Genomic DNA, 454,005 nt, shown 5'->3' with positions numbered 1-454,005 from the left:
TTTATTTAATAGTTATATTAGTTTTACAAAAGTAGGCCCGGTGCACACTTAGAAACAGAACACATGGCTTTGTAGTTAACATTAAAAAGCTCCTTTTTACCTAGTGAAACCTGCACACCGTCATGGTTTTAAGCATGGGAGGGATGATGAGCGGATAATGAGTGAGGACAATGCGCACAGTGTCTTCCTTTAACAAGTCTTGTCAAGGTCAAACGAGACAGATGCTAACACTACGGGGGAGGAAGGATTTTGCTGATATGTGTAACAGGGTACACTTTATGAATACAAATTCAAATGTGACATCAAGGCATTTTTCCCCATCTATACAATATTATGTTAAAGTGTAGTGTTGCACCATCATTAATTTTGTCTTGCTTTTATCTTTTTTCCCCCCTGTCTTCTTTTTTTTTTTTTTTTTTTTTTTTTTTGGTGGGCTTTTTGCAGATCTCAAAATTCTACTGATGGAGAATTATATAATATAGTAGAATAGAGAGAGTTAATAATTGTTAATCCTGGCCAGAAAAAAACTTTTAATAAGGTAATTTCTGTGATTTTTTTGTGAACTAAAATTACTGTTGGTTGGTGTGAGTGTTCATAAAGTCATGAAGTTACTTTTATCATCAAAGATCCCAAAGGGCTTCACAGCTGGCTAACATTTGACATTAAAGTGTTAAAAGAACAAAGTAATTTAAATAAATAAATAAATATTCGATGTTTTTTTTTTTTTTTTTAAATTTTAATTATCTTTTTTTTTTTTTTTGGTGAGCTGTTTGCAGATCTTAAACTTCTTCTGATGGAGAATTATATGATACTGTATAGTAGAATAGATAGCGTTAATAATTGTTAATCCTAGCCAAGAAAAGCATTTGATAACGTCATTTCAGTGAATTTTTTGTGAAATAAAATTAACATTTTCAAAAATATGTTGGTTGGTGCGAGTGTTCATAAAATCTATAATAATAGTCATCAAGTTAAGTTTATCATCAAAAGCTCCCAAAGGGCTTCACAGCTGGCAAACATTTGACATTAAAGTGTTAAAAGGAATAACTAAAAGTAATTTAAATAAGTAAATATTAGAGGTAAAAGCTATATTTAAAAGTGCTTAATTTAATCAAGGATGACTTCATTATAATAATCATGTACTGTGTACAGTAAATATTCAAATGTCTGTTTTTTAAACACTTTTTATTTTGTAACAATTAGTAATACTGTAATTCCTATAATATGTATTATGTATATTAATTCACAAATTTATGAAATGAATAATTTCATTGTTTCAATTTAAATTTATATATTTAGTATAAAGACATAATAATAAACTAATCCTTTTCACTAACTGATAATATTAGGTTATCTATTTTACTTGCTGAAATAACTCAATAAAACAATGGATTTAGTTAGAAATACAAATTAACGTATGCCACATGCAATCATATAATGATACATTTTGTTTCAAAGCACATTTCAAAACACTCAAGGACATTTTACAAGAAATACAAATTAAAACAGACAAAAGGACAATAATAACCAAGAGGATACAAATACTACAATCACTTTACACACTCCACTCTTTATTTCCAAATCCTCTTTTTTTTAAAACTAAATAATCATATAAAATTGTGTATATAAGTGTATATATGATCTGTCAGCAAACAGGAAATGCAGCATGCATTCGATGTCACATGGCAAGGTCAGCACATTGCTGCCTGTGAGGAAAAAGTCCCTGCTTGAATGAATGAGTCATATGACTAAAAGAGAAACAAAAACAATGCACAGCATTGTTCCTTTGACCTCTTTTTTTTGTTTATAATTCATCCTTGGATGCTATATACATATATGTCTTACTATGTCATCATGACAGTAAACAGACCTCAACCCAAGTAACATGCACTAAGAATTTTGCACTGGCTGGCTGCCATTGACGGCGTTAGACGTCCAACCCATTTGACTCCAAAGGAATCAGTCATTCACCCTGTAATACATCCCCTTTATAGACTCATGCTTCCATCCTGGCTTACTTGAAATGCCTACTCAGCTTGACACGTGTCACTGCCATCCACCAGTTTCCTGAAAAGACACTTTTTTGGGGGACAATTTTGACAAATACAAGTCTCTTGTGACACCGCGTCCAGTGTGGTTAAGTCACACGGCCTTATGCATGGGCTGGATTAGAAGGCTGGTTGCCAGTCACTCACATGGCATATACTGTATAGACAAACAAGCATTATACTCACTTATGCAAACTTGAGCGTCTGCAGTGAACCCTACATGCATGTTTTTGGAATGTGGGGGGAAGTTTGAGCGGAAAAAAAGAAAACTGCTACTATAAATGACTTGCATGTGAAAGACATTTGGTCAAACTATTTAAGGATGCAAATGAAAAAAAAAACAACCTCTGATAGTAGAGAAAATATTTTTTATACATGAAAAAAATACACTGCTAATGAGTGCTTATGAGGTGTGTGTGTGCATGAATGGTTGTTTGTCTCTATTTGCCCTGCAACTGGCTGGCAGGGTGTACCCTGCCTCCTGCCCGCTGTTAGCTGGGATAGGGTCCAGCACCACTCCAACCCTCATGAGGATCAGCGCTTCAGAAGATGAATGAATGAATGAATGATCAGAATGTCATCTCTCATGCTGGTCGCCACTTCCAAGAAATATTTTTTTGACCTTTTATCAATTATCATGAGTAAAAAAAAAATAGAATTATGTGCTTTTTTTCAATTTGTTAAGCATGATGAACATGATAAAAGGTCTTATCCTTTAAATCAGAGGTCGGGAACCTATGGTTTGCGAGCCATATCTGGCTCTTTTGACGGCTGCATCTGGCTCGCAGACAAATCTTTAATAAATAAATTTTTTTTAAAAAGTTTCGTTATACTCCTTTGCGCTATTACTGGTATCCCCAAGGGGCCGCTGTCCCATTTCATCATGATCCACATTGCCAATTTAGTGCAGAAGAAGAAGTGGGCGATCGTAAGGGGAAAGAGAGACAGTTGTAGAGAGAGAGTTGCGCGAAAGTACTGTGTTGAGTGGCTGCGTGTCCCCAACTGGTTTTTGTTTGTGTTAATAAAGTCTCCTAAAAAATCCATCCGACACATCTATGTGTTTTTATACGCTACGCCACCTCCCCAAAGGAAGAACCGGACGTAGGAGCGATGACCGTTTTTTTCTCTTGCTTCGGATGAGTCAACAGCAGTATTGTTAATGATAGAGTCAGAGTATAACTGCGTTATTTTTTTCAATAGTGAGTAATCTAGTTATTACTTTTCTCATCTTCGCAACGCCGTTACCGTTACTGACGTAAAGGCGTGCGTTACTATGCGTTACTACGTTGGTTGAATGACATCAGAAAAGTCTGTGAGAGACAGGGACTCACGGACCCCAGAGAGCAAAGCAGGAGTGGGGAGGAGGGACGGGAGTTGTGATGCCGTTGAAAACGCAATGCTAAGTGGCTCCAATAATACCTGACTGCAATAATACAAACTACGCCCACATGATAAGGTAGATATCATATGTATATACATTGGGGCAAATAAGTATTTAGTCAACCACCAATTGTGCAAGTTCTCCTACTTGAAAAGATTAGAGAGGCCTGTAATTGTCAACATGGGTAAACCTCAACCATGACAGTCAGAATGTGGAAGAAAAAAACAGAAAATCACATTGTTTGATTTTTAAAGAATTTATTTCCAAATTACAGTGGAAAACAAGTATTTGGTCACCTACAAACAAGCAAGCTTTCTGGCTGTCAAAGAGGTCTAACTTCTTTTAACGAGGTCTAACGAGGCTCCACTCGTTACCTGTATTAACGGCACCTGTTTTAATTCGTTATCGGTATAAAAAACACCAGTCCACAATCAGTGGACAGGTGTTTTTTCAGTCAGTCACACTCCAAACTCCACTATGGCCAAGACCAAAGAGCTGCCGAAGGACACCAAAGACAAAATTGGAGACCTGCACCAGGCTGGGAAGACTGAATCTGCAATAGGTAAAATGCTTGGTGTAAAGAAATCAACTGTAAAAAATCCCAGAACCACACGGGGGGACCTCGTGAATGACCCACAGAGAGCTGGGACCACAGTAACAAAGGCAACTATCAGTATCACAATGCGCTGCCAGGGAATCAAATCCTGCACTGCCAGACTTGTGCCCCTGCTAAAGCCAGTACACGTCCAGGCCCGTCTGCGGTTCGCTGGAGAGAATTTGGATGATCCAGAAGAGGACTGGGAGAATGTGTTATGGTCGGATGAAACCAAAATAGAACTTTTTGGTAGAAACACAGGTTCATGTGTTTGGAGGAGAAAGAATACTGAATTCCATCTAAAGAACACAATACCCACTGTGAAGCATGGGGTTGGAAACGTCATGCTTTGGGGCTGTTTTTCTGCAAAACGACCAGGACGACTGATCTGTGTAAAGGAAAGAATGAATGGGGCCATGTATCGAGAGATTTTGAGTTAAAGTCTCCTTCCATCAGCAAGGGCATTGAAGATGCGACGTGGCTGGGACTTTCAGCATGACAATGATCCCAAACACACAGCCAGGTCAACAAAGAAGTGGCTTTGTGAGAGTGGCCAGCCAGTCTTCAGATCTCAACCCCATAGAAAATCTGTGGAGGGAGTTGAAAGTCTGTGTTGCCCAACTACAGCCCCAAAACATCACTGCTCTAAAGGAGATCTGCATGGAGGAATGGGCCAAAATACCAGCAACAGTGTGTGAAAAGCTTGTGAAGAGTTATAGAAAACGTTTGGCCTCCGTTATTGCCAACAAAGGGTACATAACAAAGTATTGAGATGAACTTTTGTTATTGACCAAATACTTATTTTCCACCATGATTTGCAAAGAAATTCTTTAAAAATTAAACAATGTGATTTTCTGTTTTTTTCCCCCCACATTCTGGTTCTCATGGTTGAGGTTTACCCATGTTGATAATTACAGGCCTCTCTAATATTTTCAAGTGGGAGAATTTGCACAATTAGGTGTTGACTAAATACTTATTTGTCCCACTGTATAACTAGATGCGAAATGACAGACACGGCTGTGTTAGCACATGTATAGAGAACTAGATGCGAAATGAATCAAATGATTGACTCACCGGTGTTAGTAAACAGCCGCCATCTTAAAGCAGTAGACTTCTCAGGAAGGCTCTGTTGAAGAGAACCTTCCTAGCGAACCTAAGTAACTTTTTAGCTAAAATATTCCTAAATTGGAAAAATTTTGAGTTGAATCTGTCTTTAAATGACAGTTGATTCACAACATTAAATGAGTTCCAAACATAGCAAAGGTTACTATGTTTTTTTTATTTATTTTTTTAACTGAGTTACTAACTTAATTACTTTTTGGGAGAAGTAATTTGTAACTGTAATTAATATTTTTTTTTATAAAGTAAGATTAACAACACTGGTCAACAGACGTAAGCAACTTCTTCCAGTTCAGCGTGATTGCAAGGTTTTGACTATGAAATGGACAACAAGAGGGAAGGATTTATTCAAGTCCTTCACTGAGTTCGCTAAAGAAAAAAAATCTACTGATGGATAAACTTGTTTCGGTGTGCACTGATGGTGCTCTGTGCGTGGTGGGGAAAAACAGGATTCGTGGCGCTTCGTGAACATGAAAAGAGATGCATCCTAAGTTTTTCAACACCTGCATAACCTCACCAAGTATCAACCAGACTACAAAACTATCAGCAAAACCATGCAGCACCAGAAGTCGCATTAATGGTAAGAAATACTCATCATTGATTAGCAACAGCATAACAATGTTATTAAAAAGAATTCAGAGACTGACCCAAACCCTTGTACTTTAAAAGTGTTGAAATTACATAAAATGCACACATTACTTGTATTTTTAGTCTTAAACATATTGTATGGCTCTCACGGAATTACATTTTAAAAAACGTGGTGTTCATGGCTGTCTCAACCAAAAAGGGTCCTGACCCCTGCTTTAAATAAACCGCTTCTTATTTTATTAAAACAATAAAATACATAATGCTACCTCTAAATTGTTGTCTTTTATTAGGATGAAGATTACAATATGGAAAACCCAGGAAAAAACACAAATGAATAAAAAATAAAAAAACATGTTGAGCTAAATTTTTATGCTGAATAAAACTAAAATTGTCATACTTATTCCACATTTGCAATCAGGCTTTTTTTTTTTTTTTTTTTTTTTTTTTAGTATGTCAAGTTTTGTCTTCACAGTTTACCTATTTAAAACAGGATGTTGTTACTACATGCACCTATTTCTTTTATATTCATTGGTATGTGAATATGAGATTTATGAACTAAAACAAGCATAGGACAGTAGAAGAGGACAATGCAGTGTTTTTTTTTTTTTTTTGCTGTAGTTAAAAAACTGGACGTGACAGATAAAACTGAGACGTTTTAGAAGCTGCAATTTGCAAAAATGACCACTAAACGTCAGTGTAGTGTAATTTTTGATAAAAGTCTCAATCAGCAACGCTGCATTACATAGAATTCAAACCCCAAATGTCTGCAATTTTTAACGATACACTCCTCAAATATATAATGAAAAGAACATATTTAAATTGAAATTTTAGTCATTTCCCCCCAAATTGTGATGGATGAATTTGAAGTAGTCTTGGTTTAAAAAACATGAATCTGCAACAGTAATTTACTTAAATCATTTATCATCTGATAATGCATATTTATAGACTACAAAATTTAATTGAGTTGTAGCATCATTTTCAAGACCTTTTTTTCTTTTTATTGAGAAGTATGGTTTTAAATTTAAAATGTCTTGTACGTTAGTTGTATTTGACTTTTTTTTTTCTTTTTCTTGAGGGGTATGGTTTTAAATTTAAAATGTTTTGTATTTTAGTTGTATTTGACTTTATTTCTTTCTTATTATTTGACTGCAACTTCATCATATCATCCCTTCCTTGTCCCGTTTGTTGTCTTTGTTGTGTTTTGAATAAGTCAATGTTCCTTGCAGAGCGAGCACCATATGGAATCAAGCATGCACCATCTTTTTCTGCTGACAATAAAATCTGAGAAATTAAAATCATGTCTTGGAGAAGAGCCGTCTGTGTTTTATTTTTCCTTTTCTCCAAGTCATTAAACACTTCCTACGGTCAAAACATTGGCGACAATACAATCATACCATCTGCTAAGCAAACGCTAACCATTCATGTGGCACAACCTGAGGGGAGGCAAAAGGTTTCTTTTATAAAACGCCATTAAAAATACAAGCGTCATTGCCATTCAATGCATTTATTAGTACTTATAAGTCCCCCCCCCCCCTCCCAAATTTGTCCATGTCATACAAGAAAAATGGCAGATTAAATGTCATACGGCCAAAAAGGGAAATTCATTTCATCACGAGACATTTGAACATGTACATAAATTGTTACATAAGAGAATACTCTTTTCCTTTCCTGGTCAATGACATATTAGTGACACATTTTTCCATTTGGAGCAATATTTCAACAACTTTGCAAGTAATTGAAATTTCAAAAGGGCAGACACACATACAGTACATAGTCCACCATTAATGTGACCTATAACAACTTAAAATAAGACCGTGTATATGAATATGTATAGTATTTGCAAAGTATGTGCTGTCTTAGTTAACAAAAGGATAAGAAAAACTATTGAAAAACCCTTTTTGGCATACGCGTAGTTTAGCCCCCCCGGTGGCCGAAAAGTGTCATTGCATTTAATTGACTTTCACATATATGATTTTAAAATTAAGAGTTTTCCGGTAAAATGTTGTCTATAAAAGTTGTAAAGCAATAAAACAAATAACAAAAATGAATGAAATGAACAAAAAATATTTTTATAATTGGTCATAATAATTTTTCGAACAGATCATGTGACTAGTACGTTAGATCGTCATTTGCTTTGGTTAGCCAAAACCATCTGAGGACCGAAGAGGCAAGATGGATATACGTAATTTTTCCAAACATAAGCTTTCAAAGCGACAACAACTACTGAACAAGAACCAAGGATTGAAAATGTGGACTATGAAACGCCAGAGAGCACCGCCAAAATGGTGAGCGGAGTTTCAATTTGCCCCACTAAAGACGCTAATTGTACAACAGAGCCACCGCCGGCGGGGCGTACCATATTGAATGCATGGCGATCTTGGTGAAAATTATAGCTGTTCTAAGCAGCTGATTTAGAATTCCTCTAAAAAATGATGGGGAACAAAAAAACGCTAATTTTCAGTTTATTATTATAAATATTCTTGGAAGTTAATTTTATTGTTGACACTGTGTTTCAGGGTCATCAACATGTTGTGCCCCTCCTGCCCCAAAAGTCAAACTCCGCCTATGGTCTTAGGTCATTGGTTGCCACTGACAGCAATAGAGGTCCAATCCATTTGAAGTGGGAGAGGTTGGCAGTGAATGTTCAATGGTTGCCAGTGAGTTAATGAGAAGGTGTGCACACTTGTGCAACCACATCTCATTCGTAACTAACTTATTCATTGCCAGCCTATGTATATTTACAGTATTCATTATTCACAGGGTATGTGTTGTGGTAGTTAGCAAAGACGGAAAAAAATAAAAAACTTAAAAATTCTAAAAGTAATTGGTTGCACATGACGGAAAAAGACGTCTAATCCATTAAGTGCATTAATTATTATGTATATAATTTCAAATTATTTTGTACATTATTATCACTACTGTCCTTAATATCTTATTCAATATTATTGTTTGAAAACTAAATAAATTTATAAATTAAGAAATGAATATAACGCATTAACACTGTGTATAGTGGAGATGGGGGACTGTTAACCTCGACTTGGGACATCATGAATTGCTGGGGAGAATACTTCGAAGACCTCCTGAATTTCCCTGACACGCCTTCCTTTGAGGAAGCAGAGTCTGGGGACCACGAGGTGGGAACTCCTATCTCTGGGATCGAAGTCGTTGAAGTGGTGGCATGGCCCCGGGTGTGGATGAGAACTGCCCGGAGTTCCTAAAGGCTCTGGATGTTTTGGGGCCGTCGTGGCTGACACGCCTCTACAACATTGCGTGGCCATCGGGGACCATGCCTCCGGATTGGCAGACCAGGGTGGTGGTCTCCTTGTTAAGAAGGGGGACTGGAGGGTGTGTTCCAATTATAGAAGGATCACACTCCTCAGCCTCCCTGGTAAAGTCTATTCAGGGGTGCTGGAAAAGAAGGTCCATCGGGAAGTCGAATCTTGGATTCAGGAGGAGCAGTGTGGTTTTCCTCCTGGCCGTGGAACATTGGACCAGCTCTACACCCTTGGCAGTGTCCTCTAGGGCAGGGGTCCCCAACAATCGGGCTGCGGACCGGTCCGCGGCCCGCGGCGCATTTGGTACAGGGCCTCGCAGAAATAATAATCATTTATTAACGACTGCATTCTGGCCGATTGATTTTGGCCTGTGCCGCTTAACACACCAATATCCCTGTCTACTCTAGATATACAACTACTGTACAGGATAGGAGGTCGTCATAGAAATGCATTGATTGAACTGTTAGCAGTACATCTCGTTTTGTATATCTATGTGCGCTTGGCCTCGATAATAACGTATGATGTAGGTCGTTGCCCATCACATTTGTTCCCAGAAATAATTATCCCTCACACTAGAATGACTGAAAAACAGACGTCTTTTTACGGAGAAAAGGGAACCTGACAAGCCAGAAGATGAGCCTACAACCTCGAAGAAAACAAAATCTATGCTACTTCCCAATCACTAAAGACCCACGAACTGCAAAGGAGTGGTTTCGTGACCCGTTTGTGAATAAACCTAGTGATTCGAGCATGTCTGTGCAACAGGAATATCAGCTTGTAGAGATCACAAATGACGGCGACCCTAAACGTACATTTGAGACAACAACTCTACCGAGGTTCTGGATTAAAGTCATTTTGGAAAATCCTGACATCGCTAAGAGAGCACTGAAAACTGTGCTACAATTTCCAACATCGTATCTTTGTGAAGCGGGCTTCTCTAACTCTCCAATCTTGGGACCATCTTGTCTCAACGAAACAAGCTCAGGCCTCCCACTGATTCAACGGGTGAGTAGCATTTTCCATGCACTTAACACAACGGGGCTAAAAACAAATGTTATTTTATATTGGCTGCATTTTTCTGCCGCACATTGCCGGTGTTCTGACAAATTTGGCATTTCGAGTAACGTTAAAAATGACCGCGAATGCAGCGATTCCAAAGTACACACGACAAACTTTCTTTAAAGAAAGGAATATTAACTTACGTTTGCCATGTTAGCTGCACACAACAACTACACGCGCCTCTCTCACTTAACGACTTCGCCGTGTCGAAAAGCATATAGTTACACCATTTTCGTGTTGCACATGTATGTATATGATGTAAATAGTTTTTTAGCACCGTTGGATAACATTAAGAGTCCAACTGAAAATAAAAGAGGGCTTTTTTTCACTGCCACAAAAGCTTTGTGAGAAAAAATTTACAAGGGTGCAAAATTTGACAGAACACCGGTCCGTGAAAAAAAGACCCAAATAACACCGGTCCGTGGTGCAAAAAAGGAGTTCACCCAATCGGTTACGTGTTTTGTGGATTCGGAGAAGGCGCTCGACCGTGTCCCTCGGGAAGTCCTCTGGGGGATGCTTCGGGAGTACCGAGCCCCCTGGTAAGGGCTGTTCGGTCCCTGTACGACTGGTGCCAGAGTTTGGTATGCATTGCCAGCAGTATGTCGGCTTCATTTCCAGTGACGGTTGGACTCCGCCCTGGTTGCCCTTATTCACATACTGTATTCTATTCATTACTTGTATGGACATGCAGTAATTTCTATACGCAGCCAAAGCATTGAGGGATCCGGTTTAGTTTGGCTCCATCAAGCTCTGATCTCCAACTCTCACTGCGGCGGTTCAGAGCCGAGTGTGATGTGGTGTGGATGAAGATCAGTACCTCCAAATCCGAGACCATGGTCCTCAGTCGGAAAACGGTGGCGTCCTGTCCGGGTCAGGGATGAGATCCTGTTCCGTGTGCAGGAGTTCAAGTATCTTGGGGTCTTGTTCATGAGTGAGGGTGGGAGGGAGTGGTAGATCAGCAGGCGTATCAGTGCAGCGTCTGCAGTGATGCGGACTCTGTACCAGTTCGTTGCGGTGAAGAAGGAGCTGAGCCAAAAGGTGGAGCTCTTGATTTACCAGTCGATCTACGTTTGTACCCTCACATATGGTCACGAGCTGTGGGTCGTGACCGAAAGAAAAAGATCCCAGATACAAGCGGACGAAATGAGTTTCCTCTGCATGTCATCCGGGTTCTCCCCAAGAGATAGGGTGAGAAGCTCGGTCATCCAGGAGGGACTCAGGGTCGAGGCGCTACTCCTCCGCGTTGAGAGGAGCCAGCTGAGGTGGCTCAGGCATCTAATTCGGATGCCTCCTGGAAGCTTCCCTGGAGAGGTGTTCCGGGCATGTCCCACCGGCGGGAGGCCCCGGAGACGACACAGGACACACTGGAGAGACTAATTCTCTCGGCTGGCTTCGGAATGCCTTAGGATCCCGCCAGAGGGGCTAGTTGAAGTGACTGGGGAGAGGGAAGTCTGGGCTTCCCTGCAAAAGCAGCTGCCCCCGCGACCTGACCACGGATTAACCAGTAGATAATGGGTGGATGGATGGATAAATGATCATAAAATAAAATTAATAACATTAAAATGACTAAAACTGAATTAAACTATTTTTATGGCCTCTGATCACGCCAACCATTATTTTTTTATTTTGTAAAAATGACTTCTCTACTGTACTTATAAAGTGTTCACTAACTCCTCCACTGCCATCCCAAGTATTTTAATCGATATATTTTACATCAATAAAATCATAAATTAATAAAATGATTAATAAAATGAAAATGAAAACAGAAATACACTTTGGTTATCGCCCCTAATAGCAGTATTTTGTCTGTTTTAATTTCATAGTATTTAACTCATTGCCTGCCAGTGACAATGACGAACGTCAAATTATTCTAAACCAGGAGGACTGGCCGGGAATTGTCACGTTTCAGTGGCATTGACAGCACTCGATGTCCAGTCCATTTCGGCTGAGTGGGTTAGCAGCAATCATTCATAGCCAATCTCGACTAGTCAAAAGGGACTGGGTGTCCAGCCCCATCATTGGCAGCCAAATGTGTTAAGTTGAGGACACATTAATGGTGAAAATAGTTTCCCGACTGATTCATCATAGTTTTACTTTTTTAAATTTTGTATATCAGAAGAAAATCTGGCATTTGAACAAACGAAGTTCAGACTTTTCTACCCACTTTTCATGTAATTAACATGTGCCACACACACTTATAGTTTTTTCCATAATGATAACCCACCGTCACAATGGCATTATTGCCTCACTTCACCCCATCCAAATTAAGAACATCAGTGCCAAAATCTTTTTTTTTTTTTTTTTTTTTTTTTGCGTAAGCAGTCCATGTAGTCTGTAGTCTCCAGTATACTGAGTATAGCACATACCACGCTCCCATCTGTTCTCTCTCGTCACACAGCATTAAAAGCCTTATTTCATCCACCAATCAAAAATTGATGAATACGAGTTTTAAAGATGACATTTTCGACTATCACATGGAAAGTTTGCTGCCAGAATGAGTTAAAAAGCTCGCATCATCTGTGCTCTTCAAACACATTCACTGTAGCGAATGGATAAATGGGAATAATCGGAAGGATGGGGAAAACAAGGCATTGAGGTATTTCAGAACTGCAATCAAAAGGAACAAAAGAGAGAGCATGTTTTTATGCTGATAATTAGGCGTATGTGAGCATGTTGGCGGTCCTTTTAGGGAATAGCAGATAAGAAGTACAAAAGCAACCCCAAAAGATGAAATAAAAGCTCATGTCACATCAGGAAACAATCATGACATATCATATGCTTTATATTTCCAAGCGTTTGGCATATTTTTCAACACGCAACACATTCGGTACAGTAAAACCTTCAAAGTCAAACTTGTTGGAATTTTTGACTCCAGATTCTCACACTTTAACTCATTAGCTGTCATTGACGGCAATACGTGTCTAATCAATTGTGACTGGGAGGCCTGGCAGGAAATGTTCAATAACATTTATTTTTTGTACCGCCAATTCTTAAGAGCATCACAGGGTGTTGCATCTCATAATAGAGAAGTTGGCCTCAAATCTTTTCAAACTTTTTTCAGCCTCTTAGTAGTGAATATAATGAATATCACATTATTTTTTAAATGAAAAATACTTTGGGGGACAGAACTGCCAATTCTATATTCTAAAAATTGTTATTCTATTTTCTTTTTTAAAAATATATTTGAAGTAAAAAAAAAAAAAAAAAAAACAGGAAAAAGTAGATATTCTCTTTTATCAATATTTCTTTTTGAATTAGAAATAAAACAAAAACAGTAAACATTCTTTGATTTCTGTAGTCCTGGAAGCAGATGGTTTTTTCGTAATTAATCAAAATGAAAGAATTAAAATCAAAACATGAATTAACATTAAAACATCGGTTTTTCAGAAAATTGTAAGGTTAGAAGTTGATATGAGCCAACTTTTCTCAGTGCAATCTCTTTTTTTACTCATTTATTTGGAATGTTTTTATTTTAGGAAATCTAAAAAAGCAAAAAGGTAAACATTCTCTTCTTTTTTCACTTGTAATTTAAAGTTTTAAGAAAAAAAAAAGAAAAAAAAAAAAAAACTACTGGTATGAAAAAGCATCTGAACCTTTTGGAATTTCTCACATTTCTGCATAAAATTACCATCAAATGTGATCTGATCTTTGTCAAAATCACACAGATGCTTTAATGAAAACCACCCAAACATTTATAGCTTTTCATATTTTAATGAAGAGAGTATGCAAACAATGACAGAAGGAGGAAAATAAGTAAGTGAACCCACTGCCTAAGGAGACGTAAAGAACAATTGAAACCAATTTTTACCAAACAATTTAAGTCAGGTGTGTGGCCCAATCACTGATGAGTGGTTTAATGCTGCCCTGCCCACTATAAAACACACACCCAGTAAGAAATGTCTTGATGACAAGCATTGTCTGATGTGCATCATAGCTCGGTCAAAAGGGTTGAAGAAATTGTCTACAAATGGAGAGAGTTTGGCACTGTTGCCAGTGTTGCGTCTCTCCCAAGGAGTGGCCCTCCACTTAAGATGACGCCAAGAGTTCAGCACAGAATACTCAGAGAGGTTAAAAAAAGAACCGTAGAGTGTCTGTTTAAGACTTACAGAAATCACTGGCACAGACCAATATCTCTATGCATACATCATCTATATGTAAAACTGTGGCCAAGAAAGGTTTTCATGGGAGAACTCCACGGAGGAAGCCGCTGCTGTCTAAAAAGAACATTGTTGCTCGTTTAATGTTCGCAAAAAGGCACTTGGACACTCCACAGAAGTTTTGGCAAAATATTTTGTGGACTGATGAAAAGAAAGTTGAATTGTTTGGGAGTAACACAAAATGTCATGTGTGGAGGAAAAATGGAACAGCTCACCAACATCGACACCTCATCCCCACCATGAAGCATGGTGGAGGGAGCATCATGATTTGGGGCTGTTTGCTGCCTCAGGGCCTGGACAACTTGCAATCATTAATGGAAGATCGAATTCAAAAGTTTATCAGGATTTTTTGCAGGAAAACCTGAGGCCGTCTGTCAGACAGTTGAAGCTAAAAAGAGGATGGATGTTGCAACAAGACAATGATCTAAAACACAGAAGTGTATCAACTTCAGAATGGTTTCAAAAGAACAAAATACTAGTTCTGGAGTGGCCAAGTCAAAGTCCAGACTTGAACCCCATTAGATGCTGTGGCATGACTTAAAGACAGCGATTCATTCCAGATATCCCAGGAATCTGACTGAACTACAGCAGTTTTGTAGAGAAAAACGGGCCAAGATGAGTCCTGATCGATGTGCCAGACTGCTCTGCAGCTACAGGAAGCGCCTGGTTGACGTTATTGCTGCCAAAGGGTGGGGTGGGGGGGGCACAAAATATATATAATATAACTCACTTATTTTTCCGCCTTCTGTCATTTTTTGCATACTATCCTCATTAAAATATGAAAACCTATAAATGTTTGGGTGGTTTTAGTTAAAGCAGACACTGTTTTTTATCTGTGTGATTTTGACAAAGATCAGATCACATTTGATGTTGATTTCATGCAGAAATATAAGAAATTTCAAAAGGTTCAGATATTTTTTCCACTGTAAATAATGTCTCATTTCCGTCATCATAAAAGCTTCATAAAAGCATATTATTATAGTAGTAATTACCCCAATTTAGATATTTTCAAACATCCGCTTTACTTTCAGAAATCAATTAGTTGGTTACACAATATTCATACTCCAACTTAGCGAATAGGTTTTGGTTCCAGTGCACATTTACAGCTAAAACGTAAAGTTCATTTTAACAGAACAGTAAATAACACAATTTATTCTTTACTTAGACAATTACTTAACAAATTTCAAAAATATTTGGTGATTAATCATAACAACCATTTGTGACAATCCTAATTAACATGACGAGACATCCAATCCATCGTCTCTCCCAGTCAAAATGGATTGGACGTCTAGCGCCGTTAATGTCAAATTGTTGTCAATGGCAGCCAATGAGTTAAAAAACTATTAACCCAAGACAGTTTTTTAGCAAGGTATTGCACTTGTGAAAGCAAAAGAGAACACTGCAACTCAAACACATAATCGGTTCTCATGCACCAAAAGTGGCCCTCAAGGAAAAGCTTTTCATTGACTTGAAATAAAAAAGAGGAGCTCATTCTCCTTTACAGACTACTTGTGCAATTGTGAATGTGGCATGCAAGAGTCTACAACTACTTTTTAAAAAATGTTATAATGATTTTGATGACATTCATCTTTTTTATGTTGAAATTAAAGCAGCTTCTGATTGTTTTTTTTCCCTTAAATTCTGGTAAAAGCTGCATATGGAAAAGAACCAAGGCAGCGATGAAACGGTTAGAAACACAGCGTTTGAAGAGTTTTAAGACACCAAAAAGGGCACCGTGAAGCAGCGCCTGTATTTATAGAACAGGGGTTCTCAAACGATTTATGTTTAGGGAACTTTTATATAAGAGGCATATGTTCAGGGAGTAGGCCTGGGCGATTAGGATTGTGATCGTTGATCGCAAAAAATTTGATGTTGATTTTGCTGCTCAGCCAAACGGAGTTGACCTTTTAAGATGATAAAATTTTGAACTGCGTATAGATTCTTTAGGGGAAAAAAAGGTAAAATACAAAATAAAAATCCTGCGAAAAAACTAGTAATGTAACTGAAACTGGACGATTAGATTTTTTTTTTTTGCCAGATTGTGAATGAAACACAGGCTTGACCAATTTTTTTCTTAATAACATGATAATAGTCATTAGAGACTGTTTGTTGTAATTTTTCAAGGTTAATATTTTTCCAAGATAATGCAGTAAAATTATATTAAAGTCAAATTTTAGTTGTGGAAAAGATATTTTAACAAGTGAAATTCAAAAATACATAAGACCTGTGTGCCCACATGTTGAAAAATAAAAGCTTTGCGCTCAACGGGGCCACATTTTACAGAAAATGAATAAAAGTGTCACCACAGTGTGATCACACCATCATTATTTGACCTTGACTAAGGCAGATCTTTTTGATGTAAAATTTATGGATTGGCTCAATAAATGCTGAGGAACTTAGCAATTTTTAACAAGTATTATATTCTAAAAAAACAAAACAAAAAAACCCGGTTTCATTCTTACATAATTGCACTGCAGTCCTTCAACTCATTGGAGACCAATAGATGTCCAATCCATATGAAGTGGGACGGCTGGGAGCGAATGTTGATGATGATGATTTAATTGGATCAAATTTAAGGGAAGAGTATTTATTTAGATTGTTCACATATTTATAAATTACGATATAATGATTTGTGTCCAAGTATTTTGCGGGCCTCTAAGTTCCACACCCTAGTTTGAGAACCACTGTTGGGAAAAAAAATAGAAAAAAAAAAAAAAAAACGAGCGCAAACCAAACAGCCGAGGAACACATTAATGAGGATATGATAAGATTATACACTACTCATTAAAATTTTTGGACATTAAGATTTGGGATGAAATTTCAGGATGAACTTAAAATGCACTGGGAACTTTCGCTGTAACATTCTTTAACTTCGGAATGCACCAGTGTTCAAAGTTTCAGTCCAAAGAATCAAACAGGAGGTGAAGTTGGAGAAGGTAAACACTTAACACTTGGCCATTGAAAATTTTAGAGTGCATTTTTTTTACAGTGGCTGGAAGGTGTCAGAAAATGTACATTTTCCAAACAATTTGCAAAAGAAAAAACACAACAATGAAGCACTGACATCAGTCTGACCTTAGCCACTAACGTTATCATCGAGTAAAGATTGTTGAATGACATTGGCCACTAGCAATAGTCAGTTAGATGTGTATGCTTACTGTTGTATTAAGGTAGGAGTGGGCAAAACGGTCCGCAAGGGCTGTAGTGGGTCTCCCCTGTCTTCCAACTGATCCAGCACAGACAGTTTAACCAATGAGGTTTCCGCTGAAACAAGAAGCACCTGACTGCGATCAACTGATTGTACTTGCAAAACACTAAGTTGGTGAAAACGTTTCCTCTTGATGGGTTGGAACAGAAACCCGCACCTACTGCGGCTCTTCGTGGAATAGTTTGCCCACCCCTGTATTAAGGTGTAACTCAAACTTGCAACGGTAGTACCCCCCTACCCTCATACATCTGACTGGTGAACCTCAGCAGTTAATGTCTATCACAATCTGTACTTGATGATTGATAACATTAGTTGCTAAAATCATACAATGAATACTGGATGGCTATCCAGTGATCCCTTGTTTTTCGCCGTTGTTGGGGACCAGAACCCGCCGAGAAGAGTGAAAAAAGTAGCGCTCCTCCACCCAAAAAAAAAAAAAAAAAAAAAAGATATATATATATATTTTGTGTGTGTTCAATGTATCTATTCAGAGTTAGCATTGGAAAGAGATACATATAAAACATGTTTTTCCACTTTTTTCCCCCAAAGTATACACGTGTAAACACTTTTATATATGTATGAATACATATTTTAATAAATGTTTTTTAAGCACTTCATATGTCTTAATATGATAAGTTTTAAACATGTCACTGTCCCACAAAATTATTTTTAAACAAGGATGAAAAACGCTTCTTTTTTAAATGCTTCATTGAGTGATTCCAATCAAAGCTGCTTACACACAATGAGTTGCCACAATAACTGCTTAACAAGTTAAACAATGATTGACGCATGTGGGACTTCGAAGCGAAGCGTCTCTGGCAAGATCAAACCTTAATGTCTGTCAATCATCATTAACTTTAATAAGCAACTCCAGTGCACTGCCGGACCAAGAAAAGGAGCGAGAGCAAGAGTGAGAGACTACGTGATCGGATCAGGACAGCTCTATAAAATACTGCATTTATTTATTTTATTTTTTTTAGGGCGCGAAGTAGCGAGGGACCTCTGTATTGTAAATCTGTTCTGTTGTGGTCATTTTGGATTCATGTTGCTGCTAACATAACATAGGCGGATCCACCAGGGTTAACAGGCTTGCCACTCCAATTAACACCCCAGTCGGCACTGATTAAAAAAAAAAAAAAAGCTCCAATCCATTTGACATTTACTGCCAATCCTTATAATAATAATATAAAAAGATTGTTCTGAAACTGTCAGGGAATTGCTTCCCAACATATGCTTATCAGATGTTGATATAGCCTAAGGTTTATTATTATAAAAGTGTTATCTAAAATTCATAAGTGAAGTCTACATTCTGAAGCGAGGGAGGGCGGCCGGCATCAATATACAGCACATGTGTCAAACCGATTCCAGAAAGGGCCAAGTGGGTGCAGGTTTGCTTTCCAACCAATAAAGAGGACACCTTTTCACCAATCAGATCTTTTACATGTGTAATCAGTTAAACTTTGTCAGGTGTTGCTTGTTTCAGTCGGAAGTTCATTGGTTAAACTCTCTGCACGGTATCGGTTGGAACAAAATCCAGCACCTACTTGGCCCTTTCTGGAATCGGTTTGACACCTGTGATATACAGTGTATCACAAAAGTGAGTATACCCCTTGCGTTATTGCAGATATTTAAGTATATCTTTTCATGGGGCAACACTGACAAAATGAAACTTTGACACAATAAAAAGTAGTCTGTTTGCAGCGTATATAATAGAGTTTATTTATTTTCCCCTCAAAATAACTCAAAATATAAACTCCTGGCAACAAAAGTGAGTACACCGCATGGGAACTACGTACATCCCTAAATGTCCAAATTGAGTACTGCTTGTCATTTTCCCTCCAAAATGTCATGTGACTCGTTACAGGAGTGCTGTCAGCATTGCTGCAGAGATTGAAGAGGTGGGGGGTCAGCCTGTTAGTGCGAAGACCATACGCCACACTCTACATCAAATTGGTGTGCATGGCTGTCACCCCAGGGGGAAGCCTCTTCTGAAGACGGTAAACAAGAAAGCCTGCAAACAGTTTGTGAATACATGTCAACAAAGCACATGGATTACTGGAACCATGTCCTATGGTCTGATGAGACCACCAATTTGATGTAGAGTACGGCGTATGGTCTGAGCACTAACAGGCTGACCCCCCACCTCTTCAATCTCTGCAGCAATGCTGACAGCACTCCTGTAACGAGTCACATGACATTTTTGGAGGGTAAATGACAAGCAGTACTAAATTTGGACATTTAGGAATGTGTATTTTTTCATAGGGGTGTACTCACTTTTATTGCCAGGGGTTTATATTTTGAGTTATTTTGAGGGGAAAATAAATAAATTCTATTATATAAGCTGCACACAGACTAATTTTTATCGTGTCAAAGTTTCATTTTGTCAGTGTTGTCCCATGAAAAGATATTTAAATATCTGCAGAAATGCGAGGGGTGTTCTCACTTTTGTGATACACTGTACGTAGGTGTGATTGTTGGGCCGCTGGATGGGAATTGTTTCCTATTTTCTCTGCTATTTTTTAATATTACTCTCAATAAAAATGTAGACCGCATTAACTATTTCCGTTACAACAAACAAATCCTGACTAAGTACACCCAGGCCTTAGGTGCCTCTTTGGCTGAACAGCTCAGTGCTACTTCTTTAGTATCTTACTAGAATCATGTGGCCCAAGACATGGTGATAGCAGAACGAGGAGCTGTTCTATGTTTGGTGATGAATGTTGTATATTTATTCCTACAACACTGCCCCTGACGGCACTGTAACTCATGCCCATGAAGGTTTACGTATGGTTTTTTTTGTTTTTGTCTTTTTAACCTGTGCTGTTCAGCTCCTTGACACAAAGAATGGAAATCTGAGTGTCCAGTTGCTTTACGTACGTTTTCTTAAACCATGAAATCACTTCTGCTGTAGACAACCCCGTCTTTTCTTGGTTTGAAACTTTGTTTGGTAAGTGGGAAAATATTGGCATGTCTCTTGGAAGTATTGTTTCATATTTCCTTGTGTTGCTGATCGCATTATCACAAATCGTGCCGAAGTATATTTTGTGGACCGACAGTCATTGCTCAGCGGTAAAACAGCTGGCGATGACTCTGGGTCCGATGATGATTCTTCTGTTTTTTTGCATGTCTAATGATCACATAGTGAAAAATCTACCTTGAAGCCACTGCGTGTGATGATCTATGCATTTTCGATAAACAGGAGGGAATTGTCAAGGAATTGCTTCCAAACAAAAGCTTCTCAGATGTTGATATATAGCTTAAGCTTTATTATTGTAAAAGTGTTAGCAAAAATTCCTAAGTCAAGTTACACAGCTGTTTACATCCTGTAGTGAGGTACGGCAGGCAGGCAGGCAGGCAGGCAGGCAGGCAGGCAGGCAGGCAGGCAGGCAGGCACTCTCAAGGGTAAAGCTGTCCTTCAAAAGGTACAATGCAACATTTAATTGGTAAAGCCCTGCCTGGCCGCCCACCTGCGCCTTGTGATAATACGTGTTTTTCTTATAGTCATATGACCAGTTAACCCTGACTTTTCTTGTTGTATGATAAAACTTCCCTAAGCCTGCCACGTCAGATGATCATTGTACTCCATGTGTGATTAATGTTCTCCTTGTGATCATAAGTTAACTCTTAAAAGACTTCTGGAGTGAGAGCCTTTTTCTTCTATAAACAAAGGGAGCGCGTGTTTTCTCCCCTGACTGAAGCTAATTTTCTCTATATCAGCTTGTAAATATCACTTGGGCCTTTTTGTAGTGCCTGCATATGATTTCTTAGCAAACCGACTCAATAGGTGTACACATCTGCTATATGCTGACACGAGGGGTTTAACAATAAATCGATGTGGATTAATATCTTGATTTGTTAAGCACAATTTGATATAATTAGATCAAAATGCAAAATGATTATAATTTTGATCTGGTTTTGTTAAAAAAAAAAAAAAAAAGTTTCATCAACAAACTAACACATCAAAACTGATATGTATTTGTATTGCTTTTGATAAATTGGAAGTGATTGTTTTATATATATTCATTATTTTGTATTAAAATCGATCGAATGCCCTTGAATCGATTTTTGGCAAAATATCGTATCAGCATATCAAAAAATCGATGTATTATACCCAGTGTTGTTAATCTTACTTCAAAAAAGTTAATTACAGTTACAAATTACTTCTCCCAAAAAGTAATTGCGTTAGTAACTCAGTTACCTGAATGTAAGAGTAATTAGTTACTTGGCACATTAACTGGTGATAATTTTCATCACACAATGTGAATTTTAAAGGATTTTGGGGAAAATTGGCCCTTGCCCAATTCTTTACCCTAAACTTAACTAGAAAGAGGGGTATTGCGGGTATTGCGATAACTAGATAGTAACCTTTGCTATGTGTGGATGTCATTTAATGTTGTGAATCAACCGTTAAAGTTGTTAAAATTGCTCCCGTTATTGCATTACTTCCCTTCTGTCTACTTTCGACATGTGTAAGTTTTAAAATTACATCATTTAAAGATAGATTTAAGACAAGATTTTGCCGATTTATGAGCATTTTAGATAAAAAAAACTTAGGTTCGCTTGGAAGTTTCTCTAAAACAGAGCCTTTCTGAGAGGTCTACTGCTTTAAGATGGCGGCTGTTTAGTAACGCATCTAGTTCTTTATACTTGTTGCTAATACCGCCGTGTCTGTCATTTGCATCTAGTTCTATATAATGTGACATCTACCATAGCATCATGTGGGCGTAGTTTGTAGGCTATCGGCTACAGTCAGGTATTATTGGAGCCACCTAGCATCGCGTTTGCAATGCCGTCAGAACTCCCTTGCCTCCTCCCCACTCCTGCTCTGCTCTCTCGTCTCCGTGAGTCCGTCTCTCAGACTTTTCTCGCGTCATTCAACCAACATAGTAACGCACGCCTTTCCATCCTCAGTAACGGTAACGGCGTTGCCAAGATAATAAAAGTAATGAATTAGATTACTCACTACTGAAAAAAAATAACGCCGTTAGTAACGCCGTTATATTCTAACGCCGCTATTAACAACACTGATTATACCATCATGAAATATTTGCCACCATCCAAAAGTTCCTGCCCACCTATCAGCATCCTATAAATATTTTCTAAATCTGCTAATGGGTATCAAAGTAGAGATCATTGTATGATGTTAGCCGCTAACGTTAGCCAGCCTTACATGTCTGCTTACTTTCTGTAAGTTGTACTTGCAAGAGAGGTAACCACACTTAACATTGTAATTGTGCTTCCGTTGTTGTCAGTATATGTTGGTGTTGCGGTTATTGGAATTTTTTTTTGTCCCTTATAAAGTGTTTGGAATATGCAGATTGCCTGACTAATTGATTTCCCAGTCACCATCATTTTTGGTTCATCCTGAAGTTTAATCCGAAACCCAAACACGCCGAACTTTTAGCAACTAACGTATAATGAGGGTGATTTGAGTTGACGGCATCACCAACGAGCCACTTGGCTGGTATAGTCCTCAGTGGTGCCGACAAAGTCAGTGTTGTCCTTCTGTGCCGGGCTCTGGCGTCCGGCCTGCTGTCGCTCACGTATCCAGCGACGCTCCTCGCGCCTCTTCAAGCGCACCTCGCGGCGTTCCCTCTGCCGGCTGAACTGGAAACGCTGCAGGAAGAGGTCCTTGGCGTACTCGTACAGCTGCACGTCCAGGAAGTTGAGCTCCTCGATGCGTCGTCGCACGGGCTCGCTCAAGTCCACGTTGGCGGCGCGCGTGCTGTTGATCTGCGTGAAGGGCGAGATGAAGCGCAGGCTAAACGTCCGCTCAAACAGGTACTGCGTCTTGCGCTGGAACTCGGTCAGGCCATAGAAGGCCATGTTCTTCAGGTTGTTCATGGCGCTGCTCAGCAGAATGTGGTCGCGCTGGCTCTCATTCATGGACGACAGGTTGTAGCAGCCCACCAGGCTCAGGTCGGAGAGCATGCGCACCTGCCGGTTGTTGGCCAGGTTGGACGAGCAGCGCATGAAGTCGGACAGGGTGACGCCTGACCAGTCTTCACCATCATAGCAGGTGGGAAGCTCATCCTGGGTAGGCGAGCGCCCGTCACACATGTGCAGGGCCGTCTTCCATGTGGCGCCGCGTTGGACATGCTTCCACTCGCTCAGGTAACGGGACACCGGGTCACGCAGCATCGTGATGTAGTAGAAGTTCCTAGAGACCACATCACAACAAACTCAGTAAAGTGTATCCAATGGAAAAGCAAAAACTGCACTGAGAACAGTGTTGTTTTTACCAGCCCTTTAAATGTTCGACTTAGTCTTTGTCTTTTTGAAGAAAATACTTATTTGTCTATGTCATATTTTAGTTATTTCGAAATGTGTTCGTCTTCGTCTAGTTTTAGTCAACGAAAACGCAGACAAATTTAGTCTAGTTTGAGTCGACAATTCTCAAAATGTTTTCGTCTATAAACTTAAAAATTTTTAGTCAATGAATAAATAAAACGTTTCCAACAATTTCGAATGAACATGACAGACGAGACATAACTGTAGAGTCTACAACAGACATGTCCAAAGTCCGGCCCGGGGGCCAAATGCGGCCCTCGGTCAAATTTCATCTGGCCCCCAGCCTCTGTCATAATAATCATTAACATTTGGCCCGCATAGACTTAATATATTGGTCAGCAGTACTGCTACCAGCATATGAAGTAGCTTACACACTAAATGCTGCTCCTCATTTACCCACTAAAAGGAAGCAACACTCTAAGCAACATTACCCCGTATGACCCTTTACTCCCTGTTTTCTAAAATGGCGACAATCGACAAAAACTGTTGACTGCGACGGCCGACGCTTCAGGGATAGGTGGAAATTGGACTATTTCTTCACGAAAATACGCAACAGCTGTGTCGGCCTCATTTGCAAAGAGACAATGCGCTGTTTTTAAATAGTTCGATGTTAGGCGATATTACCAGAGGTGATATTTCCAAACAAGACACGCTGGTATGTACGAAAAGATTACAGGGAAGAAGCGAGAAACTGAAGCAACTTGAAGCTAGTTTAATTTTACAGCAGCATTATTACATTATTACATTACATATAACAGCAGTATTTCGCAAGAGCCCGAGAGTCGAAAGAGAACGCCACAAAGGCTAGTTGCAAGATAGTTGAAATTATTAATTAAAAAAATTAGGGCTGCAGCTATTGATTATTTTAGTAGTCGATTAATCTATGAACTAGTTAGTTCGAATAATCGAGTAATCGGATAAGGAACATGAAAAATTAAAATACCTGAGCTGAGCCTCAAACGGTATAAAAAATAAATAAGGATTGACAAAAGAACAATAGCTAACTTAAATAGCAAATGCCTGTTAGCTTAAATGCTATAAAACACTAACACTTTTTTTTTCACAATGCTCTTGACACACATTCCCACAAAAAAAAAAAAAACTGCTAAATATACCAGTAAACTAAATTACGAATGCATTTAAAAAAAAAATTAGCTTAAACAAAAACTTGGCTTATGTTGGTTTTAACATGGAGCAGCTGGATTCAGCCATGTGAAATGAGGCAGACTAGAGGGCAGTGTATCACTTTAATTAAACGCATACTCGAAGCAGCAAAATTTAATTCAAATCTTTTTTCTTTAATCGAATACTGGAGTTAATCGATTCATCGCTTCAGCACTAAAAAATAATAAAGCAAATGTGACACACAGAATAGCTTGCTAACATTTCCTCAAATATATTGTTCTACGTAAAGGACGTCAGCCAAGGTCGGCCCTCCACATTTTTACCACACCAAATCTGGCCCCCTTTGCAAAAAGTTTGGACACCCCTGGTCTACAAGGACATCAACATCTTCATTATGATAATACACACTCAGCAGGAAAACAGCACATTATTTGCAATTAAGTACACTAACCTGAACCCACAAACTGTATGTAAAAACTTTTCCAAGAGTTTAAGAAGACACTCACCGAGTCACAGCGCTAAATGCTAATGGTAACTGTAATGCGTGGCAGGGCAGGATGAGTGTATAAAAGGTAAAAAAGGGAGCAGACGTCCACTTATGCTCTTTTAATATACAAAAATAAATAAATCCAGCTCGACCACTCGTCACATGGGAGTGCAACAGACCACGCACACATGATCCCACTTGACTCCCCAAAAAGTAGGTAGCAATTGAAGAAGAAAGTGAACATACAGAGGCGCCACTGCCTGGTGGATGTCCTAAGGAACAAAGAGGATCACAGAAGTGACCGTTACATAGTCCCCCCGATGAGAAAAAGGCTGTCCACTGCCATACACAGCTGAAGATGAACCATAAAACAGCTAAACAGTATCCTATACATAGACAACTGTAAAGGCTGAAAGGCACATAGGGCAAAGACCGCATGAAAAATAACAAAAATAAATACACAGTGAATTTTTTTTCTCTTTGAACTTCAAAAGCTTTGAAAAACATGAACCTCAATTTCAACAACAAACATGGGCAAATATGCTAACCAAATCAACACATGACAAACAAAGAGCAGCCAAAACACAGCCAACGGCCAGAAACGGCTCACTCCAGGTCAAGTCTGTCAGTGTGAAAGGCATTGGTCGATTTACGATTAGCCCAACCAGACGCCATTCTGGGGCAATGTCTGGGCCTGAAGTCGTATTCCCTTGAGCATCCAGAAAATAAACGGATCCCGAGCCAATGTTGAAACGGCGGTCGGACCGTCGCATCCGAAAATTAGACGGATCCCTCTCACGTCAATGTCACATAAAACTCTGATCCTCAGAGGCACAGAGATGGCCAACAACCAGCCACGTGAGGTAGATGAAGTCACCTTCGGATCCAAAACTTGACTGAGGTCCAGGGAAAAGAAGTTCGGGCGCCATTTGTAACTCGTGGCAGGGCAGGATGAGTGTATAAAAGGTAAAATAGGGAGCAGACGTCCACTTATGCACTTTTAATAGAAAAAATAAATAAATCCAGCTCAACCACTCGTCACTCAGGAGTGCAACAGACCACGCACACATGATCACACTTGACTCCCCAAAAAGTAGGCGCCACAGTCTGGTGGATGTCCTAAGGAACAAAGAGGATCACAGAAGTGACCGTTACATCACGCAAACGCTAAGCTAACGCGAATGCTATGCTAATACTACAAGTTAGTTTAGTGTGTTACGATTATTCAGCATAGACCTTTAAAAGCTAAAGCAACATGATATAGCCAAGATAAGAAAACTAAACTTACCAAGCAGGACCTGAGACAGTTTTCACAAAAAGAAAACGCTTATTCACTGGCTGGTGAGTAAAGCCTGTGTGTGGCTCAGGGCGAAACAGCTAAGATGCGTGCTAACTACACATACGATAAGAAAATATCACACATTGTGAACTTATGACAGAAACTATGGCGAATTTTCATCATGTTCTCGTCTCGTCAGATGACAACTGGCAGCAATCTCGTTATGTTTTAGTCTCCCAAGACACGTTTTTAGCTAGTCATTGTCATGAAAAACTTGTTCGTTGACAAAATATTTTTGTTATCTTCATTGTTGACGAAAACAACAGTGACTGAGAAAAGTTGGATTATTACCTCTAACAGTAGTGAAACCTGCAAGGTGCGGAATTCAGATCACTAATGAACGAATAAAGGGATTATTATCAAACTTGCAGGCATTGTTGGAAATATGAAATGGAAGAGGTGACCAAATTTTGGGTGGTGAGTTCAAAGGTGACAGAGGTCAGAAAAGGAATTTTGTGAGAACTTGAAACAGATTAGCCTACTTAACTCAAATTTGCTTGAGAAGAGAAAGGGTCATAGGTCACAGAGGTAAAAAATATGGTATTGTTTGAAATTGGCTGATGAAGTGATCATTCACTTCCAGCCGTCCGTGTTCATATGGACTGGATGTTTAACTGTATTCACGTGAGCATGACTCTTCTGCTTGACCAATGACTAAACAAGAATGATTTGGTTGTTTGAAAGTTGAACATTTCTGTTGCATCCAATGTTTTTTCTTTTCATATTTGATGAGCAAGTAAGCTCGCTGACAGATGTCTACTGTCAGCGGCTCCTGAAGTTGCCCGGACACAGACACAGTTGGCACATCTACTTGGGACTTGAAAGGCATGCACAGGGTGTTGTCTGAGTGCACTCGGCAGTCCAAAGGTCAGCCGTGTGCGCCATCAGCGTCAGCATGCATCAGGCTCAGCCGTCTCCGTCTTGAGTGACGCCGCTGTAAACTTTCCTCGTCCCCCTTTTTGAGTCACTCTAGCATGAAGGAAGTTGACATAGTTGTTGTTCGGAGAGCCCTGTATTTGGGGTAGGAGCTTAGGTCAGGTTGTACTTGGTTTGGAAAGTGACTGAGAATATCATGGTTATATGTGTGTTTTCTTGCTTTGTCTAGTGGTGGATTAATTCTTTCGCTGCCAGTGATGCTGATAGTCAATTAAAGACAGTGACCAAAAAAAGTTTTGATTTTAAGATTAAAAGGTGCACCTTACATATACAGTGGTACCTCTACATACGAATTTAATTCATTCCAGGACCTGGTTTGTAAGTCGAAATTGTCGTTTGTTGAGCCGAATTTTCGCGCAAGAGGACATTAATAATTTGAATAATTCGTTCCAAAGCCCAAAAACCTACACTAAATCCTTAATAAATACTGCATGTAGAATAACCAATAGAAATTACACATAGCAAAACAAATGAATTATAAATACAAATCAGAATAATAGTAATAATAATAAATGGAAATTTCAAAAAGCATTTTTATTGTCACCGAAACTTATAGAGACTGGCGAGCAGAGGTGGGAGGAGATGGTGGGCGCATGTGGATATGGCGAGCAGTGTTCTGTCTAACTTAACAAATGCATTAAATAACACACATGTTAAACAGGTAAATTGTGAAAAAATAAGAAATAACATAAGTGTTTTTGGCGAACGAAGGTCGGAGGGAGTAAATGGCTAGTGTGTAAGTAGGTGGGGGGACTGGAGAGCTGCGTTGTCTAGCCAGTTCACTCATACGTACACCCTGCTCATATTTTTCTATCATTTCTATCTTAATTTCAATGATAAGCATCACATTTTTCCACCACCTGCACTAACCTTCTTGGGTCCCATCTTGATTTCTCTAACAAGATAATCCGGTTTACGTCTGTCTTGTGGAAAAACAATGAACTTGCGACGCCGTCATCAATCGTCGTATTCCGAGCATGTCGTCACAAATAACGAGTCAAATTTTACGTCGGATGTCGAAAGGATCGTGTGTCGAGGTACCACAGTATTGGCTAATCATGCTAATAACTCAACCCCAATGACTACTACTACTGCCCTTTAATAATGCGGTGCACCCTTTATATCAGGGGTGTCCAAAGTTTTTGCAAAGGGGGCCAGATTTGGTGTGGAAAAAACGTGGGGGGGCTGACCTTAGCTGACGTCTTTTACGTAGAACAATATATTTAAGCCAATTTTAGCAAGCCATTTTTTGTGTCACATTTGCTGTATTTTTTTAAATTAATAATTTCTACAATCTCGCAACTAGCCTTCGTGGCATTCTCTTTTACTCTCGGGCTCATGCAAAATACTGCTGCAGTGAAATTAAACTAGCTTCAAGTTGCTTCAATTTCTCGCTGCGTATCATTCCTGTAATCTTGTCGTACATGTCAGCGTGTCTTGTTTGGTAATATCGCTTCACATTGAACTCTTCAAAAACAGCGACTGTCTCTTTGCAAATGAGGCAGACACAGTTGTTGCCTATTTTAGTGAAGAAATAGTCCAATTTCCACCTATCCTTGAAGCGTCGGTCGTCGCAGTCAACTTTCTTTTTTTTGTTGATGGTCGCCATTTTAGAAAATTGGAAGTAAGGGGTCACATGGGGTAATGTTGCTTAGAGTGCTGCTGCCTTTTAGTTGGTAAATGAGGAGCAGCATTTAGTGTGTAAGCTACTTCATATGCTGGTAGCAGTACAGCTGACCAATTTATTAAGTCTGTGTGCGGGCCAGACGTTACTGATTTTATGACAGAGGCTGGGGGCCGGATGAAATTTGACCATGGGCCGCATTTGGCCCCCGGGCCGGACTTTGGACATGTCTGCTTTATATGAAAACAGTTTCAAAATAGGGCATGAATTAAAGATGCGCCTTATAGTGTGGAAAATACGGTAATTGTTCCGCAATTTTCAATTCATAAAGCGCACCTGACTAAAATCTACCTACCAAATTTGTCAAGTAAACTGAGTTTATTCATATATAAGCCCCAGCCGTACTGGACTATAAACAACAGGTGTCCGAACTGAATTATTAAATATTTATACCAAAAGACATGCAGCTCATTAGCCTGTAAAATATTCATATACATTGATCCCTCGCTACTTCGCGCTCCAAACTTTGTGCCCTCAGTCCATTGCGGATTTTTTTTCAATTAAAAAATGTTTTTAAAATACAGATGAGTTGGCCCGAGCCGATCGAGTGGTCTCACTCTACCCCCCTCCCTCCCTGCTCTTTGTTTGTTAGAGAGTGAACTGGAGTTGCTTATTTAAGTAAACAATGATTGACAGACGGTTAAGCATTGAGCTTGCCAGAGACTCGACCTTCAAAGCGACGCATGCGTCAGTCGTTTAACATTTTAAACAGTGGATTGGGCGTCTGCTTTTTTTCTTGTTTAAAAATAATTCTGTATATATTTATATACAGAAAAGTTTTTTTAAAATTATAGTTTGGGGAAAAAGGTGAAAAACATGTCTTATACGTAAAGTTTTCCAATGAGAAATCTGAATAAATACATTGAACACAAAAAAAAAATTGGAGGGCGCTACTTTGCGGTTTTTCACTTGTCGCGGCGGGTTCTGGTCCCCATTAACCGTGAAAAACGAGTGATCACTGTACACTGTATTAGCCAAACTGGACCATAAACATCAGGGTTCAAAGCAAGGGCAAAAAAATAGTGGCTTGTAGTAAAAAACAAAACAAAAAAGTAATTGTCATTTATTTTGGATTTTTAAAAAAAGTTAATTAGATTTCTAAATTTTATATAAAAACTTATCATAGTAAATACTTTCTTATGTATTTTTAAATTGGAACATCTTTATTAAATATATACATCGGTAAATATTTTTAATATTTATTTTAATTTCTATCATCCTTGATGAAAGCAGGGTTCAAAGCAGGGCTCGGTGGGAGCTTTATCGGCTTATCATCCAAAAATTACAGTAAATGTTACCTTTTTTAAAATACTAAAAAAATATATATACTACAATGGGGGAACTGTAAAATTACAATTTTTTTTATTAAAAACATTTTTATTAAACTTTTTCATCGAGATAATTTTTTATTCATAAAACAGATTTGAAAAAAAAAGCAACTATTTAAATTTTCAACTATTTATGCCTCATATTCGATATCTTACCGATACCAATGTATGCGGTTGTGGATTTAACACATTATGGCTAATTGTATTGTAATGTAATGTACAGTATGTATTGAGTTGAATGTTGTAAACTGTATTTATGTATGTATTGCAAAACCGATAATGAAAAACCGATGTCGATATTATCTGATATAATTTTTAAATGCTTTTATTGTTAATATCGGACAACTATAACTGTCATGATTAAAATGAGATATTTGTAAACATTAAGCTTTAACTTTGGAAAACAATGATACGACTACATAGTTTCATATATTTATTTATTTCTCAGCAGTTTTTGGTTCCATTGCACCTGTTCAGGTGAAATAACACACATTTTAAATCGTGGTATTTATTAAGTATATTTGTTTTTTTGTTGAGTTGACCTATCGTAAAAATAATCGGTGAATTATTCAACTTTCAAAATAATTGGTGGCAGATTTAATTGACAAAGATAGACCTCCATTCCATTTTCCCTGGGAGGACTGGCAGCGACCATTCGCTGCCGACCCTCGCAGTCAAAAAAGACATGACATCTATCTCCGTCAATGGCAGCAAACAAGTTACCACATGAGTCAATCTTTTGACTTCCGTGCAACGCAAATTTCAACCCAGATGAGACGCCGCTTTTGGTTCCCAGCCAGCGTCAGGCCAAAAGGCAAACGCTTATTATTTGCCCATAATTAGCCGGTAATGGCGCTGCCCGCTGTTTCCGCCTGATTGCAGGCAGTCAAAGAGAAGAGAAGAGAACAAGCAGACTGTCGCCGTCTGCACGCGGACGCCGGGAAGCAAATAAGTGGGAGTTCACTCATCAAGCCACAATAGCAACATAATCAAAATAGAGGCAAATCTAACTTAATAAGCAGATGAATGAATGTCCTTGCTCAGCAGCGAGACTGACTGACTTCTTGTGCGTGTGTGTGTGTGGTTTGACGTAGCAGCAATTAAATAACAAAGAAAGAAAAGAGCCGAACCTAGACCCTCCAAATTTTAAAAATATCTAACAGCTTTCTGTTGGTGACTCACCCGCAACGTTGTGCATTATTAAACTCCTGCCACACACATACACGGACACTTTTCAGGATTATAATGAGGAAAAAGCTGTTTTAAAATGGTTCCCCACACATTATATAGTAATTGTGTTTAGTTCAGAGTAACCGGCATTGATTTACAGAAAAACAATAAAATGGTTTCGTAAATGGTTTATTCTATTTATATTTCAACATTTAAGTAGGATGTTTTTAGAAGATGGACTTTTTAATGTTCGTATACAAATACAGTAGTTAAGTCTCTGGAATGCCTTGAAGTGAAATCGGAAATGATATATTATAATTAATATGGTGAACCAACAAATTCACTATTCAATAAAATGAAAGCACAGCAATTTTTAGACTTGGTTAATTCTAAAAACATCAAAATAAAGTTTGGAGTAGCTTCTTATTCATGCAAATACTGGTCAACGAATGCAATCGAACTGTACCATTGTTTTCGGAAAGAAAAAGCAAATGTTTGCAAGTATCTTATTTTGATTTATTACCGCTGCCAGTAGGTGAGACCAATAGAAGGTGGAGCTTATGTATTCAGTTCTGTATGTCTGTTTATCATTTCTGTATTCAAGATGGCTAAAGAACGAGTAAAGGAATTATTGTCAGACTTGCAGGATATGTTTGTAAAATTAAACAGAGTCAATTTATCTTTTAGAGACCTTGTTGGGCTCAAAACAGAACATTTTCTTATTTCTCTTTCTTATCTTATATATAAATGGAACTTTGTCTGTGGGAGTGTGCATGTGTATGTGTCTTGAAAATGTACACACTGTACTATAAGTGTCTGCAAATGTTCTTAGGTAGGTTTTGTACCTCCAATAAGTATTGCAAATCGATAATAGGAAAAAATCATGTTGCAGAAGGAATCACTCAATTTCAACCGAATTTTGACAAACTCCTAGAGAGTGACTTCAATAGTGTTTCTCAGAAGTTCCAAGGCTGCAGCGCTTTCAATAGTGGAGGTGGGAATCTTTGGGCACCAAACGATTCGATTACGATTACCATTCAGAGGTCCCGTTTTGATTATAAATCGTTTATTGATGCACCACAAACCCCCATTACCCCCCGGCTTTTAATTTTTTGTACACTAGTTCCAAAATTGTTCAAAAATCCTCTCAGGCTAAACCAAACAACAATTTCGGTATCAAGTTAACTGTTAAAAACAATAAATAAAGTACTCAAGTCCCCATTCTGTATCGGCAGCTTTAAACTACATTCAATTAATTCAATGTTGTGAATCAACCATTAAAGTTGTTCAAATGGCTCCCGTTATTCCATAATTTCCCTTCTGTCGACTTTCGACGTGAAAGTTTTAAAACTGTTTCATCATTTAAAGATAGATTCAAGTCAAAATTTTGCCGATTTGTTTTTTTTTTAAAGATAAAAATACAGTGGGGAGAACAAGTATTTGATACACTGCCGATTTTGCTGGTTTTCCCACTTGCAAGCCATGTAGAGGTCTGTAATTTGTATCATAAGTTCTCTTCAACTGTGAGGGACGGAATCTAATACAAAAATCCAGAAAATCACATTGTATAAATTTTAAATAATACATTTGTATTTAACTGCATGAAATAAGTATTTGATACATTACCAACTAGTAAATATTTCGGCTCTTAGTTCTTTTTTAAGCACCCCTCCTGTTCTCCACTCATTACCGGAAGTAACTGCACCTGTTTGAACTTGTTACCTGTATAAAAGACACCTGTTCACATGCTCAAAACAAACCTCTCCACAATGGCCAAGACCAAAGAGCTGTGTCAGGACATCAGGGATAAAATAATAGACCTGCACAAGGCTGGGATGGGCTACAGCAAAATAAGCAAGCAGCTTGGGGAGAAGGTAACAACTGTTGGAGCGATTATTAGAAAATGGAAGAAGTTCAAGTTGACGGTCAATCTGCCTCGTTCTGGGGCTCCATGCAAGATCTCACCTCGTGGGGCATCACTGATCATGAGGAAGGTGAGGGATCAGCCCAGAACTACACGGCAGGACCTGGTCAATGACCTGAAGAGAGCTGGAACCACAGTCTCGAAGAAAACCATCGGAAACACATTACGCCGTCATGGATTAAAATCCTACAGCGCACGCATGGTCCCGCTGCTGAAGCCAGTGCACGTCCAGACACGTCTGAAGTTTGCCACTGACCATCTGGATGATCCAGAGGAGCAATGGGAGAAGGTCATGTGGTCGGATGAGACCAAAATGGAAGGTTTTGGTCTAAACTCGGCTCGTCGTGTTTGGAGGAAAAAGAAGGATGAGTACAACCCCAAGAACACCATCCCAACCGAGAAATATGGAGGAGGAAACATCATTTTTTGGGGCTGCTTCTCTGCCAAGGGTACAGGACGACTGCACCGTATTGAGGGGAGGATGGATGGGGCTATGTATCGCCAGAACTTGGCTGACAACCTCGTTCCTTCAGTGAGAGCCCTGAAGATGGGTCGTGGCTGGGTCTTCCAGCATGACAACGACCCAAAGCACACAGGCAAGGCAACTAAAGAGTGGCTCCATAAGAAGCATCTTAAGGTCCTGGAGTGCCCTAGCCAGTCACCAGATCTGAACCCGATAGAAAATCTATGGAGGGAGCTGAAAGTCCGTGTTGCCCGGCAGCAGCCCCGAAACCTGAAGGCTCTGAAGAAGATCTGCATGGAGGAGTGGGCCAAAGTCCCTGCTGCACTGTGTGCAAACCTTGTCAAGGACTACAGGAAACGTTTGGTATCTGTAATAGCAAACAAAGGTTTCTGTACCAAATATTGAGTTCGATTTTTGTGATGTATCAAATACTTATTTCATGCAATTATATGCAAATTTATTATTTGAAAATCATGCAACGTGATTTTCTGTTTTTTTGTATTAGATTCCGTCCCTCACAGTTGAAGAGAACTTATGATACAAATTACAGACCTCTACATGCTTTGCAAGTGGGAAAACCAGCAAAATCGGCAGCGTATCAAATATTTATTCTCCACACTGTAATTAGGTTCACTACAACAGAGCCTTCTAGAGAAGTCTATTGCTTTAAGATGGCGCGGGAAAGTCTGTCATTTTGCATCTAGTTCTTGGTATATGATCTAACACGGCCGTCGTCTGTCATTTCACATCTAGTTCTAGATATATGTTATATCTACCATAGCCGTATGTTGCCGTATGTTTGTTGCAACTACCAACTGGGTGCTATTTGTAGTGGCTGACGGCAGCAGTCAGGTATTATTGTTTTTTTTTTTTTTTAATCTAGCGGCATGAGTTGAACATGATATTTACTCTCAGTCCGTTCCTCATTGCGTCCTGATGACCGTGCTGACTGTGTTTTATTTCCGCTTTACCTGGTATAATTCAATAATCAGAATTTGGATGTTTGTGAATCGTTCTCGAATCTTCCACGGCCGAATCGCGAATAATCTTAGAATCGGAAATTTCACACGCTTCTATTCAATAGTGCACAAAAAAGACAAAATCCCTAATACGAATTTTTCCACTGGGGCGCCCCTAAATAGAGCGACAAATCGACAACCAATAAACTGTTAATTGGACTACTTTCAAAAGTGGTGCTTTTGGAATGTATTTCAGGCCTTGGAATTATGTGGTCACCATTTAGTCGTGTATTCTGACATTGATTGAGACTTTTTTATTATTATTATTTTTTAAAAACTTTTTTAAAAAACAAAACTAACTTATGGCCCAAGGTGTTTAGTGTGGAACCACTGAATTGGTAGTCAAATTTCATGGAGGAGCATTGATTTTGAGGTTTCTTATGTGTCAATTTCACAAACCTTGGCCCCAACAGCTCAGCCAAGTACTATGCCTGTCAACGCTGGGCTATAGACAAGTTTCCGAGGTACTTCCGCTTTAATTCCACATTTCTGCTCGCGACTTCAGTTTTCTACATTCTCTAACCAAAACAACAATGGAGCTGGAGTGGCATCACTCATCAAAATCCCTCAAAAAAAAAAATAAAAAAATTTGGAAATACCGCATCGATCTGCCGTCATCACGACACGGGAGGACAAGATGTTGAAGAAGTGGAACTAAGCCCATGCCACCACAAAGACCGGGTTTTCATGTAGCCATGTTGCCGCTGTGTTATGGAATCAATCAATCAATCAATCAAAATTTATTTATATAGCCCTTTACAAAACCCGAAAGGCCCTCAAAGTGCTTTACAACAAAACATGGCTCAAGATAAATAAAAGGCAGGAAAATATTATACAATGACATTTTAAAAAATAAAACAAAGAGCGCATCGCAATAACATTCCAGCAAGTAAAACAATAAAACCGATAAAATCGAAAAAACATTAAAAAAGCCCTTAAGCTAATAAAACCAGGCTATCCTAATCTTTGTAAAAGGCGAGTCTAAAAAGGTGTGTTTTTAGCCGAGACTTAAAAAGACCTACATCCGTGGTGGTGCGGATTTCGGGGGGAAGGCTGTTCCACAGCCTGGGGGCAGCAACCGCAAAGGATCGGTCTCCCCACTGTTTAAGTTTTGACCTTGGAACATCTGAAAGAAGCTGGCCGGCTGGCTGGAAGGTATGCTCTTCCAGCCTCTGCATTTTCATGTGTCCAGTGCTCCAAAAATACTAAAGCTAAAATCTTGTGCATGAAACAACTTGTCTTTCATATTGTATTACACTGACGATTGTAATTATGATGATGTTTAATATTATTTACTAAAAGTACTGTACTGCCGTAGCTGCAACACATGCCTTTAGCCTGTTGCTAATCAGAACAAGCGGGAAGGCATAATTATGTTCAATTTGACTACAACAAACTGTGTTTTGCGTCACAGCTGAGACATCATTAGCTTTGCTGAATCTAGTTATACAACAAAGAAGAGTCATACATGGGCTTCTTACCCTAAATGCATAAATGCAAGTGTTACAAGTTTTTGTTCGTTTGTTTACAGATGGAAAATGCCGTTAGGCAAGAGAAGAAAACTTGATGTGCCTCACAACAACACTAACTGTACGTTAATAGACATCTATGGAGACGACGTTCATTCTACTTTAATAATAGAAGGCCTCGATTTATGCTCCACCTTTGTTAATATTTTTCTAAATAAATTGTGATTTATTGACCTGTTTTGCACATGCACCAATCATTAAAAAAAAAAAGAAATGGAATAGCGTTGTCCAAAAGTTTTATTGCAATCAAAATCTGCAATAAAAAAGAAATATTATTTGTTTTTATATGTACATGTGTGATGTGCTCATAATCCATAACTAATCTAACCAGATGAAAAATACCTTGTAACAACAAAATCTGTATCGGCCATTCTTCATCCGGCAACTGTAATATTATAATTTTGCCTCATTTTGGTCTCTCAAATGGCCGGCGTATTAATCTAAACCTCATGTAAACACAGACTGCACAGATTGGTAGAATTTTGTCCAAGAACGATTAAGGAAGTGATAACAACAAACTCACAACACAGAAAGTCCCAGTTCATCTACGTCGTGCTGAATCCATACGTGGAGATTCTGTGGGTTTCTCTGGTTTGATTTTGCAGCTAACTTTGTCTGCTTCAACCGCACTTCATGTTGTCTGTCTAAACCGGAGGTCCGTAGCAGAAAATGTCAAAGATGGCGCCGCCCATGTTTCACTCAGGAAACTTGTCTGTACTGCTTGTTCACTCTCAATAATTTTGTTTTAAATTAAAAAAACAGGAAAGAGGGAAAACAAGTAATATTCTTTGTTCTATTTATTTTTATATCTTCACTTTGTATTAAAATTATCGTATTATATTAGATAAAAAAAAAAAAAAAACAAGAACAGTATTGTATTTTTCTTTTTTGGTTTTGCTAATTCTTCTTTTCATATCAGTTGTCTCCGTCTAACCTGTCCTCTCACACTACCTTCATGTCCTCACTAAAATTACAAATGGTACAAATTCATTTTAATTTTAAAATAAAACTTTTTTTTTTTCAAACTCACTGCCTGTCAAATAACAACAATTGACATCCAATTAATTTAAAAACTGGTAGGACTGTGAATGCTAACTAGACGTCCAATCCATTCTGATTGGATTGGCCTGCAGCGATCATTTGCTGCCAGCATGAGAAACCAGCGAGAAACATGAGGTCAATGCTCATGATTTACATTTGCCGGCCACATAAATAATGATTTGGTGGGCCAAATCTGGCCCCTGAGCCTTGGTTATGACAACTGCGGTCTACAAAACGCAATTAGTATGCAGGGCAGCTAAGTTGGAATATATTTAATGGAGCTAGACACCATGTATCAATGCATGTGAAAATGATTCCATTGTTAATGTGGAAGATGGGCGCTGGAGGCCTAAAGTGTGCCGGCAAGCTAGATGACTTTCTCCATCCTCACTTGACTCTTGCCCTTCTTGCCTTTTTTTCTTCCTCCTCCGTGTCCGGCACACATTAGTGTTCCCTACGGACGCGTAACCTTTTCTCAAAGGTTGTCACATTAATCACGCTGCTGAATTCGCTTGTCAATCTGCTCTTTGGACGCTGTTTATCTCTTTTCCTCTCTCCGGGTGGCCGCCAGTAACAGCCATCACTCCCTTCCAATGCCAAACTCGCTTCTTCTGTTAGGAACTTGATGAGAGCGAGAAGAGACGCGGCGCTAGTGCTGATTCTATCTGGGCAGACAATTTCAGGTTGAGATAGTGTTCTATTTTTAAGAGCATGACACAAAAGACTGGAACTTAATTAACTGCTGTGAGGCACTCCCTTGGAAAGGAGAAGGGAAAAAAAAGTGCTGGTCATGAATCTATTGCAACACAGGGTTAATGAGCACGAATGTCACGAAGACGTGTACTTGTCAGCTGCATGGCCACCGGGTCGTTCCGGTCGTGTGCACCCGATGCCCCGAGACAGAATCGGAGAAAAAACATCTGATACCAGATGGTGTCGGAAGACGGGATTCTTCGGTCGCCTAACAAATTAGGAGTGAATGATGAGGGAAAGTATTTGTTTTTCTACTTGTGAACAGAGTACAACAAAAGAATGACTACCAAAATGTTCTACTTTTTCGCTCACTTTGAACCCTGAAGGTTATGTTTTTTTACAGGCTAATGATCTGAATGTCTTTTGGTGTATACAGTGATCCCTCCTTTTTCGCAGTTAATGGGGACCAGAACCCGCCGCGATAAGTGAAAAACCTGCAAAGTAGCCCCCATCCCCAATTTTTTTTTTTGTGTTCAATGTATTTTTTTCAGATTTTGCATTGGAAAAAGATACAGAAATAGATGTTTTTTCACTTTTTTTCACCAAAGCATAATTAAAAAAAATATGTATATGTACATATGTACATATATGTTTCATCTTCTCTGTTACTGCAACCAACCGCCACACACGCCTTCACGGACAATACTCAATACACAACCACGCCTCCGCGCCATATTGTCCGTCTACTCGTCGTGTTGATGCATTACCGCTACGTAAATTCCTCCTGTTATGGCGTGTTTTTCTGCTCGTTAACATTAATAATCAAAATGGTGAAGGCGTGTGTGGCGGTTGGTTGCAATAACAGAGAAGATAGACGGAGAGACTTGAAGTTCTACCGTATTCCGAGAGACCCGGAGAGGAGAGCGAGATGGACTGCTGCAATTCGACGAGAAAACTGGGCTCCAAACGATTACCACGGATTATGTAGTAGTCATTTTATATCTGGTAAGATGCATTTAATATATATTTAGAGGGTTTTGGGCTGACAACCACAATTAAGATCATTGCGAGGGTAATCGCCGACAACATACAGTTTCAAATTTAAGATGCTTATTTCTTCCACCATCATTACATTTTGAATAATATATAGGTGGTATCAAGTGAAAGAAGCTGGCCTCATCTACGGATCATCAGTTAAACAGGTGTGTCCAAACCTTTTGCAAAGGGGGCCAGATTTGGTGTGGTAAAAATGCGGGGGGCTACCTTGGCTGATTTACATAGAACATTATATTTAAACAAATTTTAGCAAGCCCTTCTGTTTGTCACATTTGCTTTATTATTTTTTTTAATTCATAATTTCAACAGTCTCGTCTTTGTGGCTCTCTCTTTCGACACTCGGACTCTTGCGAAATACTGCTGCTGTGAAAAAATTAAACTAGCTTCAAGTTGCTATAATTTCTCGCTGCGTATCTTCCCTGTAATGTTGTCGTACATGTCAGCGTGTCTTGTTTAGTAATATTGCGTCACATCGAACTCTTTGAAAACAGCGACTGTCTCTTTGCAAATGAGGCAGACACAGTTGTTGCGTGTTTTATTGAAGAAATAGTCCAATATCCACCTATCCTTGAAGCGTCGGCCATCGCAGTCAACTTGTTTTTTTTTTTTTGATTGTCGCCATTTTAGAAATCACACAGGGTAATGTTGCTTAGAGTGCTGCTCTTAAAGTTTTTCAAACTTTCGTGAGAATAGGCTGAGTTTCTGCGGAAAAGATAGTTGTAGATATCAGGGTAGCAGATGTCAGGCAGAGACGGCAAAGACAGTGGGTCGAAAAATATCGATTTAGGCATCAAATATGGATCTGGCGAATGGATAGACTGAAGCTTTTCCACATAACGCCTTTTATGCAACGCATCCAATGAGTTTACAGCGTCTGAAAGCACCGGGGCTTCCATGAATTGCTCTATAAACTGAACGACTAATTGAAACTATTGAGAATAGGGCTAAACAGAGACGGACAATATGGCGGCCGAATACAGCGACACGTCATTCTGTGACGTTGGTGAGTAGGGTCTATAGAGGGTGAAAGACGTCCAGTAAATTTGAACTCCCAGTGAATGTGTTTACTTAAAACCCACAAAAGCCGTAATAATCACCAAAAGTCCTTGAACGCAGATTTTTTTTTTTCCAGAGGATCAAATGTCTGATTTATGAAACTCATCCTGATGCTTTTTTTTCCCTTTTGACTGGATGGCCTTGAATATGAAAAAAAGCAGACAAGACATCTTTTGTCCTTGGCAACACTGTCGGACAAGAAGTAACTAATATGCAATAAATGATTTCATTCGCTAGCGGAACAAAACAAAAAAGGTTATTTTTTTTCTTTCCCAGGGAGCTGTAAATTGAAACTTCCGTGGACTCTGAGAGCAGAGGAAGAAAGCTGTGAGCTGATTATTTTCTGTGCTCTCAGTGGCCTTGCTTTTTTCTTTGGAATGAATGTGACAAATAGCATGAAATTGTTCGACCCCCTGAGGAACAATCATAAGAATGGGGTACCTGGCTGGAATATGTGAATGAAATTGGCTGTTATTAGTCTGAGAGACATCTTAGTACACTGTGAACAGCACATATGTACTAACAGTACATATTTAAAAAATAGTATGACTTGAAAATTTTAAACGTTTAGAATTTTTCATTCCAGTGAAGAAGTACCTCACATTTCTGACTAGAAACTAGAAATGTAAGGTACTTCTTCATTCGGTGTGGTTCTCCAGAATCTTTTGAATGCAGATTCCGGAGAACAACACCACTATGATGATCCCCATTCAGTGTTAGCATTAAGGTAGTGGACTTGTTTTATCTTAATTTGATCGTGGACTTGTTTTATTTTAATTTGATCAAATTTAAAATCTTAAAAAATAAGGAAATGGCCAAAAAAGTTATGAGGCATGTTTTCTAATAAACTGACTTGTTGCATTTAGCGGCTAATATCTGGAATGTGCAAAGCATGTCAAACATGGGCATCTTTAGTCTTATTTTTTCTTTTAGTTGTTGTCTCAAAGCTTATGAAAGCTCTGCTTTTAAAAACACGCTGATGCACAACTTCAAGATGCAAACCTTGAAGTGTAAGTTTCTGATGTGAGGGATCACATTGCCTTCTAAAGGCATCATATCTCCCTTATACCTTGTGTATGTTCTGTCTGCTTAACAATTGGGTTACCACAAATTTGTATTTTGATAGTCAACTAATTACCGATTATTTTTGTGACTGCAGTGACCTCTCATGATATGAGCGCCAAAAATCTCACTGCATATTATTGACTTTACTACATGTGAATTTAAAATTAAGACTTTGCCGGTATAATGTTGTCTATAAAAGTTGTAAAGCAATAAAACTAACAACAAAAATGAATGAAATGAACATTTTTTTTTTTTGTAATCGGTCAAAATTGTTTTATTATTATTATTTTTTTTAATCATTCAGATCATGTGACTAGCAACTGAGAGACGGTCATTTGCTTTGCATAGCCAAAACAACCTGAGGCCATGCAAGATGAATATACGTAATTTTTTCCAAACCTAAGTTTTCAAAAGCGACAACACTTACAAAGCCAGAACCAAGGAGTGAAGATGTGGACCATGCAACGCCAGAGAGCACCACCAAAACGGTGAGCGGAGTTTCAGTTGGCCCACTAACGACGTTAATTGTACAACAGAGCCACCACCGGGCATAGCATATTCAATGGAAAACGATCTTGGCCAAAAGCATAGCTGTCCTAAGTGGCCTGATTTAAAACTCACCTAAAAAATGATGGGAAATAAACAAACAAACAAAAATTTTTTTTAAAACGGCTCATTTTCAACATTTTATTTTAAATATGTCTAGCTGAAATATTCAGTCAAAAAGGATGCGGCGTCTACTTCACCGTTTGGTAAGACAGAAAAACGCGCACGCTCACACATGCACGCTCACACACAGCTGGGACGCCTGTATGTACGAGCATGGGCTAAGCTACTATCCGACCATATATCTTGCAAGCAGGGGTCGCGTTAACCGGATATTTTCCGTCGTTGACCGGTTTTTTAAAACGGTGACGGAAAAAACTGAAATCCGTCCGTCATTTTGACAGGTTGCAATTCACACCCCAGACCACAGGGTGGCGAGTCAGCATATTAGCTATTGTCTCTCTTAATGCATGACGTCGTTGGCTCTTCTGTCAGAATATTGTAGCGTCACCGGGGTCTGGCGGCGGCACCGTGATTGACACATCAACGCGAGGTTCTTATTGGTGCACCCGGTGTGCCAGCGCGTCATCCAATCACCCAATCACATGGCGTCACAACTCCGCCCCCCTGACCGGAGCCGCCATATTGTGTGTCAGCTAGTCATATTTACACATTACCGCTACGTACATGCCTCCTATTACGGCGTGTTTTTCTGCTCGTTAATATTAATAATCAAAATGGTGAAGATGAGCGCGAGATGGACTGCTGTAATTCGACAAGAAGTCTGGGCACCAAACGATCACCACAGACTATGTAGTAGTCTTTTTATATCTGGTAAGATGCCTTTAATATATATTTAGAAGATTTTGGGCTGACAACCACAATTAAGATCATTGTGTGACGTTGGTGATTGGGGTCTATATCGTTGCCTCTTTTTCTTTGGGGGCGGAGTTGTTGGTAAGCAGAGTAAAAAGGGAGAAAAATACCACGACTTCCGTGTCTAATTTTTCGCCGCCAAGCAAGTGTTACAATATTAATTAAAAATGAATGAAAACTTAATACTATTGAATATGTCATCATTATCATTTAAAAAATTTAAGTGACGGGTAAAAATAGACTATGACCGGATTTTTATGACCCTGTCAGTCAAAATGACAGACAACGAAAATGTCTAGCGCAACCTCTGCTTGCAAGTTAATTTTATTGCTGACACTACATTTCGGGGTAATCAACATGATTTGCCCTCCCTGCCACAAAAGTCAAACTCCGCCTATGCTTACAAGTTTTTTCACTATATAAGTATAGTCAGGTGAGAAAATGAGTCACATTATGCGAGCAAATGTTCACGATTTGAGCGACAAGAGAAATCCAGTAAAGCCCCTCTCTCTAGGTATGTCCGAGTGCCTCAGCATCCCGCCAGGTGGCGTACGAGCTCGCTCTTTTGCCTTGTCTCCCCAAGTGTGTCGGTGTCCCAAGAGGTGGCACACGAGCCTCTCGCATCAAGAGAATCCTCCATCTGCCCACCTGCTGCCAATCCTCGTTGTGTCCGTTGATTGATCTTTGTATCGAAGTGCGTCTGAAACATTTGTGTTTACAAGTGAACATTAACAATGTCCCCCAGTTTACTGACACCCAAAGTTTTGTTTTGTTCATGGCATGCTATTTTTTACTTTATTGTTACAAGGTATGTATGGCTGCCCATTACAAATGACGCATTGAGGTAACATTGGGGATCTTAGGAAGTGTTGCACGCATTAACAGGAAATTCAGTTATTTCTTATAGAGAAAAAATTAATTCATGATACAAGCACATTCATGTTCAGTCGTGGAACGGATTGTGCTCGTACCACTGTATAGTTGAATGTATGTGATGGCTGATGGCAATCACTTGTTATATTACTCTGGGCTTGACATTATAGGAGGAAATGTCCATTGAAGCCGAAGACATTGCACTGGGAAAAGTTGAATTTAGAATATTTTGACAATTTAGGACTACAGAAATGCAAGAGTATCTACTGTTTTTTCCCCTGTATTTACTTTTTTTTTTTTTTTTTAAATAAAAAAACTACTGGAAATGTAAACACAATTAAAAAAAAATAAAACAGTTTTGTTTGTTTTTATATAAAATATAATATTTATAAAATAAGTAAAACTTAAATAATAATTAAAAAAAAGAATAACAGAATAATTGCAGCAGTTTTCTTTTGTAAGTTTTTTTTTTTTTCACAAGGAAAATGTGAAAGATCAATATCATGGAGAATATTTACCATTAAAACACCACTAGGTAACTTTTCAGTTTTGATCAAGTTTAGCCACACAGGTGGCGAAAAGCGGTAGTGTTTTGCCTTAAGAAAGTCGACATTTCCTATGAGGACCAGCGCACCGCACAGTCGTAAAATCCTGATCTACCGGTCACCTGCAGATGGATTAAGCAACATTTCTGTTTCCAGCGGCTGGGTGAAGGATGACTAGTAATGAGGTAATGAATCCAGTTGTTGCTAAACAATAACATATGACGATGTTGAAAACAGAAACGTATGATTTTGTACTGTTTAAACCCTCCACATCACCCGAACTCAGTGCTGACGAGTCACGTTAGCGGGTATAAGCCGGGCTAATGTTTATTCTTGAGGGTCATTTTATCCTAGTAGACTCCCTTTTTCATTTTTTATTTCTCGTCAGACAAAACTTTTATCTCTTTTGTTGTTCTGCCATTTTTGCAAAATTTGTGCAAAAGCATTCGCATCGACTTCTGTCTTTATAACGAATGGGGAAAGGGGGAAGTGACATATGCCGTAAACCAGTCAGCACATTTGTAGTTTTTTCGTGTGGCAGGGTTCTTGCCACCCTCCTCAAAGTAAATTAGTGCGCGTCAAAGCGATACAGACACCCTCAAGAAATAAATGAGGTGTCATTCAACTAGTTGTCAGTCAACATATCACAAATGTTATGAAAATATTTTTCAAAGGTTTAAAAGTTACATAGCGTTACTTTAAGAGGCTTAAGAGGATTTAATGATTAATCAACTATCATAATAACTATTGATTAATTTGATATTTTATTTGTTGTCGATTAATTGTGGGTGCTTTTTACCTGCCAAACTTAACTCATGACAGCAATAGATGTCCAGTCCATTTTGGACTGGGAGGGCTAGCAGCAATCTGTCATCACTCGTAATGACATCCGCATCAAAGCACAGAAAGCGCAACGCAATTTGGCTTCATTACATTTTAACTATTTTCCACCGGGGACAAGAACGCACCCGTCGCTCGGTCTCATCACGCGGCCGGGAGCGTGAATGTATCCGAGGCCGATCGGAGAAACGTTTGTCGCTTTGCTGCTTGACATTCATGGGGAGCGCCGTTTTCATTTTGCACAAAAATCACCGCATGTGACGGCAATTTAGAGCTCTCATTAAAACGACATAACTGCCTGTGAACTTAATGGCATTTCCGAGTGAAAGAGAGGCTTTAGAGTTTTAAGATTGCATTGAAATTGCTGCATGCCTGAAAAGCAGGAGGGTTCTGGGCAGCTTTGTCTGACAGCCAACAATATAAGGAAGGTGTCATAGTGCAGTACTCTGAAGCAAGGGTACAGTAGAAGATGGCATGTTAGTTTTAGGTGTGGGAACCTCTGGGTACCTCCCGATACCATTTGTTATACAAGGCTCACACTATCGATTATCTCACAATATGGTGATGAATCATTCTACGATATTTTATGATACAACTATTAAAGTGAAATGGAAAGGTTTATTTTCTGCACTGTCATGGAACATCCATCGCACACACTATGAGAATTTCAGTACCACATTGCTGTAAATAAAAACAACAACACTATATAATTGCACCATTCTTGTAAACAAATGAGTGTCTCTCTTAACACATATTCTGCCATTGACAAAGATAGACGTCCAATTCATTTAAAGTGGGAGGATTGGCATTCAACGCAGCAGTGTTGTTTTTGTCAGCGATGACTACAATGATAATATTGTGGCAATGAACATTTTTATTCATGACGATAACGAGTCGATAATGAGCTAAAAACGTGTTTTGGGAGACTAAAACAACGAGTCTAATGCCTGTTTACGAGACGAAAATCCGCAATAGTTTCTGTCACATGTTCACAATGTGTGACATTTTAAGTGTAGTTAGCCTGCATTGAGCAGTGTCGGTTTTGTCACTCTTGTGACCTACTACGCCCCCCACTCACCAGTGCAGTGTCCTCTCTGGTCTCAAGGCTTACATACACGGTTAAATCTTATCTCTTATCCAGAGAGAATATGCAATGTTGCTTTAGCCTTTGAAGGTCTGTGTTGAGTGATCATCACACACTGAATGTAACTGGTAGTATTAGCATAGCATTTGCGTTAGCATTAGGCTAATGCTAATGGCGAGCATCCTCATAAACTCTCGAACAACTTTTTTAAAATACAGTTCGCGGCGTCCAGGTGGCAATAATTAATTGAGCTTTTGTCGACAAAAACTAGACAAAGACAAACATTTTGAGATTACTAAAATATGACTAAGACTAATAAGTGTTATCGTCCAGTCTAATACTAAGACCAAAACAAAAGTAGAACGTTTTATAGACATTGATAACGCTAACGGTATAAGATTCAGGGGCGGAATGCTGTTCCGATATAACATTCAGGGCCGGAATGCTGTGACGGTACACGGTGCTTTGATTCCGAAAATATGACGGCAACTGTGAAAACTGGGGGGCCGGAGCCCGGGATTGAACACTTGATCTCAGAACTGTCAGGTGGACGTGATAACCACACTGCCACCGTGCTGCCACATATAATTCAGTTTTTGCCTTGCTTTGCCTTGAATTGGTTGTACAACCCCAGAGGCTCGAGAAATTTAGTTTGGAAGGGTTCAATTCTGAAACATCATGAGCAGGGGCGGATCCACAAGGGGTATAACAATTAGTCGATGTGGATCAATTCTATATAAATTAGTTTAAAAAAAAAACAATTGAATGGAATTCGATCATAGTACAAAATGATTATAATTTCAATATCCTGTTTTGTTAAAAAAAAAAAAAAATTCTTTATTAAAAAATTCTGAGACTGTGTTTTCTTGTGCAACAAGTGGACTCAAGCGAGAGCCAGGTGAGTGGAGTGGGCCGAGTTCTAGCAGCAATGAAGCCAAGCGAAGTCGCTCTCAGCCGGATTAAACGGGGACTGACTGAAGTCGCAGAAAAAAAGGCTAGGTTCAGAATGCAGGTCTTAATGCGAGAATCCGATTTGTTCTTGTTTTTCCAAGTCAAGTGAGCCATTAAATTGACGGTCTGAACACGACAAGTCGCATAGAAATGGACCATTTCAAATTTGATCTGGGTCACTGTCGTATGTGATTTCAATCCGATCTGGGCCACATTTTTCCATAATGTGGCGGCGGTCTGAACTGTCAAGTCTCCCAAATCAGAATTCATGCAGCAATCACGCCAACAAAGAGCGAGAGCGGCAGGCAGGACAGCAGTGATGTAACTGAGCATTAGCCTTAGCGCCTAGCTTGAACTTGGCTTTTAAGCAGGAGGTGGGCTTGACCACAGTTTTAAGAAAAATAAAATGAAGAAATGGATAAGCCTGATTATGCTCAGGCAATATTTTATTATTGCTTAGACGGCAAACTGACACACACACATAAGGCCTATGTGTGTACGTCATGCACGCACAGCACGTGCATGCATTCTATCAAGCTATATAATCTCTTATATCTATAATATCTTTTGAATAAAAGACTAAACGGGGATTATTAATGTCTGTTATTTGTGTCCTCTTTTTTGAAATCAAAATATGATCACTCCGGAATGACGTACAGCCAGCATGTGTAGTCATTTGTTTTGATGCTCCTGCGCATGCGAGTAAGTTTGCTAAGCGCGTGTCGGACTGCGAATTACTGTAACGCGCATGCTTAATACTTGAATGGGCTCAATAGTCATGGGCAGTCTGAATGGGCAAGACAAAAAAACAGAGATATGTTAAAAAATAATAATAATAAAATAAAATAAAAAAAATAGAAATTGTGCATTAAGACCTGCAGTATGAACCTAGGCAAAGGGACAAAAAGAGGTACTAAACCACACCAAATGCACATGTATGCATTTAAATACTATTTACAGTGGGGCAAATAAGTATTTAGTCAACCATTAAATGTGCAAGTTCTCCCACTTGAAAATATTAGAGAGGACTGTAATTGTCAACATGGGTAAACCTCAAACACGACAGACAGGATGTGGAAGAAAACAGAAAATCACATAGTTTGACTTTCAAAGGATTTATTTGCAAATCATGGTGGAAAATAAGTATTTGGTCAATACCAAAAGTTCATCTCAATACTTTGTTATGTAACCTTTGTTGGCAATAACGGAGGCCAAACGTTTTCTGTAACTCTTCACAAGCTTTTCACACACTGTTGCTGGTATTCCATGCAGATTTCCTCTAGAGCAGTGATGTTTTGGGGCTGTCGTTGGGCAACACGGACTTTCAACTCCCTCCACAGATTTTCTATGGGGTTGAGATCTGGAGACTGGCTAGGCCACTCCAGGACCTTGAAATGCTTCTTACGAAGCCACTCCTTTGTTGCCCTGGCTGTGTGTTTGGGATCATTGTCATGCTGAAAGACACAGCCATGTCTCATCTTCAATGCCCTTGCTGATGGAAGGAGATTTTCACTCAAAATCTCTCGATACATGGCCCCATTCATTCTTTCCTTTACACAGATCAGTCGTCCTGGTCCCTTTGCAGAAAAACAGCCCCAAAGCATGATGTTTCCACCCCCATGCTTCACAGTGGGTATGGTGTTCTTCGGATGCAATTCAGTATTCTTTCTCCTCCAAACACGAGAACCTGCGTTTTTACCAAAAAGTTCAATTTTGGTTTCATCTGACCATAACACATTCTCCCAGTCCTCTTCTAGATCATCCAAATGCTCTCTAGCGAACCGCAGACGGGCCTGGGCGTGTACTTTCTTCAGCAGGGGGACACGTCTGGCAGTGCAGGATTTGAGTCCCTGATGGCGCATTGTGTTACTGATAGTAGCCTTTGTTACTGTGGTCCCAGCTCTCTGTAGGTCATTCACTAGGTCCCCCCGTGTGGTTCTGGGATTTTTGCTCACCGTTCTTGTTATCAGTTTGACGCCATGGGGTGAGATCATGCATGGAGCCCCAGATCGAGGGAGATTATCAGTGGTCTTGTATGTCTTCCATTTTCTAATAATTGCCCCAACAGTTGATTTTTTTTTTACACCAAGCGTTTTACCTTTTGCAGATTCAGTCTTCCCAGCCTGGTGCAGGTCTACAATTTTGTCTCAGGTGTCCTTTGACAGCTCTTTGGTCTTGGCCATAGTGGAGTTTGGAGTTTGACTGACTGAGATTGTGGACAGGTGTCTTTTATACCGATAATGAGTTAAAACAAGTGCCATTAATACAGGTAACGAGTGGAGCCTCGTTAGATCTCGTTAGAATAAGTTAGACCTCGTTGACAGCCAGAAATCTTGCTTGTTTGCAGGTGACCAAATACTTATTTTCCACTCTAATTTGGAAATAAATTCTTTAAAAATCAAACAATGTGATTTTCTGTTTTTTTTCCCCACATTCTGTCTCTCATGGTTAAGGTTTACACATGTTGACAATTACAGGCCTCTCTAATCTTTTCAAGCAGGAGAACTTGCACAGTTGGTGGTTGACTAAATACTTATTTGCCCCACTGTATATGCTCCACATTACTCACGCACAGGTTTGAATGCACTGTACTTGATGTGACACGCGACATAAATGGAAAGGAACTTCAGAACGGGCGTGTAGCAGCGATGAAGCAAATTTATTTTATTTTCCTTCATTTAATTATTTCTTTGATACTTCAGAATACCTCCAAACCGCAGACATGTTGGCAGTGAGCCAGTTGTGTTGCTTCTCTCCGTGTTTTGATTACGTCATCACAAGAGGACTATGGTTCTTTACACTTTTCGGTGGTAAACTTTCGTTTTTTTACTTGAAAACCGAAAATGCAAATTTAGCTATTTTCGGCACTGAATTTAAGTCACATCTGTAATTTTATTTGTATTTAAATATACAATTAAAGCATATTATTTATATGTGCAGAGGTTGCGCTAGACATTTTCGTTGTCTGTCATTTTGACTGACAGGGTCATAAAAATCCAGTCATAATCTATTTTTACCAGTCACTTAAATTTTTAAAATGATAATGATGACATATTCAATAGTATTTAGTTTTCATTCATTTTTAATTAATATTGTAACGCTTGCTTGGCGGCGAAAAATTAGACACGGAAGTTGTATTTTTCTCCCTCTTTTTACTCTGCTTACCGCCAACAACACCAGCAAAACAACTCCACTCCCAAAGAAAAAGAGGCAACTACATAGACCCCAATCACCAACGTCACACAATGATCTTAATTGTGGTTGTCAGCCCAAAATCTTCTAAATATATATTAAATGCATCTTACCAGATATAAAATGACTACTACATAGTCTGTGGATCGTTTGGTGCCCAGATTTCTTGTCGAATTACAGCAGTCCATCTCGCTCTCCTCTTTGGGTCTCTCAGAATACGGTAGAACTTCAAGTCTCTCCGTCTATCTTCTCTGTTACTGCAACCAACCGCCACACACGCCTTCGCCATTTTGATTATTAATGTTAACGAGCAGAAAAACACGCCGTAATAGGAGGCATGTACATAGCGGTAATGTGTAAACACGACGAGCTGACGAACAATATGGCTGCTCCAGTCAGGGGGCGGAGTTGTGACGTCATGTGATTGAGGTCTATAGACAAGTTTCCTGAGCGAAATACGGGCGCCGCCATCTTGGAAAATGTCTGCTTCGCACTTCCGGTCCGGTCGAGTAGCAGTGTATTAGCAGTGTACTAACGACGATAAAACTACGAAATCAAGCCAGAGAAACCCATGGAATCTTCAAAAATTGATTCAGCACGACCTAGATGACACGTAGATGAGATTGGATGGCAGTTCGTGTCACTTCGTTGATCATTCGCGGACAAAATTATTATCAACGGTCAGCCTGTGTTAACGTGAGGAATGGATTGATACTACGGCCATTAGTGACCAAAATGTGGTGAAATTACAAGTTATATTACATTTGCCGACTGCAGAAGGGCTGACATGGATTGTTTTGTTACAAGGAAATGCTACAAGGTTATGTACATATGATGTAAACACAAATAGTATGTCATTCTTTTTTTTATTGCAGGCATTGATCGCAATAAAACATTTAGACATGATTCAATTTCTTGTTTTATTTAAAACGATTGGTGCACTCCAAAACAGGTCAATAAATCATATTTATAAAAGTATTGCAAAAATAGCATACGAGAATGTGATATCAGACCGCAGAGCTCCGGAGCCTCGTGAACAAATAGCGACATCACGGAGGCCCTCGGTGGCATTTAGATGTGCTTTTTTCCCGTCCTCGGTAATTCCAGCTCCAATAGCATATACAGTATTTAAAGACGCTACCGTTCACAAGTTCGTAGTTGGATCACGGCGATCTCGGCGAACCACCGTCTGTCACAATTCCTGCCTCTCTCGGCCTCTCCCGGGAGTCGAGCTGTCATCATCATTGTGGAACGCAAACTATATATGTTCGATATATGTCCATCAACGTACAAGTCAAGTTGTCTTCTCTTTTATAACAGCATTTCCCAGCTGTAAACAAACGAATAAAAACTTGTAACACTTGGATTTATGCGGTGCATTCAAACACGATTAGCAACAGGCGGCTAGCAGCAGTAGCAGAAACTAGTTGTTGTAAAAATGATTAAACTTCGTAATTACAATCATCATCGTAATATCAATAGCAAAGGCAACAAGTCGTTTCATGCGCCAGGTTTTAGGTTTCGTATTTTTAGAGCACATTACCTTCCATAACAGCGGGGGCATGACTGCAGGAGCTGTCAGTTTTGTCCATCTCCTTCCCTCCCACCTGTATGACGATTACGAGCACCCATGGTTTGGAAATCGACATGGTACGAAGCATGGAGGCCTTGGCTTGGTTCTCCACCCGCCTACATCAAAATAACATTCCCGGGATCTTGTATAAAGACCTCCCAACTTCGATTCCACCGCCATTGACTTCAACGGCAAACAGGCAGAAACGGAAGGGGAAGGAAGACATAAGGAAGTAAACCGGAAGTACCTTCGAAACTTGTCTATACACAGGCGACAATCTAGTCCAACAATTGGATGACGCGCTGGCACACCGGGTGCACCAATAAGAACCTCGCGTTGATGTGTCAATCACGGTGCTGCCGCCAGACCACGGTGATGCTACAATATTCTGACAGAATAGCCAACGACGTCATGCATTAAGAGAGACAATAGCTAATTAATATGCCACCCTGTGGTCTGGGGTGTGAATTGCAACCTGTCAAAATGACGGACGGACTTCAGTTTTTTCCGTCACCGTCAACGACGGAAAATATTCGGTTAACGCGACCCCTGGTGTAAATATAAAATACTTGATGCTACTGTATTTTTCCCTCTTGAAAAACGTATGTATTGTTTTGGGGAGGTGCTGGAGTGAATTATTGTTTTTTCCATTCATTCCAATGAACGATCATTTTATGTTACGAGCACGGTCGATGAAGAAGCACTGTATTTCAATGGCTGACCTATAAAGGATGCAAGAATAACGGCCAACACAGCGAGTCATCAACAGCAGTACACTTTGCCCATCTCTGCAGGTGGGTGCAGCTTGTTCACGCAGGTGTTGATACGCTTTACATCGGGGTTATCAGGCGCCTATCCTCATTTCAGCATCTCTCCGGCGAGATGTCCTTGGCCTGCGTTATTGCGTATGCACACATCCTCGCTCTGTCCCGTTGCTCCCAGACAGATAAGAATAAGACTGCAGACATGCATTATTTGTAACCGATAGCATCCCTTAATGGTGTCTGCGATCCCCGTGGCAGCCCGTAATGGACCGTTTTTGAGATTCCCTGCATCGTGTCGCCGTGTTTTGATGCTGACGGAATGGGGACGAGGAGCGTCACCCGGGAGCAAACTTGAAGAAGGATGGGACCTTTCATTTAGTTGTCAGGACGCCGCCGCCGTCGCTCGCACTTGGCGTGATGCGCAAACACAGAGCGCTTGTACCCCGAGCAGATAACAACAGGAGGGGAAATTGTCCTTCAAAGGAGAAACGGCACATCTTTCGTCGCGGGTAACAAAGGGAAGACGAAAAATGTCACGCGGCGGAAGAAATACGCAGCGGCTCGTACATCAAACAAATCCGTTGACACCAATAATGTGAAAAATGTCGATTTGGGTTGCAGTGGGAACAAATCCGTCATTCCTTTGAGTATGTTTTCATAAAAATAAGCATTTAAAGATGGCATGTTATTGCATATTTGCCCTCAAATGTCTTAATAAAATTGTCTCCGACTTACTTTAAGTAAAGGAAAAGGAATTACAGCACACTTCATTTGCAATGGGTTGGCAGCGCCTTGCATGGCAGCAGCACCATTGGTGTGTGAATGTGTGCGTGAATGTGTAAATGTGGACTAATGTGAAGCGCTTTGGGCATGATAACCATGTCGATAAATATGCTAAGTACTCTCCATTTACCATTCTGAAAACAATGGTAGACCCCTACAGGGGTGTGTAGACTTTTTACATAGACACCCCGCAAACACACATACAGTGGTACCTCTACATACGATCACTTCGACACACGATCTTTTCGACATCCGACGTAAAATTTGAGCCGCCATTTGTTTCTACATCCGACGAGTTGCTCGAAATACGACGACATGACAGCACTGCAAACGAACGCACGGTGGATTTTCTTGTGTGAGAAATCAACACAGTTTTCAAAAAAAGTTGATACAGTTGGAGAAACAAGGAAAAAAGTGATGCTTACCTTTGAAATGAAGATGCAAGTTATAGAAAAATATGAGCTTGGGGTGCGCGTCCCTGAACTGGCTCAACAATACAGCTCCATGGTCCTCTTCCGACCACCGTTCGCCACTATTTATAAGTTAAGGTGACAATTATTATTGTGGTAACATTGCCAAGGAAATCGCCAGCTTCGTCACGTTTTTATCATTTATTTAAGAACTTATCCAACACAAAACGCCCATTGTCTTAAGCAGTTGACCGCTCTCAAGAAAACGAAAGTATTATCTCTACCGCACCGACCTATCTCACTGAGACGTCACCTTCGCGGTGCGTTCAGGGACAGTAAAAAGTGTCCGCCATATTAGAATCCGATTCGTTACATTATTTACAGGAATAATTATTAATTATTCTTCTTATTATTATATTATTCTGAATTATTTATTTATAACTTATTTGTTTTTCTATGTTTAATTGCCATTTGTAACAGTGCCAGCAGTATTTATTAAGAATTTAGTGTATGTTTTTAGGCTTTGGAACGAATTAATGGAATTATAATGTATTCCTATGGGAAAATCCTGCTCGACATACGACCATTTCGACTTACAAACAAGGTCCTGGAACGAATTAAATTCGTATGTAGAGGTACCACTGTATATGAAGTGGTACCTCAACATACAAATGCCTCGACAAACCATCCTTACGACATCCGACGTGAATTTGAGTTGTCATTTGTCTCGACATATGACAACATGCTCGAAATGTGACGATTTACAACAGTATCGCAATTTCATTGTTTTCCCGCAAGAGGGCAGCATGGCGGAATTTCTTGTGAGAGAAATCAACATGGGTCCCAAGAAGGTTGGTGCAGGTGATGAAAAAAAAGAAAAAGGTGACGCTTACCATTAAAATTAAAGTGCCTGTGACAGCATAAAAAAATCTTAAATAGCATTATTATGTGAATTAGAATAATATTTTGAAATGATTCGACTATATACAACAATTTGGCAAAGCGCAGATGACGAGAAATAGAGTCGAGCCCCCGCCTGTCATTATATGCTCTACCGTCCCAAACTGGAGGATGGCGTCGGCAGGGTCACTATTTCATCTCATTTAGAATTCAGTCCATTTAGGGCCAATTATTCAGAACGAGGAAAATGAGACGAAGAGGGCAGCAAACTGTCATCATTTCAGTCTCTCTACGCCAATATTTTAACAGGATATTCTTTATATGTAAGTATTTTCCCCAATTGCTAAATAAATTGTATGGTCATGACAAATAACAGTCTTGTGCTAAGTCGTGCGAGATAGTCCGGCTTTTGTCATTTCCCTGCCCCGGCTTTGGATAGCGTAAACAAATGAGGCGTGACAGCTAACCGACACACTAACCCGAACCGAGCGGCGTTTCCAAGTCTTATTCTCGCCTTTTGAAGCGAAAAATCACACAAAACTACCCGGCGCATATCACACGGCGGCGGGGTTGTTGAATGTCTTCACCGATCGGCAACCCCCCGGCAGCGAGCTACTGAATATTTAGGGTTTTTGTAAGTTTTTCTTTTTAGTAAAATTTGAAATAAAATCAATTAAAAGATAAATGAGTAGTAACCATTTTTCCGATTTTTTTAAAAACTACAAATCAAATAAATGAACATATAAGAGGAAAAAAATGAGGTAACCCTACTCATTTCATAGGTGCCAAACTTTACTAATCGGCTGCCATTGATGGAGACAGACTGCCAGTTGAACTCTGCCGCCCCAATAGAACACTCCGCTCTCAGAATGCAGGTCTACTGGTAGTTCCCAGTGTTTCTAAAAGTACTGTCGGAGCTAGAGCCTTTAGCCACCAAGCCCCTGTTTTATGGAATCAGCTTCCAGCTAATATTAAAGAAGCCGAGACAGTCTGCACATTTAAGATTAGATTAAAAACGTTCCTCTTCGACAAAGCTTATGGTCAGGCTAGTTGAAGTCGGAGTATACTCTCAGTTTAGTCTAAGCTGCACTAGAAGCTATATACCCTACCCACCGACGTCACAAAACCACGTGCTCGCTGTATGGTTCCGCCCACTTGTCCGTCATTTTGTCTCTGTATTAGCATTGGTTTCAATTGATCGAGGAATTTAAAATGCATTTCATGGAAGACCCGGTGCTTTCTGATGCCGTAAACTCACTGGATGTGTTGCATAAAAGGCGTTATGTGGAAAAGCTTCGTTCTATACAGTCGCCAGATCCATATTTCATGCCTAAATCGATGATTTTTGACCGGCTGCCTTCGCCGTCTCTGCCTGACCCTGATATTTACAACTATCTTGTCCACACAAAATCAGCCAATTCTCACGAAAGTTTGAAAAACTTTAAGAGCTTGGAGGCTTATAAATGCTACGTTGCTGGTTGGGTGAAACAGGTCCTCGTACACGAAAATTCGGCAGGAATCTTGTGCTCGGAAGGTGAGTTACGAAATTTTCAATTCAAAATCTTTTGTTCTTGCTAACATCCACTGTCAAGTCTAATGTATTTCATGTCATTTGTCAATGGAGCTAGGGCTTTTAATGTTTATATGGATTAGCGATAGCACTCTCACTACATACATACGTGTATGTTGTCGGCGATTAGCCTAGCAATGATCTTAATTGTGGTTGTCAGCCCAAAACCCTCTAAATATATATTAAATGCATCTTACCAGATATAAATTGACTACTACATAATCTGTGGTAATCGTTTGGAGCCCAGTTTTCTCGTCGAATTGCAGCAGCCCATCTCGCTCTCTCCTCTCCGTGTCTCTCGGAATCCGGTAGAACTTCAAGTCTCTCCGTCTATCTTCTCTGTTATTGCAACCGACCGCCACACACGCCTTCACCATTTTGATTACTAATGTTAACGAGCAGAAAAACACGCCGTAAATAGGAGGAATGTACGTAGCCGTAACAGGTCAACACGATGTGTTGACGGACAAGTGGGCGGCACCAGTCAGGAGAGCGGAGTTGTGACGTCACGTGGGTAGGGTCTATAATGCTGGGGAAAGTACAGCCACTGAGTTCTATCTCCTTTTTCTCACTCCACCTACCACTTGTCTTACTTTATTTCTATTTTCCAATGGTAATATCTAGTTGTCTAGTCTCTTCATCACTAGTCACCCGGTGTCCCCTTTCCCCCCTCCCCTCTGGGGAGGGGCTATTTTTCAGCTGCAGCCTCCTGACTCTCCGGACCCCTGGCTGGATGGACGTCCTCGTTGCTACCCAGTCTCATCTGGCTAGATGGACCTCTTCTTGTTCCTTTACTCCACTGCATCTTTACGGACTGTAACTTCGCCTGCTAATTCCCATTAGGAGTCCTGGTGCTTCCTGTCTATCCGTCCAGGGAGTGGATCTCTCCTGACTGTGGTACTCCCCAAAGTTTCTCATTTTCTCCCAAAGACTCTGGAGTTTTTGGAGTTTTTCCTTGCCGACATGGAGGGTCTTAGGATGGGGGATGCCCAGGACTTGAACTTTATTTATTCATCTTTGTTGCTTCATTTGAGACAACCTTGTTGTGATTTAGGGCTATACAAATAAAATTGAATTGAATTGAATTGAAATGGATAGGATGTCTACTGCCATTCAATCGCAGCCAAAAATGTTAAACTGTAGATAATTGCTGAAGGAGACTGTATTATTTCCACACTGCTTTTTTAAGCAGAGTGTCAGGACACGAATGTCTCGAAAAGAGCAAACTTCCAGCAAGAGAACGAAAACGGCACAATAATTGGACAAGTTGCGCTGGGATGAGAAGAATAGGTCGAACGGGAATTTTGAATGAGCCTCTACGTTTTAACTGCTCTCCTTGTCATTTGAGACCAATTAGATATTGTAATATGACAGCGCAACTCCATTTACCACCATGGTGGAAATCCTCCTTTCTAATTACACCCTCCTTTTAAACCCCCCCCTTCTTCGCTGCACGCTTTCTCTCCGACACACATCTGAGGAGAGAAGGCGTATCTCTGAATTAATAATACGACCAGAGGAGCCACGCGAGTACACAAGCTGGCAGTGGAAATCACACAGCATCAACATCACAATCACATCATATAAAACCGAGGCAGAAGACACTGAGAGCATTGCATGCTGCCATGGGACCTTCACTTCCCATCAATCTCCTGCCTTGACACACAACTTTTACACTTTTTCAGCCATCTGAGTTCACAATGGGTAGAAACTGCTCTCTGGTCATTATCGCTGATAGAGGAAATACAGTCCACTTCCAGAAAATCAGGAGTAATTGAAAATTATGATAGCGATGATAGCACTAAACCACGTCCGCTTCTTGCTTTCAAAGGTCACGCTAGGACAAATGTTTGTAAAAGCCACCAGTGTCTGAAATGCATTTGTTCAATAAAGACAATCATGTCTTGGAGCACAGCACATCACTCCTGCAATTGGTTCAAATTTCCATGAGTGCACAATGGAGCACACCTGACTTTTAGCTGCATCACTGAAAACTTATCAAATTTAAGAACAAATTCAAATGAACTACGACCATCCTGCTCAAGAAACATACATAAACAAATCCAAAGAGCATGCATCCCTTTTACTGGCTCACTCAGGATCTCCAGGCAATAATAATTCCACAGTTACTCAACCATCCCCGAGACAAACATTTGGAAAAAACTGGGCAAGATGAATGACGAAGGTCAAACAGAAACGTTGAACCTGAGACTCGTGGAAAAACTGTAAAGCTTCCGCACCGTTCCTCCGCACACCGCTTCCATGGCATCTGCAACTTCTCTGTTAGCCCCATTTTGCTCCACAGGGCTGAGGAGGAACAGGAGCTTTCCTGCCTTGGTAGAAGCTAGTATGGCTATGAAAAATCCAGGAGGTTCCCTTACTAATGATATCCTCATTCCCCATTCAATACAAGGCTCAGAAATGCAACTGGCATTGCATGCATTTGGCTTAAGACAAAACAAAAGCAGATCACAGTGTTAAATCTCTTACCACAAACCAAAGACAAGCCAAACCACCAAGCCAAAAAGCCCTTGGTGGTGCTGTACGTGCCGTGGGCACGGATTCCAGTCCTGACCTGGATGAGGGGGAATCGGATCGCGGCGTGGATCCATGCAACACCGGCTACATTGGTGTCGTGACCCGTATCGGCAGTGAAGGTTTTCGGGGGGTGAGAGTAACGGGTACACGCGAGTCTGTTGTGTGCGGTGCTTGGAAATCTCCCTAACGATGCCTTCAAGTGGGTGCACTGGTAGCTAAGGCTGCTAGGCCGGGCTTTTGGCTTAGCGGTTAGAGCACTCGATTGCCGTGCTGGACACGTCGTGTGCGTGAATACGAGTCCTGACCAGGACAAGGGGGATCGGATCGTGTCGCACATCAGTGCATCTACTAGCACATTACATCCCTAGAGTAAACCCAAAACATTTCATTCTGATCGTCTACGAATTTTAGTTAGTGCCCTGACCAAATGAATAAGAACAACAAAGCAGGTGAAATCTTGTGCCCTCCCTCCAGGCGGTCTAGTAATGTACAGTATATAAGCCACACCTGAATACTGTACAAGCCACTGGTGACCACATTTTAATGAGATATTTGCATAGAAAGGTCTTGCACAGTATGATTTGATTGCTAAAAAATGTATACTAACCAAATTAACATCATCAACACGAGTTGCGCCCTCCTCATACAAATTTTACATCCATTCATCCACTGATTTTCTCCCGCTTATCCAAGGACTGGTCGTGGGGGCAGCAGCTTCAGCAGGGAAGCCCAAATTTCCCTCTCCCCAGCCATTTCATCCAGCTCTTCTTGGAGGATTCAAAGGCGTTCCCAGGCCAGGCCCTTGTATCCGTAGACTCTGCCCACCCAAAGACAACTGGGTATAGTACTAACGGCAGTCTGGGCACCACGTATGGTATCCCATTCATATAGTACTGATGTGTTCTAAGTTTTAACCTTTGCGTTATTACCTCCTCTTTCACCTAAAAAAAAAAAAAAAAAAAAATGTTGGTTTTGTTCCTAGGGGGCGCCACACACATTTACGGATATTTAGATTTTTTTTTTCTTTTTTCATCATTTTTTATCATTTTATGAACTTTTTCACCAATGTTCACCTGGCTGTTGAGTTTGGTGAGTTTTGAAGCACTCTGAAGGGGTCAAAGTAGGGCTCAAAACGCATCGGCCGGACAAAGAATGACTGCTAGGGGGCGCTACATAGTTTACAAGGGGCATTCAAAAAGTAATGCACTCAAGTGCATTGCTCGTACAGGATTTTACCAATCTTGTTTATATTTGGCACAAACATGATAGGACACACCATTTTGCGATTTTTATATGTGTTTTTCTTATTTTCAGATGTTTAAAGCTTAAACTAACTCATCAGCATAAGTTTTGTTGTCAGGATTGACAGAGGTGGATGGGCGATCACTCAGCGGCTGATTTACCCACCTCTTCATGGTCTTCAGTACTGTTTTTAAATTGCTGTACCCATCGTTTTACAGTACTATATGGTAACATCCTTGTGGACATTTTCCAGCCGGTTGTGAATCCTCAGAGGGGTTTCTCCCTCTGCAACAAGGAATTCGATTACAGCTCTTTGTTTCTGATGGGCTTTAAGAGGGGCAGCCATTTTGGAAGCTAGTTTAAACTTAAAAAAAAACGAAAAGAAGAAAAACACGTATAACAATCGCAAAAAGGTGGGTCCAATCATGTTTGTGCCAAATATAAACAAGATTGGTAAAATGCTGTATGAGCAATGTACTTGAGTGGATTACTTTTTGAACACCACTCGTATTTGGAATTTGTCTTAGCATTGTATCAAAGATTGCACCTGTCTTGACCTGCCTGCCGATTATGGTGCATTTTGAAGCATTCTAAGGGGGTCAAATTGAACTCAAAGCGGCTGCGGAACAAAGAATAACTATAATAATAATAATAACAAAACCGAGCAACCGCAATAGGTGACCTGAAAAAAACATTGTCACCTGTCCATACTGTTCGGTTATGGATGTGTTCTAAGTCAAATCAAATCAAATCAATCTTTATTTGTTTAGACCAAATCACAACAACAGTTATCTCAAGAAGAAAACAAAACATGTTTTAAGGTGCAGTAACCCTACGCTGGATTTCGACCTACTTGAGCATTGTAGCTTTAAGACTAATGCCCACCCACACCTGGCGTCCTGGTAACACCACTGCCAAGATACTTGGACTCCTCCACTTGGGGAAGGGCCTCATCCCTGACCCGGAAAGGGCATTCCACCTTTTCCCGACTGAGAACCACGGTCTCAGATTTGGATGTGCTGATTCTCATCCCGACCCCTTCACACTCGGCTGCGAACCGTTCCAGTCAGAGTTGAAGGTCGCAGCCTGATGAAGCCAACAGAACTACTTCACCTGCAAAAAGCAGGGATGCAATACTGAGGGCTCCAAACCCGACCACCTTAACATCTCGGCGGCGCCAAGTTATTCTGTCCATGAAAGTTATGAACACAACCGATGACATAGAGTAGCCCTGGCAAAGTCCAACCCTCACCAAAAGAGATCCGACTTACTGCTGGCTACGCAGACCAAACTCTGACAACGGTCATACAAGGAGGGGACACCCCCGGATCAGGGATTCGGATACCCCATACTCCTGGAGCACCCCCCACAGGACTCCACAGGGGGACATGATCGAATACCTTCTCGTAGTCCACAAAACATATGTTGACTGGTTGGGCGAACAATCCACACACAAAGTTCAACACAGTTCATCCTAGTCATTCAAACTGTGGTTTATTAACAGCCAGTCTGAGACAATAAAAACACTTAACTTTCCAATGCAGGTCGCTACATTTATAAAGAAGACAAAAATGAAATTCACTTTATTTTGACTTCTTTGCTTGGAGTCCTCCCTCTTAAAATCCCCATAACTTGTGGTTAACGGCTATTTCAGTGCTAGCCATAGTATAGCTTGGGTGCAGAGGTGGGTAGAGTAGCCAAAACCTTTACTCAAGTAAGAGTAGCGCTACTTCAAAATAATACTCAAGTAAAAGTATTCATAAAAAAATGTACTCATGTACAACTAAAAAAGTATCCAGTGAAAAGAATAATCAAGTAATGAGTAACATTGTGAGTACGGTAACTGCTTGTTTTTGTTTGATTTTTAAAAAATTTTTTTTAAACAATGATATTTTTTTCTTTCAGTACAAAATTATCTATATTAACTTTATTCATAAGGATACTGTACAGTAAGCCATTACATAACACCATTAAGCCAAAAGAAATACACACACACACAAAAAAAAAAAAAAAAAAACATTGAATTTTGGCGAGAGAAAAAAAAAGACAAATGAAGCATTGTTTGCCCAAAGAGCATGAGTGCCCTCTAGTGGAGAAAATAGTTCCTAGTTGGAATGGTGAATACAGTAGTTCCTTCATAGTCACGACTATAAAGTTAAAATGATCATATCTTCTGTTTTCCGTGGTCAATCGGTGCCAAATAAAAACTGGGAATAAAGTTTAAATCTGCGCTTTCGAGTCATGTTTAGGGCAGCGCTCTATGTCAAATACAGTGGTGCAAATAAGTATTTAGTCAACCACTAATTGTGCAAGTTCTCCCACTTGAAAATGTTAGAGAGACCTGTAATTGTCAACATGGGTAAACCTTAACCATGAGAGACAGAATGTGAAAAAAAAAAAAAAAACAGAAAATCACATTGTTTGATTTTTAAAGAATTGATTTGCAAATCATGGTGTAAAATAAGTATTTGGTGAATACCAAAAATTCATCTCAATACTTTGTTATGTACCCTTTGTTGGCAATAACGGAGGCCAAACGTTTTCTGTAACTCTTCACAAGCTTTTCACACACTGTTGCTGGTATTTTGGCCCATTCCTCAATGCAGATCTCCTCTAGAGCAATGTGATTTTCAGTTTGTTTTTTTTCCCCCCACATTCTGTCTCTCATGGTTGAGGTTTACCCATGTTGACAATTACAGGCCTCTCTAATATTTTCAAGTAGGAGAACTTGCACAATTGGTGGTTGACAGCTTGGGTGCAGAGGTGGGTAGAGTAGCCAAACCTTTTACTCAAGTAAGAGTAGTGTTACTTTAAAATAATATTACTAAAGTAAAAGTAGTCATCACAAATGTACTCATGTACAAGTAAAAAAAGTATCCAGTCAAAAGAATAATCAAATAATGAGTAAGATTGTGAGTAACTGCTTGTTTTTTGTTTGATATTTTTTTAAACAATGGTATTTTTTTTCTTTCAGGACAAAATTATCTATATTAAGTGTTGTTATAATGATACTGTACAATAACACATAACATAACCACATTAAGCCAAAGAAATAAAACAAACAAACAAACAAACAAACAAACAAACAAACAAACAAACAAAAACATTGAATTTTGGCGAGAGAGGGAAAAAAAAGACAGAAATGAAGCATTGTTCGCCCAAACAGCATGAGTGCCCTCGAGTGGAGAAAATAGTTCCTAGTTGGAATGGTGAATACAGTAGTTCCTTCATAGTTGCTATTATGAAATTAAAAGGATCATATCTCCTGTTTTCCGTTTGCCTGGCTCTGCCAGACTATTCTCCCTGTATTTTTCAAACACTGAGAGAAATAGTCTGGGAACCATCCCATTAACGGCCTCTCGAGCAGGTACAAAATCAATCGACAAATCAGATTCGTTTATTTGCGTGACGTGTTCTTAACAAGCAACGTCACTCTTGCGCGTCGAAAGTCGTCTCCACAACACAGATGGTCAACGGGAGAGCCGAGAATATGTTCCAATCCACGGTAAAATCAGTTTTAAATTACCAAAAACACATCGACACGAGTCATTAACAACAGTCTGTCTCGCGCTAGCCATGTTGAATAAACTCCGCTCTCTTTATATGTTTACTTCCGCGCGCAAGTCCCTCGTCCTTCCATCGTCAGTTTACTAACGTCACGTCTGCCCGTCGCTGATTGGTCCACTCCGCCGTCTGTTTGCTGTGCCTTGCTCCGCCCTGGAAATTGTATCCGCTTGAATGGTGGCCAGACTCAATAGCTGGAACAGCGGTGAGTCTGGTGTACCAGGCAAGTTTTCCGTGGTCAATCGGTGCCAAACAAAACTGGGAATGAAGTATAAATCCACGCTTTCGAGTCATGTAGAGGGCAGCGGTTTTTGTCAAATACTTCATTTTTTACGGTGCTTTAAAGACACCACGTGATTGAACAGGCTGCCGTGAACATAGAACGGCAAGCTTGCATCAGAAAAGTAAAAAGCATGGCGAGTAAAACCACTCTTAGAAGTACACTTTCCTCAAAAAGTTACTTAAGTAAATGTAACGGAGTACATGTAACGTGTTACTACCCACCTCTTTTTGGGTGCGTGGAACATACTTCTAAGGCTATCACCGCTCACATTTACTTAGCAAAGAGCAACCGATGTTACAATTAGAGATGTCCCGATCACATCATTTTCAAAGTATCGGAATCGGCAAAAAAATATCGGCCATGCCTTTTTTTAATATATATATATTTTAATTAAATCGTTTTCCAATTGTATTTAACGTTACAGACATAATATGTTACACTTATCCAGAGTCTTTAGTTTAGGCTTAGCGTAGAATTATCATAAATATCCTGAAAACGGCAGCATTATTAGATTGGTAAATGAGTCACGTTAAAGTACTTAAAGATATTAGTATTTGTGCTGTACGACCCTTTCACTCGATGTCGCACTCAATTTGTTGTCAAACACAAATTGTTGTGACACCTATTTACCCTACAAAGAGAGACAAAATTCGGCATTAATTGAACAGAGTGAATTTTGACAGCCTTTGAAACCATCTCACCCTATGATTAGAAATGTCATAGGAAGCAAGGTGGCAGTATCTCTTTGTCTTTACATCGTAACTTAATTCCAAAAGCACAGATGGTATATCCATTGTTAGCAAGACTCACAGTCATGGTTTTACTTCCCGTCACGGTTCCACTTTCCCATCATGCCTTGGGGCATGCTGCAGTATCTGAACTGAAAGCTCAACAAATACACTAGATGGCAATGTTTAGTCACAATACACAAAGTCCCAAGTCTTTCTATCCGTGGATCCCTCTCACAGAAAGAATGTTAATAATGTAAATGCCATCTTGAGGATTTATTGTCATAATAAACAAACACAGTACTTATGTACTGTATGTTGAATGTATATATTCGTCCAAGTTTTATTCATTTTTTTCTTAATGCATTGCCAAAATGTATATGATCGGGAAAAATTATCGGGAATGATCGGAATTGAATCGGGAGCCAAAAAAAACAATCGGATCGGGAAATATCGGGACCGGCAGATACTCAAACTAAAACGATCGGGATCGGATCAGGAGCAAAAAAACATGATCGGAACAACCCTAGTTACAATCGAGAAAACTTGTTTGGAGTTGCGGAAATATGATGCTCATTTTCATCCACGACCATTAGAGCTAATGAGGTAAATGACTCTAGACGATACAAGATCTTGTAAAAATCCATAAATAAGCTGCTTCATTATTAAAGCTGGAGGGTTTAAAGGATAGGGGAAAAAAATGGTGATTTTAGACTGAAAATTACGGTAATCGAGCACACTCTGGTTGGAATGCTGTTCAATGATAATTTAGTTCACTTGCCATACTTATTTTTTTGTTTTTGGAGTCTGCCACCAGCCTTCCAAAGTGTTGTAATATTTTCTAAGTTGCACTAAATATAAGTATGCTGCTGGGACTCCAACTTTATATTTGATCCATAACAACAACCATTCAGGGATTATGCATAGTACATCGTGATATCAGCAAAAAAATAGTTGGCTAACACAGTGAGTGGCCTCTCATCCTCTGTGACCTTGCCCCATCAATCACTTTTATTGCTTGCACTTTGTTTCCAGACTATTAAATAGATACATGAAAGAAAATTATGCTGCCACCGACCCCAAAAATGCAACGGCCATTACAAATTCCTCCATAGTTTTTAGACGAAGCACGACCTGATAACCTCAACAACACTGAGTGCTTTTACTTCCTGTCAGACTACAACATAACAAATATGTTTAATCAAGAACAATGGAGGTGGTATTGATTTTATACCCTAACTATTCTATCCTCAAAGACGGGAAAGTCTGCATTTAAACTGCACCAAATCCAATATTTAGTCATTAGCTCAATGCGGGGAAGACTGTAATAAATATGGTTTTAGTGAAGTGCTACATGACTTTCAGTTTCCTTTGACGCACATTTCTGTTGGACTGGTTTGTCGCTGGTTAGAGGATGTGGTTTCCTACGAAGAAGTACCCAAAAACAAAGGATGAGAGACCCAGATTGCATGTTTTTAATTTTTCCAATACAAAACAGCAATTGGGCTAATTTTTCCTTTTTTACTCGTCAACGCAAGCGTAAAGGCGATGTTCAGAATTTTTGACATCAGGCTTAGTTTCCGAGTTAGCGAGGGTTTATTTAGCCGGTGCAATTGATTTCAACAAATTCCGTGTGGTTTGTCAGTTATTTGTTAGTTTCAGTGCTCCGGTGTGGCTAAGCTAGCGTGAGTCAATTGGGCTGGCTTAGCATGCCAATAAAAAACAACATTTGCACACATGAAAATCACGATGACCCATGCAATCAATAGTGTTGGCTATGTTTTCAGGATAAAGTTATGCATGTCAATAATTTCAGTACGAACAGCAACATTTGTAATCCAGCAGCTCTGCAGGGTAGCAGGGCGGAGTGATATCAGTGCTAGTGTTGCACTGATACCATTTTTTGGCCCCGATACCTGGCTGTGCAGTATCGGCCGATACCGATACCATACCGATACCACCCCGTTTATATATATATATATATATATATATATATATATATATATATATATTTTTTTTTTTTTTTTTTTCCAAAGAGCTACATAATTGGATGTGAAATCATTGCTATCAAGGCTTTGTCAGGCTGTTGCTTACCTTTGCAAAATAGGAAAAAGTACACTAAACCCTAGTAGACAATAGTTGAATAAACCTTTGGCTCTCAAAGGCTAAAATAGTGCTAAATTTGTGAAATTAATAAAACATGTATAATACTAGCCCAACAGTAAGAAAGTAAAAATAAATTCATAATAATAAACTCTGAATGAACTGAATAAACATTTTTGAAACGTCTCAAAGTCCAAACAGTGCAACTTTCATGAAATTATTGTCACATTCTGCTGCTGGTTAGATTGTGTTTTGTTGCTGGGCTGGTAGTGGGGGCGTTCCTGACATCGCACTTGAATCCAATGCAGGCTCATCAACGCAGCATTTAAGCACGGGTGATCTCAGAGAAGGCTGCCGAGATATTTGCCTTGCTGATCGCTATTTGACATCTGGCACAATAATCTCGCTACATTTGCTTGTTACGCCCCTGCATTGGGTTTTTCTGTTAGTGTGCTGCTCTCGTTTGTAACCGCTGCCTATCGTCTTAGTTAACCTTCTAGTTAACCTTCGAGTTTGTCCGTCGACCTGCTGTCACGGACTCCTTTTGTTATTTCCACTATCCCGCGATCGCGTGTTATTTTTTGTTTGCAATCATTAAATCCTTTTATGTATCACCCGCTTGTTGTCTGCTTCGAGGTTCAACCTTGTTTCCGCATTTGCGGACGCTAACAAATATAAGTAATAATATTTGACCACAGCATCCCGTCTCTCCTTTTTTTCGGGAGGTGGGAGTCCCTTATTTCTATTTCTGAAAGGTGGCAACCCTACTTTGGAAACACTTCCCAAATTACTGCGGCATTTTTTTCAGTAAAAGACAATAAAAGTAAAGTAGACGAAGTGAACTGACCAGAGATTGTTGCTCCGGTCCAGCGGCCTTCTTCCTCTGGATAGCAGTCCTGCTCTTGCAGGCTCAAACTCGTTGTGTTCGTTCACGTTTCGTCTTCAAATGTTTTATCAACTTCGAGGTATTGAAACTGGCCGATTTAACTCCACATCTCCAAACTTTCAGGCCGCAAATCTTGCATGCAGCCATTGATTTTAATCGACGGGATTTCTATTTGAAAATATTTCCTGACCGCCGCCATATTTCCTGGTTTGTTTTTCGTCCATATGAAAAAGCCCCCTTTTGATTGGTCAGGAGTGGCTATTGGCCCGCTCTCATTGGTCTGGAGCAGGCCAATAGCGATAGCTGCTTGGTGTTCACGTGTCATCACACAACACAGAGACAGAGTGTAGTAAGCGCCAGGAGGAGAAAAAGGCTGTGGTCAAATGTTATAATAATGGACCGGTAAATGGTATCGGGGCTGTCTTTGTTGGTACTCGCCGATACCGATACCACCATTTCGGGCCGGATCGGCGCGCCCTGCCGATACTAGTATCGGTATCGGTGCAGCTTTAGATATCACATCAGTTTTTTTCACCGCTGATTTTTTAATGTCGTAGCCAGCAGAAATCAACCAGTTTATATTGTTCCTCGTTCTTCATAGGGATTTGTGGAAACTTTGCTTAGCCCATTTCGTCTGTCTGTTTCCACAACCTCTAAATGCACATTTCGCTATGATGCCGGCCGTTAGTTAATTCAGCAGACTGATGCTGTATTCGAGGAAGGTGGGAAGTCAGTTTCCAACCTCCGATCTGGAAAAATATCATTGGAACGGCTGCACTACTTGATCACTTAAGAGAAGGCAGATTTGCTGGAGGTCAAAATGTCTTTTGATGGTCAAAAATAAAAAAACAACCATCCGAGCGGGATAAATCTGACTTCTCACATTGCTCGAATGCAGCGTGAGCACGCGTGGCTGAAGCACTGCTCTCTATTGTGGTCATGTTACGCATCTAACAAAATAGTCCTGCAGAATGAAATGAATTACGGCAGTTTGGTGTGACATTGTTTTTGCCGCAGGGGTGTTTTGGAACAATGATTTCATTTTGAATTTATTTGACAATGTTAGATCTGTTCGAAGATCTATATTATTTTTGATTGGTATGCTAGGTTAGCCCAATTGACTTGCGCTTGCTTACCCACTCCGGAGCCCTTAAACTAACAAATAACTCCACCAACCAATGAAACCCCCACTGACTGCAAAATTAAGCCTAATGTCAAAAATTCTGAACTTCCGCTTTAACATAAGAGTCATGTGCAGGCAGGCACGTTACTGACTTCACAGGAAGCACCAGTTTGGAAGACAAAATTAACAAAGGAATAGCAAAGAAAGAAAAACCTATTAAGTTAAAATGATCATATCTCCTGTTTTCCGTGGTCAATCGGTGCCAAATAAAAACTGGGAATAAAGTTTAAATCTGCGCTTTCGAGTCACGTTGAGGGCAGCGCTCTATGTCAAATACAGTGGGGCAAATAAGTACTTAGTCAACCACTAATTGTGCAAGTTCTCCCACTTGAAAATATTAGAGAGGCCTGTAAGTGTCAACATGGGTAAACCTCAAACATGAGAGACAGAATGTGGAAAAAAAACAGAAAATCACATTGTTTGATTTTTAAACAATTTATTTGCATATCATGGTGGAAAATAAGTATTTGGTCAATACCAAAAGTTCTTCTCAATACTTTGTTATGTACCCTTTGTTGCCAATAATGGAGGCCAAAGGTTTTGTGTAACGCTTCACAAGGTTTTCACACACTGTTGCTGGTATTTTGGCCCATTCCTCCATGCAGATCTCCTCTAGATCAGTGATGTTTTGGGGCTGTCGTTGGGCAACACAGACTTTCAACTTCCTCCACAGATTTTCTATAGGGTTGAGATCTGGAGACTTACTCCAGGACCTTGAAATGCTTCTGAAGAAGCCACTCCTTTGTTGCCCTAGCTGTGTGTTTGGGATCATTGCCATGCTGAAAGACCCAGCCACGTCTCATCTTCAATTCCCTTGCTTGCTTCCTTTACACAGATCAGTCGTCCTGGTCCCTTTGCAGAAAAACAGCCCCAAAGCATGATGTTTCCACCTCCATACTTCACAGTGAGTATGGTGTTCTTCGGATGCAATTCAGTATTCTTTCACCTCCAAACACGAGAACCTGTGTTTCTACCAAAAAGTTCAATTTTGGTTTCATCTGACCATAAGACATTCTCCCAGTCCTCTTCTGGATCATCCAAATGCTCTCTAACGAACCGCAGACGGGCCTGGACGTGTTCTGGCAGTGCAGGATTTGAGTCCCTGGCGGCGCATTGTGTTACTGATAGTAGCCTTTGTTACTGTGGTCCAGGGGTCGCGTTAACCGAATATTTTCCGTCGTTGACCGATTTTTTAAAACGGTGACGGAAAAAACTGAAATCCATCCGTCATTTTGACCGGTTGCAATTCACACCCCAGACCACAGGGTGGCATATTAATTAGCTATTGTCTCTCTTGATGCATGACGTCGTTGGCCTTACTCTGAAAAATGTCAAGGCAACTGAGTGTCCGAAGTTTCTTCAAAAAGCCCCAAAACGACGATGGTGTTGATAAAAGAGGTGAAAAAACAGGGACTGCACAAGCGGGCACGCAATTCAAGTCCATGCGCACCAGGAGGAAGGTGTGAAACTACGTTCAGGCCACAGCAGGTGAACTGTTAATTTCATTGTTCCATATGCTACATATGGTAGGCTACCTAACTACTGGGGCCACAGCTGTTTTTGTCACTGCGGAGAAAAAGTTACATATTCATCTGCTTGATGTGTGATGGCACGGTGTGGATTCTCTGTTAAGCTTGTTCGGACAGAATATTAATTTAAAATGAATAAAACTAAATACTATTGAATATGTTGAAGCGGTATGCAATGTTAAGAGTCTTGTTAGCTGTAGGCGCACTATCCTAGACCCCTCACTATCCACTCGCGGGGGCCTGCGCTTGTCAGTGACGTTCCTTATTCTCGCTATATGATTATACAACTTTAACATTTGTTAATAATACGCTCTGTGTGTAGTATCATCCATCGCTTCTCCTTTTTAAATGGGCACTTATAAGCGAACGCAAGAAGTAACAACGGGAACATTTTTAAATGGGCATTTCACGGGAGAGCATTTCGACTCTTCGGCCAATCATATAGCGAGAGCGAGTGGATAGTGAGGGGACCGCGCGCGGCTCTTCAGTGTCTCTGTCACGTGACTGTCGTAGCCGGTAACGCGCTCGGCCAAATGGACACACAAGTACGGAAGGTGAATTATGCTAAACAAAGGGTCACCACAATGTCATTATCATCATTTTAAAAATTTAATTGACGGGTAAAAATAGATTATGACCGGATTTTTATGACCCTGTCAGTCAAAATGACAGACAACGAAAAAGTCTAGCGCAACCTCTGCTGTGGTCCCAGCTCTCTATAGGTCATTCACTAGGTCCCTCCGTGTGGTTTTGGGATTTTTGCTCACTGTTCTTGATATCATTTTAACGCCACGGGGTGAGCTCTTGCATGGAGCCCCAGATCGAGGGAAATTATCAGTGGTCTTGTATGTCTTCCATTTTCTAACAATTGCTGCCACGGTTGATTTCTTTACACCATGCGTTTTACCTATTGTAGATTCAGTCTTCCCAGCGTGGTGCACGTCTACAATTTTGTCTCTGGTGTCCTTCGACAGCTCTTTGGTCTTGGCCATAGTGGAGTTTGGAGTGTGACTGACTGAGTTTGTGGACAGGTGTCTTTTATACCGATAATGAGTTAAAACAGGTGCCATTAATACAGGTAACGAGTGGAGCCTCGTTAGACCTCATTAGAAAAAGTTAGACCTCTTTGACAGCCAGAAATCTAGCTTGTTTGTAGGTGACCAAATGCTTATTTTCCACTCTAATTTGGAAATAAATTCTTTAAAAATCAAACAATGTGATTCTCTGTTTTTTTTCACATTCTGTCTCTGATGGTTGAGGTTTACCCATGTTGACAATTACAGGTCTGTGTAATCTTCTCAAGAAGGAGAACTTGCACAATTGGTGGTTGACTAAATACTTATTTGCCCCACTGTATAAGGAAACCTTGACATACCTTTGCCAGGCAATTATCCCTGATTTTTCAGGAAACGCACAAAAGAGAAGCATTCATTTATTTTATTTTTTTAAATATTCACAAACATTTTTATCATTTTTCATACAAACTGACAGGATTTTTTTTAAAGGGTGAAGATATTTTTGGCTAATGTTAATAATGTACTGAGGAGTGAACTTAAAGCACATCTCAGAGCACAACAGTAATTTTTTTGGTTGACACACAACACTAATACAATTTTATTAAATAATACAATCTATACGCTAAACCTAGTTTGAAATTGTGAAGAAAATTACGGTAATTGTTGACTAATTATCTCATTGGCTGCCATTGATGGCGATTTGACTGGGAGGGGCTGGCAGTGAAATATGCACTGCCAACCCTTAAACTTTTACTCTTGCCGTTATCTCAATTAAGGTTCTGAGATCGTACGGCAGTAATTATAACTCTTGAACGAGCACTGGTTATCAAAGCTAGTCGCAAATAATACTGTGGGACTCCTGAGGCGCAAGACTGCAATTCCGACAGCAACTTGGCGGATATTAACTCTGTCAGTTCTGCAAAGGTTGTGAGCACTTGACTGACCGAAGAGACATTGTGTGCTCCAAACACACTACCTTTGTGTTCGTGCTTCTTTTCAAGCCTGTATAATAATTGTCTAGGGAAAGGTGGAATTTGCTGTACTTTAATGCTTGTATACTTTGGATCAGGAAGAAAACAGTATACTTTGGATCAGGAAGAAAATAGAAGACAGAACATTGGTTTGTGGTGTTTGCTGTTGCATGTTGGAGGTAATTGAAGACTAAATTATCAATGCGGGATGTGAAAGTGTGATTCTACATGTGTGTGTATGCATTATTTACATTTATATCTTTTATCCTGCTCATCAGAGTGCTCGGGTGAGGCAGATCTCCCACGCGACTGAGCGTTATGGATTATGTATGCATTACAGTAGTTGGCTGGAGGGGTGGGTAAGTGCATGATGAAGGGTTTCCCCCAGTTCTCTATAAACCTGGCGGGCTGACAGGCTTCTTGTCATCTTGCCAGACTAAAACAGTGATACAAAAGAACGTATAAAATTTAAACATATTTTAAACTGCATTTTAACTGTGTCTGGTGATAAGTAAAACTACAATTGCGACATCTTATGGTCGATAAGTGAACAAACCTGTTCCAGCCATTGTAAACGTAACATTTATATTTACTAGTATTTTAAAGTATTTTTTAAAAAAGGTTGGCTTTTCCACCACCAGGCTTTGCAAAATTACTGGGGGGAAACCCTGCTTTGTTTAAATGCCTAAAGCATGCTTATTTAACCAAACAAATAAATAACACAATACTTAAAATGATTCATAGACTTGACGATCAGTTAAAAAGACAGCTCCCACTAACATTGCGCCTTGCCTTCCCGTTGGAGGCCGGCCCAAGCAGAGCCGAGTTGGCTTTTACTGTGATAAACTCAAACACACGCTGCAGTCAAACGCCGGATTTAGGTGGAAACAGGACAATTTTTTTTACTGCATACAGCAGGAAGGATTGTCTCAACAGTGATTTGGTCGAGGTTCAAGGTAATTATTATATATAAGAGCCCCATGCATGCACTTTCAACTTAAAAAGCTCTTTGTTTTGTGACAGCCACCACAATGGATTATACAATAGTGTAATTTTAGCTTGAAATATTACGTAAAATGAATGATAACTGCCCGTTTCTTAGTTTTAACCAACAATCTAGACTGTTGTATATTCATATCTATAGAAATTCCGGTGACGTATTTATTTATTAACAAGAATTTTCAACTTAAAAAGTTCTTTGTTTTGTGATGGCGACCATGTTGTATCCATACACAGTAACGTAAGTTTACATTCAACTGATAACGTAACTTTCTAACTGGTAACTGGCCGATTTTGGCATATAAGCAGTAATTTAGACATCTCTGCGTCCATACACACAACAACAACAAAAAAAACACCTTTTACATGTTTTATTTTATGCAATATTTCAATCTAAAAACGATGAGTGCCAGATAGCCGGCAAGATGTGCCTCCGTGGTGAGGAAATAGTAACATCGGAATTCAACCTAAATAAGTTGTGATTGTATATAGAAAAATGCAAATTCTGCTTTTGTTGTGTAAAATTAAGCATGGTGCATGGAAAATTGAGTGATTTATTAGCTGTTGAAAACTTGCATTAAGTAAAAAAAAAAAAAAATTGCTATTTTGGACAAAAGCTTATACGATGTTAAATATTGCTATTGATTCAGAAAATATAGGTGATTACCTCTGCATTTGCAGATTTTTGTGCATCTGGCATAAAATTTGAGAATTTTATAGCCATTTTAAGTTATGCTATACTTTTATAAAAATAATTACAGTAATCGGGATTTTATTGGGGAACGGCATATGCCTAAGGGAGGTGCCTGTTTTCGGTTTTAGGTTGCTAGCGGCTTTGGTTTTGAAAATATTTAAAATTTAAGTTTTTGAAAATAGGCCCCCTAAGGATTGGCCCCAAGCCTCGTGTCCCATCAACTGATCGTGAAGTCTATGAATGATTAATTATACAACTTTAAGTTGAAATGCAACACACTATGCAGCAAGTTAACAAAATCATTGGTAACTGTTGTAAAGTTAAATACATTATAAGAGCATAAGAGCTCCCTGACGTTTTTCCACAGTTAAATCTTCAATAAAGTGGAAGGAAAGAAGCACGCCTGCATTGGGAAATAACCCAATTTTAAATTGATTTCTTAATATCGGCCAGTCTGATTTAAATATAATATGTGCATTAGAAGTGAAAATATCAGCCCTGATAATTGGCCCAACTGATAACCCCATGTTAAAAAAATTAAAGTGTGTTCCGTGCTTGTAACCATTTTATTTGTGATTCTTGGGTTTAAACTAAATGAAAAAGAGCCATTACAAAGGTAAAAGTTCGGTTTTGCTAAAATTTGAGGCTATATTCAAAATTTCTGAGTTCACGTCCTATTTATGCAGAAAATATTTCTGTCAAATATTATTTCTTCATGTTTCAGGTTAAACTAAGTCTAAGGAGGAACATGTACATACTGTATGGCGGAAAACACAGACAAGGCTAAAAAAGCAGTTTCTGCTCTTGCAACCCTCTTTGAAATAAACTGCTGTATTTTAAGCCAAGAGAACTATTGTGTTTGAAAGAACAATATGTCTTTGTGCTGCCATAGCAGTTTCATGGCGCTTTAAGCCTATTTTTATTTGGTCCGTTTTACCCTGGAGACCCCCATTTCCAGACACCGTGCAACTGCTTTTGTTTCAACCTAGCCGTAAAAAGAGTTATTTGAAATGTCTATCACTTTTAGCTTAGAATCATTAATTGATGTCTAATATTTCATTTAAAAAAAAGGACTTTATAAAACTATTCACTTGCATATTTTAAACTTTTAAACAAATTAAGTCGCAATGAAAAAAATATTGTCTGTAAAAAGGTCAAGGATATCTACCTCATAACTATCGCTTAATTGTATTTTTTTTGTTACTGTCATATTTTCCTGAGTATTTTAGATAAATAATCGATACGAACAAAGATAATTGAAAAAAAAAAAAAAATCTTTAAAAGAGTAAATATTTGGAAAAAGAAAATCTCGACCACTCCTTGATGTCTGCAATTTCTTCCCTTGTTATATTACCGTGTTTTACCCATAAAATCTCCCAAAAGTCCGGCTGTGGCCATTCACAGGTGTGCCTTGACACTCGGCGAGACATGCTACAGTTTTTGGAACGAGACATCCTAAAGTTTTTGGATCGCAACAAGGTAAGTACGCGATACCATCTCATTAAAATCATGGTGTTTTCAATTATGGTCTCTCGTGCTCTCACCTCGAGTTAGGGTTTAGGGTTTAGTTTTTTTTTTTTTAAATGCCATCCTGTTAACTTTTTTGGGAAACAAAATTGTTTTTATATGTCAAACCAATGAAACAAACTAGGAAATACCACTTAGAACATAGGGGAAAAAATATGTGTAACATGGTGTAATCGGTCTATCACTACTCAAAAGAGCCTTATCTCAAATGATCTCTCATTTAAATGAATGCAGATGATAAACAACATATGACTTGCTGCACCATTTGTGGTCAATCTTAAAAGTTTACAGTAAGATTTATGATAGGTAGCATTAGCATTGGCCTAGCATAATATAAGGGTATGCGGTAAGCAGCACTGTTAATAATGGTGTTAGAGTACTGGACTGTCTCAGGAAATTAGAATACACAATATTCTAATTTTTTGAGACAGTCCTGTGTATATATACAGGACTGTCTCAGGAAATTAGAATACACAATATTCTAATTTCCTGACTGTCTCAAAAAATTAGAATATTGTGTATTCTAATTTCCTGAGACAGTCCAGTATAGAATACACAATATTCTAATTTCCTGAGACAGTCAGGAAATTAGAATATTGTGTATTCTAATTTCCTGAGACAGTCCTGTATATATACACAGGACTGTCTCAAAAAATTAGAATATTGTGTATTCTAATTTCCTGAGACAGTCCAGTATAACTATATTTTTTTCCAGTAGTGAGTAATCTAATTAATTACATTTCTAATCTTTGTGACACCGTTACCGTTACTGAGACGGACGGGGCGCGTTACTAAAATTTAGTGGAATGAGGGGCAAGTGGTCTGATTTTATCACAGCTGCTTAAGAGAGATTAAAGCGGGAAGGGAGAGGAGAGAAGGGAGCGGTGATGCCATTGCAAACGTGATGATGATTGGCTAAGTGGGTCGGAGCGTTAGGAGAGCACACACAATCTCGTTAGCATTAGCATTTAGTGTGGCAAGCGTCATCTTAAACTCTCAGGCAACTTTTTTATTACATACAGTTCGTCACGTCAATGTGGGTACAATTAATTGAAAATAATGTACTGTTTTCCTACTGAGTGTGCAGTATCATCACCAACTTGGTGTTGTCCTTGTAGATGCTACAATATAATAATAATAATAGTTTTTTTTTTTAAATTACTAAAATACTCACTTGCCATATACTTCTCTTGAATAAATTAACCATGAACCTTGTGTGAAGTTTTTTTTTTTTCAAAACAACTAGACAAAAGACAGGAGAGGCAGAAAATTGAGAGCCTTACCTGCATATTGAAAAATATATCTATATTAGTTTATGATGATACACACAAGTCACGGTAATACGAACCTCGGTACGGGGATCAGGGTTCGGTACGGGTTCAGTACAACAGGAAAAACAAAAAGGGTTTTTTCCTTACATCATTTGAAAGTTAAAGTTTGTATACCGTTACAATCTTATATAAGTGACATTTAAAAAATATATATATATACTGTGTATTTTTTTGGGCTGTCAAATTTATTGCGTTAACGGGTGGTAATTAATTTTTTTAATTAATCACATTAAAATATTTGACACAATTAACGCATGCACGGAATGACCCGTTCATGCGCTGGCTCAAACAGTTTACAATGACGCCGTTTTAGCACACTGAGAGTGAAAAGGCAGAGAAATGCGAGTTTACACAGGTGTTCATTGGATCGCACCTTTTATTAGCTTAAGCTTTGGCAGCTGCTATTAGCAATCATGGTTGCCCAACTTCTCATCATGCATTTGGGCAGAGCAAGAGACGATTTTTGCCTTAACACGCTTAAGTGAACACAACACAGAACATATTTTATACCATTTGCAGCCACCACTTACAGTCATGGTTGCCCCACTTCCCATCATGCATTTGGACAGAGCAGGAGATTTTTTCCTTAACTCGCCTATTCCAACACAACGCAGAACATTCTATATACCATTTGCAGCCACCACTGACAGTCATGCTTGTCCAACTTCCCATCATGCATTTGGGCGGAGCAGGAGACGTTCTTTTTCTTAATATAAAATTACTATAACTTGTACTCAAATTTATCTTTTAAGAACTACAAGTCTTCCTATCCATGGATCGCTTTAACAGAAAGAATCTTAATAATGTTAATGCCATCTTTTGAATTTATTGTTATAATAAACAAATACAGTACTTATGTATAGTATGTTGAATGTTTATGTCCATCTTGTGTCTTATCTTTCCATTCCAACAATAATTTACGGAAAAATAGCATATTTTAGACATGGTTTGAATTACGATAAATTTTTAAACTGTGATTAACTAGATTAAAAATTTTAATCGTTTGACAGCCCTAATTGTTTTAAATGAAAAAAATCAGTTCAATTTAATCAGTTAATATAAACATTTTGATGAGAAAGATGTTATAGAATGTATAATGTAATAATGTGTAGAACTTGAAAAGTAACGTAATTAGTAACTAATTACTCTTACAATAAGGTAACTGCCTTACTTACTCAATTACTTTTTAGGAAAAGTAATTTGTAACTAACTAATTACTTTTTTGAAGTAAGCTTAACAACCCTGGTGGTAAGTACAGAAGTTTGGCAATAAACATCTACTCAAAGTAGAAATTAAAGCTTGTATAGTACACAGCATAACATACGATGCTTGCATTTTAATCTTCTTAATCATCTGGACCCACAAGTCAAAGTAAACAATTGAAAAAAAATTGTGATGTGTCAAAGAACCAATTATGCCTACTATATCTTTATTTACGATCTCAAAAGAGAGCCTTTATGAGCAAACAAGGAAAAGCAGGGAAACATCTGAGGCATTAGCTAGGATTCTCTCTCTCGGTTTTTTCTTTCTTTTCTCGTGAAAGAGTACAACAAGAGAGTTAATGATGGAAGTAGCTGTCAGGACTCTCAGCATCTTCAGCAGTCTGCCTACGCCACATCAACCTGTCTGCCTTAATGTTCTCTCACTACAGTCGAGCTCCAGAACCGACCGTCTTCCTTACCAACTTCCCCAAATCTAGCCGTCTACCAGTTATACTGTAGTACATACTTACATTACAATAATTCCTAAGATAAAACAGCATTGAGTAAACATCTTATGCAAAAACATTGTCCCCAAATTAGGCATTTCATTAGGCATAAATTCCTTAGCTAATGACTCGCTGTTGTAAACCAGCTGCAAATTGCATTGCTTTTTTAATTGTCACAGCGCGATTGAAGGAGCCTTTTAACGTCTTGAATCATTTTACAGATTGTTGTTGTTGTCTGACGTTAATTACGACGTTCCACTCGTAATTGGGCAAAAAAAGTGCAGAAAAAGACACTGAAAAAGTGTGAACCAGACGTGAGCGAAGCGGCAGAGCCACACTAACACGGAAGCAAATTTCAGTCGTCCATCAGACGAGCGGCTTAATCACCTCATCTGGATCCTGGATATTGGAGGATCAATTATTTACAACAGTGGCGGACTTTCTTAAGAGTCTTGGCAGGGGATCAGCGCCCAGGAAAATATAGTCTATTCCGTCTGGTATTAAGCCATTTATTCCTTGTAGTGGAGCACCAAAAGAATACTTGTCAGAATGGCTTCAAGTAGCACCGAGGGATTACTGTATTTTAGGAATCAGTTTTGTTTTCAGGAAGGGGTGGGAACATTTACTGCTGGCTAAAAGTATTGGCACCCCTGTAATTCTGTCAGATAATGCTCAATTCCTCCCAGAAAATGGTTGCAATTACAAATGCTTTGGTGGTAATATCTTCATTTATTTTGCTTGCAATGAAAAAACACAAAAGAGAATGAAAATTAAATCATTATCATTTTACACAAAACTCCAAAAATGGGCTGGACAAAGTATTGACACCATCAGCCTGATACTGTACTGTACACAACTTTAGACAAAATAACTGCGAACAACCGCTTGCAGTATTTATCAATGAGTTTCTTACAATGCTCTGCTGGAATTTTAGGGGCCGTTTACATGGTGACTCTCCGAGAATACGAAAAATGTCAAATTTGCATTTGCGTCTCCATTTGAACAATGTCGCGATTCCGCATGAAAACAATGTAGTTTTCATGCCAGGCCCTAGGGGGCAGTGCAGATTTACTGGGCGACAGAGAATGATGCACTTTGACCCCACCAAGCTCCCTCAGCCCGGAAAAAAAAGTATGCCTGCCCACTCGATGCAATGTCATTTTTCTTTTGCTCAAAAAGTCACAAAAATTGAAACGTTCAACATATTGAATTTAAAAATATTATTAAAACAGTAAATTAAAGCCGACATTCCGCCATATTTGCTGTTTTTAATGTTTAGTAGCACTGCTGCGCACGCCCAATGTGACGTGTACGAGTGCTGACGTTAACGACGCGGTTTCGCTCTGCAGGAGCCTTTGATATGCATGCCGAGGAAGCCCCCTTCAACCCCCCGCAATCGGATTCTTCCACTTTGAAGGCAGGATTCAGAATTTTTCGTCTTCGCCGACACCATATGCACGCGAGGCGAGTCCGCAACTCAGTCATTGCGTCTTTGTGTTGCAGAGTCGCCATGTAAACTGCCCCTTGGACCATTCTTTGGGCAACTGCTCCAGGTCTCTGAGATTTGAAGGGTGCCTACTCCAAACTGCCATTTTCAGATCTCTCCACAGGTGTTCTATGGGATTATGCTCTCGACTCATTGCTGGCCACTTTAGAAGTCTCCTGTGCTTTCTCTCAAACAGTTTTGTAGTGCTTTTTGAAGTGTGTATTGGGTCATTGTCCTGCTGACCCATGACCTTTCTCACACTGGGCCCTACATTATGCTGCAAAATTTGTTGGTAGTCTTCAAACTTTATAATGCTATGCACACGGTCAAGCAGTCCAGTGCCAGAGGAAGCAAAGCAACCCCAAAACATCAGGGAACATCCGCCATATTTGACTGTGGGGAGCGGGTTTTCTTTGAAGGCCTCGTTTTTTTCCCCTGTAAACTTTATGTTGAGGCCTTTTCCCAAAAAGCTCTACTTTTGTCTCATCTGACCAGAGAACATTCTTCCAAAACGTTTTTGGTTGACACTGTTGTACCCTCGGACTGCAGGACAGCTTGAACTGGTTTGGATGTTAGTCGAGGTTCTTTATTCACCATCCGCACAATCTTTCTTTGAAATCTCTTGTCAATTTTTTCCCCCCGTCCACATCTAGGGAGGTTAGCCACAGTGCCATGGGCTTTACACTTATTGATGACACTGCCCAAATTAGACACAGGAACATTCAGGTCTTTGGAGATGGACTTGTAGCCTTGAGATCTCCCATGCTTCTTCACAATTTTGCTTCTCCAGTCCTCAGACAGTTCTTTGGTCTTCTTTCTTTTCTCCATGCTCAATGTGGTACACACAAGGACACAGGACAGAGGTTGAGTCAACTTTAATCCATTTTAACTGGCTGCAAGTGTGATTTAGTTATTGCCACCACCAGTTAATGTGCTACAGCTAAGTAACAGGTGTCGTTAATTACACAAATTAGAGAAGCATCACATGATTTTTCAAAGGGTGCCAATACTTTTGTCCAGCCCATTTTTGGAGTTTTGGGAATTTGTAATTGCAGTACTTTTCTGGGAGAAATTGAGCATTATCTGACAGACTTGCAGGGGTGCGAATACTTTTGGCCAGCAGTGCACCTCCCAATTTAATTTGTGATACAAGGCTCTCTATAATACGTAATTATCTCACAATACGGTTATACAACAATTATCAATACATTGGTTAGGAAATCAATGTATGATATTCTATGATACAACCGTTAAGGGAAAAACAGACTGTTTATAAATTTAAACTGAAATAAATTTTTGCACCATCATGAACAATCTGTTAAAAACGTGTTTCTTCCTCACAAACTATGAGAATATTTAATTGCAACATTTCCGTAAGTAAATTCTGCGACACTATATGATTGAAACTAGGGCTGCAGCAAACGATTATTTTTTAAAAATCGATTAATTGGACGATTAGTTAAACGATTAATTGGTTCATCGGATAAATGTCTTTTTTCAATAACCTTTACTATTTAACTTGAAGTTCTTTTAGGCTTGTTGTAAATAACAATGAAGACAAAATGGATGACTATTTCCATAAATAATATTTTACTACAGCTTCCTGACTTAACTGTAGTCTACACTGTTTTCATTACGTAAAACTTGTTTTTAATAAAAGTTCTGAGTAGAAAAACATTAAAAAGAATTTCTTAGTACAAAAAATCAGACAAAAGTCCTGTTCGTTCAAATTTTTAAAAAGTGCTGTTGAAGGACATTTTTTTTTCTTGTGGGCAAAGCGCTGATATAAATTGCGTCAATGACTCATTTATTTTCTTTAAACTAAACAACAAAATCGAATAAGGAGGAGGAAGACTGTAATGAATCTGTTTTCTTTATCAAACAGTTGTTCATAAATACAGTGGGGAGAACAAGTATTTGATACACTGCCAACCAAATCCAATTTCAAAGCACACTCTTTTGTATGAATTTACAGTTTGAATGAATGAGTTTCTGTTGAAAGTAGACTGTTTTATGAATGGGTTTATGTGTGTGGTTTCTTTATAAAAAGAAATTACACAACTTTACTATCTTAGTACTACCTGGACTGGCATCCTGGAAGAGTGAATGGTCAGCAGAGGGCGTGACTAGCCTGTCAAACTGACAGGTGAGTCACACCTTCATCCATCAGCTGATAAAGACGCGTCACACTAACACCAGTGACTCTCTGATGAAGGTGGAAGTGTCCGCCGAAACATGTCAGTTAAACCAACTATAAATATTGTCTGGGATAAGAGGAAAATTTGACTAATCTATAAATGTAGACAAAATGAAGTCAATACAACTAACTTTACTATCTAACAATAAGTCAAGTGCTAATATGCTTCTCCAAAACATCATACAAATGGACACTTAAGACACTGATTAGCATAATCGCTAACAAGCTTAGCGCTCCGTGCTAAGTAGTAATGTCTCATCAACAAAGAATACAAACAATGGCATCATTTACTCACGTCTGACGGAGGCATACTAGATCTAACAAAACAAAAGAAAATCTAACTCTCAACACTTTGTAATATTATTGATTCAGCAACCCAACTTGAGCGTAGCAGTGAACTCTCTCTCTCTTTCCCTAATTACTGGTGCACGTGGAGCCTCACATTACACACAAACAAGGACCCAAACGGAACCACTCATAGCTGCCGGCAAAAATCGATTATCAAATTAGTTGGCAACTAATTTATTATTGTTATTAAATTATCAATTCATTGTTGCAACCTTAATTAAAACATTGTTGTTTCTTAACTCAAAAACTAAAAATCTGCAAGAAGTGACGGATATGGATAGATACTATTCTAGTAGTTGATAGCAACGTATTGGTGACTTTATTAAACAGTGAAATTAAACAGTCTTTTTAAATGACTTAAGTAGGGATGCCAGGAATTATTATTTTTGCGATTAGTTGATTTTTTTTTTTTATTTCCTGTTTCATTGTTTTTGTTTCTAATTGTCTTGATGATGTAATATGACATTTATCTATTATTTCATTTGTGATTTTGGGATTTTCATGGGATGTAAGCCACTTTGAATTTTTGTTTCTAATTGTCTTGATGATGTAATATGACATTTATCTATTATTTCATTTGTGATTTTGGGATTTTCATGTGATGTAAATCACTCAGAATTTTCCTTATGTTAAATTGTGCGATACATATCAAATTGCCTTACCTTGTTATTTATTGTTATATTATGCTGGGATTTACATTTTAGCTGGAAAAGTTCATTGGAAGCAAATTGTCCAACTATGAGCACAATGTAACTATCGTATTTTTCAGACTGTAAGTCGCAGTTTTTTTTTCATAGTTTGGCTGGGGGTGCGACATACTCAGGAGCGACTTATAATAATGTGTTAATAATTTCACACATATCATTTCACATGTTATTTTGGGGTTTTTGAGTGGCACTGATGGTTTGGTATACTTGTTAGCATGTGCTCTATGCTATAGTTATCTGAATAACTCTTAATAGTGATGTTACGTTAACATACCGGCCACGTTCGCATTTGGTTGTTCGTGCACCATGCAACATTATCATACTGTCCACTTATTCAACATGTTGTTCTCTATTGTATTTTTATTTTAAATTATTTTAAATTGCCTTTCAAGATGACATATCTGTTCTATGTGTTGGATTTTATCAAGTAAATTTCCCCCCAAAATGCGACTTATACTCCGGTGCGACTTATATGTTTTTTTCCTCTTCGACTTATTGTCCAAAAATACGGTATGTAACTATCATTATTTTCCAAAGTAAAAACATATGTTTGAAAATTCGCTTACAAGTAGCCAATTAGTAACTTGACGAGTTTATTCCCTTGACTTAGCTCATAACTCAAACTCTCACGAGAGAATGAGTGAATAAGTCATAGGAAATCAGGGAAAGTTTCACCCTTTTTTATATTTAAAAAGAAAAATATATTTCAAAAACTAACGAATATTCAAATGTTTCCTTTTTAAATTTGAAATATAAAATAAAACAATACAAAATGTATATACTTTTATTGTATTCTTTTTGTTTTCTTAATTAAAACATTACATTAAATAAGAGAAATAGGAGAATACTCATTATTTAGAGGCTCAGAAAAGAGGATGAGATAAAAAATTTTTTATTATTAAAATAGTCGATTAATTTGATATCCGATTCGTCTTCTCAAGGTTGATTAATTGTGGCAGCCCTCCTTTTACAATTCCAAGTTAACAAGTTTTCTAAACAATTCAACCAACATGAAATTAGTTCTTGATTATTTAGTGCAGCTGGACTTGCTAGTTAAGCTCAACATGCATCTCCACACAATGCCTTCACCAAAAAGTCCTAAGTGAACCAAATGACTCAAAGCAGAGACGCGCAACACTTCATATACACCACAATCAAACACAATTTCAAGCACTTATCTTGACAATGACAGCTTTTTTCCCCTCCAAAGCGCTCAGGTGTAATTTTCTCAGACAAGGTTTTGAGTAAACATTCATTTTCTGTTGTTATGTGCAGTATCTTCTACTACATCAGTAATTGTAAGGAAAAGTGCAAAGCCTTATCTTGTCAAAATCCATTTCCTAACTCTTCTACAAAAAGTGCCTTTCATTTTCTTCAGTCACCGGCTGCCTCATCTACTACAAATAAACTCCTACATAGCGAGCGACAGTTATTATCTCAATTCAAAAACTCTTCCGTTCACATATTAAAATAAAACAATGTTAACAACTTGTATTTTCAACTCAGTCTGCCTCTTGCCATATATCCTTTTCATTTTGTGTCAATATTCAGTTCCACTTGAATTTAATATTAATACCGTAATAGCATTTCAATACTTTTTAAGAAAAAACAATATTCTCGTTTTTGAATTCAAATTGAGAAACAACAGATATTCAATTCAGCTCATGACAATTGATCCATTTCTCAAATTACAAGAGAACCAGGAATTTTCAAAAAGGAGTTTAATAAATGCATTTCAAATAACAACTATAGTGGCGCCTTGATTTGCAGTTTAATTGCTTTAATCATCACGCAAAGCATCGCAAATCATATTTTTCAATTCAAATGATTGCAAATTCCAATAATGTGTTCTATTTTTAAAAATACACCAACAACATAATAATAAAAATGACAAGAATATACTTAAGTATTTTAATATTGAATATTGTCATTTTTTTCATGTGTTGCTGCACCTTTGGTACTTTATTATTAGCAAATTTGAAAAAAAACAAACAAAAGATAGGTTACACTATTTGAATGCTTCCTATGACAGTGACATAAGACTGATATAATCATGGCACTAGACTTTTCATAAATATGAATGAATGCTTATTAAAGACAAGCTCTTATTTATGTTCATGACAGTCTTATGCTACTGCCATAAGAAGCATTCAAATAAAGTGTTACCAAAATACTTTTGCAAAGCCATCTATTTTTGCATTTGAATTCAAATAGTGAAACAAGACATACTACAATCTTGACATGAGAGTTGAATCGTTTCCTCGACATAGATCATAACCAGGGGTGCACATAAGTGGTCCGCATGCGCGCATGCGTACTGGACGTAGACAAACGCGCTGGCCCTCAACGGCTTCCATACGCTTTTGCGTACCGATGGCTGACCACTGTATTTGCGGCGGACACGAGAAAATAACTTCTCAAAATGTCGAAGAGGCAGGCCACACTGAGTAATTACTTCCGTGTTCCCCCAACACCGTCAAAAGACAGACAGACGACAGAGACGTCACCGGAGCTACCGAAAAAAAGGACTTTTGCTGAAAAGTGGCTACAGGAGGTACCATGGCTAGAAGCAAATGATGCTCGCACGGAAATGCGGTACAAAATGTGCCGTGAGAATCCCAATGTCGCCGATAAGAGCAGCGCATTTTATGTAGGGTCAAAGAATTTCAGCCATCCAAACTTTGAAAAGCACGAAAAAAACAGAGCATGTGGCAATTAAGCAAACTATCGATGTCAAACAGGACCCCACTCGCCCTATGGACAAGTGGCGGAATAGGGCGGAATAAAGGTAATGAACAGCGACATGCACTGACAAACGTGTTTTTGCTCGCATTTTACAAAGCTAAACATGCACGTTCAATGACATCCCACTTTTAAAAAGGCTTGGAGTTAATGTGGGAGCTGCATAATGCCCTTTATTTTGAATTGGTGCTTTTTATTTCTTTACGTTTCACTTCAAAGTAATGGCAATTTTGTTGTGCCAGTTGATGTTAATCAAGCATTAATCGTTAATATAATTAATTAAAGTTAATTGGCTCGAAGTAAAGCTTGTCATAAATTTATCGCATCAGGCGGGTCGGCTCTCAAGCTCAATGAGGACCAAGTCAAATCTCCAGGTCCTCCTCTGAGAACCTGGGCAAAAAAATTATGTGCACCCCTGATCATAACGCAAATGACTAGAGGTGTGCAAAATTTCCGATTCTTAGATTATTCGCGATTCGGCCGTGGAAGATTCGAGAACGATTCACAAACATCCAAATTCCGATTATTGAAATATGTCAAGTAAAGCGGAAGTAAAACACACTCAGCGCGCCGCGCAGTCTTCAGGACGCAATGAGGAACGGAGCGAGAGTAGCTAAACATCATGCTTGTCATTACCCGGCCCCTCGGGTAATCAATAATCGATTTATAATCGAATCGTAGCCTCTGAATCGTAATCGCAATCGAATCGTTAGGTGCCCAAAGATTCCCACCTCTACAAATGACCCAAATCTTAAATTCGGAGATACAGTGAAGAAAATAAGTATTTGAACACCCTGCTATTTCCCAAGTTCTCCCACTTAGAAATCATGGACGGGTCTGAAATTTTCCTCGTAGGTGCATGTTCACTGTGAGAGATCATAATCTAAAAAGAAAAATCCAGGGATCACAATGTATGATTTTTTTTTAACGATTTATTGGTGTGATACAGCTGCAAATAAGTATTTGAGCACCTGAGGAAACGAATGTCAATATTTGGTACAGTAGCCTTTGTTTGCAATTACATAGGTCAAACAATTCTTGTAGTTTTTCACCAGGTTTTCCCACACTGCAGGATGGATCTTGGCCCACCAATCAGTCAGGTTTCTGGGCTGTCACTAAGAAACATGGAGTTTGAGATCCCTCCAAAGGTTTTCTATTGGGTCTAAGTCTGGAGACCGACTAGGCCATGCTAGAACCTTGTTATGCTTCTTACGGACCCACTCCTTGGTTTTCCTGGGTATGTGCTTCGGGTCATTGTCATGTTGGAAGACCAAGGCATGACCCATCTTCAATACTCTGACTGAAGGAAGGAGGTTGTTCCGCAAAATCTCACAATACAGGGCCCCAGTCGTCCTCTCTTTAATACAGTGCACTCGTCCTGTCTGCTACCACCCCCATGCTTCACAGTAGGGATGCTTTTCTTGAGATAGTACTCATTATTATTCTTCCTCCAAACACGGTTAGTGGAAATATGACCAAAAAGTTGTATTTTACTCTCATCTGATCACAAAGCTTGCTCCCATGACTCCTCTGCATCATCCAAATGCTCTCGGCAAACCAAATACGGGCCTTGACAATTGCTGGTTTAAGCAGGGGAACTTTCCGTGCCATGCATGATTTCAAACCATGACATTGTAGTGTATTACGAACACTAACTCCTGTTGTGTAGTTCTGGGCTGATTCCTCACCTTTCTTAGAATCATTGAGACCCCACGAGGTGACATCGTACATGGGGCTCCACTACGATTGAGATTGACCGTCATGTTTAGCTTCCATTTTCAAATGATTGCTCCAACAGTGGATTTTTTTTCACCAAGCTGCTTGGCAATTGCTCTGTAGCCCTTCCCAGCCTTGTGGAGGTGAACAATTTTGTCCCTGGTGTCTTTGGACAGCTCTTTGGTCTTGACCAGGTTACAAGTTTGAGTCTTACTGATTGTATGGGGTGGACAGGTGTCTTTATGCTGCCAACGACCTCAAACAAGTGCATCTGATTCAGAATAATACATGGAGTGGAAGCAGACTTTTAATAGACAGACTAAAAGGTCTTTCAGGGTCAGAATTCTAGCTGATAGACAGGTGTTCAAATATCTATTTACAGCTTTGTCGCACAAAGAAATTGTTGAAAAAAAATCATGGATTGTGATTTCTGGATTTTTCTTTTTAGATCATCTCTCTAACAGTAGACATGCACCTACAATGAAAATTCCAGACTCCTCCATGATTTCTAAGCGGGATAACTTGCAAAACAGCAGGGTGTTAAAATACTTATTTTCTTCACTGTATATAATTAGACAATACACATAAGAATGAATGATCAAGTTTATTGAATCTATATAACACAACTACAGTGGTGCTTTGACTTGTAAGCTCAGTTTGTTTCGTCAACACACTTGTAACTCAAGACATGTCTCAAATTATCTTTCTCCATTCAAATGAATGCAAATTCTAATAACGTGCTCTATTTTCTCATAAATACAAATACAGCAGTAACCTAGAAAAAGAACAATCCAAATCCTGTAAGTCTTTTAATAGTGTCAGTTACCATGTATTGCTGCACCTGTTGTAACTTACAGTATATCATTATCTTACATCATAGAATAATAACTAAAATATACATCTGTCAGTCTTAATATAGTCAGTGTCTCTGTACTGCAGCACCTGCTGTAAATTTATATATTAACTTATGTAATACAATAAAAATAATAATATACCGTATTTTTCGGACTAACCATTTTTTCATTGTTTGGCTGGACTTATACTCAGGAGCGACTTATATGTGAAATTATTAACACATTATGATATAATTTCACATGTTATTTTGGTGTTTTGGAGTGACACTGATGGTTTGGTAAACTTGTTAGCATGTTCTTTATGCTATAGTTATCTGAATAACTTAATAGCTATGGCCACATTCGCGTTCTGCCTTTGGCAATGTGTGTTCAATTGTATTATTGACTTTTTTTTGTATTGAAATGCATGCTTTTAGTTTGTTTCGCTTTCACGCCCACGTGGGGGCGCACTCGCACTTGTTTACGTGAAGAAGAGCGCTCACACGCCAGAAGAAGACTGACAGCTACGCAGCTCTGAGTGAGTAGGTGACTTAGTGAGAGAGAAACATGGCTGCGAACCTACGTTCATTGTTTATGCTTGTAAAATATCTCTAAAGAGGCAACGTGTGTATCTTTTCTGTTGTTGTTGTGTGTTTTCCACCAGCGATCGGACACTAGGAGCCAGTTGTGTGGTTGTTTGAACGATGTGCTAATGCTAGCGAACGCATGCTAACTGTTTGTGTCATTGCTGTAATAATCATTTATGTTGATGCGAACCTTTGGTATTGAGGACGAAATTGATTAAGCAAATTATACTGACGTCTAGCATCGTCACTAGGGAGTTTAGCTCGCTGTATAGACCCTACCCACGTGACGTCACAACTCCGCCCTCCTGACTGGTGCCGCCCAATTGTCCGTCAACACATCGTGTTTACCTGTTACGGCTACGTACATTCCTCCTATTTACGGCGTGTTTCTCTGCTCGTTAACATTAATAATCAAAATGGTGAAGGCGTGTGTGGCGGTCGGTTGCAATAACAGAGAAGATAGACGGAGAGACTTGAAGGTCTACCGGAATCCGAGAGACCCGAAGAGGAGAGAGCGAGATGGGCTGCTGCAATTCGACGAGAAAACTGGGCTCCAAACGATTACCACAGATTATGTAGTAGTCATTTTATATCTGGTAAGATGCATTGAATATATATTTAGAGGGTTTTGGGCTGACAACCACAATTAAGATCATTGCTAGGCTAATCGCCGACAACATACATGTATGTATGTAGTAAGAGTGCTATCGCTAAACCATATAAACATTAAAAGCCCTAGCTCCATTGACAAATGACATGAAATACATTAGACTTGACAGTGGATGTTAGCAAGAACAAAAGATTTTGAATTGAAAATTTCGTAACTCACCTTTCCAAGCACAAGATAGATTCCTGCCGAATTTTCGTGGACGAGGACCTGTTTCACCCAACCAGCAACGAAGTATTTATAAGCCTCCAAGCTCTTAAAGTTTTTCAAACTTTCGTGAGAATAGGCTGATTTTGTGTGGACAAGATAGTTGTAAATATCAGGGTAGCTAGCAGATGTCAGGCAAATACGGCGAAGACAGCGGGTCGAAAAACATCGATTTAGGCATCAAATATGGATCTGGCGAATGGATAAACTGAAGCTTTTCCACATAACGCCTTTTATGCAACGCATCCAGTGAGTTTACGGCATCCGAAAGCACCGGGTCTTCCATGAAATGCATTATAAATTGCTCGATCAATTGAGACCATTGATAAAACGGACACAAAATGACGGACAAGGGGGCGGAACAATACAGCAATCACGTGATTTTGTGACGTCGGTGGGTAGGGTCTATAGGCAGGACCGAGCCGTAGCGTCCTGGTGAGGACAGTATATTTGCATTTCATTGTTCATGCACTGTGCGCTTATTCAGTATGTTGTTCACTATTGTATTTTTATATAAAATTGCCTTTCAAGATGACATATCTGTTCTATGTGTTGGATTTTATCAAGTAAATTTCCCCCAAAAATGCGACTTATACGCCAGTGCGACTTATGTTTTTTTCCTCTTCGTTGAGCATTTTATGGCTGGTGCGACTTATACTCAGGCGCGACTTGTAGTCCGAAAAATACGGTAAGCATGTAAATCGGTGGTGCCCAAACTATTGCACGTTGGGCCGCAGTGGGTGCTGGGTTTCTTTCCAACAAGACAAGATGACACCTTTTCACCAATCTGGTGTCTTACAAGTGTAATCAGTTGATTGCAGTCAGGTGCTGCCTGCTTTAGCAGAAACTTTATCGGTTAAACCAGTGCTTCTCAATTATTTTCTGTTACGCACCCCCCAAGGAAGACGTAAATGTTTCGTGCCCCCCCAAACTCTGCTATCATTTGTCTATAATATTACTATTATAAGTAGGCTTCTGCCTCACATTGTGTCCTTTATTTCTATTAGAGAAAATAACAGAGATCAACTTATAGAGTATAACTTTATTAACATTGTTTTGTTTGTAACAGAAAACACTTAACGCGCATCAATTTGCCTGAATTAAAAAAAAAAAAAAAAAAAAAAAAAAAAAAGACATCCAAACTGTAAAAATACACTCAAGGTACATTTTTGACCATTTGATACTGAAAAATAAAATCAGTAAATAATAAATTCCAATTGATTGGAAACATTAACTCATGAGGACAGTATGCCAAAAAATTTGAATGAAAAAACAAAACTGAATGGAAGAAAAAAAAAAAAAATAAATAAAAAAGTGTCTTTGGACAATAGGACGGTTTTTATTTTCGCTGCTCTCTGCTCACAGTATCACCTCCAGTTTGCAATGGTGTGGGGTTATTTTGCACTGAGCATGCTAACGGTGCTCACTGGTTTACTTATATAACACTGACGAAGCAGGACGATTGTTGGCAATATTCGGCACGTTTTCGCAGAAAAACAACCAAGCGGCTTATCAATGAGATTGGGGCCTAATGTCTTTAAGGGGCGTCTTAATTGATTTGGCTTCCGGCTGTCTGCTATAATCATTTTTAGACATAGTAAACAGTGGTCTTTCCTCATCTACCACTGTATTAAATGTCAATGCCAAAAGGCAAACGGCCCGAAAAAAGCGCATTCTTGGCGGCCGAGGGAGAACCGTAGGTGAGGGCGGTCGTCTTAACGATCCCATGCCGAAAATGGCCCTTCTCGGGCGGACACGTGAGAACCGGAGAAAACGGTGGGTCGCTGCGTGAGTCCGGCCGGAAAACGGTTTTCAAAAACGGCGCACAGCTCTTCATATCCCTCTTCTGTGTGCTCTTGCTTACTTCAAAAATAATGCGTGCACTTTGAAAATGAGAGTGCCACTGCCACCCACTGAGTGGATGTGTACACTAGAAGTACCCTTAATTCTAGGTCGGCCAAAAAAGCATGTTCCCCGAGGTCACATGCGCCACCCCTGGCACTATTTGAGAAGTACTGGGTTAAACTGTCTGTGCTTAATTGCTAGGAACAAAATCCAGGACCCACAGCGGCCCTTGAGGGCCGGTTTGGACACCCGTGATGTAAATCACTCAGTATTGCTAGTTTCCATGTGTTGCTGCACTGTTTGTATCTTGCTATTATCTTTGGGTTGCCTTAACTCGGCAGCAACGCTGTCCGTTTAAAGTGACTCCTCCGGGCTGCAGCTAAGGTGATAAATGAAAAGCGCATAATAGCTTTGACCTACTACCACATTTATCTCGATTTTCAATTTGTCATTTAGCATCTGGGCTCCTCGACCAATTACAACATGTAGTCCTGCATTCTGGGAAAGCGGTAAAGCTGTCTCTCCACCTCACACGTGCAAATGTCGAGTTGTAGATGAGACAATGAGACAAAACTCAGATGAGTGATGAAAGTCCTCCACACTGTCTCGCCGCTCTGGCTCCCACATATTCCTTTTTTGGGTTTCATCCTCAAAAGCCATCTTTGAATTGAGCATATGGAAGCGAATTTGAATGAAAAGTGGAAGATGAAAATGTCGCCTACCTTGCGTGTCATTGATTTCCTCTGTGCTGCAAAGCCTATGGGGCTGAATTTGAAGTGATGAAAAAAAAGAGATAAAACAAAAACACGAAAAATGACCCCCCAGGCAAAATTGGAAGCTTTTTTGGTGAAGGTAGAGAAAAGAGTTCCTAGGTGTTCAAGCTGTGTCCTTGAGTCTCACGCACTTGCCGCCCGCCGCTAATTACCACATTGAGAACACACAGCTCTTTCTGACACTTCATCCTGGGTTGTTAACACAGTCCCTGGTAAAAATACTTCTATCATCAGTGCACTCTGAAGCGATAACAGTGCGAGAATTGTGTCAGAAATACTCATTAAGTCCACATTCCAGCAGCCAACATAATTATGAAACATCATCCATTAGTACAATTAGGTTACTACCAAACATGCTAGTGGTGTGCCAAGGGAGAAGTTATTAGGGCGGAATGTCTCTTTTATTTGGCACTTTCCTACTGAGATCAATGAGTAAAGATGACAAAGAAGCTTCCAGAGGTAAAAAAGACAATTTTCCAGCATAAAGGAAGAAAAAGACAGCGAATGAGGAAGGAATCCATTTAAACAGACTGGAATAACAAGTCACAACAGCTGCTGCATCACATGAAAACTGACAAAATTAACTTATTAACTGCCATTGACGGTGATAAACGTCCAATCCTTTTTGGACTCGGAGGTCTCTCATCGAACATTCAGCCTTGCATACAAAATAGACACAAGTGGTGAAGGGAATAGTTACCTTTCTCGCACACACCATATAACTGTTTGCATTACTCTAACACACGTAATATAATTAATCAGGGAATAATATCATTTCTCATATTTACTGTAGGACTGTTTGTATTACTCTAACAAACGTAATATAAAATAAATAGCACTTACACTCTTGTTTCATGAAAAGAAGCAGAATAGAGGGCATAAAAGATGCACAACGCCATCTTATCACAGATGCCCAACGCGTCATGAGCAAGATTGTCGCACCAACTCTTGCAATCAGTTCTCCCGGGCACTCCAGAACAAAGAGCAGAGCGCTCTGTCCTAAAACAAGTAGCATCAACCAACCAGGACAACAAGTTGATAGCGCGGGCGCCTTGGACTTCAAGACCTGCATCGGTCACTGTGGCAACTACGTCCCAGCCACAAAGGATGACGCACGAACCTGACCTGCCACACAGGGATGATCCCAAGACAACAACCAGCCACGCATTCGGCCCGGCCCACTCCACCGCAGCTTTCAAAAAGAACTGAACATTTAGATAACACTGTCGCTGCTTGGGAACATTTCTATGCAGCCATGTTTTGCCGACCCTGGATCCTGCAGGGTCTCTCCGTCGTCTGTTTTTGCATTGTTTTTGACCGTTGTCGACAAATAAATTGTCAACCTGTCAACCTGAGCCTTCTTCAAACTTTTAGAACATGGAGTCAGTGCAAAGTGTTAGCGCAGGAGGGGAAGGCGCAGAGTTTTGGCTCCTTCCGGTTGACTTGCAGGAGCAGTGCCAGCAGAACATCTCGTTCGACTGGTGCTGTTTTCCGCGGCTTGGCCGGGGGGGCCAAATTCCTTCAGTGGGTAGAGTAGCCAAAAATTTTACTCAAGTAAGAATAGCATTACTTAAATATTACTCAAGTGAAAGTAGTCGTGCGAAAAATGTACTCAAGTACAAGTAAACAATTATTTGGTGAAAAGAATACTCATACAATGAGAATCACTGTGAGTAACTGCTTATATTTTTGTTGGATTTTTTTTTTTTTTTTTTTTTAAAACATTAGTATTTTTTTCGGAGCACAGAGTAATCCATATGGACGGCTATTATAAGTGTACGCTACCATAACCTATTACGTAACCATATTAAGCCAAATAAATAAATGAATTAAAAAGAAAAAAAGACGAATTCTGAAAAAATTACAAAAATTAAGCATTATTTGTCCAAAAAGCATGACTGCCCTCTGGTGGAGAAAATAGTTCCCATTTTGAATAGTGAAGAGTTCCTTAATATTTCCTATTTTGAAATTAAAAGGACCTTATCTCCGTTTTCTGTGGTCAATAGGTGCCAAATAAAAACTGGGCGAGAGGTTAAAATCCGTGGTTTCGAGTCATGTTGAGGGCAGCGCTCTGTCTCAAATACTTCATTTTTTTCTCGATTTACAAGTTGATCTATGTTCCTACCCTCACCTTTGGTCATGAGCTGTGGATCGTGACTGAAAGAACAAGATCCTAGTTACAGGCCGCCGAAAAGATTTTCCTCAGCGGGATTCCTCTCCGGGCTCTCCCTGAGAGATAGGATGAGAAGCTCGTATTCCGGGAGGGACTCTGTGTCGAGTCGCTACACCTCCGCGTTGAGAGGACCAGTTGAGGTGGCTCGGGTATCGGGTTCGGATGCCTCCTGGACGCCTCCTGGCAGAGGTGTTCCGGGCATGTCCCACCGGCGGGAGGCTCAGGGGACGACCCAGGACACACTGCAGAGACCATTTCTCTCGACTGGCCTGGGAACGCCTTGGGATCCCGCCGGAGGAGCTGGTTGAAGTGGCTGGGGAGAGGAAAGTCTGGGTTTCCCTGCTAAAGCTGCTGCCCCCGTGACACAACCCTGAATTAAGCAGCAGATGATGGATGGATGGATGGATGGATGGATGGATGGATGGATGGATGGATGGATGGATGGATGGAACTGCCTTAACCTGCCCGATATGTCGATCCAGATTGATTAATTGCTCCACCTTTACTACAGTCTAGTTTTTTAAGTTTTCAGTTTTTTTCAATCTATAAATCACAATAAAAATAGTTACTGAGAGTGGACGATATGAGAAAATAAAGTGAATACGATTTTTGTTTTTTTTTTGTCCAGATTGCCCATGCCCCATTACTGACATACCTTATTGGCCCGAATATAAGATGGTATTGTTTTTGCATTGATATAAGACCGAAATAGTGAGAGTCGTCTTATATTCAGGGTCTATACATTATACCCATTCATGACGCTAGATGGCGCCAGATATCGTTGAAGCGAATGCTGAACTTGAGGAGTAATGTTCTGTCATGACGGATCTCAGCTACTCTCAAGTTTAACCAGTTTGCTTTATTTTATTGCAATGTTTTTCCTTATTCAGATTTGTTTCAAGACTATAGTTACAGTCAGACCTCACTTTGATGGTTAATGTAGTGATGGGAGGAAATATTATGTGATGCCTTAACATTAGCACATTATGCCTTTCTGATGTATGATTGCCCCTGTGACCTAGATTGTAACAACTTCTCCTTGTTTACTCCGCCACTTTGACGCCTGTTCCATAGTTAGGAGGGAATCTCACTAGATAACTTGTTTTGCACCATAGTACGCGCTTGGGTTCCATAGTTAGGAGGGAATCTCACAAGAGACCTTATTTTGCACCATAGTACGTGCTTGAGTTCCATAGTTAGGAGGGAATCTCACGAGATAACTTAAATAAACATTCTACTTTAACCGCTGGGAGCCTCAACTGGGGGGGAATCTCATACCCTTGGGGGGGGTCTCACGAGTTCAGGTGGTGCGTTTTCGTGGGGGCGAGGACTAGCCACCTGCGTCCCCGCGTCAGACTTGCCTATAAGGGTCGGGGGATTCCCCAACCCCCCCCGAAGTCTGCGTGAGGATGACGTACGTGTCGCTTGGCTTTCTTCCTTTGCCGCTTTGCCGGAGCGTTGGCTCCCTGCTCATTTGGCAACGGTAAGCGATTTTCATTGTTAAGGAAGATTTTGTGCTGTAACGGTAACGCGGGGATTCTGGGATTGACAAACTAAATCTAACGTCATCGTTACCACTTGTTATGCTTGTTTTGATACTTGTTGCTTGCTCTTGTGGGATTGTAATCAGTAAATCTAATTTATTCTGCATCTAATCAATCTAATAATCTAATCAATAAACATCATCTATTGAGCAAAAGTGTGCTGGTTGCTGACTCAATGCGAACCCGGAAATTTCGGAAAACATGCAGTTATTGCCATTTTGTTGTTTTATTTCAAAAGATTGGTTTATTTACATTTCAAAAACCTGAAGCCATTGATTTACGAATGTGATTGCACTTAACATATTTAAATGTTCAGATATTAATATTTGAATGAGGCAAAATAACATGTTTTTTCTCTCAAATATATTGTTATAATCATTTGTGTTTCAGATGTACTGTAATTATTTTCTGTATAAAAATTAATTTGGTGTTCAAAAAGTCTTTTTTCAAACTGGAGTCTTGAAAAAGAGGGGGTCGTCTTATAATCAGGGCCGTCTTATATTCGGGCCAATACGGTACTAACTTATTTTCATGTTTTCACTCTTTTTGTTTTTGATTCATGGCCTGGGAATGTTTCTCCTCCAAGTATTGCAATCATGAGTTACCTAAAGTATTAGCATAAGTAAGAGTGAAGTTTGAGGGGCATTAGTCAAGGTATAAAAATTTATGAACAGTTTTTTCTCCCCCAGAAAGTCTTGTTCGACCTTTAAAATTGTGTCACGTTTCATGCCTATCGGAGGTTACACCGTATGTGCATGCTGTTCAAATGAATCATTCAACAAAATCCAACTACATCTTATCCGAACAGGTTCTTTGTAGGTAGAAGAGACTTGTATATCTGACAACTGAAAATCAAGGTGACAAAAAGCAATATGGAGTATATTTTTGATAATTTTTTTTTTTTTTACTTTTGCAAGCTTTCAGATTTGATAAGCCGAAAAGTAACTAGACCTCAAACAAATCACAACAATGGTGTCAAAAAAGTGCTTCATATCCCTTCAAGCTGGCGACCGCGTTGAGTCCCTTGGCGTCGCTAAAGCCAAACCTCCGACGCTTTCCTAAAGCTCAGCTCTGCCACGTATTAAGCCCTAATGCCACTCGGCCGTCTATTCATTTGTTTGCCATGCATTCCCTGTCCTGCTTTGATGTCATTGTGGTGTCAGTGTTTGGAAGATTCCAGATAAAATTAGAGAGGGGTTTTAGCGGTTAAGCCTGTTATTTCAGGGGATTATTGGGCTGTGGTTAAATTCATATTTTTATTCTTTTTTGGGGGGCCGCAAACGGGATTATGTGACTTTGCTCTGCAGGGACGATATCAAACGGCCATCGCTGATACGCTTCTGCCATGAACCCCCTCCGATGTGAATAGGGACTGGCGCAGAAGAGCAAAAAAAGTAGGCCTAAGACTTTGGGACACGAAGTGAAAAGGGAACATTATGTATGATATGATAGGGTAATTCTGCTTTGTTTGTTGTACACTGCCTGACCTGCAAGGTTGTGGTGCAGTTTTGGCATCCCGCTTGTTAAAGTGGTCTCTTATCGCAGCTTGCTATGAGGAAACAGAACCCCCGACAGACTGTGGACAACGGAATGGATGCAGAGTAATTGTGTGAGTGCAGAGTTTAGAGCACACGAATACAATGGAACAAAAGGCAGATTAATGGCTTGGATAGTAGCAAACGCCAGATTGATCCCCCTATTTGAGTTGGAATTTTCAGATGAAACTGTTTGTACCTGCAATGGAACTTTTCCTCGCAATTTGTCATAAAGTACAAGCATTTGTTTTGTTTCTTTGTGTTTCTAGTTCTTGTCTTGTCATCTAATTAGGTTTTCGACTCCACTCCGTCAGCCCTCTGCCCTGTCCAGGTGTCCCTCATTGTCTCGTTAATTTATTTGTCTTTAGTTCCCTGCTTCTTGCTGTCTTTATCGGTTTAGTGCTGTTTTGTTACTTCCTCTGTCATTCCTTGTTTTCTTTGTTGAATTTAAACCTAATTTTCGGAGATTTGTTAGAGTTTTTGTACATAAACATTTTTTAGTCGAACCTTGTTTCAGACAGCAGGTCTTTTTTTCACACACACAACTTTTTTGTCATATGTGATCTCTGTGACAGTTTTACGAATGCGCACTCGCTAGCTGTCCACATGCTGAGCAAACTGACCCGCATGTGCAGAAGCATGACAACAAATGACAACATTTTAGGGTTGCCAACCGTCCCGAATTGGGCGGGACAAATCTCAGGGTGCCCATCATATGAACATACCTCCCATGCTTAGTAGGAAATTGTACATGAACTAGCTTTCCATTCATCGTGGTGGCATACCGGAGACGACGGGGAAGCGGGGAAGCAAAATAAAGATTTTAACGATGGTTTCATGCTACATTTTATTGAATACGTTTTTTGATGTACTGTACTTATAATAATACCCAAAAGGAGCTAAGCGTTATCTTTGTTTTTGAACCGTTTTCGGACCACCTATCACCTTTCGCCGTGGGTGACGTTCTGCGTTCCTACATTGGGTATACACGTTTACAGTATTATTCACTGCATTGCGTTAAATTTAAACTATTTGATTATCATCATTGAAGCAGGTACACTTCTGGCCAAAAGTATTGGCACCCGTTTAATTCTGTCAGATAATGCTCAGTTTCTCCCAGAAAAATGATTGCAATGATTTACAAAGAATTTAGAGGGAAAAAAACGAGGCCTTCAAAGAAGAGAACACGGTCCCCACAGTCAAACATGGCGGAGGTCCCCTGATGTTTTGTGGTTGCTTTGCTACCTCTGGCACTGGACTGCTTGACCGTGTGGATGGCACTATGAAGGCACCCTTGAAATCTCAGACCTGGAGCAGTTGGCCAAAGAAGAATGGTCTAAAATTCCAGCAGAGCGATGGAAGAAATTAATTGATGAATACCGGAAGCGTTTGTTCGCAGTTATTTTGTCTAAAGGTTGTGCTACTAAGTATTAGGCAGATGGTGTCAATACTTTTTTCCGGCCCATTTTTCGAGTTTTGTGTAAAATGATAATGATTACATTTTTTTTTTTTTTTCATTCTCTTTTGTGTTTTTTCATTGCAAGCGAAATGAATGAAGATATTACTACCAAAGCATTTGTAATTGCAATCATTTTAGGGGAGAAATTGAGCATTATCTGGCAGAATTGCTGTTACACCCCAGTCTAGAGGAATCAAGACGTCATAACAATTGCAGGGCTGCCAATAATTTTGGCCAGCACTGTATACGTCATCTGTAACATGATGTAGAAATGTTCCATATATTAGAACATCGTCATAGCATACAGAGGAATGCTACTCTGGTAATCACTGGGACATTGTCGTAGTATACGTAGGAATGCTTCTCTGATCAATTGTACCAGCCTGAAATAAATAGCCTAGGCTTGGAAAAAAAAAGCTTGGTTGTTTTGTGTGAGTAATTTAAAATGTGAAGGAAAAGACGCAAACTGTTTTCAAATTCTGAAATGACACACCCAATAGAACATTATTGGAGCATAGGCTTGCCACCCGTCCCTTGAAATACGGAATCGTTCCGTAATTAGGAATTAAAAGTTGCGTTCTGTATTGAACCAATACGGAACGCAGTTTATTCCGTATTTCACAATTGTCCGTGGATCGACCCCGCGCGACCCGCGGCTCCTGCGTGGCGGGCGGCGGTGCGCCCAGCCCATGCACATCTGTCACACACAAACACGCACTTGCGCTCATGAATGACCAATGGGCCAACAATAATGAACAAAAAGGGCAGGAGATATTAAAGACAGCAAGATAGTTATCTGCCTCCCGCTGCTGTCTGCCCTGCACTGCGCTCCACTTCTGGGTTCGTTACCTAGTTACCTCTCTCTGCTCAGTGCACCGCCCCGCGCATTTTCAAACTAACATGTCTCTTCAACATTAGAAGTTCAGGACACCCCACGTCATATTCAAAAGGGGAAACGTCTCCAAAAAATAGACTGGAGTGGCTCGATAGAGTCACTGATGATGATTATAACGCGACCTGCAAGGCAGGCAGGAAATTTTTTGCAGTGTCTCACGGAAGTGTAAAACAGCATGCTGCAGGGGACCTCCTCAAACGGAATATAGGATCCCAGAAGAGCCTTCGTCACAATTCTTTGTACCTGAAATATCCCCTGAGCTTGATTTGGTATGTTATTATGCTCTTGCATGTGTATAACATATAGGCTACATTTATATTTACCTTCATACATCTTGCATTGATAGGAGCATAGCTAGGCTATTTCAGTTGCTACTATGTTTGATTATTTTTAGGAATGTTTATTTTTTATTTTTTTATTTATTTTTTTGAAACATGCATTTATTATCAATCAATATGGAATGAATTTATGTACCCATAAAGAACATGTTATTTTGTTACGCTAACTAATGCTACTCATTTGGAATTATTCCTAATAGATTAACAGCAAATAAACACTGAATAAATAGTCCTAGTGCAAATATATGCTATCGATTGATTGATTAATAGTGAATTTGACATCATCCCACTCATACCCTCTAAATTACTGCAGCTGAGGTGACACAGGTATACCAAACAGTAAAACATAGCCAGCCAGAGCTACAATAGTGCTGACTGTGGACACAGGCTCAATCAGAAGATTTTTATGTGATTCCAAAATGGTGAAGAAAATGACTTTGGGGAGAACAAGCAAGAGGCACTGTTGAAACAAGTCCTGGGTCCAAAGGCAGTGGGTGATGTGGTTAAGATCTTAACGTCACCCATCCCATTCTCCAGACCAATGCCTCGAATAAATTGAGCAGGAAGATGTATCCCTTGCTGTCCAGTACTTCAGTCCAGAGTCTGGGCTCACCAACAAAATGCTGGACTTCATAGAGAATGCAGACAAGTCAGCTGCTGGAATTGTAGCTATCCTGGAACATTCCCTTAAGAAATTTGGCTTGTCAATGCATCACGTGACCGGATTCAGTGCCGACAACACAAATGTTAATTACGATATTCACAACTTCGTTTTCACTAACCTGCAGAAAAAAGAAAAAAAAAACAATCTGCTGCAAGGAAACTGCCATGCCCACAAAGTGCACAACACAGTTTTCTCATCTAAAAATACATACATTTCTATGCATTTTAGGAGTTTTGGGGATGCCCCTGTTTTTCGCCTGTTAGGCTTTGGGCGCGGGGTGGGGGGGGGTGGGGTGGGGGTTCCCTTATTTCTATTTCTGAAAGGTGGCAACCCTATTGGAGCATACTTAGAATGCTACTGTGATTACGTAAACTCGCATGATAGACATAGTTGTCAGACTGTCATACGGGTATGCTATTCTGATAAAGTACGCTGGTCTGGCAGAACACCGGAGTTTAGGAAGTTCTGACTTGTACCGCTGCCGTCAGTACCATTCAAAACTTCCTAAATTTCAGGATGTCCCCCGCAATCTGGGACTGTTGGCAACCCTATTATATCTGATGGCTGATTTCATTTTTTATGAAGTTTACCTTTTGGATGGAACATGCAGGCATGCATTTGGCAACCCTATTACATATGATGGCTGATTTCATTTTTTATGAAGTTTACCTTTTGGATGGAACATGCAGGCATGCAAGCCCAAACAAATATATTGTCAGTTTGCCCTGACTCTCGGCCACATAAGCAATAGATACTGTACATACGTTATTACGCTACGCATATTTTGTTTCTCCAAGAGGTAGAACAGGGGATGTACAAATTGGAGCTAGCGGGTTAGCCAAGCTACCTTCCCTTCACCACGAGCACACAAGCAGAGATATTGCCACATAAAGACATTGCTCTCTTTGGGAAAGATAGGATATACTGTATACACGCACCGATAGAAAATACGGCATTCTGTGGCTTTTTATGAAAAATTATGATCACCGTAGTCAAGGCAGCCTTCAGCACACGTCCGTCTCTGTCGTCCTCGCGTTTTGTACTCTCTCACTCTGTTGCTGACGTAATTGCTACATGAATTCTGATTTGGAAGAGTTCGGACTGAAGCCACATTCTGAAAAATATGGCCCAGATCTGAGTCAAATCGATGCACGAAACTGGCCTAGATCAGATTTGAAATTTTCCGCTTCTTTGTGACTCGTCCTGTTCAGACAAGAAAGTGGTTCACCCAAGTTGGATAAAGGCGAAAAAAATCAGAATTTGGTCACTTCAGCCTTTGATGTAACGATGTAGACTATGTTAAATGGACTTAAACTTGTATAGCACCTTTCCACCTACAAGGCACTCAATGCGCTTTGGCACTACAGGTAGTCCCCGGGTTACGACGTACCCGACCTATGTGATTTCAACTTTACGACGTGTGTCACGTCCGCTGTTTTTTCCCCCGGGTCATTTTTTTAAAGTTGCGTATCAATGTCTCGTCCGCCACCTCTCAGCATTGATGTTATTTGTCATTTAATTTAGCTATTCATTAGGTCTAATCAAAATGGTTGATCTCTACAGTAATTGCTATGGATATAAGGTATTTCATTATACAGCAGTATACAGTGCCTTGCAAAAGTATTCGGCCCCCTTGAACCTTGCAACCTTTCGCCACATTTCAGGCTTCAAACATAAAGATATAAAATTTAATTTTTTTTGTCAAGAATCAACAACAAGTGGGACACAATCGTGAAGTGGAACAAAATTTATTGGATAATTTCAACTTTTTTAACAAATAAAAAACTGAAAAGTGGGGCGTGCAATATTATTCGGCCCCCTTGCGTTAATACTTTGTAGCGCCACCTTTTGCTCCAATTACAGCTGCAAGTCGCTTGGGGTATGTTTCTATCAGTTTTGCACATCGAGAGACTGACATTCTTGCCCATTCTTCCTTGCAAAACAGCTCGAGCTCAGTGAGGTTGGATGGAGAGTGTTTGTGAACAGCAGTCTTCAGCTCTTTCCACAGATTCTCGATCGGATTCAGGTCTGGACTTTGACTTGGCCATTCTAACACCTGGATACGTTTATTTTTGAACCATTCCATTGTAGATGTGGCTTTATGTTTTGGATCATTGTCCTGTTGGAAGATAAATCTCCGTCCCAGTCTCAGGTCTTGTGCAGATACCAACAGGTTTTCTTCCAGAATGTTCCTGTATTTGGCTGCATCCATCTTCCCGTCAATTTTAACCATCTTCCCTGTCCCTGCTGAAGAAAAGCAGGCCCAAACCATGATGCTGCCACCACCATGTTTGACAGTGGGGATGGTGTGTTCAGGGTGATGAGCTGTGTTGCTTTTACGCCAAACATATCGTTTTGCATTGTGGCCAAAAAGTTCAATTTTTGTTTCATCTGACCAGAGCACCTTCTTCCACATGTTTGGTGTGTCTCCCAGGTGGCTTGTGGCAAACTTTAAACGAGAGTTTTTATGGATATCTTTGAGAAATGGCTTTCTTCTTGCCACTCTTCAATAAAGGCCAGATTTGTGCAGTGTACGACTGATTGCTGTCCTATGGACAGACTCTCCCCACCTCAGCTGTAGATCTCTGCAGTTCATCCAGAGTGATCATGGGCCTCTTGGCTGCATCTCTGATCAGTTTTCTCCTTGTTTGAGAAGAAAGTTTGGAAGGACGGCCGGGTCTTGGTAGATTTGCAGTGGTCTGATGCTCCTTCCATTTCAATATGATGGCTTGCACAGTGCTCCTTGAGATGTTTAAAGCTTGGGAAATCTTTTTGTATCCAAATCCGGCTTAAAACTTCTCCACAACAGTATCTCGGACCTGCCTGGTGTGTTCCTTGGTTTTCATAATGCTCTCTGCACTTTAAACAGAACCCTGAGACTATCACAGAGTAGGTGCATTTATACGGAGACTTTATTACACACAGGTGGATTCTATTTATCATCATCGGTCATTTAGGACAACATTGGATCATTCAGAGATCCTCACTGAACTTCTGGAGTGAGTTTGCTGCACTGAAAGTAAAGGGGCCGAATAATATTGCACGCCCCACTTTTCAGTTTTTTATTTGTTAAAAAAGTTTAAATTATCCAATAAATGTTGTTCCACTTCACGATTGTGTCCCACTTGTTATTGATTCTTGACAAAAAAAATTAAATTTCATATCTTTATATTTGAAGCCTGAAATGTGGCGAAAGGTTGCAAGATTCAAGGGGGCCGAATACTTTTGCAAGGCACTGTATGTGCGTTCCGCTTTCCTTTGTTGCACTCGGACTTGTTTGACATCATGCCAGCACTATTTTCTGTTAGTTTCTAGCGTTGCTTTCACGTTAAAAAAAGGGGGCTTGATTGCCAGTTTACATTTCAAGAAGACAGAGAAATGGTAAATGGCGCAGGCTCGGCGATGCCCCCCATGTTAGCTTGCTATTAGCCTGCTAGCTTTTTGAGCGGCGTTTGTTTTCACCGCTGGACCGGTGCCACTAATAGCTTTCCTTGTTGAATTGCCCAAGATATGGACCTAATTTCCCTCGATATTATTGTGCAGTGTGATGGAAATTTGAGTCGAGACTTGTTAACCTCATCTGCTAATGTTACCATGACAACTTGTGCACTTCTTGCCCTTTAGATTAACTAACGAAAGTTGACACAGGATGAGACTGACAGGTGTGAATGATGCACGTTAAGGATGTCATTTGACACATTTGACTTTAGCAATACCATATTTGTTTAACAAATAGCAAAAAACACATTATGATAATAGGTCATGTCTTAGTGTTAGACTCCTGTCAGTAACTAGAAGGCTTTAAAAGGGATACTTAAAGGGTTAATTCCGATTTACGTGAAAATGCAGATTACGTCGCCAGCGTAGGAACGGAACTCGTTCATAACCTGGGGAGTACCTGTATAAGGGGTGTGACAAAATATCGAAATGGTGATACAGTGGGGCAAATAAGCATTTAGTCAACCACCTATTGTGCAAGTTCTCCTACTTGAAAAGATTACAGAGGCCTGTATTTGTCAACATGGGTAAACGTCAACCATGAGAGACAGAATGTGGAAAAAAAAAACAGAAAATCACATTGTTTGATTTTTAAAGAATTTATTTCCAAATTAGAGTGGAAAATAAGTATTTGGTCACCTACAAACAAGCATGATTTCTGGCTGTCAAAGTGGTTTAACTTCTTCTAACAAGGTCTAACGAGGCTCCACTCGTTACCTGCATTAATGGCACCTGTTTTAACTTATTATTGGTATAAAAGACACCTGTCCACAACCTCAGTCAGTCACACTCCAAACTCCACTATGGCCAACATAAAAGAGCTGTCGAAGGACACCAGAGACAAAATTGTAGACCTGCACCAGGCTGAGAAAAATGAATGTGCAAAACGCTTGGAATCAACTGTGGGAGAAATTATTAGAAAATGGAAGACATACAAGACCACTGATAATCTCCCTCCATCTGGGGCTCCATGCAAGATCTCACCCTGTGGCGTCAAAATAATATCAATAACTGTGAGCAAAAATCCCAGAACCACACGGGGGGACCTAGTGAATGACCTACAGAGAGCTGGGACCACAGTAACAAAGGCTACTATCAGTAACAATGCGCCGCCAGGGACTCAAATCCTGCACAGCTAGACGTGTCCCCCTGCTGAAGAAAGTACACGTCCAGGCCCATCTGCGGTTCACTAGTGAGCATTTGGATGATCCAGAAGAGGACTGGGAGAATGTGTTATGGTCAGATGAAACCAAAATAGAACTTTTTGGCAGAAACACAGGTTCTCGTGTTTGGAGGAGAAAAAATATTGAATTGCATCCGAAGAACACCATACCCACTGTGAAACATGTGGGTAGAAACATCATGCTTTGGGGCTGTTTTTCTGCAAAGGGACCAGGACGACTGATCTGTGTAAAGGAAAGAATGAATGGCGCCATGTATCGAGAGATTTTGAGTGAAAATCTCCTTCCATTAGCAAAGGCATTGAAGATGAGACGTGACTGGGTCTTTCAGCGTGACAATGATCCCAAACACACAGCCAGGGCAACAAAGGAGTGGCTTTGTAAGAAGCATTTCAAGGTCCTGGAGTGGCCTAGCCAGTCTCCAGATCTCAACCCCATAGAAAATCTGTGGAGGGAGTTGAAAGTCTGTGTTGCCCAACGACAGCCCCAAAACATCATTGCTCTACAGGAGATCTGCATGGAGGAATGGGCCAAAATGCCAGCAACAGTGTGTGAAAAGCTTGTGAAGAGTTACAGAAAACGTTTGGGTTGTTGATTATTGAGCAGTCAATTTGCATTTTTTTATATTGGCACTGATATGCTGTTAACCCTAACCCCTTAACCCGAAATTCAGAATTTTTGACATGAGGCATAATCTTCGAGTTTGCAGATTAGACTGTGGAGTTGATTCAACAAATTCCATGCAGTTTGTCAGTTATGTGTTAGTTTCAGGGCTCCCGAGTGGCTAAGCTAGCGCGAGTCAATGGTGGTTGAAATCAACTCCATCGACTAAATAAATTAACTCAAAGATCAGGCCTTATGTGAAAAGTAGGATGGGGCCCAGTCTTTGAGCTCCCCGGCATACACCAGAGCGGCAGAAAAACTAACTAATAAATTACTTTTAAAGTAACATAGTTACTTTGATATAAAGTAAAGAGTAACTTAACTAGATTACTTTTTTAGGCGTACTCAGTAATTACATTACTAATTCAAGTTATCTGTGACAACACTGCTTGTCTAAGTCGTTTTAAAGCAATAAAATTGTTGGGGCAAAAAAATGCTACTTTCACTTTGTTACATTGGCCGGCAAACCACTTTTAGTGTTGTTATCAAAAGGAATTTTGCAGAAATGTATATTTCGGCCTACAATTTGAACTAAAGAAACATACTTTCTCGTCTCTATTCACAAAATATAATGGTCTGCAGGTCAACCACGGCGTATGAATACCAAACTGCATTTTGTCCAACCCACTCAAACACATAGCTGCTCTCTGTTCTGTTCGTCTGTCCTTTTAAAAGGTGCACAGAGAAAAAGCAGTCGTTAATGCCATATGCACGGATGAAGACGAAGATATTTGTTGGCAGAAGCCCCGTTGTTTTTGAGTAATGACACACATTAGCAATGCTGATAAATCCGAGAGAATACACCTGTTCATGTTACTCAATAATGTCTAGCTGGTGAAACTTGAGTGGAAAGTTGTTTCTAAAGTTTTTCTTATGGCTTATTTTGCCTTAGTTATTTCATATAAAGGTGGTTTTAAAGTATTTTTTAACAGTTTGATATGCATGCACTGTTGCGAAAGTCAACAAGATGCTACTTGTCAATTTTGAATGGAGTACATTTTTTTTTCATGTCGAGTTATGACTTGGGTGACTACTTTGGACTTTAAGTCAGATTGTTGTTAAATTACAATGTTATTACTTGTACTTTCTGTCAGCAGCAGTCTTTTGAATTATTGTGTGCTTTTTTATGTCATTGCTGATGTGCTTATGTGTTTTACCTAAATAAACACCAAGTTTGTTTTAATTTTTTTTATTTCCCTTATCCACCTTCTTATTTTCCCTTTTCCACCATTACAGAAAAATATATATTTTGGTATTGTTGGATCAATAATTTATGAATATTAAACACATCTTTTGTCTCTTCTACATACCTCTATCAAAGTAAATCTAACTGTTTATATTTCTATGTCCCTCAACACATTTACTTAACAGCACTTGAGATGAATACTGACAACTCTTCAGTGCGAACACTGAAAAGTTAAGCGGAAACATATATATTATTTATTTATTATTAGAATATGTGCTATTTGCCAAGCAGTCTTAACAAACAAAGTGTTAAAATAACAGCAAGTCTGCGATGATGAGCACGTAATATGAAAACAAATTAAGTATCCAGTGAAGCCATTATTGGCACTCAATTATCTGAAGATTTTCTATCAACAAGGCTGTGAGGTAACGTCCTTGCTGTATGTTGCCAAGCGACTAACAGGTTCCAACTGCACCAGGAAAGGTGTCGTCTAGACACAGCATAAAAAAAGACTGCGCTAATAGTTTAACTGGAAGATGCTGTAAAGAAAAAACATTTTGTTAAGGCAGCTAGTAAAGGTTTTGTGAAGCAATAGCTTCTTTATTTAGCTGTGTATTGATTTATGGACAGAGGTGGGCAGTAACGCGTTACATTTACTCTGAAAGCACAGATTTAAACCTCTCTCCCACTGACTGACCACGGAAAACCGGAGATATGATTTTTTAAAATTTCATAATAGGAACTGTGATGGAACTATTCACTATTCAAACTAGCAAGTATTTTCTCCACTAGAGGGCACTCATGCTTTCTGGATGAATTATGCCTTTTTTTCCTGTAGATTGTGTTTCTCTAGCCGGAATTCAATGATTTCAAATTCTGTGCAGTTTGTCAGTTATTTGTTAGTTTCAGGGCTTCGGAGTGGCTACGCTAGCGCGAGTCAGTGGTCCCATCTTAGCCTGTCAATAAAAAAATGCTATTAACAGATCTAACATAGTCAAATAAATTAAAAATGCAGATCATTGTGCCACATATCCATGTGGCCAAGACAATGTCACACCAAACTGCCTTAATCAATTTTTTTTCTGCAGGATTTTTTTTTTTTTTTGGATGCGTAATGCAACCAGAATAGAGAGGAGTGCTTGAACCACTCGTTCTCATGCTGCATTTGACGAAGGTGGGAAGTAATCAAACCTCCGCTAACTTGAAGATTAATGTTTAGATTAATACATACTTCCCAAATAGTGGAGTGCACCCCCCCAGGGGGCACAGAGCCATGCCGGGGGTGGCGCATGTGACCTCGGGGAAACATACTTTTTTGCCAAACGAGAATAAAGTGTACTTCCACATCTACTCAGTAGTTGGTAGTGGTGCCCTCATTTTCAGAGTGTGCGCAGTATTTTTGAACAGAATAAGAGCACACAGAAAAGAATTCAGTAGGAGACGAATAAAGACTAATCTGTTTATCGTGTGTAAAAATGTTTGCAGCGGACAGCGGGAAGTCAAATCAGTTAAGACTTCACTTAAAGACATTACAACCCGATCACATTGATAAGCCGCTTGATTGTTTTTCAGCGAAAACGTGCCGAACATTGCTAGCAATCGTCCGTCTTTGTCAATGTATGCAATGCAGTAAACCAGCATGCACTGTTAGCATGCTCAGTGCAAAATAACCCAACACCATAGCAAAGGAGCTAATACTGCCTGCAGCAAAAATTAAAACGGTCCCTCTGTCCAATGACACTGTCGTTTAATTTGAATGTATTATTATTGATTTTTTAAAGTTTTATTTGTCAGTATCAAATGGTCAAAAAATGTATCTTGAGTGTATTTTTTGCAGTTTGGATGTGACTTTTTTATTTAGGCAAATTGCGCCTTAATTCTTTTCTGTTACAGACAAAACAATGTTAATAAAAGTATACTTTATTCTAAGTTGATTGATATTACTTTTTTCCTTTGATATAAAAGGACAATGTTATGAAGAAGTGTACTTATAATAATAATTTTCGAGACAAATGGTATTATTTACAGTGGCGGCAGAGAGTTGGGGGGGCGCGAAATGTTTTCGTCTTCGTGGGGGGGCGTAACAGAAAATAATTGAGAAGCACTGGATTAATTTGATTATGTGTTGAAGATTAATGTAATAGGTTATAGTACAGTATAATAAGAACAGTTCATATACTATAGATGACTGTGCTGAGAAAAAAAACCCACATTGTTGGAAAAAATAAATACGACTTGGACTACGAGTTGGACTTTTGGGGGAAAGGTATCTTCCATAACAAATAACTTCAGTTATAAAAACAACAGGCTGCATATAGTGATGCACCATATATATCATTAAAATGATATAAAATGACATAGCGTCATGAGGTTCTCAAATTGCCGTATCCGTGTGACGCTCCCCCTTCTCCGCACTCTGCAGGGGGATCTCATTTACAGCCGCTACCTGCTCACTTGTCCTGCTTCCTTCAGGGTCATTTCGAAATCGGCCCCGATATGTCAGGAGATTATTTTATTGATTTAATGGCAGTGGATGGATACTTAATCAGGGCAGCCAGTGCCTACACATCAACAAAGTTGAAAGAAATGTGTCCTAATACATGAATATGGGAATTTTGTGTTCACGAAGGCAGATGTGGAAGCAAGACAGTGCCCGAGTTTTGCATTTTAACAAGTTGACACAGTTTAATGCTATGCTAACTCTGATGCAGGTCGGACTGTCAGTAGCAAAATTAGTGGCATGTTCACCACCGTCCACAACACTGATGTGTTTTTACGCTCAGGGACAGGTCCGCGCGTGCGACACATCGCTGCCGTCTGCCGTGCGAGTCATTTAGCTTTTTTCGCCTTTCCAGTACTGTCTCCTAGCTCGAGGTTCTAGACGGATCACGTGTCCATCCAGAGATCTACGAGTGGGCTCGCAAGATTCCCCACTGGAGGTTTTAATAATGATAATGCTCACATAACACATCCTAAGCATCTTAGTTCGGAGATATCTATTTGTCAATAAGCGTAACTGCTGTGCTAAGATGTGACCAGTCTTTGTACAAAGGCAAAAAATTGACTTGTACAGTACAGTAACCAAGTACTTTTACTTCATTACATTCCACCAATGCTACAGGGCCAGGTCCTTAATATACTGACAGCTGTTCAAAAATTTAATCCAATCTTATGTCTGAATTATGTATAAATCTAAATACCGTAATTTTCAAAGTATAAGGCGCACCTGACCATAAGCTACCACCCACCATATTTGACACGAAAACAACATTCTTTCATAGATAAGCAGCACCGGAGTATAAGCCGCAGCGGTCCTCACTGTATTATGGGATATTTACACCAAAAGATATTAACTGGTAACACTTTGACAGCGGCATCATAAGACTGTCATAAGACCAAATGAACCACCATGAAGCTTTGAACCAATTGGCTGCAAAGCTTCAGCCTCATCAAAGTTTATTTGGCCATCACTGCTTCCTTGGGGGAGACAGTCAACCTCTGCTGCCACCTGCTGTCAACACTGTTGTTGTCCAACATGCCTTCTAGCATGCATTGCAGCGTAACAATCAAAAATCAAGTTCTGTGTTAAGTATTGCTTCAGTTACTGTTCCATTTGTTTCATTAATTGCTAGTTATGGTATTTGGGAACACTTTTTTTGACGGTGGCGCCATAAGACTGTCATAAAACCATCATACTTATGAAATGACACTGCAATTAGCATTAATTTTGTGTCATCCGGCAAATTATCTCAATTTTGAATTGATGTAAAACATCCGAGCTGGACATAAATGGAGTTAGTGACGTAATTTACCAGATGACACTGAATGACATCTGTGTTAAGTATTCATTAATGCCCATGTTAGTGTCATGTCATAATTATGGCGGTCTTATGGCAGTCTTATGACGCCGTTGTCAAAGTTTTACCTGTCAACCTAAATAAATCAACAAATAAGCCGCACTGGACCTTTAGACGCACGAAAAAGTAGCGGCTTATAGTCCGAAAATTACAGTAAAACATCGTAAGCAGTTACTCACATTGTTACTCATTACTTGAGTTTTCTTTTCATCGAATACCTTTATACTTGTACTTGAGTATATTTTTTGGAAGACTAATTTTACTTGAGTAATATTTTGAAGAAATGCACTTTCTTGAGTAAAATTTTTGGCTACTCTACAAACCTCTGTTTACGGATTGATGAACAGCCGGTCAAGCCTCATTAAATAATGTCACGTTATTTGCAGAGTACTTTAGGAAGGGTTCCTTAACTGCTGTTTTGTAATAAATAAAAACATTCTATTCTTGTGTACATGACTATAGTGAGAAACCCAGCATACAGAATGAACATAGAGAACGTACAGAACTCTCTTTTTTAATTGAAGTTGACATCCTATTTAAAAGAAGCTTGGGGTCTGTGTCTATCTATCTGTGCTATCTTTGAAAATTAATTACTTTTTTTTTTTTTGTCCATAAGAACCAGAAGTGAAAAAATACATTAGGATAAGTGAAATGAAAAATAATGGCTATATGTAATTATTCTACTACCAAGGGGCTAATAATTTCACAGCTCTGTTTTTTTGTAAAGCTATATCATCCTAATTAGTCGGATAGAATTTTGAATGTACATTCTTGAGTTTGAATAATTAATGTGGCTACACATGTACAAAGTTTTCCTCTTTCTGGCTCACGGCAAATGTTTTATGTTCAAATATGTACACAATTAACTTAAAAATCAAGTAGTAAAAATGTGAATTAAAAACCCAGACTGCAATCCAATAGAGTATAACGTAGGGCTGTCATGATTTATCGACAACTAACCTATTCTCAAATAAATTGATGACTATTTAGGGAGTTGATTTACTGCTTAGAGACATTGTTGACATAAAAATTGTCCAAATTATTTCTAAGAGATTTAAACAAACAAACAAACAAACAAAAAAGATAAATATACTGTACATATTTATTTATTTCGGTTTAAAAAATATATTTAAAAATCAAATTTAAAAAAATGCAGATAAAATTTTTATGATAATTATTATTATTATTTTGACCATTTGTATTTATTTTTTTCTAATGCAAACATGGAAAAACAGTAATATTCTTTGATTTGTGTAGGTTTCCCATATGATAATCTTTGTGATTAATCAAAATGAGATATATGCGAACATCATCTTTTGATTTGGAAAAAAAATGATACTGAAATGGTCCTATAACTATATAATATTTTTCATAGTCCAACTCTTCTCAGCGGATCATTTTTGTCCCACTGCAGATTCACAGCTGAGATGTAGAATAAAAAAAAAATATATATATATAACAGTAGGGTAAATAATGTAATTTATATTTTACCGACTTTGTAAACTAATCTCAATAGTCGGTGACTATTAAAATCATCGTTTGTGATAACCCGAGTTGTACCTATTAATCAAATTAATCAACAACCTAAATCTAAAACCTCTTTTCAGCTAAACAAGTCAAATCACAAGTTAAACTTGTTATCATCACTCACTATCAGCTATTTAACAAACTCTCTCAAACTGCACATGAGAAGTCAAAGCCATATAGCAATGGGCAATTATGCTGATGCCAAACGGCTCAGCAGTATAATCACCTCATTGGGTTTAAATTTGACATTAGAGTAGCCATTTCCCCGAGCAGTGAAAAAGTTCATGGAAGGTTCAAATTAGGCCGCATGTGAACAGAATAGATAATTCTAGAAACTGGACTTGTTTCACTGCCATTGACAGCGAAAAACATCCAATAGCGTACCCCACGAATGCTATTTTTAGACCACAAGGCTGCATGACGTCACCATCGTAAACCGGAAGGGGGTCAACACAGCATGCTCGCATACAACCCACGCTAGTACTGCTTGTTTTCTGCTGGTAATCTTTCAAAAAAGAACATGCCGAGTAAACACTGCTGCTATGGAACTTGTACAAATGACTCTAGACATTATGACATATGAAAGATGTTTTCTTCATACGTTTCCCGAAGCAAAAAAAAAAAAAAAAATGTAAACAATGGAACAACTTGCACGGACGTCCAAAAGACAAGTTTAACGCCAGCAAGGTGAAGCCATTCACTTTCATATGCAGTAAACGTTTTGTTGGGGGCCGTGGTCATGACAATGCTAATCGATTGCCTGCCACAGCCTGCCCCGAAGAGGTAAGCCATTTTGATATTTTTACTTATTTTTTGGCGTGGTGTTTTGCCGTACTGCTTCTGTCTGACAATGAATGACCTGAAAAAAATTAAAATGGTATCTGATTGCCACAGGTGTTCCATTTTCTGTTGTAGAGAAACAACTTTAGTAAGGGGGAAGTGTAAATAAATCAATAGAATTAAGACTGATGAAAAACTTCAAAGTGTTCGTTGGCTGTCACGTAGTAGCATTTGCGATCGCTACACAAAAATAACAATATAAATTACCTCCAAGAACGGTCAGAGTCGCAAGACAACCAGAGGATATAATATATAAGAAAGACAGGGCATAAGGTGGTAAAGGATAACTTGTTGAAACAGGTCATTGTCAGTGGCGTAAGGCGATGCACAGAAGAAAGAGGTGTCAATAAAAAAAGCTATCTCAAGATCAGGTTGGCTCTTTTTCCCCGTCTTTTTCAGCTCTCGACACTCAAGCCATCTCTTTAACTGAACATTTGTATGTTTGTCCACATCTTTACCAGCGAATTTGGCACCAGGGACATCATTTTCGGACAGAATTGGAAGGTTTAGCTCAGTAAACATCTCATTCGTAAACTATTTACATGCATCTAGCATGAGGGACAAATTCAAGTTTGACCCTCCTAGCAACAGTTGCTAACGTCATGAATATTAATGAGCAAAGGTGACGTGTTACGTGCGGTATGCTAGTCATTTGGAATGCTAGCGTGGGTAGCGATCATTCGCTGCCAGCCCCGCCCACTCAGAGAGTAGACTTCAGCAGCCAAATTCCAATTCGGCACAGTGACCTTTGACCTCATTTCAGATCTTGCGTTTCATATTACAAACATATCCTGCAAGTTTGATTGTAATCCCCTGATTCACTCTCGAGTTATCTTTGGATACAAGCACACTGACATACAGAAGTGATTACATATCCTCCACTTCCGAAGGTTACACCAACTTGCGGAGGTACAGAAAAAAGTAGGGCTGTCAAAAGATTAAAATTTTTAATGGAGTTAATCACAGCTTAAAAATTAATTAATGGTAATTAATCGCAATTCAAACCATCTCTAAAATGTGCCATATTTTTCTGTAAATTATTGTTGGAATGGAAAGATAAGACACAAGATCGACATAAACATTCAAGATATTGTACAATAAGTATTGTATTTGTTTATTATAACAATAAATCCACAAGATGGCATTACCACTATGAACATTCTTTCTGTTAAAGGGATCCACGGATAGAAAGACTTGTAGTTCTTAAAAGATAGATTTGAGTACAACTAATAGTAATTTTTAGAGATGTAGATTTTTAGAGAAGTATCAGAATCAGCAAAAAAATATCGGCTATGCCTTTTTTTAATATATATATATTTTTTAATTAAATCATTTTCTAATTGTATTTAACGTTACAAACATAATATGTTACACTCATCCATAGTCTTTAGTTTAGGCTTAATGTAGGGTTCTCAAAAATATCCCGATAACGGCGGCAATTAATTTATTAAAAAATGTGTCACGTTAAAATATTTAACGCAATTAATGCATGCGCTGCACAACCCACTCACGTATTGTTGCGCTTAATCTGTAATGGCGCCGTTTTACCTATATAGAGAGATAAAAGCGTATAATGAGTAGATTGAATTTTGGCAGCCTTTGGAGCCTTTTTTTAATTGGCTAAAGCCTTACAATCCCTCTCCCTATGATTAGAAATATCATGGGAAGCAATGTGGGGAAGCAAGGTAGCAATTGATCTTTTTCTTAACACCTTATGTTATTTCCCAACGCAGGGAAGATATATCAATTGGTAGCACTACGCACAGTCATGGTTCCACTTCCCATCATGCATTTGGCCATGGCTACAGTATAATTTACTGAAAGCTCAACAAATACACTAGATGGCAATATTTAATCACAATATACAAAGTCATAAGTCTTTCTATCCGTGGATCCCTCTATCAGAAAGAATGTTAATAATGTAAATGCCATCTTGAGGATTTATTGTCATAATAAACAAATACAGTACTTATGTACTGTATGTTGAATGTATATATTCATTCGAGTTTTATTCATTTTTTTCTTAATGCATTGCCAAAATCTATATGATCGGGAAAAATTATCGGGAATGATTCGAATTGAATCGGGAGCAAAAAAAAAAGCAATCAGATCGGGAAATATCGGGATCGGCAGATACTCAAACTAAAACGATCGGATCGGGAGCAAAAAACATGATCGGAACAACTCTAATAATTTTATATTAAAACCCCTCTTAATGATTTCATTTTAATAAAATTTGTAAAATTTTCAATCAAAAAATAAACAAATAGCTCGCCATTGTTGACGTCGCCGAGCGGTGACGTCACATTGGGCTCCCTGCTGTTCTTCCACAGTGTCTTTAACTAAGTAAGGTAGTGATTGAAATACACCACAAGGTGTCAATGGCGAGTTTTAAATTAATTACAGATCTAGCCAAGGCAAAGTCTGAGTAAGTTTTATGTGTTTTTTGCATAGCTATTTTGATTGGGAAGGCCAGTTCTTTGCATTGAGCGCTTTTCTTTTTGTGAACATTATTTTTTGAGAGACAGGAATATTATTTTTGTTGTGCTTTCACTAAATGATACTGTAGCGACTTAACTGTTCCGCCCAAATGCATGATGGGACGTTGGGCAACCATGACTGTCAGTGGTGCCTGCAAATGGTATACAGTATGTTCTGCGTTGTGTTCAATTAGGCATGTTAAGAAAAATAACGTCTCCTGCTCCGCCCAAATGCATGATGGGAAGTTGGGCAACCATGACTGTCAGTGGTGGCTGCAAATGGTATACAGTATTTTCTGCGTTGTGTTCAATTAAGCGTGTTAAGAAAAAGATCGTCTCTTGCTCTGCCCAAATGCATGATGGGAAGTTGGGCAACCTTGACTGTTAGTCGTGGCTGCCAAAGCTTAAGCCAATAAAAGCCTGTGTCCACTTGCATTTCTAAACGGCGTCATTGTAAACTGAGGCAACGCATGAACGGGTCATTCCATACATGCGTTAATTGCGTCAAATATTTTAACGTGATTAATTTTAAAAAATAATTACATTAATTAATTAATTAATTAAAATTTGACAGCCCTAGAAAAAAATTAAGCAAACAAACCCCCCCCCATCCAAATTGGACTGTTTATACTGCATGAAATTATCAGATAGATGTTGCATATGGACAAAACCATTGGAATTGTTAATGTAGCATAAATATCGATCCTACAGCCTCTATAGCTATGCGTGTATGCGTGTTGTGCCTTGATTCGCTCTTAAGTTATCTTGAACACACACAGACATACAGAACTGATTAGATATCCTCCAATTTCATAGGTTACGCCTGCTGGTAGAGGTAAAAATAAAACAAAAAAAAACAGGCAAACAAACCCCCACCCCCCTAAAAAATAACAGGAAGATTCAGTGTATATACTTAAATACTGAATCCGCAATGTGTTAATATCAGCTAATGTCACTAGCAAACTTAGGCAATCCATCATCCAGGCTTTACAATTTTCATACATTATTTATAAAGCACACAACAAGCGGTCTTGCTTATACAGTTCTGTGCCTACAACCTGTCACAAAAACAAAAAAAGAAGTCAGTTTTGGTATTACAGATGATGTCATCAGTTCGTGAGCCAAAAAATGTCATTAAGCTTTACCCGGGCCGTGGTCTGCTGGAGACGTTCCGCATTGCAGGAGGTGTACTGGCTGGAAATATGAGCATGTCAAAATGACCTTTTACCAGAACTAGCAGGGACAGCTCTAATTGGCACTTTGATTGTTATCAGGGCAAAAATATTCTCCTGTGCAATGCAGTGTAACACATTTTAATATCCACCCAAAAAAAAAACTAATCTAAAATCAGAACTGTCTGGCTAAGAAAAATACAACATTTCCATGTTGTTTTTCACTAACTGTAGTCTATGATTTTTGTATACAAATCCTGACTGGTAATTTCACTGTTGTGCTGCAAAAACAATCAATACCGCAGGAAAATCAACTTTGCACTTCATGAATAGAACATGCAGTGCTATAATCGATATCATCGTGCAATACTTAAATTACACCAGGTCATACATCGTTTAGAAATGAGCCGTCAACTCCAACGTTCAATCAATACGACACATTATCCACTGAGATACAGTCTGGAGAAGTGCGGGTGACATTGGAGATCCAAAATCGTTTATCTAATACTTTTAACATCCGGCATACATGACAACCAAGGAGACAAAAATCCCATTGAGATCAATTAGATTTGGAATTTTTCTTCCCAAAGTCAAGCTGTCACCATTACTACGGTTAGAAACAATAAAACAGTCTCTCAACACCACCCATATTTTCTGCTTGGAAAAAATACAATGATATAAGCCTCGAGGAAAAAGGAAAACACGCAAAGTTAATCCTATCATGCTGGCTGAATTGTCGTCATCGCGGCTTTATCGCGGGAGTCTCTCGCTCTTGCATTGTGTTGAAAAGCAAATGAGCTGTTTCAGTGCTACCGGCAATGAAAGACGTCCAATGATGTGGTGTTTATAACTAGTAGACGTCCAATCCATTTGAACTGGGAGAGTGGCAGAGGTCTAGGCTGTTACGCTTTGGTGGCAACAATTGAGGATTTTATGCCAGCGGAAACAACATTTCTTTAGCCTGATAACTTCATGTGCGGTATCAAGGAGCAAAATGTATTTTTGGTGCCTTTATCTGCAATTGCTCATTTGTGTTAATTTCTTTATTTCACTTGTTGATGACGTGTAGTTCAGATGTGTACGGTTAGGCGTTCATTGTGCAGTCATTGGATACCAAGGGCATAGGTTTGATCTTGGTAGACACCATATAACAGCATAACTTCTTGCAGGGGATGGGACATTAATAAGAACAAACAGCGGTCAGGGCTACATTTCTCACCAATATGAAGCCAATTAATTGATAGGCTAAATGATTAATGCAAAATAAATCTGTATTGACTTATACTAACTTTCATACTGCAAATTTATTACGTCTTTATCTGATAGTTTTTCTTAAATCTAGTTGAATAATTTTCTCCATCTTGTTTTGAGCGTTAAAGGCTAGTTAACAAATGAATGTGTCAGATTCTTCCACTTATTTTAAGTAAAGATAACGACATTATTTGTTCTTATTTAGGACGCACATCTAAAAGTTGGTCATTTTTCACCTAGATCAAGAAAAAAATGCTTTCAAATAATGTTTTGAACAATATACTGTATATTCTTGAATTAAGAACATTTCTGACAAACTTTTTTATAGTAAATATACATGTACTTTTTGATTAAAATAAGTCTAAGCTTATTTTCAGCTAGGTATTTTTCTTCTTTCAAAAAATTTAAGTGAGTAAAATTTACTTGAAGCACTAGCAGATAATTTCACTTATTCTAGTAGATTTACACTGAAAAGTAGGACATTTAAAGTGGTACACCGTTCGATTCAAACCTTTGTTTTCAAAAACTACAAAAGAAACATTTTGAACAACTTCCAGAATAAGTGTCTGGATTTTATAGGCAAATTTAAATTGCAATATTTGAACACAAAATATATTAACATACACAAGAAATACAAACTTGTCAATCATCTTTTAATGATCCAGGAACGGAAGAAAAAAAAAAAAAAAAAACGGTACTGCGCATGTGCGTAATGTTAAAAATGGCCTTGAGTGCACCTGTTCCATAGTAAACACTGTAAGTTTTTGATAAAGAAAGGACTATTTACTTTTGTTTAATCGTGGACGAACATGTAGAAAAGTTCTCCTCAGACACATCCTGCCATGTGGCTGCACACAACTCAACTGCACGCACTCAAGTCATCAGCCAATCAAACTTTCGTTTGAGGGGAGAAAAATGGACTAGCACATTCAGCAAGTGATAAAGGGGTCAATGTAAGTCTGAAAATATTGAAAGTAATGTAATTCACTTAATAATGGTAGGGTTAATTCTAGGGGTGCAACAGTTCAGTTAGCCCACGGTTCAGCTTGAACCTCGGTTTTGGGATCACGGTTTCGGTTCGGTTTTGGTTTGTGTTTTGCTTTAAAAAAAAAAAAACTGCCTTTATTTTGCTTTTAAAAAAATGAAACAAACACTATTTTAAAATGTAAACATTTTCGACTGTTAAAATGCCTCTTAGCTATTTGGCTAGTGTAGTGACAGACTACTGAAATACACACACAGTAGTAAAAAAGTTACTTGGCAAAGTAACTGGTGATACCTTTCATGTTTTTTTTCATTAAAAAAAACCCCAAACAAACCCAAAAACATAGTAACCTTTGCTATGTTTGGAGGTCATTTAATGTTGTGAATCAACCGTTGATAAAAAGTTGATAAAATTGCCACCGTTTTTGCATTAGTTCCCTTCTGTCTACTTTCGACATGTGAAAATTTTAAAACTGTTTCATCCTTTAAAGATAGACTCAAGTCAAGATTTTGCCGATTTAGGAGTATTTTAGATAAAAAGTTGCTTATGTTCGCTCGGAAGGTTTCCTACAACAGATCCTTTCTGAGAAGTTTACCGCTCTAAAATGGCGGCTGTTTACTAACGCTACCGAGTCTGTCATTTCGCATGTAGTTCTATATGCATGAGATATCTAGGTGTAGATTGTATCCTGTCGGCTACAGTCAGGAAATATTGGAGCCACCTAGCCTAGCTTCGCGTTTGCTACAGCGTCTCAATAAACACTCTTCCCTCTCCATGTCTGACTTTTCTCGCGTCATTCAGCTAACGTATTAACGAACATTGTCTCGTTGCAGAAACGGTGACCAAATCCGAACGGATGAAAAAAAAAAAAAACGTAATGCAAGAAAAACGTGCAGATTTTGAACGTAACGTACGGCGTACATATTTAAAAATCAGTGCTCACTTGTACAAATTACGACGAGACCGTAGTACTTGTTATAGTGGACCGTCACAGTTAGGTAGTAGCACTCTGTAGCACGGGACGGCCAACTATCAGTGGTCAAGGCGAAACTATGTGCTTTAGCGAAATCATCTTCGATGGCTTTGCGTGCCATTTCATAAATGTCAGGGATTACGTTGTTGGAGAAATATGTCCGCGAGGGAACAATGTAACGCGGGTCAAGCGTTGCAAATAAATTAACGAAGCCCGCTGTGTGTTTTAACCGGTGTCATCTTCTGGGTTGTCCTGCCCTGAAAAAGTGATATCTGTGGGTGATGCCGGCTGAAGGGCCGGAGTCATGGTATAAAAGTGTTGCCATTGGCATGGGGAACAAGCGCTGAGCAATGCTTGCAATTTTTTTTTTTTCAATATTTTCTCTCCCTCCGCATTGTAGTCCACGTGGAAACCAAAATGTTGCCACACCGCAGATTTGAAAGAAGCCGGTACTTCCTCAAAATTTGGTCTCTCCACTCCTCCGCTCGCCATAGCTATTTATTATCTTTCTTGTTTCACTTTCACTTCGCTCGTAAGCGAGAGAAGGCGTTACTCGGCTTCTATTTCACAGGTGTTTGACAGCGATCCGACACTAACTTGCGGGGCGGGAATTTCTCCACACCGGTGCTTCACGTCACACACAGGCACACAGAGCTAGATCAATTCATTCCATAAGCGTTCAGAATACATTAATTGCAAAACCGAAAAAGGCGCGGTTCATAAAGGCGTATTGAACAGTACAGGGCGAACCGTACGGTTCGGCTTTGAACCGCAAACCGTTGCACCGCTAGTTAATTCTATTCTTACAACATGGGAAGACAATCTAAATTACCTATATAGTTGAAGTCATTATATAATGCAAATAAGGTTGCGTAAAACTTGGTGGGGACAGTTCGAGCATCGTGAAAAGTTGGTAGTGTTATGTCTCTACTGTCCCTATGCCAACCTACGTCCTCATTGGATACATATGCGAATCGATTCATACCCACGATGTGGGGGACAATGGCTCCTTTGCTGGGCTTCAGGTGGAGGGATGGGCTGCACTGACCATAATCCAAGTTTTTGGATGGTTATTTTGAGATTTAGGGGGTATTTAGGTAGCCTGGTACACCAGACTCATCGCTGTCCCAGCGATTGAGTCTAGCCACCATTCAGCGGATAAAATTTCCAGGACGGAGCAAGCCACAGCAAACAGACAGCGGAGTGGACCAATCATCGACGGGCGGATGTGACGTTAGTAAAGCGACGAGCGACTTGCGCGGAAGTAAACATACGAGGAGAGCGGAATTTATTCAACATGGCTAGCGTGAGACAGACTGTTGTCAATGTTTTTGGTAATTTAAAACTGAACCGCGGATTGGAACATATTCTCGGCTCTCCCGTTCGCCATATGTGTTCTTGTGGAGACGACTTCCGGCGCGCAAGATTGACGTTGCTCGTCAAGAACACGTCACGCAAATAAACGAATCGATTGGACGGATGATTTTGTTCTTGCTCGAGAGGCTGTTAATGGGCTGGGTCCCAGACTATTCTCACAGTGTTTGAAAAATACAGGGAGAACAGTCTGGCTGTGCCAGGCAAGTATTTAGGGGTACTTAAAGGGTTGATTGGATAGTTATTTTGAGATTTAGGGGGTACTTAGGGGTACTTCAAGGGTTAATTCTCAATTTACTCTGAAATCCGGGTTACGTCACCAGCGTAGGAACAAAACTCATTCGTAATACAGGGACTGGAACAAACGTCTTTTGTCCGGACACATCCATTTTATACATCCTGTTCGGGGCGTGCGGCAGGGTTTTATAAATTCATGTAAATGTCCGGTTTTCATTCTTTTTCACAGGAACAATTAGCATGTGTTGAAATTGACAGACTTTTGTTAAAATAGGACTGTTTTGAGGTTAAAGTTTGACTTGCGTTATTTCACTGGAAAGAGAAAAGAGCTTTTTGTTGAAGCTGGATTTTCTACAGAAGAGGTATTATTTAGAACACTATTTATTTGTGCAGTAAGAATTGAAAAGACAGCTATTATTTTGTTTGAGGATGATTCACTAATACAGAAGAGGCACTTTTTAAAAAAAAAATCATTATTTCATTTCCGTTTTTTTACTTAACTATTGCTCTATTATTTTCGGAATAGAATTAGAATTTGTCTTTGGTTATATAACGATTATTTTGTTAAAAAAATGATTCTTCTATCCAAACGCAGGGGGCACATATTAAATATATTAAAGTGATAAGGCATCTTTGAGTGAACTTCAAGTAAAATTTAAGTATCTCGAGGCGGGGCCGAATGTCCTCTTTTTTGGAAATCAAAATGTGGTCACCCTACCTGTAGTGGAACCAAGGGCGTAGAAGTTTGCATATGGACCGTAGGGATATCACACTACCAAATTTTCAGGATGCTCAAATTGTCCCCACCAACTTTTACGCTACCTTATTTGCACCATATAAAGAGTTCAGTTATATAGGTAATTTAGATTGTCTTCCTATGTTTTGTAACGATAGGATAGACAATACCGTTATTAAGTGCATTAATATCATTATAGTCAGACTTACATTTATCCCTTTTCACTTGCTGAATGTGCCGGTCCCCCCCCCCCCCCAAACGAATGTTTGGTTGGCTGAGGAGTTGAAGCCCCCCCGTCCTGCCACAAAGACATACAGACATACTCACACAGCCCCAACAGATTCATTTTGACAACATGCCGCGTCGTCCGACACCTTCAGAGAGGATAGATTTAAAAAAAAAAAATTTGGGGGGGGGGGGGGGGGGGGCGGCAGCAGCCACTATATGTAAAAAGACGTCAATGTTGTCAAAGTGGGAGAAACACCACTCATTTCTCTACTTAAAGTCCTACCTGCATCAGAGTTACCATAACATTAAACTTGCTAACCTGCAAAACTACTGCGGTCAGGCCAGCCCCCTCAAGGAACAACGAAGTCAAGCTAGCCGTCCCTTATTTGGATCATTGTTTGCATTATGTGCATTACGGTAATATCGTCCCAAACCATGTTGAGATCAAACCTACGCCCTAGAGTGCAACAATGCACTCTCAATTGTGAAGCTGCGCGAAATCAATGACCAGCAAGTTGCATCATGAAGAGTGAAAAGAAGCTAATTCTGAACAAAGGTTGAGCGTCTTGTAGTGCACATTTAGTCAATGACATGTATAGACCCCACTCACCAACGTCACAGAATGAGGTGTCGCTGTATCCGGTGTTGTGCCGAAAAATAGCCGCCCCGCGTGAAATGTCCCCCCTGACGGGAAAGCTTATTTATAACCCTTTATTGAATTGAAAACATCAAATGTTTTCATGGACGCATTACAGTAATGGATTCACGACTGTAAAATCAGTTTTAAATAATTAAATTAAACAAAATACTAGTACTGTATTTTAGTAACAAATCGTGGACTGGGCCACATAAACATCTTTGAACAGAAATGGATTAGTCTACAGGTTTTCACGACCATATCCCAATGACAATCACACTGGTATGACATTTATTAGTTCAAGAAGAGTAAAACAATAAATATTCACGGCACAAGAAAATCGTTTCCATGTCCATCGATTGGTAAGAAAAAGCTGTTTGTACAAGTGACGTGTGGGCGCTCAATAATAAAATAAATGAACAAATAAATAAAATAAAATAAATGCTCAAATAATGCGTTATAAACAAGCGTTCCCGTCAGGGGGGACATTTCACGCAGGGTGGCTATTTTTCGGCACAACACCGGCCGCCATATTGTCCGTCATGGTTTATCCGTATTCTCAATGGTTTCAATTGGTCGTGCAATTTATAGAGCAATTCATGGACGCCCCGGTGCTTTCAGACGCTGTAAACTCATTGGATGCGTTGCATAAAAGGCGTTATGTGGAAAAGCTTCAGTCTATCCATTCGCCAGATCCATATTTGATGCCTAAATCGATATTTTTCGACCCGCTGTCTTCGCCCTCTCTGCCTGACATCTGCTACCCTGATATCTACAACTATCTTGTCCACATAAAATCAGCCTATTCTCACGAAAGTTTGAAAAACTTTAAGAGCAGCACTCTAAGCAACATTACCCCGTGTGACCCTTTACTTCCAATTTTCTAAAATGGCGACAATCATAAAAAAAAAGTTGACTGCGATGGCCGACGCTTCAAGGATAGGTGGATATTAGACTATTTGTTCAATAAAACACACAACAGCTGTGTCTGTCTCATTTGCAAAGAGACAGTCGCTGTTTTCAAAGAGTTCGATGTGACGCGATAACGATATTACCGAAAAAGACACGCTGACATGTACGACATTACAGGGAAGATATGCAGCGAGAAATTATAGCAACTTGAAGCTAGTTTAATTTCACAGCAGCAGTATTTCTCAAGAGCCCGAGTGTCGAAAGAGAACGCCAGAAAGACGAGATTGTTGAAATTATGAATTAAAAAAATATAATAAAGCAAATGTGACACATAGAAGGGCTTGCTAAAATTTGTTTAAATATGTTGTTCTATGTAAACCAGCCAAGGTAGCCCCCCGCATTTTTACCACACCAAATCTGCCCCCCTTTGCAAAAGGTTTGGACACACCTGTTTAACTGATGATCCGTAGACGAGGCCAGCTTCTTAAACTTGGTACCAGCTAAATATTATTCAAAATACAATGATGGTGGAAGAAATAAGCATCTTGAATTTGAAACTGTATGTTGTCGGCGATTAGCCTCGCAATGATCTTAATTGTGGTTGTCAGCCCAAAACCCTCTAAATATATATTAAATGCATCTTACCAGATATAAAATGACTACTTCATAATCTGTGGTGATCGTTTGGTGCCCAGTTTTCTCGTCGAATTCCAGCAATCCATCTTGCTCTCATCTCCGGGTCTCTCGGAATACGGTAGAATTTCAAGTCTCTCCGTCTATCTTCTCTGTTGCTGCAACCAACCGCTACACGCGCCTTCACCATTTTGATTATTAATGTTAACGAGCAGAAAAACACGCCATAATAGGAGGAATTTATGTAGCGGCAATGCGTAAACAAGACGAGCTGACGGACAATATGGCGCGGAGGCGTGGTTGTGACGTCATGTGAGTAGGGTCTATACACAACGGTACACATCAGATCACTTATTTTTTGACATTTTGGTGGCCTCTGGTGTATTGTGAACAATATATTCCCGTATGGATTTTTTAGCACAACCCTAAAAAACAGTGCTCAAATTTTGAGGATCTCGTGTACATAATTCTATTTAAATCTAAGAATTGTATGATTTTAATATCCGATTGGATTTGTTCTCCCTCCCTCTCTCTGTTGTGAGCGCAGATGGACACAGGGATGTCCTTACGTCCAGATGGCTTAGTTAGGAGCCAACACACTTCAGTCTACCACATCTCGCTACCAAAAAAAAAAAAAAAAACCCTCAATCTTTTTGTCATGTAAATTTGAGTCACCTACAGTATATGTAGCTCACTTCAACACAAAGTTTGATGTTCACCAGCACATCTCCAAATGGATTTCTATTACGGATAAAGCTTTGGTTGCTTGTTAGAGCAGGGTAGCTGCAGAGATTGTCAGAGGTTAGGGGTTGCCAATCCCTCTCACTGAGCTCTTACAGTCTGGACTGAGGCCAGAGTCACATCCTCGCCTCGTTTCCCTCGTGCTGCTTTGGACGTTTTTGGCAGCGCTTAGAAGGACAGAAGAGACAGAGTAGCGGCCTTTATTAGCAGACGGAAATACCGATTTCAGCTTGGAGCTCTTTAACGTTTATCGGTTGATCTCAGAGAAGCGCTGCTGCTCAGCTTCTTGGTCACCTCGAGAATAGAAGAATTCCGAGTTTAGTTTCGGATTTCAACCTGATAACGTTCATGATTTATCTTCTTCATGTCACGCTGTTTTAATGCGGTCTAACGGGACAGAGGGGAACTGTCATGCTGTTTTAATCCTCAAAGGTTTTGTAATAACCTCAACTCTGCAACTTGAAATTTGGGATGCAAGGAGGTCCTTAGTTTAGGGTTAAGCTCCGATTCTATGGTTATCCGTTGTATGTTTAAACGTGACGAATCTACTGAAAGGTAACCATATTAACTGATATTTCACCAGGACAGAGTCGACATGTTAAACCTGACTAAATCCAGCCTATCATAATATGATCTAAATGATAAAACATGAGTCCATACATTTATTTTGCAAGCATTTAGACTTTATTCAAGACAAAGTGTTGGTGGTAATGTCATGGAAGTTTTTTTTTTTAAAGGAATACGTAGTTACCCCATTATGACAGAGTGTGTTGCAATTATGACCCCCCCAACACATACTTTGTTTTTGAATCGATATCAAACTGACCTGGTACAAATGTTAAATGCATAAAGTAGTGCTTTAACATAAAACTATTAAATCTCAGCTAGTTTTAATTCTGTATCACATGTAGTGCTGTACTGATACTGATTGGTACCCAAATTGCACTAAAATGGTGTAATCGGGGAGTCCAAAGAAATAACGTTCTGATGCTGTACATTATGTTCTTTTTGAGATCTAGTTTCCAATCGCTGGTCACTCTACCAAAGATGGCTGCTAGCTATGCACAGGTCCAGTCCAATCCAGTCTTCCTTCTGTTGTGAATTTCAATGCGTTTATCACTGGAAGACATCCAATCCTTTTGAAGTGGGAGGGTGGCAGCGAATGAACGTTTGTTCATCTTGGCGCCGTTAATAGAAGATCATGACTTAAGCAGTGTTTGACAAAGTCATGATAATAATTACTTTACAGGCAAGTGAGTATGCAGTAATTTGGTCTAAAAAGGAAAAAAAAAAGGATTTTAAAAAAGTGGTATCGGGACAGTTTTTTTATCTGGATTGGTCTTGGGCGCGAGCCCAACAATTGTATGGGTGCAAGACTACCCAAAAGTTAACAATGTATGTGTCAACGTGAAGTTGTATGCTTAGTAAATGACAATAGTGACAATAGATGGGACATATTCAAATAATGAGCATCGTTTTTGTGATATATATTGTCAAATTGCAAGGCATTACACGAAATGTCAGTAAGTAGTCCAACCCTACAAAGTTTCTGTCAATGGTTTATTGCAGGGGTCCCCAAACTTTTTCCTGTGAGGGCCACATAACTTTCCTTTTTCTCCTTCTCTGATGAGGGGCCAGGTCAGTTTGTAACAGAAAAAGTGTGACAATTGCATGAGTGCCTAAATATACAAATTTATTGTTTTTCAGACAGCCACAATCAAATAACCCTTTCTGGATTCGTCACGGAAGTAAAAAAGTAAAAAAAAAAAAAAAAAGCATAAAAATAATAATATAATATAATATAATATAATATAATATAATATAATATAATATAATATAATATAATATAATATAATAATAAATAATAATAACACTATTAATTAAATAGATAATAACCAAATAACTCTCTCTGGGTTCATCACAGAAAAAAGCCAGGAAATAAATAACACTATTGGGGAAAAAAAAAAAAAAAATTGTTCAGGGGGCTGGATCAAATGTGGAGGCGGGCCGGGACCCCTGGTTTATAGACCCTACCCACGTGACGTCACAACTCCGCTCTCCTGAATGGTACCGCCCAATTGTCCGTCAAAACATAGTGTTAACCTGTTACGGCTACGTACATTCCTTTTATTTACGGCGTGTTTTTCTGCTCCTTAACATTAATAATCAAAATGGTGAAGGCGTGTGTGGCTGTTGGTTGCACTAACAGAGAAGATGGAAGGAGAGACTTCAAGTTTTACCGTATTCCGAGGGATCCAAAGAGGAGAGCGAAATGGACGGCTGCAATTCGACGTGAAAACTGGGCACCAAAAAATCACCACAGACTATGTAGTAGTCATTTTATATCCGGTAAGATGCATTTAAGATATACTTAGAGGGTTTTGGGCTGACAAATAACCACAAATAAGATCATTGCTAGGCTAATCGCCGACAACATACACGTATGTATGTAGTGAGAGTGCTATCGCTAAACCATATAAACATTAAAAGCCTTAACTCCATTGACAAACGACATGAAATACATTAGACTTGACACTGGATGTTAGCAATAACAAAAGATTTTGAATTGAAAATTTCGTAACTCACCTTTCCAAGCACAAGATAGATTCCTGCCGAATTTTCGTGGACGAGGACCTGTTTCACCCAACCAGCAACGAAGTATTTATAAGCCTCCAAGCTCTTGAAGTTTTTCAAATTTTCGTGAGAATAGGCTGATTTTGTGTGGACAAGATAATTGTAAATATCAGCGTAGCAGATGTCAGGCAGACAGGGCGAAGACAGTGGGTCGAAAAACATTGATTTGGGCATCAAATATCGATCTGGCGACTGTATAGAACGAAGCTTTTCCTCATAACGCCTTTTATGCAACACATCCAGTGAGTTTACGGCATCAGAAAGCACCGGGTCTTCCATGAAATGCATTTTAAATTCCTCGATCAATTGAAACCAATGCTAATACAGAGACAAAATGACGGACAAGTGGGCGGAACCATACAGCGAGCACGTGGTTTTGTGACGTCGGTGGGTAGGGTCTATTGTAATACTTTATCTGCCATCCATCTGTTTTCTACAACTACAACTAGAGATGCTGATCATGTCATTTTCAAAGTATCGGAATCGGCAAAAAAATATCGGCCATGCCTTTTTTTAATATATATATATATATATTTTTTAATTTAATCGTTTTCTAATTGTATTTAATGTTACAGACATAATATGTTACACACATCCAGAGCCTTTAGTTTAAGCTTAAGGTAGGGTTATCAAAAATATCCCGATTACGGCGGCAATCAATTTATTAAATAATGTGTCAGGTTAAAATAATTAACTCAATTAAAGTATACACTGCAAGATCCTCTCACTCATCGTCGCGCTCAATCTGTAATGGCACCGTTTTACCCACATAGAGAGATAAAAGCCAGCGCTAATTGAGTAGAGTGAATATTGGCAGCCTTTGGAGCCTTTCTTCAATTGGCTAAAGCCTTGCAATCCCTCTCCCTATAATTAGACACGGTTGATCACAACATACTACTCAGCAGATTGGAACAGTGGGTAGGGCTTACTGACACTATTCTTCAGTGGTTCACATCCTATTTACATGATAGGGATTTCTTTGTGTCAATCGGAAAATTATCAGTCAGAACGAACCAAATTCACGTGTGGAGTCCCTCAAGGGTCAATTCTTGGACCACTCTTATTTAACATCTATATGCTTCCGTTAGCTCAGATAATGGAACAGTATGACATCTCCTATCACGCCTATGCAGATGACACACAACTGTACATTTCTGTGTCCCCACATGATTATAGTCCCTTAGTCTCCCTGAGTAAATGCATTCATCAAATCAATGAATGGATGTGCCAGAATTTTCTCCAGTTAAATGTGGGGAAAACAGAGGTGATCATTTTTGGGCCAAAAAAGGAAAGGTCAAAGATAAGCAGCCAACTTAGCACAATGTCACTTACAGCTACAAATCAAGTCAGAAACCTTGGCGTAATTATTGACTCAGACCTAAAATTTGATAGCCATCTAAAGTCCGTCACTAAATCCGCTTATTACCACCTAAAAAATATAACCAGAATTAAGGGGCTTCTGACTCAACAAGACATGGAAAAACTTATGCATGCATTCGTTTTCAGCAGATTGGACTACTGCAACGGTATATTTACAGGTCTTGATAAAAAATCAGTCAGGAAGCTGCAGCTAGTACAGAATGCTGCAGCCAGAGTCCTCACAAATACAAGGAAGCTGGACCACATTACACCGGTTTTGAAATCGCTACACTGGCTTCCAGTGAGTCAAAGGATAGACTATAAAATACTACTGCTCGTCTACAAAACACTTAATGGCCTTGGACCAAAATACATGCTTGACTTGTTAGATTCCTATGAGACATCTAGACCCTTAAGGTCGTCTGGAACGGGTCTTCTGCATGTTCCAAGAACAAGAACCAAGCAGGGTGAGGCAGCATTTAGTTATTATGCTCCTCACCTCTGGAACAAGTTACCCGAAGGTCTGAAGTATGCTCAAACCGTTAGCTCATTTAAATCAGGGCTAAAAACGCTTTTGTTTAGCACTGCATATCCATAACTGTCTATATATTTCAATCTACCTGCCTTCTATTCCTCTTGTGCTTATCTCCATTGGTGATTTCAATGATTATTATTAGTAGTAGTTTTTGCTTTATTTCTATTTTTGTTTTATTTTTATTTATTTATTTTTATTCTGTGATTAAATGCGATCTTTTGTCTTGGTTTTTACGTTGTGTTGATTTAAATGTGATTTTTATGGTTTTCATGTGATGTAAAGCACTTTGAATTGCCTTGTGTTGAATTGTGCTATATAAATAAATTTGCCTTGCCTTGCCTTGCCTAGAAATATCATGGGAAGCAATGTGGGGAAGCAAGGTGGCCATTGATCTTTGTCTTAACACCTTAAGTTATTTCCCAAAGCAGAGAAGATATATCCATTGGTAGCACGACGCACAGTCATGGTTCCACTTCCCATCGTGCATTGGGGCATGGCTGCAGTATAATTTACTGAAAGCTCAGCAAATACACTAGATAGCAATATTTAGACTCAATATACTAAGTCACAAGTCTTTCTATCCATGGATCCCTTTCACAGAAAGAATGTTGATAATGTAAATGCCATCTTGAGGATTTATTGTCATAATAAACAAATACAGTACTTATGTACTGTATGTTGAATGTATATATTCGTCCGAGTTTTATTCATTTTTTTCTTAATGCATTGCCAAAATGTACAGGGTGACCCAAAAAAAAGTTTACACTCAGTTGACTGCTTGTTTAAAAGCCATTGAAACATATCTAAATAGGTTGTCATGCTTAAGTGATACATTAAGGTCACTCAATGCAGCTGGTAATCTCTCGTCTCTACAATTCCTGTGCTTCTGCTGAAAATGAAGAAAACTTTAGCTGTACCTGAATTACTGCGTGCCGGTCTGACACCTACTGAGATTGCAGCAAATATGAGAATATCCAGATGTGCAGTCTACAAAGTTAAAAAAAAGCTGAAAGATACTGGAACAGCTTCACGAAAACCTGGGTCTGGAAGTGAAGATCTGTGCGGACCAAAAAGCTGATTGACAAGGTGATATGTGGCCACCCCAGAGTCCAGATCTCAATCCCCTGGATTATAGCATATGGGCAACTGTGGAGGACAGTGCCTGTAAGAAGCCACAAACTTCTGTGGCAGCCTTGGAGAGGTACATTGTTAGATCTTGGGAAAAGATGACAGCATCCTACATAAAGAAGCGTTCCGCAGGCGCCTGGAGGCTGTTGTGACACTTAAGGGAGGACACATTGAAAAATAGAGTGTACTGTACATGTTCTTTACAATAATGTATAATTTGTGATTCAATTCTAATTCTAAGATGAATAAACATGGCATTTAAGTTGTATTATGGCAGTGTAAACTTTTTTTTGGGTCACCCTGTATATGATCAAGAAAAATTATCGGGAATGATTGGAATTGAATCGGGAGCAAAAAAAAAAAAGCAATCGGATCGGGAAATATCGGGATCGGCAGATACTCAAACTAAAACGATCGGGATCGGATCGGGAGCAAAAAAACATGATCGGAACAACCCTAACTACAACACATTTCTTGATTAAGATTACAAGTCAGCTAAATCTGATCTCAGCTGACATTGGGCAAGAAGTGGGATACACCAGAAACAGCCTACCGCAGGGTATATATAGACAAACAAGCATTTACGCTCACTTTAATGGGAACCTCGGACTAAAAGACTTGTAGGCTCTAATAAGCCACAATTGTTCTCTTTCACAAAAAATTGTTATTAGAAACTTAAAATATTGCCAATGATTAAAAATTTGACCTACAGAGGGCGCCATATTTTTATACCTGAAATGGATGCTTGGGGTGATGATGTAGATTTTCACTGTTACTCCACGAATACCACCGGGTTACTGCAATTCCTTTTACGCGGCGAGAAGTCTAACACATGCGCTCATTGGTTAAAAGCGGCGAGTACTTACCATTTGTGTTTTTATTGTGGCTTTTATTATATTTTCATTGCTTCAAAATACTTTTTGCATGTGTTTCCCTCTCATACTTTTAAGCATTGTGTTTTCTTGTGGTACTTTTAAAGCAGATTGTTGACATGTAGCATACTGAAATCACCCCTATATGATATTACTACGTTTAAGTATTTTCTTAAGGCATCTTTAGTATGTTCTGTCTGTATGAACAAAACAAGCTGACAGCGCACGGTAGTATTTTGGGTGTCGAATTCGCCTCTTGTAGACGTTTCGCCGGTGTAGGACATTTTGGCAGAACGCCGTTTTTTTCCCTACTCTCGTCTCATCCAGTCTTTCCAATTCATTTTGCTTTTGCTGTTCGTTTTGTGAAAAACAACAGTGCTGTCATGCTCATTAATGTCCCTGTAGGGTTCAAATTGATAGGGCTGAACAGATAACATGTTCATGTCGCTAGAGTCATACCCTGGAAGCCCGCCAACGTAACCATGTGACCTCAACGCCCTGCGACGTCAACAACAATGGCGACCTACTAATTAAACAAATTTTACAAATTGTATAAAAACGAAAACATCAAAAGGGGTTTCAATATCAAATTATTTTTAACTCATACATAATAATGTTTATCTTTTCAAGAACAGCAAGTCTTTCTATTCGTGGATCCCTTTAAAATGTAACACAAAGACACAAATCCCAGAGGAAGCTTGAACGAGATTCGATCTAACATTCTCAAAGCTGAGAGAAACTAACTGAACCACTCATCTACTGTGTCTCACTGTGCAATCATATCTACATAAGTTACCTAATGCGCTTCCTTTACCCTGGGGCTAATTACCTTGCCTCAAGCAATACTTTTAATATTATTGCAGTTTTCCGTCATGTAAAACTGCACCAGAGGGCACCACGCTGACATACCGAGATGAGTTCATAATTTTTGTCCTTCCTTCTCTTGCAGCAGCATCAAAGTGCTGTAGTATTATCTTTGAAAAGGTGGACTTTTTTCTTTCCTGCTTATGCTTATGATTGTTTTTTGCAATCGGGGAAAAGCAAATGAAATGTCAGGAAGGTACGATCAACACTGTTGCTTTGATATAAGTTCAACTCGGGTGTGAGCACCCTTCTCTACCTGCACAATGCACAACAAGCAAGCTCAATGGCTCCAAGGCTTCCCCACGAAGAAGCCCCTCATGCCTAATACGCTCGAGCGGGACTCCGACCGCATTAGACACAAAGTTTCATTGACAATCCGAGCAGCGTGACTTCCTCAGAAAGCCGAGGGCCTCTGCGGCACCGACAAACTGATCACGGGGATGTGTTGAGAACGGAGAGGCGGCGCTAAATTTGAAGAGACAATAAGGAAGCGAGCGAGGGAAAGGAAACTGACTTGCCAGGATAATATCTTTGTTGCTCACTCCCTTGTCATGATGAGGTCTCAGCTTCCCCAGCATAATTAATGCAAGAATTGCTGTCATCGCAGGGGAACACTGGCACTCTATATAGCTGAGATGAAAAACCTTGTCGAGCATCATATGACACTTAACGTTATGTAGTTCTTTCATATGGGGCACGGACGTTCCATAGCATTGAGCAAACACTCAGAGTGATAAACAATAGTGATGAATAAAATGGAATTCCTGGTTGTTAATGTACCTAACATGATTGAACATAAAAAGTCTCCACACACCCTTGTTCATTTGAACTAAGGAGAACAAGATAAATATTTTATTAAAAAAACTTTTCCTACCATTGATGTAACCAACCCCTGGGTACCTTCCGACACGATACGATACGATATGCGATACAAGGCTCACGATAACAATTATCTCACAATAAGGCAATACAACAATTACTGATCAGGGGCGGAATTTAGGGGATTTGCAAGCATAAAGTGGGTGTGGTTGGGTGAGGGGAGGGTCAAAGAGAAAGGTAAAATAAATTTCCACTATCACCCCTCACGCCTCCCGGGTCCACTCGAGTTGTCGCGTTTATGATCATCGCGACTGGGCCCTGTTCACATTTGTTCCGCCACGGTTACCAATAGATGGTCAGGAAATCAATCTAAGATAAAACTATTAAAGAGAAAAACAAGCTATTTCCTTACGGAGCCCCCTGGGTGCCAGTAGAGAAAAAAAAAATCAGACCTAAACTGTACCCACAGTTTACTAAACTGTACCCACCGTTTAGCAATCTGTGGGTACATTATAGTAATCTGTACCCACCGTTTACTAATCTGTACCCACAGATTACTAAACTGTACCCACAGTTTAGCAATGACAACATTTAAGGCTTCTTTTATCCGGTCGCTGCTAATGCGGCTACTAAAATAGCTTACTGACAAATGAACACTTGTTGAATAAAGCACACACGGACACGAAAGCAGCACAGAAAATGTGCAAACACAACATGCCAAATAAATTGATGACACCTGAAAGTGAAATTTTAGACCGCTACCAAAGAAAACGTGCTCTAGTTACCTTTTAAAACCCTTTTGTTCGCCGAGGGCAAAACGTGCAGGTGCTTGCTCGGTCGGTCCCTTGGTGTTTGGAGTCCCCGCCAAACATCGGTGACTACTGTTTACGGGTCATTACTAAATTGTGAGTACAGATTAGTAAACTGTGGGTACAGTTTAGTAATCTGTGGGTACAGATTAGTAAACTGTGGGTACAGATTACTAAAATGTACCCACAGATTGCTAAACTGTGGGTACAGTTACTGTGGGTACAGATGACTAAAATGTACCCACAGATTGCTAAACTGTGGGTACAGTTTAGTAATCTATGGGTACAGATTGCTTAACTGTGGGTACAGTTTAGTAATCTGTGGGTAGGTAACCTGTACCCACAGTTTACTAAACTGTACCCACATATTAGTAAACTGTGGGTACAGATTACTAAACTGTGGGCACAGATTAGCTATGATTTTTTTCTTCTACCCTGGCACCCGGGGGGCTCCGTAACTTCTAAAAGTAAAAATGAACAATTTTTATCGTTTGCACTATCACGTACAAGTTGTCAAAAAATTGTCGTCCTCAGAGACAATGAGAATATTTCAGTGTAACATTTCTGTATATAAATACGCAACATTATATCATTTCAACTTTCGTTCTTCTTCTCCCCTGGCATATAAACAAGGGTGTGTGGAGACTTATGTCCGGGTTTAACCCTTTACCACTGGTCGTGTCGGTGGTGACACTTTTACGCATATCATCTTTGAAGCTTCGTCACGCTGTAATTACGTCACCCACATGCCACTGGTTGGTCTCATTTGAAAGTGCGGAAGTTGAGGTCCACGCCCAGTTTTACTTGAAGTCAATCGACCAAGTAAAATGGGAGATAATGTCATTTGAGTTTTATAGCCCACATACGGTGTATCACAAATGTGAGTACACCCCTCGCATTTCTGCAGATATTTAAGTATATCTTTGCATGGGACAACACTGACAAAAAGTAGTCTGTGTGCAGCTTATATAATAGAGTTAATTTATTATTTCCCTCCAAATAACTCAAAATATAGCCATTAATATCCAAACTTCTGGCAACAAAAGGGAGTACACCGCATGGGAACTACGTACATCCCTAAATGTCCAAAATGAGTACTGCTTGTCATTTTCCCTCCAAAATGTCATGTGACTCGTTACAAGAGGGCTGTCAGCATTAATGCAGAGATTGAAGAGGTGGGGGGGGGTCAGCCTCAGTGCTCAGACCATACGCTGTACTCTACATCAAATTGGTGTGCATGGCTGTCACCCCAGGAGGAAGCCTCTTCCTAAGACGGTGCACTAGAAAGCCCACAAACAGTTTGCTGAAGACATTTCAACAAAGCACATGGATTACTGGAACCATGTCCTATGGTCTGATGAGACGAAGATCCATTTGTTTGGTTCCGATGGTCTCAAGCATGTGTAGCGGCGACCAGGTGAGTAGTACAAAGATAAGTGTGTCATGCCTACAGTCAAGCATGTGTTTATGTCCATATTTCCATCATTTCTTGTCATTTTTCAAAACCGACGGCACCATGAAAAACTACATACCCCAGGAGCCATTGTGAGGTCATGAAGGACGGACATAATGTGAATATTTTTAGTAAACTGCAGAGCTAGGCGCCACTTAAAGAGAGGGAGGCGAGGTTGTGTGCAACGGCCGGTTGGATTGAGCGAGCGACTTTGAAACGAGCGCAAACGGCGGAGGAGTGGGCTGTGCTACTTGACCTGTGTCCTGTTCAAGGGGAAACTGAGTGACATGCCTGAAAAAAATTAACTGAACTAGTTTATTGTCAATATTTTTAAAGATTTTTTTTCGATGTTATATTTGATTTTTTTCACTATCAATCCTTTCAATTTGTATATAGATGTGTTTGTTCGAGAAGTTTGATTGTATAAAACGTGGTACCTCGACATATGATTGCTTCGACAAGCGATCATTTCGACATCCAATGTAAAATTTGACTCTGCATTTGTTTCTACAGCCGATCACATGCTCGAAATACGACGATTTATGTCAGCGCCAGATTCTTTGTTTTCCAGCGAGACGGACGTACGGCGGATTTTCTTGTGAGAGAAATCCACATGGGTTCTAAGAATGTTAGTGCAGATGTTGAACAAAGAAAAAGAGTACGACTTCTCATTGAAATAAAGATGGAAAAGATAGAAAAATATGAGCGTGGTGTGTGCGTTCGCGAACTGGCTCGACAATACGGTCGTAGAATGTCTACGATCTCGACGGTCCTCCTCCGACCTCCGCTCGCTGGTCTTTATAAGGTGACAATTATTATTGTGGTAACATGGCCAAAAAATCGCCAGCTTCATCAGGTTTTTTTATCATTTATTTCAGAACTTGTGCCACACAACATGCCTACTGTCCGTTGCAACTTAACAAAGTGAAAGTAAAAAGTCTATCACTCTGTGAAGTCAGCCACGCGGTGCGTTCAGGTACACCACGCAAAAATCCGCTACATTAGAACCTGATTCGTTACATTATTACAGATATTACTATTATTATCATTATTGTATTATTATTATGATTTTTATCAATAATTTGTTTTGCTCTGTGTAATTTCTATTTGTAATAGTACCAGCAGCATTTATTAAAGACTTATTGTAGGGTTTTCAGGCTATGGAACAAATTAATGGAATTATAATTTATTCTTATGGGAAAATCCTGCTCGACATACGACCATTTTGATTTACAAACAAGGTACTGGAACAAATTAACTTCGTATGTAGAGGTATCACTGTATATACTTTTGATAAGGTCATGGGTAAGGATGGGAATCGAAATCCGATTCCAATTCTGAACTGGTTCCTAGTGTTTTGAGGCTTCGACATCACAATGAAAAAGCCTTAACGGTTCCTTTAATGATTCCTAAAGACGCGTATTGCGTCATCACGTGACGTGGCATGTCTTGTTGTCCAGACGCATCGAACTAGCATGGCGCCAAGAATCACTTGCTCCAAAGTTTGGATACACTTTACCAGGGAAGAGGGTGAACATGAAAGGCTACGATGGATTAGAACGAGCATTGAAACCGTAAACATAACAATGACAGCACGTAGGTTCAAACGCTCAAAAGTGTGTCTTCACTTCACGAGGAAAAATTACAACAAAGCAACTTGCAGTCATTGCAATGTGGAGATAACTGCGTCGGGAGGGAATACGACTGTACTGTCCTAACCGAGACGCTAAGACTCAGTCCTGGCTATATAGCGACCCAAACCCAAATGATGATGAGACGTTTGTATAATATGCTGACTTTATTCAGTCGTCGTTATGACACCATCACTTGAAGAGTGAAACTAAAAATAGAAATGAAACAAATCAATGTCGTCCCCAGTAACAAACAGGTTCGCATCAACGTAAATCAGCAATGATTAGCTGCTAATACAGTAACAACACAAACGGTTAGCATGCGTTCGCTAGCATTAGCACATCGTTCAAACACCTACACAACTGGATTTCCCAGGGTGTCCGATCGCGAGTGGAAACACACAACAACAACACAAAAGATGATACATACAGGCGTTGCCTATGTAGATATTTTACATACATTAACAAAAAACTTAGGCTCGTAGCAGTGTTTCCCTCTCTCACTAACTCGCTCATTCGCTTGGATGCTTTGTAGCTGCACTTCTTCGAGTTAAAGCGCGCTCTTCTTCACGTGAGCGCATTCTTCTTTGCGTGAGGAAGCGCAAGGGCGCCCCCACTTGAGCGTGAAAGCACACTAAAAACTAAAAGGCATGATTTCAATATAATGGTAAATAATACACTTTAACACATATTGCCAAAGGCAGAAGAACAACCTATATGCCAATATATACCAACATTTTTTATTACTATTAGAAAAATGTTTCAGTAACAGTTCCTCGTTGTGAGTTTGTAAGGTTGTGACTTCTGAGTAAACAAACTCGATGCCAATCAAAACGTTTGTTCTTCTTTTTCCCCAAATTAGAATCGATAAGAGAATCGATAAAGAATCAAATCGTTAAGCAATATCGATAAGGGAATCGGAATCGTAAAAATCGTATCAATTCCCATCCCTAGTCATGGATGCCTTTTTGTGTTAGATGATAAATATGTATGTGTTCACTATTTTACACCGTTGCTCTACTGTATATTACCCATTTTGACCATAGTATGTAGAAAGAACAAAAACGCAGATGACCATACCAGCTGTTTCTGTTGAATTATCAAATATAAAACTATTAAGTCTCATTTTTTTCTGTTGAATGTTTATCCTAACAAGTTGGATCAATATTATCAAGCTTCAAAATGTTTCGTTGCGCGTGTTTGGTTGTCAACAGGACATCAATATTACAGATTTTGACCCAAAATTTTGGGATTTTTTTTTTGTCTTATTTGGGTCCAAATTTTGATTATAATTGGTCAGTGAAGAAAACCACAGTTTGGACACGAAGGTTATGGTGTCCTGAAAAAAAGGGACCCAACCAGGCTATTGTGAACAATTTTTTTTTTTCTGAAATAAGTATAAAGGCATGCAAATTCATACAATATAAGCCCAGGTGTTAATTCATTGCATGCCATTGACAGCGAAATATGTCCAATTCATTTAAACGGGTAAGACTGGCTTTGAATGCTAATGTTTGACTGCCAATGACGGACGTGTAGCGTGTAGCCAGTGAGTTCTAACATAGACACAATACTAGTGAAAAAAATTGGTCAAATGAAAATTCCGGTAGCAGCCGGTTGGTTCCTTTATGAAACATTGACACCTTTTTAAAACGATTTATCAGTTTTTGGTTAAACATTAATTACTGTGTTAAATGGTGACTATTAATTAAAAAAATAACAAACGGTGGGTTTTTCACATCTCTGTGGAAATATTTTGGCACAGTCTGGTTTGTTTTTTCGTTCATCAACAACTTTTCCAGGTCATGCAACAGAATTTAAATAGGAATTAAGTCTGGAATTTTTCCAGGCCACCCTGAAAACTCCATTTTGTGGGAAAACTCATTCAGGTGATCGTGTACACAGCACCTCAAGTCTTTCCTCAATTTCTCCGGTTCTCACCAATCAAAACTCCAACTTAGATTCTCAACTTGAGTTCCCTCGTGTTTACTGCGGTTATAAAGAAAATATTGGCTCAGCAGCATCCATGCAGTCATTATTGTGACTCCACACACAGTCCAAGGACTGACTGAAAATTCCGTGGAGACGAGCATCCGCCTTCTTCTCCCTTGTTTACTTTTCCTCCTGTCGAAGCTTGATTTACTCACCTTCCAGCCCAAGTAAAGCTATGCACTTGCCGTACATGACTGTGCACCTTTACTGCCCCCAAAGGGGTTGAGCAAGGTTATTTTGCAGCCCTGCAGAATCTTTCCTACGTTTTACTACTATATAGATTTTTTTTAATGCTACCATCGCTTGTTTATACTGTACAAAAGAATCAATACTATGCAGCACGCGATTTTGGAGGGATCCCTGTTATTTCCTTTACCCCAAAATTCATGAGGTACTAATATTCCCATTATTATAGGAACGACAGTGATTATAACCATGAAAAGAACTATAACATATTCACTTTTCAAAAATGGCTGTTTGGTCATTGACCCTAATATGCTCCAAACAATCTGCACTGAGCAGATGGAGCGGGGCATAAAGCCAGACACACAAATGGCATATCGTATAATCGCCATTCACAATAAAGCAGCCAAGCAGATCATTTTCAGTGTGGCCAGTGTTTGATTTTCTGATTCATCTTCCCTACAACGCATATATTCCCAAATACATCTCTAAGAAATCCAGTAAAATCTAAGCAGTTTATGATCTAAGCCTCACCCATTACAAGATAACAGAAAGATAATGATTGTGGCAGTAAAAAAACTTCACAACAAGCTATTGAGTACTAAAGTTTCACCTAAAACAGGAGTGTCCAAACTGTGCCTGCGGGCTAACTGCGACTAGCTGCGCAGTTTTCATTGGCCCACAGCAAATTCTGAAGATATCATTATAAATGGCCCTCACAAGAAACTTGAGTTCAGGCTACATTCTGCTGCACTTCTCAGCTTCACGACAACATGTTGAAATCCATGTAGGAAACTGAAATTTCAGTCGTTTCCATCCATCAGTCATCATCTACCGTTTAATCTGGTGTTGTGTCGCGGGGGCAGCAGTTTTAGCTGGAAGGTCGAGACTTCCCTCTCCCCAGCTACTTCAAGCAACTCCTCCGGCGGGATTCTAAGGCGTTCCCAGGCCAGCCGAGAGACAGCCTCTCCAGCGTGTCCTGGGTTGTCCCGGGGGCCTTCCGCTGGTGGGACATGCCTGGAAAACCTGTCCAGGGAGGCGTCCAGGAGGCATCCAAACCAGATGACGAGACGAGCCATCTCAGCTTAATTTCAGTAGTTTTACATAAATAAAAATGGATTGGATATATATTGCTGTCAAAGGTAACTTAAGAGGTAAGCTATGTGAGGTCAAGAAATTTATGAAACAAAACAAAACAAAAAAATCAAATTCTGGGAGCAAAATACGCACAGGCCACACTTACAATGATTTGAACACCCCACGATTTTGCAAGATTTGCAAGTAGTGATGGAAGGGTTTGAAATTTTCATGGTAGGTTGCTTGTCCGCTGTGAGAGGCAATATAAAGAAAAAAATCCGGAAATCACAGTGTATGATTTTTTAAACAATTTATTTGTATTATACTGTTTCAAAAGGGGGACTTTTTGAGTCAGACTTTTTTACCTGTTTGAGACGGTTAGCTGCATATACACACCTGTCCACCCCATACAATTAGGAAGAATCCAAATCCTAACATGGTCAAGACCAAAGAGCTGTTCAAAGACACCAGAGAGAATTGTACACCTCTACAAGGCTGGAAAGGATTACAGGGTAATTGCCAAGCAACACTGTAGGAGCAATTATTAGTAGGGCTGTCAAACGATTAAAATTTTTAAATGAGTTAATTACAGCTTAAAAATTAATTAATGATAATTAATCGCAATTCAAACCATCTATAAAATATGCCATATTTTTCTGTAAATTATTGTTGGAATGGAAAGATACGACACAAGACGGATATATACATTCAACATACGGTACATAAGTCCTGTATTTGTTTATTATAACAATAAATCAACAAGATGGCATCAACATTAACATTCTCTTAAAGCGAAATTACAAAAACAATCAATCAATCAACAAATAAACTAATAGCTCACCATGGTTGATGTCAATAATTACACCATGCTCACTCATGGTGCTGAAAGCCATAAAATCAGTTGGACCCAAGCACCAGTAGAGGGCGCCAAACACCAAAAAACAAGTAACAAGCGGACATTACACTCTGCTGTCATTTTAATCTGTTTGAGCGGGGCATGTGCGTTAATTGCATCAAATATTTTAGCGTGATTAATTAAAAAAAAGTAATTACCGCCTGTTAACGCGTTAGTTTTGACAGCCCTAATTATTAGAAAATGGAAGATACCAACACGACTGTCAATCTTCCTCAAACCGGGGCTCCATGCAAGATGTACCTCGTAGGGTGTCAGTAATTCTAAGAATGGTGATGAATCAGAACTACACAGGAGGAGCTGGTCAATGACCTGGAAGAAGCTGGGACCACCCTCTCACAGGTTACTGTTGGTAATACAATAAGATGTCATTGTTTAAAATCATGCATGGAACAGAAGGTTCCCCTGCTTAAACCAGCACCCACCCTGTCCCGTTTTAAATTTGCCAGCGATCATTTGGATGATCCAGAGGAGTCATTGGAGAGAGTCATGTGGTCATATGAGATTAAAATTTAACTTTTTAGTCTTAATTCCACTCATAGTGTTTAGAGGAAGAAGAATGATGTGGCATCTCAAGAACACCATCCCTACTGTGAAGCATGAGGGTGGTAGCATCATGCTTTGGAGGGTTTTCTGCACATTGGGCTGGACTGCACTGTATTTAGGAGAGAATGACCAGGGCCATGTATTGTGAGATTTTGGGGAATAATCTGCTTCCCTCAGTTAGAGCATTAAAAATAGGTCGTGACTGGGTCTTCCAACATGACAATGGGTGGGCGAAAGCAGACAACCAGAATTACCAAGGAGTGGCTTTGTAAATAGCATATCAAATTTCTGGAGGGGCTTAGCCAGTCTCCAGACCCAAACCCAATAGAAAATCTTTGGAGGAAGCTCAAACCTCGTGTTTCTCAGTGACAGCCCAGAAACCTGATTGATCTAGGGAAGATTTGTGTGGAGCAGTGGTGCAAAATCCCTGCTGCAGTTTGTGCAAACCTGATGAAAAGTTACAGGAAACGTTTGACCTCTGTTATTGTGATCAGAGGCTACTGTACCAAATATTAACATTGATTTCTCAGGTGTTTATATACTTATTTGCAGGAGGCAATTTCCAACCAGCCCATCATTTCTAAATGGGAGAACTAGCAAAATCAAAGGGTGTTCAATACTTATTTTACCGAGTGTACTGCATTTGAATGTATATCTTTCTTCTTCTTTTACAATTAATTTTGTTTTTTTGTTTTAATCATTTATATAGATTTTTATTGCCCATTGCAAAATTCATGTGGACAACATTGATACTTGAATTGGATGTCAAATGGGGGCCACAAAATGTTGTCCGTGGGCCGCAATTGGCCCCTAGGCCGCAAGTTTGCGACCACTGTCCTATATGAATGAAATGTAAAAAAAAAAATTTTTTTTTAATCACGGCTCAAAGGGATAAGGTCTAATTGGCATAATGGGGGCGTGACAAAAACCATGCTATAATTCTTGGGTTACTTTGACCTAAGAGTGCCACAGCAATTTTATCAAAACACCTGGGAAATATTTGTGGAAGAATTATTGAATATCTCATCTTTAACGAGAAATTCATGCGTATGACCTTTCCCCCTCTACGTAAATAATGCAAAAAAAAAACTATTGTTGTGGTTATTGCTTGTCCCTTTACGGTCTTGTGTGACCCAACTGGAGGGCTTCTTAGAACATCATAAAGTCGTTGCAATGAAAGAAACACTGATCACTTTTTATTGCTGTGGGAGTAAGAATCTGTTTGAAAAAATGAGTGCAATGTAACACTTGAAGAAAAAGATGAAGTAACATTCTTAAAAAAGGAGTATTTATCTGTGAAGCCAGCCTGGGGCAAAGGGAGAAATGAAAACAGAAGAGTGCAATATTTCAACTGTGTTTCTTCAATGACTGCCAGAACACTGGCACCAACCTGCAGGCGCAATATGTTACAAAACAAAAACTCAATTGAAAGTGTTTTCCATGAAATGGAAGTTTAACAAAAATGGCTAGTTTCAGATTTACTCCCCGAAAAATAATCACTGTGGATTTCCCCGATTTTTGAAATGCTCCTATGAGATTTCATATAAACCACATTTCCAAACAGACTGACCTTACCCCAATTCCAATTACTCACATAAGCTTGTTCCTCTAAACACATGGGACCGTCTGCTCCGTCATGACAGATTAGCTTCGTAGCGGTGCGGTACTCTAGTGGGCGCAGGGAGGAAGTCCCCCGCCAATCTGAACGTCAGATTTAACACTCATAGCCTCTCTGCATTCATCCTGACCTGGCTCGCTTCACCAAAACACACTGTCAGAGATAGCGCGGCCATGCGTGAAATTGATTTTGTACTAACAAACAAGGGGATCTGTTTCTCCCCAACGGTTAATCAAATCATCTCAGGATGAGAGTAAAATCATTAACTTGCAACTGTAAATCAAGTTGAGTGCCAACCTGCTGTCCCATTAACCCTGAAACCTGTTCAATAGCTAATTAAGGCAATTACTTCAAGCATGGCACGCCATTTAATCATGAATGACTAGCCCATTTATAGTTGTGGCTTCATTACCACTGCTGGTGCGCAGCGATGACCCTTCCATTCTGTGTGTACAAATGGTTAAATGCGACCGTTGACGTGTTCCCGCTAAGCCACCCGCCGACTGCATCATTATTACAGCGAACGAACATGTATACAGCAGGTGGTCTGTTCGATTCCGTGGTGTTCTCTCTACTGCAACCGCAGGTCTAAAGGAACCCTCCAGACAAAATGTGATATTTTTCACTGACAAACTCATATTGTGTATGGTAGAGCTGGGCGGTAAACCGAAAATTTACCGTCACCGAAATTCTTCACGATGACCGACGTAATTTTGACCATGTCGGTAAATTCGGTAAATTAATAAAACAAGAAAATAGTCTTTTCATCCCGTTTTGACTCTGTGTTGTTCGTCTATGCTCATTCCCCTTTAAGAAAGCAGTGAATGTACTTACGTAGGGAGTCACGTGATCATCAGGAAGCCAATCAAACAGAAGCCTGGTAAGCTAACGCTAGCAGCTAATGCTACAAGCAAAACGTGATGGAGTGTGGCTTAAGGGAGGTTCGCCAAACTTTCACCCGACATTTAATAGACTCTTGGTGGCATCCAGACGGGCTTTCACCAGCTGTCCTCCCTTGTTCTCACAATTTCCGGAGATGGTGCTTTCAGTGCTTTCTACCGGTAGCCAGGCCACAGGCTAACGCTAGCCGCTAACGCTACAAATGAACGTGATGGAGTCAGATAGCGGCTCTAACCTTGTCGAAACGGCTGAATTTAATGAGTGGATTGGGCATGGACTGCATCTAGCAATTACTATGTCGCGTTATTTTGTATCTGACTGTGTGTGATTTCTCTGATAGCTTTTTATGATGGTAAAGCATTCAGCATAAAGCACAAATGGCCCCAGCTATTTTTCTGTATGTGCTTAATTCTGTGTCATTATTGCTATCATAAAATCTTAAGTGTTTCATTTGCAGAAGATCAATATAGCTTTAATGTGTGTCTGTCTGTTTGGGGGTTCATGTATGTGTGCATTTATTAAAAAATGCACTGGGGGGGGGGGGGGGGGGACCCTGAAACCATAAAGTAGACACTTGTATTGAATAATTATGTCACAGCAGCCATTAACAATAGATTGTCTTTTTGAAGTGTACTGTTTGAGCTGCAAGTCATTTGTGTTACAATGACATGTTTGCACAGGCATATCGATTTTGACAATGTACATTGTTCAAGCCATACACTCTGTTATAAATGCTCATACTTGAATTCTTATTGTTTACAATTCATTTGTATAAACCTAATGTCTAGACTGCATGTACATTTGTTAAATATATCAAATTGAATGCTGGTAACTAAATCAACAAGAAACTGTTAATCTGTATTTCATGCATTGATTCAGATTTTCAAATTATATTACAGTCCGCTTGGACGACTTTATCGTCATTTATCGTTATCGAGATAAATCTGCTCCATTTATCGTGATACATGTTTAAGGCCATATCGCCCACCCCTAGTGTATGGACAAGTTTCCGAGGTACTTCCACTTTACTTCCATTCGTCTGCTTGCGACTTCACTTTTCCACGTTCTCTAACCAAAACAACAGTGGAGCTGGAGTGGCATCACTCATCAAAATCCCCTCAAAAAAGACAATTTGGAAATACTGCATCCATCTGCCATCATCACGACTTGGGAGGACATCATGTTCATGAAGGCAGATGTGGAACCAAGCCCGTGTCACCAAAAAGACTGAGGGTTTATGTAGCCATGTTGCCGGTGTTATGGAAGTTATGTTCTTTCTATCCCTGCATTTTCATGTGCCCGGTGGTCCAAAAACTCTAAAGCTAAAATATTGCGCATGAAACAACTTGTTGTCTTTGATATTGTTATAACTAGGAGTGGGAACCTCTTGGTACCTCACGATACGATACGATTTGCGATACAAAGCTCACGACAACGATGATCTGACGATATGGCGATACAACGATTATCGATACATTGGTCAGGAAATCATTCTAGGATATTCTACAAACAACTAATGAACAGAAAAACAAGATTTTGCTGTGAATTGGAATGAGTTTATCACTTGTAGACGTCCAATCCATTTGAACTAGGAGGGTGGCAGCGAATGAACATTCGTTCATTCGCTGCCATCCCTCCCACTTCAAACGGATTGAACGTCTATGGCCTTCAGTGACAGCCAATGAGGTAATTTTGGGCCATTTAGGGTCATTTATCACTTGATTTTCAGTTACTTCCTGTTGATTTTGGGGTATTTTATGGGTCACTTCCTGTTTATTTTGAGTTACAGAACAGGAAGTGACCTGGGAATCACCCGAATCAATAGGCAGTGACTCAAACTCAACAGGAAATGACCTGTAAATTCCCCAAGATGAACAGCAAGTGACCTGTAAATGCCCTGAAAATCGGACGGAATAACTGTAAATGCTCTGGTTTTGAATGAACAAATGGTCCCAGTCTAAATGATTGCGCGTCGAGCACCATCAATGCAGCCTTATAGTTAACTGAGACACTATTATGGTGGAAGATTTTGGAAGCAACTTGTTGGTTCCTTTTTTTTTTAAAACAGTGACACCTTTTTAAAACAATATCTCGATTCTTGGCAGGAGCAGATCGATAACCTTTTGGGATACAAAGTATCACGATATATCACCATTTCGATATATTGTCACACCCCTAGTTATAACGATGATGATTTAAATTATGATGATGTTTAATATTATTTACTACAACTAATGTACTGTTGTGGCTGCAACACATGCTATCTGCTGCTAGCATGTTGATAATCAGTACGTGTAGGATGGCACAATTATGTCAACGCATAATTATAATAAATGAAGGGAATAGTTACCTTTCTCGCACACACCGTATACATAACTGTTTGCATTACTCTAACAAACTTAATATAATCAATCAGGGAATAGTATCGTTTCTCATATTTATTGTAGGATTGTACTACTCTAACACACCTAATATAGACCCCAATCACCAACGTCACACAATCACGTGATCGCTGTATTGTGCCGCCATATTGTCCGTCATTGTGTGTCCGTATTGTCATTGATCGCAGTTTCTAAAGGTGGATTCACTTGCAAATTATGGCAGCCCCGGTGCTTTCAGATGCTGTTAACTCATTGGATGAGTTGCATAAAAGCAGTTATTTGGAAAAGCTTCGGTCGATCCAGTCGCCAGATTCATATTTGATGCCCAAACCAATGTTTTCTCCCATCCGGTCCCGTCCCGTGCGTCAGAGCTCGTCCTGAGACCACAAAATTTCCAATCATACTCCAGTTTATGTCACGATGAGGAGTCGGGTACCCAAAATCGGCACTGGCCCGAATATAAAACAACATTTGGTCAGCTGAGCGTCACCGTTGTCATGATTGTAAAATGAAATTTGATCGACAACGGGGCAGTGTGTGCCAAAAAATAGCTGCCCCGCGTGAAATGTCCCACCTGACGGGAGCGCTTATTTATAACGCTTTATTGACGCCAAAACATCAAATATTTTCGTGGACGCATTACAGTAATGGATTTACGACTGTAAGATCAGTTTTAAATAATCAAATTACACAAAATATTAGTAGTGTATTTTAGTAGCAAATCGTGGACTGGGCCACATAACCATCTTTGAACAGAAATGTATTAGTCTACAGGGTTTCACGACCATATCCCAATGACAACCACACAGGTATGACATTTATCAGTTCAAGCAGAGCAAAATAATACATATTAACGGTAGAAGAAAGTATTACAAGAATTACAGAGCAACGCGTTCCCTCACCGCAGAACTATCGAATGCTCATTGACGACGTAGTCACTTCGCCGTCACCGTAACGCGGGAGAACAATTCAGGCTTAAGAGTAGTGTTTTTCACAAATCTACTCAAGTAAAAAGTATGACTCTTTGAAGTACATTTTTCTCAAAAAGTTACTCAAGTAAATGTAACGGACTAAATGTAACGCCTTACTACCCATCTCTGGTTAGCATATCAATAAGCTATTGGGATCCTTCTTCCGCCCAATTTAGGTATGCAGATGAATTTGGGTTACGATTGGTCAGGGAATTCTTAAAAATCTGCTCCTGCCAGTCACGTTCAGTTATTGAATCAATTTTACCAGAGAGTTTCCACAATTTCTTATCCTTCAGAAATTTAAGCAGGATTATAATAATTTTCGGCATGTTAAGACACCTAGCCATTATGTGTCTTTGAGGAATTTTTACTTGGAAGTTCTGAATTAGGTCGAAAAAACACATCATGTTCAAAGGAAATAACTGGAAATGCGTTAAATTGCTTGGTTTTGTTGAGGGGTAAATTTTAGTTCTGGCATTTTTATTCACTGGCCTATTATAGGACCAAAGTGAAACCCATTCAGTTCTAAATATCCAACAAAGTACAAAAAACTAGGGCACACAAATAAAGTTACACGTATCGTCCATCCCATCTAAACAACACTTGTGTAATTACGGCCATGCCAGTGCTATTGGGTGAAGATTGTCCTCTCCTCAACACCCATTCAGTACAATAATGTAATACTTTATTCTGATCCGCACAAAAGCACTTCGCCAAATGGGGCCACCAGCGCACGTCACGGCCTGAATGTGGATGTCGCACGTGTTTTCTTGATGTTGCTTTTCTAGGTGGCAAAGCACTTTAGCTTCATTGTGGCTTTCATTGCTGAAGTGTGCCAAAAACGTTGCTGAGTTGGGGGATTGCTCCTTTTATTGCCGCAATGTGGCCTTTGTGACTGCTTGCATCTGACTGTGCAGTGAAACTGAATGGAGAAAAAGGATAGCTCAAAGCAACTTCTAGTCCATTTACTTCACTCTTTCCAACTGCTTGTGGACATATCTTGCTAAAACCCACTATTCCCTTGATAAATGGCACACAATTCCTCAAATAGTGGCCTCCCTTATAATAGACCTGCGCATCAATGAGCACAAGCAGTACAGAATTCGGATAGAAGTATTACAGAAGGACAGCTATATCACGATACTATCGCTATCGTCTGAAACGAAAATCTAGAAAAGGACATAATTGGATCAATTCTACACAATCGACCCTAATGGGCTATTTCTTACTTTGTGACTTTGCTGTAACAAACTCTCATCTATTTCATACAGCCATTTAAGAAGCTACAAGGAAAACATATAACTCAGCTCAGAAAGCTTTGCAGCAAGTTCATATAAGTACAGCTCTCAAAGCAATCAACGTTATTCTAATACCATATTAAAAGTGCCTCAAACTTAATTTGTGGTTTGCTTATTAATGTGGAGCGCATAATAATGTCCCGACTTAATAGAATAGCACTTGTTTGTTTCTGCCATATCCTTACATAAAACATCTGAACAAATAAAAATTCTTCACCTAATAAAGTAGATGCCTGCCTAAAATAGCTGACTTTTCCCGTAAGATTGGATTTACACAGCAGTTCAGAGATAGAAACGGCAATTTTAATGCATTAATCTCTAACACTGGAAGTCCCGGGGGGGGGGGGGGGGGGGTTTGGCTATAAAGAAAGACCAGAAGGGCGTTAGATGACCCTGATACCAAATTGACTACTTGGCTTTGTCAAACAATAGACCACTCAAACAAGCAATCAAGCTGACCACCCTCCAACACACTCCTGTGGAGTCGCTGCCTAGGTGTGAAGGGAGGTTGGGGGGGTTCTCTCTGGATAGCTGCAATTAGCAGCTTTAATATTTGCAAATCCATGGCTCCCTTGGCCTTCTCAAAAACAGAGGAACATGGAGATGGCCAGTCGCTGTGTTCTTCAATATGATTGACATGGCAGCACTGAATGCATATGTGTTGTTTCAGGCATGCACTGGAAGGCAAGAGAGATGGGTGGACTTCTTGGTGGGTCTTGTCAATGAATTGGCTCACTTTCATATGAGCTAAAAGTAGGCGCAGAAGGAAAAATTGCTTCGGCAACAACCTCCAACACCTAGCCCCGGGAAAAGGGTGAAGTGTCATGTGTCACCACATAAAAAATGTTTTGTTTTTTATTACACCATCCCTTGTATATAGTTTCTTTTGTTTTCTTTTTCACAAATGTTTCTTTATTAAATCATTCACTCCCAGCAATTTTCACCGGTGCAACCCCCTTCGCTCCCGGCCGTTTTACTGGATTTTGACCGATTTTGCAAGGCCCACAGAAAATTCTGTTCTATTGCTATATAAACATGGAACCCACCAAAAGAAAGATTAGACTCTGTTCTTTCAGCAGGAAAAAAAGTTCATATCTTTTTCCATTTTTTAGAAATCAGCATTAAAAAAATAGCTCAGTTTGAGCAATTTTTCAATTTCTGATGAAAAAAGAGATAAATTGAGCTTTTTGTAAAAGCATACATTTCGAACATAACTTTGACTTTAACACAGCTATTTTGTGCTTTGTGACATCCCAAACATCTGAATAATGTTTTCCCTCTACAAAATAACAACCAAGACAAATAGAGCTTTTGATAGCAAAGTAGCAATTTATTTACACATAACTAAACTATTGAACTGAGAGATGACACTGTTGTGGCCACAACAGCTGGGGTAACTTTTCCCTCATCGCCGCCTGTCTCATCAAGATGGATTTTGAGTCTTTCTTTTGTGGTGTCCACTGCCTCGTGGCGGAGTTCGCCTGGGGAACTTGTGTTCCTGGGGGGGAACTGGTTTGGCCGTGCGCGTTTCCAGCTGAGTCGCGGAACACTGGAGGCTGCGGGGGATGCGAACGGCCGAGCGCGGCGGCGCGGGCTCTGCTCGGCAAGCAGCACGGACTCAACGGCATCGTCTGCTGCACTGGTGGTCCCGGTCGTTCTGCTCGGTCGTCCATCGCCTGGCATCCCAGGCGTCCTGCTGGTTGTTCTGCTCGGTCATCCGCCGCTTGGCATCCTGGACGTCCATTCGGTCGTTTTCCTCCGGCGCCCCGGCCATGCGGCCCGGCCGTTCGTTCCGTTGAGTTGGGTTGCGGGTCTTACCAAATGCGCTACTGCCCTCCAGTGGCTAGTTTTATTGCTTTAAAATGGATTTTCAGCATTGTGCTTTGGAGCTAAGTTGCATCAGAACCTAGAGATGTCTCTTGTGAAAAAAAAAAACGTAAGATATGTATAAATACGTCTTTGGGACACTGAAACAATTAAAAATATAATGTATTTATACGTTTTTGGAAGCAAATGGGTTAAATAAAAAGTTTTTGTGTACAAAAAATGACTTCTGTTAGCCATCCATCATCAGCAATATAACAATTATAGCTCCGTACATACAAGAAACAGTGCAACTAAATATTCAGAGAGATTGAGACAGCTGTTCTTTCTCAGTGCTGTAATGTCAGACAGTCCTCCGCAACAAATCCCCGGCAAAAAAAAGTGCTCCGATATCTTCACAATTTTGTCAAATCGTGCACAATTTGATCACATTAGACAACCATACTGAGCAGTTACCAAACACTAAAACATTCGGTAAAAAGGTTGTCCGCCCGACTGCCTGCATGAGCGGTCAACTGTCCTGACCTGCCCTGCAAACACTCAACATGCTAATTGGAGCAATCCAACCCTGTGGTTTTGTGAGTGTGAATGGGAATGACTAATGAGGAACTCAATGCTCACAAAAGATATGCTGATTTGAGTCAGATGACCCTTCTTGGGTACAAAAGTGATTTGTATCAACTGATCCACGCTTGGTAGTTCTAGTATTGTGCAATACAGGAGAACTAGGGCAAGGCAATCTTTCCCCAAAAATAGATATATTTATATATTTATCAAAAGACAGGTGATATGATTAAGATTAAAAATACAGTATATAATATTTACTATTTATTTATATTATATTTTCGATATAGAGAATATAGAAATCAACAAAATCATTGGTCTTTTTATACTGCTCGGTAAATTTCACATCAACCAAGCTAGATTTTCTCCCTGTTTCAAAGTGTTTGTGTTCTAAATGGATTGTTTTTATGAGTCTCTTAAATAGAGATTAGTAGAGAATTATTGGCGTCGATATTTGGAAATTTAACGGATATCGGGACCAGGAGCAGCGTGGGGTTTAGTATCTTGCTCAAGGATACTTAGACGAGGTCATCAGGGCAAAGAATCGAACCCAGAATTTCTGGGTTGGTAGGAAACGACTACTCTACCAGAGAACCACGTCACCCCCTATTATTAGCTATTATTTTCTACTTGTTTGATTCAATAAACATGCTTTAGGCGTTTTGATGAGAGTTCAGTGTTTGCATCACTCAAATTTTTTACATCAATTTTTACACTTTCACTACAAACGAATATCTGCTCCAAAAATCGGTTATCGGCCCCTCTAACTATTAATAATCAGTATTGGTCCTGAAAAACGCACATTAGTTAATCTCTACTCTTAAATTAATTTACAATGAGAAAGGAAATGTCATATTTTTTAAAATACATTCTGGGTTTTATAACTCATTCACTGACATTGACACCGATCGACATCAAATACATTTGAACTGGGATAGCTAGCATTGAGTGATCAAATTTCACTGCCATTTACGGGGATCGATGTCCAATTCAATTTTACTAGACGTTTGGCAGCAGTGTTGTTTTCATCAACGAAGACGAAAACGAAAATATTTCCTCGACGAACCATTTTCTTAATGACAATGACATGACAGTAACGAGCTAAAAACGCGTCTTGGGAGACTAAAACATAATAAGACCAATGCCAGTTTTCGTCGGCTGAGACAAGAACGAGACAAAAATGCGCCGTAGTTTTTTTCGTCACATGTTCACAATGTGTAACATTTTTATGCGTTTTTAACCTGCATCGTAGCAGTGTCTGGTTGTGTCACTCATGTGACGTGCTGCTCCCATATCCCCCGCCCCCCCGAACTCTCCTATGTTCTTCCTCTCCAGGCTTGCTTGTTTTGAAATACATGGTAAGATGTCTTATGTTGTCAAGAGAGAATATGCAATCTTGCTTTAGCTTTGAAAGGTCTGTGTTGAGTAATCATCACACCCTAAATGTAACTCGTAGCGTTAGCATAACATTTGCGTTAGCATTATGCTAATGGTGAGCATCCTTTTAAACTCTGCTAACCTTTTTTCACATGTAGTTCGTGGAATTCAGGTAGGTATAAGGTATTCAAAATAAATGTACAGTTTTGCTGCTGAGTGTGTATTATCAACAGTTTGCCGTTGTCCTTGTTGGCGCTACAATATATGCCTGTCTGTCAATATTCATCTGAAATTGTTGGAAACATTGATGGATGGATTGATTGATTTTTGGACCAAAACTTTAGAATTTTACAGACGAAAATAATTTTGAGTAGCCTTCGACTAAAACTAGACAAAGACAAATACATTTTCAAAATGACTAAAATATGACTAAGACTAATAAGTATTTTGTCCAAAACACTTAGATGAAAATTAAAAGAGCTGCCAAAAACAACACTGGTTGGCAGCGATCCAATGATCAAAGTCAAAATGGATTTGATGTCTAGCGCCGTCAATGGCAGCCAATGAGTCAATTAAAAGGAAAGATCACCCAAAAATGTGATTTTTTTCCCCCTAACAGAATCTTATCAACAATTACAAGAGGTTTCACACCGATCTGAAGATAATTAAAATTGGTCTCTCGCCCCATATCCCCAAAAAATCGGAATTGTCTGCATAGACCCTGCTATGTAAATCCAACTTAAAGGTTGCACTGCGCTGTCTATGGTGCTGAACAAGACTCGCTCTGTGACATCCAGCTTGTCAGCACTTGAGGGAGTGACTGTGACACACCGACGCGCCCAGCACACCATCCTTGTGGACTGTCCAGAATAGGAGTATTCAGTCTCTTGTTTGTCTCCACAGACTCGGAGGATGTTAAAAGCTCGCTGATGTGTTTAACCCTTTCTTCCACTCGCACTGAACCTTAAATGCTCACAGGTCACACACGACATGAGATAAATTTGTCAATTAGGGCCAGTACAAGAACTTGATCAATAAAAAAAATCATTTTGGTGTAAGTAATGTTGTGATTGTTAAATGAACATATTATAACAGCAGAGTTTTTGCGGTCGGCCCTTCTCACACGCTTAAAGAGCATACGACAGGAGAAAAAAAGGTCTTAAATAGGATTATTATGTGAATTAGAATCATATTTTGAGACGATTCGACAACATACAACAATTTAGCAAAGCGCAGATAACAAGAAATTAGTCTTTTAATCTGCCGGTTAGCCACGCCTACCATTATATGCCTCTAGCGTCCCCAACAGGTGGATGATGTCAGCAGGAGACTGAGCTCATCGGTTTTACTATTCAGCCCATTGAGGGGGAACTATTCAGAACAAGGAAAATGCGACGAAGAGAGCCGCAAAACGTCATTGTTTCAGTCTCTCTACTCCAATATTTTTACAGGATATTCTTTTTATCCAAGTATTTTCCCCAATTGCTAAATAAATGGCATTGTCATGACAAATAACAGTCTTGTGCTAAATGGGATATGAAATGATAAAAAGGCACTTATTCAGGACGACATGGCAAAATTACTCCATAATGGTCACAACTGTCGACTTCACCTTTACTGTCGCACCTCCCGAACGATATTTTATGACACTTAAATTGGAAATATGTCATTTACCTTCCCCGGCTTCGGAGAATGTAAACAAACCAAGAGGCGTGACAGCTAGCCGGCATGCTAACCCGAACCGAGTGATGTTTCAAAGTCTTTGAAGCGGTAAATCACACATAACTAGCCCGGATTATTTGACATGACGACTGGGTTGTCGATTGTCTTCGTGGATCGGCAAACCGCCCGGGGGAGAGCAATTTACAGCTTGTTCCCCGGAGGAAGGCGGCTGCAGTTGTTGTGCAGCTAACGTGCAGCTAATGTGCATGAGGAGAGCTTTTTACATGCCTATCAATGATCAAACGTAAGTAGTCCTTTATTTAAAGAAAGTTTGTAGTGTTTACTTTATAATCGTTGTACTCGTATTTGACATAACACAAGCCAAGATGCTTACTCACTTCCTCGTAAGTCCAATGGTCTCACAGTAGTAGGGCTTGTTTTGGCCAATATCCACCAGTGAATGGGAACCTTTTTGAACCTCCAAAAAGGTGCACACGCCTCTCCCTCATACAGCTAGATTTTTCTGCAGCCGTTTGGCTGGCGTGATGCGAAAAATAAAGTATTAATCCGCTAAATCAGCTGAATCCTTAGTCCTCATACACAACAGTACGCTGTATAGTGAAGAGGACGCCTTCATTTGTACACGTCACAGCGCCCTCCTCCTCAAGTCACTCATTTTCATGGCGCGGGATTAAAAAAAACTAAATAAATATAGTGATCGCTTCCACACACATCCAAGCGGTCCATATCATTCTGGAGCATAAAATACCGCGTGTATTATGAAATAAACATGCATTTTCGTGTCACATGCACTTTAAATGTCATTCTCTTCCCTCCAGTTCACATCAACAGCTGGTGCTGACAGCGCAGGACCACCCGCCTGGTGTCTCTGTGTCCAATGGCAGACATGAATATATATTACTGGTTGGCCCGTCTGACATGTCAAGATGAGGGGAGATTCATTATGCCTCGGATGTCATTAAACAGCTCATGCTGTCTGTTACTATGTCATGCAATTCAGGAGAATATTCTGAAACCCTGTCGTGAAGCATGACAACTTGACATATACGGTACATTAACTCATTCACTACCGTTGAAGGGGTTGGCTGTTCAATCCAATTGAACCGGGAGGGTTGGCAGCGATCATTCGCAGGATTGGACGTCTATCGTGTCAAGTCAAATCACAAAAACATAATTGATATTAAAATAATAAATCATATTATCATTATTATTTACATTATACCATACCATACCATGCCATAATCTTCCGCTTGCTCAGAGTATTTAAATTACATCACACAAATGAATGACATTAAAAGAATAATTTCATAAAATAAGAGAGTATTTAAAATGTTATTGTGATTAAAACTAAACTTGGCATGCTGATTCCAGAATGGAATTTAGTTTTTCTCCCAGCACATCAAGTTTTTTTTCACCACAGCTTACCAAATTACTTACAATTATAACTATAGGAGCAGTATGAGAGGGCAGACATCTGCCTAAGCAGCCAAATTCAAAGCATTGCCATATTTCTGACCTCTGTGGCCTTTAACCCTTTCACTTCTCATCATATCACTTACCCTGCTAATTGCAGTTAAATACGCCAATCCGTTACCAAGTTATTGGGAAATTCATTTTCTGACCTCTGTGACCTTTGACCTCACAACCACAACATTTAATCACCTCTTCCGCTCCATACTTAAAACATATCCTGCAAGTTTGATGATATTCCTATTGTTCATTCTTGAGTTCTCTTGAACACAAACATACATACGGAACCGAATATAACCTCCGCAGTAGGTTTTACATACTGGCAGTCATAATTACAGTAGCAATATGCTTTGAAAAATCTAATAGTGGTAAACAAACATTGTTAGTCTTGCCTCTTTCTTTCTTATTTCACTATATGTTATAACAGTGGTACCTCTACTTACGAACGTTCAACAATACGAAATATTCATTTTACGTCACGCCTCAGTGGGAAAATATTGCCTCTTTTTACGAAAGAAATTTCAGGATACGAAAAGCAAAAATAAAGTATGGGCTGCTACTCGCGCCAATATAGTTAAAGCTGCTCTGCCATTGGCTATTGCCTAGCATCTTCTTGGCATCTAATTGGCTAACAGGGACCTCTATTGTATGTGTACGTATGTGCGTATCCCAGCATCTTCTTCACTATCCCTTTGGGCGATGAGGTGTTCCGACAGCTTTACGTGAGTGTATTAACTTTTATTCTTTATTTTTTTACCTTATGCACATCTCTCATTTTATGTTTATTGTGCAATGATCTAATTGTAACGTGTATTTGTTACATGTTTTTATGCATTTTTATGCTTTATAAAAGATTTATGTCTAAATTTTGGGGGGCTTTGAAGGGATTAGGGTATTTACATGGAAAGCGCGTCTCTACATATGGAATTTCAGTTTACGAAACAACTTCCAGAAACAATTTTGTAAGTAGAGGTACCACTGCCAGGGGTCGACAATATAAATGCCTGGATGTATTTGAAAAACCGTCAGGGCCACCAGAATGATCCAACCACTGGCCCGGTGGGGCCAGTAAAATTAATGTGTCAATTTAAAAAAATATATAAATCATTATTATTTGACTTTAATTGCCAGTGGTTCCGTGTTTTGATGACGTGACGCAATCCCAATCAAAGACAACCTTACAGTCTATGCAGCCAGCCATTACGCTGCGTGGGACGTAAACACACCTCGTTCGCTCGCTCGCTCCTGTGTGAATGCGCACAACCTAAATACTGCTGCTGGTTAATTGCCAGTATCTCATTACCCACCTAACCTTGAACTACAAGATGACATGTTTCTGAAACTCCCAGCACCCGGTCAAGCACTGGGGGAAAAAAGACCCCTCAAGAAAGTGAAAGTCACCGGATGACTTAAGGAAAAGCTAACTCCAATACGAAAAGAAAAGTGAGAAAAAGTTTCAGCGATGAGACAAGAAACAAGGTTTACTGTGAGGTGTGCAGCTCAATGCCCACATATGCAGACAGTAGGGATGGGAATTGATAGGATTTTTACGATTCCGATTCCATTATCGATATTGCTTAAGGATTCGATTCTTTATCGATTCTCTTATCGATTCTAATTTGGGTAAAAAGAAGAACAAACGTCTTGATTGGCATTGAGTTTGTTTAATCAGAAGTCACAACCTTACAAACTCACAACGAGATCAAAAGAGGCCCAAAGCCTCAATGTTAACTGTGGCAATAAGTGGCAAATACACAAGAATGTGTAACATTTTACTGAAACATTTATCTAATAGAAATAAAAAATATTGGTATATATTGGCAGATAGGCTGTTGTTCTGCCTTTGGCAATATGTGTTAAAGCAGGGGTCCCCAAACTTTTTCCTGTGAGGGCCACATAACTTTTCCCTTCCCTGATGAGGGGCCGGGGTCAGTTTGTAACAGAAAAAGTGTGACGATTGCAGAAGTGCATAAATGTAAAAAAATATTGTTTTTCAGAAAGCCACAATCAAATAACCCTTTCTGGATTCTTCACGGAATGAAAGTAAATAAAATAAAAATAATAATATAATATAACAATAATAATAACAATAATTAATAATAAAAACACTATTAATTAAATAAATAATAACCAAATAAGCCTCTCTGAATTCTTCAAGGAAAAGGCCAGGAAATAAATAACACGATTGAGAAAAAAAAAAAAATTCAAAATGGCCGGACCAAATGTGGAGGCAGGCCGTATTTGGGCCGCGGGCTGCAGTTTGGGGACTGCTAGGTTAACATGTATTATTTACCATTACATTGAAATGCATGCCTTTTAGTTTTTGTGGCACTTACACGCTCAAGTGGGGGCGCCCTTGCGCTTCCTCACGCGAAGAAGAACACGCTCACGTGAAGAAGAGCGCGCTTACACCCGAAGAAGAAATGCCGCATCCAAGCGAGTGAGCGAGTTAGTGAGAGAAGGAAACACCTCTACGAGCCTACGTTCTTTGTTAATGTTAATATCTGCAGAGGCAACGCCTGTATGTATCATCTTTTGTGTTGTTGTTGTTGTTGTGTTTCCACTCGCGATCGGACACTTTAAATCCAGTTGTGTAGTGGTTTGAACGATGTGCTAATGCTAGCGAACGCATGCTAACGATTTGTTATTACTGTTATTAGCAGCTAATCATCACTGATTTACGTTGATGCAAACCTGTTTGTTATTGGGGACGAAATTGATTTGTTTCATTTCTATTCTTAGTTTCACTCTTCAAGTGATGGTTGAATAAAGTCAGCAAATTATACCAACGTCTTCTGCATCGTCATTTGGGAGTTTAGCTAGCTGTATAGACCCTACCCACCGACGTCACAAAATCACGTGTTCGTTGTATGGTTCCGCCCCCTTGTCCGTCATTTTGTGTCTGTATTATCAATGGTCTCAATTGATCGAGCAATTTATAATGCGTGGAAGACTCGGTGCTTTCGGATGCCGTAAACTCACTTGATGCGTTGCATAAAAGGCGTTATGTGGAAAAGCTTCAGTTTATCCATTCGCCAGATCCATATTTGATGCCTAAATCGATGTTTTTCGACCCGCTGTCTCCGCCGTATTTGCCTGACATCTGCTAGCAACCCTGATATGTACAACTATCTTGTCCACACAAAATCAGCCTATTCTCACGAAAGTTTGAAAAACTTTAAGAGCTTGGAGGCTTATAAATACTTCGTTGCTGGTTGGGTGAAACAGGTCCTCGTCCACGAAAATTCGGCAGGAATCTATCTTGTGCTTGGAAAGGTGAGTTACGAAATTTTCAATTCAAAATCTTTTGTTATTGCTAACATCCACTGTCAAGTCTAATGTATTTCATGTCGTTTGTCAATGGAGTTAGGTCTTTTAATGTTTATATGGTTTAGCGATAGCACTCTCACTACATACATACGTGTATGTTGTCGGCGATTAGCCTAGCAATGATCTTAATTGTGGTTGTCAGCCCAAAACCCTCTAAATATATATTAAATGCATCTTACCACATATAAAATGACTACTACATAATCTGTGGTAATTGTTTGGAGCCCAGTTTTCTCGTCGAATTGCAGCAGCCCATCTCGCTCTCTTCTCTCCGGGTCTCTCGGAATCCGGTAGAACTTCAAGTCTCTCCGTCTTCTCCGTCTATCTTCTCTGTTATTGCAACCGACCGCCACACACGCCTTCACCATTTTGATTATTAATGTTAACGAGCAGAAAAACACGTCGTAAATAGGAGGAATGTACGTAGCCGTAACAGGTAAACATGATGTGTTGACGGACAAGTGGGCGGCACCAGTCAGGAGGAAGGAGTTGTGACGTCACGTGGGTAGGGTCTATAGCCAGGACTGAGCCTTAGCCTCTCTGTGAGGACAGCGCAGTCGTATTCCCTCCCGATGCAGTTATCTCCACCTTGCAATGACTGCAAGTCGCTTTGTTGTCATTTTTCCTCGTGAAGTGAAGACACACTTTCAAGCGTTTGAACTTACGTGCTGTCATTGTTATGTTTATGGCTGCAATGCTCGTGCTTACCCGTAGTAACCTTAGATTTTCACACTCTTTCCTGGTAAAGTGTAGTCAAACTTTGGAGCGAGTGGTTCTTGGCGCAATGCTAGTTTGATGCGTCTTGACAATAACACACGTCACGACGCAATACGCGTCTTTAGGAATCGTTAAAGGGATGGTTAAGGCTTTTTCATTGTGATGTCGAGGCCTCGAAACACTCGGAGCCGGTTCCGAATATGAATCGGATTTCGATTCCCATCCCTACAGACAAGTAAGTTAGAGAAAAGTTAACGAGTATGAAACCTATGCTATGAACATAACGTGATTATTCATCCGCGTGAGGACGGAGAAATTAATATCGACGGTCAAGCTTGAAAATCGTTAGCCATAACTGACTTAGTCATCTCTCTGACTTCTAAATTGTTGCCACAACTGAGCAGGGGGAGACTCCCAGAGGGTGGTAATGGGAAGACAGGAAAGTTTCGCCCAGGCAAGGGCTCTCCCGCTGGTTTGCTTCCCCCTGGAGCTCCCAAGAAAAAATGTCGAATATATTGGAGTGATTATGGAATGATTATCGATGTGATTACTGATTATGGAATTGGAATACGATTATTCATTAAATCTAACACAAAAAAAACATTTCATTCATGTTATTCAAGCAAATTGTTCTTTTTCGTGATTATTGACATCAATAAGTGACGCGTTGACTTGGGCCAGTGGTTTTGATAGTGGGCCCAGTGAACTTCAGGCCAATGGCTAATTCCCCTTATTGTCTACACCTGACTGTATTTAAAATTTTTCGTAAAACAAGCACATACTTGAAATAATAGCGAAAACTGAGATCAGTCTTTGAGTTAGCATGCAAAAATTTATTAAATAGAGCTATCAGTGTTGTACGGATACCGATAGAATATTGAATGGGGCCCCTTAAATACTGGCGTTGGTATCGGTGAGTACTAACAAATAATGCACCGATGCCATATGTACTCTTTGTGGTTTTATGGCGATTGGAAACAAAATCCCAGTTTTCAATGTAATGGGGTGGTATCTGTACTGTATTGGTATCGGCCAATACCACACAACCATGTATTGGAAACAGTATCAGGTCTGAAAAAATGGTATCGTATTTATAGTGGCTGTCAAACCAAACTTAAGAAGTTTTATTTATTTATTATTTAGGAGCATCAATGACAGCCAAAAAAGTTAAAGAAAAGTATGTATTAACATGCCAACAATTTGACATTGGAGTGGATTATTTCTAAATTCATGATATCCTCTGGGATATGCTGATTGGCTGACCAGCATGCCTGAATGGATTGTGTTTGATCTTGCTTTGACTTTGAGCTACGACTAATATTTTGATTGCACGCATAAATTAAAAATCAACAGTTGTTCCCCTTGCCTGGGCATTATTTGTCTTTATAATGTGACAAAACACCCATCAAAGCTGTTGATAAACAGGCCTCTGTTTGCTTTTGTTCGAGGGTCCCGTGGGATGTCACTGCTTTTAAACAATCAACACTAGCAGTCAAACAGGCGGCCATTCTTTCCCCCACCACCCCTTTCAGGCGCAAATGTCTGGCGGACGCAGACTCTCTACGGGCTGAACTTGTTGTTCATTGCACTTTTCATCTGCAATCATATCACATAAGGCACCGGCAGCGAAATATCAGGAGAATAAAACTCATGCGGTGATTGTAATTAATAAACTACAGGGGAACTATCATAAAACACTAGTCGCAATAAAGCCAGTTTGCTGCTTGCGCAAGAGGAATTACCAACAGCAATTAAGCAAATATATAGCGTCAATAAAGACCGGGTTGTAAATGAACAACGAACACAAACATCTAAGCAGCAATGGATTATGACGGTGACATAAACAATTCAAATGCGTAAGACAAACAAATGAGGGCTTGGCGTTTTCTCGCCGAATACACCAGAGGAACATTATTTCACCACCTTTTAAAACCTCCGTCCTGCTGTGGAAGCTATTACCGAGGCTATTATCGAGGCTTATGGTACAAGTGAGAAGCTGTGAGCGCAAGCCTATACAATGGCAATCCAGGGGCTACTAATCATCAATTTTGTATGATTCTGTAGATGTGATTTACCACTCAGTGCGCACACGTCTACAAACAATAAAGGCAATTTTGTTGGTCCATTCATGTCTGACACAAACGACTACAACAGAGAACTCACTGAAAAAGCTATAAATGAATTGGACCTCTATCACCCCCCAATGACAGCCATTGAGTTTATATATTAAAAATATTAAAGTCGTTAAAAGAGTAGAAAGGTTGTTGATGTGTTTCCTTTGATCACAGGTGTCAAACTCAAGGCATTAACCCCTTTCAGACTTATAGCCTGGTAAATTCCCATGTAAGGTGACATGGGATTTTCATGTGTCATGGCTTTCAACATGGGGAGATGTCCCGGGAATAATCCGGGTTGTATGTCTGAAAGGGGCTTCTGATTTATCACGTGTTGGCGACTCGACGCTCTATGTGCGAATAGGATAGAATAGAATAGAATAGAATAGAATAGAATAGAATAGAATAGAATAGAATAGAATAGAATAGAATAGAATAGAATAGAATAGAATAGCCCTTTATTGTCATTATACAGTTGTCCAATAAAATTATGCCGCATCTCCCTTTACAGTGCAGGACAAGTAAAAATCTTGAAAGTGGCTTGCAAGAATAAAAGTATAAAATTTAAATAAGTATAAAATACAGTATCACAAAAGTGAGTACGCCCCTCGCATTTCTTCAGATATTTAAGTATATCTTTTCATGGGACAATACTGACAAAATGACACTTTGATACAATGAAAAGTAGTCTGTGTGCAGCTTATACTAGTATAATAGAGTTAATATATTTTCCCCTCAAAATAACTCAAAATATAGCCATTAATATCTAAACCCCTGGCAACAAAAGTGAGTAGACCCTTTAGAAACTACATCCCTAAATGTCCAAACTGAATACTGCTCGTCATTTTCCCTCCAAAATGTCATGTGACCCGTTAGTGTTACTAGGTCCAGGTGTGCATAGGGAGCAGGTGTGTTCAGATATGTAGTGCAGCTCTCACACTCTCTCATATTGGTCACTGAAAGTTCCAACATGGCACCACATGGTAAAGAACTCTCTGAGGATCTTAAAAGACGTATTATTGCGCTACATGAAGGTGGCCAAGGCTACAAGAAGATTGCCAACACCCTGAAACTGAGCTGCAGCTTAGTGGCTAAGATCATCCAGCGTTTTAAAAGAGCAGGGTCCACTCAGAACAGGTCAAATGCTTTCTTTGAAAGATCGTCGCAGGAGTGCTGTAAGCATTGCTGCAGAGATTGAAAAGTTAGGGGGGGGGGGTCAGCCTGTTAGTGCTCAGACCATACGCCACACTCTACATCAAATTGGTGTGCATGGCTGTCACCCCAGGAGGAAGCCTCTTCTGAAGACGGTATACAAGAAAGCCCGCAAACAGTTTGCTGAAGACATGTCAACAAAGCACATGGATTACTGGAACCATGTCCTATGGTCTGATGAGAGTAAGATTAATTTGTTTGGTTCCGATGGTCTCAAGCATGTGTGGCGCTGACCAGGTGAGGAGTGCAAAGATAAGTGTGTCATGTCTATAGTCAAGAACTGTGGTGGGAATGTCATGGTCTGGGGCTGCATGAGTGCTGCAGGTGTTGGAGAGTTACATTCCATTGAGGGAAACATGAACTCCAACATGTACTGTGAAATATTGCAGCAGAGCATGATCCCCTCCCTCCAGAAGGGAGGGGATCGCAGGGCAGTGTTCCAGCATGACAATGACCCCAAACACACCTCCTAGATGACCACTGCTTTACTGAAGAGGCACAGGGTAAAGGTGATGGACTGGCCAAGCATGTCTCCAGACTTCAACTCTGTAGAACATCTTTGGGGGATCCTCAAGTGGAAGGTGGAGGTGCGCAAAGTCTCAAATATCCGGCAGCTCGGCAATGTCGTCATGGAGGAGTGGAACAGCATTCCAGTGGCAACCTGTGAACCTTTGGTCAACTCCATGCCCAGGAGAGTAAAGGCAGTTCTGGATAATAGTGGTGGCCACACAAAATATTGACCGTTGACATGTTGTATGTTAATATTGACAACTCTCACCAAGGGGTGTACTCACTTTTGTTGCCAGGGGTTTAGATATTAATGGCTATATTTTTAGCTATTTTGAGGGGAAAATAAATTAACTCTATTATATAAGCTGCACACAGACTACTTTTCATTGTGTCAAAGTGTCATTTTGTCAGTGTTGTCCAATGAAAAGATATACTTAAATATTTACAGAAATGCGAGGGGTGTACTCACTTTTGTGATACACTGTATGTATGAGGTAGTCCTAGGTTCAGGCAGTGCAAATAAATTGAAGTGAAGTAGCAGCAGTTGACAGTGAAGGCGTTGAATATTGCACTTTAATGTTGCACGTAAATAAGTGTTGCACTGGCGCGATTATAGAACCTGGATATAACGTCATTTTTGGTCGGCATCGGCAACAAAATAAACTATCGTCCAAAGATGGACGATGGACTGTCTCTTCCTCGGCTCTTCCATCAAGTAGCAATTTAATTTTGTCATGTTTCCTGTTAAATGTTGCTCTTTCCAGTTTGCCATGTTGATAATTGTGATGGGTTTGTTTCCCGCTTTTTGTCTTACTGCGAAGAAAGAGGAAATGACAATGGGCCTGCCATGATACTTAGGCCATCAGCCTTTGTGCTGTGACCCAGTAATTCAACGGCTGCTTTCACACATGCAGCGTCCCGGGTAAGACCTGGACTATTAAACTTAAACACGACCCGGTTAATCTCAGCGTAAGTCGACCCGGGAAATTGCTTTCACACATAAGGACGACCCGTTTAAATCCCTGGAATTAACCGGAGTTCAGGTATGTGTGAAAGTGGCTACAGAGGCCAGATCTGGCCCACCATGTCATTTTATGGTGATCGCAAAGGTAAATTTTCCTAACATAAATTTAAATAAAATGTTTTTTTTTTTAAATCATAGAATATCTAGGGTTTCTCCGTTAATTTTTTTTAATCAATGAAATATAAATAATAGTTTCCCCCCTTGTTTTTTAAAAAAAAACATTTAAATGTTTCTTTTCATCATAGAATATTTTTTCCCTTTTAAAATCTTTTAATCAATGAAATTTAGATATGTTTAATTTTTTACCTTTGTTTTTTCAAAAAACAAAATATAAATGTTTTTTTAAATCATAGAATAAAGCTTTTTTTTTCCTTTTAATTTTTAAAATCAATTAAATATATATAATATAAATATATTTTTTTCAAATTTGTTTTTGCAAAAACAAAAACAAAAATAAAGTAGAATATGTTTGTTTTTGGATTTATTATTATCTTTTTGTATTTAATTAGACTTAAAATAAGAGCATGTTAAAGTTAAAATTACTTTGTGGCCAAAATGGTTCATTTTTAAAGATATTCTGGTTCGCCTATCACTGTCAACAACAGCTAACAAGTTAACAAGCTTAAACTCAAGGCAACCTTACATTGTCTTTTAATTAACTCATTCACTGCAATTGAAACCAATAGATGTCCAATTATTTAGACTGGCTGTAAATCTTTCACAGTCATTGACGGGGCTAGACGCCCAATCCCTTTTGTCTGGGAGGGGGCGAATAAACTCCCACCCCCTCCCAGTCAAAATGGATTGGATGTCTAGCATTGTCAATGGTAGCTAACGTGTTATGATGATTACATGACCTTTCTGTTGACAAACATTCCGGCAAAATGATGTGGAATGACCTTGGAAACCTTGCAATGACTCATACGCTGTAATTATAGGCCTCTTTCAATACCCTCCTCTTTTATGTGCTACTTATGTCACATACTGCAGATGAAGCGACAGCAGGTAGGCTATTCTGCTTTGGCTGACCGAGCACCAGCTTGCCCAGCGCTGCAGGAGGCCGAGTGCTGCTTGCATGCTGGAAACTTGTTGTTAACATTCACTAGCACCTGAAAAGGGTTCTGCCTTGTGATTTTTGCATCAATAGAGCAGATGGATTGTTTCCTAGGTTTGCCTTTGGGACAAATTGGTCCAAAACAGTTCAATATTAAGATAATGAAACCTCCAAAGTCGTACACAATGTCTTCTGAATTCAGAATGTTGTTGACCTTGAGTGTCAAGGCCAGGGTGTCAAAAAGCATCTCTGCCATGGGCACATTATGTCTGACAGCTAAGGCTGTTGACTACGGTAATTAACGACTAATTGATGATCAGGTATATATTTTTGAGCTTCTTAATAATAAATGTCCTCTTGTATAGCTTTTATGTTGAATGATTAGGTTTTTTTTTTTCTTTATAGGAAAAAACAGTACATAAACTCTGGTTGATTGTACTTGAGATCTCATGTGTCGAGGACTACAGAAATCCATTTTAGCTGGAAAAATAAGATTTTAGCCCCCCAAAATTCAAACACTTGCTGAAGGCACATATTAAACATCAGACAACATTTACTGTTAATTTGCCCAAAGAAGAGGATTTGGACATTTTAGGTCAACATTGACTCTAGACGATTAATTGATCATAATAGCTGTCGATTTATTGGCTGAACATGGCAGCTGTACGGGTTACGGTTGATTACTAGGGATGCACCGGGATGAAAATTCCTTGGCCGGAAGTGAAAACAGACTGAAAACAGAAATCAATTATTATACCAAAAAAAAAAAAGATTTATGGCGTAAAACTCAGACAAGGCTGAAAAAGCAATTTCTGCTCTTGCACCACTCTTTAAAATAAACTGCGGTATTTTAAGCAAAAGAACTGTTATTGATAAAAACAATATATCTATATGCTGCGATAGCAGTTTCATGGCACGTTAAGCCCCGAACATTTTTTAATTTGTCCATCTTACCCTGGAGACCCCCGTTTAAAGACACCACACAACCGTCAAACGTCACAATGTAAAAAATATTGTCTGTAAATAGATCACAGATATCTACCTCATAACCATCGCTTAATTGTTTTTTTTTTTTTTTTTTGTTATGGTCGCATTTTCCCCGATATTTTGGATGACAAAAAAAATCGATCCAAACAAAGAAAAAATGACGTTTAAAAGGGTAAATATTTGAAAAAGAAAATCTCGACCACTCCTTGATGTCTTCGACTTCTGCATTGCAACTCGTTATATTATCGTGTTGTACCCATAAAATCCCCATAAAGTCCACCTGTGGCCAATCACAGCTGTGTTTTGACACTCGGTGAGACATGCTACATGGATTTTTTGGATCGAAACAAGGTAAGTACATGATAATATCTCGTTAAAATCATGGTGTCTTTAATTATGCTCTCTCATGCATGCGCTCACCTTGAGTTAGGGTTTAGAAGTTTATTTTATTTTATTTTATTTTTAAATGCTCGTTACAACTTCGCCCACTCCATGATGCTCATTGGGGTTCCTATGAAAAATAAACATACAATAAATAACGCACGTTAAGAACCAAACTTTAAGCCCCACCCTCTCAAATAAGTCCATCCCTACCATCCACAGAGCAACCATCGCTTCAGGACGGCAAATTTAAATAAGCAAGTTGCTTTGCCCCACCCTATATATGTCCGTGTAATCTAACTGTGGCAGCTCAAAAGCTAATATAATGTCCTGTCTTGATTTAAGGCTGGTAATTGTTGTATTTTTCAGAAATGTCCATTTTTCCACCAGAATCCAGGATGGAGGGATGTTTACACCTGGGGCGTAAACACGTCCAATTCACGTGACGGTGAAAAACCTCCATATGAGCTGCAGAAAAGCCAATTCTACCTCACAATTTTTTTTTCCTATTTAAAGTTACTTCTCTGCTATACTGTATATATCACATTGATATCTGTTCCTCTGCTTATTGTGAACATTAGCTACAGCACTGCCTCTCACTGGTAAAACTGCTTCATTAATCTCACATCCAAGAATGTTCTTTATAACGTAGGTCAAGTGAAGTCACTACAAAATACAAAGTCTCTGAATACATTTCAATGAACTATACGCTGACAGAACTAAGTTTATTTTTTTTTTGTTTCACTCGCAACTTATTTGGGAAGATGACAAGTGAGAGTCATAATTTAAGATGCGCGCAGGGTGCTAATCTCTTTAGTTAGATTGCTCACAGGGGGCAAGAACAGACAAGATCTACTGGTGGGAAGTGAATGTCGCAGGTATTGATTACATGCAGTCAACACTCTCTTGTGAGGGCATGTCATACGTGCTGTTCCACCGGAAGTGTGAATAGCTGCGGAGAGCCAGTGTACCCTCATTCACTGGACATGTTTTGTTGCAAGATTATTCACGTTTCCATACTTGGAACACCGCGAGTGAAAAAAATAGACCCTCCATTTGTCTCTACGGGACAACTCTACTGGTTCCCTTAATGTGAACACTCTTTTCAATTGTCTCAATGGTACTTTAACCAAGCATGTACATTGTTTGACCAGAGGGCTCCTTCCACTTCGGCTACACCAGGGTAATTCCAAATGCTGATGACCGGCATGCTCCCTCAAGGCTGTGTTGGCGGATGAAGTAAAAATAGGACTTTAAAGCCCGTTTTCTCCGCTCTGCTCTTTGACTTTTCTTTTTGGGAACATCCCCTTGTCACAAAATTAATGAATGTGGTGGCGGCCAACAATGCTACTTTTTCTTTGGGCTGGGATGGATTGTGTGTAAGCGAAGAGATTGGTTCCAGTGTTCCCTGTGGACCGCAGCCTTTGGTGTTTGGTGATAAATGCCTACTGTGTGGTAATATAGTATGATTAACGGACACAGCCCATAGCGCTATATCCCCTTCACCACTACCACCACCCCCAACAGCCCTCTCTCTTTTCGCCTCCTCACTGCACCTGAATCAATCATCTGCATGGACCTACAGTCTTGACTGAGAACAGATGTTCAATGCTCAGTGCCTCCGTTAGTAGTGGAGGAAAGTGGAAAAGACTGCCTTTAAAAATGATGGGCATTGGAATACTTTTTCTCAGGGAGAAAATTAATTGTTAACTATTTATTCTCTTCATAATGAACCTGTCAGACGTGTTTTTGGAATGTGATGGAATTAACCTTTTATGCGGAACTCGTTTAATTCAATGGCACCAAAAGATGAAAAATTAAGACCAGTTCTCCTAGTTTAAAGGGCTGATGAAGAGTTCAATTCTTGAGTGTTTTACACAGTTAAATTGTATTGAATGCATCATTCGCTGTGTCAAAACTCATATTACCAAAGGGAAAAAAAAAAAAATTTGAAATGACCGCGTAGTTTTTGACAGTGTTGGGCACGTTACTTTAAAAAAGTAATTAGTTACATTACTCACTACTTCTTCCAAAAAGTAACCGAGTTAGTAACTGAATTACTCTACAGTAAAAGTAACTAGTTACCAGGGAAAGTAACTATTTCCGTTACTTTAAAAAGAACTTGTTGTATGTCAAAGAATTTGACATTTTCTGAGCAGTATTCGAGTCAGTGGAATAGAGAAGAACAGACAGGTAGTTAACTTGTTAGGTGCTTCAGCAGATTTGAATTGCTTACCACAGATGTCGACAAAAGCTTTGCCCCGGGACATAAATTACACATTACATGCAGGTTCTTTCCTTTAGTTTCGAGAAACTTAAAATAGCGTCTATATCTCCACCTCTTAAAGGGCCATTTTTCTTCTGAATGCTCTGCCATGTGCACCCTGTGCATCTCTTTTGCGTGTGTGTGTTTGCTGCACGCGCTGTTCCGGTTTGCTTGTGAAATCACCGGCTCTGATTGGCTAACCACGACACATGACTCTAACCCTCAGCCAATCACAATCACTTCCATCGCATCTCTCGAGGGGCTGCATTCAGGTAGGCTCATTTCTCGACAATTCACGTCACCTTTAAAGCGTCTGCCGTCCTCAAGATGGAAGCAGAATTATTGCTGGCTGACAGTGGGAGATGGGAACGAGGTTAGCATCAGGTGTAGCAAACACAGAAGCGTTACCAAACTTTGGAAAGCATTGTCTAATTGAATGAGCAGGGACAAACAGCTTGGAGTCAGAAGTACGTGCGCTATTCTCGAACCTGATCGCACCCCAAGTCTTGAATGACAAATCAACAGAGCAGAGAGTCGACTCGACACGGCTGGTAGTTTCTTCAATTTATTCAGAGTGAGTAACGCACCGCTTTTGACCGTCAGTAACGGTAACGGTGTTGTAACGGCGGAAAAAGTAATTAGTTAGAGTACCCCGCTACTGAAGAAATAACGCCGTTACGTAACGGCGTTATTTATAACGCCGTTACTCCCAACACTGCCATAGCAACACCTTAGCAAATATGTAAACTAAAGTGCAATCACATTCGTAAATGAATGGCTTCTGGTTTTTTAAATGTAAATGAACCAATCTATTGTGATAAAACAACAAAATTGCAATAACTGCATTAACCATCAAAGTGAAGTCTAACTGTAACTGTCGTCTTGAAGCAAATCTGAATAAGGAAAAACATTGCAATAAAATAATGCAAACGGTTAAACTTGAGAGTAGCTGAGATCTGTCATGACAAAACATCGCTTCAATGATATCTGGCGCCATCTAGCGTCGTGAATGGGTATAATGTCTAGACCGCGAATATAAGACGACCCACTTTTTCAGTTTAATTTCAATGCAAAAAACACCAGTCTTATATTCGGGCCAATAAGGTAACTCACAATGTTACTCATTACTTGAGTATTCTTTTCATCAAATACTTTTTTACTTAAACTTTAGTACATTTTTGGATGACAACTATGACTTGAGTAATATTATTTTGAAATAACTCTTACTTGAGTACAATTTTTGGCTACTCTACCCACCTCTGGAAGCGCACCACTCCCAAGATGTAAGCCTCGAAATTGCGCGAAGACTACATTTTGCAAAAAAGAAAGCGTTTTGGTGACCCAAAATAAACTTTTTGTATACACAAGGAGCAGCTAGCAACAGGTATCTGGACTGCTTCAATTTCTCATGTCTGTCCAAGGCCCAAAAAAAAAAATCAAACGAACAACTAGTTTTAGGTGTGCGACTTTGGATGTTCCACTATATTTAATTGAGAACAAACCCCGTCAACCCACATCGAGGCATGACAGTCATTGCCTTAGTAATCATCAAACAGAGTGTCAAATACGAACAAGTTCATTCAAAACCAGGAAAGAGCTAAGCATCTGTTATGGTAAAAGAGGTGACGAGGCAGGCTGAATATAAAAGTGAGCGGCCAACATGATCAGACTTGATAATAAGAATAATATATCTTTAAAAGGCAAAGTTGTCTTGACAAACACAAGGGAAACCATTTCATTGATGGCCAGATTGCAGCGGTGGCATAAGCAGTCCAATCAATCCTCCAGTATTTTTGCGTGTGAGTCGATAGATGCAGGTTAGGCCCATTAGTCACGCTGGCACCCCACATCGCCTTCCCGAGCACTCTAACTACCTTTTGCTATACACTGCCCTTTATAGGCCCGTCAAAATGGAAATCAATTGTAATTCATGGCACTTGCTGGTAATATGTATGGCTGCATTTTCCATCTTGAAATATTTAACAAAGTCATAATCTGCTTCTTGATGACACCTGCAAAGGAGCAAAGGCCATTTGCTGCTGGCATCCCAAAGCAAGCGTTCTTTCTGCATTGTTCCTCGCCATGTAACTTATTAGGATTCACCGACATGCCCGGCATTACAAGAGGTGAATGCTTCCAGTGTGAGGACAATTTCCTCCCAGCAGCCTCCCAGAGAGAGAGTAAACAGGCTGGCGCTTGAGACTGGAAAACGGCAGAGGAGGTGCCTCTCGGCGTGATGAATGAAGCGAAGACGACTATCCATTTAGCCGTGATGAGAGCCCAACTGATCCCTGGATTTGTGAGCGGGATTTAAAGCTCTACCTTGCAGCCAGTCATGTAGCACCTGAAGTGGGCCCAAGTTGCGCATGGTGGCACTCTTATGATGTGCTGAATGGAAGAACATACAGAGTGTCGGAAAAGCTCCGTGACTGGTTTCACAAAAGAAATATTTCAAAATTCATGGTTTTTCATCTGAAAGTAATCCATGTAGAGTCCAACGCACTTTCCTAGCTTGCGCCACCTCAGCAACATTCGTCATGACATTGAACTGTCCGTTTCTTCTAAAATTGTTCAGCCACAACTCTTGCCTCTTTGGGTTGGAACTTCATCTTTTGTGACACCAGTCCTAGAGCAATTTCTGATATACATTGGTGGGAGACTCAAAATTTGAGAAACCCCACAAGCAAAGATTTTTTTGACATCATAGGTCAATAAATTTGTTTCAGGATTTTGCTTATACTCATCAGGTGTTTTACAGGGTTCTTCCACACTACATTCACTCAAGCATACCTTGATACAACTTGCGTCCAGCACAACAAAATGCCGTGGCTGGGAAGTGTTCTGTTGTAAGCCTTTCAATATGTGTGCTCCTGCAACGAAATTATGCACACATTTACGTCTGACTGACTAACGTTAGCAGTTAACGTCTGAGCTACAACGATATCTACTTGACGATAACATTAGCAGCCAGTGTTGTCAGTAACGCGTTAAGCCTGAGTTATGCTTCTGCGTTGCAGTGAGGGCGAAGCTACTATGGCGTCAATGACCATTCGATAGTTCTGTGGCAAGGGAACATGTTGCTTTGTAATTCACCGCCAAGCCGCTAGAGAGGTGTGGCGTAGTGTTTGTACGGTTTGGGGGGACTCTTTTCGACTTCCTCTAGTTTTCTTCCGGTTACACAATAATGCCAACGGAGATAAAACGCTTGAATGTAGATCTTCAGCTCATCAACATTGAACAACAAATCTTGATCATACTGTAATGTCCGTAACTAAGCGCGGGTCCTTTAAGAGGCGATCAGACTGGGGAGCCGTGACGTAGCGGGAAGCGAGTGGAAAGAACGGGAGAAAGCGAAAGTTAGCGGCCGCATGTTGCGGCAGCCCGCTATTATTTTGTCATTTATTTTATTGTTGACACAATAAAGTGGGGAAAGTCATCATAGACTTCTCTCCTTCTTCCCGTCATTCGTTGTCATAAAAGCACCGAGGCACTCTCAATCAGTGATGATGTATCAAGTGTGTGAACTGTTGTTGAAAATTAAACATCCATACAACTCTTTTGACACCAAACCTGTGCTTTATTCTTCACATACTTGAAGTGTGAAATTTAAATAAGTCACAGACTCACAGAAAACATATGTACAACAATAAATGATGAAGTGCATCAACCAAAAATATGGCATAAAGTGATAAAAAGCTGGCAGTGTTTGGCCGACTGTGCCACCGCTTCGGATGGCCATTCGCTTCCGAACACACATATGCTGTACTTGTCTCAGTGGTTCTTCCATTATTTTATGCAATCGCTGACCTTGCCATTTGGCAATCCTTATGTCTTGACGAGACGTTGTAGAAGTTGTCGTACTTGCTCTTCGATAATACTCCCGTCAGCTTGGTCCATTTTTGCGTGTAGCAAAACAATGTTTGAAAATGGCGGTGATTTTGCACTGAACCGGAAACAGCAGTCTGAGCGGACCACTCACAGTTCATTTGCGCCACGTCACCACACGTTGACATATTGACCAGTCAGAAAATTGTGGAGATGCACGTCAGGCTACGGCGAAGGGTCGTAAATCGGGTCTGCCTTGGCGGCGTAGGTCTGCCGCAGAAGCATAACTCAGCCTTTACGCATTACTGACAACACTGGCTGCTAATATTATTAGCAGTTGTTATCTAATCTAATAAAATAAAATAAAAACGGGTCACGTGTATTACCATGCTGTGTGAGCGCTGAGTCTGCAGCAGCGGCGGCCAACAAAACATAGCCTAGCTACCTTGTCAGGACTCGATAAAAGAGGCAGGGGAAATACTACAAACGGTTGCATTTGCTTACTGGACATACAGCCATTACATTACATTTTTGTCCGGTAAAGATGACAAAAATAACTCCGTGTGTTGCAAACTTTGCGCTGGCTCTAAAAGACTGACAACCGCTAAAAAACCCACATCCAATTCAAAGAACCACTTGGAATTACAGCACAGCGCTACCCAATTCAAAGCACAGCCTCCAGGTAACCAGAGGACTTCTACAGTTTGTAACCAGCCTTTACGCACATTTTAAAGTTACAGTTTGTACACATAGGCAGAGTTGACTTTTATGGGAGGGGAGGGGGCAAAACATACAAACCATCATTTGGATTGCATTGAATGAGGTGTGTCCAAACTTTTGGCCTGTACTGTATATACAGTGTATGGCGGAAAACACTCAGGTGACTAAGTTCCGCTCTGAGGCCCCCAATTTGGCCAACTTTCAAAATTATCCGATATGCACGTGTGATACATCATTGGAAAGCTTAAAATTTAAATTTTTGGGGGGGAAGAAAAATTTTGAACAGGAGGGCATTCTTAAAAAAAAAAAAAAAAAATTAAACAGCAAAACCCTATCTGGAGGTGACTTTAATTAGATATTATCGCATATTTACTCTGTTTCAAAAACTCCATGTAGCATGTATCACTGAGTGTCAAGACACAGCTGTGAATGGCCATAGCTGGATTTTTTGGCGATTTTATGGGTGAAACATGGTAATATAACAAGGGTCGCGATGCAGAAATCGCAGACATCAAGGAGTGGTTGAGATGTTCTTTTTCATATATTTACCAATGTTTTTTTTTTCTTTTTTCCAATTTTTCTTTGTTTGGATCGATTATTTATCATCTAACATTTCGGAGAAAATGCGACAGTATTAAAAAATATATACAATTAAGCGATAGTTATGAGGTAGCTATCCGTGACTTTTTTACATACGCCATTTTTTTCATTGTGACATAATTTGTTTAAAAGTTTAAAATGTGAGTGAATACTTTTTTAAAGTTTTTTTTTTTTTGTTAAACGAAAGACATCAATTAATGATTCTAAGCTAAAAACGATAGACATTTTGAGTAATAAATATAATTTATTACCTTCGTTTTATTGCTGGGTTGAAACAAAAGCGGTTGCACGACGTCTGTAAACAGGGGTTTTCAGGGTAAAACGGACAAATTAAAAATAGTGCGGGGGCTTAATGCGCCATGAATCTGCTATGGCAGAATATAGACATATTTGTCTATCAAACACAACAGTTGTTTTGGCCTAAAATACAGCAGTTTCTTTTAAAGAGGAGTGCAAGAGCAGAAACTGCTTTTTCAGTCTTGTCTGTGTTTTCCGCCAAATACATCTTGACACTGTTCGTGTTCATCCTCTGTTCAAACTCAGTTGTTGAAACTTTTGAAAGCTTACTTTTAAAGAAATTCTAAATATCCAACTTGCCTCCTCAGCTGTTGTTTTGGCTAAGCAAAGCAAAGGACCGTCTCTCAGGTGCTAGTCACATATTCTGTTCGAAAAATAAATTGGACCCATTATGAAATGCTTTGAAGGATTCTTATTCATTTCGTTCATTTTTGTTGTTTGTTTTATTGCTTTAGAACTACAACAAAGGGCTCCGGAGTGGTTAAGCCAGCGCGAGTCAATGATGGTTGGAATCAACTCCATCGACTAATTAAACCCCAGCTAACTCAAAGATTAAGCCTTATGTGAAAAATTCAATTACATACGATGGCATTTTTCTGTTGTCATTCTTATGATGAGGCGATAAAGCGAGAAAAATTGGTAAAAAGTAACTGATAAACTACTTTAAAAGTAACTTAGGTACTGTTAGGGCTCCTTGATTGCAGGCTGGAGACCAGACATGGGGAAACGACGACAGCTGCGAGCCATCAAATCAGCCGCCTACATAAGCCAGCTCGTCGTTGCCGCTCGTTGCCAGACCAACACTTTCGGCATCCCCGTCAGTCAAGTCCAGCATTCAGGCATTTTACAAATCTTATCACCCGGCTAATCAGACCTCTTGTTCCGTCCCAGGATTCCCCGTGCCTGATCCCAGTATTGTACTGTCGCCTGATTGACCTCCCGTCAACACCTGCCAGCTACGAATTCGCGTGCACGTGCGCTGCTGCGACACTCATGCGCTCTTAAATAAACTTTGATAAAAAGCACAGCCACCCTCTGGTCTACTCCCCAGCGCACCCAGTTACTTTGATAATAAAGTACTAAGTAAAGTAACTAGATTACTTTTTTGAGACATAATCAGGGGTGAAAGTGGTTAGAATTTCTTGCCGGAACTCCCCGACGTGAAGGTTGCCACGGAGCCAGAAATTTTATTTATTTATTTATTGATTTGGGGGGGGCGGTATCAAAAAAACTACTCAAATCCAAAGAAAACTCTTTTTGGTCAGTTATTTCTATAACACATACAAAAACTGATTTTCATTCAAAATTGTATTTTTTCAATGGTTTGCAAAATATACGTTAACAAAAACAGCTCCAACCTCCATCTCCTAATTTTTATTTTCCCTCATTTCCTCACATACTAAATGCCAAATCTCAATTTTAACTACTTAAGAACATAGGATGTATATTAAAATTGAATTTAATATAAACATTTACTATTACTTACTTTTTTTATATAATAAAGATATAAGTAACATACATTCAGAAAAATAAGTACAAATGACTTATATTATGCAGAGTGAAATGGAATATATTTTGAAGATCGCGCAAACATTGACTTTTTTAAATTAAAAGGAAATGAATAAGTAGCCTAACATAAGTCCAAACGGCACATTGACAGCTAAGATGCTCTGAAGCTCCCCATCAGAGCAAATAAAATCAAATATGATAAATAAGCCACCTTATCTCTTTCCTTGCTCTTAAAGATTTGATCCATTTTCTGTTGCATTGCCCTTTAAATTTTTTTTTTTTTCCCCTTTTCAGAAAACATGCACATTTGAACCAATCAGCGCTAACCATCTCTGGTGATCCAATGTCAGTATGTCAGCCAAATGAACGAATAAATGAGTCCAAGTGTTTTGCTTTGCTGCACATTAACGTGACTCGTCATCGTCAAACTCAGATAACTACAGCAGCTGGGGAAACCTCCATGCAGTAAATAATAAATATCGGTGGAAACGGATTACACTATACAAGCAATTTATTATGCTTGTTGTTAACACTTGTGTATGTAAATCTGATTGTTGTAGATTGTTTTCTTCTTGGAGATGAAATGCATGTGTAGCAGCTTTGAATTTTTTTTTTTTTATTTTTTTTACATAGCCTTTTGACAGTTGCCGTCATATTTTCGGAATCAAAGTACCATATACTGGAACGTTCTGGCCCTGAATCTTATACCGGAACTGCATTCTGGCCCTGAGTCTTATACCGGAACTGCGTTCCAGCGCTAAATCTTATACCGGAACTGCGTTCCTGACCGTTGCCGCCCACTTTCACCCCTGGACATAATCAGTAATTAAATTACTTTTTCTAGTAATCTGTGACAACACTATTAGCAGCTAACGTCATACAAAATATCTACTGGATGAGTACTTTTGAGTAGAAATAGTTACAAATCGAGATATACCAAAGTGTACAGTATGTAACGTAGGTTCCTGTCGTTGCCTTCATTTTCGTTTGTTTTGTGGATATTTGTATCAAAGTGTATGTACCGTTGTAGTAAGTTTACTTTCGTTGTGATCATTTTGCGTTCGTTTTGTGGAAATTTGCATCAAAGTGTATGAATGATTGTAGTAAATCTACTTTTGTTGTCGTCATTTTGCATTCGTCGTCTGGATATTTTCATTTGTGTTTCAGGCTTGCAGCTATTGGCATTCATGTTTGTTTGTTTTTTGCAAAGCGTTCGGTATTTGGAAATTGCCTTACACACCGCTGTAAGAAACAGTCCTGTTTCCACAGTGTTGAAGGGCTATGAAAGCTAATAAGTAATTGGTCCAAATTGCCAGATTGTCATATTGACTTAAGCGTTCAGTGCACTACACAGCCCTCTGTGACGTCATCTTTTGTGACGTGCTTGTTTACAATCCATACTTATCATTCTGCACTGTGATTTGGGACCCAATTTACACGATTTAATCAGAGCTGGCAATGTGAGAAAATGCATCAGGTTCTCTCGAGTAGTAATGGGAAATGACTGATTTTTTCATCAGCAATTTATATGTATGTAACATAATCAACATTGATAAACATTATGCTTATTTACCAAACCAAGAAATGAAGAAAATTACTTGTAAATAAGTGAAAATGCAAGCACTTTGTGAATAAATCATAATTAGCTTGAAGGAATCTTTCTTTGAATGTTCCAAACTCCTGCTTCAATGCCAGTTGGCTGCCATCAAGAGTTAGCTGAGCTTTTAATAGCTAACTAGTACTCTAGTAACTAGCCTCTAGTATGCCAAGCAAACGACAGCTACCCACAACCCTACTAAGGACAAGTACCACAAAAAATGGGTGGTTGGATAAGCCCATCATGCCCCATCAGATGAATTAAAATAGCCATAAAATGGGACAGAATTCAAGGGTAAACCGGCTATGATAGATTTCTAGGAGCTCTGATGTGGCGAATGCACCCTACACCTCACCTTCATCCAATCATGAAGTGTTCACATTTGCCGACAGATTGCCAGCCGGTGCAGCCTACAACATCAAGAGCCTTTATCCTGTCAAATGATACTGTGGTGGCACACCCCAGACTGCATATGAAGGTGACTCTATCTGGCTAGTGAGCTTGCTGCTCATTCGACCGCTGAATCCAAATGGTGGGATGGCGTGAGCCGCAGCTTGTGTTTTCTGTCACCAGCCCACCCCAGATAAGGACAGATGACCTTTCTTCAGGTTGTTATAATAGATCAAATCCAGAATCACTTATTCTTGGCTTTTTAAAAACTTGCTCGCAGGCATCGCTTGTGAACGATTACATCCAAGCTGCCATTTCCCACCGTCTTTGTTGAATATGTCCTGAAAAGAAGTCGACAACACCGTTACATTGAGTCTGCTGATTAAAAAGATGGCAGTCACAAGAGAGCACAAATATCTGGGCAGGGGAGCAAGGTAATAATAATGAATTTGCTGATGAAGCTACTCCAGCTCAGCAATATTAGACAATTTAGTGTATAAATCTAATTTTGCACAATAGCATTTTATGGACTCTTTCAAGCACTGAACATGAATGTTCTTTTGCCAATTAGAGGCAAAACAGAGCCAAAGTTAATTGTCCCCCTGTTAATGAGAGCGTTTAAGCCACTCAGCCACCAAACAGGACTCTTGGGGACATTAACCACCCGATCTTTGAATCACTGCACTAGCTGACTCATTCCAATCTACTGATGACTATATTTAACTATATCAGTGTGAGGAACATGACAAAGTCTGCTTTTAGCACAGTTTCTGGGTGATGGCCGATCAAACGATGCTATCCAAGAGAGCTCGCGGTTCAGGCTGAATGGAACAATAATACAAATCTATCAAACAACTAAGTTAAATTAAGGTGTGTATGACACCAAAAAGCATGTTTATTTCATATTTCACGTGGTGTTTTATGCTTCTGAATGAAATGGACCGTTTGGATGTGAGTGAAAGCGATCGTTTTATATATTCAATTTTTGAATCCCGCGCCATGAAAATGAGTAACTTCCGGCTCCAGTCTCGGATGTGACGTCACCCGGGTCAGCATCTCACAATACAGCATTGCTTTATAGCATGCAGATGGATGGCGGATTCAGCTGATTTTGTGGATTAATTCATTTATTTTTCGCATCACGCCAGCCAAACGGCTGCAGGCTTTTGTAGCTCCACCAGGGAGAGGGTTTCAGAAAGTTCCCGTTCTCCCCGAGATCGGCCAAGACAAGAGTGCGACAACTGAGGGACCATTGGATTCACGAGGAAGTGAGTAAAGATGGTGTTTGTATCATGTCAAATACTGGGATCATGACACACGTTTTAATACGCAAGTGGCTTGCATTTTGTGGCTGACAATGCTCCTTGTCCACCGAGCATGCCACTTGACCGAAGGCTCGTCGCAAATCCCCCTGCCGGGATAGGGCTATACTCGGCTTATTGCCCTCTTCGTGTGCCCGGTGTTCTGTAATAAAGGAATATTAACTTATGTTTGATCATGGACAGTCATGTAGAAAAGTTCTCAGACACATCCTGCCTTGTTAGCTGCACACAACAACTGCACGTCGCTCTTTCACTGTTTACGTCTTCGCCATGTAGTTAAGCATTAATTTACGCCACATTTGTGTTGACCATGTGGCAGCTACGTGCTCCTCTGACGTCAGCCGGTTTGTCCGTGGTCATTTTCCAGCTGCTTTCCCGCAAACGAGCTCTCCCGCCCGCAGCAGGGGAACGACGAACTGTAACTTGCTTGCCTCCACGCGGGTTGCCGATCTGCGAAGACAATCGACAACCCCGCTGACGTGTGATATGATCAAGTAGTTTTGTGTGATTTTTTGCTTCGAAAAGCGAAAATAAGACTTTGAGATGTCACTCTGTTCGGCTTTGCATGTCGGCTGGCTGTCACGCCTCGTGGTTTGTTTACATTCTCCGAAGCCGGGGCAGGGAAATGATAAAAGCCGGACTAACTATGGTGGCATAAGATATCGTTCGGGAGGAGTGACAGTAAAGGTGAACTCGACAGTTTTGACCATTATGGAGTAATTTGTCCATGTCATACTGAATAAATAATATAAATAATATAAATAATAATTTTTAATATTTCTTATTCCATGTAACACAAGGCTGTTATTTGTCATGACCATACCATTTATTTAGCAATTGGGGAAAAATAGTTGGATAAAATAAATATCCTGTAAGAAATATTGGAGAGATTGAAAAATGACATTTTCCTGCTCTATTCGTCACATTTTCCCCGTTCTGAATGATTGCCCCTCAAATTCTAAACAAGATGAAATCATGACCCTGCTGATGTCATCCTCCATTTGGGGACGCTATAGCGCCATAATGGCAGGCGGGGCTAAATGGCAGATTAAAAAACGAATTTCTCATCATCTGCGCTTTGCTAAATTGTTGTATATAGTTGAATCGTCTCAAAATATGATTCTAATTCACATAATATTGCTATTTAAGACTTTTTTTATCCTGTCATTCACACTTTAAGGAACAACAACGTTGTAAATTGAGATTTAAATCACAGTTTTGCCAACTGCACTGTGCTCATATTAGCGGTTGTTTTGAATCATGCAATTTGTGCCCTCTTGTGCCCGGCCAATCAGATTCTGCTAGTCTTCTGGGTGTTTCTCCCCTGCGTCTGTAACTCTGTCTATGTCATTAGCCATAGCAGGTGTTGTTAGCTTGCCCTGGCCCTCCCGTGTCAGCCAATTATCTCTATTCCTGTCCTTGACTTTAACCAGCTGGCTCTTATTTGCACGAAAAAGCTAATTGTATTTCCATTTTTGATGGATCCTTGGCAGTGTCCTTGTGTGAAGCTAGAGTCCCGATTCAGGAGATGCATCCTTTAAAAGGATGCATTTGAAGGCTAATGACATAACATCAAGTGAATGCTGTCCCAAATTTAAAGGCTCTTTCAACTGCAGAGCACAAATTTGACCTTCTATGCATTTTATTTTTTATTTATTGTTTTTGTTAAGTAGATTGCTTTCACTGCCTTCCATATCTCAAGGTTTGGCCACTATTAAATCCTGTAGAATATTGATAAATGACAGCATAAATAAGCGTGTGTATTGATGGGTGAAAAATCCAGCTAATGCCAGCCAGTCGTGTTTGGCTTTGAGGGGAAAACTGAGGTCTGGTTAAAAGCTCCCAGTTGCTTCTACGTAGTTTTTACTGCACAAACGGCTATGAAATGTCAAGGAGGAATACAAGTACAGCATGGAAATGAAAGTGTCGAGCCTACACACTGTAGGCTACTGCATGGGTTTAAAAAAAAAAAACACAAAAAAAAAAAAAAAAAAAAAAAAAAACAAGGTCCTTTATAATTTAATCCTTAATGAAAAAATGTATTTATACAAAAATGCATACAGACCTGTTGTGTAACAGAAATGTGTGACTGGAGCCAGCCACTCGACCAAATGCCATCCTTTAATCACACTGTAAGCGCTGATTCAGACATCTGGAGATTCATATTTGCCTGACCAGCAAGTATTTTTGACAGCAGCCGCACAGAACCTACAAGCCTGATCTGGCAAGCTGCTCGCCTTTCATTACATAGAGTGGCTTTTAAAGAAAGAGTCTAATCTCTAGCCATATTACATCCCAAGACAAATGGACACTGTGGCACAACCAGAACAACTTACAGTATACACCTGTGATGCTAATACCGCAGTGGCACAGACCAGCAACGCTATTTAACTAGAGCAGACCAACAATAATGTGTGAAGTCAACTCGGGGCTCCCTGGTGCGCGTTCGTAACAAAAGAACTGGGACATAAATTCCCGCTTTCAATTCAAGTGAAAAGAATGGGATGTCCCCGATCCGATCACGTGATCGGAAATAGGGCTAATCACGCCATTTTTCAGAGGATCGAATCTGGTGAAAAGGACCAGGTTTTTAATTAAAAAACAATACATAAATAAAATTGCATATGGCGGGAAACACAGACAAGGCTGAAAGGACTTTCTGCTCTTGCACCACTCTTTAAAATGAACTTCTGTATTTTAAGCCAAAAGAACTGCTGTGTTTGATAGAACAATATGTTTATATGCTGCCATAGCAGTTTCATGGGACTTTAGGCCCTCAAACTATTTTTAAGTTGTCCGTTTTACGCTGGAAACCCCCGTTTACAGACACCGCGCAACCGCTTTTGTTTCAACCCAGCCATAAAAATAAGTTATTATATTTATGATTCAAAATGTATCCTTTTTAGCTTAGAATCATTAATTAATGTCAAATGCTTAGTTTGAAAAAGACATGACTTTCAAAAATTATACAGTCACCAGATCTCAATCCAATAGAGCATCTTTGGGATGTGGTGGAACGGGAGATTCGCATCATGGATGTGCAGCCGACAAATCTGCACCAAGTGCGTGATGCCATCATGTCAATATGGACCAAACTCTCTGAGAAATGCTTCCAGCACCTTTTTGAATCTATGCCACAAAGAATTAAGGCAGTTCTGGATTGAGTGAATTGAGATCTGATGACTGTGGAGGCCATTTGAGTACAGTGAACTCATTGTCATGTTCAAGAAACCAGTCTGAGATGATTCCGGCTTTATGACATGGCACATTATCCTGCTGAAAGTAGCCATCAGAAGTTGGGTACATTGTGGTCATAAAGGCATGGACATGGTCAGCAACAATACTCAGGTAGGCTGTGGCGTTCCAACGATGCTCAATTGGTACCAAGGGGCCCAAAGAGTGTCAAGAAAATATTCCTCACACCATTACACCACCACTACCAGCCTGAACCGTTGATACAATGCAGGATGGATCCATGTTTCATGTTGTTGACGCCAAATTATGACTCTACCATATGAATGTCGCAGCAGAAATCAAGACTCATCAGACCAGGCAACGTTTTTCCAATCTTCTATTGTCCAATTTCGATGAGCTTGTGCAAATTGTAGCCTCAGTTTCCTGTTCTTAGCTGAAAGGAGTGGCACCCGGCGTGGTCTTCTGCTGCTGTAGCCCATCTGCCTCAACGTTCGACGTACTGTGCGTTCAGAGATGCTCTTCTGGCTACCTTGGTTGTAACGGGTGGTTATTTGAGTCACTGTTGCCTTTCTATCAGCTCGAACCAGTCTGGCCATTCTCCTCTGACCTCTGGCATCAACAAGGCATTTCCGCCCACAGAACTGCCGATCACTGCATATTTTTTCTTTTTCGGACCATTCTCTGTAAACCCTAGAGATGGTTGTGCATGAAAATCCCAGTAGATCAGCAGTTTCTGAAATACTCAGACCAGCCGTTCAGGCACCAACAACCATGCCACGTTCAAAGTCACTCAAATCACCTTTCTTCCCCATACTGATGCTCGGTTTGAACTGCAGAAGATTGTCTTAAACCATGTCTACATGCCTAAATGCACTGAGTTGCCGCCATGTGATTGGCTGATTAGAAATTAAGTGTTAACGAGCAGTTGGACAGGTGTACCTAATAAAGTGGCCGGTGAGTATATATATATATACATATATATATCAGAGGTTGCGCTAGACATTTTCGTTGTCTGTCATTTTGACTGACAGGGTCATAAAAATCCGGTCATAGTCTATTTTTACCCGTCACTTAAAATTTTAAAATGATAATGATGACATATTCAATAGTATTTAGTTTTCATTCATTTTTAATTAATATTGTAACGCTTGCTTGGCGGCGAAAAATTAGACACGGAAGTCGTGGTATTTTTCTCCCTTTTTACTCTGCTTACCGCCAACAACTCCGCCCCCAAAGAAAAGGAGGCAACGATATAGACCCCAATCACCAACGTCACACAATGATCTTAATTGTGGTTGTCAGCCCAAAATCTTCTAAATATATATTAAATGCATCTTACCAGATATAAAAAGACTACTACATAGTCTGTGGTGATCGTTTGGTGCCCAGATTTCTTGTCGAATTACAGCAGTCCATCTCGCTCTCATCTTCGGGTCTCTCAGAATACGGTAGAACTTCAAGTCTCTCCGTCTATCTTCTCTGTTACAGCAACCAACCGCCACACACGCCTTCACCATTTTGATTATTAATATTAACGAGCAGAAAAACACGCATTAATAGGAGGCATGTACGTAGCGGTAATGTGTAAACATGACGAGCTGACACACAATATGGCTGCTCCGGTCAGGGGGCGGAGTTGTGACGTCATGTGATTGGGGTCTATACACAGGCGGCAATCTTGTCCATCAATTGGATGACGCGCTGGCACACCGGGTGCACCAATAAGAACCTCGCGTTGATGTGTCAATCACAGTGCCGCCGCCAGACCCCGGTGACGCTACAATATTCTGACAGAATATCCAACGACGTCATGCATTAAGAGAGACAATAGCTAATTAATATGCTAACTCGCCACCCTGTGGTCTGGGGTGTGAATTGCAACCTGTCAAAATGACAGACGGACTTCAGTTTTTTCCGTCACCATTTTAAAAAAACAGTCAACGACGGAAAATTTCCGGTTAACGCGACCCCTGATAAATATTATATATTAGGGCTGTCAAAAAATTAACATTTTTCATCTAGTTAATTACAGCTTAAAAATTAATTAATCGTAATTAATCGCAATTAATCGCAATTCAAACCATCTATAAAATATGCCATATTTTTCTGTAAATTATTGTTGGAATGGAAAGATAAGACACAAGATGGATATATACATTCAAAATACAGTACATAAGGACTATTTGTTTATTATAACAATAAATCAACAAGATGGCATTAACATTATTAACATTCTGTTAAAGTGATCCATGGATAGAAAGACTTGTAGTTCTTAAAAGAAAAATGTTAGTACAAGTTATAGAAATTCTATATTAAAACCTCTCTTAATGTTTTCGTTTTAATAACATTTGTAAAATTTTCAATCAAAAAATAAACTAGTAGCCCGCCATTGTTGATGTCAATAATTACTTACACAATGCTCATGGTGCTGAAGCCTATAAAATCAGTCGCACCCAAGCGCCAGCAGAGGGCGGCAAAACTCCATAAAACACAATTAACAAGCAGTTCACTGTACTGTCATTTAAATCTGTCTGAGCGGGGGGAGTGCGTTAATTGCGTCAAATATTTTAACGTGATTAATTTTAGAAAATTAATTAACGCCCGTTAACGCGATAATTTTGACAGCCCTTATATATATATATATAAGGGCTAAAAAGTAACAAGTAATTCAGAAATACAATGGCATTGCCAAAACAAACAAAAATATATACGTTTTATACTCTACAATACTCCCGGAAAAAGCGGAGGAGGAAGTACTGTAAACAGTACAGTCTATTACATTTTTTAAACTCATGTTAAAATTAAAAAGGTGTAAAAATATGCCATCGGGACATCCCTAGTGAGAACGCATGCTGTAACCACCTGTTACCAGCCATGTACTCCTCGTTGTTTGTTCATTTGTTGTAGGGATGTTGTACAAATCTAAGTTTGTGGCTGCTCAAGAAAGACACATTCATTTCCAATGGCAAAAACATTACAATTTGGAATTTTAAAATGTATCGTTTCATCCAAAATTTTACAAAAACATCCACATCTATTTCCAATGGCCCCATATCTTTACAATAGGAAAATGAAAATGAGCAAAATTGCCTGGTATCAACCAGAATTGACTTGAAAAAACCCCAAAATCTACAGAAGGTGACCCAGAAATGCACTAAAATCAACAGGAAATTATCCAAAATGTATAGAAATAACCTCAGAATGCCCCAAAATGTGCAGGAAGTGACCCAAAATCAACAGGAATTGACCTGTAAGTACCTTAAAATTAACAAGTGACCAAAAATTAATTACATATCTACCAATGACGAAGAATTAGATCCCATTCAATTAAACCGGGAGGACTGGCTGTGAATGCTCACGTTTCAGTGCCATTGACGAGGATCATTCATGCTGGCATGACTAAAACAAAGTTTTGTTTTCTACACTGCAGCATAAAATATACACAGGTACAGTCGTTAACTTGTCTTTTTGTTTCACATTCCTAAGAGAGTAAGCTTCCTCGCACGGATGAAGAAGACCCCTTGGAGTGAAGCAAATCAATAAAGTTGCAGCCAAGTAAACAGAACATCCAACTGAAATACAATATAGAGCTTCTGTAAAGGTGAGTCGAATCAGGCTCCTGTGAATATTAACTCTGGGTTCAATTTTTTCAGTCACGATTGTAGGTAATTGCCTGAGACGCTACGGAACAATCATGCAATTCAACATTTTAACTTTAGAGTTGACTGGCAGATTACTTTGAATAATATGCCAAGATGGTGAGGGAGCACGATGCTGGAGGTCTGTGTTTCTAAACACCACTCTACTAAATTGATAGACAGCTCCTCCATTCCTGGTTAAACTCGCACAACCTTTCTATCGGTGAAGAGCACTTCTTGTTTTGGTTGCTATGGGAATAGCTGATGAAGGAGCAATTTCATCGTGTAGGTGTAAGGATGTGATGTGCCGTTATATCATTTTATCTGCTGTTCATCTAAAATTGTTGCCCAAGCAGCTTTAAAAGAGACCCAGATGGGATATCAAGAGGCAACCAACCTCTTTCCAAATGTTTTTTTTTTTTTTTTGACCAGACAAATTGGTTGACATTTTTCTTCTATTAACTCATTTGCTGGCATTGATAGCAATAGACGTACAATACTTATTGACTGTGAGGTGATGGCAGTAATCATTTTTATCACACCCAGCTCTCCCATCCCAAATGAATTTGGATGCCTCTCACCATTAATGGAAACAGGAGTTCAATTGCATTTAAAAAAATATTTATACAGTACATTTTGGGGCAATGTCTTTGCATAGACTTCATAATGATATTGACGGGACACATTCCCCAGACACTGCGTCACGCCTTCAAATAGGGGGCCGTCCCACACTCCACGGTCGAAGTCTGTCGCAGTTATTCTCAAACCCATGCAGCGATCCAATGCCGGATTAAGGTTGAAAAAGTACGAAAGCTGTACCGCATACAAACAAGGATTGTCTCAGGAGTGATTTGTTTGAGGATTCAAGGTAATCATATTTTTTGTACCATGCATGCATTTTGAAACATTGTGGGAAAAAAATCAGTGTGAGAACGGCTACGGCATTGGCGTTATAATTCGCAATATTCATGTAAAATAAATGCTTACTGCCCGTTTTTTTTGCTTTTAACCAAGAATTGAGACTGTTTTACGTTCATATCTGTAAAGAATTCAGGGATTTAAGCATTTATTCACAAGAATTTTCAACGTAAAAAGCTCTTTGTGGTGATAAGGCGGTGCCACATTGGCTTAAAGACTAGCAGCACATTTGAGATATTTACGTAAAATAAATGCTAACTGCCCGTTTATTTGCTCTTTTAACAAAGAATCGAGACTTATCAAGTCTACGGTCTTTTTCACCCTTTTGTAGATTTATTTGCATTACTTATAAAGTGCAAAATCTTTCATCAAAAACTGGGTTTGAGGTAGACGTGATATCGAAGGAAATATGTAAGTACTGTGCAAGCTATTCACTTGACCATGTGTCGGAAAAAAATAACTTCAATAGTGCAGAGCATAGCATTGAAACGAGACAATTCCAGCATTAAAAAAGCAGTTTTTTTTTCTCAAAGAAATGCCATTTCTCTTGACATAACAAGCAGGGCCAGTGGCGAGTGCCATTATATCAGTGCCAGGATGAAAACTACATGTAAAATGTAATGTTTCTGCACCTCGTCCTGTATTCCGCAGTCTGATATGATTTCCAAGGAAGGTGTTTAAATCAATGCACAATTGCTGCTGGGGACTAATTTGTACAAGTCTGCACACCATTCCAAAGTAATGATTTGGCTATGGTTACAATTGACCCATAACATCTGAAAACATTAACTAGGAGCCACTACTGAGGATGCAACAATACATCAATTTGGATCAATACAGTGACTGGTTACGCAACGATCCAATCAAATCAATCCAGAATAAAACATCAATCAACATCATTATCTTTTGGGTATACTGTTTTGTTTAAAATCATACAAATTTCTAAAAGTATTTCTGTAACAAAATTGTCAGAAATGTTCAAAGGCCATTGAATCGAATTTCAGTAGACTGTAATATCTGCAATTGTCATGTTAGTGTCAAAGAGTTAATATTGTATCATCATGAAAATGGTGACATACACCCTAAGCCCTAACACACTTGTAACCATTTAAAGTCCATGCTTAACTGTTGTAGTAAGCTTTCCCTGTTAGTTTTTCTTTTCTAGCAGAAGTATATGGATTTTGAGTTAACACTGGCAGATGGTTCAAACTATTCATAATTCTTATTGACATAATACTGCACCCACCACAACTAGCTATAGGGTATGGTGTTCTTTAGATTGTACAGGTTTCTGTTCAAATTAAAGGTGGAAAAGGTTTTTAAAGGGAACCACTGATAGAAAGACCTGTAGTTCTTAGAAAATAAACGTTATTATGAGTTAAATTTATATTAAAACCCCTCTTGATGTTTTCGTTTTTATACAATTTGTAAAATTAGATGAACTAGTTGGTAGCCATTGTTGTTGACGTCACTGGGTTACACTGGCGGACTTCCAGAGTATGACTCTAGTGACATAAACATGTCATCTTTTCAGCACATGAGCATGACAGCACTATCGATATTTCACAAAACGGCCAGAAAAAGCAAAATGGACATACAGAAAAAAACGTCCTATAAGAGGCAAATTTGACACCCAAAGTAATACCGTGCGCTTTCAGCTTGTTTTGTTTAGATCCATACAAACAGAACTTACTAAAGATGCCTTTAAGAAAATACTTAAACGTAGTAATATCAATTTAGAGTGGTTTAAATATGCTATGTGACTCATGTGGTCAACATATCAACAATCTGCTTTAAAGCTACAAGAAGAAAACAATGCTTAAAAATATGAGAAGGACACACATGCAAAAAGTATTTTGAGGCTATGAAAAGGTAATAAAAGACTCACTAAAAACACAAATAGGAAGTACTCGCCGCTTTTAACAGATGTGCGCATGTGTTTGTCTTACCGCGTAGCAAGAAATTTCAGAACACCGGTAGTGTTCGTCAAGTGACAGTGACAAACTACGTCATCACTCAGAGCGTTCATTGCGCACATAAAACATGGCGCCCCCCGTAGGTCAAAACATGTACTAGACATTATAGATTTTTAAATCAATGGCAATATTTTATGGGTTTCTAATAACATATTTTAGTAAAATAGAACAACTGTGCTTATTAGAGCCTAAAAATCTAAATCTTTAAGTCAGAGGTTCCCTTTAAATAATTTATTTGTTGTTGTTTTTTTCCATCACAAAAGTGTAGCATTTTAACACCACTAACTCTTCACCACTGCACTGGAACTTCTTTGCACCATCATTAGAACACAGTGAAATAATAAAACTATTTATTTTTTGAAGTTTTGGCTCCATCACTTCCCAGCTAAAGAATGTCTTATCTAGGTGTAAACACTTACCCTGGAGGCCACTTCCCTGTCATGACAGTGAATAAGTGCTTGACATACAGTTTTGCTGTTGCCTTCTCAATAAAGGTAGCACTTAATTAACAACAAGACTGGATTACTGCGAGAGCTGCCAGCAATGAGGACTTGAATTAATGACCCGCACACAAAAAAGCAATCTCCGGTCCCAGGAACGCCAAGGTCTGCAAACGCGCATCCGCACGTAATAAACCCAAAATCCCATCATTGTGATGAGCACATCATTGAAATAAAAGTACTAGATGAACTTTAAATGTCTTCCACTTCCTTTTTTCAGCCTCATCTGTGTACAGAGGGTATTTATCACCTTCTTTGTCATTATATTTTTACTAATACGTCGTTCTCAAAGAAGTGTTTTCAATATATGAAAACATTTGCAGTCTAGAATTTATATACATGTATTTTTTACTAAATGTACTGATTACATGTTACTTTTTGCTTTATATATTTATTCTATACAAGTATTTATTGTCCTAAATGTTCATAAACAGTTGCATTTATGCTGAAAGATTGAGCATTTAAAGCAGTGATTCCAAACCAGAGTCCTGTAAGGATAAAAACAATTGATCAATTTCACATGATCGATTGTAAATTTGTTGAACAATAAAAATGTATTTTGTTCGTCTATCAATGCTGCTGAAACATATCGTGTGGATCAAATTTTGTATCGATAACATTTGATTTCGCCTCTGTGTGTTACTGTTTGACCCATTGTGGAGCAAGTGACTATTTAGGATGGACATATCGATCCTTGTTATCGATATATTGATACTCACAGGCAGCCCTGTGGGCTCAAAAGGCCAGTAAGGCGGATGCTAAAGGTGCCTGAACATATGAGGGCGCCCCCCCCCAAAATAATTTTATATATTTATATATATGTACACTGTATATATACAGTGGCACCTAGACATACGATCGCTTCGACCTTTGATCTTTTTGATATTAGACGTAAAATTTGACTCGCCATTTGTTTCCACATCCGATGACATGCTTGAAATGCGCAGATTTGTGACAGTGCCGCAGTTTCTTTGTTTTCCCCCAAGACGGACGCACGGCGGATTTTGATTATAGGACGACCCCCTCTTTTTCAAGACTCAAGTTTGAAAAAAAGACTTTTTCAACACCAAATTAATTTTTATACAGAAAATAATTACAGTACATCTGAAATAAATGATTATAATTAAATTAAATTAAATATATTTGAGAGAAAAAGCATGTTATTTTGCCTCATTCAAATCTTAATATCTGAACATTTAAATATATAAACTAAAGTGCAATTACATTCGTAAAATGAATTTCTTCTGGTTTTTGAAATATAAATAAACCAATCTATTGTGATAAAACAACAAAATTGCATAACTGCATTAACCATCAAAGTGAGGTCTAACTAACTGTAGTCTTGAAACATATCTGAATAAGGAAAAACACTGCAATAAAATAATGCAAACTGGTTGAACTTGAGAGTAGCTGAGATCAGTCATGACAATGACTCCTCAAGTTCAGCATTCGCTTCAATGATATCTGGCGCCATCCAGCGTTGTAAATGGGTATAATGTCTAGACCTCGAATATAAGCCAACTCCCACTTTTTCAGTCTGATTTCAATGCAAAAAAAAAACAACGTCTTATATTCGAGCCAATACGGGTAACTGGTTTTGCTCTGTGTAATTGCTATTTGCAATAGTACCAACAGTATTTATTCAGGATTTAGAGTAGGTTTTCGGGCTGTGGGACGAACTAATGGAATTATAATGTATTCTTACGGGAAAATCCTGTTCGACATACGACCATTTCGACTTACAAACAAGGTCCTGGAACGAATTAACTTAATATGTAGAGGTACCACTGTATGTGTTTTTTTCCCTACTTTTAATTCTTGCATTTTTACCTTCGCCAGTAGGTGAAACCTCTGGCATCATAGGTTATTTATTCGGTTCTGTTGTTTTTGTTAGTCTATATTTTTATGTTCATGAAAACTCAAGAATGGATAAAGTAATTATTATCAAATTAGCAGGATATGTTTGTAACATGAAACTGTAGAGGTAATTAAATTTGGGGGTAATAAGGTCAAAGGTGGGAGGGGTCAGAAAACGAAATTCGCCATAAATTGCTTCATACTTAAAGGGAATGCATACTCTACCAAATACAGTGGTGCTTTGAATTTGTAGTGGGAGGTCTGCCATCTTAGAGAGCTGCTATCCCAGAGGGCTCCTCTAGTTAATATTAGGGGCTAGACACACAGGTGGGGATGAGTGATGGCAAAATATGAAAGTCATCGCTGTTGAGTTTTAAAGTCAACACATGGGGCGCGACGCGACTGCAGCTGCAAGCGACTGCAACACGCACCGCCCTTTTGCCTGTGTGTCATTGCTCATCTCTGATTGGCTATGAATTTGGAGGGAATTTTATTACTTTCCAGTCTTTTCTGAGAGCCAACAACTTTCCATACTGCTGGTTTTTTAATTTATGTCCCGGAAATTATGCCAGTAGGTATCATAAAGTATGTGTAGGTCGCACACTGCTAAAATGTTGACAAAAAGTGACATGTGGATGTCAATTTGCAGTTTGGCCAATATCCTCGCAGCTGACTTGTTGTTTAATAAATCAGTTTCCAATTGGTTGTAATGCTAAGCAACAGCGACAGAAATAGAACCATTTCCTATTTTCTTATATCGCATCGCTGGTCCGTGTGTGCACGTGTACGTGCACGACTGCTCTTCGCCGCAAGAGGGTCGGCCATTTTCACGCCTTCGCGCTCTGTTCCATAGAAAATATATTGAACGCTAGCGACGTCGCCTCCCATGTGTCGAGCCCATTATTCTTATATGAATATGAATATATTATTTAAATATTTCAAATGAATAAATCAAATAAAAAACAAAATTAATAGCATTTAAAAACAGAACCAAACCGACCCCAATAACACTCTGGAGTTGATCCCAACCCTCCAATTTCAAAATATTTAAATGAGTACCCTTGTCCAACCCGAATCAATGGTAGGTAATAATTTAAACGTCCCATGTGAATCTTGGCAATTATATTTTATCTTTATAGGTTAAATTATAATGATAGGCATGTATTTAAAATAAAAACAACAACAATTGGGCATATGTCAGCTATTCAAACATAACTGCACACATTTTTTTTTAAACATATCACAGGTCGTCCAGTGTCTCCAGGACGGATTATGTTCAACCATAGAATTTCCTTTGGACTGTGCTACAGTAAGTGCACTAAAAGTGATTTAATAATAATGATAGCCCCATTCAACATTGTGATGGGAGGAAGGAGGCCAACAGTGATAAGCATAACGGCTTAGGTCTGGTGAACAGACATGCATGATTTAACAATCTGAATCGTAAGTTGAAACTACTACACAGTAAATGGAGCTCCACTCTGCATCAATTATTATGAATAAAATATTAGGAAATATGTTATTTAGTGAAGGATTAGGGCATATCACTGTTGAAGCACGTAAGTAATGACAGCAAGACTACAGACCATAAAGATAAAGATATTGTCAGAAGTAATGCAAATAATTACGACAAGGAACCACCTAAAAACTTGAATTATAGCTGGTATCATGAACATTTGTATTGTATTTTGTTATATTCAGGCAGTGTCCTCGTGCTTGAGTTAGGCATTCAATATGTATGAGAGAAAAGAATTGGCCTAATGACCAATTTGTATCCGTTTTAAGCATAAATTACAACGTATATGCTATTTTAAAAAGAAAAAAAAAAAGCCAACATGAAATTACAACAGCTATCAGCAACAATTCGGGTCAAGGCACATTTAACCTTTAAAGACGTGCAACAATTCATCAATTACTCTATGGCAGTGAAAATAAAATTTAAGAGCCATTTTCAGCAAAGGACTTTCAACAGGTGGAGCAATACATGCAAACCGACAATGTCGACTCATTTGCTGCCATTGGCGGTGATGAGTGTTCAATCCACTTTGAATGTGAGGGGCTTGCAGTAAACCTTCCCAGTAAAATGGATTGGACATCTATTGCCGTGAATGGAAGTAAATGAGTTATATGTAATCAAAATTGTCCATAAGTGTGAATTAGAGCTGCCATTAATAATCGACTACCCAATTAGCAAATTGCATACAGACAACACCAACGGCATAAAAAAATCCTCAAAATTAACATTATGGTAATCATCATGTCACCTACCCTGCAAATTTGGTAATAGGCTAATCCGTTATCAGGTTATCGTAAAATTCTTTTTCTGACCTTCGTGAACTTTGACCTTGTAACCCCAAAATTTAGTCTTCTCTTCCATTTCATATAACAATACAAATAATAGTTGAGTACTAACAAACAGACACAAACAAACAGACATACGAAATCGAAAACCTTTCGTTTCACCTACTGGCAGCGGTAATTAAAATAGGAATATAAAATAAGAATATATATTTCATTTTCCCGAGCACTTGCTAGCTTAATGGCAGACGCCATTGTATAAAAACTCCCTAGTAAAAAACAACAGCATAAAAACAAAGTTTAAACTAAATAATGGAGGGGGAAAAAAATATTGAATGAAACTAAACTAAATTGTGATCCTTTTTTTTTTTTTTTTTGGGACAAGTCGTCCAACATTTCTCAGCACATAGTTTGATTTCAGTGTACAGTTAAAGCTAAAATCTTCAGCCCACAGTATTACTCAGTATTATCACTAAGAGATTGTAAACAATTTTGAGTGCCTTGTTTGTCTAAATCACCAAGATCACCAAGAAGAAAAAAAAAGGAAAAAACATTGCTGTCAACAACCCCCAAACAAAACCTCAAGAGGTGTGTTTCTCACACAAACATAAAAACTTAGTGCTTCACTTCCGCGCTGATGGACAGCACACTCCAGAGGAGCCACACCGCAGGACACGCACACTGATCATTTGTGACACGCCTGACCTTTCAAAGGTAGTGCGGCCAGTTTGGCCGCGCCCAAGCTGAAAAGGCCAATAGATTGTGGTGAAGGTGGAGCCAATATCACGCGCCTTTTTGCACTTACCTCTCTTGCATCTCAGGAGGCATTGAGGTGAGCGCCTGTACTGTCAGTCCAAGAGGCAAAACAAGGAATCAAATCTGACCATTGAAACAAAAAGACTGTACTGCTTAGCCTTGATTCTATTCAACCTCTGTTCACTGTAATTAACACAGCAAAAATAAACACCACTCCAGAAAGAGAACTCATTTTCCCCCAACAGCTGGTGCCACTAGGTTGCAATTACCTTTACTGTGATTGATATCGCCATGTGTCACCACTAAATAACGGAAATGTTGCGGTCACACCTGTAAAGCTGGATTTACCTTACAGTTAACAGCGTGAAGATATTACGTGGTGCTGGGCAACATTTTTAAAATCATGACAACAATATAGCACAATATTTGATGATGACAATGAAAAATAATACAACAATTATGACATTTTTTTTTTAATTTGAATTGTCATCAGACATGTAAAAAATGTGAAAGCATCAAGTAATGCTGCAATAAAAGTATCTAACGTAACCAGAAGGGGTTGAATAGCATAAATAATCAGATATCTTTAAATTTATGTAAAAATATGTAATTGTACTTATGAGCAAGTTCAAATTTTAAGACTGTAATAAGCTAGCATACTGTCAGTAATATTTAACTGGCTTTTCAGTGTTCTGTGTGGGTTACATGTCTTGCTCTGTTTTGTTGAACATTGCTGTTTGTAATTGTTTTGAACCCAACAGTCATCGCACAGGTTTGGAGGGTGGGAGTGGGCGTGTAGACTGAATTGATGCTGGCATTCCTTGCGGTGGCTTTGTGTAAAAGGTTAACACTGTAATTAGGTGTTTTACTGCTATTGTTAAGTGTCGAATTATTTCCTAGTGTCGTAGGACTCACCGTATTGAGTTATCAGCTTCTCAGAAAAGTGTAGAGTAGGGCTGAGCGATCTGGTCAAAAACAACAACAAAAAACTTTTTTCATATCTTGCGATCTCAATTCTTTAATTTATTTATTTCTTTTAAACTAGTTCTTGTGTTGTCGTTTTTTTAGCTGGTAGGTTTTATACAATGTGTCTACCGTGACCATTATGAAATAAGTAGCATTAAGGTAGCAGGCACTTGAAAAATGAAATGAACTTTGTATTTTAGTGCACAATAGGTATCATTTTCTTTGTGTGTGTGTGTGTGTGTATGTTTAGCTAGTTTAGCTTTACAGTTAACCTCACTTGGAGTGTAAGAAACTGCTCAAAAACCACCAACACAGTTACTGGTTTTGAGGGACTTTTGACAATCTGCCAAACTAGTCAGTTTCCATCTGCACATGTATAAGGTCAAATAAATATGACAACTGATCACCGAGAACCATCTCAAAATTTTTTTTTTATCTTTGAAGTCGATCTTAAAATTGACCAGTCAGTATACTGACTGTACAAGATGGCACTACATTTAAGCACCTGCAGTATTGTCATTTTTCTAAAATAAGACATTAAATGAGTTAAATGAGATGCTGAAAAATGGGAATAATGACCATAGAAAAAAATAAATACAGTGGTACCACTACATACGAAGTTAATACGTTCCAGGACCTTGTTTGTAAGTCGAAAGGGTTGTGTGTCGAGCAGGATTTTCCCATAAAAATACATTATAATTCCATTAATTCGCTCAACAGCCGGAAAACCTACTCTAAATCCTGAATAAATGCTGCTGGTACCTTTACAAAAAGCAATTACACAGAGCAAAAAAATACATTAGGAATAAAAATCGGAATAATAATAGTAATAATAATAATACCTGTAATAATGTAACGAATTGGGTTCTGATGTGGCGGATGTATTTTGCGTGGTGTACCTGAACGCACCGCATGGCTGACTTGACAGAGTGAGAAAGGACTTTTTAACTTTCACTTTTCATGTTCAGCTGCAGTGGACAGTATTCAATTCAATTCAATTTCATTTGTATAGCCCTATATCACAACAAGGTTGTCTCAGAGGGCTTTGGGTCAATTTCATACATAGTCAGATACAGTAAATGAATGAGATGAGTTCATGTCCTTGGCATCCCCCATCCTTAGACCCTCCATGGCGGCAAGGAAAAACTCCAAAACTAGGCATGTTGTGTTGCAAAAGTTCTGAAATAAATGCTAAAAAAAACCCTGACGAAGCTGGCGATTTTTTGCCGATGTTCCAACAATAATAATTGTCACCTTAACTTATAACGACTGGCGAACGGAAGTCTGAGGAGGACCATCGAGATCGTAGACATTCTACAGCCGTATTGTCGAGCCAGTTCACGGATGCACACACCCGCTCATATTTTTCTATAATTTCCGTCTTCATTTCAATAGTAAGTGTCACCTTTTTTCTTGTTTCACCACCTGCACTTACATTCTTGGAACCCATATTGATTTCCCTCGAGAAAATCCGCCGTGCATCCGTCTTGCGGGAAAGCAAAAACTGTGGCGCTGTCACAGAGGTTGCGCTAGACTTTTTCGTTGTCTGTCATTTTGACTGACAGGGTCATAAAAATCCGGTCATAATCTATTTTTACCCGTCACATAAATTTTTAAAATGATGATAATGACATTGTGGTGACCCTTTCTTCGGCATAATTCACCTTCCGTACTTGTGTGTCCATTTGGCCGAGCGCGTTAGCGGCTACGACACAGTCACGTGACAGAGACACTTAAGAGCCGCGCGTGTTCCGGCTTGAATAGAGAGTTCACAGAGAGCAGCAGAGCTACAGTGGCTGGACACAGCAATTCGAGCTAACAAGACTCTTAACATTGCATACCGCTTCAACATATTCAATAGTATCTAGTTTTCATTCATTTTAAATTAATATTCTGTCCGAACAAGCTTAACAGAGAATTCACACCATGCCATCACACATCAAGCAGATGAATATGTAACTTTTTCTCCGCAGTGACAAAAACAGTTGACTGTGGCCCCAGAAGGTAGGTAGCCTACCATATGTAGCATATGGAACAATGAAATTAACAGTTCACCTGCTGTGGCCTGAACGTAGTTTCACACCTTCCTCCTGGTGCGCATGGACTTGAATTGCGTGCCCGCTTGTGCAGTCCCTGTTTTTTCACCTCTTTTATCAACACCATCGTCGTTTTGGGGCTTTTTGAAGAAACTTCGGACACTCAGTTGCCTTGACATTTTTCAGAGTAAGGCCAACGACGTCATGCATCAAGAGAAACAATAGCTAATTAATATGCTAACTCGCCACCCTGTGGTCTGGGATGTGAATTGCAACCTGTCAAAATGACGGATGGACTTCAGTTTTTTCCGTCACCGTTTTAAAAAATCGGTCAACGACGGAAAATATTCGGTTAACGCGACCCCTGATGTCATAAATCGTCGTATTTCGAGCATGTCGTCGGATGTAGAAACAAATGGCGAGTCAATGCTAAACATACAAACACAATAATATCAAGATTATTTTTTTTCTAATATGCCACACCTTAAATAAACATCCTTTTCCCCTTTGGGAAAATAACAGCTTGTTCCAGAAGGTACCAATTAAGTTTACTATGACTGACACCACCGTGTGTCACCCACTGCAAACTCTTGACAGATCTGTGGCGGAGTTTTCATGTGCTGCCGTTTGCTGCGTGGTGTATTCCTAAGGGAAAGGATGCTTCACATTACAGTATTGACCCGAAAGCAATTAGATATTGGAAAAAAACGTTATGGAATACAACGGATGCTAACCACATTATTTAATGTATGTAAAACAAAGGTAACTAGTGTTGTTACGTGTTCTATTTGCATTCGAAATGGGCAGAAAAAAATGCTGGCGCCACTAAGTTCTAATTAATGGTACTATGACTGACACAGGTGCCGTCTGTAAAGATGTAGTTCTGCTATATGTAGGTTACTAAATATTCCAACAATGATGCAATAAAGAACAAAAACACAATTTACATGACTTTTGATTGATTGACAATTGATTTTTAATTACTTGACAAGAAACACATACTCACATACTCTCAATGTAAACTTGACGCTCAAGTAGCAACCTTGTAAGTTTTGCACTTAAGTTAATAAAGGCACCTGACAACTATGTGAGAAAACACTAACTGTAGAGTTTTTAATTGCTGCATTACAGCAGAATATGCTGATTTACCAAGGTAATACGCGCATAAAGCTATTAGTCATCTCATAATGTGTCCCGGATGAGGACGAGAAGGCAGAATGGCCTCGGAATGGATGCCGCGGGATTTAAGTACAGGGGGCCGGGAGGACTTCGAGCGCAGAGTGGAAGCTGCAGCTGTGAAATGAAGAGCTGTCGCATCCACTGAGCACTTTTGTGAGTGGAGGAAACACACTTGGCGCAGTAGAAATAAATCATGCGTGCCTGTTTTCTTTTTTTTCTTCTTTCATACATCAGCGTGCGATTGTAGCTTTCAAAACAAGAGATGGGAAGTTCTCGCTGCCTTGAAAAGATTTCCGGTGGTGCTTTTTTTCCCCTTCTAATCGGATATGCGCGCATGTAGCTCCGTTTTAGGAGATAACTCGGACTGATGCAGCTTTAATGCGTCATTTTATGACTAGCCTAATGTGTAGTGCTTTTTAAAGACTTGCAGATGCACTGAATAAAGCATACGGCAGTTCTGCTGAGAGAAAAACTTACTGTTACAAACTTTTTGGGCTCATGAATCTTTATGGATGCACTGCAGTCAATTTTGGCAGCACATGTCTCTTTTAGCACACTGTAGTCAAAATTGTCAAACAAGCTTTTTTCATACGTTCTTCATGGCCAGTACCATTAAAGGCAAGGACTATTGATTTTAGCTGATGTAATCATCCAGTGAAAATATGGAGCAGCGACCGAGTGGTTTGCAGTAGTCACACTGCCTTCCGCATTACAAAAACATGAATGTTAGGTTATTGATTCATGGGAAACTGGAACACAGGGTGGCTGACTTTGGGCGAGAGGCAGTGTGCAACAAATGCAAAATACATTTCAATATACAACCATTCACACTTCACAACCACCAGGCAATTTAGATCATGTACTTTTTTTACACTTTTTTTTTTTTTGCCCCGGGATTCATACCAAAAATTAATTCAGACAATGTTAGATGTGCTGCATGTGTTGTAACGTGCAAGTGGTGATTCAACTTGATCATGTATGTCAATCAAAGTCTAGAATGCAGGGACTGTGGGTGACAGGCTAAAGGGGCTGTGACAGTGGTTCCTCTGCTGAAGCTTGATTGGTTTGCCTTTATGTCAATCAAAATATGAATCCAATGGCAAAGAAACATGATTGAACGTCCTACCTTTACTACCTCCACTAGTAGGTAAAACTTCTGAAGGCGAAGGTTATGTATTCGGTTCCGTATATCTTTATTATGTGTTTGTGTTCACGTTTAAGAACGAAGAAAAAGGATTATCATCAAACTTGCAAGATATGTTCGGAATATGAAACAGAAGAGGTGATTAACTTTCGGGGTAATGAGGGCAAAGACCACAGAGGTCAGAATGAGAATTTCGCAGTAACTTCTACTAACTGAAATTTGCAGGGTAGGCGATATTACAACAACAGAAAGAATGATGACATTTTGGGCAAGGGCATAGGTTTCCATAGGGACGGTAGAGACATAACACTATCAACTTTTCAGGATGCTCAAATTGTCCCCACCAATGTTTAAGCCACCTTATTTGCATTATACAATGAGTTCAGTTATATGGGTAATTTTGATTGTTTTTTCATATGTTGTATGGATAGAATAGACCGTACCATAATTAAGTGAACTATTTTCATTATGTTCAGTATTACATGTATCCCTCTTCGCTTGCTTAATGTGCCAATCCATTTTTTCCCCTCAAACACACGTTTGATCGGCTGATGACTTGAACCCCCACCCACCTTCTGCCGCCACACAGACACACTCACACAAGCTCGCCGACAGGAATACAACATGCCGCCTCCTGCACCCCCTTCGAAGAGGAGGGATATTAAATTTTTTCGGCCAGCACAAGCTACTGTAAGTAATATAAAAAGTCATCAATGTTGTAGAAGTGGGGAAAACACCACTAATTTTGCTACTAAATGTCCGACCTGTATCAGAGTTAGCATAGCATGAATCTCTGTGTAGTTGTTAACCTGAAAAACTGCTGCGGTCAGGCCAGCCTCCACAAGGAACAACGAAGTCAAGCTAGCCGACCCTCATTTAGATCATTGTTTCCATTATGTGCATTACAGTAATACAACGCGAGTGCTTCAGAGTGCAAGTCCCAAGAATGGGTCCACTTCAGAGGGACACTGAAATGAACATGAACTGACTTTAATTTTTAATTTTTTTTTTTTTAAAAAGTGAAACACATCAAATTACACATCAGAATTTCATGAGAATATTTTGGATGCCTCAAAAGTGGATCGATCGGTCCTGGGATATCTCAGATTTTTTCTTAATGATTTTTTTCTCCCAAATCTCTTTTTTATTACAATACTTTAGTTTGAGTCTAGGAGTGCTCCGGTGTCCCCCAAAAGTGGAATCATACTTGGATAGCTCCCAGTTTTTTTTTAATAAAGGGACTTCAAAATGCTTCTTTACTAGTTTTTGACATCAAAGGTTTGAATGGAACATTGTATCACGTGAACCAATACACATAAAAATTAGTACAAGTCAATACAGATTTATTTTGCTTTGATCATTTTGCCTATCAATTAATTAAGTTGAAATTCATGAGAAATCAGGCTCTGATCCCCTTCTATAATCTGTTCGGTTTTATTAATATTCTGTCAACAGCAAAAAGTGTACATGCATCTTATGCTGTTGTATTGTCCATACCAATGTTGAGACGAAAACTATGCACTTGATTTTGGAGTGGAGATAGACCTGGCTGATTATCGGCGCCGATTTTGAAAATTTGACATTTATCCGTATCGGCCTTTTTTGTAATCTGACCGGCTGATGTGGGGGAAAAAAATCAATTTAAAAAACTAGGTTATTTCAGCTTAGATGCAGCCGCACCTCTCTCTCCTGCACTAGTATTAACCCTGTCCTCTAATTGGTTAAATGGTAATGGTAAATGGAGTTACACTTTATCTTCATCTACTTACATGTGACGCAGCACCAGGAGCAATGTAGGGTTTAGTATCATGCTTAAGGATACTTAGACGAGGTCATCAGGGCAGAGAAATCGAACCTACAACCTCCGAGTTGGGGAATGACTAGTCTACCACTGAACCACTCTACCCCCCAAGCGGCAGAGGAATTCAATAAACATGCTATAAGCATTTCAATGAAGTTCAGTTTTTGCATTACTCAATTTTTTACGCCAATTTTCACACTTTTACTGCAAATGAATATCGGCTCCAAAAATCGGTTATCGGCCCTTCCAACTACTAATAATATGTATTAGTATCGGTCCTGAAAAACCCATATCGGTCAATCTCTATTTTGGGGCATGAGATAAAAGGTGGTGTGCGTACGCTACCAAATATGGTGATGCTTTGAATTTGGCTGCTTATGCAGGGATCTGTTCTCTCTGAATAATTTTTTATTTTTTTTGTTTTGTTTTGTTTGTTTTTCAAACTTCAACATGATCGACTGACACTATCCTTGAGATCTACTAGTTGCTCGCGATCAACTTATAGGGCACCTCTAATTTACACTAACATGCATGTTTCAAAATACAGGAAGAAGCCGGAGTACCCCGTGCCCACAATAAAATAAAATAAAAAATAAAACATGCAAGTTTAGAGTGAACTTGAATATTTTACAAAGAAAGTTCAGAGTCCAGATTTTAACCCAGAAACTCAAAGAAAGTGGGATTTATGCTGTTGATTATGGTGAGTTATGTTATCACAATATAGTAAAATACAACATAAATTACATAAAACTAGGAACGCTGATTTCTTATTCTTCTTACAATGAATTAACCTTTTGGAGGCTCAACAAGCTGGGAAACTTGTTAATTTTGACAAGGATACATATTTTATCTGTATTTTAAATGGGTCCTAATATGAACCCACAAACTCCCTCAATAGCCTCCAGGGAACAAATACCCCACCACTAATTTTACCGCTGCACATCAAATAGATTTAACATACAGTATGTCTAGGACGAACAAAAATGTCTGAAACACCATACAGGAAATTGAGCAAAAAAATGGTCATTCGGGTTTAAAGTTGCCATTTTAGATCAAAATCCTAGGCTCATGATGACCTTCACAATGATTTGTTACATTTAAAAAAAATTGCAGTATATCAATATATAACCCAAGGTTTCCTTCAAGGCTTTATAAGCCTAGCGGGTCACCAGGCTTTTCAAGTTTTCTAATGAAAACACTGTTACCTAATTTGCTTCCAGCCCCTCCCAGTTCAAATAAATTGGACACCTATTATCATCTATGGCAATGAAACATGATAACTCACTGCTCATAGTTCATTGAGTCTGTGTGTGTTTAGGATGTAGAGCCTCTTAAAACAATTGCACAAGTAGAGCGCTGATCTATTGGCAATTAGAGTAAACACCGGGGATGCTTAAACACATCTGGGCAAATAACATCACTGCGAGGGGATCCTGTATACAGTTGGTTAATGGGCCAGACTTGAGCAGCAATGGAATAACATTAGCGGCACAGCTCAGAGCCTCATTGTGTGGGACTGATGAGCACATGAGGACCAGAATATTTTGTCTATTTATAGTTTGAATGTTGAATGTGAAAGACTATTTTTCCCCTCTCTCAGGTTGCAGTTATTGGATAATCAGTCTTTGTGAAAGTTAAGACAACACAAATGTCCATTCATTCATCTTCTGTACAACTTCTCCTCATGGGAGTGGTGGGGTGCTGGAGCCTATCCCAGTTATGGGCAGGAGGAAGGATACACACCTGAAGTGATTGCCAACCAGTCACAGGGCACAATGAGAATCTTTTGCGCTCACACTATAGCGTTAAATTAACCCTTTATAGGGCACTTTGAACTCTTTAGCTGCCACTGACAGTGCTAGACATCCAATCTATTTTGACTGCAAGGGGCGAAGTAAAAATTGATTGGACGTGTAGTGGCACCAAAACATGAGAATTAAGAGCCAGTCCTCCTAATTCAAATGAATTGGACATCTTTGTGAGTGGCCGCCAGTGAGCTAAATACAAAGACACACGAAGTGTTATTGTGGGCCATAACAGTGTATTTCTGTTTGTATTCTTTTCGATTTTAGTTATGTAATTTAAAAAAATTATGAATATATAAATGACAAATATTCATATATTTTATAAATTACAATAGTTAATCATGAATAATTAAAAAAGTATTTAATAATATTTGATCATATTTAAATATTTTATTATTATTACTATTGACCAAAATTAGTCGCTAGGCCTAAAGGGGGGAATAAGAACATTTGAATAAAGTATGTTGTTTGTTAAAGTTGAATGACGAAAGATGAACTTGTCATTTAGCAAAATATTAGATTTAACAAAATAAAGTTAGCTTTACCTTTTATTCCTCTGAACCTCCTTCTTATCCATGATGACAGGCACGCAGTTGGTCAGCTCGGTCCAGTCGGCGTGCAACCCGCAGCTCCATCCAGTTGAGAAGCGAGAGAAGAGCCACGACTCGTCCTTGCCCGGCCGATGGCAGGTGCACTTCTTCTGGCCAGCTTTGCAGTCGCACGGCTGCTCCAGGCGGATATTCCTCACCAGGTGCCGGCCGAACGTGGTGCCGCCGGTCTTCTGGATGTGCAGGAACACGATCACGTCATCCCCCTTCATGTTGAACTCCACGCGTCGGTCCAGGTCTCGCTGCGTGAAGTTGAACTGGGACGGAAGCTTAGCGGGGCTGTCGTCCTCCAAGTCCTGGTCCGCGAAATCGTCCCCGTCCTGGTAGCCGACGGAGAGCAGGCTCACCCCCCGTGGCGCGTCTCCGTTTTTCAGCGGGCACGAATGACCGCCGGCGGGACAGATGTACTGGTAACCTATCGTGACAAAAAGCACAGCCAAGATGGGAACCAGGATGAGCTTGCCGGACTTATCATCCATGATGGGCTTCGTCTTCATTCCATCACTGAGAGGGGAAACAAGAGTTGGGGACTCGGTGCTCCTAATATTTCGGGTGCCACATGTTGACAATCAGACGTCGATCACCTCTCGGAAAAAGCGCGCCGTGCGTCGGCTCCAAAGTTAAGCAGCATGGCGGGTTCAAAGTTCTACAAAAGCATGCTTTTCGTGATTTGCTCAGCAGATTCCGGAACCAAACACGCGCGTGCTGTCTCGAGAGAGGATGTCGCAAGACTGGGACTGTTGCGCAGCCTCGCCCCCCCTCGCAACGCCACCGCCGCCCTCCACCCACCACCGGCAGCATCCCTCAGCCTCCCCGGCTGCTCAGGCGCTCTGACTGGCTGCACCGGAGTCCACTAATCGCCCGCCTCTGTGCATCTGTGTGTGTGTGGGTGTTGCGCCCCTGAGTGTGTGTGTCCCAATTCCACAGTCCCATTATCTCGTTTAGCAGGGTGCGTCGAGACTGATTCACTGCTTTATTTGGTGACTATAAATTGCATGGCAGTCAAATTTGGTGGAAGGCAGTGTTGTTTACGTCAACGATGATTAAAACGAAAATATTTCGTCAACGAAAATTTTTTTTCATGATGATGACGATAACGAGCTAAAAATGTGCTTTGGCAGACTAAAACAGACAAAAACAGGCAGTCTTGCTGACATGGTACTAAAATGTGCCATACTTTCCGTCACATGTTCACAATGTGTGATATTATATGTGTAGTTAGTAGAGCTGGGAATCTTTGGGCACCCAACGATTCAATTACAATTCAGAGGCTACGATTCGATTATAAATTGGTTATTGATGACCCCCCCCCCCCCCCAAGGTATTAGCTGCTTTTAATGTTTCGTACATTAGTTACAAAAAATGTACAAAAAGCCTCTGAGGCTTAAATAAACTACTATTTCAGTATGAAGTTCTCAGTTCAAAACTATTTAAAATACTCAAGTCCCCATTCTGTATCAGCAGCTTTAAACTACATTCAATTCATTCAATGTTGTGAATCAACCATTAAAGTTGTTAAAATTGCTCCCGTTATTCCATAATTTCCCTTCTGTCTACTTTCGACATGTGAAAGTTATTAAACTGTTTTAAAGATAGATTCAAATCAAGATTTTGCAGATGTAGGAGTATTTTAGATAAATAATTAGGTTCGCTTGGAAGGTTCGCTACAACAGCCCTCCAACGAAGTCTACTGCTTTATGATGTCGGCTGTTTACTACCACTGGCAAGTCTCATTTCGCATCTATTTTTCAATACATGTGCTGCTAATGCCGCCAAGTCTGTCACTTCGCATCTAGTTCTATATACATATGATATCTATTTTCTACCGTAGCATTATGTGGACGTAGTTCGTAGCGGCTGTCGGCAGCAGCCAGGTATTATTGTTTTTATATCTAGCAGCATGAATTGAGCCAGAGCTGTGAGTTAAGCATTGTCATTACCCGGGTAATGACAAGAATGAGGTTTACTCTCGGTCTGTTCCTCATTGCGTCCTGAAGACCGCGCTGACTGTGTGCTTTACTTAACATGATGTTTTTGAATCGTTCTCGAATCTTCCATGGCCGAATCGCGAATAATCTAAGAATCGGAAATTTCACACACCTCCAGTAGTTGGCCTGCATCGTAGCAGTGTCTGGTTGTGTCACTCACGTGATGTGCTGCTGCTCTCCAGTCGCCATGCAGCCTTGCACACACCTTAAACCTTTATTTATTTTTGGAATAAACTTTTTAAATTTTACATACTAGAATATTTTTAGTAAATGTCAACTAAAACTATATGACATTAGTCCTGAGTTTTCATCGACAAAAACTAGAAAAAGACAAACACATTTTGGGATGACTAAACTATGACTAAGTAAGTATTATCATCTAAAAGATTAAAGACGATAACTAAAAGGGCTAGCAAAAACAACACTGATGGAAGGGGTGCATCTTGGAAAGAGGAAGAACGAGTTTGTTTTTTAAGGATTGATCAACAAATGGCCTTAAAATCACTACAAATACAGTATCAGATCCAAATAATTGTTTCTGCCATTAGGCATCGCCGTTGCCATCCCCTTCAATTGAAAGAAAGATTTTTTCTGTAAGGCGGAAAACACAGACAAGGCTGAAAAAGCAGTTTCTGCTCTTGCACTCCTCTTTAAAAGAAACTGCTGTATTTTAAGCCAAAACAACTGTTGTGTTTGACAGAACAATATGTCTATATGCTGCCATAGCATATTCATGGCGCATTGAGCCCCCGAACTATTTTTAATTTGTCCGTTTTACCCTGAAAACCCCCGTTTACAGACGTCGCACGACCGCTTTTGTTTCAACCCAGCCATAAAACAAAGGTAATTAATTATATTTATTGTTCAAAATGTCTGTCATTTTTAGCTTAGAATCATTATTTGATGTCTAATATTTCCTTTAAAAAAAAAAAAAAAAAAAAAAACGGCTTTAAAAAATTATTATTTCAAACTTTTAAACAAATTATGTCACAATGAAGAAAATGGCGTCTGTAAAAAAGTCATGGCTATCTACCTCATAACTATCGCTTAATTATATATATATTTTGTTAGTGTCGCATTTTCTCTGATATGTTAGATGATAAATAATTGGTCCAAACAGAAAAAAATTCAAGAAAAAAAAAACGTTTTAAAGGTTAAATATGTGAAAAACAAAATCTCGACCACTCCTCGATGTGAGACCCTTGTTATTTTAACATGTTTCACCCATAAAATCCCCCCAAAATCCAGCTGTGGCTACTTACAGCTGTGCCTTGACACTCAGTGATACATGCTACATGGAGTTTTTGGATCAAAACAAGGTGAGTATGCGATAATATCTCGTTAAAGTCATGCCATCTGTTATTCTGCTCTCGTGTGCTCTCACCTCCAGATAGGGTTTTACTGTTTAAAAAAAATTTTTTATTTTTTTTTTTAAATGCCCTCCTGTTCAAAATGTTTCTTTCCCCCCAAAATTTAGATTTTAAGCTTTCCAATGATGTATCACACATGCATATTGGGCAATTTTGAAAGTTGGCTAAATTAGGGGTCTCAGAGCGGAACTTCAAGTCACCTGAGTTTTTTCCGCCGTAAGCGATTGTACTGTACTTAATAAAAATTGTTAAAAATATGATGGTTTGCCAAGGAAAATCATCAGATAAAATAGTACATTCAATTTATTTAGATGTAATTTATATTCTAATGAGTATTGTGCACTTATACCATTCCCTTTGGTCTGTTATTTACTCCAGTGACTTTCAATTCATTTAAACTGGGAGGACTGGCTGTGAATGCTCATGAGGCATTTTGACTTCTCCCAGTCAAAATGCATTACACATCGAGTGCCGTCAATGGCAGCCAATGAGTAGAGGCACCAAAAAAAAAAAAAAAAATTATGGACATTTTTGTAAGTCACTAATGTCTCAAAACAATTCATCAACCATCAAAAAATTGTTGTAGTTTCAATTAATTCATTGACGAATAATCAGTGCTGCCCTAAAGTTGAGATATTATATGGATTAAATCACAGACACTCATACTTAAAATGTTCTCAATTAAAATTGAAAATGACATTTAAAAAAGTGACATATTTCTCATTTAATTTTTCCCGATTCATCTTCAACTAAACCTAGATACAGTATGAACATTTTCACAGATCTTTCCATATCCATTTATACACCCAAGGGCTAGGTTCCTGAAATGTATTAATTGGCTGCCATTGACAGTGATAATATTCAATCAATTGGACGTCTATTGCCGTTAATGGAAGACAATGACCACGAGGGTCAGCACTCGCCACACATTTCTGAAACTTTACATTGTGAATTTCGAAGGAGTCATTCATTTTAATGAGTCAGGCTACAGGCACATACCACTTGAGATTCCAAAATGACTCGCTGGGCAAACCTTTTAACTATAATTCAGACAGAAATATGAAGCATCATTACTTGCGGTCATTATTACATCTGTGCTGTCTAAATTGATTCCAGAGAAGAGCTGTGCTAATTCATTCTGCCTTTACAAATGGTCGGTTTTCACTAATAATGATTGTATCTGTGTTGGTGGGCTTAGCTACATGTGCTTGGCAACATGTTAAGACACAGTCATTATGATACGGTACAATTCACCATCTCTGAAAAATAAAATGAATCTGCATTGCATTTTTTTATATATGTATTTTAATACAAAAAAAACGATCCAGTATTCAAATCTTGTATTTAATCAAAGGACTGTAATGGGGAGCTTGGCTTCATGTGTCAGGTGTGCCCTCTATAACTCAATTGTCAGACACAGCTGACATATTTATGTAAAATTGACTTTTTCTTGCACAAATAGTTAGGTCCCTGGAGTGCCTGGCCACCTATCAAGTGTGAAATTAAATAACCACGTGCAGTGAAATGCCATCAAGTTGTATTTGGATTTTCAGGAATTCACATACAGTAGATGTTTACATCAACAATACTCACCTTCAAGTATTGGTGGAAATCTTGAGCCACCCACCACTTTTCAACAAATTCAAGGTTATGAAAACATTTATATGTTTAATGGAAAACATAATGGCTATTGTTCCCTAAGCAACAAAGTGGAGAAGAGCAGAGAAGTACATTTTCTAAGGAAACTACTTCCACTGTTGTAGCACAATTTGATTTAATTTAGATTCAAATAATTGAGGATAAGTGGCATAGAACATGAACGAATGAAAGAATGGTTACCCCATTATGTATTCTTCTGAGGGTTTTTTTAATGGAAAAAGTTGACAGTCAGGGACAATTTATAGATCACCAAAAGGAGCCCAAAAGTGCGCCTTTAATTTGGAACATTGTTTGCAGTAAAATGACTATTTGGACTATTAATACAATTGAAACAATAAATCTAAACCTGAAGTCATGTTCATAACACCCATACTATTTTGCACATATAAGGCTAGATGTCTAAAGGGTAAGTCGGTAGAATAAGTGGCTATACTGCGTCGGTGGACTTCTCTGGTGAATGTGAGGTGAGTGATTTTCTCTACTAAAATAATCTTAACTTGTTGAATTCTTGAATAGATTTACAATTGTTTTGGTTTAAAACTGTTAACGTGGTTGTGATTCAGGCTGAATGATAAAAACCATCCATCCATCCATTCATTATCTTCCGCTTAGTCTGGGGTCGGGTCGCGGGGGCAGCAGCTTTAGCAGGGAAGCCCAGACATCCCTCTCCCCAGCTACTTCAGTCAGCTCCTCCGGCGGGATTCCAAGGCGTTCCCAGGCCAGCCGAGCGATATACTCTCTCCAGCGTGTCCTGGGTCGTCCCCGGGGCCTCCCGCCGGTGGGGCATGCCCGGAACACCTCTCCAGGGAGGCGTCCAGGAGGCATCCGAACCAGATGCCCGAGCCACCTCAACTGGCTCCTCTCAACGCGGAGGAGTAGCGGCTCGACACCAAGCCCCTCCCGGATGACCGGGCTTCTCACCCTATCTCTAAGGGAGAGCCCGGACACCCTACAGAGGAAACTCATTTTGGCCGCTTGTATCTGGGATCTTGTTCTTTCGGTCACGACCCACAGCTCGTGACCATAGGTGAGGGTAGGAACTAGGAACGTAGATCGACCGGTAAATCGAGAGCTTCGCCTTTTGGCTTAGCTCCTTCTTCACCACAACGGACCGGTGCAGAGTGCGCATCACTGCAGACGCTGCACCGATCCGCCTGTCAATCTCCCGCTCCCTCCTACCCTCACTCGTGAACAAGACCCCAAGATACTTGAACTCCTCCACTTGGGGCAGGATCTCATCCGCGACCCGGAGAGGGCATGTCACCCTTTTCCGGCTGAGGACCATGGTCTCGGATTTGGAGGTGCTGATCTTCATCCCAACCTCTTCACACTTGGCTGCGAACCGCCCCAGTGAGAGTTTGAGGTCACGGCTTAATGAAGCCAACAGCACCAAATCATCTGCAAAAAGCAGAGATGCAATGCTGAGGTCACCAAACCGGACACCCTCAACGCTTCGGCTGCGCCTAGAAATTCTGTCCATAAAAATTATTAACAGAATCAGTGACAAAGGGCAGCCTTGGCGGGGTCCAATCCTCACCGGGAAAGAATTCGACTTACTGCCGGCAATGCGGACCAGACTCTGACACCGGTCGTACAGGGACCGAACAGCCCTTACCAAGGGGTTCGGTACCCCGTACTACCGGAGCACCCTCCACAGGACTCCCCTAGGCACACGGTCGAACGCCTTCTCCAAATCCACAAAACACATGTAGACTGGTTGAGCGAACTCCCATGCCCCCTCGAGGATCCTGCCAAGGGTGTAGAGCTGGTCCACTGTTCCACGGCCGGGACAAAAACCACACTGCTCTTCCTGAATCCGAGATTCGACTTCCTGACGGACCCTCCTCTCCAGCACCCCTGAATAAACTTTACCGGGGAGGCTGAGGAGTGTGATCCCTCTATAATTGGAACACACCCTCCGGTCCCCCTTCTTAAAAAGGGGGACCATCACCCCGGTCTGCCAATCCAGAGGCACTGTCTCCGATGTCCACGCAATGTTGTAGAGGCGTGTCAGCCACGACAGCCCCACAACATCCAGAGTCTTTAGGAACTCCGGGCGGATCTCATCGACCCCCGGGGCCTTGCCACCGAGGAGCTTTTCAACCACCTCAGTGACTTCAACCCCAGAGATCGGAGCGCCCACCTCGGAGTCCCTCGACCCTGCTTCCTCAAAGGAAGGCGTGTCGGTGGAATTGAGGAGGTCTTCGAAGTATTCTCCCCACCGACTCAAGACGTCCCGAGTTGAGGTCAGCAGTACCCCATCTTCATTATATACAGTGTTAATGGTGCACTGCTTTCCTCTCCGCAGACGACGAATGGTGGACCAGAATTTCCTCGAAGCCGTTCGGAAGTCGTTTTCCATAGCCTCGCCAAACTCCTCCCATGTCCGAGTTTTTGCCTCGGCAACCGCCATAGCTGCAGTCCGCTTGGCCAGCCGGTACCTGTCAGCTGCCTCCGGAGTCCCACAGGCCAAAAAGGCCCAGTAGGCCTCCTTCTTCAGCTTGACGGCATCCCTTACCGCTGGTGTCCACCAGCGGGTTCGGGGATTGCCCCCACGACAGGCACCAACCACCTTACGGCCACAGGTCCGATCGGCTGCCTCAACAATGATAAAAACAAATTTTATAATTGTTTTTAAGAATTGTAGCCTCTACAAGTACAACATCAACTTTGTTAGGGTTTTCTTTTTTTTTTTTTTTTTTTTTTTTTTTTTTTTTAAACCTGTCCTGTTCAGCTGTTTGACACAGAGAATGGAAGTCTAAGTGCCCGGATTCTGAACAGTTTTAATGTTTCACATTGAGAGTCTGACATACTCCCATTGTGATCATTCAAAATACCTTTTTATTATGACAAAGCAGCGAACAGGAAGGGATTATGGGGGGACAGAAGAAAAGAAATGCAAGAGAAGAAAGAAAAGAAACACATACACAAACAACAACAAGAAATACATTGAACATCTAAACTAGCTACTAATATGCTGGTGCTATCGTCAGCGAGATGTATTTCCGGTTTACACCATGTGGGGGCCTATTGGCCAGTGAAAGAGGAGGATGGGGGTGTCTATAAGACTATAAACTAAGTGATTGAAAGGGGTAGAGTGTACACAAATCAGTTCTGTGATCTAGAACCCAGTAATCGTGTGAATCTCTTATGAGTGAAAGCCCGTTGGCGACCAACCCTACGCCGCCGCATCGCCAATCCCGGCACCGGAACCCCCAACCCGAGCATGCCCTACCACATCCAGCAGCACGCAAGCCCCACCGGGCGCGCGACAGCCACGCAGACGGGCGGAGAGACCGCGCGGGCACCAACCCAGGGCCACGGCCCACACCCAGCCAGCCCGGGGAGGGAGGGCGGGCGGGGGGGGCGGGGGGATCCACGCGCAGCCCATCCCTCCTCCAACCGCCCAGCAAAGGAGCCACCGTCACCCCCCCCCGGGACCCAGGGTGGTCCCCCGGGCCACCCGCGCGCCCATCAACCGGCCTTCAGGGATGGCAGGAGGGGACGCATCACCAACCCCACGCCTACACCCACCCCCGCCCGCCCACCCGGACCACGAGCCACAGCCCCCCAACCGGCACGGCACGCCACGGGACCCCCAGCGGCCCACCAAGCCCCAGGCAAGGCAGGGTCCCCCGCCGGTGCAGGCGACACCCCGCTGATACACCGGCGCCCAGCCAGCGACCCGCGACGGAGCGCAGGGCGGACGCCCAGCCAGAGAAGAGAGGGGAAGGCGGAGGCAGGAGAACGCCCAGGGACTGCCATGGGGCGACGCAAGATCGGAGACCCGACCCCCCAACCCACTCCCGCGGCCGGCAGCCGAGGCAGAGGGGAGGCCACACCCCGGGAGCCACGCCATATAGAAAAAGTGTGGGGTAACTTTGTTAGGGTTTTCAATTGCTTATCTGCAACAGAGTACACGAACACCACCACCGTCAGCTGTACAAAAACAAACATCCTTCTTGCTCTCGCCAACTTGTCTAGGGGACAGCATGTAAAACACAACACTCAACACATCAAGGAAAGGGAAAGGAACATCTTAAAAGACTATACACACCTCTGCTTCTACCTCTTCAACCTGCTGCCATCTGGCAGGCGTTACATGGCCATACCAACCAAAACACAGACTGAGAGACAATTTCTTTCCAAGAGATGTCACCAAACTCAATTCAAGTTTTCACTGAAATATCACTGTCATTGCACTACTAATGCCACAACATTGTCACATGTATCTTATTCAGTAATATGTTCTCGGACATCTGTCTCAATCTGGGTACTGCATAATTTGTGTACATGCATATGCCATATTTGCACCATTACATTATAGCATTTTTGCACCATCTGTCACATAGGGGCGGCATGGATGACCCAAACCCAGGGAAAACAAAAGGTAGCAGGGCATGGTGGCAGTGAACTCAAAATGCTTTAATCATCGTGACGAATAAAAAAGAAAACCCAAAGTTCAGACAAAAGCTGTGAGGATCAAAAAAACACAGTGACACACAAAAACTCAAATAATAACAAAATACTGGGTACTCAAAACTTACTGGGCGGATGATTGGGAACACAAGGGCTTTGACGCAGGTATGGACAAGACGCTCGGCGGGACAATGACCAAACAAGAACTGACTGCACATGGGTAATTTAAATGCAGACATGGGGTAATGAGACAATGAGACACAGGTTGTTGATACAAGAGGCAGTGGATTGGTCAAGACACAAGTAACAGGCCACAGCAGGGAAAATCAATTGGTAATCACATGGACACTGAAGAAACACTAGGGCACAAACTGAACAGAACTTAACTCAAGCCATGACACTGTCTCATCAATATGCAAAAAAGTTCATTTCCACAATCAAGCCAAATCAGCCATCTGCCTCCTAGTCTCAGCACTGTAAATTGTCATATATGCACTGTTGTATTACCAATACATTACCACTTGCTGCTTGTCACTGATTCACTTTATTCACAAATTTCACAGTCTGTGTAAACTAAGGGCGTAGGTTTGGTTTCAACATTGGTAGGGACGGTACAACAGCATAACCTGCTTGTACACTTTGTGCAGGGGAAGGCACATTAATAAGACCAAACAGATTGGGTGAACAAGGGTCAGGGCAACATTTCTCATGAATGTGAACCTAATCAATTTATAGGCTAAATGATCAATGCATAACAAATACTGTATGTATTGACTTATACAAACTTTCATGTGTGTTGGTCAGCTGATACACCGTTTGATTCAAACCTTTGCTTTCAAAAACTACTAAAGAAACATTTTGAAAACTTCCAGAATAAATGTAGCACATTTATATTGGAATATTAGAACATAAATTGTATTAACATACTGACATACATACTGTTTTACCTCGTTTGTGATTAATGTATGATTATGTGAAAAAAATGTCTGCATAGGCTGCAAATAAAAATATTTTAAATAATGTAAAAAAAACATTTTAAATAAATGCAAGTCATCAGCCAATCAAATGTGCATTTGAGGAGAAAAAAATGGACCGGCACATTCAGAAAGTGAAAAGAAGTTAATGTTAGTCTTCAAATAATGAAAATAATTCACTTAAAAATGGTAGGGCCAATTCTATTCTTCCAGCATCGTCACTTTGTCCAATGCAAATGCTTGACTCTTGACACCTTGTCCAATGTTGATTCTTTACTCTTGACAAGGTGATGAAGCTGGAACTTTGGTTTGGTGCTGTTCCAGTGAGATTTACAAAGATGACTGCCTGAAGAAAACGAAATTCCTTCATTCTTTGATGATATGGGGCTGCATGTCAGGCAAAGGCACTGGGGAGATGGCTGTGGTTAAATCTTCGAATAAATGCACAAGTTTACATTGAAATTTAAACAGCTTTCTTATCCCTTCAATTGAAAAAATGCTTGTCATTTTCCAAGATGACAATGCATGATGCCACAGAGCTAAAAATTGTTAAAGCATTCCTTGGAGAAAGACTCATCCAATCAATGTCAGTGCCTGCAAATAGCCAAGATCTCAACCCTATTGAAAACCTGTGGTGGAAAATGAAAGAAATGGTCCACAGCAAGGCTCCAGCCTGCAAGGATGAGCTGGCAACTGCAGTCAAAGAGAGCTGGCACCAAATTGATGAAGAATACTCATCAAGTCCATGCCTCAGAGACTGCAAGCTGTCATAAAAGCCAGAGGTGGTGCTACTAAACACTAGAGATGTGATTTGATTGTTATTTCTTTGTTTGTTTCTCATGATTCCATATTTTTTCCCCCTCAAAATGGAGTGATTCCATATATATTTCCCTTCACTTGCTCTATAAAAGTAACATTTACTCACCACCACAATGTTTTTTATTCATTTCTTTTAGTGTTTCTGAATGCTAAAGAGTTGCACTTTTGAACTAATTCATTATTTGTTTAAGCTTTTTATCTGCGTTTGTTCTTCATGATAAAATGTCTGAGTGAGTGCTCCTCCGAGACTGGTAATTCCATACTTTTTGCTAGGTGTTGTACTATTTACAATGATAATAAAGGCTTTCTATTCTATTCTATTCTATTCTATTCTATTCTATTCTATTCTATTCTATTCTATTCTATTCTATTCTATTCTATTCCATCAAAATTGCAACCCAATTCATTACAGTATTGTATGTACAGTATGTAATTTACTGCCTCTCTGAGATTTATGACAAACCAAGCCGTTCGAAAATTGCGAACTTTTCCGACGTAAAATGGCCAAAAAAGTGATTAGACTTGTCCCCGTTGGCTTTAAGCGTACGTAAAACATCTAGCCTTATATATGACATTTGAATGTTTTAGTGGGAAACTGTAAATTACGTTTCAAGGCATTTTAGTAGTCCGAACTTGTGCCTGCTTGAATCCATCGATCAACAGTTTGAAATGAGTTCTGTTTTATTCACTGTTGGAATCGGGATCCCAAATAAAACATATTATTACCGAAAAGAGCACATATGACTGAATTCATTGTTTACTTTAGTTGTATCGAAAAGAAATAAGTAGGGCCCGAACGGGCAAACTCCACGTGGCCATCTGTACCGGTTGCTATTGCACACCCCACGGTTGCTAATGCATGCCCAAAAATAGACACCGGAAGTTATAGTATTTTTAAGGTAGCGGTCAGGATCAATAACATAGTGAGGGTCGTAGTACTGTATTACTGTATACACAAGATTAGTACAATAGTAATAACGTCCATCTCTATCGATAGCATTCTCATTAGTAGCGAGTTTAGTCTCAGAATATATCGTTTTGACGTAATTTTAAGCGGTTAAACATGAAACTTTGTAAACTTGCACGTTAAACGACTTGTCTAGTTCGGTGCTATGGTCTAAGCAGGCTGTCATGCTAAGATAACAATTGTGATATCTTGCGGCACTTTCGCAAGAATGTCTGTCTGAGGTGCAAGTGAGTTGAGTCTGTAACTTTAATTTACTACGTGGCACAAGCCATATACAGAATGTGGAAAGCGTGCTGGACTGGACCACTTACTTTCTTCGCAGGTTCGTACAAATTGTTGAAATGATGAAAGGGAATTTTTGCCTGCTGTTTCTGCTGCTCAACGTGCAACACACGGCATCTTCATCCAACGGTGTTAGTGCAAGTCTCAAAGCCAAGTGGCACGCGACACCTTTCCTTTTGGAGACAAGGTACAGAACTGTACACTCTTTTGCATATTATGGTCCAATTCTTTGTAATTCATGTTTCAGTGTAATTGACGGCGGTAGACGTCCAAACGATTTGAACTGGTAGGGCTGACAGCCTGCTGCCATCCCTCCCAGTTCTAATGGATTGGATGCCTATCGCCGTCAATGGCAGCCAGTGAGGTAATGGTCTCAGCAACATTTTACTGTACGCATTTACATGTCGGTCATTTACAACGTTGCTTTTTTATATAAATTAATAACCTGGCTCTTGTTATAAAGAAAGCCGTAAAATAAACTTTTGACGATCAGTGGAAACTCCAATGTGAAATCAGTCTCTTTTTTTAGCTGTGGTATTCCCTAGTCAAAATACAAGTAATACAAGTTTGAAAATAAGCACCTTTAAACTAGTGATACACAATAATACATTTTTCAACCGATACCGATAACCGATAACTTCCTCCTCCTTCCAGCCGATAACCGATAATGTCAAGCCGATAATTCTATTAAAAGATATTTGTAAAATTTTAAAGCTGGGGTCCCCAAACTTTTCCTGTGAGGGCCACATAACTTTTCCCTTCTCTGATGAGGGGCCGGGGTCAGTTTGTAACAGAAAAAGTGTGACGATTGCAGGAGTGCCTAAATGTAAAAAAATATTGTTTTTCAGAAAGCCACAATCAAATAACCCTTTCTGGATTCTTCACGGAACAAAAGTAAATAAAATAAAAATAATAATATAATATAATAATAATAAATAATAATAGCACTATTGATTAAAAAAGATAATAACCAAACAACCCTCTCTGAGTTCCTCACAGAAAAAGGCCAGGAAATAAATAACACTATTGAGTTTAAAAAAAAAAAAAAAAAAAAAATTCAAAATGCTCTCTGGTATTGTTCAGAGGGCCGGACCAAATGTGGAGGCGGGCCGTAGTTTCGGGACCCATGTTTTAAAGTATACACAAGAGCAAATATTACTGCGCAAAAATAGAATTTATAGCTACCTGTTCCACACCTAATGTGAACAAGTAGTAAATTCCAACAGCTAAACAATGAGAGATAGTCTGACAATGTGTAATGGTATGGTTTTGGCAACAATTACTGTGCTGGCCAAAAGTATTGGCACCCCTGCAATTCTGTCAGATAATGCTCAATTTCTCCCAGAAAATGATTGCAATTACAAATGCTTTGGTAGTAATATCTTCATTTATTTTGCTTGCAATACAAAAAAACACCAAAGAGAATGAAAACTAAATCATTATCATTTTTCACAAAACTTCAAAAATGGGCCGGACAAAAGTATTGGCACCCTCAGGCTAATACTTGATAGCACAACCTTTACACAAAATAACTGCCAACCACCGCTTCCGGTATATATCAATGAGTTTCTTACAATGCTCTGCTGGTATTTTAGACCATTCTTCTTCAACTGCTCCAGGTCTCTGAGATTTGAAGGGTGCCTTCTCCAAACTGCCATTTTCAGATCTCTCCACAGGTGTTCTATGGGATTCAGGTCTGGCCTCATTGCTGCCCACTTTAGAAGTCTCCAGTGCTTTCTCTCAAACCATTTTCTAGTGCTTTTTGAAGTGTGTTTTGGGTCATTGTCCTGCTGGAAGACCCAAGACCTCTCAGGGAGACCCAGCTTTCTCATACTGGGCCTTACATTTTGCTGCAAAATTTGTTGGTAGTCTTCAGACTTTATAATGCCATGCACACGGGCAAGCAGTCCAGCGCCAGAGGCAGAAATGCAACCCAAAAACATCAAGGAACCTCCGTCATGTTATACTGTGGGGACCGTGTTCTTTTTTTTGAAGGCCTCGTTTTTTTCCTGTCAACTCTCTGTTGATGTGAATTGATTTATTATCGAGTCGTAGCCTCTGAATCATAATCGTAATCGAATCGTTAGGTGCCCAAAGATTCCCACCTCTAGTATTTAATCTTGAAAAAAGCTTGTTTGTCAGAAATATTCTGAATTCAAGAATAGATATTGTTCAAAACATTATTTGAAAGGATTTTTTTTCTTGATTTAGGTGAAAAATGACCAATTTTCAAAAATGTAGATTATCTGTTTGATGTCATAATTGCCATTATGGGCCGATAATTATCCGTAACCGATATTATCGTGCACCTTTACTTTAAACAATCATTTTTTTGTCCCCTCCAGATTTTTCAAGCTTTTATTTGGTTTTGGTGAAATACCTCAGGTATCGGAAATATTAGAACACTTAACAAAGTGTTCTTCTTGCAACAAAAGGCATGTCTGAAACCAGTCTGCTACAATTTGAATGTGTTTATAACTTGAGAGGCACATTTTTCCAGTAGTTGATCAAATTGCTGTTGCTTCAGGTCATTTGACTTCAGAGGTTCCACTGAATATTATTGATGAAACATTACTGTGTGGTACATTGCTCCAAGACAGTACATTATTGCATATATTTAATCTTTTTTTCCATCCCCTTTCAGTGAATTTATTGGAGAGGATGGCAATGAAAAATTCTGGCAGTTTGTTGACACAGTTAAAGAGCTCACTGTGTACAAGCAAGGAGGTTTGTGATTAAGTTTGAATAATTTACCTCCATTTTCCATGTATTTCACTTCCAATTCATCCTATTTTGATCCATTCCAGAGTCAGTGCGTTCATACTACAACCTTATCATTAGGAAAGCTAACCAGTTCCTCACGGATCTTCAAGTCAACTTGTTGAAATTCGCTCTGTCAATGCGCTTCTACTCGCCAGCTGTTCACGCCTTCCAGCAGGTATGGTGTGATCACAAATTATAATTGTGTGAAATCTTAGACATTTTGACGATGTCGCTCTGGCTGCTTGGTAATGAGACTTCATGCTGTGGGAGCATGAGAATTATTCATGACACAGATTAACACACCTACACATTTTGTATGACAGGTATGGAGCACTACTTAGTTTATGACTTTTTTTTTTTTTTTTAATATCCAACCTCAGATTGATGACACAGGTCTCTCTGCTGTCTTTACTTACAATTGCCTTGGCACTGCTGAGTCATTATTCTCAAAAACACCGGGTGAAATATTTGATTTGAAATTGAACTGTTCAGGGATTATTATCCTGAATGATGCTGCAATTCATCTTTTTGTGCTTGCAGGCTTTTCAATGCCCTTTACATCATGTAAAAGGTTATATAAACCTTCCGTGGTGTATAATAACATTTCATACATAGGTATGTCTGGTGTAAATTTCATTATATCCCTTTCTTTTTACACAGTTTTAAATCTTTATAAGGCACTCATTGAACTCATTGGTTGCCATTGACGGTGATAGACGTCCAATCCGTTTAGACTGGGGAGGTAGCCCCTGGATTAGATGCCCAGCAAAATCAATGGCATGGAAACATAAGCATTCAAAGCCAGTTCTCCCATTTAAATGAATTGGATGTCTATATTTGTCCATGGCAGGCAATGAGTTAATAGTAAATATTCTCTTATTTATTTAGGAGAAAAAAGGTTTGTTTTGTATGAAAACCAAAGCAATAATTTTAATTGAGAATAATGTAAAACACATTAATCTGTTCCTGACATCACAAAATATTAGGCATGTCCTGATTGAATATTTTTGCACCAGAGTCCGAGTCACATAATTTTGAAAATCTGGCGATACAGAGTCCCAATCCATACCGAAAAATAAAGTCTTTTATTTATTTCTTTTTAATTTGAATTTGAACAAAAGTTCCAAACGTATTACGGTACCTTACTGTTTAGAGTACTTCCTCTTTTTGCCGTTGTATTTCTGGATTATTTTGTTACATTTTAGCCCTTACAAAATAAAAGAATGTAAAACATGTCTTAAATTAAAAACCCGATCCTTATCACCCGATTCCGATCCTCTGAAAAATGGCGGGATCGGCCCAATTTCAGATCATGTGATTGGATTGGGAACATCTCTACAAAATAGTAACGCAAATTCAATTTTATATGGAATAGCTTAAGTTTTGTAAACAGAAAACAATGTGACGAAAAATGTCAAGGATAATAGTGTGGATAGATTAACATATTTTACCTAAATTAAATTCTTTTTAGTGTCAAATGGAAGACAAAAATGTGGGGGCAAATTTTATAACTTGCTGAGTTCTTTGCTGAATTCCATCATGTGTCTTTCACTTGTCTTTTGAGTGTGACAGCTAAATAACCTACCATCAGGCCAAAGAAAGTGCGGTAAAACTGTTATTCTGCTTGCTTTGATTTTGAAACCCTGACTTTTGACATACAGTGTGTGTTGTCTTGATGTTTCCCAAGTGAACACAGATTCATTAGTTGAGTTATAAAGGTGATAATAGAAAATGATTAAATATTATTAAAAATAAGTTATTTTTCATATTTATGTGGATAAAAGTAATCAAAATGTATTTTTAAAAAATGCATAAGGACAGTGTTAGCTGTATATTTTTCCTGTTTCTTGTAGAGTTGTCCCAACTAGTCGACGTCATCGATGGTATATGGTTAATGTAGGCAAAAAAAATGTATGCGTGGAAAGTTGAGAATGTCGGACGCTCTGTATGCAAGCGGGGAAAGCGGCACAAAGCCAAAAGAGCGCACCAGAGTGGCCAAAACATTGACTAATTTAAACGAAAAAAAGGAGGGTACACTGTTGTCTCCTGTCTCTTCAATGCCAGTGCTTGCATACCAGGCTGCATGTCAGCCGTGAATGAACACCTAAAGCGCCGTCAGTTGAAATTTTGGAAGATGACAGGAGACAATAAGCTGGCAGATCATAAGTCCATCTAACTGACTAACGACATTTTTTATTGAAGTTGCTAAGCCTGTTGCGATACGCAATAAGTCCATTTATCGCACGGTAAATAATAATAATGAGGGCGGTAATTTTCACGGCTGCCGTTTATCGCTGCGTGCGTGCATACATTTGTGCATGAATTTACACGTGCGTGCTGATGGCATATGAGACTCGAGTTCCTTTCACAGATGTTTATTGGTCATCAACACGTCGTAGAATTAAAATTCATACATACAAAATAAGGAAACACATCTATATTAAACACTGTAAACGTTAGCATTGCTACATTGAGGATAATGAGGAAAAAAGACAACCTACTTTAGCCTGCTATAAAACATTGGCAGTCTTGTCTAAAACGCAAACTTGTGGTTAAAAGGTGACACTACAAACCTGAAAAATTACTGGTTAACAACATTTGCAAACGAAAAAAAAAAATCTATTACTGACACCACATGCAATGACGAAAAGTGCACTTTTTTGCGTAGTGTAAAGCTTACGGTTAGCGGATTGGCGGACGTACTTCCGGTGAACATTTCAAAATAAAAGCATGTCATGTTCGTCATATAAATAACAAATTCTGGAGTTAATCCCACATACTTCAGAAGTCAGATTCTACTCTAAGAATAGCTTTAAAATGACACCCTTTTTGAAAAATCTGATTGACAATGAATAATTAGTATAATTATTATAATACTATTATATATTGTAGTATACTATAATATTAATGCTAGATTTTTTTTTTTAAGAATTATTTTGAATCATGTTGGAAAGGCAAAGTCAGTGTTCTGAATCTGTTTACATTCCATTCTTTTCCACTAGTTAATGCTCTCATCATTTGACCTCATTGTTTGTGATTTATTACTGTTATATAAGTGTTTATTTGTACTTTAATCAACAATTTAAGTGTACCAAAATGTTTTTGTGAATTAAAAAGCTTCAACAAAAATTTCATTGCTAGATTAGGTAAAAAAAAAATAAAGAAATAAAGGAATAAATTATTAAATTAGTCGACAAATCGTAAAATAGTAGGCTGACTAATCGGGAAAAAATTTGTCGTTTGGGAAAGCCCTAGTTTCTTGTCACCTATTTCTCCACAGATTGCCAGTGATGAGCCTGCACCTGAAGCTTGTTCGGCTTTTGTCTCCATTCACGGCCAACGTACCTGCAAAACAAAGACCATCAAGAAGCTTCTGAAGGCAGCTGCAAGCAGGTAAATCCAAGTGACATAGATTATGTCATGTGGAAATAGATATTAGACCGGGGCAGAAAAGTTTTCCGCGTTAATTTGACATTGGATATCTTTGACACGGCAACAGTTTTTGCCTTTGGAAACGTGAAATGTAATTTTCTGTGGTGCCTTTTCAAATGCTTGCAGGCCCTATCCGTATTTGTACAAATGTGATCATATATATCCTGGGGCTAATAAATCAGACGTCCCGGTCGTGATCTTGTATGCTGAGATTGGAACCAAAGCGTTCACCAACTTTCACACCGTGCTAACAGAAAAGGCTGATGGAGGTGCACTCATGTATGTACTGCGTCATTTTGTGGCGGTAAGTAGCCCTAAATGTAGAGTACACTTAAAGTCGGTATACAACAGTCTAAGCACTCTTCACTTATTAATGTTATTTTCGGCGTTTGATCTTTGGATTAAAAGGTCAACATTTAAAAATATGATTAATCCATTTGCTGTCATGTCTATTCTTTTATGACTGGGAAGTGTTGGCAATGAATGACGTCCCAAAAAAACGTTTCCTGGTTATTTTGGGACATATCGAAGTCAGATCCTGTTGATCTGCGTTGACTTCCTGTTGATTTGGGGAAATTTCCGGGTTACATCCTTTTCATTTTGGGGCATTTGCTTGTCGATATTGATTGATATGTGGTATACACATACAGCATTGTGAAAAAATTAGGACATCCTATGGAAGCCTGTATGTTTTCGAACATATTTGGTCATATGGATATTTTATATCAATTTTAAGAATCTTGAGAGATTCAAGTAATAGAATAAACCATTAAAACTGAAAAAGATTTTTTATTTAAATAACTTTCTTTAAAATGTCATTTTAAATAAATGCAATTTCCGTTGAATAAATTATGACATCCTATATTCAATCCCACTTAAAATGGCAAAAATCACACACCGGTGTATAACATTAGGTGCACATGATTACAACATCATTACCCAGTGTTTTGAAGGAGGCTTGCGTTATTTAAACCTCACATTTAGTTTGGTGTGCCCCTGACTGTTGAAGTGAGAGAAAACACCATGGTGAGATCAAAGGAGCTGTCTGAGGCCTTCAGAAAGAAGACTAGACGTTTATGAGTCTGGTAAGGGATTTCAAAAGATCTCATAAGAATATAAAATCAGCCATTCCATTGTCTGGAAAATAGTCTACAAGTGAAGGGCATTCAAAACAACTGCCTGGACGTCCACGCAAGTTCACTCTGAAAGCAGACTGCAAGATGCTAAAAGAAGTCTCCAAACCCCTAAAATGTCATCACTGGACCTACAGCAGACTCCTGCTACTGTTGATGTGGAAGTGCATGCCTCTACAATCAGAAAGAGACTTCACAAGTTTAACCTTCGTGGGCAGTGTGCAAGGAGGAAACCTTTGCTCTCCAAGAAGAACATGAAGGCCAGACTGAAGTTTGCCAGAGTGAACTCTCTTCAGACCGATGTCAAAGACAGGTAGATGGCTACAAAAAGCGTCTCAATGAAGTTATTTCAGCCAAAGGGGGTAACACTAGCTATTAGGTGGTAGGGGGTCCTAACTTTTTCTCTGTTAGAATATGCATTTTCGTTGATTTATTTGGTTTAATGAGTAAAACAATGTTAATGGTTGTCGTTTACCTGCAATTAAATCACTTTCTTTACAAGAGATAAAGAAAAACAAGATCAGACATTGATATGTGAACATTTCTGAATAATGAACTGAATATTTAATGGGGTATCCTAATTTTTTCACATGACTACGCATGTATACCTGGCAAACGACTCCCTCTAGTGCGTTCACAGCCCATCTGAAATCATAAAAAAAAAACCACCTTAATGTTATCATCACTTGTTAAAATAATGGAACACGCCATCCCAGAGGTATCATGGAACCTGATGACATTTTCCAACATACCCAAAATAATGAAATCAATGTGAATTCTGTCATTCAGATTGATTGCAACTATTTTTAAAAGTCAAACTTCTCTTCAAGTGAGTGGATTTGAAATGCCCACTTTGTATTTACTATACAATCGGGCTTGGGGATCTGGTCCCCCATCCAAAATTATTAAAAAAAAAAAAAAATCCTATTGTCTGATCTCAATTCTTCTCACAATTTTTTAAAAACCATGGTTTTATGTGTTTTTTTTTTTTTTTTAACTGGCAGTTTTTACACAATTTCATCTACACTGTATTGTGTTAGCGGGCGCTCAAGATATTAAATGTATTTTTGTGCAAAATATGTGTAATTTTCAATATGTGCGCTTAGCTTTATAGTTTATCTCAACCAGTTTGCAATAAATTGCTTGAAAACCATGAACAGTGGACACGTTTTAAGGGGCTGTTCAAAATTTGTTAATATTTATTTATTTTTTCCGATCATAAAACCGACCAGCTACTAAACACCCACTCTACAATAAATGGTCTATGGCATCCATTAAAGACAAGGCTAGTTATGCCTCCTTTTCCTCCTTTTATTTTCTCTTTGTTATACCGACAAATACACTAACCTTTAACAGAACCAATTACGGGAAAAAAAGTTTTCTTTATGTTACAAGGTCATAACATGATTGTGAGCTCATTCATACTCATTCTTACATTATGTGTTTATATTCATTTAAGAGTTTAAGGGAAAAAAATAACTTGTATTGGCCTTGTGTTGTCCCAATGGGAAAAAAGTAACAAGAAAGCAACACTTCCTCCAGCCATGCTTAAGAAAGGCCAGGGGTTGAGCTGCCTTTTAAATGGTGTAACGCTTTGAATCTGACACTGGTGTCAAGGTGACTGTCCTGTTTGTGTAAATATACTTTGTGTTCCCAGTGGAGAAATATTTTCTGTGCTCTGCCTGATTGATGGGGTTGAAATGCCTTTCTAGATTACACCAAATACTTACACTTTCGAGAGGTCACAGCCATTCAGATGTGGTCAACTGTTTTTTAAGGCCAGGTTTGAAAGTGTTGCGACTTACTCAGAAAGACTGGCCAGTGAAGCGTTTTACTTGCTCAATTGAAGAGTGGCATAATTTGCCTGCATCTCAGTGTAGGTTCTAGCTAACATTTCCAAGGATTGACCAAATACACATTTCCTATTCCTCCATTACAGCACCAAGATAGTTATATACCAGCACTTTTTATTTTTGAAATATCTTCACAGTGTTCCGAGGTAGTCACAATATTTTTGTTCAGAGTTTCAAATTTTTGACTTTCATGATATTTGTAAGAAGTATCCATAAAATGGTCTATACTGTACTTTATATGCAATAGTGTTATGGATCCATAGTGTTTTTTTTTAATTCAGCTGAATTCAAGGCGTCAGCACCATAAACTGCATTGTGAAGTAGTCATTGGCCCATATGAAGCGTTTCTCCATTTAGTATGGGAATTTGAAATGAATTGTCTTTAATACTCGTGTGTTGGTAGTACCTCTTTAAAGCGGAAATGTGAACTTAGGTTGGGCAACCATGTTTTTGAATAATATCAATGGCTAAACAATTATAAGCATATTTTCATTATTTTTTTTGACGCAACCCTTCCAGATTCTTTGTTTAACCCATAGCAATGCCCTTGACAACGAAAATGCTTTTCTTCGGCAATCTTCAGAAATCTTCGGAAATTACGTCACACCGGGAAGTGCAAGGGAAGTCCGCCATAGAACAGTATTGTTTGTTGCATTGCTTCTCGGTAAGATGCCATGGCGGTGTGTGGCGATGTTTTGTTCTCACTGAAACGAAAAGTTGTATGAGTGGCCAAAGGATAGCAGGGCACATAAATGGACATCTTTCGTTCGCACGAAGCGAATGAATTTCACGCCATCATCGAGTAGTGTTCTCTGCTGCAAACACTTCGAAGATGCCTGCTTCCTTAACCGGTCTGCTTGTGATCAAGGATTTGCCAAAAAGTAAGTGCGATTTTTGGATAGATGACTGATGACTTTGTCAAAGCAGAGCTGCCAACTGTTGTGGAATGAACAGTATAAGCTAGCGATGTTAGCCGAAAGTTAACTCGGGGCAATCCCCGATCAAAGTTGTTGTTGCGTTCGCTAGGTTAAGCGTGTTTAAATTGTGCGTCATCTGCGATCTTGTCCGAAAGGGTTAATCCACTGTCAATCGGGAAAGGAGTGTGGACGTGCATATAAGCGGGTTGGCGTCGGGGTAATTCACGGTCACGTTGCCGTAAGAGACACACACCGCCGGTGAGTTTGTGCACATTTATTTGTATTTGTATTATGTATTTCCACCTTTATGCTTCAAGCATTGCATTGCATTTGTACGGTTGGGCGTTTCTTTCACGGTGATCGCTTGATTGCCTTCTAGTTTGTGTTTTACGTACGAGAGCCGCTGACAGGTGAAAACAACTAGCACGTTGGTTATAATGTCTGGCAGCGAATCAGCGAGCGCGCAGGCCACGCAGTGAATCATGGGAAATGTAGTCTCAGGACAACACTGAAGTGGTGCTTTGTAATTTGTCCGCTGGTGTGAAAAAACTACATTTCCTCATGCCATTAGACGCCACTTCCTGCAGAGAGCCCCAAGCTAATGTTAGCTCCATGTGTTAATAAAGAAACAAAGATGTCAGCACGTCGTGTGTTCGATACATTTGTAAACAAAAAGCTCATAACAACACTATGCACGATCCGTTTAAGAGACGCTGGAGTAGTAGGAGGCGAGGAGATCAGCGAGAAGCAAAACTTCGCGGTCGAATGTGGCGGCAGTCCGCTATTATTTTGTTTTCTTATTGTTGCCACAATAAAGTGGAGAAAGCCATCAACGACTCATCTCCTTCTTCCCCCCCAATGTTTTTATATTATTATTTTATATGCACGAGAGCTGCCGGATCTGCCAAAATGAACATGAAGTCTGATTATTATATATTTTTTTGACAATGTCATCAGATAGACAAAACCATAAAATTATGTGCAAATGCCTGCATCTTCAAATCATGAAAATAATGACAGCCTATATTTTACCAATCTTGTAATCTCGATGGGTCTTGTATCCATTCCATGTCAGGTAGTCTAGGCACATTGTTTGCATCCTGATTAGCGTCTGGCTAATACATGTTAGGTCCAACATAAAATTCCAACCTCCTCTTCTTCCTCCCAACTCTTCAAAAACTTGGATCTCCTCCCTTGCGCTTGATCTATCGCTTATATCACTGTTTGAATCATTGTTTGAAGAGCTTTGTATGGCGGCCGTATGTATGGAGCTGCCATCGCTGTTCCCGATGTGACGTATCACTTCCGGATTCGTCCCCTTTCAGGCTCGAACTTCGGAAACGCGATTATTTTGTCAAATATACAACATATAAATTATTTTTTCATGCTTTATTGGTTGGACAATGTTTAATTACTTTAATTGTGACACTATTTGGCATGTTATGAAATTACTTCACATTTCTGCTCTCTTTAAAATGAACCAAAAGGCAGTAACGCTTGTTTCGAGCTTTCAGTGACTCGTTGGCCGCCTATCTACAAAGTCCGTCATATAATGAGAGAGTTGCATTTATTTTTAGCTGCACAATTAAAATGCAACTACTTTAGATAGCCTTACAGACTCAGTCTGTTTTGCCTTAAGCTAAATTGGACCTTATTGCCTTTATTGTTTATATTCTATATTGGTTAGTCATAGGCAAGAGCAGTTCTGGAGAGGTTTGAAGAAATTCTGGTCCATCATCTGGCTTTTGAGGTGGGCTTGCAGTTAATCATCAACACTGTATAAGTGGGGATAGGGTGCAGCTGACCTGAACTCGTGACTTTTGTTAGTTCGCAGAGAGACTACTTTGAAGAACTGAATTCCAATGACTTATTTTCCCATTAAGAAATAAGAGTCGACGGATTTGGTGGGTAGCATGGCTATCACAAGTGTTGAAACCACTAAGGTAGATAAACTCATTCGGTGCCATTAACAATGATGGATGTCAAATCCATTTTAACTGGGTGGGCTTGCATTGAGTAATAATGTTTCACTGTGCCCTTGACGATCAATTGATACTAGCCCACCAGTCCAAATGGATTGGGCCGCCGTCTCCGTCAATGCCAGCCAATGAGTTAAATAAGGAGGTGGTTGGTTTTCCCCTGAGGTCTTCATGGTGCTGGATGTATTGGAAGCTGTTCTGGATGACACGCCTAATACATCTGTTACAGCAGTGGTCTCTAACCCGGTCCTCAAAGGCCCGCTGTGGTCGTGGTTTTTGTCCCTGCCCATCCAGCACAGATAGTTAAACCAATTAGGTTTCTGATAAAACAAGCAGCACCTGACTGCAAACAGCTGTTTTCACTTGTAAAACACCAGATTGGTGAAAACGTGTTGTCATTTGCCTGGTTGGGATTAAATCCTGCACCCACAGCGAGCATTTGAGGACCGGGTTGGATACCACTGTGTTACATTGTCTCCGGATTGTCAGACCAGGGTGATGGCGTTTGTAGGAAGCGGGACCAGAGGATATGTTCAAATTGCAAGGGGATCACTCTTTAGCCTTGCTGACAAGGTCTATCCAGAGGCTCTGGGGGCAAGGGTCTGTTGAAAAGATTTAGAAGAAGCAGTGTGGTTTTCCTCCTGGCTGTAGAAAAATATACGAGATCTATACCATCGACAGAGTCCTCGAGGAACCCCTGATATGCACAATACCACACTGCCAGTGGTACGCATATGTTATCGGTTTACATTTAGAGTTGGACTTTGCTAAGGCTTCCCTGTCTGTCCATAATATTTATGGAAAGATTTTCTAGGCACAGCCAGGTGGTCGTGTTTAGTGACCTCGGTGTCTGCTTTTTGTAGATGATGTGGTTATGTTGGCTTCATTTAGCCATGATATTCAATTCTTACTGGAGCAATTCACAGCCTAATGTGAAGCTGTTGGGATCAGAATCAGGACCTTCAAATCTGAAACTATGATCTTTGCTCAGAAAAGGGTGAATACTCTCTCCAAGTAAAGAAGAAGATCCTGCCCCAATGAGGGCGTTTACATAACTTCCCGAGTGATGGAAGAACAGAGCAGGAGGTTGACAGGCAATTGGTGCTGTGTTGGTAGTGATGCAGATGCTGCATCGGTCGGTCATAGTGAAGAAGGAGTTGAGCTGAAGGGCAAGGCTCTTGATTTACCTGTTAATGGTCACGAGCTATTTGTCTTGACTGAAAGAACAAGATCACAGGAACAAGCAACCAAAATGAGTTTCCTCCACAGGGTGTGCAGACTATCATTTTGAAATTTAGTGGGAAGGTCATTCTTTTTAAAAGGGCCAAGATAAGGGTTATTACCTCATAGTTCTTTAATGCTTCTACCGACAAATGAGACAAGAAGTCATGGATCTGTCTAAATTGCTAAAACCACCTCTTATCATTTAAACAGACTCCACAGAAGCAGAAGATGCTTCTATCTGGCTATGGAGTTGAGTTAGCAATCAAAAGCACAGAGTATAAGGCAGTGGACGACACTCAAGTGAAAGGTTTGTCTGCAATTAATCAAATATTTAGTGATAAACTTTGTGTCCATAACAATAATACACAGTTTTTTTATTTATAGATTCAAAGACAATCATAAACGCAGAGGAAAATGATAACGATGAAGTCCAAGGATTCCTTTTTGGAACTTTGAAGTAAGGAATTCACTTGTACTGTATACCATGTGTCGGCTACACAGACACTCTATGATGCTATCAACCAATAACTTTTAATTTTTTAATATCTCAAGGAAATCTCATCCGGAACTCAAGGAACAACTCGGTGAACTTCGTAAGCATTTACTGGAAAGTACCAACAACATGGCTCCCCTTAAAGTGTGGGAGCTGCAAGGTATGCTGTCGCACTGGTCCCTCATTAACTGCTCTACTCTCTAACTCTGTTTCAATTATTTGTTCCGTGTAGACCTAAGCTTCCAAGCGGCTGCCCGGGTCCTGTCAGTGCCTAAGTTTGACGCTTTGAAACTCTTGCGAGACCTCAGTCAAAATTTTCCAAGCAAGGCAAGGTTAGAAAATTCAACAGACTTGAATTAGGTTTACATATTTGCCTTAAAACACCAGAAAGACCCAAGTCCCTCTTGTTGGTTTTCAAGGGATTTACGTAGACTTTTTGAGGGTGTACAGCTTTTTCCTAGATTAAAACTGTCATTTTACTGCCGGCTGCGGGTGTGATAAAGGCTGATGGTGAGCGCATGTTTTACTGTACTGCTTTACTATTCCCACAGATCACTGACAAGAGTGGCTGTAAAGCACGAGATGAGAAAAGAAATTGAGGAGAACCAAAAGGTGCGCTATCGTAATCTGTGTCCAAACATGACAATGCCATAAAAGACTTCACAAGTTAGACGATGATTCTCTGATCTGTATCTCAAATAACTTCCTCGACAACATCAGCAATTTTTCTTTCGACTTTTGTCCTTGATTTTGCACAGGCTTTTATGTAGCTTTTCTTTTTGGGATAAAAATGAAAAAAAAAAAAACCTGGCTGTCAGGCAACTCTTTGTGCTTGTTCTTTTAGCATCTAGGTGAGACCATTGGTGTTCACCCAGGAGATGGTGAGCTTTTTATAAATGGTCTACACATTGATCTGGATGTTCACAACCCTTTCAGGTAGGATTGCAACCAATGGTCATTGTTTTATGTCTACTTATGCTCAACTGGAAACATCTGAACCTTAAAACTGATACTGCTGCCAGCTGATCACAAATTTAACAGGGACCTTCAGAATTTTTGATGTTAGACTCGATTTTTGAGTTGGCGGTGGTTTAATTTGTCAGTGGAGTTTGTTTCAACAAATTCTGTGCAGTTTGTTAGTTATTTGTTAGTTGTAGGGTTTCGGAGTGACTAAGCTTGCGCAAGTCAATGGTGCTTGCTAGCATGCCAAAAGAAAACAACCGGCGATGACCGATGCAATCAAAAGTGTTGGCTTTGTTTTCAGGTTGAAGTTATTAAAACGTACCATTGCATGTCAATAATTGTAGTATGAACAGCAATATTTCTAATCCAGCAGCTCTGCAGGGAATAGGCTGTCTAGGTAAGCAGGGCGGAGTGATATTTCATTGATTTTTTCACAAGGACGAGCGGAGATTTCAAAAGGAGTGTAAAGCTGCTGTATAACCAGGCGCTATGGTGGGAGTTGTCGGCTCTGTTGGTCCTTTTGATGAGCTTGTAGAACAGTGGAGCTCGTACACGGAGCGGTTTGGCTATTTAGTTGAAGCGCACCAAATTTCGTGGAAGCTAACGAAATAGTGGAAGAGAAAATGGTGCCCACGTTTTTGAGCGTTATTGGGACAAAGGCTTTCAATTTACTAAGAAACTTGCTTCAACCTGATAAAGACAAAGTGGTGCCCACGTTTTTGAGCGTTATTGGGCCAAAGACTTTGAATTTACTGAGAAACTTGCTTCAACCTGATAAACCTAGCAGCAGAACGTACAGGGAGATTGTGGATTTTCTTAATGAGTCTTCTAAAACATCACCAAACTCACAATGTTCAGCAAGCTTCAGCACCGCTGCTACAAACATAGTGACAGATTCCCACGCAGTTTTGTGTGACGTTGTTTTGGCCGCATCGGTATTTCGCACAATGATCTGCATTTTTGAATTTATTTGACTATGTTAGATCTGTTAATATCGTTTTTTTATCGGGATGCTAGCAAGCACCATTGACTCATGTTAGCTTAGCCACTTCGGAGCCCTGCAACTAACAAATAACCAACAAACTGCACGGAATTTGTTAAAAAGCTAGTCTATCGACTAATTATACCCCTGCTTCCTCAGAAATTAAGCCTAATATCAAAATTCTGAACTTCCCCTCCAAGGAAATTTATATCCCATTTTATGTCTGCCTTTTTGGATAGCATTTTGGAGATCCTTAGAAGTGAGGCCAGGGTCTTGGAAGGTCTTCACAACCTGGGTGTAAAAGGAGAGCATCAGAGCACGCTGCTGAGATTGCCTGTGAACCATGTGGCAGACAGCTACGCCTTAGATATCAGACATCCTGCTATAATGGTGCGTTGTGGTGACTCATCAGTCCTGGACTGCACGGCGGGTAACAATAGGAACTCAATCATCTGCTGAGAAATCATTTTAAATTAGAATCTTTTCACTTCAGGACTTGTAAAGCATATCCAAATTTAACCAAGAACATTAAAAACTACTCATCCTTTTGATGGAGGCGTCGGGTTTAAGAAAGTGGAAAGGGCAGGTTGGCAATAGCAAGTCGACTTCATGCATCCTGCTTTCAATTGACTTTACAACTGTAAAAAGAAGGGAGCCAATGCAGAGTAAAACATATGACAAACATGTTCAGATGTGTTTTGCTTAGTAACAAAGAGTATGTATTCTTCCTATCCACAAGTGTCATCGGAATGGAAGAAGAATGATGAAAAAAAAAGCCCCATGGATAAGGGAGCTAAGTGCAAAAGCGTCCAGAAAAAAAATAAAGAAAAGGGTTTACTGTTGTTTCCATGTCACATCCAGTGTTCAGATAATTATAAATTCGCTCAACATGGTGTTCGCCTTAATTATTCTGCTTTATTCTTTTTCCATTAACGCACTATTCATGAAAGTACCATACTTTGATAAGTGCTGGCATCTTACAAAAATTCTTGCTGTAATGTTATGAGTGATGTATTTTTTTGTGTCACTCTCAGTGGATGAATGACATTGAGAATGACCCAATGTACAGCAGCTGGCCAGCAGGTGTCCAGGAGCTGCTGAGAACCACTTTTCCAGGAGTCATTCGACAGATCCGACGGAATTTCTTTAACTTGGTGAGGCCGAGTACCCAAAATTAGTAACATTGGTGACTTCCTGATTGTTGGAGGAAAACAATATGTTTGTGAATTTTTGTAGGTGCTTTTCTTCGATCCAGAAGAGGAGAAAAGTGTTGAGCTGGTGAAACTCGTGGGACTCTTTTACAAACACAAGATCCCCCTGAGGTCGGTGCATCTGCTGCCGCTTTATGCTCCACTTTGGGCATTTATAATGTTCACCCAGGCACTGTTTCTCATTTCATCTGCAAATTGAATACTTGTTTTGCTCACTTTGGCCAGAATTGGATATGTGTTTGTTGTCAACGCCGAAGATGAGATTGATGGCTTCTCGGATGCGGGGGTTGCCTTTTACCGACTCCTGAATTACATCGCGGACGAGTATGATTTATCCCAGGCCCTGATCTCCATGGCCTCAGTAAGTAAATCGTGTAAATAAATCTTTGTTGTTCTCTTTGCAGTTCTTACTGATTACTAGGGATGTCCTGATCGCATGGTTTGCATGAGTTGCACCAGAGTCCGAGTCGCCTGATTTTGAGAATCTGCTGATACCGAGTCCTGATCCAATCCCTAAAAAATTTCGAAAACTATATATTTTTTTTTTTAACCAAAGTTTCAAACATGTTACAGTACTGTACTCCCTCTTCCGCTTTTTCCGGGTGTTTGGCGGAGTATATAACGTATATATTTTCTTTCTTTTGGCAATGCCATTGTATTTCTGAATTATATTACTTTTAGCCCTTAAAAAATGTACAGTGGTACCTCGACATACGATCGCTTCGACACACGATCTTTTCGACATCCAACGTAAAATTTGCCTCGCCATTTGTTTCTACATCCGGCGACATGCTCAAAACACGACGACATGACAGCGCCGCAGATGGACGCATGGCGGATTTTCTTGTGAGAGAAATAAACACAGATTCAAAGAAGGTTAGTGGAGGTGGTGAAACAAGAAAAAGCTTACCATTGAAATGAAGATGGAAATAATAGAAAAATATGAGCGGGGCGCACATCCGTAAACTGGCTCAACAGTCTGCCATAGAATGTCGACGGTTTCCTCAGTCCTCCTCCGACCTCTGTTAGCCGGTCTTAAGTTGACAATTATTATTGTGGTCACAACGCCAAGGAGATGGCCAGCTTTGTCAGGTTTTTATCATTTATTTTAGTACTAGTGTAACACAACACGCTTACTGTCTACCGCAGTTGACAGTGTTCTTAACAAAACATTAAAAGAGAAATCAAATCTCAACCGCACGTCTCCCTCTCTCTGTCACGTCAGCGACGCTTTGCGTTCCGGTACAGCACGCAAAACGTGTCCGCCACATTAGGACCTGATTCGTTACATAATTAAAGGAATTATTGTTATTATTATTATTATTATTTGATTATTCTGGTTTTTATTAATCATTTATTTGTTTTCCTATGTGTAAGTGCCATTTGTAATAGTACCAGCAGTATTTATTAAGGATTTAGTGTAGGTTTTCGGGCTGTGGAGCGAATTAATGAAATTATAAAAATCCTGCTCGACATACAACCATTTCGACCTACAAAGTTCTGGAACAAATTAACTTTGTATGTAGAGGTACCACTGTATATATACATATGTGTATATACTGGACTGTCTCAGGAAATTAGAATACACAATATTCTAATTTTTTGAGACAGTCCTGTGTATATATACAGGACTGTCTCAGGAAATTAGAATACACAATATTCTAATTTCCTGAGACAGTCAGGAAATTAGAATACACAATATTCTAATTTCCTGAGACAGTCAGGAAATTAGAATATTGTGTATTCTAATTTCCTGAGACAGTCCTGTATATATACACAGGACTGTCTCAAAAAATTAGAATATTGTGTATTCTAATTTCCTGAGACAGTCCAGTATATCTATATCTATATATATATATATATATATATATATATATATATATTAGGCCTGAACGATATTGGAAAAAACTATTGTTGCAATTTTTTTGAGGTTTGCAATATATTGCGATATTATATTGCGATATTATATATATTTTTTTAAAATCTTTTTTAAAGAAATTTTCACTAGATGACTTGAATAGCTGTTTGGAAATACTTTACTTGACACACCGTGACCACAGTGTATTCATATAATACCGTTTCATTTGTGAATGATGAAGATTGCTTTATGAAGGGATCCAGGAAGCCATGTCTGCACAAAATAGATCATTTATTGAACACAATATTTTACACTTCAACAGCAGCAAATACATTAAATGATAAATAAAAGAGCAGGTGCATTAGTCCCCTAAGTTTTTGACAAAATATAACAATAAATAAAAACTTCTGTAAAATAACAACAAAGTTGTAAACATATTTGAACAAAAATATTAAATATGACAAATAAAAGAGTTGTTCACAAACTAAAACAATAAATAAAAACCTCAGTAAAACAACAGAGTTGTCAACATATTTGAACTTAAATATTAAATCTGACTAATAAAAGTGCAAGTGCATTAGTGCCCTGTGGCCTATACTACGAACCGAGTTCAACCTCCCCAGAAGTAATCCAGTTTACCATCGGGTAACTGGAGTTGACAAAACCTGGTTGTCTAGTTTGTGGTCAATCGGTGCTACGACGCTGATTATGAGGTTGATTAGTCGAACCTGTGTCAACCCAGTCAGAGTTACTGCGCGTTCACATAAAAGGGGGCGGTGACCAGAGTCAAACACTACTTGTGACGATGGCACGGGCACCTTACTTCACGGAGGAGGAATGCGCGATGATCATGCGGAATTATGAGGAATTAAAATCCACCCTCGCCGCGAAATCCAACACCGCTTCGGCGAGTAGAGCGCAACGGGCCTGTTGACAGTGAATTTACAGATCGTGTGATTTGTGAATGCGTCAATATGCCAGTTTACTTATGTCCATGAAAAGAAATAAAGCCTGCTGTCAGGACAATAAAATAAGATTTGGTACATTAACAGTAAGAAATACTGTAATTGTCACGCATCACCACACGAAACAGGAGGATTGTCCCCTTGACTGTACGAATACGTATGTTCTTTTTTATAGTTTGGGCCTAAAAAATCCAGCCCGACCCGAGTCCGATCAATAAACTTGATTTGCAGGCCCGAGCCTGACAACCCCCCCCCCAAAAAAAAAGTTATATTTGTGAGGACTCAGGAGAAGGAAATACGGGGATGCCATGCGTTGTTGCGTAAATAAAAGCCCGTCTTTTGTAACGATTTTTCACAGTTAAACAAGACTGTAAGATGCATATTCAATAAACATTTATATCTTTTATATTTGTGCGTCTGTCCTATCAGTGGATTTGACATTTAATTTAATCTCCTCGAGTTGGCAGAAAAAACGCAAGTTTTCTCAATGTTTAAATAGTCTACATATTTCTATGATTATTATAAATGCATCGATTTGAAGCGTTTCCATACCCCACTCCGAATCGCACGGCATACAGTGTTCTTACGCAGATATTCAGCATCACCGATGGAATACATATATTGTCCCTGGCGAAAGAGCGCACGGACAGGCACACACAATCTGCGCGGTTGTGAGGGCTTGACTTCGGCGGGTTACATTAGTTATGTCCGACTCGATCAGCTGGCACACGTAGCGTAGTCCCTCAGCTGAAAATCTATATCTTTCGTGGAGTACATCGTCCGGGTACGCCAGCGGATTCTGGCGGTCCCGAAATACCCGTGCCCTCCGGAGAGAGCCCCTCACAATCCGCGCGCCAATGTCGTATGGGTCGTCCAAGTACGCTGTCATTGTCAGGAGGACACGTCCGCGGAGGAGTGCTGTTTAAATAGAGCGTGGTTAATTGGAATCCTGATGTTAAGCAAGATCTAACTCTGACACGACCAGGTTTGGTGTGTGGCGTGTGTTGCCATGGCAACACTTCTCGGTTCCAACATATCCACCTTTCGTAGTCTCGCATAGCCGCAAATTTACGTCGCACGTGATAAAGTTACTCTCGAAGTTACCCTGCTAAGCCAGAAAACCGGCTTCGTAGCATAGGCCACTGAGCTGTTTACACAAAATATTACAATATAAAACTGCAAAACGGCAACAAAGTTGTAAAAATATTTAAACAAAAATATTAAGTGTCAAAACTTTATGTGCAGCAGTACTATATATAGTTATTTGAAAAATACGATTTACAATAAATTTAAATATAAAAGAAACAAACTCAATTGAACTTGTAAATAATTGACCTGAATAACTGCAAATAACTGATGAATAACAGAACCAAATTTCCTGCCTGCCTGATAGCTGTCACATGAATAAAAAGAAGAAAAGACATTCTTCCAGCTGTGTTATGTATTTGTCTGCATATCGTCCACCTTCCTTGCTCAGCAATTCTCAACTGGGTCTCATAGGTTTTTGGCCAAGACTACTAGTTTATCCACTATTGCAGGCTTGAGACAAGAACGTTGGCACGTAACAATGTGCCCACCTGTACTAAAAAGCCTCTGATGGGAAGGTCTTAGCAGGAATGCATAGATACCTGCGTTTTAAATGGTCCCACATGTTCGACAGATTACTTCTTGTTGATGCAACCATGGCGAGGCACTGTTGACAGGGCTGTTTTTTGTCCCTTATAGTCTTTTTCTTGCCAAAATACTTCCAAAACTCGTTTTGGAGACGGTCTTGCCTCGTTTCCTTGCTTCAACGTGTTGCTTTCTTGCTTTCACTTTGAGAACGGCCCCTCCTCCCTCCGCTCTGCTGTTCGGCCCCTCCTCCCTCCACTCCGCTGCCGCGGGGGGAGGGGGAGGAGCCGATGACTTGCTGGAGGGAAAGAGAAGCTGTGCGCTCTCCTTCCCTCTCCTTCCTCAAAACAAACGTTTGTGGATTAAAAAAAATGAAATGAAAAAACTATCGCACGTCCTTGCGATAGGACTATTGCGCATGCGCACATCGCGATGGCGATGTTTAAACGATATATCGTTCAGGCCTAATATATATATATATATACATATATATATATAATTATTATTATTATTATTATTTGTTTTTTAAATTAAAAAAAATCTGATCCTTTTCACTCGATTCCCATCCTCTGAAAAATGGCCCGATCGCACGATTTCCGATCACGTGATGGGATCAGGAACATCCCTACTGAATACCTCAAGTACTGTTGTTTTTTTACACTTGCATTTTGGAGGTCACTGGGCCTTCATGTTTTAGCGACTGGAATAGAGTTTAATCTCAACAAATTTATCATTCAATGCAGTTGTACAACAGAGTCAATGAAGGAGAAACATTGACAATTGACACAATCACTGCTTTCCTGAAGAGCAAATTCCCTAATGCCAACGCTGAACGCATCTTTGGTGCCGAATCAGAGTATGATGACAAAAGAAAGGTGTGAACACATATTAAAAAGTTTTGTTTTAATCTCATGTAGTTCTTGGTTTTTGAAAGTAATTATTGCAATCAGTTGTTCATGTGCGCCAGGATGGCATCCTCTTTTACAAAAGGAGCGGCTTGGGTGACCTTCCACTTGCGTTATTTAACGGTGTTCCCCTGAGCCCTGATGACATGGAACCGGATGAGCTGGAGAGCATCATCCTTCAGCGCATAATGGACTATACCACTGACTTCCAGAAAGCTGTTTTCAAGGTACTCTGACTTCACTGTATGTCATCCTCCCAGCGGACCTTTATATAAATCCACCAAAATAAAACAAAATCAAGCACTGATGTACTGTACTGAGCGTAGCTGGCACATTTCTGGCGAACAAATTCTCTTCCCACAATGGTACTGTCTTTTGTATTTGTCTGAGCGTTAGGAGACAACTCCCCATTGCGGTTAATCGTGTCCGTGTGTAAATACAATCAAGTAGGGGGGTTAAACTAATATTTACCGTGGGCCACACTGTAGTTATGGTTTACGTTCGGAGGGCCATTGCCTGCCACTATTAAGCTAGTAATTGATCATCAAATGAGCAGCAAGTCTGAGAGTCGATGACTTGTTTAGAGACATTGACCTAAAAATTGTCCATATACCATTTTTGAGTCCCTTTATAGAAAATAATGTTATATTTATTTTTGGTTCTTTTTATTATATTTTTTTAACATGTTTTTATTAAAAAGGGAATATATATACATTTTTAAATTCTTAGTCTTTTAAAATTAAAAAGTAATATTAATCATAATATTAATTAGTATGATTATTTTTCATAAAAAACAAAAAAACTTAAAAAAAAAAAAAATTACATTTAATGTAGCATTTAACATTTTCATTTTTACTAAGGGGCCGTTTACATGGTGACTCTCCCAGAAGACAAAGAATTTCATGTTAGCAAATGATAAGGTTCCGTCTCCATTCGAACAATGTCGCAATTCCGCATGAAAATGATGTATTATTCATACCAGGCCCTAGGGGGCAGTGCAGATTTACAAGGCGACAGCGAAGGATGCACTTTGACCTCCTCAGGCCGGAAGACAACATGCCTGCCCACTCCAAGCAATGGCATTTTCTCTTGTTCAAAAAGGCACAAAAATGGAAACATTCAACCTATTTAAATTAAAAATATTATAAAAACAGTAAATTAAAGCCGACATTCCGCCACATTTGCTGTTTTTAATATTTAGTAGCACCGTTGCGCACGCCCAATGTGATGTGCTTGAGTGATGATCGGCGTGGTCCCGCGACGCGGGAGCTTTTGATGCATGCGGAGCAAGCCCCTCCTCAAGCCCCCGCAATCGATTTCTTCCACTTTGGAGGCAGGATTCTAAGGTTTGCGTCTTTGCCTTCCGTCTTCGCCGACACCATACGAACGCGAGGCCACTCCGCAACACAGTCATTGCGTTGTGGTGTCGCAGAGTCGCCATCTAAACTGCCCCTAAGAAACAAAAATAAACGAAATATTCTCTTTGTAATTTTTTTTTTGTTTAATTACACAAAAACGCAATTTTTTTAAAAAACATCTATTTATTGATTTGTTTATTCATTTTAAAAAGGGAATGAAAAATAGTAAATATTCTTTGATCTATGTAGTCCGACAGAAATTTGATTTCATTTCAGCGAGAAACAATTAAATTGATTCACATGATTCACTTTCGGGGATCGCGTAAAAAAAATGTGGCGGGCTGAATATGGCCCCCGTGCCTTGAGTTTAACACATACAGTATGTAATAAAGGGAACCAGTTCAACTCCTGGCATAAAAAAAATCAAGCGAAGTGTAAGGAAAAGTTACGATATGCAATATTCTCACATGCTTGTTTTGAATACCTCGCAGTATGATGCAACAAGTTAACTACTGGTTGCAGGGTCATTTGACTGAGGGAACAGATGTGGTGGATTACCTCATGGAGCAACCCAATGTGGTACCAAGAATGAATCCACTCATTCTAAATGTAGACAGGAAATATCTGGACTTCACTTCCTCTCCAGGTGAACTCACCTCTTCATAAGTGTTCAGTTTGTATACTTTTCTTTTTTTTTTTTTTTTCATTATAATTATTATTTTTTGCTTGCTCATAGTTGTAAGTGACTGGGAGGACACAACTATGTTTTCATTCCTGGACACCAGAGACAAGACCGCTGTGATGGCGAAGAGAATTAAATACTTGACTAATCATGGTGAGAATGCATTTCGTGCACTATCTTTACCAAAGTATATTTTATAATATATATATATTTTATTTTTTCCAGTAAGTGAAACCTACAAAATGTGAAAGTTATGTACTTGGTTCCGCATGTCTGTTTGTCTGGATGTTTGTTTTCAAGCTCATCCAAGAATGCATACAAGCTTTTTTGTCAAACTTGCAGGAAATGTTTGCGACATAAAATGGAAGAGGTGATTAAATTTGGGGTAATGAGGTCAAAAGTCACATACGTCATAACATTAGCTTATTTAACTAAAATAATTAGGGTAGGGGATGTGATGACAGGAGAAAAATTGATAACATAGGGAAGGGAGCGCCCACTCTACTAAATATGGCGGTGCTTTGAATTTGGCTGCTCAGGCGAGTATTTGCCCTAGTTTGTTGCCTTTTTTTTGTCGATTTTCATGAGACTAGATGCCTTGTTGTCAATGTTGAGAGTTGTTTTCTCATTTTCCTCAGACAAAGACGGGATGAGTGCTGTTACGATGTGGATTGTCGGAGATTTTCAGAAAGTCTCTGGAAGAACGTTGTTGCTTGCTGCTCTTAAACATTTGGTGAGTACCATTGCTCTTCTAATATGTACCATAATTTGCAGACTGTAAGATGCTACCTTTTTTCCACTTCCCTGTGGCTTATAGTCCAGTGTGGTTTCTTTATGAATAAGTTTTCTTGTAAAATTTGGTGGGTGTGGCTTTCAGTCTGATACGCCTTATAGTCTTAATTTATGGTACTTTTAAAACCTATACAAAAAATAATGTAACACATTTGGCACTTTTTAACTCATTGGTTTCCACTTTCGGTGACGGTTCAAATAAATTGAATCTACCTAGTGGCAGACTAACTCTAAATTCACACTGCCTGCAGCTGCGACAAGGATGCGTGACAACTAAGACTTCTCAAAAAGAGAGAATACACGGACTCATGTGCAATTGTGCTATAACGTGTGACACTGCCTTATAAATATACTGGTTTGTCTTATAAAAAAAGATCTGAAGGGGTCATTAATAGGGCTGGGACGATCTGCTTTTGTCATGATCTGATCCGTATCCCGATACCTGTGTGGCAATCCGATACATATTGCGATACTTCAACTATGGCAACATATTACCTTTTAAATTTTATAAAAACACAGGCATGTACAGTGGGGCAAATAAGTATTTAGTCAACCACTAATTGTGCAAATTCTCCCACTTGAAAATATTAGAGAGGCCTGTAATTGTCAACATGGGTAAACCTCAACCATGAGGGACAGAATGTGGAAAAAAAAAACAGAAAATCACATTGTTGTATTTTTAAAGAATTTATCTGCAAATCATGGTAGAAAATAAGTATTTTGTCAAAACCAAAAGTTCATCTCAATACTTTGTTATGTACCCTTCTGTTACGTGCCAAAGATGGCTCGCGAAAGGCGTAACATAAAACAATCCACACAAATGTACAAGTGGACACAAATTTATTTACACAATAATCAAACTCGCAATGAATATGTACAAAATGCCGAGGAAGCGTGACTTCAGGGTAAGCACAGGCCAAAACAACAAACAAAAGGAATTACACTCAAACCCCACCCTCTAACTAAGCCCTGATCATGTAAAAGGAACAAAGAAAAGACTGCTTCTAACCTAACTTCCTACTCTATACAAAACAGGAGAAAACGGGTTGAACAGAAATGGCGACATACCCTTACTTGCTTCAGTGCCCTTATTTACAGTGGTGAACAAAAACGATCCAATAATGAATAAACACAAAAGACCTCACCGAAAAAGCGGGAGTGTATAAAACTAGCGATCAAAATGCAAACGAGCGTGAATGGCGAGCAAACAGCTAGCGAGGAGGAACGCGACAGAATGCTGCCAAATTGCGACCTCATAGAACGTTGACAGCGGCAGGTTTAAGAAGCTTGGCGCCTTTTCCGGTGGCCAATCAGTGGTGGTGACGTCACAGTGGGAGGGGAAGCAGCCAGCTGGTGGAGGCGACGATCAGCTGACTGGAAGAACCTGAGAAAATTAACTATTAAACGGCCAGGGGCCGTCACACCTTTGTTGGCAATAACGGAGGCCAAACGTTTTCTGTAACTCTTCACAAACTTTTCACATGCTGATGCTGCTATTTTGGCCCATTCCTCCATGCAGATCTCCTCTAGAGCAGTGTTGTTTTGGGGCTGTCGTTGGGCAACACAGACTTTCAACTCCCTCCACAGATTTTCTATGGGGTTGAGATCTGGAGACTGGCTAGGCCACTCCAGGACCTTGAAATGCTTCTTACGAAGCCACTCCTTTGTTGGCCCGTCTGTGTGTTTGGGATCATTGTCATACTGAAAGACCCAGCCACGTCTCATCTTCAATGCCCTTGCTGATGGAAGGAGATTTTCACTCAAAATCTCTCGATACATGGCTCCATTCATTTTTTCTGTGTACATGGCCCCATTCATTTTTTCCTTTACACAGATCAGTCGTCCTGGTCCCTTTGCGGAAAAACAGCCCCAAAGCATGATGTTTCCACCCCCATGCTTCACAGTGGGTATAGTGTTCTTTGGATGCAATTCAGTATTCTTTCTCCTCCAGACACGAGGACCTGTGTTTCTACCAAAAAGTATTATTTTGGTTTGATCTGACCATAACACATTCTCCCAATCCCCTTCTGGATCATCCAAATGCTCTCTAGCGAACCGCAGACGGGCCTGGACGTGTACTTTCTTCAACAGGGGGACACATCTGGCAGTACAGGATTTGAGTTCCTGGCGGCACATTGTGTTAGTGATAGTAGCCTTTGAAACTGTGGTCCCTGCTGTCTGTAGGTCATTCACTAGGTCCCCTAGTGTGGTTCTGGGATTTTTGCTCGCCGTTCTAATTATCATTTTGACGCCACGGGGTGAGATTTTGCACGGAGCCCCAGATTGAGGGAGATTATCAGTGGTTTTGTATGTCTTCCATTTTCTAATAATTGCTCCCACAGTTGATTTCTTTACACCAAGCGTTTTACATATTGCAGATTCAGTCTTCCCAGCCTGGTGCAGGTCTACAATTTTGTCTCTGGTGTCCTTCGACAGCTCTTTAGTCTTGGCCATAGTGGAGTTTGGAGTGTGACTGACTGAAGTTGTGGACAGGTGTCTTTTATACCGATAATGAGTTAAAACAGGTGCCATTAATACAGGTAATGAGTGGAGCCTCGTTAGACCTCGTTAGAAGTTAGACCTCTTTGACAGCCAGAAATCTTGCTTGTTTGTAGGTGACCAAATACTTATTTTCCACTCTAATTTGGAAATGAATTCTTTAAAAATCAAACAATGTGATTTTCTGTTTTTTTCACAATCTGTCTCTTATGGTTGAGGTTTACCCATGTTGACAATTACAGGCCTCGCTAATCTTTTCAAGTAGGACAACTTGCACAATTGGTGGTTGACTAAATACTTATTTGCCCCACTGTATCTCCGTTTAAACTCGATGCCATTTGACATTTATTCTTTTTTTACATAGAAAAGTGCATTATGTGTGGCAGAAACTGTTTCTCTGTAAAATACAACGAAAGCTATTTAAAACACTTTACATTTTATACCGATTCCCGTTTTGATACCAAAAAAAAAAAAAATTGTTTAAAAAGAAAAAGTTTAAACATGTTACTGTCCCACTGAATTTTTAAAACCAGAATAACATAGAAAAAAATACTTGTCCTTATTATATGCTACATTGAGTCAGTCCACTCAAATCTGCTCAGGCTGCTGAGAACACTTACACACACACACAATAAGTTGCCACTCACACTACCGCTAGTGTTTAACAAGCTCAACAATGACAGACATATGGCGTGGTCTTTCAAGTATAGTGCTCCTAGGCTTCTATGGCAACATCAAAGCTTGATCAGCTACCAAGCAGCAGGACAGAGAGTGATCGGATCGGCACATCTCTAGTTTGTTGGCTTGTGGCCGGTGCTGCGTTGGCGCTGCACATTAGAAGTATCTACATTATCGATGCTCAGAAAAAAGTATCGATACTTAGTATTGGGATGTAAAGGTTAGCGATATATCGCCAGATGATATTTTTTCCCACCTCTAGTCATTAATGACTGTGTGGTTTTGGACCTCAATAATTAGTAACTCATCAATGTTGTCAAAATTGTGAAGACTATGCACCGCACGCACCCGCCCACCTTTGCATAGTGTGAAATACGACCCACGCTGATTGTGTACGGTCGTGGCAGGTAAATACAGGGAGAGACTCCGTGATCCTCGTTGACAAAAGTGCTTTATTTGAAAGGAAACCAGTAGTTTTATTTTGTATCAGTGCTAAACGTCCTTTCCAGCACGGGAGTATTGAAAAAACTGACTTCTGCGTCAAGCCTTCAATTACATGCGGCACATCGTAGCCCATTCCGCAGGCGGTGGAAATTGTCAGATTAATTAGTATGCTTGAGAATATATATGAAATTATGAACGCAGCCAATCTTGTCGCAGCTGCACCTGGTGTGAATTAGGGGTAATTCAAATTCAAACCAAAAGGAAAAAAAAACACCCACATGTGACTCTGGAGCCGCAGCTTGCAGGTCACTGATTAGTCGTCCGTCATCGTCAATGGCACAAGAAGAGTTAAAAGAAATGCACTTTATATGTGGATGGATGAATGTTGATTATTGATAAAGCACTTGACTAGTGCTGCTACGATTAATCGATTAACTCGAGTATTCGATTAGAAAAAAAGATTCGAATTAAATTTTGTTGCTTCGAGTATTCATTTAATTAAAGTGGCGTTGTAATGGTTTATTTTGAAAGTGCTTGCATTTAGTTTTATTGATTAAGGCGGATACACTGCCTGGTCTGCCTCTTGTCACATACCTGAATCCAACTGCTCCCTGTTCAGACCAACGTAAGCAAAGTTTTTGTTTGAGCTAATGTTTTTTAATGCATTCATAATTTAGTTTATAGGTATATTTAGCAGTTTTTTTTTTTTTTTTGTGGGAATACGTGTCTGAACCATTTGTTAAGAGCATTGTAAATAAAACTTTAGCATTTTATAGCATTCAATCTAGCGGACCTTTTCTATGTAAGTTAGCCAATTGTTCTTTTGTTGTACACAGATCCTCATTTAAAAAAAAAAAAATACCGTTTGAGGCTCAGCTAAGGTATTTTAATTTTTCATGTTTCTTATCCGATTACTCGATTATTCGAACTAACTAGTCCATCAATTAATCGACTATTAAAATGTTCAATAGCTGCAGCCCTACACTTCACCCTGATGTAGGTTTAAGTACATTGGAAAAATGTGTTGGGAACTTGTTAAGTGATTATTGCTCAGGTATGTGTAATTGGGCCGACACTCATTTCTTATGTGTCAATAAAAATTCACTTGAACCAATCAACACTTCTGCGTTCTATGCTTGAAATAAAACTTGTGATATATGTGTGCATTTCATCATTGCTGTGCGTGTGTGTGTATGTACAAGAAGAGAGCCAGCCAAGGAGTGCGTGTGGGAGTGATGGCTAATCCCAGCGGAAGGCCCAGCAAAGATAACACGGCCGTGTACCGGGCTATCTGGGCTTCACTCCTTACCCAGAAGAATAAAGCTGCGGTTGAGTTTGTGCAAAAACTTGCAAAAGAGCAAAGTTACCAGCTCCTCCAGCAGGGGACCAAGATGAAGGACTTACTGCTGCAGGTAAAAGATGCAGTGGAGCATGTGGTTCGGGGCAATTTGCATTTATTTCACATTTCAGGTGAATTGAAATCATTTGGCTGTTGAGGTGAACAAAGACAAATTCAGTAGTTCCAAGTCAATGCAATTTTCAAAACATTTTCATTTCATCGTAAAGTCCGTCACCTTAATAAAGTATTTCACATATTTTTTAAAGGAAAATCTTAACATATTTGGATGTACTTAACTGATAGTAGGCAGAAATGTTTTTATAATACAAACGTTGCAAGGACATCATTTTGCGGGACTCTGACAAATAACTGCATTTACGCTTTCATTCAAAATTAGAACATTTAATCTGCAAAACTGGTGGATTATGTTTTTAAAAAATGGCTAAAATTGAGAAAAAACGTTTGCTATTTAAAAATTGGTAAATGCACCAATGACACCCTGTACTTTTTTTTTTTTTTTTTTTTTTTTTTTAACTTTACCCAGGGTTTCCCCCCAGAAAACCTGCAAAGCCTGGAGGTAGAGAAGCCCCCCAGTTTTTTGGGGGAAAAAAATTGACAGTTCACAGGAATTTTGATATTATGATGTTATTATAAGCCTTCTATTCATAATTTTTAAGCGTAGGGGCCTAAAATAGGCAGAGTCTTGAAAAATCAAACAAAAATACAATGCAATTCAGTCCGGAGAGCTAGGATAGGTTTGTTTACATATCGACCACGAGATGTTGCCCTTCAGTCTTATCACGAAGCGTTGTTAAAATCTGGTTAAATTATGTCTAAACTTTACACATTCTTCTTTAGCGCTACTTTAGCCTGACAGCCCACCAGGTTTATAAAGCACTGGGGAAACTTATAACACACACACACGCACACTAATCTAACTGCAAATCGGATTTTGGGATTTACTGTTGTACGTCTTGACAGTTCCCCTTCATCAAAGCTGTTTCCCTTCATGACACGTACAGTGAGTCACAATTGCGCCAAAACCAAACGTTTTAGCCACTTTCGCCTCCTCTAATGCAAACTACAGGAGGTACGATTGTATCTCACGCACACTTCCAGTTAGGCATGTGCCGGTATGAGATTCTGACGGTATGTTAACCTTAAGCCAAGACATCACGGTTTTACTGTATTGCTAATACAGCTTTAAAATGTGTTACTTTGAGATATCTGGGTTAAAAAAAAAAGCTTTTTCCCATTGGCAAATTGGAACATAAGTATAATGTTAAGTTAAATTAAAACAAGTCATAAAAAATAACTGAAATATTCTAAATAAAACCTAACCCCGCAGCCCAACAGTATTACAATCAGAAATGTTTATTTTCCAAAAAAAGCATGTGTATATGACTCGTATCATGCTTACATTATACATTATACCCACACACAATCTCTTTCTCAACACAGACAATTGCTAGAGAGAAAAAAACACCATGTTTTACTACCTGTAGACACACAAATCATGCTGGAGTTAACTCTCGTAGGTGGTGGGAAACGTTCATGACAGTGTTTACTAACCTTTAATTTTGTATAAATGCGAAATCACATTGGAGGTATTGCCTCCCCGGCAGCCACCCTCCGCGAACATGTTCTACATATTGGTTGACCTTCCTCCTCTAAGCCGCGCCCTTCTGTAACTTTTCCGTAGCCAAAGTATTCCGGTACTAGTGATTTTGTTTTATTCGATGGGGGAAAACCTCCTCCAGCCATTATGTCGCACAGCTGACTCACTGACACTGAGCAACAACTGGTGGGGGGAGTGTTAAGCCTTATAGCTGCAAGCGAGAGATTTCTCCCTGTATTTCTAGGATGTAAAAAAAAAATAGCTAATACCTTAGGGACGATATGATGGAAAACTTTTGCGGTTTTGAAACCGTGATGTTTTCATAGCACGGTATACCTTGAAACCTGTAATCGGCACATGTCTACTCCCAGTTGACTTTGACTGAATATGGCTGACTGCAACGCCATTTCTTTCAGTCCAGTCCATGACTGCTCTCAATTACAACACTGCGCATTTCTTTAAAATTTAACGTGTCATTTTTACAAAGCCGTATCGTGTGGTTCACTTTCGCATAGGACAGTTCAGATTTTTAAATCACAGAAATCAGATACACACAATTTACCAGCTGCCTACTACAATTTTATGAATATTGACAGTTACAAACAGGTGTCAGACAAAATGGAAGTGATTTTTATAGCCTGTTTTTAAAACATTTTGAAACGAGTATATAGTACAAATAAATAATAAAAAATAATCTTGCCTGCCTTGCCATTTCATGTGGCTGGTAAAAGTAAATCATGTGCATCGATTTCACGTTTTTCTGTTAAAATTTAAACTACATTTTCTGTGGTTGGTAATGAAAGATAAGGACTACATGAATCACAAAATATTTGCTAATTGAATTAAAGAATGTTTACTATTTTTTGACATTTTTCCCAATTTCAATTAAATTTTTTAAATAAATATATTTAATAATTATTATGATAATTTAAAAAATATATAGTAAAAAAGACTATTTATTTATTTTACTTTCTTAAAAAAAAAAAAAAAAAAATATATATATATATATATATATATATATATACCAGTATGTATGTATGTATGTATGTACAGTATGTACAGTGGGGAGAACAAGTATTATCAAATACTTGTTCTCCCCACTGTACATATATATATATATATATATATATATATATGTGTGTGTATATATATGTATGTATATATGTCAAGCCTTTGCTTTAAGTCCCCATGCAGCTCCCAACTTGAAAAAGGTATTTGGCGTTAGCCCAGAGTAGAGTGGGATTCACTCGAATGAATGAACAGTTTTCCTTTTCTCTTTTTTATTGAGCATTGTGGAAACCATTTCCATTAGGTGAAAAACCTTAAACAATACAAAAGAACAATACAAAAGAAAACCTCAATAGTGGCATTTTACTTTAACAATTCAACAATAAAATTGTATATTTGATATCTAACACAAACTACACCTATTTAGAACTGTCAGTTAACCATTATTTTAAATTACACAATATTTTAACTCTCACTTCTAAATAATTAAACTTTTATACCATACTTTTGAACTTTTATACCAAAAGACAAATTCCTTAAATTACATTTTTCCAATCAACAAAAATGATAACAGTGAAACCTATAATACTTCAAATGTCAATACTAAACCAGTGACTCAAACCCAAATGACCCCATAAACAAACAACAAGAGTCCAAACATTTCAACTGGTGAGTCGTGCCATGTGCTAATGGCCGCCGCTGGCACATTGCAACTTAAAGTTTTGCTGCTTACCGGCTGCCTCTCTGGTTAGTTTTTTGCCAACGCCGCCAGTTGCACGGGACTGCAAGTGTCACTAGCCAAAACCAGGCTGCCATCTTCTTCCCAGCTTTTATAGCTTTGGATTCCTCACCTGGTTGATTGGCCAGTCTGTTCCAGCTGTGAGCCGTTGCCATGTTGCTTGGCTGTTGATTTTCCAGTTCAAGGCCTGGTTGCCAGCTCACTGCTTTTTGCTGATGTTTCTCAGAGTTTGACTTGACAATATATATAAACACATATATTATGGGGTGTCAAACGATTAAAATTTTTAATCGAGTTAATTACAGCTTAAAAATTAATTAATCGTAATTAATCGCAATTAATCGCAATACAAACCATCTACAAAATATGCCATATTTTTCTGTAAATTATTGTTGGAATGGAAAGATAAGACACAAGATGGATATATACATTCAACATACGGTACATAAGTACTGTATTTCTTTATTATAACAATAACTCAACAAGATGGCATTACCATTATTAACATTCTGTTTAAGCGATCCATGGATAGAAAGACTTGTAGTTCTTAAAAGATAAATGTTAGTACAAGTTATAGAAATTTTATATTAAAACCCCTCTTAATTTTTTCGTTTTGATAAAATTTGTAAAATTTTCAATAAAAAAATTAACTAGTAGCCCGCCGTTGTTGATGTCAATAATTAATTACACAATGTTCACTGGGCGGCAAAACTCCGAAAAACAACAAGTACACCTTTCACTGTACTGTCATTTTAATCTGTTTGAGCGGGGCTTTGTGGGTTAATTGCGTCAAATATTTTAACGGGATTAATTGAAAAAATTAATTACCGCTCGTTAACACGATCATTTTGACAGCCCTAATTATATATATATACAGTGCCTTGCAAAAGTATTCGGCCCCCTTGAACCTTGCAACCTTTCGCCACATTTCAGGCTTCAAACATAAAGATATAAAATTTAAATTTTTTTGTCAAGAATCAACAACAAGTGGGACACAATCGTGAAGTGGAACAAAATTTATTGGCTAATTTAAACTTTTTTAACAAATAAAAAACTGAAAAGTGGGGCGTGCAATATTATTCGGCCCCCTTGCGTTAATACTTTGTAGCGCCACCTTTTGCTCCAATTACAGCTGCAAGTCGCTTGGGGTATGTTTCTATCAGTTTTGCACATCGAGAGACTGACATTCTTGCCCATTCTTCCTTGCAAAACAGCTCGAGCTCAGTGAAGTTGGATGGAGAGTGTTTGTGAACAGCAGTCTTCAGCTCTTTCCACAGATTCTCGATTGGATTCAGGTCTGGACTTTGACTTGACCATTCTAACACCTGGATACGTTTATTTTTGAACCATTCCATTGTAGATTTGGCTTTATGTTTTGGATCATTGTCCTGTTGGAAGATAAATCTCCGTCCCAGTCTCAGGTCTCGTGCAGATACCGACAGGTTTTCTTCCAGAATGTTCCTGTATTTGGCTGCATCCATCTTCCCGTCAATTTTAACCATCTTCCCTGTCCCGGCTGAAGAAAAGCAGGCCCAAACCATGATGCTACCACCACTATGTTTGACAGTGGGGATGGTGTGTTCAGGGTGATGAGCTGTGTTGCTTTTACGCCAAACATATCGTTTTGCATTGTGGCCAAAAAGTTCAATTTTGGTTTCATCTGACCAGAGCACCTTCTTCCACATGTTTGGTGTGTCTCCCAGGTGGCTTGTGGCAAACTTTAAACGAGACTTTTTATGGATATCTTTGAGAAATGGCTTTCTTCTTGCCACTCTTCCATAAAGGCCAGATTTGTGCAGTGTACGACTGATTGTTGTCCTATGGACAGACTCTCCCACCTCAGCTGTAGATCTCTGCAGTTCATCCAGAGTGATCATGGGCCTCTTGGCTGCATCTCTGATCAGTTTTCTCCTTGTTTGAGAAGAAAGTTTGGAAGGACGGCCGGGTCTTGGTAGATTTGCAGTGGTCTGATGCTCCTTCCATTTCAATATGATGGCTTGCACAGTGCTCCTTGAGATGTTTAAAGCTTGGGAAATCTTTTTGTATCCAAATCCGGCTTTAAACTTCTCCACAACAGTATCTCGGACCTGCCTGGTGTGTTCCTTGGTTTTCATAATGCTCTCTGCACTTTAAACAGAACCCTGAGACTATCACAAAGCAGGTGCATTTATACGGAGACTTGATTACACAAAAGTGGATTCTATTTATCATCATCGGTCATTTAAGACAACATTGGATCATTCAGAGATCCTCACTGAACTTCTGGAGTGAGTTTGCTGCACTGAAAGTAAAGGAGCCGAATAATATTGCACGCCCCACTTTTCAGTTTTTTATTTGTTAAAAAAGTTTAAATTATCCAATAAATGTTGTTCCACTTCACGATTGTGTCCCACTTGTTGTTGATTCTTGACAAAAAAATAAATTTCATATCTTTATGTTTGAAGGCTGAAATGTGGCGAAAGGTTGCAAGATTCAAGGGGGCCGAATACTTTTGCAAGGCACTGTATATATATATTCTTTAAATGAAGTAATTTTTGGGGGGTTTTTTTGGGTAAAAAAAAATGTGGGGGAAAAATAGAATATCTGCCACTATAACACTGAAGAAAGAGGATTCTGAAAATTTTTACATCAACAATATTTCCCAAAAAGAAATTGACTATCAAAAATATTGTCAATTAATTTGCTAATAGTATAGTTGTTGATTAGTCAATTAATTGTGCATTTTTTACAGCAGTAAAGTAAGCTTGTCGCAATATGCAATAATTCCATTTATCGCACGGTAAATGAAAATGAAGGCGATAATTTTCCCCCCGCGCAGCAGATGTGCGGCGGACGTGCTATCCTTGTTACCAACAGCGCAATATGCTGTGATGAGGATTCACTCTGTTTTATTGACTTCTGGGTATGTTCGTTTTACACATTTGAACCTAGCCTAAGGCTATGTTCATACTACAGGTCTTAATGCATGAATCCGATTTTTTCGTGTTTTTCCGACTCGCGTGAGCCATTAACTTGATGGCCTGAACGTGACAAGTCGCATAGAAGTGGACCATTTCAAATACGATCGGGGTCACTTAGGTATGTGGTCTAAATCGTATCTGGGCCACATTTTTCCAGAGTGTGGCTGGCGGTCTGAACTTTCAAGTCTCCCGAATCGGAATTCATGCAGCAATGACATCAGCAAAGCGAAAGCGGCAGGCAGGACGGGAGCGATGTAGCTGTGCATTAGCGTCTAACTTGAACTCTGCTTTTATGCACGAAGCGGGCTTGGACACACGGTGATAAAAAAATAAATAAATGAAGAAAAGGATAAGCCTGCCAATTTTCAATTTTAATTCTATGCGCCGAATGAGCAATATTTCAGTATTGCTTACATGGCCAAGACGGGGCAAATTGACACACTCACATCATGTCACGCACACAAGTCAAGGCTTATGTGCGTGCGTGTATGCGTTCTATCAGTCCATATAAACTTTGAATAAAGGACTAAACGGGGATTATTAATGTCTGTTATTTGTGTCATCTTTTTGGAAATCAAAATATGATCACCCTGGAATGACATACAGCTAGCATGTGTCATTTGTTTTGATGCTTTTGCGAATTAGTGTGTATGCGTGATACATGAACAGGCTCCATGGACAAAGGGAGTCTGAACGGGCACGCCAAAAACCAGACATGACAAAAAATCGTATTTGTGCAGTGCATTAAGACCTGCAGTATGACCAAAAAAAAAAAAAAAAGACCTGCAGTATGAACCTAGCCTTAGTGAAGCCAAATTTTTGTTACTGCTACTTAATTAATCTATTTTTCTCTGTTGTTGTTGAAGTGCAATTGTTTGTGTTACTGCAACTTTATACCTCTGTGCCTAAATGCTTAAGTTATTGAAGTCCAATTTTATCTTTCCTTGAAAAAGACTGTTTTAAAATTCTGTTTCTGTGCAATATTGATATTGTTGTCTTTTACTTAAAAGAGGCATGGTCTATTCTTTTTAGTTGGGATTTCTTAAAAAGTGTTTTTTAATTTAAGAGTAAACGTTTATTGCGTTTAAATGGGTGTACTTAGTATTACTTACTTATTATTACTTCAATATATAATGTATTCTTATTGTGTTATTGTAAATTGGTTATAAAAAATTGGGTGGGGGGGCGCAATAACATCGCATATCGCAATAATTTATGAGAGAATTTATCGCCCACTAAAATTTATTATCGCGACAGGCCTACAGTAAAGCAAACGGCACTGTCAAAGTGCTATATTGGTTCTTTTTGCGAGGACTTGTCTGATGCTATTCTTATTGTGATATCAACATATTGTTAATTTTTTGATAATATTCAAGCCAATTTTACAAACTGTTATTTTTCAGCACACAAGGTTTGCATAATAAGTTATGAGAGCGTTGTTTGCTGTGATTGTCTTATTTTCTTCATTTCTGTACAGCATGATATCGGGAAGGAAATTTTAGCTGTTTCCAAAGCGAAACTGATTTCCTCATCAAAGAGGGAGGCAATTCGGGAAATAGATTTTCCGCAGGTGGAACACGCAATCAGTCATCGTCAGTGAAATGTGTGTATTTCTGACATGGGCGGAGGGTGACTGTATCAGAAAAATAAATGATAGTCTTTTAGGCATAACTGACAAGCATAACAGCAAAAGGGAGGATAATAAAGGTCCGCCGCCGCCACCCGCAGAGATTTGTCCGACACTGCTTTCTTGATTTAAGTGCCCTGTCTGACTAAATGGTGATTGATGAACCCATCTTCTCATTCCCCTTCTGAACATAAGCTCTCAGAATACATTTAGAAGCGCGTGTGATGCTCCACAGCCTGTAGATGTCGAGTCGGGCAGCCCACTCGCTGTCAGTTCCACTTGATCTGTCATGGTGGCGGATATCCTCGTGTCCAGGAATGGATGAGCAGTAGAATGCATTATTTCATTAAGCTTTTACTGCCCTTTTTGGTCACACCGGACAGTCGCTGTGATGATTTAAGCCATCTGAAACGGGCATTTTCTCCTTGGTTGTATGCGGTATTTGGCTGTAACAAATCATGGGACCGCACTGTTACAGTCTCCCATCAGGATAATATCTCTGAGCACAGTTTACGTTCAGGAGTCTTGAAGAGTACGGTGCGATACACACACAAAAAGTCCCTTTTTACTTAAGTTTTTACAACACATTATAGTTGTCATGTTTTTACAAGATGCTATCATGTAAAAATGTGTTATAACGTAATATTACAAGTATGTAAAAATGTGATCATTATCATGTACAAATGTGATAATTATCATGTAAGAATTTGAACAGCTAGCTTGTAAAAATCTGCTTGTTTGTTCTTCTCCTCTTCTGTTAGCTTCCTTTCTTTCTGTCCCTCATAACCACTTCCTGTTCACTGCTCTCTCCTAATGAACCTAATGAACAACCTCAAAGGGAGTATATCAAACTCCCATGTGACATATTTAAACTGTTCAGACGATAAAGACACTCTCCTAACAGAACAGGTTTAAAAAAAAAAAAAAAAAATCACAGCTTACTACAAAAAGTATCTTTTACACAAGGAGCAAGAACACATCAGTACTTTCAATCTTTCAAAGTGATAAAGCATCACATTTTGACACGCTAGATATCTCGTTTTTGCATGATAATGATCACATTTATACATATTATATACATTTATACATATATTAAACTTGCATTATACATTTGCACACTTTTTGTGTTTTTACATGATAGCATCACGTTTTTGCATTATAGTCATCATGTTTTCGCGTGATCTGTATCATGCATTTACATGATAATTCACATGTTTCAAGTAATAATCACTTTTTCACATGGTCTTTATCACAATAACACATATTTATCATGTTTTCACATGATAATGGTCATATTTATACATGATATTTATCACATTTTTGCATGACATCTATCTCGTTTTTACATGATAGTCATCATGTATTCAAATAATCTTTATCACGATTTTACATATTTATCATTTTTTAAAATGATAACAATCACGTTTTTAAATGATAGCTATCACTTATTTAGATTAGCGTTATCACGTCTTTACATGATATTTCATGTTTTTACATAGCAATAACATTTTCATATAATATCACCGTAATTTTCGGACTATAAGCCACTACTTTTTTCCCTCATTTTGAATCCTGCGGTCCATTCAAAAGTAAGATAATTTGCCTAATGGCACAAAATGACATCTGTCATAAGCATTCATTAATGCTCATGGCAGTGTCATGTCATAAGTATTTTTGTCTTATGAAAGGCTTATGGCCCCACTGTCAAATAAAGTGTCACTAAATACCATAACTAGCAATTGATGAAACAAATGGAACAGTAACCGAAGAAATAATTAGTACATAACATGAATTTTGATTATTTACATCTGTAGCACTGCAATGCATGCTAGGAGGCATGTTGGACAACAGTGTTGACAGCAGGTGGCAGCAGAGATTAACTACCTCCCTCAAGGAAGCACTGATGGCCAAATGAAGCTTCTTGAAGCAATGAAGCTTTGCAGCCAATTGTTTCAAAGCTTCATGGTGGTTCATTTGGTCTTATGACAGTCTTATGATGCCGCTGTCAAATAAAGTGTTCCCTGTTAATTTGTTTTGGTGTGAATATCCCATAATACAGTGAGGACAGCTTCGCCTTAAAGTCCGTTGCGGCTTATCTATGAACAAATGCCGTTTTAATGTCAAATTTGGTGGATGGCGGCTTATAGTCAGGTGCGCCTTATAGTCCGATAATTAGGGTATGTAAAAGTTTTCATTATTGTGTGGTTTCATAATCCTGTCGTGTAAAAACATGATAACTTTCATGTGAAAGTGTGATACTGGACTTTAGTTTTGGGGGGGGGCAGTAATACACTACCATACAGGAGCGGTGACAACAAACTTGCCTTCAATTATACCTAGTTTAAACAGCGGGGGGTTAGTGAGTGGGCTGGAAATAGCAATGTAAGGAATGGGAGGATGTGTGAGTTGAGACCCGGAGTCAGGGGATACAAGTTTATTATTGGCTGCCAGACAGTCTTGCTGACTGGATTGTGCTGACATTATTGGTATTTACCTGTTCTCCTGAGAAGAGGAACGTTGCAAAAACTAATAACCTGACTCTACACCCCCTTTTCACTCCCACACCTAATTTGTTACACACACAAAATGGCAGCAATTTAATTAAAAGTTGGTTTTTATTAATTAGAAATTGATTCATCTCACTCTCACGCACAGTTCTGACAGCTCGGTCGGTGCGCTTGAAATATCTGACAACTGCATTGACGCGAGGCATCCAGGCTATTGTGAATAATAAAAGAAAAAACAAGTAATGTTGGCCCCTCTTGTCATTCATTCATCATTCCACAACCCTGCAAATTGCTCCGATATTATTTTGGACGTTCTGTAATAGGGAAAAAGTCCTTCAGCTACTATATTGGATTGCACAGCACAAGTGAACTTATTTTTTCTGCTTTAAGGGCATGGACACTGATGCCTTTGAGAAGAAGTTTAACACGCTAGAAGTGGATTTTGTCCGCAGTCAGCAGCTCTTTTGCCGGGATGTCTTAAAACTGAGGGCTGGAGAGAGGGCGGTCATCATCAATGGCAGGGTGAGTAAGAATCCATTCGTAAATTAACTCATTGGTTTCCATTGACAGCGATAGAAGTCCAATCCGTTTTGACGGGGAGCGGATGGCAGCGATTGACGTCTATTTCTGTCCATAGCACTGACACAGAATCATTTCTAGTCAGCAGAACATCATAACTTAAATGGATAAAAAATTGTGTTACAATCATATTACATTTAACACCCCAGAGGCAAGTGGTAAATAATATATTTCAAGTTCAGGTGTCCTCAAATCAACCTTCCAAGGTGTCGAAGGCTTAGAAAGAGATTGTCCTCTGCATAGAAACGCAAAGAGAAGGGCTTAAAACACCTTTTACATGTATAAAAGTGAAAGTTCATACAGTTATCAATGGACATTTTGTGTCAAGATCAGTGTTGTTAATCTTACTTTAAAAAAGTAATTAATTGCAGTTACAAATTGCTTCTCCCAAAAAGTAACTGGGTTAGTAACTGAGCTACCACAACGTAAGAGTAAAACGTTACTCGGCAAAGTAACTGACGTTACTTTTCAGGTTATTATATGATACATTGTATAACGTCATTCACATCATATATACAGTATTTATAGTAACTGATTGAATGGTGTACTGCAAGCAACACGTCACTTTTGCTCATTAATATTCATGATGTTAGCAATTGTTGCCAGGCAGGTCAACCTCCCGTTTGTCCCTAATTGTAAATGAATGGAAAAAGTGTACGAACGAGGTTTTTACTGAGCTAAACCTACCAATTCAGTCCGAAAATGATGTCACTGCTGCCAAATTCACTGGTAAAGATGTGGAAGAACATACAAATGTTCAGTTAAAGAGATGTGCATTGCCTTACGCCACTGACAATGACATTCTCCTGCTTCAACAATCTATCCTTTACCACCATATGTCCTGTCTTTCTTCAGGCATGAAAATCTCTCACCTGTCGGCGAAATTCGCCGTTTTGAAGTAAAAAAGGATGACCTACGTGAATCGTGTAGATCCGAGGAGAAATTTTTTAAGGGGGGGGGGGGGTTGGGTGTAGGCATGTGCCGGTTACCTTCACGGTTTACCATGCTATTAAAACGTCGCGGTTACAAAACCACTAAAATTTTCCGTCATACGTAATCGTTATTTTTCATGTGTCAAAAATGCAGCAAGAAGTGGCTTGGCGCGGCAGCGCTTACCCTTTCCCCTGTTTGATGCTGCGTGTGCCATTGACGCTATTCCAGCAAACCCAAAAACAAGCACTCCAAACGCAAGGCGTACTTTTCTGCAATTTATTGATCTCTCACATCGTGGCAACTGAAATATACCAAATGAATACATTTAAAACGTTGTACAATGGTATTTTTCCAAGTGTGAGTAGCTTCAACAGTTTAGCTTCATGAAAAAGTTCGCCAAAAAAACCCCCCACACATTTTCCTTTCAAATTCAATACACAAAGTTACTAAAAACTTACAAACCAGAATGATAGGCAAGGCTTAGCAAGGAGAGCAACTTCATTGAGGTTAATCACAGCCGCTGAGAGAGAAACAAGTTTGAATGCAGGGGGGAGAAAAGAGCGTCAAAGATCGTTAATTGCGACAGATGATCTTGTTCTAAGCACAAATTCACGTTCGCTGGAAGAGGAGAGGTCTCACTCCCAATGTTTTTTAGAGGAATGCATTTGCCAGCATATTGAATTTGGTGAGTAATGGTTTCAATCGTTTTCATATTTTGCGTTATGGCAAGTTACTGCCGTTCGTTCCAGCTTGCATTGAACACTGCCAGAGCTAGCCAAATCTCTGGTGAAAAAAATAGCTCCCGTTAAGTTAGCGTCAAGCTTGTGTATTTAATGGTAATATAAAAGCAGTGTTGTCAGTAACGCGTTATGTGAGTAATGCGTAACAGTAATCTGATTACTTTCTTTCAGTAAAGAGCAATCTAACGCGTTCATTTTTCTAAATCCTTAATCTGATTAAAGTTACTTTCCTTGATTCCTGTGCGTTACTATTTTGTTATTGCCCCATAATGTATGTATAATGAGGAATACTGTAGTCATGGGAGTGACATCACTTGTCACATTTTCTAATCGGGGATGGAAAAAAAACAGGTGACGTGTTTTACCATGATGCGTGAGCCGTGAGCGCTGGGAATTTGCGGTCAAAACAACATAGCCTTGCTATCTCGCCAGGATGCAATTAAATAGGCAGGAGATATACTACAAACTGCTGCATTTGCACACTGGAAACACAGCCATTACTTCACATTTTTGTCCAGTAAAGATGACAAAAATATCTCCTTGCGCTGGCTCTAAAAGACTGTTGACCGCTAAAGCATCCAATTCAAGCACCACCTGGAATTACAGCACAACAGGTAACAAGACAGCCAGGACTTTTTGATACTGCTCGTGCTCAATCCTCTGTTCAAGCTCAGTTGTTGTTGAGGGTTTTGAAAGCTTAGGTTTAAAGAAATTCTAAATATCCATCTTGCCTCCTCAGCTGTAGTTTTGGCTAAGCAAAGCAAACGGCTGTCTCTCAGGTGCTATAGTCACAGGATCTGTTCGAAAAATAATTTGGACCCATTATGAAATACTTTGAAGGATTCTTATTCATTTCATTCATTTTTGTTGTTTTATTGCTCTAAAACTTTTATAGACAACATTTTAATGGTCATATTCAATGGTCTATACTTTAAAGGGGAAGTTCAGAATTTTTTACATTAGGCTTAATCTTTGAGTTAGCCTGGGTTCAATTAGTCGCTGGAGTTGATTTGAACAAATTCTGTGCAGTTTGCCAGTTATTTGATAGTTTCAGGGCTTCGGAGTGAGAGCGCGAGTCAATGGTGGTTGAAATCAACTCCTTCAACTAATTAAACCCCTGCTAATTTGAATATTAAGCCTTATGTGAAAAATTAAAATTGTCAAATTCGCCTCATGTTTCGCCGACGGAGGACATTTTGGCAGAACGCCGGAACATATTTCTTCCACACCCTTCTCACCTTTTTAACCCCTGACCCATTTTCATGCCTGTTTCTTATATATTATATCCGCTGGTTGTCTTACATCTCTGACCGTTCTTGGGGGCAATTTACATTGCTATTTTTGTGTAGCGATCGCAAATTCTACTCAGTGATAGCCAATGAACACTTTTTTTCATTAATAACAAATCTTAATTGTATAATTTATTTACACTTCCCCCTTACTAAAGTTGTTTTTTTACAACAGAAAAGGTAACAGTGGCAGTTATATACCATTTTAATTTTTTTCAGGTCATTCATTGTCAGACAGAAGCAGCACGGCAAAACGCCACGTTAAAAAATAAGTAAACCATCAAAATGGTTTACCTCTTCGTCCTCTGTAGGCCCTCAACAAACTGTTTACTGCATATGAAATGTGAATGGCTCCACCTTGCTGGCGTTAAACTGGTCTTTTGGACGTCCGCACAAGTTGATCCATTCTTCACATGATTTCCTCTGAGTTTTTGGTTTCGGGACACGTATGAAGAAAACATCCTTCATTTGTCATAATGTCTAGAGTCGTTTCTAAAAGTTATAGCAGTAGTGTTTGATCGGCATGTTCTTTTTTGAACGACTACCTGAGAAAACAAGCAGAAATAACATGGTTTGTATGCGAGAGCGTGTCCCACTTCCGTGTTACGATGGCGACGTCACGGTCTAAAAATGGTATACGTAACTGGCATTGAAATTAAATAATATCATTCCATTTTGGAGGCATCTGTGAATAACTAATAATACTAAGTTGCCCTTAATCACCTCGTTGAAACACCAAAAGTCTAATGTCAGAGTCAAGACTGGACAGGAAAATAGCTGTACAGCCAGCATGTAAAAAGGAACCTGCAGTACTCTTAGTCATGTAATCGATAACTAATTAATGATCAAATTTATCGACTATTTTTTTGATAGTCAATTAATTATTTAGAAACATTTCATATCAAAACATTTTTTTAAGTCGCTTAAGTTTTTTTTCTATATTATTTTAATTAATATATACATACTTTTATTGTATAGTTTCTTATTAAAAACAAAACAAAGAGGAGAATAATGTTTTTGCCTTTTTTCCCTTATTAAAAATATTTCCACAAAAGAAAAAACAAAAAAAAAAGAAAAAAAAACCCTAAATATTCTCTTATTTATTTTTTAAAAAGTATTTATTTATTTTCAAATTAAAATTTAAAATTGGGGAAACAATAAATATACTGCACTTTTATTTCTGGAGTCTTAAATTGAAGCAGACTGATTAATCTGGTGATTAATCAAAATGAGATATTTGCAAATATCTGCTTTTGCTTTGGAAAACATTGATAGTTACATTGTATTCATATTCCAACTTTTCTCAGTGCAAAGTCTTTTGTTTGAATGCATTTACACTTAAAATGTTCAGCAAAGAGTAATATAACAGTAACTGACATGTGATTAATGAATGAGTCAACTAATCGCAAAAGTAATCGGTGATTATTCGAGCACCATTAAAAATGACATTTTGCCCGAGTTTCCAAAAACGCTTTTTTGAAGTTGGATCGTATAGTACATTGTTGTTCAATTGCTACCTATTTGATGTGCACTAGAAAACAATTGACAGAGTTTGGTAAATGCCCTAAAAGACAGAAAGCCAAGTCTCAAGGCAGGTCATAAAATAAGCAAATGCAATACATTGATTATGGAAGGCGACCAAGTGAAATAAATTTTCGATCTGAAACATGCTTGAAAAGACGAACGAAACCCTTGCTGGCAAGCGCTGCGGTAAGACATTTTCTTGTAGTTGATCACAAGGTTTACACACAGCTCTGGGGGATTTTGGCCCACTCATTTTTACACAAACTCTCTAAATTCTTAAAGTTACTTGGCTGCCACATGGAAACTCAAATACTTCAGCTCCCTCCACAGGTTTTCTATTGCCTTGAGGTCTGGAGACCTAATGGAGACATGCATGTTGTTATCCAAATTATCCAACTTAATGGGTCTTAATTTTTTTATTTACAACAAATAAGCTGTATATTTTTATATGTTTATTTTCATTAAATGCTTTCATGCTGGAAAGTACAGTAAAATAAAAAAGTAACTTTGGTTTAAATTGAGAGGAAATCAACAATCATATACTTAATGAAAGGTGAATTGATTATCACAATAAATGAAACAATTGACATAGTTTAATTTAACTCATTGTCTGCCATTGACGGTGATATACGTCCAAATCCCCCAGTCAAATTGGGACACACACACATGTCCAAATACACAGGTTATCTGTCACTTTGCAATAATATCCTGTTTTTCATTTTCTAAAAATGTGATTAAGGCATATTTTAATTCTTAAAAGATTAATCAATTAACTGCTTAAAAATGTACTAATTAATTGAATATTAAAATTATATTTAAAAAATCAGTTATAGCCCTTCAGCATGAATTTGTCCAGCTAGCTAGCTAAGTAACTATGTATCTAACTAACGAACATGCTTTAAAGCAATACCTTTGGAGATGCTAAAAGCTGCTGGTGACATTACTCATCTGTGATGTGTGTCAGATCCTGGGGCCACTCGATGAGCAAGAAGAATTCACTGCAGAAGATTTCCAATTGCTGGAGAAGATTACTCGAAGCAGCTCTGCCGAGAAAGTCAAAGCTCAAGTTAAACTGATGGGGATGAAGCCAAAGCAGTATGTTTTTTTCCCCTCTATCTTGTTTACCCTGCATCTGTTCATGATGGCAGCTTCAGAATCCCATATATTTGTTGCATTTTAGCTGTTTAATGTCTTAACATGAGTTAAAAGGTTGTACTTCATTTTTTATTAAAGCGCAAGCAACCTGATCATGACAGTTGACGCTCTATTAACTTCAGCCCCCAAGGGAGAGGTCCGAAGGGAAGTGAACTTTCTCAAACACAGCCACAGGTGGGCTGGGGAATTGGCCATTCCGTCTTTGATTAAAATTGTCACATTATTCTGTAGTTTTTTAAAAAGCTAACCTTATTCCTTTTTTCATTGCGTCCCTCAGTGTGCTGCAGCTCTCGCCTCGTGAAAACGAGGTGTTCTATGATGTGGTGGCCATTGTTGACCCGCTTACTAGGGCGGCACAGAAAATGGCCCCCCTGCTGATTGTAAGTTATCATGGTTGTCGAATGAAAACCACAAAAATCACTTTTTCCCCCTCAGCAGTAATAAGCAATTGTTTGAATGTGACAATCGCAGCTTCCTCCCACCCCTTTTTGAGCTACATACTGTAATTTTCGGACTATAAGCCGCTACTTTTCCCCTCTGCTTTGAACCTGAAGCTCATAGTCCAGTGAGTCTGATTAATGGATTTTGCAGGCTGATAAAGTGTATGTCTTTAGTAGGGTTAATAAAAGTATTGAATTGTACTGATGCTGAAATGTTGTATCGGTATACAATATTTTATTACTCAGTTATTTTTTGGTTTTTGGGCACAGGTTAAGAGAATTTTGTTGTCATTGGGTAAATTCGATTCTGCACGACTCTTGATAGTAACGGAGGATATCTTTTGCAATTTCCTTGTTAACTCATTGGCTGCCGTTGACTGCGCTTGACGTCCAATCCATTGATTTTTTTTTGTGTTGGAAGTATTGAATTAAAAAAATATATGAATTGAATGTATAGAAATTAAAAATTCAATAAATACCTATTTTTAATATGTAGGCTACATTAATTATCATGCACATGACTTTATATATCTTGGAACCTATTCAAACCATTTTTATAGCTTATTGTATCAAAATGACAGTAATAACAGTTTGTGTAGTAAACTAGATGGAAAGTGGTTCTGAAATAATATCAAATAAATCGGTAAATTCATGTGGGCTTGTTCGATATTCATTTTCATCCAGTTTAGGGTCCTGGTTTATTTTATATCATTCAACATCAAATGTCATCAAAATAATACATGTAAATTAAAAAGTCAATTACATTGCAAAACTTTCTTACCTCAAGTGATGAAAGCGAAGCTCACAAACTCCGGTGTCCACTACGTCACCAGCTCCCAGTGAAACTTATTTTTCTTAGACAATTCTTGCATACAGCAAAGTCCTTGTTCACCTTACTTCCTATCTTGTTGGTGTAAAATCTAAAATGTGTCCCCATGTGTGATTTGTAGCAATATTTTTCTCATTTTTTCCTCCACCGTTCTCACGGAGCTTTTTTATTTTTTCAACCCACTTGGAGCTACCTCTCCTTCTCTAGACAACTTGTGCGCACTTTACCCTCACCGCCACTTCTGAGCGCCCCTAGTGGACCGCCAAGGAATTGCTCAACAAACATTGAGCAGTTTACAGCATCCATACTCCATTGTATGGCCAATATGTTAAATAAAAGTATCGATACTTGGCGGGAGCATATCGATAACCCATCGGGTTGCAAAATATCGCGATATATCGTTGTATCGAGATACTGTCACACTCTTAGTGTCGAAAATGGTATTGAGTATTTTTTTGTGTATAGATATGCAGTTGAAAATATTATAGTATCGCGACAACAATAGTCTTTAGGTGTGACTATCCCTATGGCTTATCATCCAGTGTGGCTTATAATGGACGCATACTTTTCTTGTCAAATTTGGTTGGTGAGGTTTATATTCCGGTGTGGCTTATAGTCTGAAAATTATGGTATGTATATATTCGTATATATTAGGGCTGTCAAAATTATCGCGTTAACGGGCGGTAATTAATTTTTAAAATTAATCACGTTAAAATATTTGACGCAATTAACGCACATGCCCCGCTCAAACAGATTAAAATGACAGCACAGTGTCATGTCCACTTGTTACTTGTGTTTTTTGGTGTTTTGTCGCCCTCTGCTGGCGCTTGGGTGCGACTGATTTTATACGTTTCAGCACCATGAGCAGTTTACTAGTTTATTTTTTGGTTGAAAATTACAAATTTTATTAAAAAGACAACATTAACAGGAGTTTCAATATAAAATTTCTATAACTTGTACCAACATTTATCTTTTAAGAACTACAAGTCTTTCTATCCATGGATCGCTTTAACAGAATGTTAATGTTAATGTCATCTTGTTGATTTATTCTTATAATAAACAAATGCAGTACTTATGTACAGTATGTGGAATGTATATATCCGTCTTGTGTGTTATCTTTCCATTCCAACAATAATTTACAGAAAAATATGGCATATTTTATAGATGGTTTGAATTGCGATCAATTACGATTAATTAATTTTTAAGCTGTGATTAACTCGATTAAAAATTTTAATCGTTTGACAGCCCTAATATATATATATATATATATATATATATATATATATATATATATATATATATATATATATATATATATATATATATTATCTTTATTCCGGAATCTCACAGTGGGTCCATAGCACACACACACCAACAAAGAAAAAAAAAAAAAAGAATACCGTACATACGGAGACATAATAATAAAGTGACTTGAAAGGAAAGAAAGAAAAAAAAAAAAAAAAAAAAAAAAAAAAAAAAACAGAACAACAAGGAAGCACTGGCAATCAGTGCACAACAAACAGGCTTTTGTGCCAATGGCACCACAGGCTCGAACTAAATCTAAAGCTCATTGTAGGGTCTGTTAAATTCATTATAATATTATTTCCAGACTCATTTAGCCGACACATGAAGCTGTACATCAATTTTCTTAAAAGCGCTTTAAATGTGGGTAATCCAGAGCTAACAAATAATTGACTGGCGCTGTACCATCTAGGCACACGCAGTAACAGCCTCAGGGCATCATTGTAGGCTACATTTAGCCTCTGCATGGATTTAGCTGTGTACCTTGACCACAGGTGAGCTGTGTAAAATGGTGTGCAGTATGCCTTAAACAGCGAGGTCTTAACGTGGGGGGAGCACATAGAAAATCTTCTTTTGAGCATATTTGCCTGTGCATAAAGTTTACAACATTGACGATGAATATCCCTGTCATCCGACAAGTCTTCAGATATGAAGTGGCCGAGGTATTTGGCTTCATTGCAAATATTCATAGCTATTTTGCCAAGAAAGAACTGAGGGAATATAGCCGCCCTATCTTCTTTAGAACGGACAATCATGATATTACTTTTCTCTGCGTTATATTTGATGTCAAAATGATCACCAAATTCGGAACATATCGAGAGTATATATATATATATATATATATATATATATATATATATATATATATATATATATATGTATATATTCATTTTATATATTAATAATGCTAATAAAATATATTAGCATTATTACTACTGTTACTAGTATTCTTTTTTAAAAATCTTTTACTGTTGTATTTCTTTTGTAACTGCTAAAAAAAATAAATGGCAAAAAAAAAAACCACTGTAAACATTGATAGATACAGCATGCAGGCCAAAGACTTACATTTTCTTGGCCTTCACCATATGAAGTCGATTTTAAAGTAATTTGAAAATGTAGCATTGTTCACTTTGATTTCATCAGCTTTTTCAGCTACCATCAGACTTATTTTGTGTAAATCCACTACTTTTGCTGCATGTTATCGTGCAGATGGCCTGGCTTAATATGAAAATATGACTCACTCTTTTCAGACAGCGAGTGAATCAGCGTTAGCAGTGCGCTCTCAGCATAGCTGGAGAAATCATCAAAGTGGCATATTGTATTGACTTGCGCTTGTGGTCCAGGTGCCTCCTCCCCTCGTCCTCAAAACCACTGACTCTTTGTTGTTTTTACTTCTGTTAAATTGTGTATTTATTATATTCAGAGCAGCAATAGCTCAATCTATAAGAGCTTCAGTGGAAGTGTTTGGCTTGGGGACTGAAAGGTTGACTCGATCGATACCCACAGACCGAAAAAGTGTAATATACTGTACGCGATGGAGTAGAAATTTGGAAGGGCTTGTGTAAAGCTGCCGGTTCCTTTTTGAAGTGATGCAAAAATTTATTTTCTCATAGGTGTGTCTGTTTCTAAAGTACTTGAATGAACTGTCTAAATTCTGGGAATGAATGATATTTCAGTGTTGATGTTTCATGTTTCAGTGCCATGGCGTCAATGACAGTTGAAGAGTTAAGCAAATAATTTAAACAGCAATACATGAGCTAGAGCTGGGTGATTTTAATATTGAGACTGTGGATCAAACAATTCACATTGAACAGCTGTGATATATTTAATCAACTAAATATGGTGGGGTTGGAAATGGACTGTAGTTTTGTAATTAGCTAACGCTGTCTTAAAAGCTAATAGACTAGTGTCGATGTTATTCGAGCAGTTTATTACAATCCAGTTGACAGACTGAACACACTGAATATATACAGTAAGACAGAAAAGCACACATATTGTGCATAAAAATACAAAACACGTTTAAAATCTTAATTTCTTCTGTGCTTACTAGCATAATGTAAATATACAATGGGAGAAAGACGCCATTCAGCCTGGGATTGGCTGGCAACCAATTCAGGGTGTATCCCGCCTCCTGCTCATAGTTAGCATGGATAGGCTCCAGCATCCCTGTGACCCTTGTGCGGATAAGCGGTACTGAAGAGGAATGAATAAATGATGGCATTCATACGCTAATGAAAATTAGTTCCAATTTTTATTTTTTTTATTTTTTTAATGAACTCGTGAAACAATTATCATATGTGAATAGTAAGTTTAACTAATTTCTAGTTCCTTATGTTTCAGTGCAGATTCTTAAAATCTAGTTTAAAAAAACAATAGAAAAAAACGAAGCTTTAAAAAAATCATGAAAAGAAAAGTGATCACATGCGATGAAGAGTCAAATACTTTTGCTCACTTGAAAATGGGTGAGGTGATGAATTTGGAATTTTGTTGGTGAAACATTTTAGAAATTCGAATGAAAAACATTTTCAACAAAACAGTTTATTTAAAAAATTATGATGTTGGTTGGTGTTTTGCGTTTCAAATCTTATGGGTGTGCCATCTTAGGCACCCCACGATTCAATTCGATTACGATTCAGGGTGCTACGATTCGATTATTGAATGATGATCGCGGTATTGCCGGCGATCGCGGTTATCACGATTATCACGATCATCACGATCATCGATGCATCATGCATTACTAATTAATGAAGTAGCCAAACAAATTTATGTCCATAATTTATTAAAAATATCCTAACGATTCAACAGGAACAATAGAAACATGCCCATACAACAAAAAGCTGTTTTTTTTTGGTTTTTTTTTCAAGAAAGTGCAAAATCATGAGCCATTTTAAACTTATTTCTCAACATGCCTATACAAAACAACACTCTTTTTCACAAGAAGGTGCAAACTCGTTAGCTGCTTCAAACAGCAGTACTTATTTCTCTCAACAATACAATAAAATTTAGACTGGTGGAATGAATTCCACATTTTCTGGACACAAACAAAGTGTATTTGGAAATAAGACTTCTTTTAACCAATATACTTAGTTTTCACAGATTTCTGTACTAGTTTGCATGTTTATAGTGTTACTGCTGTACTTAATCCTGGTTTTACACATTCTGCATCTGGAATAACTTTTGTACACCACCAAACAACGAATAAATTGACATGGAAATACAAGTCGCTAATTAGCATAATGCTCAGCGCTAACTAGTAAGATCTCAAATACAACAATAAAGGCTAAACAGTACAAGAGGGTTCGTGTACTCACTTCTGATAGACGGACATGGGACTTAGCAAAATTCGAGGGACTTTTTCCAATTAACATGACTTGAACCTATTGCTGAACAACTGAAAGACAAGGAGCAATGAACTATCTATCTCTCTTCCCCTCTCGCTCAAAAAAATAACTTGTGCACAGTGCGCGACCGCCGGGTCCCTACCTGTCTCATACACAAATTTATTTTCCAGTCTTTTGAAAAGGAGTAAATCTCTCGCTCAGTAACCGGCAGCATCCATCATAACGTTGTGCGTGCATCCGTTAAAGGGGTCTGGGTGGCAGATGTGTCTTGAATTTTGTTCCGCTACGAGCAGCTATCATAAAGTTATTAGGGAAAATCATCGTTTTTGGACATTTATGAATCGTAATCGAATTGTCACGTGTCGAATCACGATGCATCTAATAATCGATTTTTTCGCACTCCCTTAGTTTCGTTGTATTTGATTGGATCTTTGCTTAACCAATCGACGTACCGATCCAGATTGATGTATTGTTACACCACTAGTAAACACCTAGTTCTCTCTGTGTTTGAATAAACACCTTAAGCCACTTACATTTGAAAGTATGATGTATATTGAATAATCCTTTGGGCAATGTAATAAAGCTTGTTTTTCTTCCACCGTCTGCTCTTCATCATTGTGTTTGTTTCTGCATTCGGTTCTTAATTTTAACAGTCTCTTTTCCTCTGTGACTTCCCGCAGGTACTCAGTCAAGTGGTCAACTTAAGGCTGCGCTTGTTCACCAATTGCAGGGCCAAGTTGTCCGAGATGCCTCTCAAGAGGTACACTTGACGCTCCGGTTGTAATTAGGTGCTCCCGTTAGGCTTGTTTGAGTGTCCTCGGACTGTTCGCTGAGCAGCGCTGCCTTACTCCTCCACTTCACAAGATTAAACTGATGCAATCTGCTTAATATTGCCGCCTTATTGCTCTGGGCCAGCTCTTGCATCCCTGAGAAAATTGCAAAGCAGTGTTACAAAAAACAGCCCAACAAATCAACAAAAAAGAAATAACTTTTAGAACATTGTGGATGTCAGTCTCAGTGGTTTTAATACTGTCAAATAGATTTGTGCTGTCACTGTCAATGGTAGTCAATGACTTAAATGCATTTGTCAAAGTGATGACATATCATGTCTGTGTGCAGCTTTTACGCTTTTGTGTTGGAGTCTGATGTCACCTTCTTGGCCAACGACACAGTGTCTGCCGGTCCGGTGGCCCGGTTCACAGAGCTTCCCGAATCACCTCTTCTCACCCTTAATATGATTACACCAGAAGGCTGGATGGTGCAGGCCCTTCGCAGTACACATGACTTGGATAATATCCACCTGCAGGAGGTATGCCACTAACCTAGGTCAGCCTTAGTTCAGCTATATCATTTTTGACAGTGTACTAATCAAACTTTGATGTCAAACCAGGTGGGCGGAACTGTGACTGCAGAGTACGAACTTGAGTATCTCTTGCTGGAGGGCCACTGTTTCGACTTGTCGACCGGCCAGCCTCCTCGTGGATTGCAGTTTACCCTCGGCATGAGTCGAGATCCCTTCAAGTATGACACAATTGTCATGGCTAACCTGGTTAGTGACTTAGTCAACTATATGTACAACTAATACACCGGCTATCGAGGTCTTTGGTTTGCAAACGAGTGACATTACGCTGGTGGCAACTAGACATGAGCCTATATCAGTTTCTCATTGTAAAATAACGTTGAGCAAAAACATTGTGGTACATTATCACAGAATCCAAATTAAAGCTCTAAAAAGTACTGTATTACCGTATTGGCCCGAATGTAAGACGGCCCTGATTATAAGACGACCCACTCTTTTTCAAGACTTAAGTTTGAAAAAAGACTTTTTGAACACCAAATTAATTTTTATACAGAAAATAATTACAGTACATCCGAAACAAATGATTATAACAATATATTTGAGAGAAAAAGTATGTTATTTTGCCTCATTCAAATCTTAATATCTGAACATTTAAATATGTAAAGTAAAGTGCAATCACATTCGTAAATGAATGGCTTCTGGTTTTTGAAATGTAAATAAACCAATCTATTGTGATAAAACAACAAAATTGCAATAACTGCATTAACCATCAAAGTGAGGTCTAACTGTAACTGTAGTCTTGAAACAAATCCAAATAAGGAAAAACATTGCAATAAAATAATGCAAACTGGTTAGACTTGAGAGTAGCTGAGATCTGTCATGACAGAACATCGCTTCAATGATTTCTGGCGCCATCTAGCGTTGTGAATGGGGAGAGTAGCTGAGATCTGTCATGACAGAGCATTGCTTCAATGATATCTGGCGCCATCTAGCATCGTGAATGGGTATAATGTCTACACCGCTAATATAAGACCACCCCCTCTTTTTAAGTCTTATTTCAATGCAAAAACCACCGTCTTATATTCAGGCCAATACGGTAAATTTTTAAATTGGGGCTAAAAAAAAAACATTCCCATTAAAACCATTTAAATCCATTTTAAAATAATATATGGAAAACTTAGTTCCACTGTTGTTTTCGTCAACAATGACGACAACAAAAATACTTTGTCAATGAACACTTTTTTCATAACGATTACGAGACGATAACGAGCTAATTACATGTTTTAGGAGACTAAAATATACCGAGATGACTGCCAGTTTTCGTCTGATGAGATGAGATGAGACGAAAATGGTCAATAGTTTCCGTCAAATGTTCACAATATGTTACATTTTATGTGTAGTTAGCGTGCATCGTAGCAGTGTCTGGTTTTGTCATTTGTAATGTGCTGCGCCCCCACCCCCCTTGCCAACTCCCCAGTGTGTCGTCACCGTGCAGGCTTGCACACACTGTAAGATTTGTTTTTTTGGCCATAGAGAAAATGCAATGTATCTTTAGCCTATAAAGGTCTGTGCTCAGTGATCATTACACACGAAATGTAACTTGTAGCGTTGGCATAACATTCACGTTCGCACGGCGAGCGTCGTCTCAAACTCTCGGCCAACTTTTTTTACTTACAGATCATGGCGTCTAGGTGGGTATACTTCATTGAAAATAATGTACTGTTTTCCTACTAAGAGTGTACAGTAGGTATAAGTATAGTTAAGTACAATAAGTATTATCGTCCAAAAGACTAAGACTAAGAGGAAAATTAAAAGGGCTGCCAAAAACTATACTGCTAAATACATTGAAAAAAAAATCCACATCATTTAGATTACAAATCAACTTTGAAATTTAGTAAACAATAAATTCAGTTTTGAGGCTTTAAAGAGACAAAACATGCACTCACTCTAAAACACAATACAAGAACATGTCAATTAAAACGTACAATCACTGTCCCCATTTCTGCAAGGGGTCCCTGCTCATTTGCTTCAAAGGCAATGATGAGTTTCATTTGCTTGGTCGATCTTATTGCAGGCTGCAATGTGCAGACTCCAAATATAGCCCATTATCATTGTGGTGGCATTCTGCCCAAAGTGATACATTTACTTTTTAAAACATTGGTATACCTTCAAACTGGTTATCCGCACATGCTGAGTGGCATCAATTCGTAACCCAAAGTATTCAGTAAAACACTTTCAGGGTCGTGGTTTTGAATTGCGGTTCTGGCTTTCCTTTGTGAAGTTTGCATGTTTTCCTGGTGGTTGTTGAGAGAATAAATATAACTGATCGTGGTGTGATATGTACTTTTAATGCTGTTTTTACTGCAACAGGGGTATTTCCAGTTGAAAGCCAATCCTGGTGCCTGGACACTAAGGCTGCGTGAAGGACGATCAGAGGATATCTACCAGATTTTGTCGTGAGTCTACACAACCTGTCAAAAATTTATAATTTTAACTCATTCACTACCATTGATAGCATTAGACTATCTAATCAATTTTAACTGGGATGAGTGGAATTGAATGATCATATTTCAGTGAAAATGATTTATTTATTAAATAAGATTAAAGTGCCTGTGACACATAAAAAGCATGTTTATTTCATATTACACGTGGTATTTTATGCTCCTGAATGAAATGGACCACTTGGATGTGTGCAGAAGCAGTCGATATATTTATTAGTTTTTTTTAATCCCGCGCTACGAAAACGAGAGACTTCTGGCCACAATCTCGGATTAAGAAAGCAAATGTGACGTGAACGGGAGACATCATCCTCACTATACAGCCATACTGTTGTATGCAAAAGGACTGCGTATCCATCTGATTTTGTGTATTAATTCGTTTATTTTTCGCGTCACGCCAGCCCAATATGATGCAGGCTTTTGTTGCTACACCAGGTAGAGTGGTGTGAGCCTTTCAGGGTATAAAAAAGATCTTGTTCACCACGAAGAATGGGCAAAACAAGTATGACAATAGCACTTCGACGTCGGCTGGTTTGTCCACCAAAAATTTTGCATTTTCGGCGTTCATTCCCCAGCTGCATCCCCGGCGATGAGCACTCCTGCCGGGGCTGCAGCAGGGGAACGACGAGCCAAAACTTGCACGCAACTGGGGGCTGGCCAATCGGTGAAGGCTATTAGCCCTGCCGCCGTGCGTGACATGAGTCTGGGCAGTTTTAAGTGATTTTTCGTTTTCGAAAGGCAAGGAAGAGACTTGAAAGAGCCACTCGGTTCGGGTTCACATGTAGCCTAGCTCTCACACTCCTCTTTTGTTACACTCTTTCCTCTGTCTTCGAGTCCCCGCTGGGAAATTACAAGAGCTGGACTAACTCCGGTTGCATAAAATACTGTTTGGGAGGTTTAAGAAGTCTGCAGTTTTACGATTATGCAGTCATTTAACACTGTTGTACTGAATAAAGGCATTTTTATAATTTCATATTCCATTTAGCACAAGACTGTTTGTTATTTGTCATGACCGTACAATTTATTCAAACATCGGGGAAAACTACTTAAATACAAAGAATATCCTGTAAAAATATTGGAGTAGAGAGAAAAAACAATGATGACATTTTACAGTATGCTCTAGTCATCAGCCTCGTGTTAGTTGTCTCCTTCGCTTTTTCTCATTCTGAATCTTCCTCCTCCGACGAATACGACTCAAACATATGTGGCTGTATGCCACAGGCTTCCTCTGGATCGACAATATCACTTGAAAGATCCACATTTGAACCAGAATTGCTGAAAAACAAGACAGCGATTACAAAGTAAACACTACAAACTTTCTTTGAATAAAGGTCTATTTACTTACGTTTGATCATGGGCGGACATGTAGAAAAGTTTTCCTCAGACACATCCTGCCATGTTAGCTGCACAATAACTACACGCTGCTCTCTCACCGTTTACGTCTTCGCCATGTAGTCAAGCATTAATTCACGCCATATTCGTGTTGACCATGTGGCAGCTACGCACTTCTCCGACGTCGGCCGGTTTGTCCGGCGGTCATTCTCCAGCTTCTTCTCCGGCAAACGAGCTCTCTTACCCGCAGCAGAGGAACAACAAGCTGTAACTTGCTCGCCACTGGGCGGGTTGCTGATTGTCTTCGCCGATCGGCAACCCCGCAGCCGTATGATTTGATCCGGGGTAGTTTTGTGTGATTTTTTGCTTTGAAAGGTGAGAATAAGACTTTGAAACATCACTCGGTTCAAGTTAGCATGTTGGCTAGCTGTCACGCCTCCTGGTTTGTTTACAGTCTCCGGGGCAGGGAAAAGAAAAAAGCCGGACTAACTCCGGTGGCATAAAGGTGTAAGAAGTCGACAGTTTTGACCATTATGGAGTAATTTTGCCATGTCGTACTGAATAAATGCATTTTTAATATTTCATATTCCATTTAGCACAGGAGTGTTATTTGTCATGACCATTACATTTATTTAGCAATTGGGGAAAAATACTTCGATTAAAAAGAATCTCCTATAACAAATATTGGAGTAGATAGATTGAAACAATTACATTCTGAGGCTCTCTTTGTCGCATTTTCCTCGTTCTGAATAATTCCCACTCAATGTTCTGAATTCTAAATCAGCTGAAACCGTGACTCTGCTGTGACGCCGCTATGATAACAGGCAGAGGCTAGACGGCAGATTAAAATACTAATTTCTCGTCATCTGTGCTTTGCCAAATTGTTGTGTATAGTCGAATTGTCTCATAATATGATTCTAATTCACATAATAATGCTATTTAAGACTTTATTTAAAATCCTGTCATAGGCACTTCAACTGATTGGCTGCCATTGAGGCGCTAGATATCCAATCCACTTGAAGTAAGAGAGCTGGCATCCCAGTCAAATGGATTGGATACCATCCCAGTTCAAATGGACTGGACGTCTACTAATGATAACGTAGTGATCATGTAATTTAAATTCACAGCAGGAGGGTGAAATGAGCCCTATCATCAATATTTATTGTGTTTTGATTAAGGATATCAGTTGTCAGAGCTAAAAGCATTGTTTGTTTTTCCAAATTGTGGTCCACTCAAATTAGGTGTTTTCACGAGAACCCATTTAGAATCAAGGCCGCTGTACCTACCACCTGTCCTTTCCGCTACCGATATCTGTGAAAACCCATCGCTATGGTAACACGGCGCACTGCTGACACTATCTGAGCACCAGGTTTTGATGAGTGCAGGGAGTTGTCCTCTACACAGAGGAGGGGTGTGTGTATGTACGGGAGGTAGGCGAGGGCTGCTATTAAAAAGAAGACATGGTGGTGTTGGTGGTGAGGGGAGGGTGTCATATCATCCAACCAGCAGTGTACTAGGTAGGAGAATACTCTTAGTAAAGCGTAGGTGTCAGAGGATGCTCGTACAAGACTAGAGTGCGTTGGCGTCATTTAATTTCCGCAAGTAAAGAGAGGCCGCGATAGCTCTGAAAACTCAGACTTTCCCAAAGAAACTTGTAGCCCTTTTTCTAAAGGCGATATAATAGCCCAAATCCTACTCACCGTGTCTGTGCGCAGTCCACAGGGTCGTCCATTTTACACGACCCTATAGGATCACAGGTACTGTCCTCTCTGGCATGGAAGATTTAGGGCACGCACCAGCCTCGGTTCTTGCGGAAAATCATATAGGACAAGCCAAGATTTATTCCCCAATCCTCCAGGTGAAGCAAAAAGGTGATGTCATTTTTCACCTTGGCAGTGTCATTATTCTTGTGGTTAGCGGGCACTCTGTTCCGCTTTGGTGGCTGATCACAGCCGAGTGTCCGCCACTGCCGCCGTGGCACCTTCTCACTCTGACAGCCGTGATTGAGATGGCCTGCTCTCCACTCCTGACTCAAACCATCCAGATTGATCTCTGGTCCCATTTTACACAAACCCTAAAGCCTTGGGTTTCACTGCCAAAAGCTTAGCGCTGGAGCATACGAATAGTTCATCGCAGAACGAAGCCATTTGTCATAATGATAAGCTTAATTCTGGAGTATTTTGTAAGCTATTTGGGTCTACGATGGCTTAGTCTGCATCATGAACTATAAGTCACTATTAGATTCAGTAGATCGCAGCTGCCAAAACACATGAGTCGCCACTCTTCATCTCAATAACCGTGAAAGGCTAGTGGTACACAATCAATAGTGCACAGATATTTTTATAAAATCAGACAACTTATACTTGCAGACGGGAATTGGAAATACTGGCAATGTGTTTCTTAAACTCACCTGTGTTATGACCAGTGTTGTGAATAATGCCGTTATAAATAACGCCGTTACATAACAGCGTTATTTTCTCAGTAACGGGGGTAATCTAACTAATTATTTTTTACAGTTACCGTTACTGACGGTCAAAAGCGGTGCGTTACTTACTTTGAATAAATTAAAGAAACTACCAGCTGTAGCGAGTCTACTCTGCTCTGTTTATTTGTCATTAGTGCTGCAACAATTAATCGATTAACTCGAGTATTCGATTAGAAAAAATTATTTGAATTAAATTTTGTTTCTTCGAGTATTCGTTTAATGAAATTGACGTTGTAATGGTTTATTATGAAAGTGATGGCATTTAGTTTTATTGATTAGAGTGGATACACTGCCCTCTGGTCTGCGTCTTTTCACATGACTGAATCCAACTGCTCCCTGTTAAGACCAACGTAAGCAAAGTTTTTGTTTGAGCTTATGTTTTTTAATGCATTCAGAATTAAGTTTATAGGTATATTTAGCTGTTTTTTTGTGGGAATACTGTATGTGTCTGAACCATTAGTTAAGAGCATTGTAAAAAAAAAAAAAAAAAACTTTAGCATTTTATAGCATTTAAGCTAGTGGACTTTTTCAATGTAAGTTAGCCAATTGTTTTTTTGTTGTTGTACATACATCCTCATTTAAAAAAAAAAAAAAAATGTTTGAGGCTCAGCTCAGGTATTTTAATTTTTCATGTTCCTTATCCGATTACTCGATAATTCAAACTAAGTAGTCCATTGATTAATCGACTACTTAAATATTCGATAGCTGCAGCCCTATTTATCATCCAAGACTTGGGGTGCGTTCAGGTTCATGGCAATGAAAATAGTTAACACACATAGCCTGCCTTTGCAAGAACAATGAAGTTGCGATTTGATACGGTCATAATGTGCAGGTCCTGCACCCATCCACAGCAAAACTGTTCGTAGCTTTGTAGCAATTTGTAATTTCGGAATCGCTGATGAGTTTAGTAACATACACCAAACAATAAATACAGCAGAATGTCCATTTCGCGTAATTGTGGAAGCCCGTCGACATCTTTACTCCATTTGTCTTCGGCTTGCTCGTAAGGGTCAACATTGTTCACATCCTTAAGTTTGATCACATATCTGTTCTCCGCCTTAGTAACGAGTTTGTCTCTTTATCGAACTTGCAAGTTAAAGTTTAATGTCCCGCGAGCCAGACCTGCTTCCGATATGGCTCTGTTGTTTTCAAATCTCAAGTGATCCCCCATTCTGTGACGTAAACGCTCGAGCCTAATAGCACTCGTACTTCAGGGCCGGTGTTTTCACACACAAACCGGAACAGCGCGTGCGGCAAACACACACACGCATAACAGATGCAGAGGGATATGATGGCAGAGCATTCAGAGGAAAATTTGTCCTTTGCGAGGTGGAGATATAAACCCTATTTCAAGTTGGTCGAAATTAAAGGAAAGAATGTGCATGTAAAGTGTAATTTATGTCCTGGGGCAAATTTTTCTCGACATCTGTGGTAAGCAATTCAAATCTGTTTATTTTTGTTGCACTTCAAGTGTAGGATAAATCTGTTGCTGGTGAGGTGCAATAAATATTACAAGGTTCTATAACACAACTACCTGTCTATTCTTCTCCATTCAATTGACTCGAATACTGCTCAGAAAATTTCAAATTCTTTGAAATACACCAACTTCTTTTTAAAGTAACGGAAATAGTTACTTTCCCTGGTAACTAGTTACTCTTACTATAGAGTAATTCACTTACTAATTCACTTTTTGGAAGAAGTAGTGAGTAACTATAACTAATTACTTTTTTAAAGTAACGTGCCCAACACTGGTTATGACACTGTTAACAGCCATAAAACTACTGTAATTCCATTTTAGAACAATGTAAATGGAATGGAACTTTACTATTTTAAGTCCTGTTAACTCTCATACAAGAGCAAAAATAAGTTAAACGTTGTATAATAAACTTAAAAAAAAAAAAAAAAAAAAAAAAAAAACTAGAAATGCATCCTGACTATTAATTAATCTGAATGAAGTGAAGTGGAAATAAGTCTTAAATGTATGCTCAAGCCATTTATGTGGACATTTGATTGCTTCATAATACATCTATTCACAGCAGAGTACTTGTTAGACCCCTACAATTTGTAACCAACCAGCTGTGCTATATTACTGTTCTGCATGCAGTACTTATGTTATATTACATAATTACTGGTTGTGATGAATACGGGAATACTTAACTTCATTGAGGAAAAATTTCTGTTGGTGTCAATGCAGTAAATCAAACCTACTTATAGATTGACCGTTATTGGGCTTACTTGTTACAATTTTGTCTTCATTATTAGTGGGGGTAATGTTAAGTTTTTATTTTGGTAGGCACGATGGAACCGATTCCCCAGGAGACGACGGTGATGTTGTTGTGTTGCTGAACAGTTTCCACAGTAAGATCATTAAAGTTAGGGTGAGTGTTGTGTTGCATTTGTTGATTATTTATGAAAAATTTTGATTGTATCATTAATAAATGATAGTATACAATCGCACCTCGACATACGATCGGTTCAACACATGATCATTTCGACATCCGACTTAAAATTTGACTTGCCATTTGTTTCTACATCCGACGACATGCCCGAAATACGACGATTTATGACAGCGCCGCAGTTTCTTTGTTTACCCGCAAGACGGACGCACAGCATATTTTCTTGTGAGAAGAATCAACATGGGTTCCAAGAATGTTAGTGCAGGTGGTGAAAAAAGGAAAAAGGTTACGCTTACCATTGAAATGAGGATGGAAATGATTAAAAAAATCGGAGTGTGGTGTGGCATCCGTGAACTGGCTCGACAATACGGCCGTAGAATGTCTACGATCTCGACGGTCCTCCTCTGAGATCCATTCGTCAGTCTTTATATGTCAAGGTTACAATTGTTATTGTGGTAACATCACCAAATAATCTTTTTTCATTTTTAATCATTTATATCAGAACTTGTGCAACACAACATGCCTACTGTCCGCCGCAGCTGAACATAAAAAGTGAAAGTAAATGGTCCTCTCCCACTCCGTCAAGTTCGCCACGCGGTGCGTTCAGATACACCACTCAAAACACATCCGCCACATTAGAACCCGATTCGTTACATTTTTACAGGTACTATTAGTATTACTATTACTTTTATTATATTTTTATTCCGATTTTTATTCATCATTTATTTGTTTTGTTCTGTGAAATTGCTTTTTGCAATCGTACCAACAGCATTTATCAGGGATTTAGTGTAGGTTTTCTGGCTGTGGAACAAATGAATGGAATTATAATATATTCTTATGGGAAAATCATGCTCGACATACTACCATTTCGACTTACAAACAAGGTCCTGGAACGAATTAACTTTGTACGAATTTAATTTGCTGCAGGACATGGTTTATAAGTCGAAATGGTCGTATCTCAAGAGGGTTTTCCCCATAAAGATGCATTATAATTCGATTAATTCGTTCCACAGCCCAAAAACTTACGCTAAATCATTCATAAATCCTGCAGGTACAATTACAAATAGCACATAGCACAATTACACATAGCAAAACAAATACATTGTAAATAAATCGGAAATAAAAAAGCATTTTTATTGTCAACTTAACTAATAGAGACTGGCGAACGGAGGTCGGAGAAGACTGCGGGTGTGTAGGTAGAGGAGGCTACGGTGAGTCGTGTTATGAGCCGTATTGTCTAGCTAGTTCACTCACTCACAGACCACGCTCATATTTTCTAAGATTTTTTTCTTGATTTCAATCGTAAACCTAACCTTCTTCCTTTTTTACCACTACTAACACCTGCACTAACCTTCTTGGGACCCATGATGATTTCTCTCACAAGAAAATCCGACATAGTGCTGTCTCGTCGTGTTTCGTCACATGTCGAGACAGATGATGAGTCAAATTTTAGTTTTATGTCGAAAGAATCGTATGTCGATGAGTTCACATGTCGCAGTACCACTGTATATTGAAACTTCCCAAGTCAAACACAGTCCATTCGGGGATGCTAGGTGATTTCCAAATTGTTGTAGTTTTAAAAAAACACTTTACCTATAGGAAATGAAGTGGAGGGAATTAATTCTTTTCAGCCATCGCAAGGCATTACACAGCAAATTTAATTTTAAAGCGAAATTCAACACAAGGTCAATAGTCAATTAAAATAGATAATTTAAAAGAAGAAAACACATAAAAGATACATAAAACTACATAAGATGCAAGTAGTTTATTCATTCTATTTTACATTTTTTACTGAGTCGATTTGGAGCCGATATCCTTATCGGGGGCTGAAAAAAAACAAGCTATATCCAGAGGTGGGTAGAGTAGCCAAAAATTTTACTCAAGTAAGAGGAGCGTTACTTCAAAACAATATATGTCTCACCTGAGTATAAGTCGCACCAGCCATAAAATGCCCAACGAAGAGGAAAAAAATATATATAAGTCCCTCTGGAGTATAAGTCGCATTTTGGGGGGAAATTTACTTGATAAAATCCAACACATAGAACAGATATGTCATCTTGAAAGGCAATTTAAAATAAAATACAATAGATAATAACATGCTGAATAAGTGTACAGTATGGTAATGTCATATGATGCATAAACAACGAAATGCGAATGTAATGTCCTCACCAGGATGCTACGGCTCGGTCCTGGCTATACAGCAAGCTAAACTCCCAAATGACGATGCTGGACATCCGTATAATTTCGCTGACTTTATTTTGGCCGTCGTTATGACATCATCATTTGAAGAGTGAAACTAAAAATAAAAATAATACAAATCAATTTCGTCCTCGATACCAAACAGGTTCGCATCAATGTAAATAAATAGTAATTAACTGCTATTATAGAACTGACACAAACGGTTAGCAGGCGTTCACTAGCATTAGCACATCGTTCATACAACCACACAACTGTCTCTAAGTGTCCGATCGCGGGTGGAAAACACAGAACAAAATCAGAAAAGATGAAACACACAGGCGTTGCCGCTGTAGAGATATTTTACAAGCATAAACAATCAACGTAGGTTCGCAGCCGTGTTTTTCTCTCTCGCTAACTCGCCCACTCGCTAGGAGCTGCCTAGCTGTCAGTCTTCTTCTGGCATCTGAGGGCTCTTCTTCGTGTGAACAAGTGCGAAAGCGCCCCCACTTGGGCGTGAAAGCGCCACAAACTAAAAGCATGCATTTCAATATAAAAAGTCAATAATACAAATGAACACACATTGCCAAAGTCAGAACCCGAACGTGGCCGGTATGTTAACGTAACATAGCTATTAAGAGATATTCAGATAACTATAGCATAAAGAACATGCTAACAAGATTACTAAATCATCAGTGTGTGTGTGTTAATAATTTCACACATAAGTCGCTCCTGAGTATAAGCCACACCCCCAGTCAAACTATGGAAAAAAACTGCGTCTTATAGTCCGAAAAATACAGTACTCAAAAGTAGTCATCCAAAAAATGTACAAGTAAAAAAGTATTAGGTGAAAAGAATACTCAAGTGATAAGAATACTCGTCATTAGTAACATTATGAGTAACTGCTTACGATGTCCGATTTTTTTTTTCAGCACAAAGTTATCTATATGTACTGTTGTTATAATGATACTGTACGATTACCCATTACATAACCACATGAAGCCAAAAAATACACCAAAAAAATAAAATAAAAAAAATCATCGAATTCTGGCAAGAGAGGAAAAAAGAAAAGACGACCATAAAGCATTTTTTGTCCAAAGAGCATGAGTGCCCTCTAGTGGAAAAAATTGTTCCTAGTTCGAGTAGTGAATAGTTCCTTCATAGTTACTATTATGAAATTAAAAGGATAAATCTCTGGTTTTCCTTGGTCAATCTGTGCCAAATAAAAACTGGGAGAGATGTCTGAATCTGCGTTTTCGAGTGTTGAGGGCACCGCTCTATGTGAAATACTTCATTTTTTACGGTGTTTTAAAAACGCCACGTGATTGAACAGGCTGGCGTGACCGTAGAACGGTAAGCTTGCGTCTAATTGGTATAATGGAGTGTTGTGATGATTGTTGCAACGTCTCATTGGTGAAATTAGTAGAGCTACTCTTGGCATTGCTGGCAAAAAAATAATACATCTAATATGTAGAATAAAGAGGAAAAATGTAACGACTCCTGTGTAGCCCAAAGTTGCGGAGTAAGGTTAGCGGTTTTTCTTCACAAGTCTACTCAAGTAAAAGTAAAAAGAATGGCTTAGCAAACTACTCTTAGAAGTACATTTTTCTCAAACAGTTACTCAAGCAAATGTAACGGAGTACATGTAACGCGTTACTACCCACCTCTGGATATATTAGATATTATACGAAAAAAGAACAGAAATACGCTCAAGGTGTATAATGTACATAAGCACAGATCTGTAATATAACAAAAATGTAATCCAATGCAAAGAAAACAAAGACAAACTACAGGCCACACCAAATAAGCAGACCTCTGAACTCAGCAGCCAGATTCAACACTGTTCTGACCTCTGTGACGTTTGATCGCATTAACCCAAAATCAAATTAATAATAATTCCTTTATTCGTTCTTGAGTTATTTTGCAAAACAAACGTACAGATAAACAGACACATATACGTAGTAGATCCAAGAACATAACCATAATACATAAACCATTAGGTTTTACCTACTTGCTGAGGTAAAAACACCACTAGACTAGTTTTAAAATTTTAATTAGCAACACAAGCACGAGAAGCTGTATTATAGTACTTACTACTACTTAATTTCGATCATTGTAAACATGGGAATTTACAGCTGCGCTCATAAAGATAATTTACACAACTTTTAAAACGCTGCATAAAAGTGTTGCATAAAATAATAGTGTACATTGGGATCAACAATTTCATAAATGTTTACCTCTCATTTGAGAATGTTGCGGATTGTTGAGAAATCACTCTTTGGTTTTTGTTTCTGTCACAGGTCCAGAAAAAGGCAGAGAAAATGAATGAAGATCTTTTAAGTGAAATGAGTGAAAGCAAAGGCCTGTGGGACTCCATAGCAAGGTGTGTATGCAATTCTCCCATGTTAGATGATTGGCAGGAACAAGTGGACTTCCTTTGTCAATTGTACATTATGATTTTAGGAGATCTTATTCGTCTCCAGGCTCCAGACTACATTATTATGCTGTAAGAGCTAGTCTTGCAAAAAATATGTGCTTCTGTAGGTATGTGTATGCTTGTTTTTTTGAGTGTTTTCCCCCAACGCCTCCTTAACAGTGTGATCTTGTCTGCTTACGTTTACGTTTGCTGTATGAAGTGTTTGGAGCACTTTTGAGAAAAGGTAGATAGTGTGCCTGCAACCAATTTAACACCTTTAGCCATTGTGCGCAACTTTTATTTTCAAACCGGTTTTTATTTGTCACTTGGAGCTATTGTTCTAATCTTTGCACTGTTAGAGATATGGAGCTGTGTGAAAAGGTGATGTTTGTATTGCTAGCAACAGCACTTTTGGTGTCAAGGCTTCATTTGGTTTATAGAATTCTCAGTTTAAATTGATGGAAGTATTAATTAATTAAACGGCTATACCAACAATAACTGCATTCTAATTTTCTGTTTGTCTTCTAACCAAATTCAATCATTGGCTGCCATTTACCTTTTAAAAGATTAGAATTTTTGCTGCAACTAGGTGTTTTCTTAGGACAGGGTAATAATACCATTCAGACTTTGTTGTGCTTAATGAAAGCGGAGGTTCTGTAGGTGAAAAATAAAACATGTTGAAGCATTTTCACAGTGGCTTTGGTGTAAAGGGGCAGAAGAAGGTTAATTCAGGTGAAAAGCTTGTCTCATTAAGATGCCCGCTGGATACATTTGAGCAGAACGGGTTATAGAGGTACTGTGCTTTTGGTGTGGACCGAAAACACGTGGGTGGCATAGCTAATTGCTGGCTGGCTGGGGAACACCGTTTCAATCTGTCTTGAAGTTGCTTTATAACCTCAAGGCGATGTATACTTCTTTGATACATCTATCTACATACAGTTAAATTGTTGAAAACTATGGACTAACTCATTGACTGCCATTGACGATGACTGACATTTAATGAACTGAGAGGGCTATAAGTCATATATTTGTGTCAAGACACGTTTATATACGTATTCTTCAAGACAAAGCATTGGTTGGTGTGTCTATAGCAGGGGTGGGCAAACCGGTCCTCGAGGGCCGCAGTGGGTCCTGGTCTTTGTTCCAACTGATTCAGCACAGACAGTTTAACCAATGAGGTTTCGGTGGAAACAAGAAGCACCTGACTGCAATCAACTGATTGCACTTGTAAGAAACCAGATTGGTGAAAAGTTGTCCTCATGATGAGTATGAACAAAAACCCACACCCACTGCGGCCCTTTGTGGAATAGTTTGCCCACCCCTGGTCTATAGCCATAATCACTTCATTTGTAATCTTGGGACTACTTTAAGGGATTTGTTGAATAGGATAGACGGAAGGTCAGTTATTGATCGAACCTTCACAGCAGTTGGTGAGGCAAGTGCTTCAGCACCGGTCTTGCCTTGACAAATATCTCTTCAGGTCTGGATATAAATGTCTTGTTTGTTCACGTTTGCCTTTTAATATTTTGATTAATTTAAGTAGTACAAGGACATTATACTCCCATAGGGCTGCCACAATCGATAATTTTGATAGTGGACTATTTACCAAAATCTTTTTTAGATGATTGACTAATAAGATCATATGTTAATCACTGGTTATTTACTTATAGAATACGCTCCGCTTTCCCAAGTAGCTGTGAATTTGCATTGAAACTAAAAACTATGCACTCAGAAATGTTGGACTATACAGTAAATATGATGTAACTACAGTGCCCTCCATAATTATTGGCACCCCTGGTTAAGATGTGTTTTTTAGCTTCTAATAATTTTTTAAAAATTCAAATAATATGGGACCTTAATAGAAAAAAAGAGAAAAATCCAACCTTCAATACGAGTGCAATTATACAGTGGGGAAAAAATCCCACATAAAGAAATAATTATTTGACATCAAATAATATGTGTCACAATTATTAGGCTTCAACTGGGACCGTGTGCTTTGGTCAGATGAGACCAAGATTGAGCTTTTTGGAACCAAACACTCTAAGTGGGTCTGGCGTGCCACGAAGGATGCGCTTGCTGAAAAGCACCTCATACCCACTGTGAAGTATGGGGGTGGGTCAGTGATGCTGTGGGGCTGTTTCGCTTCCAAAGGCCCCGGGAACCTTGTTAGGGTGCATGGCCTCATGAATGCTTTGAAATACCAGGACATTTGAAATCAAAATCTGTTGCCCTCTGCCCGAAAGCTGAAGATGGGTCGTCAATGGGTTTTTCAGCAAGACAATGACCCGAAACATATGGCCAAATCTACACAGAAATGGATCACCAGACACAAAATCAAGCTCCTCCCATGGCCATATCAGTCCCCAGACCTTGTTTTGTTGGCAAAAGGGGGTTGTACAAAATATTAACACCAGGGATGCTAGTAATTGTGACACACATTATTTGATGTCAAATAATTATTTCTTTATGTGGGATTTTTTCCCCACTGAATAAATGCACTTGTATTGAAGGTTGGATTTTTCTCTTTTTTTCCTTTAAGGTCCCATATTATTTGAATTTTTAAAAAAATTATTAGAAGCTAAAAAACACATCTTAACCAGGGGTGCCAATAATTATGGAGGGCACTGTATGTAACTATATTGTTTTCCAAAGTCAAAGCAGATTTTTGCAAATCTCCATTTTCATTCATTACAAAGAAAATATCTTCTCATTGAGGGGTAAAGAGGATTTAACAGATTAAAAATAATTTAATAAATAGTGTATTTATTGGGTTTCCCTTTTTTATTTAAGTAAAATAAAAGAATTTTAAAATTAAATAGGTAGTTTTTCTTCCTATAAAATGTAAAGAAAAAATATTTATTTTGAACATCTTTTTAAAATTATTTATATAATTGAGAGTATTGACTATTAAAAGGCTCAAAGAGATTTAGACAATCTTCAGATTAATAATATCGCTAAGCAATTAATTAGTTATCAGAATAGTTTACGATTAACTCAGTGCCTGCCATTGACGTACAATTTATTTGAAATGAGAGGACGAGCTGTGAATGATAGTCAAAAAGGATTGGACGTCTAATGCTCTCAATGGCAGCCAATTAATTAATATAATAATTGATTAGTTGCCAATTAGTCGATTAATTGCGTTAATGTTCACTATCCGACATATTGGTAAAGATAAGCGCGTTCTTATTTCGCAAAAGTACAGAGTGCATTTGCTTAAATAGGTTCTCCTGTTTACCAATTAAATTGCATTTATGATAGCTTTACAGTACATAAATGTTGCACAAAGGATTTTCTTATGACTTGAGATGTCCCAGCATTTCGCCTAATGGAGCAGCGCACCGTTTTGCATTGTTTAACAAAACACTCACATCCCTGCTGTGTGAAAACGTGGTGATATCTGCTCCCAAGGACTTTTTGCCTGTTAGTCTTATCCAGTTTTGCGGATTTAAGTAGAACTGAGGTTATTGGATGCAGAGAGTAAGTGGAATGGAAGGGCTTCACGATAGAGAGCCAATTCTACAAATAGGTTAGTCCTGGCTTGGAATGGACTGATAGATTCGACTGTCTGAATCACTCCTTGTAGTTGCTTTGAGAACACTCACTATGTATGTTCTGAAAAGCCCCACTCACAAAACAAGTCCATGTACTTTAAATAGCATTAAACATGCAGACCATCAGACCATGTCAAGCTAAGTCCAAAACAAAGCGACATGGACATTGACATAAGATTGATTAAATTTGGGGGTCATGAGATTAAAGGTCACTTGATAATGAATGAGCCTATCCAACTCAAATTTACGCGCGCAATGCACGCTGGGGGTGATGACGGTTGTGTTGGACTGAGAGAATAGCTTTGCTAGCTAGCAAGTGAAGCTAGTATGACGACTGGCATGATTTTGTCACATTCTGCTGCTGGTCAGATTGTTTTGTTACAGAGATGTGGGATTAGTTTCAGACGTCGTACCTGCATCCAGTTCCAGCTCACCAACAGTGTCTTTAAACCGATCCTAGGTGGCTTGCTGAGATATTCACTTTTTGCCATTTGACAGTTTGTACCTGCCTTTGTTGCTAGTTGCATCATTGCCTTTTTTTTCGTTTGTCTGCCTCTCACCGCGGTTTTCACACGAGTTTTTTCTTTCAGTTGCGTTCCCTTTCAGGTTTTGCTGCACAGACAGACACTGCATGTGGGTTGCAATTGCTTTATAAGGAAAATCATGACTCGAATGTCACGCGGAAATATAGTCCTGTGATCTACGCGCTCGTCTGTCGCACTTGAAACACAGGTTCGAATCCCGCTGAAGACCTGCATTTAATTGCTTTTGCTGCTCGTTTTGTGAAATATCTACAGTGCTGTCCCACTCCTCACTTTTCTGCTCGGGTTCAAATTGAAGGGGCAGAACCGATGGCATGTTTATGTAGCTAACGAGTGACACTTTGGAAGTGCGGCAGCACAGCCCAGTGACGTCACCACCCAGAAGGCATTGCGTCATCAACAACAATGGCGACCTACTAGTTAAAATAATTTTTCAAATTTTATAAAAACGAAAACATTAAGAGGGGTTTGAATATCAGATTATTATAACTCATACTAACATTTATCTTTTAAGAACTATAAGTCTTTCTGTCCGTGGTTCCCTTTAATAAATAAATGTGTACATTAATAAAATGTCAATAATAACAAAATGAATAAGATTAAAATTAAGAAAAAACAGAAATATTTTCTTGTTATGGCCACAAATAACACTCTGAAGTTCCTGCCGTTGACAACGATAGATGTACACTTTATTTAAACAAGGAGAACTTGTGTTAATATTCATGTTTCTATGCCACTGACGGCGCTAGAGGTTCAATCCATCTTGATTTGGAGGCTTGTAACGAATGATTGCTGTCGACCCTTTCAGCCAAAATGGATTGGACGTCTGGGACCATCACTGGAAACAAATGAGTGAAGGGATAAACTGCTTTATTTTCTAATTTAAATTTTTTTTTTTTTAAATATTGTGTCAGAAAATTATTGATCTAATGAGTCCTGTAAGATCCACCGCTAGTTGTATTGGCTTCAAAACAGAAGCGCATGGTGTTTTTCTTTCTTTGTTTCTGGCTTGATAAAAGGACGACAACTGCCAGGCATATTTTTGATCCTCTGTATGAAAGACATCCATCAAGGGGAAAATAAGACAAATTGTTGTCTCGTCTACAGCATCGCAGGAGGAGGCCCCAAGAAGGATGATGGCGAAAAAAAGAAGGTGGATGTTCTAAACATATTTTCAGTCGCCTCGGGTCATCTGTACGAGCGCTTTCTGCGGTATGAGCGCTTCTCATTTCTCAGAGCCTCTCATCGGTTCCGCTCCAGGCCCTAAAAGTGATATTCTCTTTTTTATCCTCTCCTTCCGCCTCTATTTCAGGATCATGATGCTGTCCGTCCTTCGCCACACCGAAACGCCCGTCAAGTTCTGGTTTCTCAAAAATTACCTCTCCCCTTCGTTCAAGGTACCTCTACATTTTTATGACACTTTATCACATTAAATAAATAGTAAAAATCTGCTTCAACGGTTTATACTGTAATTTTGGATGATGCGTGCTGCTTGTTACTCCATAAAATTCCTTTTGATGTCATCATCCCTTTGATTTGTCTTCTACCTTCAGCAAGAAAACAACACGGCAGCGCCAAATTCACTTTTATTTCATCATCTATAAACAAGCACAAGCTTTCTCAATTTGCTTACTTATGTCAACAAATATTTAGCATGCACCAACAAAACTTGAAACTGGATTTCAAGACAATTGGCAATTATTTGTGTTGTCTGTGCCGCAAACTATTTGTTCTTACTGCCTTTTTCACAGTATCACTAAGGTTTTTAAATATTTTTTTGCTATCGAAGCTGTCAGATGTTCGGTCCATTTGAACTGGCATAGGGCTGGAAACGAACATACTGGACTGTCTCAGAAAATTAGAATACACAATATTCTAATTTTCTGAGACAGTCCTGTACATTAATCCACCATTTAAAACTTTTTGCAAAGGGGACCAGAATTGGCGTGGTAAAAATGTGGGGGGCCGACCTTGGCTGACGTCCTTTACATAGAACAATATACAGGACTGTCTCAGAAAATTAGAATATTGTGTATTCTAATTTTCTGAGACAGTCCAGTACTTTCTGTAAAATGTAGTTTTAAATAAATGCAATTTCTGTTGAGGAATAAATTAGTACACCCCCCATATTCAATCCCACTTAAATGAAATCACACACAAGTGTATCACATCAGGTGCACATGATTAGAACATCAGTGTTTTGAAGGAGGCTTGCCTTATTTAAACCTCACACTTAGTTTGCTGTGCCCCTGACCGTTGAAGTGGGAGAAAACACCATGGTGAGATCAAAGGAGCTGTCTGAGGACTTTAGAAAGAAGATTGTAGACGCTTATGAGTCTGGTAAGGGATTTCAAAAGATCTCAAAAGAATATAAAATTAGCCATTCCACTGTCCAAAAAATAGTCTACAAATGGAGGACATTCAAAACAACTGCCAAAATGCCCAGATCTGGCCGTCCAAGAAAGTTCACTCCGAGAACAGACCGCAAGATGCTAAAAGAAGTCTCCAAAAACCCTAAAATGTCATCACGGGACCTATAGCAGGCTCTTGCTACTGTTGATGTGAAAGTGCATGCCTCTACAATCATAAAGAGACTTCACAAATTTAACCTTCATGGGAGGTGTGCAAGGAGGAAACATTTGCTCTGCAAGACGAACGTGAAGGCCAGACTGAAGTTTGCCAGAGTGAATGTAGACAAAGGGTTACGGTTCTGGAATAATTTTCTTTGGAGAGATTAATCTAAATTTAAATAATTTGGACAACGGAGCAGAGGACATGTTTGGTGTAAACCCAATACAGCATTTCAGGAAAAGAAACTCATACCAACTGTTAAGCATAGAGGTGGAAGTGTCATAGTTTGGTGATGCTTTGCTGAAGCAGGACCTGGCCAGCTCACCATTATAGAATCCACAATGAATTCTATCCTGTATCAGAGGGTGCTTGAGGAACATGTGAGATCATATGTGAAAAAATTACACCTAAAGCAAAACTGGACCCTGCAACATGACAATGACCCAAAACATACCAGTAAATCCAACCAGGGACTGGCTGAAAAGAAAGAAATGGAGAGTCCTGGAATGGCCAAGTCAAAGCCCAGAACTTAAATCCATTGAGATGCTGCTGGGTGACTTAAAACGTGCAATGAGGAGTGGGGCAAACTTTCTTCAGACCGTTATCAAAGACTGGTAAATGGCGACAAAAAGTGTCTCACTGAAGTTATTTCAGCCAAAAGGGGTAACGCTAGCTATTAGGTAATAGGGTGTCCCAACTTTTTCCTCAATTAGAATATGCATTTTTCTTGATACATATATTTGGCTTCATGAGTAAAACAATGTTAATTTTTGTTGTTTACCTGCAATTAAATCACTTTGTTTTCCAGAGATAAAGAAAAACAAGATCAGACATTGATATGTGAACAAAACTTAATATTTAATGGGGTGTCCTAATTTTTTGACATGACTGTAGGTGCAAAATGGAAGACATGTTTATTGTTAATAGGTGCAAAAGGGAAAACGTGGTCTATTGTCAATCGGCGTCAATGGCAGGCAATAAATTTAAGAGAATACAACGAGAATTTCATCTACTGAATATTTTTAGAATGAAGTATTCCACCAATTTCAGCTCTCACTATCGGTGCCAGGATTCCTCAGGTGAAAAGGGGAAATCATGAGGTCCGTTGTTTATCGCTGTCAATGGCAGCCATTGAGTTCCGAAAATACAGCTAGGGCTGCAGCTACCGAATATTTTTTTGGAGTCAAATATTCTACAGATTTCAGCTTTAACTATTTGATCTAGAATTCCTTAGGTGGAAAATGGAGAAAAAAAAGCTACTTAATATTTTTAGAATCAAATTTTCTACTGGTTCCTGCTTTTACTTTCAGCACTTGGATTCCTTAGTTGGACAAGTGATGACAAGAGTTCTCTTGTCTACTGCTGTCAAAATGGCAAGCAATGTTGTAAAGGAAATACGATAATGGCTCAGCTAATGATTTTTTTTTAGAATCAAATTTTCTATTGATTTAAGCTTTCACTTCCAGCACCAGGAACCTGAGGCGGAAAAGAGAATGCGAGATTTCTATTGTCTATCACCAATAATGGCAGCCACTGAGTTTAAAAAAATAAAAATAAAAATCACGAGCTGTAGCTGCACATATTTTTTTCCATGTCATAATCAATTAAATAAAAAAATCCTTAGATGGATGAGGGAAAAACAAAGCAACAAATGTGCATGTGAAACTGTAGTTATATTGTTGTCCACTTGGGGTCACAATCCTCATGTTCTAAGCTGTAGGAGCCATGAGTTTTGACCATGATAATGATTGTAGGAGACCATCTCCCACATGGCAGAGTCATATGGTTTCCAGTATGAACTGGTCCAGTACAAGTGGCCTCGCTGGCTCCACCAGCAGACGGAGAAGCAACGTATCATCTGGGGCTACAAGATCCTCTTCCTGGACGTGCTCTTCCCACTGGCTGTTGACAAGATCATCTTTGTGGACGCCGACCAGGTCAGCACGAAAACCAGAGTGAAAATGGTGGCAGTTGTGTGTCTTGAGTTTTTCACCTGCTCTCGCAGATTGTCCGGGCTGATCTGAAGGAGTTGCGAGATCTGGACCTGGAGGGCGCGCCTTATGGTTACACTCCTTTTTGCGACAGCCGCACTGAAATGGATGGCTATCGCTTTTGGAAAAGCGGTTACTGGGCATCACATCTGGGAAACAGGAAGTACCACATCAGGTACATTCGATTCATTGAATTTAGTGCTGCAACGATTAATCGATTAACTCGATTAAGTCGATTAGAGAAAAGATTTGAATTCAATTTTGCTGCTTCGAGTATTCGTTTAATTGAAGTGGCATTGTAATGGTTTGTTTTGAAAGTGTTTGCATTTAGTTTTATTAAATTGGGTAGATACATTGCCCTCTAGTGGCAATAGTGAATAGGATAGAACTCATTTCACATGGCTGAATCCAGCTGCTGCCTGTTAAGACCAACATAAGATAAGTTTTTGTTTGAGCGAATGTTTTTTTAATCCATTCGTAGTTAGCATTTTATAGCATTTAAGCTAACGGACTTTTGCTAGGTAAGTTAGCCAATTGTTCTTTTGTTGTACTTAGATCCTCATTTATTTATTTTTTATACCGTTTGAGGCTCAGCTCAGCTATTTTAATTTATGTTCCTGATCCGATTACTCGATTATTCAAACTAACCAGTTCATCGATTAACTTCTTGATTGATTACTAAAAAATCGATAGCTGCAGACCTAGATTACTATACAGCACTGGCATCGACCCGATATATACTCTAGCTTTAATCCTTCTCCACAGCGCGCTTTACGTTGTAGATTTGAAGAAGTTTCGCAAGATCGCGGCTGGCGACAGACTGCGAGGACAGTACCAAGCTCTTAGCCAGGACCCTAACAGCCTGTCAAACCTTGACCAGGTAAAAATATAAGCAAATAGATTGGATCTCCATTCCTATCAATGGCAGCCAATGAATTAAAGGCAGAGCTGTGCTGGTTGTAGGACCTTCCCAACAACATGATCCACCAGGTGGCCATCAAGTCTCTTCCTCAGGAGTGGCTTTGGTGCGAGACGTGGTGTAATGACGCCTCCAAAATGGCAGCCAAGACAATAGACTTGGTAAAATGTGCTTCTCAGGTGGGGTAAACCAGTCCGCATAACAATTCTAAAATCTGTTCATGGCACAGTGCAATAATCCCAGAACCAAAGAGCCCAAACTGACGGCGGCGGCGAGAATTGTACCAGAGTGGATTGGCTACGATGACGAAATCAAGCAGCTGCTTAAGGGGATCCAGCAACGGGAAGACGACATGACATTTAGATCAACACCGTCGCAACGTAACGAAGGTAAGATAGTCGTTAGCGCTCAAATGTTTTTTTCCCCTACTTTCTCATTTTGTAAAGACATTGTTTTTATTCTGGAAAATATATGAATTTTTCATAAGAAAAATAAAAATTATTACCGTTAATAAAAAAAAGTGCCCTGTAAATTTATGACTCCCTGTAAGAAAAAGAATACAACTTTTTTCCCCAAAAAATGTTGATTTGTGCAAGATTTTGACTTTTAAAAAATTATATATTTTTTAAAGATTATCCATTAAAAAAAAAAAATCAGATTGTCTTTTATTCCAAAATATGACTCTTTTCTTATGAAATTATAACTTGGAAAAAATATAGCTCTATCAACTTTAATTTTAAAAGTACATTTTTAAGACTTAATAAATCACATCTTTAAAAAATCTGATTGTCTGACAACATCGACTTTATTACTTTATTTTTCTTTAGGTCTTATTTTTTTACAAACATTTACTTTATTACTAAGAACCCAACAATGCTATATTTATTTATTCTTTAAAAAAAAATTTAATAAGTAGAATCTGTTTAGTATATTATAGACTCCTTTCTCCATAAATGAAATGTAAAATTATGCAGATACCATACAAAAGGAAATTAATTTCAAAGGTACTTTTTCTCAAAGTATTTAAGAAACATTAAAAAAAAAAAAAAAATATCAGAGGAATAAATCCCTTAATGAAAACTTTGCCACATTGATTCAATGCTTTTCCTAGCTATCTTTTTCCCCACGTGTTTCTTCCCGTTTTTATTCTTGCAAAGTATTCAAAACTGAGACACCGCACTTCTGAGAGGTTCCTTCTCAAACTTTTGTTTCCTTCCACAGGCCACAAGCGTGACGAACTATAGCAAAGGTTTCAGGTGAGGAAACGTGAAGTCGGATGATTCCGTTCACACACGGGCTAGGCTTTGGGATATTCGTCACGTATGCAGTCAATTTGCACCATCCAGACCTGATGCCTCAAGTGTAAATATTACCAAGTGGGACTTGGCCAGCAGCACACTTTGAAGCATAAAGGAGAAAGATCAGGTTTGTGCTAGCATACATTGCACTGAAATCCTGTCTTAATATATGACATTGGAAAAAAATAGTTTTTGGAATGTTCAAATGTGCCCTCCGAAGAAAATCAGTAAACCCCCCAAAAGATTGACCATTATGGTCGTTGTTAGTTGACAGAGAATCACTACTGGAAAAGAAAAATATACTTGTCATTTACTACACCGTAGTGCAAAGGCACCATCAACAAAAATTGACTTCATTATCCTAAAATGAATTTCTTGACATTATGACTTCATCCAGTATTTTTAAGTATTCGTATGATGGTTAAGAAAAATCCTTTTTTTTTTTTTTCCTTTTTTTTGGGGGGGGGGGGGGCTGATGAAAAGAGCCACATGATTGGACAACTGTCACCATTGATGGCGACCGAACAGTTAAGATAAAACTATTTCACACCAAGAACTCCATTTTTTTATATCAACAGTTCCTACACATTAATGACCTTTAAATCTCAACATTGTGTCATAAAGACTTTAAGGCACACGGTCATTCCATTCCTGCCACGCCACTGGGTTTGGCAGGTCATGATCTTGCTTTTGTGTCAACGGCAGTCTTTTTTTTTTTTCTATTTGAATATCAAGTGAGAAATGAGAATAAACAGACAATTTGAACCAAATTAGTGTTGTGTTCCCCCAAGCAAATCAAGTGCATTTAATCTACATAAATAAGCTCTTTATTTACAGGTCAAGACACATTCTGATCATATAAAACAATTGTGTACTTACAGGTACAAAATGGTTTTCCTGAATGAAACGACACATACTTTGGAACGAACCCTTTTAAGTTTGCATAGCAACATATCAGTTTCAAAATGAAGGAGTCCACATATCAACAAACCGCTTTAATTCAAATCACGCCGGCCGTCCTCAGTGAAAGTTAAACTTGAAGTTGAAGGGTCCCGATCCGAACGGGTTAAAGTGGAAGTGATGGCCTCCTCCCCCGTGGTGACCTTGCTGGCTCTCGGGGTCCATTGGGTCTTCACCATGGTCGAACTTGGTTCTCATCTCTGGAGGGGACATGAGCTGTCGTTATTTCGGGAAAGTCACAAATATCATAGATGTGTGATAAACTGGTTACTCACCAGGGTCAGTGAGTACTTCCTTGGCCTGAGCGATGTCTATGAACTTGTTCTCGGCTTTTTTCTTTTCATCTGGATCCTGGAAGTTGTCCGGGTGCCACTGTTGTGCTAGCTTTCTATACGCTTTGATGATCTCCTTTTTTTGGGCTGTCCTGTCGTAGACATAACAACATGGATGAAAAACACGACAAAGCAATATGTAAAAGCTGTTTTTGCAGTTTGTACCTTTTGACTCCCAGGATTTTATAATAGTCTCTCTTCCGAGACTGCTTGAGGAGGCGTTGTGCTTTGTCCAGACCTTCTTTGATCTCACGGTCGTTCTCACTGTGTTTGGACGCATTTTCGTAATCTTTAACGGCTGTAAGGCACACAAAAGAAAAAAAACACTTTTTCATTACAGAAAGATGAGAAGAGCCAATTCTAATGGAGATGAAGGTGAGATGAAGTACCAAGTCTTTTGACATTTATCAGTAGAATTAGTAATGTCACTGAGTTGTATAAGTGGTATGGATCAGTTACCAAATTGTACAGGGTGATTGAAAAGTAATTCCCTATTTTAATTTAATTGCCTGCCAATGATAATGATATCGAGATAAAAGGAAGGCTGGCTATGAACACTTATCTTTCAGTGCCATTGGCAGTGCTCGATGTCTAATTCATTTTGACTGGGAGAGGGGTTAGAATACAATTTAGTCAGATGTTTTGGTGGTGTAGTGACATTTTCCAAGTCTGTCGCCATTATCAGACCTGTTATACAATTAACAAATGTTCATTCACCCCTACTAGTCAATATTGAATGGATGTCTATGAGTTAGAATTATTTTTAAAAAGTGGGTGTGTTTAGGAATGTTTTAAAAAATTTAGGATATTTATCAAAATTAATCAGTACTATTTTTATGCACACACCCCAATGCCTTTTAATGTACAGTATGCAGTGGGGCAAATAAGTATTTAGTCAACCACCAATTATGCAAGTTCTCCCTACTTGAAAAGATTAGAGAGGCCTGTAATTGTCAACATGGGTAAACCTCAACCATGAGAGACAATGTGGAAGAAAAAAAAACAGAAAATCCCATTGTTTGATTTCTAAAGAATTTATTCCCAAATTAGAGTGGAAAATAAGTATTTGCTCACCTACAAACAAGCAAGATTTCTGGCTATCAAAGAGGTCTAACTTCTTCTAACGAGGCTCCACTCGTTACCTGTATTAATGGCACCTGTTTTCACCCATTATCCGTATAAAAGACACCTGTCCACAATGTCAGTCAGTCACACTCCAAACTCCTCTATGGCCAAGACCAAAGAGCTGTCGAAAGACAGAGACAAAATTGTAGACCTGCACCAGGCTGGGAAGACTGAATCTGCAATAGGTAAAACGTTTGGTGTAAAGAAATCAACTGTGGGAGCAATTATTAGAAAATGGAAGACATACAAGACCACTGATAATCTCCCTCGATCTGGGGCTCCATGCAAGATCTCACCCCGGGGCGTCAAAATGATAAGAACAGTGAGCAAAAATCCCAGAACCACTCGGGGACCTAGTGAATGACTTACAGAGAGCTGGGACCACAGTAACAAAGGGTACTATCAGTAACACAATGCGCCGCCAGGGACTCAAATCCTGCACTGCCAGACGTGTTCCCCTGCTGAAGCCAGTACATGTCCAGGCCCGTCTGCGGTTCGCTAGAGAGCATTTGGATGATCCAGAGGAGGACTTGGAGAATGTGTTATGGTCAGATGAAACCAAAATAGAGCTTTTTGGTAGAAACACAAGTTCTTGTGTTTGGAGGAGAAAGCATACTGAATTGCATCCGAAGAACACCATACCCACTGTGAGGCATGGGGGTGGAAACATCATGCTTTGGGGCTGTTTTTTTTTTTTTTTTTTGCAAAGGGACCAAGACAACTGATCTTTGTAAAGGAAAGAATGAATGGGGCCATATATCGAGAGATTTTGAGTGAAAATCTCCTTCCATCAGCAAGGGCATTGAATATGAGACATGGCTGGGTCTTTCAGCATGACAATGATCCCAAACACACAGCCAGGGCAACAAAGGAGTGGCTTCGTAAGAAGCATTTCAAGGTCCAAGAGTGGCATAGCCAGTCTCCAGATCTCAACCCCATAGAAAATCTGTGGAAGGAGTTGAAAGTCCGTGTTGCCCAACGACAGCCCCAAAACATCACTGCTCTAGAGGAGATCTGCATGGAGGAATGGGCCAATATACCAGCAACAGTGTGTGAAAAGCTTGTGAAGAGTTACAGAAAACGTTTGGCCTCCATTATTGCCAACAAAGGGGACATAAAAAAGCATTGAGATGAACTTTTTGTACTGACCAAATACTTATTTTCCACCATGATTTGCAAATAAATTCTTTAAAAATCCAACAATGTGATTTTCTTTTTTTTTTTTTTCCACATTCTGTCTCTCATATTTTAAAGTGGGAGAACTTGCACAATTAGTGGTTGACTAAATACTTATTTGCCCCACTGTAAATGTGAATGTAAATCCAGGCAGCAAAGGATTAATGAAAAGATTAAAAAATAAGTTTTGTAACATTTATATATTACATCAAGTTTCTAATTATACTTCTAATTCTGATTAGTTTGTTCATTTCGGTTTTACTTTTTTGCTGCATGAATAATGTTTTTTAATTTGTCTGTAAATGTTAGTATTTGCCATCTCTTCAAGTCTCAGCCTTTTGAGTTAATGATGCTGTTGCTCCAGGCTTTTTGTGTCCATTTCTCCAGCAGGCTGCACTAAAAGGTGAACTAAGCTGCTTCTGGCTGTGACACTTTAAAAGCCCTCTAAGACCCTGTCAGAGAGCCCCCGCTGGGTTCATTGTGCGTTTTCGCTCATTGACGTCAATAGACGTCGAATCCGTTTCAACTTGGACGGATGTCTAGAGCCATTAATTTCAATGAGTTGAATATCACTGTAATGTGACAGATTTTTGACAACCATCAGACGAATGAGGATGCATTCTTTGGTAAAAAGAAAAAAAAAAAAAAAAAAATGGCAGTGTCAGCTGGGAGTGGGACAATTCCCCGTCTGTCCTCATTGGATGTCTATTGCTGAGTGTTTTGCGACAAGCAAGATGAACAAAACCATCTTAAATATTGTGGGTCAATTTTAATAATACATCTGGACAGTAGTGTCTTGACATATGAGTTTCAATTTTTTTGTTGTCGGACTTGTATTTCAAGTTGTGTTTTGTCAGAGGGTAAAGATTCTTTACCCTATGTGTGTGTGTGAGTATTTTATTGTCATAAACTGTAGAATCTCACATTCATTCAGATGAATTGTCTTCCCTAGCAATATTAGCTTTTACAGTATATGGTGAAAGCGGTGGTACTACAACAGATTATTCATGTAATTAGGTGAAGCTAAGCCATTTTACAGACAAAAAGTACTTTCATGGGAACCAGAAATGGCAAAATGTCTGAAGTTATATATAAAAATTGTATTATGCGGGGATGCTTTTTTTCATATTATTGTTTCAGTCGGTACTAGTGCCACATGTTTCACTTTTAAATACACCCCCCCCCCTCAAAAATTACATTGTATTTTAACAAGGAATACGTTGTAATATAGTGCAAAAACTGAACTAATGATAAATATTATACAGTATTTTGCGCATAGGAGATAGCTTTCATACTTCTATACATCTAAGAATATTTACATCACTTTTAGGGTTATAACCAAACCTGGAAGTTATTTAGATGATTTGGAGAGTATTTCTGTAGGCGTAAGAGTATTTAGTTGACCTGAAAGCACCGCATTTTTCAGACCACAGAGCATATTTAAAATCCTTTGCCTCCCCAAAATTGACAGGGTGCTTTATTTATGAATTCTGGTTGAGCCTAATGACCTATAAAACTACATTGTTGGAGCATAACTGCACTATAGTGCTACAGTAAAGTACTCAAGACACAAGCTCATCATTCCTCAAATGCATCAATAAAATAATTATAAATAAAACAATAATAACAATGTTAAATGGAAAAAAAAACATGAAAATGCAGTACAGTGATGAACAAAGACACCTTATAATTAGGTGCACCTTATGTAGGAATATAAGGTGCCTTATGTAAGAAAATAAACTCTTTCATTGATGGTGCGATAATGCGAAAAATATGGTAGTACTTGTGTTGCTATATTTTCATGTTGGACATTGTGGTGGAACTTGAAAATTTACACGCTATCTATGAGGTTTCAGCACAAATTTTAGGTGGATCTACAGGGACCCCTTGTGGTACATTTCTGTCATGAGACCTGACAGTGCAAACGTCAAACTATGCAGGGAACGTTACTAAACTGAAACTTTCAACCTTGTGAACCCTTAAAACGTGTAAAAATGGAGCTTCATATAAACTAAGGAAATTAAATATTTCTGAAAACTAAAACCTATTTTCCATACAATACAATGAAGTGCTTACCCTCCTCATACTGTTCATCTTGGATGTAAGCCTCAGCTCTGTCCTTCAGCGCATTGAGGTTGTCTGGGTCCTCACGGAGGACTTCGCTGCACATCGAGATGGCTCTGGTGGCCTGCTGCTGTCCCTGTGAGATTAAACAGGCTACAGTCAACGTTTCAGTGCTACTAACTAAACCTGGGAATCTTTGGGCACCTAACGATTCGATTATAAAACGATTATTGATGCACCCCACTCCTTTTTTTTTTTTTTTTTTAATTTGTTTTGTACAATAGTTCCAAAATTGTTCAAAAATCCTCTCAGGCTAAACCAAACTACTATTTCAGTATCAAGTTAACATATAGCAGTAAACAAATATACAAAAATAACAGTAAATAAAAAACTCCAGTCCCCATTCTATATCAGCAGCTTTAAACTACTTTCAATTAATTTAATGTTGTGAATCAACCGTTAAAGTTGTTAAAATTGCTCCTGTTATTCCATAATTTCTCTTTTGTCTACTTTCAACATGTAAAAGTTTTAAAACTATTTTAAAGATAGATTCAAGTCAATATTTTACCGATTTAGGAGTATTTTAGATAAAAAGTTAATTAGGTTAGCTTGGAAGGTTCGCAACAACAGCCTTGCAGGGAAGTGTACTGCTTTAAGATGGCGGCCGTTACTAACGCCCGCATCTCGTGTTTTTGTAGATGTGCTGGTAACGATACCGAAGCTATAATGCATCTAGTCCTATATAAATGATATCTACCGTAACATAATGTGGCTTGTAGCAGCTTTTCGGCAGCAGTCAGGTATGTTTTAAAAAAAAAAAAATTTTTTTTAATCTCGTGGCATGAGTTGAGCTAGAGCCGTGAGTTGAGCATTGGCGTTACCCGAGGGGCCGGGTAATGAGAAGCATGATGTTTAGCTACTCTCGCTCCGTCCCTAATTGCGTACCGAAGACCGCGCGGCGCGCTGAGTGTGTCGTACTTCTGCTTTACTTGGCATATTTCAATAATCGGAATTTGGATGTTTGTGAATCGTTCTCGAATCTTCCACGGCCGAATCGCAAATAATCTAAGAATCGGAAATTTTGCACACCTCTACTACTAACCGCATTGGATGACCAATCCATTTAAACTGAGAGAGGTTGGCACCGAATGATCACTGCCTGTTTTCCATGTCCAAATGGATTGGACACAGGGAAGGGGAGGTATCTTACATGTGTCAAGGCGTGGCAGATGCGCTCCTTAGCCAGAATTGTGAAAGGAACCACATTGGGCTCAGTCTTCATCACTGCCTCATATTTACTCACTGCCTCCTCATACCTGAAAAGTAAGCGTATAAAGATGAGGCGCTAAAAATAGTCAATAGATGCGATGTCATAATTCTCAAAAGTGGGACATGAAGAATCACTGATTTCGCGTTAATCTTCAAATTTCACATACAATAATATTAAATATACTACTGACGTAATATAGTACTGCACTTTATGGCCCCAATGCTTAAAATGTACTCATATTGGCCAATACATGATGTTATTCTATGTTTCTCAAACCAAAAGTGAAATGTGAAGAATCACCAAATTAGTGTTAAGGTTCAAATCAGATAAGTTTCTGGGGGTTGCTTTGCAAAGTCAGTTTCACCACTAATGTAAAAGGTTGCGCAAAAAAGCAAGGGTTTTTTTCATCCCAAAAAAATGGCAAAACAAAACATTTTTAAAATCAAGCGCCCCAAAATTGTCCAGCAGTTTTTTACAGAAATGTACAGTTGTGGCAAAATTTGACAAACACCTGTCCACACAGATTTAATGGCTAAGTTAATTTCTAATGGCACATTCAACTCCTACAAAAACACGTTAATTCATTTTTAACTTGGGCCTGGAAAAAAAAAATCTCCAGTGGTACTCATAAAAAAGCCTTCCTTGAATTGTGAATTAACAGGAAGTACCTAAAATGTACAGAAAGTGATGCGGAAAGGCTCCAATACCAACAGGAAGTGATCTGTAAGTAACCCTAAAAATAACAAGGAAGTGACCCAAAATTAACTCATTGCCTGTCATTGAAAATGATAGACTTTTAAATCATCTAAACTGGGAGGACTGGCTGTGCAATGGTATATTTCAGTGCCATTGATGGCGACAAGCGTCCATTTCATTTTGACAAGAGAGGGGTAAAAGAACTAATCTTTATCCGACCCTCCCACTCAAAATGAATTGGTCATTTAGCGCCGTCAATGGCAACCAAAAAATTAACAAGGACATGACACAAAACAATTTAGGAGTGAAAAAAATGTAAGAGCTACTATGTAATACAGGTAGTCCTGGATTACGAGCGAATTCAGTTCCTACGCTGGCGACGTAACCCGAATCTCAGCATAAGTCAGAATTAACCCTTTAAGTACCCCCAAATACCCCCTAAATCTCAAAATAATGAACCAAAAACATTATACTTCATTGTACTGTCCTCGCCAAGATGTTGGAGCTAAGTCCTAGCTAGACAGCGAGCTAAGCTCCGGAATGACAATGTCAGATATCCGTGTGGTTTGCTGACTTCATTCAGCTGCTCATGACATCAAGGCTTGCAGAATGAAACTAAGATAAAAAGGAAATTAAATCAGTTTCGTCTACAATAACAGCAATTCAAATTTGCGTTCATAACTAACAGCTGATACAGCAATAACAATCCACACAAACCAATAGCATGTATCTGTTAGCTTCTGTACATCATCAAAAACAATCACAAACTCGCCCCAAGTATTCGACCACAATTGAAAACGTATTATAAACATTACAGAAAGTGTTATTTATATGCAGGTGTTGCCTCTGTGGATGCTTCACAATCAACAAATGTGCGAGCAGGCTTGCAGCTGTAATATTTCCCCTCTATCGGCTGCGTGACTTCTTCGTGGGAGCAAATGCGCTCTTCCTTGTATGTGCAAATACGTTTTTCTTCATATGTACATGCGCTCCTACTCGCGTGCCATTACTACTATCTGCTCTATGCTTCCTGCGCCAAGCTAAAAGCATGCATCACAAAAATAAAAATAAATAACGAGACCCTGTCGTCGTAAAGTTGAAATCACATAAGTCGGGTATGTTGTAACCAGTGGACTACCTGTACACCGTTTTATTACGCAAACAAACACAAAAACACAAGCACCTCTGCTCTTGAATCAGTTCTTCAGCGGACTGAATCTGTTTGTTGAGCTTCTTGACCTGCTTGTAGTGACTGAAGCACTGCTTATGATCGGGGTCCAGCTTTAAGCACTCACGCACTTCACTGCAAATCACATAAAGGAGCAAGGTGGAAAACTGGTAACCATCAATGGGGAAACTCGTTGTTCAACTGAGACAGCGTTATTTTGTTATTACTTGAGGGACATCTCATGGTCGCCCAGGTTGTAGTAGATGGTGCTGAGCTGGTAGAAGGCGTGCGTGTTGTCATTCCTCAACTTAGACGAGGCCTTTAGGTCACCGATTGCTTTGCCCAGCTCGCCCATCTGAATGAAGCAGTCTGCTCGCATCTCGCGAGAGGTCACGTCCCAAACGCAAGTCTGTAATGTGTACATCCGTGACTCAAGATGCAGATAAACATGACCGAACAGTCAGTTGAAGTGTCCTGCCTCAATGATGGTGTCCAACTGAGCCGCGGCCGTCACGTAGTCTTTGCTATGGTAGCTTTGTCGAGCCTCAGCCACTAGACGCTGGAGCTCGTCAGATTTTGTCAGCTGATGCTGAGCTTCGGTTGCCTCCTTTTCGCTGGGGTGAACCTTCAACTAAAATATGACGCCAAACAGATGCTCATAAGTGGACAATCTAGTTTTAGAACAACAACGCCACCTTCAGGTCAATCCACATACTTGTCAAAGTTTGCAAAGTTGACTCACCACATTTCGGAAATCGCTCTCTGCTTCGTCCAGCTTGCCTTGCTTCAGGAGAAGGTTGCCCCGCTGGAGACGTGCCTGGTGAAAAACAATTTTTACACCAAGCCGTCAATTAGAATCATACAGTATGTCGAGGTACATTGCAGCAGACTGTAAAAACAAATGAGTGGGGGTCATTACATTTTTTCAGGGAGGCACACTTACACATAACTTTTATTTTATCTGATTAAGGCGACTGTGTGTGTGTATTTGATGTGCTACTCTTCCACGCAGATTTAATATTACCGCGAAGCTGCGGTAAAATATTGCGCCATCACTCGCGTTTCCAGGCCGTAGGGTCTCGCTGTTTCGTTCTTTTCCTGTTGCCCCGTAGCGACTGTTGCGCGCTTAACGAGCATGAATGTTAACTCCGATCTGACTGTTGGCTTCAGTGCTGTTTAAGTGACCCAAATTAAGTCTCACTACTTTTATCCAGTAAGCATTTTGCTTGTAGACCATTGTAATTGGCCAACTAGCTGCCTTCGATCAATTGGATTGATTGACATGTCAAGATAGATGGGATTTAGTGAAGATGACCACTCCAGAAATTTATACTTTTAGTTCAAGGCGGGCACAGGTGACTCGATGGGTGGGCACAGCCCCCCAATCCCGCAAGGCCTGAATTGTGGCAAACTTATTATTATCTGGAATTTTACAATGAGTTGGAAATGCAGCACTCACAGATGTGAAGTCAGGCTTGAGTTCAATAACTTTGCTCAAATCTGGCAATGCTGACTTGGACTTGCCCATGGCCAAATACACAGTGGCTCTTCTGTAATAAGCCAGGTAGTTCTTGGAATCGCCATCTGATGAGAGAACATTCATGTTGAACTCCAAGGAAATGCAGAGGTTACTTGAAACAACATTACTGGGTATTAATTGTATTTTCACTCTAAAGTGACCAATCACGAGTGTTGAAAAATAGCTTGCTCTCTTTATGCCACTTACCTACAGCGGCGTGGAAGTGAGAGAGTGCGTCGGCCAGTTGTCCCGCTGCTAGCAGCTTCTTGCCCATTTCCATGTGATGGTCCACACTCCCTTCCCTGCCACATTTGACACCTGAGAAAAAACGAAATACATTAATTTACAGTAGGGGTGTGACAAAATATCGAAATGGTGATATATCGTGATACTTTGTATCCCAAAAGGTTATCGATATGCTCCTGTCAAGAATCGAGATATCGTTTTAAAAAGGTGTCAAGACAAAAAAAAAAAAAAAATTAAAAGGCTGCCATTGACGGTGCTCGACACCCAATCCATTTAGACTGGGAACGTTAGTTCATTCAAAACCAGAGCATTCACAGTCATTCGTTAAGATTTTCGGGGCCTTTACAGGTCACTTGCTTTTCATTTTAGGGCATATAAAGGTCATTTACTTTTGAGTTTGAGTCACTGCTAAGCCTGTCGCAATATGCAATAATTCCATTTATCGCGCGATAAATAAAAATGAAGGCGGTAATTTTTCCGCTGCGAGACGTGCTGTTAAAAGTTCGGATTCCTCATTACCAACTGCGCAAAATGCATCTTCGTTCCAGGTCCGGCAAAAACTAGCACCGGAGCCAATCGTTCCCATCATATCCTATTGTTCAACGTATACCGGCCGCGTCAGTGCTCCGGAGTGACTGTGGACCATCTATGGCGCGCCGGTGTTGTTGAAGTGTGGGCGTCCCGTCAGGAGTGACATTTCACGTGGGGCGGCTATTTTTCGGCACAACGCCAGATATTTACAACGAAGTCCGCCAAAACATTGTTACCGACTTGGCTGCTACGAACAACCTCGCTTTGACAACGAACAGCTGAATGAAATTAAGAGCGCTGTGCTTCAAACTCATCCTGTTTATGAAAGTCGATTGTCATATGCTGGTGTTGTGTAGTAATGAGCAGACGTGACTTCAGCGGCGCTTGCTAACTTTTTTAATGCGCGCACACACTAGACATCATGAAATGGCAAACTAGATGTGCTACGTCCCATGCCATTGGCTACGTTGAGCCCAGAGTGATTATGGGACACGTAGTCCATATACTACATCGATGAATTCTAAACTGTCATGACTGAATGGAAGTTAAGAAGGCCAAATCAATCCATACCAGTGACTATAGATAATGTTGCAAATATTGTTAATTCAGTACGTGACACAGATGGATTCGGACCACAAATAGGATGTCTTGCTCATGTAGTAAACCTAGCTGCTAAGAGAGCTGTAGCAATCAACAGTGTGCCCTGCCTCACTTTACAAACAGTAAAGATTGTTCTCAGCACTTTTATACACATTTTTTCAGATCAGTAAGAAGCACATAAATATTATGCACTAAAATGCATGTTTAAATGATGGAAATTTAATTTTTGCTCGTTAGCAAAAAAAAAAAAAAAAAAAAAAAAAAGAAATAAAAAATATAATTGTTATTTTTTTTTACAGAGCATTAAATGTATTGAATCGGATCGAAAATTGTGTCCCCCGTACCAAAAATCGTACCGAACCATGACTTAACTGTATCATTGCATCCCTATGGAACACCATTGCAGAAGCTATGACGGGAAAAGTTTTCATTTGCCTAAATGCATAAGTTATTAAGTGCCATTTTTTTTTTTTTAAACACATTTTATTTATTCTGTGTTTCTGTGCGGTATCAATATTGTTGCAAGAGGCATGGTCTATTGTTTTTAGTTGTGATTTCTTAAAAAGTATTTTTGAATTTAAGAGTAAATATTTATCGCGTTTAAATGGGTGTATTTGATCTATTAATATATACTGTATTCGCATTGTGTTATTGTAAATTGGTTAAAAAAAATTGGGGGGGGCGCAATAATATCGCAATGATTTATGAGAATAATTATCGCACACTAAAATTTGTTATCGCGACAGGCCTAGTCACTGCCTATTCATTTGGGTGATTCCCAGGTCACTTCCTGTTCTGTAATGCAAAATAAACAGCAAGTGAACCATGAAATACCCCAAAATCAACAGGAAGTAACTGAAAATCAACAGGTAAATGACCTTAAATGGCCCAAAATTACTCATTGCCTGGCATTGGCTGCCACTGACGGCCATAGACGTTCGATCCGTTTGAAGTGAGAGGGATGGCAGCGAATGAGCATTTGTTTATTCGCTGCCACCCTCCCAGTTCAAGTGGATAGGACGTCTACTAGTGATAAACTCATTCCAATTCACAGCAGAAGCTTGTTTTTCTGTTTATTAGTTTTTTGTAGACTATCCTAGAATGATTTCCTGACCAATGTATCGAAAATCGTTGTATCGCTATATCGTCAGATCATCGTTATCGTGAGCTTTGTATCGCAAATCATATTGTGAGGTACCAAGAGGTTCCCACTCCTACATTAATGAGTGGTTCTGACGAGGGAGATAATAGTCTTAAAATATCAGGGGGGGCAAAACTGAGTTCAGAACTGTTTTAGAACATGTTTCATCATGTAGAGCTGAAACGATCACTCGAATAATTCGAGTAACTCGATTTCAAAAATTGATGAAGAATTTTTTTCCGCCTCAAGGAATCGATTATTTTGGCAGCTCTAAGCTTGATGTTTTACGTACTACTTTTAATGCGGCACAACGCGCTGACGTCACGTGCGTACAGAAATATTTGATTTCAACCATGCATGAATATAGAAGTAACGAAAAAGCCGATGAAAGCGAAAACAAAGGCACCAAGAAAAAGCAGACAATCTCAAAGTGTGGGAGCATTTCAAGCTGGACAGACACCAAGGCGAACACGGTTTCATGTATTCACTGTAAGACAGCGCTTGCATAACACTACAGCACGTCTTCAATGCTAAAGCTCCACCAAAGGCACCCCTTTTACTCCGAGAGCGGAGGAACGATACCCGGGACAAGGTGAAATTAAGTTAAGATAGCGCTAATAAATAAGATTAACGTTATTGTACCTTGCTAACATAACGTTAGCCCTGCGGAGGGCTAGGTTTCTATTATGACTACGGTCGATGCGAGGCTAACGTGTCTTTCATACAGGCTTTATTTAATCTCCAAAAACAGCGCTGTAGAGTGATGAGGGTGGAAAATAAAAACATAATAAAGCTAAGTGTCAATTAGAGCTCAGTAGTGATTGATGGATAAAACACAAGTACCACTGGTGCCTAATGTGCCCCCAATACAGCAGGTATCATATTTATTTTGAACACTCCAAAATCCTATCGGGACTTACAATTTAGACGAATTTTAAACTTAACTAGAACTTAAAAAATAGCTTGACACAAATGGAAATTCAATTGAAACACGTGGGGAAAAACACCAAACTTATAAGTGATTTGTGTTTTCAAGCTGAATAACATTTTTGGTAAGAAATAAGATTTTATTTATTTTTTTTTTTTTTAATAAGATCTTAGGTTTTTTTGAGTGACAGCAGTGAGTTGTTTTAGTCACACCTGAGAGGCAACAACAATGTAAAAATCTAAAATAAAGACATTGATTGCCTAAAAATGGTTCAATATTAGGTGAAATGAAATGTTTATAATTGCTCCTTACCTAAAAAAAATGTTTTATCCGATTAATCGATGGAATTTTCAGTAGGCTGGCTGCATTATTTTTTTTATCAGCTTTATGATGAGCAGTGTTGTCACAGATTACTTAAAAAAGTAATTTAATTACTGATTAATGATTACTCCTCAAAAAAGTAATTTAGTTACTTTACTGATTACTTTATTATCAAAGAATTTGTCAGTTAATTTTCCCAATTTTTCTCCCTTTGCTGCCTCAACAGAAAAATTTCATCGCATGTAATTGAATTTTTCAGATAAGGCTTTATCTTCGAGTTAGCAGGGGTGTAGTTAGTCGATGGATTTGATTTCAACCACCATTGACTTGCGCTAGCTCAGCCACTCTGGAGCCCTGAAACAAACAAACAACTGACAAACTGCACGGAATTTGTTCAAAACAACTCCAAAGACTAATTAAACCCCCGCTAACTCGAAGATTAGCCTAATGTCAAAAATTCTGAACTCCCCTTTAAAATAAAGACCTAGCCGTTAAAATGCTGTCTATAAAAGTTGTAAAGCAATAAAACAAACAACAAAAACAAATGAACAAGAATCCTACAAAGTATTTCATAATGCATGCAGTATAGGCCAAAGGTTTGGAGACACCTCAAGGGTGGATACTTTAAAGAATGTAGAATATAAAACCTGTTTTCAAGTACATAATTCCTCATGTTCATTCATAGCTTTGATATTTTCAGTGAGACTTTACAATAGTATTGAAAATATATAAAAAGCACAAATGATGAGGCGTGTCCAAACTTTGACAGAAACGGTAACAGTGGCAGTCAGATACCATTGTAATTCTTTTCAGGTCATTCATGGTCAGACAGAAGCAGAACGGCACAACGTTACGCTAAAAAAATAAGTTAAAAATATGAAAATGGCTTACCTCTTTGTCCTCTGAAAGACCATGCCAACCCAACATTATGTTTAATGCATATGAAATGTGAATGGATTCACCGAGCTGGTGTTAAAGTCCGCGCAAGTTGATTCAGTCTTCACATTTTTTCTTCCCGATTTTTTGGTTTCCGGAAACGTATGAAGAAAACATCCTTCATGTGTCGTAAAGTCTAGAGTCGTTTCTACAAGTTCCAAAAAAGCAATGCGTGATCGGCAAGTTCGTTTTTGAAAGATTATCGGCGAAAAGTAGCACAAATTACGTTGTGTCTATGCGAGGGCGGGTCTATAATGTCCCACTTCGGCTTTACTTCCGCTTTATGATGCGACGTCACGGTCTAAAAATAGCCTGCGTGCGGTACGCCAACAGCGCTCATAGCATGGTAATACACGTGACCCATTTTTTTTCCCCCGATGAGAAAACGTGACATTCGATGTCACTGCCAAACTCAAGAGCAATATTTTCTATTCAGATTCTCTTCGTACATGACTACAGTATTCTTTACTCTACATACATCATGAGGAAAAAACAAAATAGTAACGCACAGACACTAAAGAAGCAAACTTTAATCAGATTATTGGCTTCGAAAAATGAACGCGTTAAGATTACTCTTTACTGAACGAAAGTAATCAGATTACAGTAACGCATCAACACTGATGATGAGTCATCATTTCTTCATATGAAAATTATTAACCATAAATATTGTTCAAACATGACTAAATCATGGACGTGTCCTCAAGACTGGTTAGCAGCAGCAGCTGCTTGCTGGATAACCTTGGTGGATTCCTTTCAGTCGAGATCATCAGTTTAATGGCAAAGAAAACACCTTTATCATATCTAACCCAGGGGATAGGAAAAAATGCTTAACGAATTAGAAAAAAAAAAAAAAAAAAAAATTTTTTTTTTTTTTATGTGTGTTTATTTGAAATTTTAGTAAATAAAAGCCGGGATTTGTGGCAGTCCTTGATGCGGACAGACATTTTATCAATGCCAATCAAATGCGGTTATCCCAGATTGCCTGCCCGTCTTCGTGATGTCATTAATACCCATTATCACGTGCACCTTTGCTCAAGTCTGTCAGTGTATATGTGCATGGGTTTACCTGACGTCACAAAATGGCTGCGCTTGTAAGCAATATCATTTTTTTGTGTTTAAACATTTTTTCCATTAAGAAAAGTCTAAGAAATTTGCAACTTGCATACAAAAAATAGTTTTAATATGTATTGTGCTTCATGTTTAAGCAGTACTACTTAAGCATGAGGAAAAAACTTTTTTACTTGTAAAGGATAGCTTAAGTTTCAAAATGCTGTGGTATACTTTCCAAAGGTGCTGGACTGATTTAGACAGTAACTTTAAGACTTTTAACTAATTGGCTGCCATTGACAGCGATAGACATGCAATCCTTTGTGATTGAGAGGGTTGGCAGCGATCAGCACTCCTGTCATCTTGGATTGAACGTCTGTCGCCGTCAATGGCAGTGAAACATGATCAAGCAATTCCTGCCATCACAGATGAAATGAATTTGTTGTCTATGACTGTCAATGGCAGTGAATGAATTTATACCATGTTATTTTTTTCTGTTACTGTACATGATGGAACACAAATATAAATTCATGCTCTCCAAAACACTAGCAGTGACAAGACTTTTGGGTTTAACCCATTTAACAAGAGACAAGCGTATAAAATACACGCGGAAAGGCTAGCTAGCTAACCTGCTAATTTATTGACTTCTACGCTGACGTTAGAACAGTTATCGATTTGGGTCATTCGCAGTTCTTTTAATAAAAAGCGGACATGGCGTGTCGTAAAACACAATTCGAACTGTTTCTGCGTAAGTCTCGTCGGCTATGACTTACCTTCGTATCGCATGTCAATCAAAACAAGAACATATGGCAGGTAAGTTAGTATCTTGTGAGCCACGTGCTCAGTGGAAACCATGGTTAAATCCCAATCGAGTGGCTCTCGTTGGGAGGTGAGAATTGTTCAAAAGTGACGTTGTGGCCAAAGAGTTTCTGTTTGGTGTCCAAATCAGTCCCATGTGTTGACAGCTAAGTGAAACGTTGAGCTAAGGAGGAGGCTTTCAGGCTTTCCTTCCTTGTCTCGTCGTCTCCTTCACTTGCAGCAACACACAACTGCGCTGACTCGTCGTGGGGCGCGCTGATTGGCTGCCGCTAGGGAAAACCACGCCCACCCCAAGCTCTTCAACACAGTGGAGCCACGGCATCATAGCCGGTGTGCGTGGATACACCCATCGATCGTCGTTTTAGGCAAGGGAGTGGGGGCGATTCTATTTTAAGGCCAGTATGAATAAAATAAATATAATCATAATGATAATCATGACACTCACTGAAGGGTGTTTTCATGATTTTGAACTTCCTATATAGTGGTCCTTCTCAAAAACTTTTAAAAAGCATATTGTGATAAAGTTGATTATTTTCTGTAATGTACTGATAAACAATAGATGTTCATATATTTTCGATTCATTCCACACAACTGGAGTAGTTCAAGCCTTATATTGTTTTAATACTGATGATTTTGGTAAAAAAGTGAAGAAAAACCAAAAATCCCTATCTAAAAAAATTAGCATATTTCATCCGACCAATACAAAAAGTGTTTTTTAATACAAAAAAAGTCAAACTTCAATTAATTATATCAGCTGTGCACTTAATACTTGATCGGGAATCCTTTGGCAGAAATGACTGCTTCAATGCGGCGTGGCATGGAGGCGATCAGCCTGTGGCACCGCTGAGGTGTTATGGAGGCCCAGGATGCTTCGATAGCGTCCTTAAGCTCATCCACAGTGTTGGGTCTTGTGTTTCTCAACTTCCTCTTCACAATATTCCACAGATTCTCAATGGGGTTCAGGTCAGCAGAGTTGGCAGGCCAAATGAGCACAGTTATGCCATGGTCAGTAAACCCTTTACCAGTGGTTTTGGCACTGTGAGCAAGTGCCAGGTCCTGCTGAAAAATGAACTCTTCATCTCCATAAAGTTTTTCAGCAGATGGAAGCATGAAGTGCTCCAAAATCTGATCGCTAGCTGCATTGACCCTGCCCTTGATAAAACACAGTAGACGAACACCAGCAGCTGACATGGCACCCCAGACCATCACTGACTGTGGGTACTTGACACTGGACTTCAGGCATTTTGGCATTTCCTTCTCCCCAGTCTTCCTCCAAACTCTGGCACCTTGATTTCCGAATGACATGCAAAATTTGCTTTCGTCTGAAAAAAGTACTTTGGACCACTGAGCAACAGTCCAGTGATGCTTCTCTGTAGCCCAGGTCAGGCGCTTTTGCCTCTGTTTCAGGTTCAAAAGAGACTTGACCTGGGGAATGCGGCACCTGTAGCCTATTTCCAGCACACGCCTGTGCAGGGTGGCTCTGGATGTTTCTACTCCAGACTCAGTCCACTGTTTCTGCAGGTCCCCCAAGGTCTGGACTCGGCCCTTTTCTTTCTCAGGGTGCGGTCACCTCTTCTGGTTGTGCAGCATTTCCTGCCACTCTTTTTCCTTCCCACAGACTTCCCACTGAGGTGCCTTGATACAGCACTCTGGGAACAGCCTATTCGCTCAGAAATTTCTTCTGTGTCTTAGCCTCTTGCTTGAGGGTGTCAGTGGTGGCCTTCTTGACAGCAGTCAGGTCGGCAGTCTTGCCCATGATTGCGGTTTTGAGTAATGAACCAGGCTGGGAGTTTTTAAAAGCCTCAGGAATCTTTCGCAGGGGTTTTGACATAATTTGTTGATTCAGATGATTAGGTTAGTAGCTTCTTTAGAGTACCTTTTCATGATATGCTAATTTTTGGAGATATGGATTTTTGGTTTTTCTAATCTTTTTTGCCAAAATCATCAATATTAAAACAATTAACTACTTCAGTTGTGTCTAATGAATCTAAAATATATGCACCACTGACCGGTATAATGTCTGCTTATTTTCATGGACCGGCAATGTGTGGCAGAAAATGACAGTAAATATAAAACAACACGTCAACAACAACACGAGGCTGAAAAAAGAATATTAAGTGCAGGGAAAATATCACTCACCATACACTGAATCAACCTCTTTTTTAACATCGGCCTCTCCTAAAACTTGTCGGCAAATATCCGATGTCGCAAGCATAATGAGTTCTTCTCCAGTCGGGAAAGGTTTCTTAGCTCTATCAATACGGTTTGTCATGAGGTATGATGCTCTCAGTGCATTCACTTTTGTTGCCTTGTTTGCTAGCTTTTAGCAACATATTATGCAGAATGGACTTGGTTGTAGGCTCATCTTCTGGCTCAGCAGGTGGCCTTTTCCCCATAAAAAAGCTGTCCAAAGATGTCGCCGCCGGCAGCGTACAGCCAACAGCAGCTAAAGTTGTTGTTTACATTGACTGGCGCTGGGCTGCTATAGACAAGTTTCCGATGTACTTCCGCATGTCTGCTAGCAACTTCTGTTTTGGAATTTCTCAATCCAAAACAACAGTGAAGCTGGACTAATATATAACATTTCTCATCAAAATCCCTTAAAAAAGACAATTTGGAAATACTGCATCCATCTGCCATCATCACGACAGGGGAGGACAACATGTTCATGAAGGCAGATGTGGAACCAAGCACGTGCCACAGCAAGGACCCGTTTTTTTGTAGCCATGTTGCCGCTGTGTTATGGAAGGTATGTTCTTCCTATCCCTGCATTTTCATGTGTCTGGTGCTCAAAAAATACTAAAGCTAAAACCTTGCGCATAAAACGAGTTGTTGCCTTTGATATTGTTATTATAATGAGGATTGTAATGGCATACCGCACGCATGCTATTTTTAGACCGTGACATCACATCGTAAAGCGGAAGTAAAGCCGAAGTGGGACATTATAGACCCGCCCTCGCATAGAATCAGCGTAGTTTGGGCCACTTTTCTCCGGTAACCTTTCAAAAACGAAAATGCCAATCACGCATTGCTGTTTTGGAACTTGTAGAAACGACTCTAGACATTACGACACATGAAGGCTGTTTTCTTCATATGTTTCCGGAAACCAAAAACTTGGGAGGAAAAAATGTGAAGACCGAATCAACTTGCGCGGACTTTTAACACCAGCTCGGTGAATCCATTCACATTTCATATGCAGTAAACATTTTGTTGGATTGGCATGGTCTTACAGAGGACAAAGAGGTAAGCCATTTTTATATTTTTAACTTATTTTTTAGCGTAACGTTGTGCCGTACTGCTTCTGCCTGACAATGAATTACCCGAAAAGAATTTCAATGGTATCTGACTGCCACTGTTACCGTTTCTGTTATATATATATATATATATATATATATATATATATATATATATATATATATATATATATATATATATATATATATATATATATATATATATATATATATATACATATTATATAAACAACTTTAGTAAGGTAGAAGTGTAGATAAATTATAGAATTAAGATTTGTCCTCAATGAAAAAATTAAGAGTGTTCGTTGGCTGTCACTCAGTAGCATATGCGATCGCTACACGAAGCTAACTAAATTACCCCCAAGAACGACACTCAAGCCATCTCTTTAACTGAACATTTGTATGTTCTTCCACATCTTTGCCAGTGAATTTGGCACCAGGCACATCATTTTCGGAGAGAATTGGTAGGTTTAGCTCTGTAAACATCTCCTTCGTACACAATTTGCATTCATTTCCTATTAGGGACAACCGGTGGCTTGTCCCTACTTAGCAACAGTAGCTAATGTCATGAATATTAATGGGCGGAAGTGACGTGTTGCTTGCGGTACGCCATTGTGATGATCTTTAATAGTATTTACAACGAATACCCGGGGGCGGCCGAGAGGCTGGGATAGACGGTGGCTCGCCTCGCAGCTGACCATCAGCTCGATCCTGAGATCCAACTACGAGCTTTTTAACTGCAGCAACTTTAAGATACGCTATTGGAGCTGGAATTACCGAGGACAGCGGGGAAAGCCCATCTGTAGGCCGCCGAGGTTCTGCGTAATGTTGGGTTGAAGTTTGGCGAGGCTCTAAAGCCACTCCGGAGCTCTGCTGTCTGATGTCACATTCTCGTATGCTATTTTTTTAAAATAATTTTATAAATTGTGATTTATTGACCTGTTTTGCACATGCACCATGCGTTTTAAATAAAACAAGAAATGGAATCACGTTGTCCAAATATTTTATTACGATCGATATCTGCAATAAAAAACAATGACAAACTATTTTTGTTTATATGTACATACCGTATAGTATTTCCTTGTAACAACAAAATCCGTGTTAGCCCTTCTGCCTTCAGCAAATGTAATATAATTTATAATTTCACCTCATTTTGGTCATTCAAGTGGCTGGCGTATCAATCTATACCTCACGTTAACACAGGCTGAGAGGTTGTTATAATTTTGTCCACGAATGATCAACGAAGTGATAAGAACAATCATACAATCTCACCAACGTCTCATCTACGTCGTGCTAAACCCATTTTTGGAGATTCCATGGGTTCCTCTGGCTTGATTTTGCAGTTTTAACTTTGTCAGCACTGCTTACTTAATTACCTTAATTAATGTCGTTCTTTCATAACCGGAAGTTCGGAGCAGACATTTTCCAAGATGGCGCTGCCCGTATTTTGCTCAGGAAACTTGTCTATAGGTCTGCAAACACCCTAGTAATTGCGTCCAACCAATAGATGGCGACTTATTCAAATCTTTTACTCGGATTAGTCTCTTGCCGTGGTCCGTTGAGGACCACGGTCCACGACCGGACCACAGCACACTTCTCTGCGGACCCACGGACGAACGCAAAAAAAAAAAGTTTTTTCAACATATATATTCATTTGTATGAATCGCCGATCCATTGCTGTGCACTACTATTCTATTGCTAAACTCTGTTCAAATTTTAGTCAAATATCTTCCATGTTCTCACTTCTGTTGTCATCTCTATGACAACGCTGATTGGCTGTGAGAGGCTGTGTGGATGCGCTGATTGGCTGAGAGAGCGTGCATGGATGCGCTGATTGGATGAGAGAGCCTGCATGCAACTAGCTAGCGTGGACGGCAACCTCAAACACGCGTCGCACCCGGCACTTTGCAATCTGTTTGTACATGCTGTTGTGTACTTTATTTTTCATTCAAGAACGTGAGTCATACTATGAGCAAACGTGATTTATTTATTTATTTCCCCGTGTTACGCCGGCACTCTCGCTGCATGCGGGCAACGTTCAAGATCACAACTTTAAGCAACGTTCACCACACATGCCACCAGTAGAAGACCGAATCTAACAAAATGGCATGCTCAAAGTTGACGAAGAGAAGAAAAACGGACAACGAAAATTGCTGTTAATATGCGTCCATTTTACCAACTGCAAGTACAAAACATATGTGCTTAAAATGCTTAAAGACAGTTGCTCTGATAAAAACGTGAATATTTGAAACTCCATTGTGTTAAAGAGCACAGCTCTTTTGAAGATAAGTTTCCTCCTAAATCAGAATTGAGAAGGCAAGAAATTAACTGGTTGAAGCAGTCATATCAAGAGTCAAGCAAGGTTGTTGTCAAATCTATGACACAACAACAAATTGCAACGGAGTGCTCACTCAGAGCGTCGTGTGTGTTGGCCAAACAAAAGAAGTCATTCCCTGATGAAGAAATAATAAAAGAGTGTATGATTGAAGTGATGACAGAAACGTTCAAAAGGAAAGGAAAGGACAAAATGACAACAAAAATCAAAACAAATCTCACTCTCAGATTTATCAACCACAACACTCACTGAAGTACTGGCTGATGATGTGACTAAACAGCTTTGTGACCACCAAATGCCATTTCTCTCATTGAGTAGTGTTTTACAGTTAAAGTTACTGTCAATAATTATGTTTGCACTTTAATGACAGAGCTTGTCATTTATGTTCTGAACAAGTGAACATGTACTGTACTACTTGCACATATTTTCTTTTTTGTCTGGCAGTGTTTTACAATTACAAAATGTACTGTCAATAGTTATTGTTTGCACCTTAATGACACATCTTGTCAATTATGTTGTGTACATGTGTAAACATTGTACTTGCATTTTTGTTGTATTTTTATTTTAAGTCAAAAATGTTTTGTTAATTTCTTTTATTATTTTCTTCATTATTATTTATGTATTTTATTTATTATTTAATCAGAATGTACATTGTATTTTTGTTTGGTCAAAATAAAACCACCTTTATCACCTTCGACCTGCCTTGTACTGGGCCGACATTAATAAATGGACCCATGCTTGTATGAAAAAAATCATTGTGGACCTTCAATATTTGTATTTGAGGACCCCTGGTCTATAGAGTAGACAGGGATATTGATGTGCCAAGAGCCACAGGCCAGATTGCAGTCGTTAATAAATTATTTATTTCTCTGTGGCTCAGTAGCAAATGCTGGGGGACCACTGATCTAAAGAACAAACTTGCATTAACATCCACAACTTTGAGGGACCTATTGGCTGGTCATTAACTCAAAGAACTCAGATTATGCACAGCTACATTGTCATACCAAAAGGGAAATTATCACATAAACAACAAACTAAGTAGCATAACTCACAAGGGATGAAACAACTTGAACAGTAACCGAAGTGATAATTAGCACAGAACATAAATGTTAAACGTTCTTTTCATCCGAAGCACCGGAATGCATGCTGGTGGGCATGGGGCTTTTCTTAGTGGTCTGTTCCACCTGCAAAGGTTGATGGGTAATTTGGTACAGCACTGTCGCTGAGAGTTGTATGTTCAGTAATCACCTGCCTGTGTGCTGTGTTCAACATGGTGATTTATCTTGGAATTGTGCAGTATATAACACTGAAGAGCAGTCTATCAAAGCAACTGCTGTTCCAGTTGAGTTGTTCTCAAATTGGAAAGTCTGTATAGTATCTGAAGTTGAATTGTTTTGAATGAATTACCCGGTAAGAATATGACTTACACTCTGATGTATTTATCTTTCTTCGTTATTATGCCTCTTTCGGCTTATGATTAGTGATTTATAATCCCAAAAATACGGTATTAATTTACATTACATATAACTTTTAATTATAACTCTTTTTATGATAGTTTGTGTTTCTAAATGTAAGAATCTTTATAAATGAATACATTGTTTTCTTTGTAATTTTTCATAATATTTAACTCATTGCATGCCATTGATGGTGAAAGACATCCAATTATTTTAACCCAGGAAGACTGGCGGCTGTGAATGCTCATATTTTGGTGCCACTGACGGCAGTAGACATCGAATCCATTTTGACTGTTCTGACATTCGTTCATTCGCCGCTCCCACTCAAAATAGATTGGACATCTAGCGCTGTCAATGGCAGTTGCAGCTAATAAGTTAAATGTCTGTAAGGGCTTGAAAAAAATCATAATTAATGGATGAAAGGTTTTAAGCAATACTAGTTAACTTTTCAGTTTTGGTCGATTTTGGCAACAAAGGTGGACAAAAGCGGTAGTGTTTTGCCTTAGGGAAGACTGTGTTTCCCATGAGGACCAGCGCACAGTGTTGTAAAATCCTGATCTCCCGGTCACCCGCAGATCGATTAAATGACATTTCTGTTTCCAGTGGCTGTGTGAAGGATGAATAGTAATGAGGTAATGGATGCACTTGTGGCTCAACAATAGCATATGACGCTGTTGAATATCAGAAAGGTTTGATTTCGTACCTTATTCCCCTACTGGCCCTCAGCGTTGACGAGGTCAGCTGAGGGGGGAGGGGTCACGGCAGCAAGTGAAAGCCAGCCAATGTTTATTCTTGACTGTTCTTTTAGCCTGGTAGCCTCTCTTTTTCTTTTGTCTCCTCGGACAAAACTTTTTGTCTCTTTTGTTGCTCTGCCATCTTTGCAGAATTCGCGTGAAAGCGTCAGCATTGACATCCGTCTTTATAACGAATGTGGAAAGAGGGAAGTGAAGGGAAGCGATACAGACTCCCTCAAGATTTAAAAGAGGTGTCATTCAACTATTTGTCAGTTGACATATCACAAATGTTATGAAAATATTTTATAAAAGTTGAAAAGTTACCTATGTTGCGTTAATTTTTTTGCTTTTTAATGTTTTTTTTTACAAATAGCACTGTAGCTTATTGCCTCTGAAAAAGCAGGTGTGAGGATAAAAAAAAAATTGGAAACAATCGTATGTAAATTTCGGGTGACAAATCTGATTTTATTTGTTGGCAATCTTAGCCAACTCAAACGTATGCATTTGATGGAGATGTGCCAGTGCTGCTGGTCACTCCAGAGAGACCACTACTACTACTACTGCTGCTGCTGCTGGCTCCACTCCGACTTTGACTACTCCTACTGATACTCCTACTAGCACGACTGCTTGGTGCTTTCTTACTCCCGCTCGTGTTTGTGAGCGCCGCTTTCTTCGTAGGCACGGCTATGTAGGGATCAGGGAATATGTAGGCAGGGTCTCTTTCGTAACTGAAATTAGAAATTGTTATTATTATCATGATTTTATTGTTAGAAATCAAAATCAAATACCTTGATTGGCAGCCTTCCCTCCCTGCAAAGATACTATAAATTAAACCTCCGACCACCAGTAACGTGGAGCCTCCCCAGCCGATAAACACGCCAACACCGATTTCAAACCTAATTGGAAGAAGGGCAAGTTGTTACTAATATTAAATCAGTGATGGTTCATGAAAATTGTTCTTACTTTTGTTCTTTGTAATTGGGGTCCTGGAATTCTGCTCTTATTTTGTTGCCGTAATAAGAGAAAGCAGTCATAGAGCACAACCCTAAAAGACACAGTTTTTAGAATGAAACTTGTGAAGTTAAATAGAAATCAAGCCGTTTATCATTGTTTTGTATTCCTACCGGCAAAGAGGTAATTCATCCCCCCGGCAAAAGTCACTCTTGCTTTGGCCAGCTCTGAGCCGCCAATTTTAGTACACTTCATTCCCACCATGACCAGAATGGAACCGAAGAAAGCCAGAATGATAGCAGTGATGATGAGGGCGCGGCACATATGGATGTCCCCTGCACAATACCGACAAGCAGTGTTTTCACACTTGACAGGTTCAATGCAGTGAGTTGACATAAGGGGCAACACGGTGCAGTGCCCCACTACATCCAGCTGATAGCACTCTTGTTTTAAAATAAAACTAGTGAGCCTGAGCATTAATAGTAGCGTTGCCATGATTAATTGACTAATCGTTTATCAAATTAAGCAACAACTAGTTTTATTTTGTATTAATCGTTTAGAGACCTAGAAAATGTCCAAATCCTAATAATTAGCGCATTGATAGTAAATATTCTATATTTTACTTTTATCAATTATTTTTAAAGAGAAAAACAAAAAAAAAACGTGTAGTCTTTTTAAAATTTTGTTTACTGTATATAAAAATATATATTTCTAATAAATAACAAAAAAGGAAACCATAAATATTCATCATTCACTTCATTTACATTTATTTTTTGATTTAAAAAGAGAAAAAAAGAATATATAAATACTCTGATTTCTGTAGTCCTGTAGTAGATTATTATTTTTGGTGAAAAATAAACACCAATGGCGTCACGACATACCAATGCCAGTACATGGCCATCGATACTTACAATTGAGTGCAAGCAAGGACGGGATCCCCTTGCAGTCGGACACGCCGGTAGAATCGGACACGCAATCCTTCCACAAGTTGGAGAAGTAGTTGGAGGTGGTCAGGACTATGCTTCCCACCTCAGACCAGGTCCAGATCTCCGTAGGCATAGTGGAGCACACCAAAATCCAACCGGAAACGCACACCACGAAGCAGCCAATCTCCATGTACATAACTACCATTCTATAACCCATCTTTCCTTTCAAATGAATGAAAACGTGCCAGGACAAGAGATTTTCAGCCTGGTTAGTGTGGTGTAGATGATGATGGTTATGTGCGTGTGTGCCACTTCCTGTCATGCAACTCCCGTGTTTAGGGAGGGTTAGTGTGATGTGTTTGTTGTGAGTAAGAAACCAAAACGCCAACCAGCAGCATGGCTGCCTACCAGCATGACTGGAGTTTGGGATATTCACTTTTTGTGTTGTCGGTCCTGTCATGAAGAGTTGAGAACCAATATAAAATTTTCTACACTGCTTCCTAGGAGCCAGTGCATCAAGTACACATCCATCCATCCATCCATCCATCCATCCATCCATCCATCCATCCATCCATCCATCCATCCATCCATCCATCCATCCATCCATCCATCCATCCATCCATCCATCCATCCATCCATCCATCCATCCATCCATCCATCCATTTTTCCCTGTACCCTGTGTGAAACCCCCTTAATATTTCCCCAACTTTAAAAAAAAAAAAAAAAAAACTAATATTCTGTGTCTTATTGCAAATTGGAAGCTGTTACGGAATGTTAAAGCCTTATGGATGTTATAATATGTAGTAGAGAGCAGTAGTTCAAAGGAGAAATTCAGTATTTTTTCTTTTTCTTTTTTTTTTTAAACCATTTATTATGGTCATAATTATGTGTGTACTCTGACAAATGCATAAATACACTCATGCATTTTTTCTATATGATGGTGCCCTATGAATTCTGCCTATCAACAAGCTTTTAACTTGACATTTTCTGTTACTTAAAACATCTTAAAGTGCCTGTGACACAAAAAAAGCCTGTTTATTTCATATTACACGCGGTATTTTATGCACCTGAATGAAATAAACCACTTGGGTGTGTGTGGAAGCAATGGATATATTCAATTTTTTTAATCCCGCGCCATGAAAATGAATGACTCCCAGATTGAGGAAGAAGGCGAATGTGACGTCAGCGGACTAATCATCCTCACAATACAGCAATTACTATCATATGCAGAAGGACTGTGGATTCAGCTGATTTTGCGGATTAATTTGTTTATTTTTTGCGTCACGCCAGCCCAATGTGCTGCAGGCTTTTTTTGCTACACCAGGCAGAGTGGTGTAAGGCTTTTTGGACTCCCAAAAGATCCTGTTCACTGCGAAGATTGGGTTAAACAAGTCAGACAATCAAGAGACCATTGGACGGATGACGAAGTGAGTAAGCTACGTGTTTTATGTCATTTCAAATACTTGGATCATGGCAAACGTTTTAATAAGGAGGTGGCTTGCATTTTGTAGGTGACAATGCTCCCTGTCCATTGAGAAGGCCAATAGGTTAACGACTGGCGGCCGCCGGCCGATAAAGGCGTGTCCGTCTATAGAGCGCTATCCTCAGCTTGGGCCCGGGGAGTCCCCCGCTCTCGTCTCCGGTTCTCGATTGTGTCAAGACTTCGACCCCCCCCCCCCCTCGGACCTCTTCACGTGCCCGCCTAGAGAGCGCTATACTCGGCTTGGGCTCGGGCAGCCATGAGCTCCGACATCGGCCGGTTTGTCCACCGAGAATGTGCCATTTTCCCGCGTTCATTCCCCTCTGCGTCCCCGGCAACAAGTGCTGCCTCCCTGCCGGGGCCGCAATAGAACGACGAGCCGAAACTTGCCCGCCGCCGGGGGCTGGTCGATTGGTGAAGACAATCAACCCCGCCGCCGTATGTGACATGAGTCAGGGTAGTTTTGTGTGATTTTTTTTTTTTTTTCGAAAGGCGAGGAAAAGACTTGGAAGAGCCGCTCAAAAGAATATCCTGTAAAAATATTGGAGTAGAGAGATGAAAACAATGACATTTTGCTGGTCTCTTTCGTATTTCCCTTGTTCTGAATCTTCCCAATTGGGCTGAATTCTAAATCAGCTGAAATCGTTACTATGCCGACAGATGGAGGTGCTACAGCGCTGTAATGACTGGCTTGGCTAAACGGCAGATTAAAAGACAATTTTTTTCCCCGTCATCTGTGCTTTGCCAAATTGTTGTATATATTCGAATCGTCTCAAAATATGATTTTAATTCACATAATACTATTTAGATTTTTATTTTTTAATTTTTTTTTATCGTATCACGGGCACTTTAAATTACAATGCAAATCTACCACGTTAATGTATTATTTTAGACTGCACAGTATTGTATGATTGGCTGTAGTCATACATGAATTTTGCCACCCAAAAAGTTTAAATTGCCATGGAACTGTAAGTCATCAATCACACCAGTTTTGAGGGCCTTTGTTGAAATTAGTTTGCTAATCATTTCATCTTAATTTCTGAGATAAAATTAACTGAATTAAACCAATTAAGACAATGCACAAAACTCAGTAAGATATAAAGATTTATTTAATGAAATTACAGCATTTTATTTTATTTTTTTACATTTTCCCCATTTTTTTAAAATTACTTGTATGTTGGTGAGTTTTGAATGAAAAATGTTTTTTTTAAAAAAATGCAATTAGGAGGAAAGAATTGTCAGACACGATTAGACAAACGCATCCCTTTGAGAAAACCTCTCTGGTGTTGTGGCAGAGATTTTGGATATTTTGGAGCTGCTTGATCTTCCCGAGCCGTAGTAAGTTCCATATAGCCTGTTGGGTCCGTAGTAGCCCGTATACATGCTTCTTCCTCGCAAACGAGGGTCCATGTATGTGCCCGCTCCGTCGACGTAAATCACTTGACTGTTCAGGAGACATTTATCAAGATTTACCATCTCCTAAATCACAAATTCATACAATTTCAGCATACCTTTTGGGTATAAGGACTCTGAGCACAGTCGCTGCATAAAAGAGAGCTCCTATAATGATGAAAAAACTTCCGACCAATCCCAGAAATATGGGAGGGCCTAAATCATACCTGGAGTTAAAAAAAACCAGACATGAATCACTTAGCATATTGTTCCTGTCCAGTGAAAAGCAAGTATCGCTATTTGTACAAGACAACAAATATCTTTGGGTCTTATTTAAAATAGAAAATTTTAGATTAGATTTAAAATGAAACTACATATTGTTTTAGATGTTCATTTGAAATTAAGAAAAAAAAAAAGAAACTATATTAATATTGACGTACAATATTTTTGCTGTCCTATGAAAAGTTTTTTATTTTCCAATTTTCCATTTTTTTTATATTCATGACATTTCAGGCAGTTACATTCATTTTTACAAGTACAGTTAATCTGCTATTAACTGATTACATAAAAAGTGACAAAACTAACAAAAAAAATAAATAAAACGACAAAAACGCCTGAAAGAGTGGGACGAAGAAAACCTGTGATTTTTTTCACCTTCAATTTTTTTAACTAAATAAAAATGGACACCAGAAATATGTGTAAACTGGACAAGATGCATAACTATCATTGCGCATTGAATAAGCATAGCTAAGCTAAATGAAATGATTTTTTTCCCCTGGTGTTTTGGATGAAAAAACTTTCAAAATTTGGATTTGCAATAATTTTCATTAGGCAGAGATATGTATAGTTTTATGTTAATTCAGTAAAAACTGTCTAACCCTTTCATGAACTAATAGTGATTCCCCAACCCCATTTAATGTGATATCCATATAATCACAGGGGTCTCAAACATGCGACCCAGCAGCCAATTGCAGCCCACGGGACAATATTTTGCGGCCACCATTTGACATCCAATTGTCGTATTCATGTAAAAAAATATCTGCAGTATATAAATAATTTTAAATTGAATGAATTAATGAAGGATCGATTTTAGAAAAATATATTTAAGTAGTAATACAAGAAAGAAAGAAAAAAAATAAAATAAAAAAATAATCCACTTATAATAAAAATAATAATAATAATAAAACATTTTAACTAAAATGAAATTAATTTTAAAAAATTAAAACTTCACCCACTTAAAATGGATTGGACAGCTATTTCCGTCAATCGGTGTTTTCAACATCAATTTCCTTCTATTATTAGCTACCACAACACATCCTCTGTCAACTGGGCTGGCAGTGAATGACTAATGATAACTTTTGAAGAGATGCGCTTTGTAGTGAAAACTGTTCCTGAAAGAATTAAAATCCAAAATGTAGTTCATAATAGTGGAGATTCTCCAATAACAATAGGGTACCGCACGAATGCGATTTTTAGACCGCAAGGTTGCATGACATCACCATCGTAAACTGGAAGGGGGTCAACATAGAAGTGCGCTCGCATACAGTCCATGGTAGTACTACTGCTTGTTTTAAGAACATGCCGATTAAACACTGCTGCTATGGAACTTGTAAAAACGACATTACGAACGTCCACATTTAAAGGTTGTTTTCTTCATATGTTTCCAATGCCAAAAACTCAGACGGAAAAAATGTGAACAATGGATTAATTTGTGCGGACGTCCAAAAGACGTTAGTAAGGTGAAGGCATTCACCTTCATATGCCGTAAACATATTGTTGGGGGCCGTGGTCCTACATATGACAATGCTAATCCATTGCCTGCCACAGCCTGCCCCAAAGAGGTAAGCCATTTTGATATTTTAGTTATTTTTTAGCATGGAGTTTTGCCGTGCTGCTTCTGTCTGACAGTGAATGACCTGAAAAAAATTAAAATGTTATTTATATATCACAGCAGTCATGTAGGCCTACTTTTCTAAAATACAAATATTTAAATGAATTAGCCATGTTTGGTCTTTTTGTAGTAAGCCTGTTCATGGCGACAGGTAAGCTGTAGATTTAACAGCTTTACCTTTTCTCTTGTAAAGAAACAACCTTAGTAAGAGGGAAGTGTAAACAAATTAATATAACTAAGATTTGTACTTCATTCATTCATTCATTCATTTTCCATGCCGCTTTTTCCTCACGAGGGTCGCAGAGGTGCTGGAGCCTATCCCAGCTGACTACGGGCAGTAGGCAGGGGACACCCTGAACTGGTTGCCAGCCAATCGCAGGGCAATTTGTACTTAATGAAAAAATTAAAAGTATTCATTGGCTGTCACTGAGTAGCATTTGCGATCGCTACACAAAAATAGCAATATAAATTACCCCCAAGTACGGTCAGAGACGGAAGACAACCAGAGGATATAATATATAAGAAAGACAGGGCATATGGTGGTAAAGGATAGCTTGTTGAAACAGGAGAATGTCATTGTTAGAGGCGTAAGGCAATGCATTCAAGAAAAAGGCGTCAATAAAAAAGCTACCTCTGGATCAGGTGGGCTCTTTTCCCCGTCTTTTTCAGCCCTCGACAATCGAGCCATCTATTTAACTGAACATTTCTATGTTCTTCCACATCTTTACCATTGAATTTGGCACCAGGGACATCATTTTCGGACAGAATTGGTAGGTTTAGCTCAGTAAACATTTCGTTCGTACACTATTTACATGCATCTAGCATGAGAGACGAACGCAAGTTTGACCCCCCTTGCAACAGTTGCTAACGTCATGAATAATAATGAGCGAAGGTGATGTGTTGCATGCGGTACACTATTACACTTGATGACCAGTGAATCACTATAAAATGCAAAACAATTACAGTATAAGCATTGTAATAAATAAAACATAACAAATATTATAAACAACCATATATTGTAAGAACTGTACCGTAAGAGTCCAGGTGCTAAGATGGGAGCAAAGGTGTTTCTGGCAACCCTGTTGATATACAAGCAGTAAGCCGCGATATCAGACATTCCTGCGTACAGAGCCGAGCATGAGAACAAATCACTGAAAGAACATGAGTTAGGTGTGCTTGATTGACTCACCACCCACGAAATGAAAGACGGCGCCTGCGAAAAGCATTTTGTCCTTGCTCTCTTGCTTTCCACCCAAGTAGGTGCACTCCATCCCCAGGAAGCACAAAATGGCGGCCAGGAAACCCAGAGTCAGCCCGCACATCAGCAAGCCACGCACACCCTGGACATACGCTTTCACAAACAAAAGATTCACCCCAAAAATGTGAAAATTAAATCCTTCATAGTGTAGGGAAATACATGGAGGATCAGGAAGGTTAAAATGAAATTAATGAAAATAAAAAAAAATAATTGTTAAAATGGATTTTTTAAAAAATTAAGTAAAGACTTTAATGCAGACAAAAAAATATATATGGTGATATACTGTAAATGGTGAAATAAATACGTGTTGAAATATAAACAAGATTTTTAAAAATGTTGAAATAAATGGGTAGATGTTGAATAAGTGTGGAAATAAACAAAACTGATTTAGTCTATGGTAAAATAAATGAGGAAAAATTGAAATACATGACTAAAAACGGAATAAAGATAAATACAGAAATGAAAAAAAAGGTGAAAACTAAATGAAATAAATGTTAAAATGAATAAATTTTTTAATGAATGAATAAAAATTTTAATATTGAAAAAAATCGTTTAATAAATAAACACACACCGATATAACATTTAATGGCAAATTTTTATAATTTATGTAATCATGTATTAATTTACATTAGTAATGCAAAAAAAAAAAAAATCAATCAAAGACAAATACAGTACATAAACGCTCACATACATTTTTTTCACTGGCCGATTACACCAGGTGAATTCTGCCTAGCAACTAACTAATACTTCTCTATCATTCTGGTTCATTCTTAATATATTATGTTTGCATATATGAGAAAATAAACTGTCTCTTTTGATCAACCACTTAACTTATTGACTGCCATTGGCGTCAATAGACGCTGGGATCCCATTCAAAATGGATTGGACGTCTATCGCTGCCAATGACACTGAAACGTAATTATTAACTTGAACATAACACTACTAATTATGCAAATGAGCCAGGACTCACGCGTAACACTCCACAGCACGGGAAAGTCTCTGCAGTTGGTGACGGCGGTGGAGTCGGTGAAGCAGTCCTTCCATAGGTTGGACCAATACCAAGCCACCTTAATGATGAAGGAGCCTCCCTGGCCTCCAAGCTGTGTGATTCTCCAGAAGTCCATGGCCATGGTGCAAAGCACAAAGAGCCAGCCTAGCGTGGAAATCAGGAAGCCGCTTACCTGGATCAGACGTTTTCGCATCTCCCAGAGAAAAAGTCGACACAAAAGAGCTTTTAAAAAGGTATTCGGTTGCTGTGATCAGTGACAAGTGAGAGTGTGATACCTAGGCGTCATCTATGTTGATGAGGGTGCCTTACCTGAGTGTTGGATGTATACTGTAAACATGCAGGAGTGTGCCATGACACCACTTTTGTCCTCACAATGGTGGTCCTGATTCGTGATCATGGGATCAGATTAAGACATTAACCCTTTATAGAGCACTCATTTAATTTAAAAAAAAAAAAAAAAAAAAAAAGTCAACATTAGAGTGGTATTGGAGGCCAAAACTAATTATTTTTTTCCAATGGAAATGCCCCAAATCAACAGGAAGTAACCCAGTAATGCCGAAAAAATCAACAAAAAATCAACTGAAAAGGCCCAAAAATCAAAAGAGAGTGACCCAAAATCCATAGGAAGTCACCTGAAGGTGCGCAAAAAAAAAACAGGAAGTGACCCAGAAATGGCCAAAATTGACATGAGGTGAGCCAAAATATACAGGTAATGACCCAGGAATACCAAAAAATAAACAAAATATGATCTCAAATCATCCCCATGTCTATTCATTCATTCAATACTAAACATCAGTGGTCCTCAACCTTTTTTGCACCACGGATCAGTGTGATGCAGGCCTTTTTTTCACAGACCGACAATGTGTGGCAGAAAATTACAGTAATATAACACGGCGGGGCTAAAAACGAACATTAAGTGCAGGGAAAATGTAACTCACCATGCGACTAATCAACCTTTTTTAACAACGGCCTCTCCTAAAACTTGACGGGAAATATTCTTGGTCGCAGGCATAATGAGTTCCTCTCCAATCATGAAAGGTATCATGGCTTTAGCAGTACGGTTCGCCACAAAGTATACTCTCATCGCTTTCGCTTTTGTTGCCTCATTTGCTAGCTCTTAGCCACATATTATGGAGAATGGACTTGGTTGTAGGTTCCTTTTCTGGCTCAACAGGTGGCCTTTTCTCCGTAAAAAAGCTGTCCAAAGACATCGCCGCCCGCATCACGCAGCCAACAGCAGCTTACATTACTGTTTAAATCGACTGACACTGAGCTGCTATAGGTTTGCAAACACTCCAGTAATGGCGGCCAGCCACTAATGGGCGACGTATACAAATCTTTACTCGGATTAGTCAATAGCGTAGACAGGCATATTGGAGTGTCATGAGGCACAAGCCAGTTTGCAATCGTTAACAGATTATTTATTATTTCTCTGCGGCCCAGTAGCAAATGCGCCACGGACCGCTAACTTGGGGATCACCGCTAAACATCACGTCACGAGACATCCCCCTCTTTCAAGCACCACAGAATATTGTGTTCTATATTGTAAATTCTGTGTTCATATGGCTACATGAACACAGAATTTACAACAAGAAAGATCTTTCATCATAAAAAAAAAACGTTTGTGACTGATTGAACATCATAAACCACATTTTTATACATCTTTTGAAGTGAACTAATAAAGATAAAAAAACAACAATATATTATAAATAAAAAATCTAAAATTTCTGGAGAAATTGTGATACTAGCTATACAATGATAACATAATTATGTAATCATAATTAATGATAGTGAAGTTTGTAAATTTCCTAAAAATAGTAGTTTGCTCAACGAATGGTTAAATGCTTTCATGAAGTTACAATATATTGGATTTGGTGAAGAGAATAGAAATGCACACCACACTACTCTCAATTTTTTATTGTTTTGTTACCTTTTTCCTACAAACCATTTTAAATATCAAAATGTTGTACAAAAAATGTTTACACAACAGAAGTCTTTGACACTGACCGTTTAAGGTAAATGTACAATGTAAAATGCAAATCTCCAAATGGAAATGACCTTTAGCATATAATTTGAGAGTCAATTAATTACTTTAAAAACTTTTTTTAAGGCATTTTAAAAACTTTAGTTCCATTCAGTTGCTTGGAATGGTAAATCTGAATGCCTTTTAAATCAGATCATTCTTTTGTTAGTTTATTTGAAAACCAAAAAGTAGGAGGGAAAATGTTTTTGACATGTCAATTTAATATCTCTATATATATTCCGCAGATATTATTTAAATATTCTTTGTTGTGTTTGGAGAAAAACAGAAAAATAACGTTTGACATATTGCGGTGCCTTGAGATAATAATGTAATTAGTTTTGTGACCAAATCCAATCATTCCTATCTCATTTAAAATGAAAAGAAATGCCTTAAATCCATTCCAGAACCCCCTAAAGACAAAGTGCTCTGAGGCTACATCGTAATTTATAAAAACAAAGTAATAACAATCAATTAGAAATAAATATAATTCAACATTTTTTCACATCATGATCAAATGAGGCAATCCAATTCAATATGCTTTGCTTGCTATGGCCACCAGGAGGCAGTGTTGTTTGTTACAGTGATCAGACAAAAATAACCTTTTAAAATGCTGTAATGCAAGTTTTCATACAGGTCATCAAATTTATTTATAATATAACGGTTGTCTAATTGGGTTGTTTCATCATTTGAGTTCAAATACCTGTTGCATAAACATTTGTAAAGCTGCAACTATCAATGCTGAGCATGTAAAACAAATTTTCTTCATTTGTTAGCTTTAATATTGACATGCATACAGCAGTGTTAAGAAGTTGTTTAACAGTAAACTGATTCCATTCCCACTATAGTGCTTCTTAAGTCTGAATTCTCAAAAAACGGGTCACTTGTACCTCAAGGCACCGTCGTACCACCTTGTCACTGGATCAAAATGCCATTTCACTGTGAATAGCAATCAAGAATCCACCTGGTATTAAATACACACATTTCCTTCGGTGTACTGTTATCTTTGACTTCACACTATCCTACACGACTCAGTGCGCTTAATATTCACATCATTTAAACGTAGACGTTCTTATCAAAGTTGGGGGCCTTGGAGGAGCTGCTGTATTCGGGAGGCGGCCTCTGGCTCACAGACTGGCCTCTTCCTCTTTGGTATGAGGAGATATGCGAATGTGAGGCAGCACCTCTGTAGACATAATCTGCACGACTGTGGGTGAACAACAACTTTGATTAACTATCCGCAAGCCACCAAGATATAATGTCCTTTCTTACACTTGCTCTACCTTTTCTTACAGTCAACCACAGAGAAGCAGAGCACAGCGCCACCTAGAACGCAAAGGACAGAACCTGCCCAGCCGATAAAGAGCGCCGCTCCAAGTTCATACCTATAAAATTGAGGCAGAGTAGTGTTTTAAGAAGGTGCAATCAAATCTTTAAATTAAACCATTTTAAGAGGTGAAGGGTCCTTACTTCTGGGCTACAAACAAAGGGTCGAAAAACTCTGAGGTTATCCGATGTGCATAGAGGGAACATGCTGAAAGGGAGCACAGACCTGAGGAAGGACAACAAAAACTTATACTTTGTAAGTAATTATTGGATTTAACCATATATGTGAAGGATAAATATCAAAAGCAACTTTAAAAAAAAAAAAGTAAATGCATATTTGTTAACGATACAACTGAACTGTACAGATTACTGTAATGCAGCTGTGTTCAAACTTCCCAGTTCAGTTTTTATCGGCCCGCAGCAAACTATGAAAATATAATTGAATATGGCCCGCTCCAGAACCTTGAGTTCAGCCTACATTGTGTTGCACTTCTCAGCTTCAGCGCTAGATGGAGCTAGTCACTTAAACAATGCCTCTCCATTAGATTAGGGCAGTGCTTCTCAATTATTTTCAGTTATGCCCCCGCCAGGAAGACGTAAACATTTCGCTTTCCCGCCCCCAACTCTCTGCTGCCACTGTAAATAGTATAATTTGTCTATAAAATGGTTATTATTGTAAGCATTGCATAACGTTGGCCTTTTTAATACCAAAGAAAAAAAGTAATATAGATAAACATACAAAAATGTGTAACTTTATTAACATCGTTTTGTTTGCAACAGAAAAGACTTAAAGCTTATCAATGTGATTGGGGTCTAATGTCTTTAAGTGACGTCTTAATTGATTTGGCTTGATGCTGTCCGCTGCAAACGTTTTTAGACACAGTAAACTGAGTGGTCTTTCCTCGTCTCCCTCTATATTAAAAATCAAAGCCAAAAGCCAAACACTGCATACGATTCGACATATTTCCTCGTCTTAGCTCTTCATACCTCCAGTGCTCTTTGCTGTGTGCTCGTTTGGTTAAAAAATACTGCACACACTCTGAAAATGAGAGCTGCACTGCCACCCACTGAGTGGATGTGCAATTACACTTTATTGTTGTATGGCAAAAATGTATGTCCCCCAAGGTCATATGCGCCATCGCTCTGCGCCCCCCTGAAGTCCTGGCTTAGAATAATTTAAGTTATCTCGTCAAAATCTGACGTTGAAATCAACGTAAGAAACTGCAGAATTTCAGTTTTTTTAATTTATATAATAAAAAAACAAAAAACAAACATATATTGCAATAACTATATACCACTGCATTATTTTATGTTGCTTGTAGCCATTTAACATAATACAAAATCATTTCCATAGCAAAGTTAATTAAAAAGATCGCATCTGGCCCTCATTTTAGTTATTCTTTTGTTTTCCCACATTTTTTGGGTTTTCTTTTTTTTTCTTTTTCAAAAATATTTGGAGCGAAAAAATACTTGTTTTCCTCTAAGTATTTGGCGGAACAGTACGTAATTTTTCTTTCTTAAACATAAAAAAAAGTGAACATTTGAAGGAATGTTGTCCCTGAGTATTTTTGTCCCTTTTTCTATTTTTTTTTTTTTTTTTAACTTAAACACTGGGGTCGCGTTAACCGAATATTTTCCTTCGTTGACCGTTTTTTTACAACGGTGACGGAAAAAACTGAAGTCCATCTGTCATTTTGACAGGTTGCAATTTACACCCCTGACCACAGGGTGGCGAGTGAGCATATTAATTAGCTATTGTCGCTCTTGATGCATGACGTTGTTGGCCTTAGTCGTCTTACTCGGAAAAATGTCAAGGCAACTGAGTGTCCGAAGTTTCTTCAAAAAGCCCCAAAACGACGATGGTGTTGATAAGAGGTGAAAAAAGAGGGACTGATGCAGTGAAGGATGACAACGAATCAAGTGAATCGCCGGTTCACTCCTCACTGCGCGAGCAGTTGAAAACGCCGCCAATTACCAAGAAGGGCAGAATTGGTAACACGGTGAAAGCGGCATAAAGCCAAAAAAGCGGACCAGACTAGCCAGAGCCTGAAATTATTTCAAGGAAAATATGGAGGGTGCCACCACTGTGTGTACTTTTTGCTAAGCTGAGCTCGCATACCACGGTAGCACGTCGGCTATGAACGAACACTTGACGCGCGTGTATTTTGGAAGACAACAGGAAACAACAAGCTAGCGGATTGTAAGTCCATACAACTTTCTAACGATTTTTTTAAAAATTGGAAGTTGCCTTTATATGCGTCGTATCAACGTGCATTTTTATTTAATAATAACAATTAAAAAATATATATATATGTATATATATATATATATATATATATATATATATATATATATACATATATAATGGAATTATATAATATTTTATTATTATTAAATGTATTAGGATCATGGAAGGTCCCACTTGGGGAAAAAAAAAAAAAAATATATATATATATACATATATATATATATATATATATATACTGTATATACATAATATAAGAAAAATATATATGGAAACACAGTACTGGCCTGCTTACTGTAATCCATGACTGCACTAATTTTAGTTACTTTATATTATAAAGTATTATTGTATTATTGTGTATATACATATAGTGACTGCATCAAGATATAGTCATTTTAAAAATTTAAGTGACGGGTAAAAATAGATTATGACCGGATTTTTATGACCCTGTCAGTCAAAATGACAGACAACGAAAAAGTCTAGCGCAACCTCTGCTTAAACAATGCTTCTCCATTAGCTTAGGGTCATTCAAGTTACCTTGTCGAAATTGACATGTTGAAATCAATGTAGGAAATTGCAGGATTCCAGTTTTTCTTTATTTATATAAATAAATAAAAAATTATATTGCAATAACGTTATACAGCAGCATTATTTTATGTTGCTTGTAGCCATTTGTCACAATACAAAATCATTTCCATAGCGAAGTAAATTAAAAAGATTGCATATGGCACTCATTTTAGTTATTCTTTTGTTTTCCCACATTTCTTGGTTTTTCTTTTTTTTCATAAAAATTTGGAGCGAAAGAAAATACTTATTTTCTCTAAGTATTTGGTAAAACAGTACATTATTTTTTTCCCTAAATACCAAAAAAGTGAATATTTGAAGGAAACTACTCCTTTTTCCCTGAATATTTTTGTCCATTTTTCTAATGTTTTTAACATTTTGCTTTACTTAAACAATGCTTCTCCATTAGCTTAGGGTCATTTAAGTTACCTCGTCGAAATTGACATGTTGAAATCAATGTAGGAAACTGCAGAATTTTTTTTTCTTCAAATATATATATATAAATTAAAAAACATATATTGCAAAAACTTTATACCGCAGCATTATTTTATGTTGCTTGTAGCCATTTACCATAATACAAAATCATTTCAATAGTGAAGGCAATTAAAAAGATCGCATCTGGCCCTCATTTTAGTTATTCTTTTGTTTTCCCACATTTTTTGATTTTTCTGATTTTTTTTTTTTTTTTTTTAAATACGAGCGAAAAAAACTTTTTTTCTCCAAGTATTTGGCGAAACAGTACATTATTCATTTTCTTAATTACCAAAAACGTGAATATTTGAAGGAAACTACTCCTTTTCCCTGAGTGTTTTGTCCCTTTTTCTAAATTTTTTAAACATTTTGTAAAACTATTAAAATAATCAATCATTTTTCTTAGAATTGGGCCTAAGAAAAAAGAATTCATTTTTTTTTTCAATTTTCAGAATAGTAGGATTTTTTTTCTTGAAAAAAAAAATAGAAACAATAAACAGGTACAGACAATAAGTACAGTGATTTAAAAAACTGAAATAAACTACTAAAAATAAAAGTTTTTTCCCCAATTAAATGCAACCTGATGTCATACTTACAGAAAATCTGGAAATGCATGCTTCTTATTTTAAAAATAAAACTGATGATTTGATGAAAATGCTCTCAAAATCTGGAGCTACAGTACTTTTCTGTTCAGCGCCAGTATTCATTCATTCGTGACGGCATGAAGTTGACCCTTACTCTCGCCATGCTTGGCTAACTTGCAAATTGAGAAGCATTTTTATTCTAACAGATCTGAACAGCGCGAAAATAGGACGGCAAAAGACTTTCTTACCGCTGAGGATAAAAACAACCCCTGCAAAGCAGGCAATCCTCGCTTTGGTCTTGTCACTTCCTCCTATTTTGGTGCACTTCATTCCCACCAGTGCGAAGACTGTTCCAAAAAACCCCAGACAGACTGCAGCAATCATCAAACCCCTGCAGGCCTGAATGTATCCTATGTAAACATAAACAATGTAACATATGTAAACAAAAACAATCAGGCACAGATCAACAACCTATTGACCTTTCGACAAAACATGCGGTCAAATTAGTCATGAGGTGAGATTTAGAGGCAAATATTAGCTCGAAACCAATGAGCCGTGGTCCAAAACCGCCTCAGGCTTGAAGTCAATCTTCTTTATAGGCTTTAAGAATCCTGTCAACTGAGGCTAAACATTCACAATTTTCTAGGTAATATCCTAGTTTTTAAAAGTGTGAAAAACGTTAAAAGTTCTGCCGACCATCCAACGCCAGCATGGACGGAAAGTCTTTGCAGTTGGACACCCCTGTAGAGTCGGTGACACACGCCTTCCATAAATTGGCCCAATAGGTCGCTGTGGTGATGACGGTCCCGTCAAGTGAGGACACCTTCCAGTAGTCCGTCGGCAGGGTTGACGATACGAGAACCCATCCTGAGGTGGCGATTGCAAAGGCCAAGATCTCCAGATACATGCTGCTCTGAATGACTCTGCCGCGACTACGTCGGCGCCGTCAAGATTGATTAATGGTTCTCAGATGGGTGAGAAAGCAGTTACGTTAGCTTGGTTAATGTGTTGTGGATGAGTCTGCCGCGAGGAGTTTGGACTTGAACTTGAACAAGTGGGTTGATCTACATCACACCCGTTTGAAATGGGAAGGTTGGCAGTGAATGATAGCTTTTCAGTGCCAATGTTAGCTAGTAGGTACTGTATAAATTTCCAATGTATTTGACCTGGGAGAGGCTGGAGAGCCCTCCCAGTTCAAATGGAATGGATGTCTATCACGTCATTGACTTTGAAATTGGCTCAGTCTGACTAATATGTAGCACCTGACACTGTGCTGGTTGAAACCCTCAAAATACAAAATACGTTATGTACATCTTCTTCATCTCCACTCATATTTGCAAATTAAGATATCTCCACTGACAATCATACTATTGAAATCTGGAAGGCCTTCATGGGAGGCTCACAAACTTGCAGGTCCAGAAACAGTAATTTGCTGCCCCTAATTGATATCTTGATATCTACGTTAAGTGTTTGTGTGGATCTTATTTTATTATTATTATTAATCACAACAGAACAAGCTAGCACAGCTGGGGATGATGCCAGTTTTCGGCAATGTTTGTCAATCTGTTAGCCAAAATGACTTTGCTAGTCAAAGTTGAATCATTTAGAGCCCTAAAAGTTTTCCTCATTTTTCAGCCTCTTAATAACACATATTTTGTTATTTTTTAATTTTAGTTTTGTGGATAAGTGGTAGGGAAGATGAATGAATGAATGTATGTATTTAAAACTTTCTAAGTTTTCATTTTGTTAAAATTAAAAAAAAAAAAAGTACAAAAAATCTGGAAATATTCTCTGACTGGATCTGGCCACTAGGCCTTGACTTTGACACCTGCAATTTAGAATATTGCATTACTTGTAGTTTTTTTTTTTTTAATTTAAATTTTAAAATAAAAATAAATAAATAAATAAAATGTATTTTAAACATTTGAACATTTTTTGTGGAATATTTGATGTAGCCCACACTCACCCAGACTCTATCTCAAACAGCCCCCTGATATATTGAGTTTACCACCCCTGTTTTATGGTTTATAATACGCTAACATTAAGTCAGAACTTCAAAAGTTAAAAGTGTCTCTGTAAAACGCTTAAACCACAGTGAATGTTTCACCACCTTCCTGCTACTTATGTTTAAATACATGAGAGTGTTGTAATAATTCATTGACAGCATGTCCTCTAAATCTTACTTAACGTGCTGCCATCCCACAAAAATGTGCATTACATGTCCATTCATTTCAAAGTCAATGTGACAAAAAACACTTTAAAACGAGGATTAAGCCGCCCCCCACCACCAAAAAAGCAATAGTTTAAAAATGTCTATTAATAAAAAAGCAAAACACTCATACATACTGTGTCATTTACTTACCATACAAACTAACAAATTATGTTGTTATTCTCTCACTTTCATTTTGTGATGACTGTTGTTTTGAGGTCTGACTGCTATTTTTAACAAATTTATGGGTGTTGAATCCGAAACTGGTCTCAGGTTATCTCTGTCACTTAATTACTCCAACAGCTTACTGTGTTGTAACTACATGCACACACCAAAATGAGTTTAAAAAAAAAACAGCTCTCAAACCTACGTAGAGCAACAAAATCTGTGTTCCCCAGTGTAATACAGGTTGTAAATGCAAAAAAGAAAAAGCACCAGATAAAAAAGATTAACAGAGTAGAAAAATGTTAATAGTTTAAAAAAAAAAAAGAAAAAAAAGCAAGGCGCAAAATGAACAATTCTTTAGAATGACAAGCAAAATATTCCTAATCCTACCCTTTTAACATTCATATTCAATTGTGCACTTTAATAATCAGTTTTGATTTCTCAAGGTTCATTATTGTACTTAGAGGGTCCAGAGGTGTAAAACTATGACACATATTTCTTCCATATCACAAAAAAGGTACAAATAACTCTAAATTTTGTGTGAAAGCAGTGGCACAACAAGGCACTCACCCTCAAGGTTCAAGATAGTATGGTGTGGCCTACAGTGGAGCGCGCCGATGGCGTTCCCGGCACAGTTATTCCACAGGCCTTGCAGCACCCATGTAGCCGTGATGACCGAGGATGCCCGGCTGGTGGCCTTCCATTCATTGGACACGGTGGCGCCGATGGTGGCCCCCAGACCCGCGAGGCCGCTAATGAAAGCCAGGATCTGCAAGCCGGACATTTGCTGGCTTTCGTAATTGAATGTGATCTTTTTTAGTGGACGAAATCCACGCATCCCCCCAGACTGGTAAATTACACTTTGGACATGTGTTTTCAATGAGATGATTTACAGACAGGACATTTCTCATGGTCAAGGATGGATGTGAGGGCTTCAAAGTCAAACAGTAATCAAAGTTTGAGCTAGGAGGTGGTTAATAATTTTAGGCAATACCAATGCAAGTCCCTTGTGGACACATGTTTTGGTCTAGAAATAATATTGTGCGTCATTTCAACATAAACCGTGGAAAAAGAGTCACCGGTCAAATTTCAGTGGAGGCAAAGTTCAGTTTCGGGTTTGACATGCATTTCATGACTCATCATTTCCAACTTTACTTTCACATCATTTTAATTCATTGCCATTGTCGCTGCCATCCCTCCCAGTCCAAAAGGATTGAACGTCTATAGCCGTCAATGGCAGCAATTAAGTATAAAATGTGCTCCAAGTGAAGGGATGAATATTCAGTATAAATTGAAAAATAAAATTAGAACCAATTTCTCAACTGTATTAAGCATTAGCTTGTCAATTGTCCAGAATGTATGACGTCACATCAACGTTTAACATAAAAATCGGTCAACTTATGCTGCCGACGACCCGCACTAAACTAAACTTTACCCCTCACGTGTCACACTTAGTTCTGCTCTTCGCGACACGTTTTATTATGTAATTCCGTACCGATTAAACTAACATACCTGACGTTTACCTTTTTTTGGGTGCACGTTTTCATTTGTTGTTCTGTTTTTCACTTTTAAGTTGCACGTATTTGATGGACACTTATGATAACCAATCAGAGCAGCCGGTGGTTTAGGTTACGTCATGTTTACAACACGCGCTCGGATGCCAAAGCCGGTGTCTACTAGACTCCAACTGTCTTAAATGTCCTCCGTTGTAATGTTGACATAAATTCGACCACGTCTGTTGTTTTTTATTCTTTCTTGAAGTAGCCTGGCGCAGAGAAAGCACTCAGTGTTACTTTTGCACTGACATGGAAGCTCTGCGTAAAGACGTAAAGGATAATCCGTCGTCAAAGGCTAATCTTTTCTCCAAGCTTTTCTTCTGGTAAGAAAACAGCGACAGCCGTCGTTGACAAACACCTGCTTGCGTTGGCAGGTAGCTACACGAAGATTACGTACATATTTTATAAATAAATGTAAGCCAAAACTCAACTCTAGCGACATCGTGAGTAGTATAATCCATAAAATAGAAAATTAATGTCAAATTTAGTACCACATGAAATCTGGCATACTCAACTGGCGATTAATTTCATTTGATACCCCTGCGGCACTCCTCGGTTTACGCCAGTGCAACGTAAAACGAGTAAAATATAAACTTATGTAAATCAGAAGCCGTTGTGGAGTCATAATTGCAGAGATGAAAAAAATACTTGCACTGTGGAATGCATAATTCTGTCACTATGTCACATTGTAAGAATATGTTTCACCTTACAAATAAAACTCAAATTATTAGAGAAAGTGATGCTCATTTTTAAAATTAAAGTGCTATAGACCCTACTCACCAACGTCACAGAATGACGTGTCGCTGTATCCGGCCGCCATATTGTCCGTATGTGTTTATCCGCATTCTCAATGGTTTCAATTTGTCGTGCAATTTATAGTGCAATTCATGGAAGCCCCGCTGCTTTCAGAGGCTGTAAACTCATTGGATGCGTTGCATAAAAGGTGTTATGTGGAAAAGCTTCAGTCTATCCATTCGCCAGATCCATATTTGATGCCTAAATCGATATTTTTCGACCCGCTGTCTTCGCCCTCTCTGCCTGACATCTGCTACCCTGATATCTACAACTATCTTGTCCACACAAAATCAGACTATTCTCACGAAAGTTTGAAAAACTTTAAGAGCAGCACTCTAAGCAACATTACCCCGTGTGACCCTTAACTTCCAATTTTCTAAAATGGCGACAATCAATAAAAAAAAAAAGTTGACTGCGATGGTCGACGCTTCAAGGATAGGTGGATATTGGACTATTTCTTCAATAAAACACGCAACAACTGTGTCTGCCTCATTTGCAAAGAGACAGTCGCTGTTTTCAAAGAGTTCGATGTGACGTGATAATGATATTACCGAACAAGACACGCTGACATGTACGACAACATTACAGGGAAGATACCCAGCGAGAAATTATAGCAACTTGAAGCTAGTTTAATTTCACAGCAGCAGTATTTCGCAAGAGCCCGAGTGTCGAAAGAGAACGCCACAAAGACGAGATTGTTGAAATTATGAATTTAAAAAAATAATAAAGCAAATGTGACACACAGAAGGGCTTGCTAAAATTTGTTTAAATATATTGTTCTATGTAAATCAGCTAAGGTAGCCCCCCGCATTTTTACCACACCAAATCTGGCCCCCTTTGCAAAAAGTTTGGACACACCTGTTTAACTGATGATCCGTAGACGAGGCCAGCTTCTTTCACAAATATTATTCAAAATATAATGATGGTGGAAGAAATAAGCATCTTGAATTTGAAACTGTATGTTTTCGGCGATTAGCCTCGCAATGATCTTAATTGTGGTTGTCAGCCCAAAACCCTCAAAATATATATTAAATGCATCTTACCAGATATAAAATGACTACTACATAATCTGTGGTGATCGTTTGGTGCCCAGTTTTCTCGTCGAATTGCAGCAGTCCATCTCGCTCTCCTCTCCGGGTCTCTCGGAATACGGTAGAACTTCAAGTCTCTCGGTCTATCTTCTCAGTTACTGCAATCAACCACCACACACGCCTTCACCATTTTGATTATTAATGTTAACGAGCAGAAAAACACGCCATAATAGGAGGAATTTACGTAGCGGTAATGCTTAAACCCGACAGGCTGACGGACGATATGGCGCGGAGGCGTGGTTGTGACGTCATGTGAGTAGGGTCTATAGTGACACAGTGAGGTTCATGATTGGCGAGGTACTGACTACAGTGGAGCCAGATATAAAAACATGAACCCAAAATAGAATATAAACCTATGGTTCACTTTTGTCCTTAATTGAATCAATTCGTTTCTTCAAAGCTTTTAGATGCTTCAACCAATTGCACAGTGTACAACAACATGAAAGCAAGAAAAATAAAACATTTGTGTTGTCTTGAGCTCTATAAAGCTCAACTCAACACTGCCACATCATCCTGGTTGTTGCACCGTGCATAAGACTCATCTGTGCACTTAGTAGCTTTTCTGGTTAATAGACAAGTTTCCTGAGCGAAACATGGGCGCCGCCATCTTGGGAAAAATTCTGCTCTGAACTTCCGGTTTAGAAAGAACAACATGAATTGTGGTTGAAGTAAGCAGTGTGTTGACAAAGTTAAAACTGCAAAATCAAACCAGAGGGACCCACGGAATCTCCGAAAATGTATTCAGCACGACGTAGATAAGACTCCGGGACTTTCTGTGCTGTGCGTGGACTCCTGGAAGCGCCTATATACAGTGGTACCTCTACATACGAAGTTAATTCGTTCCATGACCTTGTTTGTAAGTCAAAATGGTCGTATGTTGAGCAGGATTTTCCCAGAAGAATACATTATAATTCAATTAATTCGTTCCACAGCCAAAAAAACTACACTCAATCCTTAATAAATACTGCTGTTACTATTGCAAATAGCAATTACACAGAGCAAAACAAATACATTATGAATAAAAATCAGAATAATATATAATATTGGTAATAATAATACCTTTAATAATGTAACAAATCGAGTTCTAATGTGGCAGTCGGATTTTGTGTGCTGTACCTGAACGCACTGCGGGGCTGACAGCAGAGTGAGAGAGTGCAGTTGAGAGAGTCTTCCTTTCACTTTGAGCGTCCTATTGTTGCGGGCTGTTGGCATGTTTTTTTGCACAAGTTCTGAAATAAATGATTAAAAACCTGACAAAACTGGCGATCTCTTTGGCGATAGTTGTCACCTTTACTTATAAAGACTGGCAAACGGAGGTCGGAGGAGTATTGTCAAACAGTTCACGGGCGTGCACCCCATGCTCATATTTTTCCTTTGGTAAGCCTCGTTGTTTTTCTTTTTTCACCACCTGCTTTAACATTCTTGGAACCCATGTTGATTTCTCTCACAAGAAAATCCGCCATGTGTGCGTCATGCGGGAAAACAATGAAATTGCAACTCTGTCATAAATCGTCGTATTTCGAGCATTTTGTCGGATGTAGAAACAAATGGCGAGTCAAATTTTACGTCGGATGTCGAAAAGATCCTGTGTCAAAGCGATCATACCTGTATGTCGAGGTACCACTGTATATGGTTTGAAGTGGAATGTTTTGAGCAGCTTCAAAGCACCAATGTGGCTCTACCTCGCCATCCGCCTTAAATCGAAACCAGCTGCAGAAAAGAAGTTAAGGATGTGATTTATACCTAAGGATATACCTAAAACATTGTGTGATTGTTCTTATCACTTCGTTGATCATTCGTGGACAAAATTATAAAACCCTAACAACTTGTGTTGATGTAAGGTGTAGATTGATACACCGGCCACTTGAGTGACCAAAATGAGGTGAAATTAAAAATATTATATTTGCTGAACGCAGAAGGGCTGACACAGATTTTGTTGTTACAAGGAAATACCGTATTGGGCCGAATATAAGACGGTGTTTTTTTGCATTGAAATAAGACTGAAAAAGTGGGGGTTGTTTTATATTCGGGGTCTAGACATTATACCCATTCACGACACTAGATGGCGCCAGATATCATTGAAGGGAATGCTGAACTTGACTCCCCAGGCCAAAACGAACCCCTGACACGAAGAAAAAAAATAGCGGTAGCACGAAGAAGAAAGCGGTGAGAAAGAAAAGAGAAGAAAATAATAGAAGAGATAACAGAAAATGGAGAAACGTAGCAACAATCTGGAGAAAAGTGGGTGGAAGATCGGCCAGGTTAACCAGCAGCTGAGAAGTTATGATAAACTTCAAGATGATGGTGATAAATGAGGTAGAGTCTTCAAACAATTGCAAAGCGACTGTGAAATATGGTGTCACAGAGTGTAATGTACGGAGATGGAGAGCTCAAAAGATACCCTAAAAAATGGTGCTACAAGTCAGCTGCAGGTGTTGGATGTTGTGGTCAACAAACCATTCAAAGACAATCTGCGAAAGAAATACACAGAGTGGCTCCTGTCTGGTGATCACACACTCACATCAACAGGAAAGATTCAGAAGCCTTCGGTACGTTTGCTCTGTGAGTGGATCCTCCACGCATGGGATGCAGTTTCCCCAAAGAGCATCATCCACGGGTTTAAAAAATGTTGTATATCAAATGCCCTGGACGGCAGTGAGGATGACGTGCTATGGGAAAAATCAGCAGAGCCAGAGGATGGGATGAGTAAGGACAGTGACACTGAGCACAGCAAGGCAGAGGATGTTTGTGAGTAGTAATGTTCTCTCATGACAGATCTCAGCTACTCTCAAGTTTAACCAGTTTGCATTATTTTATTGCAATGTTTTTCCTTATTCAGATTTGTTTCAAGACCACAGTTACAGTTAGACTTCACTTTGATGGTTAATGCAGTTATTGCAGTTTTGTTGTTTTATCACAATGGTTTATTTACATTTCAAAAACCAGAAGCCATTCATTTACGAATGTGATTGCACTCTAGTTTACATATTTAAATGTTCAGATATGAAGATTTGAATGAGGCAAAATAAAATGCTTTTTCTCTCAAATATGTTAGAATCATTTGTTTTAGATGTACTTTAATTATTGTCTGTATAAAAATTAATTTGGTGTTCAAAAAGTCTTTTTTCAAACTTGAGTCTTGAAAAAGAGGGGGTCGTCTTATAATCAGGGCTGTCTTATATTCGGGCCAATACGGTACTACAAGGTATGTACCTATAAGCAGAAATAGTATGTAATTCGTTTTTATTGCAGATATTGATCGCAATAAAACGTTTAGACAACATGATTCCATTTCTTGTTTTATTTAAAACAACTGATGAATAGTATGTTATTCGTTTTTATTGCAGATATTGATCGCAATAAAACGTTTCGACAACATGATTCCATTTCTTGTTTTATTTAAAACAATTGGTGCATGTGCAAAACAGGTCAATAAATCACAATTTATAAAATTATTAGAAAAATATTAACGAAGGTTGAGCATACGAGGAATGTGTTATCAGACAGCAGAGCTTAAGGGAGACTCGCTTAACTTTCACCTGATATTACAGAGACCCTCAGCAGCCTTCAGATGTTTTTTCTCCCGCTGTCCTTGGTAATTCCAGCTCTTATAGCGTATCTTAAAGTTGCTGCCGTTAAATAGCTTGTAGTTGGATCTCGGGATCGAGCTGGCGGTCCGTCGCGAGGGGAGCCACCAGTTGTCCCAGCCCCAGCCTCTCTGCTGCCCCAGATAGAACGCACGTTGTCTCGATATATGTCCATCAACGTACAGCAAGTGTTGTTGTGAGGCACATTAACTTGTCTTCCCTTGCCTTACAGCTTTTTCCACCTGTAAACAAGCAAACAAAAAACTTGTAACACTTGCATAAATGTGTTGACACAATTGTGCCATTCTACATACTGTATACTGATACAATAGTTGCAGTAAATAATATTAAAGATCATCATAATTACAATCATCATCGTAATAGCAATATCAAAGACAACAAGTTGTTTCATGCGCAAGATTTTAGCTTTAGTATGTTTTGAGCACCGGACACATGAAAATGCAGCGATAGGAAAAACATATCTTCCATAATACAGCGGCAACATTGCTACAAAAACACCCGGTCTTTGTGGTGGTGCGAGCTGTCTTCTACATCTGCCTTCATGAACATGTTGTCCTCACCTGTCGTGATGATGGCATATGGATGCAGTATTTCAATTTAAATTGCCTTTTTTAAGGGATTTGATGAGTAATGTTACTCCAGCTCCACCGTGTTTTTGGATGGAGAAATTGTAAAACGGAAGTTGCGAGCAGAAATGCGGAAGTAAAGCGGAAGCACCTCGGAAACTTGTCTATAGGGAAGACTCAATGTCACACACTTTCATTAAATATACTAGCCTGTTAAACGTCAGTATATGCAGTACATCTGTGATAAAACATATATTATTGGCGATGTAATAAGGAAACACCAATGCCCCTTGTGTGAAGCCACCGACCAAACAAAGCCTGCCTGAATGGACGTGTATGTGATCTCTTGAAGCATCACGGAAGCGATGAACCTGAGCTTCCTATGCACTTGAAACAAACTGAGCTATATTAATGATTAAATCATTTAATGTTTTTGAATGTTTAACAAAATCAATATAAAGGTAAATGTAACAATAGCATAATAGCCAAAGGTGTGTAGTAACGTGTTACATGTACTCCGTTACATTTACTTGAGTAACTTTTTGAGGAAAATGTACTTCTAAGATTTGTTTTACTTAGCTATACTTTTACTTGAGTAGATTTGTGAAGAAAAAAAAACGCTACTCTTACTCCGCTACATTTAGCTACACAAGAATTGTTACATTTTTCCTCTTTATTCTACTTATTAGATTTATTATTATTTTTTGCTAGCGGTGTTATTGCCAAGAGTAGCACTACTAATTTTACTAATAAGACGTCACAACAATAATCACATGACTCCATCACATCAAAACGCAAGCTTGCCGGTCTATGATCACGCAAGCCTGTTCTATTACTCGTCTTTAAAGCACTGTAACAAATGAATCATTTGACATGGAGCGCTGACCTCAACATGAATCGAAAGTACAGATTTTAAACTCGCTCCCAGTTTTTATTTGGCACCAATTGACCACGGAAAACCGGAGATATGATCGTTTTACTTTCATAATAATAACTATGAAGGAACTACGTTATTCACTATTCAAACAAGGAACTATTTTCTCCACTAGAGGGCAGGGCACTCATGCTCTTTGGATGAATAATGCTTCATTACTGTTTTTTTCCCTTCGCTTTAGTTTAATGATATATATTTTTTGTCTTTGGCTTATTGTGGTTATGTAATGGGTTATTGTACAGTATCATTATAACAACAGTTCATATGGATATGTTTGTGTTGAGAGAAAAAAAATACCATTGTTTGAAAAAAAAAAAAAAAAAAAATCAAACAAAAATAAGCACTTACCTGTACTCAAAATGTTACTCATTACTTGAGTATTATTTTTAGTATTATTTTAAAGTAACACTTCTCCTACTTGAGTAAAATTTTTGGCTACTCGACCCACCTCTGATAATAGCATTGTATTGTAATTCCCTTGTGAGAGCACACAAAAAGAAACAGTCACGATGTTCGTTTCACCCACTTTATTAACATTTAACAACAAAAAACGCAAAATGCAACAAGCCTCTGTCGGCCGCAATACAGAGAACAAGACCAGTCACCACTGCCACTAGACTGACTTCTGTCTTCAGTATACCCACATTGCGTCTATTCGCAAAAGGCAACACACATATGATACATATGTTATATGACCATATATAATTCTACATAACACAACAGCATCGCCCTGTAATACAGCCAAAAACAACTGCTGTAGAACGTAATACTCTACAACTGTGGTCAACTCTATCAGTCCCAAATAAGTTCCGAACACTGTGAGGCCAAACTCCAGTACCAGATCCTGTTCCGGCTCGATCCGGCAAAAATTAACACCTACAGTGGGGCAAATAAGTATTTAGTCAACCACCAATTGTGCAAGTTCTCCTACTTGAAAAGATTAGAGAGGCCTGTAATTGTCAACATGGGTTAAGCTCAACCATGAGAGACAGAATGTGGGAAAAAAAACAAAATCACATTGTTTGATTTTAAAGAATTTTTTTCCAAATTAGAGTGGAAAATAAGTAACTGGTCACTACAAATACTACTAATTACTTATTTGCCCCACTTTATATATATACTGTACAGTACAGGGGACCTAGTGAATGACCTACAGAGAGCTGGGACCACAGTAACAAAGGCTACTATCAGTAACACAATGCACCACCAGATACTCAAATCCTGCACTGCCAGACGTGTCCCCCTGCTGAAGTCAGTACATGTCCAGGCCCATCTGCAGTTCGCTAGAGAGCATTTGGATGATCCAGAAGAGGACTGGTAGAATGTGTTATGGTCAGATGAAACCAAAATAGAACTTTTTGGCAGAAACACAGGTTCTCATCTTTGGAAGAGAGAGAATACTGAATTGCATCCGAAGAACACCATACCCACTGTAAAGCATGGGGGTGAAAACATCATGCTTTGGGGCTGTTTTTCCTGCAAAGGGACCAGGACGACTGGTCTGTGTAAAGGAAAGAATGAATGGGGCCATGTATCGAGAGATTTTGAGTGAAAATCCCCTTCCATCAGCAAGGGCATTGAAGATGAGACATGGCTGGGTCTTTCAGCATGACAATGATCCCAAACACATAGCCAGGGCAACAAAGGAGTGGCTTCGTAAGAAGCATTTCAAGGTCCTGGAGTGGCCGAGCCAGTCTCCAGATCTCAACCCCATAGAAAATCTGTGGAGGGAGTTGAAAGTCCGTGTTGCCCAACGACAGCCCCAAAACATCACTGCTCTAGAGGAGATCTGCATGGAGGAATGGGCCAAAATACCAGCAACAGTGTGTGAAAAGCTTGTGAAGAGTTACAGAAAATGTTTGGCCTCCGTTATTGCCAACAAAGGGTATATAACAAAGTATTGAGATGAACTTTTGGTTTTGACCAAATACTTATTTTCCCCAATGATTTGCAAATAAATTCTTTAAAAATCAAAAAAAATGTGCTTTTCTGTTTTTTTTTTTTTTTCTTCTCACGTTCTGTCTCATGGTTGAGGTTTACCCATGTTGACAATTGTGGGAGAACTTGAACAATTAGTGGTTGACTAAATACTTCTTTGCCCCACTGTAGTTATCGATATGATCCCACCAAGAATGTATATAGTGAACGTTGGAATAATATAATGTTGTTGTACTTATATACAGAAATATTGCACTGTAATAGGCTCATATTCTGTGAGAAAAAAAACGTTTTTGAAAGATTGTCTGCAAAAGATTTTTATATGAAGTAACATTGTTACATTATTTATTTTTTCATTTACAAATAGCTTGTTTGTCACTCTAATAGTTGTATTGTCGAATAACACAGACTGATTTCGTGACCCGATATCGATAATTGTTGTATCACCATATTTAAATATAATCGTTATCGTGGGCCTTGTATTGCAAATTGTATCGTATTGCAAGGTACCCTCCCCTAATCTAACTGCTATGAAAGAAAAACTATATTATTACTGTTATTATTATTTTTGACATTGACTATATTTGCATTGTGTAGTTGGTTGAACCCCTTGTTCAAGACTGGCTACAAGAGGAGGCTGGAGGAAAATGACATGTACAAGGTTCTTCCTGAGGATGCGTCTGACAGACTGGGGGAGGAGTTACAGTGGTAAGAATTTCTCATTGTCATTGAAAAATATTTCTGTGCATTATTTGCATTCATAATTTAAAGCATGGCAGGTCGTTTTAGGAAATTATTACTTTTGTTAAGCAAACATTTTTGATACTGCTTTTGTAAATTTGTCAAGCTGTTTTTCTAATGTTCAAAGTCCCTGTTACAAAAGTCACCCCTCTCATTAAGGAAAGGTGATATTGTGTTGGCGAATGTGCCTGACATTAAGCCCACCTATATATAGAAAGTACTACTGGAGGTGCAACAGTCTGTTCTCCCACACACATCTCAGTGTTTGGCAGTGACACTGTGATTGAATGGCGTTCTCTCTTCCACGTTTGAGTAGCACATTACATTCATCACTGTACCAATTCTTGACTTCCCAGCACAGTCGCATATGACATGTAGTGTTGTCCTGTCTGGTCGTCAGCATTGGCTGTCAAGGGGTTCCAAAGAAGCAACAGCATGGTTCTGTCAGCAGCTCAAACAGCTGAGGACCCTCTCTTACCTACACCAAGTGGAAGTGTAGCCAGTGGAAAATTAATGTGAGAAAAAAATGATTCAAAGATGTAAATCGGAAATATACAGAGAGCATATTAAACCATACGCTTCATTTTGAAAAATGACAGTTCGCCCTGATCACAGCTGACTCGTTTGCCGGCAGTCAAAGAGTTTCCTTCCATTCCCTTTAAATGTGGCCTTGATGTTTGTGAATTTGCTTATCGTTAGAAAGTTGCTCCTTTGCACTGTTTATCAGCAATCACACATATTTTTGTGTTTTTCAAAGGTACTGGAACCATGAAATGAAGATAGCGATAAAAGAACAACGGCAGCCTGAACTCACCAGAGCCCTCATAAATTGTTACTGGAGATCCTACGTCCTCATCGGAATTTACATCTTCCTCCAGGTGAAGTCAAACCGGATGACTTGGTGTCCATATATATGCACCTTATATTTTGGGTAGGCCACACATAGGGGTTGTCTCGAGCCGACCACGTGATCGGAAATTGGGCAGATCGCGCCATTTTATCAAACGATCGGAATTGGGTGAAAAGGATTGGGTTTTTAATTTAGAAAATATATTTGTTGTCGTGCTTCATGTTCACACAGCCTCTCACTCTCCCTCCTTCTAAGCCAGGGGTTCCCAAACTATTCCACATCGGGATTTCTTTCCAACAAAACAGGACGACATGTGTACCAATCTGGTGTTTTACAAGTGTAATCAGTTGATTGTAGTCAGGTGCTGCTTGTTTTAGCAGAAACCTCATTGGTTTAACGGTCCGTGCTCGATTGGTAGGAACAAAAACCGGACCCACAGGGGTCCTTGAGGACCGGTTTGGGAACCACTGTTCTAAGCAGTGCAGCTTGCGTTTGGTACTTAAAGTTAACGATGGTTGACAGGTTTGTGGCCTTGATCTCCCCAGCGAAACCTCAGTAGTTCTACGATCAAAGGCACAAATGTGTCAATCATCGTTTAGCTGGTTACTCAAGGGTAGCCCAGTCTGTGGCAACTCATTGTGTAAGTGAGAGGCTGTTCTCAGTAGTGTGAGCATCAAACCGTGAGTGAATTTGAATCGACTCACTCATATGAATGATATGAATGTTATGGAGAGTGATAAAAAGTATGGCGTTCAAGGTGATGCAATAAGAATGTGGGTGCGACTACATTTTGTGCTGGTGCACCTTAAGAAAAAAGTTAGGCGCACCAGTGCAACCAATGCAAAAAGTAAGTGTGGAGCCTTGGCTATATACATCGCAATGTTAATTTTTTCCATTATAATTCAGGCCTATCCCAAACAGAGCTATTCAAATTGTTTTTTTGAAAAATGTTCTAGTTTTAATATCACAATTTGTCGTAAACCCCCACACCCAATGACCTAATTGATATATACTGTATGTATGTATATATATATATATACTGGACTGTCTCAGAAAATTAGAATACACAATATTCTAATTTTCTGAGACAGTCCTGTATATTGTTCTATGTAAAGGACGTCAGCCAAGATCGGCCCCCCACATTTTTACCACGCCAAATCTGGTCCCCTTTGCAAAAAGTTTGGACACCCCTGCTTTAAATGGTGGATTAATGTACAGGACTGTCTCAGAAAATTAGAATATTGTGTATTCTAATTTCCTGAGACAGTCCAGTATAATACATACTTTTGGGGATAAAAAGTATCAAAATAATTCAGAAATATAATGGCATTGCCAAAAGATTCAAAAATATATACGTTTACTCCGCAACACTCCCAGGAAAAGTGGAAGAGGAAGTACTGTTAAAAGTGCTGTACTGTAACAGGTTTGCAACTTTTGTTCAAATAAAAACAAAAAATATTTTTTTTTGGGGGGGGGGGTCCGATCGGTACTCAGTATCGGCAGGTTCTCAAAATCAGGTGACTCGGACTCAGACTCTAGTGCAAAAATATGTGATCAGGACATCTCTAGCCACACATGTGTACCAACCAAATGGCAATATTGTGGACTACATGACCCAAAATGTGATGTCCATGTATGTGTACGCCAGCTCTTTATGGGGTTACGTTTTTTTTAATGAATTTAACCAAAAATAGTTGCTTGCCCTGTTAAGGGTTAATGAATGGATTTTTGTTGTTTTAAGTCATCTTGTTTACTGCGTCAGGAAGTCATCAAAGTCATTCAACCACTGTTACTCGGTAAGCTCATTGAGTACTTCGAGGGTCCTGGCACAACTGCAGTCTACATGGCCTACAGCTACGCAGCTGGCCTCTGCATAGCCACTGCCTGGATGGCCTTCCTCCACCATATCTATTTCTATCAAGCCCAGAGAGCAGGCATGAAGATCCGGGTGGCCATGTGTCACATGATCTATCGGAAGGTATAGAAATTATTGAGTGTGTCTATTTTTTTTTTTTTTTGTCACTGTATATAACAGTTGTGTTTTGCAAAGGCTCTCAGTCTTAACAATACTGCGCTGACCAAAACAACGACGGGACAAATTGTCAACCTGTTGTCCAACGACATCAACAGATTTGATGAGGTCATTTTCTGAAAAGTCATTAAATATTTTGTGCGTGTCTCTTTGTGAATTGAACCCATTTTGCATTTTTCTCAGGTGACATTATATTTGCACTTTCTCTGGATCACCCCCTTCCAAGCAACAGCGGTTATACTATTGTTGATGTATTGGATCGGCCAATCGTGCCTTTCCGGAATGGCTGTCCTCTTCATCCTGTTACCAGTGCAGACGATATTTGGAAGGCTCTTTTCAACACTGAGGTAGGCAGTGATGAAATTTACCATATACAGTGGGGCAAATAAGTATTTAGTCAACCACTAATTGTGCAAGTTCTCCCACTTGAAAATATTAGCTAGGCCTGTAATTGTCAACATTTGTAAACCTCAACCATGAGAGACAGAATGTGGGAAAAAAACAGAAAATCACATTGTTTGATTTGTAAAGAATTTATATGCAAATCATGGTGGAAAATAAGTATTTGTTCAATACCAAAAGTTCATCTCAATACATTGTTATGTACCCTTTGTTGGCAATAACAGAGGCCAAATGTTTTCTCTAAATCTTCACAAGCTTTTCGCACACTGTTGCTGGTGTTTTGGCCCATTCCTCCATGCAGATCTCCTTTAGAGGAGTGATGTTTTGGGGCTGTCGTTGGGCAACATGGACTTTAAACTCCCTTCTCAGCCCGTGGCATCAAAATGATAACAAGAACAGAGGTGCAAAAATCCCAGAACCACACGGGGGGACCTTGTGAATGACCTACAGAGAGCTGGGACCAGAGGCTGGCTATGAATGCTTATCTTTCAGTGCCATTGACAGTGCTCGATGTCTAATTCATTTTGACTGGGAGAGGGGTTAGAATACAATTTAGTCAGAAAATGGAAGACATACAAGACCACTGATAATCTCCCTCGATCTGGGGCTCCATGCCAAATCTCACCCTGTGGCGTCAAAATGATAACAGGAACGTGGGGGGACTTGGTGAATGACCTACAGAAAGCTGGGACAACAGTAACAAAGGCTACTATCAGTAACACAATGCGCCGCCAGGGACTCAAATCCTGCACTGCTAGACTTGTTCCCCTGCTGAAGCCAGTACATGTCCAGGCCTGTCTGCGGTTCCCTAGAGAGCATTTGGATGATCCAGAAGAGGACTGGGATAATGTGTTATGGTCAGATGAAACCAAAATAAAACTTTTTGGTACAAACACAGGTTCTCGTGTTTGGAGGAGAAAGAATACAGAATTACATCCGAAGAACCGTATACCCACTGTGAAGCATGGGGGTGAAAACATCATGCTTTGGGGCTGTTTTTCCTGCAAAGGGACCAGGACAACTGATCTGTGTAAAGAAAAGAATGAATGGGGCCATGTATCGAGAGATTTTGAGTGAAAATCCCCTTCCATCGGCGAGGGCATTGAAGATGAGACGTGACTGGGTCTTTCAGCATGACAGTGATCCCAAACACACAGCCAGGGCAACAAAGGAGTGGCTTCGTAAGAAGCATTTCCAGGTCCTGGAGTGGCCTAGGCAGTCTCCAGGTCTCAACCCCATAGAAAATCTGTGGAGGGAGTTGAAAGTCCGTGTTGCCCAACATCAGCCTCAAAAGATCACTGCTCTAGAGGAGATCTGCATGGAGGAATGGGCCAAAATACCAGCAACAGTGTGTGAAAAGTAGGGTTGGGAATCTCTGGCATGAAGCCGATTCGATATGTATCTAGATACACAGATTACGATTCGATTAAAAAAACGATATTGTTTAGGCAGAGCGATTCGATACGATTCGATACAGTTTAGGAACGATACAGGTTCGATACAGTGTGAAAACGATACGATAGTAAATATTTGTTGTTTTTTCACATTATTTTAAACATAAAAGACCGAATTTTCACAAGCAAAAGTAAACAACAATATTCCATACCAATGTATGTTTATTTTTGAGACATGAACAAATAAAGACTCGCTGAATGGCCATCATTTTGTCGATAATAAAATAAAACTCCAGAGACAGACAAAAATAAAGTGCAAAAATTCAATCTCTGTTTCTTTATATTTTGAACACAAGAGGTAGTAATTTGACTGCAACTTTTCAATGTAAACATCTTACATCTCAAACACAAGAGGCAGGTAATTTAAGTGCAACCCTTAAATGTAAACATCTTACATTTCAAACACAAGAGACACGTAATTTAAGTGCAACCTTTCAAAATGAACATCTTACAAACTAAAAATTATATGCAGCAGCTCTAGAAAAAACAATTTAACCTGCTCGTATTATCATAATAAATAATAATTCAAGCATACTACTATTATGCCATTTACCACTGGTATAATTGGGGAAAAAAACATGGCATTTTAGTCAGACTGGTCAACAATAACCTTAACAATACAATAACAAACTATAACCTTAACCACAGCAAAGTGCTTCAACATTTCATTCCTCGTCACTGTCCACATCTTTTTTGACGGGCAGATTTTTTTTTGAGAAAGATCAACTGATCCACATGTTCATGTTTCAGTAAATTGCGTTTTGTGGAAACAATATCTCCAGCAGTGCCGAAAACCCTTTCAGATGCCACACTGGTGGCAGGTATACAGAGATATCGTTTGGCCAGAGATGATAGCAACGGCAGGTCGTGCTGCCCTTTGCACCACTGCAGTGGTTTTTTTTTTCAGCGTTAAAGACTCACGATCTCTGTACCGCTTCACTTCATCACTAGCTCTGTCCCATGCAGATCTATCTGCTGTCCTCACTTGAAAGTCTTCTTCAAACAGTTGGTCCAGAGCTGACATTTTCTTCTTTTTGCAAGGAGGCTCATCATCTGAATGAATAACAATAATGGTATATTACTGGCTTTGTATGCCATGACTCAGTGTTGCTTTTTTTTCATCTGAATTTACCATTTTCTGCAAAAATATTTTTTCTAATGTTAAGAATTTGTGTCCACTTTTGTGCACATATGTAGAAAACACACACAAACCTTTGAGTACATCTTCGGTGGTGATGTCTGTCTCTTCATGGGCAGGCTCACTCTGACATGGATCTGTCTGCACTGCATCACTCTCAGCTGGAATTCCTGTTGACTAGAAGTAAAGAATAAAAGTACAGTTTACACAATTCAACAGCCAGTGACAGTAATAACAGTCAAAATAAATCAAGTAACAACAACAAAGCACAGCAGACTGACAAACTGACAGAATGTGTTGTAATATGTATTTGAGTAAATGACAGTGTATTACCTTATTATGCAAGGCTGTAGCTTCTGCCAAGATGGTCATGAATATCCTCTCAGAATCGTGGTCACTCAGGAAGGGCAGAGATTTGAACCGAGGGTCCAGAGCCGCTGCATTGTTGAAGAGATCATTGAGGACAACATAACGTTTCTCCAGGTCATTCCTGAATGCCTGCTTCATCTCTCTGATGACCACAGAGTCTTTTTCTGATGCTTCAAAGTTCTTTTTAAGCTTTGCTTTGACTGGGGAAATCATTGAAAGTGTGGGCCGGTGGTCTTCAGACATGGTTGTGGTCACAAGTTTGACCGGTGCCATCAGCTTGACGATGTCTTCAGCATCACAAAAGTCTTCGTCCGTTAGAGTGGTCACCTCTCCTCTTTTTCTGAGATCCCTGGATAGGAGGGCAGCAGAAATGGCAGAGTGTTGTTCCAAAAAGCGTTCCAGTATGTCGTATGAGCTGTTCCATCGAGTTGACACATCTTGGATCAGCTTGTGGGAGACCAATGCCAGCTGTTTCTGTTTTTCTTGTAGAATTTCTGCTGCCCTAACACTGTGGTGAAAAAACCCAACTACTTTTCTCACTCTGGCCAGCAACAGAGCAACAGTGTCCACTTTGAATGCTTTCTGTGTGGCAAGATTGATGGTGTGTGCAAAACACATGAGGTGAGGGGTCATCTCTGTTTCTTCTCCAGCTAACACCATATTACTGGCATTGTCAGTAACCAGGGCTGGATCCTTATCAAGGAGGTCCCAGTCAACACATGCTTGTTTAAGCAGAGCACCTATGTTCTTTCCAGTGTGTGATCCTTTAAACACCCTTGTTTGTAAAACATGGACCTTCAACTGCCAATCTGGAGTTATGTGGTGGGCCGTAATTGTCACATAGGACTCGGTTGCACACGATGTCCAAGCATCAGTCGTTACTGCCACTCGCTCTGCATTTTCTAGTTCTTTTTCAACGTGGCTCTTCACTTCAGCATACAACGCTGGCATGCTTGTGGTGGTGATATGCTTTCGGGACGGTACCGTATAGCGTGGCTCTAAGGTACGCATCAACTCTTGAAATCCTTCCCACTCAACCATACTGTACGGGCATAAGCCCTTGGCGATGAAACGGGTTATAGCTGCCGTTATTTCCTTAGCTCGTGCTGAATTGTGGCCAAGTTGCCCGAAATAGTTCGAAAGTTTACCCGTTTGTGACTGTGTGCTAGCACTGTTAGCAGGCTCCCGCTCCTTTCTCGTCTTTAACTCACCATACTCTTGTTTGTGTTTTCTCGTTGCATGCAAGTCAAGGTTTGTTGTACTTCCAGTGTACTTCAGAGCTGCTCGGCACAGCTTGCAAATAGCATGGCTTTTATCCAGTTGTCCGTCGTTCTTGAAAAATCCAAACACCCTCCAAACTTTTGACTTTTGTTTTCCAGGCGCGTTGAAAATTTGTCGCTGTGATTCGGCACTTCTGCCGGGCTCGCTGGCGTCTGTGCTCGTGCTGTTTGTCCATTTTAGCATGTTGCGTTGTCGATACTACTTTTTTTTCACCTTTAGCTTTGGGCTGTGAGAGAACGTATGAAGAGAATGCTACGGAGCATGCGCGACTGTCGGTTCGTCAGCTCTCGCGTTATTAAATTTTAGAGATGAAAACTAAACCCTCGGGTAGCCGAATCTTCTTCTCGCGATAGCCGGTTCATATCTATACAATCGATTTATGGACGGATTTGTGGCTTTTTACTGTCGAATAGTTAGTCTGTTACCGATACAGCCGAATCGCTCGCATGTAGAACCGGATATCCGGTCGTATCGGTTTATCGTTCTCAAGCTTAGTGAAAAGCTTGTGAAGAGTTACAGAAAACGTTTGGCCTCCGTTATCGCCAACAAAGGGTACATAACAAAGTATTGAGATGAAATTTTGGTATTAACCAAATACTTACTTTCCACCATGATTTGCAAATAAATTGTTTGAAAATCAAACAATGTTTTTTTTTTTTTTTTTCCCACATTCTGTCTCTCATGGTTGAGGTTTAACCATGTTGACAATTACAGGCCTCTCTAATGTTTTCAAGTGGGAGAACTTGCACAATTAGTGGTTGACTAAATACCTATTTGCCCCACTGTAGTTGTGTGATTTACTGGTACTGTCACTGCCATGAGTGTGTGTTTCTATGGTTCTAGAGGTGACACTGCAGTACTATCTGATGAGAGGATCCGCACAATGAATGAAGTCATCTCGGGAATCCGTGTTATAAAAATGTACGGGTGGGAGAAGCCCTTTGCTGCACTCGTGGATGAAATCAGAAAGTAGCCAGTCGTCTATTTGACAAATCCAACCGCTGTGCATCTCCTGACAAATTTTTGTTCTGGCACAGAATGGAAATCTCCAAAATAATGAAAAGTTCTTATCTGCGTGGCTTGAACATGGCGTCTTTCTTCGTGGCCAGCAAGATCATAATTTTTCTGACGATTTCTGTCTACGTGCTGACGGGTAGCCAGCTGTCTCCGAGTGCCGTATTCATGGCCGTCGCCCTCTATGGCGCCGTCCGACTCACCGTCACGCTCTTCTTCCCCTGTGCCATTGAGAAGCTCTCGGAATCACTCATCAGCATCCAGAGAATTAAAGTAATCAGTGTATTCATACTGTATCTGCAGTAAAGGTAACTCTTGAATAACATGATCCCCTTTCAGAATTTTCTCCTTCTAGACGAAGTTGCTCCTCAGCATCTGGGCCTCCCAGTGGCTGACAAAAAAGACTGCATGTTGAAGATTGAAGATTTAGTGTGCTATTGGGACAAGGTGAGGTGCAAAATAATAATTATAGAGATCAGATGATACAATTTTATAACTTACACTGAACATGTACAGCACATTTGTGGCAATGAATGTCATCTATTGCTGGTTTTATTGTTTTTTCCTTTAATTATAAATCAGGAATACCCTGGATTTGTTGCTAGCCAGTTCCACTTAAAAAAATAAAATGTCAAATTTTTGGTAAAATAGTTGCAGCTGCAGTTGCCAGCGTTGAAATATTTAAAAAATGGGAAAATCTTTAAAGGTCTTTGGTCAATTTACATTTTCAAATTTTCTCCTCCTTCTCCAGCCAGGGTTGGAATCCACATTACTATGGCAGTTGAGCCTGCTGACTACTGAGTCAGCAGTCAAATCTAGCTTCAATTGGCAGTATGCTCTTTTAAGTTCTCAGGGAGTTAGGTTTTCTATAAGCATAGCGCTCTGACCAGTGTTGTGTTTGGAAGCCCATTTAATTTTTGTCTTGGTCTTAGTCTTTTGGACGAAAATACTTATTAGTCTTTGTCATATTATAATCATTTCAAAATGTGTTCGTCTTAATCTAGACCAAATTTCATACAAAATTCATCTAGTTTTAGTCGACAGTTACTCAAAATGTTTTCGTCTGTAAAATTCAAAAGTTTTAGTCCAACAATAAAGGTTTCCAACAATTACGGATGAACATGACTAGCGAGCAAATATTGTAACGATTACAAGGAAAACGCCAATTTAGTGACCATAATGTACACTCAGCATGAAAAGCAGTACATTATTTTCACTTAATCCCACCTAGAAGCCACAAACTGTATGTAAAGAAAAAGTTGTCCGAGTTTTTAAGAGGATGCTCTCCACGCTAAAGTTGATGCTAATGCTTACATTAATGTTATGCTAACGCGACAAGATACGCTTAGTGTGTAATGGTCACTGAGCACAGACCTTTAAAGGCTAAAGCAAAATTGCATATTCTTTCTTAACAAGATAGAAAACAAATCTTACCGTGCGTTTACAAATCAGCAAAATAGAGCGCAGCCTGGCTTGAAATACATCCTAAACTCCGGTAAGGAGAGTGCGGGAGAGACTCAGCGGATCTCACATGAGTGACACAAGCTACGATGCAAGCTGACGTATGCCATATACAATGTTAATAAATATCAAGCTGACTCACGCATTGTGAACATATGACAGAAACTATATCGCATTTTCGTCTCGTCAGACGAAAACTGGCATTTGTCTTTTTATGTTCTAGTCCCCAAGCCACTCCCAAGTTTTTAGTTCGTCACGTCATCACCATGAAAAAATTGTTCGTTGACAAATTTATTTTCGTTATCGTCAATATTGACGAAAACAACACTGACTCTCAGTCTGACTAGTCTTCATCATTGTTGTTAATAAAGGCGTTAGAGTATAACAACGTATCTAACAGCGCTATTTCTTTCAGTAGTAATATAATTATTTTCCCATCTTTGCAATGCCGTTACAGTTACTGAGGATGTGAAGGAATGTGTAACTACAATTCGGTTGAATGAAGCGCAAGTTGTCTGATTATATCAAAGCTGCCTGGGAGATATCATAGCAGGAGGGGGGAGGAAGGAAGGATGTGGTGACATCGTTGCAAACGCGGTGATGATTGGCTAGGTGGTTCGGAGCGTTAGCATAGCATTCACATTCTCATTAGCGTTTAGCATGGCGAGCGTCACCTTAAACTCTCGGGCAACTTTTTTTCTTTTTTTTTTTAAACCGTTTTCCTACTGAGTGTGCATTATCATCACCAAGTTGGCGTTGCCCTTGTCGATGCTACAATGTAATAAGAATTTATTTGTTAATTCCCGAAAATAGTCACTTGGCCTAAACTTTTCTTGAATCACATTGAACCTTTAATCAAAACAACAAGAGCAAAGATAGTAGAGGCAGGAGATTCAAGGCCGCACCTGCATATTTAAAAAAGTATATACAGGGCGATTCAAAAACAATGTACCGTAGACGTATGTAGAGTTTTGTCATGGTTTTCATTTTTGATACGGCATTATGTGTTTATGATACACACAAGTCACGGTTCAGTACGTACCTCGTTACGGGGGTCACGGTTCAGTGCAGGTTCAGTACAATAGGAAAAAAAGGCTTTTTTTCCTTTGTTTGTATACCATTATACTGTTATATAAGTGACTTTTTAAAATTCAGTCAGTTAATATAAACATATGAAAAATGTTACAAAATATATAATGTAATAATGTGTAGAACATGAAAAGTAACGGCAATTACTTTGCTGAGTAACTAATTACTTTTACAATGAGGTAACTGAGTTACTAACGCAATTACTTTTTGGGAGAATTAATTTGTAACAAATTATTTTTATTATTTATTATTTTATTTTCTAACAGTACAGTTAACAACACTGGTCTTCATTAGCTCGGTGGTCAGCACGGTTGACTGCCAAGATCAAGGTCTGCTTTCTAAGGGGAGAATGAGCACTTGAGCGCAGTGAGGTCACCACCCCCTTTAAATATATAATCAAAATTTATTTTTTACGGCATGATTATTAGTTTCAGTAATTGACCATAAAATTAGCCACTACTGAAGTACTATACTGTTTTCATATTTATTTGACAGTTTTCCTTTTTTTTTTGTTTTTTTGTTTTTTGTTTTTTTTAAATGGCCTGAAAATTTCTTGATAGATGCAAGAGGTTCCAACCTTACAGATTCCATCTTTCACAGTGAGAGCCGGTGAGCTACTTGCTGTAATAGGTCCTGTTGGCTCAGGGAAGGTATAGTTGGCATTTTTTAGTATCTTTAACTTAATGCTCTTTGACGATGATAGACGTCCAGTCCATTTTGCAGCCTCCCCCTATCAGAATCGATTGGATGTCTATCATCGGTCAGTGGCAGCCAACGAATTAATATGGTGCTTATCGATTTTTTTATATGTCAGTCTTCACTCCTTAGTGCTATCCTTGGAGAACTGAGCCAAGAAAGTGGCGTGGTCAAAGTCCGAGGGGATCTGACCTACACTTGCCAGCAGCCCTGGATTTTACCCGGCACAGTCCGCAGCAACATCCTGTTCGGCAAAGAGCTCAACCGCTTCAAGTACGACAGAGTGCTTAGAGCCTGCGCCCTCAAGAGAGTGAGAATGAGTCTGGTTCTCCGAAGAATTCTCGGACCTGTAGTTCAGAGTAAGTGTGGTTTGGAATGACTCGGTAAGGGCTGCATTTTGGACCCTGTCCAGGACGTGAAGCTGTTGCCGGGTGGCGATTTGTCACCCGTTGGAGACAGAGGCGCCAATTTGAGTGGAGGACAGAAGGCGAGAGTCAGCTTGGCCAGGTGTGCACTGGAGCTGCCACAAAGCATTGTTTTGACACTGAATCACTGGTTATTTTTTACTAAGTCGAGTCATCGGTTAATGTCTAAATCAGGTGTCATTGACTGCTATGTTACTCACTGCTACTGCTATGTTTTCCAGTTTAAAGTTGAACTATGAATATTATGTAACTATGCAACTAGCATTGTTTTCCAAAGCAAAAGCAGATATTTGCAAATATCTCATTTTGATTAATTACAAAGTTAATTATATGCGCTCATCAAAGAATTCTGAAATTAAATATTTATGAATATCTTTCCGCAATTTTTATTAAATAAAATGAACATTTTCAAATAAAAAAAACAATACAATTTTCACAATTAAAAAAAAAAATTCATACTATAATGATATAATATATAATATTATGATGATATAATAATGCAGTCCAATAATACAATTAAAAAATGTAATGTAATTTAATGTAAAGAATTTTTAAACTGAAACAGCTAAATTATAAATTAAAAATATTTATAGAATAAAATATTCATTAATAAGCTCATAAATTATTGAATTTTAGTTAGTTTCCCCCCTCCCCTTCTGTTTTCTAAATTTAATAAATTCATTCAAAAAGTAAAAATAAGTATGAATACAATTTCAAAAGTTTTTTAATTAATAAAAATATTTTTAAAATTCTTAAAGATAAAAAGTAAGAGTATTTACAAATAAGCTCAAAAAGGAGGTTTTGGATAATTTTTAGATCAACAATGTAGCTAAACGATACCTTAATTTTTGGACCAGAACCCAATACTTGAACCCTGCGGCTAACAGTCCAGTGCGGCTAATATATGGATGTTTACAGGCTAATGAGCTGCACGTCTTTGGTGTAAATATCACTTGCGTTTATGGACCAGTGAGATCTATATATGACTGACTACAGTTTTCTTGTCAAATTTTGTGGGTACGGTTCGTAATCAGTTATGCCTTGTAGGCTGAAAATTACAGTAATTGACTATCAAAATATTTTTCAGTTTGTCTATTAATCTTGGCAAACTTCGTGAGCACCATCTGAGAATCACACACTGTTTTTGGGGAATTTTCCTCTGAGTTAGTGTGTTTTTCAGAGCAGTGTACCAGGATGCAGACATCTACCTTCTGGACGACCCCTTAAGTGCTGTAGACGCCGAAGTGGGCAAGCATATCTTCGAAGAGTAAAAGAACAGCATCGCACACAAGACACAATGGCTGCTTTTGTTACACGTTTTCAAACTATTCTTCGTTGCAGGTGCATTTGTGGACTTTTGTGGGACAAGCCCCGCATTCTTGTCACTCATCAACTGCAGTATTTAAAGGCAGCGCATGAAATTGTAGTCTTAAAGGAGGTGAGTCATCATTTTAGTATTATATTTTGAAATAATAGGAAACAAATGCATGTACTTTTTATTTTAGGGTCAATTGGTGGCAAAGGGGAGCTACAGTGAGCTGCAGAGCTCTGGACTTGACTTCTCCTCACTCCTTAAGGAAGACGATAACCTGGAAGAAAGAACAAGTGTGACCTCCATCTCTGGCAGGGCCTCCTTCTGCCTCTCCACTCTTTCTGACAAGACCATGTCGTCCATGGCCTCCCTGTCCGCCTCCTGTTATTCGCTGAGGGAGGATACGCTCACATTGGTGAGTAAATGGTCAAAGACATTTTTGACAGGCAATTTAATTGTGGATGTAGTTTACTGGAGCTGTTTTTTTGTCTTTTTTTGCAATATTTTGCCGTTCCTATAGCCACAGCAATAAACATCTCGTCGAACAGCAATGGCATTCAGTAAAAATAGTGACTGTTTATTTAGTGTTCTGTAAAAGAGCTAAAAATAACATTTTTAGAAAAGCAATCATTTTTAACAACTGAATGTAAATAAATTTTTGGAAACCTGATTTATACCGAATGTTCAGATAACATAATTTAACTCTTTAAAGGGCACTCTTTGAACTCATTAGCTGCCAATGACGGCGCTAGGGCTCCATTCAATTTTGACTTAAAGAGGCTAGCAGCCTGCAGTAGAATGCACAGCCACTCATCCCTGTTTAAATTAATTGGATGTCTAACACTATTCATGGCAAGCAATGAGTTAAATATTTTGAAAAAAAAAAAAAACTCGTGTGATTGTTATCTAACCAGAATGTATTTTTTTTTTTTCTTGATTTGGTTTTTAATATATGAATTTTGTTTTTAACGTTGTATCCATTTACAATTGCATTAATTCATTAAAAAAAAAAAAAAAAAAAAAAGTAAAATCGCTAATGATTAAAAATAAGAAAATGTACAGTATGTTTTTATTAGAAATTTGGGGTCCACATATGAAGATGCCAGTCTATTTCTTTTTCTTCAATTAACAAGAGTAGTCACTTGCCCCTAGCCTGGCAAGCCAGCCTGATTTTGACAATGTACAAGATACATTGGAAGTCAGTCTGGTATTCTGCAGGCTTGGCTGGATTTCAAAGTCGATGCTAGAGGTGGGGTTAACAAGCACAGACGGAATTTTCAGGATTCAATCACAGAAGCTCAGATATGACGTAAATGCGAGTCACAATGTCAATTGTAGTCAGTTTGTAGTTCTCAAATAATCATGGTATGCAATCACAATAACTGCCGATTTTGCATTAAAGAATGAACTACTGCTGTCAAATGATAAAAATTTTTAATCGAGTTAATCACAGCTTAAAAATTAATTAATCGTAATTAATCGCAATTTAAACCATCTCTAAAATATGCCATATTTTTCTGTAAATTATTGTTGGAATGGAAAGATAAGATACAAGACGGACATTAACATTCAACATGCTGTACATAAGTACTGTATTTGTTTTTTATAACAATACATCCACAAGATGGCATTAACATTAACATTCTTTCTGTTAAAGGGATTCACGGATAGAAAGACTTGTAGATCTGAAAAGATACATTTGAGTACAAGTTATAGTAACTTTATAATAAAACCCCTGTTAATGTTTTCGTTTTAATAAAATTTGTAAAATTTTCAATCAAAAAAATATAAATAATAGCTCGCCATTGTTGACGTCGCCGAGCGGGACGTCACACGGGCTCCATGCCGTTCTTCCACAGTGTCTTCAACTACGTAAGGTAGTGATTGAAATACACCACAAGGTGTCAATGGCAAGTTTTAAATTAACTACAGATCTAGCCCAGGCAAAGTCTGAGTTTTATGTGTATTTTGCTTAGCTATTTTGATTGGGAATGCCAGTTCTCTTTGCATTGAGCGCTTTTCTTTTTGTGAACATTATTTTTTTGAGAGATAGGAATATTATTTTTGTTGTGCTTTCACTAAATGATACTTTAGCGACGTTCCGCCCAAATGCATGATGGGAAGTTGGGCAACCATGACTGTCAGTGGTGGCTGCAAATGCTATACAGTATGTTTTGCGTTGTGCTCAATTAAGCGTGTTAAGAAAAAGATTGTCTCCTTTGAGAGATAGTAATATTTTTTTTGTTGTGCTTTCACTAAATGATACTATAGTGACTTAACTGTTCCGCCCGAATGTGTGATGGGAAGTTGGGCATACAAATGGTATACAGTATGTTCTGCATTACATTCAATTAAGCGTGTTAAGAAAAAAATCGTCTCCTGTCTTTCTTCTTCTTCTTCGCTAGAATAGAACTGTATAATGTATAACCATGTGCACTACTTTATTTTTATTTTTTTTTAAGAGAACAAACGCTGAAGGTCAGTCAAAAGATTTGAGGCGTTTGGTCTGTCTTTGATTCTGTGCAAAGTTGGACAAAGTTTGGTTTTCTCTTGTGCTTGAAACTCGACTTTATTATAATCATACATGCGATTGAAGGATGTTGAAAAAGTGCCATTGAGTCCCTTTCAGCTCCCTCTTTGATGGATATACGGGATAAAACCCTAACACTATCCAAAACTCAGACTTGCGGTAGCTCCCCTTCATGAAGCATCACAAAGTTTTGTCTTGTGTGCTGTGATTCGTCGGTCGATATTGGACTGCAGTAGGAATCCAATTGAAACCACAGAAGACCAGACTGACTTGCCATGTTGTACATAGCCAATGTCATGTTGTACATAGCCAATGTCAGTCTGGTTCACCTGACTAACTATTGATGAGTTCGTAAAATATTTCTTGCAAATGCTGCCAAGATAATTTTTTGTACTATTACAACTTTAATTTTGTCAATTGATGTAGTTTATATTTTAAAGTTACCGTTTCTCTTAAAACTTTATACCAGAAAATTGGACTGTTTTATTAAAATACTGTAAAAATAAAAGTAAAAATACTGTAAACTTATCAATTTAATTATACTAATTTCCTCTAATTTCAATTCTTTATTATCAGAATAATAGAATTTTTAAAAAACGGATTTTATTTGTGTCAATTACAGCTTTATAATCTTATTTGGTTTACCTTTGCTAAATTCCAACTATTCTTTCACATTATCCTTGAGCAAAACCAGACACCTACAAGGTTTATTTCCCTTCTTCTCTTGCAAAATTATAATTCTCAAGACTGTTTCGACCTTGAAATTATATGGTTGTATTCTTGTACACTTATTAATGCACTTAAAATTACAATGCTACTCGTAAAATATTTGAAAATGTCTTTATTCATGTGCCCAAATGATGTCATTATTATCTGACAAATGTTCCCTCAAGATTAACAAATGTAGAAAGAGTTTGATCCAGAAATTGTTGATTCAATCATTTGTGTTCTTTTAAATTTGCAAACCATAAATGCCAATGAGCATCCTAATGTTAAAAGCTGTGTGCTGTGTTTTTTCTCGTAGCCTCTAGAGGGCAGGACATACTTAGTTTTTGCTTTCGACGGTGCTTGACTCACAGTGGCGTCGGTGTGTTTGCAGGATGCGCAGCCCACGGAGGAGGAAAGGCGCTCGCAAGGAGACGTCGGCCTGCAAATATATATCAACTATTTCAGAGCGGGCGCTAACTTCCTGGTTCTCTCCATCCTTCTTCTCCTCAACACTTTAGCACACGTGAGTCATTTTTTTCAAATATAAATGAGGAATTAGATGTGATTAAACACAAAAATACTGCTTTTTATTTGTTTTAAAAGGTGGCGTTTGTGCTGCAGGACTGGTGGCTTGCTCATTGGTAAGATTATTATAACAAATGCTCATAGAAAATCAGTTTTGTGTTGAGATGTAGACAGCGAGTGCTACAATATGTGTCATTTGTTGAAGGGACCTTACGTGTTTAGCAGAAAATGTCTTGTTTATTTGGATTTTCTTCACTGTTAAATATTGTTGTGTTTATCTTTTCTTTGGCAGGGCCTCTGAGCAGCAGCACATCAATACAACACAGCGCCTCAATGACAGCCTCCCCACACAGCTGGACCTTGGCCTATACCTCAGTGTTTACGCAGGTGAACCTTGCCATTGTCCACCTTGGGAAAAAATTGTGTGTACGACAGAAAATAGCATCTAGTTAGAAAATGGGAAGATGGTTGTTTGGCAGTTACTCAAGGCCTTCAAGGCCAAGTGTGGGTACACGGGCCTCAGCTGTATTGAGAGATAGGGGCGCCTCGCGCTTGGATTACTCTGATTGTCTGGCGGTGATTCTGAACCGCTTCACTCTTTGCACTTCAACTCACAGAAAGGCACTCGGAACAACAAAAGTGAAAGAAACACTTAACGGGCAACATTTTTTTCCTTTGTACACAGAATACTGATTCACCTTTACAACAAACTGTAGCAGTTCTTAAAAGAACATGAGAATGGCATTAGCGTGTAATGAGAGATGTTTATTGTGATTTTTTTTTTTTCCCCCCCCTGTGCTCAAGGTTTAACAGTAGCAGCGGTTGTGTTTGGCTTGGTTCGCAGCCTGGTTTTCTTCAACGTCCTTGTGAGCTCAGCTCAGGCTCTTCACAACCGGATGTTCCACGCCATTCTGCGGACACCGGTGCATTTTTTCCAAATTAATCCCACCGGTAAGGATCTCACCTCTTTTCAGAAATAGCACAAATAGTTGATGAATGCAAGAAAACATCAGGTCGCACCGTGGAGGTTATTCTAACATGTCAACACTAGAGCGCAGACTTCTCCCTGTGTACTTTTACTTGGTTTATTCTGGCTCATCAGCCTCAATTTTCAGTTGAATTATTTTATTTGAAATTATTCATTTACAATATATTGTGACAGTTGCACAACCTGAGGTAAACTGGGTAAAAATGTAATAAATCAAGTGTTTTGATTAATTAAAAAAAAAGTTTTACTCACAAATATAACCAGTTAAACCAATTAAACTAGTCAACAATAAGTGTATGAATATATATTTTAATTTACAGTTTGAGATCTAAATTATCCTCCAAATCTACTGCTTGTCTGCGGTCTAATTTAGATGCGATGCAACCCAGATGCCAAGACAGACTTAACACCTTAAATTAGGTTTCAGCATATTTGAATGCACGCACGCAATATTTTTTTCATAAACAAAACATTTATCGTAAATGAATACCAAATCTTGAGTAGTGTAGTGAATTTAAGGAAATTATGGGATATGAATTACTGCAGTTCATAAAAAAAAGGGGGGAATCTAATTTTTAAAATATTTATTTTAAAAGTAGTACCTCAAAATCACATTTGCTTTCATAAAGTAATTGACAACAATGAAAACAACATTTGACCCATCTTAAATAGAAATAATGCCAGTTTTTGTAGCCCAAGTTAACAGTAAAAAAATAATTCACAAATATAGATTTTTTTTTTTTGCCAATGACTTTGTAATTATCCATTCCCAAGCTCTACTAAACAAACTTATCCTTTTATAGCTAGTCATTTGGCTAAGTGATGTATTTAAATTTTCCCAGGCATTGTTCACCTGTCAGCATACAATGACTCAGTGTAATCTCCGCATAGTGACCATGTATAAATAACACAGTTGGCCTGGGTGGGAATGCGCAACAGGAGGGTAACTTGTATCTTTGTAATGAGTCACGACGAACTGCTTAAATATAATTTAGGGGTGGTCGAGAATATGTGTGTGTTCCTATAACAAACAGCACCAATCTTGTAATAGTCACCGGCGTGTTTGGCATCGCACCCGTGTGGCGTGTCGGACTATCTGGGTGTGACTTAATCTATGCACAAACACTTTGAATAATGTAATAATCTGTGTTATATCGCTGCACGGGAGAGGCTTAACACGCACTGTTATCTGATTGGTGCTATCTGTGACTATTGTGTGACCGGTCCGTTTATTATTACAGCTTGGCCTGCAGGAGGGCAAACAACGCTGTGTGCCTACACTGGATTTTCAGGATAATGCGTCACAGATTAAGATAGTCATTATTAATTGGTTTGTTATATTTACACTTATGCTTAATAGAACGCAAACCTTGATAAATCCTGCTTGACGCTTTTTAATATTGCTGCTTAGCCACAGTGGCTTCATCAGTGTATACACAAACCACGACATATTAGGAATACCGGCATAAAATCATGCGAGCACAGAATTGGCAAAAAATGGCACTTATAGTTTACAGACATATTTGTTCCAAGTTATATTTGGCAAGTTACGAGATACATGTTGTTTTTGTTACTGTTTGTTGGTTAGATAGCAGAAATCTGATTTCAGAAAGTTAAGGGGTGACACATGTTCCTTGCAATAACGCAACTATTATAGGTTAATTTCTAGAAAACATGGATAGATGATTTTTTTTTTTCAATCAGGACGGAAGCATGCTTCTGTCCTGGGCTGCAAATGGTGAAGTTATGTCCGTCATTGACATCTTACATTGGACCATGTCAAATAGAAAACAGCCAACTGACTAAGAATAGACTATTTTATTATATTTTGCATGAGAGAAACAACAATTCACAAACTCCCTGCTGATATTTTTTACCTTTGTCAGAGGACAATTTTGCCATTTAGGTCACTACTGAACTGTTTTGCCGACCCGGAATGCAAACAGTACAGAGTTGTCCATCCATTTGAAATGTTTAATATCTTTCTACATCTACTGTAAAGTAACCTTCCACGTTAAAAAACATATATATAAACAAAGATGAAACTGATAATTAAGGACTCATGACATGTTCTTTAACTCTGTCAGGGATAGTGGTCACTATAATGGACAGCTTTTCAAATGTTGACCCTGAGATTCATTAGCTCTTTATTGGGCAAGTGCCCCCCCCCAAATCTTTTTTTATAAAATTATTAATCATTATTGTATTTTTAAACCTTATTTTTATATAGTTATAAGTATATCAATTAATTAAATGTTAATAAAAGCTACATGTATTCAATTAAAATGAATTGGAACAGATGTACACTCTAGTTTTGGCCCCAAGTAACACTCTAAAGCAGGAGTCCCCAAATACAAATCTTGAAGGTCCACAATTGTTTTTTCCATACAAGCATGGGTCCATTTCTTAATGTCGGTCAAATACAAGGCAGGTTGAAGATGGTAAAGGTTTTTTTTTTTTTTTTTGACCAAACAAAAATACAATGCACATTCTGATTAAGTAAAAATACATTGACGAAAGATTTTCTTGACTTAAAATAAAAATACAAAAACAAAACAAAACATGCAAGTACAATGTTTACACGTGTATACTAAATAATTGAAAAGAGCTGTCATTAAGGTGCAAACAATAACTATTGACAGTACATTTTGTAACTTTAAAACACTGCTGGACAAAAAAGAAAACATGTGCAAGTAGTACAGTACATGATCACATGTACAGAACATAAATGACAAGCTCTGTCATTAAGGTGCAAACAAAATAATTATCGACAGTAGGTTTAACTGTACACTGCTCAATGAGAGAAATGGCATTTAGGAGTTACAAATCTGTTTACTCACATCATCATCCAGTACTTCAGTGCGTCTTGTGGGAGATGAATCTGTGAGTTTTTGTTGTCATTTCCTCCTTTTCTTTACCTTCGAACATTGCTGCAGTCACTTGAGTCATGCACTCTTTTATTATTTCTCCATCAGAGATCGGCTTATCATGTTTGGCACACCCACGACACTCTCAGTGAGCACTCTGTTGCAATTTGTTGTTGTGTCATAGGTTTAACAATAACCTTGCTTGACTCTTGATATGACTGCTTTAACCTGTTAATTTCTTGCCTTCTCATGTCTGATTTAGGAGGAAACTTTTTTTCAAAAGAGCTGTGCTCTTTAACCTAATGGCGTTTCACATTTTCACTTTTAACAGGGCTATTGTCTTTAAGCATATTAAGCACAAAGGTTTGGTACTTGCAGTTGGTAAAATGGATGCATATTTGCCAGTCCATTCCTCATTGAAACGTCGATTTTCATTGTCCACTTTTCTTCTCTTGGTCAACTTTGAGCATGACATTTTGTTAGATTCGGTCGTCCACTGGTGGCATGTAAACATACAGATTGCAAAGTGCCGGGTGCGACTCGTGTTTCACACTTCTGCTGTCCGTCTACTCTAGCTAGCAGCATGCAGGCTCTCTCAGCCAATCAGCGCATCCATGCACACTCTCTCAGCCAATCAGCACATTCATGCAGGCTTTCTCAGCCAATCAGTGCATCGTTGTCAACAGAAGTGGGAACATGGAAGATATTTGACTAAAAATGAAACAGAATTTATAGAACAGCGATAGAATAGTAGTTCATAGCGATAGATCGGCGATTCATACAAATAATATATGTTAAAAAAAAAGTTGTTTTTTTTTTTCATTTTATTTTTATTTATTTATTTATTTTTTAAAAGTGCCATTTGCTCTGAGTCCGCAGAGAGGTGTTCCGTGGACTGCGGTCCGCTAATTGAGGATCCTGGCTCTAAAGTATTTTTTTCCCCACAGTATTTAACTCATTGCATGCCATTGAGAGCGATAGATGTCAAATTCATTTGAACTGGGAGGACTGACCGTGAATGCTCATCTTTCAGTGCCATTGAAGGTTCAGTCGCCCCTCCCAGTCAAAATTAATTGAACGGCTTGCGCCGTCATTGGCAACCAATGAGTTAAATGAGTGCCATGTAAGGTTAAAAAAAGGTTTGGGGAACACTTTTAAAATGAATACAGCTGCGACTGTTATATATGTTAGCACGTGCCCTGCAATTGGCTTGGCAAACAAGTGTACTAGGGCTGAGCGATTACACGATCGTGATTGTTGATTGGTAAAAATTATGATCGATTTCAGTGATCAGTGGGTGTATTTCCTTTATCAAATGCGGCGGAAATCTGCGTGTCAGCATTCAGTCAGAGTCTACCTTTTATTTATTCATTTATTTATTTATTTTTTGTTGATAATTTAATTTATGTTATTAAAAACTTGAACTACTCTGTAGTTTCTCAGGTTTTCAGTACTGAATCTTGATGCTCAATTAAATTATGAAAAAATATAAAAAGTTTTTTAAATAATTGTGTTACTTATCAAGATTGCTGATCTAGAAGTTGTGACCATTTCTTTTGCCGGATCAGTCAGCTGGTGTCAGCACCACTTTGCCCACCACCCTAATGTGGTGAGGACGACTACTGTAAAAAATGGATGGTTGACAGGCTATTGTGAATTTATTTTCTATTGTAAGTCATTTCAAGTCCAGAATAAGGATTCTCTGTCCCAGATTCCACTGGTTTATGTCATTCTCATTGAACCACAAAGTGTCGTATTTACTCACAGTCGAACCAACCAACAAACAAACAAGCAAACACAATTACCTTTCGTATTTTGCCATTTGAGTTACAATAGGACTGCAGTTCACCCAGGAGGTGGTCTGTATTCAGTAAGTACATACAAAATTACTAATATAGCTTTTGTATGAAACCTTGAGGGATTTGACAACGGTTTACATGAGTAAGCGATACCGTTACTGCGGAACAGGCTGCGCATTGGAGAGTCGGACTCAGAGGTAAAGGTTACCCTTTCAGGCGTCATTGCACAAAGGTCCTACTTGTCGCTCTATGAATGTGCCATGTAACAATACAGTACAGCAGCGCCGACTTGGAACTGATGAAAAGGCTTTGTATGTCTTCTGTAGCAGTTATTCAACGCTTCAGTGCCAATTTGTGTCAGTGTTATCATCTGTTTAAAAAAAACACGTAAAATTTATGATAAAGTACTGACATCTTTGGTTGCAAGACTTTTGCCTTTAAAAAATTGCAACGTTGTGAAACACGTTACAATTGTATAGTGCTTTTTTTTTTTTTTTTTAAACATTGTGATTCACATGTGACCAGTCTTTATGGGAATGACATCACCACTCTGCTCCTTTTCTCATTCTTTTAACGTCCCCAACCAGGATTTGACTCCCAAGTGTGCTGGCTACTGAGCTACCGAAGAACAGCTAGAGCAAGTGCTGTGTGTGTAGAAGTTCAGGAAAAACATACTTCCTGAGAGCATAAAAGAATGTGATGACAACTGAAGTTAGACCGGGCCTATTAGCTCAGCAGTCAGCATGCTCGACTGCGAAACCCTATTTGTACAAAGTGCAAGAAGGATGTCACCAATATCACACTGGTTACACATGGGAATTTTTTTTTACAGTTGGTTGCTTTAAAACCTCAGTTAAAATGTTGTTCCATTTAGGGTAGTTGTGTAAATGCTTTGACTTTGTCAAATCATCCCACATATTTTATTGCTCCTTTATTTATGACCAAAACTTAGGTAGGCACCTTTCTCCTTCAACATTTGACACTTGAATGACACCTTTCCAACACCAAAATGTTTCAAAAATTCACAACGCAAAGTCGTATTTTTAGTTGCCAAAAGGTTCCCCAAAAAACCTCTATGTTTTCTGATTGAAAAATGTCACATTCGTTTCTAATGGGACATTCAACCCAACACATTGACAATACTCAATCAATTCACATTGTCACTGATTGACACGTAGAAAAACTTCACTAATTGTATTTCAATTCGGACCTTGAATCACACAAGAAACCCTCCATTGGTCACCATTATTTTTTAACAAATGATCATAAGGAAAAATAACCCAAAATGAACAGGAAGTGATCCAAAATCAACAGACACTAACCTGGTGTTGCCAATTAATCAACAAAAAGTAACCTACAATCTCAGGGAAGTAACCTAGAATTGCCCCAAAATGAACAAGAAATGACCTGGAAATTGCCAAAATCACTTTATTCAACATTATTACACATAACTCTCCATGCTTGCAGTTTACAGAACACACAATTTCTCTAGAATTTGCATTTTCAATTTTGTTTTTAATTGGACAGCAAGGGTTTTGCTGTTTTCCTATTTTTTCAAAACTGTATTTTTCCGTTTATTTTTATTTTACCTTTTTGACTTTTTTTTGAACCACTGTAAGAGATCGATATCAAATCTATTTGAACTGGCGACATCAAATCTATTTGAACCGGGAGGATTGCAAGCGATTGACTGGTGCTATTGCCGTCAGTTTTTGAGAATTCAGCATAAAGTATATTAAAAACACAGCCATTCATCCAAATGTGATTCAGTTGGAGCAGCACAGACAGTGGTGCATGTGCTGAGCTGATGTTGATCCCTGTAATTTAGTGTCATTGAGTGGCTTAATCCCCTCCGAGACTGCAGGCCAGTGCCTTGGCTCATCAGCACAGTCAAGTAGTGGAGTTTCAGTCAATACTCACACCCTCACAAAAACCGCCCTGTCTACCTTTTACATCAGCACAGCAGTGCTCAACATTCTCTAATTCCCCATGTGAGATTCTAATTGTGTCTACAGAGCCACATTTTTTCCCCTCGGCTCAAAACGTCAGTATTTCAGGTCCAGGATGCAAGAGGCAAAGTGGGGGAAGTATTGCAGACAGCAGGATGATGATATCGAAGTGTGTAAATTGAATGTGGAGATGGAGCAGCGCACGCGCGTGTGTGCAGCGTGGCTGATAGAGCTCCCCCTCGCTCGGCACTCGCGCTATTTAATTGCATGAAAGGGAAGGCAGGGAGATTGCACAAGCCTGGCGGTGAGAGCGAAGAGAATGGATTTAGAATGTATTAGTATTGGCAGCGAGGTGCCGGCGGTGGGAGGCTGCCCCGGGCCCCCCTGGGCCCTTCATGGAAAGTGCAGGTGAGCCGTGCCACCTCCAACCTTGGCAGCAACCCCCTTCCTCCCTACTATTCTGTCATTATTGCACTTGCCTGTTTGAAAAGGCCCATCTAAAGTGCGCAGGTGCCCACACGCCGAGTCACTTTCTTATCGCGATGTTTACAGGGAACAGCGATTAGCCACGCGCCTCGCTCTAGCCGGACCCCACTGTTCCACTTCTTTAAATGAGACAGGGGGCCCGCTCACCTGATATTGATATTGTTGATATTTCCTGAGCCGAAAAAATGGTGCAAATACCCCCGGTGTCTTAAAAGCATGGGAATTGCTATTGCTGAAACACCGACAGCCATTTTGGCACAATACTTAATATAGTTGACAAGCACCCAATGATTGATCTCACCTCAAAGGCATTTTCATTGGTGTAACCGCAGTACTGTAATGCATCCCCTGTATAGCGAAGGGTCTATAGTCATTCCCCCTGTGTTAACCGAGCCGCTTGTCATGTCAAACAGCTGATAGCTGACTGATGTCTGCTGCTTTAGGAGCCTCGGAGCGTCGCATGATGTAACCGACAGAAACATATCCCTTTCTCACAGGCATTGTTTGTTCAAGGCTTGCACGAATTTGGGTCATCTGTGGCTTAGACGCTAACATTACATAAAATATTATTGGATCCAGCACAAACACACATTAACTCAATGGCTGCCATTGACGGTAATAGACAACCAGAGCTGCTTCAGGAAAAATCATTGTTATTGCATTGACCACAAATATTACCACTTGCACCACTGAAACTAAGGAATCACATCAACAACCTTCCTACTGGTCTAAAGGCTTTAATGTCATTTTACAAATTAACTAAATGGCTGACTTTGATGGTTATTGACTGCACAGTAACTATGGCATACAGTATGACCATTTACACTGCTGGCCAAAAGTATTGGCACCCCTGCAATTCTGTCAGATAATGTTCAATTTCTCTCAGAAAATGATTGCAATTACAAATGCTTTGGTAGTAATATCTTCATTTATTTTGCTTGCAATGGAAAAACAAAAAAGCGAGTGGGAAAAAAAAATCATTATCATTTTACAGAAAACTCCAAAAATGGGCTGGACAAAAGTATTAGCACCCTTTGAAAAATCATGTGACACTTCTTTAATTTGTGTATTTAACAGCACCTGTTACTTAACTTTGGCACATAACAGGTGGTGGCAATAACTAAACCACACTTGCAGCCAGTTAAAATGGATTAAAGTTGACTCCACCTGTGTCCTTGTCAAGTAACGCGAGCAGGCAGGTGGACCCAAATGCAGGGAAAGGGAGGCGAGGCAGATGAACGGTGCAAAAATTATTTCATTAAAGCCAACAAAAAACAAAGTACAAAACAAAAGGTGTGGTGATCCAAAGAAAGCACAGAGGCAAACAAAACTGTTACCATCAAAAGACTGGTTTAAAAAAAAAACTTAGATGAGAATAATGCTGACCAGAACGTGGACATGAACATTGACAATGTCGCGACAAGACTAAAAAAGAACGGGGAGCTTATATAGACACAGAGACAGGGTAACAAGTCAACGAGGAACAAGTGGGTGACACAGGAGGATGCAGATTGGAGGATACACTAAGAGCAGGTACAACAGGTGAAATCAATGGGCAATCACAGGGACAAGTCACACTAGGAGAAAACAAACACAAAACCTAACAGTCCTTGTGTGTATCACATTGAGCATGGAGAAAAGAAAGAAGACCAAAGAACTGTCTGAGGACTTGAGAAGCAAAATTGTGAGGAAGCATGGCAAACTCAAGGCTACAAGTCTATCTCCAAAGACCTGAATGTTCCTGTGTCTACTGTGCGCAGTGTTATCAATAAATGTGAAGCCCATGGAACTTTGGCTACCTCCCCAGATGTGGACGGAAAAGAAAAATTGACGAGAAATTTCAACGAAAGATTGTGCGACTGGAGGATAAAGAACCTCGACTAATATCTAAACAATTTCAAGCTGTCCTGCAGTCCGAGGGTACAGCAGTCTCAACCCATACGATCCGTCGGCGTCTCAATAAAAAGGGACTCTATTTTACCCAGGAAGACCCCACTTCTGACCCAGAGACATTAAAAAGCCAGGCTGGAGTTTGCCAAAACTTACCTGAGAAAGCAAAAAATGTTTTGGAAGAATTTTCTCTGGTCAGATGAGACAAAAGTAGAGCTTCTTGAAAAGAAGGCATCAACATAGAGTTTATAGGAAAAAAACAAGGCCTTCAAAGAAAAGAACACAGTCCCCACAGTCAAACATGGCGTCGTTTTCCTGATGTTTTGGAGTTGCATTGCTCCGTGTGCATGGCATTATGAAGTCTGAAGACTACCAACAAATTTTGCAGCATACTGTAGGACCCAGTGTGAGAAAGCTGGGTCTCCCTCAGAGGTCATGGGTCTTCCAGCAGGACAATGACCCAAACCACACTTCAAAAAGCACTAGAAAATGGTTTGAGAGAAAGCACTGGAGACTTCTGAAGTGTCCAGCAATGAGTCCAGACCTGAATCCCATAGAAAACCTGCAGAGATATGAAAATGGCAGTTTGAAGAAGGCACCCTTCAAATCGCAGAGACCTGGAGCAGTTGGCCTAAGAAGAATTGTCTAAAACTCCAGCAGAGCATTGTAAGAAACTCATTGATGGATACTGGAAGCGGCTGTTCAGTTATTTTGTCCAAAGGTTGTGCTACCAAGTATTAGGCTGAGGGTGTCAATACTTTTGTCTGGCCCATTTTGTGTAAAATGATAATGATTTAATCTTTTTTTCATTCTCTTTTGTGTTTGTTCATTGCAAGCAAAATAAATGAAGATTTTACTACCAAAGCATTTGTAATTGCAATCATTTTCTGTGAGAAATTGAGCATTATCTGACAGAATTGCAGGGGTGCAAATACTTTTGGCCAGCAGTGGACAACACTCAAACTCAGGAAAGAGATGAAGAACCTTCCTTCTTTTCTAACAACTGCATTATCATTTCATTAATTAACTGGTTGTTGTCAATGACTAAGGTGTGTCACTGCTAGCCCTCTCAGTAAAAATGGATTGGATGGCTTATCGCTGTCAATGGCACTTGGACATGATTATTTAATGCTATTATTCCCAATGAAAATATATTTAATGTCTTTCTCTGTTAGTTGCAGTGAATGAGTTTAACAAACTGTTTTTTCCAAGCCAAAGCAAGGAGATTGGTCACCAATGTTGCAGCAGCTCTACCCAGTTATTTAAACCCTCCCCTCAGGAAGTCTGTATGCTAAAGGAGCACTCACACTGCGAATACGATTAGTCCGCCTCCGAGTGTACAACATGCTTACGCCACTTGACTTTGAATCAGCGCTGATTTGGAGCCTTGCTGCCTGGTTGTGGGGAATAATGCTTCGGCGGGGTTTATGCGATGGCTGTTACGCGGGAGCCCGTCCTCGTCCGCATGCATGTTTTTAGGCGGGAGCGGTATTTTGGATAAAGCTGTAAGCCGCTTACAGCCGTGGAGGGAGGTGATTACAGGGCCCACCTCCATAGCAGTGACTGGGAGGCAACTTTTAGGTCAGCTGTGCCGCGACTTCACCGGCGGGCCGCACACTCCCACAGTCCCCTCCCTTTCTCCACCTTCTTAAATCATGTATTCATATATTCACCTCAAAACATAAATGCTTGGTTAGTAGGGATGGTATTCGCAGAATAACTATTTTTGCCAGTGATAAAACGATATCTATGTAATTCAAGTGTATGAAACCGAATTATAAATATACAAATGATAAAGTAGAATTGAAATTAAAGAACAACGTGGAATTGCCTAAATATAAAAATGACAAACTGGAATTAAAATAGAATATATACAGTATATTCAAATATCAGTGGAATTGAATTACAAGAAATATAAAACAATGTGGAATTTTCTTTTCCTACCCTTGGCTGTGCATTCAGTCCTGACCCCTTGACTGCAGCATGATGGCTACACACAAATAATCTTTATTGCCTATACACATGTCAATGGACCTGTCGCAAAACGATGCCCCCAAATAACAAAAGTCGGACACCTAGCCGTAGAGTTGCATAGGAATACTGTGTGGTTGTTACTTAAAACATATTTTTTCTAACTTTAAATGGCAAAACCCATACAGCTTAATGCTGTGGGTGGGGTACCTGTAATTCCGACACCAGGTATCCTCAAATATTGGGGGGAGGAATTTTTTTTCAAACTTTAAAAAGAAGGCTCACCAAATGTACGCTAATGATAAAGCTTTGTTGTCGACACCATAAACAACTGAATGTCCAGACCAATTCAAGGACACTTATGCTTGCTCAAAGGTAAGTTAATGATCAATTTGTAAAAAAAAAAAAAAAAAAAAAAAATATATATATATATATATATATATATATATATATATATATATATATATATATATATATATATACAGTATATATTTGGTAGCATGCAGTAAAAATGTCTACTTTACTATTAACGTTAGATTGCTAACATTGACTGCCTACTAGTTTACTAGCCTGTTACTACACAAATAGAATAAAATATAACTAAGCTCCCAAGCCCCCAGCACTGAAGGTACAAAGAAACACCTCAAACTTTCTATAAAAAAAAGAAAGATTTTGTAACAACAACAACAAATGTTACATGTTTTGATACATTTTTACGCTTTATAAAAGACGTCAGATGAAATTTGTCCATAATGTAAAATACAAATAATAAAGAATAAAAGTTAATACTCTGATTTAAAGCTGTTGGAACATGAAGGGCGAATGAAGAGGACGATGGGATACACACATACAGTAGCGGTCCCCTTTAGCCAATTGGATGCCAGGAAGATGCAAGACAAAAGCCAATGGCAGAGCAGCTCTAATTACCGTACTGGCCCGAATATAAGACGGTGTTTTTTGCACAAGGGGTTGTCTTATATTCGCAGTCTAGACATTATACCGATTCACGACACTAGATGGCGCCAGATATCATTGAAGCGATATTCTGTCATGACTAGGGATGGGAATCGAAATCCGATTCCAATTCGGAACCGGTTCCTAGTGTTTCGAGGCCTCGACATCACAATGAAAAAGCCTTAACGATCCCTTTAACGAGTCCCGAAGACGCATATTGCGTCGTGACTGTCTTGTTGTCCAAACACATCAAACTAGCAAGGCGCCAAAAACCACCCGCTCCAAAGTTTGGCTACACTTCACCAGGAAAGAGGGTGAAAATGAAAGGTTACGATGGTTTAGCACAAGCATTGCAGCTGTAAACATAACAATGACAGGCCGTAGGTTCAAACGCTCGAAAGTGTGTCTTCACTTCACGAGGAAAAATTACAACAAAACGACTTGCAATCATTGCAAGGTGGAGATAACGGCATCGGGAGGGAATAGACTGCACTGTCCTCACCGAGACAGCTATACAGCTAGCTAAACTCCGAAATGACGATACAGAAGACGTTGGTATAATTTGCTGACTTTATTCAACCATCACTTGAAGAGTGAAACTAAAAATAGAAATGAAACAAATCAATTTCATCCCCAATGACAAACAGGTTTGCATCAACGTAAATCAGCGATGATTAGCGGCTAATTCAGTAATAACAAAACAGTTAGCATGCGTTCGCTAGCATTAGCACATCGTTCAAACCACTACACAACTGGATCTCTCACTAACTTGCTCACTCGCTTGGATGTGCATTTCTTCTTCACGTGAGCGCATTCTTCTTCGCGTGAGGAAGCGCAAGGGCGCCCCCACTTGAGCGTGAAAGCACCATAAAAACTAAAAGGCATGCATTTCAATACACTGGTAAATAATACTTTAACAGGGGTCCCCAAACTACGGCCCGCCCCGACATTTGGTCCGGCCCCATGAACAATACCAGAGAGCATTTTGAATTTTTTTCTTTTTTTCTCAATTGTATTAATTATTTTCTGGCCTTTTTCTGTGAAGAACTCAGAGAGGGTTATTATCTATTTGATTAATAGTGTTATTATTATCAATTATTATTATATTATATTATTATTTTTATTTTATTTACTTTTGTTCCGTGAAATATCCAGAAAGGGTTATTTGATTGTGGTATTCTGAAAAACAATAATTTTTTTTTACATTTAGGCACTCCTGCAATCATCACACTTTTTCTGTTACAAACTGACCCCAGCCCCTCATCAGAGAAGGAAAAAGTTATGCGGCCCTCACTGGAAAAAGTTTGGGGACCCCTGCAAGTTTAACACATATTGCTAACGGCAGACCAACGACCTATATGCCAATATATACCAATATCTTTTATTTCTATTAGAAAAATGTTTCAGTAAAATGTTACATTCTTGTGCATTTGCCACTTATTGCCACAGTTAATATTGAGGCTTTGGGCCTCTTTTGACCTTGTTGTATGTTTTTAAGATTGTTACTTCTGATTAAACAAACTCAATGCCAATCAAAACGTTTGTTCTACTTTTTCCCCAAATTAGAATCGATAAGAGAATCGATAAAGAATCGAATTGTTAAGCAATATCGATAATGGAATCGGAATAGTAAAAATCCCATCAATTCCCATCCCTAGTCATGACAGATCTCAGCTACTCTCCCCATTCGCGATGCTAGATGGCCCCAGAAATCATTGAAGCGATGTTCTGTCATGACAGATCTCAGCTACTCTCAAGTTTAACCAGTTTACATTGTTTTATTGCAATGTTTTTCCTTGTTCAGATGTTTCAAGACGACAGTTCCAGTTAGACTTCACTTTGATGGTTAATGCAGTTATTGCAATTTTGTTATTTTATCACAATAGATTGGTTTATTTACATTTCAAAAACAAGAAGCCCTTCGTTTACAAATGTGATTGCACTTTAGTTTACATATTTAAATGTTCAGATATTAAGATTGGAATGAGGAAAAATAACATGCTTTTTCTCTCAAATATATTGTTATAATCATTTGTTTTGGAAGTATTGTAACTATTTTCTGTATAAAGATTAGTTTGGTGTTCAAAAAAATTTTTCAAACTTGAGTCTTGAAAAAGAGGGGGTCGTCTTATAATCAGGGCCGTCTTATATTCGGGCCAATACGGTATGTTACATTCAATAAACTCTGGGAGCTACGAGTAGCAACCCATACTGTATTTTTACCTTGTGTATCCTGAAATTTATTACTTAACAAGAGGCAATATTTTCCACTTGAGACTAGTCGTAACCTGAACATTCTGTAGGTAGAGACGTTCGTAAATAGAGATACCACTGTAGTAGCGTACTCATTTTTATTTTCTCTTAACTCAGTGGCTGCTATTGACAGCGACTGACGTCCAATTCATTTGAACAGGGAGGAGCTGGCAGCCATCCACTGCCAGCCCTCAGTGTGTGAATAGAATATCCTCATGTGCTCTGTGCCAATGAATAGGAAGTGAAACAATGCAAAAGCGCTCTGTGAAATAATGAACACCTGAGCAGGTCGAAGGCAGCTCAATTAATGTCAACAACGCTGCCAGTCACAACAAGGCAGACAGTTTGCGTTACCCCCGCCACCGTCACCTTTTGTTTCGAGACAAAAGCCGCATGCATGTATTCAGCTGAGATTCTTCATGAAATAGAAAATAACTATTCAGTCATTGTTTCAAGTAGATAACCGCTTCCCACCCCCCAACTTGGCGATGTTTATGTTTAATCGTGATACATTTGTTTTTGCTAGCTCAATAGAGACAAAACACATTACAGTTTATTTATAATGGTTGCAGCTATATTGTATAGTGCATTGTACGTATATTGAGTATATACAGTATATTGTGCAGGGCTATCACAAAAGACTGAACAAATTTCATGACATGTTGCTTCACTTCTCAAGCACTGTCGTGGAATGAAAGTTTTGAATGGTTACTACATTCAAAACTTGAAAGCCTGGTGTTTTTCTTTGCTGCTTAAAACTGATAAGATAATTATTAAATGGTTATTAAATATTTGCTTTTACCAATTAAGGCTCATAATACAGTATTGGTTGCTATAATAGGATGTTCCATGATTGATTGCAGTAAGAGACATTTTTGGAATTGATAACTAGACATGTTTAGCTCTTTATAATACAGCCTTGTCATTCTGACCGGTTTAAACTGGCCTAGGTTCCACAGGTCATCTTCAATACAAACTAAAACTGTCTGGGTAAATGCTTTTGCTTCTTGAAAGGTAATTGATGAGATATTTATTAAGTTCTTATGATATATTTGCTCTAATCAATTGCTGCTCGCAATGAAGAAATGCTTTTACTTATTGCTGCCCGCAATGAATAAATGCTTTTGCTTATTATTATTGGTCACAAAGAAGGAATGTTTTGTCTTGAAGAAGCCTTCAAGAGGCCTTCTTGCCTTTTCAAGGACAGAGGCAAAGATGCAGCTTTGCTTTGCCGAAATGTGCTGACACACGTATATAATTCCACCTGCATGCACACACATAGCCAAACAAATACGGAGGGTCGCCAGCTTGCTTCCCCTTTCTCTTTTAGGGCAAGACACCAGTCTGTTGCTAGGGTCATCCCAAATAAACAGCGAGGTGAAGGAGGGGCTAGTTAGAAGAATGGCTGAAGCTAATTAGCTTCGTCTTTCTCCTTGCAAGCTTTTCAACCAAATTGAGTACCTTCTCTCCTTATTTTGGGTAATATTATAAATGTCTAACTAAGGATTGATATTTGAACTTACAAAAACCTTGCGTAATAGTATTGTTTTTTTTTTTTTTGTTTTTTTTTTTTTTTTAATACTGAAGTATTACGTGTAGAATACGGTAAGTTATTTAGCTCAGGTAACAAGTTGTTTGAATTTCACTCAAAATTGACCCCCAAAACTCTGAGAAGCAGTGCAACGACGACATTATTAGACCTATTAACATGTTTAAAGGTATGGTAGAGTTTTTGTTGCATTTATTTACAATTAGATGAATAGTGGGATGTTTTGGCCACAAACAAAGTGTTTCAATTTAATGAACAATTACTTTTAAATGACAGGCATTAAGACTTTGGAAGCATGGTGAGGGAGCACATCAGCTTCACAACTGAGGGTTTGAATCTTCGCTCAGGTCGTGGAGTTCTGCTCAGATTTTCTCTATGTTTTCCTACGTCTTTGCACTTTAGAAAAACATGCTTAGTCATTCAAGATTCTAAATTATCCATGAATTGTAATCTATAGCCTATATGTGCCCCGTGACTGACTGGTAACCAGTTCTGGCTCCAGCTCTAACGTGACCCAAAAGAGGCCTATAGCAATTAGCATTAGAACAAGGCTAACAGCAACCTTGTTAAAAGTGAGGGCTACAAGATGAGACAGTAAGAGACTTGCAAAGACTTTTTGTGTCTGGCTGGCTGCGTTTGATTGGTGAAATGGAGTCAAGTACTGAAATTTCTGAGCCTGTGAATGCGTCACTCTGTTCGCATGCCAGTGAGAATGGCAGAGCTGGAAAGTTTACAACATTCATATCATGAAAAACACTGGTGTGAACTATGATATTTTCAGAGGTTGAAGTGAGCTTAATTATAAGAATTTGAATTTTGGTGTTAATTGGTCACTTCTTTTTGCACATTACAGAACAAGCTTGTGCTTTTTGTGGGTTCTTTGAGGATCAACCATGAATTGGAATACGTTGTGCTGCTAGTAGCGACTTATTTTTGTCTTATGAAATAGGCACGAGTAAATATTTCTGCAAAACACTTTGCTTGCTGTTTTGTACACCAAGCCACATTACAATATGATAGCAGATATCAACACACATGTAGACACAAGGCACCCATGATAGTATAATTCTCAATGATAATTAAAACTATTATTATACAGTGTATATATTTCTATAGAATACGTTCGATGGAGGGAAAATTATTTTCAATGTAACCATTTATACTGTGTCGGTGCACATTAGCTTTAATGATGTAAAACATCTGTTTTTCTGTGTTCTTTTGTGGCATGAATTCACAGGAAGAATCCTCAACAGGTTCTCCAAAGACATCGGCTACCTTGACTCTCTCCTGCCGTGGACATTTGTGGACTTCACCCAGGTGAGTCTCACCTCGGCAGGTTTGCCTGCTGGCGCTGCAGCGCGGGGAGGCCATTTCATGCCTGGCTAAACCTGCTTTGTGGTGCGCGTCCCCTAATCTGGAAACAATTACTGTGGGATTACCTGCTAGCGCGGCCCAGCGCTTTCGCAGATTTAATAAAAGTGCCTCATAGGGTGATGGGGGGGTGGGGGGCGTGGCTTCCATAGTGCGACACAACGCAGGCGGCCTTTTTACAAAATGTACACAACCTAACCAAGTGATTGGGAGAGAAAAAGGTGGCACAGAGGAAATAATGGACAAAGGATGGAGGCTCTGATATGGAAGGAAAGAGTGGGGAGGGGAAGACATGGACGAGGTGTTGAGAGCGAGTGGCAAACATACCCAACCGATCTAGCAGATTCGAGCTGGCGTAAATGTTGGCACCGGTTTTAAATAATGAATACCGCCCGAATCAAACTATACAGTGTTCACTTAGATTCAACACAATAACCCAAGTCATTGTGCAGTAGCTGAGGTGTGATGTGTACATGTGTTCTCCCTTGCGGCCTTTAGACTTTCACTGCTTTCAGCGCCGCCGGCGGGCCCTTCTCTCTCCAACTTATTATTTTACTCCGACCATTATTCACCTTATCAAAATGAAGTGGACAAAAACCTTTTGTGCGTGCCATCTTTTGTGCTTTCAGCATTTAAGATGGCTTTTGTCTAGCAGGAGATGAGTATCTGCCACAAACATCACTCAGGCATTGTGGAGGGGGGGGATTGGTTTTCAGCATGCCTTTGTTCCATTCTCTGGCCCTAACCAAGGAGCCACGCCTGCTCCTCTACTTCCAATTGTGCGGCCAACATTCCCTTCTTTGTGGAGCGAGGTGCATGAGCTGGCGCATCTCCGCGGGCTTTCGTGGGAGATGCTGGCGGTAACGTAACCTGCTGTTGCATCAGGGTGGCCCTTGGCGACTGGGCTGAGGATAAGCGCTAGCAAGAGTGGCTAGTGCTGCTCTGAACGTTGTCCAATACCTATCAAACCTTTATAAGGCAATTATTTAACTCATTGGCTGCCACTGATGGGGATAGATGTCCAATCCATGTTGACTTGGGTGATGGCAGCAATCACTCCCTGCTAGCCTTTTAAGTCAAAACAGATTGGACATCAATGGCACTTGAACATACGCTTTCAGTACCAATCTTCCCAGTTTAAATGAATTTGGCTTCTTTCGTGAATAGAAACTATCCGTTAAAAACTATCAAATTAAAGAAACAACAACTATTATTTTGGTCCATAGCCAGAATGAATTTCTGTTTATATTAATTAAAATTTGTTCAATTTGGTTTTAATGGTAAATGTTATTATTTTATAAATGTATTCATTAAAAAATGTAACTATACAATATATTATATTTGACTATTAGTTATATAATTCATAAAATATACGTGTATTACAATGATTAATGTAGCACATATGTATGTAGAGTTGATAAATATATAATAAACATTAATAAAAGTGTTTAAATAGGTTACATTAGTAATAAAAACAAAAATTATAGATTGAAAAAATATATATAATCATATATTTATGAAATTACAAACAATGCAATTCTAATTTAGAACGAGTATTCACATATATTGACATCAACACATTTTGGGTCATGTAGGCCAGTGATTCCCAACCACCGGACCAGGGACCGGTACTGGTGCGTGGCGCATTTGCTACTGGGCCACGGAGAAATAATAAATAAATTGTTAACGACCGCAATCCGGTCTGTGCCTCTTGACTATTCCAAGTGGAGATTTGTGTACGTCGCCCTCTAGTGGTTGGCCGCCATTACTGGGGTGTTTGCACATCTATAGCAGCTCAGCATCATTCCATGGAAACAGTAACGTTAGCTGCTGTTGGCTGCGTGCTGCGGATGGCGATGTCTTTGGACAGCCTTTTACGGGGAAGAGGCCACCTGCTGAGTCAGAAGAGTAGCCTACAACCAAGTCCATTTTGCATAATATGTGACTAAAAGCTAGCATACAAAGCAACAAAATCAAATATACTGAGAGCATCATACCTTGTGGCGAACCGTATTGCTTAAGCCAAGAAACCTTTCACGATTGGAGAACCCATTGTGCCTGGGACCACATTTACTGTCATTTTCTGCCACACATTGCTGGTGTTCTGTCAGATTTGGCACCCTTCTCAGATTTTGCTCCCAAAACTTTTGTGGCGGTGAATAAGCACTCTTTTACATTCACTTGGACTCTCAATATTATACAGAGGTCCTAAATAAACAAGTTACATTATAAACATACATGTGCAAAATGATTACAGTGTAAATAAATGCATAACGGCACGGGGAACACGTTAACATAGAGGGATCGGCTTGCAGTCGAGTTGAGTGGGGCCACATGGTAGGATGTGTGTGAGGAGAACTTTCCTTTGAGCGCATCAATTAGAAAACGTAAATTACGTAATTAGATATATCTTTCTTTATAGACAGTTTGTGTTGTTTACTTTGGACCTGATGCATTCCTGGCTATTTTTAATGTTACTTGCATTCGCAGAACCGCAAAGTAGCAATTTCTGATAGGCTGCAAAATATGACAGAACACCGGTCGGTGAAAAAAAGGCACATTTCTTACCGGTCCATGGTGCAAGAAAGGTTAGGGGACCACTGATGTAGGCCAAATTGTATATCGAATGCTAATATTGTGGCTGAGATGCGATTGTGCAAAATGTGATGTCCACGTTTTCATGAGGTTGTTTTTTTTTTTAACCAAAAATATTTCACTTGCCCATTTCTAGCCATCGCCATCGATGGCAGTCAATGAGTTACGAAATGACATTAAATCTTTTAGAAAAGTAAGATGGCTGTTGATCTGTTTCCTTAGTTTCAATATTGTAAGTAGTAATAATAAGGCAAAGTTACCATATGGGCAATGTAAAAAAAGGTTCATTTTAAAGCAACTCTATCTATCACCATCAATGGCAAAGGGCTTTTGTATTTTAGTTTCTAATTCATTTCAGTCGTGGTCTTTAGGATTCAATTAAATGAATATTTTTTTTGTATTTTGGGAGGAACCAAAATCAGGAATTGCGGTCTTCCTTTTGAGTTTGTGACTCCCATTTTTGGATAAAGCTCTATTCTTTGAGCCACTTTTCTTATTTGCAGGTGTCCTCCATAGATCATTAATGCTTTTAGGAAGGAAGGTGTTTTCCCTTCTTTAAATCAAAGCATTAACTGCAGAGAAAAGCTGCTGATCCTGACTATTGTTGCTCATTCCTGAGAGGACATTTCCCCCCTTAGTCTTTGTCTAAATGGTTGTCAGGCGGGAATAAAGTGAAACTTCATAAACAAAGCCCTAACTGGTTTATCTCCCTCTATAGGAGAGCCCGTTTTCTGTGAGGGGATTTGCACCGGAGCCTCCCCTTTTATGGTGAAGTAAGCACTTTAGCAGCACCACCCTTGTACCCACCTAACAAGGGGATTCCCTCAACCTGGTTACACCCAACCAGCCCTTTTTTTTCAACAGGTCTTACTTGGCAGTAATTTAGTATATTGAAAAGAAGAGTCTTTTTCTCTACTCTCTTTACAGCCAGACGACAAAGACAGAAATGTCAATTAAAAACACCTCAGGCTTTGTGGACTGTTAGCTTTTGTGCGGACTTGACCTTTAAATCCCGGGTTGCCTCTGTTTTCACAGAGGGGGCAGAGATGAGGGGTTGCGCAAGAGGGGGGGTCTTTTAGTGGTGGGCTTTCTAGGAGAGCTCTTGACCATGTCACACTGCTAATTTTGGCATACTTCCTATAAATGATGGTATAATGGAGATACAGTCATTCTTAACCAGTTCATTCATCAATTAGGGCCACCTCGATACAGAAGCCACAAGGACAGGAAGTGGGAAGATAGGTCAGATTGGGGTGTGACAGAGCATTGTGATCTAAACTTGAAAAATCGTGTTTCTCTGCCATTAATGGCTATAGATGTCCAAAACTGTTTGAAATGGGAGGGGTTCTCCCAGTTCAAATGGATTTTGGACGTCTATTGTCGTCTATGGTGGTTAATTAACTAGCAGCTCCTACATTGGGACACAGACAGCATGAATTTTCCTTTAAAGCCAGACAGCATGAATTTTCCTTTAAAGCCACAAATACTAATATAAATTTCTAAACCGACCTCTGATTCTCAAACATTTAAAAGTGAAGTATCTATAGCAGGGGTCTCCAAACTATTCCACAAAGAGCTGCAGTGGGTGCAGGATTTCATTCCAACTGAACAGTAGGACACCTTTTCAGCAATCAGGTGTCTTTAATGTATAATCAGTTGATTGCAGTCAGCAGAAACCAAAGACCAGGAGCCATAGTGGCCCTTGAGGAGCAGTTTGGAGAACCCTGATTTATAGCAACAAGCTAACTGTTATTCAGCATTAGCAGTCAAAAATTTGAACTGAATTTTGATGTTTTGCTCAAGGAACCATTTTTAAGATTAGTGCCAAAAAATGGTACTGCAACCAGTATTAAAATATTAACGACTAACGAGCACAGCCTCTCTTTCCCCTTTAAGTTACCAGATAAGCGCTTCGCAATGGAGAATCAAGCTGCAACCTATGTCAATTACAAAAAAAAAAAAATCTAATGAGTACCGGTACATGCTGCGGTATTCAAACGTAAGCGGCTCAAATTGCACCATGGTTAAGTTGGTTCACGAAGAATCATTTTTAGCGAGATAGGTTAACACAAAGAGAAAAAAATCTGAGCTACAGGTTAGTTTCTATCAGCATGGCGGGAGGGGTACTTTTTGAATACCTTTATCAACATGTGAGCACACTGCCTAAGAAATATCTTATTTAGTAATGCAAGGACAACATCCACAAAGACAATTTTATTCATCAATCCGTTTTAATTTCAATTACTCCAGACCAACATACGGTTTGTATCCGGTAAAGATGCTATCTTTGCGACCTGCTAAGCATGTAGTAGGAGCATAGGAAATATAGGAATATAGGAAAACTCATTTACATCTCCTAGTGAGGAAAAATCGGTTAACTTTGGCATCTGTGGTATTTTTTTTCTTTCTTTTTAGTTGTCTCCATTGATCAAAGTCATCTCCAATACATATCCTTGTCTTCTATTTTGTGATGACACATTTGAAATTCATTGCATGTTTTTTATGCTCTTGTGGCAAATGACATCGTCAATCCAGACTATGTAAAAATTGTAGCAGTCTTAATATAAGTAACCTACAGGTTACAGAGTTCTGGCAACCTGGATGAGACACAGAACTGATCTTGTCAGACATCGTAAACATAGAATAAAAACCATGACAACTTATAGAGGGTGACAATCAAATTTTGAAAAGAAAATTAAGGCATACCATTGAAAAATGTTTCATTATTTGCAAAAAAACATGTTTCTTAAATGTCCAATGAAATATATATTTATACAGGTAGTCCCCGGGTTATGAATGAGTTCCGTTCCTATGCTGGCAACGTGACCCGAATTTCTGCGTGAATCGGAATTAACACTTTAAGCCCCCCTAAATACGAACCCCATAAATCTCAAAATATCTATCCAAAAACATACAGTATATTATACATTATTGTACTGTCCTCGCCAAGACATTGGAGCTAAGTCCTCGCTAGATAGCGAGCTTAGCTCTGAAAAAACGATGTCAGACATCCATGTGGTTTGCTGACTTTATTTAGCTGTTCATGACGTCAACACTTGCAGAATGAAAGTAAAATAAAAATGAAAAAAAATCAGTTTCTTCCTCAATAACAGCAATTCAAATGAGCGATTATAACTAGCTGCTGATACAGCAAAAATAATACACACAATTAGCATGTATCAGTTAACATCCACACATCACCAAAAACAATCACATCAACTCGCCCCAAGTATTTGATCACAATTGAAAACGCACAATAAACAGTACAAAAGATTTTATATACAGGTCCTCTGTGGATGCTTCACAAGCAACAAATGTGCACGCTGGCTTGCAGCTGTTAAACCCCCCCCCCCACCTTTCTCACTCAGCTGTGCGACTTCTTCGTGGGCGTAATTGCGCTCTTCTTCGTGTGTGCACACACGCTCTTCACCATGTGCGCAAATACGTTCTTCTTAGGGTGTGCATGCACTCTTACTCATGTTTGGAAGTACTACCTGCTCTATGATTCCTGCGCCAAAATAAAAGCATGCATCACAAAGTCAAAATTATTTAAAATAAGTAAATAAAAAAACGACTGGAGACAAAAAGGCGGATGAGACTCCGGCGTCGTAAAGTCGAAATCACATAAGTCAGGTATGTCGTAACCTGGGGACTACCTGTATATATTTACGTAATAAAATGTGTTACATAAATAATGCTTCTTTAATATATATTGCGTTTGATGTTCAAATAAGTAAAAACCCTGCAGCGAAAACCTGTGTGAAATTTAATTACCTTTATATGTCACATTTTAAGATGACTTCTTGCAGCCTTATCAACAACACACAAAACAACCTGGGAAATGGCTATGCGCGAATGATATCGTGGAACCCTAAAAATTGTCTCAAAATGGCGGGCAAGCAGGGCACCTTTGGAGTGCAGATCTGAGCATCCTAGGGGACAAGCCTTTGCACAATGACATAACTCCAGACGCCAAATTGGGAGACAGCTACAGTGTTGCAATTCAAGTTCCTTTCTGTTATTAAACATTTTCAATGAAGGAAAATAAAGGCACACAAATTGCCTTCTAATGCATGCATTACAAAAGTAATGCCTGTGGTGATCATTTGCAAGAAAACAACCGGTGTGTTTGTTCATCATGCACACAGAGGACAATCGCAAAGACTGCTATTAGTTCCAAACACTGGCGGGTGGATCTTTTTTCTTTTTGTTGGTGAGTGTGCGAATGCATTGTGGCCCATTGTTTGTCAGGCTTCTTCAGCGGCTTTGTGGGATATGAGAAGTGCTGACGTAACTGCCAGTGCTGCGGGATGGGATTTCACCGGCTCTTCTCTGGTTCTTGGCCGCCCCTGTGACAGAACAAGTCAAGAATGTGCAGCATGGCTTCGGGCGCCGCGCATGTTACTCTGGTAAACAAAAGGAGATGCTTTTGTGGGGACTTGGAAGCAGTGTGTGGCTTCATATATGCTCAGAAAGATGTCTTCATCACGTCTCCCAAAAAAACATGCAATGTATAGAAAACTAAATAATCCCTTTTGAGTTTTATTTTAGCAAGAAAAGAAGTTGATTCACATTCACGGGCTACACAAAATGATGTGATGGGCCGAGAGTTTGACATAAGTGATGTTACCGGATAAGTCCATATGTCTGAAAAATAATTTTAACTCATTGACTGCCATTGATGGTACTAGAAGTCCAATCCATTTTGACTGGGAAGGCCTGACAGCGATTGTTCGCAAGAAACATGAGCATTCACAGCCAGTCCCCTCAATTAAAAAAAATGGACGTATACAGTTGTCAAGAGCAGGCAGTGATATTAACCTAAATACAGTATATGCTGCATGTAAACACGGTAAATATTTTAAGATCTGGTGAAATAGACAACAAAAGCAAACATCTCTTTGGATTTATTCACTACTTCTACATTCATATAGCACATAACTACAAGCAATAATGAATCAATCAATGTATCCCTGGAGGAAAGAAGGAAATGCTACACAGATTGGATGGAAATTATCATCCAGACATACTTCCTGTGCGCACGTGTGGTCCTATGACACTTCAGTCCGGCACCGCTACTGCAGTGACTCACACTCACACAGTCCAGGGGGTGTCGGGCGGGGGTCCCTTCAAGCCTGGGAACATCAGCCTCTCCCCAAAAGCTTCCCAAGTGTCAAAATGATGAATCCCGGTCTTTCTGTCAGCGGCGTTTGCATCGGCGAGCGATTCACCAATCTCCGCTCTCCCGTGTCGTTAAAAATGTGTTTTGTGTCGCGAGGAGGAGAAAGGCGGAATGACTGAATGGTGCGCACAAATGATTTATAGTTGGAGCATTGGAGTGAACACATTTCAAAGCCTTTCTCTTATTTCCACGATGGGTTGGAAATCAGCAGCTTGACTGAGCCCAAATAAGTGACTTCTTTTACCTTTTCACAGCACACAAAGGCCCTAATCCAAGGACTACTTGAGCCACCAATGTAGACAGTGCCTGAGACCACCACAGTATGTGTCAGCCTCTACTCATCACCCAACAAAACACATTGACTGCAGCTTTATGAAGTGAAAATGGCCCAGAAGGACAAAATGTGAAGGAGGTGTCCACAGTCATTTCTCCCAAAGAATGGCGGCCGCATCTGGGCATTTATTGCTAAAATAATGCCCACAGACAGAGCAGAATGGATTGGGTCACCTCCATTGTTCCGGAGCTGGAGTAGAACAGCCCCGTTTTGTTTCAGTACCACTGACCCTTGCAGCTTATTGTGCCGCTCTGTCACGGAAAGTGTGGAGTAAAAAAAAAAAAAATTCCGGCAGTGACAGAGGACTTCTTTTGAGGAGTTTTCTTTTACCGTGCTTTCCCCTCATTTCCTGTTTTGTTTGCACTTTTTTCCCAGTAGCAAGCGCGCTGCACTGTCAGTAAATGAAAAGGAGGCCGACTTCTCGTCTGCGGGGATGTTTAATTAAAAGCCCAGTGTTTACTTTTCAGTGCCCCAAACAAATACGGCGATTAACTTCAATTTTCGACATTTATTGTGACATCAAAGAAGTGATGGTATCGCTAAAGAAAATAAAGCAATTAGGGTCCGCGGGGATCCGTGTGGACTTTGCGGACTAAATGAGTCAATCACATGCGTGCGGTGGCTTTCTTTTCCTCGCTATAGAGCAATTAGGGCTAATTCTTTATTTGTACACTCAGCCTTTCTTCCATGTATCTGCTTTTCTGCACCACGGGATGTGACTTTGGGAGTTTTCATTTCCCGAGATATCCTCGCGGAGGGTGAGGATGACTTATCGGAGTCATCTCTGTGTAGTGGTGGGCGGGAGCCGCCGTGTTCCGATCCTGACACGATAAGCGGCAGACCGGGCAAAATGGATGACATCAAACGGGCGGACGTGGCGACAAGAAAGGCCCAGGGGGAGCAGGAGGAGCGAGGGCTGCTATCTCTTGCTTCCTCTTCCTTACGAGGCCCTTTCGGTGACCCCGACTGGCAGATAAGGCGCCCTGACTCGGACCCTGGCGATCCTCAGTGAAATGGGCCCCATTTGGAATTGAAATGAACCAAACTAGTTAGCGTGATGTAAAGAGGAGTGCGGGGAGATATTTTGTTCACTTTGCGTGTCGCCCTCAAGGAACGAGGTCAGATAGCGTCCAGTAATGGCCCGTGTGCCATCTTTTGCGGCAGTCTGGTAGCCTTCCATCAAGGCTCAGATTGAAACTTATGTAGTGTGAAATTCTCAGGATCGGATGTGCTCTGTAGTTTCCACTCCCTGCTTGATTGTGTGGGTTTCAACAAGCCGTTGGTTCCACTGGTAATACCCCCTTATCGGACTTGGAATTGGAATGGAGGGGCTTTTCATCAGCCCACCTAAAAAAAAAAAAAAAGATCATGAAGCGAGATTAAAAGGGAAAAAGGGATAACGAAGTAATATATTCCAATTGTTTGGATTGTGTCTTTTGCTGTTTGAGGTGTCACTTTGATTCATCTGTTAGCCTACAAACAAAAATCTTTACTAAAGACCAAAGAGCTGTCGAAGGACACCGGAGACAAAATTGTAGACCTGCACCAGGCTGGGAAGACTGAATCTGCAATAGGTAAAATGCTTGGTGTCAAGAAATCAACTGTGGGAGCAATTATTAGAAAATAGAAGACATACAAGACCACTGATAATCTCCCTCGATCTGGGGCTTCATGCAAGATCTCACCCCGTGGAGTCAAAATGATAACAAGAACGGTGAGCAAAAATCTCAGAACCACACGGGGGGGATCTAGTGAATGACCTACAGAGAGCTGGGACCACAGTAACAAAGGCTACTATCTACACAATGCGCCGCCAGGGACTCAAATCCTGCTGAAGCCAGTACACGTCCAGGCCCATCTGCGGTTCGCTAGAGAGCATTTGGATGATCCAGAAGAGGACTGGGAGAATGTGTTATGGTCAGATGAAACCAAAATAGAACTTTTTGGTAGAAACACAGGTTCTCGTGTTTGGAGAAGAAAGAATACTGAAATGCATCCGAAGAACACCATACCCACTGTGAAGCATGGGGGTGGAAACATCATGCTTTGGGGCTGTTTTTCTGCAAAGGGACCAGGACCAGGACCACTGGTCTGTGTAAAAGAAAGAATGAATGGGGCCATGTATCGAGAGATGTTGAGTAAAAATTTCCTTCCATCAGCAAGGCATTGAAGATGAGACGTGGCTGGGTCTTTCAGCATGACAATGATCCTAAACACACAGCCAGGGCAACAAAGGAACTTCGTAAGAAGCATTTCAAGGTCCTGGAGTGGCCTAGCCAGTCTCCAGATCTCAACCCCATAGAAAATCTGTGGGGGGAGTTGAAAGTCCGTGTTGCCCAACGACAGCCCCTAAAAATCACTGCTCTAGAGGAGATCTGCATTGAGGAATGGGCCAAAATACCAGCAACGGTGTGTGAAAAGCTTGTGAAGAGTTACAGAAAACGTTTGGCCTCCAATATTGCCAGCCAAGGGTACATAACAAAGTATTGAGATGAACTTTCGGTATTGACCAAATACTTATTTTCCACCATGATTTGCAAATAAATTCTTTAAAAATCAAACAATGTGTTTTTCTGTTTTTTTTTTTCCACATTCTGTCTCTCATGGTTGAGGTTTACCCATGTTGACAATTACAGGCCTCTCTAATATTTTCAACTTGCACAGAACTTGCACAATTAGTGGTTGACTAAATACTTATTTGCCCCACTGTATAGATTGGGAAAAGCCCGAGACTATATACAATGACACACCGGCATCTGAAACTGGACTGCACTATTAACTTAGCAGTCAGCATGCTTGGCTTCCATAGTGACAATGTGGATTGAAACCCAGGTTGAACAGAAGGGAGAATGCAAAAAGGGCGCAGAGTGTTTCACTCCCATTATCAGACTGGTGAAACTTTTTTTTTTGTGCAAAACAACAATCCAAATGTACGGTACTTCTTTTTATGGTAGGTGTTGTAAAGTTTTTATTCTTTTCCCCCCTTTTTTTGTAACTACAATTCTGGCAACATATTTAAACATTGCATATAAACAAATAAAACTTAATAGTAAAATTTGCTAATTAAGATGAATTTTGAATATTTAGTTACTTAAGGGAGACTTTTTGAAAGGTTAGTGAAAGCCGAAGTACCTGGATTTGAATACCAAACCCAGAACTGCCAGGTGAATGTGCTTAATGCTTTTCCAAATGATATGCCGTAATTTCCCGAATATAACGCACACATTTTTTCCCCAAAATGCACTTGAAAATCATGGATGATCGTTATACACAGGTACAGGGACGGAGACAGAAAGATTCATCATGATTCATGTTCCATTGTCAGCATGGACCAGCACAATATTACCTGATCCGAACAGTGATATAATAATCAACTTTCATGTTGTAAATAATTGTTTTCATGAATATATTTTTCACATCTAATAAAATTAAAATGCTTTTGTTGTACCATTTGTCTATTACCGATATTTACCGGTACATTTTTCTTTTACCTTGTTGTCGCAACATTCCAGCTTGACGCGGCGATCCGTTTCATATAAATGTTGACCATGTGGCGAGCGAGGACCAGAGTCTGAGGAGGAGTGTCGAACCACGGAGCCAAGCCGCGTTGTTTTTGTTAGTTTAGTTTAGTTTAGTTTATTCACACATGATATCATGGTACACACAGGAACATGGTCATATGTACAAGCAGTTCATCTGATCAGATGCATGAAGGGGACACTCCGAATAAGCTATTTAAAGCTTTTAGTAGGGGCCCAGTCAAACAGCACACACATACACACACCCATACACATACATACAGTTGACAATGGAAAATTTAAACATTCTGATTACATCGGATTTGACGTGATACCGTAGTAGTGTTAGTCAAAGACTCAGCATATTAAGTATACATTACAAGGAGGTGAGCTTTCAGTTTTTTCTTGAAAATGGAGATGGAGTGTGACATTTTCAGTGTTTCGTCCAGTTGATTCCAGATCTGTGGTCCTCTGCATACAATGCCAAAGCTTGTAGACTTTAGACTTCTGCTTTTTCCAGTGATGTGATTTTTTCTTCTGGTAGTATATGTGTGCTGAGGAGTACTGATTGGGATGAGATCACTTAATTTATGGTTTAGTTTATGGATGACCTGATACATTATGCAAGCATTTTGAAAGTAGTTATATTCTTTTAGCCTCAGAAGGTGATGGTGGTGAAATATTAATTTAGTTGGAGCATTGAACCCAGACCATGTTATGGCACATATAACTTTTTTCTGTAGGGTTTCAAGCTTTTTTAGATAGGTTGGAAATGTGTTGCACCATATGATATTACAATATTGTAAATGTGGTTCAAATAAGGATTTATACAGGGTGAGAAGTGCAGATAGTGGGATATAATGTCGCAGTTTAAAAAACAGCGCAGCATATTTCGACAGTTTATTTGTGAGCTCATCAATATGTTTTTTAAAATTAATATTAAAAATTAATATGGACTCCCAGGAATTTTGTAGAGCAGACTCTTTAAATGGTTTCTCCATTTATGTTTAAACAGATTTGTTTGATGGGCTGTTTTTTATAGGAGTGAAACACAATGTAATTTGTTTTTTTTGATATTTAGGGAGAGTTTATTACATTTGAACCATGTGTCTATTTTCTTTAGTTCACTATTTATGATTTGCTCAAGTGCAGAGGGATGTTTATGGGAAAAGAATAATTTTTTATCATCAGCAAACAGTACTTTATAAAAAACAGATGAGGAATTAACAAAGTCATTAATGTAAAGGATGAAGAGGAGTGGCCCTAAGATGGAGCCCTAGGGGACTCCATGATTGAGGAGTTTGTATGATGATTCTGAATTATTGATCCTGACATACTGATGTCTTCCAGATAGATAGCTACTGAACCATTCTAGCGCTAGGCCTCTAATCCCATAATGTTGTAGTTTTTTAATTAATATATCGGTTTTAATGGTGTCAAATGCTTTAGATAGGTCCAGAAAAATGCCGACTCCGTAGTCACCTTTGTCAATTGTATCGTGGATTTTTTCTGTTAGGTCAAGTACTGCCATATATGTACTATTTTTCTTTCTGAATCCATACTGCAATGGTACAATGATGTCTAACTTGTCTAAGTAGTTACTGAGTTTGTTGTAGACTACTCTTTCCAATACCTTGGAAAGGGTAGGCAAAATAGATATTGGTCGGTAATTGCTCAGATCATTTTTATTTCCAGATTTAAAAATTGGTGTGATTCGTGCAATTTTTGCTGTTTGAGGCACTACTCCAGAGAGTAGTGATAAGTTGACACAGCGGGTAAGAGGTGCAGTGATAATGTTGGAAATGCTTTTCAGAATTATGCTAGAGATTCAATCTGCTGCAGCTGAATTTGAATTCTTCATATTCATGATTATTTTATAGACTTCATCATAGGTAGTTGGATTCAGGAAGAAGGAGCCCAGGCAATTGCCTGATAAATAATCTCTAAAGGAGGCATCTTGAGGCTGACTGATTTTACTAGATATATTACTACCAATAGAGACAAAGTAATCATTGAATTTGTCAGTAAGACTGTTATTTGTGGCGGCTGTAATTGTATTATTATCATGGGCAGGGAACACAGGAGTTTTTTGTTTTTTGCTTAGGACCTTGTGTAGTACTCTCCAACATTTCTTACAGTCACCCTGTGATGTGTTTATCAATTCTGCAAAATGGTTACTTTTTCTTTTCCTGATAATGTGTGTAAGTTTATTTCTATAATTAATATATTTGTTGTTATTATTATAATTAGGTGTGTTTATATATCTTTTGTATAATTTATTTTTGTGCTTAATAGATTTTAGTATACCCTTGGTAATCCATGGACTTTTATTGAATGTGCTGCATTTGATGTTTTTTTCAGGAATTGTCCTTTCAATCGAGTCACTTATTTCTTTAGTAAGCGTCTCAAATGCAGTATTAGCATCACTACAACTGTATATTTTATTTATATTTGTTTCATTGAGATTGAAACTCACAAACTCTCAACATACGTCTTGCATGCTGCGGCGGGAGACGTTTGGTAACTTCCGGCTGTTCCCTTAACTAAACTATTCCCCTCGGGGACTACACAACTTGCCAACATTATTTCGGCAGGTGAATTCTGTTAAAACTCGCTACAACCGCTTACTTTATAAAAGTTTCGGACACAAGACTCAATATGTATTGGTGCTAAAATTAGGGTACGCTTTATACACAAGTACAAGAATCTTCCCTACATTTTACAGGTAAATTTCGGGTGCGCGTTATACACAGGTGCGAGTTATGTTTGGGTAATTACGGTTAATGTTGCCATAGTAATACAAAGTGAATTGTAAATAGAATCCATTATGCCAGAAATGCATTTGTTTATATTCCATCATTTCCATGGTGTAAATTATGAGTTGTTATCAGGTTCTTATAAAACCTTGTTTCATGATTCATGCACTCACAGCTGAGGAATCATTGTGTTGTTTTTGGTGGACAGTGGACAGTCACTGTGGGCTGGACTGTTGCCTGCCACTTCCACTTAAGGGGCCGGAGGTGTTGAAGGCTCCACCGTGGGGGCTGCTGGGAAATAAGCTTCGGCCAAGTGGTAAATTCTCACCTGCTTCTAAGTGAGAATTAGCACTGCCATGGTTTTCCTTCCACGCGCGCACTGAGTCACCTAGCCTGCTGCTTCCTTATTATACGACAGTGTGCAGACAGACCTTAAAAATATTTTTTTTGTGTCTTCAGGTGTTCCTGCAAGTCCTTGGTGTGATTGCGGTGTGTGCCACTGTCATGCCCTGGATTCTCGTCCCGTTTATTCCTCTCTTCGCCATCTTCCTGTATCTGCGACGCTACTATCTTCAGACTTCCAGAGACATCAAGCGCTTAGAGGCGACCAGTAAATGTCTTTTTTTTTTTTTTTTTTTTTTGGGGGGGGGGGGGGGGTAGGCAGGTCCATTGGAAGTGGGAGACAAAGACAGACCACTGGAATGCTAATAGACCATTGAGGAGCTCCACGGTCATTAGCATAAAGGCTAAAGGTGCCACTGGCCTATGACTCGGCCACACGCAATTTCCTCAAGAGACTGGAGTTCATGACATCACCTACAATAGGGGAAATGCCAAGTGGGCATGACTGGGCTTGAGTTCACCTATTTGGACGGCGGGCAGCAAAGACCCGAATGCACGCTGGCCCAATAGCTTGTGTCATCTTAAGAATAAAGCTTCTAGGCGGAAACATTTAGGCTTTGTGGGGCTGACAAATCCAAACAAAAGATAGCTGAATTGCAACATTTCCATAAAACGCTTTAATATAGAAGCCGTGAACATCACAAACTAACATTTTAAGTCTTCGCTTGACTGAGCTCTATTGAAACACTCTCTTCATTATTTGAAAGAGCAGACAGAAGCGTTTTTTTATGTTAAAATGCTAAATGTGAGTTTTTCTTGATTTCCCACAGCAAGGAGTCCTGTCTTCTCCCATCTCTCTTCTTCCCTGCAAGGCCTGAGCACTATCCGAGCATTCAAAGTTCAGCAGAGATTTAAGGAGATGTTTGATGACTATCAAGATCTCCACTCAGGTCAATTGACTTTATTGTGCTTAGCTCAGACTCATTTTTTTGACATCTGAAACGAATGTTTTTGGTTGCTCAGTACCTGTATTTTGGTAACAGCGGCCTGGTTCTTGTTCCTGACGACCTCTCGGTGGTTAGCCGTGCGCCTTGATGGGATTTGTTGCATATTCGTCACCGTTACTGCTGTCGGCTGCATTTATTTCAGCGATGGTACTGACTAGACTTCCTGTTGCCATGTGACACATTTTCCATATCTGATAATGGTAATTCATTGCAGACATGGACCCTGGAGCAGTTGGCCTGGCTCTATCATATGCTGTGACACTGACAGGCATGTTCCAGTGGGGTGTCAGACAAAGTGCGGAGATCGAGAACATGGTGTGAGATCTGTTATAGCACAATTTGTATGTAATATGTATGAAAAGTATATTGCAATCTTTTTGAAGATGACGTCCGTAGAGAGGGTGGTGGAATACGCCGAGTTGAAGAGCGAAGCACCCTGGGAGACTGACACAATGCCACCGCATGATTGGCCCAAGAGAGGCTCCATCACATTTGAGTCTGTCAACTTTTCCTACAATACTAGCGAGCCTTTAGTCCTAAAGAATTTGACTGTGGTCTTCAGATCCAGAGAAAAGGTACACACCCATATACAGTGGAAACTATAAGCCACATGTGTCTAACTCAGCGCCCGGGGGCAAGATCTGACTTGCCACGTCATTTTATAATAATTTTTCAATAATTTTATAATATTTTTATACTATATATATTTACAAATGAGTAAAACAGTACTTAAAGCTTTCCCCTTTTCTGTTTTGTTATAATAAATAAAAAAAATAAAAGTTTCCCTTTTTTTCCTTTTTTTCTATATAATAAAAAGTGCAAATTTGAAAATGTAAAATGAAAAATATATGAGAATGTTTGCTATTAAGAGGGTTTGGACATTTTTAGCTCAACATCTGGTACATCAAATTTTTAAAAAATAATATAGGATAGTAAATGATGTATAGTTGTTAATTCATTTGATAACACTGGTCAACAAGCAAAATACTTCCTGGATTAAAGTAGTGTGACTGATAAATTTGGGTGATTAAAAAAAAAAGAGAGAGGTCAAAATGGTCAAATGACTATAGTTTTTTAATATACAGTAATTGGCCAAAATGTTAAAATCCAAGCAATTTAGGTGAAAATGGGTGTTATAATGGAAATCATTATTTTTGGGTAAATATATCTACCAAAAGTTGTCTATTTTGGGGTAAATATATCTACCCAAAAGTACCATTTCAGAATGTAATCGTGTCGGCAATACCTTTGACATAAAATTGCTGTCTTCAATGTATAGCTTAAAGTGGGTACGAAAGGAGAAAAAAGTCCTAAATAGCATTATTATGTCAATTACAATCATATTTTGAGACTATTCGACTATATACAACAATTTTGCAAAACGCAGATAATGAAAAATTACTCTTTTAATCCGCCGGTCAGCCACGCCTACCATTATAGGCTCTAGCGTCCCCAACAGGAGGATGACGTCAGCAGGAGAATGGTTTCATCTGTTTTACTATTCAGCCCATTGAGGGGGAATTATTCACAACGAGGAAATAGCGACGAAGAGAGCCGCAAAATGTCATTGTTTCAGTCTCTCTTCTCCTATATTTTTACAGGATTTTTTATCCAAGTATTTTTCCGCAATAGTTAAATAAATGGTATGCTCATGACAAATGAGCATCTTGTGCTAAATGGAATATGAAATAATAAAAATGCATTTATTCATTACGACATGGCAAAATTAGACCATAATGGTAAAAACTGTCGACTTCACCTTTACTATCGCACCTTCCGAACGATATTTTATGCCACCGTAGTTAGTCGGGCTTTTGTTATTTCCCTGCCCTGGGTTCGGAGAATAAACAAACCAAGAGGCGTGACAGCTAGCCGACGTGCTAACCCAAACCGAGTGATGTTTCAAAGTCTTCGAAGCGAAAAATCACACATATCTAGCCCGGATCATTTCACAAGGCGGTGGGGTTGTCGATTGTCTTCGCCGATTGGCAACCTGCCTGGCGGCGAGCAAGTGAGAGCTGGTCGTTCCCCTGCTGAGGGCAGAGCTCACACGCCTCTCCCTGGTGCAGCCACAAAAGCCCGCAGCCGTTTGGCTGGCGTGATGCGAAAAATAAACGAATTAATCCGCAAAATCAGATGAATCCCCAGTCCATCTGCATGCTATAAAGCAATGCTGCATTGTGAGATGCTGACCCGGGTGACGTCACATTCGCATTCGTCCTAAACCTGAGACTGGAGCCGGAAGTAACTCATTTTCATGGCGCGGGATTCAAAAATTGAATATATAAAACGATCGCTCCCACACACATCCAAGCGGTCCATTTCATTCAGGAGCATAAAACACAGCGTGAAATATGAAATAAACATGCTTTTTGGTGTCATACGCACTTTAAATCCTGGTGTTTTTGAAGTGGACAAAATGCATTAATGTAGGCACACTTCAAAAGCGGTGGCACACACTGATATATCCATCACATGTCAAATACAGCAACTTGAAAAACTGAAATACAGTAACTACACAAATGTATCTTTGTAATCAAACTTTGTAACATTAAATATCTTCAATATTTTAGCCAACCACCACTAAAATCTTTTATTCTCCAATCCATGTCACCACAGCAAGTACGATCCAGCCATTTTTTTTTCTCTGAAACAGATATTTCCTAAAATTTTGTAGATCAGTGTAATTGATTAGCTGTCAATTAGTCAATTAACCATAGCAGCCATAACATGGCCCTCAGTCACTTCTTGGAAACCAAACTTAGAAGCCAATGAGCATCACAAAATAGATCGTGCTTATTTTTGGAGGTTCCACTATACAAAGGAATGAGGTCCACACAATGTTAAGCTCCTTATAAATAATTATAGTCCTCATTTCAAACTGCAAGATCTCCCTCAGTGGTGTGCAGAGCGCATGACGCAGTTTGATATGCAGCGAGTGTAGAAGGTGGGATGTGCTTCATTGTTACGTGGCATTCTTTCCCAATCAATTATTAAAGGACAGCATATTGTAGTGCTGATTCTCCAGGACTATACCATTTGTGATTCATGGAATACATATCTTGTAATTAAGACTGTTGGAGTGGATCCGTTGGTTCCCCATTTGCATTTTGAGTTACCTGCCGGTGACAAGTGTTTATTCACTATGAGAAAGAGGGAAGGAATATGGAGAGAGAAGGAGATGGTTGAGGATGATTGGGATTGTGCTTAATGCAAGTGGGTGTGTTTTTGCATGGCTATGCTTGGGCAGGGTGGCTGATTTCACAATGAATAGGTTGATAAGTGTGGAGGTTCTGGCTCTGACATGGGGTGGAGGGTGAGGGGCATCTCTGCTGCAAGTCAGCCATAGAACCACATTTATTTACAGCATTCCTCACGGAGTTCACATACTGTACATAAGCTGATTTTCCAACACAAATGTGACATGTTTTTGTCCCAAACTGGATTATTTGGTTAGTGGCTACCCACAGTGGCTATGGAAGGTGACAAACAACCTTAAGACTCGAGCAGAAAAAAATAGCAGCATCCGCCATTGATATGGTGCATCCTCTGGAGAATTGTATGAAAACACACAGCGGCACCGCAACAAAATCACATGGGGATTTCCAAGTCGTGCTACATTGAGGTAAACCCCACCCTCTAGATCCCACAATACAGTGGTCTGCAGTCTGCTTTATACACTAGATCGGTTTCACCAAAAGAAAATTTGCATGCACTAGACCAATAAGTCACACACAATAAAGTAAAAAACTGTCGACACAACAAAGCTACTGCTAATCCTAATACATGAAGCACTTTGGAGTTTTGCCAATGACGGTAAGTATTCATTTTAGGTTGTTGCACACACAAAAAAACTCATCAACCTAAAAAAAATTACATGTGCATTCCAGCTGAAAGAATCTTGTTCAATAAAGTGAAAAAACACAGAATTTTACTTTTTTGAAGTGTAATAGTGAAGAAAAACAAAACCAGCATTTCCAGGAAGTGGCAGCCCAGGGTAAACATTTTATCAATGGCGTATTATTTTAGCCAATCAAATGCGGTAATCCCAGATTGCCCTTCATTTCTTGTGATATCATTAGATTTGCTGGAGTCTATTAATGTGTATGTGCTTGGCTATAAGTCCATATGCGGCTTTTTTTTTTTTTTTTTTAAATTTAATGTTTAAACATTATTTTATGCATTATCGAGACATCTAACAAATTTGCCATTTGCATACTTAAATTCTTTGATCAACTGTCATTGACACAAAGGTCATTTATACTAGGTGTCATTTAAAGTGCCTGCGACAGCATAAAAAACGTCTTAAATTGCATTATTATGTGAATTAGAATCATATTTTGAGACGATTCGACTATATTCAACAATTTGGCAAAGCACAGACGATGAGAAATTAGTTTAGCCACATCTGTCATTATAGCGCTCTAGAGTCCCCAGCTGAGGGGAAGACGTCGGCAGGGCCACGATTTCAGCTGATTTTTTCATCCCATTGAGAGAGAAGATTACGACACAGGAAAATATGATAAAGAGCAGCAAAATGTCATCATTGTTTCAATATCTCTACTCCAATATTTTTACAGGATATTTTTTTTATCTAAGTATTTTTCCCCCATTGCTAAATAAATGCTATGGTCATGACAAATAACAGTCTTGTGCTAAATGGAATGTGAAATATTAAAAAGGCATTTACAGTGCCCTCCATAATTATTGGTACCCCTGAAAAAGATGTCTTTTTTAGCTTCTAATATATATTTTTTTATTCAAATAATATGGGACCTTAATGGAAAAAAAGAGAAAAAAATCCAACCTTCAATACAAGTGCATTCATTCAGTGAGGAAAAAAAATCCCACATAAAGAAAAAATTATTTGACATCAATTATTTGGTCTCATCTGACCAAAGCACACGGTCCCAGGTGAAGCCTCGGACCGTGTGTATTTTTGTGTGAGACCAAGATTGAGCTTTTTGGCAACAAACACTAAGTGGGTCTGGCGTGCCACGAAAGATGTGCATGCTGAAAAGCACCTCATACCCACTGTGAAGTATGGGGGTGGGTCAGTGATGCTGTGGGGCTTTTTCGCTTCCAAAGGCCCTTGGAACCTTGTTAGGGTGCATGGCATCATGAATGCTTTGAAATACCAGGACATTTTAAATCAAAATCTGTTGCCCTCTGCCCGAAAGCTGAAGATGGGTCGTCACTGGGTCTTTCAGCAAGACAATATTCCTAAACATATGGCCAAATCTACACAGAAATGGTTCACCAGACACAAAATCAAGCTCCTCCCATGGCCGTCTCAGTCCCCAGACCTTGTTTTGTTGGCAAAAGGGGGTTGTACAAAGTATTAACACCAGGGGTGCGAATAATTGTGACACACATTATTTGATGTCAAATAATTATTTCTTTATGTGGGATTTTTTCCCCCACTGATTAAATGCACTTGTATTGAAGGTTGGATTTTTCTCTTTTTTCCCATTAAGGTGCCATATTATTTGAATTTTTAAAAAATTATTTGAAGCTAAAAAACACATCTTTTTCAGGGGTGCCAATAATTATGGAGGGCACTGTATTCACTACGATAGGGCAGAATTACTGCATAATGGTCAAAACTGTTGACTTTTTGCACCTCCCAAACGGTATTTTATGCCACCAGAGTTAGTCCGGCTTTTGTCATTTCCCTGCCCAGGCTTCGGAGACGGAGAAAAGGGCGTAAACAAAGCAGGAGGCGTGACAGCTAGCCGACATGCTAACCCGAACCGAGCGGTGTTTCCAAGTCTTATTCACGCCTTTTGAAAACGAAAAAGCTCACAAAACTTCCCCAGAACATGTCACACGGCGGCGGGGTTGACTGTCTTCGCCGACAACTTGCGCCTAGCAAGCTACAGCTCGTCGTTCCCCTGCTTCATGCAGGATTGCTCGTTGAGGAGGAGCGGCTGTTCCAATCTTTTTCGCCTTTCGAAAACAAAAAAACCCTCAAAACTACCCCAGTTCCTGTCACACATGCACGACGGAGAGGGTGGCAGCTTTCCCCTATCAGTGGCGAGCAAGCTTGTCGTTCCCCAGGAATGTTAGTTAAGGGGGAAGCAGCTGGAGAATGACCGCCGGACAAACCTGCCAACGCCGGGCACACCAAGGAGGTAGAGGGGGCTGGAAGTAGGGGTCGCGTTAACCGAATATTTTCCGTCGTTGACCGTTTTTTTTAAAACGGTGACGGAAAAAACTGAAGTCCAGCCGTCATTTTGACAGGTTGCAATTCACATCCCAGACCACAGGGTGGGCGAGTGAGCATATTAATTAGCTATTGTCTCTCGATGCATGACGTCGTTGGCCTTACTCGGAAAAATGTCAAGGCAACTGAGCGTCCGAACTAAGGCTACGTTCATACTACAGGTCTTAATGCACGAATCAGATTTTTTCTTTTTTTTCCGACTCGAGTGAGGCATTAACTTGACGGTCTGAACGTGACAAGTCGCATAGAACGGGACCATTTCAAATCCGATCTGGGTCAGTTTCGTATGTGGTCTAAATCCGATCTGGGCCACATTTTTCCAGACTATCGCGGCGGTCTGTACTGTCCAGTCCCACAAATCGGATTTAATGCAGCAATTACGTCATCAAAAAGCGAGAGACGGTACGCCGAGTGGCCTTCTCGGTGTACAATCAGCCACAAAATGCAGCCGCCTCCTTATTAAAACGTGTGCCATGATCCCAGTATTTGACAATACAAAACGTAGTTACTCACTTCCTAGTAAGTCCAATGGTCGCACATTTGTCGGATTTGTTTTGGCCAATGTCCGTGGGGAACGGGAAATTTTTGAAACCCAAAGAGTCTCACACGCCTCTTTCTGGTGCAGCAACAAAAGCCTGCAGCACATATGGCTAGCGTGATATGAAAAATAAACGAATTAATCCGCTAAATCAGCTGAATCCGCAGTCCATCTGCGTGCTATAAAGCATTACTGTATTGTGAGTTGCTGACCCGGGTGACGTCACATTCGCATTCGTCCTCAAGGAAGTCACTCAGTTTCATGGCGCGGGATTCAAAAAAATTGTATAACTCGATCGCTTCCACACACATCCAAGCAGTCCATTTCATTCAGGAGCATAAAATACCGCGTGGAATATGAAATAAAGATGCTTTTTGCTGTCATAGGCACTGTAACAAGGTTTTACTATTGGTGGATAGCTGAAATGAGAGTTACTGCATGTGACTTTGCACTGTAGTTGCTATGTAGCGAAATTGCACTTTGGCCTTAATTATGTGAGGTCCTATTGAGTTGATTGTTCACACAGTAGACATGACAGCTCCACAGAAAGCTACGTAATTTCTCGTTGGAAGACTGTAATTTGTCTCTATGTCAGATTTTTCTGCTTGCTTGAGTTAAGTTTTCCATCCATTCCCCGTAGGTGGGCATTGTGGGACGCACCGGTGCTGGTAAGAGCTCTCTGATCTCGGCCTTGTTCCGCCTGGCAGAACCTGAGGGCACGATCATGATTGATGGCTTCCGCACATCTGACATTGGACTGCACACCCTGCGCCAGAAGATGTCCATCATCCCACAGGTTAGCTTGTTATCAGTCCTTACTACAACTTTTCATTATAAACATAAACTGCAAGATAAGAGATACAACTACTTATAGACGGCTGATATATAATCCTATTTTAAAACTTTTCTCCTGCGTTATTTTAATACACAAACTGGTTTGGCTGTGTAAATAGATTAGTTTTGTGATGGGTTGGCTAATTGTCTCATTTATAAATCACATGTTAACAGCTATATTACTCTGGCCTTGACATTTTAGGTGTAAATGTACATTGGAACCAAAAATTATGCGTAAGTTGAACTGAATAATATGCACCTATATAACTGCATTATTATTTTCCAAAGCAAATATTTCGTAATATCTCATTTGAATTGACTGATTTATTTGATTGAATTATCAAATAAATCCAGATAAATTATACATATTGAAAATATTTTTATTAAAAATAAACAGAAGTACATTTTAAGAATATTACATTTTAAAGTTTTTTTTAAAAAATTGAAATATTAGCCTGAGGTAATGTGAGGTATTGTGATGTTCTTCCCTAACTACTCTGTCACTGGTTACATAAAATCTCATGTTTACCTAAAAGCTAAAACAAGTGTGAGTTGTCACCCAGTGGATTTCTCCAAGTGAGACAAACGGACGCCTTGAGACAGTTTAACTTTATTTCCGCTTGTTGAAAGCGATACGGCATTAGGAAAATGCCAGCCCGCGGGTGAGTGGAGGCAGGGGAGGAGACTCCCACGGCCGGTGCTGCGAAGAGAGCAGCTCCCCATCCCTGACAGGGGATTAGCCCTCTACCCCCAAACATGGGAAAGCTGCTTAGAAGAAGTCTCCCCATCCCCATACGCCATTACTTAGCCAAAATGCCCAAAAACACTATCATTAATGCTGTGGATTTGATAGTTTTCTGGCATCGCCGCTGCTATAATTCATCTTTTTCCTTCTGGTGGTAACTAATTTGAAAATTATGCGATGTGACTGAAAATTCCAAGTGGAACTGCACTACATGCTTTTATAAGAAGTTTCACAAACTGTTTGAAAACCCTTTCTCTCTACATATGTCAAAGATGACACGATATTCAGTCAACCTTTCACATGGTATCATTTTAAGTTTTCTTATTTTCCCTCGCGAAATGTCGAGTGTGATATGCTTGCAATACATCCTGCTGTGAGGAGTTTCATTATTTGGAAGCCGCAGATTTGATTAGGATAAGGTCATATTAGCATATGGCATTAAAAAGGAGCCATTTCAGAGTCTATTGAATTCCTAGGGAATTACTTTTACAAAAAAAAAAAAAAAAAAAAGAATAATAAAATATATATGTGTATGCAGCAAACAGAAGGCTTAAAATTGGTGAAGCACATAATCACTGAATGGAAAAGTTGTGCTTGAAAGCGCTTTTTTATCCGACAGAACGGCAAATCCTCAATTAAAGTATGTCACAAAACTAGTTTGAATTGGGACTTCAGCTGGCTTAATAGCACGGTGCTATTTTTGCTGTCAGTAGTAGGAATAAAAAAAGCTTGGTGGAAATAAAGAAGTGAAACATCTAAGGTGCAGGTAAAGTTCTAAAAGTGTTATTTTTGTAAGGAATGTTGGGAAGATGTGCAGTCGCGAAATGAATGAAATATGGGTTCGACAGGTTTTGTCAAGTGAAATTTAAGGCATTTTTAACACCAGTCAGGATAGAATTTAATGCCAGTTTGGAGGGAATTTTACTGCAAGACTTGCCACAAGAACAAAAATATCACTAACTCTTGAACACAGGTCTCAAACTCAAGGTTTATGGGCCAGATTTGGCCCGCCATGTCATTTGGTGTGGCCCGCATAAGAGAATCATGTACTTCGACTTAATGTTTCTCCCAAAAATGAAATTTTAATAATATATCTGTATCTTCAATGAAACCCCGACGACTACAGAAATGGGAGAATTTTGCTGTTTTTCCTGTCCCCCCAAAAAAATTCAAATAGACAAATTACCATTTTATTGAAAAGGACTTCATTTGCTTCGACTTCATGTGCAGGTAGCTTGCTAAAATGAAATATAAAGAAAATTTCTATAGTCTTCAATGAAAGACAGAGGATTGAAGAAATCAGAGAATGTTAGTTTTTTCCCCTTTAAAGGGGAAATATGACGCATTCCAAAAATCACATACCGTATTTTTCGGACCATACGTGGCACCTGAGTATAAGTCGCACCAGCCAAAAAATGCGCAATGAAAAGGGAAAATACCTATATAAGTTGCACCGGAGTATCAATCGCATTTTTGGGGGGAAATTTATTTGATAGAATCCAGCACCAAGAACAGACATGTCATCTTGAAAGGCGATTTAAAATACAATAGAGAACAACAGGCTGAATAGGTGTACAGTATGCTAACATTACATGACGCTAGAAGTTAGATTGGGCCTAAAAAATCCAGCCTGACCAGACCGGCCCGCGGGTATTAAAGCCTGACGCGCCCCAAGCCCGAAAACCCACGAAATGTTATGTTTTTGTTTTTGTAGGCACGAGCCCGTAAAAAAAAAACATTTGATGTTTTATTTGTGAAGACTCAGGAGAAAGAGGAAATGCGGGGATGCGATGCGTGGTTGCGTTTTGTGTGATCACGTTTGTGACGATGCCGGTGCATATATGCATAATGATAACAAATTAAAGCCTGTCTTTTGTAACGAATTCTACCAGTAAAACAAGACTGTAAGATGGATATTCAATAAACATTTATATCTTTTATATATGCGTGTCTGTTTTTACAGGCGGATGGCAGAAAAAAAACACACGTTTTCTCAATGTTTCCATAGTCTACATACAGTGCCTTGCAAAAGTATTCGGCCCCCTTGAATCTTGCAACCTTTCGCCACATTTCAGGCTTCAAACATAAAGATATGAAATTTAATTTTTTGTCAAGAGTCAACAACAAGTGGGACACAATCGTGAAGTGGAACAACATTTATTGGATAATTTAAACTTTTTTAACAAATAAAAAACTGAAAAGTGGGGCGTGCAATATTATTCGGCCCCTTTACTTTCAGTGCAGCAAACTCACTCTAGAAGTTCAGTGAGGATCTCTGAATGATCCAATGTTGTCCTAAATGACCGATGATGATAAATAGAATCCAACTGTGTGTAATCAAGTCTCCGTATAAATGCACCTGCTCTGTGATAGTCCAGGGTTCTGTTTAAAGTGCAGAGAGCATTATGAAAACCAAGGAACACACCAGGCAGGTCCGAGATACTGTTGTGGAGAAGTTTAAAGCCGGATTTGGATACAAAAAGATTTCCCAAGCTTTAAACATCTCAAGGAGCACTGTGCAAGCCATCATATTGAAATGGAAGGAGCATCAGACCACTGCAAATCTACCAAGACCCGGCCATCCTTCCAAACTTTCTTCTCAAACAAGGAGAAAACTGATCAGAGATGCAGCCAAGAGGCCCATGATCACTCTGGATGAACTGCAGAGATCTACAGCTGAGGTGGGAGAGTCTGTCCATAGGACAACAATCAGTCATACACTGCACAAATCTGGCCTTTATGGAAGAGTGGCAAGAAGAAAGCCATTTCTCAAAGATATCCATAAAAAGTCTTGTTTAAAGTTTGCCTCAAGCCACCTGGGAGACACACCAAACATGTGGAAGAATGTGCTCTGGTCAGATGAAACCAAAATTGAACTTTTTGGCCACAATGCAAAACGATATGTTTGGCGTAAAAGCAACACAGCTCATCACCCTGAACACACCATCCCCACTGTCAAACATGGTGGTGGCAGCATCATGGTTTGGGCCTGCTTTTCTTCAGCAGGGACAGCGAAGATGGTTAAAATTGACGGGAAGATGGATGCAGCCAAATACAGGAACATTCTGGAAGAAAACCTGTTGGTATCTGCACAAGACCTGAGACTGGGACGGAGATTTATCTTCCAACAGGACAATGATCCAAAACATAAAGCCAAATCTACAATGGAATGGTTCAAAAATAAACGTATCCAGGTGTTAGAATGGCCAAGTCAAAGTCCAGACCTGAATCCAATCGAGAATCTGTGGAAAGAGCTGAAGACTGCTGTTCACAAACACTCTCCATCCAACCTCACTGAGCTCGAGCTGTTTTGCAAGGAAGAATGGGCAAGAATGTCAGTCTCTCGATGTGCAAAACTGATAGAAACATACCCCAAGCGACTTGCAGCTGTAATTGGAGCAAAAGGTGGCGCTACAAAGTATTAACGCAAGGGGGCCGAATAATATTGCACGCCCCACTTTTCAGTTTTTTATTTGTTAAAAAAGTTTAAATTATCCAATAAATTTTGTTCCACCTCACGATTGTGTCCCACTTGCTGTTGATTCTTGACAAAAAATTAAAATTTTATATCTTTATGTTTGAAGCCTGAAATGTGGCGAAAGGTTGCAAGGTTCAAGGGGGCCGAATACTTTTGCAAGGCACTGTATTTTTATGATCATTATAAATGCATTTACACAACGAAATAACGCTAGAAAAGTTTGTTAAATATATTTCTCGTATGAGACCAAAGCGCCACATTCGTTTACATTCAGCGACGCCAACACAGGTTTCCGTATAGCATCTTCAACAATAATTTGAATCCTTTCCATATCCCACTCCTACCGCAATCGTTTGCTTTTCAATTCCCCTGTCTTTAGTTTGTTTTTCACTCCTATAGCTGCTCCATATCGAAAAGAGAATACCAGGATGCTCGCTGAGGGCGCCAGGGCACAGGAGGGGAAGATTGAAAAAAGAGCGGTGCCACTGCGTTCACGTGTGCAGACATGCACAGCGGCTTCTCTGTTTTATCCAAATTATTTATTTTTATTTAACATCCATACATCGTTTTAGTATAAATATGTGAATATATATCTATTTTAAAAAAAGGTAGCTAGAGAGAAGTCGGCCCGACCTCACCTTAAATAATCACACATAAGTCACTCCAGAGTATAAGACGCACCCTCTGCCAAACTATGATAAAACTGCGATACGGTAATTTTGTTCTTTCCTATCATAATGTAGTGTACGTAGAAATTACCTGCCACCCTCCTTTAAATATTGTCTGTACTTAGTGAAGAAAACCTGATTTTACTTGCTCACGCCGAGGGAGTTCCGAAGACACTTGGCCAATTCAACAGCGTGGCTAAACATTGCTTGCTTGCAGCTGTCATGTCACCGCGCGGAGTGTGTATGTAAGGAGACAGAATCTCCAGCAGACAACGCGATCGTTGATGTTGAAGTTGAGGAAATTGATGTCAACATTCTGGAAAATTTGTTCTCATCTCCTAAAAACCCTTCTCCCGAGACAATGATTATTTGATTCATGCATGTTGGAGGAGGTAAACCTGGAAAACAGGCTGTAACGAGGCTCAGACTTGACCACCCCTGGAAAAATGCATTGCAGAAATAAAAAAGCTTGGGTCTCTGGAGGTTAATAACGTTCGATATCTAGTATAATTAATGATCATATATAATATAGTGTATAATATTTGTACCTCTTGCACTAATTACCCAAGGCACAATATTATATCGCTGCTAATTTACCACTGATACCATCATACAGTATTTATTTATGCTATAATCTTGGCAACCTTAAATTGCTGCCTTTGAGGAAACACAATTATAAATATGTTTTTATCTTATATTTTCTCTCCCCTTCCTTGAGTCATCACCTTATCGTGGTAGAGGGGTTTGCGTGTCACAATGATCCTAGGAGCAATGTTGTCTGGGGGCTTTAAGCCCCTGGCAGGGTCAGCCATGGAAAACAGGTCCTAGGTGAGGGGCCAGACAAAGCATGGCTCACAGGACCCCTTATGATGAATAATACTACAGGATTCAAGTTTCCCTTGCCCGGACGCGGGTTACCGGGGGCCCCCTCTGGAGCCAGGCCTGGGGCTCGAAGGCGAGCTTCTGGTGGCTGGGCCTTTTCCCATGCGGTCCGGCCGGGCACAGCCCGAAAAGGCAATGTGGGTCCGCCTTCCCATGGGCTCACCACCTGTGGGAAGGGCCAAAGTGGTTGGGTGCGTAGCGATTTGGGCGGCAGCCAAAGGCAGAGGCCTTGGCGGTCCGACCCACGGCTACAGAAACTAACTTTTGGGACATGGAATGTCACCTCTCTGGCGGGGAAGGAGCCCGAGCTGGTGTGTGAGGCAGAGAAGTTCCAACTAGATATAGTTGGACTCTCCTCTACACACAGTTTGGGTTCTGGTACCAGTCCTCTCGAGAGGGGCTGGACCCTTTTCCACTCTGGAGTTGCCCACGGTGAGAGACCGCCAAGCAGGTGTGGGCATATTTATTGCCCCCCGGCTTGGTGCCTGTACGCTGGGGTTTACCCCAGTAGATGAGAGGGTAGCCTCCCTCTGCCTTCGGATGGGGGACGGGTCCTGACTGTTGTTTATGTTTATGCACCAAACAGCAGTTCAGAGTACCCACCCTTTTTGGAGTCCTTGGAGGGTGTGCTGGAGAGCGCCCCCTCTGGGGACTCCCTTGTTCTGCAGGGGGACTTCAACGCTAATGTGGGTAATTACAGTGAGACCTGGAGGGGCGTGATTGGGAGGAACGGCCCCCCCGATCAGAACCCGAGCGTTGTTCTGTTATTGGACTTCTGTTCTCGTCACGGATTGTCCATAACGAACACCATGTTCAAACATAAGGGTGTCCATATGTGCACTTCGCACCAGGACACCCTAGGCCACAGTTTGATGATCGACTTTGTAATCGTGTCATTGGACTTGCGGCCGCATTTTTGGACACTCGGGTGAAGAGAGGGGTGGAGCTGTCAACTGATCACCTGGTGATGTGTTGGCTCCGATGGCTGGGGAAGATGCTGGTCAGACCTGGCAGGCCCAAAAGTATTGTGAGGGTCTGCTGGGAACGTCTGGCAGAATCCCCTGTCAGGAAGAGCTTCAACACCCACCTCCGGCAGAACTTCTCCCTTGTCCCAGGGGAGGCGGGGGACAATGAGTCCGAGTGGACCATGTTCCGCACCTCCATTGTTGAGGCGGCCGATCGGAGCTGTGGCCTTAAGGTGGTTGGTGCCTGACGTGGCGGCAATCCCCGCACCAGCGGTAAGGGATGCCGTCAAGCTGAAGAAGGAGGCCTACCGGGCCTTTTTGGCCTGTGGGACTCCGGAGGCAGCTGACAGGTACCGGCTGGCCAAGCGGACCGCAGCTACGACGGTCACTGAGGCAAAAACTTTTTTGTTGAGTTTTTGAGTTTGGCAAGGCTATGGAAAACAACTTCCGGACGGCTTCGAGGAAATTCTGGTCCACATCCGGCGTCTGCGGAGAGGAAAGCAGTGCACCATTAACACTGTATATAGTGAAAATGGGGTACTGCTGACCTCAACTCGGGACGTTGTGAGTCGGTGGGGAGAATACTTCTAAGACCTCCTCAATTCCACCGACACGCCTTCCTTTGAGGAAGCAGGGTCTGGGGACTCCGAGGTGGACTCTCGGATCTCTGGGGTTGAAGTCACTGAGGTGGTTGGAAAGCTCCTTGGTGGCAAGGCCCCGGGGGTCGATGAGATCCCCCTGGAGTTCCTAAAGGCTCTGGATGTTGTGGGGCTGTTGTGGCTGACGCACCTCTACAACATTGCGTGGACATCGGGGACAGTGCCTCTGGATTGGCAGACCGTGGTGGTGGTCCCCCTTTTTAAGAAGGGGGACCGTAGGGTGTGTTCCAATTATAGAGGGATCACACTCCTCAGCCTCCCCGGTAAAGTCTATTCAGGGGTGCTGGAGAGGAGGGTCTGTCAGGAAGTCGAATCTCGGATTCAGGAGGAGCAGTGTGGTTTTCATCCCGGTCGTAGAACAGTGGACCAGCTCTACACCCTTGGCAGGATACTCGAGGGGGCATGGGAGTTCGCTCAACCAATCTACATGTGTTTTGTGGATTTGGAGAAGGGCTTCGACCGTGTGCCTAGGGGAGTCCTGTGGAGGGTGCTCCGGGAGTACGGAGTACCGAGCCCCTTGGCAAGGGCTGTTCGGTCCCTGTATTACCGGTGTCAGAGTCTGGTCCGCATTGCCGGTGTGGATTGGACTCCGCCAAGGCTGCCCTTTGTCACCGATTCTGTTCATAATTTTTATGGACAGAATTTCTAGGCACAGCCGAAGCGTTGAGGGCTTCCGGTTTGGTGGCCTCAGCATTGCATCTCTGCTTTGTGGATATGATGTGGTGCTGTTGGCTTCATCAAGCCGTGACCTCCAACTCTCACTGGGGCTGTTCGCAGCCGAGTGTGAAGCGGTTGGGATGAAGATCAGCACCTCCAAATCCGAGACCATGGACCTCAGCCGGAAAAGGGTGGCATGCCCTCTCCGGGTCGGGGATGAGATCCTGCCCCAAGTGGAGGAGTTCAAGTATCTTGGGGTCTTGTTCACGAGTGAGGGTAGGAGGGAGCGGGAGATTGACAGGCGGATCGGTGCAGTGTCTGCAGTGATGCGGACTCTGCACCGGTCCGTTGTGGTGAAGGAGGAGCTGAGCCAAAAGGCGAAGCTCTTGATTTACCAGTCGATCTACGTTCCTACCCTCACCTATGGTCACAAGCTGTGGGTCGTGACCGAAAGAACAAGATCCCAGAAGATACCACAATTCGATTTTATTACAATTCAGGGTGCTTCGATTCAATTATTGAACGATGATCACGGTATTGACGATCATCACGGTTATCACGATTATCGATGCATCGTATATTACAAATTAATAAAGTAGCCAAACAAATCTGTGTTCCTTATTTATTTAAAATATCCTAATGATTCAACAGGAAGGATGGAAACATGCCCATACAACAAAAAGCTGCCCTTAAACTTTTTTTTTTTTTTTTTTTTTAACTAAGTGCAAAAACATTAACCATTTTAAAGGCAGTACTTTTTTCTCAACATGGCCATACAACACACAGCTGACCTTGAGATACTCTTCTTCACAAGAAGGTGCAAAAACATTTGCTGTGTCAAAGGCAGTACCTATTTCTCTTAGCAATACAATGAAATTTAAACTGGTGGAATGAACTCTGTATTTTCTGGAAACAAGCAAAGTGTCTTTAGAAATAAGGCTTCTTTTAACCAATATACTTTGTTTTCACAGATTTCTGTACTATTTTGCATGTTTGTAGTGTTTCCGCTGTAATTAATCTTGGTTTTAAACGTTCTGCATCTTGAGTAACTTATGTACACCACCAAACAGCGCACGACATGGAAATACATGTTAGCGAAGTCGCCAATTAGCGTCGCGCCCGGCGCTAACTAGTAACATCTCAAAAACAAATGGTGGTGGTGGTAAACTTATATAGCAACAATAAAGACTAAACAGTACAAGAGGGTTCGTGTACTCACCTCTGATAGAAGGACACGGAGCTTAGCAAAACACTAGGGACATTTTCCAATTAACAGGACTTGAACCTACTGCTGGACACCTGAAAGACAAGGAGCAACAAACTATCTCTCTTCCCCTCTCATTCTAAAAATAACTTGGGCACAGAAGCGCGACCACCGGGTGCCTGCCTGTCTCAAACACAAATTTATTTTCCAGTCTTTTGAAAAGGAGTAAAACTCTCGCTCAGTAACCAGCAGTATCCATCATAACATTGTGCGTGCGTTCGTTAAAGGTGTCCTGGCGGCAGACATGTCTTGAATTTCTTTCCGCTACGAGCGGCTGTCATAGTTATTGGGAAAATCATCGCTTTTGAACATTTATGAATCGTAATCTATTCGTCACGTGTCGAATTGCGATGCATATATTAATCAATTTCTTTGCACTCCCTTAGTTAATATAGTCTATATATTCACATCATATTGACAGATAAAAAAATGTATACTGTATACATAAATATACAGAAACAAAAAATCCACAATATACACTTTTTTTTTTTTTTTTTTTTTTTTTACAAAACATTCATTAATATTCGCAAAACATACACAAACATATATTACATTTTCAAAACAGAAACATGTTGACAAAATATACAGCAACATTTACTTTGGTTCATGACTGTTCCAAGTTTTAGAATCTTCACACATGCAATTGTATCAAATGTGGCACATTTGACATTGATTTCTAATGAAAAAAAAATTTTACTTTATCTGGAACACCTATTTGGATAGGGATACCGTACCTGCCTGCTAGCCTAGCGTCAACACAGCCCATCTGGGTCCGGACTCTGCCTGCTATTCAACATTGGAAGTCGAGAAACAAACATATCCTGATTCTTGTCTATTTTCTAGGATTGGACCACAAGGGATTTCGAAGCACATTGCACTTTTCGAAGCACTCCTCAAATGTCGCAAACACACGACAGCCCCTGGTCCAGGTTATCAAAAATCGCTGCGGGTTTGCTGCGCAAATCTCACCCAGACTCGTCGAAGTGCATCCTCTTTTGGAAATTTAAATGTGGAGATCGCTAAATCTTAGTTTGCAACACTCTTGCATCCACTGATAATGCAACAGCTATGCAATGCAATAGCATTTTGTGGCGAAAGCTCTACCTGTGACACACAAGTCGTCAGTCTTTCTACATCCGTTCCCGCTTGTGACATAATCTCCGAAAACTGCTGAGAATACCTGATTGCGACATTTGAATTTTCATTTGTAACTAACGACCCATGAGACTGATAAATAAATGCCTATAAAAACACTTTGCCACTGTATTATTTCAAATCAGGTTAGGATATTGGAAGATTTCATTGTATAATTTTATTATCTGGGCATTCGTTTTGTCTGATATTTCCCCTTTAAAAACAAACAAGTGTTAAAATGGGGGGAAAAAACATTTCCTGTATCGTAATAATGTTGCAGTAATTAATTTAAAAGAATAGGCTAATCACGAAAAAAAAGAAAAAACTGAATAAACTGGCGAAAAAAAGGAAAGAGTAATTTGAAAAACAGTCAAACATATTCCTAGAATATCAAAATAGTTTTCAATTGATTTGATTGATTTGATCATGAATTTGTTTATTAGTGATTGTGACAGCCCATATTGTCAGGTATAAGAACACTTTTTTCATGACGAGGACAAGACGATAACGAGCCAAAAGTGTTGTTGGAGACTAAAACATAACGAGATGCCAGTTTAACGTCTGACAAGACGAGAACGCGACAAAAATGTGTAATGTGTGACATTTTATTTATAGTTAGCCTGAATCGCAGCAGTGTCTGTTTGTGTCAGTCATGTGACATGCGGCGCCCCACCCTCCCCGATTCACCGTGTGTCGTCTCCAGTCTGCATGCAGGCTTGCACACACAGTACGATTTGTTTTCTTATCTTGGCTAGAGAGAATATGCAATGTTGCTTTAGCCTTTAAGGTCTGTGCTGGGTAATCATCACACACTAAATGTAACTCGTATTGTTAGCATAGCAATCGTGTTTGCGTTAGGCTAATGCTAACGGCGAGCATCCTCTTATTAAACTCTGACAACTTTTTTCTATATACAGTTATTGCCGTCAAGGTGGGTATAAATATTTTTTTCTTTCCTGCTGAGTGTGTGTTATTATGTTATGGTGTTGTCCTTGTAGACACTGAAATATGTGCTCATCTGTCAATGTTCATTTGAAATGGTTGGTAACTCTTATTTATTTTTTGAGAAATTTCTTTTAGTTTTCGTGTTTTTTGTAGGTTTTTCGTCAACAAAACCTAGACGTAGACGAACACATTATGAGATGACAAAATATGACTAATACTAATAAGTATTATTGTCCAAAAGACTAAGACAAAAACTAAAAAGGCCGCCAAAAACAACACTGCCTAAAATATCAGAAAATGTCTTTTACATATTACATCCAATGCAATGCAATTTTGAATGAATGAAAAACTCAACAAACGAAATTCAGGGTTAGCCACCAGGCTTTTCTAGACCAACACCCCAAGGTTAAAACTGTGCTACAAAAGAAAGTATATAAAGCAGGGATGTCCAATCCGGTCCTCAAGGGCCGCTGTGGGTCCTGGTTTTTGTTGCTCCCGATTGAGCACAGACCGTTTAACCAATGGACTTTCTGCTAAAACAAGCAGCACCTGTCTACAATCAACTGATTACACTTGTAAGACATCAGATGGGTGCAAAGGTGTTGTCCTGTTTTGTTGGAAAGAAATCCAGCACCCACTGCGGCCTGATATGGAATAGTTTGGGGACCCCTGATATAAAGGATACATATTTAACTGCGTCTGGTGATATGCTTAAAAGTGCGACGACAACATCGTATGGTCAACCTGTCCCAGCTTTCTGCTGTTGCACTGAATTGCATTGTATTTTTGCGTGTTAAAAGAGCATTTCAAGACAGTGCTTTTTTTAAGACTGTATGTTTAAGTATAGTTTATAAATGGCTTATAATAGCACATAATTGTCATAATTTCAAAAGTTTATTCAAAAGACATTGTGGGATGAGTAGATGTAAGATTTATACAACTTTTTAAGACCCCGTGATAACCCTTAAAAAAAAGAATACAACTGTCAGTCAATGATATTGTTTGACTGCTTTTCGTGGGGTTTTTTGACTGGGAGAGGCTGGCAGCAATCATAGATTGGACGTCTATTACCTATCAGTTGCAGCCAATGAGTTGAAAAATGAAAATGATGTACATGCCACATCCCACCTGTCCAGTCATTTCACACATGTACATACATGACTTTTGTAAAAGTTTAAGATGACAATCACTAATCTTTAGCAATTTGGCAACTGTACAAAATCTATTGTACTCCTTTCTCAGCCCTATTTTTCTCCAAGTAAAAGATCAACATAATGAAGCATAGTTGGGCTAAAGCATTGAATGGGACTCCTGAGTGTATCGAGTCTTTTGTGACCATCTTTCCCCCCCTGCATTTCCTAGATGCGCTCCATAAAGGCCATCTTAACCCTTTCATACATGCGAACCCCGGTCATTATCTTGAGCGTCCACGGCCTTCTCTTTCTATCTCCGTCTATCCACAGGACCCAGTTCTCTTCACGGGCAGCATGAGGAAGAATCTGGACCCTTTCAGCGAGCACACAGATGAGGACCTGTGGAATGCGCTCCAAGAGGTACTCCAGCTCTGTCTCTGAATGATTCCCCCTTGCCGGCTCAGGGGGGATCCCTCTGTCCCCCCGTACAATGCTGCCATTCAGCCTCCCTGCTCGCCACAAGTCATGGGGGGAAATCCCATTAGGGCCGTGGGGCCCCGCTCAATGTGCGGCTTGTAACTGGGAAGCATTGAAAGTGCTGTGGGAGATGTGTTTGGGCAGTCAGGCCAATCAGGATGAAGGCTCCCCCCACAGTGAAGGGCTTCAGCTCCTGGTCCTGCCTCTGAATGGGTTTGGTGGCCTGGATTAAAGCTAGAGGCTGGTCACAAGAGAGCACTGGCCAAGGTCAGCAGTGGACCTGGCCTTGCTTTGTGCCAAACGGTTAATGGGTGTGTTTGGATGCTTCTTTGAAGGCGTCTCAGTGGGAAGTCTTTATGCGGGAGTCATGAAGGCCAGCGGTCCTTGCTCTGCCTCTCCGCAGGTGCAGATGAGGGGTGCGGTGGAGGAGCTGCCCAATAAACTGGAGACGCTGCTGACAGAGTCCGGCTCCAACTTCAGCATGGGTCAGAGGCAGCTCTTGTGTCTTGCCAGAGCCATCCTGCGCAACAACCGGATCCTGGTCATTGACGAAGCCACGGCCAATGTCGACCCCAGGTCACGTGCTTAAGTAATGCTGCTTAAGATGGGTTCAGTAAAGGACCAGGGGACACAACTACACTTTAATAACACTTTATACGGCAAAACAAATAAATACAATTTTCTTCAGACTGTTATTTGGTGCCATAACTAGAGTTATGTCTGTTTTTGTTCATTTTAATTGGATTAATTTTGTTTATATTAATATATTATTGATTTACTTGATTTACTACTAATACGAAATAAATACATACTGAACATTTTGGACCATAAGGCATACCTGATTAATCACTAACTGTATTGATAAGGCATTAATCGTGTTGAAACATTACTGACCTAAAAATTGTCCAGATTTTCTTCTTAGTGCCTCTTAACAGTAGATATTCTTTCATTTCTGTGGTCCTTGAAGAAAGTTGACTGATTTTCTTTACAATCAATCAAAACATTAGTAAACATCAGCGTTTGCTTGAGAAAACAACTGCACAGTTGCATGGTTACATTGCATTCCTAGTCTGCAGTCTTTAGTTCCAAACCACATTTACAGCTAAAATTTTAAGCCCAAAGTAATATGCCAGTGAATAACGTGATTTACATCTTAGCCCAGGGGTGGCCAACCCTGGTCCTCGAGAGCCACAATCCAGCTTGTTTTCCATGTCTCCCTCCTCCAACACAGTTGAATCAAATTATCAGGATTGTTATCAGGCAACTGCAGAGCTTGCTGATGAGCTGATCATTTGATTCAGGTGTGTGAAAGGAGGGAGACATGGAAAACAAGCTGGATTGCGGGCTCTCGAGGACCAGGGTTGGCCACCCCTGACTTAGCCAATTAGTAGATTAATCGTAATCATTATCGGTTATTAGTCGACTATCAAAATAATCGTACCACCCCTAGTTGTGATGTTTACTTCTATTACTGAAAATTATCCCGAGTAAAGCTGCAACTTGTGTTCTCTTTACACTGTTTAAAGAGATTATGAAAACATTAGGCATGCATGAACTTTTATATTGTCAGAAAGTCATAAAACCCTCGTGTTATTTAGTGTTTACATGTTCTTTTCCTTCAGCAAACATCCTGACAACTTTACAAAAGAGCTCTGCTAGCCTTTTGTTTTTTGGCGTCTACCACCTCACATACCTTGCCGTGTAAAATCCCCGCCTGGGGCCCTTTGGGAAGAGTGTTTTGTTCTCAGGTGTTGTGTTCTGTGCTACTTTAGAACTGACAGCCTGATCCAGCAGACAATCCGGGGCAAGTTTCAAGAGTGCACCGTCCTCACTATTGCTCACAGGCTCAACACCATCATCGACTGTGACAGAATACTGGTAGGTTACCAAGCGATAACTTTCCATTGTCCTGTACCTCAAGGTTAAAACTCACACTGATGAGATCCTCGATACACATTGAGATTTAACTGTGCTTGCATTTTTTAAAATTGCATTTTTACATTACATTATTGTATTAAACTACAACGAGACCAAAATCAATTACCATACTTTTCAACAGCTGCGGCTGCGCTGTCTTTCTCCCTCACAGCGTTTCCTCTCATTGAGCCCACTTGATCTTTGGCCCTTTTCCTACAACTGCCTGCAGAGGTGCCAATTAGCACCATTCGTGGCGGCGTTTATCAAGAGTCTGTGGAGGGCCCAGTGGGACCTGGCACTTGTACGCTCACCAAATAATAGTCAAGTACTGAGCAGCTGGGCAGCTGATTCACACCTAGGCTCGTGTTAAATGCCCCCGGATTGGCTCAGCTCAAAATAAAGTCCCACCTGATGAGTTGGTTTCCCTAAATGCGAAATCAACAAACCAAGGTGGTTTTTGATACTTTCTAAAGCAACAAAATAAATACAAGGCCGGTTCGGATTTTCAGTCTCTCGGATGTAGCACTCAACCGTAAGCTAATAGTTCAAGAGGAACACTGCTGTTAATATGAATCACATAATTTGATATCTTCGAGCTGCTGTTGCATCTTACGAAAAGATGAAATGTAAGGGAAAAAAAAAAAAAAAACACTTGAGTTACCTGTGTGCTTGCAGGTCCTGGATGCTGGTCAAATCCAAGAGTATGATGAGCCTTACATGCTGCTCCAGAACCACGAAGGCCTTTTCTACCAGATGGTCCAGCAGACAGGTCGATCAGAAGCTGCTTCACTGCTGCACATGGCCAAACAGGTAACTCACTGTACAATATCAATGGATGTTTCCCTTCAAAATGCATAGTATCAAAATACAAATGCACTACTTTTTGTTTTCTCATATATTTTTTAGTCTAAATTAAGTACTATTTTTTTGTTGTTTTTTTTTGACATCCAATAGGGTTTAATCCCCCTATTAATAGTGACTTGGCCATTAATTTCCTGCATTGAATGCGTATTTAATGCGTTAAACAGATGGCATGGTATATAAAAATAAGACTTCATGACAAATCACGTTCACAATTTGTGCTACAACACTGCAACATCGGTGTAGAACGTCCTGTTAAAAGCCAAATCTTCAAAATAAAAGCCAGTATTATAGCATGGTTTCACCACACTTTATCTGGCTGGCCCCATAGTAGCTCATTTAGTATTCATTCTCAAAAAACAGACAAGTGTGATTGAGAGATGAGTCGCTATTGAACCAAAGAAAATTTGATCAGACTGTTTTAAAGTGCGTACGATAGAAGAAAAAAAGTCTTAAATAGCATTATTATGTGAATTAGAATCATATTTTGAGACGATTCCACTATATACAACAATTTAGCAAAAGCGCAGATGACGAGAAATTAGTCTTTTAATTTGCTGGTTAGCCACGCCTATCATTATAGGGCTCTAGCGTCCCCAACAGGTGGATGACGTCTGCGGAAGAATGGGCTCATCAGTTTCACTATTCGGCCCATTGAGGGGGAATTATTCAGAAAGAGGAAAACGCGAAGAAGACGGCTGCAAAATGTCATTGTTTCAGTCTCTCTACTCCCATATTTTTACAGGATATTCTTTTTATCCAAGTATTTTTCCCCAATAGCTAAATAAATGGCATGGTCATTACAAATAACAGTCTTGTGCTAAATGGAATATGAAATTATAAAAATGCATTTATTCAGGACGACATGGCAAAATTACTCCATAATGGTAAAAACTGTCGACTTCACCTTTACTGTTGCACCTCCCGAACGATATTTTATGCCACCTAAATTGGGCTTATGTCATTTCCCTTCCCAGGCTTCAGAGAATGTAAAGAAACCAAGAGGCGTGACAGCTAGCCGACATGCTAACCTGAACCGAGTGATGTTTCAAAGTCTTCAAAGCGGAAAATCACACATAACTAGCCCGAATTATTTGACATGACGACTGGGTTGTCGATTGTCTTCGCTGATCGGCAACCCGCCCGGCGGCGTACAAGATAGAGCTCGTCGTTCCCATGCTGAGGGCAGAGGGCTCGTTTGCGGGGAAGCAGCTGGACAATGACCGCCGGACAAACCGGCCGACGTCGGAGGAGCGTGCAGCTGCCAAATGGTTAACACAAATGTGGCAAAATAATGCTTTACTACACGGCGAAGTCGTAAACAGTGAGAGACTCATAGCTAATATGACAATATGTGTATGAGGAGAGCTTTTTACATGCCCATCCATGATCAAACGTAAGAAGTCCTTTATCGAAAGAAAGTTTGTAGTGTTTACTTTGTAATCGCTGTATTCGCGGCTATTTTTAACACAAAGTTGCAATTTCTGATCGGTTGGAAAATTTGACAGAACACTGGGCACATGAAGAGGGCAATAAGCCGAGTATAGTGCTCTCCCGGCGAGGGAATGTGTGACAAGCCGCCGGTCGTCGGCCGAGGGGACAAGGAGCATGTCAGCCACAAAATGCAAGCCACCTTTGTATTAAAATGATCCCAGTATTTGACATAATACAAAACACGGTGTTTACTCACTTCCTCGTAAGTCTCATGGTCCCACAGTAGTAGGGTCGTTTGACTGGCGTGATGCGAAAAATAAACGAATTAATCTGCAAAACTAGCTGAGTCCTTAGTCCTTCTCATACAACAGTACAGCTGTATAGTGAAGAGGACTCCTTCCCCCGTCCACATCACAGCCCCCTCTTCCTCAATGCAAGACTGAAGCAGGAAGTCTGTCATTTTAGTAGCACGGGATTCCAAAAATTAAATAAATATATCGATCGCTTTTTCACACATCCACGTGGTCCATTTAATTCAGGAGCATAAAATACCCCGTGTGTTATGAAATAAACATGCTTTTTCGTGTCACAGGCACTTTATTAATGCCGGCTTTGATTTTAAACGCCCAACTCTGGGCAGGAGAGAAGGGCATCGGGCGTGTAGATCAAATTTGTCAACTTTTGAGTATGGCGGTTTCCCCAATCAATCATGTATTTTTGATATTTAATCATTAATTTTTATGTTAATTAAAACAGGAATACAATAGTTTTGACCTGATATAAAAAGAACTAGCTTATTGGGGAAATTGCATTGGTTCGCCCACAGTACACGCCCACGTGCAGTGAGGAAAATAAGTATTTGAACACCCTGCGATTTTGCAAGTTCTCCCACTTAGAAATGGGCGGGTTTGAAATTTTCATGGTAGGTGCTTGTCCACCGTGAGAGACAATCTAAAGAAAAAAATCCAGCAATCACAGTGTAGGGTGTTAGTTGCCTTTAAAAAGTTCAACGAATAAGTGGAGTGGAGGACTTTTTGATTCTAACTTTTTGACCTGTTTGAGGCGGTTAGCTGCATATCAACACTTGTCCACCCCAAAACACCAGGGAAGACTCCCAATTACTAACATGGTCAAGACCAAAGAGCTGTCCAAAGACACCAGAGATAGAATGGTGGACCTCTACAAGTCTGGAAAGGGTTACAGGGCAATTGCCGAGCAGCTTGGTGATATAAGATCCACCATTGGAGTAATTATTAGATAATGGAAGAAGCCAAACATGACTGTCAATCTACCCCGGACTGGGGCTTCGTGCAAGAGCTACCTCGTAGGGTCTCAATAATCTTAAGAATGGTGAGGAATTAACTACACAGGAGGAGCTGGTCAACGACCTGAAAGATAATGGGACCATCATTTCAAAGCTTGCTGTTGGTAATACACTAAGATGTTTTAAAATCATGCATGGAAAGGAAGGTTCCCCTGCTTAAACCAGCACATGTCCTTGCCTGTTTTAAGTTTGCCAATGACCATATGTATGATCCAGAGGAGACATGGGAGAAAGTCATGTGGTCATATGAGATTAAAATGGAACTTTTTAGTCTTAATTCCACTCAGTGTTTGGAGGAAGAAGAATGATGAGTACCATCTCAAGAACACCATCCCTACTATGAAGCATGCGAATGTGGTAGCATCATGCTTTGGAGGTGTTTTTCTGCATATGGGACTGGACGACTGCCCTGTATTAAGAAGAGGATTGCCAGGGCCATTTACTGTGATATTTTGGGGAATAACCTCCTTCCCTCAGTTAGAGCATTGAAAATGCGTCGTGACTAGGTCTTCCAACATGACAATGGCCTGAAAGGCAGCCAGAATTACCAAGGAGTGGCTTCGTAAAAAGCATATCAAGGCTCTGGAGGGGCCTAGCCAGTCTCCAGACACAAACCCAATATAAAAATCATTGGAGAAAGCTCAAACTCTGCGTTTCTCAGTGACAGCCCAGAAACAAGATTGATGAAAAGAACATCTGTGTGGAGCAGTGGTGCAAAATCCCTGCTGCAGTCTGTGCAAACCTGGTGAAAAGTTACAGGAAATGTTTGACCACTGCAAGTGTAATCAAGGGCTCCTGTACCAAATATTAACATTAATTTTCTGTGGTCAAATACTTACAAATAAATTGTTTAAAAAATCATACGCAGTGATTTCAGGATTTTTAAGATTGTCTCTCATAATTGACAAGCACCTACCATGACAATTTCAAACCCGCCCAGAATTTCTAAGTGGGAGAACTTGCGAAATCGCAGTATTCATATACTTATTTTCCTCATTATGTATGTGACTTATTTTTTTCTGGTTCTCATACAAAAATTACAAAAAGTTGTATTAGAGAAAGATCTTATTTTCAACAGTTTAATGGGTCTGTGAAGAGGTGATAATTTTGGCTATTTCATACTGAACTTGTCAGGTTTTACCATCTGATTGGGCTGTCTTTCTGTTCTGGCTACAGTGGTTACACTAATGTTGCCTCAACCTGCCCAAGTGTTGCCGATGAGGTCGGGATTATTCATTGCCTTGAGTTAATGTTTATATATATATATATATAAATATATATATAAATATATATATATATATATATATATATGTGTAAAGCGCTTTGAGCGCCTTGAAAGGTGGAAAAGCGCTATTTAAGTATAACACCATTTACCATTTACCATATATATATTTCTATTAAACCCTTTGGACACAATAAAACAAGAAATATAAGTGCCAGTCATTTGACGAGAAAGGCGAGAAACCGTGGAAGTCGTAGCAAAGTGCCAAAATGTGTTCACAATGGTTTTCTTCATGTAAAACTATAGTTACAACATAAAATGTATTTTATGTTACTATTTTTATTTCTAGAATGTGTTCCAATACTCTGAAAAGTATTCATCTATCCATCCATCCATTATCCTCCGCTTATTCCGGGGTCGGGTCGCGGGGGCAGCAGCTACAGCAGGGAAGCCCAAACTTCCCTCTCCCCAGCCACTTCAGCCAGCTCCTCCGGCGGGATTCCAAGACGTTCCCAGGCCAGCCGAGCGACATAGTCTCTCCAGCGTGTCCTGGGTCGACCCCGGGGCCTCCCGCCGGTGGGACATGCCCGGAACACCTCTCCAGGGAGGCGTCCAGGAGGCATCCGAACCAGATGCCCGAGCCACCTCAACTGGCTCCTCTCAACGCGGAGGAGTAGCGGCTCGACACCAAGCCCCTCCCGGATGACCGAGCTTCTCACCCGATCTCTAAGGGAGAGCCCGGACACCCTGCGGAGGAAACTCATTTCGGCCGCTTGTATCCGGGATCTTGTTCTTTCGGTCACGACCCACAGCTCGTGACCATAGGTGAGGGTAGGAACGTAGATCGACTGGTAAATCGAGAGCTTCGCCTTTTGGCTCAGCTCCTTCTTCACCACAACGGACCGGTGCAGAGTCCGCATCACTGCAGACGCTGCACCGATCCACCTGTCAATCTCCCGCTCCCTCCTACCCTCACTCGTGAACAAGACCCCAAGATACTTAAACTCCTCCACTTGGGGCAGGATCTCATCCCCGACCCGGAGAGGGCATGCCACCCTTTTCCGGCTGAGGACCATGGTCTCGGATTTGGAGGTGCTGATCTTCATCCCAACCGCTTCACACTCTGCTGCAAACCGCCCCAGTGAGAGTTGGAGGTCACGGCTTGATGAAGCCAACAGCACCACATCATCTGCAAAAAGCAGAGATGAGATGCTGAGGCCACCAAACCGGACCCCCTCAATGCTTCGGCTGCGCCTAGAAATTCTGTCCATAAAAATTATGAACAGAATCGGTGACAAAGGGCAGCCTTGGCGGAGTCCAATCCTCACTGGGAACGAATTCGACTTACTGCCGGCAATGCGGACCAGACTCTGACACTGGTCGTACAGGGACCGAACAGCCCTTACCAAGGGCCTCGGTACCCCGTACTCCCGGAGCACCCTCCACAGGACTCCCCTAGGCACACGGTCGAACGCCTTCTCCAAATCCACAAAACACATGGAGACTGGTTGAGCGAACTCCCATGCACCCTCAAGGACCCTGCCAAGGGTGTAGAGCTGGTCCACTGTTCCACGGCCGGGACGAAAACCACACTGCTCCTCCTGAATCCGAGATTCGACTTCCCGACGGACCCTCCTCTCCAGCACCCCTGAATAGACTTTACCGGGGAGGCTGAGGAGTGTGATCCCTCTATAATTGGAACACACCCTCCGGTTCCCCTTTTTAAAAAGGGGGACCACCACCCCGGTCTGCCAATCCAGAGGCACTGTCCCCGATGTCCACGCGATGTTGTAGAGGCGTGTCAGCCATGACAGCCCTACAACATCCAGAGCCCTTAGGAACTCTGGGCGGATCTCATCTACCCCCGGGGCCTTGCCACCGAGGAGCTTACCAACCACCTCAGTGACTTCAACCCCAGAGATTGAAGAGCCCACCTCAGAGTCCCCAGACTCTGCTTCCTCAAAGGAAGGCGTGTCGGTGGAATTGAGGAGGGCTTCGAAGTATTCTCCCCACCGACTCACGACGTCCCGAGTCGAGGTCAGCAGTACACCATCTTCACTATACACAGTGTTAATGGTGCACTGCTTTCCTCTCCTCAGACGCCGGATGGTGGACCAGAATTTCCTCGAAGCCGTCCGGAAGTCGTTTTCCATGGCCTCACCGAACTCCTCCCATGTCCGAGTTTTTGCCTCGGCGACCGCCGAAGCCGCAGTCCACTTGGTCAGCCGGTACCTGTCAGCTGCCTCCGGAGTCCCACAGGCCAAAAAGGCCCGATAGGCCTCCTTCTTCAGCTTGACGGCATCCCTTACCCCAGGTGTCCACCAGCGGGTTCGGGGATTGCCGCCACGACAGGCACCAACCACCTTACGGCCACAGCTCCGATCGGCCGCCTCAACAATGGAGGTGCGGAACATGGTCCACTCGGACTCAATGTCCCCCACCTCCCCCGGGACAAAGGAGAAGTTCTGCCGGAGGTGGGTGTTGAAGCCCTTTCTGACAGGGGATTCTGCCAGACGTTCCCAGCAGACCCTCACAATACGTTTGGGCCTGCCAGGTCTGACCAGCATCTTCCCCCACCATCGGAGCCAACACACCACCAGGTGGTGATCAGTTGACAGCTCCGCCCCTCTCTTCACCCGAGTGTCCAAAACATGCGGCCGCAAGTCCGATGACACGATCACAAAGTCGATCATCGAACTGCGGCCTAGGGTGTCCTGGTGCCAAGTGCACATATGGACACCCTTATGTTTGAACATGGTGTTCGTTATGGACAATCCGTGACGAGCACAGAAGTCCAATAACAGAACACCGCTCGGGTTCTGATCGGGGGGGGCCGTTCCTCCCAATCACGCCCCTCCAGGTCTCACTGTTATTGCCCACGTGAGCGTTGAAGTCCCCCAGCAGGACGAGGGAGTCCCCAGAGGGGGCACTCTCCAGCACACCCTCCAAGGACTCCAAAAAGGGTGGGTACTCTGAACTGCTGTTTGGTGCATAAGCACAAACAACAGTCAGGACCCGTCCCCCCACCCGAAGGCGGAGGGAGGCTACCCTCTCGTCTACTGGGGTAAACCCCAGTGTACAGGCACCAAGCCGGGGGGTAATAAGTATGCCCACACCTGCTCGGCGCCTCTCACCGTGGGCAACTCCAGAGTGGAAGAGGGTCCAACCCCTCTCGAGAGGACTGGTATCGGAACCCAAACTGTGTGTGGAGGAGAGTCCAACTATATCTAGTTGGAACTTCTCTGCCTCACACACCAGCTCGGGCTCCTTCCCCGCCAGAGAGGTGACATTCCATGTCCCAAGAGTTAGCTTCTGTAGCCGGGGGTCGGACCGCCAAGGCCCCCGCCTTTGGCTGCCGCCCAAATTGCTACGCACCCGACCCCTTTGGCCCTTCCCACAGGTGGTGAGCCCATGGGAAAGTATTCAATGGATGGATTTACATGATTTTCAATGGGATTTTGAACACTTCAACTTTAATCTGAATTTAAAAATGGATGTATCACGAAATGCAAGTTTTCATGTTATTTTCCACATTACCCAGTGTCAAATAAGGTCAACACAACAATATCCATATTTTCACGGTATGTTATCAACATGGAATTTGAAGCCTTACCCAACCGCTAAGTCATGACTCCACTTTGACAATAATACAGTGAAGCAATAGAAGAGCCTTGATAATGTGAGGACACTTGACTATCATTTTCATTTAAAGTACTCGAGCCACACCAGAACATTAATTTTAAGAGAAATGATCGCTTTGTAGATTCATCATCCTCTGGTGATAACCCCAAAAAGTCTCCATATACTGTAAGTCCCCAGCCCCACACACACATACACCCCTATACCCATGAATTTGAGATCATTTTACAGATGATGATCCTGAAATAAAATTGAGTTTAACTTCACGGCGATTGGGGATAAACTTTCTATGGGGATTACAGTAATAGAGAATGTCCATATTTTTCCCTGTGAAATTCATTTGTGCTTGTATTTCCCCCTCGGACAGTGACATGCGATAAGCGTGGCGGGCTCGTCATTGTTCGCCGCCATTCTCTGCGCATCTGTCTGCGGCTCTAGATAGCATTGCATTGCAACTTCAAACGGGCCTTTGTGCAATGAGAAAAAGTGGGCATCATTTCATTTTCTCACAACTTTATCAGCGCCGCTTCATCTCTTCAGCCAGAGGAGTGAAATGAGTAAAATAGTGATTTGAAAGAGTCAGCACACTGCGCTATTATTTGCTGCGCTGTTAGTCTGCACACTGCAGAGCCGCATTGTCTGCGCTTTTCCTTTTCCTTCCCTCATTGTACTCCGCTTCCCTTTTCATCAGATTACTGTCTAGCACCACTTTTACATTAAATACTGAAATGTTGTGTGACAAGTTTCTATAGTTGTCACTCAAGTTTATACACATTCAATAATCTGATATCAAGCTCTTGCCGCTTTGTCCGCCTTGAAAGAGGCTCTCCCGCTCGCTCTCTGGATATCGCGCGTCGCCGACTTCCTGTTTGCAGCTTTTTTGTTCAAACTTTCGTTTCAGTTCTCACAAGAATTTAATAGAAAAGCTCACAAAAATGGGAGCACAGTATTACGTTCATAGCTGGATGCTTTTTTTCTGCTTTTGTCATGGTTCTATTGTGACACACTCCAACAACATGGTAGACTTTCTATGAGATATTTTGCCACCTGTCCGTCCATTTTCAATAGCACACAGCTTAGTAAAAGACTAAATCACCAAGCTGTATTTTGTTCTTGAAAGTCTTCGTTATAACGGGGAAAAGCATCGATACCATATATAAAGTACTGTACATATAAAACTGGGTATCTGATGCATGCTTTGAGCCAATGGGGAACGGTGTCATCACTTGTCAGCCATTTTGCAACAGAGTCACTCGATAGACATACTATTACCATATTTTTCTGACTATAAGTCGCACCTGAGTATAAGTCACACCAGCCATAAAATGCCCAATGAAAAGGAAAAAAACATAAGTCGCACCGGAGTATGTCACATTTTTGTGGGAAATTTACTTGATAAAATCCAACACATAGAACAGATATGTCATCTCGAAAGGCAATTTAAAATAAAAATACAATAGGGAACAACATGCTGAATAAGTCTTCAGTATGACATTGTTACAACAATGAACAACAAAACGCGAACATGGCCGGTATGTTAACGTAACATAGCTATTAAGAGTTATTCAGATAACTGTAGGATAAAGAACATGCTAACAAGTTGACCAAACCATCAGTGTCACTCCAAAAGACCAAAATAACATGTGAAATGATATAATAATGTGTTAATAATTTCATTCATAAGTAGCTCCAGAATATAAGTCGCACCCCCAGCCAAACAATGAAAAAAAACTGCGACTAATAGTCCGAAAAATACGGTACAGTCAATTGAACGTGTAGTTTAAATTGTACTAGACTGCTGAATTTTTAACCAATTTTCACAATGGCTTGGTTTTTCATAAACGTCAGAGATGCAGCGAATTTACTGCATATTTAAAAATGTTTTAAAAAATTGAACCCCTCAAAATTTAGTACCAAACCGTACGAGCCTTGCTCAAGTTATTTATGTTATGTGATCCAACTGAAAAGTCTCCCAATGCAGCGCTGTGGCACATGAGTCAAGCTGTCATGTTACAGATGTGTCTGCTGCTCTCTATGAGAGCAGTGTTATCAAATCCCTAGTAAGGAAAGTAGCTATTGGCTGTCCTATAAGTCGCTAGATGAAGCCATCACCTGATTTGCAGAAAAAGGCAATTTGGATGTAATTGTAATGGATGCTGTGGGGGAGAGGAATAACCTCATCGGAGAAGCATAAACTTTGCAAAAAGTCGCTAGATTTGTCGCTAGTCGCTTTGGAAAATAAAATAAAAAGTTGCCAAGAGTCTTTGGAAAGTCACCAGATTTAGTGAGAATGTCGACAACTTGGCAACAATGTATGAAAGTGCTATCTATGAGCTTTGACCTCATACTAGCTTCTCACTCTAACTTGAACACAGCACGTCCCAGAAGAGGTTGTTGATTGATTAACATAGGGAAATATGTCAGGGTAAGCCAATCAGAGATTGTCAGGCGGGTCTTGTTGACGATGTCTTCAGTTGATTATTATTATTATTATTACTGTATTGGCCCGAATATAAGACGGCCCTGATTATAAGACGACCCCCTCTTTTTCAAGACTCAAGTTTGAAAAAAGACTTTTTGAAAACCAAATTAATTTTTATACAGAAAATAATTATAGCACATCTGAAACAAATGATTATAACAATATATTTGAGAGAAAAAGCATGTTATTTTGCCTCATTCAAATCTTAATATCTGAACATTTAAATATGTAAACTTAAGTGCAATCACATTCGTAAATAAATGGCTTCTGGTTTTTGAAATATATATAAATCTATTATGATAAAACAACAAAATTGCAATAACTGCATTAACCATCAAAGTGAAGTCTAACTGTAACTGTAGTCTTTAAACAAATCTGAATAAGGAAAAACTTCGCAGTAAAATAATGCAAACTGGTTAAACTTGAGAGTAGCTGAGAACTGTCATGACAACATCGCTTCAATGATTCTGGCGCCATCTTGCATCGTGAATGGGTATAATATTTAGACCGCAAATATAAGACGACCCCCTCTTTTTCAGTCTTATTTCAATGCAAAAAACACTGTCTTATATTCGGGCCAAAACGGTATTATTTCATATTGCACAGCAACTCTTGTTTTGGAGGCGAGTATATAAAAATTAAATATGTCAAATTTCTGCAAATGTTTTATTGTTCCATTACATTTCATAGTGTCAGGAGGGAGTCTTTCTTACTGCATGACAGAACAACAAAAACACATTTTAAAATCATTTTTGTAAAGTAGTTACGTTTGCAATTGAAAAACTAGTCAATTAGTGACTTTGTCAGGCAAGTAACTATAACTTTAACTCTTTTCAAAAGTAACTTGAACAACTAATCATTCATACCCATTATCACATGCAACTGCGCTCGAGTCTACCAGTTTATGGGCGTATAGGTGACCTTACAAAATGGCTGTAAATAGCTGTAAACAGTCATGTTTTTGTATTTAAACATTTTTTTTCTCTCCATTATTAGAGGTCTAAAAAGTTCACAATTTACATACTTGTACGTCTTTTACATGTTGGTATTGTATTTTCTTTGAATATATGATGTCTAAAGGTAAAACGGTCAAACCGTCCAAGTTAAGCTAAATCTGACACTGAAGGACGTGCAAATATACCCCAAACCTAAATTTTTCGACACAGAAAATGATAAGGCATTCAATTCATTCCAGGCTAAAGACTGCAACAAATGGTTCAATTTTCTTGTGTTTCCTGATAACTCTTAAAAATGAAGGCGAATATTATTTTAACCCTTCTGTTCGAAAATCTGCCTACAATTTTGCTAATGGATTACATTTTATCTGAGATTTAATTCAGCCAGAAAATATAAAACTCTGGATATCTAAGAAGTACCATTGATTTTTGCCTACTCAAACTTGAAAACCAGTCAGTTTTGACCCGAACAGAATACAAGGGTTAAGAAAGTGTCAATATGTAACATTAGCTAACCAGGTCTTTTAACTCAGAGGTAGCAAATAAGTTCTGTTCCTAGCTACAAAGTATTTGTATGAAGAATTCAAGACTTCCCAGATAAATAGTCCCATACTATCATCTTTGTTAAATAAGCCACTCTTGCATGCTTGAGCAGCTGACAAATCCCTTCAAACCAGCGCTGACTGCAGCTGTCATAAATGCAGCGACAAAAGATCGCGGCAGTGATTGCACGCTCGCATTCGGTGACGCCGCTATTTCTTGTGTCGCTTGCAGGTGCACCAGAACAAAAAGCAGGAGGTGCGTCACCTCCAGGACGTCGTCTTTGAGACGTCTCTTTGACATTTTGGAGAGCAACTTTGACCGCCGTCGCCAACCGAGCCCTAATGGAAGTATTTATTTATTTATTTGACTGTATATTGGAATGTCCACTCAAGCTTGTGTCTGTGCCTTTATTGATAGCACCTTACTACGTTCATCTATGTGCACTGGAGACTTCAGTGCTGTGCGGTGTATTCATTCTTTTGCATGGAAAGGAAAATTTGGCAATGGCTGTGCCTATTCCTTTCAATGTTTTTTTTTTTTTTTTGGTCTGTTCTCTCTCTTTTTTTTCTTTCAATAACGAGTCTTCCTGCATTTTGAACAACCTGACCACTGTACTGTAAGTCAACCTCAGTTCAGGAAACAAGAGGACACCTGAAATGTACAAAAATCATCTGCCTTAAAAACAACATTCAAAAGCCATGTTTGCGCAGTATCGTGATTTGACAGATCTACTACTGTACTGTATGCCAGCATGTTTTCATTGAGTTGAGGAACCATTTTCATCAAGTACAGCAAGGCACACTGTTCGAACGCAGTATTTGTTGGCTCTAAAACGTTTAACATCCTGATGGTCCCTTTCGTCTTAAGTCCAGAAGAAATTAAATGCATGATTTTTTAACCAATTTGAAATGTGGATTGGTAAGACACTTTTCCAATTCATACCTGTCCATTTCAGATGAACTCAGGGCCACAGAATTATGGATGTTGTTGATAAAATGGCTTTTGCTTTGCATGCTAAAGTTTTAACTTGAACTTAATGTTTTTAAACTGACTTTTTTTTTTTTTTTTTGCTCACGCAGTTTTTCACAAAGTGGTAAACTTAGCTTTTGCTTCTTTCACCAAATCACACTTAACTATTTCCCTTCAACCTGCTCACCTCTGGAATGCTCCAATCAGGTATTTTTGTGAGCATTTGTCAACATCCCAACTTTGTTGGATGTCTGATTTGTAAATTACTAGTGAGACAACATACCAGGGCAGTACGAGATGACCAATGGAAAAAGCCATATACAATACGTTTGGTGCTGAATTTGGAAGGTCATGAAAAAAAACAGCGTAATGGCATATCTTTGTATTTTTTTACAATTTGAAAATGGCATACCAAAAATCAAACTAGTCTTCTTGAAAATTATGCTTTGACCCTATGTGTTCCAGTGATGTTTGAGTGAATGTTTGGAGTGTTATCACCATTTTGTTCTAACTGCACTAATATGAGAAACGATGTATTTCTATTACTTGAGTTTAGAAAGTGAGAAATAACATATTTTGCGCTGTTCATAGAAAAAACGGCATATATTTTCTCTTTCTTTGGTGCATTTACTATTGAATTGGCTGTATTACAGAACTGTTAACGAAGGCATATCAGATCTACACAAACATTTTGAAGTAGTCATCAGTTTTTGTTATTAGTTTAGTTTTTTATTCTTAGTGTGGCCTTAATATTTTATTTCTTAATATTTATATAATTACAGACTACAGTATTATATAATTTTACGTTCAATAATATGACATGTTTTAATGAAGTATAAGACGATATAATGCCCATGCAATAAACTGTCATTCCCTGTCTTTTTGTCTTTGCTGCTTCACATTCATTGAGCGACTCCGACAAGTCGGAGTTGACTACGCGGCATCTTTGCTTAATTTAACATGTCAGTGGTACAATAATGACAGCGGCCCAATTACAATGTGATTTTTGTCATTAGCAGCTCAATTAGCAAGCAAGCATCACATAACTGCGGATAGAGGGATGAGCTGGGAATGGATGAGCTGCGCATTTGGCTGGTGAAGTACAAGACACACACACACACACCCTACACACACAGAAGGGAGATTTAGACAATTCATTAAAGCCAGTGAGTGTTGAGCCAGCATCATATTAAATGGTTACTTACTCTCAAAAAGCCCCCCGGGAGCTGAATTGTTGCCTTGCAAATAGATTAAAGTTTACATTGAAAAAGAGAAATGGAATTGGGGGGGGTTCAATCAATAGCATAATGGGCCAGTGAGAAGGGGCTGCCTGCCGCCTCAAATGAAATTACCATATTTTTAATCTTAATTTTCCACTCTGTTTATCTGACAGTGAGAATGTGCAATCCAAGGAGATAATGAGACAGTGGGATATTGACAGAAGGGAGGTGGGCTTGTCATGACGGGGGGCAAAGGAGCGCTTGTTTCAGTGATTAAACAGCGTGATCGGTGATTACTTTGTGTCGCCGTGTCAGGGTGGCGGCCAGGGGGACCTTGTGGCAGCTGGAGCACCTGACGCAGCATTGACACCGATGTGGGGGGTGGTCTCCACAATGGGGGGCACTATCTACATCACAGTCAGCATATTATTCCTTCTGCTCGTTGCCTGATAGCAGCTGCACACAAGTTTGCACAATAAGTATTATGAAGCGGAAGGATACCTGGTCATAATGGTACTATTTAAGAGGTTGAATAGCTGTGCAAATATATGTGTCTTTAATAGATACAGTCAGCACAATGCCTGAATGGAAATGACAAATAGCGTCTCTTAAAGGGAGACTCATTCACTGACGTACAGTCGATAAATGGACGATAACGACAATTGTTTAAGGTTTTATCCCAAATGTTAACTTTCCGCACTGCCAGCATTTTCTTTTGTTATAGTTTCTTTTTCCATTTGACAAATGGAAACAAATTGCCCGAGCGTCTGAATAGTAGCAAGTTAGGAAGCGTCAACTTGTTGAGGGGAAAAAGAGTGAGCGAGCGGGATTTCGGCATGCGCCCCTGAATTTAGTAGAATTGACGGAGGAGGCTTTCTTCCCGACGTGTTAGACGGCGGAGCGTCCCGGCCCCGAGAGACTTTGACGTGCTTTCTAGAAGTGACTACAAAGTAGATGTGTGACATGTTCCTAAGGCTTGATGTGACAGAGTACGTGTGTGCTTGTGTGCAGCAAAGCCAAACAAACAACAAAATGGTGCCTTTTTAAAAGCATGTGATGACACTAGAAAATGTCTTGTTAAAAATAGGTCTGTGTTGATGCTAGTTTGTTTAGTTCTAACTTTCTGGTCATATATACAAGCAGCCACGATGTTTGTAATAAAAGTAAACTCTTCAGTAATGGAAAAAAAAAATCCGCCAGCATGCAAGAGATTGTTTTGTCGGATTTTTCATTGAAAATACTTGGAATAGAAATGTGAAAAACCAATACTCAAAATAGCACCTTTATAAAATCTTTATTAACTCATTGGCTGCCACTGATGATGCTAGACGTCTAATATACAGGGTGTCCATAAAGTCTCTTTACCATTTAAAAAATGTATTAAAAATGCAATTGATTAGATATTTTATTCAGATTTGTTCTATTGTATTCCGTGTTTATTAAAGGTTTTTATTACACTGCAAATGTGTGTACCATTGTGTGTCAATTGATGCCATTGCCACAATTGATGAGGCTATGCTACAGCGAACATGGCAAGAAATCGAGTACCGTCTTAATATGGTTCGTACAACTAATGGTGCCCATGTAGAAGTGTATTAAAAGAGGTAAAAAAAACACAATACAATAGAACAAATCTGAATAAAATATCTAATCAATTGCATTTTCAATACATTTTTGAAATGGTAAAGAGACTTTATGGACACCCTGTATTTTGACTCCTAGTCAAAATGGATTGGAGTTCTAGCGATGTCAATGGCACTGAAAGTGTTTCAATTGTTTCAATGGCAGTATAGTGTGTTACAATGTTTTTATTTATTTATCTCTTTATTTAAAATTGCATTAAGTCCTGATTATGAATAAACTCCCAAAAAAATAATACCACAACAATATAATGTTATGAGGTTGAATTATTTTTAACACAATTGTAATCGAATGAAACTAATGTTACGTCAGTCTCAACTGTGTAAATTATTGTGCGTCCATTGTCACTGTTTGATATTGGCCAGTTAATGTCACCCTTTTGAAAAGGCCCCCCCTTCCCGAAGAAGGCATAAAAGACCCTCTTTGCATACTTGATATGTGTCTTGAATCCCGGGCCACGGTCCGCCACCTTCCAAAAGTGCCGTTTGATTTTCCAGCCTGAGAGGGAAAGTAGGAGACAATGGCCTGAAGGGGGAAGGGGAGGCTTATCTCATCAGTAAATAAGGCTTATTGCTCAAAGGCACTGTGCTTATTGCTGATGTCATCCCTTTGTGCCAGATTGATGAAGCTTGGGAATTGGTGGGGGCGGAGGGGTCCACTCCGAGTGTGTGTGAGTGTGATCCAGAGTTGCCAACTCCCCTGCAGACTTTGATATCATTGGAAATGTATGACATTTTAACTGCGACATTTGAAATTGAGACTCCTTGGTGGCAAACTAACCGGAATGCACTTCAAAGTTCCAATCGGGCATGGAGGGGGTTTTGATGTGCATGTGTCTGAGATGGGTTTTTATCCTAGTAGGGCATGAGAGCGGCTGATGTTCACATGTAAACTTTCAGCTTCGGGTGAGGGTGGCAACAATTTGTGTGTGCGCACCCCCCTTTTTATTCCTCCATAGCTCCCATTATTGTGCGCTCGCATTTACGCGGGTCCAAGGGCCCAGTGTGTCTTTTCAGGTTGTGTTCTCATCATTTCTCCTAATGCAGAGACCCACAGGCTTGGTGGCAAGCCCACAATGCGCCCGTTGTACGGTTACTGTCAGCTCTCTCAAATAAGGCTTCCTGTTCATTAGACTTCTTTTCACCTCGCCACAATGCGCCGGCTTTGCGGCAATGGCCGGTCGACGCCCATCTCTTCAATGCCCTGTGAATAGTTCTAAATAGTGTTTATGCAAGCCATTGTCACCCATTGTGCGACTGGTCTTAATGCACAGCGATTTGCCTGCTTTTGTGGCCCCCGGAGACATGATCTAGCCCAGGCGGCTTCGGGTGGTGCATGCCAGCAAACGGAGCAAAAGTTAACTCCCGGGGGACAAAGCTGCTGTTTGCCTGATAAAGTGGGACAACGTTAGAACAACAAGAGGCTTTCACGTTCCTACGCAAATTGGACAAGTCTGTCTCGGCTTTCAAAAACTCACTCCTTGGCTTTTCAAAGTGCATTGAGAAAGAGAACAATTCGGAGACTAGAAAATGGAGCAAAACTAACTTGTACATGCAACAACAAGGTAGTTTAAGCCAAGCTCGCACATATTTATCTTGAATATGCTTTAGTTGCAACATTAGATTAGAATGCTTCAGGTTTTCTTCTGCTTTGCAAAATGCTTCATTACATTCAATACAAACTAAAGAAGCACTCTAAAGAGCGCGGATCTCTGCCTAAGCAGCCATAGTAAAAGCACCACCATATTTGGTAGCGTGAAATTCAACACATTTTCAATTAAATTCATTCTCTAACCTCTGTGACTTTTGACCTCATTACCCCAAATTCAAACATATCCTGCAAGTTTAATAATAATCCCTTTATACATTCTTGAATTATAATGAAATTTCTTTTTTGACCTCTGCGACCTTTGACATCATGACCCCCAATTCTAATCACCTCTTCCATTTCATAGGCCAAATTTATCCTGCAAGTTTGATGATAATCCTTTGTTTCTTTCCTCAATTATCACAAATTTATTTTCTGACCTCTGTGACCTTTGACATCATCACTACAAAATGTAATGACCTCATCTGTTTCACATTAAAAACAAGTTTGATATCAATCATATTATTCATCGATGAGTTATCTTGAACACAAATACAGTCCCTGACAAAAGTCTTGTCGCGTATCCATTGTGTAGAAACAATTGCTAATAACCTGACTTTTAATTATTCAGTTGATTTCAGAAATGGCTCATATGAAAGATAAGACCCTCCCAAATGATGTTGAATCTACAAAAATATATTTGTTTCACTGAAAAAAGGTTTATCATTTAATGAAGACAAAGGTCAAATTTTGGCAAGACAAAACTTTTGTCGCCTACAGAAAGTAGTGTGAAAATTGAACAAAAAATGTACTTCAAATACAAAAATATGTTACATAACATAAGCGAATTAAGTAGTGGTGCTATGAGATCCAATGTAATATTTTGTATGACTTCCATGGGCTTGAAGGACTGCATCCATGCAGTTCGGCAAGGATTCATACAATTTATTGATGAAGTCATCAGAAACATCAAAGAAAGCAGTCTTGCATTCCTTCCAAACTTCATCAACATTCTTGGGTTTCGTCTTCCATGCTTCCTTGTTTCATCCTACCCCAGACATGCTCAATGATGTTCATGTCTGGTGTCTGGGCTGGCCAGTCCTGGAGGATCTTGATCTTCTTTGCCTTGAGGAACTTTGAAGTATGCGATAGAGAACCATCCTGATGCAGAATGTGTCCCTTTTTATGGTTAGGAATGTAAGAGGCAGCTAGGATTTGCTGATATTTCAGACTATTTATGTTGCTTTCCACCCTGCAGATCTCTCAGTGTGCAGACAATTAAAAAAACATACGGCATTTGCCAAGGCCCACTACCTGTCAAAAGGATGGATGCTGGAAAAGCGGCAAAAGGTGGATTTTTCCAGATGAATCTTCCACTGAATTACACCACAGTCTCCGCAAATATTGTAGGAGACCTACTGGAGCCCGGATGGATCAGAGATTCATTCAGAAAACAGTGGTGGCAAAGTTTGGTGGTGGCAAAATCATGGTCTGGGGTTACATCCAGTATGGGGGTGTGCAAGAGATCTGCAGGGACTCTATACTTACGTATGGAACTGAATACATAATAAAATGCTCTTTATTGTGATTTTTTTTTCTCACATAATGGAAAAATAGGTTGACTAAAGACACACCTCATAATTCAATCACTGCCATTGAAGGTACTACACAAATTATACCTCCTCTAAAAATGGCATATTAACACATACAAAACACAAAGGAAACGCATCGACAACCTTCCTACTGTTGTAAATGCTTAAGTTATTTTTTTATAAATTAGCTTACTGTCTGCCATTGACGATGCTAGACGTCTCATCCATTTTGACTGGGAGGTCAAAATGGACTTGACGTCTCGCACCGTCAATGGCAGCCAGTGAGTTCAATGAGTGTCATATAAAAGGTTAAACTTTTTTTTTAATCAATCTATAGCTGCTGTAAAATGTCAGCTGTACCTCCACATTTAAGTTGACGCGGCCGCCGAAAGATTAGACCGACGCTATCGGTTTCACATCCGATGCGGAATGTCTCCTCGGCGGGCTGATTTATTTAAACGCTGTGTCTTTATTCTCAAACCCATCGGTGTGAAAATGAAAACACGGCTGAGCAGCCGGCTACGCTAATCTGACACACATCACCGTCGGAGAATAAAAATGTGGAAATCTGCAAGATAAAGTCTAAAAATGACAGTTCCTGTCCTGTCACTTTTCTGTTTGTGTTTCATTCATTTAGAGGATATAAATTCTTATGAAAAAAAGAAAATACCGCATATTATAGCTTTTATGTGTTTGCAGCATTGTTCTTTCCACACATATCACCTTCAGAGAGTAATTGATAGGCCACACCATGCACAAAAAGTCCAAGCTACAGGCAGCGCACATGACATGATGCTGGTGTCAAAAAGCAGTCAGGAATGTGCAAGGAAGCAGCAGAGGCTCTTAATGCATGCGGGGTGATTACAGGTGAAAGACGTAACTGATAGTCGGCTTGCCATTGTTCTGAGATTTGGCCTTTTCAATGGCCTCTGGCATACTTTTCTTGAAAAAAGCTAAAATGAGTGGCGGGCCAACATAGAGAATGCCAGGACATGGTGATCTAGGAGGTCAGTTGAGCCTCGGGGTGGGTTTACACAACACTAATTTAGTCTGGGAAAAAAATGGGTTATAGAGTAGTTTGTGCTGTCAAAAATTATTTTGGCTCAAACAGCAACCGCTAATAGGCAGTAAATGCCTTCCAAGTTCAAATGAATTGGCATGTCTTTCGCCATCAGTAAATCTACCACATTTTAAGGTGTCGTGTGCCATTTTGGCACAGTTTAAACCAAACCAGTTCCCAGTAGAACTGGGCAGTCTGGTCTAAAATTATATCACAATTTTTCATCCAATCGCATTTATTCACTTCTATTTTTGTTGTTGTTGATCATTTAAAAACAAATACAAATACTAAAATGCATAATAAACTAGAGAGAAGTAACACTGAATACGCTAGCAAAATTTTTCATTATAGGTATTTGAAATAACCGACCCAGCATGATCTATCCATATGTGGATATCACATTCTGGGTAAGTAGACTACAGTATTAATATTCAGTAAACAAATGTGGACCACGTGAGCCAAAATGTGATGCCCACATATCTGGATGTCAGGTCTTAATTACATTGATCCCTCTTTTTTTGCGGCTAATGGGGACCAGAAGCCCCTGCAAAAAGTGAAAAACCGCATAATAGGATTTAATTACAGTACCTGCGTTATGCGTGGGAGGAACTTGCCGCACCACCTGGGTGTCGTGTTGGTCCAATCATGAGCGAAGAGAGCGTGGGATATGATGCTTCATTTGCTGGTAAAATAAAAAGTTCAAATTTCCCTGGAAATGTTGTAGGTTTGTAGCACGCATTGGGTGCTCTCAAAGTGAGTAAAATGGTCAAAAGTACCACTGAAAATGACCCTGGTGGTGTTTGAAGGGCATAGAAGGCTCTATTTCCGGGAAAAAAATGTTAACAAAAGGTTAAAATTTTCCCAGAGGTTGCGGAGATTAGTAGCAGACTTTGGTTGCTCTCAAAGCTGATAAAAACGATTAAAAGTAGAGCTGAAAATGACTGGGAAGCCCTTTTTTTTTTAAATTACTCGTGAGACTGGAGATAAAACAAGCTAAGAGGCGAGGCGACGATCTGTGCAGTCGAATCAGCTCACGAGAAATATCCACTCTCATTTGTTTTATCGCTTGTCAATCAGCATAGGGAAGGCTGCGATGTTACGTAGCCAATCACATAGGATAAGGCACCTCTTATTGGTGGACTCGTCCGTCGATCATAGTGGGGGGGAACAACCAGTTCACGGGGTGAAGCCACTCTTATTGCTGTACTTGTCGGTTGATCATTATGGAAGAGCTTGCAAAGGTGCTCTGATGTGTCAATCTCGCAACAGGAACCAATCACACGCCTTGAATGAGTGCCCGTATGTATGTACAAAGCCCTTGAGTCATGTTGCCTTGCTGCAAAACAATGTCTCTAGTGCCTCAAAACATGTATTTTTAAAAATTTTTTAATTCTTATTACTAATCATTATTTTTCATCATTTTGTATTAAATGAAATAAAAATTAAAATCAAAATTTAAATGCAAAAACAGATACATTCCCTTAATTACACGCTATTAGTAGTTATTATTAATTTCATAGTATTTAACTCATTGGGTTATCTGCTAATGACAACAAAAGATGTCAAATTCATTTAAACGGGTAGGACTGGCCGTGTATGCTTATGTTTCAGTGCCATTGATGGTGTTAAACGTCAAATCCATTTGTCATTCGCTGACAGTGAGTGACCAAAGCCAGCCAAGTCAATGGCTGCCAATAAGTTGATATTCTTGTTTTTTAGCACCATTCAAAGAGCAAATGCCTAAGAGCGTTCTATTCCATTTCTATGCATGTTCCCAAGGTATTTCTATGTGAACTTTTATTGTTTCGATCATTAAATACTGTGGCGTAATGCTAATTCATGTTAGTGTATCAATACAATCTTCCATTGTATTTAGCATTGCGCTAAAACGTTTTCAGAAACTAATATGAAGTATTGGTATTTTGTAATTTTATATTGTGTGATCTATTTTATAGTTAACCTCAACTGGTGTGCAATAAACAGCTTGAAAACCATCAATATAGAGGGAGTGTTCACTATCTGGCAAACAGGCAAATTGTAAGAAAGATGGGGTAAAAAAAAAAACATCAACATAATCATGTAAATGCCAGTGTTTCTTGCCGCTAATTGGTAGTCTTTCATTACTCATAAGCGCTTGCTTCTACATTTGACCTCCATTAGCCATCCAGGTGCGTTTCACATTTGATTTAATGGAGCGCAGTCATGAGGTGATTGGCCGTCCGCCACCGTTCTCCTCCGAGCCACTTTTCTTTTCACGCCCACCGTTGACTCGTCTTGCTGCTGGCTGATATTTTCATTAGAGGCCTCCTTATCAAATAATGAAATGAAGAATCTGTGTTGAGGGCTCGTCGGTATTACCTGGCAAATCAAAGACGGGCTCCCCGCATACCCTGCTACATACTAATGCCACTTTAACAAGAATAATAGCACACAAAAAGCCTCTCACATCCTATCTAATTAATAACAAGACAAATTGAAGTTAATTGAAATTTGAGCATCCCCTTGTTTGACTTAAGAATAATACATCCGCTTGTTTTTGTTGTTGAATTGCTCTCATGACTTGTATCATTGATCTCAGGGATGACGAGAAAATATAAAAGAAGGCAACATATTCAACCCCCCGACATTGATTCAGACTCAGGCATTAATATTCACCCACCAGATAATCACCGCAAGGTGTATGATTTGTTTTCATTGATTAAGTGACACCTCGCCATGTTGTTATTAATACACTTTGCATTGATATTATTTCTGCATTAACAACGCCATGAGCACGAGCGATTGCACGCCAGATGCAAATGAGCAGCGAGCGCGCTCTAATCAGCGACGCTTTTGATACAAAATCTTTACAACTCTAATCAATCTCCGCGGACGAGCTTTACAAACTTTTTCAATGCTGCCGTTTATTATTATTTTTTTCCTGAAGAGGCTGAGCCCTCCTGTCAGATAGCTGGCATGTTTTGCAAATTAAAAAGCCTTCCAGGAATATGAATTAGGTCGACCGGCGCTTCCATTCATCGGCACCAAGCATTTCACTTAACGGGGATTCTTTGCGGCTAATGCACAATTCCCACCTAGCGCGCGGTGGCGATACGCACAAAAACACAATCTGGCATCCTCCTAGTATTGCATTTTTAAAAATTATTTATATCACGGCTTTTGTCACGTCGGCCCGTAAACAGAAATAGCTGAACAAAAAAAATAAACAGATAAACAGGAGGGCTTTTATGTAGCGTTCTTCCCGCGCCAAGAACATTTCTGAAGTTAACGGTATTTATGCACCCGCCATGTTGGTCACAGTCTGTCACACTTTATTTGCATCTGCATGTCCGATTAACAAATATGACATATTCCTAAGATCAGGCTCCTAGCGCTCCAACCGCCCACCATGGCAATTAACTGTCTACTAAGCGAACAGGCGGAACACACATGTCTGACGCAAGCTAGTCGCATATAAAGCGCTTCTTTCTAGAGATGTCGAAGACGAGTGTGTAGAAATGATTTGGGCTGGACAGCTTGACTTGTTTTTAACTCGTTGACTTCCAGTGACGATGCGGGATGTTGAATCCATTTGATTCTAATAGACTGGACGTCTATCATCGTCAACGGCAGTGAAATAGAACTTAAATGTAATAGGGCCTATTACGTAATTGGCTGTATGCAACCTTTAAAACAAAGAGCCATTTCGATCATGTTTCCACAGAAAAGACAACACTGGGAACATACTGTATAGTGACACTTGAAATTAGGGGTGTGACAAAATATCGAAATGGTGATATATCGTGATACCTTGTATCCCAAAAGGTTATCGATATGCTCCTGTCAAGAATTGAGATATCGTTTTAAAAAGGTGTCAATGTGTAAAATAAAAATAAAAATAAACAAGTTGCTACCAAAATCTTCCATCATAATAATGTCTCAATTAACTCTAAGGCTGCCAGTGACTGTGCTAGACGCCCAATCCATTTAGACCGGAACGTCCGTTCATTCAAAACCAGAGCATTCACAGTCATTCGGTCCGATTTTCGGGGCATTAGCAGGTTGTAACCTGTTCATTTTAGGGCATTTCAAGGTCATTTCCTGTTAAGTTTGAGTCACTGCACACACTCATTTGGGTGATTCCCAGGTCACTTCCTGTTCTGTAACGCAAAATAAATAGGAAGTGACCCATAAAATACCCCAAAATCAACTGGAAGTTACTGAAAATCAACAGGTAAATGACCTTAAATGGCCCAAAATTACCTCATTGCCTGGCATTGGCTGCTACTGACGTCCATACAGGGTGACCCAAAAAAAGGTTTACACTGCCATAATACAATTTAAATGCCATGTTTATTCAGCTTAGAATTAGAATTGAATCACAAATTATACGTTATTGTAAAGAACATGTACAGTACACTCTTTTTCAATGTGTCCTCCCTTAAGTGTCACAACAGCCTCCAGGCGCCTGCGGAACGCTTGACAGGTCTTCTTTATGTAGGATGCTGTCATCTTTTCCCAAGATCTAACAATGGACCTCTCCAAGGTTGCCACAGAAGTTTGTGGCTTCTTTCAGGCACTGTCCTCCACAGTTGCCCATATGCTATAATCCAGGGGATTGAGATCTGGACTCTGGGGTGGCCACATATCACCTTGTCAATCAACTTTTTGGTCCGCACAGATCGGGTTTTCCAGACCCAGGTTTTCGTGAGGCTGTTCCAGTATCTTTCAGCTTCTTTTTAACTTTGTAGACTGCACATCTGGATATTCTCAGATTTGCTGCAATCTCAGTTGGTGTCAGACCGGCACGCAGCAATTCAGGTACAGCTAAAGTTTTCTTCATTTTCAGCAGAAGCACAGAAATTGTAGAGACGAGAGATTACCAGCTGCACTGAGTGACCTTAATGAATCACTTAAGCATGACAACCTATTTAGATATGTTTCAATGGCTTTTAAACAAGCAGTCAACTGAGTGTAAACTTTTTCTTGGGTCACCCTGTAGATGTTCAATCCGTTTGAAGTGGGAGGGATGGCAGCGAATGAACATTCGTTGATTCGCTGCCACCCTCCCAGTTCAAATGGATTGGACGGCTACTAGTGACAAACTCATTCCAATTCACAGCAGAAGCTTGTTTTTCAGTTTATTAGTTATTTGTAGAATATCCTAGAATGATTTCCCGACCAATGTATCGATAATCATTGTATCGCCATATCGTCAGATCATCATTATCGTGAGCTTTGTATCGCAAATCGTATCGTGAGGTACCAAGAGTTTCCCACTCCTACTTGAAATTACTGCGTCAGCTAGGTTGTGTATATTCAGTATACACTATTGGCACCCCTGCCGTTCTGTCAGATAATGCTCAATTTCTCCCAGATAACGAAGGCAATAACAAATGCTTTGGTAGTAATATCTTCATTGATTTAGCTTGCAATGGAAAAACACAAAAGACAATGGAGAATCAAGTCAAATCATCATCATTTTACACAAAACTCCAAAAATGGGCCAGACAAACGTATTGTCACACTTGCAGCAGGTTAAAATAGATTAAAGTTGACTCAACCTCTGTCCTGTGTCATTGTGTGTACCACATTGAGCATGGAGAAAAAGAAGACCAAAGAAATGTCTGAGGACTTCAGAAGCAAAATTTGTGTGCAATGAAAAAGCACAAAAGAGAATGGAAAAAAATTAAAAATGATCATTTTACACAAAACTCCAAAAATGGGACGGACAAAAGTATTAGCACCCTTTGAAAAATCATGTGATGCTTGTCTAATTTGTGTTAACAGCACTTGTTACTTACCTGTGGCACATAACAGGTGGCGGCAATGACTAAATCACACTTTCAGCCAGTTAAAATGGATTAAAGTTGACTCAACCTCTCTCCTATGTCCTTTTGTGTACCACATTGAGCATGGAGAAAAGAACTGTCTGAGGACTTGAGAAGCTAAATCGTAAGGAAGCATTGGCAATCCCAAGGCTACAAATCCATCTCCAAAGACCTGAATGTTCCTGTGTCTACCGTGCGCAGTGTCATCAATAAGTGTAAAGCTCATGGCACTGTGGCTAACCTCCCTAGATGAGGACGGAAAAGAAAAATTGACAAGAGATTTTAACAAAAGATTGTGCGAATGGTGGATAAAGAACCTTCACTAACATCCAAACAAGTTCAAGCTGTCCTGCAGTACCCTTGTGCGAATGGTGGATAAAGAACCTTCACTAACATCCAAACAAGTTCAAGCTGTCCTGCAGTCCGAGGGTACGACAGTCTCAACCCGTACTATCCGTCGGCGTCTGAATGAAAAGAGACTTTATGGTAGGATACCCAGGAAGACCCCACTTCTGACCCAGAGACATAAAAAAGCCAGGCTGGAGTTTGCCAAAACTTACCTGAGAAAGCCAAAAACGTTTTGGAAGAATATTCTCTGGTCAGATGAGACAAAAGTAGAGCTTTTTGTGAAAAGGCATCAACAAAGAGTTTACAGGAAAACATCGACGCCCTCCAAGAAAAGAACACGGTCCCCACAGTCAAACATGGCGGAGGTTCCCGGATATTTTGGGGTTGCTTTGCTGCCTTTGAGACTGGACTGCATGACCGTGTGCATGGCATTATGAAGTCTGAAGACTACCAACAAATTTTGCAGCACAATGTAGTGCCCAGTGTGAGAAAGCTGGGTCTCCCTCAGAGGCCATGGGTCTTCCAGCAGGACAATGACCCAAAACACACTTGAAAAAGCACTAGAAAATGGTTTGAGAGAAAGCACTGGAGACTTCTAAAGTGGCCAGCAATGAGTCCAGACCTGAATGCCATAGAATACTTGTGGAGAGATCTGAAAATGGCAGTTTGGAGAAAGCACCCTTTAAATCTAAGAGACCTGGAGCAGTTGGCCAAAGAATGGTCAAAAATTCCAGCAGAGCATTCATTCTCTGACAGAATTGCAGGGGTGCCATCGCTTTTGGCCAGCAGTGTATATAAGTCTACATATATACAGTGGGGCAAATAAGTATTTAGTCAACCACTAATTGTGCAAGTTCTCCCACTTGAAAATATAAGAGAGGCCTGTAATTGTCAACATGGTTAAACCTCAACCATGAGAGACAGAATGTGGAAAAAAACTACAAAATCACATTGTTTGATTTTTGAATAATTTATTTGCAAATCATGGTGGAAAATAAGTATTTGGTCAGTACCAAAAGTTCATCTCAATACTTTGTTATGTACCCTTTGTTGGCAATAACGGAGGCCAAACGTTTTCTGTAACTCTTCACAAGCTTTTCACACACTGTTGCTGGTATTTTGGCCCATTCCTCATTCTTTCCTTTACATAGATCAGTCGTCCTGGTCCCTTTGCAGAAAAACAGCCCCAAAGCATGATGTTTCCACCCCCATGCTTCACAGTGGATATGGTGTTGGTGTTGGTTGGTGTTGGTGTTATACTTATATGGTGCATTTCAGTATTCGTTTTCCTCCAAACAAGAGAACCTGTGTTTCTACCAAAAAGTTCTATTTTGGTTTCATCTGACCATAACACATTCTCCCAATCCTCTTCTGGATCATCCAAATGCTCTCTAGCGAACCGCAGACGGGCCTGGATGTGTACTTTCTTCAGCAGGGGGACACGTCTGGCAGTGCAGGATTTGAGTCCCTGGCGGCACATTGTGTTACTGATAGTAGCCTTTGTTACTGTGGTCCCAGCTCTCTGTAGGTCATTCACTAGATCCCCCCGTGTGGTTCTGGGATTTTTGCTCCCCGTTCTTATCATTATGACACCACGTGTGAGGAGGGAGTTGAAAGTCCGTGTTGCCCAACGACAGCCCCAAACATCACTGCTCTAGAGGAGATCTGCATGGAGGAATGGGCCAAAATACCAGCAACAGTGTGTGAAAAACTTGTGAAGAGTTACAGAAAACGTTTGGCCTCCGTTATTGTCAACAAAGGGTACATAACAAAGTATTGAGATGCACTTTTAGTATAGACCAAATACTTATTTTCCACTCTATCTTGGAAATAAATTCTTTAAAAAAATCAAACAATGTGATTTTCTGTTTTTTTTTTCATATTCTGTCTCTCATGTTTGAGGTTTACCCATGTTGACAATTACAGGCCTCTCTAATCTTCTCAAGTAGGAGAACTGGCACAATTGGTGGTTGACTAAATACTTATTTGCCCCACTGTATATTGTGTGGTGCATATTTCACTTAACAAAGGAGTTTTGCCTCCTTTCAGTAAGCAGGATAAGTGTTCACTTTTTACACATTTTCATTAACAGAACACTCGCAGGTCATACATTCACCAACTATGTAAAGTTACTGTTGCAAATCTGAAGGAGTAAATACAAGTCTTTTCGACTGTGAATGGCTGTTAACAAACACATAAGCGGTGAGCCTGACTTAATCTACCTAGTAAACTAAGCCTCATCTGAGGGTACATGTGGCTCTGGAGCAGCAGGTTGCTTACCCCTGTAAATAGGCTGTAGCGACTTGTAATATTTTGTGTGTTTTCAAAGGTCAAATACGCAAATATGAGGGTAAAATATATTTGGCAAAATAGTTTTTGTATGTGAGGGAATGATGGGTTGTCCAATCCAAGCGACCAATTTGGATTTTTCTTTTTATTGTTTGGAATTTGGTTAGTTCCTACAGTGGTGATTAGTGATTAGTTTTTTGGGGGCGAGGGGAGTGATTAATTTGAGATTTTTTTGTTTTAGTTGAAGTATCTATTTTTTTTTAAAACTCAAGATTAGAACACGTATACAGTGATTTTTCAA

At 39.5% G+C, this 454,005-nt stretch overlaps 6 protein-coding genes across 15 annotated transcripts; 2 read left to right on the top strand and 4 right to left on the bottom strand.

Moving 5' to 3' along the window:
* Positions 1–21,118: 21,118 nt before the first annotated feature.
* Positions 21,119–206,825, bottom strand: hs6st3b (heparan sulfate 6-O-sulfotransferase 3b). Its single transcript, XM_057851937.1, has 2 exons — positions 206,043–206,825; positions 21,119–23,590 (listed from the first exon to the last, which is right to left on the bottom strand). Exons 1-2 carry the CDS (start codon positions 206,600–206,602, stop codon positions 22,873–22,875), a joined length of 1,278 nt encoding a protein of 425 aa, XP_057707920.1. The 5' UTR covers positions 206,603–206,825; the 3' UTR covers positions 21,119–22,872.
* An 11,364-nt stretch (positions 206,826–218,189) lies between these two features.
* uggt2 (UDP-glucose glycoprotein glucosyltransferase 2) lies at positions 218,190–297,180 on the top strand. 3 transcript variants are annotated; one of them, XM_057853540.1, is made up of 42 exons: positions 218,190–218,528; positions 218,624–218,770; positions 221,228–221,310; positions 221,391–221,521; positions 224,627–224,739; positions 224,905–225,082; positions 232,095–232,191; positions 232,269–232,341; positions 232,437–232,537; positions 232,610–232,709; positions 232,929–232,989; positions 233,222–233,313; positions 234,562–234,712; positions 235,357–235,476; positions 235,559–235,644; positions 235,759–235,894; positions 240,711–240,842; positions 240,935–241,099; positions 242,753–242,876; positions 242,967–243,065; positions 243,551–243,645; positions 248,531–248,737; positions 259,514–259,645; positions 265,153–265,283; positions 265,422–265,517; positions 265,621–265,723; positions 271,936–272,015; positions 272,375–272,564; positions 272,646–272,804; positions 274,926–275,011; positions 281,164–281,248; positions 285,742–285,824; positions 285,905–285,991; positions 286,078–286,101; positions 291,061–291,165; positions 291,266–291,350; positions 294,279–294,461; positions 294,530–294,690; positions 295,281–295,395; positions 295,479–295,595; positions 295,664–295,823; positions 296,656–297,180. In XM_057853540.1, the coding sequence occupies exons 2-42, from the start codon at positions 218,643–218,645 to the stop codon at positions 296,676–296,678; spliced, it is 4,677 nt and encodes a 1,558-aa protein (XP_057709523.1). In that variant the 5' UTR covers positions 218,190–218,528; positions 218,624–218,642; the 3' UTR covers positions 296,679–297,180. The 3 variants fall into 3 exon arrangements, with proteins under 3 accessions (XP_057709523.1, XP_057709521.1, XP_057709522.1); XM_057853538.1 differs by lacking the exons at positions 285,905–285,991; positions 286,078–286,101 and having other exon boundaries at positions 218,191–218,528; positions 248,528–248,737; XM_057853539.1 differs by lacking the exons at positions 285,905–285,991; positions 286,078–286,101 and having other exon boundaries at positions 218,192–218,528.
* Positions 297,181–297,499: 319 nt separating this feature from the next.
* On the bottom strand, positions 297,500–313,835 carry dnajc3a (DnaJ (Hsp40) homolog, subfamily C, member 3a). The gene is made up of 12 exons (XM_057853548.1): positions 313,566–313,835; positions 307,250–307,360; positions 306,983–307,107; positions 306,266–306,340; positions 306,002–306,154; positions 305,751–305,932; positions 305,539–305,658; positions 303,600–303,705; positions 302,402–302,525; positions 298,190–298,322; positions 297,968–298,116; positions 297,500–297,892 (listed from the first exon to the last, which is right to left on the bottom strand). Exons 1-12 carry the CDS (start codon positions 313,645–313,647, stop codon positions 297,753–297,755), a joined length of 1,500 nt encoding a protein of 499 aa, XP_057709531.1. The 5' UTR covers positions 313,648–313,835; the 3' UTR covers positions 297,500–297,752.
* A 5,074-nt stretch (positions 313,836–318,909) lies between these two features.
* Positions 318,910–323,578, bottom strand: LOC130927599 (claudin-10-like). The gene is made up of 5 exons (XM_057853549.1): positions 323,251–323,578; positions 322,513–322,674; positions 322,352–322,433; positions 322,177–322,284; positions 318,910–322,116 (listed from the first exon to the last, which is right to left on the bottom strand). The coding sequence occupies exons 1-5, from the start codon at positions 323,480–323,482 to the stop codon at positions 321,879–321,881; spliced, it is 822 nt and encodes a 273-aa protein (XP_057709532.1). The 5' UTR covers positions 323,483–323,578; the 3' UTR covers positions 318,910–321,878.
* A 1,874-nt stretch (positions 323,579–325,452) lies between these two features.
* On the bottom strand, positions 325,453–341,523 carry LOC130927600 (claudin-10-like). 4 transcript variants are annotated; one of them, XM_057853550.1, is made up of 6 exons: positions 337,754–337,840; positions 330,257–330,677; positions 329,218–329,379; positions 329,060–329,147; positions 326,257–326,364; positions 325,453–326,189 (listed from the first exon to the last, which is right to left on the bottom strand). In XM_057853550.1, exons 2-6 carry the CDS (start codon positions 330,486–330,488, stop codon positions 325,994–325,996), a joined length of 786 nt encoding a protein of 261 aa, XP_057709533.1. In that variant the 5' UTR covers positions 330,489–330,677; positions 337,754–337,840; the 3' UTR covers positions 325,453–325,993. The 4 variants fall into 4 exon arrangements, with proteins under 4 accessions (XP_057709533.1, XP_057709535.1, XP_057709534.1 ...); XM_057853552.1 differs by lacking the exons at positions 325,453–326,189; positions 326,257–326,364; positions 329,060–329,147; positions 329,218–329,379; positions 330,257–330,677 and adding exons at positions 332,208–333,522; positions 333,599–333,700; positions 333,786–333,867; positions 340,450–340,648; positions 341,403–341,523 and having other exon boundaries at positions 337,754–337,915; XM_057853551.1 differs by lacking the exons at positions 325,453–326,189; positions 326,257–326,364; positions 329,060–329,147; positions 329,218–329,379; positions 330,257–330,677 and adding exons at positions 332,208–333,522; positions 333,599–333,700; positions 333,786–333,867; positions 340,450–340,734 and having other exon boundaries at positions 337,754–337,915.
* A 35-nt stretch (positions 341,524–341,558) lies between these two features.
* On the top strand, positions 341,559–444,441 carry LOC130927597 (ATP-binding cassette sub-family C member 4-like). Of its 5 annotated transcripts, XM_057853544.1 has the most exons (32): positions 341,559–341,758; positions 350,965–351,075; positions 351,866–351,986; positions 353,721–353,936; positions 354,009–354,098; positions 354,174–354,337; positions 359,478–359,603; positions 359,672–359,921; positions 359,988–360,095; positions 362,759–362,848; positions 363,013–363,204; positions 363,307–363,401; positions 364,500–364,586; positions 364,661–364,757; positions 364,825–365,046; positions 368,261–368,392; positions 368,473–368,510; positions 368,687–368,781; positions 369,199–369,345; positions 386,338–386,417; positions 401,316–401,466; positions 402,029–402,148; positions 402,242–402,352; positions 402,420–402,520; positions 402,589–402,780; positions 409,610–409,765; positions 422,664–422,753; positions 423,214–423,386; positions 424,583–424,688; positions 425,403–425,537; positions 437,420–439,252; positions 443,663–444,439. In XM_057853544.1, exons 1-31 carry the CDS (start codon positions 341,685–341,687, stop codon positions 437,483–437,485), a joined length of 3,936 nt encoding a protein of 1,311 aa, XP_057709527.1. In that variant the 5' UTR covers positions 341,559–341,684; the 3' UTR covers positions 437,486–439,252; positions 443,663–444,439. The 5 variants fall into 5 exon arrangements, with proteins under 5 accessions (XP_057709527.1, XP_057709525.1, XP_057709526.1 ...); XM_057853542.1 differs by having other exon boundaries at positions 364,505–364,757; positions 443,663–444,440; XM_057853543.1 differs by lacking the exon at positions 443,663–444,439 and having other exon boundaries at positions 364,505–364,757; positions 437,420–439,554.
* The last annotated feature ends 9,564 nt before the right edge of the window (positions 444,442–454,005 follow it).

This window comes from Corythoichthys intestinalis, chromosome 12 (genome assembly GCF_030265065.1).
Source record: "Corythoichthys intestinalis isolate RoL2023-P3 chromosome 12, ASM3026506v1, whole genome shotgun sequence".
Lineage (NCBI taxonomy): Eukaryota > Metazoa > Chordata > Actinopteri > Syngnathiformes > Syngnathidae > Corythoichthys > Corythoichthys intestinalis.
The sequence above is the reverse complement of the archived record's forward strand: the minus strand, read 5'-3'. Positions and strand labels throughout refer to the sequence as shown.

What these genes read in the sequence shown, in the direction of transcription:
- hs6st3b (XM_057851937.1), bottom strand. Translation starts at nt 206,602, where the DNA reads ATGAAGACGAAGCCCATCATGGATGATAAGTCCGGCAAGCTCATCCTG. An exon ending in GAGGTTCAGAGGAATAAAAG is followed by an intron (nt 23,591 to 206,042) that starts GTAAAGCTAACT and finishes TGTGGTCTCTAG; the next exon opens with GAACTTCTACTACATCACGA.
- uggt2 (XM_057853540.1), top strand. Translation starts at nt 218,643, where the DNA reads ATGATGAAAGGGAATTTTTGCCTGCTGTTTCTGCTGCTCAACGTGCAA. An exon ending in TACTGCGTCATTTTGTGGCG is followed by an intron (nt 225,083 to 232,094) that starts GTAAGTAGCCCT and finishes TCATTTAAACAG; the next exon opens with ACTCCACAGAAGCAGAAGAT. An exon ending in TTCCTTTTTGGAACTTTGAA is followed by an intron (nt 232,342 to 232,436) that starts GTAAGGAATTCA and finishes TAATATCTCAAG; the next exon opens with GAAATCTCATCCGGAACTCA.
- dnajc3a (XM_057853548.1), bottom strand. Translation starts at nt 313,647, where the DNA reads ATGGTTTCCACTGAGCACGTGGCTCACAAGATACTAACTTACCTGCCA. An exon ending in GAACTGATTCAAGAGCAGAG is followed by an intron (nt 303,706 to 305,538) that starts GTGCTTGTGTTT and finishes CTTACTTTTCAG; the next exon opens with GTATGAGGAGGCAGTGAGTA. An exon ending in TCTGCCACGCCTTGACACAT is followed by an intron (nt 302,526 to 303,599) that starts GTAAGATACCTC and finishes TTAATCTCACAG; the next exon opens with GGACAGCAGCAGGCCACCAG.
- LOC130927599 (XM_057853549.1), bottom strand. Translation starts at nt 323,482, where the DNA reads ATGGGTTATAGAATGGTAGTTATGTACATGGAGATTGGCTGCTTCGTG. An exon ending in GATGAATTACCTCTTTGCCG is followed by an intron (nt 322,434 to 322,512) that starts GTAGGAATACAA and finishes TGTGTCTTTTAG; the next exon opens with GGTTGTGCTCTATGACTGCT. An exon ending in AGGGAAGGCTGCCAATCAAG is followed by an intron (nt 322,117 to 322,176) that starts GTATTTGATTTT and finishes TTCTAATTTCAG; the next exon opens with TTACGAAAGAGACCCTGCCT.
- LOC130927600 (XM_057853550.1), bottom strand. Translation starts at nt 330,488, where the DNA reads ATGCGAAAACGTCTGATCCAGGTAAGCGGCTTCCTGATTTCCACGCTA. An exon ending in CGTGCTGTGGAGTGTTACGC is followed by an intron (nt 329,380 to 330,256) that starts GTGAGTCCTGGC and finishes TGTTTGTGAAAG; the next exon opens with CGTATGTCCAGGGTGTGCGT. An exon ending in CGTCTTTCATTTCGTGGGTG is followed by an intron (nt 329,148 to 329,217) that starts GTGAGTCAATCA and finishes CTCTGTACGCAG; the next exon opens with GAATGTCTGATATCGCGGCT.
- LOC130927597 (XM_057853542.1), top strand. Translation starts at nt 341,685, where the DNA reads ATGGAAGCTCTGCGTAAAGACGTAAAGGATAATCCGTCGTCAAAGGCT. An exon ending in AAATTGTAGTCTTAAAGGAG is followed by an intron (nt 364,758 to 364,824) that starts GTGAGTCATCAT and finishes TTTTTATTTTAG; the next exon opens with GGTCAATTGGTGGCAAAGGG. An exon ending in TGCTGCACATGGCCAAACAG is followed by an intron (nt 425,538 to 437,419) that starts GTAACTCACTGT and finishes TGTCGCTTGCAG; the next exon opens with GTGCACCAGAACAAAAAGCA.